The 483,054-nt window shown below is 43.1% G+C and overlaps 11 protein-coding genes across 26 annotated transcripts; 5 read left to right on the plus strand and 6 right to left on the minus strand.

Annotated features, from left to right (window-relative positions):
• Window positions 1-7,078: 7,078 nt before the first annotated feature.
• On the minus strand, window positions 7,079-26,816 carry PLA2G15 (phospholipase A2 group XV). The gene is made up of 6 exons (XM_053399524.1): window positions 26,501-26,816; window positions 16,799-16,955; window positions 12,780-12,898; window positions 11,548-11,646; window positions 10,632-10,856; window positions 7,079-10,004 (listed from the first exon to the last, which is right to left on the minus strand). Exons 1-6 carry the CDS (start codon window positions 26,667-26,669, stop codon window positions 9,493-9,495), a joined length of 1,281 nt encoding a protein of 426 aa, XP_053255499.1. The 5' UTR covers window positions 26,670-26,816; the 3' UTR covers window positions 7,079-9,492.
• Window positions 26,817-41,666: 14,850 nt separating this feature from the next.
• On the plus strand, window positions 41,667-43,911 carry LOC128420399 (leukotriene B4 receptor 1-like). Its single transcript, XM_053401996.1, has one exon. It carries the CDS (start codon window positions 41,704-41,706, stop codon window positions 42,712-42,714), a length of 1,011 nt encoding a protein of 336 aa, XP_053257971.1. The 5' UTR covers window positions 41,667-41,703; the 3' UTR covers window positions 42,715-43,911.
• Window positions 43,912-70,230: 26,319 nt separating this feature from the next.
• ESRP2 (epithelial splicing regulatory protein 2) lies at window positions 70,231-119,864 on the plus strand. Of its 5 annotated transcripts, none has more exons than XM_053399530.1 (17): window positions 70,232-70,417; window positions 70,685-70,845; window positions 71,839-71,967; window positions 92,693-92,806; window positions 94,282-94,396; window positions 95,299-95,397; window positions 95,534-95,594; window positions 98,430-98,540; window positions 99,235-99,367; window positions 100,056-100,098; window positions 101,014-101,315; window positions 105,713-105,934; window positions 106,329-106,515; window positions 109,855-110,077; window positions 110,180-110,357; window positions 114,039-114,150; window positions 118,386-118,488. In XM_053399530.1, exons 2-16 carry the CDS (start codon window positions 70,705-70,707, stop codon window positions 114,126-114,128), a joined length of 2,148 nt encoding a protein of 715 aa, XP_053255505.1. In that variant the 5' UTR covers window positions 70,232-70,417; window positions 70,685-70,704; the 3' UTR covers window positions 114,129-114,150; window positions 118,386-118,488. The 5 variants fall into 5 exon arrangements, with proteins under 5 accessions (XP_053255503.1, XP_053255505.1, XP_053255501.1 ...); XM_053399529.1 differs by having other exon boundaries at window positions 70,233-70,417; window positions 106,329-106,527; XM_053399528.1 differs by lacking the exon at window positions 114,039-114,150 and having other exon boundaries at window positions 70,231-70,417; window positions 118,386-119,864.
• An 11,901-nt stretch (window positions 119,865-131,765) lies between these two features.
• On the minus strand, window positions 131,766-177,938 carry NFATC3 (nuclear factor of activated T cells 3). Its single transcript, XM_053399533.1, has 10 exons — window positions 177,448-177,938; window positions 165,562-166,684; window positions 159,120-159,282; window positions 148,923-149,122; window positions 147,033-147,205; window positions 145,311-145,451; window positions 144,312-144,367; window positions 142,853-142,979; window positions 140,265-141,326; window positions 131,766-133,344 (listed from the first exon to the last, which is right to left on the minus strand). The coding sequence occupies exons 1-10, from the start codon at window positions 177,587-177,589 to the stop codon at window positions 133,220-133,222; spliced, it is 3,312 nt and encodes a 1,103-aa protein (XP_053255508.1). The 5' UTR covers window positions 177,590-177,938; the 3' UTR covers window positions 131,766-133,219.
• Window positions 177,939-217,202: 39,264 nt separating this feature from the next.
• DUS2 (dihydrouridine synthase 2) lies at window positions 217,203-234,120 on the minus strand. 4 transcript variants are annotated; one of them, XM_053399539.1, is made up of 16 exons: window positions 234,023-234,120; window positions 231,843-231,982; window positions 230,618-230,663; window positions 229,727-229,818; window positions 229,375-229,418; window positions 227,802-227,862; window positions 227,156-227,203; window positions 226,071-226,136; window positions 224,647-224,717; window positions 224,390-224,476; window positions 223,335-223,503; window positions 222,337-222,458; window positions 221,319-221,462; window positions 220,428-220,515; window positions 218,761-218,834; window positions 217,203-218,205 (listed from the first exon to the last, which is right to left on the minus strand). In XM_053399539.1, exons 2-16 carry the CDS (start codon window positions 231,966-231,968, stop codon window positions 217,977-217,979), a joined length of 1,467 nt encoding a protein of 488 aa, XP_053255514.1. In that variant the 5' UTR covers window positions 231,969-231,982; window positions 234,023-234,120; the 3' UTR covers window positions 217,203-217,976. The 4 variants fall into 4 exon arrangements, with proteins under 4 accessions (XP_053255514.1, XP_053255511.1, XP_053255513.1 ...); XM_053399536.1 differs by lacking the exon at window positions 234,023-234,120 and adding an exon at window positions 233,697-233,801; XM_053399538.1 differs by lacking the exon at window positions 234,023-234,120 and adding an exon at window positions 233,312-233,690.
• Window positions 234,121-234,248: 128 nt separating this feature from the next.
• DDX28 (DEAD-box helicase 28) lies at window positions 234,249-236,187 on the plus strand. Its single transcript, XM_053399535.1, has one exon. It carries the CDS (start codon window positions 234,359-234,361, stop codon window positions 236,015-236,017), a length of 1,659 nt encoding a protein of 552 aa, XP_053255510.1. The 5' UTR covers window positions 234,249-234,358; the 3' UTR covers window positions 236,018-236,187.
• Window positions 236,188-244,085: 7,898 nt separating this feature from the next.
• On the minus strand, window positions 244,086-262,652 carry LOC128419149 (galanin receptor type 1-like). Its single transcript, XM_053399541.1, has 3 exons — window positions 261,234-262,652; window positions 251,350-251,415; window positions 244,086-244,525 (listed from the first exon to the last, which is right to left on the minus strand). Exons 1-3 carry the CDS (start codon window positions 261,921-261,923, stop codon window positions 244,208-244,210), a joined length of 1,074 nt encoding a protein of 357 aa, XP_053255516.1. The 5' UTR covers window positions 261,924-262,652; the 3' UTR covers window positions 244,086-244,207.
• Window positions 262,653-271,907: 9,255 nt separating this feature from the next.
• On the minus strand, window positions 271,908-287,746 carry LOC128419150 (dipeptidase 2-like). The gene is made up of 10 exons (XM_053399542.1): window positions 287,570-287,746; window positions 284,861-284,987; window positions 283,067-283,196; window positions 282,377-282,524; window positions 278,371-278,437; window positions 277,593-277,769; window positions 276,052-276,139; window positions 275,003-275,078; window positions 273,690-273,825; window positions 271,908-272,125 (listed from the first exon to the last, which is right to left on the minus strand). The coding sequence occupies exons 1-10, from the start codon at window positions 287,713-287,715 to the stop codon at window positions 272,024-272,026; spliced, it is 1,197 nt and encodes a 398-aa protein (XP_053255517.1). The 5' UTR covers window positions 287,716-287,746; the 3' UTR covers window positions 271,908-272,023.
• An 18,214-nt stretch (window positions 287,747-305,960) lies between these two features.
• On the plus strand, window positions 305,961-326,314 carry LOC128419151 (dipeptidase 2-like). Of its 3 annotated transcripts, none has more exons than XM_053399545.1 (11): window positions 305,961-306,128; window positions 313,277-313,550; window positions 314,759-314,885; window positions 315,443-315,572; window positions 316,616-316,763; window positions 318,107-318,176; window positions 318,561-318,737; window positions 319,529-319,616; window positions 321,129-321,204; window positions 323,069-323,204; window positions 324,659-326,314. In XM_053399545.1, exons 2-11 carry the CDS (start codon window positions 313,405-313,407, stop codon window positions 324,845-324,847), a joined length of 1,287 nt encoding a protein of 428 aa, XP_053255520.1. In that variant the 5' UTR covers window positions 305,961-306,128; window positions 313,277-313,404; the 3' UTR covers window positions 324,848-326,314. The 3 variants fall into 3 exon arrangements, with proteins under 3 accessions (XP_053255520.1, XP_053255518.1, XP_053255519.1); XM_053399543.1 differs by lacking the exon at window positions 305,961-306,128 and adding an exon at window positions 308,820-309,484 and having other exon boundaries at window positions 313,375-313,550; XM_053399544.1 differs by lacking the exon at window positions 305,961-306,128 and adding an exon at window positions 308,821-309,484.
• Window positions 326,315-335,859: 9,545 nt separating this feature from the next.
• On the plus strand, window positions 335,860-398,141 carry SLC12A4 (solute carrier family 12 member 4). Of its 2 annotated transcripts, XM_053399554.1 has the most exons (24): window positions 335,860-336,178; window positions 362,647-362,741; window positions 368,934-369,065; window positions 371,477-371,623; window positions 372,624-372,678; window positions 373,640-373,770; window positions 374,518-374,759; window positions 375,747-375,961; window positions 377,711-377,875; window positions 377,980-378,078; window positions 379,209-379,266; window positions 380,241-380,415; window positions 381,128-381,246; window positions 383,202-383,300; window positions 383,693-383,812; window positions 384,863-384,967; window positions 386,075-386,243; window positions 387,573-387,768; window positions 388,261-388,430; window positions 390,208-390,339; window positions 390,429-390,536; window positions 391,908-392,092; window positions 394,978-395,111; window positions 396,834-398,141. In XM_053399554.1, exons 1-24 carry the CDS (start codon window positions 336,025-336,027, stop codon window positions 396,923-396,925), a joined length of 3,297 nt encoding a protein of 1,098 aa, XP_053255529.1. In that variant the 5' UTR covers window positions 335,860-336,024; the 3' UTR covers window positions 396,926-398,141. The 2 variants fall into 2 exon arrangements, with proteins under 2 accessions (XP_053255529.1, XP_053255530.1); XM_053399555.1 differs by lacking the exons at window positions 335,860-336,178; window positions 362,647-362,741 and adding an exon at window positions 364,368-364,421.
• Window positions 398,142-398,616: 475 nt separating this feature from the next.
• On the minus strand, window positions 398,617-464,755 carry PLCG2 (phospholipase C gamma 2). Of its 6 annotated transcripts, none has more exons than XM_053399549.1 (34): window positions 464,601-464,753; window positions 454,105-454,332; window positions 438,660-438,803; window positions 437,415-437,508; window positions 435,516-435,563; window positions 431,097-431,181; window positions 429,467-429,550; window positions 429,116-429,159; window positions 427,832-427,904; window positions 426,526-426,627; window positions 425,076-425,194; window positions 424,900-424,985; window positions 424,007-424,127; window positions 423,017-423,185; window positions 421,633-421,737; window positions 421,372-421,461; window positions 420,374-420,552; window positions 419,545-419,745; window positions 418,076-418,195; window positions 417,068-417,248; window positions 415,811-415,879; window positions 415,348-415,457; window positions 415,066-415,162; window positions 410,754-410,820; window positions 409,231-409,388; window positions 408,485-408,587; window positions 406,949-407,158; window positions 406,568-406,713; window positions 405,170-405,284; window positions 403,618-403,782; window positions 402,199-402,287; window positions 400,566-400,744; window positions 399,966-400,051; window positions 398,617-399,582 (listed from the first exon to the last, which is right to left on the minus strand). In XM_053399549.1, the coding sequence occupies exons 2-33, from the start codon at window positions 454,298-454,300 to the stop codon at window positions 400,009-400,011; spliced, it is 3,792 nt and encodes a 1,263-aa protein (XP_053255524.1). In that variant the 5' UTR covers window positions 454,301-454,332; window positions 464,601-464,753; the 3' UTR covers window positions 398,617-399,582; window positions 399,966-400,008. The 6 variants fall into 6 exon arrangements, with proteins under 6 accessions (XP_053255524.1, XP_053255522.1, XP_053255527.1 ...); XM_053399547.1 differs by having other exon boundaries at window positions 464,572-464,753; XM_053399552.1 differs by lacking the exon at window positions 419,545-419,745 and having other exon boundaries at window positions 464,572-464,754.
• Window positions 464,756-483,054: the final 18,299 nt, after the last annotated feature.

Consider the following 483,054-nt stretch of genomic DNA (forward strand, 5'->3'; position numbering starts at 1 on the left):
AGAAATATATGCTGCTCTGCTTTCTCCCACACCCCTTTAAAAAGATTTGCATCCTGTTTCACGGCTGCATAAAAGATTGGATAAACATGGTTGGTGATATGGGATCTCTAATGAGACTCTGAGGAATGCTACAAAATTCCTATTTGGGTAGACGGATTTCCTGGAATACTGCATGCATTTCATAAAGCTTGGTGATTCTTTCTTTGGTGGTATTAGTTATGTGGAACATGATGTAGGATGATTTGCAAGCTCCTCTCCCCTGAATCAATGGGAAATGGTGCAGTTTTTCTGGGAAACAGCAACTGGCTGATTGGTTTGTTTTTAATGTCTTTAGTCAGGTCTAGTGTAGATCTGCTGAAATCCATGGGGCTTAGACAGAGACATATACTTGGAACAATAAATAAACCAAATGCACTAAATTATACATTATGTGAATGTGCAGTGCAGACTGGTCTTCCAGAGTCTCAAAAGCTCTTACCTTGTGAAAGAGGCTTCCATTTGCTGCCTCCTTGAGAATTTATTTAGAATGTTGGTGGGTGAGAGGTTTTGAGATCACCTTATGGCTGCATGGTGGTTGAGGGTTGTTTCTCTATTTGCGATTTCCCTGCAGCCTGATTTCCCACTCCCCATGGGAGGAGTTACCTGATCTTGTCTTCTCAGGGTGAGCTTCATAGCTGAGTGGTGAGTCAAACCCTGGTCTCCCAGGTCTCTCTCTCTCTCTCTAACCACTACACCAACCTGGCTCTCTAACTGCAACTGCTTTAAGGAATTTCAAAGAGAGGCTGCAATGGGAAACCACTGATTTGCAGCACATCTAGAGGTTCATTGCTCTGGCATTTGTGGATTGAATTTACACCATGGATTCTCATCACCCAACACATGCTAATTAGCTGACTGTGCAAGGATATCTGTATTTCCAGCATAGCCATTTGCTGTGAGCAACCATGGTTAATTATGTAATTATCAGGTCAGTACTTTTCTGCATCTCATTTTGTCCCTCAGAGGGATTTGGGGCATGCCAGTTCTCTGTTCTGTTGAATGAATACTTTCTGTACTTCGCTAAGAACTAGTGCTTGGAGTTTTCACTTTTCTTCCTCCCTCCCAACGCCTTTTCCTTTTGTGTCAGGTCTTTTAGATTATAAACCAGAGGCCATCTTATTTCTGTTCTCTGTAATTCACACTGGGCTCCTTTTTCAACTGAAGGGGGGGTAAAAATGCTCCAAGTTCAAGAGACAAGGAAGAGACAAGAAACTTTGTTTTAAAGCCCCACAAACCTTTGAGATATACTGAACATCTGATTTCCTCTAAACATAAGAAGAAACTTCCCAGCAGTAAGAGCTGCTTGACAGTGAAACTGTCTGCTTAAGGAGGTGGGGAGCTGTGCTTCACTGGAGATGTTTAAGACAACACTCAACGGTCATCTGTCAGGAGTTTTATTTTCTTACATTCATATCTCCCATGCTGACTTCTGCATTGAGTATGGGTTGGACTAAATGCCCTCTTAGGACCTTTCCAGATCTATCATTTCCTTCCACCTGTCAGTCCATTTCCTTCCACCAGGTAGCCCATTCACTTTCCACCTTTAAGAAACACCTGGAAGCTGGTAATTCTGCCCTGGCTAGGGATGGAAGGACCTGTAAATTTCACTTATTTTGGTTTCTCATTCTTTCCATTAAATTTAGTTCTCTACATTTCTGCAGCAATTTGCATTTTAAAAAAAAATCCACATGAAAATTATTCAGCATTTTAGGGCATCTCCTAACAAACACATTTTTGTATGTAGTTTTGACTAATGTGCATTTTTTGCAAACAATGTGACCTAATATAATGCATGTTTATTTGCTATTTCCATAAATATATTCATTTTTATATATGCATTTTTGCAAACATTGTTGAGATGGAGAACCGCATTGCAAAATTTGGAGAAGTGCAAATTTCTAAGGATGGCTGTGTTTCTATTTTCATATTGTTGCAGAAGGTGCAAATTTGATCAATTCAGCTTTAAATGCTGGATTGAATAGAATTTCTTCCCCATCTTCAGCCCGGCTGTTCCTGGGCTGCCTCACTTGCATCATTCCCCCTGCACAGCGTTTGGATGTAGGTACAATATAAATAATAAATATTAGCAGCGTTGCTCTTCACCTTGAAGTCTTTCATCACTCTTTCACCTGTAGAAGCCAGGGATGGAAAAACTACCACATCACCCACTTGATGAGAGATCTAAGATTCAAGCATTTCAAGTGAAACACTGCCCTCTACTGGCCACAGAAGCAAACTTATTTCAGCTATCCAACAGTTACCTTTACAAGTCAGAAAAGGTTATATCTATCATTCTGATCAGGCCCCTCCAAGAGAGGTTGGATTGCTCTCTTCAATGCCACCTCTTTGCTCTTCCCAGCAGTCCATTTTACATGAAGGAGGGAGATACAGTAGGGAAAGTGCTGTGAGCTCAGAGCCAGTCCAATATATTTTGCTACCTGAGGTGAAGGATTCAATGGTGTGTCAGCATAGAAAGCTCCCTTACATTGAATCAGAACATTGGCCCAGCTAATTCAGTATTGTCTGCACTGACTGGCACCAGGTATCTGGGGTTTCAGGTGGGGCATTCCGAGTGTTACCTGGAGATGCAGGAAGCCAGGACCCCCAAGGTAGCTTTCTCTGAAATGTTACTGGTTCCATGCACAGGGCCAGCTAGACAGGCACAGCTTCATTGTCTCAATGCAGGGATGAGACAAGAGAATGGGGAGAGGAGGGAGGGAGGGATTTGTTAGGCATTGGGAAACATTCTGAGACATTCTGAGAGCAGCTTTTAAACGGACTGTGAGGGCAAAGCTGACAGGAGCCGAGCAAGGTTCTCTTGAACATGACACAGCTCAGAAGGGTTGCCCAATCTCTGCAGAAACAAGGCTCAGGTGACCACTTTTTCCTGGAAAGGCAGAGGACACAGCTGTTGTCTCACCAATGGATTTAGCAAGCCCTCAGCTGCTGAAAATGATCACGCTCTGTTCCAAATATGTGTCATGTGCACCTCTGCTCTGGAACACCTTGGACAAAGAACCAAACAGATCCTGGCATACACTGAAATGTGCTTATGTAAAATGCATAGGAGGGGCATCAGAAATGAGAAAAATGGCTTCTTTCCCTCAATCCTGGCAGGGGAAAGAAGTGTTTTATGAGATGATTAACCCAAAGAATTAAAAGTGTGAGGGGGGGGACTCAGCAGCTGATCTTGCAGACTCCTCCTGAGCGAGATCAGCAGCACCTGCTAAAATGCTGGAAAGCAGGGATCCTATTTCACAAAACTGCCACCTCTCAAAGCCTGGTAAACCGATAGTCAAAGCAAACCTAAAACAGTGTCCAAGGCCAGCCCAAGACATTTCACAGCCTATTATAGCAAAGGACAATATGCCACACCTGCCCCCCGATTCCTCATACGGAAGCTGACTAAACTGGCAAGTGAATCCTATTACAATACTGGCAATGGAAAAGCATCCTCCGCTGCAGTGGTGGAAAACCTCGGGCCTAGGGGCCAAATTCAGCCCCTCTATGAGTCTCTACCCCACCAAGTCCTGTTCCCCACCCCCCGCTAGTTTTAATGTGACCTTGAACTCTGATAATGTATCTGGCTTGCCAGGATGGATAATAGAGGTATGCATAGGAACCAAGTAAAACTCTCTTTTGTTGCTTTGGTCACTTTTGCATCTGGTCCCACCCACCACTGGCATGCAACCCTTGGAGGTTTCCCAGTATAGAATGTGGCCTTCCAGGGGGGAAAGTTTCCCCAGCTGCATCAGAGGGCAGCAAGATAATTATGGGGGTACAGAACAGGCCATGTGGCACCCACACCTCTGTCCTCCAACAAAAGGGTGCAGTGGCATTTGATGGAATTCTGGCAAGGCAAGATGGCAAGCACCACAGCTGCACAGACCTCCTGCGAACCACCAGCATTAACGCCAACGCCGCCATCGGTGGGGAACCAGGGATGCCCAATGAAACAACCAGGGAGGCTATGCAGAGACCCCAGCCTCCCCAGTGGCCTCAACCCCGCCGGAACTGGGAGCCCCCCACCGATGGCCAAGTGGAGCTCAGATAATCATATTGCATCACCAACAAAATACATCACATAATCCAGTATATTCTAGAAGACGAGACGAAACAATGAGCCCACTTGGAGAGAGACACCATCGAAAACATCCCCAAAACAGCATCCCCATTTCTCCAAAACAAACTAAAGAAAATCCCCACAACACTGAACAGGTTCACACTGTCCATGCTTAAAGCATTGAAGGGGAAAGTAGGCAAACTATCCCCATCTCCACTAACCCCCTGGCCTATCACCCACTATTCCAACATACACCTTAAAACTTGGTAAACCAATGGCCTACACTGTCTAAAATACTACTACAAAAACAACAACCCCATACCAACACAAGAAATACAAGACAAAGTAGGGGACACCCAAATACCTTGGGCTAACACACGGTCAACTATATGCCTTCTTAAACAATCCAGCAGTAAAATCAGCAGCTACTAGGCCCTTGGCAATCTTTGAAAACCTTCTCCTGACAGCAGAGGGACACAGCAAAGGGATGGTATCCACAATATACAAAATACTGCTCCAAAATCCCACAAACCCCCTTGACACAATCAAAGAACAATGGGAGCACGACATAAGCTATGAAATGAACCCCACCCATTGAACCTCCCTTTAATTCCATATCATCCAAAAGAAGGGAACTCACACAGAAATTCACCTGTAGGTGGTACTTAACATCACAGAAACTGGCGTTGATGCACCTAGGAACCTCACCAAGATGTTGGAGAGGCTGCACCTTCAAAGGCACATACCTCCACATGTGGTGGGAATGCCCTAAAATTCAACCCTTCTGCAAGCGATATGCAAAATAACTAAACAGATATTAAGAGCTCACCCCAGAAATAGCCCTACTGAACATCTTCCAAGATCATAATGACAAAAGTCCATGGTGACCCCCCCCCCATCCAAACACTGACCCCAAACCTCCTTAGCTTCAGCAAAGTTCCTTCATCATGTGCCCAGAGAGTGATAGAAGGCCTGGTGCCAGCAGGCCTATTCTCAGTTGCTTTAGGAAAGCAGAGCCCTAGTTGACTCCAAGAACTGTTCCTGCTGCAGCTGTGTTGAGTGTATTTCATATTATGTTCCCTAAACTTGTGTTTTTGTTAGTATGGCTTTGTTGTACCTGTAAGTCAATCTGTTCTCTGTCTTTGTGAGCTGCTTTGGGCATGATTTTGAAAAGCGGCGCATGAATAAACTTGATGACGAGCCTTCAGACCCTGCACAGGTAAAGAGTGAACCAACCAGTTGCCAGTTGGGTATTGTCCATCGCCTACAGTGCCCTTCTTTTTTATGAGCTCTCTGGGCAAGGTCTGTAAACTGCATGCTGTAGAGCAGACGGTTGCTGTTAAATATTCTGTGTTTGAAAGCACAAAAGAGAGGCACAGGAAACATTTAGCATTTGATTCACTTTATTATGTTATCAAAGTATGATAATCAAATTGTCAGAAATCTACTGAACTCATTCACACAAAGAGGAAGGTGTATAGAAAAACAACAGGCCTTCCCAGGCAGTGTACTATATTAAATACTGTTAAGCAGAGAACAGCAAAGTAATTGCTCAGTCCCTGAATTTTTGAACACCTCAAATACTATGTACTCCACAAACTAGCTTCATGGCTAGAATTCTTGACTTTGGCCTGCAAACTCCGTTTCACTTATTGCTCAATGGTGAAATCTACTCTTTCTAGCAGAATCACATAGTAGCCCTAAAACCTTGCAGCAGCAGCATCTATCTATCTATCTATCTATATTTTGAGCAGTTGAAGTTCCATCCAGCACTCTCTACATATCAGTTGTAGTGCATTTGGTCCTTAAAAGTATTTTGGTTTTGGGGAGCAAAGTTGCAGGGACATGAAAAATGAACACATTTGTATTAATTGGGGATACCAAGAGATAGCATGAAGAGGCAAGCTGTTGGAGAATGTGTGTCTCATGTGCTTTAACAGACTGACAGCAGCAACTAGAACCCAAAGACACATTTTAGGATTGTCATGCCCAGTGAAAATTTGACTTTGAATTGTTGATTCCCAAGATAAATAGAATGCTTTAAAACTCTAGTCTAAAAAGCAGTTTGAAAGAGGGACACAAACACATTGTTGTTTGAAAAATGTGAGCTTCAGGAAATTAATTGCACAATTTGTGGCTCCCTGGCTATGATCTACAGGAAGCTCCAGTTCAATCAGTACTTCACCACCGAATTTATGAATAACCATCATTCACAATGTTAAATGGTGGATATAAATGGCAAAATCTAACCCAATATAGCTTTTCCCATTCTGTTATCAGTTAAAGGATAAAAACATAACAAAAAAGCCACAATACGATACAAAGCCAATGTACAGAAGAGAAAGACTGTAAGACTGTCATATAACCAGAAGCCCCAGTGGGACAGCTAATGATACTTGGCCATATTTAATTTTACAGCAGGCAGCTGGCACAAGCATTGATAAATAAACCACCAATGGCCTGGAATCAACGACGGGAGGCAGGTGTATGAGATTGATCAGAACAGATGAGAAGGGAGAAATGAAGAGGTGACATTTTGATTGCACTATGTATTAAGAATGAAATGCAGGTGGGACAGAAGTATTACAGGGCACATAAGAATGGGGCTGGAAGTCACAGCAACAGATGCCAGTTACCAGCTACAGCTGGACAATATGATGCAAGGCCAAAGTATGGAAGGCACACATACAGTAGGAGCGCACTCTGAATATACATGTGGCCTTTGGTTTAACCCCTTAGTCCTCATCCCCAACTAAAACTAAGCCTAAGCACAAGTAAATCAACACATTCTTGTTACCTTCACCTCTATCACTCCCCCAGCCTGGCACCCCGTGCTGTAATTTAAATTGGATCCTACTCAGGAATCAGAGACCTGTGCTTTTGCTTATGTTCCACTGTTAAGTGCCATATGTATGGTTAGCTCTATATGAAGTGTAAATTAGCAAGTCTCTGAAGATCTGTCACACTCGTTTCCTGTTCTCTGCTGTAACAGTCCTAAACAGACCATTAAGGCAAGCCCTAGCCTTCAGAATGTTCCATGAAAGTGATGTTGTGCTGAATGTGGATTTCCCTGTGAATGTGTGAGGCCAAATAGTAAGAAATAACTCGGCGGGGAAAAGGAACCCAGTGTCACCCACATGGACCCAGCCATCTACATGGCACCAAGAATAATGGTACCTTGAGGCCGTAAGACTGATATGGGTAGGATGGGGAGCAACAGACAAGGTGGAACCAATCTTAGAGCTATAATTAAGTATAGCGTCAGTTTAGCAAGTCAGATTTGCAATCAGAAGCATTCCCAAATGAAACTTGCAGCTACAGAACAAACAGAAGCAGATTGATGCTGACAATTCAAAGACATGGCTTGAGGAGGCACTCTCAGAGTGCAAGGCATAGAACAATGTCTGCTGGAAACTTTCAGAGGTTATGTTATTGCCATGCCCACAGTGATCACCAGTGGCCTTGTTTAAAATGGTTACTGGCATTACTGAAAAACAGGAAATTGGATGAACAGGATTGCACATTCCATAAGGCAATAAATACTTTGATAAATATTTTGTTTCTTGGAGGACCAATATTATGCTAAAACTACTACAATGTAGCAATACACAATCTAGAAAACCTAAAAGCTTGACAGAGACTATATAAAAATGTTACACCATACCAGTAACGGAAAAATATACTTGCAGACTGTAAGCTACCACTGCAGATTCTGTGTGATCTCATTGTCTAGTTAGGAAAAAGTCTGAAGATTTGAAAAATATGAATGGTAAATGTGTCCACATCTGTCGCTCTGTGCACTTGCTTACTAAGAGGTCAGGCTCAGTGCAAGTTCCTCAGAACAAAATTCAGATTTCCAGGTCACTCTTACTCTTAAACTGGAGTATTTGGCACAAATCTCAAGTCAGCCCCCTATTACAAGTGTCCCTTATGACATCAACAATTGATGTACCGCCCCCTTTTGGGTGCTTTTAAAGTTTCAACACAGGGACTAACCAGACATAGATAACGATGCAGCAGCTTGTATCCCAAACGTATACTGAGCTCAAGGCAGGAGAGTTTGGTCGTGCCATGTTGGCTAGACACTTATGCTGGTTAGTTAACTGAGGAGATGGTCACAAGCTGTTATCTGGGTGGGCAGAAGCAGCAGGAATGAATACTAAACCTTTTGCTCTGGAAGGAGGGATTGTCAATAGATGGCCAACCCAGCAGCTAACAGGCAATTATGGGGTCAGCAGAGCCTCTCTTTTTTTGCAGTCTGCCCAGCACTGCCTCAGATGAAGGTTGGTGCTTTTTTTTCGGGCACTTCCTGCAATTATGGTTGCACATTACACTCCTGAATCAGGAACATGAGCACCTTTGCCCCATGCCATTTTGTTCTATAGTACAAGGCTTGATCTTCCATAGGGGACAAGGAAATAGAATTTGGAAAAGGATTACAGTACAAGAAAAGGAGACCCCAATGAAACATGACAACCAAGTTACAATACAAAAATTTCTGGGAAGAGTTAGCTTTACTATCAGCTCCATCTTTAAGAAGTCTCCAGTAACAAGAACAGTTTAGGCTGTTATTTTGCTCTACAATGCTAAGCGTTGCTGGAAGGCAGCCTGTGTTTTAGACACTCCAGATCATGGAAGGAAGGCATCTGGCTAAAATAGCACTTGTCACAGCACTGGCTTCTGAACAAAGGTTGACAAGTACTCTAGAGACAGCCAACTGATCACAACAAAACAGAGACCATCTCCTTAATATCTACTCTGTCAATTCTTAGATCTACAGCCAACTGGAAATATCCAAGTTACAGCAGTAAAGAAAACCTTGCTGCCTTCAGCCATTGACCTCCACCTTGCTCCGGCAAGGATCAAGCTAAAGGGTTCAGCTTGTGCTAGAAAATCTTATCAGGAGCTCAGAGACATACTGTATCTTCTTCATGAACAATACTCATCTGGCTGGATGTCACCAACTTAAATAAAACCAAATAGCTGCTGCTGGGACTTCACTTAATACTAGCTTCCCAGCTGGGAACAATGACCCAGTACTTGTGACCCTTCAGAAAAGGTTATGTTATTGTTATTGTTCTTTTCTTTATATTACAGCTCATCTATGCCCTTCCCCACATCCCAGAGAACAAGCGCAGCACATTCTTCACAAAGATGGGCACTTGGATTGCACTAAATACAGCTGGAATGAGCTTTTGTATGTAGGACACCACACTGTGTTATGAGCACTAATCAAAGAGACAAGTGATCATTAATTGACAGCAACATTTCCAACAAGGCCCAAACAAGTCAAGCAGGCTTTAAATAGGGTTGTTCAAAATAGCCATTCTTCCTCCCTGCCTTAAAAGGCCCTTCAAGTGTCATGTCAGAAGAGGGTATTATGCATTGTGTCATGAACCAAAGAGAACTTTCTTTACGTAGGAAATTGTATTGGCATCATAGAGCATTTCAATGTGCTCACTCCCTGGAAGCTCATAGAGTGTCACATTCTGTTTCTGCTGGCCCACCCACTTCTGACACTGCAAGGCACTTCGCAAATTCACTGTTCCATCACCATCACCATAAAAGATCTTAGGATCCTTGTCGGGAAAGGTGTCATAGAAGAATGACTCTGGGGTCTCCACCCCAGTACCATAAAGACAGTGTATGCGCACCCCTGGAGGAATCATATTGTAGACCAAGGATTCGGTCTCTGTTCTCATGAGCCAGCCATCCTCAAAGCCAATGTCTGTATAAAACTTTTGGTAATCCTGAATAGTATAGTTAGCAAATGGAGTGCTGACAAGGATCTTCTCTGGAGACCAGGTGTAGTTGTAAGGGAGCAACCAGCTGGTTGACACTGCAGATCTCTGCTGGCCTCTGATCTTAAGGGAGCTGATGACAGGGATCCGATTATTGTCACCTGAGGCATTAAAAGTATTATCTGGTTAGTGATTACATGTTGTCACATAAACCCATAATCTAGTAGTTATAAACTCATGACACAGACCAAAACTAAAGTATAGTTTGAATGTTGTCATTTTACACTTATTAGGTTGTACTGTTCAAGCCCTGACATGGAGGGCAACAGTAAAAATATTTGATGCCAAAGAGGGCATAATCCAAGGAAAACTACTGCCGTATAAAACTGTCATACAATATAAATAACTTCATGTAATCTAAAGACTTACCTTGAGAGATCGCTTGATGGTTTCATAACAGATAAATATATTACCTGCTATCTAAGGACTCTGCCTCCCTATCTTTAAAATTAGGCAGGAGTTGGCTTTGAACAACATCAGTACTTAAGACCATCAGTAACTTCCCACAATTATAGAATCCAATCATCCTGGAAATTCAAATATTGATTGTCCTCCAATGCCTGTTTCGGGCTGGCTCTCTTCAACCAAAAGCTGGTTTTAGGATGAAGACTGTCGTTATTTATTACAGTAGTACATCTAGATGTAGCTAAGCATGTTCAAGTTGCACCACAAACCCCTGTCCCTTTTAATGGAAACCCCCCCTCCCTCTGCAAGCTGGAGACATTTACCTGATGCTAGAACACGTAGAGTTTTTGCCACTCCTCCCCATGGGGCACCAAGTGAAATGAAGTCCCTTATGTATTTGTCTTTCCAGTCTTGAGGCTGATGGCTGAGGAAGTAGAGAACATACATATTCCCCATGCTATGGGCAATTAAAACCACTGGTTGATCATATTCTTCATACATTATCTCTATCAGCTTCCGGAGGGCCACAAAATAGTCTGCATTCTCATCTAGAAGGAGGAAGGCAGATAATTTATCCCATTAACTGAATGAGCTTATTAAGTATCTCTATTGTCATTTTATTTAAAACATTTAACACTGAACTGAAAGCTGTAGAAGATCATGTGCACTGTTTTGGATAGGTTTCCCCCCCATTGCCCACAATTCCCTAAACCTTTCAGACTAGCTCCCCAACATTCAAGACAAAAGTCTCTCAGGTTTGTTTGTTTCTATGAGTCTAAGTTAAAAGAAAGTGTGTCTTGATTGTATAATCTGACACAGGCTGCAAAGAGAATGATTTTGTTCACACATGCATGTACACCACGTGACTTCTGCATCTCAATGACCGGGAACCGAAAATGTGAAATGGCCTCATTAAAAAGCACTGATTTGCATGGATGGTGCGTAACTTTAACAACACCCTGTATCAACATCTACCCTCCAGGATTCCAGCACAGCTCTTCAGTAACAATTTGGCTTGTTGCACAATCTTGGCTGTATGAAGTAGAAAGGTCACCAAGACTTGTATTTAAACAACCCTGTAACTATTTAACTATCAGGTGACATTCAGTTGCATCAGGGGCTAAATAGGTTGAACTTGTAAGCCTTGGAAAAACTTGATTACCACAAATTGTGTGTTTGCATGAGCCACAGTTCGTTCTGCTCTGTAACCCTAAACCCGATAGATGAAGATTTATTTACTTGGTGCCTTCCGCCAATCATAGGGAGCGCCTCTAATATCTTCATCCCGTTGATAGCCCAAGTCCACCAGAGTCTGCACCAGTGTATAGAAGTAGGTACCTATGGCCAAAAGAAGAAACTGAATTGCAACAATACCGCAGGCCCAATTAACACTGCCCTTTATGTAACGTTAAAGTTTCAGGGCCTTTTTAAGCCAACTCCCATATTGGTTACAACATGTTATCAGTTAATTTGTTCAAATTAATCATTCTTCAGTTATAAACAATTACAGTGTCAGTTACGTTCATCAACAATTCTGAAATCATAATCTGGAGATGACATTCATTTTCAAGCCATCTGGGACAAGATGTTCCAACAACTGTTCATTCTTGAGTGGTCAGTTTGCTCTATGTTTTCATCTATGAGGGTACATGACCACAGGAAGAACATAAGAACCTATATGATCACAGCTGTTGGAAATGAGCACTCAGAGATGGTTGTCAGTTCACCTTTGACGCAGTCTGGTTTTGTTCCACTTAAATTTTCTCTGACCTTCTAATACCAGGTGAGATGGTACTGACCTTAGCAGCTGGTAGAGTACTGAACTGTGTTTCCATAACTAACATAGTTTAACATGGTTGCCTCTATCATGGGCTGAGCACATTTCCACTCTGTTGCCAAGGAAATGAAGGCTGAAAGTTAACACCAAGGGTGAGGGCAAGAAATGCCATCTAAATAACCCTGGCACCATGGGGGCATTGTTATTTCTGTTTCTGATATCAGACTTGAATGTTACATTTACTACAAGGAAAAAGCATTCTAAATCAAATAGAGTGCACTACAAATGGCAATATGTACACAGGCAAGTTGAGGAACAGCCATAGCTCATCATATTCAGGTAGGGCTAGGGGAGACACTTGTCTGAAACCCTAGAAAAATCCTGACCCAGTACAAGGCAGCTTCCTATGTCCCTTCCTAAATTACATGCTTGGGCCTATGTACAACACAGATTAGTTCTTTTCCCAGCCTTCCAATCAGACAAGTGTGAGCTCTTTCCATAAAATTCAAACAAAGGCACACAGAGAATAAATCTCAGGAACTATTCTCCATCTCTGGAATTATTCTGGTTTTTGTCCAAGGACATTTAGGGGAAGGAACTATTTTGCCAGTATGTTTCATGCATGCATATTTGAGACTTGACACTACCACCGCCAAGAGTCCAAATGAGATCAGATTAGGTGAAAAATACATACCAACACTTCTTTTACTAGGGTCAAGGAATTCCAAGGAGAAAGTCTGTCCAAATCCAGGGACTTTGATATCCACCCCATCTGGTGGCCCAGTGGATCCACTTGTTCGATTGTATACTAGCCTAGGGGAAAATATCAGTATCAAGACCAAAATTTGAATGGGAGTCTATACATTTGAATTATCAGGTACACAAAAGGTGCACAACAAATGGACTTTGAAAACTTGTTTTCTGATGCACACAAACATACACTAATTAAACCAGTAAGGTGTTAAGTCCAATCTGCAGCATACTCTAGACTTCAGGTCTAGAGGGAAGAGATAAGCTTTCTTTACTAATATAGCCAGCCATAAGTAGAGTTTTATTTTATTTTTTTGTAATAATATTTATTAAAATTTCAGAGGAAATACAAAAATATGAAAAAGAAAAAAGGGGGGAAAAGAAAAAAAAGAAGAGAAAAGAAGACAAAAAGATACAAAATACAGAAAAATAAAAATAGTTAAAAACAAATCAGTCATTCCATATCCTATCTTTCATCTGCCTATTTCCCCGACTTCCTCACACCTCCCTCTTCTTGTATCCTGATTCAGTCATTGTTTCAGCAAATCCTTTCTATATTTAGCTTATAACCAATTAATTAACTCTATACATCCTATCCATCTTTCACCATATTCTGTTATTCAATTTACCTTACTTTATTTAACCTTATCTTACCATAAAATACCTTAACCTTATCTTACCATAAAATACCTTAAGACTTAAAAACTTAATACTTATTTATCCTTATATCATTTCTGCTAAAGCCAGACAATTTCATTCCAACATTCTCCCTAATATTCATTAATTTTACACTAATTCCCAAAAAAAAAAAATTTCTTTATAGACTCTTCCAATTTTCATCCAACATCCCTTCTTCCTGGTCTCGGGTTATGTCAGTCCTTACTATCCATTCCATCTAGTCCATCAGCCTGGTAGTCTGATATCCGAGGCTCTTAAGTCTCTTCCATGCCCCTTCTGCAGATCTTTTTCTTCTTGTTTATACTTGCACTTTTCCTTGTCTTTTGTTGGTCTCTTTCTTAGTTTCTTTCCTTTCTCCTTGGGGAGTAGGTCTCCGGGGAATTTCCACCCATACTCATGTCCATCTCCCCACATCAGACCAGCCCATTCCTCACAGTCCCACTCCCCGCAGTCATCAATATAATCCAAAAGATCTTTAACAGCATATTTCAAAATCTCTCCAAAGTTGAGAGCCTCCTCAGCTCCAAACTCCCTCTGGCCTAATTCAAGTTCATTCTTCCAAAACAGCGGCTTACGCTCTTGCAGGGCCTCGGGTCTCTCCATTTGTGTTGCTTGAGGTAGCACCATAGCTTCATTATTATCTGCCCTTGCATTTGCCCGGTCGAACCAGTTTCCTGGATTGGTCCCTGTATGATTTCTATGTCAGTATTCCCTATTTGTTCACATTCACTGATTACAACAGTCATCAAATCCAACTTCTCGTTCATCAAATCCACCTTCTCATGCAACTGCTCCAACAAAGCACTTGTCTTGCAAAAAGCAAGCACCAGGACTTCTTCCAAACACATTTTTATTCAAGGTCACAGTCTGGTCCCACGACGTTAATCTCGCAGGTGTGAAATCCCCAAGTGAACTGCAGCAACAATTTGACAAGCTCCCTCTAGAGGATACAATTTCTATTTGTGTCCATCTTTTTAAATCATGTCCAACAAAAGAAAGTTACTTTCAATTTTCAAATATTTTGTTTCTTTAGAATGCAACAGGCAACATTGGAATCAATTTGTTTCTCTTTTTTCTTGCTATCTGTCAAAATGTTCCATTCACAGTCAATGGAAGTCTCCGATAATTTCTGTCTCTGACACCCCGTTCCCAGGTTTGAGACGGTGGAAACTTATTTTCCTTTACTCCCTCTCCAGCAGGCTTGAACAGTTTAATTTCCCCCCCTTTTCTCCTGCTTCCAAGGGGGTTTTAATGGTTATAAATGAAGGAAATTTCGACCTTTATAAAGCGACTTTCCAGGCTATTAGCTTACAAGATTTTTGCTTCAGTCTATTTACAGAAAGCGGAAGGTGGACTTCCTGTTTTGAACCTTCCCGCTTCGGTGCCAAATTAAGATATTTCTTGATCCAATTTTCCGTTTCTACTCACGGGTACTTGTTTAGAGTCCAATTGTCGACAGGAAAAAGTCAGCGCTCTCCGGCAATGGCAATGCGGCTTCCCTCCGTGAAAATAGCAGTCAGTTCGCAGCACCGCACCCGATCACCCTACTTCACTCCGGAGCCCCAAAATGGGGTCCCCCGCGAGTAGGGGAGGCGCTCCTGGTGCTCTGCCAAACCCCACGTTCCCAGGCTTCTTCCACCTGGGATTTCTAGCGGGTCCCCACCTTCACCGTGGCGGGTAGACCCAGTTTCCACGGAGCCAGTTCCTCCGATCAGAGGAACTCCGCCATTTCGCCGATGGCGCTAACCCGGAAGGCCCGCCATAAGTAGAGTCTTAGCAAAAAGGGTTAAGAGACTGGTAAGACAACTTTAAGTAGGTTATTTCAACAAAGCTTCTCAGACAGACTTAATATAGCATAAGAACAATATCCACTTAGCTGCTAGGTACTATCTGAAGCAGCCCAGTCTAATTATTGCAAACAATTGGTTGGCCTTGTTCTTGCTGCCATACAGTATCCCTCTTCCTAGAGCTCTCCCTTCCTCCACTCCCTGTAATGTAGATGAGTTCCAGCAGTTGGCCTTAAAATGCACCTGATGATTTTGGCTAATGTCCTCAACTTGAGTGCTGGACATATGTTTTTGTCATAAGCAAATAAGGTAATTAATCATTCTGCTTTGACTGTTCTGGCAGGTAAGTGGAGAAATGTTAACCAATGCCTTAGTAACATGAGGTCTACAGACTTGTGTCAATAAGAAAATGGATGTAATATAGCATTTGTAGTGCTTGCTCTTTGAGAGACATCTGGGTCCAAGGAACCATTTAATTTATCATTAACTCATAGTTAACATTCTGATGCGCAATACAAGAAAGCAATGAAGTGTTAAAAAGGCATTATGCAAGTTGAGTAACAAGCAAATTCAAGGATAACAGTTTATTCATGTGGTCACTTGGAAGACAGAGCAAACTTGTTTTCTCATGCTTAAGAGGATAGGACCCGAAGCAAAGGCTTCAAGTTACAAGAACGGAGATTCTGACTAAACATGAGGAAGAACTTTCTGACAGTAAGAGCTGTTTGACAGTGGAATAGACTCCCTCTGAAGGGGCAGACTCTCCTTCTTTGGAGCTTTTTAATCAGAGGTGGGATGATCATCTGTCATGGATGTTTTAACTGAGCTTTAACTGCACAGCAGGGGGTTGGACTAGATGATGCTTGGGGTCCCTTCCAACTCTACAATTCTATGATTCAACAGCTATTTGAACTTTTATGTATGCAGATAGTATTTCATGACTGGATTCCTGCCAATTTCAAACTACCACCTTTTTGAATGCTTGCTCAATTCCTACAGCATATCAAGCCACAGTCTTCGCTAACAAAATTTAGAACACAAACCATGTGAGTAGCTGGCAGGGAATCACCATGAAAATTGTCCCAGAGGAACAAGGGTGGAACTAAATGATTCTCTGTTTCACACACAATCAAATTTCCTATACTGCAATGGGAAATTGTGAATCCATGGCACGTACACATATTTTGCACTGTTTGATTGTAGCCTAAACCTGCTGCCAATTACTGTAGTTTCCTGCTGTGGACATGTGTTCCTCAAAAGTGACAAACTGCATACAGACTTCATAGTTTTCTGGCTGCTACACATAATAGCCGAGCCAGGATTTGAATTCTGATCCCACTGACTTTCCCACATTGCCTTCTGAGTGGTTTGGGATCTCAGCTTGAATGTCCCTAGATATCATACAATTTGGGTACTTCTTGCTACCCAAAAAAGAATAAAATTATTTAAGTCCCATTTTTACACAGAACCGAGTCCTTTTAACAGTGCTATGACCCACCTGATATTATCTATCCAACAGTCAATGATAACAGGAAGCAGCAGTTCTAAGTTGAGCCACAATGTGTAGTAACTTTCTGTCTTCTTGGAGCAGAGGTAGTGCACCACAGAAGGTTTGTCCAACTTTGCTTCTAACTGGTTACCCAAATCTCCCGGCACTGTAATGGTAAAAGGAAGGGAAGAGTTACATCAAGTGCTGTGGTTTTTCTCAGGCATTTTTATTCCCACCCCAAAGCTACACTTGCTTTTAAAATGCATTGAGGTTTTATTACTTAAAAAATGCTACACTCTGTAAAGCAATCGGAGCTCTGTGGAGAAATGGCCTCAGCACTATTGTAAAGTAGCCTGGAAATTACTCAGTCTCCAAACCTGTCAGCTGACCTGTAAGAATTATCACACTCTTGTGATGCTTGATATTCTAAGAAATATAAATACTTCTGAGTTCAGATTATGCTCGGTGGGGGAGAAACTTGTTATCTCAACAAATGGGAGTTAAATTGACTGTTTCAAACTATTTTAGCACACTATGCATTTTTAACTATGCAAGGAAAAAAGACCTTCAAAATTATTATTAGAAGATTTTGCAACCAAGAGTCCTTTCATGGAACCTCCCACCTACATTACACAAAACCGATTTGTCAGCTTATTTATCACAATTTTTGTTTGCTTTATATTTTCCACTATTATATACATCAACTGTGCTTTATGCTACTTTCATACTATTTCTGACCTGAAGGAAAGGAAGAATGCAATAAAGATTCACAATTATTTATTCATTCATTATATTAATTAAATGTATACGGTATATCACCCTTCACCCAAGATCACAGAGCGGTTTACAGTATAAATACACAAAACTACACAACATAAAAACAAAATGAATTCTATAAAAAATGTTCAAGGCACTTCTGCATATGCAAGACAGTCCCTCCTCCTCATGCCCCATCTCTTTCATCAGCAAACATTTACATTGCCCAAAGCAAGCATCATTCATGTCAGATTGGATAGAATTTATGGAGAATGGAATTCAACAGTCATGAAACTCAGTTTCTTTTCTCAGCACAATGTGATATATTTTATCATCTCAATTGCTTCTGAAATTAAGTTGAATGAAAATTGCATGGACAAGTGTATTTGGCATTGCTTTGTATATAGACCATTACAGACACTTCCCTCAAAACTGATTATTCACTTAATATTGAAAATGAATACAGGAACTTCAATCACATTGGACTTAATGTAAGGAAATATGCTTGTTTCCTGTAAAATAGCTGCTATATAGGCACTTCTTCAATATTAGTTTGCATTTCCATCAAGACTATGATAACTCCATTAAATGAGTTAACACTTTTTTCTCTTCATTTACTTTTCACTAGCTATTTTACAAGAAAAACACATTTTTTTAAAAAAAATCTTTGTTACATGTTCCACAAATCACTCCTAGTTCATGTCTGGCAGGTGCAAGAGCTCCCAGCAACTCAAGCCATGTCAGAAGTTAGGCTGCTGCAGTCTGTGGTCCCTGAAGCTTCTGGAAAGTCACCAGGGCAAATATGCCTTAAGTATCTCTTCTCCGCCCACCACCCGACATATGCATCAATGGATGCTGACTAGCCAGCCTGCAAGGCAACCTTCTCCTAAAAACATTTTCAAGGTCTCATCCTGTATTATCTAGACAAGATCACGCACCAGGCAGTTTGACTACTTTCCCTATCTCTGTTTGCTGCTTTGACTCAGATGTCTATCCAGGGCTGGAATAGTCATGTATTTACTAATAGTACTATTCTTAGAGCAGACAACAAAAAGCTAGATACAGAATTACCACCCTAGCAAAAACATTTTCTTTCCAATGTTGCAATCTTGAAGGTTTTCCCACCTAAATAGAAACTATATAAACCAAAACTATTTTCAAGAAGCTGAAGGAAGAATTGACATAAATAGGTGTGCGGGGGTGGATGAAGCTACCATTCATTAGGCATTTAAAAATCTGGTACAATTAAATGTCTTAAATATTTGCACTTGGAAACTGGCTGGGGATTTAGAACTTGATTCACCCTCCCTCTGCCTGTTATAACACGGATTTGAGCATGTTTTCTTCATGGTGGGCAGTTCTCAAGTTTTCACCTCTAATTCCAAGAAATAGGACTCTTTATTTTTGCAGCTTCTGTTTCCCAGGAGTTGTGGAAAAGTCTCCCGTAACTGTTGAACAAGATGAAGAGTTTATAAAACCACTTACAATTCAGGGTTGTTTATTTTGCAAGAAGCTTCTATGTTATAATTAGGACTAGAAGGGCAGTCACATGATGTGCAGATTCTTCTGAAGAGTGCATGAGTAAACAAACCCTGCCACAGACACCCAGCTGCCAACCTGAGTCAAACAATGGAGTAGGAGCTTAAGAAATTGAATACCCAAATAGCTTTGTTTAGGGCCAAACTACATCTGACAGTGACAGACCAGAGTCTAAAGCAGATCCCTGATCAATTGTTATAGAGGAGTATTTGCATGATTTAAAGCACAGAAATGTCAAGTGAGTGCTGAGCCCTTCCTGTGCTCTCAACCCCGCATTCTAACCACTTGTTCTCAGTGTTTCATCTTGCAGTAGCAATCTAAACCTCAAAGTTAAAAACAGCTGAAATGAAGCTAGGGAGGGAAAGGTTAAGTACCCCACCCCCATCCACATCTGGCCCACATCATATTAAAACTTGACCATTGGCTGGCTTCCTAGGAATTGTACGCAGTCAACTGTAGATTGTGTTGCATTGCTGTCGCGTGTAGTTTGGCCCTTAGGTTCTTAAGAATTTTAGCAAAAAGTCAATTCAAACCCTTTGTAAGTGATCTAGCAAACCAACTCTGATCCTAAAATGTACTTGCTTAAACCCCCCCCCCTCAGGAATTAATGTAAATGAAAAGAAAAACAACAAAGCTGAACGGTTTGCTTAAAAGCACTGAAGTTCTTTTAAATAAGTAGTACATAGCAGAATGAGCAAAAAGATCCTTATGAATGTTTATAAATACACTACCCTTGATACTAGTCCAACCTACTTGCTTACCCAAGAGCAAAGCTTGCGTCAGTTAGTATAATTTGTAGCAGCAGTTATAGACTGAAAATGGTATTGTTTCAAATGAATGGTATCAAACTGGATCTGGATCTACATAGATTATGCACTAATGTGCTGCAGCAAGCTTTTATTTCCAGCTGCTACAAAGCTTGGCAATGTAGTCAAAAGTCTGAAATACTTGCCTATCAGGCATTTTCCTTTATGACTAAAAAACACTATGTCCAAGCATGCTGCCCTGTGGCAAAAATTAAAAGAAAATTAAAAGCAGATATTCTTGAGGTCCCACTTCATGGATCACTGCTTTGCCGTGGCGAAGGGGCTTGAATAACTCAGAGAAGCTATGAGCTATGCCGTGCAGGGCCACCCAAGATGGACAGGTCATAGTGGAGAGTTTTGACCAAACGTGGTCCACCTGGAGCAGGAACCGGCAAGCCACTCCAGTATCCCTGCCAAGAAAACTCCATGGACAAAGACAACAGGCATATAAAAGTTATGACGCTGGAAGATGAGCCCCACAGGTCGGAAGGTGTCCAAAATGCTACTGAGGAAGAGCGGAGGACAAGTACAAGTAGATTCAGAGCTGATGAAGCGGCTGGGCCAAAGCCGAAAGGACACGCAGTTGCGGATATGCCTGGAAGCGAAAGGAAAGTCCAATGCTGTAAAGAAAAATATTGCATAGGAACCTGGAATGTAAGAACCATGAACCTTGGTAAGTTGGATGTGGTCAAAAATGAGATGGCAAGAATAAATATTGACAACTAAAATGGACGGGAATGGGCAAATTCAGTTCGGATGACCATCATATCTACTACTGTGGGCAAGAATCCCGTGCTGTGGCTATACATTAAATCATGGGGCAATCAGTCAATAATAACTATCACTGAAATTAATCTTCCTAACAAGGTGCCACAATGCATGTTCTGTACCTCCACCTGCAACTATCTCCATGGCTAACTGCCAGTTTGAGAGGCAATGATTTAGTTTCAAAGAAGGAAGAGCAGACCAAGTGGATCACAGAAAGCTTCTTATCCTACTAAGTCAAGTAAAGAGATTGCAATTATTCAAGAGAACGGTGATGGCCAAGAAGCAATCACCAAGTAAAAAAGAATGTGGCTCTACTCCCTAATACGAGATGGGCATGGTTGTTTATGTAAGCAACCTGCTACAGGAACAAATTGCACTTGCATGCGTAGGTTATAGATGATAGAGATAAAACCTATGCAAAGACAGGAACACAAGTAGTTATGCAGTCTCTTGCAATATGAGCAGGCAGATCTTTGACTACAGTCCAAAGGCCAATTTACATTTACTTTCATCTTTTGAAATTCACCAGTTAAGCATCTGGAAAGCCCTAGGGTGAGGAAAGAAGCAAAATATTAAGAGGATTGCTGTTGGTTTCGTTTGCTTTTTAAGTAGCCCATTAACTACTCATCCCTAGTTGATGCTTACACAACCCTATTCGACCTATGCATTCGACCTGACATTCAGAAGACATCTTAAGGCAGCCCTGTTCAGGGAAGTTTTTAATGTGTGATATTTTAGTGTATTTTTGGTTTCTATAGAAGCCGCCCAGAGTGACTGGGGAAACTCAGCCAGATGGGCGGGGTACAAATAATAAATTATTATTATTATTATTATTTATTATTACTATTACTATGCATATAGGAACTAACCAAGACAATTAAAAAAGAGACACAGACAGCTTTCTGGGGTAGGTCGTAGTAGTGGTTTTTTTTGTCGTCGTCCCACCCCCACAGCAATTCCCAAACTGACGTGGGATAACATAAGACATTTTTTCTACCCAAGTCAATTTAAATATGTCAGTGTGGTAAAATGTCCCAAAATGAAGCCATGTATGATGTGTCAGAAGTAGGACATCTGTTTCCCTGGACTGGGTTTTGTTGCTTTTTGGGAGGAAGGTTCGGCTTGGAAAACCACATGGAATATTTCTTTACCCCAACAAGTTAACAATGGACAAAAGGAAAAAACAGCTAAACTGCAAGAATCTATAGATATTGTGGAATTTTTTGTTGCTGATGTTTTTCATTTCACAGGTGTTTTGCAGCATAAAACTTGTAAATAGTAAATGGCTTAAATTTAGGGAAACGGTTTACTAACCCCACCTGCATGACCATCTCTACTTTTCTGGAGTTGGCATGCTGAGTGGCCCTTGTCCCTCATGCAACGCAGAGAGCTTTTAAGCTGTGTCTTGCTTGCTGGTCTCTGAAAGGCTCTCACACAGGTGCCGGGTGGCTCCCAGAGCCAGTGCAAGATCTTCCCAGAGCCCAGTAAGCAAGGGAAAGAGCTTAAAAGCTCTATTCATCATAGGAAAACCCAACACAGAAAGAGCGTTTAAACTCTCCACCTTGTGTCCATTTAATTGCAGGGGATTGGACACAGATGATCTTCAGGGTCCCTTCCAACTCTATTATTCTGTGAGCTGCAATCTGCATGCTGGCCAGCCACCAGGCACATAAAGCTGTGATTGTGCAGGTTCATAAGTTGTGAGCTGATTGTATTGCATCTGAGATCAGACAGTCATGGGAAGACAAAAAAATTAGTAACTGGTGTGTTCCCAGTTCTGATAGAAACAGGAAATTAATGCTCCCATAAACAAAGGAGCAGGGTGTTGTTTATATTATTTGAATCTTCATATAAACAAGATATGCTAATAGCCATCTGCTTGCCCATATTGGATTTATTAGCAGCTGCATTAAAGCCCCATAGTGAGCATCTGTCTAGCACATGACTTATTTTAACTCATTTATTTCTCATGTGGCTGAAGCCTGATATTAGATCTGCAGATATTTCACTGGTCGCTTTATCTCAGTTGATGCCAGCCCTGGATTAAATGTCAAAGCACATTGTTTAGCCTTTGTGGAAAACAAGTAAGAAGAGAGAGCTGGTAAAGGCTCATCTCCATAAAGAGACACATAGGCAAACTGTTTGCCACTCCACGACCTCAGAAATTCACACATGTAAATTCATTTCATTATTTGATTCTGTTAATCAGGTCTCTCAATATGACATATCGTTTTAAACAATAGTGAAAATTTTAAAAAGATAATCAGCCTTTGTCTCAATGACACCATAACAGCTAACCTCTGCTTTTGGCTGATTGCAATGCAACAGTTTAAAGAGCTATTTATTGTTTCTATTCTGTGAACACATACCTGCATGATTAAATTCTGCAGTAGTCAGAACACTGCCTACATTTAATCTGTCATTCTGCTCTACACAAATAACTGAAGTACTATAAATAAGATTATGTTTCATTTTGAAGCGGGTCAAGATCTAGTCAACAGGCAAGGTTTCCCAATGCCAAAATAAACATAGTATACGCTTTTAGATGTGTGTATTTCCTAGTTTAAAAACTACAACCATTTGTGTATGTGAAGAACACAGTTTGGTGAAATCCAAGTCATGTCAGACTAACCTGATCTCGTTTTTTGACAGAATTACAAGCCTGGTAGATGAAGGGAACGCAGTGGATGTAGCCTACCTTGATTTCAGCAAGGCATTTGACAAGGTGCCCCATGATATTCTTGTAAAGAAGCTGGTAAAATGCGGTCTTGACTATGCTACCACTCAGTGGATTTGTAACTGGCTGACTGACCGAACCCAAAGGGTGCTCATCAATGGTTCCTCTTCATCCTGGAGAAGAGTGACTAGTGGGGTGCCACAGGGTTCTGTCTTGGGCCCGGTCTTATTCAACATCTTTATCAACGACTTGGATGATGGACTCAAGGGCATCTTGATCAAATTTGCAGATGACACCAAACTGGGAGGGGTGGCTAACACCCCAGAGGACAGGATCACACTTCAAAACGACCTTGACAGATTAGAGAACTGGGCCAAAACAAACAAGATGAATTTTAACAGGGAGAAATGTAAAGTATTGCACTTGGGCAAAAAAAATGAGAGGCACAAATACAAGATGGGTGACACCTGGCTTGAGAGCACTACATGTGAAAAGGATCTAGGAGTCTTGGTTGACCACAAACTTGTCACGAGCCAAGAGTGTGACGCGGCAGCTAAAAAAGCCAATGCAATTCTGGGCTGCATCAATAGGAGTATAGCATCTAGATCAAGGGAAGTAATAGTGCCACTGTATTCTGCTCTGGTCAGACCTCACCTGGAGTACTGTGTCCAGTTCTGGGCACCACAGTTCAAGAAGGACACTGACAAACTGGAACGTGTCCAGAGGAGGGCAACCAAAGTGGTCAAAGGCCTGGAAATGATGCCTTATGAGGAACGGCTAAGGGAGCTGGGCATGTTTAGCCTGGAGAAGAGGAGGTTAAGGGGTGATATGATAGCCATGTTCAAATATATAAAAGGATGTCACATAGAGGAGGGAGAAAGGTTGTTTTCTGCTGCTCCAGAGTAGCGGACACGGAGCAATGGATCCAAACTACAAGAAAGAAGATTCCACCTAAACATTAGGAAGAACTTCCTGACAGTAAGAGCTGTTCGACAGTGGAATTTGCTGCCAAGGAGTGTGGTGGAGTCTCCTTCTTTGGAGGTCTTTAAGCAGAGGCTTGACAACCATATGTCAGGAGTGCTCTGATGGTGTTTCCTGCTTGGCAGGGGGTTGGACTCGATGGCCCTTGTGGTCTCTTCCAACTCTATGATTCTATGATTCTATATTAACTGAATTGAGCTCATTTAACAGAGACCTATAAAAGACACTTACTCCCTGGTAAATACCGGTATGTGAAGGGTTCCAGGCAGTGGGATGTTAGGCTTATAGATTATTCACTACTGGTTTTATCCCACAGCATAAGAAAAGCCATAGTTTTTCTTTAATATTGGTATCAGAGTTGGCATCTCTGTTGTAAATATTTGTTAAAGCTAAATGTCACCAATAAATAAATAAATAAATAAATGTCGCTTAAGCCAAATATCTGGAGAATCAAATGAAGAAAAACACCATTAACCTGCATAGGACTACAACACCTCCTGTGTTATTTATCCATTTAGTCTAGGTTGTATCCTATTAGGCCATACAGAGTAGACACTGAAATCAATGTACATTAATAACTTAAGTCCAATGATTTTCATTTACTTGGATACAAACCACATTGGCAGGAAGGAGGTTAAAGTTAACATTATTACAGTGGTACATAGCTGTTACACTAAGTGATAGTGAGGATGCAGGGTGGAATGTAGGAAGCTGCCTTATGCAATGTCAGACCATTGGTCCATCTAGCTCAGTACTGTCTACACTGAATGGCAGCAGCTCTCTACGGGGTCAGTCAGGGGACATTTCCAGTGCTATCTGGAGATGTCAGGGATTGAATCTAGGACTTTCTGCATTCAAACTAGTTAGTTGCTTAAGATCCCGTTTGGCTTGGAGGCACTGGGCATTCTGGATATGATGGCAGCATAAGTCTGGCAGGCCCCGGGCAGACTGCAGGCCAGTTAACCCTCCAATCCCCTGCACAAGTGAACTCATCTGCCTGCCCCCTACACATGCCTGCCTGGGATAGCATCAAGCAATTGGTTTCTCCAAGTGAGAACACTGAAGAACTAAAATGTGTGCATTTCCAGTCTAGACTAACACAGCCTTTAATGTTTGGTGGCTTTAATCCCAAGTCAGACCATTAGTCCATCTAGTTCAAGACTACCTACACCTAAGGTGGTGGTGGCGGCAGCTGGCTTTCCAAACCCAACCTGGAATTGCTGGTGACCTTCTTACCTACAGCCACAGAGCTTACTGCCTCCTCTCAAAGCTTCTCCCCAGGCTCCCTAGTCCCCATAACTTTCATCCTAAAAGACAAGCAATTCCAGAATGTTTCAAGCCATCCTCTCCCCCTTCACTCTTAAAAGTCCAAAACTCAGGTCACTGTGTGCTTGGGCTTGTGATGCAGCGGGGACTTGGGATCCGTGAGACTTTCGGCCACAATTAACCTGTTAGGTAAAGATAAAGGGACCCCTGACCATTAGGTCCAGTCGTGACCGACTCTGGGGTTGCGGCGCTCATCTCGCTTTATTGGCCGAGGGAGCCAGCATACAGCTTCCAGGTCATGTGGCCAGCATCAGTATGCCGCTTCTGGAGAACCAGAGCAGCGCACGGAAACGCTGTTTACCTTCCCGCCGGAGTGGTACCTATTTATCTACTTGCACTTTGACGTGCTTTTGAACTGCTAGGTTGGCAGGAGCAGGGACCGAGCAACGGGAGCTCACCCCGTCGCAGGGATTCGAACCGCCAACCTTCTGATCGGCAAGTCCTAGGCTCTGTTTAACCCACAGTGCTACCCGCGTCCCAATTAACCTATTAGCCCACGTTAATATTTTTTTTAAAAGGATCAAGTGCAAACATAAGGCATGAACAGAATAAACCTGAACAGAAAAACCCCAGCCAATAAAGCAGAACTTACTGCTTCCTCTCTGGGCTTGAGGGTGACCTCCAGGCTCCCCACATCCCCCTTCGCCCACGTCTCTCCACATCGCCGCCCCACCCTGAGCCCATGAATAGCCAGGGGGGCTTTTGAAGTTGAAGGGTGCCTCCCCCCTCCCCAAACCCCACGGAAACTTCTCGTCCCAACCATGTGGGGGGATCTGTAGCCCTGGCAACCTTTCCTCACAGGTGCCCATTTTTCCTCTCCGACCCCGACACGGACTCCGCCCCCCGGCCAGTCCTTACCCAGCACGACCGGGGGGCCGGGGGAGCTCCTTCCTCTGCGGGGCAGGCAGCAGGCGCCGTGAGGCGAGCAGAAGAGCAGCAGGAAGAGAAGGGCCAGCGAGGGGAAGGCAGCCCCGTCCGGGAGGAGCCGCTTCCTCCGACCCCGCCTCGAGCCGGCCGGCCGCATCATCGCCTCAGCTCATGCCCCTCTTCGGAGGAGCGAGCCGCGAAAGCGATCAGAGTCCCACTCCCGCCGCCGCCTCGAGACAAACAAAACGGCTCTCTCCCCTCTCGAGCTTCCTCCGACCGCCGGAGCCTGTCAGCTGAGGCGGCGCGCGCGGTGCCAAAGGGCCTATATAAAAGGGGGGGGACGGCTAGCCAATCAGCTTCTCACCGGCTGCCTCATAGCCAATGAGAGAGAACTAGGCGTTCCGGCGCTCCTCCTATTCCCTCCCCACCCTCGAGTTCAGTACAGGAAGTTGAGAGCGGAGATGTCGATTGAAAGAAAACACACACAAAAAAACCCCCAAGACGTTGAAGAAAACACGGCCCCCGCTTTCTTCCCCGCGGCCGGGAAAGACCAATCGCAGATCGAGCAGATCCGCTCCGTCTCAAAGCATAAGAGTTGCATATGCTGCAATTGTACAAGCGAGGACTGGTGCAACGCGGTTTGTTTTGCAATGTCCACCCACTCGTCTCCTAGTGCAGGGATCAGGAACCGGTGGGTGCCCAGCTTTGTAGCTGCTAGTCCTCTTGATCACGGACCATGCGGGCTAGGGGGTGTTGGAGGATACCAGCATATTGTGGGTAGGGGGCACTAGTGCCCCATCCCTGCCGTAACAGAAGTGCTCCTTCTCAGGACGCTATATAACAAGTTTTAAGGAGCTTAAAGCGGGCCGGGACGGCGGGGGCTTCATTTCTATTCTTTTCCAGCTGACGTTCAGCATTCTGTGAATACTGAATGTATTGGGCTGTTTGGGAGGCAAGCAAAAGGCATTTCAAGGACACATTTCAGCCTGGCAAAGACGCAAAAGGAGGGTGTGAAGCAGGGCTGGTGAAGATGCAGCTTGGGAAGAGCCCCAGGGGCAGATGCAGAGGCTCGGAGTAATGTATTTGACACACATACCCAGACCTGTGGTCCCCCCTCCCTTCCATACATAGGTGCAAGGACTTTTCTGTTATTGTCAGAGTAGCGAAATTGCATTATTACTTGATAAAGGAGCTGCATTCTACCTTAAGGTAAAGTCACCTCTGGGTGTGACTCAAAAAAGTATTTAGGATGCGCCTAAATACCACTGGCATCAGTTTGTCATATTTCTGTGTGTGCCTGATCACTGTGTAGGAGTGTAAACCTATCTGTAACCAGTTCTGTACTGTTTCCTGGAAGCCAGATGGGTTTTTCCCCGCCCACATCTCTTTGGGTTCTATTCCTGCCCCCAAATGCCACCTTTTCCTCCCCAATCCAAGCATTTCATATAACAGGAAAATGAAATAATATTGATTCATTCATTCATTCTATGCAACATGTGACTTGTTTTATAATCTGCTTGCTGAGCTGCTTTGTGTTTAACTAGCAACAGATAAAGTGGAATCCGTTGCTTTTTTTGCCCGCTCTGTCATGTGCCTGTGCCTTGAGTGGGTCACTGATAGCTAATCAGCCAAGAAGGCCCTTGCTGAGAAAAACCTTTTAAATGACAAGACTCACTATCTTGAGTTGAGCAAGAGCTATGCTGCTGTTAGTGGAGTCAGAGGTGAAACTGCAGCATAGGACCAGAGAAAGCACACCCTAATTTGTATTTGGCAGACTGGCAGGCAGGCAGACATTGGTCTTTGAATATTCAATTTATTAAATTATATGCACTTCAAATGAAAAATGAAATTGAAGCTATGGAATCGTGAAAGAGGTGGGATGGTTCTCTGAGCATGCAAGTTTGCAAAAATCCTGTTGTCACAGGAGGAATCCTATGAATATATTAAAGAAGGGAATGCCATGAGAGGCTACCTCAGCCCCAAAGGCCTTGCTTGTTACCAGTGTGGCCTCTGCCAAAGACAGGAAGCAGACCTTAGAAGAGGCGGTATGGTGTAGAGGTTAAGAGTGTCAGACTAGGACCTGGGACAGCAGGGTTCAAAGCTCCCCTCAACCTTGAAGCTCACTGGATCACCTTGGATGAGTCACTGTTCTCAACCTAACTTAACCTCACAGTGTTGTTGCAAGGATAAAATAAGGGGAGGGAGAGCCACATGCACTACCTTGAGCTGCTTGAAGGACAGGTGGGATAGATATGCTATAACAAATAAAATAAATAAAAGATCTATCTTAGGGCCCCCACGCTGACTCTTTGTGAAATGTAGGGTGGGCCAAAGAGATATGAGAAAGCCTCTTCTAAGGTGGTGCTAGATGTATGTAATTTTTAAAAGCTAGTCTTTTTAATTTAAAAAAAAATATCAAGGGAATTTTCTAGACAATTAAAAAAAGGTTTGCTCAGTTAATCTAATGGAGGAAATGGAGTTCATCTAACAGGGAAAATGGAGGAAAGAACTCCCTAAGCTAGGGATGGAAAATCTGGGGCAGGGGGCAATGGAACAGAGCATCCTGGAAAAGGTGAAAGACTGGTCAGGATCTTTCCATAATGTGTCAACATGCTGCAAGGACTTACTCATATTCTCTTATATGGGAACTCCTGACTTCAGTCTGACCTAGAGGAGAAACAACTGCCTTTAATGTTTGTCAGAACAGGTTACCATATGGCAGACTTTGCCAACCTGGTACCCTCAAGTTCTTTTAGACTAAAACTCGCATCCTGTTAGCTGGGGCTGATTGGCTGACATATGGCTTCTGGGAAGACTCTTCTCCTGACTAGATGTGGTGAAACTACTGATTGGAAAAAAATGAGATGGTTGGAAACCACTGAACTTAGAAGCAGCTAATGAGGAAAGATGTTTGTCTTTTCAGCTGTGGTTGAATTTAGAGACTGCTCAGCATGAGACATTGAGGGTTTTGCCTCAATCAAGTATTTATTAGCTCATCAACTCCACGTTTCAGACAAGTGCATGTATGCAATCTTCATTATGTTGCCTAAGAGCTGACTCAAGCTGTTCTCCAAACCAGGATATAAGCTGGCGCTGGAAACACGGAAAACTGATTTGCATTTCCTTGCACCATAACCCTTTGGCTCAACTTGCACGAAGCATTATTGCTTTCATCTGAAGTCTCTGTCTTTAGGCTTCTTGGTATTTGGACGCTGGAGTTGTAGTCCAAAAGCTAGTGAATTTTCATGGGGACTGTTTTTAATTGCAAATTGATCTGGAAGGGTGGAGAACTGAATTTAATATTGGAAAATGAGACTGAGAGTAACTACAATTGAGGGATCCACCCATTCCTAGCCCTTGGTCAGCCCTTAACCCGGTGGACCCATCACACGCCCCTTGCCTTGGTGGCGGCAGGTGGGAGCAGCAAGAGCAAAAACAACCCGGTCAAGCTGGCAAGCAGTGATTTTGCTGACACCTGCCATTTCAATGCAACCGCAAAGCCCTTGGAGCCTTAAAAAAAAGCATTGTTCTGGAGTGATGCCATGTCAGATTCCCTGAGGCATTGTGGGGGGAATCAAAAAAGGAGGAGCTAGTCACATTCACCCAGCCTCCAGCACTGAGAGGTGGCACCTTGGGTTGGTGGCAGAGTAGTGTCGAGCCCTCCTGAGGTCTGGGCCAACAGCAGCTGCCCAACAGTACCAGCTTCTGATGCCAGGCCTGCCCAGTCCTATTACACATTTCTGGAAGCTCTTGTTTGTCATTATTATTATTATTATCATCCTCATCATTATTTGTGGCAGCCACCATTTCCCCACACAGTCACAAACACAACACCCTGTAATGATGATAGTTCTGAGGCATTGTGGTAAGGAATACAAAATGGTGGAAAGGTTGTCAATACAGGTGGTGGCCTCTCCCCATCCTGGAGAAATGCAGTAAAACGGTCCCATTTCCCTGCCCCCCCCCAGTTTCTCTGCCACAGATGAGAAGTTTGAGAGGCCATTTGCACACAGCTCTATGCTGAATCCTGAGAAAGGTCAGTGAGAACTAGGCCGAAATCAAGTGGCCCTTAGTAAACTACTATCCAAACAAACGACAAGGACCAAATCGGTTCCTCCTAGCTTTGGATTTAGTTAGTCATAAACCATGTGGTAACAGTGGAATGAAATCCAGTCCTGGCAAAACCAGCAAACCAGGAGAAATTCAGTGCCATGTTGGTCAACAAACAAGAGGGACGAAGTGTACATACCATATGCAGGGCAATAGGTCTATTGAGTAAGAATTTTTGTGCAAGAGGTGACTATTAAACCTACAGCTACCATTAGTGGATTCATTGGGGACAGCCGAAGGAGTCCCATCCATCTTTTGCTCTGAGCCACGTGGCCTCAAATTTGCAAAGAGCACCAGAATTTGCTTTCAAGTTTTTCACAAGGTAACATTTGCAACCTACTTCAAACTACTCATCTACCCAACTCTCAAAAAATTAAAACATTCATTTCCCCTTGAATGAGACTTTTTAATCATCAATACTGTTCTCATTTGAGCCTTTATATCCCACCCCATCACTGAGATCTGAAGGAGTGCTGTCTGTTGTTTCCCATGTTCTAGAAGCTCAAATGGTTTCAATTAGAAGTCAGACATTTAGTGCCACCGGTCCCATGCTGTGAAATACCCTTCCAGCAGTGATTTGGCAGGCATCCCTACTCTACATGTTGAGATTCCCGCACTGTTGGGGGTTGGACTAGATGACTCTCAGGGTCCTTTCCAACTCTACAATTCTGTGATTCTATGATTCTAACTCTTGGAACCGTTTCCATGTGAGAGAGATGCTGAAGACAGAGGTGGGGCCTGCTGCTGGTGGTTATTTTGATTGGCTAAGCAGAGGAGATGGGCAGAAGCATCTAAGAAGCCTCTCAGTCAGTGGAAATGTATTAATAGTAGCTGTGGGTGACAGAAGAAATCGACTATGACTTTGGAGATTTCGTGTGTGTGTGTGTAGAATAGAGGGGTGTGCAAGTGTGTGCAGAAAAACTATGGCAACCCTGCTGTACAAAGAAACATTTTCACTCATTGCTGCTCCTGCTTTTGCATCTGACACTACCCACCACTTGCATGTGGCCCCCAGAAGGCTTCCCTGACAGGAATGTGGCCCACAGGCTAAAAAAAAAACTTCCCACAAACCCGCACTAATATTTTCAGATAAAGGTGCTGTTCAAGGAACAGGAGGATGAGCCTGTCAGAAAAAGTTGGCAGCACTGGCAAGCACTTTTGAAGCATGCCGAAGTTGGCTTTACATTCGCCGCCAACTCGTTTGGGTACCCTTCTTGCTCTTCTCATGTGCTAACTTGCCTTGCAAACCTGTTTCTAGTTACTTCCCACCCCCAGGAATAGTGTGGGCAAAGCTAGAATTTGGAGGGTGTGGCTGAAGCATCCCACCTCACACCCTTGGGCACAATAAAGTGTATTCCAGATCAAGAGAGAACGCTATTCCCTGGGCAGGAGATCAGATGAGACCATTAAGAAATGCTGGGAAGGGAGCACAGCTAACAAAGCAGTTGAGCAATCACTGTGAGAAAGTAGCAGAACATTGCAAAATATTATTGCATGCCATCCCAATCTCCGAGCAGTGTGAGATTCCAGGAGTCCTGACAATAGTCCAGGGTTTGGTTACCTTGGAATGAATGTACAGTAAATGGAAACTGGTGTCTTTGTGGCTTCATTTGCACATATGTACAACCTGAGCATAGGATGGAGGGGCCCAAAGCATTCAATATCCCCAGGTCTTGCTTCACCATTAGGCTTTCATGGAAGCGCCAAGAAACAGCTTTGGGTCCAGCACTGAGCAGACATGCCTCTGTGTTTCCCAACTTCCAGCATCTGCCAAAGGCTCACACACATAGCCTTTGGCCTGTTGTTCTTCATTCTAGGGTGATGTGACACTCTCTTAGAGATGCTGATGAAAGGACTTAACTGGGCAGCTAAGGACATTACCTTAACAAAGGAACTAGAATGACAGGTTCACCAGGTTTCCTCTCAAATGTTCTAAGTCACATACACAGGATCACAGGTTTGAAGGGGACTCACAAGTATCATCCAGAATGATGTGTTTCTGCTCCATTTCAGTATGGGATAAGGACTAGGGAGTTCTGCCCAAAATTTCATAGAAATGATGGGTTGGGAGGAAAGTCTTGAAAGAACACCACAGGTCTTGTGTCAGTACAGTGGTACGTCAGGTTAAGAACTTAATTCCTTCCAGGGGTCCGTTCTTAACCTGAAGCACCACTTTAGCTAACGGGGCCTCCTGCTGCCACCGCGCTGCCGGAGCACAATTTCTGTTCTCATCCTGAAGCAAAGTTCTTAACCCGAGGTACTATTTCTGGGTTAGCGGAGTCTGTAACCTGAAGCGTCTCTAACCTGAAGCGTCTGTAACCCGAGGTACCACTGTACTTGGCATACTGAGGCAGCTGTAGAGAACCCCCAAAACATGGAGCTGGGTGTAGAGAAGAGGGGTGGCATCATTACACTGGTGCTCTAGGAGGGTTCTGTAACCCTAGCTTTGGATTCCAGCTTGCTTGCTTTTTTCGCAAGCATAATCTGAAGTAGGTACGTGGATAAACAGACCCTGCCCATAGGTTTATGATCTAAGAAGAGACACGGAAAAGAAGGGGATGTAATGTAAAAAGGGAGGCATGGCCATGCTGGCTGGGGTGGGTGGGAACTGTAGTTCAAAACATCTGGAGGGCACCAGATTGGCGAAAGATTGTCTATTGGGAGAGGTCAGGGTCCATGCCTGCTCCAAACATTGGGCCCCCTGTATAATGTGCTCTCTGTGTAATCCTACTCTCTGAGTTGATTTATTTGCTTAATTGCATTTTATTCTGCCTTTCCTCCAAGGAGCTCGAGGTGGCATACATGGTTCTCTTCCTCCCCATTTTATCCTCACAACAACCCTCTGAGGTAGGTCAGGCTAAGAGACTCCGACTGGCCCAAGGTCACCCAGAGAGTTTCATGGCTGAGCAGGGATTTGAACCCTGGTCTCCCTCGATCTTAATCCAATACTCTCACCACTACTCCATGCTGCCACCACTGCCCATTCATTTGGCCTCTCCCTCTGGGCCCAATCCATATCACTGCCCAGAAGGAGAGAACAACACTAGTGGAGCTTCTTTTTGTGGGCGCATTGGAGATCGTGTCCCAGGACATTTCTGGTCCCGCTTAAAACATGGCAGTTTGCCAGCTGATGCAATCAAGCCTCACTCAAAGATAATGGAATTAACAGGAGCCACCATCAGCTAATGTATACAGTTTGTGTGATGCTCCATATACATCTTTCCGATTGATTTCTTTTTAAGCTCTACTCCCCCTGGAGATCTACATCACGAGGGTTTGCTGGAAATGATTTCATTATTGCAGCAGGAGTCTTTGCTGCCCACCCCAAGGTCCCAAGCTCAATTAGCAGCATCTTCCCAGCAAGTAAAGAAGAAAGGGAGGAACACCAGGCCTGCAAAAACTTCTGAATTACCAGACTGGATGCAGCCTGTCACTTGTCCCTAAGGCAGCCACTTATACACACACCACCAATAAAAAATAAAAAATGAGGTCAAATGTGTCACATTAAGTTTGCATATAGTGATGCATGCAAATTTAAAAGGAATTACTACAGTTTAAACATACATCTTAACATTAGTGAAGGCTGGTCCACTGGGCCACAGCCCTCCCCTGGAAACCTCAAGTGATTAAAAAAAAAATTCCTTCCCAAAATCTCAAAGCCACACACTCTTTCCTGTTCCACACACATTTTATATTTCATTGAATTTAGCAGGGGCACTTCTGTCAACTTCCTGTTCTTCCACTCTCTGCACCACTCGGCCAATCCTAATCCTTTTTAAAAAAATAATAATATTTATTACTTTTAAAGATTACAGAAAAGGAAAAGAAAAGAGACAAGAGAGAAAAAACAAAAAAAAGAAAAGAAACAATACAATACAATATATAAGCAATACAAAACACAACCTAAACACATTAAACTAAACTAAACAAAACCCTAACCCACCTTAAGCCTAAACAAAACAAAACAATAACCATTTCAAAACATACATCACACCTTTTCCATACTCTATCTTTCATTCCCTTGTTTCCTCGACTTCCTCTCACCTCCCTTTTTGTATTCCACTTCTATTAATTGTTTCAGCAAATCCTTTCCATCTTTCTCTATTTTCTGTCATATTATAAATATCTTAACATGTTTTTTATCATTAAAGCTAAAATACTTATATATGCTTAACTCCTTATAACCTTTCTGCTAAGGCCATAAAATTTCTTTCCACCATTTTTCTATCATTCATTAATTTTACAGTATTTCTATATATAAACTTTAAATTCTCTAATCTTCTTCCACCATCTCCTCTCCCTGGTTTCAGATTCTGCCAGTCCTTTCCGTCAATTCCATATAGTCCATCAACCTGGAGATCTTATGTCCGAGGCTCTTAACTCTTTTCCAGGTCCCTTCTGCAGGTCTTCTTCATATTCTTTAATGCCAAAGAGCAGATCTCGGGAAGACTCCAACCTAACAATGCTTTTATTCCTTCCGGACAGGTCAGCCAAATTTCCATAGTTGAAGCTGAGGTCTATAAGATGTTTCATGACATGTTTCAAAATTCCTCCAAATCCAAAGGCCCCCAGAACTCCAATCTCCTCCAGACCCAAGTCCATGTCCCAAAAGTCAGTTAATCCCTGCATAGAGGGATCTTTCCAACTTTCCTTCTTCCGTCCAAGCCGGGATCCAATCCTCAAAATCTGGCTTTTTCTAGATTCAATCATAGAAGGCCTCAATTTATAATCCTCAATTTGCTTCTGTAAGGCTGAGGATCCCGCTTGTATTACTTTAGGCTCAACAACCACAGCTTTCTCTTTCTCCTCACAATCTGTCCTGCCAAAGTAGATTCTTGTACCAAGTCCTGAATTATTTCTGTGTTGGTGCTCACTTTTTGACTCCAATTAGTCACTTTTTGATCCAAATTGTCAATTTTAAAAGACATGTCATCCGTCTTCTTATGAAGCTGTTCCAGCGAATAGCTTATCTTACATAATACCATCACAATGGCTTCTCCTGTCAACATTTTGAATGGTCCAGTTCAATCTCTGGTTCTCACAATTACTTATCTTGCAGCTGGTGATTCCCCAGCTGCACTCCTGTGACAGTTTCAAAGACTCCCTCTAGAGGGAAACAGTCTCCACTTGTATCTATCCTTTCGAACACAATTCAAGCCATAAAAATAGTTTCAATTTCCAGTTACTTTTCCTCCTTTTTAAACGCAGAAGAGGACAATGGAAACAGTATCTTTCTCTTATATAACTAGCTGTCAAAAATGTTCTGTTTGCAGTCAATGAACTCTCCCAAAACTTCGCTCTTTCTGGCAGCTCTTTTCCAGGTTCGGAGCAGTGGTAATTTGGTTTTTCACTCTCTCCTGCAGGCTCGCTAAGTCCAAAATTTCCCCCCTCTTCTCCTGCTTCCAAGGGGGGTTTTGTAGTTTTAACCGATGAAAATTTAATCCTTTGCCAAAAGCTTTCAAAGACTTTAGCTTATAACGTCTTTGCTTCAATCTATTTACAAAAGGGGAAGGCGGACTTCCTGTTTAAGACCTTCCCCGTTTCGGTGCCAAATTAAGGTATTTAAAGATCCAATTTTCCGTTCTACTCACGGGTAGTTGTTTGAAATCCAATTGTCCACAGGAAAAAGTCAGCGCTCTCCGGCAACAGCAATGCGGCTTCACTCCGTGGAAGAAGCAGTCAATTCGAAGCACCGCGCCACTCACCCCACATCGCTCCGGATCCCCAAAACAGGGTTTCCCCGCAAGTAGGGGAGGCGCAGAAGGTGCCAGCCGAATCCCAAGTTCACAAAGCGTCTCCGCCTTCGCCGTGGTGATCAGACCCTGCCTTCCACGGAGCAAGTTCCTCCCGATCGGAGGAGCTCCGCCATTGCCGGAGGCGCCAACCCGGAAGTCCCCGGCCAATCCTAATCCTAACCCAAAAGCATTGTTTTGGCAAAGATGTCCCTGCCTCATTCAACGTACGACTCAGATCAAGACCATCAACTCTTTTTAAAAATAATTATTTCAAAGCTACCCAAAGGGGCTGATCTCCAACATAGCCTCTCACACTACTCCTTTCTCTCCTACTACTCCTAATTCCCCCACTTGACACCTCTGGCTGGCAACTTTTATGCCAGTAGCAAGTGATGTAACCCAGGAGGGTGGGCCACTGTTATCTTGACAACCCACCTGCCTTGGCCCTGGGCATTACTCCTCCTCCTCCATCTTGATACTGTGTCAGAACTTTGAGGCACCTGCTGTTCTGTCTACCAGCTTGCTGCAACAACTCTATTCATTTTCACATCTCTGTTTCTCTAATAAAGGTGTTCTTCATTAAGCAACATTTCCAGAGGGAGGCCACTCCAACCTCCTTTTATATGCAGTAGAAAACTCATCCCTCCCAAGTTTAGAAGGACTGTAATTCCATGAGACACCATCTGCTTTGCCTGCAAAATGCCCAAGGTTCAATCCTCAGCATCTCCAGGTAGGAGACTTCATAAAATACACCCAGATAGGTAGGTGCTGGAAACTTCACAAGTCTCAACAACTTTGGAAGGGCAGGGGAAACAGCCTCAGGCACTGTTTCGTTGCAAAAACTGACATTTTGTTGAATTACATAGTTCTTCTGAATGATGTTCTGTAGTAAATATTTTTAATGTGTATATATATCTGTAGCCTTATGCCATTTTCAACCTAGTCAGGACCAGAAGGTTGCTAAATCCAAAGAGAAGGTCACTTTGGAAGAGGTGAGAATTAATGACGCTATTCTTATTAGGCTGCCCACACACAATACCTTTAGAGCACATTCAAAACACAGTCCTTCCCTCAAAGGGTTCTGGGCACTGTAGTTTTCCTGCCACAGAGTTACAATTCCCAGCAACCCTTAACAAACTATGTTGCCCAGAAGTCCTTGGGGAAAAGAGTGTTCTTCGAATGTATAATGTTCACACAGCTTAGTCTGTGGAAAGGAGCCACCATACAAATGAAAAACAGAGAGGAAGGTTATATCAGAGCTTGGGACAACCAGGACCTTAAGCATAAAGAGAATTTTGTTGATATGACCATAGTTGGGAGGGCTGTGACTGGGTGACCTGTGTGCCTGCTCAGTGTTCTGTCCAGGTGATAACTGTGGATGGGCAAGTTCAAGGCCCCTGGAGGGACTCAGCTATACAGCTGCAAATAGAACGTTTTAAATGCATTGTAAAGTGCAATATACAGAGGCGACGCTAAGTGGCAACACTGAGCTATGCAAAAATTCAATGCATTTTTCAAAATGTTTTTTTAAAAAAGTATTTTCACAGCATTTTTTATATGTGTGTAGATTCCACCCAGGTCCCCTTTCACAGGGTTCTTTCACTTTAAACAGGACTTCAAGTAGCAGACTTTACAGACTGTCCTCTGAATTGTGGGAAACATGGCCACCCTAGCCTCGTGGACCTTCCCAAACAGTGCTGTCTGTGACATATTGGGAAAGTGAGATAGCCAGCAAGCCTGGGCCAGCAGTAAGCAAGCAGTGCAGACAAGGCACTAGCTGAAAAGGTTGGGAATAGACAGGAGACTAAGGAGAACTCTCTGGCAAGGAACTGCTGCCACTGACACCCACACTCACACCAGCCATTTGTGGTGGCTGCCTCCTCCCAGTTGGTAGGGCCTGTCCCAAGGGTGTACCCTCACTGTGCAGGCATCAGCTATTTTTGTGCCAAGCTATTGTTTATGCAGAGAGTACATCTGGATCTGGCAGAACTTGTCTGAGGAAATCTTGACCAGATGGAGCAGACCTGGCAATGTATTTCTCTGTCTTGAACATGCATTATTCCAGCCATATATTTTTAAAAGATGCACAGGACTCTCTGACTCACACATGTACGGTCCAGAAGAAAATCCTTTTGTATTTGCAAACCAGAGGAAATTCCACTCTATCCCTCCATTGGCAGGATCAACTGCAGTAGAGGAGGAAAGAGTTGACTTCTTCCTTCACACCCAGGGCTGACCCATCCATGAGGTAGACTGAGGCAGCTGCCTCAGGTAGCAAAATCCAAGAGGCATCTCCATGGGCCCCTCCCACTGGTGCCAGAGAAGTGGCTGTGGCAGCAAGATCTCACCAGAACCTGGAAACTGCAGCTGCGCGACCCCAGTAAGCATAGCAGCACATGCGCAGGACCTTCTCCTTTCACCTCAGGGGGCAAAACAGGATGGGACACCCTTGTCTGCACCAACTGGGATCCTGATTCTTACCATTCGCTCCCACCATCACCTGATGCTATTATGAAATACCACATGCAGTGCAAAACCATCATTTGGTTCCATAGAACTCATCCTGTGGAACTCGCTTCTGACCAAGATGAAGCACATTGGTGACCTGTGGAAGTCAGTTGGTAGTTCACCACACCCCAATCAGTGTGATATATCAGCAGAGTGCTCTCAGTGGAACAGCTTCTTCCAGAGTCCCCTGTTAAGGGGGAAAGGTCCTCTTCCACACAATTCAAAGTAATAAATGTGTTTATTGTCTCCAGACACAAGGCAGTGCTAAACACTGCTGTCTACTATATGCAGTTCCTCTGCTCTTTGAAGTAAAGGTACTTATGTACAGATCCACCAACACGACCAGCATGCTAGCTACTAACTCTGCTGTGTAAAGCCCACAGCCTCTTCCCCTGACTGTCACAGATTCAGAGTCAGACCCTGAGAGCATCAGGACAGGACAGGACAAGTTTAAATTTAAAAAAAATACTGGAGAAAACATGATAATGACTCCTCCTCACGTTTGTGCTGTGGGTTTTGTTGCTTATGCAACTGAAACAGCATCACCCACACACAGAAGGGATGTTTCACTAAGCTTGGGGAAACATAAACATTAGCACTGGCATGCTTAAAGCCTAAAGAAGACCAAGCATTTTAAGCGCTAAGGGCATCCAAGGCAGGGGCGAAACTAGGCTTCATTTCACCCGGGTCAAAGACCCACTTTGGCACACAAACCTGAGCACACATTTGCATGCATTGAGTCTGGGAGCCTCAATGATGTCACTCTGAAGGGTTCACCCGGGGCAAAAAACCCAGCTAGCCCCCCTCCCCCTCTGTAGCTGCAGCTCTGTCCAAAGGTCTTAATCGAACCCTGACTCTAGTCCACATAGCAACTTTTGTTCCTAGTCTTAAATCCCCCAATGAGGCTCAGGAGCAATAACAATCCAAAATCTTACACAGTGGTACCTCGGGTTACATACGCTTCAGGTTACAGACTCCACTAACCCAGAAGCACCACTTTAGCTAATGGGGCCTCCTGCTGCTGCCGTGCCGCCGGAGCACGATTTCTGTTCTCATTCTGAAGCAAAGTTCTTAACCTGAGGTACTATTTCTGGGTTGGTGGAGTCTGTAACCTGGAGTGTATGTAACCTGAAGCGTATGTAACCCGAGGTACCACTGTACGTCCATCTGTACTTAGTTTGGATGTATAAAGAAAATCAGCTAGAAAGGATTTTTAGAAAAGGAACTTTGGAGAAAGGGCATGTCTTATCAATTCTGTTTTTACAGTAGCAACCTCTGTGAATCCACATTTTCATACAAACTGCTTCTGTCGCAATACTGTACTAGATAAATTTTCCTCAGTTTTCTATGGCTCAATAGTTTCACCATTTTCCTAATTTTATCATGGCCATTTATCTGACTGTAATAAATGAGTATTACAAAAGAAAGAAAGAAAGAAAGAAAGAAAGAAAGAAAGAAAGAAAGAAAGAAAATGACTGCCACTTCGACGATGCATAGTTAATTATCAGTTAAGTGTAGCTGTTAGGTTCAGATTGAGCCACTAGGTGGAAGCACACATCCATTCAACACATAACGAAATTGCTGTTTGGCAATATTTGTTTATTGGGACCAACCAAAATGCCACAAAAGTGTGACAAGCTTCTGAGTTCTCCAGGAGTCAGGCAAGGTTTTATACAGTGGTGATTTTGTTGGGGCCCAAAATGTCAGAGCATACCTAGGCATTTTGGTTCCAAAAGATATTTCACAAATGACCGAAATGAGCTAAAATAGGTTGATAATGGAGATTTCCAGTAATTTGGAAAGCTAAGCATCACTTAGATTTAGTAATTGGGGACAGACCACCTAAAATGAATATTTTGCCATGGATAATATATGCGCTTTGTGCTATTTCTTTATATATCTTCCAATTGCATTTGCAAAAAAAAAAAGAGATTTAAAATTGAGACTGATCCGGAAAAAATTTAATGTTTCAAGGGAAGGCTGAGGGTATAATGCTGATAATCCCTTGCTGCGGGCATGTTCAGTGATATAGTCTTTTTGGTCTGAAGCTGGTGTCCTTATAAATTTTGTACTGGAGAAATCCTTGACATTTGCAGGTGTTCATGTGCTTTTAAACTGTATCCCTCTAGCATGAGGATTAATGGCAGGACAACAAAAGTGGATTTTACGAACACTTGTGGTTGCTAAGGAACTTATACTTCAGGCCTCAAAGGATAAGTGCCCACCCAGTCAATGGTCTGAGGACCTTACTACCCTCTTAACATATTTCTTATTAACATCAGTCTCGAGTGGATATCTCTCTGGAGATTTGCGTGCTTTATATGTTTACATTTAGATGAATATATTGGATTCGCAATGATGAATTCATAAGATGAATTTTATTGTACCCATAACGAGAGCCAATAGTTATTTTCTTCTTCCTCCCTTCTTTTTAAAATGTGTGATTAAAAAAATTAATTGGGGGGGGGTCCTCCTACATCAAGTCTGGTTTTACCAGCTCTCCAGAAGAAAACTGGTATCTGCCTACATGCTTAAGAGAAGCAAGTAAATACGATCATGCTTCCACTTCTTTTTAACTATAGCCCTGCTTTGCTTGGGTTTTGGTGACACCCACACCCACCCAATGTGGACAATTTCTCAATATGTAAACGGGAAAAGCTCAGCAAAAAAAAATAGGATATGAAACCATTATCTGTCTAGGCAGAAGCTATCTTTTGTGGTCATGTTCTCTTCCAGTCTGATTCAGACAGCCTTTGGAGGGTCAGAAGCAAATAGCGGGCATTCACTGCAGAACATTCAGCTGCAACCACTAGCAGAAGCTCAGCCAAAGCTCCAGTCAAAATGGATCCCTCTGAAGAAAGCAACGATCTCCTGCCTTTGTTCTTTGCAAGGCATTTGGTTTGCACAGTGCTGAGTTTGTCATTCATCGTCGGGGTCCCTGGGAACTCCTTTGTCATTTGGACCATCTGTGGCAGAATGACCCAAAGGCCTCCAACAGTCATGCTGATCCTACATCTGGCCATCGCTGACCTCCTGGTTCTCGTCACCTTGCCAATCTGGATCTACTCCTTCGCCAACACCTGGCTCTTTGGGCTCGTTGCTTGCAAAGCCCTGACATTCGTCGTTTATTTCAGCATGTACGCAAGCATCTTCCTGATCATGGCCCTGAGCTTCGAGCGGTTCATGGCTGTCTTTTACCCTTTTGCTGTCCAACGCTGGAGGAAGAAGATGACCACCAGGATGTTGGTCTTTGCCATATGGTTCCTCGCCATTGCCTTTGGAGCCGTCATCATCCCGTTTCGGGAAACCAACAACACAGAGGCAGGTCTTCAGTGCGCAGATTACACTTATGATAGTAACGCTCAAATGACTGCCTGTCTCTTCCTGGAGACTCTTGTGGGCTTCGTCGTGCCCTTTGCCTTCATCTCCATCTGCTATGTGCTGGTCGGCAGAAGAATCAGCAGCATGACTTCTCCATCAAAGCAACGCTCTGCAAAGCTGATCGCTTCAATAGTTGTGGCCTTTTGTCTCTGCTGGCTGCCCCATCACGTCTTTAACTTGATAAGCATTGCTTCAGCTCTAATGGAGGAGTCCTATCCAGGGACATCTGAAGCTCTGGAGAAGATTTCAGCAGTGGGGTCCTACATTACAGGCTCGCTTGTCTTCGTGAGCAGCTGCATCAACCCTCTCCTTTACGCCTTTGCTGCCAGGAACTTCCAAAGCAGTGTGAGGTTTACCAGGTTATCTAGACTGTTTGAACAGATGAGCCCTTCAGAGAGGACGGAAACTGCGAAGGAGGCACCAAACACAAACGGGACAGAGGAGAGTTTGACAAGCACAGAGATGATCTAATGAGGGCCAGGGGAGAAAATGAGGTTAGTCTCCCTAGCAGTGGCTGCACTGTTGTTACTTACTGTGACTCCTTTGTTCTTTATCTGTTCAAGCACATCTATGCAGACCAGCTCTTCATCCAGAAACAAGACTCTTCAAAAACAGTTATTCTAGACAAGCTAACTAGACTCAACTCCGGCAATTCATGTTGGCTGAACAAAAGCAAGCAGCCAGTGTGCCAGACCCAAACTGAAGAGAATAAGAAGGAATGGAGGAAGCTGTTTTGTACAGAGTCGGACCATCTAGTTCAATATTGTCAGTACTGACTGGCAGCAGCTCTCCAGGGCTCCAGGCAGGGGACATGCCCTGCTCTGCCTGGAGCCACCAGGATATAACTTGGGACTTTCTTCATTCGTATGCTTTCCCCATTGAGCTATAGCCTTGAAACCCTGAGGGGCAGTTTAGTGAAATCTGAGCTAGATAAACTTAGGGTCTGATTCAGCATAAGGCAGCTTCCTATGCACCTGAGACAGAAAGTGGTGTTCAAGGAAGGCATTTCGTGTTGAAGGGGCAACCTGGGTGAAGGCGTGGTGTCTTTATAAGCAAGCAGGAGACAGTTGGGCGGTTTGAGGTGGTAACCCCATGGAGGAACATAGATCCAGGGCAGGGAGATGTCTGGGGATAACAGTGGAGAGCTTTGAGGGCAAAATCAAGGGCACTTAGGAAGCTGCCTTATACCAAGCAAGATACTAGCTCAGTGTTGTCTCCTTGCAGGGTCTTTTGCAGCCCTATTTGAAGGAAGCAGAGCTGAACCTGGGACCTTTTGCATGCAAAGCATCCACATTATCCAATGACCCATGGTCCTTCTTAAAGGGGGTACTAGAGATGGGTGGATATGTCCATTTTGGTTTCTCTCAGTTTCTCATTTTTCCAGACTTCAGTTCCCCACACTTCCAGATCAGGCTTTTTTTGGGAGGGAGGGGGAGTTATCATGAACATACACTAGTATTTTAGTGTGAATTTCTCCTAATATGCACATTTTTTTGCATATTTTCCCCAAATACATACATTTTTGCAAAGCAGTTTTCTCTAACATTACACATTTTTCTTTTTCAAAGGATTGCTTAGACTCATGCCATTTTATTTTATTTTATTTCAAGTTTTGTTGTATTGTTGTAAATTTAACGTTTCGGTAAGCTGTTGAAGGGCAGGGGACTGATCTAAATAAAACAGAAGAATTAAAGTAGTTTTGGGTCTACTGTGTGGGTTTTATAGGTTGTTTTGTAGTGTGTTGTTATAAATGCAAAAATGGAACAACATCATTAAATATGGGTGGGCAGACCAAACTTCAAATGATGTTTTGTTTCCCCTTCTTCGTCTTTGGGAGAGAAAAACTTAGAGCATGAGCCACCCTAAATCAAGCACTCTTAGAATGCAAACTTATGCATGTCCAGTGTGAGAGACAGTGCTGTGCAGTGGTTAGAGCGTTGGACCAGGATCTGGGAGACCAAGGTTCAAATGCCCATTCAGTTCTCTGGGTGGCCTGGGCCAGTCACCACTCTCAGCCTAACCCTACCTCACATGTTGTGAGGATACAATGGAGTGGGGAAGAACCATATACTCCACCTTGGACTCCTTGGAGTAGAGGTGGGAGACTAGTGTAATAAATAAATAAATAAATGTCCTCTCAGAAGTTCTATTATGTTCCGTGGGACTTCCTCCCTGCTACATTGTGACCCACCTCCTTTGCAGAAGTTATATTGCTTGGTTCCATTTTGGAGGGGTTTTTCATATTGTTACCAATGTTGGATACCGCTCCAGCTCCCAGCCAAGCAGGAGCAAGATTTAAAGGAGTTCCAGGCACTCACCCAGGATTTGTGCTCCTTTAGAGAATTGAAGACACGGCGGAGACTGTCGTAGCTTTAAGAAATAAGGTTTATTCATCTATTTACACTTTCAGTCTGCATGGAGGGAGGGAGTCCAGATCTTACAGCGTTGTCACCTCAAGCAGGGCTTTTTCCCTACAGCAGTGCAACACTGGAGTCAAAAGTATCTCTCCCAGCCAGCCTGCCCAAGATGGATCCCATTCTTTTCTCCTCCTCCTCCTCCTCCTCCTCCTCCTCCTCCTCCTCCTCTTCCTCCTCCTGCTCTTCTTCTCCCAGCACATCTTGCTAAAGACAGCCTCCACTTGGTGTGGTTTGGTGTCACGGGCTGGTTGGACACAGAGGAATGGTGGGAGGAACGAGCTGGTAGGCATCTTCTTCCACCCACTTCCTCCACCCACTTTGTTGTTGTTTAGTCATCTTAGTCGTGTCCGACTCTCCATGACCCCATTAATCAGAGCATGCCTTGGAAACTCTCACTTTCTTCTCAAAGCTTCTCCTTTTTTATGTCCATGGAGTTTTCATGGCAAGTTTTCATGGGTTGCCAGTTCCTTCTCCACCTCCCACTTTACTGAGCCTGATAAGGATCTGGCCCATGGAGCCAAAATGGTTATACACACACACACACACACACACACACCGCTTTAGAATCTTAAATGGCCTGGGACTAGAATATCAGACGGCAGAGCTGGTTAACCTGCAGGCCACACCTGGCCTGCCAAGCTACAGGAAGATGCCTGCCAGCTCCTGATCTGATCGGGAGATAAAGCAGAGAGCGACTCAGAGGAACAGACAGAGCACTTAATCTTCTCATGGGGGGAGATAAATAGGGCTAACCAAATCCCAAACCCATGCAGGTCCTTTCGGGCCAATGACCTGAAGCAGCCCCAGATTTCCCAGGGTTGAACTGGTCCACACAGAGTGACCCTTAGATGTCTCAGGGGTGGAGGCAGTCAGGCAGTACCAGTGGAGAAGTTCTTGTTCTGATTGGTTGGACCCAGCTCATGGTCTCAGTCACGGCTGCCACCACATCCTTCTTCCTCCAGAACTCCCATGTGTAATGGGAACTGTAGTCTTTTGCCAATGAGTGTCCTCTGAAGCCACGCCTACTGTTACAAAAGTTAACGCTACCTTCCACATTGTTCTTCTTGGCAGAACCCACTGCCCACAAATCAGGTGGCCTGTGCTCCTGACACGCCTTGCACTGGGGTGGGGAAGAGGCGCCAAGTTATCTCCCATTGGTTCAGGTGGAATCCCAATCCTTGCGTAGCCTCTGTGCTTACTAAAACCCTAATGAAGCATTTAGTTGGGAGGGGGGTGGCTAGCTACATGTGCATGCATGTTCAATTAGGATTTTAAACCCTGTGCAAGGCCCCTATTCAGTTTGGATCCAGGTCAGGTTGGCCCCGATTGTCCGGGGTTGGAGCTGTTCTGAAGCACTGGGAGGACAGAACGCTACAGATCAGGGGGCGTCATCTCTAAAGAGCAGGCAGAGGGATTTCTCTCTCTCTCTCTGCTCTTAGCATTAAGCACCTGCTAACTAAGTGAGAGCTGAACCATAAAGAAGGCTGATCTCCGAAGAATTGATGCTTTTGAATTATGGTGCTGGAGGAGACTCTTGAGAGTCCCATGGACTGCAAGAAGATCAAACCTATCCATTCTGAAGGAAATCAACCCTGACTGCTCACTGGAAGGACAGATCCTGAAGCTGAGGCTCCAATACTTTGGCCACCTCATAAGAAGATAAGACTCCCTGGAAAAGACCCTGATGTTGGGAAAGATGGTGGGCACAAGGAGAAGGGGACGACAGAGGACGAGATGGCTGGACAGTGTTCTCAAAACTACGAACATGGGTTTGACCAAACTGCGGGAGGCAGTGGAAGACAGGAGTGCCTGGCGTGCTCTGGTCCACGGGGTCACGAAGAGTCAGACACGACTAAATGACTAAACAACAACAACAACTAAGTTCAGAGATAAAAGTCCTCGGCCTGCTTTTTAAGGGTAAAAGGCAGCACCCCTCCTCTCCTCCATTTCAGTGCTAAAATTTCTCTCTGAGAGCAGGCAGAGGTGTCTTTTAAGAAGACCCAAAGACTGACTTATTCTGAAGGAATGTATGTTCTCTCTTAAGGCATCCTACCTTCATGAACAGGCAGGTGGCTGAACATGACAGGGTCTTTTGGGTGACACGCTCAGATTGTAGAATTTCCTCCTGCAAGAGACCCACTCTCTCTCCTGGTCTTCTGACAAGTCTCCTGGCCAAACTCTTCTGCTTTACAGGGCTTTGTGGGTATAAACGTTCTAACATCAATCTCAGTTAGGTCCTGCTTGTGAACTTCCTCTTCTGGCTGGCCACTGTGATGCTGGACTAGATGAGTCTTTGATCTGATCCTCCAGGACTGTTCTTAAATTCTAAACACTGCATTCACTCCTGTGGGGATTTTGTCATGATTTGTTTTTTTCTGCTGTTCTGGTTTTGTATTTCCCCCCTATATTTACTTAAACACACACACACACACACACACACACACACACACACGGTGGTTTTAGTTGGGACAGAAAAGGAAGCAGCACCAAATATAGAAGAGAAAGACAAAAAAGAGGCAAGCCTGAGAATGACGCTGAAAAACAATGAAATGGCAAATTGCCTAACAAACCTTCATCTGAAGTATGAGAGTTCATTTTGTTGGGTTATTCTGGGAAGCCCATTTCTTTTATTCTAACAATATCTTGTCAAAACAACTTCCTCTGCCCCTGAGAAAGGTTTTCTTTTGAAACCTTTTGGGCAATTTACTGTTTTATGAAACTTCCCTATTGTTTCTTACTGTAATTTTCAGCCTTCTTCAGAACCTCTTACATTTTACTGTAACCTTGGGAGCTGCTTTGGATGCTGCTGATGCTGCTTTTAAGCAGAAAAGCAGCTTATTCGCATTTTAAAATGACTAACAGTCAAGACCACATGACTTATCCCTTCCATTGCACACGAAGCATCATAAAGGGATATTGACCAAACTGTGGATAGCAGCCAGGATAGAGACAGGCAGAAATAATGTAAGAGTAATGTAAAAAAAAAACCCCTCATGTCCAGGCTCCTTCAGCAAGCCCTGCCCTAGCTAAAAGTTTACACATGGTGGGCTGCTGGGAAGCCATCACTTTAAATGTCCCACAATGCTTCAGGGCAGCCTTAGATTGGACACTCTGGGAAATTTAAAATGGTGGCTACACAGACTCAGCTGTCTGGCACAGACAGCTCAGGGCAGGTATTAGTGGCAGTGGTGCCCTCCTGGAGTTCTGGGACCCCAAGGTTGGCAGCGCCCCAGGGAGACAACTGGCAATGGCCACAGGTCTTGTCAAATACCATTTTAGGCAAAGGCATACAGAGGGGCAGGGGCATTCAGCGTGGTCAGACAGACAGCTCAGAGATAAAATGGGAACAGACAGTGAATGCTGGTTTCCGGGGCAGGGCTTGACCTGGCTTAACCTTTTGAACATCTCCTTGAACACAGCCATGGGAAAAAGAACAAAAGGAATAAATATTTCACTTCCCCACCCTACCCCACCCACCACTTCTTTCTACTAACCAGGCTATTGAGACATTGTGCAGAAAGAAAGGAAACAAAAGAAGAACTTTTATACAATTGATGTCAAGGTTGTCCTGCTTGGTGGTGCAGTGAGAGAAGCCAAAGCCCATCAAGGGTGCTTCAGCAGCAGTCTTATGATCGTGAAAACATACTCTCCAACATTTCTCTGATGAAAATAGGGACGTCTAGTGCTATTTTTCTAGAAAAAGAGGTGCTGGAACTCACCATGAACGCCTGCCTTGTTCTCTTATAATGGCAATGGCACTCACCAAAGAGGTGCCAGAACTGAGTTCTGGTGAGTTCCAGCTGAAACAAAGCCCTGGGGATGTCCTATTCCATACCCTCCAATATTTCTCTGATGAAAATAGGGGAAGGCAGGATATTCCAGGATCAAATCAGAAACTGGGGCGGCTTCTGTAAATCTGTGACTGTCTCTGGAAAATAGGGACACTTGGAGGGTCTGTGAAAAATCCACCCTCTGTCAGGGAATGTTTTGAGTGAGTAGAGTCTAGGGGATTCTTCCTGATGAGGCTTTTGCTGGGCACTCACCCTGTCTTCACTGAATTGTTCAAAGGGTCCTATTCTTATATCGCTCCCATTCTTAAAGTAAGCAGTCATTCTTTAAATATGGGCTGTCATGTCACAACATAGAAATACAATTGTTAAAAAATATTAATGGGGGCAGTCACTCCTTGGGGTTGGGGGTACACCCATTTGCCTACAGGGCTGGATCCATTCTGCTCCCCCTGCTTGGCTTATAATAGACAGTTTCCTTTCTTTTCTTACTTCTCAGAATTGGGCACAAAGAGGCAACAAAGCATATGTTGCTGTTTTTCATTTTCAGGAATAGAAAGTTGTGCCTGCTGAGTCCACTCATCTAGAAACCAAGAAACTGGAAATAAAGTGTTCAATAAAGTGTTCTTCTTTTCAGGAATTGAAAGACGATGTCTCTGGTGGGTGCTGGATTCACCCAGCAACCCTGAAACTCCGTCAGCCCTCTGCCCTCAGCCCTGTAACTAGAGCACAGGCCATCTTCAGAACATACCCTCAGTGGTGTTATCAGGGTAGGACCTTGGGGCAAGACTCAGGACTTCACTTAGTAGAATGAGCAGGAGCCCCCCCCCCCCCCGCAACACACCAGAGCTGGCTTACCACATTTCAAAGGAAGTGAAGTGATTTGCATTTCTAAAGAGCAGCTTGTAAGGCCATAAAGTCCAGAGTCTAAAATTGCCTACCTCCACCACTGCATAGCCTCTGAGCTATAAGTGCAAGAAACTTTTCTAAAAATGATATCTAAGATTCTCATGAAACTGCATTCAGTAGTGTTCAGTGCCAAGAGTCCCGAACAGATAGTTCTTCCCTTCTGTTCTTCATATGCTTAAGTGTTTGGGCCAGCAGAAATTGCACCGGCTGAGAGCCTCAGGCTGACAGCCCTTTAGTGCTTGCCATTTGGCTCATGCCAGAGGCACACTCCTCGTCTTCCCAGCACAGATTCACCCACTGAGTGCCTTTCCCGCTTTCCCACAAAATGGGTGCCAGCTCAGGGTTATGCATGCTCATCCATTGGCCTGACAGAGCAATGCCTCCTGGGTGTCATTTTTAAGAATCACCTCCCTTCCTCCTGACAACAATGGCGCTCGTCTGACTTTGGAGCAAGGTGCTCTGCGCATGGGTGAGAATGCATTGATCCTGATCATCACCTTGTTCAAGCCTGGATACAATGTGGATTGTATTCCAACCACCTCTGCTGTGGCCTATTATCCATGGGGTTATTGACACAAGGAGCCGTAAAGAGTGACCCATCCCATTTTCCAGGTCATCGCATGCCTAACGAGTCCTCCATTTGCTATTCATTAATGCAAGAAGCGGCTCTCAACAAGCCCTCCTGCTCCCCTGAATAGGGCAAAGTTTCTAACGCCATCATTAAAACTGTAGCCTGTGTAGCTAAATCCCTATAGGTAGCAATGCTTCATAGATTTGTAAAGTAGATGGGCAAAGGAGGCTTCTCTTCAGGTAAGTCATTTCAGTTTAGAAAGAAGGGTGGGTTATCAGGGGCAGACATGATAAAGGTGTGTACAATTATGCACAGTGAAGAGAAAGTAGATAGACATTTCTTTTCCCTTCTCAAAATATAGATCCCAGGCTCATAGGAAGCTGCCTTATACTGATTTAAGTCATTTGGTCCATCTAGCTAGCTCAATATTGCCTACACTGGCCAGCAGTGGCTCTTCAGGGTTTCAGGCAGGGGACACTCCCAGCCCTACTTACAAATTCTGGAGATCAAACCTGGGCCTATTTGCATGCAAAGCACAGATTCTCACTTGGACTCTCTTTCCATGTTGGTTTTAAAGAAAAGACTACAGTGGTACGTCAGGTTACATACACTTCAGGTTACAGACTCCGCTAAGCAAGAAATAGTGTTTCAGGTTAAGAACTTTGCTTCAGGATGAGAACAGAAATTGTGTTCCGGCTGCGCAGCAGCAGCAGGAGGCCCCATTAGCTAAAGTGGTGCTTCAGGTTAAGAACAGTTTCAGGTTAAGAACGGACCTCCGGAAAGAATTAAGTACTTAACCCAAGGTACCACTGTATTTAGTTATCTGTCACGGATGCTCTATGATATTCCTGCATTGCGGGGGGGGGGGTGATGCTTGGGGTCCCTTCTAACTCTACAATTCTATGATTCCACTGGTGTTCAGTGTTGCTCAGGGCCAAACTAGATATGATATTAAATTTTATCTTTAGCTTGCAAATAGCCTAAGCAGCCTCCAGTCCATGACGGTTGGGGAGGGAAAGTTAAACATTTTGCTTGCCATTCGTGGGCCTGACAAAAGTCACATCTCCTAATTTGTATTTCAAGCCTCCTCTGACACCAACAGAAACTTTTGTGCTTCCCCACAAACTGTGGTTGGATTCAGCCCCTGCAGCACTAGAAATCTGCATTTTAAGCAAATGCAAAAGGTCCCAATTTGTTTTAATGGGCTCTTTTGCTACAAAGCAAATTGAAGGTGGGGAGGGGGCAGTCTGGATCGAAACCGCAGGCAGAATCATAGAACTGTAGAGTTGGAAGGGACTAAGGGTCATCTAGTCGACAAAGGTTTGAAGCCCACTATCACAGTGGTGCAGGCTGGGGGCTTCGCCCTGGAAATCTGTGGTAGGGATAGTATCCTGCTCTCAAGTGCAGAACTATACATTTATGACCATGCTCTGACTCTACAATAAGTGGTGGCCAGAAATTATAGCGTTGCAGTAAGGCCTGCTTCCTGCAGATGGCGAAAAAAAATTGGTTATCACAAATGCCTATTGGTGTGCACCCAAAATTCTTCTGAGTGATGGCACCCACTTGTGGAATTTGCTCCTTGCCCACTCCCCGCTGTCCCTCATAGCAGTTAGGATATCAGTGAAGAAATGGTTATTCTGTGTTGCAATGGTGTTTGGGTTAGTTCTTTGATGTAAATCACTTTGGGGACCCTGGCCCAAAAGTGGTATAACATGCGTTTTCCAACATAAATTGCAAAATCCATTTTAGGTATTAGGCTAACCAAAATGTTACACAGTTATGTGCAAGCTTTCAGGATATCCCCACCCTGCCTTATTTATCATTTAGCTCGATGAAGAGGTCTGGAGAACGTGAAAGCTTGCACCCTGTTTTGTAAAAATTTTATTGGCCCAATCCCTAACGGGGATTTTTCTTACGGATCAATATGGCTATCTTTGCTCTTTATAAAATATGCTCAGGTTAATCTGTTAGCATCTCCTATTCCTGTCAGGTGAGAAAAACATCCCAACTCACCCCCGCTCTGTTTTAGGAGTGCAACTGAAACCAACCTATCACAGTTTCCATATTCACAGGCAGGGCTGCAGCAATTTTCACCTTGGGGCAGGGATGGTGGCTCATCAAAGGTATGAACAAGTCAGCTACATCACCTGCCAGGGAAGACTGGTTCCTGCTTCCAACCATAAGCTTTACAAAATGCCTTTTCTCTCCCTCCTTCTGTGAAACTTCCTTAAAGCCATAACTCCAAAAGGAAAAGAAGGGTCTGAACCAGAGGTTGGCAACCCAAGGCCCAGCTTCCTGGAACTGGCCCACAGCCATTCCATGGATTGGCATAAGGATTCCGTGCTCCCCCCCCCCTTCATGGTGCCATTTTTTTTCTCGCCACGGAGACCGACTTCCGGATCAGAAGAGTGCCAGAAATAGCTTGCGCGCATGCTCCAGCCCACAAGAGGTCTGCCGGGGAGTGGTCTGGACCGGCCTCAAAAAACGTTGCCGCCCCCTGGTCCGAACGTTTAAGTAACTTAAGAGGCACAGTTGTTTCCTTCCAGGCAATTTGGTTTCAGAAGGAAGAAGAGCTTTTTAAAAAAAAAAAAAAACTCACTTTCAAGGGACCAACTGCTTTGGGTAAAACAGACTACAAGCTTTCAACCTATGCAGAATTGCCTGATAGTGACCTCCATGATGCAAGCCAGATGCCCTTCTCTGCGCATTTTCCAGCAACAGCAACCTACATCACCAGTAAAAAGCACTGTTTGTTTTAAAAACAAAAAACAAAAAAAAACATTTTGGAAGCAAATTAAGATACGAAGATCGCAGGGGGTTCTTTAAAAAAAGAAAAAAGAAAAAACAACATTGTTTGTTTGTTTAACAACACCAACATACTTAACACTTTACAGCCAGTATGGCCAATGGTCAAGGATTATGGGAATTGTAGTCCAGAAATATCTGGAAGGCCACAGGTTCCTCATCTTTCTGGTAGCAGAGGAGGAGGAGGAGGAGGAGGAGGAGGAGGAGGAGGAAGGCCTCTGCTTAAAGATAGCTAGAGTTTTTGCTTGTGCAGTCCATTCCGTTGCATATGAGGAGACCAGACCATAGTGAGTAATGTGGGTGAGATGCTGTTTCTTTCCAGCAAGCTGTACCAGACTGTTCCCACTGGCTTTCTTCACTGTGCTTCCCACGGTTTGGCAGGGCAGGAAGTTCCTTGCAGGCACACCCAGGATCACTCAACTCCAAGGGCTCCGGGCAAGATACACTATTTTCTTGTACACAAAACTTGTATACCTGCACATTTATGAAGCCAAGTTTCCAGACCCTGCTCTCCTCCCAGGAGGATGGTGCCGAAGTGACTGGCCCAGCCCAATGCCATGGGCCCAGCAAGTACTTCCATTGGGCAAGGATCGCCTTTTAACAGCACTCACCTGTCTAGCTTATAATTGCTTGCAAGCGGTGGTTTCTAACCCCATCTAGAGTAAGTCTTGAAAGATATTTGCCATGGTGTAGGATGGGAGATTGACTTATTCCCAGAGAATGGTCCTCAGCAGGAATGGGGAAGCTGTGGCCCTACAGATGTGGTTGGACTACTGGTCAGGGATGATGAGTATAGTCTAACCACTTCTGGAGAGCAATAGGTCCACCCCAAACCCTGCCTAAAGGAACACAGTGAGGAAACTAAGCAGGTTTGGGTCTGGTCAGTATCTGGACAGAAGATTGTTTTATGCCCTCTTGAGTTCTCTGTTCAAAGAATGGCAGAAACTTAAATAAATAAAATAGTATCATGGACATATAATAGAAGCTGATGTGGTGCAGTGGTGAAAGTGCCAGACTAGGGCCAGGGAGAATGGGGTTCAAATCCCCACTTGGCTACAAAGCTCACTGGGCCAGTCACAATCTCTCAGCCTAACCTACCTCACAGGGTTGTTGTGAGGATAAAACAGGTATAGGGAGATTCATGTGTGCCACCTTCAGCTCTTTGGAGAAAAAGGTGGGATATGAAAGTAATTAATAAATACCTATGATATATAAAGTATCCTCTTACACATCAGCCCCTCCAAAAAAGAGAAAGAGGCAATGAATCATGAAAAGAGGAAGGGACAAAAAGAAGAGACCAATCCTCATTAAAAAAAATTACAGATGATAATTTTACCTGTAATTTAGAAATAATTACTGTAATACATTGCACCATAGCTGGGAAGATAGTGACTAGACTCCTATCCAGGTACTAATGGTTGTTGAGCAACTTCAGGGTCCCTGTTCTCCCTTTTAATGGCTATTTACCTTTAGCACAGACTTGGGCCAGAGGCACAGGCTCCGGAGGGTATGTTGGTTGTCATCTGGTGGGTTAGCAGGGTCCACTAGTGGGCTGTGGCCTGACTTAAGGTGGGCTGCAGCAACAGCAACACTAGCACTGTACAAAGAGATGGCCTAAAATTAAAATTTTTATGCACGTTGGACTCAAGGCGAGTCCCTGGTGTGGAAAAGGTTCTGGGATTATTGAAATAGAAGAGGCCTTCAAACACGGGGCTGTCCTCTGTAAAGCTGGACATGCGGCCAACCAGTCATGATGGGGATTCTTGAATCTCTGTCCTGATGCTGTGAGCCCTTCCATTCTCCTCCACTAGGTTTGTAGCCCACAAATAAGCCTGGCTAGCTAGGCAGAAAGAGGGATGGTGGTGGCAGCGAAGGGAGAAAATGGTGGTTCACACTATAAGATCAGCCCCACTTACCTCACAGGGTCATTGTGTTTATAAAATGGGGAGGGAAGAACCACATGCACCACTATGAGCTCCTCAGAAGGATAGGTGGTATATAAATGTAATACATACATATACGTTGCAATAACTAATAAGTAAAGAAGAAAACGCTTCCTAGATTTAATGTAATATTTGCATCTTTTTAAAAAGCCTGTTTGGGTGAGGCAAGGAAACACCTTGATTTGGGTGAAATAAAGTCAGCATGTTTTGACAAGCACCCCACCTGAATACGGTGATGGTGAAAGAGGCAATAAATAATCCATCCTGGATCAGTTTATTTGCTTTCAATGCTGGCTGAGAGTTGTAGTCTAAAACATCCAGAGGGAATGGTGTTGTGGGACCCTAGGTTACACAATGGCAGGAAATGTCAGCCAACAACATTTACCAGGTTTCAGGGATTTGCACATCTCTAGCAATCTACTATATACAGTGGTACCTCTGGTTACATACTTAATTCGTTCTGGAGGTCCATTCTTAACCTGAAACTGTTCTTAACCTGAAGCACCACTTTAGCTAATGGGGCCTCCCACTGCTGCCACGCCGCCGCTGCGCGATTTCTGTTCTCATCCTGAAGCAAAGTTCTTAATCTGAGGTACTATTTCTGGGTTAGCAGTCTGTAACCTGAAGCGTATGTAACCTGAAGTGTATGTAACCCGAGGTACCACTGTATTTAGAAAGTGTTTTGTCCATTTGTTCTTTACAGATTCAGATGCCTCTAGATATATTGTTGCCAAACTTGGCAGAAGGGTTCCTAAGGTGGGGATAGTGCTCTTCCTCAGCATTTGGACCTTGGCCACCATTTGTAATCAAGATGGTAGACTGAAACATCACTTTGGTGTGCGTTTTGACATAAGTTCTACTGTCTCTTCAGATATCATCGCCAAACTCAGCATGAGGGTTCCTGAGGTGGACATCTACATTGCTGTTTGGGTGTCAAGCACCATTTTGAATCAGATAGCAGACCAAAATGTGTATTTTGCCATGACTACACATATTTTTCAGCATATATTGTCACCAAGCTAGGCATGAAGGCTCCTGAGGTGGGGGTGACAGTCTTTGTCAATACTTGGATGCTAGGAGCCATTCTGAATCAAGACAGCAGACTAAAATGTGACTTGGGTGTGATTACACCTGTTTTGGGGCATAGCTTTGGATGCCTCTTAAGATATCATTGCGAAACTTGGCCCAGGGGTTCCTGAGTTTGGGGGTGGGAGACTTCATTGGAGTTTGAATACCAGGCACCAGTTTGAACAAAGATAGTGGACCAAAGCATTACTTTGGTGTGACATCACCCAATTTTTGGCATGCTAGGTCCAAACTCACCAATTACACTATCCATTTAAAAATCACCATATTTGGGGGGGTTATCAAAATTCCCAGGGAATGGGCAGCCACCACTAGTATATAATTGATAATAGGGATATACATGAGATATAGATAGATGATAGATAGATAGATAGATAGATAGATAGATAGATAGATGATAGATAGATAGATAGATAGATAGATAGATAGAGATAGATAGATAGATAGATAGATAGATGATAGATGATAGATGATAGATGATAGATAGATAGATGATAGATAGATAGATAGATAGATAGATAGATAGATAGATAGAGATAGATAGATGATAGATAGATAGATAGATAGATAGATAGATAGATAGATGATAGATAGATAGATAGATAGATAGATAGATAGATAGATAGATAGATGATAGATAGATGATAGATAGATAGATGATAGATAGATAGATAGATAGATAGATAGATAGATAGATAGATGATAGATAGATAGATAGATATAGATAGATAGATGATTGATAGATAGATAGATAGATAGATAGATAGATAGATAGATAGATGATAGATAGATAGATGATAGATAGATAAAGATAATAACAAATATTACAAAATAATATAAGTTAAAAGCAGAAATCTTTTGAATCAAAAAGCCCAGTGTTATATTACACAACACAACCAAAAATCTCATTCATCCTCTCATTTTCATGTTATTCTATGTGAGCTATGTACCCTCACTAGAAAGCAGAAGCAGTGCACCAAATTTCAGGCTCCAAAGATTTACAATGTGCTTGTCTGGGTCTCCTGCCGGCCTCCTTCATCAGCAATGGATTATCCTTCTCTGTAACAGAAGTCTCGCCTTCATCGTTTGTGGAGGAAAAGAAGGAGCCATTAATTTGAGAGCATGGCAACAGCTGCACCAGGCTCCCCGGAGACCCTGTGTATATTATTAGAGCCCCTCCGAGGCTTAAGCTAAGCCTGGTTTGAAAGCTGGTTGCGGGCACCTGAGCTACACTTAGGTTTTGTACCTGTCAGACTGACTGTTTATAAAGAGAGAAGGGGGTAGAGTGGCAGAGAGTATGCAGGTGAAATTCAAGAGAAATTTCAGCTCTCTTGCAAAGAGACAGAGAGAGAGAGTAGCTAAAGAGGCCAGGCCATGATGAAGAGAACTAGGATTGACTGCAAACATCCTGCCACCTGGGTGATGCTACAAGAGGAGCCTGGGCAAGTAGGAGAAGCCTGGAAGACTCAGGTGGATGCAGAGCTAGTCATAAAAAAATAAAATAATTTCCCTTTCTATTCTTGTTGATAGAGTTGACAAGTAGATAGAAGGGTGGCCACAGGCAGTGACAGTGGTGGCTGGTGCCCACTGGGAACTTATAGGGCAGAAAGCAGAGAGACGAAAAAGAGGTGAAGCCAGAGACAAACTAATTCTAGTTATCCTCCTCCCTGCGTAATTCTATAAGGGCACCACTAAGGGCTCATCCACACTTCCACTTGTCCTGTGCCTACAAAGCAGGACAATACCGTGTCCCCCTGTGCGCAAAAGCCAGCTAGCGGGTCATCACCAAAGGTGACTCAGTTATAGGGCCAGATCTGAACTCAGATAGCAGCTGCCCCACACAACCCTCTCCATCCCTAAAAGGGATTATTAGCAGTTGGTCAATAGTTGTTCCTGTCCAAGGGATCCAGAGCCAGTTTCTTTAAGAAGAGACGCAACCACTGCCTCTTTCAAAGCAACAGGGACCAGCATTGCACGCAGTAAAGTGTTAACCACACTCTGGACTAGGGCTGTCATATTTCTAAAAGTGAAAATCCGGACACAAACATTGTTGAGCTTTTTTTTGGTAAAATCTCAAAAAAAGTTTTTAAGCTGTTTTTAAGGAAATTTGCCAAAATCTACACTTCCGACATGGGCTGCCATATGTTCAGATTTTCCCCGGACAGTTCAGCGATTTCCACCCAGACGCTCTTTACGAGGGCCATATATGTCTGGAAAATTCCGGATGTATGGCAACCCTACTCTGGAGCCAACCAGTCACACACCCTCAAGCCAGAAGGGTCAGGACTCAAGAAAGCACATGGCCAGATGTATTGCCCACAGCAATTTTGTCCACAACAGCTGACTGCGTAAGCTGAAACTGACCCCACAACACATCCCTGATTCTGGTACATCAATTGGAGCTGCAACAAAAGCAACTTGGGGATCCACAGATTTGATTCTGGTGCAAAGTATATACAAATCTGTCTTCTTTTGCAAGAGGAAGACCGTATCCACATACAGTGCACTAGCCCCAGAAAATCATGTTGGTATTCTGGTCCTTCTTGGGTTATTATGTTCACTGTTATGATCATGGTTTTCCCAAACAATCCTGGAAACTGTAGCTTGGTGTGACTTTGAACTACTCAGCTCCGACCATTTGCTTTTCTAACATTGAGAAGAAGAAAGGTATTCCAGTTGGTGAACCATTTGGCAGGTTTCACAAACTTGCCACGCCCTAAGTTTCAAGGCAGGCCGCCAAGTCACCCAGGGAGTGCTGTTGGCACCATCCACAGCCATTGGGGCTAGTAAAAGCCTTTTATGAATAAGGAAAGAGACAGGATGGGTGGGTTGTATTGTTCTTCTGTGGATCATGTTAAAGGCCTGGAGATTCAGGCCACTGTTTAATTGAATATTGTATATGACTTTGAAACATGCGTTGTAAACCACAACAGCACCAAGGGTTCTAAGCATTCCTTAGAAGACACTCAAAAATCCCAGCTGTCATGAATAAGGCAGCTTCCAGACAATCTGTTTATTGAGCATTCATCCTTATTTGTTTGTGGGGAAGTTAGACAACATTGTATCAAGCAGATGCCGCCCCACACTTTCCAGTGCATTTCCCCATAACTTTCCTTATTGCAAAAAGTGGGTTGGTTGCACAATCAGCTTTCATTGTGCAACCTGAATTTGAGAGTATACAACTGAATCCCACCCAACAGTAGTGACAGCCTGGAATCACCCTGAATACGATAGAGCATTGGATGAGTAATTGCTTTTTGTGGGAGCAGAGCCAGCATTCTCTTTAACTTCAGAGCATAAAAACATCTTGTAATTGCTGAATTATATAGAACCACCCCACCCTTTTTAAAAATGCCTTTATTCTGCTTATGGTTTTGGATGTGTGTGTACATGTTTGTTGTGTTTTGAACTGTTTAGAAGATCACACCTTAGAAGTTTTTTGCAACCCTAGGAAAGAAATTTCCCCTTTTGGTCAACAGGAAAAATAATTGATTGATAATTGAGTTTGCCTGCTGGATCTGCATTGTACACAGCACAGGTCTCCCTTACTTAACAATTCTTGACCATAATAAAGTTTTGCAAACATTGTGTGAATGTGTATTTCATGAAACTAAGGACATCACTAATCAACATATGGAACCAGTTTATTATTTAGGTTTATTAAACATTTTCTCAAACAGCAATGAGAATTTGTGAAGTAAAGTGTTGACAAGTCATTTTTAATGGCAACAAAACTAACAACCAGCCCTTTTTGCAGCAGTTTGGAAGGAGCTACAAGAGAATACTGGTATAAAAAGGGTTGTAATATAGTTTTGGTTGGAAAGTTGACAAACAATATGAAGCTAGGGACTAAAAAGAGAGATCATTCTGGATTAGAATGGTTTGATTTTGCAATGTATGCAGATAAGAAAACCAATGATGTAATGGCACCCTCTCAGCATGCTTCTTTATGGAACTCATAGTTGTTTGTTTATGCTTTAGAATGATGAGAATAACAATGACACTGGAAATGAATTTTATCTATGTTTTAAGTTATGTTCTTTGTATGTTTCTATGCATACAATTAATTAAAAAGAAAGGAAAAACTTACACAGTATTATTATGTCCCGTACGACAGATGGGAAGATTGAGGCTGAACAATAGGAGCTTGCCTAAGGCCTCTTGTTAAGTACATAGCAAAGGTGAGATTCAGGAATAAGGAACTTCCTGATCCACAGCTCAGCCTGTTAGTCACTATACTACTGTGCTGAGCCACATTTGAACCCAGATCTCCACAGTCCTAGTGCAGCACTCCGCAGTGTACACTGGCTCTGGCTTACTGCATAAGGATCCAGGCAGCCTGCTCCTCAGGAACTGCCTCTCTACATTGCCTTGTCCCATGATCAAGTATATGCGGGTATGCAGCATTTGGGTGAGATCACCTGAGCCTGCACTTTTACCTGCTTCGACTTTTATGAGGTCAGGCTCTGTCTCTTGAGTTGCTCCTCCTGAGTCACCCAGGTGGTGTTCACAAAGGTGTGGCTGGCCGCCCTTCTGCCATTCCCATGGTAACCAGGGTGCAGTGAACTAGCCTTAAGTAAAACAAACAGGCTTTGTGGAAACCAAAAGCAGGGAAGGCAAAGCTGAGGCTCCCACCCACCCCTGGCTTTCATTAAAGAGGCTGGTGTTTGACTCAATAAGCTCCATTCCTCCCCGCTCCCACTCCGGACATGAAGAAGAGACCACCAGGCTTGATGACACTTCTTGAATAGCACTGCAGTGACAATGATTGCTAAAGGAACCACCTCTTCACAAAATGCATCATTAACTTTTTCAGCCATGATACTGTCAAGACAAGGTCCATTCATTTTCACATCTGTTCCTTTTTACATTCATATCTGAACTTTCTTCCAAGGAGCTCAAGGTGGCATACATGGTTCTCTCCCCCCCCCCCATTTTATCCTCACAACAACCCTGTGGTATAGGTTATGTTGGGCAGTTGTTACTGGTCCAAAAAGCTGGGGCTGATGTATAGTCGAAATCCCCTGGAGGCACCAGACTGGGCAAGGCTGTTAAATTTTGTCCTTGAATGTCATAGCTGTACAAATGATCTTCAAGTACTGTATACCGGGAGTCAACAACCTTTTCCAGCCATGGGCCAGTCCACTGTCCCTCAGACCATGTGGTGGACCGGACTATATTTGGGGGGGGAATGAACGAATTCCTATGCTCCACAAATAACCCAGAGATGCATTTTACATAAAAGCACACATTCTACTCATGTAAAAACACCAGGCAGGCCCCACAAATAACCCAGAGATGCATTTTAAATAAAAGGACACATTCTACTCATGTAAAAACATGCTGATTCCCGGACTGTCCGTGGGCCGGATTTAGAAGGTGATTGGGCCACATCCGGCCCACAGGCCTTAGGTTGCCTACCCCTGCTGTATACTCTTCCTTTGGCAGATAGGAGGAGAAAAGTTCCTCCTTTGCAAAATAAAAGTGACAGGTTGATCTTAACAAGCACATGACAGTATAGGGCTGTCTACATGCCATAGATTTGAAATACATGGCTTCCCCACCCCCCCAAGTTCTTGGGAACTGTAGTTTAAGGGTGCTATGAATTGCAGTTCTGAGAGGGGTAAACTGCAGCTCCCAGGATTCTTGGAGGGAAGTCATGTGCTTTAAATGTATGGTGTGTACGCAGGCCATAGAACAATTAAGTATATTGTCTAAATTCGGAAGGTGCGGGCAGAGTTAAAGGTGCATGCATACCTGAAAGAAAACCAGCAATTTCTCCCCTTTTACAGAGCAACATTGGTTGGTGTCTGCTGTTGCTTTCTAATTAATGTTAATGTTATCAATGATTTGATGCATAATGGCTGATTGCGATATTCCAATGAAACTGACTGACAATCTGAATTGTGTGGGAGTAGAGGGCAGCTTAGTTTATTTTTGCTTTATTAAAAAGAAGAAGAATATAAAGCAGATGGGCATCTTGTCTAGTAATGACCACCAACCTGGAAGAAGATCGGACCCATTCATGGAGTATAAGACAGTTGATGGCTGCAAGCCATGATTATTGCTCTGCCTCTATGGTCAGAGGCAGCAATGCTTTGGGATCCCCGTTGCTGGAAACCTCAGGAGAGGATAGTGCTCTTGTGCTCGGATCCTGTTTGTCAGTTTCCCACAGGCATCTGGTTGGCTACTGTGAGAAAAGGATGCTGAGCCACTGTCCTGATCCAGCAGACTCTTCTTGTGTTCTTATTACTTAGCTGACTAATATAATAACAATAGACAAATTCAAAAGGGAGGGCAGGTATTTTTAACAACGATTGGTCATTGATTTCTTAAATTGAGCCTCCATGTACACACACAGTATATCTGTGAATGTGACATGCCCAAGGAAAAACAACAGGGGAAGACTTGTTTATCAACCTTCCAAGACTTCAGGCCATGGCAAGGCATCTCTTGTGTTTGTCGTAAGTATGTTCAGAATGTAAAGGCTAAAACAGATGCAGCTGCTTGCCAAACGAAACCCATTATTTATCCATTGGAATGGTTCAGGCTACCGAGATCATAGAATGCCGAACTTGAAACCGGTGTGCAGGCTTCCACTGTGCTGCTGAACCAAAATCAAGGTGTGAGGGATGATGCAACATTCTTACGCAAGATGAAGATGAAGGGAAATCTGCAACAGTCCCATATAACCATCGATACATCTCTAGACTAACCTTAACTAAATTAGAGACAGAGGCAGCCCTATCATTAGTAATATGAAAATGTGAAATGTGCCCTTAAGCTCAGGGTTGGGCACCACACAACATCCATTTTGTGCCCAGTATTATATTTCTGACAAATATTGTGCTGCTTTTCTGAGTTTGGCTGGAATGATTCAAATATTGTTATAAATTGCATTTAAGTGTATTGTGCTGCAGGATTACAGCCTCACTGTGGGTTACTCTGGGGTGGCAAAGTTGATGTGCATAGTAAGTTTCAAGGGCTGGGCCTATTGGAGCAGCTTAGAAGGACCCAATCTGGGTTGGGTGGTGGTCCATCCTTGCTTCTAGCTCCACCCTGCCATTGGCTCTGGCTCCACCTTCCCTGCCTTCTGCCCTACCAGTCCCAACAGGCACCAGCCCCCACTGGTTGGGAAGAGTTATGGGACAATTGTGAGGCATCTCTATCTCCTGTACATCTCTCACACTTTTCTCCCATGTGGCAGACTGCAGGGCTAAAGCTGCATGCTTCTCTGTGTGTGTGTGTCTCTACCTGGAGATACAACTCCTCTGCCTGCCTAGGGTGAAAATCTAGACACAAAAGTTGAGCTTTTTCTTTGGCAAAGTTGTTGAGGGAAAGTGGCAGGAGGCCAGGCAAATCTGGAGACTTTGGGTCAAAGCCTGGCGCACCTCCTTGGTGAGTTGTCCCTAGTAGGCGGGAGGCTTCCATTTGTTTCTGGCTGAGGCACCAAAATATCTTAGGCTGGACCTGGATTGACAAAACCAACAGTTCCCTGGCTGGCTAAGTTCTTATTCCTTGGCAAACAAGGGCGTTCCCTCTGAAGCAAAGCTCTGTGTGAAAGGAGGTGGGTGTGGTGCTGGCAGCTGAAGGCATCTGGAAGGGCTAGGCCAGAACACGTATCTACACCAGCATGACTCTGGCAGGAGAGGAGGCAGCGCAGTGCATTCTGCACCTGTTGAGCCATATGCCTGGTTTTGCTTTGTTTTTTATCAATATTGACACTGCAATTCCTGTAGCAATAGAGTGATAAAGCAACGGCCAGTCTTTTAGAATGCACGCAGTTGAAAAAAAATTAAGAATAATTCTGGCCATTTGGAAGCATTTGCTCAGTTCATGCGACGTGTGCATGAATAGGAAGGCATGGAGGATAGGGAGTGAGATTGTACCCCTGCCTCTGAGACCTTCATGGATTGATGCAAAGCTCCGAAGAAAGTCCACATTTGAGCACTGAGAGGCCCCCTCTGCGCAGCTGGATCCCTGCGTTTGCATGCCCCTCCAACACTTTGAATCAGAAACCTGGGATGCCATCTTCTTGGACACTACCTTCCCGATTTTTATTCCAAGAGCGTGGCGGCCATTTTGGTTGTTGTGATCCTGTCTGATTTATCACCACTGTTTCCCGTCCCCCCCAAAAAAATGCTTTTTCAGGCACAGCACCCAAAAATGCATACTTTACATGAGATGGCAGCCCTGAAAAAAACATTTTTTTAGGGGAAATCACACCATGAAATCATCAGAGATCATAACAACAAAAATGGCCACCATTCTCTTGCAACAAAAAAATGAGATGTCCCAGTTTTTCCAGGACACTTGTGGGGTAACTCTGTACATACATAAAGCTCTGTTCAGACCTTGATATGAGCATAGGAAGATCCAGGGAATAACCCTTTACTTTTGCATGCAAAGCTTGTGATCTGCTACTGAACTTCAACCCTTTCTTTTCAAATCCTTCCCCAAATCTCTCAAAACATGCCTTATTCAAAATGTTAATATTACAAAAAGAATATATTTCTGTCAGTTCTAATATAGCTACAGCCAACAACAAACGGTGTCCATTTTTCTCCCAACTTCAGGAGGGACCTGGATCCATTTCCTCTGTGTTAACTTGTTTATTAATTTGTCCATATCACCAGTCTACCAAAACATTCATGAGCCTATTCTTTGATTCCTGAAAATACAGGCCTTTTCCAGTATGGAGGAAGCACAATCCTGACTGCTAGCCAACAGTTAAATAAGAAGCCTAGAAGCAGAGGATTAATTTTCGTGCAAAACACTGAATAACACAGTCAACAGATCCAAACTCAGCCTGCCTCCAGATATTTGGAAATGGCCTCTGAAAACAGGGGACAACTTATCTGAAGAGAATCACCTTAGCGCTACAATTGCCAAAGTCTGTCCGGACCCTAGAACAATGTCTATTGTAGCATGCCTCCTCAGATCCTGCACCCAGTGTTGAGACACTGTTTGTTGTATTCTAGTTATGCTACTGACGTGCATTGTCTGCTTTTAAGATGGCCAGGGTAGTGAATGCAAAAACCTGGAAAGAAAAGCACAGTTCAAATAAAGTGGCACTGATAAGGAACTTAGGGGAACATTTTGGAATGATAAAATTAGCAAAGTTGAAAAAGCAAGAAAACACCAAGGAATGTTTAAGCTGAAGAAACCCAGGGTTAATACAGGCAGACTCATTGTAGACAGCATTTATAAGGAATGTATAGAATTTATAAGATATCTTGCAAACAGACAAAATAACAATAGTAACAATTACCATATTTTTCTGTGTATAAGACTAGGTTTTTTAACCAAAAAATTAGGTTTGAATTTGGGGCTCATCTTATACACGGATAGTGCTGAGGGGTGTTTTTTAATTTTGAGTTCGCAAAAATAGGGGGCGTCTTATACATGGGGGCATCTTATACATGGAAAAATATGGTAATTAACTTTCACCAATGAAAAATATTTTCAGAGGTGCACACTGTGCATTTAGGTCAACCAGCTGTTTGGCCCACAGAAGCATTCACCCCAGCAGCAGTTGATGGAAAGAAGGAAAAGGCAGCACAGGGAATCACGCTGGGACAGAACAGGCAGACTCTCCTCTGAATTTGCATTCAGTTTTTTGTTTTTATGCTGCTTTTCAGAGGAAGGAGCCCTCTCGGCAGCTCACAATCTGTCTCATCGAACAATTTTTAAAAATGATTAAATTACAATCAGCAGCACAAAACACATCCTGGTTGGTCCAGCCCAGCAATCCAGATAAAACTAACTCAACATTTAGTCCTGGGTCTAACAATCTAACCACTACACCACAAATGGCTATTCTGGTTTGCAGCCTGAAAACAGGATGACCTCTAGCAGCCAGTGCTGGCTGGTGGCTGATGGGACTTGTAGTCCAAACCATCTGGAAGGCCTCAAGTTGTGTGAAGGCTGCTCTCTCTAGAAATATGACTTTCAGAACTCAAGTTAAAGCTGAGCAAGAGTAACATTTCATTGCAGCAAGTTCCAGGTTACAAATTAACTTTGCTGGCACTGCACGCTCAGGGTCTTAACCCCACATGTCGCAGCAGGAAATAGATCCTGTTTTTCTTCTCTGCAAACATTCGATACTATTTCTTAGTATTTTCAGCCCAGAAAATTGTATTATATATAGATCACAAGTTGGAAATGCATGGAGGAAGGAGGGTGATTGGATGGGGTAGAATTAACTAGATTCTAAGCAATTCAGACAGGTCCCTCCCTGCTTTTTTGAGGGTTGGAAGGGCAAAACTTTGCAATGATATTAATGAATATACAAAACCAATGAAAATTGAACATAAAATATTGCATCATTATTATATTACAATCCTCCCTCCCTCCAAGGAGATCTGAGCAATACATACTGTTCTCACTCATCCCATTTATTCCCCACGGCAACCCTGTGAAGTACAATAGACTAAGAGTGAATGACAGTCACCTACACAGTAGCTGGCAGCATGGTGGGGCAGAGGCGCTTACCAGACCTCCCTGCAGGAGTGTCACTGCTGCTTACCAGGAGAGAGGTGGCAGGTAGCAGCAAGGCAGGCATGGTGCAAACACACCGTGCCAAGCCAATCCAGTGCTCCTGTTGGTGCATTTGCACCATGCTTCTCTCTCGGTAAGCAGCAGTAACTCACCTGCCAGGTGATCAGGTAAGAATATAGCCATTGCAGCTAGTATCCATTGATTGATAGCCTTTAATTCCCAGGGTGAGCTTAATAGCTAAACAGGGATTTGAACCCAGATCCAGCACTGGCTCAAAGTACGAAAATCTATGGCTGCATATGAGTCAAACTGTAAACTATAATCTCCAGAAAGAGACCTGTTGTCTTATATTTGGTAAAGTGTTGTCCACATAAAAAGGTAAAGGTACCCCTGCCCGTACAGGCCAGTCGTGTCTGACTCTAGGGTTGTGCGCCCATCTCACTTAAGAGGCCGGGAGCCAGCGCTGTCCGAAGACACTTCCGGGTCATGTGGCCAGTGTGACGAAGCTGCTCTGGCGAGCCAGCACCAGCGCAGCACACGGAAATGACGTTTACCTTCCCGCTATAAAGCAGTACCTATTTATCTACTTGCACTTAGGGGTGCTTTCGAACTGCTAGGTGGGCAGGAGCTGGGACTGAAAGACGGGAGCTCACCCCGCCGCGGGGATTCGAACCGCCGACCATATGATCGGCAAGTCCTAGGCACTGAGGTTTTACCCACAGCGCCACCCGCGTCCCGTTGTCCACATAGTTGATTCTATATATATAAATATTACATTGCACTATGAACCTAGAAATCCTACTTCAAATTTTGCTTCTGGCACACTAATCAGCTTCAGATCAAGCTACCTTCTCAACCTCAGCCCCTCAACAGTAAGACTGACCTACCTCTCAGGGTTGGTGTAACACTCAGAAGGCACTGAGGTAAACATTTTTGTGCAGCTAGGAAAGAAATGCACTGAAAAGTGTGGGATCAATGAGAGCATAGGTGCCAGTTCCCTGGGGGCCCAAGCACCCACACATTTCCCCATGAAGAGGCCAGGCACCCACAAATTTTGGCCATGCACACTGCATGGCACCCACAGTCGCAGGGCTAAGCTTGCACTCCTGAATGAGAGATTAATGGAAAGACCTATAAACACCCAGCAAGCAAATCAGGATGAATGTTCAGTAAACAGGTCACCAGGAGAGCCTCTAGTGGAATTATGCACATTAGTTTAAAACTTTTGTAGGAAGAAAATGTCACCTTCCTCCTCAATACGACTCTCTCTTTTCTTGGAGGTTTTAAAGCACCGGTTGGATGGCAACCTGTCATGGATGCTTTAGTTGAGATTCCTGCATTGCAGGGGGCTGGACTGGATGACCCTCGGGGTCCCTTCCAACTCTGCAGTTCTATGGTGCTATGACTCTCAGTCACCCTTCCCCCAAGTAATGCAAACGGTGGCTTCTTCCCCTCCTTGGCAGACCCTGTAACAGAGGCACCTGCGGCAGGCATTCAGCAAAGCCACTTAACATTCCATACCTGTGCAAAGGCCACTCCATTTTCAGCTGAACACTCCCTTCTTCTTGTGTGCTGGATCCATTTCTACAGGGAAGACAGGAATTCACTGAGCCACGTAAGGTGGTCAAACCCCACACCCCACCCCAAGTCCAACCAGCAAACACACTTTGGGCTATAACTATATTCAGTCAGTCCTCTCAAACATCTCGTTTAAAGCCACTGGTGTGTATTCGAAAGGGCTCGGTTTCATATTCTGTGGTGCCTTTCTCTGAAGCCATGTCCAAACAGCTGTCATTATAGTGCCTGGGAAACACCTCCAGATGCAAATGGTGCTGTTTCTTAACCAGATTTTTATACCTTCCTTTCACCAGCAGTCTCTGGGCAGCATCTTAAGACTATTACTTGACAGCAGAGGCCTTCTATAGCCTCCTGTGCAGGCTGTGTTTGAAGGACGGGTGAGGAGGTGATAACTTGCAATGAAGGCTACCGAATCTTAAAGCCTTTAAATTTGCCTTGAACAAAGTTAGGCCTCAAAGCCTGCCAATCACCTTCTCCTCAGGCTTAGGGAAATAAAACTTCACCACATAAATTCCTGCCAGCTGTGCATAAGAGCCCTGTCAGTTTATTATCATTACTTAAAGGAAGCAACCTTCAACTGTCACTGCAAAGCAAATGATGGGACTGGAGGACCCACATTAAGGCAACTTTTGGGAGGGCCTTGGTGCCACTGCCTTTGAGCTGGACACTCCTTGCCTGCTAAGTGAAGGTGACCAGGAGACAGACGTTCCAGGGCAGGAAAGAGGGAAGGCCTCCCTCCTCTGAGGGGAAAAGGGCCAGAGGAAAGTGTTGAAGGAAACTGCAGATAAAAGCTTGATATTTATTAACAATGAGAATGGAAAGGAAGGGCATAAGAGAAAGAAACATGTGACTCAGGGGCAGGGCCTGGATTAAGACTTTTAGAGGTCCTAATCACTGAAAAGATTACAGTGCCCTTCTCTTTCTAATTCAAAATGAAAACCATTTAAAAGAGGGGAGGAGTGTGTTGTGGAAGGCTAGCAAATGGCTTTCTCACAATGGCAACCTCAATGCTTTTTTTAAAAATCAAATAATTTCAAAAGAAAACCCTCATTTTGTGTAGGTTTTGCTGGTGTTTAGGCGTGATGCATATGCATTGTTCACTTACTTATTTAAGATACTTCTGTATGAAATGCATTTCAAAGTATAAGTATAGGAACACAGAATAAAAACCACCAACCAAGAAATAAAATACACATCATAAAATTAATACAGCAACTAAAAGCAAAGCTTAAAATGCCTTCTCAGATGTGCAATAAAAACATTTAAAATAATCAAAACCACTGTTAAAGTGTTTAAACCAAAATAACACTGGAAACCACTTCATTTCACACTGCACTCAGCTGCCCCACAGGCAAAGTTTTTGGGTGACGGATAGGAGACCCAACCTGCAACAAGTCCCCTAGTGGCCAGGTGCAAAATTGGGGAGACTTCTGCACCTTTAATAGTTGCATAGCACAATTTCAGCTTGCCTGCTGAAATTCCCTTTTGCATCTGCCCCCCCATGCTGTTAGATTTCAGCTTCTCCCCCCACACCCCCTGCATCCCTGACCATTAGCCAGGCTGTCTGGGGCTGAGTGTTGGAACCCAAAATCTGGAGCTGCCCCACCCCTGGTATAAACTATGCAAAGGCTGTCCATTTGTGAAATGCCATCCTAAGCATGTTTACTCTGAAGTAAGGCTCATAGTTCTGCCTTGCAGGATCTGTCTGCAAGCAGGTATAAGATCCCAGCCTTATAGCTTCATTTGGGGACTGTTTCGCTCACAGCAGCAGTGAGGTTTTTACTTCTGCATAGAATTGGGTAGTGGTAGCCTAACCCACCTCACAGGGTTGTTGTGAGGGTGAAATGAGGAGAGGGAGAACGAACCACTTGCACCACCTTGAGTTCCTTGGTGCAAAAGGCAGGATATAAATGTAACAGAACTTTTAAAAAAACAAAAAACGGTTGCAGCTTTAAACAAGTAAAGATTTCAAAATAATGGGATCTGTGCCCAGGTGACAAAAACCGGCGGGTAACTAGCGAGAGAGGGAAGGGCTGAACACAAGATATTGAGGACGGAAGTCTTGCGAGCGAATATATCCTGGGGGCGTCCACTGTGCCTTTAGAAACGAATTGTAGCAGGAGTGTTGCATTCCACTTGCTGATAAAAGACTCCTTTAAAAAAAACCCTCAGAAAGCAGGTTAAGGCACTTCCTGGAGTCAGAATTAAAATTGAGGGAGGAGGAGAAAAGGGAGTTTCCCTTCTGATCTCTCTTTCTCTCCCAGTCAGGAGCAAACACCAGCCCACACCAATCAGGTAAGCTCAGCCAGGCGTTGATTTCTCCCTAGGTCCCTCCCCTATACCTTTTCCAAAGGCCCAATGGCCTTGCCCCTTTGGGAGATTGACTTGGGTCACATGGTCTCACTCATGGGCAGGTAACTTAGGAAGAAGAGGAGAAGAAAAAGATTTCCCCCCCTCCTTGATTAACCAAAGCTGGGTTTCCTGCCATGATGTCAGAAGCAGAGAAGCCTACCGCTTGTTAATTTCATCCCCCAGTCTGACCTAGGAAGTAAGAGAAGCACCTCATCAAGGCAGGTACAACTGCAAAACAGAATCTCTCCTTAAATAATTTATTTTGGTCTTAGCTACCTCTCCCTGCCCCCCTTCCCCATAGTTCTGGCTCTTCTAATATTGTCCTTTTTAATCTCCACTTTGATCACTTGGAGGAAAGGGGCAACCCTTTATTTGTGGGGGTTTGTGTTGGGTTTGTTTTATACTCGATCTCTCTCTCTCTTTCTCTCCCTTATTTTTTTCCCTTTGTTTTGTTGTTCTTTTGTTTTTTACCTCTGCTTTTGATTGTAGCTGTTTCCCCCCCTGTGGTCATGACGGCTGCTTCTCCGCACAGTGACTCTCTGGTGGTCTTGTTTGGGGCAACAGCTGGTGCATATGGGGCTAAGCTGGGTTCCGATGAAAGGGAACTAATTCTCTTGGTGTGGCAAGTTGTGGATCTACACAGCAAGAAGGTATGGCTTCCCAAACTCTTGGTACAAAGTTGGATGACGTGCAAAAAGGAAATGAGAAAACAGCAAATGCAGACCTACCCAATCTTGCCTGAGAGTAACATTCCCTCTCTCCCCCCCCCACTCCAAAGCTGAGAAGGGCTAAGTATCCCTCTTCTCCAAAAATCTCTGTAGGTGGGGGAGCAACTTAAATAGTTTGACCACCTACATACATACACATATGCACTCTTACGAAATGGGGAACTCACTTGCTTCAAAATTGTCCTTAAAATTGATTGATGGAGGGGGAAATCTAGGCTACAAAAGTGTTATCTCCCCCACTCCAGCTAATTTTTATCTGTTAGGCTTTAAATGCCAAAAGCTTTTGCTTCTTCTAGAAGTTGAGCCTTTTCCTCATTTGGGGTATTTGGTGTGTGTTGTGTATTTTTTTATTTTATTTTAAATCAGGCCTGCATGTTGCTTCTGGGACCTATCGCTTTATATGGGAATCGAACCCAGGGAGGGGGACTTTCTGTGTGCATTAAGAGCAACTTGGTGAAATTTCATTCCCTCCCCGCCTTCATTCTTGCACCCTGTGTCATACATTAACAGCTATTTAAAAAGCAAAAAAGCTGCCCAGTTGTCAATATGGCTGACCCCCTTAATGAGAGTGTTGCAGGGTGACCTGTTTGCCCATGAAAACCAGCCAGTTCTGATGGGATAAACATAACTCCTCTCATCAGGATTATATAAGAATTGCAGCCAAGTCCCTTTTTCAGGGGAAGGGAGCAAGTCTCCCGAGGAAGAGAGCAACCAAGGAGTGAACAGAATCTTGGATTTTGTGAAATTGGCAAAATCTAACCTTTTTAAAGAAATTATAAGGCAGATTCCCTTAAACCATTGTGCTTTTCTTTTAACACACATGCATGTGTGCACACCACCCTGTTCCATTTTCTTACTTTTTCTTCTCCCTCCAACCTCCCCCCCCCCCATTCCCACTTTGTTAAATATTTTCAGGTAGGGACCCTGCACAAATGCTTGGTGAAGGCCGACAATTTGGAGCTGAGCGATGAATGTGGAGAGGTGACAGGCTTAACCCCTGAAGGCCTGAGCAAAGCTGAGCCACTGGATCGAGTTCTCCAGCAGGTGAGGGAAGCTGAGGGTTAATGTTAATGCAGAGAGCAGGATTCTGACTGATGCAACAAGGCAAATAGACTTGCTTTTGACTTTCGCTTTGAAATCTGCTCCGCGGACCAGTTATTCACAGCAGCAATATTGCAAGCATGGTTTGCCCTGCCAGTAAGGCCTGCTCTGTTTATTCACCACATGCTTGCACATTTCTGATTATCGTCTCCAGTGACTTCTAGCTGAATGATGACAAGTATTGAATCTGGTGCTGTTAATAACCAGAGTGTTCGCCATCAGTGGCGTAGCGTGGGGGGTGCAGGGGGGGGGCGGCCACACCGGGCGCAACATCTGGGGGTTAGGGCAAATCCACGGGTTAGGGGGTGCATATCCACGGGTTAGGGGGCGCAAATTACTTGCCTTGCCCCGGGTGCTGACAACCCACGCTACGCCACTGTTCGCCATGAGAGCCAGGAAGTCCCAGATTGTAATTTCACCTTTGCCTTGAACTCCCTAAATGGCCTTAGACTATCTGTACCCCCACCCCAAAAAAGAACTACTACGCTTATGTGTTAACACACTCGGAAATCTCGAATGTGGTGTCTAAATGCAAAGTATAATGTTGACTATAACCTGAAGTTATTTGGTCTGCAGTGGCTCATTCAAACATGTCACTTGGTGCTTGATGTTGCCCTCATCCAGGGACAAATGTGAATTCGCCATGGGAATTTGTGTATGGGTGACATATTCTGGCAGCTTTGGTTTTGAAAGCCTCTTGACAAAAGTCCAGTAGCACACAGGTCTAAAACAGTCACAGATTGCTTGTACAGCCAGGTTAGCCCTCTTAATGCAATGTGGTAAGGCTGTTCCTATGGGATTTGGTCAGTGATGTAGTCTGGACATGACACTTTAAATGCTGATCTACTTGTCCAGTAAAAAATAAATAAAGAAAACAATAAATGATGGAGCCTCAAGAGCCTCTTTCCCCCAAATACCAAAGAGAAATTGAATAGAGAAATATTTAAATAGGATCCCTAATGGGGTTCAGGTGAAACTGAGGATGATGGGGGGGGAGGAATTATTCTGAATATGGTAAAAAGACAGAAAGTTGTCACCAAAAGGGCCGTGCCTGTACACAACTTGGATAGCAAGCCAAACTGGTTTGTCTTAATGTAATAAGTTAGGGAAAACAACTGGTAACCCTGAGGGTAGGGGGGCCAGAGTATGTTGTCTTTTAAGCAGACCCACCATTAGCCCAGTGCCATGAAGAAACACTTCACATGAGGGAAAGGAAGGGGTGTTTTAAGGGGATAGTTGTCTTTAGAAATACTTGAATGTGCCCTTCACAGCTTCTGCAAAGCCAGTGAGGTGCAGGGGGCCAGAGTATGGCTCTCTGTCTGGGGAGATGACTCCCACCACCACAAAGTTCACTGGGTGACCTTGGGCCACACATTTTCTCTCAGGCTGACCTGGGAGCTAGTTATTACAGGGCTGATGTGAAGGTAAAAGTGGGTGGGAAAGCTTTGCATGCTACCCTGAACTCCTGGGATGAAACTTTATTTTTGGGGGAGGAATACTCTGTCCCTGAGTGCAGAATTGGCTGCCCTCCATATGTTGTGGACTACCAACTCTCACCAGCCTGCTATGCTGGCTGCGGCTGGTAGGAGTCGGTAGCCCCAAACATGTGTAGGGTACCAAGTTGAGGAAGGCTGATATATAATACTTTATGTATTCTTTTAAGCAGTTCTGTAAAGGAAAGGTAGACTGAAGGGCAGGGAGTTTGCCCACACATTCAGATTTACTCAATGAGTTCTGTGGGATTTGAACACGGATGTAACTATCTAGCTCTGTGTTCTTACATTTTCATCCCATCTTTCTCCAGCCTCGAGGCCCAATGCAGCATACATGGAGGTCCTGGGTAGTCTCCCATCTATGCCCTGGCCAGATCCAGACCTGCTTAACTTCAGCAAGGTGGTGGCCAAACTCATATATGTTCTCCACGCAGGGACAGTTTTCCATCTAGGGGGAAAGACTTGGGGCATTAAGACTTTTTTTCGTCCTGAAATTAGTTGTATATGGAGTTCACAAGTGGTACAGTTCTGTGCAGTCTCTCCCCCCACGCTCCCCAGCACCCAGCCAAACTGCAGCATCACGTACTGTCCTTTCTGTATGTTGCTCTTAATGTGGGGAGAGAGTTTGTTGGTTCACTTTTCAAAACATGCAAAGGTGTTTTGCCTTTACTTTTTCATATATGTGTATGTATGTGTCTTATGTTTTTGAGCAACCTGGAGTCAAATGGAAAAATACAACGCCATAGCTTTTTTTGGAATGTATGGAACTGGTTCTTCATATCTCATTAGAATTGCTGGTTGAGTGTGTTTGTGGGGAAAACTTGCTTAGGCTGTGGAACAGGTTAGTGTGTTGCCGCTTCTGGTGACAGGGATCGGCCCAGTAAGTAATGAGCAATGTATTTCAGTGTTGCTGTGATTTTGCCCTACATTGAATCATCCTTAGTTTTAATTATGAGTACAGCAGATTCTGGGTAGGGCAGGGGGAATGAAGTATTTTTGCAAAAGAAATCATTAGGCATGGTGTATTCCCCCCCCCTTCTCCTCTCCTCGCTCTCCCCGGGTAGATTTCATGCAAGACCAGTTAAGACTGTAAAGTGACTTTTCAGTAGTTTGGAAATAGCTCGGAGACAAACGTTACGTACTGCAAGTTCAATCTTGTCCTTCGTCTTGCAACCAAAGACATCTGGAACAGCTTAGCTAAGTACACTTCGTTGTTCATCTTTTTTTAAAAAAGTGACACACTATAATTATGCTCAATACTTCTATGTGATTGTATCCTATCATCACAAATTGCAAGTTAGATGTAGCTACTGCAGCACATGCACAGAGGACATGCTACTGCCTCTGTCTAGGTGTGGTCGATGCTTCTTGGTCAAATGAAGGAGGATGCCTTGGGTGAGGCAGAGAATTTTGAGCTAAAGGATATCCACCTGAAACTCTCACTGGTTCTTAGAAATCTCGGCTCTATATCCTGTCCTGTTTTAAGACACAGCAATTTGAACATTTATTTGAACTAAGGAATCTTCTAGTCCTAAAGACCCGAAAGCATGGTTTCAGTGTTCCATCAATGCTGCAATTCAGATCACGTGTGGTGCATTTCAGCCCATGCTAGTTTCTGCTGGCCCATGCAGTTGATGGAACCAGGACTGCCCGTTTGGTTCCCCATAGTGACTTAACTTCCAATTATTTATAGAAGAAAACTTGTAATATTCCAATCCTCGCTGACCCACCACTACCAACCCTCTCTCTTGCTGTCACACCTTGCTGAAAGTTCTGCTCCTCCTCCTTAAAGCCTTTTGTTTATTCTGTGGTCACTGGTCTTCCACCAACTTTAAAAGCCAGAAGGGTGTGTTCTTGCTAAGAGAAATACTAGAAAAGGCATCTTGTAGGACAACTTGCCTTATCAATTACGAAATGTACCTTGGCAGCTGTGGTGTGTGAAATGGCCTTGCAGCATGCACATACATTTGCAAGTGTATTACAGATAAGTTGCGCCCACACCCCACTCTTAGGTTTAACTTATAAAGGCTCTGAAGAGGAAGTTGAATCCTGAAAAACAGCAAATCAAGGAAAACTAAATTGGTGCCATTTCCTAAACACACACACACACACACACAAACACACACACACACACACACACGAAGCCAAAAACAGGCAGAGTGATTTATCCCCCAAAAATAGGGATTATGCCTGCTAAAGTGGGGCAGGTGGGCTGTTTGTGTGCTTGGGGAAAACTGGGGGCTACAGTACAGTGGTACCTCGGGTTAAGTACTTAATTCGTTCCGGAGGTCCGTACTTAACCTGAAACTGTTCTTAACCTGAAGCACCACTTTAGCTAATGGGGCCTCCTGCTGTTGCCGCGCTGCCAGAGCACGATTTCTGTTCTCATCCTGAAGCAAAGTTCTTAACCTGAAGCACTATTTCTGGGTTAGCGGAGTCTGTAACCTGAAGCGTATGTAACCTGAAGTGTATGTAACCCGAGATAACCACTGTATTGAACTTGGGGAGTTGCCACTGAGCCCACACCCTTTAAAATTGCAGAAATAAGCTTGAATGGCAAGGAGATTGTTACTTTTGAGCTAACTGTATATAAATATATTCACTCCCAGTGATTGAAAACATTCTGTTAAGTATCCTGTGCAATTGAGGGTCAGAAGTTCTGTCTTGCTTAGCAGAACTTACAAAGCTGCCTTATCAGAACACAGATACACCTGGTAGTGACAGCAGTACTCTGGGGTTTTGGACAGGGATCTTCCCCAGAATTCCCTGGAGTTGCTAGGGATTGAACCTGGGATCGTGTCCATGCATAGCAGATGCTCTGCCACTGAGCTGTGGCTCTTCCCAGATTTGAGCAGGAAAGCAAGAAAGATTTCAATAGATGGGGGTGAGAATCCCAGCAAGATTTGAAAGTCTTGTCCTTCAAACTCTAGTCAAGATTAAATTGCAAAAAGCAGCACAGTTCCGGAGCTTATGTTGTGGCCGCTTTTCTTAGGCAGAGCTCACACCAAAGGCTCATCTAGTCTAGCACCCTCCTTCCCACACTGCAGTGGCCAATCTCATGCCTCTGGGATACCCACTAGCAGGACATTAAGAAGGCAAGAGCCCTTTCTGGTTGTTGCTTTCCAACAACTAGTATTTAGAAGCACACTGCTCTGGAACTTGGAGGTTTTGTTTGGCTATCATGACTAACAGCCACTGGTAAGCACATTCCTGGAGGATAAAGAGAACGCCCTTTTAAATACATCTAAGCTACTGGCTGTCACCAATAAAGTGCAACAGGTAATTCCTGCCCTGTAATTCAGCCTCCCTCAACCTGGTGCTCTCTAGATGTTTTGGATTATGACTCCCATCAGGGGCAGTCAGAACATCTGGGAGGGACACTAGGTTGAGAAAAGCTGTCATAATTACATGAAAGTCATCCGCTCAGGAAAATCACCCTCTGCTTCTTTTGAAAATGCAAAGGGATGCTTGTGTCACATTGCAACCCACGGTTCAGTGTGACATACACACTCATAAAGGTCTCCACGGCCATCATTTGAACTTGAGCCATCAGACAATGCTAAAACAATGCTGATAGTAGAGATGGAGCTAGTTGCAACTGGCAGGTTGCTGGTGTTTGCTGCAGGAATCTTTACCCAATATCCAGGAAGGCCAAAATGAGTTGACACATGCCTGGAAAATATGCAAATATAGAGCAGCAGTTGACTAACCTGAACCCAGATGTTGTTGATCTACAAAGCCCATGAATTCAGAACATTGACCATGCTGTCTGAGGTTGATGGGAGTTTGCCCAATGACATCTAGACAGCATTGTTTCCTTTCTCTTTCTCTTTGTCTTGACCTTCTTATAGAAAATAGCACTGTTTTGGAGTCAGAAGATTAGCAACCTGTTTGAAGCATGGGAAGCTGCCTTGATCCTGAGTTGGTCCATTAGTCCATCTTTCTTAGGTCAATTCCAGACAACCTGCTTATTGAGCAGTAATCAAACTCCCATCAACCCCAGCCAGCATGGCCAATGAACAAGTTGTCCAGCAACAGTTTCGGTGTGCTTGAGTCCGCTCTTTCCCCGTACATAAAGTTGTATCCAATTACATTCTACTCAAAGTTTACCCATTGAAATTCATTGACCTTAGTCCTGCCCATCAATTCCAACAGGTCTACTCTGAGTAAAACATAGTTGGAGACAGCCCATTGATGGTACACAAATATAACATGCTCACAATATGAGTGACTGTGAGCTTTAGAAGTCTTTATTCTAGCTCAAACTTTTATTGATAGTTCTCTTTGCTTAGTCCTGATTTAAACTCTCGAGTTGCAGGGCTAGCTTTGCATTATCTTATTTTGTTAAAAAAAAATCTGAGTCCTTGAAGATCAAAGGGAACCTTCACATAGCTGAAAAGCCATGTGCATAGCTTGTTCAGTATGGATCTAAGTATTTGGTTAAGTCCACAGGGACAATTGCTTATAGCTGCTGCAGCAAACACAAGGTAAGGTCTTTGACATGTGTAGACACTGATAGCTCTGTCTGCAAGCCCTCTGGCAGGGATATTTGCTTCTTTTTGTCTGACTTGGAAGCAACCTGGATGAATAGGCTGATCTCCTGGGGGGCAAATTTTACACCTCTCTTATCTCCTCTCTCTCACTCATTCTATTCGTAGATTGCAAGAAGTGTGTGAAACACGAATGGCATCATCAGTTTTTCTTTGTCCCTCATTTGTTGAAGGGGATCCAGGTCCCAATTTCCTTAATAGTGTACACCATGCATGTTTCATAAGCAAATGTATATAGGTCATGTCTACAAGGAACTAAAATGTTTTCCTTCCATCTGTTATGAGGTTGGATGCATTGCGGTTTGGTTATCTGTTGTTGTAATATGGTGTTCCATGCTTTGTGTCCTGAGCTACTGCTATCCTTGAGTATGTGAAAGATGACTCTTGGCTCGAGAGAGTGCAGGAAAAAGTGCACAACATTTTGTGATATTTGTTGGGTCAATATTTCCCTGCTTCACAGCCAGAGGTGTGTCATAATCAATGTCTTAAGTGCCAATCAAAGGCCATTCAGACATCTTTTTATTGTGTGTTTGTGATGTTTTGTGCTACTTATGATATTGGGGCCATTACATGTGGTCGCACTTTCAATACTATATGTTTGAGATAGTTTGGTTTTCTGTCAATTCATACCTTGTAGATTCCTGCTGAAATCCTGCATATTTTTTTTCTTGAATGTGCTGCGCTGGTGGGTTTTCTTCCCACTTTTGTTGTGCTATAATTCCTCTCTGGACAGCAATAATGAAGTAGTATTCAGGAAGCATAATAATTCAGGAAGCAGTATAAATCCCTTACTAATGTATTCTTATTGCATCAATGACATGTTGCAGAATATACCTGCAAACAAATTGGAGGAGCACTAAGTCTTAGTTGTTGTATTTGACAATACATTCTGCACGCATCCCCTGCATGATAGCCTTGAATCGATGTCTTATTTCCCCTGACAACTACACTTCTTTGAGCTTGGAATTCTAGTGGAGATTCTAATGCACTCTGACCCCAGGGCACCTCCAGACAACAGTTATGCTCATTCATATAAGGCAGAGGTTTTCACCCTTTTTGAGTCCATGGCTCCCTTGACCAACTACATTCTTTCTGCAGCACCCCTGTGGGGCTCAAGAGCCTAGTTATGTCACCCCTTGCCTGAAGAGCTGCCAGCCTCTAATCCTTTTTCAGACACCCTTCCTTTTTTTAAAAAAGATATTTATTAAAATTTCCAATTTTTATATAAACAAAAAACCAAAAAAGTTTAAAATCGCATATAGTTCACAATACTTAGTTTTCAATGACCTATTTCCCTGACCTCCTCATACCTCCCCTTCTTGTAGTCCAATTCAAATTATTTATTCAGCAAATCCTTATCTCAAAGCATTACAGCTAAAAAAAACCCTTAATTTCTATCCGACATCATTCAACATTCATTAATTTTACAATATTTCTGTAAATAGTCCTTGAATTTCTTCCAATCTTCTTCCGCTGACTCTTCTCCCTGGTCACGGATTCTGCCAGTCACGGATTCTGCCAGCTTTTTCAGACACCCTTCCTGCTGCTGCCCCTAGTCTCTGAGCTATCTCCTCCCCACCCCACCCCAAAGAGAGGTGCCTCTTCACACTGCCACATTGGAAGAGGATGCCCCCAGTCTTAGTGGCCCAATGGAGACTGGCCAAAGGTGAATGTGAGACCAGCACCTTACCTTGGGAGGCAGCAGCGGGTGCTGCAGGGCCTGCATGGTGAAAAGGCTTCCCTTCAGCACCGGGCACTCAGCTCCCACGCAGGCCTTGCTCACAGCAAGCACAAGAAAGGCCAACACAACGCCTGCCTGCCTGCCCAGTCTGTCCATTCCCAACAGCAAGGGTTGGCGGACTGGCTGGCTGGGCTATCTTGCCTGCTTGCTTGCTTGCTTGCTTACTCTGAGGCTACCTCAGCTGCTGGCAACCAGCACCCCCTGGCCAGCCATAGAGGCACCATTCACTTGTAGCCAGGGCTGCTGCAACAAACAGCTGTGCAAGCCTTTGGGCAGCAGAGACACAAGACAGCATCAGAGGAGGGAGGGAAAGAAAAAAAGAGATACAGAGACCAGTGTTGCCTGCAGCACCCCTGAACATCATTCAAGGCACCCCAGGGTGCCATGGGTTGAAAACCACTAATATAAGGCCCTGTCAGCACTATACGTTTAAATCAGCATCATACCACTGTAAACAGTCATGGTTTCCCCCAAAGAATCCTGGGAACTGTAATTTAAGGGTGCTGGGAGGTGTTAGGAGACCCCTATTCCCCTCCCAGAGCTATAGTTCTTAGACTAGCTTAACAGCCAATCAGCCTTCTCAGGGAAATTGGAAATGTTCCCTAAGGGGAACAGGAGGCTCCTGACAACACTCAGCACCAATTCAGATAGCAAATCTTGCTGGTTGGTTTGGTGCTGCACTTGTTCTAGATTACTGCCAGAATTGTTTTTACAAGAAGAAACTGTTGTATCCAATTTAGTAACTGCATAATAAATAATACAGGAGCAAAAGAAAGTTTTCTGCAATGCTTAAAAGGAGCTTTGAGGGTGCTCAGGTCGGTCCTGGTTGTTGGTATGTGTCAGAATACAAGGACCTTTTTCCATTTGTGAAATTTTGGCAGGCATGATGCTTCCATCAGCAGATGGAATCTGTCTTTATTCTTTCAGACTAGTTTGGTTCCTGGTGTATTTGCTCTTAGTAGGGGAAAACAAATTTCAAAATATGGTCTCTTCTTCCAATGCCTAGTGGGAACTCTTCTTCATTTAAATTGCAAGGAACATCATGTTTCCTTTGATATTCTGAAAAGGCACTGGTAATACATAAATGTAACATGCTGGAAGGCAGGTCATTTAACAAACTAAAATTATTCAGCTGGTTGACAGGCTTGTTATTACTTTGCTTTTTTTATTGGGCTTCTTACCTGCCTTTTACCACAAGGTCCCAGGGTGTGTTGCCACAATATAAAAATGCAACATTAAAATCTGTCGAAAGGAGCTGGAGGCAAAATGCAGTCCAGGAAGGCTGTAACCCCTTAAAATATCTGGAAAATGTGATTTTGGGGGTAACTTATTTATTTATTTAACAAGACTGATATACCATGTAATCAACCATAACTTCTAAGAGGTTTCCATAAAACGGTAGAAAATATTCATAAGGAAACACTGATGATAAAATAAAACTTTAAAAGCAAATAGACTTAAAATTTATGAAAAGATGGGTGAAATCACCAGTTTCAAAACAAATATTCATAAGCAAATCACATGTGTAAGTAGGTTTGCCTAAACAAATATGTTTTTAGCAAGCACTGGAGACGCCTGCCTAAAATCTGTGGGAAGGGTATTCCAGAGAGTAGGCGCCTGCTGCTACACGGAAGGATCGATTCCTTGCAGGTGCAGAATGATCATTATGTTGGTTCCATAGATCAAATGGGCAAATGTCGGATGAGGTGATCCTTCAAGTAAACTGGTCCCAAGCTTTATATACGAACAGTAACACCTTTCATTTGGCCCTGTAAGGGAACCTGTGGTGGTAAAGCACTCTGGGTGAATGCAGCGCAGTGCCATGCACGAAATGACAGTTCAGGAAAGCTCTTACGAGCAGGGCCTGGGTTGACTTTGGTGCATTCATGTCTAGTCCTGCAGATGAGGGAGAGGCGTTGGCTCTTGGTAGCCGAAGAACAGAGGCATCACTTTTCTCAACATCTGTAGTCGAGTGAAGTCAGCAGAAAATGGGCTGCATGTTTTCAACTTAAAAAAATAAAAGAGGGGGCGGAAAGGACACAAAGGAAGATTACAGCCATAAGATTCTTTCAGTCTGATTAACAGGTTGCAATTTTGTTTCAGGGGAAACCTGTTCTGCAGCCTTTTCCTCCTTCTTCTACCACCCCCCACCCCACCTTCACCATTTGATGGCAAGGGGCGTGTCCCTTTTCTACCTCTTTATATGGCCTTCCTTGCAAAGCATCCTGATTTTATTCCACTTTAAAAAGGGGGGGGGAGGAATGCAGAAGGGATTATTGCAATAATGCATCAGGGGTGGAGGTTGGGAGTATTTCTGTCTTATTGCAGGAGTTTTCCTTTCTTTAATATGCACCTTTGGCCCCATCTGAAAAAGTGATCCGGAAAGCTGATTCAGCAGGATTCCTTCTAATTTGAAGAATTAATTTGGTGTGGACAAAAATGCTGCTTAGCCACTCTTCTGCAGTGTATGGAGGACTGAGACCTGCCTGTGTGTTTGTGTGTGTAAAAGTACTACAGTGGTACCTCGGGTTACAGACGCTTTAGGTTATAGACTCCGCTAACCCAGAAATATTACCTCAGGTTAAGAACTTTGCTTCAGGTTGAGAACAAAAATCGTGTGGCGGTGGCGCGGCAGCAGTGGGAGGCCCCATTAGCTAAAGTGGTACCTCAGGTTAAGAACAGTTTCAGGTTAAGAATGGACCTCCGGAACAAATTAAGTTCATAACCAGAGGTACCACTGCATACAAAAGTAGCGTGTGCATTTGTTGCTCCACCCACTTTTGCCTTTGGCCCCGCCCACCACTTGCATGTGTTCCTTGAAAGGTTTGCTCAGAAGGAAATGCTGACCACATGGGCTGGGAAAGATTCCCCACTCCTGCTCTCCCCGCCCCCTTTTTCTTTTGCCTGAAATGTTCCCCTGCCCTTTAGAAGCAGTGACAGAAAGGCACAGGGATTTGCCACCAGCTGCATAGTTAATACATTGCATGCCTTTAAAGTGCAAACCAAGCCTACGAGTTGCTAGGGTAAACTTTGGTTTTGCTGCAGAAGAGGATGCAGGTCTGGTGGTGGATGGGAGGTATTAACAGTCCCTCACCAACATGCCTGTCAGGTGTTTACCTTTTCTTTGGAGCCAGCCAGTGTTTCTTCCACAAGGCATGTGGCACTGAAATGCCACTGGACTTGGGGTTTGATGGAGCTTGGTTCTATTTCCTTCTCTGATTTAACTGGGTGTCAGTCAACACTTGTCAGGTGTTCATCTGTGGTGGTTGATGCCCACTGAGACTGGTAGTGGCAAAACGTCCTGGGCCGGTCCTGCCCCAGGCTCTCCCTCCCTCTGCTGCCCCCAGTCTGCATGAACTAAGTCCAAAGGTTGCATAGAATTAGGTCAAGATCTGTAGGTTCTTTCTCTGTCTCCCACCTCATTGTAGCAGATCATTGAGGGTGCATTAATTATATGGGTGTGCTGGATTTTGACTGACGGATTTGCTTGGTTGCACTTATTTGCCAGTTTTCTGCCAAGGCACCCGAGGCTATTTACAATATTAGGATAAACAAATCATACAAAATATTCTCAGGGCAACTTCAGGAGCTGCTGGCACAAGCTCCGTGGTATGGGCTTTATGTCTTCTGCATTTCCCCCATGGCCTGCAGGTCTTAATACCCTCAGATGGGGACAGGGATAGGCAACCCCAACAGTTCTCTCAGTAGCTGGTGAGAACCACAGACAAGGGGAGTGCTGTTGTGCTTGGGTCCTGCTTGCAGGTTTCATATTATGGCATCTGGCTGGTCACTGTGAGAACAGGGGGCTGGACTGGGTGAGCTACTGTTTTGATGCAGTGGAGCTTTTCTTAGGTGCTTATGATTCTTCTGCAGAAGTTAGGTTTTCAGATATATTAGTAGTAGTAATTTATTTTTTGCACCTCTTTCTTGGTAGCATCCATTTCTCTTTTGCATCAAGATTACCTGCCCTTTTACCTTTCCTAGGGTCAGTCTGCATACTGTTTAGTTCCACTTCATTTCAGTCAGCTTTCTTCTGAAGTATTACCAAAAATGGTGTGCGCTCTTGAAAAATTCCATAAAAAGATTCAAATTTCCAGAAGTGGCACTTTCTTAATTTTTGTTGCTGCAAAAAAAGAACAGAAGACAAGACCAGAGTCTTGTCACTGTGCTGGCTGAATTTGATGGGAATTGTAGTCAAAACAGGTTGGCAAGTGCTGAGGTTAAGCTTTGCAAGGGTTCAAATGGATGGCTATTAAAATTGGTAGTTGGAGAACAAAGATGCCTTTACTCAGTTATCTGGCCTTCAACATAGCAATGTAACATGATTTAATGAGTCAAATGCATTTCAAAATTATTACTACAACAATTATTTAGCTGTGTGCTAGGTACTGTATGGAACAAGTATACAATGCAACTTCTCCATAGTGATAACCCTGTCCATGGGAGAGTAATCTGAAGGAGTGCATAAAATAAAATGCCTGGTGCACCATTTTTAATTTGGTGGACTACTGAATCATGTTGATTCACCTGGCTAGGGGATGGTGTGTCTGTGTGTGTCTGTGTCTGTGTCTGTGTGTCTGTCAAGGGAGCAAAAGCTGTAGCTCAGTGGAAGAACATCTGCTTTGTATTCAAAAGATTCCAGGTTCAATCCCCAACATCTCTAGTTGGGGCTGGGAAAGACTTGATTCTGAAACCCTAGAGCCTTTGGGGAACCTTTGGCTCTCCAGATACTGCTGAACTACAACCTCCATCATCCCTGGTGGGAACTGCAATTCAGCAACACAAATAGAGGGTCGAAGGGTTCTCTTCCATGCCCCAGAGAGCTGTTGCCAGTTAGTGCAGGTACTAACTAGAGGGACTCACTTCTTGATCTCACTTTTTCAGTGGCAGTGCCCTATTGCTAACCATGAAAAAGTACTTTTGTACTTGAATTATCAGTGATCATTAAAATAGAATCCCAGAGTCCGCTTTACTGTTTCATGCCTGAAATGGGTCTCCACTTGCTGTCCATCCCACCACAAGCAACTTCCCTGTTACATCCTATAAAACAAGCACCTCTCTTTGTTTTCATCTTCTAAAGTGTCAGAGGCACATGCACTCCTCTAATGCAGTAGTTATCTAGGATCACATCTGAGGTCTGATGTGCCATCACTGGCTTCTTCTGCTTTCACCAGGAAACGGATTACCCTGTTCTTTGCCTTAAAAGTAGCATTATTTTCCCCTCCCCTGCTTTCTGCATTTTGCATTTACTTGTGCCAAGGCCTAGGTGACAGCACTGATGCATCCATGTGCATAATAAATGTGCAGAAACTGAAAACCAGGTGGAGGTTTCGGATATGTTGAGATGAGTCTGCAGAAAAAGTGCTCTTTATTCTAAAGTTAGCACCACGCATGCCATGGGGGGGGGGAGCATACTTGATATCTGATGTGGATTTTTTTAAAAGAAGTATGTGTACACCAGCCTTGCCCCTGCTGGTGGGAGTTGTAGCCCAAAGCACCAGGAAGGCTGGTGTGCACGGTTTCCCCCAGCTCTGCAGCTATTGTTTAGCCTTCCTCCTGATTGGTCCAGCTGTGCAGTACAAACAGTGAAAGAGTGTTGGGTAAATACAACGGAACCATGCTTTGCAATCAATAGAGCAAGTGCTAAAGATCACGTTGCTTAGGAAAGCTTGTCCTTGGAATGGGGGGAGAGAAAGAGAGAGAGAAGGCAAGAGGAAAACTAAACACTAACACTGCAATGCCCACCATGGTTGGTTTGTTTTTTACTGACTCAGTCTATCTGTGTGCATGTGTGAATTCTTCTTAACCAGTGTTGCTTTTTAAGAATAGCTTTGGAAACAGTTATCGTAGTTCACTGTCTACAACTAACTAAGCTTAGGTAAGAGTTGAGGCTGCACTTGTTGTCATACAAGAGATACCTAAGGCGTCTCTTCTCTTTTCCCACCCCCTTTAATGCAACCACAGAGAGGGCTCTGAATCTGATGGGATCAGTAATGCAAAGAGGAGGATGCCTTAGGGCCCCTCCAAATTGGAGGTGTGTTGGGAGTTTTTGTAGCTGCCTTCTGCAACATGTCATTAATGAAATGCTCACTCCAGCAGCACAAATACTAGAATTGGAATGATACAGAGAAGATGAGCATGGCCCACATTTTAAAAATTAAATAAAGGGGGGGGGGACACCCAACATGTTGTTAATTAAATAGTATTGTATTTATGCTGAATGGTCCACACATCATTATTGCCATCTAGAGGAACCAGAAAAGTGGGACAGAAAACCAAATTGAGACATTTATGGTGTGAAAGGTTGCAGGATTTTTACAGAAAACCACAGGGCACAAACGTATTACAAGTGAAACACTATGCCCACCCTGAAATTTTCCACACCAGTTTGGTGATTATTAGTTTTTTGTTAGCATTTTGGTGTGTGTTTCTCCTAAATTTGTGTCTGCTACTTTTCTTAACACAATGCATTTAAAGATTTTCATGAAAAAAATATTTTTACACTTTCCCCTAATGCAAAGGGGGCTAGCTTATGCCCCCCCCCCCATGATATATGCTGTTTATCCACAACCCTTAATTGTTCCTGTGCATTTGGGGCTGCTGGGAGTTGCTAGTTGACTTCAGTTGGGGAAGGCTCTGTTACAGGACTTCCAGGATGCTGTTGCTCTTTAGATGGGATTCAGTCACACACCCAGTAAATTTAGGTTGTGCAATTAGAGGTAGAGGTGTGTGTGTGTGTGTGTGTGTGTGTGTGTGTGTGTGTGTGTGTTGCAGAACAAACCCTCTTCTCCAAAAGGGAGAAGAGGACTTTTTCCAGTAAGAAAAGTAGCAGGAAAATATCCTGGAAAGTATGAGATGACACTTAACTTGCTGCAACATTGTCTAACCTCCCTGCAAAAAAAACACACAAAAAAACTGGATGGATGCTTAATAACCAGGTCATCTGGAAGCCCCCTATAGTATGCCCCTGAACTATGAATGAAGCAGAGTTTGTGGAAGTGGTCTGAGCGTGAGCTCCTGTCCCAACAAAACCTGTATTCTTCTCTTCTTCCTGGTTCTCTCAGCAGTGCAGCTATGCTGTGTGTGAGTGTTCGTGTGTGTACAATGATTGTACTGCCAGCCACCACTGATTAGGAGTAATCAGACTAGCAGGCAGTGTTTAGTGAGGCGTTTGCAGGCTGAAAGATGGCCATGAAGTGGAAGCTGGTGGGGCGGGGAAGTGAGAGAGCCGTGTTGGATGGGGAATTTTTTAAGAACAGAGCACATCTCAAGGCATCTGCAGCATTAGTTCTTCCAGGTGTGTGGTGTGCAGGGCTGCAAATGGCAACAAGTGATCATTTGCTCCACTGTTGTTACCTGGAGCCCTGCAGGTGCTTGGAGGCTACAAGTAGCTGTAGTTGCTAGGGCTGATGGGAATTATAGTCCAAAACACCTGGAGGGCACCAGGTTGGGAAAGGCCATGGTAGATCATGGGTGGGGATCCTGAGGCCCCCCAGTGGTTGTTGGACTCCAACCCCCATCTGCTCCACCTAGGATGGCCAACTGGCCAGGGATGAAGAATGTTGTGGTCCAAGAACGTATTCCTGTTAAGTACAACCCTGAAATTATTATCTGTGAGTGTATGTTTTAACCTTTTGATCTGTTTTTGGAAGGTTTTTAAAAACTTCATTTAGAAGTTTTAATTGTTGGTAAGTTTGCTGCCCTGGGCTCCTTTGGGAGCAAGAGCAGCATATACATATTAATAAGATAAATATGCTATAGTCCCTCTCCTTACTATGTCTCTGTACTTATTTTGTTTGTATTCCTGTCTTTGGGAGATGTCCATTCCATTCCCTCCCCACCAAAGAGTTGTTTATTGTCTTCCTACTTATGCAAACTGAAGCCTATTGAGACTTTTCTGTAATGTTTGGTTGGCACTGTTTTGGTTGCATGCTTGGATAATGTGTTTGCTCTCAGTGTGTGTAGGGTGACCAAGAGGGATTTGCACAGACGAGTCTGCTCCATTAGGGCAAATGGGGCACTGCCCCACCACTCTCAGCCAGCTGCCTGCCTGCCTGCCTTCTTACTTACAATCTGTCAAAGGGGTGGCAGATGTCAGCTTTATTCTCCTTTCTACAGTGCTGCCTTTGTAGGACTCATCAGATCTAGGATTTCTTTGGCTCTGCCCATCATTTGCCTCCCTGCCCTATCAGGCTCAATGGGTACCAGCCACCACTGGATTTGCGTGCGGGTTTTTCTGCACCCCAGCTTTGGGAGGTGAAAACTTGGGCTTTGAGATCATGAATGTTTTACATGGGCAAGAGATCTAGCGTCCAGCCACCATAGCTTTTGTGTGTGTGTGTGTGTGTGTGTGTGTGTGTGTGTGTGTGTGTATTGCCAGAAGCAGAAAGAAATTAGCTACAGCTTAATGGATTGCATTTGTTGCGTGTGGCAGCTTTTTAGCACAAGGTCACAGTGATCCCATTTTCAGTCATGTGGAATAACAGTTAACAGACGAATGAAAAGCAAAACCCCACTGGCAGGTGGGGGGGGGCTTTCTCTTTCAGAAAGTTTCTTTGCTTTTATTATGCCTGCAGGTGCGTTTGTAATCCAAAAAACTCATCTCTCTTCAGCAGTATTTCGTGGGCACGAGCTTGCTCTTGGTGAGGCCAAATTGGAGACTGCAGCAACACCAGATTTAGCAGAAAACAAGCTGTCAGATTTTTAAGAGGGAGGCCATGAAACAAAGGCAATGATTTGGGCCCCAGCCTGTGTGTGCCCAGCAAAACATCACGTTTTGAGCATGCACACTGCCGCTGCTCTCTAGCACCGCTTCTGTGCTGCCGCAATGGGGGTGGCAGAGCATGGGTGCACATCCACAGCAGAGCCCAACAGAGGCCCAGAGGCGGAGGCCTCAGCCCAGTTGCCGCCATAGTGGCAGAGTTAAGGCTGTGGGCAGCAGACGGAGGCCGGGCACCCACAGTGAGAATTTTGTGGGTGCCTATGCACCCAGGATTCTCTGGAGTTTGCACCAGTGCCATGAAACAACATCCATGCCATACATTTGAAGCTCCTGGCTCCCCACCCTTCATCCTGAAACCTGAGGGATTGTAGTTAACTCTTTACAGAGCTACAGTTCTCTGCGGCCTTAACAAACTACTGTTTCCAGGATTCTTTGGAAGAAACCATGTGCTTTAAAGGCCTGGTACAGATGGGACGCGGGTGGTGCTGTGGGTTAAACCACAGAGCCTAGGACTTGCTGATCAGAAGTTCGGTGGTTCGAATCCCCGCGACGGGGTGAGCTCCCCTTATTCGGTCCCTGCTCCTGCCAACCTAGCAGTTCGAAAGCACGTCAAAGTGCAAGTAGATAAATAGGTATCCCTCCGGCGGGAAGGTAAACGGTATTTCCGTGCGCTGCTCTGGTTCGCCAGAAGCAGCTTAGTCATGCTGGCCACATGACCCAGAAGCTGTACGCCGGCTCCCTCGGCCAATAAAGCGAGATGAGCACCACAACCCCAGAGTCGGTCATGACTGGACCTAATGGTCAGGGGTCCCCTTTACCCCCTTTATGGATGTGATCAAAGACTCCATTCAGATACTGTGCTCTCCATTTGATAAGGGATGCTAAACCATGATGCCTGAATTGATAATCTATGAATTATGCCCAGCTAGCTGAGGGCCATAGTTCTGAAGCAGGTTTGAAACTATGGTTTGTGCTAACACATTGATGGAGTGTCAAGCCAGAGTTATGGCTGTGTTACACTGCCCCTGGAGGTTACGGTTACTACTATACCTAGAAATAGGAGTGTTGAGCCAACAGAGTGTTGAGAAACCAGTGTAGCCTAGTGGTTAGAGTGCTGGACTAGCTGAGAATGTCCCCTGCCTGTGAAACTCAGGAGAGACACTTCCAATCAGGGCAGACAATACTGAGCCAAACCAACCAACCATCTCATTTACGGTAATGTAAAGCAGGTTGTGGTTGCACAAAGGGAGTAGGGGTTATATGCTGTCAAGCTTGGAGTTGTCTTGAGGAAAAGAGAGCAGACAGATGCTGGCATTTGGCCAACATGCAACTGACTAAACTTGCTGAGCCACTTTTCTCTCTGCTGCCAGATAAATAGCCAGAATCCTGTCCAACCAGTTTCTAAATCTGCTGCTCAATCAGTTTTCCCCTTCTTGGCCCAAATATTCACTTGTAGGTAAAATGTATTATAGGAGCTGGCGGGGGCAGCTAAACTTTTAAAACAAAGCCCTTTACAATAATTTTTCTCTTGTTACTTCATGATTCATGCTTAGCACTGCAACTTTATTATTGGTTCTGTTTATGAGCCAGAATAGCAATATCATTGTCGATTATGATGCAGAAATCCCAGGTTCAGACTCTGGCATGCAGAGAGAGGGGGGGCTGGGAAAGACTTCTGAGACCCCCAAGTGTTGCCGACAGTCAATCCTGCGAGGACTGGGCTTAGTAGAATATGACCCTTGAATCATAGAATTGTAAAGTTGGAAGACACACTGAGGATCATCTAGTCCAACCCCCTGCAATGCAGGAATATGCTTCTTTCCCATATGGCGATCAAACCTGAAACCTTGGTGTTATCAGTACCACACTCTAAACCACTGAGCTAAAGGGACCATCAATCAGACTTGATGCCAAGTGCCCATGTGTTGTACAGGTTCAAATCTTCACTCTGCTGTCAAGCCTGCTGGGTGATGGTGGGCCAGTCAGGATCTCTCAGCCTAACCTCCCTCAAAGGGTTGTTGTGAGAATAAAACTAGGATTAGTCACATGTACTACCCCATAAGACTCTGGATCCCACTGATCCACAATGTCTGACATCGCACTCCAAAATGCTCTGTTTCAGAGATTTCTGTTGCCGCCACTGGTGATAGCTCCCCAACCTGTCTGGGTGGAGATCAGCCCTCTAGACATTGGCAGAGGCCAGTGGAGAAGGAACTGAACTGCATGTTAATCTCCCCAAGACATCAGTAATCAGGGCAATTTTCAGGTTGCAGCGCAAAGCAACCATATATTAAACAACAATGTAAGCAACCTGAGATTTTACCTTGAGGGCTCCTTGAGTGGAATGGCGGGCTATGGGTTTTCAAGACATGCGGGGAAGATTCTATCTCCCCATAGAAAGCCTCTGCTCTGGATCACTCTGTTTTGAACAAATATATTTATGTATTGACCTCAGTCCCCTATTATTGAGATGCTAATGAACTAACTGTTACTGTTTACCAAATGTGTTCAGATACATACTGTGTTTGGATTCCCTCTAACCTGAGTCACCTGCAAGAGACTTCAGATCTGGTGCTTTGGACAATGGATCTGACTGAGTCAAAACCTTGCTTTTGCTGTAATTCCTGTAATCAAACACACCTTGGGCACAGCTACACTCCTACAAAACAGACTCGGGGGGAGGGGTGTCAGAGCTCCGACTACATTTGTTTAAATGTTGGCATCAAGACAGTTTCTCTGAGGCTGCTGAACTCCACGCTCTTTAACAAGGGAGGCCTCTGAACTCCAAAATGTGCAGACTTCTGAAATTTCATGTTAATGAGAATAAAGAATAGAAGTGTGTCTTGGGATTTAGTTTTGAAACTGGCACAAGCCCCGAAAACGGTTTTTTTCGGTGCATACTGTTTTGCATCATTGGGCTCTATGAGTGAACCTTGAAGGGAGGGAGAACAGGTGGAAAATACTGTTTCTGATGGTAAAAGGCTGTTGTGTTTTTTTGTTTCTTTGCAGACTTCTTGAGACTGGTGGGTTTCTGGTTGTGCTGGGGCTTATTAGCACTGTCTGATAGCTGCAAAAAATATTATTGCAGGAAGGAGTGACAATCCTTTGTTGTTTTAAAGAGATCAGCAACTGGGAAGCCCCTGATTCCAATCTGGCCCCAGCCTGCTGTGAAAAGATGTATAGGGTTGTGAAAACACCATATGTGACTTCCGCCAAATAATCTTGGGAATTGTAGTTTACTCCCTCACATAGCTACAGTTCCCTTAAACTACAGTGCCCAGGATTCTTGTTGGGGGCGGGTGAAGAGTCTGGTGCTTTAAATGTATGTTGTATATGCAGGCTTGGACTAAGCACTTGGGTCTTCTGCTCTCCTTTGCCTCATCTGCTCCTTTATTGAGTTGCTGACCATTGTTTGCTTAACTTTCTCTCCTTATCAAATTGGTTAACAGAAACTTGTTAATCAGTGTTAACTGTTTGGTAGCTTTTGCTAAAACAGCACTGATCTTGCACTGGCATACACTCTCTTGTTTTTTAAAAGGCTGTGGTTGGCACCCTTGAATGGCAGATGCACATAATTACTGAGCTATTGCCAAATTGGTGCATGTGTTTAATCAGGGATAGAATAATATGTGAAACCAAAACTTTCCTGCTCCCAGTTTGACTGGATTGCTCTGCTCTGCTCCTCATTTTACTTTATATTTATTGTATTATTATTTTTTAAAGAAGTCTGAGTTACCTTTCATCCAGGCATTCAGTGCCTGGTTTGCACATCACACTGGACCAAATCATGGCTTAACACAAACATGCAGCTTCCCAGAGAATTGATCACATGTGCTGTGTTCCTCCCCTAATCCTCAAACCATGGACCAAGTTGGGAGGATAAGCTAAGCCAAACCGTGGCTTGACTCAGAGCAGCACAGGAGGAGGAGGACCAGGGAAAGACCATAGCAGCCACAATCTCCTCTCTGGGAACCCTCACATTTCCCAAGCCTCTCCCGACTGCATTTCCCAGAATGGGCTGGGCCTTTCAGACATTTTTGCAGAAGCATTCCATTGGGTCATGTTTCAAACTCGCTCATTTGGTGACTAGTATTTTAAATGGCGAGAAGAGGGACTGAGTTGGAAACTTGCAAATCTGAATACAACTGTTTGCTTTTTCTAGTTCAGCCAACTTGTATCCAGTGATCTAAAGGCTCTGGGAAGAAACACTTACACATTCTGCACAGATGGCCAGCTCCTCATTCGGCAGGTCCTTCATCCAGAGGCCTCAAAAAAGGTACGTGGCTAGCAGGATCCTAGCAGTAGCCTGGAAAACATGAATGCAGCCAGTGGTGGTCAGAGTAGGTCTGAAAAGTACAACCCCTTCGCCATCACCATGGCAGATTGTATAGTCTCCAAATGTGAGTGGAACTTGTGAAAGATGCACAGCACTGACCCAAATCATCTTGCTGCCTGAGACAAAATGCTTTTGCAACTTGTAAGAGAGACAGAAGTTTCACAATGATTAGGTTTGGATGTTATCATGATGGGAATGGGACCTGCTTTCCGCTGGGCTCCCACACTCTCCCCCCCCCCCACTATCTAGCATGGCTGAAAGGAAGAGATTTTATTTACCACAATTTACATTTCCAAAACCCTAAACCTGTTAATCCCAAATACTGTTTGTTGGAAACAAGTCAATTTCAAACTGATTTATTGAAGCTGGCTTGTTTCGGTTGAGATAAACCACAGTACGGGGCTTTGACATAGCACTAAAGTGTGGATAACAAAATTAGAAAGAAAAGCTTCCAATCTCTTCCTTGCTGGAGAAGAACAGGGGAGCAGGGAGTTCAGAACAAATCAATTTGGTATACAGTGGTACCTCGAGTTACAGATGCTTCAGGTTACAGACTCGGCTAACCCAGAAATAGTACCTTGGGTTAAGAATTTTGCTTCAGGATGAGAACAGAAACCGCACGGCAGCAGCGGGAGGCCCCATTAGCTAAAGTGGTACCACAAGTTAAGAACAGTTTCAGGTTAAGAACGGACCTCCAGAATGAATTAAGTTCTTAAACCAAGGTGCTACTGTAACACTTGGTACTGTGGCTCCGACCTGGTGGAACACTCTGTCACAAGAGACTAGGGCCCTGCGGGACTTGACATCTTTCCGCAGGGCCTGCAAGACAGAGCTGTTCCGCCAGGCCTTTGGCCAGGGCACAGCCTGACTCCCTCCCTCGGCAATCTTCGCGGAGCTCTGGCCCAATAGTGGCCAGTGGCTTGAATTTAATTAATTTTATAATGAATGATTTTAGAGTGTTGTTTGTGTTGTACTTTTGTATTGTTTTATTGTTGTTAGCCGCCCTGAGCCCAGCTTCGGCTGGGGAGGGCGGGATATAAATAAAATTTATTATTATTATTATTATTATTAAAGCTGTCACTAATTATGAACAGAGAGTGCCTCTCTCCTCCACTGCCATGGCTTCCTCCAGTAGTATAAGGGTGCTGGGAACTGTAGCTCTGTGAGGGGCGAACTACAGTTCTCAGGATTCTTTGGGCGAAGCAGTGTGCATGAAATATATGGTGTGGATTTGACCTTAGTTGGAGAAAGCTAAGGATCTGCATCTATGTAGATCTGCATGAGTTTTTGTAACAATATTAATTACAGTTATAATAATGCCTTTGTGTTTGTCTTCTACTATTGGAGAAAACTAAAGACCTGCATCCGTGTAGGATATGAATGAGACTTTGTAATGCTCTATTTCTCCATCACAGAATCTCCTACTGTCTGACTGCTTTTATTCATTTTATGATCTGCGCAAAGAGTTTCATGACTGCTACCCTAATGTGGCCCCCGTGAAAGACCAAACTATCCAGTCTATGGCAGAATGTATCCTTTCTCTTGCTCCTTCTAAAGCTGGATTGGCTCTTTGTGTTGATACAGGTCCCAGTGGCCCTACCAACTTTTAATCCAGTGGGGTGATTTCTTCTCCCCACTTTTAAGGAAAAGGAAAACTTTTTTCTTTCTTTTTTAGTTTTAAGAAAGAGCTGAGCTTACACCACAATGCCACACTCTCTTTAGGGTTTGCCTCTAATGCCCTAGCTGTGACTCAGCACATGTGACCCATCTACCCTTTTCCTGCTAGGTTGCACCAATGGTACTGTAGAGTTGGGGTAGTTTATGTGGCATAATACACTTCAGGTTCCTAGATCACTGTCCCGAGAATAATCCACCCTGCAGAATGCAGGCGTGGGCCATCCCTGTTCTAGAAAACATAGCATTCACCCTAGCATGGATGGGATCTGTAGTCCAAGATCTTTGATCATTGGCCGTGATATCTGGAGCTGTAGTTCAATCCCTGCTCTATCACTGTAGTGAAATAACAACAACCCATGTAGCTGAATATAGTGCTTTTTTCTAGAAAAATAGGTGTCGGTACTCACCATGAAGTTGTTACAGTAAGTGCCACACATTTCAACCAAAAAAAGAGAGGTGGTGGTACTGTGTACCCTTGAGTACCCCCTGGGGGAAAAAGCACTAGTAATTGTGTGTAGCCTTTACTTCATGGAGACCATAGCCATATATGCTGCTGATGTTTCTTACTATGCACTTGTGCATGTATCAATTGCGGTCGGATCATCATTTTTCTGATAGAACTCTTCATAATGGCAGCCTGCTGTCTTGACAAACAGAATCAATATTAATCAGCCTATGGTGTATTCACTGCCATAATTGTGTGTCCTTGTAGCTCGTGAAACCCTTTGCCCTGTTTTCCTGAACATGCTGTCTAGATATAGGCTTTAGGATTAACGAAGCAGAGGAAGATTTTGGAGTGTGGCAAGTGAAAGCCATGGTGGCCATTATTTTCAGCATGCTGCCGGATACATGTGGTAAGTGGAAACAATTGCTTCTGCTGAATGTGGGCACTTTTCCATCATGGCTGACAAATACCAGTTTTTCTCTCTTCAATCTTCTGTGTGCATTTCCATTTGAAAAATAAAGTATTTTTTAATGTGTTTTGATCAGTTGCAGATCACAGGTTCACTGTCCCAGAAACTGTGAAATACAAATATGAAACTGGACCCTGGTAAGTAGTAGCTTCACAGTGCAGCAATGGGTCCATGATTGGGAGGGGGGTGCAAACATCTCTGTCCCCAAGATGATTCTGTCACCCTGGTGTGAGGAACCATTGGCCCTCTATATGTTGCTGAACTACAACTCCCATCAGCCCCCATAAGCATGGCCCATAGCCAGGGATGATGGGAGTTGCAGTCCAACTACTTCTGGAGTGCCAAAGCTTCCCATACCTGGTGCATCCCATGAATCTGGTTTTCTTTTGATTTCTAGACCTTCTGATTCTAGGGAGAGTTTCTTTGTTGGTGGGGCAGGGAGAGAATGGGTCAAGGTGGTGCAAACATGTACATAAATCTAAAACAAGCTGGGCACTTCTGTTTTTGCTCATTTTAGCATTCATATATGAGTTTTCCCAAAGTGGTTAGTGTGCTCAAGTTTAAACAAAAGAAAAATTCCCAGTGTTTGCATCAGAAATTGCAGTGGGTATAACCAAATGTAATATATAAATCTTGACTAAATTAAACACTTGCTTTTAAAAAAAAGAGCCAGTCTAAATCTTTCAGGAAGCTCATTTTTGCTAATACGAACATAATCAGTGGGCTACCTATAAGTTCTGGATTATATAATTCCCATCATCCCATCAGCTGAGGCTGATGATAGTTGAGAATCCCAACAACCTGTGGAGGGCCACAGCCTTTTCCAAACTTGCACACACACACACACACACACACACACACACATATGCACTCTTTATTCCAGTATATCACAGGTATGTATTTGAGGCGGTGGGGTTGAAGGGGAGCCTTCATAAGTCTTCCAAATATAAGTGCTTGTTTCTTTTTTCCACAAGCACATAAAAGAGTTTGATCCATTATTTTAGTGGTGTTTTCTTTAAACACCAAACTTGTTATGAGAAGAATTTGTCCATGTTGCTGATACAACTTATTCCTCATAAGACATGGAATCCCAGTGGGCCACAGTAAAATGTTTTGCATGAATCCAGAACATGTTCCCCATTTTTTCCCATGCATCTAAGAAACCTATACGTTGATGCAGATGTGGCCGTTGACCCTCCAGCAGCTTGGATGCAATAATACCAAAATAATTAAAGCACCTAGACACCGATCGTTACACCGTTGCAATCGGACCTTTAGATACCTTTACCCATTTTTGCCTGTTGCATTAAAAGTTAAACAGCCCCTCGTAAGGTTTTTCTCACAGAATATCCTATATTCTTTTCTTTCAGTCCAAAGGGATGGGGGAAAGGAGCAGTTATACTGTAGAACTGTATTGCAAACTGCAGTTGGACGTAATGTAAGCAATGAAAGGCAGGCTGCCTCAAATTGTGTGGGAAGGTTTGGGGCATGCTTGGTCTTTGTACTTGTGCTGCCACCAGAGAGAGAGAGAGAGAGAGAGAGAGAGGTGACTACATGAAGGGACAACTCTGTTTATCTTGGTGCTCTTTCTGAGCTTCTTGGAAGTCTCCTGCCTTGCAGGCTGCCTCGAGTCAAGGGCTGCCACCTCTCTTGAGCCAACCTTCTCAGCGGGCATTTGCACACTTTGCTCTTCACTCTTAGTGTGTCTCTGACTGAGTGTGCATTTGTCAGGCTGAAATGAAATCGTCAGGAGTGTGTAATCTGCTGTATTAGTGAATGGGCAGTTGGCATCTAGGCCAGCTGACTGACAACTTGCTTCAGCAGGAGCTTGAGAATTTCCCCTTCCCCAGCCTTTCCTCAGTCCCATTTCCTGGGTCACAGGATGTGTGGTTGTTTTGCTGGGTCCTTAAGAGATGGAGAAGGGTGTGATTGGATTGCTTTAAATTAAAAACACGCAAATAAGCTAATATGGCAAGCAGGGGAAGGGAGAGAAAAAAGCCACAGGCAAATTTACAGATGGACACAGGCAGATGGACAACAGGGGGCTTCCTGCAGCTTGTCAAATCTTTTGGCTGGTTTGATTTCTGATAGTGTGCTGTTTTTCTTTTATTGCATTGGATAATCTGGATTCTCTTTTTTTCTTAGATGTGTTATATATTCTGTGCTGCATCACAGTTACTAAGGGGATTCTTTTATTGTATGTGCTGTTTAATCTTTAAGCAGAAAAGCAGTATCTTTTTTTGTTGTTGTTAAAAATGTGATAGTGAAATGGCGAAATTTGTCCTTTATTTGGGAGGTGGCAGTGTGTCTTGAATGGCATCCATTTTCCATTGCTCAAAGCAGGGACTCAAGCTGCCTCCTTATATCAAATCGTTCTTCTAGCTCAGTGCTATCTACACCAGGGGTAGCCTCTAAATGTTTTGGCTGTGCAGGAAAGAGCAATCGCAATAGCCTTGCCAGTCCAGTGTGCACCTATGTTTTGCTTTGAATGCACTATCTTGGAGCGGTGTCTTTCGCTTCCTGCAAGCTCAAGCTCATGTTTCATTTCACATCCTGGCTGGGATCCAAAGAGCTATTTTCATCCAGTGGAATGGTTTGCACTTCCCCCTCCTTGAATATCCGAATTCTCCTATCCCATATAACAAGCTCTCTCACATTTAAAACTATGTGGACACCTGAGTTAGCAGGATGTGTTATTGTTCAAGAAAGGCAAGCACACAGATGCTTGGGTTGCACAGAACTCATTGTGTAGTTCTTTGGCTCCTGGCCTCAATTGTGAAAGGGGTTGAGGCTCCCACTCCAGTGGCTGAAGTTGTGCACACCAGAATTGCCAAATAGCATAATATGTTTTGTAGAAAGAACTCAACACTAGTGTGCTTATTACATGGTTGCTTGCAGCATAGTTTAAAAAGAATTGTGGAGTGCTTGGATCAGTTGCTGATCTCAAACGTCCTCCTTTTTCTTTTCCACAGTAGTAAATCAGAAGCAGTGGACAGCGAAACAGTAATACGTGCCAGAGGGCTCCCTTGGCAGTCTTCCGACCAGGACATTGCTCGGTTTTTCAAAGGCCTTAATATTGCCAAGTAAGATCTGCTGTAAAGTTCCCTGTTCAGGATGCAGTGCTATTTGACTTCATTGCTACAAATTTGTATGTGTGTTACATTTTCCTGCTGAAGGATTCCAAGCACTTGGGAGAGAAAGAGGCTTTTAGGCTGTCAGCCCATATGACTTGAGAAGTCAAGATACAAATAGGTCCCAGCTGATAAGGGCCCTTAGGGTTGCAGCCTTAGTTGTCTACTCAAGTCCCAAACTTTACTGCAGCGATGGGCAACCTCTGGCCAGGGGGCTCTGGCTGACCCTCAGGGCACTCCCTGCTCTCCACAGACCCGTGCCAAGCTCTGGACCTTTCACAAGTGCTTTCCCCTGCTGGAATGCGTTCTTGAATAGTGATGTTGCTTCTGGCTTGCTTTGATGGGGGACAGAAAGGGGGGGTGTCTGACTTTTGCAAGGTTGGGAATGTAGCTTAGTACCAAGCTAAGAGTCAGATCCATTGTTCTGACCAATTTAGCCTCTCCCCCACCCCACCCCAACGTATGTAGCCCCTGGAATGTTCCCAAAAAATCAATGTGGCCTTTGAGCTGAAAAAATGTTCCTGCTTTTCCTTAAATATGTCTTGCATCCATGCACTCTGCCCTGGAAGAATAAAAGAGTAATTGTTTTTTTCAGGATGTAGATGAAGTCATCCTTGTTCATCTTTTTTGTGTGTCTCCCTGCTAGAGGTGGGGTGGCCCTGTGCCTGAACGCCCAAGGAAGGAGGAATGGAGAGGCCCTGGTGCGATTTGTCAACTCTGAGCAGAGAGATTTGGCCCTAGAGCGGCACAAGCACCACATGGGTAGCAGATACATTGAGGTACATCGCTTGGGTTCAGGTCTGAATGCTTTTGGATGTTGTTAGCCTCTGTGGTTTGTACAAGAAAAAGTGCGGAATGGATGAATAAATGAAAAGAAACAGATTTATCTTTACTAGCTTTCCTATTTCAACATTAAATCCAAGCCATTGTCAAATAATACTAGCTGTTTGATCTAACATCACCCAAAAAGAGAGTACATATTTCCATAAAACGTGCATGTGCTAATTTGCAGTTAAAGATGGAAATTCAGTAATAATTAACTACAATTGAAATAGAATTGAGATGCTATGATTTAAATGGATGCATCTCATCCTAGTGGGGAATAAAATGGAGGACTGTCCTCTGTAAAATAGGACATGTGGTCATGTTAATTTGAGGGATCATCAATATGTGCCCACAGGGTCCCCTCCCCTCACTCCTCCCTCTGCTGTAATTAGGCTTGGAAGACGCATTTTGTGTTAACCAGTGTAAAAGGTTGCTCTGTGTGTGGTGCTTCTGGGCCCAGAAGGTTTGCTGACCTCTGCATTATCAGATCAGTAAAATGTGTTTTGCATACACAGAAGGGTTAAAAACCTGTGTGTCAAAAAAAAAAAGTTCAGAAGTTATGCAATGCTAATGTTGTTCAGATTTAGTAGTATAATCTGTCGCACCAACACAGGACTTTATTTTTTTCTTTCTTTACTTCAGGTTTACAAAGCAACTGGGGAAGAATTTTTGAAGATTGCTGGAGGTGAGAAGTTTGGAATAAACCTTGTCAGCTTTGCCATTGAAAGTTTGCTGTTGTGAATGTGCGAAAACAAAATAAATTTACAGTGTACTATCCATGCTCCATTAGCTTCCTGGTTAGACTACTGTCATGCACTTTACCTGGGGCTGCCTTTGAAGGCTACTTGGAAACCGCAGTTAGCTCAGGATGATGTGGGATTACTAGCTGGGACTGGGCATTATGACAATATCGCTAACTGCACTGGCTCAGTTTCCAGGCCTGCTTGTGAAATAATTAGCAGTAAACAAGAAAGACCTGCCTCAAAGAGTTACCCCCTGTAATGTATTGTAATGCTAGACTGTGCTGAAGTGTGCAAGTGCAGGGGAACTGAGTGCTTGACAGTACTTTACAGATGCCATTGAATGGTCGGTAATGTTTGATAGGGTTGCAACATTTTAACCAATCACATTAGATCAAGGGTTGTTGACCAGTGGCCCTCCAGGCACTCTTGGACTCCAGCTCCCATCAGCCCCAGTCAGTGTGGCAAATGGTGAGGGATGGTGGGAGTTGATCAGCAACATCAAGAGGGTCCTAGGTTCCCCATCCCTGGGTTAGATGAATTCATTTTGAAATACTTTTGATCATCTTAAAAGTTGCTTCAAAAGTTGGGGAAAGTATCTCAACGATCGAGCATCTATCCTGCATGCAGGTTCCAGGATCCATCCCTGGCATCTCCAGGTAGGGCTGGTGATGCCCCTTTCCTGAAACCCTGGAAAGCTGCTGCCAGTCAGGGCAGACAGTACTGAGCTAGATGGACCAATGGTCTGACTTGGTATAAGGCAACTTCCTAGGTTCTTTGGTCCAGTTAATTAAATGCCAGGTATGTGTAAAAGAGATATAGCAAATTATTGTAACTCTTCACCCCCTGCCCACCCACAGGTACCTCCAACGAAGTAGCTCAGTTCCTCTCCAAGGAGAACCAAGTCATCATCCGGATGCGGGGTCTCCCTTTCACAGCCACTCCTGAGGATGTCCTGGGGTTCCTGGGACCCGAGTGCCCCGTCACAGGAGGGAAGGAGGGGCTTCTCTTTGTCAAGTATCCAGACGGCCGGCCTACGGGAGATGCTTTCGTCTTGTTCGCCTGTGAAGAGTACGCGCAGAATGCACTTAAGAAACACAAGGAGATCTTGGGGAAGCGATACATTGAGCTCTTCAGAAGCACAGCAGCAGAAGTCCAGCAGGTTAGAGCACTTGCCCAATTCTGTGTATATGGAAGTGGGGAGAGAGAAGAGTGGCTCATCACTGTGTCACAGGGAACTGCAACGTCTGGAGGGCCAGAGGTTCCCCATTCCTTTCTTGGCAAGAAGCTGCATTGCTGCTAGGAGGTGACTGAGGGCAGACAGGCTGTTGGTTTGCCAGGGCCCCATTCACCCAACCTCCACTGCTTCTTTCTTCCATCCTACCAGTAGGAGCTTTGACTTCCATGCAGCCAAAGCAAAGCTGCTATTTCTTGCTGAGGCCTTTGCTTCCCCTTCCTTGTCACACAAGCAAGCGAGAACTGTCTTGTTCTTTCCCCACTTGCAAGGGCAGGGACCTCCTGAATGAGAGCCAACCTGGGTTTAGCACCCAAATGTCACTATTGTGAAGAAACAACTGCTAGGTAGTGGAAGGTGAAGAATTGCTATACCGAAAATCACCGTCTTGGGTTCAGGTTGGTGTATCCATGTAACACATTATTTACTGAACCTCATTTAGGAGCACACAAAGCTGTGTTATACTGAGTCATGTGTGAACTTAAGAAGCTGCCCTGATAATGGGCCATCTCGATCAGTATTAACCTAGAGCATGTCCATCTCATTGGTCTGGCACATGCAGCTTCCATGTCTGTGCAGTTATTCCATTGAATCTATTTTTATTAAGAGCAGTGACTGATAAACAGAAAATGCATATGCAGACGCTGCTGACATGGAATCCTATTTTTAACAAGTTAGGAGTTCTTGGAACAGGAAAATAAGGCAATCTAAGCTCAAACCCAGGGCAGGAGCTCTGCTAGGCTGTAATCCTAACTACATTTACCTGGCAGTGAGTCCCATTGAACTCAGTAAGACTGACTTCTGAGTGGGCGTGTTTAGGATTGCACTATTGTTAGCCTGTTGCAGCAGAAGCCACTAAGGCCTCACCAAGCCTTCTGTAACCTGTTGCCCTCCAGGTGTCTGGGAGTGTTAACTTCCATCACTGCCCCCCCAGCCAGCACAGTTACAGATGGGAGTTCCAGTCCAGAACATCAGGAGGGCAACAGGTTGGGGCAAGGGTGACCTCACAGATTTTTGTGTGTGGCTGAATAGCTATGACCGAACAAGTGCATTGCCAGACAGCAGCCACTTTATTTGCTGCTCTGCCTCCCCCTTGTCCTCTTTTAATCAGCTTTTGAACAATGGGCCTCAACAGGCAGCTTGTCTCCAATTATTTCTGTCTGGTTTCTGTCTGTTGGGAGGAACCCAAGAGGGAGAAGCTTCAGAAAGTAGCTCATGGGAACTGGGAGGCAAGGGGACCAGTGAGAAGCAGAGATTTCCCCTGGCCCAGATCTGGCAAATGATAATAAGCAATCTTTCTGCAAGTGGGAGCTGGTGGTAGTTGTTGTGTTTGCGTGCTCTCTCTCTCTCTCTCTCTCTCTCTCTCTCTCTGTGTGTGTGTGCGTGTGCGCACGTGCTTTTTGGAACATGTAATGTCATTTCATGGAGGCTTTCCTTGTCATTAAAACAAAACGGTTGAGCAGGGCTCAAGTTATAACAGCTATCTGTAGCATTTAACCAACTTTAGCAGTTGGTTACTTTTCATTTATTTTCATATTATGTCTGTACCACTTAAATGTAACGAAACATAATAACATACCAGAGAAAAATGACCAGGGTTCAGGTGTCATAATACGTCTGAGGCAGGTAACCAATATCACTTCCTGCATGATTAGAGGGAAGAGCATCGCAAGCTAAGCAGTGTGGCAAGGAGAGGCTTGTGCTGTTTTTTCCAAGGATGTCCCAAATTAATCTGTGGCTCATACTTCTATTTTTTGGGGAGCTTGTTCAAAGCAAGCAAGGATCTCAGAGGCTGCTAGTCTGCAGTGCTTGTTGTTTTTGGCAGCTGGACAGTGTGTGCACCCTTTTGTTCAGAGTCCTTGCTCACTTTGTAGGTGCAGCGTGCCCTGACCCCCACTTCCCTTCTGTGTATATGATGTAAAGGTGCTGATGTAATGTGGGCTGGGATTGTACCAATAATGAGCAATTGAGAGAGTGGCACATTTCTTCCCACTTACTACAGCCTGTTGCTCATCAGACTCAGTTAAGTTTCTCTCTCTCTCTCTCTCTCTCTCTCTCTCTCTCTCTCTCTCTCTCTCCTGGGTCATGGAAATGATGCACTAGCTGCACTTGGACTATCATATATTTGCTTTATTAATAAACCAAGATACAAACAACCCTGTGATTAAGGGAACAAGCAAACCAAGAAGTCTTCAGTTTTCTACAGTTTCCCATTTTGTCCAAGCTAGGAAATGAACAAGCTTTGGAACAAGCCAGAAACCCATCTTCAAACCGTGGCTTAATATCCTGGCTTGTTCTTGAGTAATTAACTATTGTTTCGTGGTTTGGGTGAAATTATAGTTAACTGAAGAGTTCCTGGCTTGTTTTTCTTGCTGCAATGGGAAGAGTGAAAGGGCTGGATAAGTAACCCAAGGCTTGTCCATATCTTGGCTTGTCAAACTGAGATATGGTGGTCCGCAGCAACCCATTGCAGGACTCTTTCTGCATTTCCCTGGAGTGATTCCCCAAGCAGGAGAAGATCTACCTGCTTAGTTTTACTCCTATATCACTTACTTGCTCCCATCAGTGCTCACAGCTGAGGTTTCATAATGCTGGCTAGATCACCCCTCCCCTGGCTGCAAAGAGGTACCGTATTTTTCGCCCTATAGGACACACTTTTTCGCCTCCAAAAATGAAGGGGAAATGTGTGTGCGTCCTATGGGGCGAATGCAGGCTTTCGCTGAAGCCTGGAGAGTGAGAGGGGTCGGTGCACACCGACCCCTCTTGCTCTCCAGGCCTCGCGCAGCTCTCTGCAAGCCGTGGGAGCCCGGCGCTGGGCTCCCATGGCTTGCGGAGAGTTGCCTGCATGCCGAAGCCTGGGCGCGCTGAGCTCAGCGCGCCCAGGCTTTGAGCTTCGCGCAGCTCTCCGCAAGCCATATAATAATAAGCATAAATAATAAGTGGCATATTTTGATCAACAAATCTCTGTGAAACAGAGTTTGTTGCAAGTGAAAGCGTGCCTTCCTAGCATTTCTGTTTCACTGTGCTTTATCAGAACAGTTGCAGCTGGATTTTTAAGTTCAGTATCCATTCCTCAATTTATGACATATTGATTCCTGCTTAAGTCACACTCTGGATCACAGCTGAACAACTGCTGGCCCAGTTTGGATTATCATATTCAGTTTTAATTAGCCTTTTACCTGTGCATGCATCCTCTTTGATCCTCCCTTTGTAGCCCGAACAGTCAAACCAGGAAGTCTCTAATTAACCATAGTTTCCCATTTCAACTGAACTGGAAAACTATAATTACCACATTTGAAACAAGACAGGACATTAAGCCACAGTTGGAAGCTGGTTGGCTATCATTTCTTGTTCTGAAGTTGGTGGTTTGTATCTTGCCTGCTTGGAAAAACTAGAAAACAATTACTTCCTACTTCAATTTGCTTGCCTCATTGAAGGAAAAAAGAGCTTTTTGTTCATTTATGCAAAAACCTACTTGGCTATTCTTGTCCAAACGTGGCTACTGTGTTTCCTAAAATGTGAACTTCTAGTCTTGTGCTTTGGGTTAGTTTGCAGTCTGGAGCTGCTCTGTGTGAAGCTTTTGCCCTTCTGAGTTCTTGGTTTTATTTTAACTTTGGTTTGTAGCGCATCACCTGCCAAGGATTCAGGGTGGGAAACAGCAGTTTCATATGAGTGAGAAGATAGGAGGAGACCTTCTGGATAAGGCCAAAGGTCTTTTGAATCCAGCTTTCTGGTCTTGCAAGTAGGACTTGAGCACCACAGCACTTTCCCCTCCTGTAGTTTCCAGAAACTGCATTCAGAAGCACACTGCTTGTGGCAGTGGAGGGTGGAGCACAGCCATCAGGGTTAGGGGTTTAAAAAAAAGATTTATTGTAATTTTACACATTAAAAAAAAATCATCAATCTATGCATAAGCAAAAACCAATCGCCTAAGTTGTCAAGCCTTGTTACGGAAAGCTGGTACCTTCTCGAATAAATATTATTTTCCAATGAATAAATAAATCCCCCAAACAGAAAACAAAATCCAATCTGCAGCAAGAGGGAAAAACTGCAACACATATAAGACACGCATCCTCTAGATCTACCGTACTGAATAAAATTTACCCAGTTTTTCATAAATAAATATTTGTTGTTGCTTACTCCTTGAATGAGCAATTCTGCCCATGGCAGCGTATTCCAAGAATTTTGCATGCCAATCTGTTACATGTCATTCAGCATTCAGTTTCGTCTACGGCTGCCTTCTGGCTATGCCTCCCATCTTGGAAAACGTCCCTTTTACTCAGCCCTGCTTGCTTCTGTTTCCACCCCTGATTCTTTGTCAACAGGTCCTCAACAGGTACATGTCGACGCCTCTCATCCCCACCCTCCCCACACCTATCATCCCCGTGATGCCACCTCCGTACACCATCGCTGCTGGCAGCGTGCGAGACTGTGTGCGGCTCAGAGGCCTGCCTTACACGGCTGGGATCGACGACATCCTGGAGTTCATGGGAGATGCTACTGCAGACATCAAGCCACACGGAGTCCACATGGTCCTGAACCAGCAGGTATGGGAATTCAAGATGGTTTCCCTAGCGTTTCAGTTAGAAGCAACGGGTGGAGAAACTGAATTTGGCCATTGGAGAAACAGCCCAAGAGCTCCCAACTTCTTCATTTATGTAATGTCCAGAGAAGGCCCAATCAATCAAGCTGGGATACGAGGTGCCCAGAACAGAATCCTCCGGGGGGTGGGGATCACATGATCTTTAAATATTGATGCTTTCAATATTTTAGACATGTAAACTGTGCAGCAATCAACGGAATAATTCCTTTAAGAATTAAGCTTTGCTTAAAAAGAATAATATGCTAAAATTACTGATGGGACCACTGACTACAAGAGTGGGGAGAATGCCCCATTTAACTTCTCTTCCATCCCCTTGCCTGGTTTCTTCTGTCTTCCAGGGCCGTCCCTCTGGCGATGCTTTTATCCAGATGAAATCTTCTGACCGGGCTTTCCTGGTGGCCCAGAAGTGCCACAAGAAGATGATGAAGGACCGTTACGTGGAAGTGTTCCAGTGTTCAGGAGAGGAGATGAATTTTGTTTTAATGGGTGGCACTTTAAATCGTAGTGGCTTGTCTCCGCCACCATGTAAGTTACCATGTAAGTCTCCCAAGTTCTTCTGCTCTCTTCTGTGCTGCTAACGGGGGACGCTCTGGTAGGTGCTGATGGCGCTGTGGTGGGGGTCTTGCCCTCTCTGTCTTGGGTTGAGTTGCGGTCTGTAATCACCCCTCCGTGGATAGGCTGGGACTGGAAGCTGGGCCCCAAATCAGATGTGATTCTGAAGCTGTTAGGGCTGTTGACCGCTTCAATAATTTTAGCCGATTGATCACCTGCCTTTTAACTATACTTTTGATTTATTTATCTTAATGAATTAAGTATGTGTATCAGCAACCTCTCAATGTAGGTGCCTTTTTTTAGGAAGTCAAGGGTAACTTATTATTTTTAGGGGGGAGGAAACTGTCACTCATTGCTAGAAGGGAAGGATATCTGTAATAAACTTTCATAGCCCTAATATAAGCATATCCAGAGCATGGTCTTGAGGGCACATGATAGAGCAAATTTGCTTATCCTCCATGAATTTGTCCTATCCTCTTTTAATCCTCATGAACCGTTATCCTGAGTTTTATTTATTTTGCATGTTTGTTTATAAGATTTGTTACCTGCCTTTCACCATAAGGTCCTAAAGCGGGTCACAACAATATAATCATACAATTAAAAACAAGTACTGTAAAGCCATTTTTTAAAATAAATCATAAAATGCATAACAATTCTAAACAAAAGCAGCACAACATAGGTTAAACAAAACAAAAGAAGTGCCCCCCCACCCAAAAAAATAAACATGTCAAAAGGTGTGGCAACAAGGTACAGCTTCAGCATAGAATCATGCAGCCATAGAATTGTAGAGTTGGGGGTCCCAAGGGTCATCTAGTCCACCCCCCAGCAATGCAGGAATGACAGCTGAAGACTCTCTGACAGATGGCCATCCAGTGGAATACAGTGGAAGCTGAGTCATGATAGTGTGTAGGTACATCTTTGTGGAGAGTGAGTTCCACAATTTGGGGCTACCACCATTCCCCACACTTCAGATGATGGGGGTGGAATTAAGGAGAGAGCCCCCATCCCAAGCCAATCTTAACACCAAATAAGGTCTGTAGGAAGTTCAATAATGGAAGAAAGGAAAGACAGAAATGTAATAAAGATTAACGCTTGCCAGTTAAAACTGGCCTGAACTGTTCTAACCAGCTAACAGTGCAATGTACATTTATTAGAAAGTTAAGTCCTGATAAGTTCAGTCGGACTTACTCCCAGAAAAGTCTACACAGGATTGCAGCCAGTGGAACATATTTTTAAGTAACTATGCTTAGTTTCATTGTATAGTGTTAGATGATGGGTTGCATTGGTTTCTTGCAGCCCTGTATTTTAAAATATTTTGGGGGTATTGGTAGCTAGAGATGCTCCCCAAATTATTATGTACATTGCTTTTGTTGGGGGACACTGTTAACCTCATTACCCAAAAAAACTCTGCAATAAATTTCACCTTTAGCAGAGCTTGCTTGGCAATTACATTTTTTGTGCTTTTCTTTTTTTAATTGAAGCAATTTGCTCTGCAGCTGCCAATGAGATTAATCTCCTCCTGCCTCTTTGCAGTAGGGAGGTGCCTGGTCTTCAGGGACACAGCTTGTTGTTGAAGACAGAGCATCTATTGGGACAAGGGTTCTGATGGACCAAAACTGAGTGATGAAACAATGCATTTTCACGGTCTTAAAACACTTTATAAACAGTGTGGCTGGATTCATTGCACACCAAAGCAATGATATCTGCAGCTTGGCATTTGGATTTGGTTTTGTTGGAGGACAATAAAAGGGTGGCTTAAGAGCCAGAACTTGAAAGTGTGGGTAGGTGACTTCCATATTTTGCTAGACAGCTCATGGCTTAAAATGCAGTTGAGAGGAGGATTGTGAAAAACTATGGACCAGTTGTTTCCAGGGCTGAAAGCAACTATTGCTGTTTTGATGCCACAGTGGCTGTTGAGCTTATGCTGCCAAGCCTACCAATCTAAGTTGCTTTTTAGAGACAGGAGGAAAAACAACAGCCAGAAAATAAAGCACCAAGAGGACACATCAAGCTTTCCAATAAAGTAGAATATGCAATGAGGGTCCATTTATAATAAGCACAACATACAATAAGGCCTACAAATGCATGAATATTCTTGTAACATACCGCAATGAACGCACACATCCGTGAACTACTTTCAGTAAAGTAACTCAGCAATTCATTTGCTGGCTTTTAACACATATTCGAAGAAATGGTTCACTCATGTTTATACTTAAATCAAGATGCTGGGCCTGGTCAGTGGGCTAGATCCTGACCTCTCCAAAGCCCAATGGGCCATTTTAACTGATGGGCGGAGTCACCTGTCACCTGTTCCTTTTCCTTTTCCTGGGTGGCTTGAAACAAACCATGCGTGTCAAAGGCATGGGGATTTTCAGGGGCTGCTGATCAATAGTAAAATCAGCTTTTGGGAGGGGAGGCACATGTCACGTATGACATCAAGGACATGGCTTGGGGAAAATGGCCAAAATAAGACTGTGGGACTGAGGATCCCCACCACTGACTTAAAACAATGAGAACCAGAAACTTGCCTTGCTACTCCCGAGAAAGGACAAAAAACCTGCGAAACTCATTGATGAGGGTTCTGAACAGATGACCATGCACTGCCCATCACATAAGCTTTTGCTCACCAGTTTCACCTCTTGAAGTGTGAACTTGTATTCCACACCTGCACTTTGGTCATGCAGTTTGTTTGTATATAGCATTTTCCAAAGATTTGTACTCAAAGTGGTTTACAAAAAAAAAAAAAGTTATCATGCAACACCATGATAAACATAATGCGTAAATGTATAATATCACGATATCCCTAACTGTTCAACAAGTAACAGTTCGCTTAAAATATAAAAGGAAATGTAAGCCGACATGAAGTTTGCCAGCACACCAGTTAATTTCCCATAGTTGCCCAAAACTTTATTTATTACATTCATGTGGCAGACACAGTTCTCCCCCTCCCCACTTTATCCTGACAACAACTCTGTGCGGTATGGTTAGGCTGAGAGGCAGTGACTGGCCCAAGATCACCTAGTAGGCTCTGTGTGGAGATTTGAGCCAGGGTCTCCCAGGTTCCTTGTCCACCATTCTAGCCCCTAATGCCATAGCAGTAGTAACCAGCAAGTAATGGCAGCCACTAGTAGAAATGATGGTCGTAACTAGCAACCTACCCCTCAATTTCATACCTACTCAAAAGGTTGGAACTCCACTTGGAAGTTTTCCTGCCAGCAGTTCCTGGGACACAGGGCCGGGGCCTTACCTGTTCAACGGATTCTGTCTTTGCTAACTTGCTTTTGGGGTTTTGTTTTGTGATCTTATCCACAGGTCTTTCTCCTCCAGCCTATGCCTTCCAGACAGCTGCCGCCGTGATCCCAACAGAAGCGGCATTATATCAGTCGCAAGCGCTCTTGCCTCAAACCAGGTCCCAGCAGGCTTCGGCTGCTGTTGCCGCTGCTGCTGCCGCTGCTGCTGCCGCTAGTCCAGCTGTGACCTACTACCCAACTCAGGCTGCTCAACTTTACATGAACTACACAGCTTACTACCCCAGGTACTATTCTGTTTGGGCTGGTAACTTTTCCAGGTAGGGTGAACTTTTTGCACCTGCATGTGTGAAACAGCCCTTGGACCTACCATTTCCCTATCTTTCCAGCCCACCGGTGTCCCCGACCACCGTAGGGTACATCACAGCACCCCAAGCAGCAGTTGCAGCCGCTGCCTCAGCCACGCACACTCCAATGCTGCCTCAGCCTGGTGCCCTTGTCCGGATGCAGGGATTGCCCTATAATGCAGGAATGAAGGAAATCCTCAGTTTCTTCCAGGGATACCAGGTTAGTCTTGGGTTTCTACCTTTGCTTCCCCCTCTGTGTCACCAGGTAGCCTCTCAGCTGAGAGCTGCAGCCAGAACTTCTTGCATCATGCAGTTAATCAAGTGGATCCTGCGGCAAAACGTTGCAGTGCGGATCGCTCCTGTTCAGGTCTGGTGAGGCTAACAAGAAGGAAGTCAAACCAGGGCCACTGAGAAGGAAGAATCTTCATGCCTGGGACAATCCCAACATTTGCAGAATTTAAGTTACAAAATTTGTTTTAAATGAAGAAGGGACCCCTAAGGGTGCAAAGGCAAACAAACCATCAACCAACAAAAATAGCACAAGGGCTTAGTATCTTGGTAACCACAGAATGTTGGGTATCTGTTGGAAAAGGGGATTGGGAGTGGAATGCCTTCTTCTGGAGAAAATGGCCAGTTTGGAATCAGGAGTACTCCTTCTAGCTAGAAATGATACACTTCAACATCTTCTTTCAGGTCCCACTTCTTTTATAATTGCCAACAGTTGTTTCCTTTGCCAGGCATACATGTAAATGAAATGGTGTCCCGTCAACCATGTAGGGCTAATTCCATCTTTATATCACCATCCAATTTGCATACATGAGAAGCCATTCTTCTAAAGGGGAAAAGATGATACAGACAAGGCTTGCAAATGAACAAATCTTGCAGAGAGGAAAGATGAACGCCTTATAAGAAAAAATCTGCCATTCAGTTTTCAAAACATTTGCATTAAATGGGGGGGAGGGGGACTAACAACAACCTTATGTTGAACTTATTGGGAACAGCTCTCTTTTCTTTTTAAGTCTAGGGATGGGGAACCATTTTCAAACCAAGGGTCATATTCCCTTCTGGGCAGTCTTCTGGTGACTGCATGCCAGAGGCAAAAGTGGATAGAGCAAGAATGTAGTTTATTTTTAACCTTTGTTATGGTTGGCTAGTTCCTCCATACACTCAGCACAGCCCTCTATCCTCCAGGTATGCAAGAGGCATTGTCAGAGATCAAGGAAACATTCCGACCTGGGAGGATTTCCCACCCAGGCCTGAGATTTCCCACCCCTGTTTTATTCTATCCAGATGCTTTTGATCAATTCAAAGTTGCAGCTGTAAAAATGATAAAAAATGGGTTAGGTGTAAAAAATAGGTGTTCTTACAAATTATAATCTTCCCCCAAATCTCCTTAAGCAGCCCTACCCTATTCAAGGGTCTCTCGAAAAATGAATTCCTCCTTATCTCATTCTGTAATCTATTTCTGAACTCGGTCTGCACTGCTACACCTAATTGAATTATCTTCTCGCTGTTTGTCATGCTTAGAACTTAGTGCTGTATTTGGAGGCATTGCTGCCATTGGCCAGTGTGGATCAGTGTGAGAATGATTGATTGAATCGGGTTGGGATGCAGGGGAGGTTATTTAAAGGGTGTTGCCCTGACAGTTTGAAAGTGTGACATCTTGCATGTGCTAAATGACTCTAGATTACACTGTTCTACATTTCTCAAGGGTGCTGTCTGGGCCCATTACAGTGTCACAGTTCTTACTGTGCAGCATAAGGCAGTTTGTAGCATGGTGCACATAGCTGAAACATAAATTCTGACTTCCCACTGCAGTAGTATTGAAGCTTGCTTCTGTAAGGCTGGTGGAAGGGTTATAATACATCCTTGCAGCAAAATAATGTCTGTTCTATTTATTCACTTGTGAAGAGTGACTGGCATTGCCCATGTATCTTTAGAAACAAAAAAATGTGATTTTTAAATGGATAGTGCAGGTTGTAAATTTGGACCCATCACACCAAAAATTGGGGTGAAGTCACACCAAGGTCTCATTTTGGTCTGCCATCGTGATTCAAAATGGTGGCTGGCATCCAAATGCTAACAAAGACTGCTATCCCACCCTGAGAACCCTCATGTCAAGTTTGGCAATGAGAAGAGCTGAACCCATGCAAAAAAAATTAAAAATAGATGAAATCATGGCTGAGTCGCATTTTGGTCCACCATCTTGTTTCAAAATGACACCTGGTGAAGGTGTCTTCCCCATGTCTTCTCATGAATAAACAAGTGCTTAAAGAAAGCTATCCACTTCCACATATATGTGCATATTTTTCCAACCTATACTGAGCTTTAGTACTGCTTCACCTTCCCAGGAACTAAAATAGGTGTTATTGTGTCTGACCCTGCAGCTTTTCCAACAGGACATGATGACCAGATATCACTGAGAAGCAGAAAGATTGAGGGGGGCAATGACACAAAGTGATGGCAAAATGCCAGAGGCATATGCGTTCTCTATCTCTGGTCCCCACTTAACAGGACAGGAGACCTCATTGTGGTGGACTTCCTTTTCTTTCAAATAGATGCTTGCACAAAGACGTCTTCTCTGCTCTGGGTTTCTTTAGAAACCTAACATCTTGCACGACTTGTTCTTGATGCATTTCAGAGTCATCTCCTAGTTTATGGTTTTGTCTATATGATTGAGGGCATGGAGGAGGAGGAGGAGGAGTGGAGAATCTCTTCTGTATGTTCTTCTTTCTTTGGGTGTGAAACTTGAAGCCTTGGAAAAATGAACTTTTTTGAGGAGGGGAGTGTCTAGTTCTTACAATTCTAGAGCGGTGTTTCCCAGTTTGCTTCCAAAACCACTCTGAGATTTGATGTCCAATATCTGCAAACTATTTGCAGGTTGTATTTTGAAATCAACCTTTTGTCATCCAGTTAAATTTTATTTTGGCGTTTGCTTTCATCACCCTTATAATATTTAACAGTTGGTGCTTGGCAGTGTTTGACAGATGACATGGGGTTGCATTTTAACACTGGGCCATTAATGAGGGTTCATAGTTTGCTAAAACATCTGGCATTAATTCCAGGGCTTGGTCTGAGTGGTCAAGTTGCCCAACTCAGGAACTAGCTTTGCTCTGTAGATCCATGGACTATTTTTTTATGTTTTCAACCTCACTTAATTCAAGTTTTTGTTTTTTGTTTTCCCTTATTTGTCACAATCCAAGAATACATTTTATAGTTTTCCCTGGACACTCTGGGCTTGTAACATAGTATGCCTTGCTGTTGCTTAACCCAGCTTTATAGATTGGATCTCTGACAGTTGCAGCTTTTGTAAAGAGGCTTATGGGTGACTTTAAAAACATAAGTGCTACCTGGAATGTGATCTAAAGGTGCCCAAGCATTAGCTAGACTTCTGATGGTGTCCTGTAGGTTGCGCCATGCTTTTGCTTACATAGATTCTGGCAGCTCAGGTGGATGCGCCCAGGGCATGGGGACGAAGGGCTTTCCAACGAAACAAAGGGCCTGAGAATGTACGCTGCTCTTTGGCATCCCCATTCAAAACATCCCCATTGTGCTGGGGCAGACCCTTGCTTCTGACATCCTGGAGAAAGGCAGCCAACATAGCTTATTTGCATGCAGAAAGTCCCAGGTTCGATCCCTTGTTTCTCCAGTTGAAAGGATCAGGTAGCAGATGAAGGTTAAAACCCTTCTCCGCACGAAATACTGGAGCTGGAATAGAGCGGATGACACTGAGCTAGGTGGACCCAGTGCTTGACTTGTATCTTTCCCATGCAATTGTAGCCATGACTCCTCCCCACCCCTATTCTAATGACATTTGCAAGTGCTGGTCTGTGTGGCTTGCTGGTAACAAGATGACCTGCCCCTTCTCTTGCTGACCTTATGTATCACACTTGTACTGTAGTATGCACCTGACGACTACAATGGCCTTATTCAGATCAACGACCAAGCAAGGAGTGTGTTACAAGCACCGAAAGACTGGGTTTGTTTGTAAGTGTTTGTAACCTCCAGTGAAGGTAAGCTCAGATTGGCAGAAGGTGGAGCCTTTTGGTGGTGATTGGAAAGAGGGCAAAATGATCAGCTGGGAGTGGTGGGAAATTGGTTTTTTCCTCCTTGCATCCTCCCTTCCTAGCTTGTGGTGGGGACTTTGCTCACTAACATTCCCTTGCTTCGGCGCCTGGCATGAATCAACTAACCTAATGGTGGCAGCGATGCTGGAGACCTCTGGAGGAGAAGGGGAATGCTGGCGATTATGTCCGCTTGGCATTCTCTCTCCACTCCGTAAGGGTTCTCTTGTTTTAAGCTAACATGATCATATTGACTGCTTTCTGGCATATATGCATGTAACAGGATCTTTCTGCTGTTGGACGTAAGGCAATGAAGGCAAAACGTTATCACTTGGGGCACTGAAGGGCAAGTTTCAATGGTCATGCTTTGTGGTTATATGTAGAGCAGGAGAAGGGGGCATCTGTGACCTTCCGGATGTTGCTAGACTCCGGCTCCCATCATCAATGACCACTAGCTGTGTGAGCTGCGGCTGATGGGAGTTAAAGTCCAGCAACATATGGAGGGCAACAAGTTCCCCACCCCCTTGTCCGAAGCACACAGCGTTGATCTCTCTTCCCTCTTCTAAAATACTGAGACTGCATCATTCCAAGGGAATAAGGAAGCACCAAGTTCCTTTGACGATGCAGCCAGTACTACAGCTGGCAGGTGTGAGGCCAGTCCTCAGGGGAAGTGCTGGGTGCCTGGGAGGCAGCATTACTAGGTTGCATTATTGACAACTTTGCAAGGAAGATGCCAGCCCTTCGTTCTGGGAGCTCATTTTGAGAAAACACATACTGATTTCAGTCTGCCTCCAATTTACACACAAACACACACATACTGAGCTAAGGGAACTCATATGAACGATGCATGTAACTTCAAAAAACCCAACCCTGGGTATTTTCTTCATTTCCCCCCAATATGCTGCCTGCCTATGCAAGGAGACAGATCTTTCACCCCAGTTTGACCTACCCCAGTGGGAACCAGTCCGAAGCACACAGGAAATTTGTTGATAAGGATTAACTGGTATATACTTTACATATAGTTTGAGTTTCATTTGGCATCATTCTCCTCCAGAAAGACTGTGTTGCCTGAAACACCTGGGGATTTTTAATGCTGCAGATGTCATTTTATCACCTTCTTATTGCTGAGGAGCACATCCTCCAGCCAACCATGTGCATTAAACCTCCTGTTCAGATCCTGCAGACATAATATGGCAACCAGTGTGGGTTGTGCCGCTGCTAAATGTGGGGGTTCTGGGACTGGGTAACACACATGTATCAGATTTCATTCTCCAGTAACATCAAGCAACCACTTGTGTGGACAAACCCATATTTTGCTACTGTATTGTTCAAACTCATAGGTATGAGCCTGTGTGTCAAATCTCAACTGTAGGCATTTGTTTGCTTGTTTTAAGTTGACCTTGTTGAGTGTGTGTGCATGTGCTAAAGAAAGATGTGATGTCCAAGCCAGAACGTCAGGCTAGTGTTAATTGACATATCTGAGCACCATCATTGTAGGACTATATCCATCTTTTTTCTTTTTCTCCACTCCAATTTAATGGTGGTCTACCTTCAGTGGTGCCTTTCCACACTGACTAATTTTGCCAAGTAAGCTGTGCACATTTTAGGATATGTGCTCGGGGAGCATGTGGCTCTCCTGATGTAGCTGGATTCTAGCTCTTATAATCCCTGGCTGTGATTCATGCTAGGTGGGGATAATGGGAGTTGTTGTCCAGCACCACCTGAAGTCCCCCACCCCTGTTGCAGAGCCCTGAGGCATGCTTTAGAATGCACAGATAGCCCACAAAGGCAGTAGGTAGGCCTATTCTGAAGCAAGTCATCTAGAACTCTCCTACATGTGCATATGGCAAGGGAAAGCTCAGTAATGTGGCCAGGATGCTTTTCAGGGAAATGTGTTTACCATAACCAACCTTCCCATTAAGTAGCTCTTAGTAAGCTTCAATATATGTATACACACACATATACCAGGGTTCCCTGGAACACACTTTGAAAATCTCTACAACCATGTCCTAGCCCTTTGCTTTAGGACACTGTGGTTGTATTCAATTAAGACCTAACGCAGAGCAAATTAGAGTATTACTGTAACCTATTGTAGTTAGACATGCTCATTAGTTTCATTGAGTCTACTCTGAGTATGACTACTGTTGAATACCACCTGGGGATTTCAATCCAAGCTCAGTCTTGGTCACTGAAAAGACTGCTAACTCTGCCTTATTTGGGACTGTAGCCTGTTAGAATATGGATGTAACTGAAACTAATGGGCAGGAGCAACTACTCATTAGACATGGGGCTTTCTTCCTCTCCCTTTCCCTCCCTCCCCAGCTTCAGGTTCTGCCTTCTCTGGACTAGGAAGGGCCTATGTTTCATGGCTAAGGATTGTGTTATGCTTTGTACATGAGAACTCTTGCAGGAGTTATCAACACTGACAGTGGGTTCAAAGGAAAGCCTTTCTCCAGGAGAGATGGTGGGATGGTTCCTTCCTAGCACCCCAGGTTCCCCCCCCCTGTTTTTGTGTACATAATAGTTATTTCTCTTGAGGTATTATCTCTTGACACCTGGCACATTCATGTGTGTCTGCCCATGCACATTTTAATCTTTTACTGATTAGTTTCACATAAGGAAGGTCAGGAAATCTTCTGGAGAAAGCCACTCATGATAAAGAGAATAAGCATTTAATCTCAGATTGAAGTCCTAGATTCTGGCCACTGTGCATTTCAGGTGGGTCTTCTCGCCTCAAGGATATTGTAGAGTTGGAAAAGGTTCAGAAAAGGGCAACCAGAATTATCAGTGGGATGGAACAACTCCTCTGTGAGCATTTGGACCTTTTGAGTATAGATGAAAAGGGTAAGAGGATACATGTGTGGCATGGAGAAAGTGGGTGGAGGAAGGTTTTTCTCCCACATAACATTAGAACTCATGGAAAATTCAGGGCAGACAAACAGAAGTATTTAATCCACACTGCACATAGTCAAAATATGGAATTCATTGCCACTGGATGCAGTGATGGCCACCAACTTGGATGGTTTTAAAAGAGGATTAGCCACATTCATGCAGGATAAGGCATTGTTCTGCCTCCACTGTCAGAGGCATCATGCCTCTGAATACCAGTTACAGGGAATCACAAGTGTGCCAGAGCTCTGTTGAGCTCATGTCCAGCTTGCAGTTGTCCCATGGATATCTGTGAAGAGAGGGTGTTGGACTAGATGAGCCACTGGCCTGATCCAGCAGATACCACTTAAGTTCTCAGATGTGGGCTTGGGAAAGTTTTCTGCCCTGAAAAGCAGAGGCCTACTACCAGTGAGCACTGTATTATCCCATACGAAAAAGGATTTACTGCCCTTCATAAGCATGACATCAGGTTGGTCTCTAGCTGTTTTTCAGCTGCAACCAGCATGGTTTATGGTCAGGGATGATGGAGCTGTAGCCCAGCAGCCGCTGGAGAGCCACAGGCTCACAATCCCTGGACAAGGCGGCCTGACTTAACGTAAATCATATTGGGGAAGGGCTGTAACTCAGCAGCAGAGCATCTGCTCTGCATACAGAAGGTCCCAGGTTCCACTCCCAACATTTCCAGGTGGAGCTGTGAAAGACCTTGGCCTGAAATCCCGGGGAATGGCTTCCAGGTATTGTAGATGATACAAAATGGTCTGACTCGGTATAAGGCAGCTTCCTAGGTTTCTCTGTTCTGTTCTTGAGAATAGCATCGGTACAGCCACCCGTTTCCCATTGACTGCTCTCCTCTTCTTCCCCAGTGGAGTCCAGTCACAATTGCCAAGATGCCAGTGTGGTGTAGTGGTTAAGAGCGGTGGACTCATAATCTGGTGAACCGGGTTCGCTTCCCGGCTCCTCCACATGCAGCTGCTGGGTGACTTGGGCCAGTCACACTTCTCTGAAGTCTCTCAGCCCCACTCACCTCACAGAGTGTTTGTTGTGGGGGAGGAAGGGAAAGGAGAATGTTAGCTGCTTTGAGACTCCTTCGGGTAGTGATAAAGCAGGATATCAAATCCAAACTCTTCTTCTATAATCCCCAAGAGCTGTGGCAACTGCTTTCGGTGAGGGTTGGGGTTGCAAGGTGCTGTGTTGGAGCTTGGCTCTCCAGGGGTGGTCCTTCTCTCTCTCCTCCTCTCCTCGATCTCTCAGGGTCCAAGCCTTCCCGCTCTGACCCTTCTGCTCCATCCTTGCAGCTCCATGGAGACTCCATCCTCCTGCTTTACAACTTCAGTGGTCAGCCCAGCGGAGAAGCCCTGGTCACTTTCCCCAGCCTGGACTCGGCAAAGAAAGCCGTGGCCGAGAGAAGTGGATGCCACTTGGGAAGACACTGTGTGGAACTCTGCCTGATCTAACTGAGGCTGGACCTTCTGTGGGGTGGGCAGGAGTGAGGACAATCCCTGCTCAAAATTCACCCCTTTCTTTAAAAACATCGTCTTCCCTTACTCAAAAGTGCCTTCTCCTCCTGGTGTGCCTGGGAAACAATCCTCGCAAGTGTCTTCAACTGAGTGGGACAGAAATACCCCTCCCTCCCCACCCCCAAAAATAGTGCTAGGATGTTTGATTTCAGCAGCGTTGCCATGAAAATCCCCCACCCCCCACGTAATTTGGAGATAAATCTGTAGCACTTCACCAGTTGTAACCACAACAGATGTATTTTTAATTTAACTTTATTTCTGTGTATCAGTTTGGAGAGGAAACTGAAGCCTGTAGAATTCTTCAAATTTTCATTTCATTTTGAATCCAAACTTGCCAAAAGTTTAGTAGTTGTTGTTGCTGCTGTTGCTGTTGTTGGCAGCAGGGAGGGGTGGGGGTTGCCCTTGCCTTGAAAGTTGGCTAGTGGAAGCCTGTTTTCCTGAAATGTGGCTGGGCAAAAGACAACAACTTTGTTTGAATGTTTATATTGTTTCCTTTACTCCACTAGAGAATAACTTGGAAAGCTGCATCCAAATGAAATTGCAGAAAAAGCTTTTTAGTTTCTTTTTTTAAAAAAATGAAATGTATCATTTTGTTGGGTATGACACAAATAAGTAAATGAAATAAAGCCATATCTGTCTCCTAACATTCAAGCTGCCAACCTGTAAACCAAACGAAGAAAGATCCAGAACTTCAAAGAATTTCACTAGGACAAAGAATGGCACATAAACATTGAGGACTAGTAAATTATATTTTGTTTTATTTAAGCATCATAGCTCTCAGATATTGTATAAAGCATATTTTGCTTTAGTTTATGTGCATGCCATTTGTTTACAACATTATTCTTTATTTGTATATTATGAAGCAACCAGAGAAGTTGAAATCTCACCCTAATTAGTGCATGACTCTTTTTTTATGTGAGTATGTATATATGTGTTCAAAGAATATAGTTTTATGTTGCGTAGCATGTGCTGAAACATCTACTGTAGAAGCACTAAATGATTTTGTTTTTACCGTGCCTTGATCCAGGACTTTTCTCAAAATGTGCAATAACAGCAGAAGAAACCAGAAGGAGCCCATTTTTGCAAGAGGCTCTTAGGTACCTGAGTATGCAGTCTAGTCTTACTTTCTTTTTGCTAAGAGCATACGACTTGGAGTAGTACTTAAAGGAGAGAATCGGCCTCTCCCTCCCATGTCAAATGATGGTGTATGCTTCTTTATATAATAAATAAAAAGATGCTTGCAGGAAAAAAAAACAACCCGGGCTTTCTTGAACCTTCTCTAGATTGATGTTAACCCTGGATTGGAAAGCTGCAGAGATGTCACACTGAAAAGGTTCTGCAAGTTTCCTTCACCATACAGTCAACAACAATTTGCATATCGTTTTTAAAAGACACAAATAAGTTAGTGTGAATTGGGCGGTTCTTATTTCCAATAACCTTTCTGTTATGAACTTGCCTTCCGCTCTCTATTTTATATTTGATACAGATGTGAAGCAATTAAATGTTTAGCAGGTGTTTTCAGCGTCACTCTCCTGGGTCTGTGCATGCTTGTTTCAACTTGTCTTTGGGCAGTTAGAATCACAGAACTGTAGGGTTGGAAGGGGTCCAAAGTGTCATCTTGTTGAACCCCCTACAATGCATGTGTCTACCTCACTGGATTCCTCAACCTTTGATTGACCTTTCAGTGCAAATCTGCTCGGCTCAAAAGCATTCTGGGTAAGGTGATGTGAAAGTTCTGTCTATGGCAGGAATGGAGAACTTGTGGCCTTCCAGTGGTTGCTAGATGCCAGCTCCCATCAGGACCAGCCTCATGGCCAATTACCAGCGTTGATGGGATCCGTAGTTCAAAACATCTGGAGGGCTCCATGCTGGGGAAAGCTGCTTTCAAGTGCTGTGAAGTTCTCGGTCTGTTTCAGCAAACACAGCTGCTCCTCTGGAAAACTGAAAAAGCTGGTTTCCTGTTGGCACTATTCTACAGTAACTACAGCAGAATTTGCTTCACTACAACTCCCATCATCCCTGAGCATTGACTATGTGGGCTGGGGTGATGGGAACTGTGGTCCAGCAATATCAGCAAGGCTGCAGGTTCCCCAGTAGGCAGCCCTAAGAAATGTGCCACAAACCCATCCTACCAGTAGGTGTCCCCTTTACACTGAATTTGACAGAGCAAGGACCAAAATCTGAAGCAGAAGCTATGGCCTTATAGTAAGAATTAATTGCGCTGATGATAACACAGTAATGACCTTCCAAAAATATATGCTCAGTCTTTCACTCTGCCTGGACCTCATTTTAGTCATAGGTGCAGGAACACACCATCTTTCTGAGAAATGCTGTTGCATTAAATTGGAGCTTACATTTCTTTCTAGTGCATTTGGAAAATGTGTGTTTCCACACAAGATGGCCACTTCTTACATTGCCTCCAAAAAGGATGGGTAAAATGTTCATAGGCAAATGTGTTTACATACATGCAGTGGCGTAGCGTGGGGGTGCAGGGGGGCCCGGCCGCACCGGGCGCAACATGGGGTTAGGGTTAGGGGACGCAAATCCACGGGTTAGGGGGCGCAAATCCACGGGTTAGGGGGCACAAATTACATGCCTTGCCCCGAGTGCTGACAACCCACGCTACGCCACTGCATACATGGAAATTTAGAAGTAATGTACGTTAATTCCAGTTGAACTAGTGCTCACTGTTGTAAGGTGTAAGGCTCCGTGGCCAGCTGAGCTCTGTGCCTGCTCAGCCTGCTGTTAAGGAGCTCACTGTTAATGGGCAGCTTCAAATCTGCTTCCACCCTCTTGAACCTGAACTGGGACTAGACAGTCCTTCAAGAACAGACGAAATTAAATTAGAGGACTCTCTTCTGCAATGGAGGACAAATGGCCATCCTATCACAGACACACTTTTCTCAGGTTTATCTTTGGAAACATTAATTTGCCTGTGACCTCATGTTATATGCAAAAGGTCGGGTTTATGCATGCTTTTTTAAGAAAGCCATGTGAAATCGGTTCCTATTTTAAAAGCTAATTGTCTTAAAATAGAGAGGGGTTTTTCTTTTCTTTTAACGTTTTGCAGAAGAGGATGGTAGGGGGCAATCAACTTGGACTTAAACACTTTCCATGAAAATAACACATTACTCACTCTTGCAACTCTTAACTGTCAGCCAACTGTTGCACCTTAAGCCATGCAGAGATTCTCAAGCTTTCTTTATCCAGGGAACTCATTTCACATTGTCTTCTCTGCTGAGGAATCTAGTGGATTGCAGAGGATTCTGGGCTATGGCAGCTTTGGTCACGCCGGACACAGAACTAAATGCGAGTGCCCTCAAATGTTCTCACTGCATTTATTCAGCCACACCTGGCCATCTAAGTGACTTCAAATGAGTCAGACTTGATTAGGTGTCTACTAAGTCTGCTTTGTTGGATCATTTTTTCTTGCAATGCAAGAATCCAGACTTTATTCTAGCCAGTGTAAAGAGCAAGCTATAATTACACTGTGGGGCTGTTTCAGTTGTGACCACCATCAAAAGGAACAGAATCAAGTTCTTACAGGATATCTGATTAAACTCCACATGCAAATATGCTTGATCTCTGAGTAGATTTGCAGAATTTCACCCAGTAAATAAATCCCCCTTAAAATCTGGCCCTGCCTCATCACTCTAATTACTGTATCGGGTCAATGGACACAATGTACCTTGGGGGGGGGATATTTCTTGCCTTTTTGCAAGTGCCCAAGCATTTTATATTATTATGGGTACCATTTGTCCTAATGTACGATACAGAAAGGAGCTTGCTGAATGCTTGGAAATATATAAATGAAGCCTCTTGTTACATCCTTGAAATAGTAATTTAATGGATGCTGCTGGCAGGAGGGCAGGGGAAGAGGCAGGTCTGAGAGGTGTCAAGGGAGACAGTGGCAAACGAAAACAGCTTTGGCCAGCTTTTAATAGCTCTTCTATGAAGCTGAAGGCGAGGCCAGCACCTGGGAGGAAGGTGGGTAGAAGGAGGCAGGGCCTGCCCGATACCTCTGCATTGCCCTGGAGGGGGGGGAACTGTCTCACATTTGATTCCAAATCATGTAATATGGGGGGGAGGGATGTTTTTTTTGGGGGGGGTGTTTTGCAGTGCACAGAATTCCTGCAAAGCAGGGATCTTTCACTCTGGTTAATCTGTTGGGTAAGGCAGTGCTTTCTCTTTCTGCAATCTCCCCCTTTTCTGTTTTCTCTTCTCATGAAACAAAAAACCAATCACCCCTGCTGTAGATATAAACGCCCATCTGCACTATACAATTAAAGCAGCATCATAGAGGGTATTATTCACATGTTGCATTCAGCAAGTATACAACCTCTGTACCTGTTGTACACAAAAATTGGTATGCACACTTTTGTAGTTATTCATGTGCAACATTCAATGAGTCAGCATGACTAGTGGTTAGAGGGCAATGGGAGCTGAAGTTCAGCAGCATCAGGAGGGCCACTAGCTACTAATCTATAAGTATATTTATTGTTGCACACAACCCAATCTCTGAGCAGTGAGAGGCTCCATATCTCTTTTCCAGGGTTGTTTCCTTGGAATGAAGGTCAAAAGAGACTGTGGTGTCTTTATAATACGTAGTTTCATTTGCACATGTACAACTTGAACATAGGACAGAGGAACTCAGAGCACTAACACTCCAGAAGATTTTTGCTTCTCCATTAGGTTTCTAGGAAAGCACCAAGGTACATATTGGGGTCCAACACACCAGCTTCTGTGTCCCCAGCTTCCAGAATCCCCCCCAAAATACTCTCACATACAGCCTCCCTTGTTCTATTGCTCACCCTCCTGGGATGGCATTGCATTCAGCCATGTGAGGTGGGAAAAGAGCCACCCATTTGTCTCTGTAGCAGCAGGGCAATCTCTTTGGACATGTAAATGGCCAGCTAAGAGCATTAAAGGTAAAGGTAAAGGTACCCCATCCCGTACGGGCCAGTCGTGTCCGACTCTAGGGTTGCATGCTCATCTCGCTCTAGAGGCCGTGAGCCGGCGCTGTCCGGAGACACTTCTGGGTCATGTGGCCAGCGTGACGAAGCTGCTCTGGCAAGCCAGCACCAGTGCAGCACACGGAAACGCCGTTTACCTGCCCGCTATTAAGCGGTCCCTACTTATCTACTTGCACTTAAGAGTGCTTTCGAACTGCTAGGTGGGCAGGAGCTGGGACCGAACGACGGGAGCTCACCCTGCCGCGGGGATTCGAACTGCCGACCATACGATCAGCAAGTCCTAGGCACTGAGGTTTTACCCACAGCGCCACCCGCGTCCCTAGCTAAGAGCATTATCTTACAGATAATCTTACAGAGACTGGTCTGACTGGTGCAACAGCTTCTTCTTCTACATTCTAAACTTCTAAACACTCAATATAACTCCCCCTCAGTAACAGTGAGGCTGAGCAGAAAAATGTGGCTAGTAGGAGAAGGCAGGCAACAAAAGCCTTCAGCCAAACTTCCCCTCATATGAAATACTTTATTGTCACTTGTACAACTTGTATACAGTGAGATTACACGAGCACCCCCCACTCACCTCTCTTAGTATTAATTCCCCTCGTTTACTGACGCACACCCACCAAACCCAAAAGTCAGTTGCCCTGTTGTTATCTTTTCATTCAGCAGCCTAACAGCCCACAGATAAAAGCTGTTTTTTACCCTGTTGGTGCGACTAATCATGCTTCTATAACTTCTGCCCGAGGGCAGGAGATCAAGAAAATGCCGGCCAGGGTGTGAATCATCCCTCAGAATTTTCCTCACTCTCCTGAGGCAACGTTCTTCTGTGATGTCATCCAGTGGATTCGCAGGACAGCCCATAATATCTTGTGCTGTATTCACCACCCTCTGTAGGCACTTCCTATCAGTTGATGTCAAACCAGCGTACCACACCGTAATGCAGTATGAAAGGACACTTTCTATTGTGGACCAGTAGAAGGAGATCATCAAATGTTGATTGACATCGTTCTTTTGCAATACTCTGAGGAGATGGAGTCTCTGTTGGGCTTTCTTTTCTTTTTTTTAATAATATTTATTAAAGTTTTAAAGGTTACAAAAAGAAAAAGAAAAAAACACCATATTAAACAAAAACAAACAACACATCACAATAAGGAAAAAAGAAAAAAAGAAAAAAAGAAAAAAACAGAAAAAGAAAATCCATTTAAAAACACAGCGAATCTTCCCATAACTTATCTTTCATTTGCTTATTTCCTTGACCTCCTCACACCTCCCTTTTTTGTATTCTAGTTCGATTATCTATTTCAGCAAATCCTTTCCATCTTTTCAAATTTTTGTCCTGTAATTTATCTTAATATAATGTAACTTTACTTTCCCTCCTTTCACCAATTAACAATCAGTTTTTTCCTAATCCTTTATAACATTTCTGCTAAAACCACATAACTTCATTCCAACATCCTTCTAGCATTCATTAATTTTACAATGTTTCTGTAAATAGTCTTTAAATTTCTTCCAATCTTCCTCCACCGACTCTTCTCCCTGGTCTCGGATTCTGCCAGTGCCAAGACTTCCCAGATCTTGTTGTTTTGTCTGGGAGTGACGAAGCTATTTTTTCTTTCCCATCTACCATAACACTTAGAAAGTCCAAGGTCAGTCCCACAGTCAGACAGTTTTATCTTTCAAGTGGAAAATTCACCTGATCCAACTCTTATAACAGTTTCAGAAACTTCCTCTAGGGGGAAACAGTTACAATCCGTACTTGTATTGATCCAAAATAACGCCTTTTAAAACATAGCTCAAGCAGGAAAGTTAGTTTCAATTTTCAGTTACTTTTCCTCCTTTTTAAGATCAGAGGGGGACAGCTAAAAACAATGTATCTCTCTTAGACAGCTAGCAGTCGGTGCACATTTCCAAATACAGCAGTCTTATTATCCTATTGGTAGCCCGTTCCCAGGTTCTGAGCGGTGGAATTTTAGCTTCCTTCCCTCTCTCTTGCAGGTATACATAGTCCAAAACTCCCCCCCCCTCTTCTCCTGCTTCCAAGGGGGGGATTTACTATTTTTTTGGTGTTGAAATTAGTCCTTTCCGATCGGCTTTCAAAGACTTTAGCTTGCAGCCTCTTTGCTTTGATCTATTTACAAAAGCAGAAGGCGGACTTCCTGTTTATGCCTCCCCGCTACAGTTCCGAATTAAGTCTTTTTTTTCCTTTAAAAGTTTCCAATTTGTTCTACTCACGGGTAATTTCTTTTAGAATCAGATTGTCCACAGGAAAAAGTCAGCGCTCTCCGGCAACGGCTGTGCGGCTTCGCTCCGTGGAAAAAGCAGTCGATTCACAGCACCGCGCTGCTCACCCCACTTCGCTCCGGAGCCCCGAAATCGGGTTTCCCTGCGATTAGGGGAGGTGCAAAAGGTGCCCACCGAATCCCACGTTCACAGGCTTCACCCGCCTGTGATTTTTAAAGGGTCTCCGCCTTCGCCATGGCAGCCAGACCCGGTTCCCACAGAGCAAATTCCTCCTAGTCAGAGGAATTCCGCCATTACCGATGGCGCTAACCCGGAAGTCCCTCTGTTGGGCTTTCTTAACCACCTGGGTTGTACTGATTTTCCAAGTAAGGTCTTCATTGAGATAAACTCCTAGGAATTTAAAGGAAGAGACTCTCTCTACACAGCCCTCCCCGATGTACAGTGGGGCTAGTTCTCCTCTCTTCCTCTGAAAGTCCAACACCATCTCCTTTGTCTTGATGATATTAAGGTGCAAGTTGTTCCCTAGGCACCATGTAGATATTTTTTGGACCTCCCCTCTATACGCTGATTCGTCTCCACCTGTTATTAAACCCATTATGGTAGTTTCATCTGCAAACTTAATAACTGCAGTAGACAGGTCAGGTGACACACAATTGTATATATGTGTGTGTGTGTGTGTGTGTGTGTGTGTGTGTGTGTGTGTATGCCCCCTCCCAAGCAGCCTTACTGTTTTTCTTATTACTTATGATACTGGAGTAGCCAGATGACCTCCATATGTTATTGAACTACAACTCCCATCATCCCCAATTATTGCCCATGCTGGCTGGGGATGATGGAAGTCCAACATCATCTGGAAGGCAGCACATTGGCTACTGCCATGCTGTATACTACTCTTTGCCTGCTAAATAGGTCACAGTATCTTTCTGATTTAATAGCGGTGACGGGGCTGGATGGGAACGATGGTTTTCCCTGCACGGTATGTGCACAGTGGATGTCCCTGTCCAGGAAAGCAGGTGGTGAGAAGCCCAGTATTGACATGCCGCATCCTGATTTCCACTGTGATTCCATCAGCTAATTAATATTAGCACAGCTCACTTGAGCTTGAAAAGATGCCAAGTGGAACACAGCACAAAACTGGAAAAGCGAAACTGGCTCCACCAACTCAGAGGAACGCCAAAACAACTGCTTGCAGGATGTTCAAGGCATCAGCAACAGCAGGGACTTAGGAACAGCCTTGCTGTTAAGTAACGCAGGCGGCTGAGACTGAATTCAAAGCAGCAAAAGGCCAGTTCAGTTGAATAGTGCAGGTATGCTCCATCCTGTTTTCTCATATCCTTCTGCTTATTAAAAGTTCATCTCCTGCTCAGATTAAGTTCTGGTGTGCTGGCATCATCAAGGGAATGGCCCCCATTTTTAAATCTTAGCTCAGCCATCGACACACTGATGCTTCACTTCTGAGCACACTTGTCTCTGAATGTTACATGTGACTAACCATACACACATAAGCTCAGCTATTGTGTACACATACTGTACACTGGCTGAATGAAAAAACCCTAACAGTTGAGCTGTATACCTGCACAGCTATTAACACATAGCATTCAACCAGTGATGAGTAAAGAGCCTAGGATGGTCCTACCTTAACAGGGCTGAAAATTATGGAGTACTGAAAAATGCAGTGTGGATAAGTAGAAAGCCTAAGGCTAGTGTGTTTTTTAAAAACCTGTGTGTGTAAATAGCAGAAGAGCACTGTGAGGCAACTGAAGTGAGACCTTGCCTAGTGTAATAATAATAATATAGCACTGCAAATTCTCAAAGTGCACACACTGGTGTATAAAAAGGATAACATTATTTGGAGAAAGGCAGCAGCAATTAACAGTTCCATGTTGTGCACAAACAAACCAAAAAGAAAACCTGACAGCTATTCCATTATGCTAACTGCAGTAAGCCTGAAAGGTAATCTGTATTGTGAGCTGCATGCAAGCCTTTATGGTTTTTATAATAGTGCAATAAAAAAAGCAGAGGAAAGAGATTTTAGATGTCATCACCACCATCAAGAGCCACCAAGAGGAAGAGAGTGAAGGAAGTGATGCAAATTCTAAGTTTCAGGAGCTGCTGCACTTTGAGGAAAACCAAGATGCAACTGAGAAAATAGTAAAATTCTAAGCAGCGGAACCTGTGCCTCCAAACTGAGATCCAAACACAACACCACCAGCAGGGAAACGCAAAAACATATGACAACATGCTGGTGATAAAACTGGAACATGAACACATTTTCACAATAGGAACAGAGAGAGAATAAAATAGGTTATTCAGAAAAGATGTGAGCTTGGATGAGTGTTGTTTACTAATTTATATGGTCCTTTTAGGATCGAGGTGCAGAGCCTAAGTTCTCAATACCATCTGTCTCTCCAGATTCTGTGGAGTAGATTTGAGGGAGAAAATTGATTATATTTTAATGAGAAAAAAAGTAACAATTCACACCTCTTTAACCAAACATGCAAGCAAAAGACCCAGTTCTGCAGACCCAGAACCAGCACACAAACCCCTTAGCTCCTGGGTTCCAGCAAAAGAATTCTTCTAGTGCAGGCAGGCAAGTAAGTGCATCTACCCAATTAGCTCTTGAAGGGCAAACTGCTTCTGTCACAACTCTTCATCATAAGGCGATGATGCCTAGAATGAGTTATGGACTAATTGCCCCATGTGACACAGCAGAGGTATGAGAGGGGGCTTGAGTCACAGTTTCATTCCACAGAGGGTAAGTCATTTTACAGCACCTCTTGGCCTCATCAGTTCACACAAGCACTAGCAGATTACAGAGAGAGGAAAGCCTGAACCCACAAGCAAATTATCCTCCTGTCAATTGATCTGCAGCTCCAGCGTTACAGCTCTTAATTACATGGTAAGAATGTGGAGCAGGGTTCAAGCCTCCCCAAGCTATCTTTAGAAAGCCTAGGCCACCATGGCTTAATATGAAATCATTGGCACTTCCATCTACCCCCTCTATTTATATTGCAGGAGCATCCATATAGGCAGAGGCGCCGTCGAGGAGGCTAATCCTAAATTGGTCAGGGCTCTTGCTAGGTCATGTGGTCTGGATCCTTGCTCTTTCCTCACATAGACAGATGCAACTACTACCAACCTCAAAGCTACTGATCCTGTATTTACAGCTGGCACCTTAGCAGTACAGGCAAGCCTTCTGTCACCAGGTAGTGTAGCTTGGGTTATTAGAAACATACTGCCCATCTTGCAACAAATCTGCAGCTCTGATGCGCTGTGGCTCTCTGAAAACTAAGGGAAAGACTATTTTTCAATTAAGATGCCAGAGACAGAACTGGGAACCTTATGCTACAAGCAGAATAACATGCTCTACTATTGAACTATTGCCTCTCATAAAATGCATTGGGGGGGGGGTGCTCCTCCTGATATTCAGACAGAACACTGCTTGGAAAGAACTCTAAATCACATGCAAGCCTATTTGGCTCCTGGGTTATCTAAATGTTACCGCAGCAGTTTGTGAAACAGGAACTGTGTGGAACAGGTACTGTGGAAAGCGCATTACAGTCAAGAGACTGTGGAATGGATTTGGGCATCTCTATAGAATCTGGAGAATATATAAAATCCTCCAAGGACCAAGAAGGTCATGAGAAAAGTCTCATCTCATGCAAAACATGCCAAATCTCCCAAAATAGTACACACACCTCACTGGAGACACACATTTTTGTGCATTTTCTTCTTTATTTCAACACTATGATTCAAGAGCCTAAAACGCAAGTTTTTCCCTTTGTATTTCTGCATGTAGCACTGCAATCATAACTTACAAAAGGTTTAATACACAAAATGTACATGAAATTACAATACAAGGCTCTGTAAACATCTAGAATGTAACCTTTAGTCTTAAAATCATTATTGTCCCACATGGTTAAATATAAAACTTCAATTTGAATAGTCTCCAAACCTCTCAAGGAATGACATTCATTCTGTGTATCAAAAATAGAGTTTTCAAAGTTTTGTTTGCATACAAACAAAATTTGTCATTTTTTTCTTCTTTAATCTTTGGTTTACAAAGGATGGCAGTTCCATTTCTCTGATGAAGAGTTTATTACAATGAGTGCCAGATTGTGGTCAAACTTTGGTAAAGCCAAAACTGCTTTTAGTAGCCCATATCAAATGGGCCATGTACTGCCTCCTCATTTGATTAACAAAAGCCTCCACTCTTTCTGCTGAGAGTTGTTTTTGAATGCTTCCCATAATATTTTTTTAAAAAATTGGACATCAGCATAGAAAGCAATTGTGCAGATTTGGAGGCGGGAGAGGCTAGCAAGGTAGATGCCAAAGTGCCAGTCACAGGCGGCGGCTGCTGAAAATTGTAAGTTGCATAGTCCAATAGAAATCATGTGCTTTTATATCCACTACATTACACAAGATTAACAGTCTTTAAATCTATAGCATCACACAAGCAAAACATTAAAATAAAATTAAGACCCTTGCACTGAAGTGTTTACAAGGCAAATACAACCATTTTTAGTACCCAAAGTCTATGTTTTTGTTTTAAATAGGAAAGCAGTTCTACATCTACAGGCATCAAGGTATTTAAAGGCATCAGAAGATTTTGTGAACCATCCGCCAATTCCACAGCTGCAAAAATCTCAATTTGTTTCAGTAGCTTGCTTGCAAGGGGCTCCCCTGTGCAAGCCCTGCTGAAATGGAGAGAGGCTGTAATGGTACAGCTTTTGGTGGATTGCTCACTTAGTGCATAGCAACACGGGATTGTTTGGGTTCCCATCTTTTAGGAAAAATATAAATTCAAAACTACTCAGGAGGACTTAGAGAGGGAAGAGGCTACACCACACACCACCAAGGAGCATAAAAGCCCACGGTGTATTGAAAGCTCTGAAAACTTGAAATCTCCCTGCAACCACTGGTTACTAGAGACCCATTACTACTTACGGAGTGAAAACTGTAATGCAGGAATTGTCACCAACTAGACATGAAAAGGCTAAGGCAATTTAAAAAGGAGTGAAGTGCTACACATGTAACTAGCTGTACTTAAGCTTATTTTAAAGCTATTTAACTTATGTGAACAGAAGACAGACTTACTTGAAAGCAACACTACAGAGAGACTACCTTTTCCAAATGACAGTATCGCTCCTTTTGATTTCTAATATTTATAAATGACAATATAGTAACAGTAGTCTAATAATATTACATATCTCAAAAAGTTAATTAAAAGCAAATTTACTGGGGGAAAGGGATGAATTTAAGAGCTACTCCAATTTGACAACTACCTGATTAAAGCATTCAAGATAGCTGTTCATATGAAGGCCACTTCCTTCCCTCTTGAATTGTAAATTCTAACCCCCAAAATTGTATTTGCTTTGACTGTCAAGGTTAAATATATATATTCTAAACTTTAGGAATTTTGTAGAAGACAGGCATTATGTTTCCACTGAAGATAAGAAAAAACCTCTGAATGTACTGTATTTTATTTTACACTGAATGGTGGGCCACTGGCAGACCAAGTGACAAATCAGTCAGCAGAACATTGCCAGTTGGGGCTAATATCTGTAAGTGCCCTCTTGATAGCTAAAAGGAGGCTTAAAGAAGACAAAGCTCTCTTCACAGGAGATGTGGGAAATTGATTAAAACGCATTGGGCCAGAGTTAGAACAGATTTCCAGAAAAGGATGGCCTGATTTGGATGGGCTCTTATGTTCTTTCTGCACATATATCCTGGGGATGCAGTTAAGACTTACAATGTTTTTACAACAGGCCAGGCCAGATTAATATTTACTTGATTGCTTTCTTAGCAATCTGGAGTCCCTCTTTCTTATTTGGCTAGTCAAAGCTGAATAAGCTGGATTTTCAATTTTTTAAAAGAACTCAATATTCATACAAAAAGCAACATAAATATACTATCTAACGGGGATTCTGGATCTTACATGTTTGGATTATGAATTCGTAATTGCCCATCTTGTATGAAATACTAACACAAAGTTGTGTCACTCTGATGTTTCAGCTCCAATCATGATTTTTTTTATTCAGGGTGGTCTGAAATTTCAAAATGTAGTGTAAACATGATTCCTTGATGGTGTGGGTTGCTGGAAGTACAACAGGAGCTGCAGAAGGGCAGTCCCCACTAATTTCAATAGCGCTTGCAGGAGAGAAACTCATGGTGGGTGTGCCCTGATGTCTGTTAACTACTAGAAAAAGCTGCCTCTGTCAGCAGTGTTAAGCACAACTGTTAAGAGCATGAGCGGCTAAACAGTTTTTCACTATTTATCAAAACCTGTTACATTTCCTTTACTACATACTGGGACTAATCAGATTTCTTGAAGGAGGAATCCCCATGAACGTAAGTATCAAAATGTTATAAAGAAAATATTTTAAGAAACAAGTCTGAGTAACAAGAGATATAAATTGGATTTGTCTAGGGGTGGGGTGGGGGTGGGGAGACACACCATGGACTAAGTGAAAAACCCTACCTGAGGGATTTCAAGACAGTGTGGATAACCCGTACTTAAAACTATTCCAACCAAAAGGTTTCCTTATAGAGCATGGCTTTTTAGCATCCAAAAATCTTGGTTCTCTCCTTAAAAATTAGCATTTTATAAACTTTTCTGAACTAGAAAAACCTGTTTCACTTATAGGGGGGCCTGTGCTAGCAAGGGGTATAAAGTTATAAAAGTTAGATTTTGGAATGTCATTTTAATCCCAATATTTCCATGATGGAATGGTCTCTTTGCAGCCTACCAAGGATTTTCAATGTATAAAGAACAACAGACCTACATTTGGCTTTGCTTCCTAAAAGTCCAAAGAAAATGCTATTTTTTTATACGCAAGACTTCCAAGGCATTGGCTTAAGATGACAGGTACTTTTGTGCCTCTGGAAGATTTCATTATAAAAAAAAGTTCTCTTTCAAACAATATAAGCTTAAAGGCTCTTCAAAAAGACCCCCAAAAAGGTATACAAATTTATATTACAGTCCTAATATCTCTAAGGAAAAGCAGCATATGAAGATGTGTATTTTTAAAAAAGAATTCCCACATTCAGTACTGTGCATATTGAGAGCAAAACTATATTTCTCCATACAATTAAGCACTTAATATAAAAGTATTCTATTAAATGCACAAAACAAGCATAGCTCATTGGTATTTTCTCATGGTTAAAGTATCTTGGGTTGCTTCTTTGTGTCCATTTTTACAAAGTAATTTTTACAGCATCCTAGGAAGCTAGAAGTGTAACCGTTTCCCCACCCTCCCAGAACAGCTATGCAAAGGATCCACTGTTCCAGATCATCAAGGCCACAAAGTCGGAAGCACAGTAAATCTAAGGAGGGGGATGAAGCATTACTCAAAGGAAAAGTGCGAAGTTTTCTGGATCACTAAGTCACAAGCTTAGTAGCTACTGAGCTCCATCTGATAGTCCTGTCTCCAGAGATGCAGAAGATGCATGCGAAGAATGGATAGCCACCCCTGCTCCATGGGACACCGAGATCTGTGACATATCTCTTCCTATGATTTCATTCACTGAAAGGAAAGAGAAAGGATTAATGTATTTGTTCAGTTTTCGTAAATATTGTTTTCTGAGTGGTACCTTTACCAAACTCCATTCTGGATGATATTTATATAATTTCATATTAAACACAGTTAAAGCTGCACAGGTTTAAAAATCTCTATACCATTGAAAAGAACGTATGCAGGATGAAACTAAGCTTTTAAACAATACAAAGGGACTGGAGAGATCATGCTTTTTTGAAAGTTAGAATTTCAGACATTTCCTATCCCATTTTTCAAAGATTCACAGAGCAGTGTGATGTACTTTGCACATGAGTAGAGATCATTACGTCACATTTTCAGGACTGAGTCATGCATTACAAAAATGTTCTGATGCACTCTGATGTGCCCTGCATCAAAGCAGTCTTTTTTTGTCTTTTGGTTGGAATACGGTTGTACCTTGGTTTGCGAACGCCTTGTGAGTCGAACATTTTGGCTCCCGAACGCCACAAACCCAGAAGTGAGTGTTCCAGTTTGCGAATGTTCTTTAGAACCTGAATGTCTGACGCACCTTCTGTGGCTTCCGGTTGGCTGCAGAAGCTGCATGCAACTGGAAGCAAGCTGTCTTCTTTAATTTTTGTTTAATTTTTGGCAATGGATGTGTAGGTGTAAACAATGCATGAATTCAGAAACTTATGTCATGTGGTATGCCTTAATTTCTAAATAAGAGGAATGGAGTCATCTTATACAAAAGTCATACTTCAATCCCACTTCAATCCACTTCTGGTCCTGGGAGACAGTGGAGCAGGAGAGGTGGGGGCAGGAGGAGGAGGTGTGGAAGTCCTTGACTACACCAGCCTGACATATGTTTCCCTCCTTCTGCATCTGGTTCTTCACTCGTCAGTCCTGCTGCTCTCCTGCCTGTCCCGGCTGTTACAGGCTCCGCCATTCCACTGGTCCCTTCTCCCGGTGCCCACTCATCAGTATCCAGCCACCACTCCTTAGTGTCTAGCCAGTCCCTGACACTGAAACTGATGGGAGTGCAAAAACATATGGGGGGGGCCCTGCTTCAGACAATGTGTCTTGCACTTGCTAGCTTTCTCTTTTACAGCTAATGATTGTGCAAAACAAATATGCAACTCAGCAATACTCTCAATTGGCGGCAACCCCCCTCTCCAGCTACACTGCCAGATGTGTCAGTGGGCATCAGCCATCAGATGCAGAAGAGCACACAGTGAGGCACTCTGGAAAACAGAACTCTTAAAATAGATACAGACAATGCTCCAGTAGTCTAAGCTATGCTTGAGCTTCAATGGATTTGTTCTCAGCTGCAGCACGTGCTATCACATTCCCTACCCTAAAAGCTCTTCCCTGTCTACTTGTCATTGCTTCCAAGCAATTTTGGCAATACCTAGCAGTTCTGCTAAGATGCCTTCAAAGAGCCCCAAGGGCTAACAACCTCAAGTTTGTTTTTAAAAAGTAATGTTTGAATTTGTCAAGAACATGATTTAATACAGATTGATTCTCCTTGCAGTTCCTTTTCTATAGCGTAGTGGGCCCATGAGGTAATTATTTTCCATACTACTTCTGAGTTAGTTAAATCACCTTGAAAATAAATAAAATTTGCAGCATTATCCTAGTCCTGTGCTCAAAGTCCCAACATGTCCAGAAACAGACAGAGGAATTATTTTCTTCTTCCCAGTTTCTTTGAGAAACTTGCGATTTCATAGCAGCAACAGCTTAATTTTAAAATGTGGAAATGCAGAGTTAATGCTCATCACTAAAGGGAGAAATCAATGTTTTATGTATGGAGGTGGTATTGTTTGTCATATTATGCATTTTGTGTTTTTATCCTATAAACTGCTCTGTGATCCTCGGCTAAAGGGTGGTAAATACATTTAATAAATTATAATAGTAGTAATATAAGTGCCTGTAAAAATTCACAGATTGGTGAAGAAGAAGATGACGAAGTCTCTTTTTCTCCCTCTATCATTACCCTTACTCCTGCCCCAGTTGGCCAGTATTTCGGGGCTGAGTTGGTCACTTTTCTTAGCCACACACTCTGCAGCCTGGCCAGGAAGTTGTATTGGGACAACACACAAAGTCAGTATGGGCAAAGAATTAAAGAAGCACAATGTTTAACAGCCTACAAACTTTAATAAAATTGAAAGTACTGAGGAATGTCACATGCAGAGCTTACAATAAATAATTAAATTTTGAATGGTTTGAATGTATGCTGGCAAAATCTTTCCATCATAACTGAAAATAATAATTTACTATGCCAAAGGTCCTCGGGTGGCTCAATGGGTCAGTGCATTTGGCGAGAAAGTTGGTGGTTTGAGCACACGTAGGGATGTAGCCAGGATTCCTGCATTGCACGGGGTTGGACTAGATGACCCTTGGGATGCCTTCCAACTACAGTTCTATGATTCTATTATTCTAAGAGACTCGGAACATACTGTCACATTTCTAAAGTTAGAAGCTGATTAGTTAACAAGTCAGTCTACTGGTAAGAGGACAGGGGACTGCATGTATTGCACTTTTATTCTTTTAAATATGCGATTTTGATGCTGATTCAAAATAATGCCTTAGTACAGAAATAAAATACAGTAAAATCCACTGTCAATCCTATCATATTACAAATGACAACACTGTCCTTATATGCACTGCACGCTATTGAACACACTGCTGTTCAAGTCAATGGCTGCATCTGCATGTTTCTATTAAACATCAGAACACAGAGGAATAAACATTATTTGGAATTAGACTGCTTCTGCCTTCTAGAATTATAGATAGTATCGTTCTTAACTCTGTGATAGCCAGACATTTACTGCTAAGTGTTCAGTTAATTTTTCTGTTGACAAAAGCATACTGAAATTGATTGCGGTGAGAACCAAGGTTATGTTTATGAAACAAAAAAGTGAACACAATCCGTTTCAAATTGTAATTAGATTAAAAACAAAGGTTATCTGCAAATATTCATTCCCTGTTCTCAAGGGTAAGTAAGGACCATAGCTCAGTGGTAGAGCAACTAACTACTTTGAATGCAGAAAGTCCTCGATTCAATCCCTGGCATCTCCAGATAGAACTAGAAATGTCCCCTGACTGACCCTGTAGAGAGCTGCTGCCATTCAGTGAAGACAATACTGAGCTGGATGGGCCAATGGTCTGACACTGCGTAAGGCAGCTTCCTACATTCCACCCTGCATCCTCTATCACACAGTAACAGTTATGTACCACTATTATAGGACTACCTTCTTCTTATACCTCCTTCCCACCAATACTCCATCTGGTCTCTTGGTCTAGACAGTTTAAAATTATGAGCTTAAAATGCATCCAAAACATCTCAGCAGCTAAACCAGCTAGGGATATCTTACAGCCAGCAGCTAAAGGTTTCAAAGTCTGCAGCACACACGTTTGCCACATTTATTCAATTTGGGGAGCTAACTGGAATATGTTTCTGCACAGTTTCACATCTTTAGTTATTTAACACTTTATTCCTCTCTAAGACCATAAAAAGTTTCCCTAAGAAATCCACATTTGGCTTTGACTTTTCAGATGAATGTGGTTTGTATCCAACTAAGTCAAAATCAGTGGACTTAAGTTAGTAACGTTCATTGATTTCTGTACGGCCTAATAGGAGACAACCTAGACTCAATACTGGATAAACAACACAGGAGGTGTTAAAGTTCTATGCAAGTTACTGGTGTTTCTCTTCATTTGAGCCTTCAAATATTTGGCTTAAGTGACATTTATTTTTAACAAATGCTTAGAACAGTGATGCCAACACCGATACCAATATTAAGGAAAAACTATGGCTTTTTTCATGCTGTGGGATAAAATCAGTAGTGAATAATCTATAACCCTAACATCCTGTTGACTGGAATCCTCCATATATTTACCAGGGAATAAGTGCCTTTAATATCTATTGGATTTATTCCTAAAAGCACTGTTAGAAGAGTTGTTGTATGCAAGGAAAGGGCCAGTAGTCCCTGAAAAAGCATGTGGTGGCATTTCATCTGATAAAATTGTGTTTGTAGTAGTAGTACCAGGAAGAAGGAATTATGTGTTTCTTAATATTTTATGAGCGGTTGGGTTTATAGAATTACTCTCAGTTTTATAAACTTCTAGGCAGTATGTATTTTATACAAGATACTCCAGAGTGGGGGAGAGCAAAAAAGGAATCCTGTTTACATGTAGCTTGAGAACTTGGCATTCTGGACTACTTGATTACCTGCTGACCATTTGGAAATTATTTTGAGGCTGTATAGTTGTAAGCAGAACAGGTGACAAGTGACACTTGATAAAGTTGCTGGAACGATCTGCTTTGCCTTTTGATCTTTAAAGTAAGAGTCTATTGGCAAGCTGCATTAACCTATCTGCAAACCGTAGAACCTCTGCTCAGATACAAGTGAATCACAATACAACTGAGTCATGAATGTGCCAGTAATCCTAGTTTAGAAATGGCTAAAGTTTTGTATTTCAAGAAGTATAATTCTATGATCTAATATTTAAAAGCAAACAAACAAGATAAATTGTGGTATTTTTAAGTAAGTGGAATAGAAAACAAACGTTTCAGGGAAGAAAGGTATGAACTGTAGAAAGCAGATCCTTAAGTTATGTTGCTTCTGAATTAGGAACAGACAAGACTGCACCACCACATTTGGGTTCTAATGTGATAAAAACTCCAAACTAGTAAGAATGTAACAAATGACACGGCAAATAAACCTTAAATTTGAGAAGTACTAAAACTGTGCCCAGGCAACGCAAGAAGCATAAGCGGATCACTCTTAAGCTATTTATTGTAATTCCTCAGAATGATCAGTTATGCTAGGTGGCCACCATATGAGTCCTCCAAATTTTTCATTTATGTACATTTGAAAAGGAGCTCCATTGTATCATTACTAATTACATGATATTCTGGAATTAAATGCTTTTGTTAGGAACTTATGACATCTCCATCTGATACTCAAATTATTTTTCTATGCCCATAGGTTGGAACAGAGCTCCTGAAGAACAATTTTAATTTGGAAAGGTTATTACTGTATTGTGTAATATAAAGTTTTTCACTTGAAATTTAAGTAAATTTTGGGGAAACTTACTATCTTCTTATAAGTTCAAGACCCTAAACCTAATTTACACAGAAATGCCTGATTTTTAGAGTTCCAGGGAACTGTGCCGCTCCTGAACCCCAGAGCCTTTAAAACCAAGAATCTCAAGTTACAAGATGAGCAACTGGAGTCACACTTGAGCTACCTCAAAATGTCTTCTAGTCACCTAACCACCACCAGCAGGATAGCATCCAAAACACTTTAAGCCCACAACTTATGTGGCAGTTATGTTCAAGGGATTGCACCTAAAGCCAAAATCACATACTGTATAGTAACAAATATGGGTTCAATGGCAGGTGGGATTGCTAAAGTCTTTTTCCCTGGACACCAGCCACCTTTTTTTCAAAAACAAAAAACAAAAACTTTTTTGCCAAGCACATAAAGCTGAATGTGCACAAGTTAAATGTGCGTAAGTAGCAGGCTTACTGTAATTGAAAAGGGGTGATTCATGTTACCCTCTTAATGAAGGTGGGCTTGTATTCATGTCATCTCAGCTATTCTGAAATACCGAAGAGGGTGGGGACACAACACCAAAAGCAAAAGGCACAAAAACAAAATGGCAACAAAGAAAATTGAGACATTAAAAATGGTGCTTAAAATCTAACTTTATCAAATGATATAAAATACTGCAAAGCCCAACACATTTTGGATGAATTCTTCAGGACATGTAGGTTTTACTAATCACGCAACCTCCCTTTCAAGTGGTATACCAAAAATACTGCTCATAGGGAAAGTGAAGTAATGAGCCCTCCTTGTGTGCTCATAGGCTAGTTCCAAAGCAAACTCCTAAATACACAGCCTTATTCCTTGCTTTTCTAATCCACAGCTTTATGTAATGGGAGATACAACGGATAAGGAAGTGAAAGAAGATTAGCAAAAGGTCATCATAATCTGATACTGAACATAAATCAAGGTTAACATAACCTCAGACCAGTTAACAAAGATTGCATATTGTTACACTAAAACAGGAACATTTCATGGAAAAATTCTCAAGTATCTTGAAATCTTTTCAAAATCTAAGTAACTGTGCTACTCATTCCACTATTTGGATTCTTTTATATAATTCTTTTTTAAAAATAAGAGAAATGTATGTAAATTTTCCAGGAGACTTGAGCATCCTTGACCAGTGGATGCAAGTTATGCACTTTGGACACTCAGTCAGTTGTCAAAAATTGTTTGTGCTTTGCAAATATTTAGGAGTCTCTTTTATCAATTATTTCTATGAACTATTTAAGAAGGATATTGACAAGCTGGACTGTATGCAGAGGAGGGTGACCAAGATGTTCAAGGTCTGGAAACCAAGCCTTATGAGGCCTGGTTGAGGGAATTGAGTATGTTTAGCCTGGTAAAGATTGAGAGGAGATACAATAGTCATCTCCAAATATCTAAAGGGCTGTCACATGGAGCAAGCAATGCTTTCTTCAACTATCTGATTTGCATCCAAAGTATGACACCAAGTCATGTTTAGAGAGGCATTATTAAACTTCCTATAACATAGGATTATACCTACTAACAAACACTAAAACATTAAATGACTTAAGAAGAGATGACTGTCCACCTAACCTAGAGGCTCTCTGTGCATAGAAAAGCACTGATATACATACAACTCACAAGAAAGCAGACTTCAACACACATATGAAATGCTCAAGCACTCATTCCCCAGTTGCATACCTGCAACCAATATTACAACAAACAGGAAAGCCAACAACCAGGTCATGTGTATGTATCAGGCTCTCCAAATGTAATCCTTTATTATATTATTTTTTTCCCTTTTCTTTTTCAATATACTGCTTTTTTTTAAAGCAAAAATGCATTCAACCTTACACTTATAACATCACTTACCATCATCCAAAGTGATGTCTTGCAACCCTATCGTCTGAAAATTCAACTCTCGATCTTCAGGTTCAGGTTTAATGTTAACAGCTGATTCCTCTGGTGAAAATGGAGATGAGTCACATATGTTATGATGCATCAAAGATGAAGCTGCAGGAATTCCACCCAAGCCTGGGCTGTGTGCCTGTGGGGACTGTTGTCCAGAGTGACCAACAGCAGTAGGAGGAGGAGATGAAGCGGGTCCTGAGCTAGGAGTCTGGTAAGGCATAGGCTGCAATTGTGGAGAAGATGGCCCAGATCGTGGTGAATGGCCCAATGAATGAGAAGGTTTTGGGGATGGCGATGAAGTGTTACCTGGATTTGAAGAATGGTAAGTAACTTGTTGCAACTGTGTGGAAGGATGTCCCAGGGACTGAGTCATTGTGGAAGAGACAGAACTTTGCAGAGGATTTGGACAATGGTATCCCATTGACTGCAAATGAGGTGACGATTGTCTTGATTGAGTTGGGTGGACTGAAGGATGCCCTCCTGTTGCAGCTGAAGTTGACACTGAAACTGGACTTGAAGAAAGATAGGGCATTGTTGGTAGAGATTGGCAGCTAAGGTTTATCAATGGAGGTACAGCTGCATCTTGTTGAAAGGAAATTGCATCATATCCTTGGCTGGAGGAAGCAGAGTTCATGGGAAGACCAGTCTGTCCATTAAACATAACATTAGATTGCATAGGCTGGTAGGAAGGCCTCGCAGAAGGTGCTGATGTTACCTGAAAAGATTGGTGGACTACAGCTGGAGACAAAACATGATGCTCTTCACCTGGACTAATGCTTCTATTCTGGATGTGTGGCAACTGAGATACTGGTGAGGATGCCATGGATGTGTACGTCTGCTGAACTGGGCATACAAGGCTCCTAGGTGAAGTAGAAAGTAAACTATCATGCGAGAGCCCTGGATCTGGTGAAGGCAGCTGAGTTTGGAGAGAAGAGAGTCCTTTAACACCTGTACAACGAGTCAAGGACAATGATGGAACTGAAGACAAATCCATTTCATCTCTGTTCTCTTGCTTTAGTACAACTGTGAAATAAGAAAACCAACTATTTAGTAAATTCACAGATAAAATGATGGACATCAGAACTTGGTCACATAAGATGCAACCTTATCCCAAGTCAGTACAAGGCCATGCATATCCCCATACAGTGGTACTTTGGTTTACAAATAGTCCTGTTTAGGAACTATTCAGTTTACGAACTCCGCAAAAAAGGAAGTAGTGTTCCGGTTTGCAAACTTTACCTCGGTCTACGAACAGAAGCCGAACGGTGGAAGGGCACCGGCGGCGGGAGGTCTCATTAGGGATAGTGCGCCTCGGTTTAAGAATGGATTTGGTTCAAGAACAGACTTCAGGAACGGGTTAAGTTTGTAAACTGAGGTACCACCGTATAATCGATCCTGACCAAAAGAAGCCATGTGAGTCTCATGCAGATGTCATTCCCAGCCACGGTAAGCAATATATATCTTCATTAAGGTACATGTTAGAGATTGCATGCACAAGGTCCCATATTCAAGATGGAATCTATGCCACACTTAACTATAATAGAATTAATTGTGCTGTTAGAAGTCAGAAAGAAAAGCCTGGAACCTGAACTGCTACCAACTGCAAGAACCAGAAAATATTGTGCCCTCCTCTCCTTGGCTATAATCACCCACATATATCTAACTCTGCTGTCTTCGTATAGATTTTAATTGTAAGCTGCTTTGAGAGTCAATCTTTGCTGAAAGTAGTGAATGAAATATACACAACTATTGATCATATAGGTTTATATTACCTAAAGGTTTTCACATTATAAGCACTGGAAATTGTGAAGAATGAAGAACTTTTTACAAGCACTTTATGCAAAATTTAAAAAGCTGAGACCCATCTCAGTATGCAAAGTCAACATTCAGTGTAGGAAGCATTATTTTTGAATCAGTCTGACTGTCATTTTATGGCATAGCTTGTTTATTTTACATAAACGGTCATGATAATATGAATAAATTTTGCTTTCAAAATTAATAATCTCTGTGTGTAGTGAGATAGCATAATTTTACAAAATGTGTGTACCATTACTATTGTTTTAGACATCTTGATATGTTTAACTCAAGACAGTAATACTATATACATCTGAGTAAGTTGTATATGGTTGGTTTGAGACAGATTGTCAAGAGTGGGAGAGATGTGTATTAAAAGTGAAAATACTGTATTTTCCACTCAGCATTGACATTCACATTTATTCTGCATTTTGAAGGGCTTTTCCTATTTCTAACCTTCAAGCTCAAAAGGTAAACAGTTTCTCCCCTGATCTTGGGTCAAGAGCTACAATTAATGCTTTCAAAATACCGCTGGATGCACTTCTCAACCTTTTATCAGCTGCCAAGAATTACAGTGTTGTACAAAACATCAAGATCCAATTTAGGCACTTTAATAGCCATAGCCAAATATAATTGCAAAAATAATTTTTAAAAAACAGGTACCCCAAATCCAGGTTAAGTGCTATTGAAATTTGAAACAAAGAACATTTTGAATTTCACCCTTGATTTATACTAGAAAGAAGGTATGTATGTACCTGGAGTGTAAGTAAAACGCTGAGACTGACTTTTTTTCCTCTTGCCATTGCAAACATAGAACTGCACCTGGACAGTAGCTGTAACTGTTTTGTTGTGGTATGGAGGAACTTCAAGAACAATTGTAGCCTGAATGAAAAACAAATGAAATTTGCATATTAAAAGCAAGAGCAAACATCTTCCCCTAAATAAGCCTCGTCCTCTCCAAGATCAGCTGGCAAAGAATATGCTTTCTCCCCTAAAGTACTGTACTATTTGTTAGGCTACCAAGCAGAGACTTTTAAGTGGTGGCATCTTTTTTACAGAATGGCCATCGCTGGGAAAGTTCAATAGGCCACCTCCCCATCTCTCCACTCCCTTTCTTTTGTATCCTTAAAAGTCACAGAAAATCTAACTGTGATTTTAAATTTCTTATAAAGCAGTTCCTTGATGCAGGACAAATCATCATATTAATGTTTTAATTATGTAAAGTATATTCCAGAATTTTCATTTGCTAACCAAACATCTATACTACTGGACATGTCAGTGGCACATAAATTCAACTTCTTAGACATGGCTGGGTTCTCTGTGGCTAAAAGGTAGATAAAGGACTTCTGCTATATTTGCTGTAGTATGTTGGAAATCTATTATCCCCTTTTTTCTTCACACCATTTTGGCTCCTTTTACATCCCAAGCCCCTGGGCTCAACTCCTTTCCACTACTCCAACGCCTATTATTAGTCTTTTCCACCTCCTCTGTTTTAATATCTTTTTTTCTCCTTGTTTCCAGATAGTACTCTAGAAAGAAACCTTTTTAATATTAATCTGGCCTGCCCAGGATATAGCTTCAGGAGCTCTTTCAAACCCAGAACTCAGTTCTCAAACATATTAAGCAGCAATAAGATTATGCGGGTGCCTTTCCCCCTCATTATTGATACAGCTCTTTGGCCTACATGATCAATGTAGACAATACAGAGCTGACAGGCAGTATCTCTCTAGGGTTTCATAATGGAATTTTTCTCATCCCCCACCTGGAGGTGCCATAGACTGAAAGCTGCACTCTTTTGCACACAAAGCATGACTACCACTGAGATAAGCCCTTCCTGAGCAACCATAATAGTCACAGCACTCAATGGAGGAAAGGCTCTGCATCAGAAATTCTGAATTCCAGGTAGGGTCTGCCACCTTTCAGTGAAGTCCTTGCAGAAAGAACACAAAACTTCCTCTTACTGGCCAATTCTGGTCTAACTGCCATGCTCAAAGCCTAGAAAAACTAGCTAGCTCCTACATTCTGCAAACATTTTTTGCACCCCTACTGATATGTAAACACCCATGAAGTAGATCAGTTATACTTAAACATTTAACCTTTCTGCTAGAATGAGAAAATTTATGGCTACCCACATTGTGCTCAAGTGTCTGCCAAGCTGCTTACAAGGCTACAGTACATTTAAAAATAATTCCCCACGTTTAAAAGAAAGCTCACCTCTTGACTCCTTTCTCTAATTATTTTTCCTTCCACCTCCCACTGGGGCCTTCCATCTATCAAGAGAAAGATTTTAGTTGAAGTATCAAATTACTGAAAAAAAGCAATCTAATAATTAATGATAGACAAAACACAGACTGTAAAAATCCTTCATGCTGGTTTTCCTTTAAAAATCCAAAGGTATCTCAATGCACGAGATCCCCAACATTTGAGTTATGCATAGTACTGACACAGAATTGCCTTGATTTAACTGCTAGCAAAGAGTCCAGAAAGATGAATACTGTATAGAAAAGGTAGGTTTCAAAGAGGAATCTGAAATAGGGGAGAGAAGGAAATTGTTGTTTTGGCACATTCGTAACTAGTGGCTGCTGCAATTGCAGAATAGCTTGCATAAAAAAGGAGTGCAAAGAGAGGCTACACTTGGAGGTGGGGAGACTTAAGGCTCCTTCACCTGCTGAAAGAATAGCAAACCAGGTTAAAAATCACTGGGAAAGTAAGAAGCAGCACCTTGGTAAGGGAAAACTCTGCAATAATTCTAAGCAGCTAAAGCTTAGAATGTGCAGAAACAGTGGCTGTTGCTCTACACGAGTTTCTAATGTCACTTCTGATGAGAAATGTTGTAGGGTGTGTTGAATTTTTCAATTCCCAAAATGAGGGCTGATGAAAAGTTGTAATATGATTTGAGAATTCAAAAGATATTTTGGTTAAATTAATATAATTTAGGTTTTTTTGGTAAATAACTACATAATATTGACTTTTACATTTTTGTAGAATTTTGTGGAATAATCTTAAACTTGTGTTATTAAACAAATTGTGAAAAAATGTTGGGAAATTGCATTAAAATCATTAAAAATGATTGCCAAGTACTTGCAATTATATATTGCTAGTAGCTCTGTTATTTATATATTTAAAAAATTCTATATTAAATTGCATACTACAATTACACACATGCATACACACACACATATATAATTCACTAATGTTGTGCTATATACTCACCTTGCCCCTTTTCAAGAAATATTATTTTTGATTCTGGAAGGAAATTCGATCCAGTAACAACCATTTCATGGCCTCCATTTACTGAGCAACTGTTGATGTTGTATTTCTCTATCTGAGGAAGTTCTTGAGCCGATCTCTGAGCTTTGTGAAAAAGATGTACAAATATAAATAAGCATGCTAGAATTATAGCTAAGAGGGTAAGGTGGCCAAAGCCTGTATTTACCATTTAAAACAGTGTGCATCATTTAAACATAATTATTATCGTAGATAGGTGCTGGTAATCATGCAGTGTTCATTTTCCTAAAGAAGAGGAAAACAAGTTTTTCTTATCCATATTTCATTATCACTAAGCTAGTTTCCAAGTCAACTATGCCCCTTCTATGAAAGGAAAATGCTAAATTAGAACAAATTTTATATAAATCTGCTATGAGGCACAATTTAAGCTATTAAAATGGGTGGAAAATCCCATGTTGAAAACAATGCTACATGACTCAAATAATGTTTTTCAAAAGAAATTGTGGTTCAAAAGCGTTTATATCAAAATGCAAGTTATTTTGTGAGGGTATGCATCAGATTTGGACAAATTCCAAATCAAAAACTGAAGTGGGACATATTCAGAGCTTTTATTAGCTGAAGGGGAATCGTCAGAAATGCTGCAAACACAAGTGGGGACCTCTAAACAGATTGAGGGGAATGTGACTGTTAAAAAAACTGTGCAGTAGATCTCCAAAAATGGAAACACTTCTCCCTAAGCTTGCCATTTAAGGGAGAAGAGCAGCTCTTTAGCTTCCAATCAGAGGGATATTACCAGGGCTCTCAAATCAACTTTTGGGAATGGATGTTAAAGTAACATATCACCTTGTTCTTGTCTATTATGTAGTCTTTCCTAGTTCTGTTAGGGGTGTTTCCTTGGAAATGCTAGACATTTGAATCCCTCTGTCTCTGTACCATCTCACAATCCACTCCTGTTAATCAGCTTTCTGATTTTTGGTGCCAATACAGCAGAACACAAACCTGAAGTTTCCCCATCTCCCGCTACACTCATTTATCATAACTCCCTAGCCCCTACACCCAAACTTCTGAAATTGTGCAGTTTGCTTTCCTAGAGTATTTGATGCATGCCATTTTTATAATAAAATTGTTTCCCACAAAACTGCAAATCCCATTTAGTTCTCCTACCAATATTAACTTTTAAAGGAGCCCAACACAAAACCAAAACCCTGGATCTATTTGACAGTAATTTGGCAGTCTTTATCCATTCAGGTAATGTTATGCATGTAAATTGCATCTAATTTTATACCAGTATTTCCTTCCAGCTAGAAGCCCCACACAGCTAATAATAAGGCAATAATATATATTGCCATGCTAAATTCAGAATTCTAATATTATGTATTTCTATAACTATCAATATGGATCTAGCCCAGGCTTCCTCAACCTCGGCCCTCCAGATGTTTTGAGACGACAATTCCCAGCATCCCTGACCACTGGTCCAGCTAGCTAGGGAACATGGGAGTTATAGGCCAAAAACATCTGGAGGGCCGAGGTTGAGGAAGCCTGATCTAGCCAATTAATCCAACAAAGGCAAAAACTCAACACAACAAAATAATAACTTAAAAATGAGTACAAATTAGCATCAAAAGGGGATGAATCCAACATGAAATCAGTTTTTATTTTATTAAGTGTACTCAATGAGGAACACAACACAAAGAAGAGAAAACTTACAGCATTCAACAGGTATTGAAGCAGCTTGAAGGGACAAGACTTTTCCATTAGGCTGTGGGATGTGAACTCGAAACACAAGCCGCACTCTTGTATTCTTCCTTCCAATATCTGTCTCCCCTTTACGAAGTTCTATGTCAGAATTGCGGAGTTTCAAAATACCTGCACAGTCAATACTATGGGAGACAGAGAGTTGAATGAAAATGTACATGTCAGGTGTTTCTTTTTATATAATTCAAGTATGGATATTTTATAGTTACTCATATTTTCCTTCTTGCTGTTTGAATGCTTGTCAGACATGAAACCAACATCCATGCACATTGTTCTTTACTAGCTTATGTTGGAATACAGTCTCAATACTCTACCCCAGTACCATTAACAAATGCAAAAACAAAGAATGCTATTTAAACTGCAGGAGTCACCCTTAGAAGCAACCGCAGCTGTGCCACACAAAGAAACAAAACAATCTCTTATTTTTCCATGAAATGATCATTTTGAAATGGCAAACTATGCATATAATAAAATGTGGAAGAAACTGGATACTTTTTTAAATTTGCAAAACACTAAACAGGCAAAGTATTACACCACAGGTATATGGTAGAAGTAGACAAACTATCCAACACTAAGGTCCACTCTGAAAATGTAGGAGTTGGAAGAACCTCGGGTGACTATTCCTATAGTTAACATATGCCAATGAAATTCTCATGAGTAATGCTCATGAAAATTGCACATGCCAGACTACAGCTGGTGGCTAGGGTGCACTTGTTACAAGCCTCATTCAGCAACTGTTACCTTCATGTATCACATTTCTTCCATCTGAACTAATAAATCTTGAGGGTTAGATTAAGCTCAAATTCACCAAGTCAGTTCGAATACAACATTCCTATCCCTCCAAACCACATGGTGAAGGCTCATGGACTCCTTCTTTATCCCACATACTCTCTTCCTAGTTTGAGCAAACCATAGTCTACTGTTGCACCCAAACTATGACTTGTGCAAAGGAGGAAGGGAAGGAGGAAATCTGAGTGTATGAGGGGAGGGAATGCACATGCCTAACCTGCCAAAACATGGGTTTGGAGATCAAAACATTACATCTGAGCCAATCTATTTTAACATTCCTATTTGGTCAGATCTTAGTATTTTGCTATTACATGGACTAGAAACATTTGTTTTGTTTGAAAAAAACTTTCAATTTTTGTAAATCGCTCTGAGGTTTTTTACAATTGAGCTGTGTATATGTTTTTAAAAAAAATAATTTCTGGAATCAATATGAATCATACAGAAATTGTAGAGGCATGGGGAGTGAAAAAGAGAACAAACAGCTATCCTGAATATGCTTACAGGCTAATAAAAATTACTTAAAAATTCTAATATGCAAATACAAAAAAGTAAGTGAATCGGTTATTATCTAGCCAATGTATTTATGATCCACCTTCTACATGTGTCAAGATGATTTACACCCATAAAAATCCAGATATAGTTTAAAAAACAATCCAAAATGTAACTTGAAGACACCTGTCGTAGGGACAGCTACACCCAAAAAATCCTGCTTCACGTTACTGTAAAAAAGATTTCTCATTCATTTCATGTAAAATACAGTAGCAGCCACAACAACTTTAAACTACTGCAAGAAACTGGTAATCTTTCATTTAAGAGAAACACTATATAGCAGAAAACATTTCAGTGTGTCATTTACAGGTTAGGAAAACGCATCCATAATAAATCTTGTATCAATCTGGAGAATACTTTCTTTAAAATGAAGCGACTGTTGAGAAGCCATCATTAGAAGATAGCACACATTTCCTAAGAAGTTTGTAACATCACCTCCCTAAATATGGCTGGGAAACCTGGAATGCAATATGTTGATCTGCTTGAACGTATCTTTTGACGTACCTGGCTGACATATTGTTTTCAGGAAGAAGTGGAATTTCCAAGACCTTTGTGCTTGCAATAATTATCTCTTGACTAGCAGTAGCAACTGTTTTACCCGTGATTCTATGCACTTGGTAGAAGGCATGTGGCCGCAGATAACGATCATCCGCTGTCCCAATGAACATCTGTAGGTTTACTGGCTTTTCACTATAACCCAGGAGCTAATAAAAAAGAAAAAAGATAACTTCTGAATCCCGGTTTTGTAAAAGAAATTGGCTTTGCCCAAATACTAAAAAACAGACATTAATGCATTAGGACTGTAAGTCATACATAAATACATTTACTTACATGAGTCCAAATAATTTAAAAGGCAAGATTATGGAGTCCACTGGTTTCGAATTTGTCTCAAGGTATACATTTTTGTAGCTGTACCTACTTAAAAAACTTTAAATATGAATTCTACTACCACCACTTAAAATAGTTCCCATACATTCATTGCAATCTTTGTAACTCATGAATAATAATAATAATAATAATTTATTATGTATACCCCACCCATCTGGCTGGGTTTTCCCAGCTACCCTGGGCAGCTCTCAACAGAAAATTAAAAATACAATAAAACATCAAACATTAAAAACATCCCTAAACAGGGCTGCCTTCAGATGTCTTCTAAAAGTCAGATACTTTTTTATTTCCTTGACATCTGATAGGAGGGCGTTCCACAGAGTGGGCGCCGCTACCTTAAAGGCCCTCTGCCTGGTTCCATGTAACCTCACTTCTCACAGTGAGGGGACCACCAGAAGGCCCTCAGAGCTGGACCTCAGTGAAGGAATTACAGTACTTTAAATATCACTTTACTGCTGAACAGAAATGACAGCAGCTTACTTAAACCCAACTAGTGACTTGACTTCCTGGCTCATCAAGAAATGTATCAAATACAATCAAAATTCACAATCACTCCCTACAATAACTCCCCATTGTGTTGTGGGGAACATAATCACTGTATCCCAGGAATAAGAGATGAGACATCACCTGACAAGGCTGCTAGTCTGGCTCACCTATTAAGCATTCAGAAAGCTATATCCAGGTGCCAAATGAGGGTTAAACAAGAGGGGGTGCTCTTCACCAGCTTAAATTTCACCTAGATTCTACACCAAAGTGATGGGCGGGACAGGCAGAGAGAGATACTACTTGGCAGGAAAGTTGCCCATGTTAATTGGCCCCAATAAGGTAAATACAGCATTTTGACATTTATGAACCAGCATGGCCATACTACTGCCGGGTTTTCTACAAACTCCAACAGCTGTTGGGGACACGATGTTGTAAACTAGGATATTTTAAGGAAGCAGCAATGTGCTGTATCAACTGTACTAATCTTAAATTAACTGCCACATAATGCAATGTGCTTGGGAAACTCAGTATAACTATTCTCCAATATTTTATTTTTAAACATTTACACTGGCTGGAAGAAGTTATAGACTTGTTCTGGAACAACAAAATAAGAATGGTTCTACATGCCTTGATCATCCTATGCTTAAAAAAGAGAAGTGTTTTTCTAATCATGGCACTGGGGTCAATTAGACCACAGTGGTTAAGAACCTAAACTGTCCACCAATTCTCCCCATGCAAATGTTGCCCTGCAATAATGTTGCCTTGTATTTATTGAATACATTTATATATTGTACTTCCAACCAGGTTCCCTGGGTGGTTTGTGTAAACACAATTCAGAATAAAAACACTACAACAAGGCAATAAGCCCAGCCAAAAAAACCAAGTTAAAACCAGCAAGAAACACAGAAACAATTGAAACAATAATAATATGCAGCATTGTGTCATCTGCATAACCACAGACTGGCCAAGGCTTTCACATGCGTGCCAATCAAGCTGGATAGAATGGTCTCGGCAAATTTTCCCAGATCAATCTTCCTCAACATCAACTTAGGGACCATCTACATCAGCTCAGGCAGGGAAACCAATGGGAAGCAGGGTGGCTGATACACCAGCAGAATCCCTAATCAATCCCTAGACCCCAGTACAAGCCTGGCACATGACTGAACAGGATGACTTACGGAATTCCTATAGAGATCTCACAAGCCTATACTTATGCTTGCACTGAGTACCCAAAAAGGAACAGCCCAGATAGACTAACTCCTCCCAGCTCACCAAGTCTCAGTACTGCACACCAAGTCAGCCTCCTCATCCACAATTAATCACAAATGGATGAGGAAAAATTTTTAATTGACTAACCTGGAATTTAGCACTTGTACCTGAAGGCCAGAGGGTAAGCTAGTAAGGTTACCATAAACCATCTGGGTGGAGATGAGCTCTTGACATGATGGTGCTGAAGCAAAATAAAGATGGTAAAAAGAAGCACCTCCAGGAAGAACACAGGACTACAAATTCCGTTTTGGTCTTGTAATGTTTCTGCCTTATATACTACTTTTGTATCCTGCAGTGTTTGCTTCCATATTAGTGTTTCAAAACAGCCAAAATAAGCAGCTATACACTACTGTGTATCTTTGAACACTTGAATAATATTCTCTCCCACAGACACTTTGAACTTACTGAATTCCAGGTTGTGTTGATGCACAACAGATGCCCAAAATATTTCTAGTGAACTTCAGGAACTTCACAGAAAGAGCATTGACTACTGTACTTAATGAGCACTACCTCAGCAAATGAAAGGAAAACTACTCCACCATTTAAGTCCAAGACTGCTTTCACTTGAACACATGCTCTTTCAGGAATATGTTGTCTGAACTGAGATTCTACCTTTTTTTAGGCAAAACTAAAAGTAAAGTACCAGATTCCTGCCTGTTCTTTGCTTAGGGTCTTTCTTGTGAAGAATACTTATGCCCACATTCACAATATGGCAACGTAACACTTTCCATGTACACTTTCAATATTTTGCTTGAAAAAAGTTTTATTTCAAGAGAATACTAAAAATCTATTTTGTTTACACAGTTGTTGCCATCTGCAGGGCTAGCTCTGAAAACCCCCAAAATACAGATATATAGATTAGGGATGTGTGATAAATCGCCGTATCATTGAATACTAGTATTGAAATAACATTGTGCTAAGTGTTTCACCAAGGCAATATACCGGTGAACAAAAGGTGGACACTAACAGCTTCCCAGGGGGTAGCTCAGCTGAACGATACTTTACTTTGCAGATTATTTGCTGGAATGGTATATCCAGCTTTGTTTGCTCTCTCCCTCCTAACCGATAAGAAAAGCCCTCACACAAACCAGCAAACACTTTCAGCTTCACCAGTATCTTTCCACTTAAAGGGTAAAGGGATCCCTAACCATTAGGTCCAGTCGCAGAAAACTCTGGGGTTGCGGCGCTCATCTTGCTTTACTGGCCAAGGGAGCCGGCGGTTGTCTGCAGACAGCTTCCGGGTCATGTGGCCAGCATGACTAAGCCGCTTCTGGCAAAACCAGAGCAGCGCACGGAAACACCGTTTACCTTCCCACCGGAGCAGTACCTATTTATCTACTTGCACTTTGACATGCTTTCAAAATGCTAGGTTGGCAGGAGCAGGGACCGAGCAACAGGAGCTCACCCCGTCACAGGGATTCAAACCGCCGACCTTCTGATCGGCAAGCCCTAGGCTCTGTGGTTTAACCCACAGCGCCACCCATGTCTTTCCACTTAGAACTCAGCTAGTTATGTAGAACCTGCTAACAATCCAGGAGGAACCCGCCCCCCCCCCAGCTAGACAGTCAAGATGCAGCAGCAAACAAAGAACTAAACAAAGAACTGGAAAGCACTTCTTTCTTCTCTCACAACCCCACCAGTGATAAAAGAGAAGGAAGCGTGTTTTTAAATTTTCTGGTGGTGTTTACGTTGTTGGTTCCCCCTAAATAACTTTCCTCCATGTCAAAAAGGAAGGGTTTTTTTATTTAAAGGAGACTATATTTTGCTTGCTTGCCCTCCCTCCCTTGGATATAAAGGAAAAGCTTGGTGAGATGAGGGCTTTGGGGGGGGGGGGCTCTTCTGTGGGGGGGGGCGAGTGGAGGGGAGATTTAGCTGGCTGCCTTATGCTGAAATGGGAGGTTGGGTACTATGTGAGAATGATGGGGAGGGTGTTTTTCAGTAAGCAGTGCAAGCAAATTTGTGTCTACTCACAAGCAAGCCCTACTGAATTCAATGAGGCTTGCTCCCAGGAAGGTAGAAGTTAGTTTAGTTGAACTCAGTGGGGCTTAGGCATGCAGAGATTCCACTTAGACCTCTGAGTGGGGAAGCAGATGCAACTTGGCTAGCAAATCACTTAAACAATTCTTAAGTTGGTTGAAAATATATTAAATATATTATATGGAAGTTTATTTAATATTTTTATTAAATCTACTACTTTCTTAAATTTTAAGGCCCTCCACCACCGCAGGGAGCCTCGTCAAGGCCCTCTGCTGCTGTGCGGAAACACGACACACCCTCTGCCACTGCAGCGAGGTATGGCAGGACCCTCTGCCGCCATGGGGAGGCCCAGCAAGGCCCTCCACCACCACAGATATGCACTGTGATATATAGAGTTATCATATTTAGCTGGTGATATATCATGATGTTGAAAACCAGGTATCACCCAGTACAAATATAGATATATTAAATAAACAAACAAACAAATAAATAAATAAATAAATAAAATAGGTTGTGCCAGAGTGGATGTTCCAACTGTATTGTGCTTTACAGTATTGTGTAGAGACTATTTTATTGTACATCTCCTTGGAGAGGAAGCTGAGGAGTTAAAAAACCAGAATAACTATCATCAATATTGTCTCAAGATTCTTTTTCCTGGCATTAAGGTTTCTGAGAGACATTTGACCATAATTCAGTGGTAGCGCACATACTTTATACAGAGAAGGTCCCAGTTATTTCCAGTTAAAAGAACCAGGTAACAAGTAAAGAACAAGACCTTTTCCTGAGACCCTAAAGAGCCATTGCCAGTCAGAGTAGACAGCCCTAGGACAGACAAATAAACTGGTCTGGTGTAAGGCAGCAACCTATGTCCCCACAATAGTTCTGTTCAATGCCGTCTTCCTTAACTACGAATCCACCCATGCAGAAGAGTTTTGCATGATTTCGCCCTTTACAAGTCTTCCAGAAAGAAAATGTGTATGTCTACTTGGAATGACAGCTGCATTGTTGTCCTTCTGTAAAATCCAAAATCCTCATACAAGTTAGGCAGTGATAAATCATCCCATAAATATTAAGTTTAATTAGATTACTGACACCAATGCCAGCCTGTTGAATATGCAACCATATGTCCTTTACACAAAGACAGTAAATTAAACTGGTGGTTGAAGGGAGAGGAGATGAGCTAGAAGTGTAATATTACAAAAGGGAGCACAGTATATTTAAAATAAATTTATATTTACTACCAGCATCTGCTCCAGTTAAATCTAAACACACTCATGTGCAACACAATCATACACTTTCATTTTGTAAACATAATCATATACTCTTCACCCAAGGGATCAAACAGAATGTTGTAAATAATGGAAAAGTTACAGCACACTGTCACTACTGACCTCTAAAAACCCTCGGCTAGTAACTGTATACTGTAACACACAACCCATTGCTTTATGGAGGAAACTCTGCCAAGTTGTTTGTGTGTTTCTGTATCGTTTCCATAGCAAAGGTCAGTGGATGCTAAGTTAAACTAAAGCTGAAAGGCTGAAGAGAGAAGGTCACCAAAGGATAAGCTACAATAGTTTGCCCCTGAAAAAACTAATTGTACTAGTGTGTTACAGGTGGATAACTCTGCTTTTATGTAAAGCGAGATGAATTTATGAAAATCAGTATGTATGCATTTTTAATATTTGAAAATATCTAGAACACAATGCTTTCAACCAAAGATGCATGCAGATTTTTATTACAAAGTTAAACTTTGTTTCTGTTGTGTATGTTGTGATATGTGTGCATGCATTGTTGTTTAAACTTAAGAAAAGCAATAAAAATAAAATTTAAAAACAAGGTTAAGCTTTTGACCATATTGTTTGAATTAGTAACTGACATTTTGGAATGAAATAATGTTACCATATTAAACAGCATTAGAATTATTTTGGTTAGACCTTTAAATTTCCAGATCTGAAGTTACCATCTTATATAGGTCCTTGCAGAAAATAACCCACACAATCCAGATTGGGGGGCTACAAGCACAGAACTGGTGCAGAACAGGTTTCCTGCTTGGCAGGGGGTTGGACTCGATGGCCCTTGTGGTCTCTTCCAACTCTATGATTCTATGATTCTAGGTACTTGTAAAAAATTTCAAAAATATAAAATGAGCATGCATATAGCAAAGAAAACTGAACAGGCAAACTTTAAAGTCATTTTAGTCAAAGTTCGTTTTTTGTATCTTCTAGTTTTGACTCCCCACCTCCTTTAGCAGATTGGCAGTTTATTCTGTATTTAACCGCCAACATACAGAACAGCCTCAAAGGTGCTGGGGGTAAGAATCTTGAGAACATACAATGGAAGGGCTGGAAAAGGCAAGCTAATATTAAACATTATGCTCCAACGTTAAACAACATTTTCATCAACATCACCTTATCAATTCTCTTGCAAACTCTCCAGCTAGAAGGCCAGAGATTTCATAATTAAGTGCTAACTTCTAAACACATATAGTTGTACCAGCTTCAGGAAAATCCCAACTGCATGCACAGAGGGAAAATAAAACAGAGTGGCACAAGATCAGTTTGTGCTTAATGGAGGAACTGCAAGACATTTTAATGTTCTCTTCATGGGGCAAGCAGCAACTGGTAGGGGATTTAAAAATGGAAAGATGACACATGGTTAGGGTTAATCTTCCCTTTCTCCACTGCACAACCCTGATTCAAACCTACTACCAATGCAGTAGTAATAGAGTGAAATAGAGGATTTTGAAATGCAACCGATATGTTCACAGATCTCTCACTTTTATAACTAGTTTGGACCTAAAAACTGATAATAAATGATGGAGCCCTTGGAGACCTCTATTTAAAAAAGAAAATACAAGAAAGAACAGCCACCAGAAACAGAGGCACAACACACTAACATGACAGTCAAGTTGTGATGAATGAGTGGAGAAAGTTCCTTTAGCAATTATGGTCAGAAATGTTCTAAATTCAATTCAAGGCTAAACTAAATTTCATCTCATTTTCAATGCATTTGTATCCCACCAATCTTCCAAGAAACTCTAGGTTATCTTCATTTATCCTCACCACCAGTCCATGAGCTTTAATAGCTGAAACAGGAACTTGTCCAAGGCCACCCAGTGAGAATCCTGACTGGTATTTCTTATTACTTTCCAATACCTTATAATTCATACCCCAATACTGCCCCTATCAAATAATGTAAGCTTTGTGGAAAGGCTCTCATATGAACTCCAAGCTCAGCACACTTTATTTTGCTTAATTATAGAAGTGGTCCTAGTAATGTTCCTTTCACACAAGCCAACTTATTTCAAAATAAAAGTTGTAAACAACCAATTTTAATACTTACTGCTAAGATGTTATTCTATAAAAGGCTATGCATGGTGCTTAGGTTTCTAGCAATCTCACATTGCAACACTTAACTGGTTCTAATAACCATTATAAAACAAGAAAAATCCTTGTAAACTATCAGCTTATCCAAAGTTAGTTCAATAATCCCAGCTCCACATAAACTACACTTTTGGCAAGCTGCTTCAAGACTTTGTTTACAGAGGCTGTTTTTTGAAGACTGCATCTCTCTCAATAAAAAACTGTAGAAGCAACTCAGAAAGTCAACTGCACTACTGAAATAGAAGAGATGATCACTCAAATTGGACACATTAATGCACACTTGAAAGTGGACAAACAGTAGAATAGTGCTATGGGTAAATCTCTTAGAACAGCAGCATTTTTATTTACTTTAAGGTAACTATATCTATAGGCTGTCCAGTTATAAAAGTTCTCTGGATAACTTAAGTTCACACAAAGGCAAGGGGAGAATGGAAGGACTGGTGTGCCCAGCACCAACTGGTGAGCAAGAAAGAACGACAGTCAAGTTAACTAAAACTGTACAGACTGAAGACCACTCAACTTCTTCCCTCTTCACAAGATGAGACTGAACAACGACTGTACAGATCAGCAACTGAGTTTTAGTTGTGATAAGGAATAGTAGTGTATCTCCTGCATGGGGAGCTGCCATCCCTTTACATTAGCTCCTATAGATCACATACATTTCAGTATCAGTTACCGAATCTATGTGCATGAGCACATATATGTATATAAACTTCATGAATAACACAAATGGGGGTGAAATGCTGCATACATCCTAACTTACTTTCAAAGCAGTTCAATACCTACTAATTAGTGCTAAAGTCTTACATACATATGGCAAATCTAAAAAAGAAGAGATATTTGAAACAAGCAGAGGAAGAAGAATAATATATAATACAACTAGACTCTTCACCTGGGGAGTGTTTGCCCTCTTGATTAAAAAGAAGTAGTTTTACTTGGATAAACAGCTGCTTTTTAAAAAAGTAAGAGCTGCATTCTAATACTGTTAAAATTTGAACTTGATCTGTGGGTTCTGTTTCATTTTCAATATTTCTATCCAGGGAAATAAAACAAGCTTCTATTTGGGCTCCACTCATTTAATTGTTACATAAATTATACAATTTAGGAAATTTCTTCCTTCCCATCTCCCAACCTGAATTGATAATTTAAAAAATCCCAGTGCTTCTTCATATAGATGGTATTACGTTTATCTCAAAGCCCACTTGTATTATACAGACAACTCTCAGCTTACGCTGGAGTTATGTAGCACATAAAGCCAAAATTGCATATAATCAAAACACAATGGGTACAATGGCAGGTAGGATTGCCAAAGTTATTTTCCCCAGACACCCACTCCCTTTATGCCTCATTCATTCATGCTAAACACATAAAGTTGAATGTTGAAAAGTTGAATGTGTGTAAATTGCAAGTAATCTGTACGGTATATAAAAAGGACATGTTGAGCAGGTGTTATTCATTGCTCCTACCAAAATTCCCGAACACAGTCAAGTCACGCTTGCTTTCTGGACCGGAGTGTGGATCCTATTGCTAGGAAACTGCTCATAGGACAGGATGCCTAATTAGTTTCAATAGGAATTCTGCTGGATCAGGCCAAAGACTCACCTATCCACCATTCTGTTCTCAGCGGTCAACCAGATGCCCATGGGAAGCCCACAAGAAGGAACTAAGTGGAACAGCACTCTCCTCAATGGCATATTCTGTGGAACTTGATATCCTGCATGCACCTGCCCTACAGACAGTTTCTAACAAAAAGTACCACCCTCTACTACATTTTCCATCTCATTCTTTAGGACAAACAACTATTATCACATCTATTAAAACTAGCTTTTTCTAACTGTGTGCATTTCTAGACTAAAAACACAATCCACAAAGTAAGCAAGCTAAAGTCCCAACTAACAGAGCATAAACATAATGTATGGTTTCACTTATTATCAAACATAACTTGTAATTTTCTGAAAACTAATTTCTTGGCAATCTGGTTTTCTTTTCTATCTTGAGACAGGATCTTTAAGGCAATAAACCCCAACAACAACCCCTGAATATGAGAACTATACATGAAACCTCAGTAATGTTGCTCTTCAACACACTTCTCTCCATTATTGGCACAGAAGCTATTACCAGAACAGAGAAAATGCACCTCATCCCTTGAAAGTAACAGTCACTTGCCACAGATAATCAGGGATGAACAAAATTTGAAGCTTTTCCAATACTTGTACAAAGGACTGTCGGCCTTATTTTTGTAGCTCTGAGATGGAGGGACTGAAGCCCTCCAGGCTTACTGAACTACAACTCTTGGCATTCTTGATCATCTTGGCTAGGGCTGATGGAGTCCAACAATATATGGAGGGGCAAAGGTTCTCAAGTCCGGCTGTACGTGGATAATTTCATTGGGCTACCTCAGAGGGATAAAAGAGAAATAGTGTCCCAATCAGCTCTGCAGAGAAGCCACCTTCATCAGACTCCTCCCTCCATCAATTGTCACCTGAAACCAGCCATTCCACCAGTGCCATGCCTTTAGATTGCAAGGCTGAGAGCAGGAACTGATTTTTACAAGCTGCCATGTGACTCTTTTTAGGTTGGAGAGCAAGATAAAAATGCTTCAAAATTTATCATTCAACACACGCCTCTATTACAATCTTCATTAACATTCAAAGTTAACAGTAGTTCACGGATAAAACATTATATTAGCATCTTTTACCTTCACTACAGGATGGCCACCAGTTGATGCTTTTACTGCTCCTCTACTGCCTTCTGTTTCATAATGTGCTCTATGATGAGTTTTTGGTTGCACTTCTATTTTCAATTCACACTGTCCATATTGAGTAGGCAAAGGCCAGTCTAGGGGAGGCAACGAAGATGTGCTAAAAACAAGAAGTGAACAGATTTCATTATTTAATACATTTATACCCTGCACTTTCAACTCCTAAACAGCGCCAAGGGCAGCAAGCACTACAAATACAGTAATAAAAGCGAGCATACAAAAATCAAACAGAATAAAAATCTATTGAATACAGTAAAATATTTCATGCAATGGTGGACCTTGTCCACCATTGGACAAGGGTAATGTGGTCAGTTATAAGGCAATTGCCACCATGAAAAGGACATAGTATGAATGAGGAGAGACTACCATGTGCAAAAATGGCATTTGTTGCATTTTCATAAACCTTCACTGCATGCAGAAGTCCTCACCCAATCCCCTCTGCAAAATTTAACTCAAAAAACCAACCCTTAACAGAAGCCCTGTATCCTTTGGTCAGATGTGAGAGCCATCTGGCTGTGACATCTTTCACTGCACTGATTACCAGGGTTAATTCAGTTGATCTGGCTGGCTAGGTAGGTGTCCCCTTCCTCCCTCACCATTCCACGTATGGTGAGCCCAAAGCTGTGTGCTTGGTAAAAGAAAACAACCATCCCATCCAAAATATATATTATAGTCCAGCATATCATAGCCAGCACTTCCTCTCATATTAACCACTTCACCCACTAAGAATTATGAGAGAGGCCTACTTGGGACAGATTTCACTTCTTGAGCTGATCAGAAGAGTGGAACAGTTTGAGCCCAACTATGTGATCATTCAAAGAAAATATCCTGATATTTAAAAATAAAACAAGTATTTTTAAAAATGCTACTACCCCAACACCAATAATAGGTTTTTCCAGGGAATGTGAATGAAGCAACCCAAGTTTGTACTATTTGTGTACAAGTTTAATTTTCGTTTTCACTCAGTTTTGTTTTTTCCTTTTTTCCTTTTTTGTTCTTATGCGTTATTGAAGTTTAGGTTCTTATTTAAATACATTAAAAGTTCTATTTAAAAAACCCCTGATCATTCAGTCTAAGGAATGCATATGTGGGCTTTCTATTGTTACTGGTCTTTCAAGATGTTTAAACAATTTTAAAATGTTATTAGCAGCCATAGAGGGATTCTTACTTATCTTTATTGTAGCATTATAAATAAAAGATTGGCTAACAAAACAAAACAGAAGTCTAAGCAGGGTCAAACAAACATAGCAGGATCAAATTTTAAAAGTTATGTACTTTAAACTGTTTTAAATACAATGTGACCATCATGAGCAGTTAAACCTGCATTCAGAACCATAATTCTTATTAATCTTAATCTGAAATTCACTCTTCAATGAAGTATAATACTACAAAGCCAATAACTATGGTGTTTGAGCCTCACTCCCCACAGTAAACTTTTGCATTATTCCAAAATATTCATTAGCCAGGCTGTAAAACTCACATTTCTGAAGTCATGGAAAGACTGCTGCTTGTAATACAGTGATTGCCTAAGCTTTCCTATGGAGCATAAGCAGACACCTGCAAACCCTAGCCTACTGAATATGGCCATGACTGCCTCTTTCCCAATAGACAGATTTATTTGATAGATGTCTGGATTACTTAAGATCACCTTCCATAATTAAGTGCTGTCCTCCTAACTTAATGAAATCCATGCAGCCTTTTCTAGGTTAAAAGCAGAACCCTTAATGAGCTAAGTCATCTTACCATCCACCTTTTCCCATGTTTCAGAAGATGAAAAACCAAGGAGGAAAGCATGCATTTCTTGTAAACTTAGGTGAATTTGTTCACCCAAGCTGCAAGCGCATATATGAATAAATAATACAAATATAGTATTATCAAAATTGATAGAAATCATGAGAGTTCTTATTAGAATGATCACCACTTGTTGGCAACTGCTCCGTCAATAGCAGACAATAATAGCAGCTGTATTATAATTAAATGCATACACTTTATTCATCATTATTTTCTCCTCTAACATTAGAGGAAAGAGAATGAAACGCTGAGAATTCCTACAAAAATACCAGAAGAAATGTCAGCATTACTCAAAATAAGAGCTAAACTTTAAATAAGTAGAGGGGACCAAGGTAAAAAGTGTATCTGCTAGCAATGTATTTTTGAGTAAACAAACTATCAGAGAAAAGATGCAGATTTTTAAAATGTTCATTAGGGAGAACATTACCCAAAAACCTTTTTTGCTTATTAGTATTTCTCATATCCCACCATCAAGAGAAGCCTTCAGTGAGTGGTCAATGTACTATTAAGAATGCTACACTAAATTGATCTCATTTATGAAAAACAAAACAAATATACACTACCACCTCAAAGTTACCCAGCTGACTGGTCCAAGACACCTATCCAATTTCACAGGAGGACAGAAAAATTATTTGCAACTAAAACTAGTCCAAGTATAACATATAAAAAATGGAAATCACTTAGTAAATCCAGCATCTGAACATAGAATCTCATTTGCCTACTTAAAACACTAATGACATACACTGTAGTTCAACTTGACTATGACAGTCTTAATTGAATTCTTTATGGTTATTACTTAAATATTTGTTTGTCTGATAGCACAGCAGTTACCAGTGCCCAGCATCTATGGCAGAACTGGCTAAGGAATACCAAGCAAGAGAAGCATTGCAAAGCTAATGCAGAAAGCGTGTACTGCTTTAACATGCAAGTGGGCAAAGAGCAGAGTGATCAGCCACAAAACTCTTTCTATTTTACAGCTCTAACCTTGAGAAACAGGCTTCCTGTTCCAAGGGGCAATATTGTTAAACCTAAGTTCTTTTGTCAAACTGCATGTCAGGATACTTGCTGCTCTTAGGCAAATAGCATCAATTGCCCCAAACCTATTTACACAAAGTATAGCAAATGTTGGGGTGTGTGGTGGCACTGTGGTCTAAACCAGTGTTCCCCAACCTTGCTGCTTTTGGACTACAATTCCCATCATCCTTGACCACTGGTCTTGCTAGCGAGGGATGATGGGAATTGTAGTCCAAAAACAGCTGGAGGCCCAAGGTTGGGGAACACTGGTCTAAACCACTGAGCCTAGGGCTTGCCGATCGGAAGATCGGCAGTTTGAATCCCTGTGACGGGATTGCTCGGTCCCAACTTCTGCCAACCTAGCAGTTCAAAAGCACGTCAAAGTGCAAGTAGATAAATAGGTACCACTCCGGTGGGAAGGTAAACGGCGTTTCCATGCGCTGCTCTGGTTTCGCCAGAAGCAGCTTAGTCATGCTGGCCACATAACCAGAAAAACTGTCTGCGGACAAACGTCGGCTCCCTCAGCCAGTAAAGCAAGATGAGCGCCGCAACCCCAGAGTTGTCCGCAACTGGACTTAACTGTCAGGGATCCTTTACCTTTATATAGCAAATGTTGCCTTAGCCTACACTGTTCATTTCAAGGTTTTTTTCTCTCTCTTTTGCCTCTGACCTTGCACTACACAATTTTGAAGAATCAAGTACAGTGGTACCTCGGGTTACAGACACTTCAGGTTACAGATGCTTCAGGTTACAGACTCCACTAACCCAGAAATAGTACCTCAGGTTAAGAACTTTGCTTCAGGATGAGAACAGAAATCGCACAGCAGCGGTGCGGCGGCAGCAGGAGGCCCCATTAGCTAAAGTAGTACCTCAGGTTAAGAACCGTTTCAGGTTAAGAACGGACCTCCAGAACGAATTAAGTTCTTAACCCGAGGTACCACTGTATGTGTAGGTTATCTTCCACTATTACATTGGTAACTGAATATGGAGCTTTATTTAGGGAAGTTTGGATGCTCCAACAGCCAGTAAGTTTGTCTTTCTGGCTCCAGTTTCTAGGAAAATGCAAAGCAATTGTGGTTTCAGGATCCAACGCCAATGCTTCATGGCACCAAAGTTTATTTAAACTGGTGTCAGAATGTTTGCCACTGCTAAAAGACTGAAAATCGGAAGACCACAGGGCAAACACACGCACCTGTGTTAACTTCCTAAACATAACTGCATTTTTAAAGATCCATTAGATGGTGTGTAAACATTAAACTGCTTATTCTTCTAACACCTAATAACTTCAAAGGTACCTGCTGAATTTATGGGGACACTTATTCCCAGGTCAACAAATATATTTGAAGGCTTTGTTTATACAGCTTAGTTTCTAATGTTACTGAGCAATACATAGTTAAGATATGCTTTGTTTCTGTTTAGGCAGTCACCAATAGCTATGGCTGATAACCCATGACTGATAACCCTAAAAGGATTAAAGTATTGTTGAATTGCTAATTCAAAATCAGAGTAAATCTAAAAAAGCCTTCTGATTTCAGACATCTGGCTAGTAAACAAATGTTAAGTGATAATACCCAATTTTTTCCATTGCACTGATAAAAGAAGGGAAATGGGTAGGAATTATTTAAAGCACTCTCATTTTTCTATCAGGGAGATCTAAAGGAGAAGAGTGGGCTCAACATACCCAACATAAACTCTCCGGGCTGTATCCAACTAAATTCTACTTGGAATAAACCGACTGAAATTAATGTACCCAAGTTAGCCTTGTCCATCAATTTCAATGGACCAGATGAAATTATCTGAAAAAAGCAACCAACCAAGGAAAAATGTGGTAATGCAAATGACTACTTTTAAACATTGATATGGGCACTGCAGAGGGCCTGTAATGGATGTGAGAGTAAGAGAGAATAATATTTTGATTGAAGGCAGTTGCTGGAATTCTATGTGACTAACATTCCCATTTAAATCCATATCATCTACAGTTGTAGGAGGGAGCAAACATTAAAAATTGTGCAAAAATGGTATATGATGCGTAGGAGACTGTTTCAAATGAAGATATCTAATTCAATAATATGATGGAGAGGATACTGGGAACCAGGGTCATTCCAGCATACATGCTGGACTTATGAAAAAGTGTTGCAGTTTTGGACTTTGCTGAATTACTAAAATGTCTGGACAGCAAATACTGAAATCTCTGGAACTGCTAAACACTGTTCAAAACAACAAGGGGGCTTGTCATTTCAAGTCCCTAATTGGATATATTCATGTAGCTTCCCAGCTGAATATCGGAAAGACCTAAAGGGTGCTGTGTTAACTATTGGGGGGGGGGCTTCCCCAAAAAAAGAATCCTGAGGAAACTATAGTTTACCCCTCACATGACAACAATTCCCAACACCCTTAATAAGCTACAGTTCCTGGGGTTATTGGGGGAAAGCCATGTGCTTGAAATATGTGTTAAATGTGCTTTAAATGTATGGTGTGGATGTGCCCTACTTTGATCGTAAGATTCTGAAAATGCTACATTCTGGTGGAGAAAAGGGGGAGGGGGAGAGATAAGAGGCGAAATTCCTATCTGTTTCTACACTACATCTGTAGAACATCTAGCAAAGAACAGAGTATAGTACCATAACAGCAGCATATGTACTTTCTTGTTTACAGCTTGGAAGGGTACAGAGCAGGATTGGGCAACCTGTGGTCCTCCAGATACTGTTGGACTCCAACAACCATCAGCTCCAACCAGCAGTCAATTTGCAAGCTCCTCTCTGGAAGTCCATGTTTGCATAGTCATGCTAAGCCATAGTTTGGCTCACCATGTCATGTGAACTGGGTCACTGTGGTTTGCTTTGGATACACAGTGTTCTGTTGCACCAGAAGCGGTTTAGTCATGCTAGCCACATGACCCAGAAAGCTGTCTGTGGGCAAACGCCGGCTTCCTCAGCCTGAAAGTGAGATGAGTGCCGCAACCACATAGTCAACTTTGACTGGACTTAACTGTCCAGGGGTCCTTTACCTTTTTACCTTTTTTACAACACTAAACTATGGGCTTGTGTCTCTTCCTGCCCTCTTCATTAGTCTCCAATTCTCTGGCAAGGCTACAAAGAGATCAGCAACTTTGACTTTCATTTTTAAGTGTTTGCAATTTATTGTTATATCCAAATCCAAAACTGATTTATCTTAACTAATTTTCACCATAGCCTGGGGAAATAAGCCATGGGAAATAAATTAACCATGGCTTGATTTGTTTCCCTAAACCATAGTTAAGATTGACCACAGTTTATCCATGTTTGAAGAGTTAAAACTGGAAGTGAAACTTTAAATAGTTTAGCACTATGCTTGAATGAGGCCTGTGTCGAGGCCAAATTATCTCTACACATATTCAATGATTTACAAGTTATTTAGTTGTAATTTGTGAGGCAATATAATGTTTAATGCACTAGGTGATTTGTTTACAACAAAATACCTTAGGAATACAACTGCCTAAAGAGACTTACTATCTTGTATTACAGTGTATCAACTTCTAGTCATATGTACATATAAAGACAACAGCACAAGTAGTCCATTTCCCACAATTACTTACCGAAAGATAGGAGTATGGCCAGGCTTTGGTTTGTTCCAGGTGAAGTGTGAAGGAACAGAAAGAAATTGGTCACCAGACAAGTCTTTTTTTAACATATGCTGGGCTCCAGAGCTATCATCTATTGCTGTTTCAAGTGATGGTGATAAACTACCCTGTTCTTCAGAACAAAGCTCTATTTTTCCTGATATAATGGCAGTTTGATCCTCAGAGGTCTTTCGTGTTTTAAGAGGGATGTCAGTCTCTGCACAACACTGAAAAGGTGAAAGGCCAGGAGTCAGACCATGAAGAGAAGAATTTAGCCATGTGTCTTCAGTTATACTTCCCCTAGGAGAATGTCCTGGAGAGGGAGTTGGAGAATGGTGAGGAGAAAGTGAACCAACATAACAGATCTCAGCACTAGAATGTCGCCGTTTCCCACACGGTGATGTAGGTCGCGATGATGGTCTTGAGGTTGGCCTAGGGCTAAGCCAATTTTCATCTGTGATACTAGTCCTAGGAGAATGACAAGGAGATTGTCTAGGTGACAAGGCATGCCCAAATCCATAAGATTGTTGCCAGGGTTCATCCACTGGACAGCCCCTTGGAGAACCTCCAGGAGATGCCAAAGGTGATCCAAGGGTAAATCGAGCAGCAGCTTCATTCAGTTCTGAATCCACATCATCATAAATATGAGAAATCGACTCACAAGAGGAGGCATCCGAGAACCAGCTTCGGGAGGAAATGCTGCTGGCAGGACTTGGGCTAAGGGACGAATCCCTGTAAGATGGCTCAAGAGGAAGATACAAATGGTCCCTTGAAGGCCTTTCCATATATTCATTTTGAGGGCCATTTGTGTGCAATTCATTTTCACTGGCTTCTATTCCTTGATGACAGTTAGGAGAAATAGATGTAATTTGAATGCTAGGACACTCAAATGTCTTAGGACCACCTAGTGCACTGTACTTGGATTGTGGTACTTCACACATTCCTTCATAGCTTTTATGACCCTGCAGTCTAGTAGGCGAAGACAAAGGAGAATGATGTGACTGAAATCCATGACAAGGGATACAAATAGGATGATTTACAGATGATGAATGATCTACACTGAAGATGCACACAGAAGCACAGTCATCAGGTTCAAGATCTGAAAGAGACATTGAAGTGCAGTTATTGTAACTTGGTAAACTACTTAAATACTTTGTTTTAGGAATTTTTCATTATGCTGACATTTCTAGCAATTCCATTACCCTTCTTCAACAAAGTGTCCAAAACAGTTAACATTTCAAAATACTAAGAGAGCAATATAAAAGAAAGGCACAGGAGATAAAATTAATCTAATATAACCAAATCATTACAAAAATTCATTCAATTTTTTTTTTAAAAAAAGTTTGATTCATTAATAAAAAGGTAACATCAGATCAGTACCAAGTTTGTTAGCTTCCTGTAAAATTTGAATTCTACAGAAAAAGAGCTTCTTCCTTCAGTATGCTTATTTTATTTAGACAAGCTGCCCTAGCCTTGAAGGCAGACAATACTCACTATTTAAAAACAAAAAACAAGAAGCCTATCCTTTCCAAACCACATGTACCAGATTCATGCACATTCATTTTCTGTGTGTGTTCTTTCAAAGAATGGTTAAAAAAACCTAGCAGCCTAACTGTACTTCACATTTTACTTCTAAAGGATCTCAGCACATAGTGCAGATCACACAAATGGCAACAGAAATACTTCAATTATTGAAGGTCATACTAAAGCTGGGCAGCATCTTAAAAAAAAAAGCAGCTTTGCTTAGAAGTGCCATATTTTTCGCTTCATAAGACACACTTTTTCCCTCCTAAAAAATAAGGGGAAATGTTGTGTGCATCTTATGGAGCAAATGCAGGCGGGAGGCAGGCGGGAAAAGCACGCTCTCCACGCTCTTTAAAGGGAGCGCGGCTCTTGCTGGCTTTGGCGGGAGGTGGGGGAAGTGACAGAGGCCATCCCTCTGTCCCTTCCCCTACCTCCCGCAAAAGCCAGCAAGAGCCGCGCTCCCTTTCACGAGCCACGCGGAGCGTGTGTGCGGCTCGTGGGGGCTTTTCCCTCCTCGGGGAAACAAGCGCTGCACACACACTCCACACGGCTCGTGAAAGGGAATGCTGAGCAGAGCCTGGGATGCATACAGGCTCTGCTCAGCGCTCCCTTTAAAGAATATTTTTTTTCTTGCAATCCCCCTCTAAAAACTAGGTGTGTCTTACGGAGCGAAAAATACAGCAAGAAATACGGTATATCATCAGCTGGGAATATTATCTTCATATTTTTTGTTGAAGTCTAGTCATAATTTGATTCATTAATTACTACCAGCATTAGTTTAAACTAGGAAAGTGATGCTTTCAATCCCTTCCTTGCAGCCCCAACCAGAAACAGCAGGAATATAGGAATCCATTGTTGAAGAAGGCCTTGTACTACTAAAATATGCTTTTGCATCACTTTGAAACAGAGCCTATAACTTTACAGTTCAGTGAAACAGACATTTGTGAACAAAAGATTCAAACGATAGTGTTGATTTCATGAATTACAATACCAGCAGAATGTCATTGCTGCTGCTAAACAAACAATATAACTGCTCATTCAACATTGTTTGACACATTTCTCACTTGTACAGTGTAAATGCTAAATGTGCCTATAGCTTTCTTTGAGACCAAGATTTGAAATATTCCTCCTTCTAGTATATCCTGACCAAAAAAAGGTCTAGCTGGTTTGTACAGCTACCCTTTCCAGCACAAAGGCCAACAAATGCATGTTTAAAATGTGGCTACAACAAAATGAGCACCAAACCTCATGCATTTTTAAACAAACTGATGTTTTCTCATTAGAGAACATAATCTACACAGCAGCAGCAAATCCACAGTATATTTAAGGCCACTTAATACAATGCAGAATTCTTAAAACAGAGTGCTATTCTGTATGAGAATGAATATGAAACTTTGAACAGAGACCATGGGGAAATGCCCTTATATGTGGGGTACTTCTGTCAGATATACTTGGTCAGAATCCTCCTGCCTTCCCCACTGTGTATACACATGTTGGAACACACACACATGTAAAATTGCCACTCACATACTATGGCCCACACCAGGGACGAGGAACCTGTGGCTTCCTGTATGTTGTGGGACTCCCAACACCCATCAACACCAGCCACCATGATCAATTGTAGCAATTATGGGAGTTCGAGTCCAACCATATCTTGAGGCCTAAAGCTTCTCCAACTCTGGTCTACAAAGAGGTGCTGTCCATATAGGAATTGCACAACTAAGGGACATAGCCTTTTAGGACAATAATCTCTGCACTAATCCAGTGTCAGAGAAGTGCCAAGTTGAGCTTTCCATTGTTTGTATATACACATGCCAAATGACCTTTTGTTGGTGATGGCACACCAGCATGTAAAGTTAGGCTAATGCAACTTCACAGCACAGACTGCTATTAAAGCAACAAAGCCTGACCTAGACAATATGTAATACAGGCAACCAATTCACATGGGGGTTACATTCTGGAAGCACCTATGTTGGTGGGGCCTGCGTAAGGCTGCCCTGTCCCATCCCTGCCCTCACCAGTTCTATCCCTTCTGTGATGTTTTTGAGAGGTTTTCAGGTCATCTCCAAGTTCAGTGTGCTGCGCATTGTGTGAAGTCAAGCACATATTGGACACACCTAAATCGCTCGCTGCCTGTATTGTGCATATATGTAACTGAATCACTGAGCACAAAAGTTAATGCAGACTTCATATAAACCAGGTGTGGGGAACCTTCAGCCCTCCAGATACTGCTAAACTATAACTCCCATCATTTTCTAGATTCTTGTACTAATGAGGGTGAATGGAATGGGAAAACATTATCAAATAAATTTAGACAATGCCAATATTACTATACAGTCTCTAGACAAGAATCCAGAAGCCTAATGTTTAGGCATTATCACAGAAGCTAACACAGTAATTAAACTGCCATATAAAATCAAACTGTCCTCTCCTCCACACATTTGAGCCCAGACATGACAAACTCACATTGAACTGCATGATCAAGTAACTGTTTTTATAATGTAAGATATACTATAACCTTAGAAGATACCTTGGAGGAGCAACAAACGCTGACAACTATTAAAGAACATCAGCATCTCCCTTAGTTGGATGTGTTCCATGTGAGATATGCTTCTCCTTCCATAATAGTATTTTCTGAGAATACTGAGTCCAAAGAAACCACCTACACATTGGCCTGATTCACACACAATGTTAAACCATGGTTTGGTGTTAAATGAAAACCCAACCCAGCATCTTGACTATGGTTTATTAACTATGGTCTGTTGGAAAATAAGAATCCATGGGATGCTCTTGGCTTAATAACCTTAATTGTTGTTTAGCATTATGTATGAACCTGGACATGTTATATGTGTGGTTTGCTTGTCCTGCCCAATTTACCCTCCAAGCTACAGAGATGATAGCCAAGAGCAGATGAAAAATGAAACTGCTCTCACTGTCTGTGCCAGAAAATATGACATTGCTGCTAAGTCTGTCTAGTAACAGGATCCTTTCCCTGCCCAATTCCTCAACCTACAGCCTTTGCTTTACAGCTGTGACACATGGTGATGAAACCTTAAAGCAACTTCTGTTCTGTCCTCAACTAACAAACTGAACCTCTCTGAAGTCCCCCCCAAAAAAACACATTCACTGTACATCTATAGTGCAGAAAATACATGAAAATTTAAACAGAAAGTTCAAGTGATTATTCTCCGTTATGTATGGCTTTCACTACATTACCCAATTTTTTATTGTTTAAAAGGTGCCTTTTACTAGCATTTGGCAAGTCATGCCTCCACATATTGCAAGTCACTACTACACAAATGAATACAGTGCTTGTCAACATGTTTTAAAAGCAAGAAAAACACCTCAGCTAAGATACCCACCCCTAGGGTATGCCAACAACTCTCTCAACAAATTTCTCTTAAGTTCCCCTACAAACAGATCATGATTAGTGAGATCAGGGCTTTTTTTCAGCCGGAACTCACTGGAATTCAGTTCTGGCACCTCTCAGGTGGGTGCCATTGCCATTAAAGAGAGCAAGAGAGCCATTCATGATGAGTTCCGGTACCTCTTTTTCCAGAAAAATAGCACTGAATGAGGTGAACGCTTAGCCACAAGCCCTTTTTCGGACAACATGCCAAGATGTCAAGCCAAACCTTAGTTTATTTCAGTACAGTGCAACAGTAAAAAGAATTTGGAAGGAACAAAGTGGATCACATGACCTTGCTAAGTCATAGTTTGGCTTACAAGTTATGCATATCACCTCTCTATGGTTTACCTTTGGCTTAGTGCAGGCATGTCCAAACTTGGCCCTCCAGCTGTTTTTGAACTACAGTTCCCATCATCCCAACCACTGGTCCTGTTAGCTAGGGATGATTGGAGTTGTAGTCCTAAAACAGCTGAAGGGCCAAGTTTGGCCATGCCTGGTTTAGTGTGATGTACAAACCAGACCAATGCATTCAATACGGTACTTGTGTCTATACCAACTTTAGTGTGCACCCCACACAACTAGGAAGTCAGTCACTACAATTCCAATCTTATAGAAAAATCAAAGCTTGGAAGAAATAACTTGTTCCAAGATTCAAGGCTGAACTGGGATTTGAATCCCAATAACCAGTTCCAAAATTCAACCATTCTATTAACTGGCTCATAACTTCACTTAATTATAATTGCCTCAACTGTATCTGTCAGTTTCATTTTCAAACAGTTTTTTAAACACAAACAATCCTTATCTCATATAAACATAACTTTTATTCTGCAATGATCTGAGGCAAGACATGAAAGCTTACTGTATTCGTTATAGACAAAATAAGGAACACTAAAAATTAAGAGATAAATAAGTCCATATGTTACATAAATTATGATGAGCTAACCAAATGCCCAACATCTTCAGGGCTGTGTTTTGTTCTCCATTTATGATAACACTCACTGCTGCAGATTTATAAACAAAAAGAACTAAAAGCTGGTTAAATTACTAAGTATTTTATAAAGTGATACAAAACAGGCAAGTTGTGCAAGAAAACAGTTAGAATTCTAAATACACCAAGCTCTTGGGCACCTGCTCAACATTTTAGTCTTACAGTCTCTCTCAATCACGTTCCACTGGTTTTCTCCAGAAAACCACTTCAAGTAGGATTTTATTTTATTTACTCATTCATTCAAGAAACACTCAGTTTTCCCCACCATGAAGTTTGGTAGTGTCATGATGACCATCTCAAGCTTGTTTAGGGTAGCAAAATACAGCCACATGTCTCTCAGATAAGACTCAAATACCACGTTTCCTCTGGAATGTACCTATTATAACATGTCAAAACCTTTGTTTTTTGGCAAGACCAATCCAGAACATTCTGGCCACCTGGATTACTGCAACCATATTTTCTAACTTTTTACTATAACTCAGCCACCTGTAACCAGAATAAGGCAGCCAAATCATTCACCTTACTTAGACCTTGCAATGTTTTAGCTTGCTTCACTGGCATCTTGTCCTCTTCAACAACCAGCACAAACTTCTTGTCCTTAATTTTAAAGCTCTCCAAAAGCTTCATATTCCAAGATATCACTGCCCATGATTATCATATCTCCCAATTACTACCTTGAAGCAAAACCTCAACCTAAAGACCTACTGATCACTTAAAATAATATCATTCTCCCATGCAGGCCTTCCCTCCTGCTGGTGCTACCTCCCGGGATACATACACTGCATGAATCCATCCTTTAAATCCCTCCCAACCAACTCTTCTGTGAAACCTCTCATTCCACACAAAAATTAAGTATATATAACTGTATTGCTGCACAATCATCCTATTACTCTTTCTTGATCTTCCTCTCCCTTTTTAACTTGTGAGCTCTTACAGACAAGGAGCTGTCCTTTGGCTTACATTACTCTGTAAACTGACAGGTACATAAATGGCACTAAATAAAACATTTTTATGGCCATTATCTCCACAGTTTTTTTAGTTACACATGAAAGAAGCTTTCCCTCCTAATTAACTAGGAGAAAAGATTCTTTTGCTCACTTAGGAAACTTCATCATGCTAAATTCTACCACCAGCTCCTCCTCACCTGCTTCCAGAATTTTTTTAGAAAAATATATGCCTATTGTCAATGATGCTGCTGTTTCTAATTTGTGCATAAGTTAACAGCTATGATATTTATTTTGTTCTCAGAATTACATCCTCTATACTTCACCATATAGCTTATGAGGCCAAAAGGCAGGATATAAATGTTTTAAATATGCAGTCACAACCATGTTTTTAAAAAAGAGTAACAGAAGGCAATAAGTTATTGTCATTTTCAAAACATGTACAAATATGTTCGTGTGTGTGTTTAAAGGGTTATCAAAAGTGCAACTCAGTCAACTCTTCTCTCAAGAAAATCCATGTTACTTTCAAGTAAATTGGGAAAGTTTATTTAAAAGAAGCAATATACTTTGATAAAATATTACAACATGGACTTGAAAAGGCATGTTACTTTTAACTCCTACAACCAATGTGATATCCACATCAACATCATCTGCCCCATTTCTTCTCCTCTTAAATAATCTAAGAGAAGAGGAAAGCATGACATGAAAGCTGAGGTTCATTCAATAGGCTGGCCTGGTTTGTACATCACATTAAACCATTGTTAAAATAAACTATGGCTTAATGTAAACAAGGATTGCTAAAATAATGGGTGCTTCCTTCCTCCTCTGCTCCTGCTGCTATGCTGCCAGGGAAGAAGCCCACTCAGCCTTTTCATGCGGCGGCATTGCAGGACGGAGGCATCACTGGGGCCCTGACAGGGGATTTCAAACTGGCTATGCCCTTCCTGATTGGCGGAGGGGGCATAAGCCCCTTCCGTCTATCAGGAACCGTATCCTGGCCTGCTCCCTGCTTTGGCAAATGGGGATGCAAGCTGGGGCTTGGGCTGTGCCAGGGGCGGAGCCGATGGAGCAGACAGTGGGCTTCCCTTGGATCCACCCCTTTCCCATTTAAGCAGCCAGCACCTGGGGCTCAGCCTGTTTGTTCCTGCACTGTGTTTCCCCACCCAGCCACCCTCGGTTTAAACTGATAGTCAATGACTTTGCTGTGGATATGGTGGTCACCGTCATTTCAGGGGCCGGGAAGGAATTTGCCCATCGGGCTAATTGACACTGACCCAGTGGTTTTGCCTACCTCATAGCAATCATCACAACTGGTTGGGCACTGGGGTAATCCTTTGTTTTGGATGGAGGGGAGGTTGTAGTTTCCGCCTGCCCCAACAAACGCTGGGATATCCGGGGATCCGGGGGGAATGGCCATGTCCGCGTACCCTGGCAGGGCCAGGGCTGAAGGCACTCCCCCAGATGGTGATCCGTGTGGGGGTCATCCAATTGAATGTAAGTCTTAGGAACCCCCACCTGGATTGACCATGCATCACTTCTGGCAGGCGGGCAGGAAGTATTTAGATTGTCCAATGCCCAAGCCAAACCTCTTTCATCTGTATTCAATAAAGTTGTGGCCTGTTTTGACCCAAAGCCAATCTCATTGGTCTCTTATTATTTGGGTTGGGGTATGGGAAGTCCGATGCCTGGTCCTAAAAGCTATGCTGTGTAGCTTTCACTCATGGTTTGGAGACAAAGTCACAAGTCTTGGTCTGGATGATACAAGTGATACCATGGACTTGTTTCCCAGTAGCTTAATTGCCAGCATATGCCAGCATGCAGCACATTCACATTAAGCTACAATTTACTTTAACTATGGTTTGACAGGACATGTGAACCAAACCACTTTCCCCTCTCCTCCATTCTGTGGTGACTGAAACGTTTTGAGGCTCAAATTTTAAGCTATCATATTTCACCAGGTCCAGTTAAGATATATACCATGCATAGCTATAGTAATTTGAACAAAGTAAAATTAATAAGTACTACAGTTCTATGATTGTGCCCATAATCAAGTTCTATGCACGTTATACAAATATTCTTCAACAACACAGTACAAACAAGATTACTGTTACCATCACTAACATATAACTTGGTCAAGGATTTGTTGAATGATAAAAGGATATTTTACACTGTGCTCTTCTTTAGAAGTAACCTGCCTCAAAATGTCCATAATCTTCACAGAGGCTTTCATCAAAATACTGCCAGTTTCAGTTCCTTCATACACATGCTCTTTATTTCCTTTTTCGCAGCTTGTTCATAATCATCACGCACATGCTATTGAGACCCTGTTGCACTTATTTCACTAAGGCACTTCAGGATCCCTCAATTCTACGTATGCAGCTTTCAGGACCACTGAGGGCCAAGGTGATTTGAATATACCGTATTTACTCAAATCTAATGCTCACTTTTTCTGGCCAAATAACGTTGCAAAAATTAAGCTGTGCATTACATTCAATGGCACATTTACATTCGCCAACAAATATGTTTTTGGTTTCAAGGTTCTGAAAACTGAGGTGTGCATTAGATTTGATGGCGCATTAAACTCGAGTAAATACAGTATTTATCTTCCACAAGCAGTTTACTTCCTAAGACAACAGCTTGACAGATTCACCACCAATTCCTCCATTTTCACACTACTGCATAGCCTTTGGCGTAGCAGACTAGTCTGTTCAGGTTTGTTTCCCCCAGAGGAATGTTGTATTTTTTATTTATTTTTTTGTAGTTGACTTCTCTTGTGTTTAAGTGGTTTATTTTTCTGTATTTTTTTCTTGGAGGATAGAAACTTCCTACACTTTTTTCATTACAGTACTTGCATAATTCTTACAGACCATATACACTAAATTACTTCGTTATCCCACCTGCCATAAATAAACTACCTTAAAGAAACTGCCCAAAATAAACCAAACACCTCCAGAAAACAGAATCATAAACCAGTGACTTCCCAGAAAGTTATGGAACTAACAGACCACATCACAAATAAATAGTCTGAATGCCAGCTCTCCCAGTAGGCTTCTTGGTTTCAGGCTTAAATTTGCCAAGTTTGGCAATTTGATTTAACATCAGTTTGTAAAAGCACCAACCATTCAAATAAAAGCTGGCTGCAGAATCCTCAGTTCAGCTCACTTAATGACCATTTGAAATATGCTTTATCAATGAAATATTACAGCTGGGCACCCCAACCACCCACCCCTTTTCATATGCAAAGACAACTCCAGATACAACCTCCAACCACCCCTCTCACTACCCGCCTGCTGCCTTAACGCCGCAGGAACCTCCAAGAATACAGAGTTCATAGCTCAGTAGTAGAGGATGTGTTTTTCATGTGCTGAGGTCCTAAGTTCAATCCCTGACAGTTAAGAGGATCTCATATGACAAAGCTGGGAAAAACCTCTGGCCTGAGTCACTGCCAGTCAGAGGCAGCAATAGTGGGCTACATGAACCAGTTCAGTATACAACTGCCTCATATGTGCAAAATACACTATGTTCAACCCAAGTTATTTTCTATCAGCTTCACAGAAGTTTCCAAACAGGATATATAGAGTCACCCTTACCAAGAGTTCAACATCTCACAACACTTTCTGGGATCTTTGAGCCCAAACAAAACATTCATTATTCTTTCCTCATTCAGGACCTGGAGAACTAACAATCTTATTCATGCTTACTCAGAAGCTTCATTCTCTGATCCATCTGTCCTTGAGCATTTGTGGGGAAGAGAACCGATGGAGTGGGGTGGGGTGGGAGAGAATGTCCAGAATTCCATAACAAGAGTATAAAGTTCAATGGGACTTGCTTTGAAGAAAATGTACGAAAGACTGAAGCTACCGTAAGAGTCAAATCCTATGCATAGTTACAGAGTTCAATGCTACTTTGTCCCCTGAGAGTGCATACAATTGTATGCATTTTTTACACTCAGAAGTGAGTCCAATTTTAGTTTGTACGCTCCTCCAAGCAGGCACCTGTCCTGCTAGTGTTACCTAAAAAAATAACAATTACTCACTAGTGAAATGTGCGTAGCATTTACAGCAGACATATGGCTGAATCCTATGTGTGCTTACTCTGAATCACGTCCCACTAGGTCCAACAAGATCTATTCCCATGTAGGCTTATTTTGGGATTGCCCCAAGCATATATTTAAGTCACTGAATTGAACCAAATAGACATGCAGCTTGATCATACGCACACTGATCCTGAAGATTTGACCATGTTTATAAATTTTTTTAGTAGATATGGGTTCCAATAGGATTCACTCTTAATCTCAAATAAATTTATTCCGTCAAGAGTTCCTCGCTCATGACCTCGTGGTCCAATTCCACGCACATCAATCCTGTCACTGGGGTCAATGTCACTTTCTTCCAAGTAACTTAACATACACTTACGCAGAATCAAGTCAGTGGAACCAAAAGGGGCTTACTCTATGCGTCCACAATATATACACAGCAGCCACGCCCTGTGACCCGGATCCTACGCACGCCGGCCCTGTGACCACTGGGCCTTACTCCCGAGTAACCTTACACTCGTCTACTCGGAGAAGTTTGTTATCAGGCTTCAAAGTTCCGGAAGAATCTTTTGGGGGGCTTCTGTTACAGCAGAACTGATTAATTACAGACAAATTAAACGTGCGCTGAATCGCAGGGCCACCATCACGCGCACACCCCTCACCAACCCTAAGGCCAGCGCGACTCGGGTAGGGAAATCAAGGGCTGCAGCCAACCAAGACCTGCTCGGAGTAGTCCCAACGAAATAAAAGGGCGTGACTAATTCAGGTCCGTTAATTCCCACTGCTCTGCTCCGAGTAGGACTTGGTTGGTGGCAATCTTCTCCCCCTACCACGCCGCACCTCCCCGAAGCCCCGTCGCGTCCGAAGCGGCTGGAAGGAGTTGCAAAGCTGCCGCCTCCCCCGCCCCCCCCCGGCCGAGCTAGAGGGCAACAGGCGAGCCAGCCTGGTCCGCGAGACGCACCTGCTGAGGCGGCGGCAGGCCCAAGCGGCTGTGGCAGTGGCGTCGTCGTCGACGGCCCCGAGCCCGGCTGCTGCCCGTCCTCCCCGAAGATGAGCCTGAAGTCGAACTCGTCGTTGGCGCCGCCGCAGTTTGCCGCAGTCATCGGGGGGCGGGTGGGGAGCCCAGACCCCGCCGCCGCGCCGGGCTTCGTTGGGCTGGGCTGAGGCGAGGACAGGGGGCTGGGGGCGAGGGGGGGACGAGGAGGGGGGGAAGGGGGGCAGGGCGGGCGGGCTGCGGCGCCCCCCGTCAGGGCCGCCTCATAGTACTGCGTAAGAGAGGAGGAGGAAGAAGGGGAGGAGGCGGCAGAAGCAGCGCTCCGGGCGGCGAAAAAGCGGCTTCTCCTTCCACGGTTTGGCGGCGGCAACGGCGACTCGGCGTCCTCGCAGCTCCTGAACTCCCGCCTGTCACTCACAAGTGCCGGAGGGGGGGAGGGGAGGGGAAAGGCGACTAGAAGCCGCTGCGGAGGCCACGCCTCCCGGGTCTCCGCGCGCCGGGCCACGCCCACTCCCCTCACGCGGCACCTCCGCCATCGCGCCACGCCCATTTCGAGCCCTCCGCTCGCTTATTGGTTGGCGGACGGAGAAAAGAGACAAGAGTTTTGAGGGCCGCTAACAGTGCGGGCTTATTGGGGTTTTTTTCTTTTCTTTTTACATCTTCCTTTGATTGATTAGTATATCCTATTGATTATTTGGGGTTGTATTCTCAAAATTTAAGAAACATTTATTTAAAAACAGCAGTGTATGCACAGACAGAGGTGAAGCCTCTTGGCTACAATCGGGCTCACCAAATTAGGATTCCAGACATTTGCCTGGGAATAAATCCATTTAATTTTTAAGGATTAAATCTAGGTTGTATTGTGCTACTGTGCAAATTGTTATAGCACACTCTTAAGTGAACATAAACTTCAGCAGATGTATGAAATGTAATGCTCTGTTGCAGTTATATTGGATTACATCCAACATTAGTCATGCTAAGAGTAGTTAAAGCATTCGCAGTAGGAAATAAAACTATTGTTTCTCTTTTGTAGACCCAAATGAAAATAGCAGAGCCACACAAACAGCTTGATTACCGGCACAGAGCGCTATCTTTATGTTTGTTGTTGTTTAGTCGTGTCCGACTCTTTGTGACCCCATGGACCAGAGCATGCCAGGCTCTTTATGTTACAGATCCAGAAATCTTTTTCACCCAGATCCTTGCATTAGCTGCACCACTGATCCCACTATGCATATCTACCCAAAACTAAACAGAGCAAGGCCGAATGTTGGTCAACAACAAAAGATTCCACAATTGGGCAATGCCTTTATTAAGACTTACTAAAATGACACATTATCATGAGCAAGCTTTGGACTGCTCCGGACCTCTTCATCAGCCTGACATGAGGCAATCTGAGCAACATGCTCAGTAAGGATTTGAAAGTAAGGATTTGAATCCTGGTCTTCCATACCCCAGTCTTAAACTCTAACCATTGTACACAGCACTGTTTCTTTGTTTACCCGTGTTTAGGATTACAATTTGACAGTGACACCCCATTGTTTTGCAACTTTTCTAAGCATTTGGAACATTAGTAGTACCTCATAAAGGGTTCCAGTATAGCGACATACAATCAATTAAAAGAAGATTGAGTGCGCGCTTACGGGAAGAGACCACCTAAAAAGCATGGGGATAGAAATGTAAAGGAAAATGATTATTTGGGGAGGCGGGAAATACGCTTTAAATGTATAGTATTTAACGTGAAACCTGCTTATAACTTCTCTACTTTGAGCGCAGAATGGAGAGGAACAGAGTTATGATCACCGCAAAGCCATGCAACCTCTTAAGAAATCTGCTTTTCGTTTTAGAGTTGCTGTTTGTATGCCGCTTTACATTGATTCCTATGTACTTCCACAGCTCTTGTCCCTCATCAAGAGAATTCAAACCGCAATAAGAAGCCGGAAGTGTCTTTGTCAACCACAGGCACTGGGCCCTTAAAGAGCAGTTCACTCCACCCGCCAGCTCCGTCCGTTGCCCTAGCTTTACTGGCACGCGCGGGACGGGCCCCGCCTCCTTTTTACGTCACGCTCTCGTCGCAGCCTGTCTCTCACAGCCGTTGCTTTTTAGCTTAGCCACACCCGTCAGCCTCTCCTTCCGCCCGTCAGGAAAGACTTTTGTCCCCGGGGCTCCTCCCTCGCCCTTCTCTCGTCTGGCTTTCCCTACGCAAGCTAAAGCGGTTTGCCCGATGACGTAAAAAAAACGGCCAGGACATTTTCGCCTCGTGACTAGAAACCAGTAGGAATTGTGGGTTCAGCTGTTTTGGTGGACTACGACTCCCATCATCCCTAATGGTCGCGCCGCGCTCACTGAGCCTGACGGGAGCTGTGGTCCAACAATGTCTGGTTTAAAGAGACCTCCTGACTTTGCCCTTTTGGGGAGCGAACTAGCTTGTTTTGTGAATGCAGCACTAGCAGCTGTCCCCGGGCTCACCAGATGGCTTATGCCCGTTTAGTTAGATTCTGAGATGACTCAAGCCAAGCCTCGACGGGAAAAGATGAAGGTGCCTCCGAGTATATAGAGAGTGCGTTTTCTGAGCTTCTGCTGACAGCACTGGCCTAATCCTGTTTCCCAAGAAGTAAGTCCGACTGAGTTTAGTGTTATTACTCTCTTTAAAAAAAACCACAATACCTGGAACAACTTATCAGGATCCCCACAAATTATTATTTATTTAAAGGTATTCTAATAGCTCTTCATAAAAAAACAGGGTGGTGGGAAAGTGTGAATAAAATAAATTCATACAACATATAAACTCACAAATAAACATAACAAAACACAGCAAGACAGACAACCCCAGCCCCTGAAAACTTGAAAACATTCCAAAAACCACCTATAATCTAAAAGGTCTGTCCTTTCGCCTGGGAACTCTGCCATCAAGTAATTCCTCAGTACACATTCGGCGCCTTCTCCCTCCCCATGCCATCAAAAAACCTGGATTTGCACCATGAACTGCCCAGAGCACTCTGCAGGTCAATAAGTTGCAGCCACACTTGGAATGTACTTGTGTACAATTCTGGTTGCTTTTTGGTTAAGAGGTAAGGGGAAACATGATAGAGGTGCAAAACATTGTGCAGGGTGTAGAGAAAGTAATATTGGAACCCAATGAGGCCATCAGGTGGAGCTGAATGTGGGACGATTCAGGACAGACAAAAGGAAGTAGAGTACTTCATAATTTAGGATGAAGGCATTATGACACTGACTGTTTTATTTTCAATTCTTTTCCTAGTGCTCCCTAACATGGAATTTACCTTTTTAAAAATTCACTGTACTGATTAGATGGACCACTGGTATGATTCTGTAGGTCCTTCTTTTTGTTCTAAAATTGGATGTTTTTCTGAGCTGGCATCTGCCCTCAGACACCTTCCTTAGCTCACCTGCAGCTGTACAAATAAAGCTATTCTCTCTTTCTGTCCTCCCTGCCCCCCCCCTTTCACTCTTGTGTCTCAAGGGATTTGCTGCAGATCACCAGATGGGGACTTTATGCTTTTTTCAAAGCACTTGGATTATTTTAAGTGCTAAACAAATTAGAAAGAAGGGGTGGGCCTGAGCCAATGAGGCAAAAACACAAGTGATAATGGCAGCAGGGAGGGAGGGTGGGGAAAGTACTGCTTGAAAAAGAAGCTTGATCAAGCATCTTTTTCTTAAGATGGGCAGGGGGGGAGGGGGGACACGGAATACTCAGTGATGCCATCACTTTGGCACATATGTCCAGACCTCTATTCAGCAAAATAAGCAGAAGGGTTCCCAAATGCAGCCAGGCTGGCTTAACATGTTTTAAACTTTAAGAAGAAGCACTCTTTGAAGTGGGGAGGAAGATGCTAGTATTCTACAAGCAGGGCTAAGCTCAAAAGAAGCCCCTTTTCAAGCAGTCTCGCAAAAGGTGGGTTGGATTGGGGGCCTGGTTTTGCCTATCTACTTTGAACAGCAGGATGCTTGTAAAATACTAGCAACTCTCAGTCTCTCCACCAGCACCCCGCGAGGAAGGGAGTGCATTGTTGCAATGCCTTCCTTTCTGCCCAGGTGGAGGAGGGAGTTAGGGAGGAAGGAAGAAACCAAGATTTTACAAGGCTCCTGCTCAAGAGAAGCAAATGAATATGCTCCCTCTTGTCTCTTTCAGTGCCTATTGAGGATCATTCTTTTTCAACAAGCTTTTATTTGGAGAGTTCCCTCCTAGTCTTGTATCTATTTGAAATTGTTTTTATTGTTGACATTTTTATTGTTAAATCACTTTAAGAGGTTTGATAGGAAGTGATTCATAAATTGAATGGGAAAAATAATCTAAAAATGTATGTGTGTTTGTAAGATTGTTAACTCCAGAGTCTAGAATTATTATTGCAATGTTGAACATCTTCCAGTAAGAGGGACAAATTGCAGTTGTGTTACTGTAGCTGAGACCTTTCATTTATTTCTCTATTTTTACTATTTGGAGTTGACTTGCACTTCTCGTTAAGGAATTTCTTAATACAGTGTCATTGTCAAGGCAACTTTTGACTGTTATGCCAGATGAAATAAGAGCCCCAACTGTCTCTGCCTGCTAACAAGCAATTTCAAAAGAATGATTCCAAAATCCATGGACAGGCAATACCTTTATTAGGTCCACCTAAACTGTCACAAAATACTTAGTGAGTGAGCTTTTGAGTTCTTCAGAACACCTCAGTGGGCTGGATGTTAAGCAAAGTGAGGGAGAAGGAGAAAAGCTGGCTTGATGTTGAATCCACAAAGCCTGTTTCATTAGCCCCTTGGTGTGACATGATTACATAGAGATTTGCATTTGAGTTGAAATAAAAAAATTAAGGTCATATATATATATATAATGTTCATAAATGTACCAACCAAGCGCATACATAGATGTGTGGACCACATGTCTGGAGCAGCACAGGAGGACCGCCCTGAAACCATTTTGACTCCCAAACTGACCAAATGTTTTCTCTGCAAGGAGGAAGGGGGAGGGGGAGCCTCCCCATCGTCTTTTTGTTCACAAATCCTGTCTTAAGGGTATGTCTGTGTATGAATAGGGTGAGCCTGTGAGCTGGCTCAGGAACTACCTGTAAGTATTTGTCATTACAAAAGACTGGCCAGGCTCCCCAGGGTATCCAATCAAGTGACCATTAACAGGTGATAAACAATGCACTCAGATTTCTGTTGTAGACCACCCTTTCTGTAATGTAGGTATGATGTATGGGGGGGGTGTTGGACTCCAGGGCGGGCAATTTAAAATGTCTATATCAAAGCGGACACACCTTTGTTCTGGGTCCTCCTCCTTTCCTGCATGTGAGGGGAGCACACTTTTGCAACAGTTCAATAAAGATCAGGCTTACAAGCTGATTCTCTGGTCAATATTCTCTGGTTGGCCTCTGTTATTTTCTCTGACCAATGGAGAACCTACAAAGGACTCTATAAGGGCTCTTGTGTTCCCCATACGGGAATAAGGGCAGATTTTTGTTTATTACAGACCACTACCTGAAATTTATTTCTAACCCTACTCTTAGAGCCACCATAGCTAATCTAAAGGTGCAACTGATGCCAACTGCAATTTTAGAATATCTTTTTCAAAAAAATCTCTCATTATTTTAGTCTCTACCCTTGCAGCAGTAGTTCTATAGAGGACATGCCACATTATTTTATTGCTGTTTTCGGCAGTTAATACAGATTTTTCAGATCCAGCTGGGAAAGCTAATTGGTCTGAATGGCAGAAAATTGATTTTTCTGCCAGCCTCTTATAATCAAGAGACCCTATTAGCAGTGGCTGAATTCACCATGGCAGGCCTCTAAAGTGAGAGCCTATTTTCTCTTCTCAGCAGTATGATAAAGAAGTAGATTTTGTTGCTACAGTGAACATTTTCTTTTGTTGCAATTATTTCTGGTTTTTTCATTATTGTTCTCTGATGTGACTTGGCTGAAACAGTACAGACTGATGGTGAGTTTTATGTTCACTTAATAATCATAAGGCACTATCTTGTAATTGTTCTTTTCACTGCCTTTGCTATTGGGTGGAAAATGTTAACATCAAAAAAAAGTCCAGTGTCCATCTGTATTAGAAGATGAGAGATAATATCCCAATACTTTGACTAATTTATTTCCTAATACTCTTATTTCAGTAGTTACTCTTGAGTAATCATGCTTATATTCAGGGTCAAACTGGTTTCATTTTAAGAGATGTTTTAAAATGTAAGAAAACAGCACTAAAATGAAATGCAGGATTGTCTTTAGTAGTGTGAACAACTGTCCCTATGATTGACTGTGGTCCTCATTGTGTGGAATTAAGATACAGGGCGGGGGCAGGGGCAGGTGGGCTTCCTAAACCATGCACACTATTTTAGCATAAGAACATTACTGCCATATCCATCTTTTTATATTAATCTAAAAACTGTTCACTGCACGTAGAAAATTTATATTAAATAAATTACATCTTATTGTTAGAATGATCTTTTTCTTTTTTTGAGGGGACAGGTTTATTGCTCAGAAAAGTGATTGGGCTCGAAAGAGAAGCAAAAGTGTAAATATCGCATTGTTGATTCCCAACTGTGTAATGTGATATGAACTGTAAGAACAGCTGCCATATCATTTAACAGCAAAAGAACCAGATTAATTAAAATATAGCTGTTTGAATTTGCTGAATGTGATGATCTGTATATGCAGCAATGGGATGATTACAGCTAGGCTGAAGCTGATGCTATTAGAAACAGTCTCACAGTAATCTGACTTAATTTAGTTTTCTCCCCACCCTGTAGTTTAAAACTACAGTATAGCCTGACTGTCACTAAGAAAGGACAGGATGAGTAACCCATCCTCTTCCTCCCCTCTCCACATCCTGTTTCAGGCCAGTTGTGATTTTTCCTCATGATCATTATGTCCATCTCAATATTTTAGTTTGGTTCAGTAATATAGTTTTGGTTCAGTAATAGTTTGGTTCAGTAATAACAACAATTTATGGAAGAGGAAAAAACTCTCTGCTTCCACAGCCCTGCCTAGCCTCCTCTCAACTCTGGCATCTTAATGCAGTATGCCCAGGATTCATTAAACCACATTTTTCTGCTATGGTCCATATTAGGAGACTGCAGTTTAAGCACTAGCTAGATCCCTGATTGGCAAACCATGGTTTGGAATTTTGGGTTATAGTCAGAACTTAAACCCACAATTTCCCATTTTGAATATGTTGTAGGGCTGGCCCAAGATGTTTTGCCATTAGAGATGCCACATCCCCTCATCTTATTCCTTGTACAGAAGCCAACTGGATCTGTAGCTGAATCCTACTTCAGCACTAATGATGAGAGAGTACACTACACTTCAGTGTACAATGATGGCAGTAGACTAGCTTAGGGGCTGCAGAGCACAAGACATGTAGTTCATGCAGCTCTGTTCTCCAACACCTCACTTGATCTCCGCAGGCACCTACTGCCTAAGGCAGCTGCTTCACTCTGCCTAATGGTAAGGCTGACCCTGAGGTACTGGTGTGATGAACTCTAACAACATTGTATTAAGCCATGAGAGAGGAGAGAGCCTAAGCACTTGATTGCTCTCTCTCTCTTAGGAAACAGCCTAAGCACTGAATTGAGGTAGTGGGTTTTTACCCCACTCTTTTGCTGAAAGTGTTCCCCACGTAGCTTACAAAGATTGTAAGACAATCCCTGCCCTCAGGCTTACAACTGAAAAGACATGACAGGAGAGGAAAGGAGAATGAGGAGGGAGGGGAAAGCAAGCTCAGGCAGTGGTTCTGAAAGTGACAGCTCTTAAACCAAGCAGCTGGAGTGGAAACAGTCCAGGTGGTCTGAATGGAATAGTACAACTAAGTGACAATTGAGTGTCAAAGCAGAGTGTCAAAAGCAGCTGTCTCTCAGTAGAGGCCATTGAATAGCCTTGCTGAATATCTCCCCCTGCTCTGCAGTCTGATGGAATTGGTGCTGTTAGTTAACAATTTAAATTGACCAATGCAACTAGATTGTGGATGTCTCAGGCAAAAAACCCTTTTGCTTCAACTGGAGAGTTTTTTTCAACTGGACACTGTTTTTAACCTGTGTTGTTGCTGCTGTGTTGTTGACTTGATGAGATGCCCTTGTGAATATAAACATGACATTGGACTCCAATTCCTATCAGTCCCAGGCAGCATGGCCAGTGATCAGAAATGATGAGAGTTGTAGTTCATCAACATCTAGAGGGCACCACATTGGCTACCCCTTCTTCCACCCATTTTGATATATATATATATATAGTAGATTTTAGCTCTTGCTAATCTTCCAACCACACCGTGACATCTGAACTGGCCTCCCTCTGCATTTGATCCAGACTTTGCCACATTGGATCTCTCACACATTCCAGGGGCAATATGTGGCGTGCAGTAAAGACTGCAGCAGTTCTCCTAGTGCCAGGACTCTGATGTAGGTACAGGAAAATCCCTCTTGTTCTTTAGTGAATATCAACAAAGTTGTGTTTGCCTGGGATGCATAGACTGGTAGCTACTCCAAAGCAATGCTGGGTGTGTCCTCAGCTTCAGATTATAGCTCCATTATCTGCAGGAAGGCTAGGCTCAACATTTAGCACTATTTTCCCCTCAGGTGTGTGAGAAGTTATTATTACTATTTCCAACAGTCTCTTACTCCAAAGGAAATGCCTGGTTGGCACAGGTTGGCTTTGCTTGACAATAGAACCTCACCTGAAGCACTAAGAAGGCCTCCGGTTTCAGTCTGGAAATATCAGAATGGCAGCTTTGCCAATGGAAACCCAGCCAAAGCAGTCTCTTTGTGGGAAACATGGCCTGAGGTAATTAAGCTTCGACAACTCCTTCTGAAGAGCAGGCAAAGTAGAGCAAGAAACAAACGAAAGGCACAATCCAGCAGCCAGGAAAACCCTTTTGAAATGAACAGGAATATTACTGGTGAATTAGGCCCTCAAATGCTAAGTAGGCAAAGACTGGGAAGCCTCATGCCTGAGGGGCCAAATGTGGCCCCTCCAGGCCTCTCTGTCTGGCCCTCAGAATTCCTCCCAGGCCATGTCCCCTCTCCCCAGGCAGTGCTACTTCATTCCCTGAGTGTTTCTGCCAGGCTGGAATGTGCCCTTGAACTCTCATAATGTTTCTTGCTTGCCTTGATGGAGGATGAAGAGAGGAGTATCTGAGCAGGTGTAGAAGCAAGCATACTGTATAAAGATTTTTAAAATCACATTTGTTTCTCTGTGCACTTTTTCCTCTGGCCCTGCCCACCACTGGCATGTGGCCCTCAGCTCTCACCCCAGAAGTATTCCAAGAGTATTTAATAACCTTACAGTGCAATCCCATACCTGTATATTCAGCCAGAAGCAAATTCTACTGAGTTGAGGGGAAGGCTTGCTTCTGAGCAGACATGACTAGGGTTGTACTGTTAGAGTCTTGGGAATGGGGAACCTGTGGACCTTCAGATGCTGTTGGACTCTAATTCCCACCAGCCTCAGCCAGCATGGCCAATGCTCAGGGTTGATGGGAACTGGAGTTCAGCAATGCCTCTGAAGGGCTGCAGGTTCCCCATCCCTGCTTAGGAGAGCCGGTCTTCCTTGGGAAGGCTGTTGCATAACACGGGTGCTGCTATCGAAAGCTAACTCCCCACCCTCTGGTGATAGCCAGCATCACTCCATTTGTTGGAGGCACTCAGGGTTCAGTTAGGTACACAATACATATGTGACAAGGTATTTTTTCAGGTAATGCATAAAATTACAGGAAGCCTAAACTGAAAAGTGTTACAGTTTGGGTTTATATAACCTGATGTCACAAACAGTCCAATTACATATTTTAACCACCTTTCTTATGCAGCATATATGCTCACATGCCATAACAGCGATCTCTCATGCCCTTACCCAAATGAAGTTGACCTTATTTTCTCCATCTTCCTTGGCCCAGACAGGATCCGGGTTGATGCACATCTCTTCAGATAAGGCAGGCTGTTATCAGCAACTTCTGATGCAACAGTTAGTCAAGGAGCCAAAGAAGACAACTCGCTCTCTTCTCAAGGAAGCTCACAACTTCAACAAGGGCACTCATTCAAGCCGGGCCAGCAGCCTGCCTCTCTGATCTATTATGCATTCCCACTCAAAATATTGACTGTTACAAATTAATAATTTATATAAGAAAATTTGTCCTTTTGTTTTCAGAGCTGTGCACAGAACATATGAAGAAAGCGTGTGAAAGAAGCTTTTGGGGGCTCAGAGTTTTTCTAGCATCAAAGCAACATTTTAAAAAGATGCTGGTGAAATTCATCATTTTAAATACACACACACATTTTTATTAATTTTCACAATAAACAAAATCATTACATTAGAGAAAAAGAAATAAAATGAAACATTTAAAATAACTGTATACACTTAGTATTAAATCCACATTGTGGGATTACTTGAATCCCCCGACTTCCCTCCACTACCTCCCCTGGTTCCTTTGTATTATCTTCATTTATGCATGTCAATAAAGTCTTTATCTCTAATTACCTCCAAATTTAAACATTATCCATAGCATTAGCTATTAGTTAGTTTAGCCATTTCCGCATATTCCATTAACTTAATTTGCCAATCTTCCTTAGTGGGGACTAGCAATATTTGAGTGGCCGTTGTTGGATACCGTATTTTTCGCTCCATAAGGTGCACCTGACCATAAGGCGCACCTACTTTTTTTTTGGGGGGGGGGATTCAAGGGAAAAAAATATGCGGCTCTTGGGGGCTTTTGCGGGAGGTGGGGGAAGTGAGAGAGCCTCGCTCTGTCCCTTCCCACACCTCCCGCAAAAGCCAGGGATAGCCGCACGAAGCCTCCCCAGGGCAGCAGGATGAAGGCTCCCCACTGCCCTGCGGAGGCTTCGCAGGTTACCCCAGAGCTGCTCAACCCAAAGAGCAGGTCGGGCTGCGCACAGCCTTCCCGCTGCTCCCCGGGGCTGGTGGTGGGGGAAGCGTGGCTTTCCCCCACAGCCAATCCCACAAGCTCGGGGAGCAGCCTTTCTTTACATTTCACTTATTTTCCCTTGTTTTGTATACTTTTGCCAATTTAATCATTGTTAAATACCACCTATACATCATTTTCATATAATTCTCTTTAAATAAGGTTGTTGTTGTTGTTGTTTAGTCGTTTAGTCGTGTCCGACTCTTCATGACCCCATGGACCAGAGTATGCCAAGCAATTCTGTCTTCCACTGCCTCCCGCAGTTTGGTCAAACTCTTTAAATAAGGTACAGGCCGTAAATTTTATATCATTCTTCCATAGTATTTCCCAATCTGCCATTTGAATATTATTTCCCACATCTATTGCCCACTTTATCATAACACACTTGACCTCTTCATCCTTAGTTTCCCATTCCAACAATATATTATACATTTTTTATAATAATTTTCTATTATTTCTCTCTGGAAATTTGAAATTTCATAGGTGAATCCTTTCTTTTTATCATTTTTAAATACTTCATTTAACTGAAAATATTATAACTAATATGTTACCTTCCCTTTTATTTCTTGAAATTCCTTCGATTTTAAATGATTATCGATTTCTGTTAACAGCTCTCTATATGTTGCTCAATTAGTTGTGAAATTCAGCATTCAAGGAAGTTCTACATTCAGCACAGAAGGTCATAGGTGACTTTTATTTAATGCACGACATCTGGTTGTTTTAATAATTCCCTTGGCTAATTGCCAGTGCAACGGTGAAACATGAAACTCCTGGCACAAGTAAATAATGCTAACTTGGAGAGAGGGAGAGAGGGTAAAGTATACAGCACTGAAGCTTTGCCTCAACAGCTGGCCCCACTCAAGAATTAAAATCTTTACTGTTAGTTGAAGCATTTGTTTAAAAAAACGGGATTTCATAGTCATAACTTTTATTTTTTTAAAAGAGTTCAGATGAGATGTGAGAAGATGCTGTCAAATGCAGACTCTCCAGAGTGCCTCTGCTATTGACTTCGCCTTTTCTTGAAAATATATATAAAAAATTTCTGATCAATGGGACATTTGTCCTACAGCAATAATGGCAACCCACAAGGTGAGCCCGGATGAAAATATATCCCACATAAAACTCAGAGAGGCCATGGAGTCTCTCATAAGCACTTTTTATGGCCTTCCTTAGGAAGTTTAACAGCTCCTCAGAAGTTGCAGGGGTAAGATTAGCCTACTTGAGTCCTGTTACCTCCCCCCAACCCTCTATCACACACACCTTGGTACATTTCTGATATGAAACAAACACTGCCTTTCTTTATTGTTGGGTTAGCAGTCTACCGCACAAAGCAGACATTACTTCATAAAGTTCTCTGCTGTTTTATATTTCTGAGATTATTAAGGGGCAGACAAAAATGGCTGTTTCCTTACAGGGTCTGCCTCTGTGTATAGGTCAATTTGAGAACCAAGGGGCCTAATGATTGAGGCCCAGATTTGAATATCTCTTTTAGCTTACTTCACAAACAAAAGCTCCAACCAAGAAACTGAAGTAATTTTTTTTAAGGGAGAAAAGAAACGAAACATGGGATAGAAAATAGGATTCCCATATGTCCTCTTTTTCCAGGACACATTCTTTTTTTTTCCCCATGGCAATCCATAGTTAAAAGTAGAAGTCAGCAAATGTGTCCTCTTTTTTGCTCTTCAAAATATGGCAACCCAACTATATGGTTCATGATATGGCACACTCGTATGCGCACTAGTAATTATTCACTGAAAACTATTAATGAAGATAGTTCCTGCCCCGCCCCTTAATCAAAGGATATCTAAATGAAAAATATCTACCTGTGATTAAAAAAAATAGATCATTGCAGTGCCTTTCATCAACTGAACTGTTCTCTGCAATCTTAACAATTGCGGCTCTTTATTCTGGTGCCAGCTGAGAAGTTTGCATAAGGTGAAGATAAAACAGTGGAGACCTTGAAAGGGTCAAAGGAGGGGAAAAAACAAGGAAGCAAAACTCAGTCATATCTAGAAAGTATAAAGTAACAATAGATAAGTGGCTTAAGATCCAATAATGAAAGATATTATACCGAAGTAGAGCCTAAGTTATGAGGATATCATAGGGTGGTATCCAATGAAACCATATTCAAACACATTAAAATCAATTGAGTCAAGTGTGTTATATCAATGGGACTACTCAGAGTAAACCTAATTTTAGATATCACTAATTTGGTGTATATAGAAATACAGAAGGACCAGGACTTGCCATGGGTACTTTCTCCTGCATCTAAAGCTTATCTTACCCTCTCCTCTGCAATATGTTTGACAAGTGTAAAGGTAAAGGGACCCCTGACCATTAGGTCCAGTCATGACCGACTCTGGGATTGCGGCACGCATCTCGCTTTATTGGCTGAGGGAGCCGGCGTACAGCTTCCGTATCATGTGGCCAGCATGACTAAGCCGCTTCTGGAGAACCAGAGCACTGCACGGAAACGCCGTTTACCTTCCCGCTGGAGCGGTACCTATTTATCTACTTGCACTTTGACGTGCTTTCGAACTGCTAGGTTGGCAGGAGCTGGGACCAAGCAACGGGAGCTCAGCCCGTCACGGGGATTCGAACCGCCAACCTTCTGATCAGCAAGTCCTAGGCTCTGTGGTTTAACCCACAGCGCCACCCGCGTCCCTTGACAAGTGTACTGGGCATTAAATTGAACCTTGATTTGGCCTGTCTTGGTCATCCCAACATGCTTGAGGCATGCTGTCCACTTCTGAGTTTATTTTTATTTTTGGAGTACTCCAAGTACATTTAGCCCTGCCTGAAGAAGAAGAAGAAGAAGAAGAAGAAGAAGAAGAAGAAGAAGATGAAGGCAACAACAACAACAATGTTGAAGTAGAGTACATAGCTCCCAGAGAGGGGTGGGGTTAGTGATGTCACCTATTTCTAGCCAATCAGCACTGTGCACAGCCTGCCTTTCTATAAATTCATTAGTATTATTTAATCGACTAATACAAAATATTTACAGGTGACTTACTCTCCCCAGACCACATACCTCACTGGTCCTCCTTCACCCCCCGAATGGTTTTGCCTGACTGGCATGTGCCCTTCAGCTCTGCTAATGCCCCTTGATTGACTGGATAGACAATACAGGAGTGTGCATGTGTGTAAAACTAGCGTACAACACAAAGATACATTTACAATCATTGCTCCACCCACTTTTGCCTTTGGCCCTGCCCAGCATTGGCATATGGCCCTTGGAAGGCTGCTCCGAAGGGAATGTGGCCCTCAGGCTGAAAATTTTTTGCTGCCTCTGGCCTAGCCTACCCCACAGGGTTCTTGTGAGGATAAAATGAGCATGGCATAATTATGTTTGCTTCCCAATCCCAAAGCAGGTAGTCGCTCCTCAGAAGGCATGTGTGTGTAGCTGATTCGCTCCACACACAGCTACATCTGTGTGTGTGTGTGTGTGGAGATCCAGCCGCCGTCTCCCTTTTTATGATCCCACCCAGGCCAAGGGGCCTGCGGAAACCTCTTGCCTCCTTCATTTTTTTTGTACCTTTTGATCAAAGCGTCCTATTTGATCCTGCTTAGGTGACGTGAGTCAAGGGCAGCGAGCGCTTGTTCTAAAAAGGAAGCCAGCTGGGGGAAAGTCTCAGCTAGCAGAACTGTATGTACCCACGAATTCCGCCAAGGCAATGGCATCGAGTGGTTCTCGTCTCTGACATGCTTCTGCTTGGCAGAAAATGCCGGAGACAGCAACAGCTGCCTTGCTCTCCTGCAGACTCTAATCCGCCAGGTTTACACAGTTGTTGGAGGAAGATTAAAGGCAAAAGCCATAAAAAAAAGAAGAAAGAAGAAGAGGAGGCACTGATTGGGGAAGCTGTTCAAGCTCCATAACAAAGGTAGGCCTATGTGCCTGCTGCTCATCGCCTCTGACTCCCATGCCAAATAAGTGCTCATAATTGAAATCGGATACAGAGGGCTGCCGTTTTTGTTTTGATTTGTATCTTACCACCTCTGCCACTGTGCTTTTAATGCCAGCTTTCCATGTAGAAATTCAAGCATGTTGCATCCCCCCTTTCCTTCAAGTTTCTACCCCTGTAATAATCAGGAAGAGGAATCTGTAGATCATGTTCTTTTGTTTCTGTGCTGGAGTTTGGCGGCAGACGAATGGCCCATTGCTGACCAAACTACTGGGAAGGTCAGTTCAATCCTACGTTAAATATCTAATGGAAGGTACAAGCACACAGTGGCAAAATTTCTGTCGGCAGCAGGGAGGCCAAGAGAACAACTCAGCACTTGAAACTGGAAGGACCATCTTCAAGGATTAACTTGAGAGTATTGTAGTTTTATATGATAGTTTTTAATGTTGTACTTCACAATCTGTTTTGCTCCAAGATTCTTGTGTACTGTATGCTTTATTATTTTTGCTCTATTGACTGTAAGAAATTGATTGATGTCTAAATGGCTGCAGCGCTAAGCACATTACTTACTTTTGAGTAGAGATGGGTGGATCTGTTGATTTTGGTTTGCCTCGTTTTTTCCAATCTCAAGTTCAGTTTGCCACATTTCCACATCCGTTTGCAATTTTTTAGAAAACAAAGTCTTCACAAAAATATGTCAGCATCTTAGTTTGCATTTCTCCTAATATAGTCATACTTTCCTGCCATTTTGCCTAACAAGCCTTTCCCTGTATGATTGTGCATTTCCGTATGATTCTCATTAATATGCATTTATTTTGGTTTGCAAAATTCAAAGAACTACAAATTTCAAAGAATAGATGCTTACTGTTTTCTCATGGTTTTGGGGAAGCAAGAATTAGGTAGGTTTACAAAATAATAATAATTCAAGAGCCAAAATAAATTTCCCCACCATTTGTAAGTAAAAAGGCATCAAAAATTATATATAGTGAATTGTGGATACATACTTTTATGTTTTATTTTTCTGAACATAACTGAAATAATTATTTTGAAAAAGTACAAGAGGGAACGCATATGACTGTACATCTATTATATGCAGGTCCAGCCTGAATCTGACTGATTTCAAGGGGATAGTTAAGTACACGTCCTCAAATCTCCCCTGTTGAAATCAGGGTGATTCAGAAATGCTTAACTTTGGGGGGGGGGTCATGGTACTGGTTTTGGCTTTTGTTTGTTTGTTTAAAAAACCCCAAACTATATCAAAGCACAGATTCTCAGGAAACAGAAATATATTCTGTGCCCAACTATATTCACTTCTGTACAAATATAATATAAATGCAGCTTTGATTGGAAGAGACCCTCAAGCTTATTCTGACACAAGGCAAGACCACCCACCCTTCAGCTGCCCCCCCACTACATCACAGATGGTTCCAAAGAATGCAGAATCCATTTACTAGCAGGAGCCAGAGCAAACTTCCACCCCACCTCCTGCTTTGGGAACTCCTGTGCTGGATTACAGAGACATCTGCGGGGATTTAATGTGAGCAAGAAAGTGCCTGCCAGGCCTTAGGCCAGAATTGTTTTGTGCATATATTTGGGGGCTTAGGCTAGGAGATAGCCCTTTGTAAGCATAAATTTCCCAAGACATTTTTGAGGCCTGAAGGCAAAAATGCAGACTGTGCTCTCCATGGTGATAGAAATGAATTGGCAGGGTTCTCCTACCCTGCGCCATCCACACTTAAAATGTGGCTCCCAAGGCAGGCTGTCTAAGGCTGTTCCTATGTCCCAGTTGGTGCATGTCAGAAGCGGCTAAGTACAGACAGTCTGCGCTCAAAGTGAAATCACAGGACAACACATTTTAATTTTTAACAGTGTTTCCATTGTAATTAAAATGTTAGCTTGCCAAGTGCTTGCCAATCTTCCAGAGGCCTTTGCCCACTTTGGCTAGAGCACTGGCATGTGTGAGAGGAGCGTTTATATCTTACACTGCAATCCTATGCATGCTTGTGAATAACTCCTATTGAATGTTAGCAGTGGGTCAGTAGGATTGTACTGTTAATGACTGCATGCGTTAACTGCTGGCACAATTTCTGCTGTCTCTAATGACTACAGTAGCTTTCTTTTTTTAAGGAGGCTTACTTTAAAAAGAAATGAAAAGCAAAAAATTAGGGAAGGGATGTAGAGCAGGGAAGGGGGTCTCTCTCCTCTTATATGCTCTTGCTCTCTCTCTCTCTCACACACACACACACAGAGAGAGAGAGAGAGAGAGAGAAAGAGAGAGAGAGAGAGAGCAGGGGGTCTTACCCATAGAGGCTAGTGGTGCGGAGCGCCAAGTTCTGGAGGGCGCCAGGGAAGAGGTGTAAGCTGGACATGGCGCCTCTCAGCATCAGCTCGCTGCTCTCACCTGCCTCTGCCGCGCCCAGAGCCTCTGTCTGCCTTGGCCACTGTGGCACAAAGCGGCCAGCTGAGCTGGAAGGAGCCGCATCCAGCCGCTGCCCTCTTCCTCCAGCCCCACCAGCAGCACCGTCCTCCCTAAAAAAACTCTGGGAAATGGGGGGGGCATCGGAGGGAGCTTTGCACCACAGCACCAGATATGCTTAGGACGGCCCTGCACACACACACACACACACACACACACAGAGAGAGAGAGAGAGAGAGAAAGAGAGAATGGGCAAATCTATCCAGTTCAGTTTCTCTTGGTTTGTCATTCACTCTTAATTTCAGTTCTCCACATTGCTACATCAGTTTGCATTATTATTTTTTAAAGTCCCTGTGAAAATTTATCCCACTTCTGTATTCAGTTTTACCTAATATACACATTTTTGAGAAAATTTTCCCCAGCACAATGCATTTTCATATGCTGTTTTTACAAATACAACCATTTATATACAGACTTTGATATATGCATTTTTGTACACATTATTTGGCTGGAAAACTGCATTGCAAATTTCAGAGATGGGCAATTTTCAACAGATGGCTGCGTTATGGCTTACATATTGTTTTGGAAATTGTGGATTTGGTAGGTTTGCCTTTAAATGCAAACTGAATTGAATTCTCCCCATCCTGACCTGATGCCTACTCAGATGTGATATTCCTGACCAAGCAGCAGCCATGCAGATGCACAAATTACTGGAACTGTTTCACGTTGACTCCTTGCCAGAACATCTTGCAGCCTGAGCAAGAACTGACCCTAGTTGTAGGGCTGTCACCAATGCTGGCCTGCCTGTGTATCTTTTATTAAGTGGGATATAACAAGCTAAATATGTTATTGGCCTGGCATTCTGCACAGTACTGAATGGAAGGGGCATCCCTTCATTCCGTATGCAAGTGGGTCAAATCATGGCCAGTCTGTTCTGACCTATAAGGAAGTCAGAATGTACCACAGCAGCAGGCAGCAATAAATTATATGGCTGGTTCCTGTGCCTGAGAGCTAAATTGGGAATTCTCAAACCTTCTCTCTCTCGCTCGCTCGCTCGCTCGCTCGCTCGCTTGCCCTCTTTTCAGGGCTTGTAAACACATTTTAAAAGACATTTTGTCATCTTACACTATTGATTATCAGACACATATATGGTGAATATCTTGTCTGCAAAGAGGAGACCAATCTGGCCCCAAGGTACAATGAGCTTTCACAGAATCATAGAAATTATAGAGTGGATTCCTATACCCCAATCGGCTCAGATCTTCCCCCAGGCCAGACTATTCCAGCTCCCCAATCTCCTCCCACTCTTCCTCATCAATTACCCTCTCCATTATGTCTCCATGATGCTCTTAACACTCTCCTTATGGAGGTCTTCAACAATGCAAAATTTTAAGTTAATTTTGAAAACTTTATTATGGGTTGCCTTCATTTAAATAAGGCAATTTTATCTTAGCTATTTTAGGATGGATACCTTTTTATTTCTGAAGAGAAATAAAAAATACAGAGCTGTATCTGATTGATTGATTGATTGATTGCCAGGCACCTGTATTCTGCGTTTCATCATGCAGTCCCAGGGTGGGTCCATGCAACTCAATACAAGTAAACCATGGAATACATAAACTAGACTACAGTAATACGTCACCAGATTATGAATTAAACTGAATCAAATAGCAATCAGAGACAGCAGCAACTATGTGGTGGGAGGGATATTCTGATTTTGTCCTCCACAAACAAAGGCTTGTGGGAAAAGGGTGCTTCTTGACCGCACATCAAAATATTTATAGTGATGAGGTTACATTTACAGATGCACCTCAGAAGGGAGGGCTTTGCACTACCTGGGAGCTGCCCCAGAGGAGGCTATTTCATGCACTGCTGCCCCATGGACTTCAGAGGGTGGTGCAAATTCCAGCAGAGTCTCCGCCGCAGATTTCTAGGCAAGGAAATGCAACCTGAAGTTTACAGAGAAGCCAACAACCATCTTGGTTACCTCAAACGGCTTGCTCAAGGGTATATACTGAAGCTAAGGGGCCTGTTTGCTGTCCTCCTGGGATGCCCTTTAAAGAAAACATGAGAGGGCTGATTGAGAGTGAAACTGGAAGAGGCACCAATACTAGAGAACAAACAGAAGCGTTTGTTGCAGAGAACAAAGGAAAGATGACTCCTAAATTATAGCCAATGGGTCTTGTGTGTATATGTGTTATTGTGTCTTAGCAAATATTGAGACCGTTTTTCCAGAGCAGTAAAGAGAAAAGTCTCATCAAAGGATTGTATTGGTGAGGGGAAAGTGCGATACACATCAGTGGATAGATGGAAAGTATGTGTTGAAACTTCAGTGAAGAAAAGCACAATGCCTCCCGAAAGAACCTTTAAGAACTGTGTCTACACACATGACAATTTAAATTACAGATTTGTGATGGCGAGGGCATCATACCACAGCAGCATACCTGCGAAAATGAAATAAAGCCAAATAAGCAGCCAGGCCTCAAATATTTTATGATATCCAGAAAGCTCCTAGCTTAGTGTGCAACTGCAACTGTTGGATATATGAGAACTGGCCTGAATTCAGAGATGCTTTCGGAGGTCTGACTGTTCATCTTAAGGAGCTGGGTTTCTTGGGCGAGAAATGTCAGCCTGGGAGGCTTCTGAGAGAACGAGGCTTGTTTGTGAGAGATTGCTGGCGTTAGCAGCATCTCGTTCTGATCCCAGCTGGAATATTGTGAGAACAGCCAGCTTCCCTCCTGGGGCTTCAGAGGCTGGAAGTAGAGGAGGGAGGGGTTGGGAGATGCAGTGCTTGGACAGCTAAAACAAGCAAATAAATAAAATCAGGGAAGGGATATTTTCCTCCTCTATAGCAGTTTGCCAGCAGCTGTGGTGATGGTCAGAAGGAAGGAAAGCTCTTCAGACCAGAGGGCAGGCAACACCTATCTTGCTCCATTCATTTCAAAGCAACTTAACTTCCAAAATAATAGCTAAGAACACAGGAAAAGTCCTGCTGGGTAATGTTAAAAGTCCATTTAGTCCAGTATCCTGTACTCACAGATCCCAACCAGATGCCCATTATGGGAAGTCCACAATCAGGGCCAGAGTATAGCATTGTCTTCGCACTTGTGATTTCCAGCATTCTGGTATTCAGGAGCACGTCGCCTCTCAACACGGGGGGGGTAGAACACAAGACACCATGGCTGGTAACCATTGCTAGCCTTATTCTGCCATGAATTTGTCTAATTCTCTTTTAAAAGCCATGCAAGTTGGTGGACATCACTACATCTTGTGTTAGCGGGTTCCACACTTTTAAGATTGTTGAACACTTTTTCTTCAGAGTTATGTAATAATCACACAAACACACACACTTTGATAACTGCTAATATTCATTTTTTTGTCAGCTTAGGGATTCCATTTTTGTAATTCCAGAGGTGGCACAGCTGCCATATTACTATAAGCTTATATAGAAAAACACACAGGATTGCAAAGGCATGCACACACACTTCACTAAATAATAAAGTTCTGAAGCAAGCCACAATAGCCACTTTTTTCTCCCTTCACCCACAGCCCACAATGAAATCCACCCTCTTTCTGCCTTCACTTCCCTCTCTATAAGCCCTCCATCTCATCCTCCTCCAAATTAATGGCAATTTTGGAGGAGGAGGAGGAGGAGGAGAAGGAGAAGAAGGAGAAGAAGAGATGATGTGGCAGAAACACACATATCAAAAACACAAGGGGAAAAATAGAAAAGGGAGAGGGCAGCCTCAACTGCAGAAACATGAAAACAGTCATTGGACATTTTCTTAGGAAACTACCAGTATTATTAAAATAGCTCAAGAAATTCCTGCCAAATATTTTGAAATTTTTCCAGGCTTGCTTAAGATAGATCATTGTCTCTTTCACAGCCAAGGCAATCAAACCTCAAGTCCACCTTCCAGGATAGCCAGGTGAATTTGTTTACTTTGAGGATTTGTACGTGTTCTTCAGCCAAAGAGACTCCCAAAGAGGCTTACATGCAGTCAGGTTAAACAAGGCAGTTCCTGCCTGTAGGCTTACCATCTAAAAGACACAACATACAAGGAAAACAGGACCAGGAGGGAAGAGGGCAAAAGGAAAAGCAAGCTTGTGTGACAGTTCTTAAAAGTTAAATAGTCGTTCTTGGGCCCTGCTTTCCATCTTTCCCACTGAGCCAGCCTGCTGGAGTGGCCGCTACCAGAGGAGGGGGAGGAGGCCCAATAGAGTTGGCATTTCAGCAGAACTGACTTGTTTAGTCACAAATAATTGCTGCCTGCAGAAACTAGAAACCAAACTTCTGGCATTTGTTCAGCCCCAATTATATGGCACATATCCTAAAATACTCAGTGGGAGTTATTCCTTAGTAAGTGTGTTTATTACTAGGCTGCAGTTCTATATCCGTTTACCCCATTGAACTGAGTAGGTCTTACTTATGAGTAGACATGCACAGTGAGAGGCAGATTAAAGAGAAAGCAAGGGACAGGGATTGTGCAAGGATCCGAACCAAATGGTGAGGCTTATCTGCCTTTGAACAGCAGAGACAGACAGGCCTGCCTTTGCTGCAAAGCTCAGCTGATGCTTCACTGGCTGAATTGGCCACTGAATTGGAACACGGCATTAATTAGATTACATGTGGATGGTCAGGCCCTGCCAAGAATAGCTAACAGAGGAAAGCTCTTCCAGAGCCCAAAACAATGAATGAGATATTTATGGCTTCTTAGGGCAGTAGTCAATTATGTTTTGCTCAGAGCAGAGCCACTGAAATTAATGGGTCTACTCTGAGTAAAACTTAGCTGAATACCACACCTGGGAATAATATCACCCAGACCACCAAGGCTGTATTATTTATTATCTACATAGGTATGTGGGTATTATCTATAGAGATCCAGGGTTCACTTCTCATGGCACATAATTAAACTGTGGAACTCACTCCCACAGGAGGCAGTGATAGCCACCAACCTAAATGGCTTTAAAAGGGGATTAGACAAATCCATGGAGGACAAGGCTATAAACAGCTGCTAGCCACTGTCAGAGGCATCATGACTCTAAATAGCAGTTGCTGGGAATTGCAGGTAAGCAGAGTGCTGTTGTGCTCATGTCTAGCTTATAGGCTTCCCACAGACATCAGGCTGACCAGTGTGAGAACAGGATGCTGGACTAGATGGGCCGCTGGCCTGATCCAGAATGCTTGTCTTGTGTTCTTGTGCTGCTCTGCCCTTTCCTCCCTTCTGGCTCAGCCTGCTCCATGAAGATGGCTGCTGTTGACATCCTTTCTGCTGAGCCAGGTGGTGCTGCCAGCAAGGACTATCAAAGCAGGTAAGGGGCTGCGCCCCAGCTACATGCATTAGGTCAGGATCCTGTTAGATGCAAACTCACAATGCAAAGGCATCAATTTTACGGGCAGAAACCAAGACAGTTTCAATGGCAAATACATTCAGCAATAGATAATAATAAAGAAGAACAAAAAAAAAATATGTTTCTCTTCATGTTGGTTCCTGTTACTCTAGTAACTGGGATAAGGTTGCCATCATTGCCAGTTTGTTACCATAGCTATTAATGCCCTGAGACAAAGCAAGCAAGTACGGGATTTCTCTCTGCTGCTAAAGAAGGAAGGGCTTTCCCCCAGTTAGAGAGTTTCCCAGATTGTCTCAAATGTAACTAACGGCATAAGCAACTTCAATTTTGGAACAGATGACAATCAGTGAGCTTTAGGAAAAGAGCTTTACACCAGCTTTCACCAACCGGGTGCCCTCCTGATGTTTTCAACTACAGATGGGATGGAGATTGTAATCCAAAACATCTGGAGGATCATAGGTTGGGGTAGATTGTTCTCGTGTGTGTGTGTGTGTGTGTGTGTGTGTGTGTGTGAGAGAGAGAGAGAGAGAGAGAGAGAGAGAGAGAGAGAGAGATGGGTTTTCAGTCTACATAAAGATGCTCAGTCAGACTTCCAAAAGTTGCAATTAAATCTCTGCTTTGAATTGCACCTGAAAGGAGACTTCTGGAAGAAACTCTGCTAAAGGCAGCGTCAGGGGGAAAGGCGGTGGCTCTTGCCTGAAGCAGTGGTGCCCAAGAATGATATCAATAGTCAGTTCACGACCATGTTAGTTGCAAGGCCCAGTGGGTTGCATTCAACAAAATCCTATGCAGAGTAGACCCACTGAAATTATTGAACCTGTTATGTCCATGAACTGCAGTGGGTTGACACTGAGTAGGACTAGCACTCAATACCACCCACAGTAAACAAACCTCCCTCCCTCTTATACCTCACAACCTCTGCTTCCTCCCGTCCTCAAAACAGAACTTTGGAAACGGCCTTATGCTGACTCAGACCCTTGCTCCATCTCAGTGGTGGCTGCCGTCCTCTGAGACTGGTAGAGGGGAAGGCCAGGATACCAAGCAGGAGGCAGAGCCAATGACAGGCAGGACCGACTAATTCCATTCCCTCATCCAATTCCCCCCTCTGAGTCGCAATACAAAGGCAACACAGAGACTAAGGAGGAGGAAGCTGACAGGCAGTACCACCCATGGATTGGATGTAAGAAGCAAACAGGTGGGGACTGGAGGGGAGCAGGCTGAAGATAGTGGGGCAATGCTCCTCTTGCCCTAGGGGACCAGCCTTCACTGGTCCATCTAGTTCAATACAAACTGGCAGCAGATCTCCAGGATTTCAGACAAGGTCTCTCCTAGCCCTATGTGGAGATGCAGGGGTGGAAGCTGGGACTGTCTGCATGCAAAACAGATGCTCTACCACTGAGCTATTATTTCCATATTTGCAGGCTCCCCCTATATTTTAGTCATATAGGACTACTGCACCCTTCTCTAAACTAATACCTCCACCTTGGCTGTTTTGGACTACAGCTGTGCTGGCAGGAGTTGACGGTAGTCATAGTCCAAAACAGCCAGAGGGCACCAGGTTGGAGAAGGCTGTGTTACCGGTCTATGAACTGTCAAGATCAGCCACCAGATAAGGCCTTTCATTTCAGATAAACACATCCACTCTGTTCAACAAGGCATCCAGTCAGAAATCGGGGTGGTTTATGCATCTTTGGCATGCACCAGCAGCGGCCTGTGACTTCAGTTTGTGGCAAATGCACCCAGAAAAATGGTGAATAAACAGGGAGCATAGAACTGGACTACTTAAAAGGTAAAGGTAAAGGTACCCCTGCCCGTACGGGCCAGTCTTGACAGACTCTGGGGTTGTGCGCCCATCTCACTCAAGAGGCCGGGGGCCAGCGCTGTCCGCAGACACTTCCGGGTCATGTGGCCAGCGTGACATCGCTGCTCTGGCGAGCCAGAGCCGCACACGGAAATGCCGTTTACCTTCCCGCTGGTAAGCGGTCCCTATTTATCTACTTGCACCCGGGGGTGCTTTCGAACTGCTAGGTTGGCAGGCGCTGGGACCGAGCAGCAGGAGCACACCCCGCCACGGGGATTCGAACCGCTGACCTTTCGATCGGCAAGCCCTAGGCGTTGAGGCTTTTACCCACAGCGCCACCCGCGTCCCTGGACTACTTACTTTCAGGTAATTATGGTGTGTGGCTCAACAGATGACTTGGCCTCTTTGCTCAAAGTTAGTTTCCTGTCGTTCTGCATTAAAAAAAAAGTTTCATGGATGAAATAGATCAATATGTACTCTTCCCTTGCTTGATGTTCCTTGTTCCTAGCCAGTGGTATTTGCTTTCTGACCACATGTCTCTGTGCCATCTGGAGACCTCAGCAAGCTTCCATGCCATCTTTTTGCACAGGAATAAATGGACCCTTCTAGAAGATGATTCACATGGTAGGGGAAGGGCCATAGCCCAGGTTCTTTCCCCAGGAAATCCAGGTAGGGCTTGGAGAAACCCCGGTCTGAAAGCCTGGGGAGCTGCTGCCAGTCAGTGCAGACAATACTGAGCGAGGCAGACTGAGCCAGCTTCCTATGTTCCTTAAACAAAAAACAAGAACATAAGAAGAAGCCTTGTGAATCAGATGAAAGGCCTGCCTGGCCATCAAGTTTTCTACAAAGGTTAAGAAAATGCTTGCAATCAGGGCAGGTGGAGAGTAGCCTTCTACTGTTGTTGCCTATAGAATCATAGAACTGTAGAGCTGGAAGGGAAGCAAAGAGACATCTAGTCCCACCCCCTGCAATACAGGAATCACAGAAAATAATAAGGCTAGTGTAGTTGGCTTTTGTACTTGAAAAATGCTTAGAAGTGTATTTTGGCATTAAGAGGTGTATAAATAAATACTAGTCAATCAATGAGAGAGATGTATTGCCTCTGAACCTGGCTCTGCCCCATCCTTCCCTCTGTATGCACCTCCTCAGGGGAACATCATGCTTGGCTGGACTAACTGCATCTTGAGTGCAACATACAGTGGTACCTCAGGTTAAGTACTTAATTCGTTCCAGAGGTCTGTACTTAACCTGAAACTGTTCTTAACCTGAAGCACCACTTTAGCTAATGGGGCCTCCTGCTGCTGCCGCGCCGCTGGAGCCTGATTTCTGTTCTCATCCTGAAGCAAAGTTCTTAACCTGAAGCACTATTTCTGGGTTAGCGGAGTCTTTAACCTGAAGTGTATGTAACCTGAGGTACCACTGTACTTGAATTCTCTGTGAGTGCTGAATGTTCACCAGGGAGAGTCCAAGTGCTGTTGGACTCCAACTCCCTTGAGGCCTAGCCAGCATGTCCAGTGATCAGAGATGATGGGGTGTTGCAGCCTGGCAGCTTCTGGAGGGCCACAATATTCTTCTAGGAGGTGGCTCTGCTGATGTAAGAGGAAAGGCTGGAGGTTGAGTGCAAGTGAGTCTAACATTCAAAGGGAATCACATTGGCTGCACATGCAATACATTGTCATTTTTGCATCCAGCCCATCAGCCAAGCAGCTCAGGGTTCTGCAATGGGATTATTCCACGCCAGGCTGAGAGGTTGCGAGTGGCCCCAGGTTACTTTGAAGACTTCACTGATGAACAGGGATTTGAACCCAGGTCTTCCTAGGCCACATCTTAATGCAGGAATGGGAAAACATTGGCCTTCCAGATGTTGTTGGACTACAACTCACACCATCCCTGACCATTGAAGATGATATTTAATATCAAAAAGAACTTAAATAAGCCCTTTATTTATTGTCTTTATTAAATAATTCATGTGGGCTAAAAACACCCTTCATAAGCCCACTTGCCACCATACACAGAGAATGCCCTCTTACAATGCAGGGGTTCCCAAATTGTGGTCTAATAGCTAAGTGCTCTGATGACTTCTAAGTACAGCTCCAATCTGCAATGATTCCTGACAGCAATAACTGAGTGCTCCAGAAGCACTCAGATGACAATGTAGGAGCACCAAGGAAGTGCTCTGGACTGTGATAAGGCAGGTCGTATCATCAAATCAGATTTGTAGAGTTGGAAAGGACTCATCTAGTGTCATTTAGTCCAACTCCCTGCAAAGCAGTATAGGTGACACGATGATGCTGCCCCGCTTGTTCTTGGTGTATATATATACCTCTTTATTGTCTTTGTATGTTTACTAAAATAAAGCAGGGTGAATTTAAGAGGGCGAGGGGCAAAGTAGGCCAGAGAAAACAGGGAAGGTCTCCTTGACTAAGCAATCTTGTTTCCCTAGTTTCACTCTGTTTAGAGTCTAAGCTTGTCAGGGCAGGCATAGAGCTTGTCTGCTTATCTCTGTGTCTGGAAAATATCTCCCTGGTTCTGAAAACGGCAGAGTTTCAAGTCATCACCAGTAATATTCACAAGCAGAGAATGAAGATGTTGGCCTTAGTTTCATTACTTAGGGGAAATAATATATATTCCGTGAGTTGTGTGAGATGGAGACACTGGACTTTGTGCTGAAGGGGGTATGGTGGTGGGTATGCTGAGATGGGCAGCACCTCTAGTGAGCAAAAGAACTTCCGGAGAGAAGTTCTGTGGAAATCAAGGCTGTCAATGGCTACCAGGATCAGAATACCAGCTGTTGTGCTCCTCTCCTGCTTATGAGCTCCCCATGCATATCTGGTTGGCTGCTATGAGAAGAGGATGCTGGACCAGATGGGCCTTTGCAGAAGAACCAATAAACTGGAATGATGTGTGGACGTTCCAGTATAAATCCACCACTGATGCACTGTTATTGTGTCTATGACAACAACACCACCAGTCTTTGGAAAGGCCTACAGCCAACCATCCCACCTGGGCTTAAGGATACAGCACTTAGCTAACCCTGTGCAAGCTCTTGTCACTGGAGCTGGGGTTAGATCTTTGGACCAGGGGTTTAAGCCTCAAATACCCAACAGGGCCCACGCCAAGTTTTGCATTTTTGTATTGTTTTAAAGGTGGGCCAGCTTCACTAAGATGGGCCAACTTAAGATAGACGGAAGCTGTTTTGCACATCTGACAGTTGTGGCTGCTCCACTTGTTCAGAAAGTCTATTTTGGTTTAAGCGCAAGAACATGTGCATGCATATGCAAAGATCTTAAAAGACGATGACCTTTTAAAGTCAATCAAGCTGAATGTTGACAGCCACGCTGGCGTGGGTGGCAGAAGATGTGGTTGGAGATACTTTGGTGTAGGAGGAAACTAATGAAGCTGTGCAGTTTCCTTGCCCATCAAGAGAAAAACCTCCTGGTGCTCTAGGTTTTGTCAAACTATTATATATATATATACACATACCCTTTCATGTTTGTTTATGGGAAACTTCCATATAGGTTTCTTAAAGGGCCAGCAAATAGCTGTTTCATTTGTATTTATTTTTAATCTGAGCTTTTGAAAAGATCTGTGCAGTGCAAGGGCAAGATGAGGGATGGGGATCCAAGTGTTGTTGGACTCCAACTCCCATCAGGCCAAGCCAGCATGACCAGTGGCCAAGGATGATGGGAACTGTAATGCAGTAATATCTGGTTGTTGCCAGGTTTTGGGAGCTCTTGGGTAAGACACCCATTCTTAGTGTGAGCTGCCTCCTTTGGTTGGACCATCCCTCCTCACTGCTCCTGTCACCAGCTGTTGCTGCTGTGCTTCCTTTTCATCAATGCCAGAACCTGCTCTCTGGCCACATAGCTGGCAGGCAGGCAGGTGATGACAGCTGCCACCATTATTCAGTTGCTCACCCCTTCTGGACCAGAGAGGTCAGGGAAGCAAGCAAGGGAGCTGGAGAACGTCTAGGGAACGCTTTGTGGTCTGTTCTCACTCAGCCATGCCAACCCCAATTGTAGCAATTCAGTATAGGGAAACTCAGGTTCACATGACCAAAGGTCATTGGGAGGCTCTGGGCAATTTCCTCTCCCTCATTTGTCCTATTCCCCACTGTCAAAATTCTTCATATCCTGGTGCTTTTCATGCAGAAGGTTGCAGGTTCCTGTTCTCCAGGAAGTGCTGGGAGAGACTGCTGCCTGAAACCCTGGAGAGAATTCTGGGGAAACCCAGCCAAATGGGCGGGGTAATAATTATTATTATTATTATTATTATTATTATTATTATTATTATTATTATTTATTAGTTACCAGTCAGTGTAGTGTACTGAACCAGTTGGAAAAATAGCCTGACTCAGTACAGTGGTTTCCTCTGTTCCAAATGTGCTAGGATGATCCAGACCATCAGGACTGGGACATGTCCCTTGTGTGCCCTTCAGATCCTTAGAGAACATACCTGCACATTTCCACAGCAAACATCAGCACCTGTGTGCCAAGCTGCGTCAAGGGCAAACCAGTCCGGCTGTGCACATCAGTGTGTCTGCAGCTGCATGAGGTCAGCAGAAAAGTCAGTGCGCACATGGCGCAGAAGGTGAGCGAGGAAGCTGCTGCTCCTCCATGTCGGATGTGAACTGTGTGGGCGAGCTTCTTCTCATTCTTCTCCTCCAGCAGATTTTTGGATGGAGACTTCACAACCTGGGGCAATGGGTATGAACACAGCCAGCCTCAAAGAGATCAAGGGGCTGATGAAGAGTAAAGTGTTTGTTTTGTTGATGCAAACAGGATGAGGTTAAGACTTTCTAATTCAGGGCAACAGAGCAAGTTGTGTTTTCTTGGGGAGTTTGGGGTTTTTTGTTTTGGTTTTTTGTTTTGGCAAAGGCTCATTTCCCCTCAACTTGCTTACACATCCATTTGGTTTAGGTTTGGACTTGGGGGGGGGGAGACAAAATGTTCTTCTGAACACACACACACACACACACACACACACACACACACACGTATGTGTGCCTGTGCATGCATACAGCTATATCGATCTATCTGTATCTATATTTGGCCTCAGGCTTTGTTCTCTTTTCTGCTTCTGTCAAAAAGGCAAACAGGTGCGTCGGCTGCATAGAGCAACAGATGGCAACCTCCACCCTTCCCCAGTAACTTTGATGGATTGAAGGAGTCAAGAGTCTCAGCTGGGGAAGGGCTGTAGCTCAGAGGCAGAGCATCTGCTTTGCAGGCAGAAGGTCCCAGGTTCAATCCCTGGCCTCCCTAGATTGGATTGGGAAAGAATCTTGCTTGAAACCCTGGAGAGTCACTGCCAGTGTTGACAATACTGAGCTGATACATTAAAATGCAGCTCCCTATGCTGGAAAGGGCTGTAGCTCAATGATAGACTAGTTGCTCTGCAGGCAGAAGGTTCCATGTTCAACCCCTGGCCTTTCCAGGTAGGGATGTGAGAGTCCCTGCCTGCAACCTTGGAGAGCCCCTGCCAGTCAGTGTCTAGATAACACTGCACTAGTTGGACCAAACGCTCTTGAATAAGGCAGCTTCCTATGGGCTTTTTCTGGTTGGCAACAGAGAACAAGGCAGCCTCACATCCTCCAAGCTTAGCTTAAAACCGCTAAGCTTTGGACACTGAATCAAACTGAGGTGGGGGAGAAGGCAGTGTGTGTATGGTACAGCTTCTGAAGATGAAAGTTAAGGAACTGCTGAATCAGGCTGTTTGCAGCGTCAAAACACTTGCCGTTTAGAGTGTTTGACTGGAGTGTTTCTTGCACTCTTCAACAGTGCCTTTCCAACTGTATTTCTGGGAATGTTTGAGGTTTCCCTAGAACTTTTCAGGGCTTTCCTCAAAGGGAAGATCACAGCTTGGAAAACACGCTGCCCTGAAACACAGCTTGTCTGTTAGTAATAAACTTGCTACTGTGAAGTGCAAGCACCCGAGGGGGGCTAGGAATATTCTGCGTCACATTCTCCATTCCAGAAGAGCAGCAAGCCAAGTTGGAGCCCTGCAGGTTGGAAAGAAGGGGGAACCGATGACCACTAGCCACATTTCTGATGAGTTGCCCAATAATGCCTGCTTGCTTCTCACAAAGCATTCTGGACTTGACCCAGCTATGAAGATATACTCAAGATCACTTAACACAGATGTGTTGGAGCTTAACTGTGAAGCAGGAATGGGGAACCTGTAGTCCTCCAGATAATGATAAATTGCTGACTCTCGTCAGCCCCAGTCAGTATGGTCAATGACCATGTCAGTCAGCATCTGGAGGGCCACAAGTTCTCCATCCTGTGTGTGTGTGTGTGTATGTGTATGGAGGAAGGGCCCTTCCCTCATGTTAAGGGATGAAGGACTGGTGGTTAAAAAGAGTTCTCCTCCCCTCCCAGTCAACACATGAAAGTAACGACCCTTGTCCATGCCTCCATTAAGTGAATATTTCAATAGACAGTCCAAAGGTTTGCTCATAGCTTGGGTACAGGGGTGGAGCACCTGTGGCTCTCCAGATTTTGATGGACTACAACCCCCCATCTTCTCTGCCCTTTGGTCATCCTGGCTGGGGCACAACAACATCTAGAGCACAACAGGTTCCCCACCCCTGCCTTAGTTATGTTTGTCAGTTGTGCATAATTATATATATTTTTTGTATTAAGTCTGTATACTGTCCTATACCTGCAGGTCTCAGGGCGGTTCTCTACATAACATCACAATATAAAACGGGGAAAGTTCCACACGCCTATTTTTGGACCCTGTTGACCAACCTAGGCTGCCTTATTCAAAGGCAATGAACAAATGCACTTGACTTGAAGCGAAGGAAACGTGAAACAGCTTCCTCTTTCTCTCTCTCAAGTTGAGGGCTCACTGACTCCCACCTCACTTGTTTCCTGAAACCAACTGTCTGCTGGGGCAAGGCGGGAGGCTGCTCTATGCACTCCAAGGCCCAGAGGAAGAATAGCACAAACATTTTATTGGATCATCCCATTAACCTGCAAGCCTATTCTGAGGTCCCCAGCACTTTACAGGAAAGGAACTCTGGCATCAATAGAATTTGATAGGCAAGGAAACCAGGGATAACTGGGCCACACCAAAAGAATACTTTGATCATACCTGCATCCTTTTCAGGTATTTTATACATGGATATGTCCATTTTATCCTCTTAATAACCCTGTGAGATATGGTCGAGATTATGTGTGCCTGGCTCAAGGTCCCCTAGATAAAGAAATCACTTGGCACACATCAGTAGTATCTGCCAAAGGCTTAGAAAGCAACAAGGATTAGTGGGAAACCTTCACAGTTAAGGGATGGGATTTTTTTAGTTAATGAAGCGATTAAATCCATTATCATACTTCCACTTATGGTCTCCTTTCCTCCTGTAAACTTTTTTCTTTTTTTAAGACCAAAATGGAGTAGGGAAAACATATAAAACGTTTGTGCATATTTTCAGAAATATCCTTTAGGCACAGACTACTCTTCACCATCTACACAAAACTGCCGGATGAGGTCACGCAGAGGTTTGGGTTGACATATCAGCGCACTGATGACACTCAGCCATCCTTCTCCTTTCTATCAGATGATCCTAGGGAGATGGTGAAAACTTTGAACCAGTGTCTGCAGGCAGTTTTGATCCTGATAAGGGCAAACTAACTGAAACAATCCAGGCAAGACAGAGGCTCTGGTAGTTGGGCATTCTGCTGATCTGGGTGGAGGTATGCAGCTTCTTCCAGGTTAGATTGCACTTCCCCCTGAAGCAGGGCTTTTTTCCCCAGCCAGAACTCACTGGAACTCAGTTCTGGCACCTCTCAGGTGGGCGCCATTTCCATTATAAGAGAACAAGGGAGGCATTCAGGGTGAGTTCTGGCACCTCTTTTTCTAGAATAATAGCACTGCCCTGGAGGATCAAGTTTGAAGTCTGGGGATTCTCCTAGACCCCACATTGTTCCTGGATGCCCAGGTGCCATTGATAGTTAGAATGCCTTTTATCAGCTTCACGCTGGAGAAAGCAGATCTGGTATCAATCACGTGTTGGTTAGATCCTAGCTAGACTACTGCAACGCTCTCATGTGGGGCTGCCTTTAAAAGAGTTTGGAAACTGTGATGGGTTCAAAATGTGGCCATAGGATCATGGCAAGAGTAAGACCACTAGCACAGACTATATCGAGCCTATACCAATTACTTTGCTTACCAGTTTGTTTCCGGGCTCAGTATAAACTGCTGGTTTCCACCCAGAAGTGGCTAACCTGTGATCTTCCACATGTTGGGCTACAACTCCCCAGTGGCGTAGCGTGGGGGGTGCCAGGGGTGCCGGCCGCACCGGGCGCAACATCTGGGGGGGCGCGAGTCCAGAGGGAAGGGACAAGTTCCTTCCTCCGCCGGGCTCCCCGCTGCCACCGCCAGCCTTGCGCCCTAGCGCGCGCGCCCACCCCCCGCCGCCGCCGCTGAGGCTGCGCTCCACTCACTGCTCGCAGGAGGAGCAGCCGCTGCAGCAGCGCCGACGCCGCCACCGACGCCTGGCCGGGCACCGGCAGCCTCCGCACCCCGACGCCGACGCCATCCCCTCAGCCCAGCCACAGGCGGCGGCTGCTTCTGCCGACTGGGAGGGAGGAGAGCTCCGAGGGGCCTCGACGCGCCCTGCGCTCCCCAAAACCCTCCGAGAGGAAGCCGGCGGGCGGGCGAGCGTCTCCCGGCTGAAGGGGGCGCCGCTGGCTCCGGCTCTCAGCGCAAGTCTCAGCCGCGCGGGGGGGGGGGGCGAGGACGGAGCGCGGCTGGAAGCCCCCGGAGAGGCGCTCGCCAAGCCCGGATCTGGAGCGCCTTGGAGCGCGGGCTCCACCTACAGCCCAAGGAGAGGAGGGGGCGGGGAGGCGCCCGAGGGGAGGGGGCTTCGGCTGCCTCGGCCCGCGGGGGCTCCGCAAATAATAAATTTAATAAATTCCTGCTGAGCCTTTGGGGGGGGTCCTTGGCTCCTTCGCTCGCCCCCAGCCCCAGTGGCGTAGCGTGGGGGGTGCAGGGGGGGCCGGCGGCACCGGCCGCAACATCTTGGGGGGGCGCGCTCGCACTCGAGTACTAAAATCCACGGGTTAGGGGGCGCAAATTACTTGCCTTGCCCCGGGTGCTGACAACCCACGCTACGCCACTGCAACTCCCATCTTCCCTAATCACTGAATATGCTAGCTGGGGTGACTGGAGTTTGAATCCAACATCTGGAGGGTCACAGGTCAGCCGCTACCCGATTAACCTTTACTGCCCTAATTGACCTACGACTACATTACCTTAAGGATCACCTCCCCCCATATGAAAGCAATCTAAGTCACGAGATCAGCATCAGCGATCTTATTCCCTGATGTCTCATTAGCAAAAATGTGAATGGCAGGTTAAAGGAAGTGGGATTTTTAGACAGTGGCTCACTGGTTCAGGAATTCTCTCTCTGGGAAAGTACACCAATCCTCATCTCCTCCTGTGTTTGGAAAAGCGCTGAAAACCGTTTTATCCATCAAGGCTTGTAATGATTACTTTCCCCTAGTTTTATGCTGTCTCCTTTGCATTGCAGTTGTGATGGTTTTGACATTTGACAGATCTTAACTTTCCCCCTCTTTTTTATTATATCTGTGATTTTCATGAGTTGCTTTGGGGGGGGGGGAATTTTCTTTGTAATTGTTTGGATATACATAATTAAAATAAAATAAGAAATATAATTTGAAGTTAACAACCGGGCTGTGGTTTATTTTTGATTTATTTTTAAAGAAAAAGCCTGAACTCCAGGCACCCAGCAAACATTCCTTTGCAAACCCACTTTATCACTACATTGTGCCGTTTGCCATCTTCTCCCGTTGCAGAGATCCCCAGTGCTCAACAGCAGGAAAACAACATCATTGCTGCAACATGATAGAAACGCTTGTTTAAAAGCACCCTTAGCAGAAGGGCTCCTGCAAGCAGAGCAAAGGGATTAAAGTAATCCAACACAGAGCTGGATTATGGCTGAAGATCTGCTACGGTTTGCCAAATCGTGTCAGGACCATCTCCTCCCCCACCCCACTCCCGCTCAGAAGAACACTATGACTCCACTGGGAATCCCTGGACTCAGGCCAGCCAACTGTTTCTGAACGCTGCCTCGTCTCCAAGGGATGCACAGAAATCCCAGCTTGCAAAGTCTGCACTCAGGGTGTAATTCATTATCAGCAAATAAACAGATGAGCACAGGTATGATGTATTGCTTTAACTTTAACCCCTAAATCATCTGCAGGCTCTCTCACTAAGAGACAAAGAAAACTTTCAGCAAAAAGACTCGTATATTTGAGTCTAAGTCTTTGACAAACTTCTAGAAAGCAAGGGGAAGAGGGCAAAGGAATAGCAGCTGGAGTGGGGGTGGGTGGGAGGAGTGCTTAACCCATCACCTTCTGGCTCTCCCCACAATTTCTCCCCTCACCACTTTTTAGTTCCACAAAGTGCTGGATTCCATCACCGAAGTGTTTCGCCAAACATCTAGTTTGACCGTAAGGCAATTAGGAGGAAAATGATATTAAAATCCACAGCCACTTGATAGCTAATGCACATGAAAGAAGGCAGCTGTCTACTTATTTCATTTCATTTTCAATTTATATTACAGGCTTTCCTCATTGCTGTCCTCAAGATAGTTTGCAGCCCATAGAAATGACAAAAATATGCAACAAAAATCAATGAAAACTGCCATCCTATAAGCATTAAAAAAAGGCCTGAATTCTTGTAAGCACATTTCAACAACCCATTTCACATAAAATACAACAAAACACCAGCAAACAAATCACACCATCCTCATTACAAAGAAACAAGACAATTTCTGCAAAAATACAAAACCTCATAATGCCAGAGGTCACGCAAAAAGAAGAATGGAGCAGTTAGGTTACATAGATCCTTCCTTGCCCTGTGCGATCCATCCAATCACAGCAAGAGGGCCAGAAACACCCCCGTCCTGAAAACACAGTGCCATCCATTTCATAGATCCAGGATCAATATGATGTTGAGTTGGCACTTAAAATCTTGGTGCCACAGCATCAACCCCCCCCTTCATCTCTTGGCACAGGCAAAGAGCCACATGGCAAGAGTTCTTTGGCTCTTGCTAAAGGCTTACATGAAAGGCCCAAGCAGCTCTCAAATGAACAAACTACCTGCTTCCAGGTGTCTGCAATTCTGCTCATCGTCTCTGAACTCTTATTCCCTTCTCACCTCACCTGTACCATTTTGTAAAAGTTTGAAAGCTGGCATTATACCCAGGTCACAACAGCACAACAAACTGAAATTACCTTCCCATTGGTGACAAGACCCACAGGGCTTAATTCACTGGAGGGTGTGTGTGTGCAGTGCTGCCATGGCTCTCTATAAACTCAGCAACAAACAGGCAAAACCCCTGAGGAGGCTCAGTACCATTCTGACAGTCTAAACACACACGGTTCCTCTCTCAAAAGAGAGTCCTCACAGTCCTGGATTAATTTCAGTTGAGTTGCATACACGAATGTGAAAACACAATGACTTTCAAAGGGGTCTAGGGAATGAAGCCAAAAGTGTACGTTACAAGACTTCTGTCAGCTTTTTTAAAGCAAGTGCCAAAGTAAGAATATTGTAGCATAAGAGAAAGATAGCTGGCGTGTTCATTAAAAAGAAACACCAGAACATAACTGCTTTTTAACTATGTGCAAGTCACTTTCTTTCTCAACTTGCAAAGAATGATAAAGTAGGAGGAATGGAAAGCAGATACAGGGAGATGGTGACACACACAAGAGTCAGGAAAGAGGACAAGGAGGGATGCAGAATATTTGAACCCATAGCCACTTCCCTGCAGGTTCTGGACTTTCAGCAATGCAAGGGCTGCAAAAACCAGCTTTTCTTATATAATCAGTTCTTACGGCACTGAGTTCCAAAGTAATTTTCAGGCTTGCTTTTCGACTTTATCACAGAACATCTTGTGTGCAAACGTATTCTGGGTGGCAGAAGGTGGGGGCAAAAACAAATTCAGAGTTATTCCTGTTATCAAAGCAGGAAAAACTCTCTTGTCACAACTTGCCAATCTGAAGATTTCCCAGAGTGAAACAACAGCAAGGAAAACATTCCCACTAGGACTTATTGAACAGATTTTGCACAGAGTCATATAAAGCCTGAGGTCACTGCTTTGTTCACACGCCACTAAAGCGAAGGCTATTAATAGGCTAAGCCTCGGCCGCATGTTTTACTTGAACTCCAGGCGCTCTGCCTGTCTGACTAAGCCGCCCTTTTGGAGAACCTCCATTTCAGGCTGGATCCTAGCTACTCAACTCTAGCAAAACAAAAACCACCTGAAGCTGGAGTATGAATGTAGCAAATAAATAAATGAAAACAATTCTTATACCCCGAAAGCAATATAAACAGTAGGTTTCTGCAGGTCCACACCCCTGAACCGCAAGAAGACAACACTCAAGAGCTCAAATACCACTGAGGCTGATTGTTTTGAAGTTTCTGTATCTGTTTTATAAATTTCAAAGTTACATGTTAAATGAATATTATTGTTGGTATCAACCCCCACTCTCACTCCAAACCTGCAATTAAACAATAATTGCCTGCTATGTTGAATAATCAATATTGCTTATTTTTTTATTTCTCTATTTTATGCAGCAGGTTCCAATGTAACCACTGAACTGGTTTTTAAACTATTTTTTACCTATGCTTATATATGGAATTGTTTTTAATTTTTTTAATGCTTTTCTTGTTGCGACCTTTTTACAATTGCATATTTTACTGCCCCAGGACCTTATGGTTAGAGGGAAAGTAAGAAACCTAAGAAAACATACAAATTGGAGGATGGGAGAGAATCATGAGGACTAGGAGCAATCTGTATTGCAGGGGTTGGACTAGATGGCCCTCGTAGTCCCTTCTGACTCTACAATTCTGTAATTCTATACTTTCAAGTGGATTTTGCCAGAAGAGCTCACCATCGTTCTTTGCATTCTGCCTTTGCTGGGGGGACAAGAAATAACAAGCTCACAGAGAGGTTGTGTATTCAGGAGATCAGAGGCTGGTGCCAGCCAGACAACAGCCACTAGCTCAGAACAAGGTCCTTTTGGCTGCGATACTTGCCGCCTGCCCCAGTTAACCCTACCCCCACCCCACCCCAGCCACCTGCTTTCCCCCGGTGACTTTTAGTTGTCACAACTGGTGACAAAACCCTTTTGTGAATGAGAAGTCCTTTAACAAGCTCACACCTGTTTCTCGTGGCATTGCAGCCCTGCTGAAAGCCTCCTGAAAGCTGCGCTGCCCCGCAGGTCAGAGTGGGTAAGTTAAAAAAAGAAAAAGAAAGAAAAACCACCCAAGCATTTTTGAAGCCTGAACCAGAGAGCAGCTGAGCTGCCATGTGGCTCTGAAACTGCCCTGCTGGAGTTTCGCTATTCAAGCAGTGTTTGGCCCCACATTCCAGGGCTGGGCTCGGCTTGAAGCCTGGGACATTCCAAAAATCGTTCCACTGACATTTCCTCAGGAGAAGGGAGTCCCCAGTGCAGGAGTATCTAAGGCCAAAGGGCTTATAAGAGCTCTTCAGAGTCACATTCCAAATGGACAGTCTGTGCAAATGCAGAAGGGGAGAGATGGCAGCATCTCCTGCACTGAGATCTTTAACAGGGCACCCATTTCTGGCTTTTGTTTGTTTACTTATTTAGATTTGCATGCTTAAAAACAACAACACACAATTCGAAAATTAGGGAAAGAAATCAGAATTAATTGAGGTGCAGCATCCAAACCATTTCTGGGCAATCCAAAACTCTAACACTAAGGTGCAGAACATTTTCCAGACAGAAGGCCGCATTCTATTCAGGGCAGCTGCCTGGAGGCCACATGCACCTGGTGGTCAGAAGCAAATGTTGGCAAAGAAAATGTGAATTTTGCCTTTGTGCAGGAGGCAAGTTTCTACACCCACAGCCACACCCACCTCTTTCCTGCACTAAAGCAAGAAGCATTTTTGGAGTTCAAAGACACAATCCAGATAGGAAAAACACTTCTCAGTGGCTAGTCCAAACAGGTAGGATCTTACCATGCTTTCAAAAAGCTACAGTGGGAGAGTCATTATTTTTTGTGTGGTGGTGTGACATCCCCCTTTGGATCTGTACTGGCTAAATTGGGTAACAGATGGTGTCGTTAAGAGGGAGTCCTTAGAGGAACAAACGACAGTACAAATGCTGTGCCGAGAAAATCCCAGTCCCTCAAAATCAATGCTCAGATTAAATCAATGGTGCATATTTGATGTTGACCCAGTTTTCATGCGTGAATCATAAGCAGATCATTGATGTTTTTGCTGCACTGAACTTCTGTTTGTTTGCAAGTGTGACTGCTGTGGTGAGCATGGCAGAAATACCAGTAGCCATGTTGAAGCAGAGACAGAAGTAGTTTTGAGCATGGGCTCACTCAGAAAGCGGCCTCCTCTGCTCCTGGTTCAGCATTACCAAGGCGGTAAGGTCAGCACTACAGTAGCACACAGCTGGACCATGAGCTACGGACCACACTGCCCTCTGCTGTTTACATAGAGTACAACCCCCCCTTGGTTTAGTTGACAGGAATCTTGTTTTTCAAGGTACAGAAGAGATGTAACAGAAGAGATAAAAACAGAGCAAACAGAAAATATTGAAGGAAATCTCTCTCAGTTCTAAGTAGCTCCCACAGTTACTGCAACAAATAAATGAGATATCATCTGAGACAGGAGTGCTGGGGAGCAGGAGCCTTCTTTTGGGAATCACCAGTAAGGACCCAGTAAGGTCCCCAAGCACCATGTTTTACTTTCTCCTGTGGAAGCGAATGGATGCCCTTCATTTGTATGGCAGAAATGAAAGAATTACAGAACAAGAGTCTGGCTGCTGGCTCAAGCCAATAGCTCATCTAGTCTAGCATCTTATTTTCACAGCGGCCATCAAGCCCACAAGCAGGACTTGGACTGCAAGAACACTCTCCCTACTTGAATACCAGTTGCTGGGAATCACAATTGCGCTCAAGGACAGCTTTTCGGTAGGGCAAAATCCACCACCCATCCTTGACACACTCGGTGGCCCAACATTCATTCGCCCTCATGATTTCTCTGCAACGTACCGTTTCCCCATTCCCAGCTCCTAACAGTGTCTCAAAACCGCATTCCATTTGTTTTGCCCCACAGAACTTTGTGGGAGAAATCTGGGACTGAATCAGCTCAAGCCTAAGTTTTGTTTTTTGATAATGAAGGGAATGTTGCTAGTATACAAATAGTCTTGACTATTCTAAAAAGGTAAGGAGGTCATCTAAATATAATGGGTTCAGATAATTACTTTTGTCCCCCTCATCTCACTTTGGCCCGGAAGAAAGCACTTAACGTAAAACCACTTTTAGGAGACGGGGTCAAGTTTTTAATTGATACTTACAGAAGACAGACAAATAACAAGATGTACACTTTTTTTGAACTGGAATTCAGAATTTCATATAGCTTAAAAAGATACATTCTGTAAAAAGGGTTGCCAATCTGTTGCCCTCCACATATATGACCACAGCTCCCATCATTCACAACCACTGTCCATGTTGGAAGGGGCTGATAGGAACTGTAGTTCAACAGCATCCAAAGTCCACCATGTTGGCTTCTGCTGCTGTAAATGGTAAGGAAATGATGTATAGCAAGATCCGCTTCCACCCTAGCCACCTTCCCTCCTTAGCTACAAATCTGTATTAAGATTCTCACCAGCCTGCAACCAAACATCAGATATTAAATAGGTAATAGATTCAATATATATGTGACACTGGGGTTACTGCCCTTGAGCTCCTTTGTGTCACTGAGCTCTTCCCAAAGAGAGAACCAGCTGGCTAACTGACTGAAGACTGCTGTGTAGGAACATCATTTCAAACCGGAAAACTGCAGGACTATTTAAACACACACATTAACTTTCCCCCCATTTACTGGAAAAGAGAATTCAATGCAGAGCCAATCTTGTCTTTTCTCAATGAAACTGCAAGCTACAAAGGCATCAAAGGAAGAGCAGAAAGAAGCCAATGATATCATACAATTCAAAATCCAGAGTTGTCTGTTCCAGCGGACTGCATCCAGAAGAAATAGAGGGCAAGTGGGGCAAGCTGCATAGTTGTAGAATGGCTGTTTCCACACCATCGCAACACTTAAGAAACACTGGGGTTAGAAGTGCCTGGAAGAAAATGAGTTTTTTTGCAAGCAGCCTTGGCTACAAGGTCATTTCCGTGCTCTCCATTGTTCAAGTTTTCCTGGTCTTGCCTCTTGCGTTTGTTAACCAAATGGTTTGCTTCTTCATTCCATTTCCCTTCTGGGAGGCCAAGGGTTCGTAAACAGGCAATAGCTGCAGCTTGTTCTGCTAACTTCTTTGACTTTTCCCTGTAAGAAAGAACAAAACGTAAGGTAGGAAGAGAACAATTTAGAAACGTACATGCTGCCCAACCCCAGCTGTGACACTTGCATGTCCTATGATGAATTCTCAAGGTAGGGCTGGAAAAGACTCTTGATTGACACCCCAGAGAGTTGCTGTCGGTCAGTGTAGGCAATACTGAGCTAGATCAACTAATGGTCTGACTTGATATACAGCAGGTTCCTACATTCCAATTAACCACAGTCTGCCTGGGTTTGGACAACACAGCAAGCTGTAATTAATCAAAAGCTTCTGAAATAATCAAAACTGTAACAGAGGGGACGGAACAAGCCCAAGGCTTGCTGCAGTTCATTCTGGCAAAGCAAAATGGTAGTTTAGTGTGCTACATCTAAACCAGTCTAATGCATGTGAAGTTCTTTAAACATTTGAAATCGCTGTGCCTACACACCAGCATCACTTCTGTATTTACAGGTTATGCAAACTAATGAACAATTATATGTTGTTTCCTCTGACCTTCCAGCTCTCATTTGGGGTTAAAAAACCCACCCTCCAAAAAGACTTACCATAAAGTTGATCTGTACTTTTGTTCTGCTACTGTCACGATAGAACAGAAGAGTCTATCTAGTGGTCTTTCGACCTAAAACAAGGCAAGACATCAAAGGATAATTTCATGTTGTCTTCATAAAATGAAAAAGACACCTGTGAACTGTGAGCTGGCTCTGGCTACAGGGTCATATATCCTCTTGGGAAAGTGGTAAGGGCAGCCCTCAGGTGGCAGATCCCTGGAAATGCAACTGTGAAATTGTAAATGGGAGCAACAGCACAGCTCTCTTTGAATACATGTTACTTATTCAATAGGTGTATTGCTGTGGTACTTCAACATGAAACATTAGATCCTGCCCACCCAGCAGCTAGGATATTTTAACCTGATGTTGGGGCAAATGTCACCACCAAGAAGTAAACCTGTGTTTGGCCTGTACCACTTCCCCTTGCAGATTGGAACTCATCCGACTGAATGTTCTCATAGAAATCTAGGTGTCAGGCAGAAGAGTTCTAGCCCAGTCTACTCCCTGACATGCTAGTTTTCTATGAACATGGGATTTTAAAAATGAACTAGCTGTCACATGAAGAGTAAAGTTGCTTAGCCCAGATAATAGGCCCAGCAGAACTAGATCTACAGCCTGTTTCAAAGATGCAGGGTGGATGTATGATCCAGTAAATACAAAAGCAGAAAACAGTTCGTTGGGGTTTTCACAGAGGAACCAGATGACAAGTCACTTCTCCCCTTACAAGGAACAGTTTTATATTTGAAATGTGGAACTATGTGCACTAATACTAAGAAAAGAGTAAAAAAAATCAGAAAATACCACTCTTGTAAAAGCTGCCCATCTTTGAAGAAAAAGTGCCCCAGACATGTAAGATAACTTCTGGCAATGCAATTTTTTGCAAAAAAAAAATAGTGTGGAAGGTTTCACATACCCCTACAATAAATGCCAGAGGGTGGCATCAAAGATGGCTGAAATCGTATCTGGCTGGAGGTCTTTGATTCTGGGAAGCTTCTATCTCACAACTTCAAACACAATTATTGCAACTTCAAATGATAACAACTTGCATGTGCCCAACGGTCCCCACAGATAAATCTTAAATCTTGCTCAACATTATCTTTGTAATTATACTTTGCAGGTAGCTCACACATTCATCTGAGACTCAATAAGTGTTCAGAAACTAAACACATGTGGCATATTTATTTACAGACAAAACTGCCACATAGAAATAAAAAATGAGCACCACTTTGTACAAATGCAGCATGGCTTTCAATCATGCTGCACACTACCTGGAAAGCTGATTTATATGTTTGTGTGTGAATCAGCCCATTTTCCTGGTAGCAAATCCCATCAAAATCAATTAGACTTTTTTCTCAGTACAGTGGTACCTCGAGTTACAAACGCCTCAGGTTACAAATGCTTCAGGTTACAAACTCCGCTAACCTGGAAGAGTTACCTCGAGTTGAGAACTTTGCCCCAGGATGAGAACAGAAATCGTGTGCCACTGGCGCAGCGGCAGCAAGAGGCCCCATTAGCGAAAGCACGCCTCTAGTTAAGAACAGTTTCAGGTTAAGAACGGATGTCCGGAGCGAATTAAGTTCGTAACTAGAGGTACCACTGTAGACATGTATAGGATTACACTGTGTCTTTCAAAAGAGTACTTGTTGCAGAACACAGAGACTCACAGTTTCATAAACAGGCTGAGGGTGCTTTTCTTTCCTACACCATTCCAAGAGACACATTTTGGGTGTGATCTGTGGGGGATATTCTCGTCTGAGGAGAAAAGCAAAAACATAATTATTAATCATCCCAGGAGAGTAACTGTGTTAAGTCTTTGGATGGCAAAAGGATGACTGAAGCAGGCACAATACAAAAAAAGGACTGCAGGAACAAACTCTTCTGGGCAACTGACATTGCTGTGTGGTGCCTGTGCTAAAAATAAAAATTAAGCTCTGCATCCAGGCAATCCAAATTCCGAGCCAGTAAAATCCAAATTCTACAACCTGAGTAAATTATGGAAACTGAGTATATGTTCCATGGATTGTATTCAATGTTACATCTACTCAGGAGACCCAATGGAATTAATGATCAATGATTAACTTAGTTTCAATCATTTCGTTGGGTCTACTCTGAGTAGACCGTAGTTGCATACCCTCATTTATTTTATTCGGCATAATTAATTTTCGCTTTTCCTAGTCATAATCAAAATTAAAGAGTATTGTGGGGGCACCAAAGGAACTTGCCCCTTGCCTGCAATCATTGAAAATTGGCTCCTCTCTGGCTTCTGAAATTTTAGCAAGCATTTCCCACATACTTCCAAGCATATCTGTGTCACCGTCAGGGCTTCTTTAAATACAAAAACTGGGACTCTCAGAAAGCTGAACCTTGTGTCCAATGCAGACAGTGAACATTTTAGGTGCGTCTGATATATGTGTCAAAACTGGAAGTGACCACAAAACATCACAACTAAAGGCAGGGGAAGAGTGGGGTGTTTGCAGGTTTTTTCAATGGAGAACAGAAGACATTGGGATAGCCCTGTACTGAAAGAAACAGATCAATCAAATCCTTTTTCTTACTTATCAAATTTAACAGCCATTTTTATGACATCAGAATCTTCACTGTAGTCTTCTTCATCTTGGTTGTTAGCTTCTAAAGATGCTTTTTTGGCTTCCAAAAGAGCAGAAGTTTCTTGGTAAAAACTGCTCATCTCAAAAGCTTCACTAATGAAAAACAAAGCCACAATACATCCAAATTAATACTAGAACTATACCCTCTAATTGCAGAGAAGTTTTAAAGAATGCATCAGGTGTCAAAGCTAGCAGGGATGGTATTACTGTTTTCCCATTTCATAACTTCTTAAGAAATGTCTTGGGCAATGTGTGCCACAAAATTTGTTGCACGGCTGTGTATGAAGTGTGTGCATAGGTTTCTTTAGAACTGCAGGATTACATTGGAAACATGGAAAGCTGCTGTGGGGAGATGATTTCCAAAAAGATTTTGTTCCTTTGTCCTGAATGATCATGCTGGAGCTACAATTTTTACATCAGAGCCAAAATCTCTCCTGAATAGCTGCCAAGCAGCAGCATGGGATGCTAAATTATAGCAAGGAAGAGGAAGATGTTTAACCTGACTGCCATTTTGCCCTGCAATCTTCACACCCCACCCTGCTGCAGCAACTATGTGCCTGGAAGCCCAGTTAGCGAAGTGACTGGGAAGTAGGTATTGCAGGAGGAAAGCAGTAGACCAAGTTAAGCATCCTCTCCTACCCACCTCTTTATCCCCCTCACTCTGCCACTTGGCAGTGAATGCAATCTGTCACTGAACATGCTGCTCTGACCTCAAAGACTTGTCTTTGACTCTCTAATAGATGCAATAAACCATTGACTACTAGGAGGTAGTCCTAAACTACTTTTTAAAATTCAAGGTCCTTGTATGGTACTTTAACTGAAATTTTAAAACAGCAGCCTTAATAACACACTTCAAATGCATTTACATTTTAAAACTCATCCCCTTCCAGGCCCTCTTCCTCAGGCACAGTACAGTGGTCGCTTTACCAAGGGCTATTTACTTTGGTTCAAAAGGAAATACTCCTACCAGATTTCCTGCATGGATTGTGCTGCATGTAGCTTCTTCCCTTGTGCGTTTTCTAATTGCTCCCTTAACATCTGGCACAAGCAGTACTTGGTGTTGGTGTAGTGGTTATCATATCTCACTGCCTGATGAAAGCAATACAAGAAACAACATGGTATAAGAAAAAGCAGGTTGTAATCAGCTAGTGAACCTACAGCCTGTGGGCCTCCTTCAGTCACTTACTGAATTTCATCCAGCTCATAGTAAGTGTATCTAAATATAAATCTATTAAAGTAGACTGAGAAGGGATGCTTTTGCCTTTATTTACACTTTCACCTTTCTCAAAACTATCCCTCATTTTCCCTTGTGTGAAGTGTCTCCCAACATATTATTATTATTATTTGTGGATCAATGGCTCTTGGGGTTGGGGGGAGGCCTCCCAATCCTGTTCTAGCCCAGGCCATCCCATCTTGTTTCTTTATATCCCTAGGTTGGCTAAAATCCTACTATCTGGAGGGCCTATTTATCTAAAAACAAAGGGCTTGATGAAACTCGTTAAGATGGAAGTGCTGTTGTGGAGTAGCTCTTGAATCTGGAAATTGGGTAGACAGCATGTTTTGGATAGGGTTTGCACTTCCCTTAAAAGAGCAGATTCAAGTTTGTCACTAGAGCTCATTTGTTTCAGTGTCATGGAGTGTCTTCCCAGCTTTGACTGGTTTGCCACTTACAATCATTCCTGGATAGAGTGTGGCTACAGTGACTCGTGCTCTGGTAACCTTATGTTGGATTATTGCAATGCACTCTCTATGGGGCTGCCCTTAGGGTTCAGGTAACAATGATCCTGAAAGATCTTCATTGGCTGCCTATTCATTTCCAGGCTGAATTTAAGGTGCTTCCTGTTCTCACAGTGACCATGGGAATTCCACAAGCAGGACTCTATCTCTCCTTAATGTTTCCAGCAACTGGTATTCAGAAGCAACTGTGGATGTAGATTTTTTAGAACAGAAATCAAGAAACCGTACATATTTGATATATTCCTGCATGACATCCTTTAAGGGCCATGGACCTTCCTTCCTGAAGACAGAGGGGTTCCACATGGCAGCACGAGCAACCATGACTGAAGATGCTGCTGTTACTTGCTGGAAGACCTTTATGTCAGAATATTCTTTTATGAAGTCATGAGAGCCTCCACTGAAATAAGAACAGCATTACTTCTATCAGTATTAACAAACTCAGTATTAGAATTTAATTTTTTAAAAAACAAAAAACCAAGCTACAGCAATGTAGTTTAATTCCAATTAACCCCACAAAGCTTAAAATGAATATTTCCCTATGCTACAATCCTTGCAAGCCAAGAATGGCACTGTTTTAATTAGACTCATTTGGTTAACAATGTGCTCCACTATTTTATGAGTTCATGCTGATCCAGCAAAGGCCTGGAAGGTCCTCAAACCTGGTGCTATTGTTTCAGCCAGAAGGATTAAAGGAAGTTTATCATCAAAGCAGTCAAAACAATTGTGCAAAGCTTCTTATTCATAGCGAGCATCCAAATAATAATAATAAAAAGCTCAGGAATACTTTAAAGCAAGCAGAAACACTTCAGCCAAAATAAAAGGACTGACATCAGGAACTTGCACGACTGTGGATATGCACCAGCACAGAATGTGGTTTAGGGAATCCTGAGAATTTTAACTTTTAAACCAACAGACAAATCTGGGACTTGGGTTCACCACTCTGCCACTGACAGGCACCCAGCTCCAAGGTACTGCTGAAGCTGCAATTAATCACAAGATAGGATAACATCCTATGTCAAGCTCACCTAAATGATGCGAAGTCCTTAACATTTGTAATTTCTGGGAATTTTGGAGTTTGAGTGCACATTAAAACAATATGCTAAACCAATGTTTTTTTTTAAAAAAATGAATTTAGGACTAAGTACACGTTGCTCTGAGTGCTAGTGTGATGTCATTTATCATGAATGAATCTTTCAGTTCCTATCTCTATTTTTTCTCAACATACTGCCCATTGCTAGATAGGGATGCCTCACAACAAAAGGTAGCGATCTAGTCCCACTTACTTGGCTATTACTGGTATAGAGACTGCTTCAGAAATGGCTTTGATCACATCACAGTGGACAGGATGCTGAGGCCTCTCTTCTTTCTTCCTTTGCAAGGAAAAGAATGAAAGGAAACAAACAGATCATAGATTACTGGCGCAGAGCATTCTTCTTCGCAGATGTAATTCCAGCCAGCCAGGCCCTTGCGGCGCAGAAATACATTCAAGAAGGGCTAACCAGAAATTATTTTGCTCCAGAGAGACGGAAAATTAACTCACCTTCCATGAACTGCAACAGCAGCAACACCAGACCGCTCTATCTTCTTCACTAAACTTATTGTTTCTTCTTTCTGGAAATGGAGAAAAAGTCACAAACCGCCATATGTTTGCAAGTTCCCTTCAATGCAGGCAGTACGTAACTCTATGATGACCTGGGTATATGCCCAATGAGTGATGGGAAATGGGCAGGCCTTGCCTGACATCTGTACCCTTATGTCATGTTTGGCTAAGAGCCTACACACACAGGCCCAGTGAACAAAACATTACACTCCAACTTTGAGGGGTGATGACAGGGTCTACATGCAGTTAGCTGTACATACCTAATGCCAGAGAGGGAAGGCCAGTGCATCCCAGTTCTGCTTCCCCTCTCCATGTACGTTCTACGCCAGCAGGAGCTCATTAAAATAAAGGTAAAGGTACCCCTGCCCGTACGGGCCAGTCGTGTCCGACTCTAGGGTTGTGCACCCATCTCACTTAAGAGGCCGGGGGCCAGCGCTGTCCGGAGACACTTCCGGGTCATGTGGCCAGCGTGACGAAGCTGCTCTGGTGAGCCAGCACCAGCGCAGCACACGGAAACGCCGTTTACCTTCCCGCTATAAAGCGGTACCTATTTATCTACTTGCACTTAGGGGTGCTTTCGAACTGCTAGGTGGGCAGGAGCTGGGACTGAAAGAAGGGAACTCACCCCGCCGTGGGGATTCGAACCGCCGACCATGTGATCGGCAAGTCCTAGGCACTGAGGTTTTACCTACAGCGCCACCCGCGTCCCTCTTTGGCTCATTACCAAACAACTTTAACAGAGCGATCCCATACACATTTACTCAGAAATAAATCTCCCTATGTTTAGGAGGTCTGACTCCCAGGTAAATGTGTGCAGAATAGCAGCCTGAACCCCACAAAATGAATGCTCGTGTCTTATTGCTGAGACCAAATTCAACTAGTGACAGTGCCGCCCACCCACCCCCGCCCCGGATGTTGCTGGACTTCAACTCCCATCAGCCCCAGTCAGCATGAGCAAGGGCCCGGGACAATGCTTAGGGCCACAGGGTCTCTATTTCTGGTCTAGACAGATTGTGCATGGATGCAACATTTGATTTTCCTATTCACAGAATGGGAAATTTCACAAGAGTGGCTTCTTCCAACTTTGCACTATTCTGCATGATTAAACCATTTGCTTGAGCAATTATTTTCAGCTAGCTTTTGCAACATATATATTGCCCGCCATCTTAAATTTAAAAGCTAATGATTTTCATCTTTTTAAGCTTCATTGGTTTGTCATAGACTGCCTAGGCAGCAGTGCTATTTTATTCATTTCTGATAAAACACAACTATTACTGTATTATCATAATTTACTGTGCTTTCTGGTCAAAGCACTGCGCATTTGCCCAAGATCCAATGTTTCAAAAACCACAAGATGTTCTTACTGACGGCAGGATTCTGATTTTGCAGGTCACTGGCTTAGAAATGCCTTTGACAAGAGTAGTCAGAATCTAAAGAGACAAAAAGGACTGTTTCAGCAAAAGGAAAGCAGGACTTCAGTCTTGACATGCCCAGCTAGTACTGCTAAGATTTCCTCACTTGGTCTGCTCCCATCCCTCCCCACTTCACTTCCTTTCTCAGTAAGAAGCATGGAGGAGCAAAAGCACCTTAAAAGGTGAACAACATCTTAAGTCTAATTCACTATCTGCTCAGACCGTTTGTTTTGTTTGTTTGTTTTGTTTATATACCAGCCTTCACCTGAGGATCACACAATATAGAAGCACAAAAATACACAACATAATAAACAGCCTATCTGCAGCTTGAGGTCAAAAGTTGCCTTCCCCAGTCTGGTGTCATCCAGATGTTATGAAATACAGCTCCCATCACTCATAACCATTTGCCATGCCTGCAGGAGACTTGAAGTGCAAAACAACTGGAGAGCACCATGCTGGGAAGTTTGACTTAACTAATCCCTAGAACAATTGCTTCATGCTACTCCCAACTGTTCCTTCTGAGCAGATTTCTTTTTAAAAAAAGTTGTGGTATGCTTGCATTTTCATCAGCTTTCGAACAGCGCACACCAGTTACTCTGGCACCCCATTGTTATTTGTTCATTCTCTGAATCTCATTTGTCCTATGCACAGGTGGTTGGAAATGTTCAAGTACCTTGTTTTTGTACTTCATCCTTTCAAGGACTTCTAATTCTTGACATATTTTAATAGCTTTTTTAAAAAATCAATAACATTCCATATGCTCTGGAAGTCTTTAGAAATCAAGGATTCTAAGCACAAGCTGGTTCTTTGGTCCTGCACTGAACAACGCCCCAACATCCAAAAACTATAGCTGTTGAGATAGCAAAATAGCACTACAAACCATCCTTTGTCTTAAAACACTCGTGATACAACAGCAGACATTTTAATGCCTTGCCAACCCGTCCAATTCCCAGGACATTTTGCAGTTTATTCTTTGTTGAGTTACAGCATAAAGCCAAAAGCAAGACAAAATAAAAATGAATACAGAAATTACTTACAGATTCTATCTTGTCGGGATCAGACAGAAGTGCTGCTCCCATTCCTCCCTGGGAAAAGGCACACACAAAAGGCATTCATTATCTCAGTACCACAGAACCAACAAGGCACTTATCAAAAAGAATATAAAGCAGTACAGTCACACCCGTACATGAAAATTTCAAATCGCCACATATTATGCAGAAAAATCATGTTTGCTCCCATGGATCATTATTACACTTTCTGCAATTCTAACTATTGACAAGTAGTCTGATACAAAGCAATGTACATGTTTCTCAACCCCTGAAATCTTCAATTCAGGAATAAGGGACCTGATGGACTCCAACTCCCATTAGCACTAGCCAACATGGATGATGGGAGTTGTAGTCCAACAATATATGGAGGACCCAAGTTTCCCTTTAGTTCAAAGCATCTCAGATAGGCTGGGGTCTTCCTCAGCTATGCCTGAATACCTGGGCTAGAAGGACCAACAGTCCGACTCAATGTAAGGTATGAGGGTGGGGCTGGCACCAAAAGGCTTCCCCATGTCCTGCAACTACAAAAACCTATTTCTTAAAATGGATATGAAGTCAAACCGCAAGCATAAACACAAGATGCATTATCTTTAAAGGAAGCGGGAAAAATACAGCTGGACAAGAGTCAACCTACCTTAGTGGAATATTCTTTGGGGCATCCCATGTTGACATCAATGCCAGCAACATCGTTCTCTCTAAGATGCCAGAGAGAAAAAGAAATTGTGTATGCTAAAACCAAAGGACCCCCAAACATTTATACACTGCCTTTGAACAATGGATCTCCAAGGTGGCTTTCTACAGAGTAAAACAGTATGATACAAACAATTGCTCATCTCTCAACTGTGGGGTGGCTAACTGAGGCACTGGCAGCTGGTGGGGACACAAAGTTAAGAACTGGTGTTTCTGTTGATGCCATTCTTATATTGCCGAGCAGTACTGGGCGGTCACTAGGTGGCAGTGCTTCTCTTCTTCCAGACCAGGTGGAACATTGCTTTCAGCTGGGCTGGAGAACTCAAGAGAGAAGCTTTAAAAAAAAAAAGCCAATCCCCTCCAAGCCTGCTAAACATGCTCTTTGAGAGCTTTTGCCTTGTGTCCTTGAACAGTGATCATGCATTTTGTTTGCCTGGATGGGGAACACATGGGTGGGTGAAAAAATTCTCAACTTTTGCAGTTCAAATTCACACGATGGGGTGAGCTCCTGTTGCTCTGTCCCAGCTTCTGCCAACCTAGCAGTTCGAAAGCACCAGTGCAAGTAGATAAATAGGTACTGCTATGGCGGGAAGGTAAATGGCATTTCCATGTGCCCTGCACTTGGCACGGTCCTCCGTGCACCAGTAGCAGTTTAGTCATGCTGGCCACATGACCTGGAAAGCTGTCTGTAGACAAACGCTGGCTCCCTCGGCCTGAAGCGAGATGAGAACTGCACCCCATAGTCGCCTTTGACTGGACTTAACCGTCCAGGGTTCCTTTACCTTTTTACCTTTACAGTCATACCTCGTGTTGAATGCGCTTTGGGTTGAGCGTGTTCCAGATGCGCTCTGCGGCAACCCGGAAGTAACAGAGCATGTTACTTCCGGGTTTCGTCACTTGCGCATGCGCAGGTGCTCAAAATGACGTCACGCGCATGCGCAGAAGCAGCGAAAAGCGACACAGACATGCAGTCGCTAGTTACGTTTGCTTCTAGATGCGAACAGGGTTCCGGAACGGATCCCATTCTTATCTAGAGGTACCACTGTACTATACACAGGTAAGGTTCACATCCATTGCTTTGGCCACTTGTGCTTCTGGCCCATCTACTTTTGCCCCTGGGAGGCTGTCCAGAAGGGAATACGGCCCACAGGCTGAAAATGGGTCCTCACCCTTGTCACGAGGTCCCATTTGGGGGTATTAAAATAAAACTTTTAATGTAAGGAAGCAACACTTTGCACAATAACCTAAACACACCATTAGGCTGTTACAAACAAGCAGGCTCTTATTAGCTACTGTTTTGCCTGGTATAGGTGTAAATGCTGGCATGCGGAGTATCATCTTTACTCCTGATGCACAAAAACGGATGAAGTGAGAGAGCAATAAGCAAGATAGTAATTTTTGTCAATTTATTTGCAAGGCTGGGTGAATTGGTACAGACTACCCCAAGCCATTTTTCAGCAGGCCCCCAAAGGACGAAAAAGGTTTTTATAAAAAGGTAAAATTTGACAGATACTTACACAAGTTTGGCTACAGTCAAGGCTCTCTCAGCATCTGCTGTCCCCTGAACAGCACAGCAGCAAAGAAAAAAAGACATAGACAAAAACGGTTTTGCCTTTTTGTGAACCACTTTGAGGTTTTTTTACAATCAAGCAGTGTTGCCATTTTATGAAATAAATGAATAAAATAATTAATACATGGCAGACAAGAATTACCCATGATTTCATCCAAACCTTACAAAACAATGTACTCTCCTACACCCATGAAATCACAAGCAATCTCATTGGAACTGTCCTTAGCAGTACATTAAAAAATGTAAATACCACAGATCATATTTGGTTAGCAGGATGTTGAGGGCTAGTTACTTCCTACCATTTGAAAGACAACATGGTCCTTTTCCCTTTCACAGGTCCTGAACACAACTCTTTCATTGGGAGCAACAAAGTCCACTGTTCCAAGCACCTCTGCAGGACAGAAAAGGGAAACAGAACAGCATAAAGATAAACAGCATGCACCCATCTTTTCACTCAAAGTGTTTCAGATCTAAGATCTTGAGAGAAAGTAAAATAAAATTGCTGCCAGATATTTTAAAAAAGCATGCATTATAAAGATGATTGGCAGGCTTTCCATTTTCCCAATTAAATTTATTGGGTGTATCATTGTTAGATTAGTGTTAAACTCTTCCAAAGGAAGCAGGTCCATTACAATACACTTCAAACTCAAAATATCAAATATTTATATGCTGCTTTTCGGTGCAGAGTGCCCCTATCTCTAATAACAATCCTGAACAGGTTGAAGTCCCAGCAACTTATAACCTGAATCTTCAGCAATTGGAAGAGACATAGCATACTTATATTTATTTTATTTCAAGATTTATTTAGTTCATAGTTGAAGAAGTTCGCAATTACCTACCCAACCATTTGGTCAAAAGGACTTCATTCTGGGGCTGTGCTAGAATGCATTTCATTAGCCAATATTACGGGGAATATTTAGCAGTCTGTGAAGATTTTATACTAAATTAAATACAAGCAGTAGACAACAAACTATTCTACCAATGCTCTGAGAAACACTGGTTTAAGGGATGCTTCAGTTAAGCTAGGTACAGGGAACCATTGTTGCTGAACTGTAATTCCCATCAGCCTCAGGAAGTATATATAATGGCATGGGATGATGGAGAGCCCAAGAGAAGAAAACTGGAAAACCCCACCCATAACCTCACCTCATTTGTCCCTCAAGTGACTGAATATATAAGCAGATACTTGCCATTTACAACTCTCTTGCACTGCAGCATCTTTATGTCAATCAGCTCCTTCAAGAAAAAAGGCAAAAGTTATAAAAATGCATCAAACAAAGGGAAAGATGGATTCATATACACGTAGGCACCCCAACTTAATCATGATTTAAACCAACTCAGGTTCCTATTACCAGAATCCAAAAACTACTTTGGACTGTGGACTTTAGTTGGACTAACCAGCTTCAAAACATTTATGTTAAGGAAAAACTGTATATTCATAGTTGCTCATTTCTCCTGGCTTGGACACTGTGACCTTGGAAGAAGAATGCTTCCGGGGAGGGCTATACAGCCAGAACCACCACTGATACATCAAGTCCCTCCCATGAGGAGTTTCCCATCAAGTCAGCAGTCTGAAGGGAGAACTATGTCACAGGAGCTGCCCCATCCTCCTGCCTGGACATGGTCACCAACTCTGCTCCTAGAAGTGATTGGGGGTGGGGGCTGATTTTAGGGAGGGACTGCTGTTTTTAAAGAGAAAGTCAGCCAGAACTGCCACTGGAATCAGCAATGAGTTGCTGATCTTCTAGACTGCTAGAATCTGCATAGCAGAACTATATAACTGTGTTATAAGAATTGTAACACATTTAAGAAGTTCTGCTTGACTTTGCTTTTCCCTCTTCCTGCCCATTCCTTTTTCCTCATGTGTCATGGGGTTTAGCTTGCAGGTCTGAGGGAAGGATCTATCTTAGTACTCATTTTTGTAAGAGGGCCTTTTTGGCTAAAAGGCAAATTATAAGTGCCTTAAATTTTAAAAAGACATGTAAACCCTGGTTAACATTTAACACTGTTGAGTTCTGAGTTGAAGTTTCCTTTTGCTGCTTAAGCCAGGAGTAGGGCGTTTGCTCCAGAGGCTACATTTATGCACCATGCTAAACCATGATTTAATGCTACATGCATGAGAAGGAAGGAGCCACTACAAGCCTTGGGCTCATGCACTCTTCCTACTTTCCTGCATTGCGGAGAGGAGTTTGGCAGAGCTTCACATCCACAAAACACTGTAGCTTTGAGGAAAGGCTTGCGGCCTACTGCCCCTGGTGTGGCACAGCCCAAGAAAAGAAAGAGCAAAACTCCCAAGTTTTGAGCAACAGCCACCCACACACAAAACAAAATTAACACAACATGCAAGCCAAGCCACCGGAAACAACATGAGCAAAATAGAAATATTCTCTTGCCTCATTGACTCAGCAACCCTACCTCACAGTATACAATATCAGCACCATAATCCAAAGCTAGAAGTCGCATTGGTAGGGTCCCAACCCTGACCATAGGTGCCAATATGGCCTTATTTCTGAAAGAGAGTGATGTTGTGTTCACCGTCATGTTTCTTGGATTGTCTGAAATGAAAACATTTTTTGGGGGAAATTGCATTATTGTTAAACAATGACAAAGACAAACTACAATAGTATATCTTACTTCAGCCATGAAGCAGTTCACAGTGGGAACTTATATATGAGCTGGAAGCTTCATTTTCTTCCTAGTTCTCAGTCAGGCCCCAACCCAAGCAAGTATTTCCAAAGCACTTCCCCCTTCTTGCAAGTAGCCTCATGGGCAGCTAGGCAAGCACTTTGAAATTACTGCCCCTGTGGGAGACTGGGATGTGTGATAATTTTTTTCCTTTCACTTGGTCACTCTGTAAGACATAGCACCTGAGCTTGTTGTACTCCCTAATCCTTTCTCCTTTTTTGTCATGTCTCTTGGGGAACCTGCAGACAGGGGCTGTCCACTGATTTAGATTTATTTGTAAGCCACTCTGAGGGCCTTTTTTGGCCAAAGAGTGGGACAAAAACACTTCTGAATTATTTCTCTTCATTCTGCACTAGTCAAGCACATCTAGAATACAATGTTATTTAAGAAAACAGACAAATTGGTAAAGGATGATCAGAGGCAAGAAAAATAAGAAGGAACTAAAAAGTAAGTGCAGTTCAACAATGGAACTAATCAATTTGGGGTAGCTTTTCAACCTTGCTGTAGGCCTTCAAGCAGAGGGTGGAAAGCAATCTGTTGGGGATACTGAAGATCTCTTGTTTGACTGTATTGATTACAAGGTCCTCTCCAAACTTTAAGAATCAATGAAACTCCTGCTGCATCTTTTAACTAAGTGTGTTGGTTGAGTGGTTCCCAAGCTTCTTTCCCCACAGGCCACTTGAAAACTGCAGAGTGTCTTGGCAAACCACTTAATGAATTTTCTGTCTGTTGTAGCAATTGCAATATGCTGTGGTACATGTTTTTTAGTAAATAATAAAACATACTGTACATTGCTTCTGCTGTTCTTCACAAACAGTTCCTAGACTACAATTTGGGAGCTCCTGTGTTAGTCTGCTGAAGCAAGGAAAGAAAAGTCTTGTATGTGACTAGGTCATACTCAAAAGCAGACCCATTGAAACCAATTGAATTTAATCAGTCGTGACTAACTGAACAGCACTGATTTCAATGGGTCTGCTCTGACCATGAGTTCAGTGCCAGATGTAGGGCGGTGTGGACAGTTTCCCCACACAGGGCATTGAGCCAAGGGAGCACAAAATGGAGAAGATCCATAATTGAGAGGATTTGAGGGTGCCAAATTATGAAAAATTATCAACCCTGATTTGTTAGATACAACCCAGATTTGCAGCACCTTAATGACTAAACAAATTAATTATGGCATATTAAGCAGCCTAAGCAACCTCCAGATGTTGGTGGTCTCCAATAATAGGGTCATTTGATGCACCAAGGAGAGGAAAAGACCAATGCAGTAATGGGGGGGGAGGGGAACCCTTGGAAAGTTGTGGGGCTCCAGTTCCCATCAGCCCCTGCCAGCACAGCCAGCGGTTCAACATCTGGAAAACATCAGGTTTGGGAAGGCCGACTTATTATGGACTTATTTTTATCGCCTTTAATGTTCTGCTGCTTTCTTCTCCAAGCACGACTAAATGAGAGCCCAGCCCAAAGTTAGGGAAGGGGGTTTTAGGGGAGGGAACAGGGGCCTCCTCTATCCCTTTAAGGAGCTTCAGAAGGAGAGGGGCAGAGGGGCGGCCTAGAGGAGGCAAATGCCATTCCCAACGAACTCACCACGCGCCGGACTCAGCCCCACCTCCTTCCTCGAGGAGTCAGCTACCACGCACGCGCGCCCATTCCTTCTCCACCCCCTCGCTGTACGTCATCCGCACAAGTCTCCCCTTTCCCATAGATATATAAATGGAGAAAAATACAACTTCGATTTCCGAGTTCTACTTTTGAAAACAAAATTTTAAAAAACGAAAAGAAACATTTTTGTTCTTCCCTCGGAAATTGAGAGATGTCCGTAGAAAACAACAGAAACTGGACCGTTACAATTTTGGGCATCAGCCCTGAAATACTTAGGTAGGTATGATGAAGTGCTAGATACGGTATAATACCTATGGAGGTACCACAGCAATAGAGCGACAACACTCTAAGTGTATAAATAGTCCATATACAGAACTTTTTTGTGTGACTGCAATATCTTGTTATATTTCTGTGAGACCATCCCAGCTGGAAACTTCATGCCGGAAGCATCACTCTACTTCTTTCTCTATGGCGTACCAACTCCTCCATTCTCTGAACGCGGCACAGCGCACGCGGTGAACGTCATCAGCCGACGACCGCGTGCGGTGAGGCCGATGGCCGAATAGAAACAAGAGCGGGCTTAAGACGTCATTAGAACGCGATTCTTACCGAAACTTTCCTATTCTGCTTTGCGGAGGCTCCGTCTCATGGCTCTCGCCGCGTGTGGGGCCTCTCGGGGCGCCCCGACCCGCTTTTCCCCGTGGCTGCGGCTGGCTTTCCACCGCTGGGTCCTCCGCCCGAGCTCCGGCGGACCGCCGCCCGCACCGGAGTCGGAGAAGGAGAAGGTGGTGCGGATCCCGCGTGCATGGCAACTCCGGCTGGAGCGGGGCTCCTTCAGGCGCAGAGGAAGAGGCGACCCCGCAGCTAACATTCCTCGGACCGGGAAGCTTTTGCTGCGGAGCCGGCGGCCGGAACTCAGTCAAGCCGCTCGCCACACGGTGGGGCGCTGGGAACAGCCGCCCTTGGTCTCGGCTGGCTGGAAGCATCGCTTGTCTCGGGGGGACTATTTCCAGCTGCAGCGAATGCGACAGGAGGCGCCTCAGGAGCGAGACCCCGATGCTGCTCCCTCCTCTTTCCAAGCTCTGGGAGTGCAGCCACAGCTGGCCTCCATCTTAGAGGATGTTCTCAGCATCTCTAAGCCCACTGCTGTGCAGATACGTGCCATCCCTCCCCTGCTGACGGGATGCAATGCGCTGTGTGCTGCAGAGACTGGCAGCGGGAAAACCCTGGCCTACCTGCTGCCCCTTATCCAGCGGCTCTTGCAATCCCCGGCCCTCACATATGGGGCCGCTGCTATCCCTGCCCCCCGCTCCTTGGTGGTGTTGCCATCCCGGGAGCTTGCAGGACAGGTGCGACGCGTTGCCTCTTACCTGTGCACTCCACTGGACTTGCAGGTGACAGATATAGGTGGTGGCTGGGGCAAACACTCTGTCCAGCAGAAGCTCCGGGCTGGTCCTGCTGATCTCTTGGTGGCCACACCAGGTGCACTGTATAAGGCTTTGCAGAGAAAGGGATTGTCCCTGGAAAAGCTGTGCTGCCTAGTGTTGGATGAAGTGGACACCTTGCTGGATCCCACATTTGTAGACCTTGTGGAAGATGTGCTTCGGCATGCCTTCTTTGCCACTAGCCCTGAGGAACTTGGTGATGTTTGGAATCCTAAAGCCCAGTTCGTGGCTGTAGGAGCCACCCTTCCAAAGGGGTTGGGTGACCTGCTGAGTAAAGTCACTGATCTGAGCAGCTTCAATGTCCTAACCAGCTTTAGTCTGCATCGTCTTCAACCTCATGTTGAGCAAAAGTTTGTGCGTCTGAAAGGAGCTGACAAGGTGGTGGAGCTGTTGCAGCTTATGAAAGACCGGGGGCCTTCATCTGGAGCTGTTTTGATTTTCTGCAACAAGGCCAGCACTGTCAACTGGCTTGGGTACATTTTGGATGATCATAAAATTAAACACCTACGCCTGCAAGGACAGATGCCAGCACTTGAGAGAGCTGGCATCTTTGACACCTTCCAGAAAGGCCAATTCGACATCTTAGTATGCACTGATATTGCTTCCCGGGGTCTGGACACCACCCATGTGGACCTAGTTGTGAACTATGACTTCCCAGCAACACTGCACGATTATCTGCATCGTGTTGGGCGTATTGGTCGCACAGGCAGTAAGTTCCCTGGGACTGCAGTTAGCTTTGTAACCCACAGGTGGGATGTGGACCTTGTCCGGAAAATAGAAACTGCAGCTCGTAAAAGGACTCCATTGCCAGGGATGGAACCTGTTGTTAAAAAAGCTTTGTCTGAAAAGAAAAAGCCCTGAGTCTCACTAAAGGATTCTAGTTTAAAGTGATGTTTGAATAGGTACTTGACTGTGTAAGTGCAATCAAACATTCTGTGTACTTAGGTTGAGAACCTGTGCAAAAGCGCAGCCCAACCAAATAACTATGTGTACTCATTAAAGGCACAAGCATAAATGACTGTTGTAATGGATTTGTCTGACTTCTCAGTTTCATGTAGGCTGATGCTTGTGTGTTAGGTGAGCACATCCATCAGATAAAGGGGAGGGAGGAACTATTCTGTGTGATCCCCTTACTGTTTTCACCTATAGAGGTCAGATTCAACTTCAAAGAAAGAATGACAACCTATACCTGAAGCACCCTTTGTTTCTTGTTCTTACCTAAGCAGCCAGAGCAGTTAGAGAATTTGGGGCAGAACTTTTCAATGGGCTCTTCTTGTCCCTATGCCATTTGCACATTTTTCTTGATGCATGAACAGTTGGTCAGTAGTGAAATACATGCTTTGCATGCCAGAGGTTCCCGGTTCAATCCCAGCCATCATGAGGTAGAGCTGAGAAAAGCCCCTACCTCTAATCCTGGATTGTGTAGACAATCCTGTCAGTGTAGACAATACTGAGCTAAAAGGACTTGTGACTGGAAAATATTTGTATGTTCCTATGTACGTGAAGCCAGTCTGTTAGCTGAACTTAACTCCTAATGAAATCAAAGAGAGTTAAGTCTTGATTTGACCCCTTTACTTCAGTGGTATTCACATTGAGCTAACAGATTAAATCCCGCCTGACATTTGCATGTGTGTGCAATATACATACTTATTGCAAGGCCACCAGTTTTGCTGGTGCAAGAGCCGCAGTGGTTGTACCAGCACCAATAGGATGTGACCTTCAAATGACTATGCAACTCTTGTTGTCCTAGCATAACCCACTTGGGCTGCTATTCCGAATGCTTGATACCTGTACTAAAAAGAACTTTATCTGTCTTCCTATTATCCCAGCCAGGTCCCAGGAAAGAATGTTAAGACCTTTCTGGATGTTTTCTAGTCAGTTATGGTATCTTAAATGAGAGCTGAAGGTATCACAATATGCTTTTCTATAATTACTCATAGGCCTGAGCTTATCTTGAGCATTTGTTAATGGATAATTCCTTTGATTTATGGAAAATATATTGCTAGCAGGGTAGGAGTTTGGGGCCTCTAACCTGGGCATATTTCTTCCAGTACTGTAGCTGCAGTTGGGCCAATATAATGAATCTTCCCTTCTTTTCTCTTGGAACCTATCTGGATATTATTAGGATAGGTGACAAAAGGCAGGAGTCTTATGGCTCAACAACTTCCTGCCCCTTCTGCTCAAGTTGCCTTTTACAAATTGCAATTTTCTTTTTGAATTAAGTACAGAGAAAGGTTGGTGTGGATATTTAGACAACCTTTCAATTTGAATAAATTCAGTAAACATATGAATTAGAGACCAAAATTTATCCCATACACCAGGATCCAGAAAGGCTAGTTCGATGCTACCTCTCTTATCACAATTGGAGTTTCCTAAATGCATGGAAGCTTTTACAATGGCTTGAATTCCTGCTTGTAGTTCAGATTTTCTTCTCGTTATTGTGCTGGGTTTCTTTACTGGCCAGTTATGAATGGCCACCTGCGGAACATCTGGGGACCACTTTCTATAATAATTCTTGGGCTTTAGACTTGCCTCCTCGTTTATTACCTTTCCAAGTATGACCTTCCAACTCTACAATTCTGTTATTCTATGCCTGTCCCTGAAGCAGCACCATGCAGGATTGATAGCTAGTTGATTAGGGCTATTTTTCTTAATAATAATAATAATAATAATAATAATAATAATAATAATAATAAAAGCACTGAGACTTATTGAACACAATGTTTTAATAAAGTGTTTTCCAATTTTGCACAGCAGAGTGAATCAAAGGACATTCCCACTGCAGACTGATCACAATGGTGTTTCTCATTTTTACGACAGCAACACAGTGTAGGAAAAAACACACAGCCTGGTGGTTAGTCTGATGCATTCAGATAATGCACAGTAGCAGGTGTGTTTTTTTACATGAACATTTATTTATTCATTTATTTAATATACTGCCCTATACCCACAGGTCTCAGGGCGGTTCGCAGAATGAAATAAAAATATATACATGCTCAATCACACAGTTTGCAGGCAGTGCCTCTGAACAGAAAGAGAGATTGGTGCCTTATGGAAACCACAGTGAAGCTCAGCACAAAATATACATGTGTCTAATGACATTTTCTTAACAGATGCGTTGCTTCTGCCTCTACCATTCTCCTATTTTCTGATTATTCTTGTTGCCTCCCCCCCGTTGTCTCTCCCATGCCCTACTGGATCTTAGCCAGATCTGGTCTGCACCTGCATCTGCCAATTATCATGATTACTGTAGTCTCTAAGCTGTGTAGAAGCTGGTTAGCTCAGCTGGTTAGAGCATGGTGCTGATAACACCAAGGTGGCGGGTTTGATCCCTGTTTGGATGCATATTCCTGCATTGCAGGGGGTTGGACTAGATGATCCATGGGGTCGCTTCAAATTCTATCATTCTATCCTTTCAAGTAAACCAGCACAATAATGACAAAAATCAATTAAGACTGTAAAATCATAATTCCTCCTGAACTAAAAAAAGTCTTCAGTAGGTGCCAGAAGTTCAGCAGGCCTGCTTGACCTCAGCTGAAAGGAAGTTCCAGGAAACTGGGTCTACAGTACTGAATGCATGGTTCCTGATGACTGCAAGCCATGCATCTGAACTATGGGAGTACCACTAGAAAATCTCTCAAAGACCTCAGTGATCGGGCAGGAATATTATGCACAGCATGGTTACTTTTTGGAGACACAGCTATGTGGGCACAGGTCTTCATGGCAAGGTGGAATCAGATCAAACTCTCCTTCTGATTGTAGAGCTTGATCTATTTAATTTTTACCCTCCAGGGGGCTCTGAACATTTGGATTTGAGCAACACCATCACAAAAGCAGAGGTTTGTGATAGACTTGTTCATGTTGTCAGAACTGTGCAGGGAGCTGGTGTCACATCAACACTTTTCACAAATGAAGCTGTGCACACTGTGTTTCAAATGATAAATGTGCCACTTAGACATATGAATTGGGCCATCTGGGCTATTCCTGGGCAACCTTTTCTGCAGGATACGTAATAAGCACAGAGGATGACATTGGAAGCAAAATGTATTAGAAACAGATTTCTGCTTCCTGCAAATCAAAGTGTTTGTTTGTTTAATTGGAGATGGAGAAACAAGTTTCTAGCCCTTATGGCTATGAAGATACACTTAACAGTATTTAGGCAGGGCATGCTGAAACATCAGAACCCAGAAAAGTAGCTGAAATAATTTTCAGTGGTTGAGAGGGAGGCATCAGTGCCCTAACTAGCTCCTTCCTATTAATACCTGTCAGGGGCTCAGGAGCAGAAGCACAGGGGAGAGAGGAAATGGAGAGCGAAGGGGAAGAATCTGAGGGCAGCGTAGGGGAGTATGACAGCGACCCGAGAGATTCCATGAGCTTCTCCAGCGAATCAGAAGATTCCCAGAAGGGGGCGCCGATGGTCAGGGCAAGGGGGGTCCCAGGGGGGACGCAACAGAAACAAGGGGCCAGCGGGGACTCCTCTACAAGAAGTGCGTCTGCTTCCTAGACGACATCCTGATGTTCTCGGAATCGCAGGAGGCTCACGAGGGGGACGTCAAGGAGGTCCTGCAGAGACTACGGGAGCACAGACTTTACGCCAAACTGGAGAAGTGCCAGTTTGACATGACGGAGGTGGATTTCCTGGGCTACAAGCTGTCCGACAAGGGACTCGCCATGGACAGCACCAAGGTCCGCTCGGTGTTGGACTGGAAGAGCCCGCGCAATCGGAAGGAGGTCCAGAAGTTCGCCGGCTTCGCCAACTTTTATCGCAAGTTCATCAAGGGATTCACGATGGAGACGGCGGCCATCACGGACACCCTCAGCTCCAAGAAGAAGAAGTTCACCTGGACGGACCAGGCGGAGCAGTCCTTTCGGAGACTCAAGCGTCTCTTCGCGTCCGAAGAACAGCTGCTACACGTAAACCCCAGCAAACCAATGAGGGTTGAAACAGACGCCTCGGACAGAGCGGTGGGGGCGGTCCTGTTGCAGCAAGATCCGCAAGGGGACTGGAGGCCATGCGCATTCTACTCCAGGAAACTCAGCAAGTCGGAACAGAACTACACCATCTGGGACAGGGAGTTGCTGGCCATTCATGCAGCCTTCAAGGCGTGGCGGCACTTCCTCATCGGAGCCAGACACACAGTGCAGGTCCGCACGGACCATAAGAACCTGGAGTACTGGCGCACGGCGCGGTTCCTGAACCAGAGACACATCCGCTGGGCGGAGTTCTTTGCGGATTTCGATTTCCGGATAGAATACATCCCGGGAGACAACAACGTCATGGCGGATGCACTATCCAGGAAGCCGCAGTATCTCGAGGAAGCGGCACCGGTGGCGGCCAAACACATTTTCGCACCGAAAGCGTGGGCGTGCGCTTCAGCCACCGTGGACCTGGACGCGGTCCGTAGCGCGCTGCAGACGGATTCGTTCGCACAATCCAAGATGGAGGAGGTGCGAAGAGGCACAGCGAAGGACGACGAGTTCCAGATACGCGACGGACTGCTCATCCGCAAAGGGGCTCTCTACGTACTGGGAGACGACCTCCGCGCGAAAGTCCTGCAGCAGTTACACGACGCGCCCAGCGCTGGGCACTTCGGCAAGGACAAGACGGCGGAATTAGTAACCAGAGACTTTTGGTGGCCCAAGATGAGGGGAGAAGTCGCGGATTACGTCTCTAGGTGTGACACATGCCAAAGGGCCAAACCAGTAAACAGGAAGCCGGCGGGACTGCTGGAACCGCTACAGACGCCGCTCGAGCCGTGGGAGAAAGTGGCCCTGGACTTTGTCATGGATCTGCCCAGCTCGCGAGGCAAAACAGCGGTACTCGTGGTCGTAGACCTGTTCACCAAGATGGCGCACTTCATTCCTTGCGTGAAGGTGGCCACAGCGGAACAGACCGCCAAGCTGTTCATAGACCACGTGTTCAAAGTTCACGTGTTCAAAGTCCATCCTGTCCGACCGGGGTCGCCAATTCATCTCGAGCTTCTGGCAGAAGCTGCTGGGCATCCTGAACGTCAAGATCAACATAGCGTCGGCACGACACCCGCAGACCAACGGACAAGCGGAGAGGGTCAACGCCATCATGCAGCAGTACCTGCAATGCTACGCGAATCAACAGCCCTCAACCTGGGTGGACTACCTACCGCTGGCCGAGTTTGCCTACAACAACACGAAGCACGGGTCTACAGGGGTGCTTCGCCAACAATGGGCGGCATCCCAGAACCTTCCCGGGGTTAGAGACGAAGGGGGAGGGGGAGCCACGGGGAGCAGAGCACTTAGCAGCAGAGTTACAGGAGGTCCACGAGCAACTCCGAAGGCACTTGGAACTAGCAAAACACGCCTACAAAATGCAGGCAGACAGGCACAGGAGAGTCGGGGAAGACATCCAGGTGGGGGACTGGGTCTGGTTAGCAGCCCAGGCAGTGCCGGCCAGAACGTTAGCTAAGAAGAAGCTCAGACACAAGCAGCTGGGGCCTTACCAAGTCGCGGCACAAATCAATCCAGTGGCCTTCCGGTTGACACTCCTGGAGGGCTCCAGAATGCACCCGGTCTTTCATAGGTCAGTGCTCACACCCTACAAGGAACCCCACAGGTTTCAGGCGCCAGGGAACGCACCAGACCCACTCAGCAAATCGCCAACAGGGGAGGGGTCACCGAGGGCGGCGCCACTCAACGAGGTCACGGAGATTTTAGACTTGAGATGGGGGGAAGAGGGAGTTGAATATCTCCTCGCCAGGGAAGGTACCCCGGCCAGCGCCAACAGGTGGGTACCGTACTATGCCGTGGAGGAGCACTACCTCAAAGACGAGTTCCATGCACTCTTCCCACACAGACCTATGCCGGCAGATTATTTCGACGACTGTCTTTTCACACCCACACTTTCAGCCAGTACCTTCCAGGGGTTCTCATCAGCTGAGGAAACGCGCCAGAAACAAGCTCCCCGGAGGGATCACTCTCGGGGTTTGTCACAGACCGCTCTTATTGGTGGGACAATCAACCGGAGGTGGGGTGGAGCAGGGAACTGCTGAGGGGGCCCTTACACGCAGCATCACCCGAGGTAACAGGGGGAGGGAAGGACATGGACGTGTTGGGGGAGGATCCTGGGTTCGAGCACAACTGCAGAGAGATGGAAGCAGAGGAGATCAACGTCGACGAGCCCATTGCAGGCTGGCCGGATCCCGCTGGCCGGCTGCACACCAGAGGGAAAGAACGGTATCCCGCACTCACCCCCACAGCACTGGAGCACCCGGAACCCGCACCCGAAGAGGGGGAGGGGGGAAGGGGGGGCTTCGAGGGGGGGATGGATGTCAGGGGCTCAGGAGCAGAAGCACAGGGGAGAGAGGAAATGGAGAGCGAAGGGGAAGAATCTGAGGGCAGCGTAGGGGAGTATGACAGTGACCCGAGAGATTCCATGAGCTTCTCCAGCGAATCAGAAGATTCCCAGAAGGGGGTGCCGATGGTCAGGGCAAGGGGGGTCCCAGGGGGGACGCACCAGAAACAAGGGGCCAGCGGGGACTCCCAAAGCAGCAGCGGGAGATCAGGACCAGCTTCCCCACCAGAGCGTAGTGGGGGGGAAGAGTCCCATGTGTCAGGACCAGCGTCTCCTCCAGCGGGAAGAGAAGATGAGTCAGGGCTGACCACGCCTCTATCGGAGAGTGGGGGAACGGAGGGGAGGTCAGGTCCAGCTAGCCTCCCCGAAGGGGGAAGCAGTGACAGGAGCAGTGTAACGGTCAGGAGGAAGGTTGCCGGCTGGGCGCGCGCGCCAAGTTCGAATGTACAGGCGCGCGGGACAGCAGAAAACCTGGATTGGGAACCAGGTCCTAAAGCCTGCCGGGGGCAGGGGGAAGACTCAGGGGACTCAGCGTCAGAAGAGTCTAGGAAGGGCGAGACCCCGACGGACAGGCGGAACCAGAGGAGGAAAGAGCAAAGGAAGAGGTGGAGCAAGGCTAGAGTCTTAAACTGGTCTCTGGGGGGAGGAGATTCAGATGGAGCTTCAGCGGTCTAGAGTTTGAGACGTAGAGCTGCACGCTGCGGCTGTGAAAGCGAAACTGAACTTCAATAAAGACTTTCGTACATAACAACGAACCGGCGTTGGTCCTTTGTGAGCTGGGACCTCGGGCAGCTCTGACAATACCCAAACAAGAATAAATAATACAGATCAGTTTTTTAAATAAATTATGCAAAAAAGAGTGACTATGCCAATGTTCATTCTGCATCGAAAGGGCAAAATTATCTTGGGCAAAATGTCTTGGTATGTGCAATGCAACATCTGACCATGATATAATCAAGAAAGCCTTTCACAAATGAGGTGGTGGAGATAAAAATGAGCTTTAGCACTATGGAGCCATAGCAACAATTGCCTTCCAATGTGTCTTCCTTCACCATCCTCTTACCTTTATTATCCATCACTGCTAAATAGACTTACTTCACACATGGACATATCTTTCCATAAGACATTACTACACTTCATACATAGTGAAAGCAGATATGTGTCCTGTTCCACAAAGGACAGCACTTACTTTGAAGGGTTTTGCGGTCCAAGTCCAGTTTAAAAATAAAGAACCCTAAGAAGAAAGATAGACTGGGAGGGTTTGAAGTTACCTGTCAAGTGTGAGCATCTGGCCCACCAGTCACTTGGCCAGTATCTTCCCCATATTGTACTTCTGTTGAATTTACAGCGATTCTAAATTTGTTCCTATACATATGCACGTCAGCATCCTCTTTTGGGGCAGGGTTTAAGTGGCTCCCTTACTTTCAGCTGTAAACTACAGTTAAATCTCAGCCTGTAGCAGCTTTAGGTGCCACCCCTCCATAAAACGTTAGAAACATCTCAGAAAGCTGTCACTCTGAAGCCACAATTATGAGCAAAGGTGGTGATGAGGAATGGACAGCTCCTGTGAGTACCATTAATGTCACATACAGAATGGGTCTGCTTCCCCCACCCCTTTCCCCCCATCCCTTTTGAGATGAATCTGCCTGTGCAAGGAATTTCTGGACACTGCTGCATTTCTCTTGTTTCTTCCTTTGCTGATAGCACTTCCTCCCTGCCCCATGTCACACGTTGGTTGTTGAGTGAGAAGTGGAGAAGTTCTCCATGCGGATCCTCACCATCTTCTTTGCAGGGGGCGGCTGAAGGAGGCCCTTGCATGTGAAGACTTGCCGGCAGGCTGTGCGGAAATTCTCCGACAAGAAAGCGTAGATGATGGGGTTGATGCAAGAGTTCCCATAGGCTAAGCAGTGTGCGATGATGCGAAAGGTGAAGGAGATATCGTTCAGGGGGAACTTCCCAAACTCAGCCCACATAGTGATGATGTGGTGCGGGAGCCAGGAGATCAGAAAGACAGCAACCACCAGCAGCACTGTTTGAGCTGTCTAGAAGGCAAAAGCAAACAAAGGTTTTGAAATTTTAATAGTGTGTTTTGTTAGTTGTATAGCCTGCCCTGGGACCTTAGAGTGAAGGGTGTGTAATTATAACAACAACAACAACAACAACAACAACAACAACAACAACAACAACAACAACACAGAATGTGGTCTGGCTATTATAAATTATTGCTACCAACTAAAACAGATATGGCTGACTTTGGGGGATGCAAATCAGCCTTCCCCAAGCTAGTGCCCTCCAGATGTTTTTGGCTGCAACTACCTTCAGCCTTGAGGGACGCGGGTGGCGCTGTGGTGTAAGCCACAGAGCCTAGGGCTTGCCGATCAGAAGGTCGGCAGTTCGAATCCCCGTGACTGGGTGAGTTCCTGTTGTTTGGTCCCAGCTCCTGCCCACCTAGCAGTTCGAAAGCACGTCAAAGTGCAAGTAGATAAATAGGTACTGCTCCGGCGGGAAGGTAAACGGCGTTTCCGTGCGCTGCTCTGGTTCGCCAGAAGCAGCTTAGTCATGCTGGCCACATGACCCGGAAGCTGTCTGCGGACAAACGCCGGCTCCCTCAGCCTATAGAGCGAGATGAGTGCGCAACCCCAGAGTCGTCCGTGACTGGACCTAATGGTCAGGGGTACCTTTACTGTCAGTCTCAACCTCAGCCAGCATGGCCGGTGGTCGAGGATGATAGGAGTTGTAGTCCAAACCATCTGGAGGGAATTGAAGTGGGGAAGGCAGGCGCAAAATGTTAATGTTGCTTCCACACATGTTTAATTTGCACAGCAGTGTAGGTTGGATAGTCTTTTACACTTTTATCATATTTTTTTTATTTCTAGAACCTGCCTCCCAAAATTCTGTTCCCCTCTCCCCATCCTACTTATAGCACAGTGAGACAATAACAGAAATAGAACACAGTAAATTTGCAAGAGGCATTTAACAAACCATTTGTACAAAACAAAGACAACCTCCACTTATAACCAATTACAAAAGAGAACGTTATAAAGAGGCGGTACTGAGAAATGGTCAGAAGATGCTAGAATAATCATCAATCTGGATAGCCTTATCACCATCTGGAACACATTAAATGGAAAATAGCTGCAATTAACTGCTGAACTTGGTCAATGGGGGGGCTAATCCTCTTAGCTGTTTTGAACAATCTAACAACCCATTAATTAGCTTCTTTCCCAATTAGCTTCGTGCCCAAAAGAAAGAAGTGTCTTTGTTTTCCCTTTGGATTCAGTGTGGGGTGGAGGGAAATAGTGTTTGCTAATAGCCAGAGGTCTAAGAACACAGCACTGCAGGCACAGAGCTGTGACACCACCACAGGCAAGTCATTCCCTTTGTACATATACCTGCAGGGGCTCATGCATGGGCAGAAGATAAACATCCAGGGCTTGGCTCTAAAACTTTATTTCCCATTAGCAAAACATAACTGTAAACATGTGATTGAATTAGGCTGGCGGGAGATGACTGCCAAGAAGTTTCTGGCTGGCAAGGGAATTATTGGAGTGCTGGAATGCTGCTGCTTTGGGATTCATACAGCCTGCACGCTTGTTTTCCTACCTGCTCAACCTGTCTATTTATAAACCTAAGAAAGCACCAGATGTCTCCAGTTGTAGTCACGTCCTGCCTGCGTGTGGAATAATGAACTAGATGGGCCTTTGGTCTGATTTTGCAGGGCTGTTTTTATTTTATAAGGTCTATCAGCGGCTACTAGCCACGGTCAGAGGCAATAGGCATTATGCTTCTGAACGCCTGTTACTGGGATTCACTTGTGGGGAAAGGGCTGTTGTGCACAGGTCCTTCTTACGAGCTCCCTGGTTGGTCACTGCGAGAACAGGATTCTGGGTTGGAAACACAGGAAGTTGCCATATATATACCAACACAGACTGACTGATCCATCTGGCTCAGTACTGCCTGCACTGACTGGAAGCAACTCTCCTGGATTTCAGATGGGGGTCTCCAAGCCCTGCCTGGAGAAGTCAGGGGAAAAAAAGATGCCTGATGCACTTATGTTCTTAGCCAATGCCCTCATAAATAAAGCCCCACTGAGTTCAGTGAAGCTCACTTGCAGGTAATCAGGCAAAGAATTGCAGTCACTCTGATCCTAACAGATTGGCTATTATTTCATGCTTCCTTTAGTGGTTTGTGGCCCTGGGTGTGTATGTTTTTGTGTGTGACAGTGATGATGGCCTGCACTTCCACTCCACCATTAGCAGGCCCTGATTTGGATTTTACAGGATTTATCAATTACAGAGGATTGAGGTGTAGTCCCTGGGAGGGATGACGGTGGTAAATCAAGGTGGGATGGACTTTGTGGTTAAAAACAAAAAACCTTAGGCATGTTCCTATGGACATTCGCTGGGTGTGAAATTTCATCCACTGACCCCTATGGAGTTTTGACAGCCCTGCTCAACATCCTGGTATAGTCTGCATTGCCCTTTTAGCACTGGCTTCTGTCGGCTGCCTGAGTGTAATCTCAATTTGAGTCATCATTCAAACATCACTGCAAAAGTGCAAACCTCACATGGGCTAAAGTGCTGTTGGAAATGCATCCTAATCATGTTGCTTTGGTTACCTGTGTTTGGCTCAGAGAACACAGCCATTTGGAGCTGCGTAGATGTTCGACAGCACATTTTGGTAATTCTGGAAAATAATTACAAAGCAGCTTGTGGAGTGGAGGCAGGGAAGGTGAAACACACGTGAAGAAAGGGCACTCTCTGTTAGAGAACCTGCAGCTGCTCTTAAGAGCCCAGGAAGAGCCCTGCTGGATTTGGCAAAGACCCATTGAGTCCAACATCTGCTCTCACAATAAGAGGCAACCAATTGCCTATGGGAAGCCTGCTAGTAAGACTTGAATAAAGCAGCGATCTCTCCCATGTGGAAATGGGAAGAACTAAACTTAAGACTGGAAAAAGGAGAAACTGATAAAGATGAATTGCAAAAAAAGAAGAAAAAGGAGAAACAGGAGAAACGGAGAGACACTGAAATTGACTGATTCACCCATCCCTGTCCACACATGCACAGGTGGCAGCAAGCAGAGAGAGAGAGAGAGAGAGAGAATAGGAGAAGGCACCCTTTGCTATTGGGCAGGGTCGGCAATGGAAGAGGCGGTGCTCATTCTCTACAAAGAAGAGTGTAAACATACTTACAAAATGTTATGGAGCAATCTGCCACAAAACTGAGACCAAAACTCAAATATCTGTGCTGAATGTGCTCTCTCTCTCTCTCTCTCCTTCCCCCCTTCCCACCTCATCTATACCAGAATAATAGGTGGCAAAGTCTGTAATCATATTATGGAATGTAATATCACTAGAGAGCTAATGGACAGAGGAAGGTAGAGCAAGGAAGAATATCTCAGCAGAAGATGCTCCAAATGGGGAAATGATTTTTAGATTCAATCCAAACCAATTAATTCAACTTCTGCCAGTCTTGTAGTAGCCCAAAAATGTAAGAGCTGCAGAGGAAGAGCTGCATTGCAAAGACCAACCACTCTTGTTTAAAAGTGCCACCAGCCAGTCCAAAGTATAAGAATCATATGCTGCTCATGGGAATGGGATCACAGTTCACATTCATCATTTTGAGTCACCCCTCTAAGAGCGCTCCAAGAAAGTTTGTTGTTCCCACTTGTTGCAGATGGGAAGCAGATGCTAAAGAGCTGCCCTCTGGCAAAAGCTGCCATCTAACCTCCCCTCAACATTTTGCAGATGGCAATGGGGATACTCTGGGAGGACTTGTGACTCACAAGGATGGATGAATCTGCCAGTTTCCATTTCTCCAAGTTTCTCATTTCCATTTCAGCATAGGTTGCAATTTTTAAAAAGTCCTCACAAAAATGTATCAGCATTTTAGTGTGCATTTCTCCTAACATACACATTTTTGAAAGCAATTTCCCCTAATATAATGCCTTTGTGTCTGTTATTGCCAGCAATATATGCATTATGTACATGTGCACATTGTAAGTCCATGTGTTGGTAACCTCAAGGCTGGAGTACTGTAATATGCTGTATGTGGGGCTGCCCTAGGGCCTGGTTCAGAAGCTCCAGCGGGAGCAGAATGCAGTGGCCGGACTACTGATGGGAGCACAACATGGCTAACAACATGGGACATCATTGTTAAAGCATCTGCAATGGCTGCCCATTTGCTACCAAGCCAGGTTCAGAGTCCTTGTATTAATTTGACCCCTAAGGCACCAAGGGCATTTCTCCAGGAGCATTTTGGGCAATTTAAAATGGAGGACTGTAGCTATCTATTGTTGCCCCAAGACCACAGCACCAATGTCAGCGCCCACCATTAGCTGCTAGCCACCACAATGGCTATGTTATGTTCTCCCTCCACTGTTGGGGGCAGTATGCCTTTGAACAGCAGTTGCTGGGAATTGCTATTATGCTTGTGTTCTGTTTGTTGGCTTCCCATAAGCAAAGGGTTCGGCCACTGTGAGAACATGATGCTGAATTAAATGGCCTGATCCAGTAGGTTATTCTTGTGAACTAATGCAGAGTTTTCCAAATTCGGGTTGCCAGCTGTTTTTGGACTACTGTTCCCATCATCCCTGACCACTGGTCCTGATGGCTAGGGATGATGGGTGTTGTAGTTCAAAACCAGTGGGAGACCCAATTTTGGGAAACCCTGGTCTAATGTCTGTAGGCAGCCCTGCACAGTTCTTCTGCCAAAGGAGAGAAGAGTCACTGGCTATTCTGGCTTGAAAGAGGATGCTATATGGGACTATACGGTCTGAGTTATGATCCTGAAAACAGAAGAACAGCACAGGCAATATGGCTCACATCCAGGATTTATTCTCTCCCCCTTGATACACAAGTTAATCCCCTCATTTTTCCTCCTTGAAAGCTGTTTGAATGTTTAAAGCCAGGCATTGAAAGAACACAGCCTCTGCGACGAATGGAGAATGATGTGTAAGTTCTATGTATGTGGCAAAGTACAAGACAGTTCCATCCTTCTGTTGTATTCAGTGGAGGCCTTCCTACAGGGGTGAATGGGGCATTGCCCTGCCATGCTGTCTGCCCCATGGGTGTAGTCAGGGGGGGCAGGGGGCAGCTGCCCCCCCCCAGATCAAGTAAAACAATAGAAATACTTAACTAATTGATCATGTCAGTTCTGCCCCCACCCAACAAAAATCCTGGCTACACCCATGGCCTGCCCACAACCTGCTTCCCACTTACTGTTTTCTTACACCCAGGGGGTAGTGCTGCCTGTTAGCTTTCTCCTCCTTATTCTCCTTATTCTGAAGTTTTTCATCCCTTCAGAAAGGTCTACAGCACCTGAAGAATTCAACAATTTTTTTTAAAAATATGCATGTTTCCTTCTCTGCTAGAAGAGGAGAAATGTGCAGAGGCTAGAGAAAGAACTGTGTGTGGTGGGGTGTCCTATTTGCCATCCTTTAGACCCCCTAAGAAATTCCAATCAAAGCAAATCTGCTGTAGCCTGGAACTAGGTGTGTGGGACACAGCTGGAAGCAGCCTGAGCAAGCTCTGTCAACATTGACACCTGCCCATAAAAGTAAGCCTAGAGATATAGGTGGTGCCAGCATCTTGCAGGAACTCTTCTTATTACAGTGGTACCTTGGGTTACAGACACTTCAGGTTACAGACTCCGCTAACCCAGAAATAGTACCTCGGGTTAAGAACTTTGCTTCAGGATGAGAACAGAAATGGCGTGGCGGTGGGAGGCCCCATTAGCTAAAGTGGTACCTCAGGTTAAGAACAGTTTCAGGTTAAGAACGGACATCTGGAATGAATTAAGTTCTTAACCCGAGGTACCACTGTATGAGTTTTTGGCATTGATCTGTGAATTTGTTTGAGCCCTGAGTGAGAGCCAGGGTGGATGGGTGGAGTCGAGTGAGAGCTAGGAGGCTGAGAGGTGTTGCATGGGAAATGGTGTCAGAAAGGCAAGGAATTGATATCAGTACAGATATAGTCTAAAGAAATAGAAAAGATAATCAAACTTTAAAGATAACTCATCACCAAACCACAAGGATATATTTTGCCTATAATCTGGCAGGTTTTTATCTACTCTGGAGAACAGATACTACTATTCCTGCAAATGACAAGACAATAGCCATTTTTTAATTTCCCATCATAGTGAATGAAGCTTCATTTTGTCCAAAGTGGTTTCTGCTGGGTAGCTCAGTTGGTAGAGCATGAGACTCTTAATCTCAGGGTTGTGAGTCCCTTGTTGGGCAAAATACTCCTGCATTGCAGCAGGTTGGACTAGATGGCCCTCGTGGTCCCTTCCAGCTCTAGAATTCTAAGATTCGGACCCCAAGCCAAATTAGGGAGTCTCCAAAATACTTCAGACCAAAGCAAGGTGTTTTCCGACATGCTGAATTAGGATCCAAACCAAATCTTGTGACAGGTGCCCACCCCTGCTCTGCACCTTTTCCTGCCTCTTCAGGCCACTCATTTGAGGTGGGTGGGGGGTCTGCTCCCCCGCTTGTGAACTTAAATGTATTCCAACTTTAGATGTCATTTCGACAGAACAAGATAAATGTCTCTGGAGTTTTACATTTGTACAGCTTCCAAAGGTCACCTGGATGAAGAGACAAGCGTCTGCTACAATTTATTAATAACATCAGAATCAGAATCAATCACATACATAATTGGGAAGGAAACAGACCAAAACCACAAGCCATAGTCACGCATCTAAATAGTGATCTGGCTGACAGCACTGCAAAAGTATATCCTTCTGATGGAGCATGATAGAATAATTTTACAGGGCTCTGTGATCAGTTATACTTTAGTGCTGGGGCAGGCAATATTTTGCTTGCTAATGTTCCCTGGTAATTGGATGTTGTTTTCTTTTAATTTACCTTTCTTTTGGATCTCTCTGACTTCTTGGAAATATTCTTCACCTTCTTTTGAAGATGGCGTATAACCTAAGGAAAGGAAGGAAGAAACTTGCTTTATTGCACAATAGATGTTTCTTATTCTGTTGCATCAGGGGTGTGGGGTACCCTAGGTCAGGGTGGGGGGAAGTGCAGCCCTCTGGCCGTTTCTTGTGAGCTCCTGGGACTCTCACCAGGTCACCTCGCACCAACCCTGTGCTCTCCTCAGGTGACTTTGCCTGGCCAGAATGTGGTGGTATTAATTTACTCATACCACGAAACGGCTAAAAAATAGTTTTGAAAACAGTACCGAAAAACCAGCTAAAGATAGGTTGAAAACAATGCATAAGGCAGAGCCCTTTTCACCTAGCTGGAAAAGTTAGGTGAAACAAAAATGTTTTCAATTGTTTCCATAAGGACAAAAAAAGAGAGTGCCTGTCATATCTCCACAGGGTTGTTGTTCCACAAAACAGGGGTAGCCACACTGAAAGCCAGTCTTGGAAAGGGATTGGTCCACCTGGAGCAACCCAGAGTTGTCAAAAGTGTGTTTTGTGGAGGGTGGGCAGAGGATATTAAACATGTGGTCAGGGGAGGGGGAGGGGGAAGGAGATCATGCAAGCAGAGACTTTCTGCCAGCACCTTCTCCTTCCCCCGCCCTCCTCCCTGTCCAACTGTATGAAATATCCCTATAAAAGGCTCCTCATGGCTATGAAAGTCCCCTGATTTAGTTCAGGGCTTAGGTTGGATCAGGCATGGAAAGATCCAGTCCAAATTGGGACCCGATCAGAATTGCCAAATTGGGCCTTGAACCAAATTTGGCCTGCCATCCAGCTAACAATGCCCTTTCCCAGAGCACACCATTCCGTCCCACCTCCATTTTTACACATGCAACCCAACATTTCCCAGCAGTCACCTGTGCCCTCCATCCTTCCTACCTTAGTTTCCCTCCCATTGCCAGCCAAAAATATATTTTGTACTTCTATGAAGCTCAAGGTCTCCACAAGGTTGCTGCTATCTCCCTCTTCAGCATGAATGAAGCTGCATTTGCTACAGAAGGATGAGGGTCAGAAGGTGAGTGTCAAACTCAGTGTGGCCTTGGTCACATGGTTGGCCGCTGCATAGCTGGTTTTCAGAACCAAACCGGTGGCACTGCGGAAGGGCCAGACTATGGAGTGTGCAGGAAGCACAGGGTTCAACCCTTCGCTCCCAGCCATGGCCCCTGCCAGAATCAGATCTGTCCCTCTCCCACATTGATTCATTTATCTAGGCTTATATGCAATTTGTACATAATCAATTTAGTTTGTTTTTAAATGTTGAGTAGAAATGATTCACATGATGTATTGCCTCTGTTGCAATAGCCCCTGAAGACAGCTTTTAAACAATAATTGGCTGAAATACGTTGGGCTGTTTGGAAAACAAAACCCATGTTTTCAGCATCTTAAGACACATTGTTTTCTGCTTTGGGGTTCATTTTGGAAGCTCTCTGCTATTTGCGTTTCTCATGACATTGATGCAATCCCAGGGGTGGGCAATTGGATCTGGTTGGTGGGTCAGATTATTACATCCCCCAGCACCCCCCCACACCCCATGAGCCAATTTTAACAGGTGGCCATGGTAGTAGTCCAGTCTGGGAGTGACAAGTGCATGGATAACTGAAGTGAGATCTGACCTTGTTATTAGCAATGGGGAAAAGTGGTCTTTTGAGTTGAGTTTACTAGGGGAGTGTGATGGACTAAAATTGTGACTGACATATTTCGGTGGCACCATTCAACTCAACAATTGGACTCAGCCATTCGACTCCATTCAAGGGTGACTGTGTTTTGTTTCATATATTGTGTCAGATAGTGTTTATTTGACAGATTCTGCTTTGAATGTGTTCTGGATTGAATTTCTCCCCCTTCTCTATCCATGGCTACTAGCTGGGATGACTATATGCTAGCTTCACGTTTGGAAGCAATATTCCTTTGTGGATGAGACTAGGCATAATGCTCATTGGGTGAATGCAAATAACACACACTTTTATTGTTATGAAAACAGCAGCCTTTCTGAAGCTGCTCTCTGGATTTCAGTTGAATCTTCCACTGACGCTAATGTGGAATGCACAAAAATGCTTTGGAAAGGTGATTGATCATTGCCTGACCATAGCAAGGAGAGAAAGTATTCACATTGCCTTCTCAGTGGTGCTGAGGTTGTTCAGGCTCCCCCAGAGCAGCTGTTTACATAACAAAATCCACATGACTTAATTGCATTCATGTAATTAACATGAGATTCCAGTCTGGCCCTGATTTGCCAGTTGCCAGGGAACAACAAGAGGATAAGCCCATTGCCCCGATGTTCTCCTTGCAGGCTTTGCCCAGGTATCAGGCAAAGCCCCTGTGGGGAAGAGAATGCTGGACCAGTTAAGTCTCTGGTCTGATCCAGCTTCTTGGGTTCTTACGTGTCAGGTGCAGGTATATAAATGGAACAAAGTGGATATGCAGATGGGTAAAGCATGTCTTGTAAAAACAGGAATGGTTCTGTCTCCTTGGATATTCAAATAATGTTGTGTACTGGCTTCTATTTATATCTTTATATTAGAGAGCTCTTGCTTCTCATCTATGATCTCTAAGAGGCACAGCCAGTCTCAGCAGGTGTGTGTTGCTAAGTACAGTGGTGGGCGGGCACCCAGCTTGTGTCGTCTACTTAGCTTTTGTACGGGATCTCTGACAGCCACCAACTGGAACCAAGTGCAGAGATAACCAATATGGCGCCCTCCAGATGTTGTTGGACTCTGCCTTCTATCAATCCCAGCCAGCAGGACCATTGGTCAGGGATGCTGAGAGCTGGAATCAAAGTCCAGCAACATGCATCTGGAGGGCACCACATGGACTTCCCCTCCACACTGGCTCAGTGCAGCAGACGTACACTCACAGCTGAAGAAGGACAAAGATACCTCTGAGCATTATGCTCAGCCCAGGGATTCATTCTTGTGATCTACTTACTGCAGGTTTCAAAAAGATCTAGCAGTAGATCCCAGCCTGCTTTTTGCCTACCCAAGGCTTAGTAGATCATTACACAGGAAGGTGCCTGTCAGTGAGTCACACCACTGGTCCATCTAGCTCAGTATTGTCTATACCAGGGATGGGGAACCTCATTCCCAAGGGCCAAATGTGGCCTAACAAGCCTCTCTGTCTGGTCCTCCAAACCCTCCTGAGGATACCCCCTACCCCTCACCTTCCCAGGCTGCCCCCTTCGCTGACTCTGCTTTGCACCTTGGGGGTTCTTGCCTGGCCGGAATGTGTCCTTGAACTCTGATGAGACCTTTTGCTTCCCTGAATGGAGGATGATATGTTTTTTGTGATATAGTGGTATATAAATATATCTGTAAATAATAAATAGATAAAGAGGGGAACGTGCAGAAACTAAGCTGCTGTGCAAAGGTGGCATTTGCATTCATTGCTCTGCCTACTTTTGTTTCTGGCCCTGCCCGCCACTGGCATGTGGCCCTCGGAAGGTTGCCCAGAAGGAAATGTGGCCCTTGGGCTGAAAAAGTTCCCTCACCTTTGTCTGCACGGACTGGCAGCAGCTCTCTGGAGTTTCAGGCAGAGGACCTTCCCAGTCTTACCTGGAAATATCAGGGACTGAACCTGAGACCTTCTTCATGCAAACCAAGCAGATGCCGTCCCCTGAGCTATGGCCCTTCCCCTCGACAGAGATTTTTTCTTTTTACATAGCTGCTTGTAAACAAATGTCTATTATTTACTTTCAGGTAAATAATTTCTGCATAAAGGTTTTGCTTTTATTTAACTCCATTCCAGGATCAAGATAAGGTACGTTAGACTCACTGGAGATTTTATTTTTATGATTTTAAAGAATGACATTAAGAGGGGGGGAATTCATGCAGTGCACCAACAAAATTTAGATTAACCTTTTGAAAACGCAGTTACAGCAAGCACTGTAACCAAGCAATGAGTGTGCTTAACCATTAATGCTAGGAGACTTTACGTACTTAAGCCAATTAATTAAAAGAAAATCCATCATGTATACCTCTTGCTGGCATACTCACACAAAGCAATGAGGCAGAAGGCAATCAAACTACTCCCAAGCAGCCACGCTACAGAATTTTTTGCTTGGAAGGAAACGTACATTCATTGGCTCCAGCCACCTGCCTGTCCCAAAGCAAGACTGATTCCTTTGATAGAGCCACATCTTCTCTGCAGTGTTGGCACCTGAGGTGGGTTCACAGTGGAACAATATGCTCCTGCACATTAGTTTGCTGTATTACCCTCATAACAACCTGGGAGGTAGCTTAGGCCACTCCCAGTGACTTGTCCAAGGCTTCCTAACTGAATGGGGATTTGAACATGGGTCTCCAAAGTCCTGATCTAACAACTACACCAGTCTAACTCTTTGTCACAGTTTTTCCGCTCCTGCTCTTCGCTTTGCTGAATGTTGCTGCTTATCATTTTGCTCATCTTTGCACCTGGCCCAGCACCAAGAGTCAGCATAACTGGGTATCTGCGGAGAGTCCACACAACGACAAGTCACCTTCCCCTTGGACCTGTTGCAGTGAGGAGGTGGAGCCACTCAGGAGGGTGGAAATGACTCACCAGGGGGAGCATAGCTGCTGCGCCAGCTTCCCAGCAGATGGGTCACTGCTACTAACTGAAAGGAAGGCAGTACTGAGCAAGGTGAATCAATGGTCTGACTCGCTATAAGGCAGCTTCCTAGGTTTCTATAGGTTCCTAGGTTTCTATAGGTTGCATTCAATGAACAGGCTTCCTACCCTTGAAGTAGAGCAGGGGTCAGCAAACTTTTTCAGAAGGGCCAGAACACTGTCCCTCAGACTATGTGGTGGACCTTGAGTGGTACCTCGGGTTAAGTACTTAATTCGTTCCGGAGGTCCGTTCTTAACCTGAAACTGTTCTTAACCTGAAGCACCACTTTAGTTAATGGGGCCTCCCGCTGCCGGAGCACAATTTCTGTTCTCATCCTGAAGCAAAGTTCTTAACCTGAAGCACTATTTCTGGGTTAGCAGAGTCTGTAACCTGAAGCGTATGTAACCCGAGGTACCACTGTAATTTTTTTTGGGGGGGTGGGTGGGAATGAACGAATTCCTATGCCCCACAAATAACCCAGAGATGCATTTTAAATAAAAGAACACATTCTACTCATGTAAAAACACGCTGATTCCTGGACCATCCGCGGGCTAGATCTGACCCCCGGGCCTTAGTTTACCTACCCATGAAATAGACGATGCCTTCAAACAGAGGACTGTCTTCTGTAAAGCAGGACACACAACCACCTGAGAAAAGGCGGGCAGGTGTTGAACTAGTCTCATGACTGAGCAAGTATGTAGAATAGGACCTGTCATGGTTCAGGAATAGGGGTGGGGTTCATAAAGCCAAGTAGGCATGTGGGTACATTCTGGATTTGACTCAAGCCTAATGCTTCACAAGATCTGCACAGGTGTGCATTAAAGGGGAAAGAAAGCCAACTCTTATTGTCTTCAGTTCAATTAGTTTGCTGCGTTAGCATTACCCGGGCTGGGTGGATTATTCGAGGTAGTCCCAGCTTCTGTGGGAGACAAATCTGACTCAATACCTGTCATGAAAAGGACATTTTGTTGGGGATCAAGTCCATTAGACCTGACCTTCTGTATTTTGTGATAGTGGCACTCCCTGAGTCCCTGGTGCCCCACAGGAAGGGAAAGGAGGAAATTCCCAAGATCTAAGCTGGAGGCGAATAAAAGAAATGAGGAAAGGAGGCGAGATAAGTTTAGGACTGTACTCTTGTGGGAAGGGAGCTATTCTCACTCCATTCCTGTCTCTCTCACCCAGAAGGCTTCCACCTTCCTCTGCCCTTAATATACATGTCTCCAGCCACACCTGTCTCAGAGACAAGCTAGAGCATAGTGGCCCAGAAGCGAATGCAAGGGCTGCTTTCCCTTCTGGGCATTGTCAGAGAGGGCCAATAGAGAGACAATAGTGGGCAGATCAATAAATATATTTTACCTTCGTACATATTATATTCCCTGTGGTCTTTCCAAAACTTATTTATAAACTATGTAGCGATTTGTGTAACCAGGTCTTGTCCCCAAAAAATTACACAAGGATGATCATAGCTATTCCTCTCCTTGGAAAGGCTTTCTTTGCCCAGACACACTAAGTGCTAATGTAATCCACTTGCTTGATAGAATTTGATGCGAGCAATTTCACTGCTCCAACTATTACCTGCAGAAGAAAATGATATTCTGCAAAGGATCTCTGTCTGAATTTTGCTCAGAAAGAAAACACATTAAAAAGTAGGACTGCAAAGTTTAATCAATTCAGAAACTTTGAATCAGCTGAAATGGTGTCCCTAAATTATCATGCAAGATGGTAGGCACACACACACACACACACACACACACACACACACTCTTACACACACACTTTGTACAAGGTAAACTAAACATCATAGAATCATAGAGTTGGAAGAGACCACAAGGGCCATCGAGTCCAATCATGTACCATAAGATACAGCCTTCTGATGACACACTTGTACATCACCTAAAAATAAAGGGAGCACACTTCTTGCTTCAGAACTACTATCTTATTCATATGCAAATGGAATGAAAACTCATATGATGATTCAATTAAAATGTTTGTAACTGATTCACGAGGCCTTTTTTTTAAAAAAAAAACCACAACACCACAAACTGATGTGGTAATGTGAAGAACTGTGCTTAAGATTGGGGGGAAGGAGAGAAATTGAAAGAAATTGAAATATTCACACATCCTAACTGGGACAAATGGTCTAAGAGTGGTAATTGAGGAGCCTTGGAGAGAATATGTGGCACAGGGGTTATGGGGGGAGACAAATACACTTTGAGTTTCTCTCACACTCTCTCTCTTAAAAATGTTTTAAATACTGTACACAGACCTTCCATTACAAACAGTCACAAACAAACAACATTTATCTCATCATAGAACAACACAGGCTTTCCTGCAATCATTGTTAAAGGTGGCTCCCAGACATTGGAACTCCCTGCCCCTTGAAGTACACCTGGACCCAGCTATTTCATAAAAAAGGAAAAGGTGTATATTCTTTTGCCCAGGTTTTGGGAAGGTGAAATGATGGCTTATTTTCTGCGTATGATTTTATTGGTGGGCAGTTGTTTTAATGGTTTACTGCCTGTTGTGTTTTATTGTTTTGTAACTCATACTGTTACCTTTGGTGAAGGTTGGGTAATAAATATGCTAAAATAAAATAAATAATGTTGGAAGTAGCATCCTCTTGTGAGGTGCAAGAACAGTAGGCAGAATTTTGTGTGTGACTTTTTGCTAATGCTAGCAGCTGGAGAGACAAATAGTATGTCTTGCTCTGGGCAGGATCCAAAGATGAGTTTGGGGCTTTCCTGGAAACTGAATGGGGAAGGAAGACCTGTGGAGTATTAATGCCATGAGTCCCTCCATCCTATACTCTGGTTGTATATATGGGTTAAAAAAAATACATATATCCTAAAGACACCACAGTTTCCACTGACCTTTATTCAAAAGAAACCAAACCCACACAGGGAATTCTGAAATGAGTGCAGAAATTGCCTCTATTCACAAATTTGCAAGTCCTCGGGACTGGATTAACTTCATTCAAGTGCAAGGGGGCAATTGCTGGCATCCTATGCTTTGCGGCGGGGGGCTATTAGGTTGTTGTTTTTGGTTTTATTATGTATTTTGGGGTTTTATATCTTGATTTTATTCTGCGAATCGCCCCGAGACCCCCGGGTATAGGGCAGTATATAAATTTTTAACAACAACAATATCAAAACTGTGCATATCTGTTGCTAAACCTACCTACCTGAGTGTAAGCCCCATTAGGCCTTCCTTATGAGTTGCCCTGGGGTGGTATTCAGTCTAGTTCTACTGAAAGTAGTAGGTCATTCAAGTTAATAGGCATATTAACTTAGGTTCAGTCACTTCAGTCAGTCTGCTCTGAGAAGGAGTTATTTGATTAGGATTTGCTTCATTGCAGGCATGTTGTGCTGTCCAAAGCATCCTGAGATTGGGACTTAAACATTTGAGTAAACAAACTGGACTACGGCTGCTGTCCTAAACTGACTTACATAGGAGTAACCCCCTTTAAATTCAATGGCACTTACTTCTGTAGGATCCTGTCCTACTAAGACTACCTTTCTGCACTTTACCCCCAGTATCTCAAGGCTCTCTTTAGCCCCTCAAAGCAATGAGGCAGGTCCGTTTGTTCTGTTTTGCATAGGATTTCAGGGATGTTGTGTTGTCCAAATCACATCCAAGGTCGGGAGTTACTTTTGAGTAAACATACAACAACAACAACAACAACTGCAATTCCAAATCCGGGAGTAAGCACGCATAACAAGCCACAATCCGATCTGTTGTTGTTGTTGTTGTTGTTGTTGTTTTTTCCAATGGCAGGTGTTTATGTAGATAATGCTAATAATACTGCCCTGTTTCCTTTTCAAATTGGCTGTACAGGCAACGTGCATCATGAGACAATTGTCTAGCATGCAATTAAACTAGTCATAATAATCGTGGAAGAATAGGAATATGAGTAAGAAAAATAAGAATATGAGTAAGAAAAATAAATCCCCTCTGGAGAGCTACAGGGTGGGGCAAACTATTTGCCTGAATCCTAACTATGTCTACTTAAAAGTAAGTCCCTTGGAGATCAGTGGAGGTTTACTCTCAGGTAACCCTTTGGACATTTGGTCCCCCCCCCCGACTTAGGGAATAACCTCTGTCTAAGTAATGCATGTGGCACATGTAACCTTACAGCACTAATCCTCAACATGTCCACTCAGAGAGAAATCCCACTGAATGAATGGGGAAGTGAGAGAGCATGAAAAGGGAGAAAGACCTTCTTTTGGTAGATGCACATCAGGAGGAAATGGACAACAATTCACACCCCTAACTGCAGCTCTGTTCCCCCACCCCCAGCAATCCAAGGCTTCAACAGCCATAGAGATCCACTAGAAGAGCACCAGCAGCTAGACTGGTGTAGCACTAGTAGCCCAGGAGTAGCACCAGTTAGGGGTTACCTACCAATATTAGAGTTAAGGTGTAGGTCCCAGCTCCTGAGCATGGCCAAATCTCTATGGGGAGGGCTGTGCACAGGACATGGGGAGAATGAACATAGAGATGCAGCAAAATTTGGGGGAGGGATTTGGTGGCAAGGGGTCACCTTTGGGGGCCACACTGAAGGCATCTGAGGCTAGGGATTGGCCCTCAGGCCATGGGTGGTCCACATGTGCAGTAAGAACCACCTTTCTCCTTAGACCACCATCCGTAATTTAGCATTTGCTGCAAGAACCCCAGAAAGTGTCCACCCATGAACACAATCCATTTGATGCTCATCACTGTCCTAGGGGACTTGGAAAGGGAGATGAAAAAGGGAAATCTTAGCGCTTGTATTTGGCTAAAGCAAAAATGAATGTAGAAAATAACGGGAGCCAAGGCAGTCTACAAGAGAGAACAAAGCAGAAAAAGAGCAAGAGCAGGAAGAAGAACATTTCTGGAAAGAAAGCAGTGAGGTGTTCTGCCAGATATCTAAGGGAGGAGAGACCTGCACATGGTTGATGGAGAGAAAGTATGAAGATGACCATGAGAAAAAGTGCAAAAATGGAGACAATGCTCCCCCTTCTTAATCTCAGATTTTCAGGAGGTCTAGCAACATAGCTAACTTCAAACATGCTGGGATTGCCAGTGGTGCAGTTTACGTGGTCTTAGACCTAATAATCTTACGCAGGCTGTCAAAAGAAGTTCTGGGATCAAGTAGTTGTGGTTTAAACTAAGCCACAGAGAAGAAGTCTGTGGCAGCATTCCAAAACCTGTTGCCAACCACCCATCTCCATCCCCTCTTGCCCCGACACCCACCTTGGCATAGCAGCAGGTGATGAGCACCAGAGGTAGCAGGTAACCCACCACCAGAATGGTAACTTTGTAGACCTGCTTGGCTGCAGGGTTGTCTGCCCAATGCTCCCAGCAGAAGGAGCTGTTGGGTGCCTGCCGGTGGCCTCTCATGAGGGCCTGGTGCTGAGCCACCGGGATGGCGATGAGCAGAGACAGGAGCCAGATGACCCCCACGCCCAGGGTGGCGTTGCGCTTGCTGCGGATGCAGAGCGAGCGCTTGGCGTGCACCACGGCGATGTACCTGTCCACCGACATGGCCACCAAGGTGAAGATGCTGACCAGCATGGTGGTCATGACCAGGTAGTGGACCCACTTGCAGAAGAAGGCACCGAAGACCCACTCAGGCAGGGAGTAGATGGTGGCCTGGAAGGGGACGCAGAAGACGAGGAAAGAGCAGTCTGCAATGCTCAGGTTGAGGATGAAGATGTTGGTGGCACTGCGTGATGGGCGCCCACCTGGCCGGAGATGGCCAAGCACCACCAGGACCAGCATATTCCCCACCATGCCCAGGAGGAAGATCACCCCAAACAACACAGGCACAATCACCGTCTCTGGGCCACTTCCAGATACGCTTGGCCAGGAAAGGGAGGCGTTGGCCTGTTCGAACCCAAAGTCATGGCTGCAAACGGTAGCATTGCTCACAGCTTCTTCCATGGAGCCAGGTCACTTGATGGGATGCCCCCCCCACCCTTTTAAGGGAGAGAACTACCTTTCCTTGGACCCTCCAGGAAAAAGAGGGTGTCTGTGTGTTTTGTCTGGAGGTTTGGGAGTTCTTGGACCCTGGGGCAAAGGCTTCTCCTCCAGGATGGAGACCTGTTGGATCCCGAATGCTCTCTCTTCAGATACCTTCTCCAGTGTGGTGGTGGTCAACGTCAGTGATGCCCCACGAAAGGGTGTGCGGCTAGACAGGCAGCTGGATGAGAATCTTCTGGGTTTAGTCTTTGCTTGTCACTGGAAGCCAAAGGTCAGCAGCAGGAGGAGACAGCGTGTGAGAGAGAAAGAGCTGAAGAGACCTCTGCGCTTGAGAGGCTGTTGCCTTAAGCCTCTTCCAAAGATCTGCGGCTGAAGTGTTGTGAGCCTAGGCTGAGAGTGGCAGACTGAGCCCTTTCCAGCTCCTCCTCCCTTTGCTTTGTAGTCAGAGGGAGGGGAGAGGGCTGACAGCTAAGCAGATGAAGTGCTGGTATAGTGGGTGTTTCTACCAGGGTAATCCAAAGTATTGCCTTTCCCCCAATTTACCAAAATCTACAGTGCAAATTAAAAACATGTTCTAGGGGTGGGGCAGAAATTCAATTTACAGGTGAAGCTTTTTGCATTTTCCAGAGCCATACGCAAACCTAAACACAGCTGTTCTTTGAAATTTGCATTTCTCTGAACGTTGCAATGCAGTTCTCTAGCCATATATATAAAAATGCATATACTAGGGCTAAGTGTGCATAAAAATGCATATATCAGCATGCAAATGTGAATCATCTTAGGGAAATTGCTTTGCAAATGTGTGCATATGTGGCAAATTTGCATTGGAAAATGTGTATATTGGGAGAAATTTGCACTAAAATGCTGGTGAATTTTCATGAGGACTTTTTAAATTTTTTCATGCAAACTGATATGGAATGGTGGAGAACTAAACGTATTCTTAGAAGTGAGAAACTGAGAGAAATCAGAATTGACAGATATTTCAGTCCTTCTGCTGGCTCGCTAGGCATTCAGCTTTCTGTGCAGTGTTAAAGAACATGTACAAGAAGGAGGTGTGTTTCTTTGTGTGTGTCAATATTCTATACAAGAAATGCAGGCTGCCCAGGGACCTGAAGAAATCCAGACCAGGGAATCTTTCGAAATCTGAGGGCCACTTTCTCCAATAGAAACCTTCTGGTATCCTACCTGCCTGGCCCCTCAGGTCTAAACCACGCCTTCTCCCTAGGTCATGCCCTTCCCTGGACCTGCTGCACACCCAATGAAGCTCATAGAAACATAGAATTGTAGAGTTGGTCAGGCTCCAAAAGGTCATCTAGTCCAACACCCGCAAAACAGGAATCACAAGTAAATAATTTTATTTCATAACATTTATACACCATTTGGTTGTAAAAAAAGAGAAAAGAAAAGACCTTAAAGCAGTTTACAATAAGATAAAACTATAAAATCAAGACAGATTTACAGCAGTATTTTATTTTTTTAGGTCAAAATATACTTTTTATTTGACTAACTTTTGTTAACAAGTATGTAAGCTTTCCTGCTACGCAGAACTCTTCAGTAAGGAAGAGGGAAGGAGGCTTCACAGCCATGGAGAGAGAGCAAGGTAACTCATTAACATTAATTAAAATACATTATAATTTAGCCATTCCCATTCCAGTCCACTCTGTAATGGCCAGTGATTTTATAATTTAATATATCTATCAATCCCTTTTCAGCTAAATAATGTCTTACAATACAAAAACCTCACTCCCTTCCGGTGGGTCCTGGCCACTCAGGCTGCTGTTCTGCCCAATAGTTCTGTGTGCTCCTGAAGCTTACAACAGTATTTCAAAGCATATGTCCCCCAACAGATGGCCATCCGACTTCTGTTTAAAAACCTTCAATGAAAGAGAGTCATTCAGGCAAACAAGAGGCATTATTATTATTATTATTATTATTATTATTATTATTATTTCTTTATTTCTTTATTTCTTTATTAACAATTCAAGTATATATCCTGCAGATTCCTGCATTGCAGGGAGTTGGACTAGAACACCCAAATCCACTTTAATTGCATAAACCTAAAGTTCTGGGGTGCACCTGAATCTCTCTGGCAAAATACTGACAGCCTGTAGATGGCCACAAGTGTACTCAGAAGAAGTAAGTTCAGTGAGGCTTCCTCCTAGTTAAGCTGGTATAGAATTGCAGCCTTAAGTTACACAGAGGCTGCAATTTTCTGCTTTCATCAGGAGCAAGAATAGAGTCTTAAAATGTACTGCTCTCTGAAGAAAGCTTTCCGGCTTCTGACACATTTTGCTGCTCTTTCAGCTTTATATCATTATGTCCTGCCTAAAGAAGCAAAGGAGATTGCTTCATTAGGTGTTGAAAAGTGGAGATAATAAGGGAGCTGTCAGTGAAGCAATATGTAAATGTCAAATAAGGTGGATGGCTGATCTGACTGGAAAAAGCCAAGAGTGACTAAGGTAGGGAAAGCTGAATCTGTCAATTTCAGTTTCTATTAGTTTCACATTTTTCCACTTTTACAATTCACTTCTCCACGTTTCTACATAAGCTTGCACTGACAACAAAAAGTCCTCAGGAAAATTCTTCAGCATCTTATGGCAGTTCATTCCTAATATACACATTTTTCTATGCAGTTTTGACTAGGAACACTTATTTGGCAAAACAATCGCCCCCCCCCAATAAAAGAAAGTACTTTCCCCACAGAACACAGCTTTCATTTATGATATGCTGACTTAGACAGCTTCAAAACAGGAAACCAGACAAACTTCTGAAGAAGGCTGGGTCTCTCCATGGATGCTTTCCACAAGAGCCATATGCAACCACAGCGTTCAGAGGCTGTGTCATTCCCTCTATGTTTTCAGTGTTCGGAGCAGAGTGTCATGGCTTATGTAGCCAAAACAGTACCATCCATGCACAGGACATATCAGCAGCCGAAGGAAAACTCCAAGTTCTGCAGAAGTTCAGAGCCCAGTGCAGTCTCAGCTAATTAAGTGATTGTGGAATGTTGTCTGGCTGTTTGAGAGGATGACCCGACAGGAGAGAGGGAATGGAGTGTCTTAGAGGGGGGCATGGCTGGCTGAACCGAAACACTCCGTAGTGCGCTATTTTGTTTCAGGTGGAGCTTGAGTCTCTCAAAGCAGTTGCTGGGCAACCACAATGAGAAAGGACAACGGGTGTGCACGTCTTGCTTGTGGGCTTCACAGGTTGTCCCCTGTGGGAAATTGGATGCTGGCCCAATCCAATTGTTTTTCATTTTATATACCTCCCCTGCATGTGAGAATGTCAAGACAGTCGTGTAAATTGGCCAGAGCCAAGATTACTTAACATTGCTTTTCAGGGAGTCATGAATTTCTGAAATGTTTCTGTTTTGCTGTCTGGGCTTGATTATGCACTCTGCAGACCTCCCTTTCATCAGACTTTCTCAAAAGCACTTTAAAATCAGGCAAAGCATGTCATAACGCTGCAGTGGAAAAGGTACTCAGTATATTTACCTACAGAGGTGGGGAAATGGTTAAGTGGACTCCTCTGGGAACAGAACCCACGAACAGCAGGAACTGGGATAGAACATTAGCTAGACGATTTGCATTAGAGCAATCCATGCTATGGAGTGAGGTGGAAATAGCTGTTAATACCTCTCTCCCAATCTCATTCCCAACTATCTTAGGAGTTTGGAAACCAAGTCCCATAACAAATTATTTGAAAGAGCCAGCTCAGTGAAGCAAAGGTCAAGGGGAGGCATGAGTGGTCTTCGAATATCTGAAGGGCTGCCACACAGAAGCAAAACACAGACCAACAGATGAAATTGCAGGGAAGATCTTGGCTAAGTATTAGGAGAAGCATCCTAACGGGATCAACTGTTTTAACAGTAGAGCACTCTACCTTGGTGGGCTGGTCAGCTCTTCTTCTCTGGGAGAGAATTAAGCAGAAACTAGATGGGCACCTGTCAGGGCTGCCAGTGTTGCATCCTGCACTGCAGATTGTGCAAGCGAGGCTGGACGAGATGACTGGTACAGTATAGCTGCCTGCTTGTTTCTCTGGGTATCATCTATCATCTATCTATCTATCTATCTATCTATCTATCATCTATCTATCATCTATCTATCTATCTATCTATCTATCTATCTATCTATCTATCTATCATCTATCTATCTATCTATCTATCTAATCTATCTATCTATCTATCTATCTATCTATCATCTATCTATCTATCTATCTATCTATCATCTATCTATCTATCTAATCTATCTATCTATCTATCTATCTATCTATCTATCTATCTATCTATCTATCTATCATCTATCTATCTATCTATCTATCTATCTATCTATCTATCTTATCTATCTATCTATCTATCTATCTATCTATCTATCTATCTATCTATCTATCTAATCTATCCTGGCTAATACCTTTTTGTGCAAGTAGAACAATCAAAGCCCATACCTTACAGGTTTTCCTAGTCTACTGGTTTTCTGATGCCTTACTCTGGCCCACTTTTGACCTACCAGACTGAAGGTTTTTTGTTTTTTCAGTAACATGATTCCCCTTAGTTGTTGGGGTGTGTTTTTTTAGAACTGTTTTTATCGGCTATAACTGCCTCTCATTTTATTGCATTTGTAAATGTTTTACGATCTATTCTGTTAATAGTTTTTAAATTGAAGCTTCCCAGAGTGCTGTGATTACAGCAGAATGACAGAGCATACATTTTACGAGTCAATAATGTTCTCTGGGAGAAAGTGAAGAGATGCACCCTTGGGGATTTGAGGCCAAGACTGGGGCGGGGGAGCTGCAGTGGGCTTCGTGCTTGCCACTTGTGGCAGGTTTGCCCCCCTCGCAACTGTGTCCTGGATTGCAACTCACATGCTTTGTCCCATAGGATGAATGAGGACCATTGAGAGCTAAGCCGGCCACTTTCCAAGTTACTCTTGTGACGGCACATTGTTGACAACAATAAATATAGTCACTGAGGCATGGAGGTGATCCAATGCAGAGAGGAAATTACATTTTTTAGCAACTGCAAAGCAGCCCTGGCAAGCTATAAAGGCAAATACTGAGAATTGTTTGGCCATGAATCGGTAATAACCCTTTTGGGAAGAGGAGACCAGGGGCTGGTAAGGAGGTCAGAGGCATCACCCTCCACAACTGCCCAGGCTTCTTCAGGAATGTTCTTATACTAAGTCATGCTACACAGCTTTCCTCAGACCTGGTGTTTGGGACTACAGTGTCCATCAGCTCCAATTCCCACAGCTGTATTATCTACTCCAGTGTAGCCACGCTGGGTAACATACTGCAGATACTGGAGGGTGAACACGAGACCTTCTGCAGGCAGAGTATATCAATGCCCTATAACTCAACACATGTTCTGGAACTTACACTGACTCAGATGAGGCCATTGGTCTTGTAGCTCACCTATATCAACTGGCAGCAGCTCTCCAGCCTTCAGACAGCAAGCATTCAGAACCTTACCTGGAAACGCCATAGACAGTTAACATGCAAAGCTATAGCCCTTCCCTAAGTAAGTGAAGCAATATTCATTTTTTTAAAAGAAATATTTATTAAAGTTTTACAAAAGCATGAATACAAAAATACATTAAAAAATAAATAAATAAAAAATAGAACATACAAAAGACGAAACAAAAAGTAAGAGAAAATTTAAAAACAAAACCGTTTTTCATAACTTTAAACTCCTTTGCTTGTTTCTTGGACCTCCTCACTTCTCCCCTTTTTGTATTCCCATTTACATAATCAAATCAGCAAATCCTTGCCCTCTTTCATTTATCTTAACTCTGTATCTTAACATTTTTTAACTCTATATTTTCATCCATTATCAATTCATTTTTGCATATTCTTATTAACTTTGTTGCTAATGCCACTTATTTTCAATCCAACATCATTTTAACATTCATTGATTTTACAATATTTCTGCAGATAGTCTTAAAATTTCTTCCAATCTTCTTCCACCAACTCTTCTCCCAGGTCTCGGATTCTGCCAGTCATTTCCGCCAATTCCATATAGTCCATTACCTTCATCTGCCACTCTTCCAGGGTGGGTAAATCTTGTGTCTTCCAATACTTTGCAATAAGTATTCTTGCTGCTGTTGTTGCATACATGAAGAAAGTTCTATCCTTCTTTGGCACCAATTGGCCAACTATGCCCAGGAGAAAGGCCTCTGGTTTCTTCAGGAAGGTATATTTAAATACCTTTTTCATTTCATTATAGATCATCTCCCAGAAAGCCTTAATCTTTGGGCACGTCCACCAAAGGTGAAAGAATGTACCTTCATTTTCTTTACATTTCCAACATTTATTATCGGGCAAATGATATATTTTTGCAAGCTTGACTGGTGTCATGTACCACCTGTATATCATTTTCATAATATTCTCTCTTAAGGCATTACATGCCGTAAATTTCATACCAGTGGTCCACAACTGTTCCCAGTCAGCAAACATAATGTTATGACCAATATCTTGTGCCCATTTAATCATAGCAGATTTAACCGTTTCATCCTGCGTATTCCATTTTAACAGCAAGCTATACATTCTTGAAAGTATCTTAGTTTTGGGATCTAACAATTCTGTTTCCAATTTTGATTTTTCCACCTGGAAGCCATTTTTTTTTGTCCAAATTATAGGCCTCTCTTATTTGATAATAATAAAACCAGTCTCGTACCTTAAGTGAAGCAATATTCAATGCCATTCACGAGCCCAATAAGTCCAGAATCTAAAATTATCTAATTGTGATGGTGCTCCATAATTTCAGGAACCTTTACTTTTAAAGCAGGGTGGTTGTGGGGATTCTTTGCTACTTCCCTACGGTTACAGTAGGCAACACCAAGAAAGTGCTGCCACCTAGCTCCAGCTTTTAAACATTGCAGGAAAAAATACAGCTACGCACACACACACACACACACACAAACAAACAAAACAAACACCCACACCCACACCCACACACACCACTGAATTGCATCAGGTTGCAATAGCTGTGCTTCTGGGAGTATTTGCGTCATGGATAAAGTGTGTTTGGTGCACAGTTAAGGTTTTTACACCAATCACCTTAGAAAGTGAAAATTTGCTCCAGCAGAAGTAAAATACTTTTCTTGAGTGTGTCTGTTGCTAAGTTGATCTCAAACAGCAGTAATAAACTTTACATAATCGGATTGCCCAAAATAAATTGCTTGACTGCTGGTGCAAAATCCTCCAGCGAGTTTCCCTCAGGAAAGTAACTATTAGAGCAGGCATAGGCAAACTCGGCCCTCCAGCTGTTTTGGGAGTACAACGCCCATCATCCCTAGCCACTGGTCCTGTTAGCTAGGGATGATGGGAGTTGTAGTCCCAAAACAGCTGGAGGGCCGAGTTTGCCTATGCCTGTGGTAGAGACTGCTGAAAACGTTTTCCTAGATAGCCCTTGTAGCCTGTTCCAGCAGGGGTCACTGTAAGAGGCTGGAGCAATAGAATGGTGACTGTGACAGAATAACCCAAGCAGCATCAAGTCTTGTGGGCGAGGCAGTGGCAGACTGCAAACAGAGGGAACTGATGGCCTGGTCCCTGCCACACTGCAGTGCCATCGCTCTAGATTGCCAAAGTATGTACTGCAGTGGGATCAGGTGACCAGAGGAGCCAGCTGGGGCTCGTCTGGGCTTTTATGGCTGCTAATTCTGGCCTGCTTCCTTAGACTGAGTTAGCTGGAACTCAATGCAGAATGAGCCACCTTGCCGGGCACTCTCCTGGTGTTCTTAGAAGTGTGTGCAAAGCTACCCTGCCAGCTTTGCTCCAACTCAGGAAAGGAGAGCAAGAACTTTGTTCCCTTCCACTTGGCTTAACGCAAGCAGCCTAATGGCCCATACAGGGCTGACCATGAGGCAAAGGGTAAGATGGTGCCAGCCTCATTCCATGTACTGGGCTGGTAGCTGAATTTTGGTTCAATGACAGGGCAGCCTCCACCACAGAGCTTCTTTGTTAGTTGCCACCTCCCTTGGATGGAGGTTTTCTCTAGACAGGAGGGAAGCATCAAATTATTTTTATCGGAGAAGCTGAAGAAGGTGGAAGCTGAAACACTTTGCAGCATAAATAAAGTGTGTGTGTGTGTGGTGAAAATTACTTACCTGTCATTGCTATCACTGCGGTTTTCGTGAAAACAGCTCCAGGCTGATAGGTGATGCCATTATCATCACCTTCAAATTGTTGATCCCCAGTCCTGCGTATGTGAAACAACTTGCCACGACACCATTCCCAAGCCACCCTTTGCAATGGAACCTGCAAATCAAGCAGCTTTTGGGGTGAATTCTGTTTTTCAGGGTAAGTAATGATATGGTGCGAGGGGTAGAGAAATCATCCAAGAGACCTGGGAAGAAGGCTGGGCAATGGGAGTGTTAAGCTCTCACGGGCAAGACGCCTGGTGCTACACTGCAAGCCAATGTCCCTCAAGAAAAGCATGTCCCTGTCCTGGCTCCCACTCGTGGATGCAGTACATGGACTCTTGGCACCATTCTTGCCAAAGGTTTCATTCCCCAAATCACTACAATGTCCAAACACAGATCAGGTTACACAGCTCAGGAATTCAAAGCAGAGCTCTATGGCACATGACAGGGCAATAGCTAGTCACTGACTCAACACCTGATACAGCCCTTTTTTGAAGAGTGGGGCAGGCACAGTGAATCACATGGGTCCCATCCCGAATGACAGGGCTGGGCAAGCAAACAAGCATTCATGAGGGCAGGCTGGGCCTGCACATGCTCTTTGGTGCAGCCCTGGAAACCATGTCTGAGCCAGGCTCGTGAGCCTCCCTGTTGGCAGTCAGAGACAGGGCAGTGGCTGTAATGGAAGCTTGTGAGGTGGGAGCAACGCCAGATAAGTGAACCTGGGATTGAACTCAGATTACTTAGCCCCTCCCCAGAATCAAGATGGACATTCTGACTCCATGCAGAAGGTAGATTGGGGTTGTCTAGTAGGTGTCTGGCTGATTTCTCAGTATATCAGAAAGGATTCTAGTTTCCAATTGTTTAACACAATGGCAAATGAAGCTGCTGATATGAATAAGGTTTGCAGGGGTGCAGTGGAGACTGGAAGTAGAATTATTGTGTGGCCAGTCCATGTACCAAAAACAAATTCCAGGGCTGAACATGTGCCAAGAGGCACCACATTTCCTTTTGGTGGCTCTCGGGTCCTGGAAGCCCGAAGTCTTCCCACTCCTGATTTACTAGGTAAAAATGCAACAGGCACAAAATTGGATAGCATTACTCAGTGTTATGTGTAGCCATTCTGATTCCTTTCAGATGTTTTAGAATACAACTCCCACCAGCAAGCAGCCATTGTGGCCAATGACTAGGGATGATGGGAGTTGTAGTTTGTAACATGTGAAGGGCAGCATGTTGGCTACCCCATATTTTGTGGCTGGGAAGACTGTGCCCCTCAGAAAGTAATATCTTGGTAGAAAAATAATCTTCCTCCAATTTTTAGAATCCCGCTGATTCCCGTGACTCAATAATGGCGAGATGAGAAAAGTGCTACAGCCCACTCAGTGACTTTCATCTTGTTTGTCTTGAGAATAAAACAGATGCCATCCAACACATACAAAATAGTCATTCACTATTGTGAAAGCTTAGCTCTGCCTGTAGGGAATGGAAAGGATAGTGATGTTACAGGGTGCTCTATATGTCCAGGCTAGCCGGGAGGATTTCTGAAAGCAAAAGAAACATAGCCTTTTTATAAATATAAAATACTATTATTAATTTTTATTTTTTTGCACAATAGGGTGCATACTTTAAAGCTCTCAATTGTGCATTGGCAGCTCCACCTACCCCACACCTGAAAATACAGATGTAGGGCAGGAGTGGGTAGGTTGGGGGGAATAGCCTCATGGGCCAAATTGATGTCTCTGTCGGGCCTAATTCTGCCTGTAGGCTGTGGGATCCCTGCCCCTGATCTTAAAAGATCACCAGATGCCACCAGTTTACATGTCCTAGGAGGCAAGTAGCTTTATTATTCTCTGTGAGCAACTTGAGTCCCACATGGACACAGCAATATTAAGGTGCTTGGTTGTCCCCAAGTAGAAGACGAAGAAGACATTAACCAGGAGGAGCCCTCAGGTCTAAACGGCAGTCGTGTTGTACGTCATCTGGGGAAATTTCCTCTTCTCCAGCTGTCATGGAAGCACTCTCATCACGCACCTAGAAAAATCCAAAATTCAGAGCTAACTAGAAGGCAAAACCCACTGGAACCTAGAGTTCGTCCTCTTTATCTATTTCAATAATTTGTATACCAATCTTTTCTAACTGGTGCATAGGAGTTTCAATACAATGAAACTAAAAAGGATGAAAGAATGAAGAATACAGAATATATTTATTTGCATTACTCCTCACTACAGTCACCACACCATCTTTCCATTTGCTCTTTTGTTTCCACCAGCTGTCTAAGTTTTAACTGTAACGTGCTTGCTGCAGGGGGCTTCACTTCAGGTATCTAAGCAGCTGGGAGATGTAGTCCAAAATACCTGAAAAGCCCCAGGCTGGGGAATGCTGCTTTATATACTGATGGTTCTGTCTGTCTATTTAAGAAAGCAGCAGCAGCAACAACAATAGCAACAACCAAAAGTCCAGATCAGACCAAAGGTCCATCTAGCCCAGCATCCTGTTCTGACAGAGGCCAATCAGATGCCTATGGGAAGCCTGTAATATCTCTCTGCAGTTGACAGCTACTGCTTGTCTTTCATTCAAGAGGCCAGAGAAATAGAAGGAAAATAAATTTAAAAATATCAAGTTGCCATAAGCACATTAAACCACTGGACCATTAGCATAACTAGAAGGCCTTCTCGGTAGTGGCACCCTCCCTGTGGGAAGCTCTCCCTTCAGATGTAAAGGAGATTAAGAACTACATAACTTTTAGAAGACATCTGAAAGTTATGCAGGCAGCCCTGTATGGGGAAGTTTTTAATGTTTGATGCTTTATTATGTTTTATATATTCTGTAAGCTGCCCAGAGTGGCTGGGGAAACCCAGCTAGATGGGCAGGGTATAAATAATAAAATTTTTATTAATAATAATAATTATATTTAATGGGCTGGATCCCAACTTAATTAATTGAACTCAGTTCCTATTGCAACCAGTAGGAGTTAATTTAAGACTCAACTAACTTGTCCCAATGATTTCAGTGTGACCTAAGCTCAACTAACTTTGATAGGATCTAAGTCAATGTCTCTCATTCTTCTGTTCCAGTAGACAATATCAGGCATTTAAAAATTGTAATTCAATTTGTAGAATTTTGCTTTGCTATAAATGTTTACAATAAGGTGAATCAATTTATTATAACTATCATCTAAACTTTCCTTAACCATTCAAACAAATTTCGAAGTTATCTATTTCCACCATCACCCCAGAATTTTGCTAAGCAAAATTAATCACACAATGTTTTAAGTATCCCGTCAACATTCCCAAGTGGCATGTTGTGTGAATATGGAGATTACATGTGTTTTCCATAAGAGTCCCAAAGTTGCTACTGCTTGTTCAGGAGGCCTGGTGCATTACTTATGCTTGTAAACCAAAAATAGGGAACGCAGGGGCCGAATGTGGCCCTTCAGGCATCTATACCAGACCCTTAGGTTTGTTTCAGGAAGTGCAAATGAGTGCAGTTTTGCATTAAACTGAATTTCTTCCCTATCCCTAGCATGAGTTCAGCTGAACATCCAAATGCCCAAGGTGATCTGCTAGATAAACAGATAGAATTATTTCACTCTTACTTTTTCCACCTCCTGGAAAACACGAAGGAAGTTCTGTCTCAAAACGCCTTCCAGTTCCTCCTCACTCCAACCTCTCCTTAACAGCTCCTCGATCAAGGCTGGGTATTTGGAAACATCTTCCAGCCCTTCTGGGTACCTGCAAAGAAATTACAATTCACCATATAAGCCACGGTTCCCTTTGGCCAGTAATTGCAGAGAAGGGGGCTGATGTCCTTCTCAGAACAAAGCAAGGGGCAAGCTGCTTTCAACCAACCCTTGGATGTTTACAGTGGACTTCAAAAGCCCAGCTAGCAAGGCCACACTGAACTCTCATAGCTTCCTACACTCTGGTTTTTAGCAGCGTTCATCAAGCTGGTGCCCTCTCAAGGTTTTGGACTGCACCTCTCAGCATCCTCAGCGAGCACACCTGGTGCTGATGGGAGTCGTAGTCCAAAGTATCTGGGGAGAGCCACCAGGTTGGCAAAGGCTACTGCATGGTATATTCTTTTCCCCTCAGAGGAAAGTCAGTTGAGGGAGGTGGGTAGCAAATGTACTTGAGCTTCTCAATATCTCCTGTATACCTGAAGGAGCGTCTCCATGCCCATCATCCAGCCCGAACACTGCGGTCCAGTGCTGAGGGCCTTCTGGCGGTTCTCTCGCTGTGAGAAGTGAGGCTACAGGGAACCAGGCAGAGGGCCTTCTCAGTAGTGGCACCCGCCTTGTGGAATGCCCTCCCAGCAGATGTCAAGGCAATAAAGAACTATTTTACTTTTAAAAGACAAAAACTTCCCTGTTTAGGGAAGTTTTTAATGTCTGACGCTGTATTGTTTTTAATATTTGGTTGGAAGCTGCCCAGATTGGCTGGGGAAACCCAGCCAGATGGTGGGACATAAATAATTATTATTATTATTATTATTATTATTATTATTATTATTATTATTATCTCCAAACAATTCAGGCCTGGTAAAATTCCAGGTGAAATGGAAACAACTGCTTCACATCTTGCAGATTAATCCTAAGTGTAAAACAAAAGTGTTGTTTCTCCTGCTGCTGTTATTTCCACATTTCTTTTCAAACAAAGCCAAAGGAGTAGACAAAAAGCAAATCACAATGCCAGAAACATTAATACAGTACCAATTAGATCCTAGCAGAGTGCAGCAAACCAAACAGCCAAGCAATCAGGATGGGGGAAATCCATGAGCCACAAGTGCGTCTTGTTCTCACAGTGGCTTATGGGATGCCCACAGTTTAACGAACTCATTAAGTTGTTAACAACATATTGATTTACTAGCTTAGTCCCTCAGTCTTGCCTATCCCTAATAATGTTTACTAACTTGTTCACTCCATCGTAGTCACCACCAATTCCGATATATTCTGAGCCTATCGTTGTCCTGATGTGGTCAAAATGATCTAAGGGGAGGATGGAAAGCATGAGTTACATGATTCAGAAAGACCGGCAAACGTGACTAGTGTGGTTTGGGGTTGGTAAATAATTGGACTGGGAGAAGAGAGTTGAAATCAGAATTCAGCAATGGAGTTCACTGGGCAACATTGGGGTCAGTACTGGGTGTGGGGATTTTGTTTTTGTTTTCAATTGCTAACAAGTACATGGCAGGGCTGTCCATTTTCAATCAAGACCGCAGCATGTGGGGAATGGAGGTGTAACCCCTCCCTCCCACTCTGATCCTGTCTAAGTTGACACATGCACTGCAATCAGCAGCAGAAATTAATCTCTCTTTGGAATCCACAGAAGGGTTTTTTGTGCTGCTAATTGCAGCAGTGGCAATTTTCATTTATTTATAAAAGTGTTTGTGCATTGCCCACTCATAAAATATCAAGGTGGTGTACAGCAATAAGGTAAGGAGACACAAGCTTGTATTCCAAATCCCTGCTGGTAGGTAAAAAAGGTAAAGGACCCATGGCAGTTAAGTCCAGTCGCAAATGACTCTGGGGTTGTGGCGCTCACCTCGCTTTACTGGCTGAGGGAGCCGGCGTTTGTCCGCAGACAGTTTTTCTGGGTCGTGTGGCCAGCATGACTAAACCGCTTCTGGCAAACCAGAGCAGCACACAGAAACGCCGTTTACCTTCCTGCCGGAGCAATACCTATTAATCTACTTGCACTTTGATGTGCTATCGAACTGCTAGGTTGGCAGGAGCTGAGACCAAGCAACGGGAGCTCACCCCGTAGTGGGGATTCAAACCTCCAACCTTCCGATCGGCAAGCCCTAGGCTCAGTGGTTTAGACCACAGCGCCACCCGCGTCCCCTGTTGGTAGAGTGTTGTGAAAATGTGAAGAACTGAATTTAAGACTGGGAAAATGAGAACTGAAAGTGGCAGATTTGTCCCCCCACTGTGCTTGACTTCTGCCCTGGGAGGTACACACTTGCTACGGTCGAAATGTCAACTGCATTGTTGTCACAGCCCAGTATCTTGGCAAAGAAGGTCACCATCACAATTCCGTTGTTTGCTTTCTGCAAGGAGGAAGGCAAAATGAATGGCCAGCTCATTCACCACAATCCAAAGTAACACTTGCAGCCTGATTGCGTTTTCCTAGTGTTCACAATTGGATTACTGCAATGCACTCTGTGTGGGGCTACCCTTTGGGTTATTGTTCTCAAAGCAACTTACAATATATAAGCAAACAAACACATACATTGAAAGTGGCATGAAAGGAAAAACAAAGAAAAATCTAAAAGACAATCCTATTTTTTTAAAAGGCAGGATTAAAACATTCCATCCACCCAAGGCCACCGATAATTAAGAGCCTAGTAAAAAGGTCTGGCAAAAAAAGAAATGTATTTGTCTTGCACCAGGTGAATCTTGTCCTCTGGTCAGTTCAGAGGCTGCAGCTGGTGCAGAACACAGTAGCTTGGTTGCTTGCAGGGGCAAACTACTGCCAGCGTGTAATATCTTGCAGGCTTTGCACTGGCTTCTAATCTGCTACCAGGTCAAGTTGAAGGTGTTGGTACTAACATATAAGGCCCTATTCAGCTTGGGACCAGGTTATCCGAGGGACCACCTTATCCTTTAAATACCCAGGAGATCACTGAGTTTCTCCCAGAAGTTGCAAAGATCTCAGAAGTTGCAAAGATCTCAGAAGCCTCCTCTGCAGTAACTCAGAGCAGGGCTTTCAATGTGGCTGTTGTTTCAAACAACATTCCTGTAAAACTGTGACAGGCTCCCACTACCAGCACTTTCTGGAAACAACTGAAGACATTCTTGTTCTGTTGTTTGCTGTTTCTATTGTACATTGCCTTGAGATGATTGTGTACAAGGTGATCAATAAATTGATGGAGATGATTCAATGCCTCTTGGTGGTGTGGCGCAGAAGTACGCACAATTTGTGCAGAGATTACTCTTTTGTTGCTTTTCTACAACACAGCTACCCCTCTGGAAATGATCACATGCAAAACACAAAATGCCATGATGTGCACGTATCAAATAGTACAATATTTTCAGTTGCAAATATGATATTCCACAAATATTTGAATATCCCAAGTATATCAATCACCAAACAGTCACAGAGGAGAATATTTGGGATCAGTTTGGTTTCCCCTCCCTTCTTAAGCAATAGTGACCCAGGCTTTAAGACATTGACCAGGAAAGGGCTGTGGCTCAGCAAGAGAGCATCTTCTTTGCATTCAGAAGGTCCCAAGCATTTCCAGGCAGGACTGGAAGAGACTTCCTGTCTGAAGAGCTCCTGCCAGTCAGTGTTGGCAGTACTAAACTAGATGGACCATTATAATACAGCTTTATAAGTAGCTCTCCATCTTGCTTTTACCTGGACATCTTTGAATTGGTTCTCTGAGGAAGAATTCTTTTTACTGACTTTGCACCTGGGAGGAAAAAATGTGCCTCTGAGCTCCCTATTATGTCCTCCCTTTGCATGGGTTTGGACAAGCATTAAGCTTTAGCTACACCTACCAGGAGGTGCAAAATATGGTCAGGGACGTTCCTTGGGTTGTTGCAAATGGAGAAGGCTGAAGAATGGCTGAAAATGACTGGTGCACGAGAGACGCTGAGGGCAGCTGCCGCCGTTGTGTCAGATGTGTGAGATAAGTCTATTAGCATCCCAAGACGATTCATCTCCTTCACCACTTCCTAGCACAAAAATAAACAAGACGGTTTCATCGGTTTTGCTACTGTGGCCAAAAATAGAGCACAGCTCACATTTCACTTTGGCAATGGAAATATATGCATTCTATTTTTCTTGAGCTTTGAAAATGACTGTGGGGAAGGGAGAGCCAGAAACTGGACATGCATCCTGGAGTCAACAATGTGACAGCAGCAAAAGGAGCTAATGCTATTCTAGACGGCATCAACAGAATTATGGCGTCTGGATTTAAAGAAGTAATACAGCCACTCTATTCTGCTTTGGTCAGACCCCAGCTAGAGTACTGTGTCCAGTTCTGGGCACCACAGTTTAAGAAGGATATTGTCTGGCAAAGTGAAGTGCCTCTGCTGACAATGTTGAATTCTTCCCTACGAGTCTGGGAGTGGGGTGGAGATGGAGAACTCCAGAAAATAATTCTCAGCCCCCTCTGCAAACTATAAACCCCCAGGATTCTTTGGGGAAAGACTATTAAACTGGCCTAAAACCCAGACAGGTGATAATAAGCTTTTGTTGCTTTAGGATGCTAGGATGCTTCTTCGGAAGAGAATCAGTAGTGGGCATTGCAAAGGACTTCATCAGTTTACGTACTTTGCCAAAATCAGTCAAGCCACCAGTGTTAGGATAGTCTTGTGATTGCTTTGATGATGTCTCAGCCCTAAAAATGCAGGGAAGGAAAATGATTATTCAAATGGAAAAGAAGTACAGGAATCATCCAGCCCAGTACTGTTTACACCTGTGTATTTTGGATATCCCCTTCATGGATCACTGCCTTGCCGTGGCGAAGGGGCTTGAAGAACTCAGAGAAGCTATGAACTACGCCGAGCAGGGCACACAAGATGAACAGGTCATAGTGGAGAGTTTTGACCAAACGTGATCCACCTGGAGGAGGAACCGGCAAGCCACTCCAGTATCCTTGCCAAGAAAACTCCATGGACAAAGACTACAGGCATATAAAAGTTATGACGCTGGAAGATGAGCCCCTCAGGTCGGAAGGCGTCCAACATGCTACTGGGGAAGAGCGGAGGGCAAGTACAAGTAGATCCAGAGCTGATGAAGCGGCTGGGCCAAAGCCGAAAGGACGCTCAGTTGCGGATATGCCTGGAAGCGAAAGGAAAGTCCAATGCTGTAAAGAAAAATATTGCATAGGAACCTGGAATGTAAGAACCATGAACCTAGGTAAGTTGGAGGTGGTCAAAAATGAGATGGCAAGAATAAATATTGACATCCTGGGCATCAGTGAACTAAAATGGACGGGAATGGGCGAATTCAGTTCGGATGACCATCACATCTACTACTGTGGGCAAGAAACCCGTAAAAGAAATGGAGTGGCCCTCATAGTCAACAAAAGAGTGGCGAAAGCTGTACTGGGATGCAATCTCAAAAATGATAGAATGATCTCGATACGAATCCAAGGCAGACCTTTTAACATCACAGTAATCCAAGTTTATGCACCAACTACTGATGCTGAAGAAACTGAAATTGACCAATTCTATGAAGACTTACAAGACCTTATAGAAGTGACACCAAAGAAGGATGTTCTTCTCATTATAGGGGATTGGAATGCTAAAGTAGGGAATAAAGAGATAAAAGGAACAACTGGCAAGTTTGGCCTTGGAGATCAAAACGAAGCAGGGCAAAGGCTAATAGAGTTCTGTCAAGAGAACAAGCTGGTCGTCACAAACACGCTTTTCCAACAACACAAGAGACGACTCTACACATGGACATCACCAAATGGGCAGTATCGTAATCAGATTGATTATATTCTCTGCAGCCAAAGATGGAGAAGCTCTATACAGTCAGCAAAAACAAGACCTGGAGCTGACTGTGGCTCAGATCATCAGCTTCTTATAGCAAAATTCAAGCTTAAACTGAAGAAAGTAGGAAAAACCACTGGGCCGGTAAGATACAATCTAAGTCAAATCCCTTATGAATACACAGTGGAAGTGACGAACAGGTTTAAGGATTTAGATTTGGTGGACAGAGTGCCTGAAGAACTATGGATGGAGGCTCGTAACATCGTACAGGAGGCAGCAACGAAAACCATCCCAATGAAAAGGAAATGCAAGAAAGCAAAGTGGCTGTCCAACGAGGCCTTACAAATAGCGGAGGAGAGAAGGCAAGCAAAATGTGAGGGAGATAGTGAAAGATACAGGAAATTGAATGCAGAATTCCAAAGAATAGCAAGGAGAGACAAGAAGGCCTTCTTAAACGAGCAATGCAAACAAATAGAGGAAAACAACAGAATGGGAAGAACTAGAGATCTGTTCAAGAAAATTGGAGATATGAAAGGAACATTTCGTACAAAGATTACCATAATAAAGGACAAAAGTGGTAATGACCTAACAGAAGCAGAAGACATCAAGAAGAGGTGGCAAGAATACACAGAGGAATTATACCAGAAAGATATGGATGTCTCGTACACCCCAGGTAGTGTGGTTGCTGACCTTGAGCCAGACATCCTGGAAAGTGAAGTCAAATGGGCCTTAGAAAGCATTGCAAATAACAAGGCCAGTGGAAGTGACGGTATTCCAGCTGAACTATTTAAAATTTTAAAAGATGATGCTGTTAAGGTGCTACACTCAATATGCCAGCAAATTTGGAAAACTCAGCAGTGGCCAGAAGATTGGAGAAGATCAGTCTACATCCCAATCCCAAAGAAGGGCAGTGCCAAAGAATGCTCCAACTACCGCACAATTGCACTCATTTCACACGCTAGCAAGGTTATGCTTAAAATTCTACAAGGAAGGCTCAAACAGTATGTGGATCGAGAACTCCCAGAAGTGCAAGCTGGATTTAGAAGAGGCAGAGGAACCAGAGACCAAATTGCAAACATGCGCTGGATTATGGAGAAAGCTAGAGAGTTCCAGAAAGACATCTACTTCTGCTTCATTGACTATGCAAAAGCCTTTGACTGTGTCGACCACAGCAAACTATGGCAAGTTCTTAAAGAAATGGGAGTGCCTGATCACCTCATCTGTCTCCTGAGAAATCTCTATGTGGGACAAGAAGCTACAGTTAGAACTGGATATGGAACAACTGATTGGTTCAAAATTGGGAAAGGAGTACGACAAGGCTGTATTTTATCTCCCTGCTTATTTAATTTATATGCAGAATACATCATGCGAAAGGCTGGGCTGGATGAATCCCAAGCTGGAATTAAGATTGCCGGAAGAAATATCAACAACCTCAGATATGCAGATGACACAACCTTGATGGCAGAAAGTGAGGAGGAATTAAAGAACCTTTTAATGAGGGTGAAAGAGGAGAGCGCAAAATATGGTCTGAGGCTCAACATCAAAAAAACGAAGATCATGGCCACTGGTCCCATCACCTCCTGGCAAATAGAAGGTGAAGAAATGGAGGCAGTGAGAGATTTTACTTTCTTGGGCTCCATGATCACTGCAGATGGTGACAGCAGCCACGAAATTAAAAGACGCCTGCTTCTTGGGAGAAGGGCAATGACAGGCCTAGACAGCATCTTGAGAAGTAGAGACGTCACCTTGCCAACAAAGGTCCGTATAGTTAAAGCCATGGTTTTCCCAGTAGTGATGTATGGAAGTGAGAGCTGGACCATAAAGAAGGCTGATCGCCGAAGAATTGATGCTTTTGAATTATGGTGCTGGAGAAGACTCTTGAGAGTCCCATGGACTGCAAGAAGATCAAACGCTTCCATTCTTAAGGAAATCAGCCCTGAGTGCTCACTGGAAGGACAGATCGTGAAGCTGAGGCTCCAGTACTTTGGCCACCTCATGAGAAGAGAAGACTCCCTGGAGAAGACACTGATGCTGGGAAAGATGGAGGGCACAAGGAGAAGGGGGCGACAGAGGACGAGATGGTTGGACAGTGTTCTCGAAGCTACAAACATGAGTCTGTCCAAACTGCGGGAGGCAGTGAAAGACAGAGGTGCCTGGCGTGCTCTGGTCCATGGGGTCACGAAGAGTCGGACACGACTAAACGACTAAACAACAACATTTTGGATATGAGTCTGTCCAAACTGCGGGAGGCAGTGGAAGAGTGCCTGGCATGCTCTGGTCCATGAAGTCCACGACTAAACGACTAAACAAATTTTGGATATTTCTTTATAGTGACCTGTATTAAACTCCTTTCTGAATCAGCGCAGGTAATCGCGGGCTGGATCTAGACACATTAAAAAAAGTGTTTCAGGAAAACACGTATACTTCCACATGGGAAATCACATTGGTGAAAGACGGTACTCCACAGCGCCATCTGTTTTCACAGTGTTAGAACACATACAAAATGCTTTTTCCTTACTAATGTAGCTGAGTCCCCAATCTCTTTCTGTTCTGCTTGTGGCTCACTGGTCAACCATCAACCTGTGCAATTTGAACATTCGACATCTTCTACCCATGGGCCCTGTACACACTTGCTGCGTGTAACCTCACAAGTTCCTTTCAGTTGTAGGGTGTGTTTTTTTAAAATTACTACTGTATTGGCTATTCCTAGAACCCCACCTCCTTGAAGGGGAAAATACATTTATTTTCTCACTGCAGGAATACATTGCAGTATTTTAAGCAACGTTGGCAAATCCCAGAGAAACAGCCCCTCTCTGAAGGAACACTTGTTTGTAGTTTACCAGGGAGTGTTGCAGTTATGGGTCAGCGTCATGTACCGAACGCCCAGCTCGTAGAACATCCTCAGGGTCGCGAGGCTGCTGTCGATGGAGTGTCCCCCTTCGATGCCAATCAAGCATGCTATCTTTTTGCTGTCAGTGCTGGCAATGCCTGGATTTTGATCAGAAAGACAGATCTGAATTTAACCAGACACATTAACACAGAATGATCAAAAGAGAGCAATGCAGAGAGCTTGCACTGGGCACACTTACCATGTAGTCATAAACTACAGTAGCTTAACAGTAATTTCAGTTCCAGTGTGGGGCAGTAGTTAAGAGTGTTGGACTTGGAATGAGGAGACCTGGGTTCAAATCCTCTCTTAGCCACAAAGCTCACAGGGTGAGTGTTTGGAACAATTATGGGGGCAGAATTCTTATCTCCCACCTCTAATTTCCCAGAGCTCTGTTAGTGGACCAGATGGTTTCCTTTTATGTATAAATATGGAGTGTAACTCATGGAGGCCTGTGGCTAAAACCTTTTACAGTTAGAGACAGTGCAGTGTAGTGTAGTGGTTAGTGCTGGTTTAGGACAGATGGGGAACTTTCTTATGCCTGAGGGTCACATTGCCTTCTGGGCAGTCTTCCAGGGGCCATATGGACCAGAGCTCAAAGTTCGGAAAGCATCAGAATATAAAAATCAATATCAAGCATCACCTTCAGAAGATGTCACCAGTTCCAGTTCCTCATAGCTTTTACACATCCGTTTGACAACATCAATCTGCTCCAGAGTGAGGCGCACAACATCTTTCTTCTGAGCGCTACACAGAACATACACTGACCAAAACTGAAAGAAACATGAAAATAGAGTTTGTCAGCATGAGTGGGTGGATGGGTGGAAAGCTGGAGCATCTCTACAGTCCCTTCCAACTCTGTGATTCTGCAATTGTAAGACTGGCATCTGGCCAAGAGAGGGGAGGGCTGCTAAAATGGTCAGATTGATCAGATGGATTTAGCCAGGAGCGTTCTTTTGTTAGACAATTTCTGGCAATGTGTTTCTATGGGAACCGAGATGGTTCAAAAAGGCATAGATAGATGTTGACTTGTCATCTCACTCCCAGCCAGGTGTAGGAAGGCAGGCTAGGCCTGCAGTGTGAGGCAGGCAGGCAGGCAGGCAGGCAGGCAGGCAGAGAACTGAGTTTTGGGGCTCTGCAAAGCTAACAGCGTTTTGAGGGTGCTGGCTGCCTCTCCAAAGATCTAATGTGGGTTTGGGCTATTTGTTGGAGTATTTAAGCTGTGCATCCCCCACCTGTGCTTAACCTGCCCATTTGAAAACCAGTCAATTATCATGAAAATCCCAGTAAGCCTGCGCTTCCCAGTGGTGGCTGCTGCCCTTTGGGACTGGTAAGGTGGAAAGCAGGAAGGATGAAAGAGGGAGGCAGCCAGCGACAGGCAGAGCCAGCTAATGCTAGTTTTGTCCTCAACCTTCTGCCTGCAGGATCCTGCAATGGCAACTCTGGGATTAAGGAGGATGGAACTGACAGGCAGTGCTAACCCTACCCTAGATGGCCACCAGGTGGGGTTGGCTGAGGGCAGACAGAGTTTGATGGGGCAGTGCCCTGTTCTCTCTGATAGAGCTCCACTGCCACCACTGAATGAAACCAAACTGCTCACTGCTCAGAAAAGTGGTTCCTTTCCACAGGCTGCACTGCCCCTTAGCCAGGAGAATGTAAACTTCCTACAGTCAAGGACTTGTCTGCTAAGGGGACTTGCTACATCTCTCAGGAGGGTTGTGGGTCATGTTTTACTTGCCCTCTGTCAGGTCCACAGCACTGTTCTACTCGCCCTCTCCTTTGAAGAGCTGTCAGGGGACAGTGCTCCATTTGCGCAGCTCCAGTCCAACACCATTTTAAAGATAAAGAAGGAAGGGCAGGAGCATTGAAGAGCTTTTGCCCACAGAGGGGAGCTGAACTTGGCCCCCAATCAAAAGTGTTGCCATGGCCAACACTAAAACTCTACATACATTGTGCAGCCATGTTAGCGGAGGAGAGTGTGGGTGTTTGGGGGTGGGCATTGCTGCTGAGGGCCTCCTGACATATGGTGCTGGCCTGGCCGCTAACACAAAATCCACTAGAGGGGTTCAGGTTGGCCAACCAACCAAGAGCCAGTGTCCCATAATAGTCAGAGCACCAGACTAGGACTGAGGAGACACAGGTTGGGCACAAACTGATAACTTGCCCAAATCCTAGATGCAGCATTAATTGTGTACCCATACAGAAATGCAGATAAAGGGGAAATATGTTTCCATACACACCTTCCAGCATGGTCTACAATCTAGCCTTGATTTCCACCTCCGTCTTTTCCATTATGGCAACAGACATCCAGCCAAAGCTAGAAGTATACGCATCCCTCCCCCATGCTTGGTCTCTTGCTCACTCTAGCAAGGAACTCAGTCCAAGAGTACGGATATACTTCTACCCTGGAAGTACATCTACTTCCACCCTGGCCTACCTGGGCACCCACATGACCAGCCTGGAGCTTCTCAATATTTGTGGATGTGGTGCTGAGGGTCCTTAAATCAATTTTACTCAGCTGGTTTTTATAAAACCATCTCAACTTCAGTGGCAGATCATTGTGCCTGAAAGATAAAAATACATAGTGGAAGAGTTGAAGGATTTGGGGGAGGGTGTTTCATCCTTTCCATATTTTAAAAAATGTCATTCAGACAATGCTAGCAGCACACATAGATTGAAGCTATAAAGATATCCAATTAGAACAACTTCTTGGTATCTGTTGATAAAATATAACAGAAAACCTAGTCCATTATGTTTGCACTGTTCGTTATAGAAAGTTCCAAAACACCTGAGCTCATGGGCAGGACCACCACATGTACCAAGCATTGAACAACCTCCCCAGCACTGAGGGGACCCATCAAGATTCATTCTAGACATAGATATCTTGAATGGCTTCTTAATTTAAACAGTTAGTCTAAGTTCTGCACAATTCTGTTTTTCCCCTGCCAATTTGGCAGGATCCCATTTGGCACTGGTGATATTTCAAGGGCCACTTGGTCTGGAATTAGGATTAACTTCCCTTTAAAATGGTTCTGCCATAACTCATCTCCAGGCTGAGATCCAAAATCCTGCAGACTTCTCAGTCCTCGTTTCTTGGCTGTCCTTATTAACCTCTTTCCACCAAAGTAGTTGCCAGAATGAAGTGATGATTCGACGCAGAAAGAGAATACCCAGAGGGATCAGAGTTGCCAAAACTGCCAAGCATAAAACTGTCAATTTCAGATTGCTTGGAGTTTGGGAGGGTTGCAGACTCTGCATGTCCTCTATGACTCCTTGTTATTGCATATCCACGAGGTCATATCATATCAGTATAGTACAGTCTAATGCATGGGTAGGCAAACTAAGGCCCGGGGCCAGATCCAGCCCAATCGCCTTCTAAATCCGGCCTGCAGATGGTCTGGGAATCAGTGTGTTTTTACATGAGTAGAATGTGTCCTTTTATTTAAAATGCATCTCTGGGTTATTTGTGGGGCATAGGCATTTGTTCATTCCCCCCCAAAAAAAATATAGTCCGGCCCCCCACAAGGTCTGAGGGACAGTGGACCGGTCCCCTCCTGAAAAAGTTTGCTGACCTCTGGTCTAATGAGCAGTTGTAAAGTTTTCTAATCAGCATTACCTCCACCTTAGCTGTAAAGGCATTTTGGTTTAATTCTTTCTCTCATCCTGACACCTCATCCACACTCAGTGGTCTATCTTTCTTATTATGGCTTTTTACAGAGGGGCTTCTCCTTCTTCTTTCTCAGTGGGTAAATCTCCATTGGTAAATCTTGGTGGGGATCAACAAAATGCAGTAGGGAGCACAGTTCATAAAGGTAAACAACTTGTGTGTGAAGAGTTCCAGCAAAGCATTCACCCTGCATCCCAAACACCAAAAGCTCCAACTCTAGTTCCAAGCGCTAAGGTCTCCCACACAGCTGATAGCAATTTAAGTTAATGAACTTTGGAGCACTTTAAACCACAAAGGCAAGGCAGAAACCCAGCAGGCATAATTCTTTTGGTTTGAGGTCAGCAGAATAGAAGAAGAAGAGGAGGAGGAGGAGGAGGAGGAGTTTGGATTTGATATCCCGCTTTATCACTACCCGAAGGAGTCTCAAAGCGGTTCACAATCTCCTTTCCCTTCCTCCCCCGCAACAAACACTCTGTGAGGTGAGTGAGGCTGAGAGACTTCAGAGAAGTGTGACTAGCCCAAGGTCACCCAGCAGCTGCATGTGGAGGAGCGGAGACACGAACCTGGTTCGCCAGATTACAAGTCCACCGCTTTTAACCACTACACCACACTGGTGGAGTTAAAATAAACAAGAACAATTAAAAAGAATTAAATTTAGACTTAAACCACATAGTTACCACTCACATCTCCGTATTGGAAATAATTCACCAGCTATTTATTTCAAAGATTTATGTGGTACATCTCACATCAATTTCTGGTGTTGAACTCCTGTGTTTATAAGACCTGGTACTGGAGATTTTTTTTTTAAGAGAGCTAAAAATGCAGTTGCAGCACCAGCTTATCTAATGTGGAAAGTTAAAGCATACTATGAAGGCTTTTGGGTTCAATTTAACTATTTTGTTAAATTGAAAGCTTTTTGCTTGCAGATTCAGGCCATATTATTTCTTTCTTGCTCAGTGTGGCCTGAGGATTAGTAATTAATTCCCCTCATTCATGCCATTTTGTTCCCAAGTGGGGGGTGTTAAATAACTGATTCCTATTATTTTTTCCCTCTTCTCTTTCCATTATGATAAAAGAGGAAAAAAGGGGGAAGACTAGTAAGGAACTGGAATCTAAGTCCCCACTATGAGAAATTAAAGTTGATTAAATAAGGGGAAATTAAGGGGACACTTAATTCACTAATCTGACCCTCAGACACCGCAAGAAACAGTGTTTTAAGTACTGTGAATAACAATATTGAAATGTCAACATTGCGATAGTAAAGCTAAACAAGCGTTCTGTAAAATGAGCACCATCATCTAATGGCATAATCATTTTGGTGCAGAATTTGAAAGCTTTCTCTTTGATACAAAATGATGTCTTTTTTTTTTAGCACAGCATATGATACCTCAGGCTTCCCCATAATGCCAAAGAATAATAACACAACAAGGTGTCTTAATGTATTTTGGACAGGGAGACGAAGAAAGAAATTGGGCCTACCCATCAATTAAAGGGACTTTCACCATGAGGTTGAGAGCCCTCTCTCTTAACGATTCGTCAGCTCCAGCGTCCCAAATGCCAGGAAGCAGCAGCAACATCTCCAGCAGAAGCCATTTCAGCACAATCCTCTTCAGGTCCAAAAACATGTTTGCTGAGTGGCAGAAGCAGGGCAGTTTTAAACTCAACCGGTAGTTTTATCTTTTACTAGTTTAGCTCTGAAAGGAAGAGGGGAATACCCACCTGAAATAATCCATCAGTTTTGGCCTCTTCCCACACAGAAAGAAAACACACGGTGACCCTGTTCTGAATGAGCTCTGGAAATCCCTTCTTGAAAGGCTCTCCTCCACCCACACCATGGTCGTATACTGTACTTCTCATAATCTGTAGATATAAAAAGTTACACGGCCTAATAATGTAGGAGGGAAGACTCTGCATCATGTAGGGTACAGCACTGGGATTTTTTGCTGGGTGATTCAGGCTCTGTTTCCCACATAGCCTTGGGGCTTGATCACATTTAAGTATTATCTGGCTGTTAATCCACTTTTTCCACATGTGAGTTAGACTGAAGAAGTCTACACCTGCATGTATTCATCTTTACACTTGAGAAAGCTTTATTTTAGAATCACTGGATCCTGTAGATGAGGCCTTTTAATAAAATGGACTAGTTGAGAGCTATCCCCATGGAATTTAGCGGGGCTTAATTTTCAAGTCATATATGATTACTGTGATATTGTAGCACCCTGCTTGTGGTTAACGCTTAGCTGGAATGAAATATTCAACGCAGCAATAGAGAAATTAAAATAATAATTTATTTGTCGGACAAATAAATAAGAGGCACAGTGGTATATGGTTACCAAGCTCTGGCCTGGCCTCCTGCCATTATGGCCAGCACTTATATTTCCTCAGCTCAGCCCCCTTGCTCCTCCTTTGGCTGCCTCTGTCCAATCAGCCTGGTTAAAATTCCTATTGGCTGTTTGCTAGAACCAATCATAAAAGATACACCCATATCCTATTACCTTTTATGGGAGACAAAGAGCTATATTTCCTTCTATTTATAATTGGCAAATAAGTAGTCATATATCTTACATTTACCTCGACCAGGCACCTTAATTACCAGATAACCTTTTGCCCTAGACTAGGTGCCTTAACTAACATTTCATCTTTTGCCCTATTGCCCTATTCACTCCAAAACAGATGGTGGCTAATTTTATCTTTGGAGGTCATTAAGCAGAGGCTTGACAACCATATGTCAGGAGTGCTCCGATGGCGTCTCTCTGTCTGGCAGGGGTCCGGACTCAATGGCCCTCATGGTCTATTCCAACTTCTTCTATGATTCTATGATTCTATGAAATAAGAATCTTACTTTCTAAATCCTTTGCATAATTACATTTAAGCCAATATATTTCATAACATGTATAGTTTTTTTAGAAGAAAGGGAACTTAGTAAAAGCTAAGCTAAATTCTAAATTCTAAAGATTCAAAGCAGTTTCAGAGAGCTGCTTTGCCTGGTCTAGCTGCTGTTTATTTGCCCTTTTAACCTTAGGAAGATGTGGCTCAAGTTTAATGGGAGGCACAATTTGTTTTTGCAACCTTGATTGTCTTCTATCATTTGTATGGTCAGTGTGACCTTTTGTTCCCAGCCTGTTTTATGACCGCAATAAACCAAAGGGGCCTCTGACAAAGACCTTGCCTGCTGGTGTCCTGTCTCGAAAGAAACATTTGTGAATTTAAGCTCATTTTTGGAATACAGGAATCTGATCAAAATATAAGCCTTGATTAAAAATGCAGGCTATGATCAGATGCCTCATTCCCCCCTTTCAAGCTCAAGGACCTTCCCAAGTGTCCTTGATAGCTTGACCTTCATCATATTCCTGAGGTAAAGCTCTGTATAGGGCCATGATATGAGGTAAAGTTTCATTTGAAATCATCTTGCTAATTGTACTTCTAAAACATGAAATGATACATGGCACCATACACAAAACCATTACTACTACCGTCAAGAAAAACAAGCAAGACAATAGTATCCCTTTGAGTCCTGCGACATTTGGTAACCAGTTGGTGAGCCATCCCATATCCCATCCTTCCCATGTTTGTACTGGGACATGTGCTATATTCTCCATCTTTGTGGCCAACACACGGATTGCCTCACCATTATCAGAAATGTTAAAGCAACAGGCATTCCCTGTCAAGTTCAAGACTCCACATAGGCCTCCCTGCCTGGCAAGTACATAATCCATTCCCATTTTCAGCTGCAAAATGGCGGCTCTACTTTCATCCAACTGTTGTGCAATAAGTCTCAAACTCTGGGCCGTTGCATTGGTTACAAGTTCCACTACTGCTTGCAATCAAATTATTCTGTTTAGATTATAAATAGGATCCCGAGCCCCTTGTATGAGCTCATCAGGATTCCAGGAGGCAGGTTCATAATAAGCTATAATGCGCTCTGGTGGCCAATCATCAGTATCGCTCCAACTTTGGGTACTTCCTCCTGCTATATGAGAAATATCAGCGTTTCTTCGTGTACGCTTGGCTGAACTAGTGGGCATAATCCACATTGGTGGTAATACCCATCCCAGGAAACAAGTCCCACTCCATTTGGAAGGGAGTTTCTTGTATGCCCATTCTCCACATATCCACCACAACCATCGGGTCTGAGGTTTTTGGTACGTGGAGTGCATAAGGCGAAATATCAAAAGGGGCATAGAGCTCACAGTGCAGTATGTTAGATTGCCTTTTTCTGTCATAGTTATGTTCCACACCATTTTCCATGCATGAATAAAAGGAGGTGCACAGGGCAAGGTATTCCGAGTTCGATAGGTAGTACCGTTTGCCCAGGTTTGACTATTCTTAATATAATCCCAAGTATAGTGGCAATGAGAAGAGCCTATCATGGTAGAATCAGCTGCCTCTGATGATTTATGTACACAGAATTCCCCTTGTACAGGTATAACTCGTATTGGTTTAGTTGAGTTCCATCCGGGGAAATTCTGTACTTCTGTTTGGTGTGGCATTTCGCTTACCATACCAAATGGCATTTAATGGTATTGGTAATAAGGGCATACCTCTGAATCATCTGGCCCAAGAGAGCAAACAAGGCAATTGGTCCTATTTGTAACATTGTAACATCTCAGCTAAGCCTACCCACATATTGTGGTCATGGCGGAATCCATATTTAGCAAATTTGCTCAAATTCAAGGACCCTTCCCCTTCCCAAGGGATCAGGATTAATAATAAAATCATGTTGATGTCTAGTATATGCATTCCTTCCACAAAAGATTACCTTATTGTGATAACAAAAAAATATTAGTCCCAATATAATTCCTCCAGTGACAGAAATGGGGAACCACCAAGACCAAAACATATATCCCAAGGATCCCCAATGAGTAATATCTCTGATAATTGTTCCACGGGGGGGGCAGTCAATCAATTGTATAAGAGAATCTTCCCGTTCACAATCGCTGGTTCAGACGCTCCTCAAGCTTCAGGCGTGCGCAGGTCAGCCAGCTTCCAGGTTGTGGCTGCAGCAGGCCGGTCGTCTGATGTTGCCCGTGACCTAGCCCGTTCCCCGTAGGGCTAGATACAGGGGTTTTTGGAGAGAGTCAGTTTTAAAGGATTAGAGGGGTCACCTTTGCACGTCCAACTGCCTTCGGACTTCTTCAAACGGGAGTGATGAATCCAGGGGGTCACCTCAGCTACCTTCACCGCTGTTGGAGTAGAGAGCAAGATGGTGTAAGGTCCACGCCACTTAGGTGCAAGTGGATCGCGTTCCCACTCTTTCACCCATACGCTATCGCCAGCCTGGAACTGATGAATCGGCTCGGCAATGCTGCACGGCGTGCGCTCGAGGGCCCACCTGTTAAGAGAAACAAAAACACGGGAGAGAGATTGCACTTGTCCCTGTGTCACATAGTCTCCTATTTGTTTGAGGTCAGCTGGAATATCCTGAACAAAGGAGGGCGGCCTCCCATACAGGAGCTCAAAAGGTGACAACTTAAGTCTTTTTGTGGGTGCGCACCGAACACGAAACAGTGTTATGGGTAACACATCTACCCATCCCAATCCTGTTTCCTGGGTTAATTTTGCCAATTGGGTTTTCAGAGTCCGATTCATTCTTTCAGTTTTCCCTGAACTCTGAGGCCTATATGCTGCATGCAGTCTCCACTTCACTTGTAGGACTCGACATACTTCTTGTACTACTTGATCAATGAACGCTGGCCCATTATCACTTCCAATGCATCTAGGTAATCCAAACCTTGGGATCAATTCAGTGAGGAGTCTCTTAGTTACCTCTCGCGCCTTTTCAGTTCTGGTGGGAAAAGCTTCAACCCATCCGGTAAGAGTATCTACAAACACAAGGAGATACTTGAATCCCTTAGAAGGGACCAGCTCTGTGAAGTCCACAATTAGGCTTTCCATGGGGACGTATCCCACATGTTGGATTCCAGGAGGTTGTACCGGTCCCTGCCTGGGATTGTTTTTAGCACAAAGAACACATTTCTGGGAAATGCAAGTTGCTAATTGTGATAGGTTAATAATATACAACTTCCGACTGAGACTCTCTCTGGTTGCAGTACCGCCAAGGTGAGTAGATTCATGATAATTTCTTACAATTGTACCTGCTAGGTGATGAGGTACATAAATCCTATTGTCTGGCAGGATCATCCAACCGTCCTTCACAATCGCCCCTTCCTGTTCAGCCCACTTCCTCTCTTCTGGGGTATAGTGAGGTTTAACTTCTTCTGGAACTACCTCTGGTATGAGGGCTGCTATAAATCCTCCCACAGGCTTTTGGGCTGCCTCTCGGGCTGCTTTGTCAGCAGCATGATTTCCTCTGGTTATTGGATCCCTTCCACGTCCATGACCTTTGCAGTGCATTACAGCAATCTGTTCTGGAGCCCATACTGCTTCCAACAGGATTTCTACTTCAGGTCCATATTTCAAGGCCTTCCCGTGGGCTCCTATTAGACCTCTTTCTTTCCATAGAGCTCCATGTGCATGCAGGGTTAAGAAGGCATATTTAGAATCAGTATAGATGTTTGCCTTACATCCGGCTGCCAATTGCAGAGCTCTAGTTAAACCTATAAGTTCAGCCTTTTGTGCTGAGGTGCCAGCAGGCAAAGCTTCAGCTTCCACAACTTCCTCATTGGTGACCACAGCATATCCTGCTCGTCTGGCACCCTCATGCAGGTAACTGCTACCATCAGTATAATATACAACATCTGGATTTTTCAATGGTTCATCTTTCAGATCGGGTCTACTGGAATAAACTTCATCCATTATTTGGAGACAATCATGTGATTCTTCATCATCTACCTCTGGTAGGGGCAGCAAAGTTGCTGGATTGAGCATATTCACTACTCGTAGATGAATCCTGGGATTTTCACACAATAGGCCTTGGTATCTAGCCATCCTTGGGTTTGTTAGCCAATAACTACCCTTATATTCCATAAGTGTCAGAACAGCATGAGGTACATTCACATACATCGTCTGGCCAAAGGTAAATTTATCAGCTTCTTTGACAAGGCTTGCAGTGGCCGCTACTGCCCTTAGGCATGGAGGCCATCCTTTTGCTACTGAGTCCAATTGTTTTGACAAATAAGCTACTGGACGGTTCCAACTTCCTAATCTCTGGGTCAGGACTGCCGCTGCAATCCCATTCTGTTCATGTACATACAGCTGAAAGGGTTTTTCCGAATTAGGCAGTCCAAGGGCTGGGGCCTCCATAAGTCGTTGTTTGATAGCTAAAAAGGCTTGTTGCTGCTCAGGTCCCCATACGAATGGGTCCTTTTCTGCACCTCGAGTGCTTTCATGTAAGGGCTTGGCCAGACTGCTGAAATCAGGTATCCATAGTCTACAAAACCCTGCTGTTCCCAGGAATCCTCTGAGTTGTTTCCTTGTGGTAGGTTCCTTAATAAGGCAAATAGCTTCTTTCCTCTCTGGTCTCAATGCTCGTTGTTGGTGTGAGATGTCAAAGCCCAAATATTTGACCTTTTCTAAACATAACTGTGCCTTTTTCTGGGAAACTCGGTAGCCAGCTTCCCAGAGCAAGTGGAGCAGTTCCTCTGTCCCTTCTTTACAGGTATCAAAATCCTTTGCCGCTAGTATAAGGTCATCTACATATTGCAGAACCACCTTTTCTCCAGGTATTGAGGGGTATCTTGTTAAATCTTTCGCCAAGGCAGTACCAAATAAAGTTGGGGAATTTTTGAATCCCTGGGGCAATCTTGTCCAGGTTAGCTGGCCTTTTGTTCCTGTCAAAGGGTCTTCCCACTGGAAGGCAAATATAGGTTGGCTCTGTGGTGCCAGCCGGCAACAGAAGAATGCATCTTTCAAATCCAATACAGTAAAAAATGTTGCTTCTGGTGGGATCAAACTCAGCAGGGTATATGGGTTTGGTACATTTGGGTGCAAGGTCTCGATAGCCTGGTTTACGAGCCTCAAGTCCTGTACTGGCCTGTATTCATCTGTCCCAGGTTTCCGAACAGGCAAAAGGGGTGTGTTCCATTCTGATTGGCAGGGCTTAAGCAGACCATATTTTAATAGGCGGTCCAAATGTTTCTGGATGCCCTCTGCTGCTCGCCGGGGTAAAGGATATTGCTTTACAGATACAGGGGTAGCCATAGGTTTTAGGGTTACTACAATTGGAGCTATATTCTTAGCCATTCCTGGTGGGCTATTTTCGGCCCATACTCCTGGTGGCACCTGTAGGGTTTGGAGGAGCTTGTTTAATTCTGTATCCAATGTGGGTTGGACTTGCAGGGCTGACATTAGGCGCCATGATTGTTCCTTAGGTACTGAGAGGGTAATTATTCCTGCTGCCTTTGATGGCAGTTTCATTTCTGGACCTTGAGGAGTGAAGGTGATTTGGGCCTGCAATTTGGACAGCATATCTCTACCTAAGAGAGGTATTGGACACTCAGGTATATACAAAAACTGATGGGTTAAACGATGTCCCCCAATCTGGCATTCCAAAGGTTGAAGGAAAGACCTCTTAGCTGACTGACCAGTGGCACTTTTAATGACTACACTTTTGGATGCCTTTTTCTGCAATAGTTCTGGGAGTACTGAGTATTCAGCCCCAGTATCAATCATAAAGTCTATTAAATGGCTCCCTAATTGAATCGTGACCGTGGGCTCCTGGAAGCCTAACTTTATGGAGTCCGGTCGTTCCTAGTCTTGGGTAAAATCCTCCTCTGCCAGTCCAATGAAATTGTCTCTACTCTGTCCTTGTCCAGGTCTCTGATATCTTCCATTTCGGATCATTCCCCGTCCCCGTCCCTGGTTTCTTGGGCCGGAGCCTGGGCCTGGGCCTGGGCGTACTTCTTCCAACCTCAGGGGTTCAGGACACTCCCGCTTCCAATGACCCTCCTTCTTGCAATTCGCACATTGATTCCTTCCCAGTGGTGGATTCCTTCCCCGCCCTCTCCCTCCATTTAAAGGGCGGTAGTCTTGCTTCACTGCTGTGGCTAGCATCACCATCTTTTCCTTCTGCCACTTCTTCTTCTCTTGTTTCTCAGCCTCATCCCTATTCCGATAAACTCGGCGTGCAATGGCCATAATTTGGCTCATCAGCATCCCTTCCCATCCTTCTGATTTCTGAATTTTCTTACGAATGTCAGAAGCACACTGGGCCACAAATGTAGCAGTAATCATTCTGCTGTTTTCAGGGGCTTCAGGGTCAAAAGGAGTCCATATACGATAGGCTTCCTGCAGCCTCTCTAAAAAGTCTCCCGGACTCTCATTTGGTTTCTGTTCTACTTCTGAGACTTTAGACATATTAGTGGGCTTCTGGCATGCCCTGCGGATACCTTGCACAAGCGTCTGGCGGTAGGTGGTAAGCCTGGCCAGGTGAATTGCATTGTTTGGATCCCAATTAGGATCTTCCAAAGGAAAGTTATCCTGGAGATGACGGTCAATATTAAAAATATTTCCCACTCTGGCCTGCTCACGCAAATATATCTGTGCCTTTTCAATTATGTCTCTTCTTTCCTCAGTGGTGAACAGAGTATTCAGGAGTTGGCGGCAATCTGTCCAAGTAGGACTATGAGTATTTACTATTGAAGTCACCAAGTCCATCATAGCCTGAGGTTTTTCTGCGAAAGATGGGGTGTGTGTTTTCCAATTCATCAGATCCGTAGTTGTGAATGGAAAGTACTGGAGGGTCGAAGTTCGAGGTGGCCGTGGTCTGGGTTACCCGTTAACCAGCACAGGCTCCTCAAGTGCATCAAATACTCTTCTAAGAGGGGCTACTACGTGACCTTTCTCTTCGCTTTGCTCTAGGGGCCTCAAATCATAGGGGATGGTATCTGTCCCAAGGCGTTCTTTTAGCAGCTTTATACGCCTTGCTGTATTGCTTGCTGACCGATCAAGGTCTCCCTGTAACTCCTGTAATAGTTCTCTAGGATTTGGATGTACAGGGGTTTGGGGTGGGCAATTGGTTGTTCCACTAAAGGAGACTGTAGATGGAGTTCTACTGGGACTTACAGGTGGAATAACCACTTCTGCTTGGGCTTTATTATAGGACTCCAAGGCCTCCTGAAGATATTTATCATAATCTATCAAGGAATCAAGTTCTGTGACTCCACCCCCATTATTCATTCCACTTTCTTGCCTTGGGGTTACAACTGGTGGAGTATTTGGATTAGGCTCCCTTCGATGTGGAGCATAGGGTGGAGGTGGAAGCACCTCTTCCTCTGGTCCCTCAAAAATGGGTTTGAGTTTATTTGGCAAGATTCCTTTCCTAGCTTCGGCTTTTACAGCCAATAATTTGCATCGTTGGACTTTGCATTCCCTTATCCATGGAGGATTTTTATTTAATGTGCTCAGCCAAGAATCTATATATGAAAATTGTTCTGGGCACCCTCCCGTTTCTTTGGCGATATTAGTCCAAAGTTTGCTTACTAAATTTATATCAAAGGTTCCCTGAGATGGCCATTCAGTATTTTGTTTCGGCCACTCTAATTCACATAACGTTCTCAAGCGCTCTGGCGTCATTTTGACTCCATATGCCCCTGAGAAGGCTTTCTTAAAATTATTTAACATACATTCAAGAGGTGTATTTCCCCCCTTTGAACCTCCAACTCCCATTATATGGCCCTGTGAAGTATCCACTCAGTCACTTACACACTCGCTTCGTGGGGTTCCTTGCCCAGTGAAGTCGCCTTACTGGGAACCGAAGTACTACCCACTCCACACTCAGGTTGTACTTTCTCACACATACAATGCGCTGGATACTTCACCACACTCTACCTCCCAACCTTTCCCTTTTCCCTACACCAGATCACCATCTGATGTACCCAGTCATGTAGCGTACTCAGTTTCCCCCTTACTGAGACGCAGAAGTTTGATCAAGACTTCTCTTCCTCCCAATTAATTGGAGGGCCAAAACCCCTTTGTGCACTTACCCTTAGCGGATCCCTCTTTATTTCTCTGGTTCCCCCCGGTCCGTCGCCGTCGGTGAGCAGGGTATCAGACAGATGAGACTTCTGCGTTCCCCTGGAAAAAATGTTCCAGTGCGCGCTGGGTAAGCAGTTAGTGGTCCTCCCTCTTGTACCCTGCCCAGTAAGGCGATGGGGCTGCGTTCCAGCAGACCACTTATCCGAGTCACAGAGGCACCATAAAATGTAGCACCCTGCTTGTGGTTAACGCTTAGCTGGAATGAAATATTCAACGCAGCAATAGAGAAATTAAAATAATAATTTATTTGTCGGACAAATAAATAAGAGGCACAGTGGTATATGGTTACCAAGCTCTGGCCTGGCCTCCTGCCATTATGGCCAGCACTTATATTTCCTCAGCTCAGCCCCCTTGCTCCTCCTTTGGCTGCCTCTGTCCAATCAGCCTGGTTAAAATTCCTATTGGCTGTTTGCTAGAACCAATCATAAAAGATACACCCATATCCTATTACCTTTTATGGGAGACAAAGAGCTATATTTCCTTCTATTTATAATTGGCAAATAAGTAGTCATATATCTTACATTTACCTCGACCAGGCACCTTAATTACCAGATAACCTTTTGCCCTAGACTAGGCGCCTTAACTAACATTTCATCTTTTGCCCTATTGCCCTATTCACTCCAAAACAGATGGTGGCTAATTTTATCTTTGGAGGTCATTAAGCAGAGGCTTGACAACCATATGTCAGGAGTGCTCCGATGGCGTCTCTCTGTCTGGCAGGGGTCCGGACTCAATGGCCCTCATGGTCTATTCCAACTTCTTCTATGATTCTATGATTCTATGAAATAAGAATCTTACTTTCTAAATCCTTTGCATAATTACATTTAAGCCAATATATTTCATAACATGTATAGTTTTTTTAGAAGAAAGGGAACTTAGTAAAAGCTAAGCTAAATTCTAAATTCTAAAGATTCAAAGCAGTTTCAGAGAGCTGCTTTGCCTGGTCTAGCTGCTGTTTATTTGCCCTTTTAACCTTAGGAAGATGTGGCTCAAGTTTAATGGGAGGCACAATTTGTTTTTGCAACCTTGATTGTCTTCTATCATTTGTATGGTCAGTGTGACCTTTTGTTCCCAGCCTGTTTTATGACCGCAATAAACCAAAGGGGCCTCTGACAAAGACCTTGCCTGCTGGTGTCCTGTCTCGAAAGAAACATTTGTGAATTTAAGCTCATTTTTGGAATACAGGAATCTGATCAAAATATAAGCCTTGATTAAAAATGCAGGCTATGATCAGATGCCTCAATATTAACCCACACTAGAAACTGTGAGGCCAGGGACGCCAACACGAACCAACTGCAATGATTTTGTGTTCACAAGTTTGCAAGAGAGGATGATGGGAAGAAAAGCAGCAATAGGGCCTGTCCATGTTACCTCCTGGCATAGCTGTCAACGTTTCCCTTTTTTTAAAGGGAAATTCCCTTATTCCGAATAGAATTCCTCATAAGAAATGGGAAAAGTTGACATGACAGCTACGCCTCCTGGCTCCCACCCATGTGGCCTTATTGGCCCCACCTACATGACTTCCTTGTCCAGAGCTGCCTCACCAGGTCCAGGGGCTACTAGCCACCGCTGGATTAAAGGGAAGGAAATACAAAAGGGCACATCACTGAAGCTGTTGCATTTGGCACCAAATACAGTTCTGCGGAAGAAGGAATATTTGGCTGATGTCTCCAGAACAGAGGAAGAAACGTTTTATCACCAAAAGGAGAATGAAGTGTTAGGCCAAGAAACTAAGCAGACTGCTCTGGAATTAAACTAATTGCAAGAAGTGGGAGGTAGGAACTAGGGATGCACAAATCTGTCAGTTTCTCAGTTTTCCAATCTTAAATTTGCTTCCTCACATTTCCACAACAGTTTGCTTAAAAGAGAGAGAGGTTCTCATGAAAATTATCAGCATTTTATTGCAAATATCCATGTGTTTATAAGCAATGTTGACAAATATACGCATTTTTGCAAAGCAATTTACCCTAACATAGTGCATTTGGGTGTGTTATTTCTATGCTTTTTATGCACAAATTACCCTTGCATATGCATTTTTGCACACATTACTTGGCCAGAGAACTGCAAAATGCAGAGAAGTGTGAATTTTGAAGGACTGGTTTTTCTTGGTTCACATACCAGAAAGTGCAAATTAGGTAGATTCACCTTTCAATACAAACTGAAATGAATTTCTTTCCCCCATCCCTCTGGAGATCTAGTTTGTGTCACAAAGAGGAAAGGAAGAAAAAATAAAGACAGTGAGGGGGTCCAGATTTTCAAAGGAGATGAGCAAAATTCACTTAAGGCTGCTAACTAAATAAGTGTCAGCATTTATAGAATTGTGAAATATCATGCAACTGTTGTGGTGAATCTGTGATGCTCCACATGTTTGTTTGTTTACATAGATATTTATATCCCACGTTTCACCATGTTGGTCACAAAGCAGCATACAATAATAAAAGAAACAATATACAAGAAACATAAATTAAACCTCCCGGATTTCAAATCTTAAAAATAAAAGTTTTTTAAATGTAAAATATCTGGGAAGCTTATATCTGGGTACAGAGGCCTCCTGAAATACAGCAGTTTTGACTGAAACTCAGTTGGGATGGTGTCTGTATAACCCCTTGTGGGTGAGAGTTACACGGAGTTTGGTTTTCCCTGGCTGGAATGTGTCCTTGGAGTCTGATAATGCCTCCTGGATGGAGGATAGTGACGGTTGAGTTAGTGAGTAACCTATTATACAAATGTAAGATTTACATTTGTTTCTCCACCTAATTTCTAATTTGCTCAGAAGGAAACACAGCCCTCCCCTTGGGCTGAAAAATGTTCCCCAGCCCTGTCACGACAGTTAACCAAATATAATAAAAGATCCTCGCTCAGTTCCAAGAATTCTTTTTTTCTTTTCTTGTGATCATGTAAAAAACTGAAGAGGGTTTTCAACACTTCCTTGCTCCCTAACCAGAAATGAAGTTCTCTGAAACTTAAAACACGCACAGCTGGGCTCTTGTGAGCTGCACATGTTTCAGCTAAGATGTTTTCTTCTAGCATCACTTCAAAGCATAACATGACCCATATGTAAGATATATAATAACCTTTTGAACAACTCAGACTGAACAGTTCTGCCAGATGGAGGGAATGGAACAGGAGGAAGCTGGGGGCAACCTGTTTTGCTGTGACTTTAAAAGCTATTCACTTTGATTTCTGGACCTGAAGATGGACATCATCTTCCAGGCGGCGGTGGGGAGGGGGGGAACTTTCTGTTCCTGAAAGTGAAGATATAAGCCTACCCCGCCCCCGGTCCATGCCACTTGGAGCATGCTTTTAGAACAGAGGTAAATGTAAGTAGTTGAAGCATTGGCAATACAAATCTCCGTTGCATTTCCGCAAACTCCTTCAGAAGCGTGACTTCCCTTCGTGAGCAAATGCAGTTTCTCCCATTTCCATTTCCCTCTTTCGCTTCCCCCAAAGTACAAGCCCAGAGACTGCTTTTTGCTTTTCAAGAGGTGCCTTGCTTCAGTCCAATATATTTTAAAGTTCTCACATTGTCTGGAACTTGAAAATTATATACGCAATGACTACATTCATAAACGAAAACTAAGAGGTTTAGATTAGTTCTGTGTGATCTGTTGAGAACTGTCCATATTGTTTTCTTTATCATAAAGGATTGCACTCCATATGTGTACCTTTTGCCACTCACATGTACAGTGCTGAAAGTCCGACAGATGGGATAGATAGATTAGATAGATAGATAGATAGATAGATAGAGATAGATAGATAGATAGATAGATAGATAGATAGATAGATAATAATGATGATGATAGATGATAGATAGATAGATAGATAGATGATAGATAGATACAGTGGTACCTCACATTACATATGCTTCAGGTTACATACGCTTCAGGTTACATACTCCTCTAACCCAGAAATAGTGCTTCAGGTTAAGAACTTTGCTTCAGGTTGAGAACAGAAATTGTGCTCCGGCGGCACGGCAGCAGCAGGAGGCCCCATTAGCTAAAGTGGTGCTTCAGGTTAAGAACAGTTTCAGGTTAAGTACGGACCTCCGGAACAAATTAAGTACTTAACCCGAGGTACCACTGTAGATGATAGATAGATAGATAGATAGATGATTGATAGATAGATGATAGATAGATAATAGGTAGGTAGGTAGATGCTAAAGCAGCCTCATTTTTGAATTCTGAAAAAGGGAGGGAAATGACCATCTAAGTAGTACAGGAACCACTGCAAAGTAGTGCCACTCATCCCTAACTCAGACAGCCACTTCAGAAAGATAACATGGTTGATGGTATCAAAAGTCACTGAGAAGTTGAGGAGAATTAACAAAGATACATTTCCCCTGTCTCTCTCCTGACAGAGATCATCACACAGGCAGACCAAAGCAATTTCTGTGCCAAAACCAAGCCTAAACCACAGCTGAAATGGATCCAGAAATTGCCACTGAGTGAGTTTAAAATCTTCTGCCGCCCTCTGAGCAGCTCCACCCAGTGAACATGCTTGTGGACTTGAAAGAGGTTCTGCTGAAGTGGCTTCTGTTTTCTAGCATTTGGGATACCAGAACTGACCGATTGTTAAGGCAGAGCTGCCTCGACCTCATGACAGGAGCCCCTTTAATTGATTAGTATGCCCAATTTCTTTCTCCCTCCCCAAATGCATTAAGGCACCTTGCCACATTATTGTTTTGGGCACTCTGAGCACATTATCATGTATTAAACGTATTATCATGTAATGCATTAAAAAAACAACCCATCATTTTGAATGCAGAAAAGCCTTTCAAATGCTGTACCCAAATGAGTTGTGCAATTAAATTAATATGCTCATTTTGCACAAAGATCCTGTTATTTTTGCTATTTCCACTCTGAAGCAGAATTAAAATGATGTCCTCTAAAGGAAAAATATATTATTTTTACCCTTACTTATTTGATTTATAACCATAGCCTTCATGAAATTGCCCCAAACACATTATTATATAAAGTACTGGATCGGGAATATGCTATTTTGCTAGGTAGAAGTGGTCACCTGTGCAGATTGCTAATCTCTCCTCTTTTTACCATGCAGAGACAATGATCTATCCGAGAATCTGAAATTGTTCTAACATAACAAGCTGAGCAAAACTGACATAAGGACCCTTGACTCCGCCCTCACAAATGTTCAGAAGCTCTAGGCTGGCTGTGTTAGTGCTCAGATAAGTGTTGCAGACCATGCATTATGTTCAGTGTGTATTATGTGTTTTTCAAAGTGTGTTTAGCATTTTTCCAGAAAAAGCAACCGTGAGAGCCCCTATCCTGGATTAGAACGCTAGCACATGGCAAGATGGGCTTCTTCAGGAAAAAGAAACTGGCCAGCATGTTTGCCTTTTTAAAATGTGCTTAGCATAACACGTAATTTCACTCAGGTCTGCAGCCTTGGATCGATGTCCTTGTTAGAATGATCAATAAACCCAACTGGTTTCAGGGTTTGATAAATCAGTTGCTTTGGCGTGCATACCTTGGACTGTAAAAAGGACTGTTCCATTATGTTCTTTGTAGGTTATAAATGCAATATACGGCTGCCAGACTGTGTTAAATAAGGAATGGAAGAGGAAGGAGAACAAAAGTAAATTAGATCTGGGAACTGTTAGGACATCCCTGTTCCCCTCACAGAGCTACAATTCCCAGAGTTCTCCGTGAAGGGAAATTGATTGTTAAACTATTCTGGGAATTGTAGCTCCGAGAAAAGAATAGGGGTCTCCGAACTACTTTCAGCAGCCTTACACATTACAGTTCCCAGGATTCTTTGAGGGAAGCCATGACTGCTTAAAGTGGTATCATACTGCTTTAAATGCATAGTGTAGATGGGGTCTCAGAGCTGGAGGGAGTTTGTAGGTTGTCTTCTAACACTACAAAGAAGTATGCCCATTTTATAGCTTTCCTCTTTCAGTTTCAAAACACAATTTGAAATAATAGAGTGCCATCCTGAGAGCTGTCTGTGCAATACCTGAGCTGTGTTTAGCCAGGTTGCTATAGCTGATGGTGCCATCAGTCTCTGTTGCACTAAGAAGTGGTGAAGGAGATTAATCGTCTGGGGATGATAATAGACTTGGCTCATTTGTCTGAAGCAACTGCAGTGGCAGATCTCAGCATCTCCAAAGCACTGGCCATTTTCAGCCTTTCGTTGGCCTTCTCAATGCCCAATGAGCATTCCTGATCCTATTTTGAAGTTTCTGGTGAATGTGGCAAATCCTTCATGCTTGTCCATACTTGTGCAAAGAGAGGATCATAGTAGGATACTTGGAGATATGTCTTTTCTCTCAGCTGCAAAATCAGTAAGGGAACTGATTCCTCAAAGGATCGAATGAAAGAGGCCCAGGTACAAACAAGATACACAAGATGTATTTGTACACTGACAAAGCCAGTTTCAATATCATTTGGTCCTGTCCTGTCCCGTCCCATGGATGGCAACTGTTGCAGAGGAACCAAACCAGTAGTCTGGAATAGTTCTGAACTGATACTTTGACTGGCATTTAATGCAACCCTTCTTGGAGGGGGAGGGACAAGTAGAAATGCTAATGATGTTTGGGTAGATGAAACAGAAATTTCTTAGGCAACCCTCCTTGTGCTTCATATTTTTGTTTCTCTTGCATTCTGTTAACAATGTAAGATTGCTAGACCTCTAGCAATTGCTAGATACTCTTCCACTTCCTGTAGTTTCTCAGCTTGGCTCTGCTTGCTGGCATTACCATGGAAACCAGACTGATTTAATGGACACTGCAGCAAGTGCTGGCAAGCTGCAGCATGTCTGGATGGTCAATTTAATGTTCAGGGACAACGAAAGCTTGGGGGGGTATTAAAATTAGAAACAAGTATGAGAGAGAAAACCTGGCAACCCCTTATGCCAAATATGCAGAAGCAGCAGAAAAATATACTTTGCCTTTGCAGCCGGGAGGAGTAATTGGAGAAATGAGCTTCAGCACATCACTGGGCTAGAGTGATAGGATCAATGAGGAGGACAGTCCAATTTGCTATCCAAAGGCAGAGAGAGGCAGCCAATATGTGTCCAGAGTTCAGGAGAACCACAGATGTCAAATACAAGGCTTGCAGTACCATGGACAGATCACTGGGTGCAAGGAACTTACTCCCAATTGAGGGCTTACGTGCACTTCCTCTTGTCCTGCTGCTCCCCACCCTTCCGCTCTAGGGCAAAGATATGCAGGCTGAGTCCCTACCTGCCCCCTACCGAGAAGTCCCTACCTGTCCCACCAAAGTGGTGCATGCCCTGGTTATCTCCCGCTTGGACTACTGCAATGTGCTCTACGTGGGGCTACCTTTGAAGGTGACTTGGAAACTACAACTAATCCAGAAGGCAGCAGCTAGACTGGTGACTGGGAGTGGCCTCAGGGACAGTATAACACCGGTCCTAAAGGATCTTCACTGGCTTCCAGTACGTTTATAAGCACAATTCAAAGTGTTGGTGCTGACCTTTAAAGCCCTAAACAGCCTCAGCCCAGTATACCTGAAGGCGCGTCTCCACCCCCATCGTTCAGCCTGAGGTCCAGCTCCGAGGGTCTTCTGCTGGTTCCCTCACTGTGAGAAGCAAAGTTACAGGGAACAAGGCAGAGGGCCTTCTCGGTAGTGGTGCCCTCCCTGTGGAACGTCCTCCCTTCAGATGTAAAGGAAATAAACAACTATCTGACTTTTGGAAGACACCTGAAGGCTGCCCTGTTTAGGGAAGTTTTTAAAAATTGATGTTTTTATTATGTTTTTAGATATGTTGTAAGCCACCCAGAGTGGCTGGGGAAACCCAGCCAGATGGGTGGGGTAATAATAATAGGCAATTCAGGTTTTCTCTGGATTGTTGTTTGCTCTGATATAGCACTAAAGAGCCAGTTTAACCTGGGAAAGGAGCAGGGCAATGGGAAAACCGCTCTGACCTATGCCTAGAATGTATGGATCAAATGGAAAACCACTTGGACTTCTGCTTTCTAGGCCTGGAGCAAGCGGAAGTGTGGATGAGCTCTGGGTCTCAATCCGAAAAGCAAAAGCTGAAATCTGGCAACCCTGGACATGATTCGCAAAAGGGCAACGAGAAAGATTGAAGGGGATGGAGCAGCCTCCCCTTTGAGGAAAGGTATCTGGGGCTTTTCAGTTTAGAGAAAAGACAAGTAAGAGGGGACACGATAATCTCGTGTAAAATAATGTATAGGGTGGAGAAAGTGGCTAGAGGAAAAATTGTCTGCCTCTGTCATAACTTGTGGACATCCAATGAAGCTGAATGTTGGAAGATTTAGGACAGACACACAAAAAAGAGCACTTGTTTTCACTTAGCACATAGTTAAACTGAGGAATTCACTCCCACAAGAGGGATGGCCCCCAACTTGGATGGCGGTAAAGAGGGATTAGACACATTTGCAGAGGATAAGGCTGTCAGTGACTATCAGTGCATTGCGTGTGTTGTCATTTCCAGACAATATTGTCAGTAAATAATTATCCCACTGATAAGGTGCCGGTGGTAGAAATTACCCCTGGATGCTTCGCCTATCACCAAATCTCCATAGTAGGAATGGTTTGTTCTTCTCTTCCTCTTTTAAGTGCACTCATTTTAGCCTTATATGGCTTTTGAGGCCTGGGAACTCTGCCAGAAAAGTAAAACCTATTTTCATCTGAACTACAATGTGTGCGATTTTTCACTAAGCAGCTTTTACCATGCCAGAGTTGCTGAAACTGTTTTGCTGGTAGCCGGTGCACTTCAGTTCTCTGTGCTTTGTTATCTCTGGGGAGAAAGAAAACCATGTACCAAACTGTTGGAAACTACTGGAAGTCAGTGTGACTCTGACTTCTAGAAACCCATTATAAACCACTCAGTGAGCAGTTTCCAAGCATTCAGCCCTTGCTTTACTGCAATGAGGATCCACGTATACAATTACTGGACACAAGAAGTAATGAGTTTTGTGGTGACTCATCATGAGGTGTTTTTCCCCCCAACAGACACCCTAGACTAGAGGACTGGAGGATGTTTCTCAATATCCAGTCTTGATCCAGGATTTGCTGAGAAGAGGCTGCAGTTAGGAAGAACTGAAGGGCACTTTGAAAGAGAATTTCTTCATGCTTTCCAGACAGTGGGAAAAGTAAGGTCAATAAAACCCAAATAGCATGTTTTGTTTTTCAAAGCTGCCATTTCACTTTATGGTGGTTTGGTTGCCAATGATGGGTTCTGCTGTATGATTGTAATTGTTTGTACTTGCTACACTGTAATACAACTTGTTTCCACTTGATGGGTGGAAGGGCACCAAGAACCTGGTTTGCTCCGTCTGGCTTCAAAGGATAGGACTATACATGTGTGACAGTTTCAGATTTCTCCTAACAGGCACGTTTCTATGCAATTTTGTCTAAGAGACACATTTTTGCAAACCAACTCCCCTAATACAATAGATAGTAAAAATGTTACTTACATATACGTGTGTGTGCACTCTCTCACACACAATTTACACTAGTACATGAATTATTTACTTTGGAAACTGCAATGCAAAATTCAGAGAAGTGTGGATTTCAAAGTACGGCTGTGTTTTGGTTCACACTATGTTTTGAGAAGTGTGAGTTGGGTAGGTTTGCCTTTAAATACATGCTGAATTGACTTTCTCCCCTATTACTAAGCTGAGATTCTGTCTAGGGACTCTAGAGATGAGTTGTGTGTGTGACAATTGGGTTTTTCAGGTTAGGTTTTTTGTCTGTCTGTTTGTTTTCTGAGCAGCCTCTGGCTAGATCGTCTGCTTTGGTATATAGCTGTAGCCTGTGTTCTCCTGCCCCTGAGGGAGTTTCACAGGGAGTTCTCTGCTATGGCACCTCATCTTGCATCATTGCCCCAGTGATGCTGAGGAGCATCATAGCCCACACATTTGAGACTTCAGTTTGAGTGTTCAGGGCTGGCACTGCCATTAGGCAGATAGTGGATGATAGGTGGTGGGAAACAGCTTCAAGGTGTTTGAGGACAGTGTTGTGTGTGCCACATAACATGTCCCATATCCCCCAAGGCAGGAAGATTCAAGGAAACATTTAAATATTTCATTTGTGTTGATGAGGAGTTGCGAGTTTGTTTGTCTCAAATTAGACCTAAGAGAAATGAGATTACCCAGCAAAAGCAAGCTCACACTTCTCATTCAGTTGGTATATATACTGAAGGTACACATGTAAGAGACTCGTTTCTAATTATATTTTGGGAATTATTCATGCTCTTATGTAGCTGCATTAGTTTATACTTTCTGGGTGTCCCATGTTCATATTATAAAGTATCGTATTTTTCGCTCCATCAGACGCACCAGACCATAAGATGCACCTAGTTTTTGGAGGAGGAAAACAAGAAAAAAAATATTCTGAATCCCAGAAGCCAGAACAGCAAGAGGGATCGCTGTGCAGCGTAAGCAGCGATCCCTCTTGCTGTTCTGGCTTCTGGGATAGCTGCGCAGCCTGCATTCGCTCCATAAGACGCACACACATTTCCCCTTACTTTTTAGGAGGGAAAAAGTGAGTCTTATAGAGCAAAAAATACGGTAGTTGTGTCCTGTGTTATCAATCAAGCACTGCTAGAAGTTGTCCCCCCCCCCATTGTATTTCTTATTTTTAAAAATCAGTGTGGTTCAAGCAATTTTTTTATTCTGAAAGTGTGGCCCAGAGAAAAAAGTTTGGGGACCACTGCCTTAAGCTAACCTACTGTTTTCAGCTGTGGTGGAGGATACTAAGCCATTACCAGTGCTGTAACCAAAGTGAATCTAGAGACTGAACAAAGTTTACAGCACAGGGATCTACTGATACAGATCTAGAAGAATGAAAGCAGATTTTATACGTAATTCCTGGAACTGTAGCAAAGGGAAAACATTTTGGACAATAATGTTGAAAACAGCACAGGGAATTACAGGATATGTTTTTACCCGAAAATCCTTTAAAAATGCTTCTTGGAATGTTCCAGTTTGCATGTTGACCTTCAACCAATACAAACTCTGCTTATGACAGCAAAACTTTGTATTGCCCAATCTTGGAAATGTAAACAATACTCCAACAACTACGCAATTGCTAAAGAAAACCTGGGAAACAGCCTTGCAGATAAAACAACCATATAATAGAAAAAACAATAGAATAATTACCAAAGCAAATGTACTGACCAATGTTTATACATTTCTGGAAAGACAACGTGGCAGATAATAACCTCCTTATTTATATTAATGTAATAATCTGCGCTTTCCCTTCCCTTCATAATACTTTTCTTTCTATTCACATTTTCTCTTCACTTTATTACTGCATATCTATCGTAAAATTAATAAAAATATTAATTTGAAAAGTCATAGAGAATCCAGGGAACTGCAGTTTGTTAAGGGTCCAGTGAACTGTATCTCTGTGAGGCCAGCACTGTTAACAAACTACAGTTCTCCAGATTCTTCGGGGAAGCTGTAACTGTTAACGAGAGTGCTTTAAATGTATGGCACGGATGCAACCCTAGTCCAGCTAGCTAAACACAACTGGCTCTCTTTTAAGTTTTCATGATAGTCCAACATCCTATTTCATTGCCAGAAGCTTTATTATCTTTCCCTCCCTGTGTGGATGTAATAAGGGTGAGAGACCTGATATTAAGCAAGTTGAGCAACAACTTGTTAATCTTTCTCCTGCCAGCCGTCCTCATATCATGCACTGCTTCTGGCAGAAGTGCTGTGCATTCAGTCCCCCCCCCCCCCGATGTGACATGATAGAAATTCACAAAATTATGCAAAGCATGAAGAAAGTTTTTCTCCTTCCCTCGTAACACCAGATCTCAGAGGTATCCAAGGAAGGGGGATGTTGGAAGATTTGGGACAGATAAAAGGAAGTACTTCTTCACACAGCTCATAATTTAACTATGGAACTCACTTCCACAGGAGGCAGTGATGGCTACCCATTTGGATGCTATGGAAGAGGATTAGGCTAATTCATGGAGGACAAAGCTTTCAGTGACTGCTAGTTAGGCTGGCCATGCTTTACCTCCACTATGAAGGCATTATGCCTCTGAATACCAGATGCCGGGAACCACAGGTGGGCAGAGTTCTGTTGTGCTCAGGTTCTGCTTTCAGGCTTCCCACATGCATCTGGTCAGCCACTGTGACAGCAGGATGCTGAACTAGACAGGCCACTTGCCTGATCTAGCAGACTTGTCCTGCGTTCTAAAATTACTTGGCCATTTATTGTTGGAGTTTGGCAGGGTTAAGACTGTCAGGCAATCTAAAATTGGGTGGATTGTTGTTTTTTCTCTGCGTTATGGGTTTCTGCTGGGGAAGGGAGAGCTGGCATTCATAGATAATGACACGGAGACATAGGTTCCAGTGCAGAGCACAGTTGGGAACAATTGCCGAGAAATCTCAGAGAGTGAGGATATTCGGTCCTGTCCAAATTGCTCTGAAACTACAGACAATGGATCTGCTGCAACTTGGCTCATCAGACTTCTGCAATGACTACACTTAATGTAAGTGCTCTCTTTTGTCTGCCACAGACTTCTGAGCAACTGCTGTAAACTGTCTCTAGAGCTTATTTAATTCTAAGGGAGAAGACCAAGCTGCCATTCCCAGAGGGTTGGCAGTCATTTGCCTCCTCATTTCTTTTTTACAAGCAGAAAGAAAAATTGTAGTAGAGATTGTGAGTACTTCCTACCCACAGTAGGTGAAAATATAAACTTGAAAGCCCTTTTAGAATGTGCACCAGTAAAATAGGTCAGGCATTTTTATGGATTGCCTGCCTACTCTAAAAATCATCAGCTCTACATGGAGCTCTCTAGAGTCTGTAAATGATGGCAGGAGAAAAAAACAAACCCTGAAAAAATAGAGAGGTTGGGAGGCTTGTTGGCCTTTATAGTTCCAAAACACAGGTGGGGAAGATACTTGATTGTGATTGCATTAATGAAAAAATTACCTAATTTGCACTTCTTGCATCAATATGTGAACTGAAACACAACTATTCTTTGAAATTCACTGTCCTTCGAAATTCACACAGCTAAATGTTTCAGAATACGTTGATGTGATAGGATGTACAATGTCATACCCTCCAACAATTCTCTGATGAAAATAGGGACGTCCCATTCCATAATGATAGTTTTACTATTTATACCCCACACATCTTACTGGGTTACCCCAGCCACTCTGAGTAGCTTCCAACATATGAAAACATAATGAAACATTTTTTAAAAAAACCTTCCCTATACAGGATTGCCTTTAGACAGCTTGGAGGTCAGATAATTCCATACCCTCCAACATTTCTTCAATGAAAACAGGGACATCCTAAGGAAAAGTGGGACATTCCGGGATCAAAACAGAAACCAGGACGGCTTCTCTAAATCAGGGACGTCCCTGGAAAATAGGGACACTTGGAGGGTCTGCAGTGTCTGCATTTCCCTACTAATATACATATTTTTGTACACAATGTTTGTTTGAACTACACAGCAAAATGAGGAGTTGTGTGAATTTTGGAGGGTAATTGTGTTTCAGTTCAAGTATTGGTTCAAAAAGTGTGAATTAGGGCTGTGCATGGCCCCTGGTTCTGTTCAGGCCCTGAATTGGGCCCAATGTAACACACCAAAGTGGGCATCAGATTGGGGAGGGGGGCATACACAGCCTTGCTATTGTCCATTTCATTGCATTTTAATGTAGTGCAATCCTACCTTGGGTAGTAGGTAGAATATAAATCATCCAACATAGCTAAAATAAAGTGGCATCAGTAGTATGCCCACTAAACCTTATTGCGCTGAGTCAGCAATAAGCACAGAAGAAGCTACCTTACACCAGCCCAAGTGTCTGTTTTGACAGATGTTGAACATCAAGTGCCACTTGGTCCTTCTCACCACAGAGGCCAGGGAAGGATTCTGAGGTCTCCTGCATGCATAGCAGGTACTCTGCCACTCAGCTATGAAGGCTCCTCCCCATACATAGCTACATCCACACAATGTACAGAAGAGTCTTCAGTTAGTGGTTTTATAGGAGGGAGAGAGAGGAGAGGTGTAATGTTTTGGGATAGGCTGAAAGGCCTGAATGCTGGGAGAAATGAAAAGCAGAGGTGTCTAAGCAGTTGGAAAAAGAGGAGAGTTATGAAGTGAGATGGTGCACTGTGAGGTGGGAGGAGAGAGAGAAACGACTTCATGTCAGCCTGGAAACATGTTGCTATAAATTCTCAGCTGTTCTCACAGCATGCGGCTGAGAAACTGGAATGCCTGCAACTCTGTTATGATCATACATTCCAGTGACCCTATTTTCCAGGGAAAATCCCTATTTGGGTTATTGGTCCCTGATAAATTGCTGTCCCAGTTTTGCCTTTTAAGGATGCCCTTTTAAACTTCTCACAGGGGTAGTCACACTTGTCTCTTGCAGCAGCAAAAACAACATGCTTGCCACACTAACAGATTTCTTACAGTGTCAGAGGTAGTCTTGAGACCGCAAAAGCTCATAAGGCCAGAGTCACCACTGTAGTGACTTTGGGTACTAGTGCGCCCACCAGTACCTCCTATGCTGCCTGTGAAAGGTGTCAGTAAACATCCCTGCAATATAATACAGCCGTAGGTCTGTCATCACAAAGCAGTTCACTTGGTCGCTGACAGATGGTGCTATATTGCAGAAACGGTATGATGACAGATTGGGCTCCCAAAACTGAAGGGCCATTGCAGCAGTGTCAGAGGGTGAGGAATGTGTAATTTGGGAATATGTGTGAAATGGCACAAACTGCTTGGTCTGTGTTTCGAGTTGCCCTTCCCCCACATCTTATTTCTGTTCAGTGTTAGGATGCAAGCTGTGATAGGCCTTTTGAAACAGCTCAAGGCCACAGGTCTCTGGCATGACTCATCCACCTTCCCTTTCTCCAAAGAACGTGTATATGTGCATTGGTGTTTCATATGTCTTTATAAAGCCAAGGCTGCATTCAGCAGTAATTTGGGTGTATTTTAGTGAATTGTGGTGGTGGTGCATCTATCTCCAGACTTTGATCTCTCAGCATATTTGAATCTCTTTAGTATATCCTCTTAAGACCACAGAAATGTGGATGAGCCCTATGACAGCGATGAATAATTTCAGTTTTGAAGTTATGGGATTTATCTGTGTCAATCTCCCTGGGGCATTACAAGCGAAAGGTGGTTATCAGACTGACAAATGAATAATAGACTGAGAACTGTATTGCAAAATTCAGAGAAGTACAGGAATCAAAGGATGCCTTCATTTGCATCCATATATGAGATAAAAAAGTGCTAGTCAGAATGCTTCAACATCCTCAAGTGCCCCTCTTGTTTTTTTGCTATGCAAACAGCAATTCCGGAAAAGTTTGAGCAATATTGTGACACTGAGGGGTGGACAGGGACAGCTTAACTCTTTCTATCCCTGCTACGTTTGTTTTTAAAATCACCTCTCTGAAAGTACTATTTGCATTCCATGAGGCTGAGAGAGGGGTGAGATTTGGAATCGGAGCAACTAAGTAGGAGCAAGAGAAAAGCAAGAAGGCCCTGGGAATCCTAGACATATGAGAAATCCTTGCATGTGTTGTTCGTTCTCTGTTATTTCTTACTAATTCTTTATGCAGTTATAGTTACAGCTTCATCAATCTTTAAAACAGTTTTGACTTGTCTGATCTAACGGGAGGGAGCTCCCATGAACTCCAGGTCTGACTCTTCAGTCAGGGCAATAGGATCCTTACTGGACAGTGTTGGAGTCATATTATAAATTAGATAATAAAGAAAAGCTGACTAATATCAATGGACAGGAAGGTCCGTGGTGTAGATGCTGGTGCCACATGAAAAGATTGATTACCTTCAAGTGCAGAATGTATGTCACGAGGCATTTGTAAAAGTAAATTCTTTTCAGCCCAACTAATATAACCTGTTGAAACCTTTTGCCTTACTTGAGAACCGTCTCTGTGGGTGAGGGTGCAAAAGACATGTGAGGACTTGTTCAAATGTATGGAGAGCCTTTTCTTCTGGTGCCACATATATCACTTGTGTGATGTCAAAAACCAGTCATGGCCTGGAACTCATTCAGTCTTGGCAGGGAAAAGGATCAAGGCTATCCTTAAATGCCCTCAAGGAGGACGTTGAGTGTGTGTTTCATCCATGTGGGAGTCAACCCCTGTCACATCCATGGAATGTGAAGCTAAAGTCATCTCTTCTGGGTTAAAACGCTATTAATCATTTTCTGCTGAAGAGCCAGCTTAAAGACGTTGCTTTCTGAAAGTGAGGTTGCAAGGTTCTCATCTGTAATTAAAACTCTTCCTCTCTCCGCCCCTCCTTCAGTGGCCAGCCAACAAAACACAGAGCATCATCTGTGTTTGGAAGCCATTGCCTGAGGAACCTCCACAAACTTGACGGCTTGGTGCTGCTCTTTATTCAAGGTGCCACGTGAACGTTGCCGTTCAGTAAACATGCTTGCAGGTCCAAAGAGGGATCCGTGGAAGATGCTTCTGTGGCTGCTGCTCCTGCTGCTTGCTGACATTTTGGGATCCAGAGCTGAGGCAGACTTAAGAAAGAAGGCTCATGACCTAATGAAGCAAGTCCCGTTAATCGATGGGTAGGTGGAATTCCTTGTTTTCATAACTATGAAAGCATCAGTGTGGTCTAGGCTGGGCTATATTCTGATATAGCAAGGATTGTGGAAACTTTTTTTAGCTTTCTGTGGTTTGTATGCCAGTTACTGGTGGGTCCAGAGACAAAAGTGGACAGAGCAATGAATGTAAAGTTTACTTTTGTACAGAAAGCTAGTTTCTTTCTTTCTTTCTTTCTTTCTTTCTTTCTTTCTTTCTTTCTCTCTCTCTCTCTCTCTCTCTCTCTCTCTCTCTCTCTCTCTCTCCCTCCCTCCCTCCCTCCTCCCATCCATGAAAGTAAATGCCATTATCAGAATTCAAAACCCTCTTCTGGCATGGCAGAAAGACAGCCTGGGGTGAAAGAGTGTGACTTAGGGGTGGGTTATGACCTGGGGAGAGTCCCAAGAGCCAGATAGAGAGGCCTGGAAGGCTGGATTTGGCCCCTGATCCTGAGGATCCACACCTGTGAATACAGTATTCTTCTGATTCAATATAATGCTTTTCTTGAATACGAACAAAGAGAGCTTGCAAATATTCAGTCATTCTTGCCTGCCTCTGGAATTACATTCCTGGTTGTGTTGCAAACTGCCTCTGCCAGGCAGCAATGAGGAAGGAATCTGCCCAACTCAAATTTCAAAGCAGACACACCTGATTTGATTCCAGTCTGTACATGAGCCAAATCAGATCACGAGTCCTCCTTATAACCTGCAGTCCTATAGGTCCCTGCACAAGGTAGTACAGGGGCTGTTCCACATTGCCTTATCTCTTCCTTTTACATTAAAAAGAAAGAAAGAAAACCCAGCCTCCCACAGCATATGGTGCATGAGGCTATTAATATGCCTGTTTAAACATGGGGGCAGCCATGTTTCCTTTATACAATCCCCGCCCCCGGCCCCCAAAATTGAGAATATGAGTCTCATTGACCTGCGGCATTTCAATATCAAGTGTACTGTGGCAAACTGCTGCCATGATGGGGCCAAACATCTGTGGGCCGAAAGTCCAGGTCATTGGGGTCAAGAGAGGGAGGGAGGCATGCCACAAGTTCTGTGACAGAAATACATGTGTGTGAACTAAGTAATTCAAAGAGTGTCTTACAGTCCATCCTCTTTCATTAGCTCCCACAGCGATAGCAAATAGAGACGTACCTTTTAGAAAGCAGTAATAGACTAAAATGTCCTGTCTTCTTATCGCGCAGACACAACGACCTGCCCCTGAAGCTGAGATGGTTCTACCAGAACAAGCTGAGCAAGACTGACTTGAGAACACTCAACAAAACAGACACAAACATCCGGAAGCTCCAAATGGGCCATGTTGGTGCTCAGGTAGGTGTTCGGTGTGTACCCAAACCCTGCAAAATGCAGGATTGAACTCGTCAGCTGATTCTACACAATCGCTGGTATAAAAGAGTGTGGGAAGTGAATTGTTGTGTGGTCCCTTGATGTAAGAGGTGAAAGAGGAAAAATATAGCAGGGAGGGGTATAGGATGGATCCTAATAATAATAATAATAATAATAATAATAATAATAATATATTTATACCCCGCCCATCTAGCTGGGTTTTCCCAGCCACTCTGGGTGATTCCCAACAGAATATTAAAAACATGATAAATAAGGCCTGTGAGCATGCCATCTATTATATGGGTATTTTCTATGGGGTTGGGTTATGGAGGGGAAAATGTCCAATTGCAGTTACAGTTTGAATTCATACCACTCCTACCGATGGACTTCAAAGGGATCCCTTCTCGGCACCCATCAGCTCCTTTGAAGGGTCAACGGCATATCAACCGAGCGTCCATTGTGTGTACCTATAGTTGTGCCAAACAGGCATATATACACCTGAAATTCTGTTTTAAAGCTGCATTTTGTCAACTTTCTTCCAGTTTTGGTCCGTGTATGTTCTCTGCAGTGCACAGAACAAAGACGCTGTCCGCTTGACGTTGGAACAGATCGATGTTGTCAAGCGGATGTGCAAAGACTATGAAGAATTTGAGTTGGTGACATCTTCTCAAGGTAATGCGTCCTGCATTCGCTAGAGTGAGATGGTCTCCTTAGGTAGCTAATTTTTGATAACCTGAAAGGGGAGCAAATAGCCAGCCATTGAATCTATTATTGTATTTTTACTGCTGGGGGGAGGAAGAAAGCTGCTTGTGGGATTTTCTTCCTCAAATGCCAAATAACATGGCTGGGCTGTGGTACTAGGCACATTGACTTGGTGGGGGGGCTCTATCTGCTCTTCTGCCTCAGGTAGAAAAATATATTGGGCTGGCCCTACTCAGGCAGAAAAATATCCCATGTACATCAGTCAAAAATCATATGCTAGATCCAGAAATGAGTGGCACAGTTTTCACATTAGCATATTATCTTATCCACAGCCCCTTCAGATACTCCATCCTCACATGGAAGCAGGGGATGCCAGAGGCAGGTTTGGAACACTCAATATGAGGAGGGCAGGCATGTTTAGTAGCTGTTTTGGGCTGGCAGGGGGGTAGCTATTATTTTGCCTTCCTAATGCAGGCATTGCTAACAGTAAAAACATGAAAAGCTGTTAGGGATGGGAGAGAAATTCGATTCTGCTTACATTGAAAGGTGAACTTACCCAATTCACATTTTTCATAACAATATGCAAATCAAATACAAACATCCCACTTTTCTGAATTTTGCAATTCAGTTCTCCAGCCATGTAACGTGTGCCAAAATGCATAGAGTAAACCATGCATATAAATGTGTATATATTAGTGAAAATGACATGCAAAAATGCACTATATTGGGGAAAATTGCTTTGCAAAAATGTGTATATCAGAGGAAATGTCAAATTAAATGGTGTATAGTAGGAAAAATTCACACAAAAGTGCTAATGAATCTTAATGAGAAGTTAAAAGAACAACAACCCCAAAACCAATGTGAGGAACTTAAGACTGGAGAAACAAGAAACCGAGCAAAAACAAAATTCCTCATTCCTACATGCTGTAAATCTACCCGTAGTTGCACAACTATGTTGCTATGCATTGATGTCCCTTTAAAAAATCGGATCTGTCTTTCTGATCAAAATCCAGGCATTGCCAGCACTGACAGCAAAAAGATAGCATGCTTGATTGGCATCGAAGGGGGGCACTCCATCGACAGCAGCCTCGCGACCCTGAGGATGTTCTACGAGCTGGGCGTTCGGTACATGACGCTGACCCATAACTGCAACACTCCCTGGTAAACTACAAACAAGTGTTCCTTCAGAGAGGGGCTGTTTCTCTGGGATTTGCCAACACTGCTTACAACATTACAATGTATTTATTCCTGTACTGAGAGAATACATATGCCAGTAGGTCAGTCTGCTAAACGAAGGACCGGGGGAAGGCTGTAGCTCACTTGTTCAACATCCACTTTACATACAGAAGGTCACAAGTTTGATCCCTGGCATCTCCAGGTTGGGTTGGAAAAGGCTTCTGTATGAAATCCTGGAGAGTCACAGCCAGTCAGTGCTAGGTGGAAGGAATAAGCAGTGAAGTTGAAGCAGGGGTGGCTCAGGAAGTTTTGCTCCTTGATCCAAAACTGAAAATGGCACCTGCAGCCACTTGAGGTGACTGGAGGTGGCCCAGCGGAGTCCCAGCATGCTGAAGGAGGCCAGAGAGGAGCAGGCAGTGGCGGCTGCGGGTGACAAGCACAGGAGACAGTGAGTGGTGTGCTCCTCAGGGCACGAATCTGCCACCCCTCCCAGTTGTCCCCAGCCTGCCACCTGAGGTGACTGCCTCAGCATGCTTCATGGGAGGGCAGGCCTTGAGTTGAAGGATGGTTGGATTTAGAGTGAAGAGAGAGGAATTCAATTCCCTGCTTGGCCATTTCTCAGTTTAACCTACTTCATAGGGCTGTTGTGGAAATAAAAAGGAGCATTGTTTATGTTTTCCTGCGTTCTTTAAATAAACACTGGTTTAAATAAGTAATAAATTAATGTATTTCAGGGGTTGCCAATGTGTCATTTTGGGATGCCCAGCATCCCTTCTGTGGCACCCGTGAAAGGCCTAAGTAAATATCCCCTCAAAACTCCACAATACCCTTTGCTCTTCCTGCTCAGTTCTTGTTTGCACTGGCTCAGCCTCCCCTTACACTGAACATGCCCCCTTAAACATGCTCACGTGTCATGGGATGCCCGGATTGGGCACCCAGCATCCCATCTGTTCTGACTGGAGGAGAGGTGCAAAGAGCTTCTCTCTGTAAATGAATGTGTAGGAGCTGATAGAAGTGCCTCCCCCCCCCCTTTAAGTGGCTCATGGGGAGTGTGCCTGTTCCTTCCCCACCTGAATCTTTTCTGCTGTCTTGGATGTGGCAGCTATTTTGTGTTATGTCACGACCCCACAGCAACCATTCTGTTTCATGCCACTCACCCCATGGCAACCAATTTTTGACAACATCCCCGAAAAATTCAGTGTTCTAGATGCAATTACATCTGTCTCTCTGTGTGTTTGTAACGCTGTTCCACTTCAGAGTTTGAAATATTTCCTTGACAGGCTTAAGTTTCTTCTTAAACATCCCTCACCATCTTTGTTCCCCTGCAGGGCAGAAACCTCAGCAAAGCAAGAACATGAATTTTATCCCGACACTGAGGGCCTGAGCACTTTCGGCAAAGTAAGCATTAGTGAAGTGAAAATTAGCAAATTGCTGGCTGATATGCACCTGAATGTCTTTGAAATGTACATACTCTGCAGAAAAGGCAAATTCCATATTAGGGTCACTAGTAACGGGATCAAAATAAAGCTGCCAATATCACAATGCCTTTGTAAATTGTACGCCCCAAGGGGAACCACACTGCGCTCAGCATTGAGGGGGGAGAGTGTTGTTGCACTCAGATTCTGCTTGTGGGCTTCCCAGAGGTATCGGATTGGCCACTGTGGGAACAGGATGCTAGGTTTGGTGGGCCTTTGTCCTGATGCAGCAGCCAGGCTCTGCTTATGTTCTTAGATCATGTCAGAGTAGCATAACCCACAGCACCATCTGCCTATATTGTGCTAGGAAGTGGTGAAGGAGATGAATCGACTGGGGATGATGGTGGACTTATCTCACACGTCTGACGCAACAGCAAGGGCAGCTCTTAGTATCTCCAAAGCGCCGGTCATTTTCAGCCATTCATCCGCCTTCTCAATCTGCAACCATTCAAGAAATGTTCCAGATGATATCCTGCTGGATCTGGTGAGTGAGACTTAGGCCTTATCCAAACTCACCAGTCCTCTGCGCTTTACTTCATGGTCTGGGATTTAAAGTTCCGTGTCTGAGCACTCTCTCTTTCTTTCTCTTTTGCTTTGGTGTTTCCCCCACAAAAACCCACTCTTTAAAGCTGAATCAGAGCAAATGGAAATCCATTGAAAACCCAAATTGCCATTTGTTGTGCTTCAGCATTAATGAGTGGGTTTTTGTGGGATCAGCCCCTCCTGTCCTGGCCAATGACATGAAAACCTCTATTTCTTGTTGTCCAATGAGCCTCGCCAACTCAGGGAATGACCAATAAGGCTTCTGCATATGATCTCAGTCACCAAGCTAGGATATAAGGGTTCTGGTGGTCCCTGAGGTAGCCCAGACCTAATCAGTCTAATACAGGAACACCTTCAGTTGTTTCACTTGTATATTCTGTAGATAACCTGGGGCGTATCTACACTCATGGTTTATAACATTAAAAATGTGTTTTTAAAATGTGACACCAGGGGGTGCTGCAGAGCAAAGGGAAACTGCCATTAAATGTTATAGAATGTTATATTTAATAATGTTTAGAAGATCAATCAAGATCTAGCCCTGGTGTCTTCCCACATCAAACCTGAGTTTGACTTTATATTCTTTTCTGAGAGTTTTTTCCTCCCCACCTCAGCCTTTACTTTTAGATGCGATTATATTGTCATTGATGTTCTAGCTGCCAACATCCATATCATTATTGATGGTACCAGTCTACTTGTATCTGACTTGCTTCATTTCCTCTTCCTTTGTTTTAGAAAAGGAATCGTGGGATTGTGATGGTGACATTCCCAACCAAATTCTTGGCCTGTGGTAGCCAAGCAGTGAGCATTTCAACTGTTGCAGGTTAGCAGAAGCAGCTTTCTATATATCGCTCTATTAGTAATATCACACTACATTCCAGAACTAGAGTGGAATATAGCACAAGTTTAGCCCTCATTTCCATGTTATTTGCAAATGGAATATTTCTGGAAGCAAACAACACAGAAATGAGCACTAAGCTTGTATCACAGTCCAGTATAGTTCCAGAAGTGGCTTTTACATTCTGTGAAAGCTCAAACAGAATACTGAACTTCACGGAGACTGCAGGTGTGCTTATTCAAGGTAGATATCCATCCTAAGGAACAAACTAGACCTTACTTAATGGTGTGATTAGGAGCTATAAAAGGGTACCTTTCTAGGTGCATGAGGGTGGTTTCCATCAGGGCTGCGGAACAGACGAAAGGGAAGTTGAACCTTTTCCTCCACAGCTACAGCTACAATTGCAATGAAATACCACCACCACCACTAAAAAAAAGTGTGGTGATTTTCATCAATATTATGGCTGGTTAGGGGAAGCTAAACCTTTTGTGGTTTTAATGAAAGCCCTCTTTCACTGAGTATGTTCAGTATCTGTTGGAGCGTAGTAGAGAGTGGGGTGGACTGGAGGTTCCTGGAAGAGAGCATAGCTGGATAGCACTCCATGCTGCAACCTTTTGTTGCAGCTCCCACCTGTAATCCTTCTAGCATTCACATAACTACTACTCCAAGCACATGGCATTTTCTTTTTCAGCACGGTTCAAATGGTTTGCCCATTGTATATGTAATTGGAGGTAATATTGAACCCAGGTCTTATTATCCCAAGGTCAGTGACCAGGGAAATAAATAAATATCAGGTCAGCTGCCTTGAAAAATTTTATTTCCAGCTCTGAGCTTGCATTACTGTAGCAGCTGCCTTCCTCCAGCCTGTTCTGACCTCTCTGTTCCCCAGAGGTCAAGCCTCTGTGAAAAATCATCCTAATGAATAATATTACTAAGAAAATAACCTAAAATCTGTACAAATGTTTTTGTTCATTTAATCAGTTATGACATTTCTGCAACTAAGAACAAAATGTTCTAGTGTGTAGTTTTGAGGTAAACATTCAAATTGCAAAACATCAAGTAGATCTGATATATTTTATGTTACCTTTTGGTTAGCTGTCTGTAAGATGTCGCTTGACAGCAGAGAATCCCACCCAGTCCCACACCTGCCCCACTCAGTTTTCTCATCATTCTCTGGTAAAGCAGGACCAGTGATGGGTGTGGCCTGGAAAAAGCTCTAAGGGCCAGACAGAGAGGCCTCACTTTCAAGACTTACCAAGCTGATCTTGGTCTTTAAAATGCAAAGGGTGAAAAAAAACCATGGAGAATCATGTAATGTGTAGTTTGAACCTCAGGGTGAATTGCACATACTTCAGTGGCCCAACTTGCAACTGAATTTGCCCACAATTGGACATGTTGTGTTTCTATCAGACATCATAAATGGCTGTGCATTTCCCACCTGACATGTACTTCTGCTCTGACAACTATTGTCATTGTTGTCTCCTTTAAATGATCTAGATCACTTTGACCACATAAAGGAAATTGCAGGTTCACATTCAATAGGAATTGGCGGTGACTATGATGGATTAGTTCGGTTAGTAACCTTTTTTCATTGTCGTGCAAGACAGTTACATATTCAGCACTACAGTGGGATGCTGTTTTAAATGGCATCCTTGGAATTCCCCCACAGTGTAGAATCACCCCATGTCCTCTTGACATCATCGTGTCTTGTGTTTCTCCACCTCCACTGTTGGTAGCCAATGGTGAGGACCAGGGGTCACCATCATTATTGATTAAATTTATAAACTACCCTTCATCCAAAGATCACAGGGTGGTTTACAGCATAAGAATGGTACCCTTGAGATGTTCCTCAAGGTGCACTGCAGCCACCCCCAGTCTTCAGGTGGTGAGGTTAGTTACCTTTTCATCCCTACGGGACCGCCTCTCCTGGTATGTCCCACAGAGGAACTTACGGTCTTCAAACAAAAACATCCTGAAGGTCCCAGGCCACAGAGAGGTTAGGCTGGCCTCAACCAGAGCCAGGGCTTTTTCGGCTGTGGCTCCGATCTGGTGGAACGCTCTGTCACAAGAGACTAGGGCCCTGCGGGACTTGACATCTTTCTGCAGGGCCTGCAAGACAGAGCTGTTCCACCAGGCCTTTGGTCAGGGCGCAGCCTGACTCCCTCCTTTGGCAATCTTCACAGAACTTTAGCCTAATGGTTGCCATCAATTTGAGTTGAATTAATTTTAATGAAATGATTTTAGAATGTTGTATTATTTTGTTGTTGTTAGCCGCCCTGAGCCCGGCTTCGGCTGGGGAGGGCGGGATATACATAAAATTTATTATGATTATTATTATTATTATTATTATTATTATTATTATTATTATCCTTTGAAAAGTACATTGAGCTGATGGAGGAAGTTGGAAGAATGACACTCTTCCCCACTTCCTGTTTCAGCTCTATGCTCTCAGCTTACTTCTACTGGATCCAACTTTTACCCAGATGTATTGGGAAAGCAGGGTGTTCGTGTGTGAGCGTGTTTGTGTGTGAGCATGTACACCTTCTTTCTGTCACTCTATGGGTAGATGATCTAGGAGCAGGAGAAGTACACAGGGGTGATGGTGCCTGTGACAGTCAGTCAAAAATCTGCATGTTCCCACATGTGTAAAATAGTTGGCAACTCTGTGGATGAGGCAATGCAAGACAGGTTGAATCAGACCACCGACTAAGTGTTCAGGGCCAGCCCTACCATTTGACCTGATATCCTCTAACCTGCTATCCTCAGGAATGTTATAGGATATTGTCCTATCACCAAAGATTCAAGAGCTGTAGCTCACTGGTAGAGAATCTGCTTTGCATGCAGAATGTCCCAGTTTCAATCCTCAGCATCTCCAGGTATTGCAGGCAATGTTCTCTGCCCAGAGAGCTGTTGCCAGTCAGTGTAGATGGACCAAACTAGATTGACTACGGTCTGGCTCTGTAGAAGGTAGCTTTCTAGTTTCCTAAATTCTAACTGCTTGTCCAACCTCTGTACATTATGGAATACATGTATTGCATGTAACATGTGCTTCAACTTCCAGAGCGTAAGGACTCTATGTAGAACAAAAAAACCTATGAAAATGGTTGCATCCCGCTCAGGAGGGGCATTCCAAACTTGACTGGGATTAAATCTCTGAAAACAATTTAGATATCCCACAGTTTTCATAGCCTTCTCATTCTGTGAAAGGAATTACATCACACAGTGCAAGTGGAGGAAATGATTGGATGTCAGCAAGGCTTCCTCAGTCGGATTCTTGAATCTGATTTAGCACAAAAAGGATGTATATCCCCTCAGGAGTTAGCTGCACAGTTAACTGAACTCGGGAACTTATTAAGTTCCCTCTCTAGGGGGAAAAATGCCATCCAATATACATTTTGTTTGTTCCATACCTCAGTGTGAGCTTTCTTTGCTAACAGATTCCCTGAAGGACTAGAAGATGTCTCTAAATATCCAGCCTTGATCGAGGAGCTGTTGAGGAGAGGCTGGAGTGAAGAAGAACTGAAGGGTGTTTTGAGAGAGAACTTTCTTCGTGTTTTCCGGGAGGTGGAAAAAGTACTGCTAATGTTTGTTTTCCCCTTTTAACTGGCATTACATTTCCCCGAGGGAAAGAAATCCTCTAGGTCCGAGATAAGGAACCTGGGTCTTCTAGATGTTCCCTGATCTAAGAGTTGAGATTACCCAGCAAATTTGAAATGTGAGACTAAAAACAGAAACATTTCATTGCTGGATCAAATTTAAGACTGTTTTAGGTCAGTACTCAGCCTCCAATAAACAGCTAGTCAGGTGTCCCTGGGGGGGAAAGCAGACCAGCCTAAAAATGGGCATCACTTAGTGTGGGAGGAAAATATAATCCCTGTGACCCACATGTGTGGGGTAAATAATAAAAAAGTATCAGCTGGGTGCCTGGATTCACAACTTGGGGCTAAATTCACTCTCCAGCAGGAGAGTAGCAGAGTTTAAACTCTCCACCCGACTCCATTTTCTTTCTCCCCCATCCCACAATGATTAGACAGCAGTCTGGATCCACTAAGCATGTTCAACTTTGTTTGTTTGCTTGTTTGTTTATGTCTCTACATATTAGAGGGTTTTTTGTTTTGAAATTGTAATTCTGTAAATATTGGAGTCCCCCCAGGTCTGATGATACTTTTCTCCTGGGTGTGGTGGTGTTTCTTTTCCCAGATAAGGACCAGAATTTAGAGCATGAGTTCACTGTTTGTATGTAGCAGCCTTCCCCAATCAGGTGCCCTCCAATAGTTGCTCTGTCCCAGCTCCTGTCAACCTAGCAGTTCAAAAGCACACCAGTGCAAGTAGATAAATAGGTCCTGCTGTGGCAGGAAGGTAAACAGTGCTTCTGTGTACTCTGGCTTCTGTCACGGTGTTCCGTTGCACCAGAAGTGGTTTAATCATGCTGGCCACATGACTGTCTGTGGGCAAATGCCGGCTCCCTCGGCCTGAAGCAAGATGAGTGCCATACCCCATAGTCACCTTTGACTGGACCTTTAACTTTACAAGTCTTGAATAGCAACTTCGAGCAGCCTCAACTAGCATCGCCAGGCTGCTATATAAGGGTGCTTTGTTCACAGAAGGTCCCAGCTACTGGCATCACCAGACTTCCCAAGACCCTGGTAAACCACTGCCAACCCAAGGAAACATCATTAGACAGTTTATGCACAGCCTAAATCAGGACTGGGGAACCTTTGGCCTGCCAGATGTGGCTAAACTACTGGTCATCATCCCTGGCTCATCATCCCTGGCCACAGTCCAGCAACATCTGGAGGGCCACATGTTCCCCAGTCCTGGCCTGAATTGTCGCCAACTAAGTTGTACTAAAAGTAGACCCACTGAAATTGATGGGCTTAAATGAGTTGTGGCCATTAAATTCAACAGCCCTACTCCGGATGCCGTCCGCATATCAGATGGGTCAACAGAATAAGGCAGCTTCATATGTTTATAGTTGATGCAAAGGTCTCGCTTTCTGATTTGTCATTGTGTTTGAATACTTCTAGGTGCGTGATGAGAACTTGTCAGAGGGCGTGAGCGAAGTGGAAATTCCTCCTGAAAATGTTGATCATTCCTGTCACACAGAACTAAAGCCCCCATCTAAGCCGGCGACCAATTCCCATGGACTGCATTGGGGAGGGCAGCAGCCGTATAGCCTCGTACTCACAATTGCGGTGTATGCAATGCTAAATTGAGATCATCATCTCAGACAGTGGTGCAACAACCCTGCAGGCCTGTTTGGAAGATACAATGTGAAGTGTGACACATGTAGATGCTGCTTTGTGGGGACCCCACTGTGCCTTCTTCATTTCCGTGAATGAAGAGAAGAGGCTGTCTCTGCACACGAAGGGCAGTCAGGTGAAATACAAGGGCAAGACTCCTTTGCCTTAAATATTTGTGCTGAATACCAGGTTTCAGCAAACACCACCTACAAATGCAGCAGGTGTTAAGTTTGGGGCAGGGAACCAGATGCTGTGGGATGGCAGCTCCCATCCTTACTGACCCTTGCCTGCATTGGCTGGGGCTGATGGGAGCTGAGAGCCCCACATCACCTGGAGGGTCACTGCTAGCAATGTGGGAGGCATTCAGTGCAGTTCACGTTTATAGGCAAACCTGCCTAACGCACACTTTCCGAAACAATATGCAATTCAAAACACAGGCATCCATAACTATCCATAATTTTGTGCTAAATCACTGTTAAATTTTCACAAGGACTTTATTTTTATTTTTAAAGAAAACCACAAACTGGTTTAGAAATACAGTGGTACCTCAGGTTAAGAACTTAATTCATTCTGGAAGTCCGTTCTTAACCTGAAACTGTTCTTAACGTGAAGCACCACTTTAGCTAATGGGGCCTCCCACTGCTGCCATGCCGCCGGAGCACGATTTCTCTTCTTATCCTGAAGCAAAGTTATTAACCCAAGGTACTATTTCTGGGTTAGCGGAGTCTGTAACCTGAAGCGTCTGTAACCTGAAGAGTATGTAACCCGAGGTACCACTATATGGAGAACTGAAGAGTGGAGGGATGAGAAATTTGGGGCAGATTGGCCACACCATATACATCTAAAGCACACCCTGTATACATTTAAAGCACATGGCTTGCCCCAAATAAACCTGGGAACTGTAGTTTCTTAAATGTAGTTTTGTGAGAGGGAATGACAGTTCCTGGGATTCTTTGGGGGGGGGGACCATGTGCTTTAAATGTATGTGGTTGTTCTGCCCCGAGAGAAAGGCTGGGATGTAGGAGGAGGCCTATTTGATAGCCGTACCGTAGGGTTGCCATACGCCCGGAATTTCCTGGACATAGCCGGCAGTTGGCCCTCAGAAACAGTGTCTGGGTAGAAATTGCTTAAATGTCCGGGAAAATCTGGACATATGGCAAGCTCAACAACATTTCTGTTCGGATTTTCACTTTTTGAAATATGGCAATGCTACCATACTGAAATATAGGAATTCGTTTCATAGAGAGGCTTGTCCATCCCTACATTGATGGCTTTTCACCACTATTTCAGGACTTTCCTCTTCTTACAGGCTTTTGACCTCTGAGATTAATGACCTCTCTCTTTCTCTTTCTAGTGGTATGCTGTTTTTTTGTTTTGCTTTTTCATTTCAGCTTGTTTTAGTTGTTTGCTGTCTCAAGAATGATGAGTGAAAAAAATGTTTTTTTTAAAGGCAGTAAATCATTAAATAAATCCAAAACCAGATCAATATCCAGCAGTTTCACCAAAACAAATGAGGGACAGCTGCTGAGGGAGAGGAGATTTAGATTCATGGATCCTATAAAATGCTGGAAAATTGTTTGTAAATATCACATGTGATATAATAGTTGTGAAGAGCTTTGCTGTATAATATATACATTTGAAATTATTATAATGAGCAATTCTGTGACTGCTCGCTTTTGGATTCACTAGAGCAGTTTGAAAGCTAAAGCCCTAGTCTACATGCTCTCAGAGGGGCCTGGGCTGTAATGCAATTCCCACTTGTTTGGGAGTGAGCTTAATGGAACTCAGTGGGACTCGTGTACGTTATACTGCCAATCATCTTGATTAACTTCAGTTGGATCAGAACCTGTGTATACGTACCTTTGGTTCCAGGACCTCTGACCCTCCAGGGGTTACTGGACTACAGATCCCATTATCTTTGTCCATTGACCATGTTGGCTGGGGCTGATGGAGTCCAACATCATCTGGAAGGATGATAACTTCCCACCCCAGTTAGTCTCATGGACAAAACTTAGCACTTTCCACATTTTCTCCTGCAAGTTCCAAACATCTCAGATGCCTACTCCACAGCACCTCAGAGCAGGGCTTTCAGTGTGGCTGCCCCTATTCTGTGAAATACCATTCCTGTCAAAATACGGCAGGAGCCAACCTTCTTCACTTTCTGGAAACAGAAAGATATTTTTCTTCTAACAGGCTTTCTCAACTGCATAAATGGATCTATGCCATTAGTGTCTGTTTTGAAGGGTTTTCGTTATGTTTTAAACATATGTTTTTGAGTTTTCAAATGCTGTGACGATTGTACAGAAGGCAATAAATAAATTAATAATCATTATTTTTTTAATTTATTATTAAAAACAATCACGTGCACGTTGGTATGAAGCACAGGGCTTAAATTCTCTGAACAACATTGCTTTTTAAAAAAACACTTGGCTGAAAATTTTAGAAAGGCAGTAACATATAAAGGATCAAATGTCTCACTTGGGTCCAGCAGTTTTATTTTAATTTAAGGGTGGGGAACCTCTAAACAAGAGCCAAATCTGTCCAGCCCTCTACCCCAGGCTTCAAACCACACTGGTCCTGCTGTGTCTCCTCTTAAGTAACCTGACCTGACAGGCGGATGGATCCATTCAGATTCTTGAGTGACTACTGTGAGCACCACCCCCTCTAGTTACTTCTATGTGACACCCCCCCAAGATACAGAGGATACAAGGTGTGCACACCCACATTTCTGAGGGAATAGTATGAAAACGTTGGATCTGTTAGTATTAATCTAAGCCACAAAGAGCTGAAACAGCAGTTCCTTAGGACCTAAGAGATTCCTGTTGTTTGGTGTCCAAACAACTCGCTCAACCATTGTAGGTCTGACTTCACTCACTGGTTAACATCTCTAAGGGGCGGGAGCAGCCAAGGTGGGTCATCTCACAGATAATCAATAATAATAATAATAATAATAATAATAATAATAATAATAATAATAATGTTATGTACTGAAGTTCTCACCCTGGGCCAGCAGGGGGATACTGTAGATAGTTCAGGTCCACATATGCAAATAAGGGATCGAAAGTGACGTTCAGTGATTGGATAGTTACAGAAAGTTGTTACAGTTACGATCTAGTGGAGCTCTATATAAGCAGGCTGGCTGAACCCTTCAGTTCAGTTCTGTTCTGGCCTCTGAATAAACAAGAGCTGTTTGAAGAATCGCTGTGTCATCTGATATGTTCACCCACAACTTAACAAATAATAATAATAATAATAATAATAATAATAATAATAATAATTTATTATTTATACCTCGCCCATCTGGCTGGGTTTTCCCAGCCACTCTGGGTGGCTTCCAACAAAATATTAAAATACAATAGTCTGTTAAACATTAAAAGCTTCCCTGCACAATTTGCTGCTTAACTTTCTTTCTAGGAGGACTAGATACTTCTTTTAAAAAACAAACAAACAGAAAGCTTTAAGTCTGTGGATCCTTGTGGTCATGCGCAATTGCCCCAAGTGCACCTTTATAATCTAATCATGAACAAATTTCAGACACACTCAGGAAAGACCAGGAAAGACATTAGACTTGGTGGGCAGGATCAGAAGTGGCTCTTATTCCACTTGCTGCCTGCAAATATTGCCTACCATCTGGAATATTTCAAGGGACAAAGGGAGGAAGTTTGCCAGCCAGACCAGTACACTTTGCTGCCCAAAGCGAATCTCAGGTGGCAATCTCCCCTTTCAAAGAAAGGAAGCCCGGCTCATCATTGGAGCAACAGAAGAATGTGAGTTTGGCTTTGAAGTCTGCCTTGACCCTCATTTGTTGGGCTGCAGAGCCCTCTTGTGTCTTTATGCGGTCCCTGCAAGTGTCCCATTCCCCCCCCTTCACCCAACCCCTTTTTTGTTTTAGAGGCTTTTTCGTTCGAAAACACGTCAAAGTGCAAGTAGATAAACAGTTACCGCTCAGGCGGGAAGGTAAACGGCATTTCCGTGCACTCTTCTGGTTCGCCAGAAGCGGCTTAGTCATGCTGGCCACATGATCCGGAAGCTGTACGCAGGCTCCCTCGGCCAATAAAGCGAGATGAGCACCGCAACCCCAGAGTCGGCCACGACTGGACCTAATGGTCAGGGGTCCCTTTACCTTTACCTTTAAGCCAGAGGTTGGGCACCTGTTGGGCACCCTACAGGTGATGATGGACTCGAGTTTCCAGCATCCCTGACCATGAGCCATGCTGAAAAAGGTTGGTGGGAGCTGAGTCACGCATCATCTGAAAGGCCATCCCTGGCTAAAACCTGCCTTACAAACAGCTGATTCAATGCTGGGCGAATTCAGTGCCCCCTGCCTTCAGCACCAGTCACACAGCTCCAGAGGGACACTAGCCTTCTGTAGAAGAAGGGAAATGCCGAATCAGATACCTTTTTTAAAATAAAAAACAAATAATGGGTATAAAAGAGTACAGAAGTTGAGTAAGGACATGAAAGGAATACTTGCTTCCACCATGGCCTGAGTGAGCTCCAGCTTCCCAGTCCCAGTCTCTTGCCCCTAAGGTCCTCAGGGAGAAGAGGAAGCAGGGGAAGAGTTGCAGGAAGGTGCAAAGGTGGAAGAGATGCTCCCAGAGAGAGTAGGGCCATTAGAATCTCCTTTGTCCCCTCTCCCGCTGTCTCCAAGACAAAGAGTGGCTGAAAGCAACAGGACCAGCTGGAGCTGCTGCGCAGAAGAAATTGCCAGCTGCTTGCACACACTATGTCTGAAGAAGGGGTTTAAATGTGCTGATGGAGGCGTGATGACACTGTTGCTCTGGCTCAGAGCACAAGTCTCGAGGAGATGCCTAGCTAGATACTTAGTAGGAGTGGTGCATGTAATTCTTGCACCACAGGTACCGACGTAATTGCATGCTTTGACAATAAAGAACTAAACTTACAATTGCATGTCCTCATTGGGGGCTAGGTGTACTCAGGACATATACACATTTTTGCAAGTCACTTTTTCCTAATATAATCCATTTATGTATGTTATTTTCACTAATGGGCTGTTTTAAATGGTTTTTAATGTTGTTGTGATGTTGCAACCCACCCTGGGACATTACAGTGAAAAGCAGGTAATAGAACAACAACATGACACACATTTTACACACACTTTAATATACCATATGCATTATGGTACAAATTACTTGCTTGGATAACTGGATTGCATAATTTGGAGAGGTGTGAACTTTGAAGGATGGCCGTGTTTCCATCTGTGTATTGTTTTAGAAAGTGCAAATTAAGTAGATTCACCTTTAAATGTGAAGTGAATCAAATTTCTCTCCCATTCCTAATTTGTTTTAACTGTAGCATTGTATTATCCATGAACCCAGCACTCTTTCCCAACCACAGTTTCTTTAGGAATCCCACTACAGATGCTCACCAAACTACAAAGTCATAAGGCAAAAGCAGCTGGACAAGCTTTAGAGAAAGAAGCCATGGTTTGTTTGGACATTTGTGGGACAACTCGTGTTTGACTCGTGGTTTGCTAAATAACATGTGGCTTAAATAAACCATGGTTTAGTGTTATGCATGAACCAGCCCACTGTCAAATCATTAATGCAATTCTGCCTGGCAATGTATATCCACAGCCTCCAGCAGGGAAGCTACCTAATCCTTTTAACTGAAAGGGCCAGAGAATGAACTTGGAGCCGTATGGTAGCTTTGCATGCAGACAGTTCCAAGTTCAATCCCGGTCACCTCCAGGCAGAGCTAGGAGAGTCCTCTGCCTGAAACCCTGGAGAGGTGTTAAATGGTCTGACTCAGTATCAGGCAGCTTCCTATGATTCCTAAAACAATAGCTCTACCACTGAGCTATTGTCCCTCCCCAAAGGAGATTGATTTACCTTCTAGTCATTTAACTAATTTGACATGGAAAAACAAACACTGCTTCTTGTCCATCTCTGCTCACCCTTTGAAAGAAGCAATCGAATAAACAATCTAAACAAACTTCTGAAAGTTTCCTCTTGGTACTAAGTCTTAAGAGAATGCATCAGCGCACTGCTCAGCCTTAACCAAGATTGCTTTTTATCAGTGAATCAGACTAGGCTTATCCTGACTCCCTACCACTTCAAAGCATGCAGCACCAATTGCATTTTAGCCTTTACAGTTTAATCCTACACACCCTGAGCTCAAGGAAAATAAAGCAAAAGTCTTGTTTACTTGTAATGGAAGCGATAGCAGTGCCATTGTCTTTCCTTAAAAAATGAAAAAGCGGGATGATGTACTCTCTAGAGCATGGAAGAGGTAGGGGAGACACCTCTGGGGAAAGGGGGGCGGATTCTGCATTCCTTTCATATCACTTGTCATTTAAGCATTTATTCTGATTCATTTGCAAGGGAGGTTAAGCAATATTGTGTCAAGCTATTTTTATACTTTGCAAGCGATTTTCTTGGTCACCTTCCTTACCAGAAAAAAACCACCACTTTTTAAAAGTGAGTTTGTTGGAAAAGATCACCAAATCTACTTCAACTACAAACCTGAATTTGTCTGTATGCAATTGAATCCCACCTGTAAAATAGCAATAGTTGGAAGAAGCCCCTTTCTCTAACATGAAAATATCAGACACCAACACAACAAACTTCTGATTATAGCCACCTGGTCAAACACAATAAGAAGAACATAAGAAGAACCTGCTGGATCAGGCCAGTGCCTCTCTAGTCCAGCATCCTGTTCTCACAGTGGCTGACCCAATGTCTATGGGAAAACCTCAAGCAGGAACTGAGCACAAGAGCCCTTTCTCCCCTCTTGCGGTTTCCAGTAGCTGGTATTCAGAATGCTAACCATGGAGGCAAAGCATAGCCATCATGGCTAGCCCTTTTCTCCATGAATTTGTGTAAGCCAGACATGTCCAACTGGTGAACCGCAATCGACAGGGAGATCCCCTGGTGCTTGTGGTCAATCGCAGGAGCCTTATCAATCGCTGTCTTAGAGAAACTCCGCAATGAATGTCCCCCCCCCCCGGTCTGTTCCTCCATTGCGTCTAGTGGGCGGAGTTTGGTGTTTCCTCATTGCGATCTGGAGAACGGTGATTGACTTTAGCGCTGATCTTTCCAAAAAAAGCTCAAGAACTCTGCTCCCCTCCCCAAAAAAGCTCAACAACACTGTTCTTCCCCCCACCCCAAAAGCTCAACAATTCTGGTCAATCCTCAATGACAATGGGTAGATCACTGCCAGTATTTTTTATACTGGGAGGAGATCACAGTCTCTTGGGAGTTGGCCAGGCCTGGTCTAAGCCTCTTTTAAAAGTCAGCCAATTTGGTGACCCTCACAATACCCTGTGGGAGCAAGTTCCAAAGTTACACACTGTGTGTGAATAAGTATTTTCTTTTTTCTGTCCTGAATCTTCCAATAGGCAACTTTGTTGGGTGTCTGCAAGTTCTAGTGCTATGAGGGAGGGAGAAAAAACTTTTCTATATCCACAATTCACCAGACATTTTAAATGAACACCACAAAACAGCAAATATTTAATTTTCCAGAAGCACTGTTTTCCCACAGAGTCCCTTTGTCTACAACCACATTTCAGAGAAGCAAACAAGAAAAGAATGTTCCCCTCCTTTGTAAAGTGTACCTAATCCCAAAAATTGTTACATTCGTGGACAAGTTCACTGGTGACTTATAGCATGTATGTTTACACAGAAGTAAGTCTCCCAGAGTCCAGTGACACTTGCCCTAAACTGAGCATGCATAGGAATGGATCTTAGGCTGCATAAATACCATTTAAAGCACCCCACCCTCAAAGAATCCTGGGAACTGCAGCTTGTTAAGGATGCTGGAAATTGTAGCTCTGTGAGGGGTAAACTACAGTTCCCAGGATTTCTTAGAAATGAATTTAACAGTGAATAATCTTAGACCTGTGTGATTGGGGATTATATAAATTTACTTTGTCTGATATACAGTATCTCATTTTTACATTTGAAGCTTAATTTCTAAAATTTACCAGGAGCCTCCCTTTAAACAGGTGGGCCAGTTATCAGTCCTCTGTCCGTTTTATCTGGTCTCTGCAAGCCCTAAACTATAATCCAAGTGTGGTAACTTTTAACCGGTTTCACTTGTAAAGAGAATAAAAAGGCAAGTCAAATGTTGCAAGGCATTCCAGCTTCACAAGAGTGCTAGTAAGCCATGGAGCAGGCATGTCCAAAGTCTGTTTTGGGGGCCTAATCCAGCCTGCCAGTCGCTTTAATCCGACCCCTGTGGCAGTTTATTTCCCGGGGTAAAATCTTTAAAAAAGCTCAACAACTTCAATCCAATAAAAAGCTTAACTTTGGTCGGCCCTCACACATGTTCACTTCATCAAATCTGGCCCTCTTTGAAAAAAGTTTCGACACCCCTGCCATGGAGCAAAGGCGAGAGGGGAAGATAGGGAGCTTGGCAGAATGGAAAGAGGAGCTGTGTTTCAGGGGGCATGAGTTGAGGAAGTGGGTGTGATATGAATCCTCTCCTGAATGGAGGATAAAAAGAGGTGTGTGAGTATGAAGAAACTGCCCCAGTGAGGAGGTGTTGCCACCACAATCAAGCGGGCAGGAGGCAGGTGCAGCACCAGGTCTAAATCTGCCACCCCTCCCAGATTGCCGCTTGAGGTGGCTCCCTCAGAAAGGCTCATAGTAGTGCCAGCCATGTGGGTGGGGCTGATGGGAGTTGGAGTCCAATAACATATGAAGGGCCACAAGGTGTGCCAAATCTAGCCCTTGGGGAAGCCGTATGGCTGGGCCTTAAAAGTCTCCCTCACCATTCCAATTTTCCTAGAGAATTTGCACAACAAATTTTCACAGACAAAACCAGGACTGTTTCTCCAGGATTTCTATTCACGAGCCAAGGGTCACCGCAGAAGTTCAACCTGGCTGCTTCAGTGACTTCACAATACAGCACGAAGTCTCTACCACCTAAAAAAGAATCATCTTGACTTCTCTCACTCAAAATTTATTACGGGGCGCAATGAGTCAAATTCAATGTTAACGAAGACCCAAAAATAAAAGCCGCCGTCACACTTCTGGGAAGAGGAAGCCCTAATGAATAGGAAACACATTATTTGTTCCAGGACAATGAAGGGCAAAATTAGACTGAATGTCAAATGTGATTAAGTGTTTGCCTGGAGGCACTTTTTTATGGCTGTTACTTTTGAAAGATGTTTTTTAAGTGTCGTTGAAATTACTGTGTGGGAGGGGATAGCCTCTCACCACTATTTCCTTTGAAAGGGCTCCATAAAGAATAACATAAATGTCCCTTATCAACTTGCTGTACTTGGAAGGCTAGGAGCTGAATGTGGAATCCAAGGGACAGCCCCCCCTTGCACCTGCCTGAAGTGCTGTTGCCTGGCTAGTATGTGTCCTTGAACTGTGTCTTAACCTGGAGACCTGACCCACACAGGGCCTCAGCCAATTAGATTTGAGAGTGATCGGGGAGAAACAAGTCACTTGCGAAAGAATATAACAGTGATTAAATGCAAGGATGGCAAACAGATGCAACACAAGCAAAAGAAAGCTTGCATTCCTCCCTTAGTAGTTGCTACTCATGCGACTAGGAGCATGCAACATGTCTAAGAACACTCCTGCCCTAGAGCGGTGTCTGCTACGCCTTGGAAACCTGCATAATTACTAAGTGATGTGCACAATCTTTACACATAATAAATCTACTTACTTTACAGAATTACTGCAAGCATTGCTCAATGTGTTCTAGGCAGTCTGCTGCAACCCAAAACAGGTAGTGTTAGGCAGGCATTTTTTCACTTAAGACTTCTTTGGTGGTGGCTGTCACCCATTGGGTCTGGTGGGGCACAAAGCAAGGTCAGTGGTAGCTGGAGTCAAAGCTAATGCCAGGCAAAGCCAGAGCCCATGACAGGCAGCGCCAACTAAGGCAAGATTTGGCCCACTCTCTGCCCTGCTGAGTTCTAATAGGGCAACACGGAGGCTTAAAGAGGAGGCAGCTGATGATGAGGGTTATCCTCTGGACAGGTTGCAAGTTGTAAGTCCGGAAGGCTTGGGAGAATCAAGAAGAAGAAGAAGAAGAGTTTGGATTTGATATCCCGCCTTTCACTCCCTTTAAGGAGTCTCAAAGCGGCTAACATTCTCCTTTCCCTTCCTCCCCCACAACAAACACTCTGTGAGGTGAGTGGGGCTGAGAGACTTCAAAGAAGTGTGACTGGCCCAAGGTCACCCAGCAGCTGCATGTGGAGGAGCAGAGACGCGAACCCGGTTCCCCAGATTACGAGACTACCGCTCTTAACCACTACACCACACTGAATTCTTTTTAGACCAGGCTCTCCCAATCTGGTGCCTCCCAGATGTTTTCGACTACAGCTCCCATCAGCCCCAGCAAGCACTGGCTGGGGCTGATGGGAGTTGTAGTCAAAAACATCTGTGTGTGTGTGAGGAGTGGTAATAGCTAAGACTTTGGACTTAATGCACTTTACCAGCTGAAGAGGGGCCCACAAAGACCATTATTTCAAAATATGGCAAGCCAGCCCTGCTGTATTTGGGGGGGCTCAGCCTCCTGCACATCCTGCTGTGTGGGGGCCTTGACCTCTGCCCCAAACCCTAAGGGCACTACCGTTGCAACCCGGATCGGGGGCGGGAAATCTGTGGCCCTCTCCAGCTGGTGTAGGACTTCCATTTCCCATTAGCCACGGCCAGCGTGGCCAATGGTCGCAGCTGGTGGGAGGAGGAATCCGACATTTAGATGGCCACACGCCAAGCACCCCTCACCCCCACGCCAAGCTCTGAACTTCTATATATGCTCTTTGCTTGTGGGATCTTTGCCTCTCGTTGAGTGGTCGCGGGCTGGCAGATGGGGTCCTGGCCCCCTTTCTCTTCCGTTTCCCGCAACCGTGCTCCTCCTCTCTGCCCCTCACTCATCCCCCGATAGCGTTTTGCTGGGGGAAACAGACCCCACCCCCGGGGGCGTGGTGAATGCCCCCCCCCCGTGATCCCAGCTTCTTTTTTTGCCGCCTGGAGGGGGGAATGGGTGGAGTCGACGAGCCGGGTTTCCTGAGAGGAAGTGACCCAAGGCTGCTGGAATGCCAGCCTGGCCCCGCGGCGGGTGCTGCTGCTGCGCGCCTCTTTCTCTCTCCGCTGCGCCCCGCCTGCTCCTGAGAAGCCCCACCGGAGGCAGAGGCGGAGGGAGAGGTGGGCCGCGGCGTGGCCGAGACGATGCCGCACTTCACCGTCGTGCCGGTGGAGGACAAGCACCGGACGGACTACGACAACTTGGAAGGACTCAGCTGGGTGGATTACAGCGAGCCCGGCGACGGGGCGCGCCGCGCTTCCCACCAGCGCGATGCCTACGACACGGTCAGCTCCGACGGTGAGTGGAGGGAAAGTTGGGCCGACGGCTGCAAAGTTGGCTGGCGTGTTGTGGGTGTGTGCGTGGCGGCGGCGGCCTCTCCCTCCCCTTCCCTCCAGTCGCCTTTCTCTCTCTCTAGACATCGCTTTTGTGTCCCGTTACTTCTGGTGGGAGGGAGCAGGTGGAGCTCGCGGAGAAAAGGTCTCTGAGCATGCGAAGAGTTCCAGAGCCGCTCTCCACCAAGGCTGAGGAGAGAGGCGTTTCTCAGGGCGTTTGCAGAGTAACGGAGGAGGGGTGTCTCTGAGCATGTGGAGAGTGGTGGGGGCGGCTCCGCCTTGTGTTCTCAGCTCTTCAGCGACTGCAGGGAAGGGAACTGCAGTGTGGGGCTGTTCAGGTGTTTATGGATTCCTGATAGGGATTGGCAGTCCAAAAACATCTGGAGGGCCATACGTTCCTGATCCCTGCGGAGGAGAAAATGTGTGTCTCGTGAGTGTGTGCAGAATGGCAATGAGATGCCTTTGCCTTGTAGCTAACTCCCAGGTCTAATCTGTGCCATGGTTGTTGTTTAGTCGTTTAGTTATGTCCGACTATTCGTGACCCCATGGACCAGAGCACACCAGGCACTCCTGTCTTCAATCTGTGCCATACAGACCCTTTTTCTTTTGACCACCCTGGACAATTGGGCATCATTGGCAAATTTGACCTCCCTTTCTGCTCACCCTTCATGCTAGGTTGTTTATGATCAAGTTAAGAAGGCTATTATTTTTATTATTAGACTTTTAGACCACTCTTCATCCTACAATCTCAGGGCATTGTAGAAACAACAGAAGACAAATGACAAAGGAGCATGTTCAGAGAGGGGCAATAAGGATGACAAGTGGCTTGGAAAGCAGGTCCTATGAGGAAGGATTGGAAAAGCTGGGTATGTTCAGCCTAGCTCAGAGAAGGTCTAGAGCAGGCTTTCCCAAACTTGGGTCTTCAGCTGTTTTTGAACTGCAGTTCCCATCATCCCTGACCACTGGTCTTGCTAGCTAGGGATGATGGGAGTTGTAGACCAAAAACAGCTGGAGACCCAAGTTTGGGAAACACTGGTCTAGAGGAAAGCATGATAGTTGTCTTTGAATATCTGAAGGGTTGTTCTGCATATGCAGGAACAGGCTGGTTCCCTGTAGCTCCAGGATGCTGCACTAGATGAACTTTAGACCTGATGCGACAGGGCTTTTTGTAATGCTCTTATCTGCTGTGGTTAATAGATATCTGCTGGTAGACATATGCTTGGCAGAAGGCTAGGTTTGGAAAGTGACAGGATGAAAAAGCCAACTAAATATTTGTACCTTCCAAGAGAGGAGGAGTTTTAGCTCACTCATCTTAACACTGAGCCTTGTGTGACAAGTGACCTCCCGCTTCCACACACCTGTGTCAAAGCAGGTTTGGCCCTCCAGATGTTGCTGGACTCCACCCGGCCATATAAAATCATGCTTTGGGTGGACCTGGTCTTATAAATATTGAAGTAAATAAAATGTGCCTATTATATCTGTATCCTGTTCTTTCCCTCTGCGCTATCCAGGATGCCCAGAGTGGTGTTCTCTTGCAACACTGAGGTAGGCATAGTGACACCCTGTAGGGGAGGCCAGGCCACTTGGCAGCTTTCTAGACAACCAGGAGTTTGAACCCTGGTTTCTCATTTCCAGTGTAGTTTAACAACCAGTCACTCTTCCTAGGGAACTCTATGAAGGGATTGTAGCTTTATGGGGGGAACAGGAGTCTCCTAACAATTCTCAGCATCCTTAACAAACTACAGTTCCCTGGATTCTATGGGGGAAGCCATGACTGTTTATAGTGCTATGATGCTGCTCTAAATGCATAGGGCAGGTGTGGCCTTATTTCCAGACCAAGCAGAATCTGGAGTCTCTCTTTCTTGAAATGAAGCCCTGATCTGATGGGCTATGCAGTTCCTTTCTGTCTGCTCTTCTTTACTATACAGTTCCATTAATCTGTAATGTTTCACAAAGTTTCACTCCTTAAAATAAAGAACAGCTGGGATGTGTACAAATACGAGAAACGAAAGCTTCAATCCTAAAAACACCAGAGAGTCTGCCTCTTTGAACGCTCAGTGGGACTTATGTTTAGTGGAAATGCTTCCCAGGTTAAAAAAAAAAAAGCCAAGGGAACTGCTAACTATTTTGGAGACTCCTAAATCTAAAAAGGCCCTGTGTATACCAGAGGGGGTTTACTTCTAAAGTTCCTCCCCACTCCCCTATTCTTCTGATTCTTCCTTCTCCATGGAAATAGCCAAGAGGCTCAAAGTGCTTTCCCCCATCCTGCCACTTCAATTCACATTTTCATGAATAGGGAGCCTATTGATGTTGGAGTGGAAAAGCCATGTTAGTCATAAGGCCTCAGCCCTTTTTTTCAGATGCCTTAGGAAATGATCTCAATAACTCTTCCCTAATAGGGTGGCACTGTCTTATTACAGGGAAATGCAATGAAATGGTTACAGCTGTCTTCTCCACCCTGATGTCCTCCAAGTCCATTGGCCATGCTGGCTAGAGTTGTAGTCCAAAGCATTCAGAGGACCGCAAGGGTGGTGAAGGTTGGTTTTATATGACCGGAGTTACTATCTTAATCATTGGAAGTCAGAAGGAAATACTTTCTTGTTTTAGACACCTGTTTAAAATGGTGATTTTTGTTTTTTTTTTTATAAATTTTTTTATTGCTTTTTTCCAGAATCTAAATCCATCATCAATAACACAACAAAAGCGGTTTTACAGAAAGAAAAAGAAATTAAACAAGAAAAAATTCATTTTTCGAAGTCTTTTTTTTTTTTTTTTTCATCATCCACTGGACTTCCCCATCTCCTCCATCCCTGCATTCTTTATAATAAATATAAACAGCAAATTAATACCTTGTTTCCTGTGTTTTTGTATTTTCATCTAATTATTCACTCTGAAATTAAAACTTTTCTCAATCATTAACTTTGTTTCTATCAACTCCGAATTTCAATACTGAAGCATATTTACCTCAAACCTTAGCAAATTTTTAACATTCATATATCTTATAATGTTTTTGTAAATAGTCCTTAAATTTTTTCCAATCCTCTTCCGCAGCCTCTTCTCCCAGGTTAAAAAAAAAAAAAATAAAAATAAAATGGTGATTTTTGGTATGCATTGATTTAAATGTAATGCAGCTCCAGGAAGTCTTCATGAGGTGGATCTTCTGCAACTAAACCAATCATGGTTCAGAGTAGGCTTCAGGAGTGGAGCTGCTTTGATTGATTTAATTGGCTAACAATATTCACCTAAAGTCGGGTGTGAGAGAGCTTATTGCTCAGTCCTCTAGGCTGCTCAGCTGCATTTGATGCTGTAAATCAGGCTTATAGGATCTATGTTGTAGTCTTTTACTAGGACACCAGGGCCACCAATCAGAACCAGGTGCAAAATGAGTTCAGTTAGTGCACTTGGGGCCATGCAGTGGAGTGACCTACGTTTAGAGCAGCGATGTCTAATGGGCAGAATGAGGGTAAGAACTTAATCTTGTAACCCTTGATCTCGATAGCCTTTTGTACTGGGTATTGCAGTGGCACAGGGGGTTAGAATGTTGGGATAGGGATTTGGGTTCAGATTTTCCCACATGTCCATGAAGTTTGTTGTGTGAGCATTGGTCTGCAAAACATTCGCAGCCTAACCTACCTCAACAATATTTTTTTTTACTTAGGTTTTATTGCATAACATATACTGTAAATCTGTTTGAGACTTTTTAGTATAAAGTAATATCCAAGTCTAATACTATTGCAAATTGTTTTAGGACATTGTATTGTATTGTGGGAACCAATTTATCAGTTCAATAAACTAAACTCAAGGTTGTGGTCAGCTAAGTCAGAGTAGTAGACCCAGTAAAATTAATCAACCCAAGTTAGTTGTTTCTATTGGCTTTTCTGGGTCTATTCTGAGCAGGACTATTGTTGAGTACCAAAGTAACCAATCAGTCAGTCAGTCAGTCAGTCAAGGTGCAGCTATAAGGAGAACTATGCACGCTGCCTTAGGAAGATAGGAAGCTGCCTTACACTGAATGAGACCATTGGTCCATCTAGCTCCATATTGTCTACACTGATTGGCAGTGGCTCCCCAGAGTTTCAGACAGGAGCTTCTCCCAGCTCTGCCTGGAGATGCTGGGGATTGAACCTGCACAACCTTCTGAACTGTGGTCCTTCCTACAGTCTTAAGCTTCTTGGAAGAATAAGTGTAATAATTTATTTATTTTTAAAGAAATGTTTGGGGTTATATCTAAAGGTTGTCCATAGAGAGCCAGTGTGGTGTAGTGGTTAAGAGTGGTAGACTTGTAATCTGGGGAACCGGGTTCGTGTTTCCACATGCAGCTGCTGGGTGACCTTGGGCTAGTCATACTTCTTTGAAGTCTCTCAGCCCCACTCACCTCACAGAGTTTTTGTTGTGGGGGAGGAAGGAAAAGGAGAATGTTAGCCGCTTTGAGACTCCTTCAGGTAGTGATAAAGCGGGATATCAAATCCAAACTCTTCTTCTTCTTCATAAGCTTCAATTTATGCAGGACTCTCTGCCACTGGTCTTCTGGCAGTCTTAGCCCAGCTCAGCTGGTTTCTTATTTAGCTTGGTGCCGTCAGACATTTGGTTTGGATGCAGATCAGCAGTACGTAAGTGTGCCCATTTGCTGAAGCTTGGGCGGTGGTAGCCTTTTCAACAATTACTTGGTAAACTGCAAAGTTGGAAGCATTTAGTCGAAGGCTGCTCACTGCAGGCCTAGTGAGCGGCTATTTTAATGGGTGGAGGAAACATCAGGGAACTGCTTCAGCTTGTTTTTAAAAGTCAGGCTGTCCAGGATTTTTTAAAAAGCAACAATGACAGATCATGTTTTAAAAGCACCTGTGTGAAATTCTGAGGCTGCAGAAGGGTTGGCAATTCTAAAAATACATATTTAGTTATTTATTTTTATTTTTTCCATGCTCAAGATTTCAGCCTGTGATGCAGCAAGTTCCTGTTCAGATTTATATGAACATTTGACTTACACAACTTCAGGGTATTTGCTTCATCTGGCCCATGACTTTTCTGCTATTTAGCAATGGATCTCCAATGAAAGGGCTGTGGCGCAGTGGTGGAGCATCTGTTTTGAATGCAGGAGGCCTCAGGTTCAATCCCCAGCATCTCATAAGAACATAAAAAAAGCCTGCTGGATCAGGCCAGTGGTCCATCTAGTCCAGCATCCTGCTCTCACAGGGGCCAACCAGATGCCTGTGGGATGCATGCAATCAGGACCTGAGCGCAAGAGCATTCTCCTCCTCTGGCGGTTTCCAGCAGGGCCATTCCCCATCAGTGTAAATGGTACTGAGCTAGATGGACCAATGGTCTGATCCAGCATGTGCTTGATTCCTATGTTCTTCGGTCTCTGTCAAAGTTGTTTTTGCATAATAAACTGTTCCACTCTTCAGCCCCTGCAACCTATAATAGTGTTGTGAGATCATGAACAATCCATGGGGAATTGGATCTTCAGCAGTAGTCCTATGTCGGTTTCACCCTCCTATGCCAAGTCTGGTTGCTGCTGTGGGGCAGTTCACTTCCTGCCTTCACCCTCTCTGCTCACACCTGGTAAATTTGCCTTAAACACTGGGGTGAAAAAAGCCATTCAGGTGTTCATGGAATCAAAGAATTGTAGAGTTGGAAGGGAAACCCAAGGGTCATTTTGTCCAACCCCTGTTATGGCATCCATAACAGATGGCCATCTAAGTTCTGCTTAAAAACCTCTAGTGAAGGAGAGTCTACAACATCCTTATGGAGTCCTGTTATTCATTTGTTTGAATAATAATATGGATTTTGCATTTTAAGAAATTGGGGACTCTGGTGCTAAAGAGTGGATCTGATGGAGCCCTTCAGCAAACAGAAATGGAAGGACACAGAGCATTTTCAGTTATTCCTTCTGTGCCACCACTGGGTGCTGATTTGAAGGGTTCACCCAGTCCTTTGGAGCAGAGAAGTGGGAGTCAAGGGTCCCTTGTTCCCTGAATGGAACTCTGAAACTACCCCATTGACTTAAATGCTGGGGTGTGTGTTGTAGATAATATAACTGTTTAACCAAGTGCTTTCTCTTTTGTTGACATAAACTTGTGATTCTCTGTTCTTTAAAGTTTAAACTCTCTAATCTCTGGCTGCTGTTTGCTTTTCCTCTTGTGGTCATTCACGCACTTAGTCCTGCAGAGGTAGAGGGCTTTAAAATACCTAGATTAGACAGAGAGCAGGAATGAGATATAAAACCACTGTGTAAATAACTTGGGGCGTGATCTTGTCATGGTGTTCAGCAGGTCAGATATGGAGGTTTGGCAGATCTGCAAACACTCAATGCATTGCATTGGCATATTTGCCAGTGATGGCCACACCAGGCAATCACATCCCATTCATGCCTTGTAGGACTCTTTGCCTTTCACCATTGTTTATGCACAATGGATTATTATTTCATAATTTATTTCAGTTGCAGAATATTCTTGTTGCAGAATTCCAAAAGCAAGCCAAGACCTAGGTTGCTGTTGGAGCTTCTAGTGTCCTGTACCAAAGACTGTATCCAGATAAGTTCCATTTAAAGTAGACCCATTGATTTCATTAGTTTCAATGGGTCCTACTCTGAGTAGAACTAACATTGGGTACAACCCCAGATTTTCATTTTTTCTTCAGAGTAGTACCTGGGATACCAGGGTTCAAATCCCTACTCAGCCATGAAGCTTACTGGGTGGCCCTGGGCCAGGCACTGCCTCTCAGTCTAACCTACTTCACAGAGTTGTTGTGAGGGAGGGAACCATGTTTGGCCACCTTCAGCTCCTTGGAGTAAATGTGGGATAGAAATGTAATAAATCAGCCCATTGCTCCAGAGGCCATGGGGCAACAGGAGTATAGGTAAGCTTGGCTGTAGTGTCCCCTGCAACTAGAGTGACCCAGTGTCGCTGAAATGTTTGCATGTACGTATGTGCCATGTCATTGTTGTCACATATGTACAGCAGTAGTTGGGTGCACATAAGTTCCTGATGCTATGAACAATATTTTTGACAACTGAGAAGGCAAACAGGCCTAAATGTATGTCAGGCACATCCATGGATGTTTTCCAGTAGTAGATTCAGCGGCAAACTAAAAGTGTGGGGGGAGGGACACACTTCATTTTCAGTCCCTGCATTAGTCGCAAAGTTTGTTTATTCATTTGTTCATTTATATCCTGTCATTCCTCCCGAAGGAGTTTACTGGAAAACCTTGGGCCAGCCACTGCCTTCTTCCTTTATTCTACCTCAAAGGCTTGTTGTGGTGATAAAATGGGAAGAATCTCATATTTGTTAACCTAAGGTCTTTGAAGATAATTTTATAAAATTATAAACAATACCAGATGAGAGGGTAATAGGTGAGTTTGGGTGGGAGGGGAAGCGAAGAAGAAGAAGAAGAAGAAGAAGAAGAGGAAGAAGAAGAAGAAGAAGAAGAGGAAGAAGAAGAAGAAGAAGAAATTTTCTCTATAGGAATTTATTTATTTATTGTGTTTATTCCCTACCTTTCCTCCAAGAAGCTCTTCCAAGAGTTCTCTTCCTCCCCCATTTTATCCTCACAACAACAACCCTGTAAGGAAGGTTAGGCTGCGAGATGGCAACTGGCCCAAGGTCACTGGGGATTTAAACCCCTGCCTCCCAGGCCTAGTTCAACACCCCCTAACCAATGATACTTACTGACTCTTACCCACCTTTCACTATAATAAGGTCTCAGGGCAAGTTGCAATGAAATAATAATACAGTACTAAGACAATATTAAGACAATTGCAAGTTCATATGGTTTGCTCCTGGAATCTTCAGTTAAAGGGGTCTTAGGTGGTCAGGAAGACCCTTTTGTGCCAGATGAGCTGGAAAGCAGCTGCCAATCAGATTAAAGAACACTGCACTAGATGCACAAATCATCTGCTCTGGTGTAAGGCAGCTTCCTATTTCTCTCTGAGCCAATCAGGTTTGAGGGTGCTATGGCTGAGCCTAGAGGGTTCCAAAGAGTTCTGTGGCAGTTGTGGAGTGTGAATCAGCTGCTGTTGGTTGGTTGGTTAGGTGGTTAGGAAGGCCCAACAGAGACTCCATTTCCTCAGGGTCTTGCAAAAGAACAATGCCAAACAAAAATTGATGATCTCCTTCTACCGGGCCACAATAGAAAGTGTCCTTTCATACTGTATAACAGTGTGGTACACTGGTGTGACAGCCATGGACAGGAAGTCCCTACAGAGGGTGGCGAATACAGCACATGACATCATGGGCTGTCCTCAGAGTTCACTAGATGACATCGTGGGAGTCCGCTGCCTCAGGAGAGTGAGGAAAATTCTTAGGGACGACTCACACCCTGGCCAGCACTTCTTTAATCTCCTACCTTCGGGCAGGAGATACAGAAGTATAGTCAGCCGCACCAACAGGTTAAAGAACAGGTTTTTATCCATGGGCTGTTGGGCTGCTGAATGGGAAAAAATAGTGGTGTAATTGACTTCTGACAAGCCTGAGTGTATTGGGGGGGGGGCTCATTTAATTTCACTGCACACAGGTGGTGTAGTGAGAATAAAAGTTTATTTATTATTATTATTATTATTATTATTATTATTATTATTATTATTTGTTGGCAGAAATTCAGGAGATCATATGAGATACTAAATCTCCGGGTGACTTGGATGTGCTGCTTTAATAAGATTAATTTCAAAAGCTTTCTCCCTGTTGCTGCATGGAAGCCTCTGAAGACAGATGAGGCTTTGTCTCAGCTTGCTACACCTTCAAAGACCCAACTTCTCTGCATGCGTCAACAAGTTAAACTTGTGGTTGCCAGAACTTTGGTTACTCCTGTTGTCACTGGCTTTTTTGTTATACAGTGGTACCTCGGGTTAAGAACTTAATTCATTCTGGAGGTCTGTTCTTAACCTGAAACTGTTCCTAACCTGAAACACCACTTTAGCTAATGGGGCCTCCTGCCGCCGCTCCGCCGCTGGCGCACGATTTCTGTTCTCATCCTGAAGTAAAGTTCTTAACCTGAGGTAATATTTCTGGGTTAGCGGAGTCTGTAACCTGAAGTGTATGTAACCTGAAGCGTATGTAACCCAAGGTACCACTGTACCTCCATGAGAGATCAGGAACAATCTCCTCTCCACCCTAGCTTTCAGTTTGGGGAGGGTGATGGGGAAGGGCCACAGCTTAGTGCTAGAGCATCCGTTTTGCAGTCAGAAGTTCCAGGTTCAGTCACTGACATCTCCAAGTAGAACTGGGGAGAGACTCCTGTCTAAAACCAATGTCAATCTGTGCAGACAAAACTGAGATAGATTGACCAATGGTTTAACTTGATATAAGACAGTTTCCTGTGTTCTGGGCTGACTGCTGCACAGCTAGGGTAAGTAAACATGCATAAGGTTGCATTATAGTTCTCCTCTACAAAGAGAACCAGTGTCATTTTTGTATTTTGCCAACTCAAGTGTGACAAAGCTGCATTTGGTGTCCTGCAGAAAGTTGTGTATCTTCCAGTAACTTTTGTTTGTTGATCTGAAACCGCTAATAAGGCAGGCTGTCACTGACCTAGTTTGGGAGTGTGCCGCTGTTGACTTTACTGTCTGATTGCCAGGTGCATAAATTCTTTTAGTTTGCAGACATGGCAGCATTAATGCAATCAGATGTAAACCCTCCAAGGTACTGGAGGCTGGCCTTTCCAGTCCAGCAATCAAATGGGTTCTTCTTATATCAATATCTTTCAATTTTTTTAAAAAAAATCTTATGAACTATGGGTTAGGAATCATGTGAGGAACCATTTTTAACTCCTTAAACATGGTGTGTGTAACTTGCTTGGTCACACTTCTTTTGGAAGTAGAGGTTTTAAATACACAGAGCTGAAATGCATCAGAGCTTTGGGAAACTCATCTGGAGGTTGGTTATACTGTGGTGGCTAGCTTGAGGCTGATAATGCCTTTTGCTTGCCTGGTTGGAGAAGGGTGTGTACGTTTGTGTAGAAACTAGCATATTAAATTTGTTCCACCCCATTTCACCAGTGTTACGTGCCCCCCAGAAGGCTGCCCACAAGGCAGCCTTCCCTTAGGCAGAAAAGTGTTCTCCACCCCTTCTCTGCACATAGGTTCATGGTATGTACAGATCAATGTCTGGTAGGGTGGGGCCATGCCTGCTGGCCCAGCCTCTGACCTCCTTGTGGCCTGCCTGCCCAGAGCCTAGCAGTAGAGATTGAAAGTTGCTAAGAAAACTGAAAATGGCTGTCCCATCTGGAAATACTCTTGCTCTGGACCCTGGGGTAGGCAGATCAAAGGGAAAGAGGCATATGGTGGGGCTGGATTTCATTGACAGCTTGAAGGGTGCAAACTGATGAGGAAGCTCCCTCATCTTCTGACCTAGCTCTTCTGCCGTCTACAGAAAGATGTGTGTGGGCAGGCTGTAGCTAATGGATGTTGCGTGCGACATTCTTGGGCTGCTACTGATTCCATGTTGCATTAGATTATTAGGAACATAGAAATCTGCCTAATACCGACTCAGGCCATTGGGCCATATAGCTTTCTGGCATCTTCACTAGCTTTGTGGCAGCAGTTCTCCAAGGTTTTGGGAAGAAGTCTTTCCCTGCCCTACCTGGAGATGCCTGGTGATTGAACAGAAAAACTCATTCTAAAGTAATAATAATAATAATAATAAATGTTTCTTTTGCATTAAAAATAATTAAGTTAAAAATATATATCGATCAATTAATTTGGGGCATTTTCTTAGCTAAGTCAAAATATGTTTTTTTCTCATTTGAACTAACAAATTAATTGACCAGTCATGGCTAGAGCTGCAAAGGCTGGGGGGTGGTGGTGGTAGGAGGAATTGCCCCTCCCCTAGCCTCCACATCTCTGTGCAGCCCTAGTTATTAGTAAAGATAATAATACTATTACTTTGCATTTATAAAGCACTTTCTAATCTTCAAAGTGTTCTTCTCCATGGTTCTTCTCCATAATCCTTTCAACAGCCTTGTGAGGCCTGAGGCAAAGCTGATTCCTCTCCTCCCCCCCAACCTAATTCTCTGAGGCAAGGAAGATCTGGAAAATAGGACTCTAGAAACTAACCTATTAAGTTTGTTCTGGGGGACGAGGCGGTGGGAAAGATCCTGCCTGTCACATCCAAGGGGAAGTGTCATCTTAATTTTCTTATGTCTTCCAACTCAGTCAGGTGAATGAGCAGTCATGCAATTATATCTGGACTTTTGAAGTGTATTGGAAGACTTGGAGAAAGGACTTGTGTGATGAGCAAACACTATTATAAACGGCCTTCCAGGAGGTTGTAATTTGCAGCTAGAAGATTGCCTGCTAACGCAGTTGCCTTGTGCTAAGTCTGACCATTGGTTCATATAACTCAGTATTGTTTACACTGACTGGCAGCTGCTCTCCAGGGTTTCAGGCAGGGGACATTCTAGCAGCATCTGGAGAAGCTGTGGGTTGAAGCTGGGACTTCCTGTGTGCACTGCCTTTGAGCTACAGCTGTTCCTAGACCATTTTACTGTGTACAGTTCTGGTTGCCTCACCTCAAAAAGGATATTGTAAAGTTGGAAAAGGTTCAGAAAAAGGGCAACCATAATGATGAAAGGGATGGAAGTGACTCCCCTAGGAAGAAAGATTGCAGCATAAGAGGTGACCTGATAGAACTTTATAAAATTATGCATGTAGATAGAGAACAGCTTTTCTTCCTCGCCTAACACTTAGAACTCATGGATACCCAGTGAAGCTGAATGTTGGAAGATAAAACCAAAGCATTTCTTAGAAAGTGCATAGCTAAACTTTGGAACTTCCTGCCACAGGAGACAGTGATGGTCACCAACCTAGATGGCTTTAAAAGAAGATTAGACCAATTCATGGAGGAGGCTATTGATTGCTAGCCATGATGGCTATGCTCTGCCTCTACAGTTGGAGGCAGCAATGCTTCTGAATAACAGTTGCAGGAAGCCACAGGAAGAGGTAATGCTTTTGTGTTCAGATTCTGCTTGTGGATTTCCCACAGACATTTGTTTGGCCACTGAGAACAGGATGCTGGACCAGATGGGTCATTGGGCTGGTCCAGAAAGCTCTTATATCCTTATGCATATCCAGTGGCGTAGCATGGGTTGCCAGCACCCGGGGCAAGGCAAGTAATTTGCGCCCCCCTAACCCGTGGATTTGCACCCCCTAACCCTAACCCCCAGATGTTGCGGCCGGTGCGGCCGGCACCCCCTGCACCCCCCACGCTACGCCACTGTATATATCCCTGCAGCTTTTCCCACCAGCTATGGAAAATAAATAGGAACTGTACGTTTGGGGGGCGGGTAGATTCTGAGAAGGAAAATAGAAAGAAGAGTTCCTCACACTCTATTATTATTATTATTATTATTTATTATTATTAATTTTATACCCCACCCATCTGGCTGGGTTTCCCCAGCCACTCTGGCTTTGCCATCTCCCATGGATGCTTTTCTGTTTTGTTTTTCATATGTCTGGAGGATGCTCAGTGAAACCACATTTGTTGGGAAATGTGGTCCTAAAGAGCCATCTAGTGTGTTCATTGGCAAAGTGAAATGTGAACTCTGGGCCTCCTGGTTCACAGCTTGGTTGGTACCCTTGCCTCTCTCAGGAGCAGTGGCCACTCTTCTATCCTCTGCTGCAAAAAAGAAAAAGGGAAAAAAAGCTACCTGATTACCCTTTAATGAACAGCTTAAACCTGGCTTGTTTGCAGCAGTGAAGCCCCCTGCTAAGTGGAGATTAAGGCCGTTTCCTGATCTCTTGGCCAGCAAAGAAGTCTACAAAAAAAACATACAACCCCTTTGCACTCATTATTTCCTTTTATAAGCAAATGTCACAGAATGGGCGACACTCAGCAGAACAGCAGCATAAGAGCTGGTACTGGTAAGTGGTTTCCAAGTTTTGTGTATGTTGGTGGGACTTCTGTGCTTGGAATAAAAAATCTTAAGTGTGTTTACTTGTTGATAATGTTCTCCACCTTAACAGGATAGATTTATTTGCAGCGTGGCAAACCAAGCATTCTGGGGTTTTTTGCAAAGTCTTACAAGGGGAAAGGCTTGGGGCTTAGTGGTAGAGCACCAGCTCTGCATACAGAAAGCCCCAGGTTCAATCCCTGGGGAAACCCCTTCCTGGGACCCTGGAGAGCTGCTACAGTCAGTGGAGCTAGATGGATCAATGGCCTGTCTTTGTATAAGGCAGCTTTCTATGTTCCTGTGCAGGGCGTTTGTTCTGTTTATATGTTGGCATGGGCTAGTCATAGTCTTCTATCAGTCAGTTGGGACCCACAGGTGGGTCCTGAGGCCATACCAGGTGGGTTGCAACAAAGCTACCACCACCATGTTGTAATCCAGCTCAGTATGACTGGACCAAACATGAGTGAAATCCTTAATTCTGTTCTAGGAAAACGTGTGGAAATTGAAAATTAAAGCTAGTACTCTGGATAGAAGTTCTCAGCAAAGAAATGGGTTCTGAACACAAAACTGTTGTTACACGTAAAAGTGATCACAAGTGCTTCAGCATGAAGTTCTAAAGTTTTTGAGAAATAAATCGCCGACATATGCTTTTTTTATTTGACAACTCATAAATGTGGCTTTTTAAGATTGGCATACCTTATAGATGTGTTCAGTTGCTTTAATGAAAAACCTCAATGCCAGGAAGAAATTTTACAATTTTTGACTGTTAAGATATTGGAGGCATTTAAAAAATGCTGAAACTGATTGAGAGGTTAGTAAGAAAATTCCACTGACATAGTTCCAACTGTTGCACAATTTATTAATTTATTATTTTATAAAGGTCAAACAATAAAATTTGCTTATATCAAAGGAGTTGTTATGCAGTGTACAAAACAGTAAATTACAAGTTTTGGTTCCTATTTCCACCCAAAATTCTGAGGGTATATAGTGGATACAGTCACTATACGCTGTACACAATCTCTGGAATTAAGATATGAGTTCCAGAAACAATTCATTGAGCTCTAATGTGATGCAAGTACTCTTTCAGTAACTAACATCACAAAAGTGTAGGATTTTGGATAGTAAATGATACCCAGAATTGGCAACTGATGCTGTCATCTGCTTCCTACTATTTGGTACCAACCATGGTAACCCTAAAATAATAATAAAAAATCCTAGAAGAAACATGCCCAGGTGTCAGACTGAAATTGTAAGTCTGTCAATCGCTTCTTGGCCTTTCAGCTAAGATCAAATGTCAGCATCACTGGCTTTCATTTAGTACTAATGCTAAGGCAAAGCTAAGAATAGTGCTTTGTGAGTTGCCATTTTAGAATGAATAGTAATGCATTGCTAGCACTGTTTATAAATCAAGAGTGAAAATGTACAATTGGGTCCCATTTTGCAGATTGGGAATCAGAGGTGAGTCTCAAGTCTAAAGCAGTTTAAGACCACTGGGCTAGATGATGAAATGTTCTGGTTTCTGTTGTGTGTGTTTTTATTCTTTGCATGCAGGATGCTTTGTAGGTTGTTGTTGTATTTAAAGGATTTGATTGGGATTGAGGGCCTCTAGCCTGCTAGCCTAATTATGTCATATAATTTTCTTTCTTTTTTTTTAGTGTGGGATGTCTTATGGGGAATTTGTGTAGTTGGAAAAATCTGCTTTTTAAAACACCCTGTTCCCAACCATTTAGTCGGCGCTGTGGGTTAAACCAGAGCCTAGGACTTTCCGATCACGGCGTTTCCGTGCGCTGCTCTGGTTCGCCAGAAGCGGCTTAGTCATGCTGGCCACATGACCCGGAAGCTGTACGCCAGCTCCCTCGGCCAGTAAAGCGAGATGAGCGCCACAACCCCAGAGTCGGTCACAACTGGACCTAATGGTCAGGGATCCCTTTACCTTTACCTACAATTACCAAATCCATACACATGAGCAAAGGTGTCCAAGGTACCGATGTAGGGATTTTTCAGGAGTACTTTACTTCTGCAGTTTTCAAACACCATGCATAGGTTTTATGTGTCTCGTTTTGTTCCGCAAGTAGGCTGGTATTCAGGAGTCAATCCTGGAGTTCTCAGCAGTCATGGGGGGTTTGAGGGATGTGGCCACCTGCAGTGATATTTCAGGTCCTTCCCTTGATTTATCAGTTTGGACCACCTTCTGGTTAGAGAGGCCCATGCAATCTGCCCCATTCAGTACACTATGTATTTCCATGCCTCAGTCATCATCAGCTCCCCCATTGCTAGCCATATAAACTAATGAGACCTTTGTAGAAATTTCTGTCCAAGAGGCATAGCTGCCGAAGTAGAAAACTACAGTGAGGATTAGTTTCTTGCAGTAGCCTAAGGCCATTGTGTTTCATGCGCATGGAAACCGCCCAATGTAAGTGTTTTCAGGACAAAAATGAATGCTCACGCTGTACTTCTCACAAGGCAGGGGATTTAGCTCTCTGCAGGAAACAAGGCCTGTGTGAAGTGAGGTGTCGTGTGTCTGTCTGTCTATACATCTGGATGCAAGTTTTGTGTGATCAAAGCCTCACCTCATATTCACATTTCGAAAACAAGGAGTTTGTTTTGCTGAGCTGTGTTAATTCTCCAAGAGGGCTAACTTGTTGAGGCTTGTTGTTGCATAGTTTAAATTGCTGAAATAGGAGCCCAAGAATGTGTTGTGTTAGAGAGAGAGGCTCCAGCATGTTAATTTCAGTTGCCCTATCCAACATTTGCAAAACTCCTGCTGCTTCTTGGGGAAAATGAGGAGGAGATTGAGGGATGTTTTGGCTAGAGTGGTCCATGCTTCTCCTATAGGTGGGGCTCACAGCAGGCATGTCCCCCCGCCCCCCTGCAAAGGCACATTTGTGTTGCATTATGCAACATTCCAGAACCAGCTCCAACATGCTTGTCTATCACTTGATTTCTTTGCCACAAGCATTGAATGTGTGAACTGTCTTCATCAAAAAGTATTGTGTATTGATACGGTACTGATGCAAAAATTATGTCTGTGGTGTTGGAACTGTGATGGCTGGTTTGTGCATTCAAGTTAGCCTTTGCTAACCTAGTTTACTTGAGTGAAAATGAGATCATCCTTGAAGTCTTAAATTGCAAGAGCTGGCAAGTCTCTGATTGAATCCCTTTTGTATTCTTCCACATTCTGGTAGCTTTTGATAGCAGCATCATGTCTGATGGAATTCACTTGTCTGATGGTCTATGGCCAGCAGCAGACCTTGGCGCCTCAAATTTCAGCGATGCCAAAATTCACCCTCTCGTGTCTCACCTTTCATTCAACATCATACTTGTGGCGTCCCAAAGGCTCCGTGCCCAGTGCACTCCCCTAAATCTGCCTCTGCTGTGGCAAACTTAAATAGCTTTCTGGCAACCAGCCTAGATGTACAAAAGCTGTTATGATTGTTATTCCTTTAGGAAGATGCCAGATGAGAGAGTGTCACGTAAAACCTGCATGGTCATAGCATGGATAGCAGCCAAACAAGCCAAGTTGACACCTTGCGTTGCACTCTGCAATGTTGGCATGGATGGGCAGGCAGTCTGGTAATGGCTGGTACTTGCGGGCTTATTTGCATGACTTTGGTTTGGATGCCATTCATTGGCTTAGGCTCCCTAAAAGGTGTACACCTTTAAACACTGGAGTGGGTATGCTGTAGCCCAGCAAATAATAACAAGGGACATTAAGGAGGTGTATAAGATTATGCCAGCTGTGGAGAAAGAGAAGATTTTCTTCCTCATAATGCTAGAACCCGTGAACATCCAAGGAAGCTGAATGCTGGAAGAGGAAGTAGGTCTTCACAGCCCATAGTCATCCATCAACTTGGATGACTTTAAAAGAGGATTAGATGAATTGATGGAACATAAGGCCATCAGTTGATGCTAGCCACGAAGGCCTTTACTGTTACAAGGCAGAATTTCTCTGAATGCCAGTTGCTGGAAATCACAAGTGTGGGGAGTGCTGTTGTGCGAAGGTCCTGTTTGTGGGCTTCCCATGGGCATCTTGTTGGCAACTGTGGGAACAGGATGCTGGACTAGATGGGACTTGATCTAGCAGGACTCTTAGACTCAGGTGTTGCTAGACTCCAGCGCAAGCCAGCCTAGCCAGTGGTCAAGGAAGACGGGAGTTGTGATTCATCAACGTCTGGATGGCCACAGGTTTTGCCATAAAATATCAGCCCAGTGTATGTATGTGTCTTCTTCCCCACCCCCCAAATTATTGCTCAACTCTTCAGCATTCTTCTTGCTTGACTGACCAGAAGGAGCCGTCTCTCCTTGGTGATGGTTTGGCAAAATGCCCAGCAGAGGATTAGCCACCAAAAAGAAAGAAAGGAAATACCTTTCCCCTGCAGATGCTGTTGGGTTGCCGCTTTCATAATTCCTGACAGCTCGCCATGATGGCTGGGGATGATGGGGATTGGAGTCCAAGATTGGAGAACTCAGATCTGGAGGACCACAGGTTCCCTACCCCTAATGACTAGCCAATGGTTTAAACCTAAGGACACGTCTATATTGGCAATTTTGACTTGTTTTGCAGCTGTCTTACTATTTGTGGTTCCTCCAAGGAAGCCTAGGAAACTGGAATTTGTTTTCTTAGAGATCTCCAGCTGCTCCTGAAGACCCTCTGAAGTGGTGTTGTCTTGAGTCCTGCCTTTCCAGTAGCATCTACTGTAATATGCAGAAGGATTCTTCTTTACGTAGCTCTGCTACTTGATATAATTTCAGCTGGAGATACCAAAGACTGAAGCTGAGCCCTAATGCATGCAGAGGGTGTGCTCTGGGCACTTGTGAACATCCTTTACCAAATCACAAGGTTGTCCTGTATCTTTCCCCAACCCTCTATTCTCTGCCATTATCATTCTTTGGTTTGTAAGCTTGGGGGGGGGCGGATCTGTTGTCTTGCTTTGGAAAGCATAACCCTCTTGGCTTGTGTGCACTTGCATCTTTCTGTTTTCTGTAAAATGTAATTTTATCTTTATCTGGGAGCTATCACCGTTCAGAAAGGGATTTATTTGCACTGTAGGTGTGCTGTTTCTGCATACCACAAGGCAGTAGGTGCTGGTCTATTAGGGCAAGTGACCACTACCCCACCAACCTCAGTTTGTTCTCAGCCAACCCCCACCTGCCTGCCAGCTTCCTTCCTCCTCCCTTGTCTTGGTGCTGCCATTGTATAATACAATAGGGAGGAGGATGGGGGTAAAAATAGAATAAGCTGTTGTTGGCTCTGACTGCATCTCTGCCTTCCACCCTGCTAGTCTTAATGGGTACTAGCCACCACTGCCACAAGGCTTTAGATTTCAGTGACCACTGAAACATCTTCTGTCATCTTCTTTAATACAGTGGTATCTCGGGTTACATACACTTCAGGTTACATATGCTTCAGGTTACATACGCTTCAGGTTACAGACTCCATTAACCCAGAAATAGTACCTCGGGTTAAGAACTTTGCTTCAGGATGAGAACAGAAATCGCACGGCGGCAGCGGGAGGCCCCATTAGCTAAAGTGGTGCTTCAGGTTAAGAACAGTTTCAGGTTAAGAATGGACCTCAGGAACGAATTAAGTACTTAATCTGAGGTACCACTGTAGCTCATATTTGGCAGCGAGGCTTGGAGGGGTTACACCATCAGGGTCATATTGGTTTTTGATTTCGCCTGATGATCAGGAGCCCTATGTAGTGCTCTTGGCTGATCAATACCATGCAGCTGTGCAGCCGGTAGTCAGAGACTGTTGGTGTTCATTCCAGGGAAGTACACAACTGAATCTGTTTTGCTTTTGTTCTTGGCACCCTGGTGCTTCACAAATACCTGGTGCTAAATGTGGTCTAAAGGACTGGAAGGAGAATGGTGAGCCCCGTTGCAGAGAAAGGCAAAGGGTTCTTGCTAAGGGGTAGGTATTCTTTGATTTGGGACCTGTAATATTTCTGTGGTTAGGTCTGCTTATGCTTCTTTCTTTCTTTCTTTCTTTCTTTCTTTCTTTCTGAAGCAGAGTTGTTTCTCTTGTAGAATCCTTCAGGTGGCAACATTTGAAATGTGTAGTTATTGATTTCTTTTCTTTTTCGTTCCCATTTTTGGAAATGCTTCATTTCAGAAAATTAGCTATAGAGTGTGTATTGAACACAATGCACCTCGAAGGTTGGTGGGCTCTCCTTCACTGGAGATTTTAAAGCAGAGGTTGGATGGCCATCTGTCAGGGATTTTTAGCTGTGATTCCTGCATTGTAGGGACTTGGACTAGATGAAGCTTGGGGTCTCTTCCCAACTTAACAATTCTGTGATTCTATAATTGGGCAATTGGAATGGGCATGATACCTGCCAGATCTAAAATCGAAGTTGTAAATAACTTCTGTATGTGCTGAGCACAGTTCTTCAGACATGCTAAAATAAGTGTGCTGCTAGTTTTTGGTGCCTTCAGTATATAATGTAAGGGTAGCCTATTGGACTACTGTATCTTAAAATACATTCAATCACCCTAAACTGTGTGTGATGTTTTAATTTGTTGGAAGTCCCCCAGAGTGGCTGGGGCAACCCAGATAGATGGACGACATATAAATAATCAATTATGATTATCAAAATAATAATATTGAAGCTTTGAACTTGTCTGAATGTTTTGCAGACACATTTATTCAAGCTTGTGTTTGGTTGAATTGTCCTTCAGTTGGAAAAATCCTTAACTGCTGTTGTGATGTGTTGTAATTATATTTTCGTGTGTTTTAAGAATCTTGTAAACCAGCCCTGGACAGACTTAAGGCTTGTGAGATCTTTCCTCTAGATCAGGCATCCCCAAACTTGGTCCTCCAGATGTTTTGGGACTACAGTTCCCATCATCCCTGACCACTGGCCCTTTTAGCTAGGGATGATGGGAGTTGTAGTTCAAAGACATCTGGAGGGCCAAGTTTGGGGATGCCTGCTCTGGATGCACCAACTAGAACATGGTGCAAAAGACATTCACTTAGAAGGAAAGATTCCTGAGTCCCAAAGTCTCTTTTGAGCACCAGAAAGTAATGGAGCTTATAGTCTTATTACTGCACGAAATTTCCTCTCTTCTCTACCCCACCCCAAGCTTTCTTCATTGCAGCAGTATAATTTTTTTGGGGGGGGGCAATTGTTTTTGTTGCCATTGTTAAGGACCCATTGTTGGAAGGCCAATTCTTTTTGCTGTATACCAAGTCACTCAGAGATCTGCCAGTAGTTCCTGATCTTCCATCTTCATACTCCAGTTGTAAAGTGCCTTGTGACGGCAGTGTGCCCTGAAAAACCTTTAACTTTAAAAAATCTAGCATTTAAACCATCCTGAACAGCTCAATCATAGCTATACATTACATGTCAAGTCAGAACTCAGTTCCGTTACATTTAATGGGCTTCCAGGTAAGTAGGTGTAGGATTGCAACCAAAATACACTTAATGGCATATGAATTATTATTTTTCAGCCCCAGTCAAATATTTTAGTTGAGTTACTTTTGGCTATTGCATAAATTTTTCAAATATTTTCAAGAGAGAGAGGTCACAAGTCTTGGGCTTGGTTAGGTAATAATAACAAACCATGTGAGGTAGCCCTTAATTCCTTAAATGAAATTCTGTTGTGTTTAATAATCCTTTTTTAAAAAAGGCAAAAGGCAAATGATTTGCCCATGTGTTGGCAACTGTATTTCCTAAAGTTAAGACACAAATGCCTCAGGCTTCCAGTAATTGATTGGTCTATTCTGAAGCAAAATTCAATATTGCTAATGAAGATCAAACTCTTGACGTCAGCTCGCTTTGGAGAACTTACATATGTTGCAGCTGGAATCATTGACTGAAGTTGGCTTAAACCCTTGTTATAGGAAGGAATGGGAAAGTGAGTCACAAACGACCTTTTCACACATTCCATGTCAACAAATCTGAGTTTACCATGGAGTGTGTGTTCAATAGGGAATCCCAGCCACTCCAAAGGTATGAAGCAAATATGCTTTGTACAATTCATTCTTTACATTTTGCCACCTCTCATAGTTTTACAAAGGCAGCTTTTAAAATGCTGAAACAAATGAGAACAGGGTTGTTAGTCATGCTCAGGACAAGACCCATCGAAATTAAACAATATGACTAACTTAGGTCTATTAATTTCAGTGGATCTGCTGTGAGTATAACTTAGCTGATTGCAACCCATAAGCAATACATTTTTCTGTGAAATCTGGAGATGCTGGGGATTGAACTTGGGTACTACTGCATGCAAACTTTACTGTTGAGCTATGGTCCTTCCCCAAATATGGTCTAGTTGCCAGTGTGCCCCCTGTAATATATCATACAGTGTGCCTTGTAATATATCATGTGCCTTGTAATATATCATGTGATGCATGCTAAAGGCTAGTCCTGAGATGGGTTCTAAAAATGAAAATTGCTAAAGACGCCAATGTCTTTGGAGGTGGGATGGTAAAAAGGGAATCCTTTCTGGGCAGCTGCCAGCACTCCACAAAGCTTACATGTTTGTCATGCTCATTTCACCCTGCGTATTCTTAGAACGCTTGTATAGAAGACAGCTGAAGGTGCTTGAAGATGAATGATTTCACAACTTGTGAAGATGCAGGTGTCTTGTTTCTCTTTTATTTGCAAGTTTAGCTGGATGCTTTTAAGGTGGTTTTCCTGTTGAGTGTCTGGAGAAGTTAAATAACACCTGACAGCTGGAATAGTGAAAGAAAAAAAAAACGTTACATAAGAAAGTCATGATTTTTGTTTGCTTGAAAAAATTATCAGTTACAAAGCATTTATCCAAATACAGGGGGAGCTGGCCTTGAAACGTGTTAACTTTTAAGCTTTATGAGCTGAAGCAATTGTGAAATGTGCAGATTAGTCAGATATTTAACTGAAGGTGATCTTGATTAATGAATGTTTCTGCCAGGGTAGTAATGTACTCCCACTGAGAATATAACAATTCATCTAATGCGCTGTCTGTAATGCTCAAATCAACATATTGATGGAGATTAAAATAGGATGTCCTTGCTGTGAACTTGACTTTAAACCTTTTGACTCTGGAGCTGACAGTGGAGGAATTTGGAACTTATGGGAGTGATTTGAAAAGAGCAAAGAGAAAGCACATGTTTAGACAGAGAACCACATATCATCAAAGGCCACCTAGTAAATAAGCATACACAGGCTACTAGCCCTCAAACACTTTAACCTGGCTGCATTTCCTATAATACAGTATTTCCCAACCTGTAGGTTGCAAACCTTGTGCAAGTGGGTCAGAGTAAGTACATCAAAAAATGATTAACGCTATTAATCCTTAACAGGTATGATGAATACCATTTACAACTGAACATTGGAAAGGCTAGAGCCTTATATTTCAACACTTGGGAGCCACTCTCTGGTGGTTGGCAGCAGATCTGATGACAGCATGCTACAGGGTGCTCATGCAGAGAACTGTTTTGACCGACTATTACAGCTTGCCTCTGATGTACAGGTGCCAAAGGCAGCATGTATGAGCACCTTCTGGCCAACTGCCAGCTGCTATGCCACCAGGATTGAGGCAAGGATGATTTGAAGTCTGCTCAGTTGAAATAAGAAATAATATATTCCCCATGTGTATCAGTCATGATCCGAGACTGACGGACAACCATCAAACACCACCCACATTGACCTACCCATTGGCAAATGCAAGCTCAGTCGTTCCTCTAGTAGTTGCCAAAATGGACTAGTGAATAAAACTATTTAAAAATATCCATAGTTCATTATATCTAACACTGCTTGTATAACCATATATTTTTGGAATAAATTTGTATATCTTTATGGAGCAATATCCTGCAGTCAGATAGTTCCTGTTCTTACATTACCCAAACTCTGAATAATTCTGCAAGTACAAAGTTAAATATTTCAACAAATTCCTCATGAACAGGGGTATTAAACAACTTTTGGTTAGATGGTTCAGGTAAGTTATAAATCAGCAAACTTTCAGTTAAAATGCTTGAAACTGAGGGTTGCTGCAGATGTATGGTCCAGAATTCACGTGACAATAAAGAACTTTGCAGAGTACACAATTAAATTAAGGAATTCACTTCCAGAATGTGTAGTGATGGCCGCCAACTTGGATAGCTTTAAAAGAGAATCAAATTCATAGAGGATAAGGCTCTGTTCTACCTCCCCTCTCGAAGGCAGCATGCCTCTGAATGCCACTTGCTGGGAGGGCAGGAAGAGCGCTGCTGCTCTCAGGTCCTACTCGGGGGGCTTCCCATAGGCATCTAGTCGGCCACTGTGAGAACAGGATGCTGGACTAGATGGGCCACTGGCCTGATCCAGCAGGGCTCTTCTTATGTTCTTAGCAGAGTCTACTGGTAGATCTCTGTGATTTTCAGTAGGTTCTCTGGCAAGGCTCTCTGACTTCCAATTGCTTTACAGCATGGGTAGGCAAACCAAGGCCCGGGGGCCAGATCTGGCCCAATCGCAATCTCAGTCTGGCCTGCAGATGGTCTGGGAATCAGCATGTTTTTACATGAGTAGAATGTGTGCTTTTATTTAAAATGCATCTCTGAATTATTTGTGGGGCAGAGGAATTCGTTCGTTTTTTCCCTTCCAAAATATTGTCCGGCTCCCCACAAGGTCTGAGGGACAGTGGACCGTCCCCCTGCTGAAAAAGTTTGCTGACCCCTGCTTTACAGCAACAACTAAAATGCTCCACCCCCACCCCCCAAATGAAGCTGCTGAAGCAGAATTATGTCTGGCGAGCTGGAGAAACCAGGAGTAGATTTGTCTGTGAACAAATTTGTGATCTTTGTTCTGGTACTGAACACCAATTCCTGAGTTGAGCATGTGCTCAGAGGCAATGTGTTCAATACTTTTTAGTGTACATATGTTTGCTTGTCTCACTATTGCATCTGGCTGTAGCTGGTGAACCTTGCAAACAAAAAACAAACAAACAAAATAAACAAACACATTAGATCAATCACGCCTGAATCCTACTCTGCCTCTCTGGAATACTTCAGCTTTTTGTGAGGATGTCTGAAATTTTGCCTTGATGACTATGTGGGATGGGGCCTCCTGTTTTGCCATTTCCACAGTCAGTTGGAATGCTGACAGGTTTAGAAATCATCCAATCAAAAGGAGGGCAAGATATTTCTTTATTAGCAGTTATACTGCTATTCTACTTTAATAGTCGAAGGTTCCATTTCCTCCTTGTATTTCATTTGGAAGCAGGCAGGCATAATTTCTCCTGGCAGAGAGCCATCTAAAACAGTCCTGAATAGATTGCAGGGTTTTTTTGTTTGTAAAGCAAACAAATTCAGAGGATCAGGTTCTATAACTAAGTAACCAAGTAAAGATACTACTGTGTAGAAGCTAATGGGAAACTTGACTCTCTTTTTTTATACTTGGCTTTAATTCTTAACTCTGAAAATAATTATCTGTGAGGCAGAATGGATCCCGTGCCAGTTGGCTAGTTGGGTGTACAGATCACTGTTACTAGTGTTGTTTTTTAATCTTGCGATTTCTGACAATATTATTTTGAAATTTGGACATAGCTGGTGGGACTCGAATTGAGCAAAGTCCAGGTTTTAGTGACAAAGAGTGAATTTGAAAGACTGAAATCTACATTTAAAGTTGCAGAGCTCCCCTATAATTTATTAGCATTTGTATAATACTTGCACCAGAAAACATTCTAGGCTCTTCACATTTGCTATCTCAGACTTGAGGTAATGTCCAAATATCAGAATTGTGCATGATTTTTATATAATTGTGCAATCAATAAGGGTCAAACTGTGCTCATTCAGTGAGTTGGTAAGCTTTGTTTCTTGGCTGTTCCATTGTTGGAGGTTCTCATGTCTGCTTTTTCCTTCATCCTGCTACCACTAATCTCTGCACATAGAAAACTAGCATATAAAGGGTAACACTAGATGTACTCGTTTCTATGTGTAGGGCGTTTCATGGGGTGACTAGCTTTTCCTCTGCCTGCTCCTCAGTGGACTCAATTTCTTAAGCCCTGTTTTCTGTTGGGCATAAAGTCTCACACCCAGACCTGTGTTTTTCAAACTGAGCTTTGGGGAAAGCTTATAAAAGCTTTCTAAAATTGAAGATCAGTGATGCCAGGCAAGCTTCCCTGAAAGTGTTTGTCATTACCATTCTTCCCAAAAGGGGATATTTGGGTGAAACTTAAGGCATATCAAGGGACGCAGGTGGTGCTGTGGGTTAAACCACAGAGCCTAGGACTTGCCGATCAGAAGGTCGGCGGTTCAAATCCCCGCGATGGGGTGAGCTCCCATTGCTCAGTTTCTGCTCCTGCCAACCTAGCAGTTTGAAAGCACGTCAAAGTGCAAGTAGATAAATAGGTACCGTTCCGGTGGGAAGGTAAACGGTGTTTCCGTGCGCTGCTCTGGTTCGTCAGAAGCGGCTTAGTCATGCTGGCCACATGACCTGGAAGCTGTACGCTGGCTCCCTCGGCCAGTAAAGCGACCCCAGAGTCAGCCATGACTGGACCAAATGGTCAGGGGTCCCTTTACCTTTAAGGCATATCAAAGATAAAGTAGGGCACAGGTGGGCAACTTTCAGCCCCAAAACTTACTTTGAGACTCTTGAATCTGCCCCATTCTTCCTTCCCATAAGTGTTCCTTCTTTGTTTTCCTGCTTCTATTTTCCTGGCTTTCTAAATTGTGTGTTCCTTCTTTTTCCATGTAGTTTCATAAAAAACTGGAAGGGGCTATATCCACCATCCCCACCCCAATTGTACATATTGAGGGAGGAGGAAAGGATTACTTCCACTTCCTTTCCAGGGCCATAACTGTTTTGATCTTTTGTATAAATAAAACAAACATAATCTGTATACAATCATACCTTGGTTGTCGAACGCCTTGCGACTAGAACATTTTGGCTCCCATTTGCCACAAACCCGGAAGTGAGTGTTCTGGTTTGCTAATGTTCTTTGGAACCCATACGTCCAGCACGGCTTCCGATTGAGTGCAGGAAGCTCCTGCAGCCAATCGGAAGCCGCACCTTGGTTTTCAAACGTTTTCAGAAGTTGAACGGACTCCCGGAATGGATTCCGTTTGAAAACCAAGGTACAACTGTACTTGACAGTAACCCCATCAAATGCAGTGGGGATTATTTATTAATAGACCTGTGAAAGACTGAATATTGTAATCTGATGGTAGAAATTGAAGGTGAGCAGGCTTTATTTCAGATTGCTTAATCCAGAACACTTTTGTTTCTGCCTTCTCCCCCAGCATGTGGCCTCCCTCAACAGGAAAATGGTTGTCCACCCCTCTATAGGGTAATGACACCCCCCCCCCCCGTCCTGGCTGCCGTTCCGCATGTAGTGAGAGTCTGCACTAGATAGCATCCCAGCATGCTCTGCAGTGTGTGTGCGTGTGTGCATGTACATTTGTCAGCTGACAAATAAAGAGTTCTCCAAGGGTAATAAATTTCTGAAAGCCATCAATTTTAAGATCACAGGCTGGTGGAAAAAGAAAACAAAACGATGCAAGTGTGCCACTTATGTCTCTTCCTTTTCTCAGAATTATGAGGTTGTCTTCTTCCCCAAATGATCTGGAATCTTCTTCTTTTCTTTCCACAGGCCATGGCAACCATAAAGAAAGCAGTCCTTTCCTCAACAATTCTGATCCTGGCAAAGGAGGAGATTATTATGACAGAAACTTGGCTTTGTTTGAGGTACAATAATAATAATAATTTTAAATCAACCTTGACTTGTTCATTCTTCAGCTTCTTAGGGATACCTAAACCATGTTCCCACCTAAACCATGTTACTCATAAGAGTGGGAAGCTGATTCTGACCCCATCTGCACTATACATTTAAAGCAGTATCATGCTACTTTTAAACAGTCATGGCTGTGAATCCTGGGAGCACCAGTTTGTTGTGGGTGCTGAGAGTTGTTAAGAGACCCCTATTACCCTCAGACAGCTACAAATCCCAGAGTCCACTGGGAAACTGGATTGACTGGATTGGAAGCTGGATTGACTGGATTGACTTTGGAAATTGTAGCTCTGTGAGGGGAATAGGGGTCTCTAAACAACACAAAGCACACGCAACAAACTTCAGTTTTGACAGTAGAAATAAACAACTACAGTTTCCAGGTTTCTTGACTGCTCTCCTCTGTACACCAATTGCTGGAATTCCAAATAGGAAGAGCGCTGATTCTCTGAGGTCCTGCTTGTCAGCTTCCCTTGCACATCTGGTTGGCCACAGTGAGAATGGGATGCTGGATTAGGTGGGCCTTTGACCTGATTTAGCAGGTCTCATTTTATGCCCAGGTGTTGCTGGATGCCAGCTGCTATAAGCCCCAGCCAAGGAAGTGACAGCTTTCAGGAGAGAGGTAGCAGGTGGATTGATGTGCTTAACCCCCCTTGCCCCATCAAGGATAAAATGTGTTGAGCCTCTTCCTCAAGTCTCTTTTCCCTGTGTATCTAAGTAGGTGGCTGTTGCGAAAGCCCACAATGACCTTGGATAATTGTTTCACCCTTGTTGCCAACTCTTCCTTCCCTTGCTTTAGCAGAGCCAGTGGAGCAATCTTTCTTGACAAAGAGCATAGGAACTACAGTCCTCTCATTATCCCTGCAGCACTTGTTTCCACATTATCTAGGTTGTCTCAGTCCCCAATGTGCCTTTGGTTTCTCTGAATGCCTCTTCCCTATTATGTAGGCCCATCACTGACTGCCCTGGCCCACTGTGGCAGTTTTAGGTGTGGTGGTTCCTCATCTGGAGCGATCCCAGAAAACCATGTCCTGTCCATGTCCAAAGTTTTATTTATCCAGACTAAGCATTTCCTATCATGCTCTTGGAGAAATTCGTGGGCAGTCCAGTAGCTAAAGCAGCCTTTGCTAGATGTTTAGAACTACCAACTCCATCAGCTTCAGCCAACATGGCTTTGCTGGCTGGGGCTGATGGGAGCCGTAGTCCAAAATAATTGTAGGCACTAGGCTGAGCTAAAGAAGGCATTTTAAAATTCATGCAAGAGAGCACATAAACAAGTGCAAAGTTGACCTTTTCTGATCTGCATTTTCGCAGCTTGAGTAAACTAGAGCCTTGCAAAGAAATCCAGCAGTTACTAGTCCACAGAAATTTTTATTAGGCATTTCCAGTTTTCCCCAGCCAGGTTGCTGTTGACAGGTCTGGAATGCCTCCTTTTAAAATGCAGCCTCAAAAAGAAGACAAGTCCTAACCCTGCAATGTCTTGTTGGCATTAGTCTTTTCAACCCAGAACCTTCAGTATTGCATCACAGAGGAGAATCCTCTGCCTGTGTTAGGTTTGAATAAGAGAATGCGGTGACCTTTCTGCCAAGGGATGTGTGGTCATGTCTCAAAATGAGTCCTGGGGAAATGGCTCTTCACAGGTTTGTGCCTTTGCTCTTGATATCCCATTAGTGAGGCAATTATTGGTGAGAGAGAGAACACAATAGAAAGTTTCAATTGACTTCTTTTTCTTTGATACTGTTAATGCCGGCAAAGGTTCATGTTTCAGTGGTAGATGGCATGCTTTGTTTGCCCATGTTACCAAGTTTAATCCCCAGCACCTCCAGCATTAAAAGAGGCAGACTTGAAATCTTGTAAATCTGTTGTCAGTCAGAGCAAACAGAACTGGGCTATTTGGACAACATGGCCGCCTATGGAACTGGTTCCTTTGTGTTCATTTGGTACAATGAATAAAAGAAAGAACTAATTTAATTAAAAGCTCTTTGGCAAAACACTCTAATGTAACTGAAATACCCCAGCAAAAATATCTTAATTTAATTAAAGCTCCTTTTGCATTTTTTTATAATTACAAAAAAAAAAATATTTTCACCTGTTGTTTACAGGCATCTGTCGGCCTTCGATGTTGGAAGTATTTGCAAGTGAATTGGGAAAATGTAAAACTATTAATCACACAAGGGTTTGTTTGTTTACTTGATTGATTTTAAAATGCATTGTGGCATAACAGGTCTAGTCTTAGGCATGGATACCTCTTCTATACAAGACAAAACAGCAAATGTATTTTTAAAGTGGGGCTTTCAATCTGCAGTTCTGGTATTTGTATTAAAGATGATGATTTGGGGGCGGGGACTATCCGATTTAGCTGACTGAAACTCCCCCCCCCCCCGCCTCGATTTTAACTTTTGTTTTTTAGGCTGCAAATCTATGGACACTTGCCTGGATGTGAGTCTCACTGAGACTTGCTTCTGAGCTGGCATTTTGCACTGTAAACTGATTAATATGTTAAACATTGCAGCCCTAATTGAAACAGTTCCATTAGCTGGAGTTGGGGGCATTTACAGAAAGAGACGAAGCATATGGATGCAGGGGAGAAATGTTGCCAGATGGCTGCTCTACCTTCTGGGTACTGACTTTACTAGAAAAGTTGAGAGCAGTTTTCTGCCTGTCTCTATAGAACCATGCCTCAGTCTCCTGCCAGGCCTTTTAAAAAAATATATTAAAAAATAGCAAGCAGCTGCTTCATCAGGTTTCAAGTGAGTTGCTCCATTTTGTACAAAGCATTTCCATGGAGATGGCCCTTCAGGTCTCCTGAGGTTGCCTCAGCAGGCCTCTCCTCAGTTCATTAGCTCCTTCAGAAGCTTCCCATTTGCTGTGAGGAATGTTCTACTTGGCTCCAGCAGTCGGCCCTTTTGTTTTTGTTTTGGGTGTGTTGCATTGTATTTTTTAAAAAAACACATCTTTGTGGTAACTGTTGCGAAAGGTCAGCAAATGTCAGTTTGCCTCTTGAAAGCAAACTCTCCAGCAAACTTCTTTTGCTGAGCTACGCTTTGGTATCCATTTAGCAGATCCTCTCAACCAACATCCGGACCCTCTGCAAATCCCATTTGTGGCATCAAAGACTGATAGGCAAGATGCCAGTACTGCGATGATGTGCCTGAGAGAATTAAGTTGTAAAAGTTCTAAAAGTAGGCCCATATTTTTATTTATTTAAAAGCATTGATAAACTACTTAAAGTCTCTAAGTGGTGTATGACATAAAAATAAACAATATCATTAGAACAAAAATACAACCGAAAACCAGTAAAACAGTAGTATAAAAGCACATAAAAGTGTAAAAAACAGGAATTCAAACAAATAATATTTTAAGGTAAGGGGTGAGCTAAATAAAGGAGCAGGAAATCAGTGCACAACAGCCAGAGCATAAACTACATGACTACATATAACCAAATAGGTTATCAGTTGTTTAATTGTATTGAAACAACTAAAAGTTTTGTGGCCCCTTAAAGACTATCATGTTTTATTATGACATAAAAACAGTTTCTTTTTCTTTTCTTTTTTCCTGCAATAGATTAACACAGGTATGCCTCTGGAAATGGTTCATTACATTTATTCTTAACATGACATGTTTTATTTTATCAAACTTAAACTGGAGGCCCAGTGCTTATCAGCTTTCCCAGTGTCTTTTGGAAGATGGTAAGGCCAGGAGCATGCTTATTACTTTGCAAGCAGCTGAGTAGAATCCTGAAAGCAGGTTTTTCCTTACAGCTGCAGAAGTGTGTGTGTGTATGACTAGATAAGTCATTTATTTTTATTTGTAATGTACCATTTGCCCGATAATAAATGTTGGAAATGTAATGAGACTGAAGGTACATTCTTTCACCTTTGGTGGACATGCCCAAGGATTAAGACATTCTGGGAGATGATTTATAATGAAATGAAAAAGGTATTTAAATATACCTTCCTGAAGAAACCAGAGGCCTTTCTCCTGGGCATGGTCGGCCAATTGGTGCCAAAGAAGGATAGAATTTTTTTTATGTATGCAACAACAGCAGCAAGAATACTTATCGCGAAGTATTGGAAGACACAAGATTTACCCACCCGGGAAGAATGGCAGATGAAGTTGATAGACTATATGGAACTGGCGGAAATGACTGGCAGAATCCAAGACCAGGGAGAAGAGTCGGTGGAAGAAGACTGGAAAAAGTTTAAAGACTATTTACAGAAATACTGTAAAATTAATGAATGTTAGAAAAATGTGGGAATGAAGTTATATGGCTTTAGTAGAAATGTTATAAGGAATTAAGTATAAATAGATTATTAGAGTATTAAAGGAAAAAATAAGGTTAGAATATGTTAAGATAATTATAGGATAGAAAACAGAGGAAGATGGAAAGGAATTGCTGAAACAATTAACAGAAGTGGAATACAAAAAGGGAGGTGTGATGTCGTTGAAATAAGTGAATGAAAGATAAGATAAGATATTGAAATTGTTTGATGTGTTTTAAACTGTTTTTATTTGGTTTTGTTAGTTTAATGTGTTAGTGTTATGTAGTGTTTTTGTATTGTATTTTTGTATTGTATTGTACATTTTGTTTTGTAGTGTTTAAATTGTTGGAAAAGTAATAAATATTATTTTTTAAAAAAAATTATTTGTAATGTCCGCAGAAAGTTCCGGAAGCAGGGCCTGGAAGGTTGCTGAGGGACTAGGCCTTCCTTGTCCCATGGACCTTTTACAGTGACGGGTGTATGATATAGTTGCTTAGCAACAGCAGTATACTTTTACCCATATTCTTCCAAGCTGGGCATATATATATATGTGTGTGGTCTGCCATATATATACCCATATTCTTTCAGACCACATCAGTGAGTTTACCTGCAGGCTGAACTGGTGAGGGGAAACAAAGGCAGAAATGGGAAGATCTTTATTCAAATCTTTGCTTGGCTTCAAATTTGACAAGTTACACTGTGGAGCCTGCTGTCATTCTCCACCCAGACAACATTATTTTATTGGTTCTTCTTTGTTTGATCATTTTATCAGCTGTAAGTATCTGCCAGATGTTACACTAGAAGCAGCTTACAATAATAAATCATCAAAAACATTAAGGGTCAATAACCCTAAAACAGCATAGACAACTCAGAAGAACTTTGAATTGCCACTGAAGAGCTGTGTTGGTCTGCTGCAGAAAGTTTTATGACACCTTCTTAAAACTTAACACATTTATTGTGGCCTGTGCCACAATTATACTTTGTGTAATTCTGTATGGAAAAATGCAAGAACAGTCAGTCAGCGCAAGTCAGAACCACCTGTAAGGAATGCTTTCTGTGTGAGAAGTCTTTAGCTGGTAGAGGAGGGTGGCTTTCTGGTTTAAATTCATTCATTCATTCATTATTTAATAAAATTTATATGCTGCTTTTTAAAAAAAATACAACTCTGCTTAAAACATGCAAAAATAAAAATACTAGAACAGATTAAATTACCTCAACTTTCGAAGCACCTGAGTAGGTTTGTCTAAACAGAAATGTTTTTAGCAGGCATCGAAAAGCGTGCAGTGATGCTGCCCGCTTGATCTCAATAGGCAGGGAGTTAGAAAGTGTAGGCACTGCCATGCTAAACAATTGAGGAACGCTACACAAATGTGGAGTTGGTATTATGAGGTACCTGTTGTTGTTGTTTAGTCATTTAGTCGTGTCCGACTCTTTGTGATCCCATGGACCAGAGCACGCCAGGCACTCCTGTCTTTCACTGCCTCCTGCAGTTTGGTCAAACTCATGTTCGTAGCTTCGAGCACACTGTCCAACCATCTTGTCCTCTGTCCTCCCCTTCTCCTTGTGCCCGCCATCTTTCCCAACATCAGGGTCTTTTCCAGGAAGTCTTGTCTTCTCATGGTACCTGTGGTAGTGCCAATTCTGCCGACCGAGGTGGTTGGCAGGAAATGTGCAGAATAACAAGCTCTGAGACTTCATCAATCTGCAGGCGGCATGTTGGGGAGCGGTGCCCTCCATTATATGGAAACAATCCCATTTGTCTACTTCAAAGGCTGTTGTAATAATTTCTGAGGTCATATAAATGTAGTGCCTTGAGCACAGAAAGCCCTTTGTAAATGCTAAGTATTTACTGTCATTACTAAACCTCACCATCTTGTCTTTCCTTTGCAGGAGGAATTGGATATTCGGCCAAAAGTCTCTTCCCTGCTTGGCAAGCTGGTCAGCTACACAAATCTCACTCAAGGAGCAAAGGAGCACGAGGAAGCAGAAAGCACGGATGGGTCAAGAAAGAAAATATCAAAAGTATGTAGGGTTTTCCCCTCAATTAAAACAACTACAACTACTGCTTGTAGTAGTATCTTCCTCCTCCTCATTTATTCAATTTATACCCCACCCTTCCTCCCAAAGGAGCCCAACAACAATATCATTTTTTTAAAAAATTCTAGAAACAGTTGAAAACATTCTAAAACAATTTAAAACCATCATATTTCTCTGTCGGTAATTTCAGGGTTGCCAGGTTCTGGCATAAAATGCCTGAGTAAACAGAAATATTTTTAAATTCCTCATGAAATTCAGTGAGGCTGAAAGATGAATTGCAACTGAGAAGCCCTGTCACACACGTCAATGTCAGCTGGGTGGTACCCCAGTGACAGTACCACCACCAAGGCTTCACCTGGCCATTGCAGGGTCTGAGATGATTGACATTGGGGAAGGTGCTCTTTTAGGTACCTGGGTCACTAGCCATTTAGGGCTTGGTACTATACATTTCAATCGGGCACAGTTCTTTGTTTTTGCTGTTTGTAGCATGATGTAGTAGCATTTTGCAATGTTGAAATCCACACTAGTCATCAGTTAAGATCTCTTCAGGCCCGTGGGTTCTGTGCAGCCCATTTATGGGTCACACTTTTATAGATGCTTATTAATTCAGATGTCTGGGCTTAAGCTTAACCTCTATATCCATCATGGAATAACGATTCCCTTCTATGTTCAAGCCACAAAAGCTCAATATGTTTTAATTTCAAAGCAGAGGGCATTGATTCTGTTGTGATTCAGAACTATAGCAGCTATTTCTGTTATACAGAGAAATCAATGGAGGTTTTAGTCAATTTTGTCCCCTGGAGTTTGTTTGAGAGGCTATTAATTGTGAATAATTCTCCACATTTGTGAACAACAGGCTTCCCTGACCCTAAGGGTCAGCAAGCAGAGTCTCCTTCCTATGCCTGTCCCTTCCGCCTGACAAGGCAAATAACCACACACACACATACCGGCACCTTGTTTCCCATTCTAGAGGCAAAAGAGATGTGGAGAAAGTGGTAGTTTGAGTGGTTTGGGATTGCTGGCCCTTCAGAAGTGGTAGTTAATTAAAACACTAAAAATGCAGACTTCATTCTAAAATAAAAACAGCTATAATCCCAACAGCACCTTAAAACTTTCCTACTCTTCTCTCTCTGAATGCTCAAGTTCTTAAAATGATTTTAACTTGGTGCTGAGATGGAGGGAAGGTGGCTGCCCAGTAACATTTCTAGGAGGTAAACATTTCTCAGAAGAGAATGCCAAAGCCTGGGGGCACCACCATTGACAAGGCACTGTTTTAGGGTTGACACATATCTAACCTCTAAAGGTAGCAGGATTCTCATTGAAGTCCTTGGCCAGCAGGCAGGTTTGGAAGGGAAAAGCAGTCTTTTGAAAACTAGAAACTGTGCTGCAGTTTAGACCCTAGACACAAGTTCTATTGTGTGTTTAGTGTTTGTAAGACATAGCAGGATCCTTTTGGCCAAAACCCAGAATGAACAACTTTGATTATTATACTTTTGTTCAGTAATCAAATTCAAGTAAATTCAGGTTGTTTCATATACAGTAGACCCACAACTTATACGGAGAGGGCAAGTACCTGAGCCACCCACTGCACTTTCCTGCAAGAGAGAAGCTATTTGCAACTGTTCAGAACAGAACAGAGGGAGATTGTCCAATTCCGGCACCCAGTGAAATGCAAGGATCTCTGAGGTGGCACATTTTATGTAGGGAAGTCACATTTAATGTCAGAAAGGCTGAGCCAGTGCAAACACGGAATGGGCAGAAAGAGCAATCCTTGTGGGTTTTTTTTGATGGATGCTTATTAAGACCTTTTTAAGCACCATAGGAGGTACTTCCAGTCACACTAATGCTCACAGATGCCAAATTGACACCCCTGGATCAATGCCAATAACCAGTACAGTGGTGCCTTGCAAGACAAAAAGAATCCGTTCCGCGAGTCTCTTCGTCTTGCGGTTTTTTCATCTTGCGAAGCAAGCCCATTAGCGGCTTAGCGGATTAGCGCTATTAGCGGCTTAGCGGGCTTAGCGGATCAGCTGATAAGCAGCCTAGCGGCTTAGCGGATCAGCTGATAAGCGGCTTAGCGGATCAGCTGATAAGCGGCTTAGCGATCAGCTGTTAAGCGGCTTAGCGGATCAGCTGTTAAGCGGCTTAGCGGCTTGGGAAAAAAGGGGGGGAAAGGAAAAAAAACCCCGCAGGAACTCGCAAGACATTTTCGTCTTGCGAAGCAAGCCCATAGGAAATTCGTTTTGCGAAGCACCTCCAAAACGGAAAACCCTTTCGTCTAGCGGGTTTTCCGTCTTGCGAGGCATTCGTCTTGCGGGGCCCCACTGTACATGCAATACTACTGAGTTACTCACTGTGGAATGAGGCTTGATTTACATACCTCGTGTCTTTTTCAGTCACCCAGCATGGGCACCTTGATGGGTGTTTACCTGCCGTGTATGCAGAATATATTTGGGGTCATTCTCTTCCTGCGATTGACATGGATGGTGGGAACAGCTGGTGTTCTGCAGTCCTTCCTGATTGTCTTAATCTGCTGCTGCTGTGTGAGTACATGACTCTGTTGCAAAGCTCTTCTCTTCAAGATGCCTTCCTGCCTGCCTCCTTTTGCATAATAAGACTCCTTGCCCAATCATGTAATATCCGTATTATTTCCTAAAAGATAGAAAACAGTGGGTGTTTAGTTGGGGGAATGTCTGCTCACTTACCTTGCTTGGGTGCCTCAGTGCCTCAACCGACTTGGCTATTTATTTTGCCTGTGTGTCTCTCTTGTGTGACCCCTTTCCTTTTTGTCTTTCCCACTGTCTAAATTGCCAGCTCTGTGGAAGAGACTTGTCTTGCAGGGCACTATAGTTCACTGAGAGCACTATAAATCTAATACTTTGGCTACAGAACACGGAAAGGAGAACGATAATGACAAAAGTCTAGCACACTCTTGTCCACTACAAAAGCCTTGGAAAAATTAATAAAAACCCTGTAAAAGTTTGTGCATTATCTCCACTTTGTAATAGTGGCCAGGCAGCTGAAAGGCAACAAACCAAACCAGTGTGGAGTAGGGGTTAGAGTGCTAGACTAGGATTTGGGAGACCACAGTTCAAATCCTCACACAGCCATGAAGGTGACCTTGGGCCAGTCACTATCTCTCGGTCTAACCTACCTCACAAGTTTGTTGTGAGAATAAAATTAGGAGATGGGGAGAAAGGTGTGTGCTACCTTGAGCTTCTTGGAGAAAAGGTGGGATATAAATGTAATAATAAATAAAGTAAATAAGTCCTCTTCACACATTATTCACACGAAGAGGGAAAGTGAGTAGAGAGGGGCTTTGGGAATTCACCAAAACGTGTTGTGTTTTCAGACTTGGTGGTTTCTACCTTCATAGTACAGCCTGTTGTGCTCTCAACCAGTTTGGTTAGTGATCAGAAATGATGGGAGTTGTAGTTCAAAATATCTGAAGAGCAACAGGTGGAGGAAGGGTAGCATAGTGGAGCAGCTGTAGTCTTCCTTGCAAAGGTTACTTGTAAACATCCATTTTTCCCCTATTCACAGACTATGCTGACAGCCATATCGATGAGTGCTATTGCAACAAATGGTGTCGTTCCAGGTACTGTGTAACTTAACCATTGTAGATTCTGTTTTAAACCACTTGGAATCCGTGTACCAAGTAGATGAGTACAGGAAGCATGTATCCTTTCAAGCTTAATAGATCAGCTTCTCTTGTACATGGATCCTGAATGTAATCTATAAGGTTTGACCTCTGTTCATTGCACTAGTTTGCATGGAATTCGCACTTAAGCCAAAATGAATGAGTATGCCTACCACTCTCTGTCATGACATTCAGCAAGATGGAAAATTGGCTATGGTAATATCTTTTGCCTGGTTATGTTGTGAGCGAAAGGAAATCCAAGCTGTCAGGTTTGGCATGGTTTGGATGGCTGAATTCTCTTTTTCCTCCTTTCCTTTTTAACTGAATGAACTTGGTGTTATAGATTTAAACACTTTGCTGTACTGGGAATGCTGTTCTGCACTGGGGACATGTGTGTATATGCATGTGTGTGCACAATCCCAATGGTGACCGGTTGCTTCTAGAATCCCATGGGCCTGTTTTCATTTTTATGGAAAAGATCATTTCCCTTGTGGTTATGAAAGCAATATTTCAAATGAGAAGGCACTGCAGTTTGAGAGCTTTTTTTTTAACCCACTATGAGTTTGCACACTAACCTACATTTTCTTTCCACTTCTTACACCAACTGGGGACCCAAGTTTGAGAAACACTTGCTTATGTCATAATAAATTTGTTAGTATTACAGGTGCAAAATTTCCTGTTTGGGAAACAAAAGAGCAAAACTTATTTGAGCCAAGTTCTGAAACATTCTGTATTCACTGAGTTCATTTAACAGCAGAGCTATTGTTAGTTATGAAAATGATGCCTGTTTTCAATAAGCATAGAAAAAAATTGTACCTAATTTACGTAAAGCAACTTTTTCTTCTGATTTGGACATCTAGCTTACAATTGTTCTTTGTGTAATCCTACAGAAAACATTTCTCTCTCTTTAACTTTATAGCTGGCGGTTCATACTTCATGATCTCAAGATCATTGGGACCTGAATTTGGTGGCGCAGTGGGACTGTGCTTTTACTTGGGGACAACATTCGCAGGCGCTATGTACATCCTTGGTGCCATTGAAATTTTGCTAGTAAGTAGTGACAAATACATTTCAGGGAAAGATGAAAAATGTTAGAATTACAGGCATATCTCATCTTACACAAAGGTTCAGTTCCAGGAGTTCACATGTAGACACAAAAATGCGCAAAGTCAAGACCCTCCAGAACTGCCCCCCCCCCATGCAGGGATTCTTACGCAGCTTTGAGAAGGAGTCACAAGGGCTCTAGCAGAGTCCCAGAGCCCTCCTGCCTCCTTAGCAAAGCCCAGTGCCTTGCTTGCCTTGCTCACAGTTCCAGAGAGCTTAAAATAATACCTTAAGGGTATTTCATCTACTTATTTATTAAATGTATATCCTGCTTTCTGAGAAATTATATTCACAATACAGATTTCACATCATCTAAAATTGTTTTGCTACGTTACGATATAAAAAATAAAGGATGAAAACAGAAGCAAAAACAATTCCATAAATTAAAGTAGTAAAGCAACATTAAAATCCATGGACACCCCCACCCCACAGCACAAAATCTGCAAGAGTTAAGCCTTCAGAACTTCCTTAAACTCCGGAAGGCACCACTGTGACGACTTATTACATGCTGGAATCTTGAAAAATTGATTAAAAATTGTTTGGTTCATGTTTGTTTATGATCATTGGCTACGCAAGACATAAATTTGGTTTAGCTTGGATATATATGTGTTTTGCCAGGGATGTCCTGTTGAACCTAAGGACATCATAAATTGCTTCCTTTTTGTTGTAGACACTGTGTTCTAACTGTTTCAGACATACATTGCTCCTCAAGCGGCCATTTTCCATCCAACTGGGGCCCATGACACTTCCAACGCCACGCTGAATAACATGCGAGTGTATGGGACCTTGTTCCTCACGTTCATGGCTCTGGTGGTCTTTGTAGGCGTGAAATATGTCAACAAATTTGCATCTCTGTTTTTGGCTTGTGTCATAATATCCATCTTGTCCATCTATGCTGGAGCAATCAAATCCATCTTTGAGCCACCCGTTTTTCCGTAAGTAAATGCCAACAATTGAAACAGAGTTGTTTGAAATCTCCTTACAATAGTGCTATCAATGAAAAGAAAAAAAATCCTAGCTGTTGGGTTGGGAGATGGAGCTTCCCCCCCCCCAAGCCCATACAGCTGGGAAAAGAGGGGAACCTGCATAAATTTATTTTTATCAAATGAAATACTGCCCCTTCCAATCCAGTCCACACACCTGAAAAATAAGGATGAAAATACAAATGTTGGCCCTCAATGGAGAGAAAAGTTTTCCCACCTCTAGATTAACTTTAAGGGAGGGAGAAATGCAAATTTAGGGAAGGAACATAGGGAAGAGTAAGAGATGAGCATTTAAGAGAAAAGAAGACCTTCAGTGCCTTTTTAGAGCAAAGGAAAAGTGCAGAAAAGGGTCCTCCAAATGTTTGGGTTGCATTTTTCTCTGCATGGAAAGACTAAAATGCTTGAGGGTAGTTTTCTGTAGTATAGAAGAAAAAAAGATGACAGAGAAAAGAAATGGTAGTGTTTTGTAGAATTAATGTGCATTCCTAATACTTGCACTGATCAGCACAAGATTAATCAGTTAATCACCTACCTACTTCATATAACACAAACTGAATTTATGGAATTTGGTGTCATAAAGTATGCTGATGACCACTAGCTTAGATGAGTTTAAAGAAGATTAGGCAGAGTCATGGAGAATAAGGCTACAAATCATAATAGCTTTGTCAAAACTTAAGGTTCAGAGGGCTGGCTCCTTCATAGCCTCCTCTTGGGCTTCCTGGGAGCATCTGATCAGTGACTGGGAAGCAGGATGCTTGAGGAGGTGGTGGACTTTTGGTCTGATCCAGCAAAGCTCTTGTTGTATTCCTGCATTTCAAAAGTGATCTACTTTCTGCTGCTTTTTTATGGACTTGAGGGGAGAGCTTTTCTTTTGTGGATTTGCAAGAAATCTATGAAGCTTATGTATAACAAATCTGCAAACCTTGTGTGTCTTCCCAGAGTTTGCATGTTAGGCAACAGGACTCTTTCAAGGGACCAGTTTGATGTTTGTGGCAAAACTACAGTCGCTGGCAATGTTACTGTGCCCTCCCAGTTGACGGAACTCTTCTGCCCAGGCTTCAATATAACCTCTGGATTCTGTGATGAGTATTTCCAGTTCAACAACGTTACTGAGATTGTAGGGATTCCTGGAGCTGCTAGTGGCATTTTGAAAGGTAGAGGCAAAGATATTACCGTGTGATTCTCTACTATTATTGGAACATGCCCAGTTCCAGTGCCAGGATATTATGCACCCTTGGCAAGGCTAACTACTTGCACTCCCCCCCCCCCCAATTCTAACCTAAGTTTTCCGAAAACAGATGGTTTGTAGGAAAAATGGAAAGCCCAAAACCTAATTGCTAAATTTATTTTAAATTGCAATAAAAAGTTATGCAACAATCTTTGACAGTCTTTCTCAAATGCAAAAGAAAATGTTTTAGCACACAAATCGTTTTGAATAATCTTGCGAATTGTGATGTTAAAATGTAAGTCTCTTCAAAGTTTCCAATCTAGGCACATCAAAATCTTTTCCTTTGCAAAATTTGTCACCAATCCTCCAGGTCAAGTGCTGATGTTTGGGCTTGTTCAGTTGATATAGTTGCCAAGCCAACTAGCCTCTTCTGCAACATTGTTGAGCATATGTGAGTTTTTAATAAGTTTGAACTTTGAGAAACTGCGTTCAAAATACAAAATAAAAGTGAAATATTATCAGAAACGTACAAGATATAACAAAGGAATCAGTATAAAACTGTACCATTCAGAGGTCAGTCATGCGCCCCTGTGAGATCTGTGCCCTAGGCGACTGCCTAGTTGGCATAATGATGGCACTGGCACTGGTTATGGCCAAAGGCCTTGGTGAAACACATGTTTTGTATTCAGGAAGTCCCAGTGTCAACCCCCTAGCATTTATAGGAAAGGAAATATCCTATCTGAAATCCTGGAGAGCCACTGCCAGTTAGTGTGACGCTACACTGAGTTAGATGGACTGGTGATCTGATTCTGCATAAGGCTGCTTCCTTCCTTCCTAATTATTTCTGTTTCTCAAGCAGTGTGCATTATGCTTTACAAAGGCGCTTGTAACCTGAAATTCAACACAGGGGAGACTATGGAGGAATGGGGAAGGGAGAGTAAAAAGGGGAAGAATGTGTGTTTCCTTTAGTTAAACATACTTAGGTTTCATTAAAATAGTACTAAAGGGTATGCCAGAAGTTACACTGAAAATGTGGGCTTAAAATATGAGCTTAAAGTCAGTGATGTGACACACCTGAATGTTTGCAGCACACTGCTTTGTACTTAGGATCAGGTACAGAATTAACCATCCTGAAAATATTCCTCCTTTTGGATTTAAAAAAGAAATTAAAGACACTAAATTCTTAACTGCTTAGCGTGTAGAAAGAGTTCTGAATGAGTTCTCCATTGGTCATAGTGTGGAGATATGGGGTCCTCCTGTGAAGCTCTTTGCTTTTCCTAGCTACAGAAGAAAAAACTATATGATTTATACAAGTTGTAGAACCTACTTGCTTTAGATGCAGAACCTGGGTAAACTTGTGCCACCCCCCAAAGTCAGTGTTAAATTATGACACGATGTAATATGTCATGTGCTGTTGTTCATCTGAGGTTGTATTTACCTAATTTTAAGACTTGCTAAGGAACTGATGATTGTTATTATGTCTTCATATGTAAAACCACAGAATTCAAAGAGGGTGGTGCACTCCCCCCCAATGACTTTGTGTGTATATATATATGAGAGAAAGAGGGAGAGAGTGCTACTCCTGAACAATAGGATACCTGATACAGTATTTCTTGGACTTACTAAAAAATAATCCTCTGGTAACATTTTCCTTATGCCTAATAAAGAAAGTGGGCAGATGTTTCATTCAGTAAGTTATTTGTTCACTCTGTGCTCCTTTGCTCCCCCACCCCAGATAACATCTGGAGCAATTACTTGGAGAAAGATGAGATTCTGGAGAAAGCTGGTCGCCCATCTGTTGATGTGGCTGGACATAAGAACAACCTTCACCTTTACGTTTATGCAGACATAGCAACTTCCTTCACAGTGCTCGTTGGCATCTTCTTCCCTTCAGTGACAGGTGAGAATACGGAGACGGGCAGATTTTTTATACCTCTGGGCACTTTGGAACTCTGTGTGTGGGAGAAGTGCTTCTCATTCCTACGTTCTTGCTTTTCTTTTAAGGGATCATGGCTGGCTCAAACCGATCTGGAGACCTCAAAGATGCCCAGAAGTCTATTCCTGTTGGAACTATCCTAGCTATTATAACTACGTCTCTAGTCTGTATCCTTAAAAAAAAAAATTAAAAAAAGATTGTGGTGGTTCTAATACATAAGCTGCCCCATACTAGGTCGGACTGTTTGCCCATTGTGATTTTCCTGCAGTTTTTTTTGCAAGGGTCTGTCCTTGGGTTGTCCCTAAGGGTAGGCCCTCACAGATACTCCACTGGGTCCACACTTCCCTTAGGTTCCTGCTGCCACCACCAACTGACTTGGAGGAAACAGTAGGACTCTTCCTTTGTGTGCCTACTCAACCCCAGCTCTGCTTCACACTGGAGTGGTCTGCTTCCTATTTAAGTAGCGAATTGAGTAACATTTTCTTAAATAATAGTTTCCAATGTTTCAGGATTCTACACTAATACATCTGCCTCTGGCCCTAGCTGTTATCCTAACACTGCATATTTTGACATCTATTATCCTATGTTCCAACGTAACGCTTATCTCCGTCCAAGTGTTACTTTAGTAACTGGTCCCATCTACAAGTCACTCCCCCCCCCCCTTTTTAGACCAGGGATAGAGAACCTTTTTGGATTGTCAGGTCACATCTTTATCTCACCCATCCACCCTGCAGGCCAATTTTGACACTTGTCAATCTTCTGCTGTTATTTTGATGCCAAGTGACTGATAGGTGGGTGGTCCCACTTGCACATTACAGTTGACTGGTTGGTGGGGGGTGCTTCGTCAGCATGTTCCCTGAAGGACATGCACTGGTGAAGTAGCATCCAGCAGGATTGAACCCTGCCCATCACCATGCCCATCAGTTGATGTCACCCAGTGACACGAACTGATAAACAGGTAGATGTAGAGTTGAGGAAATGGATTCACAGGCCTAATTGGACATCCTGGTGGGCTGAGATTGACCTTCAGGCCAAAGGTTCCCCACCCTTGCCCTTAAACTTATGATTTACCCATGCAGTGCAACATTATGCAGTTTGAGTGGCACTGGCCCATGCTGGCTGGGGGTGATGGGTATGGGAGTCCAACAGCATCTAGAGGGCCACAGGCTCCCCATCCCAACTCTATAGGAATATGTAAGGATTTTTATGGCAAGTGTTATAGTTATAGGGATGTGTTGCATCTTACTGGCACTGTCAGAAATCAGACTGGTTTCTTTAATGGAATGTGCACCTTCAGATTTCAGCTGTGTGCTGCTGTTTGGTGCTTGCATTGAAGGTGTTGTTCTTAGAGATAAGTAAGTAACCATTAAATTTCTGCTTTACTTTCATGTGTAAAGTGATGTGGTCAAAATCATGGCTTTGCCTCTCAGTTTTGCTGTGTGGAATTACCTTTCTCTTCATCATATTGCCTGATATTTATTCATTCTGTATCCCATTTACCAATTTCAGCTGCTGATGTGCAAGGCTCTCTCTCTCTCTCTCTCTCTCTCTCTCTCTCTCTCTCTGTGTGTGTGTGTGTGTGTGTGTTTGTGTGTTGATTCTATGCAAGCAAAACTGTAACCAAGGTTTGGCCTATGCTTTAGAGTTCATGGTTTGTCTGGAAGGGTTAAACCACAAGCCCCATGCTAAGCCAAACCATGGCTTAGTGCAGCACTGCAGCAAAATCGTTGAGGAGTAGGAAAGTGGCTGTGATCTCCTCTCCAGGAGAGAGAGAACTCTCCATTTTATTGTTTGTGGTAAGTTATGGTTTGGCTTAGCATTGTGTGTTAACGGGGACATTGTTGTGGGAAGGGATTGCATGGCATCTGCAGTCAAAAATAACAGACATTTTGTAGCCAGCTGCTTTTGCATCTGAAATTGCATATCCAGTTAGAGATGTGAGCCACCAAGTCAAAGACCATCTTTATATATCATTTTGTATATCCACACTGGTCAAAGTTTCCTGTGTACTTAAGAATCAGGTAGGGGTGGGTGTGGGTGTGTTGAGGGCCATATGGTCCAACCCCCTGCTAGATGCAGGACATTCAAAGCTTGAGGGTCTCCAGCCGATGGCTGTCCAACTTCTACCTAAAGACCTCTAGTAAGTAACAATGCTGTTTGTAACCAATTCATTATGCCCTAATATTTAAAGCATTAAATTTAAATTGTTTGCATAAACAGTAACTCATTTTAGGAAATGCATCTTGAAATTTACTTGGAAAAATACATTTCACCATTTAATGAAATCCAAGGCTTCTTTTCAATCGACTCGTTCCCATCTTTTCTGCAGATATGGTGATGCCGTGAACAGGAACTTAGTGGTGGGCACCCTTGCCTGGCCCTCGCCGTGGGTCATTGTGATAGGCTCGTTTTTCTCTACTTGCGGAGCAGGTTTGCAGAGCCTCACTGGTGCCCCGCGGCTGCTTCAAGCAATCGCCAAGGACAACATCATTCCTTTCTTATGGGTTGGTACATGTTGCGCCAAGCAAGTTCCTGGAAAAGAGGCTTATGAATCTGGGAGCTTGGTGTGCTCCCTGAGGCATAAATAGGGTCCTAACAGGAAGCTGACTCTTTGACTGAGAAAGCTAGATTCCATGTCTTTTAAGAAAGCAAGCTTTTACTCCTAATTAAAAATAAACCCAAGGAGGGGGAACTCTAGTGGGGTGGGGGTGAAGAACCTAGAGGGAAAATACTACTCCTACTAATAAAATTATTAGTGAGCTTATGATAGTCATATATACTGAGCAGTGGAAAACTGGTAGCTATCAGAGAGCTAGCCTGTTTCAGGCGTTCACTTTTGTTGTTGGAAGCTGCACAGAGTGGCTGGGTAGAAATAAATAATAATAATAATAATAATAATAATAATAATAATAATTATTATTATTATTATTATTGTTGTTGTTGTTGTTGTTATTATTATTAATCTTATCTCTTGTGCATGTGAGGGCTCCCTACAGATGTTCTAATGAATGTGTTTTGGGTGGGGAAAGGCTGAGATGCCTCCCCTTGGAGCTGTAATGCATATTTTGATTCTTCACAAATAAATGCCTGGAAAGTACTACACTCTCTCTCCCACCTGCCTCACTTCCAGCACAAGCTTTAGATGCTTTCTATAAACTGTTCAAAACTTAAATGAGGCACTGCAAACTCATTTTGTTCTGCAATCTCTTTTTACAGGTGTTTGGCCACGGGAAGGCAAATGGTGAGCCAACCTGGGCGCTTCTGCTCACTGCACTGATCGCAGAACTCGGCATTCTTATCGCATCCCTTGACATGGTGGCCCCGATTCTTTCTATGTGAGTTTTACCCCCAGAAGTTTTACTGCCATAAGATAGGTTTTGTATTAGCAGCACTTAATAGAAGCAGACCAGCTGTGTTAAAGGTTTTTTTAAAACCAAATTTTAGTGGGGTTGAATTTTGAAGGCAAGGATCACAAAAGTCACTAAGACCTCCTGGTTCTTTGCTGTGGCTGCTGGTTGTAACTTTTTAAATCCACTAAAATGCCCCTTGGAATGATACTGTGTCATAACTAGGGACATTATGGGGAATTAAAGATGGTAGCTGGTAGCTAGGAGGAGCCAGGAAGAAACACACCAGTGATTTTGCACCCTGTAGCCATGAACTAGCTGAAACTAGCTGAAAATCTGCTCCACACTTTGATTGCCTGTGAGTCTTGGTGAAGTAGGAGGTGCCATTATACTTCAGCTTTGCTTTTCCTCATAGACTTGTCTGCCCAGGAAACCTTGCATACCACAGGCAATTCTGGAAATTGTGCTAAAGTGCACAGTTGATTTTGTGGAGACTGCTGACCTGGCCCATTGAGCTATAGAGTTGTGTATGTACTAAGAGTGTACCCAGTAATACATGCTGGCTGTGCACTGCAGAGGAAGGTGGATAGTTATGAACAAGCTTATTTCAGAGAAAACAAGTTCCCAGGAACACAGTTTATGTGTCTTTTTGGAAAACTATTGCAGCATGAAACAGGATGGCAATTCTATGCTTCTCTGCTTTCAGCGGTCAGCTGTAGAATGTAAACCTCCAGCGCCACTTAGTGGTGGCTCCAGTTTGTCACAGTTAAACAAAAGGATTGGGAGGTGTTCAGTTCAGGGGTAAAATGCCACCGAGCCCAGCTGCCATGGCAATTTATGGATCAATGAGGCCAAATCCAAGTTGACAGAGTCAAACCCTGATGCTAGGTAGTTCAGGCCAGGATTGAACAATGTGCAAAGGACAACAGGATCTGAATTTTCATCACTCAAATGCTTCTTCCTATTCTGGATTAGGAAGCGACAACACTGATAATATTGTAGTCCAGGCCTGCACAGCTTATGACCTACAGTGCTGAACCAAACCCACCTGCCATGTAGCCTCATCTGATTTGCAGCACCAAGAATACCAGAGCAGGTGGCTTGATGTTTGGCTTGGTGGCTCACATGTTGTACAGGCCTGACTCTAATGGATGTCAGCATGTCACCATGGATAAAAAAAAGTTCCACACGACATCCTTTCAACTCCCTCTAGGTGTAATAATATAAAACATTTTGATAGCACTTTCTAAGTGTCTGTAGTGTTTGGCATGTCTTGCAACATAGGTCAGTATCATAGATTCAGTAGGGGAGTAGAGGTGCAAATGAGAGCCTGCCCTAAGGGCCACCTGTATAGGTGAGATTTGAAATTGGGAATTCCTGGCTTACACTTCTGGCCAGTGCAACAATACACATGTGCCAAGGCCTGCAAATTCCCTTGAACTCTAGGGCTTGACTAGAGCTGGTAGCTGCCATATGTTGACTGGGCCAAGACCTGGGTAATTAGGAGGGAGAGAGGGAGAGAGAGAGAGAGAGAGAGAGAGAGAGAGAGAGAGAGAGAGAGAGAGACTGTCTTTGATATAAATTTGTATCACTCTCTTCTCCCAGTGGGTTCAATTCAGGATTTTAGCTTTGGAACATGTGTGAGGGGTTGTCTAAGGCCATCAATACCCAAGAAAGAATTTGAACCTGGGTATATCCAAATCGAAACCTCAAGACATGTGTATCCTACAGACTTACAACAGTACTGTATCACTAAAGTTTCTCCCCAAATATTGGAAATTTTAGAAATTTAAAAGCAATTTAAATTGGTTGTGTTAATTTAAAACCCCTCCATTTCCTCACACCGGTCTTCATTATGTTAGTTGTGAATTTTGTGCTTTGTTCTCTACAGTGGGCCCAGACCTAAATGTGATGTGTTTTTCTCTGTTTCCTCCCTCAACTAGGTTTTTCTTGATGTGTTACTTGTTTGTCAACTTAGCCTGTGCGGTGCAAACACTCCTAAGAACTCCAAACTGGAGGCCCAGATTTAAGTACTACCACTGGTAAGTTGAGAAAGAGAGAGTGTGTCTCACAAGCTTATTCATATGTCCATTTGACCCCTCCTCATTAAGGGTTAGGGCACTTGAGAGTCTGTGAAAAGCTAAAAGCAGAAAGCTAAGAGTTTTGGAAATGCTTTTCAGCCCACCATTTACACACATGTGCCCTTTGCGTGATGACAACGCAACATCAGGTGATGATCTGCATGTGTGAATGAGCCATCACTGATACATAAACATTACAGATAAGAGTTCCAGGATCACCTCCAACACAGTCCTGTTCAGTGGAATCTGCACATTCAGCCGCCAGTCACCAAGGGTAAAGAAATCAAGGAATGCCCATGCATGTTTGAACCAGCTCTAAATATGTGCTAACATTTGAGTTTTGTTTCCTTCAGGGCCTTGTCCTTTTTAGGCATGAGTATCTGCCTTGCGCTGATGTTCATCTCCTCCTGGTATTATGCTTTAGTGGCAATGCTCATTGCAGGCATGATTTACAAGTACATTGAATACCAGGGGTAAGTAGCTTCTGATCAAAATAACATGATAATGTGATTGCTGGGTGTGGGTGTATGCATGCACACAGAGCTATCCCTTTTAACAGTAGCTATACCCTGGGAAGCCCTGAATTGGATCTTCCGAAGGATGCTTAATTCTATCATTTAATTTCTGAATTGTTATGGGTTGTGTTCAACAAAGTTGTTCTATTCACGCAAGGTTTTCTACTTGCACAACAGAGCTTCCCCCTCCCCCCAAAATCTGCTCCACAGGGACAGTTCTTGAAATAGTGGGAGCAGGGGAGAGGAAATATTGTGGAAGTCTTTGGGCAAACAAATAACTTTGGGCTTGTCCACACTTCTGCTTGTCCCGTGCCTAGAAAACTGAGTGGTTTTTCTGCTTGCCCTGTGCTTTCTAGGCATGGGTCCAAGGGGTTTTGTCTTTGCCCTGCTGCTTTCCCCTGGAAAACCTGCTCTTTAGTGTGAAATCAGAGCAAACGTCAATCCAGAGAGAACCCAATTGATTTTTGCTCTGATTCAGCAATAAACAGTGGGTTACCCCTTGGGGAAAGAGTGGGCAAGTGGAAGTGTGGATGAACCCACCCTTTGAAAGCACGTAGGCCAGTGAATGTTCTAGAAATATCTACTGTTGCATTGTCCTCTCTAAGTGGTTCTAAACCTGGCCAGTGTTTTGTATGGTAGGAAGGGGAGCATGTGGCCCTTCAAACATAGTGTTGAATTCCCACCACCTGGAAGTCATTGTCTGTGTGGCCAAACGGTAAGGAATACTCCCTGTTATATAGGGAGAACTCTGGGAACTTTATGTAAACTGTTCTATGATTTCCAAAGGAAGAGTGAGATACAAAGGTAACAAACGGATAGACTATCGAGGTCTAGCTAAGGAAGCCCAGCCAGATGGGCGGGATATAAATAATAAATTATTATTAAATTATTATAGTCATGGGAAGTCCATTTATACTGTGAGACAGCAAATAAGTGATCTAAATACAGTTTTTTCTGGAAAGGGAGTCGTGCCCTAAGTTGGCTTAATTTTGAAATTGTGCTTTACAGGGCGGAGAAGGAATGGGGTGATGGGATCCGGGGCTTGTCTCTAAGTGCTGCCCGATATGCTCTGCTGAGATTGGAAGAAGGGCCCCCACACACCAAGAACTGGAGGTGACTTCTTGTTGTTTCTTCCCAGTTAATGAAATGGAGAGTTGAGTTTTCCCCAGATTCTGAACTTGCATGAAATCAAAATAATGCTTATTTTGCAAGCCCCTTGATGCAGGACTTTTTACTTACTTTAAAAAACATGTGTGGAAGAGGCTCTTATGTGCAGATTCTTCCCCCCAAATACAAAAATGCTGGGAGATTGTCTGCAGAGAACTAGTAGGAGCCAAACTAGACAACCAGAATGAAACATTTCAGCAATGCACAGTTTTAAGCTATGAACCTCTTGCCTTGGATATTGTAATTTTCACATAAGGTTCTGTTGCTTCTTCCATCTCCTGCCATGTCACCATATCTAATGTCCTTCTTGGGTTTATGCAACTAAAGATCACACCCTCGTGCACACCCTCCACTTCTCCAAGGCTACTTATTGCAGGGAAAGAGTTATAATGAGAGAGGTATAGCAATTAGCCAGTGTTGAGCAATTCTTAAAGTGTTGGACTAGGACCCGGCAGCCATTCATGAATGAAGCTCACTGGGTGACCTTGGGCCTAGCCATCCTCACAGGATTGTTAGAAGACTAAATAGGGAGCAAGTAGCCATATACGCTACACTGAGCTCCTTGGAGAGAGGGAGAAGAAACAAATGGTGTTGGAACTGTCTTTCAGACAAGTTTTTCTGCTGTTACTGAGCTTCTCATGAAGGATTGCCTCAGCATTCTAGGAACACTAATATGAAAAGCCCTGTCATAAATCAAATTGTTACATACTTTCTGGCTGTATGGTCCTCTTTTATAGAAATGTCACACATGTTGCACCAATAAATATGGTGATCCAGCTGTCTCCCATCCTCCACCCCAGTCAGCCCCTTGAAAGTCTGGGTGGGTAGCTTTATTTAGTATGCAGCCTTCAGCCTGTTTGGCTTAGATTTAGATGTGAACTTCTCATGTGAACTGAATTTTTGATGAGCCAGTCTCCTGGTGAAAGCTGTCTGAATATATAAAAGCCAGTTGGTGAAATAGCTCTTCAATGCTCCCAAGCCAGAGTGCTCCTTAAGAGCTGCTTAATATTCAAAAACCTGGCCCCAAAACCGTTTCTTTTCCTCTCTTTTCAGACCGCAGCTGTTGGTGCTTCTGAAACTGGACGAAGATTTGCATGTGAAATACCCCAGACTGTTGACGTTTGCTTCTCAGCTGAAAGCCGGCAAGGGACTGACCATCATTGGAACAGCGATACAAGGCAACTTCCTGGAGAGCTATGGAGAAGCACAGGCGGCTGAACAGGTGGGCGGGGGGGGGGGAGGCTAAACACAAAGTGCATTTGGCAAGAAAGTTTATATGGCTTTCTAAGGCCTGAGGCTCCATCCAGAAAAAGCCTCTTGGCAGGCAAGCAAATCGTTTTCTAGCCAATAATATGTTTTCAGTTTTTTCTAAGGCTACAGCTGAACCAAAGACTAAAGAATGTCTGAGTGCAGTGTTGTTTTGTTTATTCAAGGCTTTTTTTTCCAGCAAAGGCTGTGTGTCCTTCATACTAAAAAAAAAATTAAATTCCCTACCAAAAAAGTGAAATTGTGCTGTGTCAATGAGACTTGTTTCTGGGCTCCATTTAGAGTTCTGGTCTTGAACTTTATGGCTTGAGATCAGGGCCTTTAAGTTTGCTTGTCAGTACAGACTGACCATTTTGCATGCATTTGACTGGCGTGTGACTGCCCAAGCATGTGCCATTTTCGGCTCCGAAAGGGTGTGGAACGGGGCAGGGGTGGGGTGGGCCTACACATGCAATTACCTGATGCAACCCCTGCACAAACCGGGAGTTGCTTATACACTAATATTTTAATCAGGGACCTTTTCCTGGGTTTCTCCGCCATCTTGAGTTATGGTGAGAGGTTGCTGAGGAAAGAGCTTTCTCAGTGGTGGCAGCCATTATGGAATGCTCTACCTAGGAAGGCTGGTCTGACATCATTTTGGCTCTAAGGCAAGACTTATTTTTCCCCCAGACCTTTAAAGTTAACTTTTTCTGTTTTGTCTTTGCGGGTGTGCATGTGTTATGCTGCTCTACATATTTTTTCATGTATTTTTGTAAGTTTTTTTCATTTGTTTTCTTGTGTGTTGAAATTTCATAATCTGCCCTGGGAATCTGAGAGGAGGAGAACAATAAAGAAACAATCATTTAAATGCATACACTTAAAAGTAAAGAAAATAAAGAAAATAAAGAAACAATCATTTAAATGCATACACTTAAAAGTTATGCAAATAGATCGTACTGTGCAGTTTCTTGTTATTTGCAAAATTTATGCTGTATATTCCCTCTTTGTTACCGATTTTATTCCATTTTTGTTAGTTGTGAGTAGAGAGCAGACACAGGCACCATTTTTCCAACCTTCAGAAATCTTGCTCAGGCATCGCTCTAGACTCAGGTATTTCAGCCAACAAAGCCACATATATAAATCTATTTCTTGGAAATCCCTGTACTAATTATTCTTTTGGTAAGGAGGAACCTCCCATAAATACAAGTCAACATGTGCAAGTGGAGAAATCTGTTTTGCATCTTCCAATGTTTTTAGAGTTGACCTCTTAATGGGAGACACCTTAATCCTGTTGGCTGTCTTACAGACAATCAAGAATATGATCGAAATTGAGAAGGTGAAAGGATTTTGCCAAGTCGTCGTAGCTAATAAAGTCCGGGATGGCATTTCCCACTTGATACAGTCGTGCGGATTGGGAGGCATGAAGCATAACACAGTGGTCCTGGGGTGGCCGTATGGCTGGAGGCAAAGTGAAGACTCAAGAGCCTGGAAAACCTTTATAGGCAAGTTCTTAGGATGTTGGTTGGTGTTCTTGCTCTTGATGTGTGAAAAATGCTGTAAATTTGGTTTCTCATAGTAGAAAGCCCAATTTGGGGTGGAATGGTGTGTTTCCAAAAAAAGAAAGCTGCCTCTGGAGTGGTAGCATCACTTTGAATCCCCCCTTCCCCATTTATTGCAGCTGGTGTTGACTTTCACCATGCTTTGATGCCATTGTGTGTATCTCTGCCTGTGCTTTGCATCAGTAGTGGCTGCTCTCCATTGGATCTGGTAGGGTGGAAGGCAGAGTGGCCAACATTAGGTGGAGCCACAGCCGATGAGAGGCTGAGCCAACTGACTCTAGTTTTCCTTCCATCCTCCTCCCTGTTGAGTTCTACAAGAGCATCACTGAGACTAAGGGGGACAGCCAAAGCCACCCACTAGTAGAAAGGCAGGTTAGTGTTGCACAACCCTGTTTGCTTTGTATTACAATGCGTCTTTATTCCTTTTGCCTCCAGACACTGTACGCTGTACAACTGCAGCCCACCTTGCCTTGCTGGTGCCCAAAAACGTTTCCTTCTACCCTGGCAATCATGAGCGTTACAATGAAGGGAACATCGACGTCTGGTGGATTGTGCATGATGGAGGCATGCTGATGCTGCTTCCTTTTCTGCTCAAACAGCATAAAGTAAGAGTGCCAGGAGCTAGAGGGACAGGTTGGGCTCACCCATTTGCTTGTGTATGTCAATCCAAGCTGTGGAATACTGGCCACGTTCACACCATACATTTAAAACGTTATGATACCACTTTAAACAGTCATGGCTTCCCCCAAATAATTCTGGGAGCTGTCGTCTGTTAAGGGTGCTGACAATTCCCCTCCCAGAGCTACAGTTCTTCCGAGTTCCCTGTGAAGAGGGATTGATAGTGAAACCACTTCCAGGAATTGTAGCTCTAGCAGTGCAATGGTGGCTCCTAACAATTCTCATGCACCCTTCCAGAATTTTTGGGAGGAAGCTGTGACTGTTTAAGGTGTTTTCCTAGCACTTTAAATGTATGATGCAGATGTGACCACTAGCTTATTATTTTGTATAACTGGCTCCGCCTGAAAGCACCCAAGCAATCTACAAGGTTTTTAAAAGAGAGTACATATCCTAAAAAAAGCGGGACGCGGGTGGCGCGGTGGGTAAAAGCCTCAGCGCCTAGGGCTTGCCGATCGAAAGGTCGGCGGTTCGAATCCCCGTGGCGGGGTGCACTCCCGCTGCTCGGTCCCAGTGCCTGCCAACCTAGCAGTTCGAAAGCACCCCCGGGTGCAAGTAGATAAATAGGGACCGCTTACTGGCGGGAAGGTAAACGGCGTTTCCGTGTGCTGCGCTGGCTCGCCAGATGCAGCTTTGTCACACTGGCCACGTGACCCGGAAGTGTCTCCGGACAGCGCTGGCCCCCGGCCTCTTGAGTGAGATGGGCGCACAACCCTAGAGTCTGTCAAGACTGGCCCGTACGGGCAGGGGTACCTTTACCTTACCTTACATATCCTAAAACCATTTTAGAAAAATGCTCAACAAAATATAGTGAAGTCCATATATAAATCAACAGAGGCAGTAGCCTTCGAAACAAGCAACATTTGAAGAGTATCTCGGCAGTTGGTCCATATGGTTGAAATTTACTTAGCTTCATTTGTAGGTGCTGCTCTAAGAGCTGACATTCGCATGAAACAGGAAGTTACACAGAAAGTCCCTCCAAGAAGAGGAACTCTTTCTGCTGAGGTCTCAAACTGCCATTGCTATTTTGGCATGACTGTTGCTGCAGCATTTGGGAAGGAGACAAACAACCTCAGCTGGTGATTTGGAGGTGCCCGGTGCTCCGATTAGGAGAGCCAAATGTTGACAATCACCTACTTTTTAGTTCATATAATGCAGCACTTCTCAACCTGGTGTTTTGGGCTACAGTTCCCATCAGCCCCATCCTGGTGTAACATGTCATGCACACCATTTTCCTATCTCAGTGTCAGAATATAGGTAGCTGTTTGAATACCAAGTCAGACCATTGGTCGCTCTAGCTCACTATTTTCTACTACTAAGGTTGGCTTCAACTTTTGAGTTCTAGGAAGGAGCTTTCCGCAGCCCTGTCCGGAGATACCTGTGACTTTTTGCATGCAAGGCATGTGCTGTACAACTGAGCTTACAGCCCTTCACACATTTATACACAACTATGTAACTTAGGAACACAGGAAGCTCCTTATATAAATCAGACCATTGGTCCACCTAGCTTTGTATTGTTGATGCAGGCTGACAGTGGCTCTCCAGGGTTTCAGGCAGGTTTCCCTTGCATTTATAAAACTTAAAAGAGCGGTTTTTCGTTTGTCTTTTTAAAGGTTTGTGCAGCCTTGCATACTACCAGATTCTACAGGCTCTGCATACATGTTCGAAAGTTTTGAGAAGATACACATATATTTTCTGCTTCTACAGGTTTGGCGAAAATGTAAAATGAGAATTTTCACTGTAGCTCAGATGGATGACAACAGCATCCAGATGAAGAAAGACCTGGCCACCTTCCTCTACCACCTCCGAATAGAGGCTGAAGTAGAAGTAGTGGAAATGGTAATGAGGTTTATCTTGTTCTGCGGTCGATCGGGGTTTGGGACAATGCATTGTGTGTAGCTATAAGACTGTCGTTCTTGTTTTTGTAGCAAAACAGCGATATCTCTGCCTACACTTACGAACGGACTCTGATGATGGAGCAGAGATCTCAGATGCTGAGGCAGATGAGATTGACCAAAACGGAAAGAGAAAGAGAGGTATGTTTTGCTTTGGTATCAAATCATGTAAAGTGTTGATGAAAGTGTCCCAAAATCTGCAGACACCTCTTTCACCAATTCTTCTCTAATTGCCACGTTCACCTCACCATATTGGAAAAAAGGGTTATTTTAAAAAATGCTATTCTGGGAAACTTCACTTGGGAGGTTCGGCCATAAATGAAATGCCACCACTGTCCAGTTGCCACCCATCCCACCTCAGACAATGGGGAATGAGGAAGTGATTGCTTTAAGATATGCGTTTCACATCCCCCTCCCCATTGGAATTGGGCACATGCATTGAGATGAGGTTTGCACTTAAAACCTAGTCTTTTGTGCCCAAACACCTGCAACAAGTTTCACTCCTACACCTCAGTTTTCAGTGGTGCTCTCATGTTTCTAAATGCAAGTGTCTGTTTTGCCAAAACAAAATCCTTGTTTCTCTCAGTCAGTCAGCCTTGTGCATAAGCCCACAAATGTTTTTAATTGTCATTGTGCCCACATGTACCTTTGGTAGCTTGAAAGAGGAGAGGTTGGCAGCATCATTAGGAACGGGACTAAAAATGAGAGCCGCCAATAGCGTATCAGCCAGTATCATAATGCCTTTATACAAATTGATGATGTAGCTGCCCTCGGAATACAGTGTACAATTCTGATCCTCACATCTAAAAAAGGGTATTGGTAGAGCTGAGGAAAAGAGCAGTGCAAATGATCAAGGAGCTGGATCGGTTCCTCTGTGAAGAAAGATTGCAACCTTTGGGGCTATTGAGAGTGTGGGAACATGACTGGTGTATAAAATTATGGCTAAAACCTGCTGTATGTTACCTCCAGTGCTTCTGAATACCAGTTGCTAGGAACAACTGTGGGAGAGAGCTGATTTGCTCTAGCCCTCCTTGTGTGCTTTCCATAGGCCGCTGTTTAGGGAAGTGGTGTGTTCCAATAGATCTCTTCTTCTTTTCTGTTCTTGCCTGCTTGGTCACCTGGAAGCACAGCCTTGACTCGCAAAAGCTGGCCTTACCAGGGGCTGTTTACAAGCCTGCTGCAAATGATGTTGTATTTGCAAGGCCATAGCAAAGCTTGGATTGTGGGAAAGGTGGTAGCCCCCCCTCCCCTTAATGAAATCCATGTGACCTACACACATGCACACACACTTTTAGCAGAATCCTAGCCCTTCTGTAAGCTTCAAAAACAGCAGTTGAGGTCTGGGCCACAGTTGCATTGATAGCTCTTTGCCTTCTTGTGCTGTACCAAGACATTTCAAAATCTCTTTCCTCCTCAATCATTTCCAGCTGCTGACTCTCAAAAAGCATTAAGTAGAAGAGCCATAGACTGTTGACTTCTGAAAACAATATACCTGCATGTTTATTCTTCCAGGCTCAGCTGGTGAAGGACAGGCACTCTATTATAAGGTTAGAAAGCCTGTACTCCGATGAGGAAGATGAAGGGGAAGCAGTCCCAGAAAGGATCCAGATGACATGGACAAAGGAGAAATGCGACTCTGATAAGCGAATCCGTAACAATGCAGTGGAGAACTTCAGAGAGCTCATCAGTATTAAACCGTAAGTGCAGAGGTTCCTTCTGAGCCAGGATATCCACACCTTAATCCATGTCTGTAGCATCGTTGGGGGCTCAGGCTTTATATTTTGCCTTTTGGTTTGGCAGCACAAGAGCGAAGTATTTGAAATGGTGTTTCTTCCACAAAGGGTGGGGTGGCATCGGGAGGCCAGGAACGCATACATGCCTCTTTGGTAATGCATTAGTTATCTGAAAGTGTGGCTCATTTGCATGCTGAGAGCATTGATAGCAGAGTGGGGTTGTGAGATTCTCATATTGCTATGGGCCTTGTGATGTCAGACTGGAGGCAAAGCTAAGGAGTGGTGTAGGAGCTGAGAGAGGAAAATGCAGGGAGGGACTTGAAGGTTGCTGGATAATGTGTGTGAAGGACATCATGTGATCTGGTCCACACGTCACATTAAGCCATCATTAAAATAAACCATGGTTTCATGGGAGCAAGCAGCGTGCTGTGCATTCATCCGAAATCTTGGGCACCAAGCTCATCCCCTACTGCCATATAACAAACTATGGTCTGACTTACCATGTCATCCAAACCCTGTCTTGTGATTTGTTTCTTTGCAGCCAAGCAACCAAGCAAAAACCAAGGTTTGTTTTGAGAGAAGCCAACCACAAGTCTGGGTTTGGATGGCATAACAAATTCAGCTGTGGCTTCCTTCTCAGCAGGGGCAGCAGCACCAAGAGTTGGGGGAGTAAAGCACCCTCAGTTAAATCTTGAGCACACTGCTCATCCACATCAAACCATCATTTGTTTTAACAGGTTTAATGTGCCTTGAGAACCAGGTCACTATGGTCATGATTGTGCTTTGCAATAAGCCAGGGTATCTTGATTACTGTGATTTATTGTTCTGGTCTTAAGGCCAGACTAAAATGTTTTCTCTTTTTGTGTCCAAAGACAATTGGCTTTTTTCTGTTTATGCTAACATTAATTTTATCATTACGGTTTGCTTTCATGCTGTCAGTGAATGGGAAAATCTGTAAGTTTGCTTGGTTTGAATAATCTAAATCTATATCCTCCTCTTAGATGTCATGGTGGCAGTTGCATAGGCAGGAGGTGTGGATTTGGGATCGTATTTTAACAGCAAATGGTGTGTGTGCAGCAAAAAGCCTCCCCTAAGTTTCTCTCTCAGAAGGGGACGGGAGAAAAGGTTTTTTAAAGACTCTGATGGGTCATACCAAAACCCTTAAAGGTAAAGGGACCCCTGACCATTTGGTCTAGTCGTGACCGACTCTGGGGTTGTGGCACTCATCTCGCTTTATTGGCCGAGGGAGCCAGCGTACAGCTTCCGGGTCATGTGGCCAGCATGACTAAGCCGCTTCTGGCGAACCAGAGCAGCGCATGAAAACGCTGTTTACCTTCCCGCCGGAGTGGTACCTATTTATCTACTTGCACTTTGATGTGCTTTCGAACTGCTAGGTTGGCAGGAGCAGGGACCGGGCAACAGGAGCTAACCCCATCCGGGGATTCGAACCGCCAACCTTCTGATCGGCAAGTCCTGGGCTCTGTTGTTTAACCCACAGCGCCCCCCCCCGCGTCCCACCAAAGCCCTTAAAGGTAAAGGTACCCCTGCCCGTACGGGCCAGTCTTGACAGACTCTAGGGTTGTGCGCTCATCTCACTCTAGAGGCCGGGAGCCAGCGCTGTCCGCAGACACTTCTGGGTCACGTGGCCAGCGTGACGAAGCTGCTCTGGCGAGCCAGAGCAGCACACGGAAACGCTGTTTACCTTCCCGCTAGTAAGCGGTCCCTATTTATCTACTTGCACCTGGGGGTGCTTTCGAACTGCTAGGTTGGCAGGCGCTGGGACCGAGCAGCGGGAGCGCACCCCGCCGCGGGGATTCGAACCGCTGACCATGCGATCGGCAAGTCCTAGGCGCTGAGGTTTTACCCACAGCGCCACCCGCGTCCCTGTAGCTGCTAGACATGATTAACTGGTCTGATCCAGGAGAAGTCATATGTTCTTACTTACAAGAAATGGGAAATTAAAGTAAAAGAAAAAAAAAAGTAAATTAAGAAATTAGAGTAAAAGTAAAGGCATTTACTAGCTTCATCGGAGTTGAAACTGATCATTAGGCTGGTTGATGGGCATTTGGCCAGAAGCCATTTTATAAGGATGCTGGCAATAGTTGTGAATGCCCAAAGGAGCAGATTGAACTTCTTGTGGGCCAGAGAAAGACTGCAGATGTTGCATGACTTGGTGTATTGATATTTGGCAATTATTTTATTAGCATCCTGGTTGGATGGTGGAATGCTACAGCAAATGCACCCTGTTTTAGTCAAAACGAGCCCCCCTTTCTATCCCATTCCTTTTGGTCCTCAATGTGCCAAAAGAAATGCAACATCCTAAACCTTTTTCTTTGGTTCTCCCTCTGTCCCATGTCAAAGTGCTTGTAATTCCGGTTAACTGCCCACTTGAAGATTTCCTGTTCACTCAGTTTTACTCTGTACCTTGATTTGTTCTTGGATTGCTTTTTCTCCAGGAGATTGAGATAGGAAATCATGTAATGGCATTAGCTTTTCACTTAGTTACAGCTCTTCCTATATGGCCCTTACAGGATGTATAAAAAGGGCCAATGCAAAAATGGGGAAATTTCATATTTCATTCAATGAGATATGAAGTGACAGAATTGCATTTTGATAACCTTATATGTGTGGTGTTTGCTGATATAACCTACCAAAAACAGAAGCAGAATGGGGACATGGGGTGCACACACCAGCATTTCAAGATTTTGGCAGTCTTTGAGAACCTACCTTTTTAGTGAGAGGGAACTAAACTTTTTGAAACATTCCATGTTGGCGATGCTTTTCATTAGTACTCTTAAGCTTGCAATTGCTGACTTCTAACACCACTTGTAATTGTGACCTTTCAACAGAAACCAGTCAAATGTCCGGAGGATGCACACTGCTGTGAAGCTGAACGAAGTCATTGTAAACCGATCCCATGATGCACGACTTGTTCTTCTCAACATGCCTGGCCCTCCCAAGAACACTGATGGAGATGAAAACTGTATCCTTTTTCATGGCAATTTAATGACCCCATGTAGAACACACAGAAACAAACAAACTCGAAAGAGGCTTCACAGTTGGATTCATCTGAGGATGAATATTATTATTAATACTACTATAATAATAAACTCATTACCCATCCTTCACTCTAAGGTCCAAGAACAAGTTACAACAGTTTTAAATACAGCATTAAAACCATCTTTTTTAAACTAATTTTTTTAAAAAATAAGGTGGGTCCCCACACACACACACACACACACACACACTCGTACCTTGGAAGTCAAACAGAATCCGTTCTGGAAGTCCGTTTGACTTCCAAAATGTTCAGAAACCTAAGCGCGGCTTCTGATTGGCTGCAGGAAGCTCTGGAAGCCCATTGGACGTTCTGCTTCCAAAAATAGTTCACAAACCAGAACAGTCACTTCCAGGTTTGCAGCGTTTGGGAGCCAAAATGTTCAAGAATTAAGCTATTCGAAAACTGCAGGGATAAAGAGGTGGTACTTAAGCATTTGCCAAAAACTGTATAATGAAGTTGCCAGATGCAGCTCTGTGAGGAGTTCCACAATTTAGGAGCTGCCGCCGAGAATGCTGCCTCCTGGGCCGCCACCCCAAGCTTCTGAGGGCAGAGGAAGAGGGCCCATCCGTTGATCTTAGCACCCAGGAAGGCTTGTAGGGAAGGAGGTGGTCTTTCAGATATTTGGGCCCTCAGTTGATTAGGGCTTTAAATGCAAAAATGAGGAATTCAATTTGAGTCCAGAAACAAACTGGCAACCAATGCAGCTGATTTAGAACACTGGTTATATGTGATCTAAATGGAACCACAGCCAGTAATTTGGCCATTGCATTTGGGGCCAGGTTTCCAAGTCATCTTCAAGGGCGGCCCCATGTAGAGTACATTGCAATAATCCAATCAATGTTATGTACAGTAGACAAATCATTTCTGTTCAAAAGGAGTCGTAGCTGGTGAACCGGCCAGAGCTGAAAAAAGGCACTTGTAGCCAGAGGTCGTCTGAGCATCCAGGAGAGAGACTGCTTGGCTAAGAGGAACATTGCAGGCTTTCTGCTATTTGTTTATGGCCTGGGCCCCAGGTAAGCTCATCTTCCTTTTGACACTTCACTCAACTGGTGCTGATCCCAAGCGCCTTTGGAGCTTGTTAGTTAGCTGTGTCTTTGTTTTATTCCTGCATTGCAGAGAGTTGGGACAGATGAACCTTGGGGTCCCTTCCAACTCTACAGTTTTTTGTTGTTGTTTTTTGCTGTGTGTGCGCGTGGTGCTCACCTGTTAGTTTTAGGTTCTATTTTGTTGTTGTGCGCATCATGATATAAAAACAATCTGTATCACTTTGTGTATTCTTAAATTGAAAGTGGGAAAGTAAAGGCCATCATGATACTAAAATACAGTTCTGTTTCTACCCAAAGGGAGGGGCATACAGGGACCTGAGTTTCCAGGTAGAGATTTTTCTCAAACATTTGCAAATTATAGTAGTAATGCATCATTCAGCTAGAATTTAACTCTTTGAAGTCCCATTGGCCTTAGTGAAAGAATTCAACTCTCTGTGAGGGTTAATCTCTATTTGAATTGTGTCCCTTGAGTTGCATTTGTTCCAAAGAGATTTCAGATTGTTTTAAGTGTGCATGAAGGCTATTTACTTGGTATAGAACTCTATAAAGGCTTTTCATGTCAATCTATAGAGGTTTCTTGCCTTGACTTCAGCTGACCCAGATATGGAATTTCTTGAGGTCTTGACCGAAGGCTTGGAGCGAGTGTTACTTGTCAGAGGTGGTGGCCGAGAAGTCATCACTATCTACTCTTGATCCAAACAGAACAGCACCTGACACCATTTACCCTTTATGATAAAAGGACATTCCGGTTCTTGATGGAAAATGGGGCTTTTCTTTTTCTCTGCCTCTATCTGAACTATTCTCTTCCCCAAAAAGCATACACAAATCACTGTATGTCTATAATGCATGTTCCACTGCATTATTCCAGTTCCAACATACATATCTGTTGGGGTGTGATTGTATTGTACCATTCTGCTTAGGGACACATTTAATCATGACTCTGATGTAGCTCTGCTTCTGCTTTCATATTCTGGCAGACGTTTGTACAGTTCTGATACTGAACCTTCTTTTTTTTAAGGAAATAAAAGTACAGAATTTTTAGTAACTGAATGTAATATATTAGAACTGAGCTCTGTTATCAGGTAGGAATATTTTAAACAAATACTTTACCGTAGGGTATAGAGGGGGCACTTTGCAGGGCAGCTAGTTTCTGCTGCTGCTGATCCTCTGTAACTTGTAAGTAACAGGGGGAGAAGTATCCTAACCAGCACTGTCTAAATCATTGGTGGCTAAGCTGTGGCCTTCCAAATGTTTTTGGACTATCTTCAGCCCTAGCCAGCTTGGCCCAAGACGATGGAAGTTGTCTAACAATAAATTAGCCATCCCTTTTTTAAAATATACACAATTTTTGTAAACTCAGCTCCAAATTTGTGTTGAATAAAGAAATACATTTTGAGAAACATTTTAAATTATGAAAATTATGTACGTAGATTGCTTCAATATGCAAGAGACTTATAGGTCTCTTGATTGAAAATGACCCTGTCTTCCCCCTTATTTATTTTTTCTATTTATTTGTTAGAAACATGGCAGTAAGAAAGCAGCCAGTGTAGACTAATGATTGTTGTCTGCTGCCTGCAGGCCATTTTTAGCTGGAGCAGTCTGTTATAAATGCATAGCTAGATGTTTTAATAGTTTATTTAAATAAATTAGATCAAAGTTCGTGTGTAGCTCTGCTGTTTCAAATAGTTGCAGGCTACTATGCTGTAAATGGGTAGATTATACTTGTCCAAGAATGTCAGTGCACCCTTTGGGTGGCATACTGGTCACAGATTGAGGGTTGATGGGAGGGGGGAGAGGAAAGCTTTTTATAACCAGGAAGTCTAAAGGTTTTTTTTATCGCACCCATTAAGTTGTATTTACTGTACAGGAGGTCTGTATTTTTTTCAAATAAAATATTGCATTCACTTTAGCCAATGTCATCTATCCTGGGAGGAGTACCATTCTTCTGTATGCACTTTGACTCGCCAGCCCTCCAAAACATCGCTACAGAACACACTTGTACACAATTGCCTGTATTGTTGATGCCCAAATCCAGATGCGGAGTGCCACTAGTCTACACTAGGGGGCAGGGAACCACTGTTACTGGAGAACCAAAACCAAGTGATCATTTTGACATGTGAGTGGCCCTACCCATCTGTCAATCGGCAGGCATTAGGCACCTCTCAAGCCGTGGTTTGAATTGAGTGCCTTTTTCTATCGCCCTGCAGGGAGACAAAGGACACCCATCCAGCACTTTAACCACTATACTGTAGTACTTTTCTGGTAAAGTATTGTTTTATTTTCTCAGTGGTTCATTTTTATCCACTATTGCTTCTTTAATGCTGTGTTCCCCCCCCAAAAAAAAGTGGTGTTGTGACATTAACTAAATTATTAGGACTACGGTGGAAGGTGACAATCCTTTATTGGAGGTTTTTAAGCAGAGATAGATGGCCATCTGTTGGGATTCTTTACCTGTGCTCCTCGACTGCAGAGGATAGATGACCCTTGGATTCTCTGGCAACTCTACAGTTCTATGATTCTAGCCACAGTTGCAAAGGAAGAATTAGTGCACTTCTTAACTTTCAGTAACAGGCTGCAAATAAGGCATGCCTATTAGGTGAGTGGTTTGTAACTAATGAGCATAAATTCCATTAGGTGAAGCAAAGCAAATGTTAATCAAAGCATTTACTTGGGGTCCATTAGCCACAAATCTATGGGTTACAACCCCCACACCACTGCCCATCTACTCTTCCTGCACTTCAAGCCTAAGGGGAGGTAAGCATCAAGTCCGTTCGTTATGCATTACATTCCAGAATAACTTGAACACTGAGCTATGGACTGAAGGATCTCCCTGCAGATTTAAGTTATACAAGATACTTTCATTCCCACTCATCTTTGCAGGAGTCTACCAGAAATGTGTCTCACACATAACATTTCTATCATGTATAGGCATTTGCCAATGCAAAAGGAGTTGCTTCTGTAAAAACTAAAACAAAGTTTTAACTGTTGGGCACCTTTTAATCTCTCAAAATAGTACAAACCCATGTAAATTTTAGTGCCAACCAGTCTTTATACACACACACACGCACATACCACTGCTGTATACATACATTTAAAAATAAAATTTCTACCCAAAACAAATCTGGTAAGATTTTACAAGTTAATATTTCAAAAAACACACACACACCCCCTTTTGAAATCTGGCATTCATCAAGCCATTGTGTAGAAATAACCCTGCACAGTCCATAATATCTGTTACTTTTTTCTCCCTTGCAATTTCAGCTGTGCCTTCAAAGGCAAGTTACTGCAGATGATGACAACTGAGGGCAGTGGCAGACTTCTGCCAGGCAACTTTGGGAGAGTAGTTCCACCTACCAAAAGAAGCAAGAGAGAGGAGGCCTTAGCAAAAAGGATAAAGGTGTGTTGCAGTGGGATTTGGAAAGGCTTAAAAGCACACACAGCTCTTGGAATTATGGCCATCATAAAAACAAAGGTCATACAAGTGGCACAAAATCATTGTGGTACACATGAGCTTGGAGTTCTCAACTGATAAGCTTGCTTTACAAACATCACACATTGTTACTGACTAAAGTTTACTATACAAGCTACTCCACCCTTCAGCGTTGTTGCTTTGTACAGATTGTTCTAGTATATACAATGTAATTTTTTCCTCGTTCCCTGCTAAAAACGTATTTTTCTGACTATTGAGCCTCCATTCTAAGCTGCGCTTCCAGAATAAATCAATGCCTCTTACCGGGTGACTTTATAAATAACGCACCAAAGGAAACCCAGTTCCTCTAGGAGTAGAATTTGCTGTTGCTGACTCTCTTCTCCCTCAGTCTGAAAGAGGACAAAGGAAAAAAGTCAGCCTTGTGGCAGGATATGCATCTATCCAAGTCCCCCGCCTGGCCAGCATTGTATTGCTATAGCAGTTGATATATGAGGAAATACGTAATTTTAAGGAAAGAAAATACTAAGAGTCATCATTGTAAACTGCTTTTTTAACATTCAACTGGTGTATAAATATTATTAAACAGGAGGCTGTAAATTAAATCTTCACATTTATTGAACATTTGATAGTCTTAATTCCCTATGTGCCACCTCCATGCATGCTAGAACCGTGGCGCTGCCTTGTTCTCTAGCTTTGTAAAACTGCTTCCTTCCAGCTGGAAGACAGCCCTGTTTGTTGAGTTTGCTAGTTCAAGGAGCCAGGCCTATTTTGGCTGAGAAAATAGTTCCTAGCAAATCAAGGTGAAACAAAGGTAATTTATTGGACTCTTCTTCGTACTTTATTTATGCTATATTATCCAGAATCTTTGGGGATTTATTGGGAGCAGTGTCACCATCAAAGTACCTCCTGTTGCATGTCTCTTGATACACTTGCAGCTGACCCTCGTTCTTATTGAACTCTTGCAATAAATCATCTCGGCTGGGATTCTTTAAGTTCCGTCGGGTGTCATATAACTGATTGTTCAGCTCTGCTTGGCGTTGTCGTAGTTGCCGAAATGATGAATAGAGATCTTCTTCACCTTCCTTCAAAGGAAAAAGAAAGCCCATCTTGCAATGCACACACCACAATCAAATCAAAGTTAAGCACTTATTTACTGTCCCACTGGTTTTAATAAGGAATTGTTCAATGTTCTCCCATTAAAGGAACTGGACTGGGTCTATATCAGGGGCCATGTTACACCTGACTGCAGAATAGTAGAATGGAAAACTCACAACAAAGTTACTAATGCAAATGGGTTGGCGTCAAAGGGGTGTAAGCCAAAGGCACTTGCAAGGTACGACTGTATTTCTGGCCCACCTGCCAGAATTCCAATGACTTACATCAAATAAGGGGATTGCCACCTAGAGGAGTGCTGAGGCCCTGGCCCGCCTGGGCATATGAACAGAAGCAACTCCTTCACGAATCCTTTTAATGGGATACCCTATTTCTGGAGGGAAGGGCTGAAGATACAACAGACTAAGGTTGCCCAATGCCTAAACTGCCAGTTGTGATGATTGCTATGAGGTAGGCAAAACCCCAGGCCATAGCCAATTCACCTGATAGGCAAATTCCTACCCGGCTCCAAATATGGCGATCACAGTTGCCATAGCAAGGCCAAATCAGGATGTAAAATGCAACAAAGGAGGTTGGGTTGCAACAAAGTGGGTTGACAAAGGAGATCTGGGTGCTGGGGCTAGAATGGGCAACTTCAAATCCCCCAGGAGTAGACTTGAGGGAAGCCTGATTGCTCTGTCAGGCCCGTCCCCAGAGTATGTGTCCTGCCCTCCAAGCCAGTCTCCCATTGATCAATCCAGCAGGCTGGCACAGAGCTGGATTTCAAGTTGGAAGCTCACATTCAACCTGGGGACAACTCCCCAACACCCAGCTCTCTAGCATCGGCAGGGGAGGCACTGGCCGTCCTGAAATTCTGCCGCATTGCAGACTTCCATTCATGTTTGCAATTTCCACCTATTCTCCCTTCCAGCAGCAATCACTGCTTAACATCTCATTCAATGACCTGCCAACACTCAAAAGTGGCTTTCAAGGGCTATGTTGCAGAAAAGACTGCAGCAAAAACCCATACTGGAAACAGAACTCCGCTGGAGGTTATTAGGTACTAACCTAAGAATGGTATTTATATAGCACTTTCACATACATTAGCTTGGTAAACCTTGCAACACAGGGTTTGTATACATGTGCTGATGCTCAAACAACATTGCAATTTTTTTATATGTACTTTTAGGTGGGGGGGGGGGGAATGTCATTAGGATTGCATCATGTTGGGTGGAGCATCCTTCCTTCCCCAGCTTTAATCCTGATGAACATACATCCCATGCAGCAGTTAGTTAAAGAGAAATAGCTCCCACTGACACGATTGGGGTTCATATCCCCCCACCAATTTTGCAAATAGAACTGCATAGTTGGTGAGGGGACATTTTGGTGCATGGTAGGTCTCCATCCTAGTGGATGGTGGAAGTCAAACAGCTTCTGCACTTACCAGGATCTGCTGCATCTCACAATAAACCAAGAGGGAAGCCAGCTCTATATCCTCACTGTATCCATTTTTGAGAGGGACAGACCGAAAGCCTAAAGGGGTGGGATTAGAAAGGTTAACTTATAACTTCAAGGCTGCCTCAAACTCGTACACATGATGGAACAGCCTATAGCTCACCTGTTCTATTCTTGAAAGTAGAACAGAGTTTGGAGATTTACTAGGAAGCAGCAGGCAGAGCAGGAAAGACAGGGCATCATGGAGAATCGCAAGACAGTCACATGAACCAGAGCTGGAAAAAACCACAAGCTGCCACAAGGGATCTCAATTTCTGCAACAGTTCAAAAAGCAAAGTAGAATCTAAGCTAGCCAGACAATCTTTAGCAGGGATTTATTTCAGGATTCATTCCAGATTCAGAGTGTGATGAAGAATGAAGGAATGAACTCCATCATAACTGAAGTTTATTACTGACATAGGAATAAGCCCACTGTAGCAGGACTGATAATGCTGAGGAGGAGCTTCCCCAAGAAGAAGAAATTTCAGCCATTAAATTCACATTTCTTGCCTCCCCATCTCAAAACAGCTTAAATACTACATACAAAGCTTATTTCTTTTGCACTGAAAAAACTTAGATTTTCTACGGCCACTGATTTATTGCTGATTCACCATGTTCTACAAAAGAGCATTCAAAATCTCTCATAGAGAGAAAAATATAATAGAGGAAAAAATATCAAGAATCCTTAATACCTGCTCTACCGTACTTTGAATAGCTGTTTGCATGTTTTATTTTGTAAAGAGCCTTGTCCATAAATGATTTTAAATAAAATAAATATAAATTCAGAAAAAGGCAAGATAAAAATATTGTTCCAGGGGTTAGGAATTATTAAGCAGTTATTTCTGTATATCTAGAGCAGCAGACTACCATGAATAAGCAAAGAATTACAGAAAGCCTAAGGAAATGAAAGATGTAGTTGCAGAATTTATCATTTAAGCACTGGATAATTAACTCCAGGTGGGGGGTTATGCATGATGAAACGTTGAGCAGTTGGCATGTCAGGAAAATCTTGACAAGGGTGAGTCAAAAGCTTGCAAGCCAGAACAGCTAAGATTTTACTTGGGTCCAGGGCCTGGATGATCAGCATGGTTATGGCAAAAAACAACAACCCTTAGCTTACCACATACAATAAGATCTAATAAAGTGTTTTACTTATATATGTATGGTATGCACAGAGTTGGGACTCAAAGACCCCCCCTCCCAGCTTAATTCAGCAGCCACTTATGGCCAATCAGTATCAGTTGAGGGAGACTTTTCTAGCTCCCCTTTTGGTGTGCAGCAAACATGTCGCCTAGGATCTGAAAGCCAAAGAAATGTGCAAATTATCAAAACCTTTGTTCAACCTGTCAGTGTTATACTTGATATTTACCTGATTTGATTCCTTTGATGGGAAAAGTGCCATGTGCTAAGAAGTTGGGATCACTGAACATGTCTTCCTCATAGACAACGAAGCGCAGAAATGCTAGATTGGGGTCATAGATTTCAAACTTCACTTGCTCTTGAGATGCCCAGACTGGGTTAAGGCCATTGTCATCTGTAATAAAACGAACATTTCACAATATAAAGCAAGCAACTGTGACATTCCGCTCCTCCATGGTTTGAGGCAAGTGTAGAACATTTGGAGAAGTTTAGCTGTTTTTATTCTGAAGTGGGTCAGCCCATTCAAGCTTGAACACCTCAGAAAAAGAAGAAAGCTAAACTCTTTGGAGGCTAATGTGGACTCAAATCACAGGAGCTGCAAGATGTTGGCTGAACTAACTCAGGGGTCTGTGGTTGCAGACAAAGAGTGGCAACTGCTTTTACTAATAAAGGCCAAGAAAAAGCAATCATGAAATAATCAGGTAGCAGTATGATTTTCAGCGATGCTGATGTCAGAATATTCTCCATCCCCTTTCTCTGGGCTATCTTCAAGAATAATCAGAAGCATAGAGCAAGACAATGGCTTCTTTTGATTTATTTATTTTTTAGGAGAATGCAGTCAGAAAGAAGAAAAACAGCCAAGAAGTTGGAATTAAAAGAGTGCCAAAGAATTATAAAAAGGCAGGGGGGGATCTGACTGCCTCACTGATATACTTCTTGCAGGGAAGTTAGTGTGTGGTATTCAGTGCTAGTTGTACTCAAAGTAGACTCAATGAAGTTAATACATATGACCAAGATGGGTTCAATAATTTCAGTGGGTAATTCCAAAAGTAACTTGTGCACCATCCTGCCAAAGTTCCATTAATGTCGAGCAGAGCATCAAGTACACTGTCAATTCCCTCCAACAGAAGTGCTTAACTTTGGACAGACCATGTCCCAGGTTTTCAAGAAAATGCTGAAGGCGTACTGAAGACATTCCAAGGAGTCACTTTTTCTATCCTTTGTATGTAACTAGTGGAGTTTTAAAATGATGCAATTCTTATTATTGAACACTTGTAAAGCAGCTGCTTCTTAAGTGCTATAAAACAGTCCCTGCTCACAACCTAGTAGAGATGCTATAAAAGGAAATGGGAAGGGGAAAGGAGAGGAGAGGAGAGGAGAGGAGAGGAAACATTCAAGCAGCTGTACCTTCACTGGAGCCATGCTGGGCTTCCTCTTGCCATGATGTTCCTCCTGGGTGGCTGGAGTTGGCTACCCCTTCAACTATGCCATACCAGGTTGCAATGCTATGTAACATGATCAATTGCTCCACTTGTTTTAATTTGTTTATGATACTGTTTATTTATTACTTATTTATGATACTGTTATTCCAGCCAAGGAACTCTATGATAGTTATTTGGCCGAGACACATAGTGATTGCCCCAAGGTTACACAGTAAGTTCTGAAGATGAATGGAGACTTGAACATGACTCTTCATGCCCTAATTCCAACGCACGACGCAACTTCTTTCTTTTATATTGTCGCAGAACCCGTATTTCCATAGAGAGTTAAGAAGTACTTACTCACAACAGTGGTCTTGAATTTACTGTTATCATATTCAGCCCCACAAATTTCTACCTCCACAAATGGGCAGGCAATACTTCTGCCAGGCTTGGGAAGATGGCGAGCTCCGATTACCTGTTTCAGACAGTTTAACTTAGTTGCTGATTTTTTTTACTTTAAAATACATCCCACCTTTCCTCCAGAGATGTCAACATGGCCTACACACTTCTTCCCCTCCACATTTTATCCTCACATCAATCCTTTTAAGTAGGTTAGGCTGCGACACAATGCCAGAGCCAGTGAGCTACATGCTGAATGGGAATTTGAACCCATGTCCTAGTCCAACACCAAACAGCTAAATTATGTAGGTATCTTCCCCCACCCCCAAAAACCACAGTAAGTCACAACTGATTTCAACAAGTGATCCAGGCCCATCCACTGAAACCAATGTGACTTAAGAGCTCAGTTTTTGCTGTGAACATCTTATTACTTTGATAGTGGATCCAGCCAAACAGACCTTCAAAATTATGCCACCCATATACTTCATGTTAGGATATAATTGTCAGGACAATGAGAATGATCTATATTATATTATGAAGTGACAGAATTTGTTTAGCTTGTCTTTCTTCTAAGACGTTTTCTTCTAAACTCTGTTTTAGCAAATTCGTGGCAGAAATCCCTTATCTAAATAGAAAGGTATCTAGGTAATCTGACCCAACCTTCTCAAGCCCAGGAAGACCAAAATAACATTGCCAAATACATAGGCAACAGCAGGACAAGACTGTTTCTTGTCTTCAGGAGAGCAAGGGCAATGAACTCACAAGCAAGCACTGTTTGACACTGGGAAGGAACATGTGCCCTATGGGTGGGGTGCGCCACCAAACAGGCTACTGGTAGATACAACACAAAGACCCTGTCCCCTTCCATGGAAGAGCTCCTTTCCACAAGGCATCTCTCCTGGAAGTTACAGACTGCTGAGTCTGCAGAAGTGCTACTGAAAACAAAGTAAACATACTTTTACAGATGAGGAACATCTAGACTTCAACCAGTTAATCTGAAAGACTGCCTCCTTCCCTACAAACCCTCTCAGGTGCCTTCTTGGCTTTCCTTCACCTTAATAGACATGGGGAGTGGTGGCCTAGGAGAGGGCAAGCTCTATAGCAGCCCCTAGGCTATGGAACTCACAGAAGAGGGAAGCTTCATTAAACAGCTTCCAGTCAGTGCTGAAGACCCACCTCTTTACCATGGCTATGGACACTTGAGATTTATATTTTTGGGATCCACATTATTTTTGGTACTGTTTTAAATACGGTTTTTGTGTTGTAGTCCACCCTGTGACCTTAGGGTGAAGGGTGGGTATTTATTTATTTATTTATTTAATAAGCAATTTACTTAAAAACATAATAATAATCATTTACCCTCACTGTCAAAATCATCTGTAGTTTCTTCTTGGATTCATTTGGCACCGGATCATACGCCTCACTCCTCATACTTTCTGGCTGCAGTACATAGCCAGTCCGTCCATTAAGGGAAAACAAGGCATGATTCATTTGCATGTATTTATCTAGAGAAAGAAAAGATGTGTTAGCCAGATTTCCTACATTAATAAATCTAAAGGGATTAGAAAAACATCAAATAATAAAGACAAGTGGTATCACACTTTCCCCAAATGCATGAATTCAGCAATACAGAATGTATGAATAAAGCAATTAAGCAGGATACCAAGGAAAGAGGTGTTTACTTATAAAGTGGTGGGTGGGTTGAGAAATGGGTAAAATCTTCCATTGTGAGATTTTTACCTGGTGTCTGGAAATTAAGAGCCACCATCTGTGATCCACAAAACCAGAAACGAAAAGGATCATAATTTGAGGAATCTACTCTCTGCCCTTTTGGGTATATTCGTGTCAGTCCCTTCTGATTATATTTTAGTAGATCAGCAGGCTTCTGCTTGACAATGCCTTCTGCTTTGGTCTCCACAAAGGAACGGATTTCTTTGTAATCAGGATTTTCTACAAAAGAGAGGTGAGAAGAAGCCACTCATTAATATATGCCTTCACTGAGGCTTTATAATATTGATGGCAAGTTTCATTGTCCCTTGACTAAATTTGTTTCTCCAAGTGATGGCCAATGTTTTTGGCACTGGTGCTACATCAAGTCCAAACAATGGTTCCAGGACACATTATAATCTGCATTCAGCCCTTTACACCTTGTGCAGCTTTGACTCTGCACAGCAAAGTGGCAGGGAAGCAGGCAAATTTGCTTAACCCCACGCTGAAACGTAATTTTGATCATGTATTTTTAAAATGCAGGCTTCATTTATAGCTTGATAAATTTCATGTCTCCTTGTTTTTAACATTCAGTTTTATACATATATCTAATGAATGTTTTGTAACACATTTAGAGGGGTTTTTTGTCAATTAAGCAGTGTATAAACTTCTGAGATATATGTAGAAACTTAAAAAAATAAAGAAATTAGCTACACTTATGATTTTAGAATTTTATGAAGTTTTAATTATGAGGCATTTTTTTTAAGAGTTGGCAGTCTATATGCAAACCAATTCCCTGAGTTTCGCCACTCTTGCAATGCACTGTCGGGCAACCAAATAATGGAAATTAACGAATGGTTACATTGAAGAGGGCTAGCTTAATTTTCAGTGGCTCCCACTGAGTTCTATGAAATAAGAGAAGCAGGTTACTACAATTTGAAAGGACTGTCAACAGGTCATACAACCTGCTCAGAAAATGGGATCACTGGGTGTGAAGGGCAGCCTCAGAACCCACTCTAATGCTGTCTTCAAGCATACCCATTTATCATACCCTACACAAGCATGGAGGGCTATCAATGCAAGCCACTTTCCCTGACACTGGGTGGCCCAGCCTAATTCCTCTGATACTTGCCACCAACCTCAAAAAGGTCATCCAGAGAATTACAGTGCCTCAAAGTCTGAACCTGCTCTTAAGAGGCCTCTGGAGATAAAGATTCATTAACAACATTAGGCACCCAGCTTTCATGCTCAGCCACTATTGCAGTTAGAAATGTCTAAATCTTCGGTTGCAATTTTTAACCATTATTTTTAATCCTGCCCCAACCAAGCAAGCAATGAATAACTGAATCTCATACGTCACATGTTTTTGGAGACTGGTTAACTTTTCCCCCAGTGTTCCATTCTCCACACTAAGCCAACCAAACTCGCTCTTTCTCTCTCACTCCTCAGGCATCTAAACCTCCTTTGAATATTTGTTGCTATTCTCTAGACACATCCTAGTATACTCTTTGATCATGTCTAGCAATCTAGCAGATGAAGAGTTCAAATTCATAATTAAAAATACATTACCTAGGTTGTCCTTTGTTTTGCTCGTGGGTATGCAATATACCACCAAATCAGACAATTCCATGGCAATTAACTGCTTCTTCTCCCAGAACACCCTGAAATTTTCCTGAGGATTTAACACAAGTTAAAACATTAGTCCAGGGCAGTCATCTGCACTGAGATCCCTCAGCTGGTGTCAAAGAAACAGAAAATTGTGAAATCTAATTTTCAACTTTAAATTTGTCTCTGCACTCTCTCTTTGTCCCTGATCGCTCTCTGTGCCCAAATTGCAGTGATGTTGAAACAAGGGCGCGGATTCAACTAACTGGCTCTGCTAGTGAAGCCCTGCACAAAGACTTCCCTACTTTCCAAGTATGAATTCTGGCTTTCAGGTTCGGTGTGGTGTGTTTTTTTTAAGAAAAAACATTTTGGCAGTGCAGGGCCAAAAAAACCCTGAACTTACACCACCAAAAAAAATCTTGCTTTGATTGCATAGTCACACTTTGAGGTATTATTTTCAAGTTAAACTTGCATGATATTGGCACATAAAGCAAAACACAAAGGTGCGTATTATGCTTTCATGATATTGGAAATATGGCATGATATAGAATTTTAGAAATGGTGGTGATATAGGCTTCTCTCAAAGCCCCTTTGCTTGCAAGGGAATCAGATGTTGGGTGTGGACCATGTTACTGGTCCTTCAGTCTTTGCTCAAATCAAAATCACTCTTATTAAAAATTAAGTACTGGAAATTATGGCTTCCGTAGTACCTCTTCAGTAGTTTTCGTTGTGATTTCCCTGACACTTTGATACCATACAAATAGCTCTTCCACCTTTTCTGTTGCAAATTCAACAGGAGCATCTTCAAGATTCTTGGGTTCCAGGATAAAGACAAAAGACTTTCCATGTTTTCCCTGTGTCATTTTTACTATTGGGAATCCAAAACAATAAATCATATGTACATAATAAACACATCTTAAGACATCAAATAGCACTTGAGAGAAGTTTGCACGAGATCCTGGTAGGATCCCATTAATCAGTGAAAACATACATTTATTACAAAACAGTAATATTAAAAGCCTCAGCATTCTTCAACTGCTCTATAGTATCCTTTGATTCACATGAGAGCAGCTCAAGTGTTGGGGCACCTTAAAGACTGACAATTCATTTATAACATAAGCTTTAATGGACCAGAGTTCACTACACCACATGCCATAATAAATTTGGCATTATCTATTTGTAGTTTATTTATCATGGCTTATTATTATCTTTTAGATTTCTATACCACCCTTCACCCGAGGATCACAGGGTTTTACAGTATAAAAACACAGAAATACACAACATAGTAACAAACGAAAATGATACCCTCCCTATCCTACAAGTTAAAAGACCATAGATTGTTTAATTAGCCAAAGGCCTGGGAGAAGAGGAATGTTTTGCCTGATGCCTAGGAGTGCATTCTACAAGCGAGGAGCTACCGCAGAAAAGATCCGTTCTCATGTTGCCACCCTCCAGACCTCTCATGGAAGTGGCACATGAAAGAGGGTCTCAGATGATGATCACCATAATCTGTTAGACTTTCAATTGCCACAACACACCAGTAGTTGTTTTCATACCTTTTCAAATTTTATTTTAATGCTTTGGGGACCATACACTTCTTCAGTGGACAACCTCAGTTGTACAAGAATATTTCTAAGTGGCAAAAAGGCAACAATACCAGCTTCTTCTGCCTTACAGAAACACTCTACCATTTTGTGAACCTTTCGAGTGCATTTTTATTTCAGGTTGTGCCCTCCCCATTCTTTTCTGAGCATGCATTAAATCCATCCTTTTAAAAGAGGAGTACATCTGTTCCCTCTCACCTCCAAATCCGCATCCCCCCTCCAAAATTATACTTGGATAAGAAATTACAGTATTGCCCTTCAGAAGAAGACTTGTCATTCAAAAATTAAAATACAGTTCAGATATGTTAAAGGATAGATATATCTAAAAAATAAGTCCAATAATATCACAGTGGCCATGGCAAAGTTTCTTTCAGTAGTTATACGAATCAAAGATCAACATACCCATGACTAAACAAATATTGCTTCAGTCTCCCTTCCCTAGGGGGTTGTCTGTATGAATCTGTATTTTATTCTGAATCCATGTTATGGGTCGTTAGACCGCAATAAAGATTATATATATATATTGGAATAAAAAATAGGTAGACTTGACAAACTGTTCCCTCTCTCACACACACACATACACAAGATACTTTACACGTAAGGAGTCAGGAAGTCAGAAGGATACATACCAACATTATACTTATTGAGATCCAAAATACCCCGGCATAATGACCCTAAAGGATTGTCCTCAATTATCTGAAATGAAAAGATTTATTATGTTTGAAGTTGGTTGTTTTGCCCCCTTTATCAAATGTCCTTGGAGTGTAAAAAATGAATTCATTAAATTCCCAGGACCAGTGCTTAAAAAATGATATTCATTCACCATGAAGGAAGAATTATTGCTTAAGCAGAGCTTCTGGATCACTAATTAAGCAGTTTTGCTGCTTAATTAAACTGCTACAGTGATGTGGCCAATTCGTTTTTCAAGTTTGCCTTCGATCTATACTTTCTATTTATTCTGTAGTGACAGAACATAGGAACTACACTCATATTCATTCCTGAAGTGTATGGGTTTCCTGTCACTGAATAATATTAGCAACCATAAAAAATTAAACTGCTTGGTGATAATAAGATTAAGGAAGTCCATTTACTACTACCAAAGCTAGTAATTATTAACATTCTAATAGTTGCCTTCCTTGAAATTCATTGGCAGAGCCGGAAAGCTTTTCAGAAGATCAAGTTCTTCCTTCTGAGACCATTGCAGATTTTTCACGCTCCATTGCATTCTTAACCAGCACAGCTAAGCATCCTTTACCCAGTTTGATAATCTTATCTTCTGGGCACTGGCATAACTAACACTGAACACCAATATTTATTTATTTAAGTTACTTATAAAAGTATATATCACGGGAAGCAAAATGCCTCTCAAAAGGCTCTGTGCATTCACACACAGCTCATGCATATGCTTCCTTATTAAAGTCAGGATTTTTGGCTAAGCATTGCACATGAACTTTAGATCTGCATTGCCATGCCAGGAGCTGTAGCAACACTACTCCTCCCAACACTGCTGGGGTAAAGGAAGAAACATGGGCTCCCCTCATGTTAATCTGGCAGCACCAGAAGGTGAAACTTAAGTCCAGCCTCATTTACCACAGCAAAGGCATGAGTTCCCCTAAGATCTTTCCAGGCCAGTTTCTGCATAAACTTTAGCGCCTATTCAGGCATGCAATCACACCTGTTTAGGCAGAGCTGAATGTCTGATTTTATTGTTTTAACTGCTGCGTGAAGTGTTTAAGAGTTTCTAATTCTCATGTTTTCTAATAAATCGTTTTATTGTATGGTTTATTTGAGGCTGCTTTAATGCCCCAATGGAATTGTTACTGTGTGCTTTAATTATGTACAGTGGTACCTCGGGTTAAGTACTTAATTTTTTCCGGAGGTCCGTACTTAACCTGAAACTGTTCTTAACCTGAAACACCACTTTAGCTAATGGGGCCTCCCGCTGCCGCTGTGCCGCCGGAGCACAATTTCTGTTCTGTAACCTGAATCAATATCTAGGAATTTACTTCCAGCATAATATGGGATGGAAAGCGCATACCACATACTTACAAAATAAGGGCAAAGCCCTTATCTATGCTCTATTACGCTTTTTCTTTACAGAGGGGGCTATGCATGTTCCATCTGCCTTAAAAGTTTATAGTGCAAAAGTGGTTGCAACTATGGCCTATGCGGTCCCTCTATGGGGCGCTTTTGTAAACCTCATGCCTCTGGTGACATTGCAAAATCTTTTTCTCAGACGCCTTTTGAAACTACCCTCCTGTGTAAGCAACTTGGCTATTCGCTTAGAACTTAAGACCCCCTCCTTAGAGATCCTGATGTGGAGACATGCCTTTAATTACTGGCTGTCCCTTTGGCATAAATTGCCCAATTACCATCTTATTCAGTGCCTTTGGAGAGATGAATTTACCAGCCCATGGGCAACAAAAATCCATTCCAAACTGTTGTCTTATGGAATCTCGCCTTCTGATATACTAAATTTAGATCTAATTACAGCAAAAAAGGTCATCAAACAAAGATTGGAGGAGGTTGATTTGCAACAAAATCTTACTACAGGTGGAGGTACATGTTCCCCGATAAATCAGGGCATTACATTTATGTCCCAGATACCTTGATATCTGTCTACCTTATCGGTTGCGTCGCATAGATTTGCTTTTGTTAGAGCCAGATTTAATGTGTTCCCCTCAAATGTGCTGAGCAATAGATTTTCTAATGGTAAAACCTCTGTTTTATGCGCATGTGACAACAAATCAATAGAATCCCTTTATCATATCTTGTTTAATTGTCCTTTATATATTGTTCCCCAATCAAAGATTCTGAGTTCAATCATTTTGGAAACTGTTGCTAAACCACCTGAATTACATCTAGCCTATCTACTCCAGGACATTGACTCTTATAGAACATTACAGGTTGCCAGATTCCTGAATTCAGTTCTTTCATATAAAAGACTTCATGGAATGCTGCATGACTATTAAAAATCTAGTAAACTCTATCCACCATCTTTATATTCAAGGACACAATATGGTACATCTAGAGATTGTATGTAACGTGAAGGAGATTATGCACTGAAATATTTTAGTTGATATTTTAGAATGTAAAATGCTATTTTATTTATTGATTGGTTTTACCTTGTGGGCTTATAGCCGAATAAAGTATTATCTATCTATCTATCTATCTATCTATCTATCTATCTATCTATCTGTAACCTGAAGCGTCTGTAACCTGAGGTACCACTGTATTGATTTTATAGTTTTAAACTTCTTGGAAGCCATACAGAGTGCTGGAGGGAAGGCTGCTCCCTGTTACAAGGTCCATTTCCACCTGCCCTAGGGGGCAGTGCCCAAGCTCACCCTGAACAGGTAACATAGGCTCCTGGGAGGCACTGGGACATTGCTGGAACCAGCGGCAGAGCATATGCCCGCGCTGCCCAGGGCGGGTGTGCTCCCGAGGGGGACGTGGTGCAGAGGGTGCCCTCCCATGCACAGGATAGCCACTTGGGTGCCCGGAACAGTGCAGCCAGGGGCAGAGCGAGCCGCACATGGGGTCGGAGTAAGCTGCCCTTGACGGACATTTGATGTGCCGGCTGCCAGTGACTCCCAAGCTTCCCCCAAGCTGTCAAAACGAAGGGGGAAGGGGGTAATGCCGCCAGCAAAGCAGCGCAGCTCCCCCCCTTATCCCGATCACTCGGTGTAGGCTTGGGAGTCGCAGGCGGGCAGCGCGCCGGATGTCACCCCCCCTAAGTGAGGGCATCCGGGGCAGTCCGCCCCCCCTTCATAAGCAGGGCCAGATTTAGGTTTAATGAGGCCCTAAGCTACTGAAGGTAATGGGGCCCTTTATATGTCCAGCTGTCCTTTGTCAACAACAAATTGTCACTGTTTTTTGTGTTGAATATATGCTATATGGTAATTTATGGACCTAATAGGTATCTAAAGCCATTTGCACATAACAAAATATGTATTTTATCGAAGTAATTGTTGAACTGAAATACAGTTAAGAAGTATATTAATAGTGAAATACAATTAAGAAGAAATCTATTAATAGTGAAATAATTATTAAGCTCTAACTGCATGTAGGTTTTATTTTATTTGTTTTTTATCTTATATTTTGGAAATGTACATCCAGTTTTTTTCCTTTAAATTTTTTTGGGGCCCCCAAAAGAGTGGTGCCCTAAGTTATAGCTTGTTTAGCTTATACGTAAATCGGGCACTGTTCCTACTACGCCCATGGCTGGAAAAACTCTTGGGTTGGGACAACTGGCTAAAATGTTTTAAATGGTTCAAATTTTGGTTCCTGTTTTGTTTTGTTTTGTTTTGGTCAGGTTGGTGTTGGTTAAATGTTTAGCTGGGGTTGACAGCTATTTTAATTTGGGTATAACTGTAAACTGTTTATTATTGTTGTTATTGGTTTCTATTGCTTTATTGGTTGGTTGGTTGGTTGGTTGGTTGGTTGGTTGTATAGGGTTATTTTGTTTTTTATTATTTGATGTTTTGGTGTGTTTTTATATATATTGTAAGCTGCCCAGAGAGGCTGGGAAACCCAGCCAAATGGGTGGGATATAAATTTTAAAATGATTAGTATTATCATTATTATTACTGGCATGTGAGTCGTAAGACAATAAATACTCCACATGACTGTCACCATTTTAGAAATAGGGAGAAATTGGCACATGCCAAGAATCTCAAAGCTGACAATACACGTTCTTCATACAGAGAAGTGTTAAAGAGCTACTAAGCCCAACTTTCTGTTCGTGTGCACATCACAGTGCTATATACAATCCCACCCTCTGTCCACAATGCTGCATCTCTGTACGCTTGTGGGACAGCATCCAGAAAGGCAACCTTACACACAAAAGGGTCTGAATGCATTACCCCTTTTTTTGGAATAACTGAATGGATTTTGTGAATATCATAAACTCTAGAATATAGATAACAAGTATCTTCCTACCTGATTCTCAAGATCTTCCGTGTTATCAGAGGACATGTCTTCCACATAATTGGCTGGGAAGTAGTGCTGAACTTTGTACCCATAATCGCCTTTCCACCTGAAAGAGAGAGAAACATGTGCTAATCAAATTTGAGACACCATATCCAAACGAGGTATTATAGAGAGGTTCACATTTTTTAAAAAATGCTCAAAGCCACGTAGTGAAATCTAGGGTCGAGACACAGCTTGGTCTACGGAAAACATCACCAACTCGTACCAAAAATATAAAAGCTGCCTTCTTACCAGCCACCAACTTCTTTTGAGACATTATGAATTAAAGCCCCTCGGCAAAAAGTCAGCTCATCGTCTCTTTTCGCTTGGTAGTCGTACAAGGCTTTAACAGTTCTCTGCGGCTTCAAGAGAAACAAATGGAAAGGAGCTTTAGGTCAAAGTGAATTTGGGGGAACAACCACAAACACTGGAATACAATCCAGAAACAATCTGGATTGCCCTCCAGACATTTTGCTGGCAGGTGCTGATGGGAGCTGTAGCCTATAGGTTTGGCAAAGGCTAAGTTAGACTATAGTCAGTCAGTCATTCTCTCTCTCTCACACACACACATACATACACATTTTCCCGCCCTCCAAATACACCTTTACCTACCATCAGTCCTTTCAATTCTCTAAACAGGAAATTAAGATAAAGGATCTGTCAGCTATTCTTTTCTTTCAGATCAAGAATAAGTTTGAGCAAAACTTTAACATACCACAGAAGGTGTTATTTCACCAGGTTCCACATATGCCTTCACTTCATATAATGAGCTAGGATCTTTCTCCTAAGATTGAAAAGGGAAAGAAAGTAAATTGCACAGCTAGAAAAAAGTAACTCAAAGCTTTCTAGTTAATGTGCTAACATAAGAAATTACACTGTCCAAATATACTTCTAGCAATTGAGCAGAGTTTTGTGATTTCCCCACCCTATCTTAGCTTTGGGGATTTCAAAAAAACGTCAGTAGGATTTTGGCAAAGGTTTCTGCCTGGTTTTTCATATTAAAACTAGAAATTGATGCTTTCATAGTGATTTACAACATGTTTATTGTGTTTTTAATATTTTGTTGGGAGCTGCCCAGAGTGGCTGGGGCAACCCAGTCAGCTGGGCAGCATATAAATAGTAACATTATTTATTATTATTATTATTAGCAGTATTTTTTTTAAGACCTAGGGAAAAAATAATTACTATTATTTTATCGTTGAACTCATTGGTAAAAAGAATTTAAATTATATGCCTCTGCTTTCTGCACAGAAAAGAATAAATTTTCTCACACATGGATTCCCCTGTGTGGGTTAAGGACTTAGGACAAAAATGCTGGCTGAGGCAATGGAAGTTATAGTCCAAAATCTGGAGAGCAGATTGATTTAATATATTCATCTTCCATTCCAAAACAAAAACTGTAGCCTGTAGGTAGACTTTTGGAATCATTGGCTTGCAATTGGCCAGACACACTGGTCAAAAGAGAGGCCTTCTTGCGTGTTACTAGGGTAGACAGGACTAAAAGCTACAGCAAAATATTCAGGGCATACACCAGCATAAAACATTATGATCTCTTAATCAGAATGTGAAGCTGGCTTCAAATCCCAGGTAAGCGAAACCCCTGCTTTTCTATTTATTAATTTTAAGGGATTCCTACTTCACCCCCTTGGATCCCATTATCCATAGCTAAAAAGCAATGGTCTTCCCAGAGCATTAAATATTGGTCTGGAGAACATTCTGAAGGTACCTGAAGGCACGTTCCAGTGCTGAAGCCCAATTGGTTCTGCTTCATATGCTGCCTGGGATGGGCAAGGGGCCGAGGTACCATGGATAATACTGAAAATCCCAAAATGCTCAGCAGGCTAAAGCTGCCTTTAGGATGACCTCTTGTGGGTGGAGGGAGAAATATACTCGTACCGCAATAAATCCCTGAAAGCCACCCAGCATTCTATGCAAAGCCCTGGCGCTTTGGTTAAAAAGGTAAAATGCTTGCCGTGCTGTAGCGCTCCAGCAGCTCCTCCGTCACAGGATAGCGCAATTTCATTTTCCTATACAACGGGTGCTTCTCATAGTAGTTCACCAGTTCCACTAAACTCTCAAAATAAGCAGATGTTCCCATGACAAAGAGGCGGCCTTCTCGTTTGATTCGGCAGTGCTTTACTTTCCCCTCAGCTCTGTGGGATTAAACAGTGAAGAGCAAGCTTTAGAAAAAGACAAAATAACAACAACAACAACAACAGCCATATCATATTATCAGTCCTTAAGCTCTGAAGTGGCATTTTCATTTTCCTCCTATTTAGGCAAGTTATTGCAGGAGTGATTTGGCTATCTAGAGACAGATTGGGGGACGGGGGGAGATCCTTGAATTTCCTGGTTCAGAAATGCACATCTCAGGGGCTTACAGTACTTGCCTTGTACATAAGGTGAGCATTATAAGCTCCAAAATTCTTGCATTTAATCCACTCCTTCCCCATTCCCACCTAGTCAGCCCCTACACCACCCCCACCCATCTTCCAACCCCCTACTTTGCCAGTATGGCCATAGGGTCTTAATTTGTGCCGCTGGGGCAGCCACCATGCAGAGTAAGCAGCTCTTAGCTAGGTCTTTCCTGCACTGTAGTACTAGCACAGATAGTGAACAGAGTGGAGAACCGCCACCCATTAGTCCAGCTGGACCAGGTAACCTGGCCTTATCTCTGTTGCTTCAGGCTTGATTCCTCTCTCCAAGTTTCTTATCTGATGGAGTTTCTGCCCCAGAGTTTCCTGTGTCTTGCATCTCTTTGCTTTCCTCGGGCCTCTGCTTTATGGAATGTAGCCATCTACCTGCTTTGTCCACATACGTGCTTCTGGCCCCTCCGATACCCATTCACTGTTACACACCTTAACTTGTGTCAGACCTGGACTACATACTCCCCTCTGGTCCTTGCAACAAATAGCTTTGCGGTCCGATCTGCAGATCATGCATGTCAGGTCAGGTCATAATTACGAAGTTTGTGTCTCACCTGAAAGTCATGGCATAGGAATTGGGTTCGTCCCTCTTCCTTATCAAAAAGGCTCCGTCTCTTGGAATTCGCATCAGCATATCCTCTGCTTCTCCTCTGCTCAGGTTACTGTAGTACCAACTACAAAAACAGGAAGAGAGGAGCTTTCAGAGCTTGACATATTCCCATTAACTCAATGATAAAATTGGGTCATTAAGATAAAAGCCATTAAATCAGTGATAAAATTGTGATTTCAAGCATCAGATGCTCAGTGATGTATAGACTTTGTCCCCTGTTATAAAAGAAATAAATAGCAAGTTACTGCTAAATGCTGACAGCATTTGTTTCTGTCACTTTCACACTGCATAAGAAGCCCAAATGAGACAATTTGGAGTCTGGAAAACAACATGCACGTGGATGCAGGAAGCAGAAGGCCACCCTAACAACTAATAGAGCAATAATAACACACAGTGAGTTTTTATTGATGGACAAGAGCAGTGCATTTCTTTTGGGGGCAGGGAGAACGATCTTACCATCGCTATCAATCTTGTACCCCAATTTTATAAGTAAAAGTAGATATAAGACAACACCTTGTGGTAGTTCCTCCTTGGTTTGCACCTGAATGCAGCGGGGGTGGGGAACTGCATCCAGTCGACAGGTCCGTGAGCCAACTTCAACAGGTGGGCAGAGCCACCCACTCGTCATTTACCCGACATCATTATGATGCCAGGAAACAACTTCAAAGGGGCTCACTGAAACTGCCCATTACCAGGCATGGTTTGGATTTAAACCGCACCTTTAGAGCACAGAGGTGCTTGGGCGGTGTGAGTTTAATTCTCCTCCCAACGGCCATTGATTACATTGCAGGTGCTAATTCAAAGTGCATTTCAGTTGGGTTCTGTGAGGAAGAAAGCTCTTGGCAGGCATGAGTATCCACATATCTGACAGGCTGGCCTAGTTACTCCAGAATAAACCAACACATACCAACACTTGCAAAAGGAAATCAATGTTTAACACTGGAACACAGACTGTAACGAGCTGTACCAATGTAATAAAAGCAAACTCGAAATGAGCAGGATATCCTGCGATACAAATGGTCTAGATGTGCTCCTTGAATGGCAGTTTCCAACCACCATTCCAGCTCATAGCAAAACAATAAGAATTATAAAAAAAACACTTGGGTGTCATTTAAAAGCAGAAAGAGAAGAGAAGGGACTCAGCAAGAGCATCCCACATAACTAAAATCTCCTCAGCCTCCCTTGGTCTGCTATCTGGGAGCTCTTGGTTTTTAATATTCTCCCTTTCCGGATTGTTCAAGTCAAAGCACATATTCAGTGCAAAACTGCTAAACCGTTGTTGTTTAAGCCAGTTTTTTGCTTTTGTTTTAAATCAAATTCCCCATAATCCACAGTAACTGTGACAAGCAGTAAGCTTCAGCATTAAAAACAGCATTTCACTTCCCCCTACAATTTTGTTTTGGCCATACGTACTTCTTAGATTCATGAGGGTTGGGGTTAGGCACAGCATCAGTCAAACGTAGTTCAAATTCGGCACACCGCAAGTGTGCTTCTCTGTAATGCTGAACTAGATCACAGACACTATCAAAGGTGAGGTTGTCTGTCAGGAAATATTTTACGGTATCTCCATCAATTGAGGAACGGATATGACAGTGCTGGACTCTACCTGATCTCCTGGGAAACATGGACAAGAATGAAGCAGTTAGTTTACTAAAGCCAACACATCCATACACTTGCCTCTAGTTTCTTGCTATTTATTCAGCTTGTGAACCAAGAGGAGTGGGAAGGAAGATTGAGGGAAAATAGGGACTGATCAAATATTCAGACTAAGAATTTATGACATGTAAATCATAGCGTGCCAGAAACTGACATTATGGTGCACAGATTTTGGCACTGGAAACAGGAAATGTTAGTCAAAGCACGAAGTCCATTTGCTCAGTTTGTTTACCTGTAGAGTTCAGCAAATCAATTAGCTCATGTGAAAATGTAACATTCCATAAATATAACAGATGTGTAAACCAGGATTCAGCATTAGGTTTGAAGGAGAAAAATGAGGGGGGCTTGGAGGCATAGTCCTACTGCCCATCAGCTGGTGGGACAGGAGCACACCTTCAGATGCCCCCCCTCCTTGTTGCACCTTAAAACCTCAGAAGTTTGAAGGGATAATTATGAAAGCCTTCCTCTCTCCTTTGCTTGAGTAAGTGTTCTCCTATATCTCAAATTGCTATTCCTGTAGAAAAATCAGGAAAATGGCATACTGCTAAAGCATTAAGAAGTCAGAAGGAAAGAAATTATCTGTTACCAGAATGACAGTGTGTAGTCATTAGGGAAAGCTTCACTCTCCCTCACTAAGAATGTTCCATCCTTGCCACCCATTTCAGCACAATATTCCTGGAGCAGCTTCTCGGCAGTATTTCTCCCCTCTTTCATTTTTCCATGGAACCATTTCTCACCATAGTGCAGTTCAGCATGCTTCACTTCCTACAGTATAAAAGGGGACAATTTCCATTTGTTAAGATTCAATTTGCCATTCCTCTATAAAGCTAGCACTGAGCTCGACTCTTGTAGGGTTCATCAGAAAGCATAAAGTTTTATCTGAAGAAGCAGTGCTCCAAATTGGGAAGGGGGGGGATGCGCTTGGAAAAGCACTTGCCAAGAGAAAGGAAGGGGTGCCATTTGGCTGCACATGTTGCTGATGATCACCTCTTTTAATGTAGGAGGTGCAGCAGTCCCTTTAAAGGAGACAATCTACACTATGGGATAATATAAATAATTTGATCCTCACTCTCTTGTAAAGTGTGGACTCTTTTTTTTTTTTAATGCATCCAGTAAAGTAAAGTGGCTAAGAAGCTGGAGAATGAAGCATGTGTCTGGTTCACCATTGCCATAAGCTTCCTAGGCAGCCCAAGTGTCTGTTTAAAACAAAAACTAATTTAGCAAGCATGCTGACCTCTATACTTAAATCTCTTAACCCTGATCAAGCAGTAAGAGTCAAAGGCTACATTTATACTTCAAAGAAGAAAAAAGAACCATGGGGAAACATTATCTCTTAGGTTTATTTTGTAAGTGACACAACAGGTCATATAGTTTTTATTACTGAGCTTCACCCAGAGATTGCGAGGTTCCTAGAATTTTGCTACTCCATCCTGTATGCCACATATGAGTAATGTCATATTCCTACATTATGCTCTCTAAAACCTGAGCACAGCAATGAAATGCAGTTCTCACATTATGAATACTTATGACTCTACTATGCCTTTAACATCACAGAAAACAGAAACAAATGTATGGTTTTAATACCTTTGATGGTTCTTCTTCAGTATTCTGCTCTATATCATCACTGAATGAGAGCTTTTCATTAGCTACAGCACAATAATGGCGAGTCCATTTCTAGAACGCAAAATAACTGTTAGAAGAATACTGTGCAAAAGCTCTGTAAGATTTACAGCAATATGCGAACAGCATTCTTTTCCCTCTTCAAGTACAACTCTGTAGGATTTATTTCAGTCACCTGTGAAATTCTGTGCCATAAAATAGAAACAAAACAAAAAAATTGTTTACCTGGTCTATGGTGTCCCACATGTAGAGCTCTCCCTGTTGCTTTTTTTCCTCTTTCTTGTCTTCCGTGTTCACATCTACGTCACCTTTTGGCCCCAATTTTTTATGCTAAGAAAAAATGAACAGAGCAGCTATGAAAAAAGAAGACTTTGGGGGATTTCTTTGGCATCTCTTAGCTGGGCTTTCTTTCTGCTTTGACAACCTAAGAGCACATTCTGCGTGAGGGGGCTACAAATATCTGATGTAAACTTCCGTACCAACTGCTGTTTTCTCTCTTTATCACTGCAAATCGTCAGTCTGTGGTCAGAGATCACTCTGCATACACAGAGCAGACCTGTAAAGTTTAGTAAATGAACTAGTCTTAAAGCTGATTCATAACTTCTGATTATTATTTTTTAAGCCACCAACTACTCAGGCAGCAACTTGGAGGTGGGAGGGGTTAATGAAATGTATAAAATTTGGGGGCTTTTCCTTCTTGCACACAAATTCATTTGTCGCATCAAGTCCTCTGCCTAAAAACAGATATGCAGTTTCTCCAGGTTACTTTGTTTGCCACAATGGGGAATGCTGTAGGCTGAGTGTGCAAATCATGCTTTGTTTATAAAACACCTCCATTTATTAAAGGAAAGCAGCTCAAGCCTAAAGCGTGCAAATTCAAAAAGCTGAACTTCCTCTGTGGCTTTCATTGAAACACATTGCATTTCCAGGATTTGTTAAGGAGCAATGCATTCCTGTCAACATGTACACTGGCTGTTTTGGTTGGAAACATTTCTCACAGATGTATTGTTTCATATTATTAGATGTACAAAATGAGAGGAGTCCCCCACCCTCTTAACAAATGCTTGCTCTCGTCCTGGGAAAAAAAGCTACCTTCTGACTTCATGATGTTTCCCTTTGTCCAGTGCCTCTCATGTGCTAGGCAAACAGCACTTCAAATGAATATTTATACGCTTAAAAGTAGTTGCAGCTGTTTCAATACAGATGTGCAGGATGCTTCAATCTTAGTTAGCTGCTACCAGTCCACACAGCTGGTGGAGAACCAGAATAGACAGTGCATCCTAATCAGCTAGTCCAGGCTTCCTCAACCTCGGCCCTCCAGATGTTTTGAGACTACAATTTCCACCATCCCTGACCACTGGTCCTGCTAGCTAGGGATCATAGGAGTTGTAGGCCAAAAACATCTGGAGGGCTGAGGTTGAGGAAGCCTGAGCTAGCCTCTCATACTAGGGTTGGAAAATACAAGGCTTTCTCCAGAAAACTTTATGTATTTTTGATTGTGTGCTTCAGTGCCAGGTACAAAGTGCAGGAAGCTGCTATCTTCCATCGGAGGACAGGAGGGAGACACCAGCATCCCCCTAACACATTTTCTTCAGCAGATGCAACTTGCCTTAATGATGAACCTCTCTTTCAGCTGAGTTGGTGATGGCAGCTGATCAGCACTAGCTTCGATGGGCTTTGTTAAAAGCTGATCCCCAAGTACTTCCTTAAACACTTTGGCAATGTAACGCTGCTGCTCCACATTGCAATGCTCCTCAATTGACAAAATCACTGGGTACCTTGGGCAAAAGAAACAAAGGCAAGGGGAAGAAGTCAATTTCAGGTTAGAGCTCTATCTAATCAGACCATGAGCCCATCTAACCTAGCATCCTTCCTCCCATAGTGACCAGCCACATGCCTCTGGGAAATTCATAAACAGGGCACAGAAGCACTGAAGTTTCTGAATACCCAGCAACTGCTGATCAGTGGCAAGCCAATTCTGGACATTGAGTTTCCATATAGCAATCTCAGAAGCCACTGATACCGTCTTATCCCCTTTTAAAGCCATCTAAGCTGGTTGCTCTTATATTATTTATATATTACTGCTACTACTATTTAAATCTGTTTTTCTTTCCTTCCCTTAGTCATTGTTTTACCAAACTGAAAAACCACAAGCACTTTAGTCTTTCCTTCTAAGGGGAGGTCTAGGTATGTGTACTTATGAGGATGCGGAAGTAAAGACTTTCAAATGACCTACCCAGCTCCTATTTTCCCTAATCAAGCTAATATACATGCATCTCAGTATGACCCAGGCTGAGCAAAGCCAACACACTGTCAATTCATCACTCTCCTTTCAACCCACCTAGCGCCTGTCCCCAATACTGGACCAATACATTAAAAGGTTCTAGTAATATAACACAGCTGTACCAGGGGCTTGGACCCAGATGTCCCTTTGGTTCCCTTCCAGCTCTACAATTCTACGATTCTATCCATATTAAAATGACCTCAAACAGTCATAATATCATAATGGCAGATTTTAAAGAAATATCACCTAGACTGTCATAATTTAATCTTTTATTCTTAGGAAATATTTTCGTTTAAAAAAGTAATAGAAACCTACTCGGATGTGACAAATGCATGTTCCTTGATGGCTTGCACAACATCATCAAATTTTATCTTTGTTGTCCTTGTCCATCCATGATAAATGATAGGCTTCCCATCAGGACCATCCCAGCAATCCACTAGTGTAGGCAATGAAGGAAACATAAAAAGTGCAATGTTCAACTGACAACATTCTGTTTCCAGAGCTCTGGAGTGCTTGATCCCATAGACAGAGAAAAAGGTAGCCATGCTTAAGGTAAGGTTACCAGGCGTCCCTGTTTCCCAGGGACAGTCCCCGGATTTACAAATCAGTCCCCAGACAAAATCCACTGAAGTTGAAAAAAATCTGGTAACCTTAGCTTAAGGGCCACAAAATTTAAAGACAACTTAGCAATTCAGACAACAAGGAAGAAGAATGCAAAGTACCTAAGAGGGAAATGATGTCTGCTTCTCTACTGCTGCTGCTGCTATGAACTAGAGAAATATTTTGCAAGAGAAAGTGCCTGTGGAACTCTGATTTGAAAAGGGAGAAAAAGGCAGATGCAGAGACTGGAAGCTCCAGACCAACTTCTGCAGCTGCCTTTGTGCTTCCTTGGCATTTTCTTTATTTGACCCCCAACTTTTATGTGGTTTCTTATTGGCCAACATGAGGATCACTGCAGCAGTTTCTCTGGTACCTTAAACTTAAAAAGTGACACAATGTCTGATATGAACACTGAAGCCCCTGATTACTTTAACTAAGGTGACAGGAAAAAATGAGGAGACGCCAAACTAAAATGTAGAGGTACAAAGCTAGAATGTAATGGGGTTCCACAAGATCCTCTTGTAATTGTCCCTTTCTCCTAATAACAGGTACAGTTCAAATTCCTACATCTGGAATTCTAGGGGAAGTATGGAAAACAGGTTACTCACATTCAATACATCGGCACCCCATTCGGAGACATCTTATGTAAGCTTCTGGAGAAGATTCACTACGAAGCTGGTCTCCTGTGAGATACCTAGGTCATAAAGGATTGTGTTAAAAGGAACTGCACATTTACCATTTTATGAAGGATGATGAATAGATATATATATTTTTAGTAACTTACGTATTATGTGAAGAAGATATCCAGTAGTGGGACAAAGGGTTATTCATGTCCTGAGGATCTATTGAGTCGTATTTGTCATCCCATATGCTGTTTTCTTTTGAAAAAAGGTAAGTAAGGAACTAAGGCAAACAAAGAGAGAGGGAAATATAAGTGGGTTTCAATTTTTAAAAAGGACAAAACCAAATGACTGATCTCCCCAACTAGAATCATAGCACAATGTGAAACAGAAAATAAATCAAAACAATTAGTTTTCAACTAGTTGGTTAGGACCCGCAACCTCAGACGGATCACAGCCGTGGCATCCGTACCATTTTCCTGCTTTGGTTATGGGATTTGCTGTTGTTGAAGAAGAAGAGGAGAGAGAGGGTGATCAGCGGTCAAAAAGGACATGCCTCTTGTATGGATCAGTATTTGGAATTGTGTTCCTAAGAGAGACTTGCCTGGTGCCACCTCTTGTTGCCTTATCAATGCCAGGCGAAGACTTCTTATTGGCCAGGTGTTTTTTTAGATGTTTTAATATTGTTTTATCTTACTGGCGTGGGATCAGTTACTTTATTGTTTTAATCAAGTTATTACTTCCAATTTGTTATGTTTTTGATTATTTTAATTGTTAAGAGACTCTAGAAACAGTATTAGAGTTAAAGAGTACAAATTAAACTATTGAATTCACTGCCACAAGCTGTGATGGTGGAAACCAACTCACTGAACCACATCCATTGCCCTACTGGCTTGTGAAGGACAGGGTAGAAAATGGAGGCTTCCAACCCTTTTCGTTGTTGCTGTTAGACCAGCTCCAGGATGCTTTGGATCCAGTGAAACTAAATTGGCCTCTGGTCTGACCCTGTTACAAAACACCACATTATGGAGCTGTCCTCTAGCTACCGCTGGTGGGAGAACCCCAACCAGTAGAGCCCTCCAAGCCAGCAGAACTCCTCTCCAGCAGCATAGCTGCGATAATGCCATCTCCTAATCCCGATTCCCAGGCATCAACATGGGAGGGGGGGTGTAGGATTGGGCTCAGGTAAATTTGAAAATAGGATTATACACACTCCAAGTCTAAACAAAATAAAACAATTTCTTCCAGTAGCACCTTAGAGACCAACTAGGTTTGTTATTGGTATGAGCTTCTTCAGATACATGCACACTTCTTCAGATACATGCACACAAAAGCTCATACCAATAACAAACTTAAGTCGGTCTCTAAGGTGCTACTGGAAGAATTTTTTTTATTTTGTTTCGACTACAGCAGACCAAGACGGCTACCTGCCTGTAACTTCAAGTCTATTAAGGGCTACTACCTCCTGGTTGCAAGACGGTGCTTGCCTGCACGTGCCCTACTGATCGCCTTCCCAGAGGCATCTGGTTAATCATTTGGGGAAATAGGATACTGAATTAGACAGGGCTCCTTTTTTGCTTATGTAGAAATGTTGCAAATAAAATAATAACTTACCTCATCAACATACAGAAAGGGTTCATCTGTTTCTCTCATAGTGTCATCTACAAATTTAGACATCCGTTCTCTTACTTTACTAAGATCCTGTGCCCAAGATTCCTGAAAATTCAAGAGTATACAAGTGTACTTTAAATACATCTCCATCGTTGATTCAAGTAATTAAATTAATGTGTGTGTTTCTTTTGAGGTCACCACCATAGAAATGAGCTGGCATTAGATAGGTTTTGTCTACAGTTGCAGGGGACTGAAAGCTCTTACAGCTGCTGATGGGAAACCTCAAACAGGGAGGGGGATCCTGTGCAGAACCAGAAGATGCTGGACTATAAATTCCACCATTGATCATTCCCCATGGTGGCTGGGGTGGATGGGAGATGGAGTCCAACAGTATCTGGAGAGCCACAGGTTCCCCATCCTTTACCTAAAGCAAATAAAATCAGCATAATTCAAAAATACACATTACATGTCTAGATAGCCTTGCTGAAACAAAACAGCTTTTAGCAAGCATTTTTTTAAAAGCACAATGAGGGTGTCTGCCTAATGTTAATAGGTAAAGAGCCTATTCAAGAGCATATATGTTGCCACACTGAAAGCTCAACTCCTCCCAGTTGTGGAGCAATGTTGTATGGCTTATTTAAGCGAGGTGATTGGCTGCCGTAATGTCTTCCATGTTATCCAAACACATGGCCATGTGAACCCATTAGTTTGGGTTCAATCCTCTGGAGCAACAGAAAACAAATCTGCTCCATCATCTAGCCTTCAAATATTTGATGAAGGCCATCAGATATTAGCACCACCTTATATTTTCTACATAATACCATACACAACAGCAACAAATTATCTGATTCTGTAAATTCATAGCTACTTCTATGTGCAAATTTGAGGCATCATCAGGTGAGATCCAGTGAGCCCCTGACACAAGTTACATTCATGTGTGACCCTGATTTCTGCTCATTCCTGTCTGTGGCCTCCAAAGCCACATCTTACAGCATTCTAGAGGGTCTCCCTGAATGAAGAAGATAGAAATGCCTGTTAAGCATAGGAACACAAGAAGCTGCTTTATAATGAGTCAGACCATTGATTTACCCAGCTCTGTAAAAATGTCCATATTGACTGGCAGCAGTTCTCAGGGGTTTCAGAAAGAGTATATTCTCAGCCCTATCTGGAGATGAAAGGGATTAAATCTGTATACAGAACAGATGCTCTACCAGTGCCCTGCAGTCTTTTCCGTCAAACCACGCTGTACATTACACTCATGCATATTTTCTTTTCATTTTGCCGATTACAATTTTTGGAATCATCTCACCTGCTGTTCATGTAGCAAAAATCTCTGAAAGTCGTGCAAGTGCACTGCTGAAGCATCTGGGCGATCTGTGTTTCTGCAACAGAAAGGGAAAGGAAAAGAACAATTATAAAAAAGAACATCAGCAAAACAACACAACCAAAATATGAGACCATGCCATAGCAAATAAGAGAATTCTATCCTTTGAGGAAACATAATTAGGAAAATGAAACTGATAAATAATCCCAGTCACTGTGGATTTGAAATTATGTTTGCTGTCTTTATTCAACAATATTAATTTAGATATATACTAGTATTATAAAAACCGGTTAAAGCACTGAATACTAGCTACCTCTACCTGAACCTACTGTACCTACATGATCTTAACATACAGGATGCAAAACTCAAAAAAGCAGTCTCCATGAAAACTAACAAACTGGGCTCTGTAGCAACATATGCAAATATGAACTAAGAATTGTTTATCTAATTAAGAAACTGAAAAAGAGTAGTTATGTTATTCTTGAAGCACACAACAATGGCACAGAGTACTGTGGTACGCTGATTAATGAGTCTAATCTTGATTAGATTAGGAAATCTCATTTATACACGAACTACTTCATCTACAAAATACAACTGTAGTCATTGGCTTCATAGAGGCACAGTATTTCTCAGTCTGTTAACTAAGAGTAAAAGATTGAAAGTAATCTGGAATTTCCCACTCCCTCCCTCCCCCCCTTCCCTTTTTTTTTTGGTATTCATTATGGCGTGGTACTCAAACATCTGTACCAAAGTTAATGTTAATCATGGTTCCCTTTAGTGAGATATTACTAACAGCTTCTGTGTACTGTTCTTATGGGCATTTACTAATCCTTAACAAAAACATCCTCAGGTCATTTACAAAAGACTGTCAAATGAAAACAAAATGTCAAACTTCACACAGGAGTTATTTTTCATTTGCAGACTGGTGATGAAATTATTGTTACAGTTTATGAGTGATATAGTAAACCCACCCACCCACTCATAATCGTAGCTCGCTGCTTAATATATTATGAAAAACAATCACTTCTTGGTAGTAGTGCCCTCCCTGTGGAATACCTTGCCTTCAGATGTCAAGGAGATAAAGAACTACATAACTCTTTAGAAGGCATCTGAAGGCAGCCCTGAATCGGGAAGTTTTTAGTGTTGGGTGGGGTATAAATAATAAAATTATTATCATCATCATCATCATTGTCATCACATCCCAACAAGCTTCATATCCAATAACTTAAAGCACAAATGTGGACAAAGCTGCATGAGAAGACATCTCACCCTAGAAGAAACATAGTGGAATCCTTCTTGAACTCATCAAGAATCTGGGGAAGGAAACAATGACAAACAAAGCATGTAAACCTGCTCATTCAAGTAAAAGTTTCTTCATTCAGGTACCTCCTAATTCTGCAAAACACATTCACCCTTCCCTTTTCTCTCAAGATAGTACAGATTTTCTCCTCTTAAAGAGACAACTACGCTTCTCAATCTTCAAAACTGAAAGAAAGGAACTAACACAACATGCTTGTATGTGATGGGGCAGGGAAGGCCTGCATTCTAGGAAAGTATTGTATTCAAGTTACAACACAGCATGATAACTAAAGGGGAAGTAATGTGGGATAAGAGCATTACCAATTTCTGTTGCTCAAACATTATTTTCTTGTAGAACAGATGAAATTGCTCAAAGCTAAGTTCTTCTTTAACAGCTTTTATTTCCTGTAAGGGGGAAGGGGAACAAGCAATGACACTGAGTTTAGTTTTCTCCAAAGGCTATATCCATATAAAACACAAACCTCAAAACGTTATAAATGAATTCAACTGTTTTAATTTTGTAGATTAGGAACCAAGAGAAATGTAATTGTATGCAATGTATAACAATTTAAACAGAGAAAGCATGTCATACTGGATTCTCTGGTCTTTTCAAGCTCTTTTTCTATAAAACTTTGACATTTCCCCCTGCCTAATAAAAAGAAAAGCTGCACTCTGAAAATCATTGGCGTTGATGTTAGTAAATGTTCCACAATCTGAATATGGAAAGATAAAGGAGGAACCATTGGGTCAGGGTGCTTATCTTTAAGAGCACCATTTACACCAGGCCAGATGTCAACGGACTACAGGTTCTATCATTCCTGACTTTGCTGGCTGAGACTGATGGAAGTTGATGCCCAACAATATCTGGAGAGCTAGAGGTTCCCCATCCTTAATATATACAAGTGGTACCTCGGGTTAAGAACTTAATTCGTTCTGGAGGTCCGTTCTTAACCTGAAACTGTTCTTAACCTGAGGTACCACTTTAGCTAATGGGGCCTCCCACTGCCGCCGCGCCGCGATTTCTGTTCTCATCCTGAAGCAAAGTTCTTAACCTGAAGCCCTATTTCTGGGTTAGCGGAGTCTGTAACCTGAAGTGTCTGTAACCCGAGGTACCACTGTACTGATAACGCTACATAGCAAACGCAATTAACCCTTTAACTATAACCTCTCCTGAAATATAATATAATGAAGGGAAAAGGTACACAGACATTTTAAGTTAGTAAACAAATGGGACTGAAAATGTGAAATATATAGTTCTTTTTTTCCAAAGCCAGAGTATGCATAGAAATTCTGCTGGTGATAAAACTGGAAGCAGAGCAACGGAAAGAACTGGAAGCAGAGCCTCTAGCTTGGTGGATAAATACATCTGTCCTACTACTCCCCAAACTGCAAGTATACCCATTTCCCTCATACCACCAGCAAATATCCCGAGCAACGGGGGGCAGTGCACAGACACTAACTGTTTTCTACTGGGGCAATGAAGCAATCACCAAGGGAGAGGGAATTGGGCCCGGGAGACAAGCATTCTGCTGTATGTTTCCTTGAAGTCCAATTCTCCCACAGACTTCCTTTCAGCAGCAATGGGAGGGCTGCCCGCATTGACACAGAAATAATCCAAAGGATTATACATCTGGAATCTAAGGAAGTTCATCCTCATTTCCCCTTCTCCAAAAAAAAGGGCCACAGGGAGGAAATAGCCCTCAGAAATTTTCAGAGATTCCCCCTCTTGTATTCTAGTTTGGAAAAGAGTAATCTGCATCCAGCATTAGAGTTGGGAAGAATATTATCAGAGCAATGGGGCAAGGTTTTTACCTTTGATGTTGCCACAAATGTAACAACAATTACTTTGGAGCCACATCAACTATAAAATAATATGGATGATGCAGTATATATCTTTATATATATATGCTATACACACCTGAGCACAAATATAGGGTCAGCATATACTTACTGCAAACTTATCTTTCAGGAACTTCACACTGCTCACTTTGAAGTTTACTGATGGGAGAACAGTCTTCAGCTCTCTAAGGCTGATGCTGGAAGTCAGAGAACAAGGAGAGAGATGAACAGCAATGTTCTTGTAGCCAAACTGCATAGCACCAAGCCTTGTATTTCACCAACATGCAATTTAAATGACTGGCCCGGAATATATGGCAGAAAAAGGTCTCTGGTTCAACCCTTTGCATCTCCAGCTGAACGAATCAGAGATAGACCTTGATATTCTGCTGCCAGAGTAGAAACTACTAAGCGAGATGAACCAGTTCTCAGATTTGGTATAATGCATCAGCCTCAAGGTCAAACAAGTGTGAAAAAAGTGTGCAACTTTTCTAACCTTTTTTAAAAATTAAAATGTTGTTGCAGAGCGTTATGAATTTGTTCAGACCAGTGGGTTCCACCCTGTGGGAAGTCAACTTGGGTGCTTTGGGTTGAAAGAACAGCCAACAGAAAAACCTTTAAAATGTCACCTCTGCAGCAATTAATTCATTAGTTTGAAGCTTAGATTAACAAAACTTTTTCAAAGCAGGAATGTGTATGACATAGTAAAGGGAGCTGCCTCAAGTCTGAAGTTCATGCTTAAACTGCTATGTTTTTGCCACCCTAAGCAACATAGGCTTTACTTTACTGATGAAACTAGCCTTGATCTCACACAGCTAGATGTTGAAACAGAAATTATAACAAAGGAATCCGTAGTAAGCAGGAAAGACTCGTGTTACTCATTTACAAATCTCTCTCTCTCTCTGACACTAGTCCTCCTCTTGATATACCATAACATTTTAATGGCATGCTGCTTTGATTTCAGACTTATCTTGCCAAAAAAATTCCACCCTGGAAGCATTCTACATATACAAGGGTATATACCAACTACCCTTTGAAAACCCCATTTACCAAAAAATGGAGGCGGAGCACTCTGTAGACTTGACTAAAACTAAATTGCTATTAGCACAGTCCACACACCACATTCAATGGTTTATCAAAATGAGGTTGATCTTCCTAGATTTTAACCACCGCAGTAGTGTGCAGGAGAAACAAATGACAACCCCTGGCTTAGCACTATGCCAGAACTGGAGCCCATGGTCTGTTTAGCGCCAATCAAATCACAATCTGTAGCCAAGGTTTATTCTGGTCATGGCTTGTTTAGACCACCATCACTAATTTAGTTGCAACATTCAGCTAGAGATTGTGCTTGTCACTCCTGCACAGTACCAGGGAGGAGCAAATGGGGCAAGATCAATGCATTCACAGCAAACCATTAACTATGGTTTATTTGTGACATTTGAATGATGCCAGTGTCAGAGAAACAGTACAATGACTATGCAACTGGTCTTAAAGTACTCTCAAAAAACAGAACCAGACAACTTTGGCTTCCTGCCTTTCCCAGTAAGTCCCTAATCTACAGATTCAAGAACTAGGGGTGTTTGAAGCTTCTTTAATATTTAATTATAGGAATTTGTGGCTAGAACTCATGATTGTAGATAAAAGCAATCGGTAGTGGAACCCTCCCTGTGGAACGCCCTACCTTCAGATGTCAAGGAAATAATGAATTACATTTTTAGAAGACATCTGAAGGCAGCCCTGTATCAGGTTTTTTTTTTAATGCTTGCTGTTTTTTATGTTTTTAGATATGCTGTAAGCCACCCAGAGTGGCTGGGGAAACCCAGTTGGATGGGCAGGGTATAAAAAATTATCATCATCATCATCATTGATGTGTCTTAGAAACTAGGTTTCAGCAATCAGAGAGCTCAGTGTTGGTGCTTGTACTACTCCCTGACTGTGTGTCTGAGATATTTCCTGTCAATATAATTCCATTATACACTTGCTGAATTTTAATTTAAGGTAGGTGGACTTTGACACTGCATTCAGCTTAGTCTGAATACAACTTTAATGTTGAAAAGGAAGTGGCCTTTAAATTCTAAGTAAGCCCTCACATTACCCTCTCAGTTATCTTTGCTTTTCCATATTCAGTCTCCTATCAACTCAAAGGGCAAGAGAGTGAAATGTTAAAAATAATCTGGGGGGGGGGAATAGATACTACATATGCATATTTCCACTTTCCCAACACTTAATGTAGCTTGTATAAGATTTGTTCCACTAAAGATCTCCTGCACATCACCCACTACTAAGAGATCATTTAAATGGACACGCCAAGGTCTGAACTTAGCATTTTACACTTGCTAAGCATGCACCTCCTGATCAACTATCAGGATTCTGAGGGTTCAAACCAAGTTCATGTATTTCCCTGCTAAATCTGGAGCCCAAAAAGCAATGCTACCAGTTCTCTCTTCCTTAATCTTGAGATAATATCAGCTGTGTTGCTGTTCCATGTTGTGAACAAAACACAGCAAAAAGGATTTAAGGTCAGATAGGGCACATTTATGGCAACTGCAAAGGCGTTGCTGCTCCAAGGATCTCCCATGCATCACAACCCTTCCTTATTGTGGTGTTTTATATCTAAACACAGGTGCCAGCACAGCTGCCATCAAATAAACAGGCTGCAGTTGGCACTTTGCCCTTCTTCCGAGAGAAAAATTCAACCTTAGTCATAAAAATTCTCTTGCTGAATAACCTGACCCTGTTGCTGCCACATACTACTAACAGAAGCTACATGCACTGAAATGCATTGATCAATCATTTACAACTTCCAGAGGGGTAGCTGTATTAATCTCTTGCAGCAAAATTGCCTACAAGTCTTATGGCATCTTAAGGACTTACAGACTGAGGGCTCATCCAGGCTTCATTTTCTGCTGCATTTCTAGGCATAGGTCCGTATTTTAAAGCTCTATGTCCAAGTGGTAGTGGTTTTTTGGTTTTGTTTCGGTGCTGGCACTTTCCCTGGGCCATTTGCTCTGATTCAGTGGTAAAACATGGGTTTTCCCAGGGAAAGCACCAGGACCAAAAAAGCCCGCTTGGACATGGAGCTTCAAAGTGCAGACCTATGCCTAGAAAGTGCAGCACAAAGGAAGTCTGGATGAGCCCTAATTGTGGCATAAAGTAACCTATCCATCTGTAAAAGTGCTGCAGTACTCTTCGTTGATCAAGCATTGACAAACTGTGTCAGCTATTTGGTAGGAGATCATTCCACTGCTGGTCCAATACTTCAGCTTCTCTTCCCAAACATCACTGAACACTAATTTATGGCAGCATCCCCCAGTCTGCCTTACTTAAGATGTCCAAACCAAACTTCTCATGTGCATTTTCAGTCCCTTACCATCCTTCCATGTCTGTTCCAAATTTGCATGAGCCCCTTTGCAAGGCTTCCACCAACTTGCCACCTGGTCAAAGGGATAACCATTGCAGGCCACAAGAACAGTAAATTTTGCCTTCATTATAAACATATATTGGTTTTATATCAGTTTAATTATCATCATGACTCCTACACCACAATCGGAAAATTGCAGTGTGTGGAGGTGCCAAGAATCTTGCTGGAAATTCTTAGTCCACCACGACTAGTTTCCTTGGAATATGAAATTACTACTAAACCAATTTAAAGTCTGTGGTACATATATGCCCTTAGGCTTTAACAATGTAAAACCCTCTTCAGATGTTCACTCTGAATGGGTGAATGGGCAAGTGAAACTCCCTTGATGACAACCAGACACCTTTCCCAGCCAATGCATTATAGGAGGTAGTCTGCAGGGGCTGCCTTACTAGCATGTAGGGCAGGCATAGGCAAACTCGGCCCTCCACTTTTTGAGACTACAATTCCCATCTTCCCTGACCACTGGTCCTGTTAGCTAGGGATGATGGCAGTTGTAGTCCCAAAACATCTGGAGGGCCGAGTTTGCCTATGCCTGGTGTAGGGTTTTCAGAACGGGGGGTCCTCACTACAAGTGTTGCTTCTTGCCTTTCATACATTCAAAAGGAACATCTAAAGAAGACTATACACAATCAGGAAAACTACTCCTCATATGATGGGAGACTTTCAGATCACACCACCACCCATCTGTGGTGCAGGCTGCAAAAACAGGATGCAATAATCAACTATGGATTTGCTCAAGAGCAACCACACCCCTATTCAGGCCTGATTTCTGTAAGAGTTCGATATGCATGCCTACATTTATATATATTACTGTACAGTAGTACCTTGGGTTAAGAACTTAATTTGTTCTGGAGGTCTGTTCTTAACCTGAAGCACCACTTTAGCTAATGGGGCCTCCTGCTGCCGCTGCTGCACAATTTCTGTTCTCATCCTGAAGCAAAGTTCTTAACCCAAGGTAATATTTCTGGGTTAGCAGAGTCTGTAACCTGAAGTGTATGTAACCTGAAGCGTATGTAACCCGAGGTACCACTGTACTGATATCCCAATTAAAAAGTCGCAAACAAAGACAGACCCAAGCACAAACAATGCAGACATTGAAGACAGCAATTTTACCTGTTTCTTCTAGACTGATCCACAGAGTAAATCAGTTTTCTGAGCCAGCTATAAGGAACACATAAGACACAGCACTGGTAAGTTTTATGAAGAACTAAACAAACTCATTCAGCAATTTTAGCTTCAGTGCAGATAAAAGGAAGCAGAATTGCCTCTTCATTCTGTTATCAGTTTTTCATTTGCAGGAGTTGGAGAAAAACAAACAAATAACAGCAGCAATTTAAATTACTTCTTCCTATTTGCATGGGTCTTCCAGCCCTCTTTCTGCTCTTCTCCTCTTTGTACAAAAGAGGTGCTAACAAGGAAAACCAACTCATGTCATGTAAGAAACAATACTGCAAATACAGTGGTGCCTCGCAAGATGAAAAGAATCCGTTCCACGAGTCTCTTCGTCTTGTGGTTTTTTCGTCTTGCGAAGCAAGCCCATTAGCGGCTTAGCGGCTTAGCGCTATTAGCGGGCTTAGCGGATCAGCGGCTTAGCTGATCAGCTGTTAAGCGGCTTAGCGGGAAAAGGGGGGGAGGAAAAAAACCCCGCAGGAACTCGCAAGACATTTTCGTCTTGCGAAGCAAGCCCATAGAAAATTCGTTTTGCGAAGCACCTCCAAAACGGAAAACCCTTTCGTCTAGCGGATTTTCCGTCTTGCGAGGCATTCGTCTTGCGGGGCACCACTGTATTACACATGATGCCAATGACCTGGTTCACATGTAACATTAAAACATAGTTAAAATAAACAATGGTTTGTGTGAATAAGCAGTGTGCTGCCAGCACAGGCGCTTTGCTCCTCCACTGCTGCCAGGAAACAAGCCATCATCATGAGCACAAGCCAAAGTCTGTGTTTGCCTTACTATTTATGAACTTGCCTGGATGGAAATAAACCCAAAGACCATACCTTGTTTCCTGGCATGGAGAAGTGAAGCACCTGTGACTTGAGAAGCACATTACTCATTCATGTTAAACCATAGTTTATTTTCAATACGCTTGACATGATGTGTGAACCAGGTGAATGACAGGGATTTACATCAGGATTTAGATCAGGGCTGCATTGGAGGTCAAAATTCCACCCCACCCCCCATGTTTTCTCTCTGTGTCACCCCCAGAGAGCATATTCAGAGAGACAGTTTGAAACAGAAAAAGAGACAGGGAAAAGGGATTAACTCCCATACCTGCAGCACCATGGGCCCAATCCAAATCACCCTCCAAAACTATATTTACCACTTCAAGAAAAATGAGAGCTCCACAAACCTATTGCTCACTGTCTTAAGTCCGAGTCTCTATGTGAGCTGAGGCCCAAAGGGCCACTTTAATTATTTTATTTCTAGGTGTACGCCAGAAGGTTTTCAGTGCTAAAACGTACACCGAAAAATATGAATGTCACAAATATATACATCTTTGCATATACTTACACTATGCAAGTACGTTAATCAGGGAGATGTGACAGACTGTAGATCAGAAGAACGCACAGGTTTGTCACTGTGCAGCCAGCCCCAAATTTAAAGTACAAAATGCTCTTGGTACAAGTCCACTAGTTACAATTCCTGCTATCCCATGTCAATTTGTCCAAAAGGCTAATTCATGGAATCATAGAGTTGGTAGCAATCCCCAAATAATACTCTATGTTCCAGTGGGAGGGGCTATAATACAATGCCTGTTTGGAGTGCAGAAGACCCGAAGTTCAATCTCTGGCATCCCCAGGTCAGGCTGAGAAAGCTTCCAATCTGAGACCCTGGAGCTTCCTATGTTCCTAAAATAATTTAGCATTCTTCAGTACCAAGTACAGCGCACATGGCGTAGCACATTAAGAAGTTGTTACTGCTTTTCTTACCCTGTGGAATTAATTGAATTCCTAAACTCTTAAATTCCTATCATAAGAAAAATGGGAAATGGTTCCTTCCACATACCTCTCTGTAATTGCTGGAGTGGAAGCATTCACTGCTTCTTGATGCAAGATATTCAAGCCACACAGCCATTTGTCAGCATCATCCTTTGAGTCAGCTGCAAAATTAAATGGTATGTGAAGGAACACTCAATCAGGAAGAAGGCAGGTTGAACTTTTTCAACTGCACTGCTTTATAACGCAAACCCATAATGCTGAAAGAAACTGTCTGCATGCACCTGAAAGCTAGCAAGAAATAGTAAAATCTCACCAAAAAGGCATCCCTTTAAAAATGAATGGCACTAAAAGTTAGGATTTTTAAAGCTTCAGAAGTAATAATTATGGATATATGCAAATGATTTTCATTCTGTAGCACAGAGTTAATGCATATATGCTTTCTGCTTCCTCAATATTCCACATATCCCTTGAAATGAACATAACTTCTAAACATCAGAGCATGGTGTGTACATTCTCAGACTTCTTGATAGTCTGCAATATTCTAGGATGACATGCTCCCTTCCTAGTCACCCAAATACTGTGCACAGACATTAGTGTTGTTATATAGGATGTGTCCACAGAGTCTCAGATAGATTAAATATAAGGTTAAATCAGAATAAGAAATTAAGTATGTTTTTTAAAGCTCTGGATAATCTGAGTTATCTATTTAACCCCTTCCTCAACAACCTACCCTGGTCATTTAAAACTTCTCAGTAATACACTGTGTTTGACTTGTGCTAATCAAAACAGTAAAAATTCGGGGGGAAATGCCCACGACATTATTTATTTGTTGATGCTATGCTGGCATTAGACAAAACAAGTTTGTACCAGTGAAAGAAAACACTTAACCTTGAAATGAAGATGCTCAACAGCTGCCTACCACATTCAGTAAGAGTACTTCCATTTTCTTAGTTTTAACCACTCAGCTTTTAATCAAGCCTTGAAGTGAGCCAGACTGCTTTCCAAGGAAGAAACTTGTCAGAGCTAAGGGCCAAGCAGTGGCATATATTAATTCACAAAACACAACCTAACTAAGTGTATGCAGCGTTTTTGGTACTTATTTGCAAGGCTACTTCATCTTATAAGACATGGAGAAGTACACACAGAAAAGAGAAAACAGAGTAGAAGGAGAGGTGAATGGAATAGAAAAGAACTTTTAAAACTCGGTTACATTTGAGAATATGGATTAAGAGGATAAACTAAAGACAACATGGAAGAGGTGGTGTTTTCATCCCTGATCATAAAAAGAGAAATCCAAAGAAAACACATTTACCTGCTAAGCTTAAGGTGTTGAGAACAAACTGAGTACCATAGAAAATAGTAAAACAAACGTCATCTTTTTGCCGTGCTGCTTTCCCCCGCTCAAAATCCTTTGAGTTTTTTCCTGGTCGGATTTCCTTTATTTCCATCAAATCCACTGAAAAGAAAAACATAACTGTCAACTGAACATATGCTCTCATGCAGAGAATGAATGACTGTTTGCTTACTTAGACACTAGTTTATAAATTGGCAAGTAGTTTATAAACTGCAATGTCAGCATGAAGAAATTGTTCCCTAATAAACTGCGGAAAAGAAAGCAAAAAGAGCACAAGTTAATTTGCAGTATTCCTCAGTTTAACAAATGGAGAGAAAGCGGAGGATTGCACAGGAATAGCTGAAGAGGCATCCTGCTGAAAGGATAAATTGATTTATTAGATTTATTTCCTGCCCTTCTTCTCAAAGAAGCCACTTAACCTTTCCCCTCACCCACTTGCTTTCCAGAATCCCTTATTCTGACCACACTATGGCATTTCACTGGCATATTTTTGCACCGGCACTGCTCCAATAATTCATGGTAATGAGGCACAAAGGTCAGTGACCCCCTTCTCACTCACCACCAATTCTATACCCTGGGGAGGCCAGTCCATTAGGGCAAATGGGGAACTGCCCCACCAACCTCAGTCTTGATTCCTCAAGCCTACCTGCCTTCTTACTTACAGCCAGTCCAAGGGATGGCCCTGGCTGTCAACTTCCTTCTTAGTCTCAGCGTTTCCCTTATAGAACCCAGTAAAAATGAGAATGGAGGCAAGACTAGAATTGGTGGGCTCTGCTTGTCATTGGCCCTACATACTGTTGGCTACCTGCCAATCCTAATGGGACATCGCTGTCTGCACTCCCCAAAAACATTTGTTGAAAAGTTTTCATCACAGCCATGAGGAACCTTATTTCCTTAGTGAAAAACTGGTGTTAAAACTGCAGCACTGTTCCAAGTTTCAGGAAGCCTGCAAAAATTGAGAACTGGTATGTCTCTCTCTTGCGTTCTACAACTTGCTAAAGCAGGCACAGGCAAACTCCGGCCCTCCAGATGTTTGGGACTACAATTCCCATCATCCCTGACCACTGGTCCTGTTAGGGAAAGAAATTTCAATTTACCCAAAACACAAGTAATGTGCATTCTTCTGATAAAACACTTATTTGTAAACTGAGGAAGTGGTTTCATTCCACTTTGCAGGCTGGATACAAGAACTGATGGCTGCTTCTACTTATTTCTTTACAGGTCAAGGGTTACTGTTAACCTTTCTACATGTGGAGTAAAAAAATAATTGTACCTCTGTCACTCAAATGTGTTTATTGAGCCATACCACAGTTTGTTCCGGTTTGTTAATGCTGAGCATAATTCAGATTATTCACATAATGTAGTGGTACAAACATTAAAGGCTCACCTTTTGGGATTATTCAGCTCTAATGAACGTTGCATGTTTAAGAAAATCAGCAAAATGTGATCAAAAAGGGTGTTGGGGTTTTTGTTATTATACAAAAAGCAACAACCAAAAGCAAATTGGCTTTTTACAGGGAAAGCCTCAGTAACAGACCATTTGCTTTGCAAGCAGAACGTCCCAGTTTCACTTTCCAGCAGCTCTTCCATCAGAAACTCTGGAGAGTCATGGCCCGTCATGTACTGAGCTAGGTGGACTAATGGCTTGATTCGTGTGTCCCTATAGCTGCCTTAAGCAGAAACTATGCATGCCTGTTGCTGCCCTGCACTGCATTGCATGCAGAGGCACAAGGGGGCAAGGGGAGTATGTTCCTTCATAGTACCTCCCTGCCCCCATTTTAGCCTTGTCCCCCTGCTGTATAAATGAATCTGCAATAAAATCCGGAAGAATGTGGGAGATTCCAATATTATCATCATCTTCATCACCATTTATTAAATATCTATACCACCATTCATCCGAGCATCACAGCGTGGTTTATGAGCATCCTAAAATACATCTAATCTAGTCCTAAAGACAGGACGTGGTTCATTTTTAATGCATGCTTTGATAGATGTGGGCGTTGTCTCTTTAAAAGGAAATATTCTGAGCAAGTAATCCAAGGTGGTTGTGGTGTTCTAATCACTCAAAATGAAAATAGGTACTGTTAATGGCAGGGGCAAGTGACATGAATCTTTTTCCAGAAAAAGCTGGGCGCAATTCTTACTGAAATAAATGGAATTTGAATTAGTCATGACTAATCTGTCCTATTAATTTCAATGAGACATAACCATGGAAGTCTCCTGGACTGGGGCTGTTTCTCTGTAGTAGTGATGCAAAAAACAAGATATTCCATAGTCACAGGGTAGGTCAAATCTAAAATAAATGAAGATGGCTACCTAGGGCATCTGAATTTAAGAGGTGTTACTCTATTCTGGAAAATGCTGTAGTGTAGTCATTTTGAAGACTGTGGGGTTTTGTTTTTTCAGAGAAGGAACTTGACTCTTATTTCCACTCCTCAACCTCAGAAAGGTTGGAAAGTGTGCAAATCAGAAGCACAAAATTAAAAAGCCTTTGTTTCCTTTTGCAAATCTGCCTTACTGTCCTCAAGGGCAAAAACAATGGCTTCATTCTTACATTTTACCATTTGGTTTTTGACTATCAAATAAACCCTAGGATGCAACACAAATATCATGTGATGCCAATTCTGAAGCAGTCTCAAAAGTAAATGGGATACACATCTGATTAAAGCAATGTAACATTTATCTTCAGAAATAAAGCTGAAAATGTGATATACACAATAAATTAAAAGCTATTTCTTCTAGAGGAGAAGCACATAATTTTACAAACACATAATTTTAGTGCAACAAAATTTATTAAGGATTTCCAAGACTTAAAATACAGACTGCTAACATCAAGGTTACATAAGGGCTGTGTGTCCAAAGACATAATGCCACGTGCATTTAGTTGGAGGCACTGCAACGAAACCACAGAGTTTAGAAAAATATAGACCCCACACAGCAGCTATAATTTCTCTAACCACAGCCATAGCTTAGTAAAGCAAGAAGTCTTAAGTTTGAACACATGCATTTTAAATTCAAATGTTCACTATAAAACAACAAAGTGTCTCATGGCACTTCAAAGACTTACACAACAATTATGCATAAGCTTCTGTGTAGCACAGTCCATCAGATGCATGAGTGTTACACTGAGTTTCAGGTTTAAATGGAACACATGAGGGGGTTGTAATCAGCGAGCTCAGAAGGAAATGAAATGCAGAAATGCACAGATGGTGATAATTAGATTCTTAACAGTAGCTATTCACAAAAACCAACAGACAGAGACATATTGCCATCAATAAGCCAATTAAAAAAACATGTCATGATAAGATTACAGTATTGTGCTCATTCAGTCCATAAGTGATAGCACTGAACCTCTTGATGTATTGCAATTCAGTGGTTTTACACTGCACTCTACGTTTGAATTTCCTCTGTTCCAGTGTGGTCACTTTACAGTCAGTTACAAAGCGTCCTGGAAGGTTGAAATGCACCCCCCCACACACACACACCCGTTTCTCCATATTGTCATTTTTAATGCAGATTTCTGTTCACATAGAGAATGGTCTATATTTGTTCTACACAGAATGCTAATAAGAGCAGTGCTAGCAGATGATGGCATATATCACACTGGAAAATAAACAAGTAAACTAACCCCTGGTTTTGTGGGTGGCATTATTAGATCCTGTAATAGTGTTGCCAGAGTAGAGAGGGCAACACATCTGGCATCTGGATCTGCCACAGGGTCTGAGCCAGTCCCTGTATCTGTTATGTGAACTGCAGTTGCTGGTAAGCAGGTGTTTGGTGCTATAGATCACTGGCCTTTAGATCACTAATAATACATTTGATGGGCTTTAATTGGGAACTATAGTACCAGCCCTGTCAATCAAGTTTTTTATATATATGTTAACTTCACCAGTTTGAATCTTTCAAAATGAAATCTAGTGAATTTGCTAAATTATGCAACATTCTCAATTCATATTTCAACGAAAATGGTAGCTTGCCTTGCTTTATTCCATAGAGCAATAGACTACAGTAGGCCAGAGGTGGGCAACCGATTTCCTTTGCAGGGGACATATTCCTTTGGAGGTATACTATGGCGAACAAAGTCAGAACTGATGAGGAGCAGAGCAAGAGACAAGTATTCTGGGCTAACTAATTTGGAATAAAGGTCACCCCGCTACAATTTTCACCATGGTTACCTCTTCTTAGAATTCGCAGCACTATGCATCTCTGCTTATAACGAAGTTCCGCTGGGGTAGTTAGGTTGACTCTCAATGAAGCTCAGAGAGGGATTTTTAAGAATAAAACAGACCAATATAGCTCCTGCTTTAAAAAGCAAATGCAAGTTACACTCAAATCTGTAAAAAGTGATTGTGGGTGTGGATGCTTTGTTCCTCATTCACCCACGCACTCCCCAGCAAAAACTGGTAGGCGTCTGCCATGTGTATGTGTGTCTACACACATGGCAAAAGTAAACCAATTCTTCTCAAATAGCCAGGGTGATGGTGGTGCAGGGCAGGAGACAGAGAAGAAGCCATACAACTAGGAAAATAGTGAAACATACTTCAATTTATTTCTCTCAAAAAACTGTTCAGTCCATCCAGACTGAAACTACATAGAAAGAAGAAACAACCACCTTTTAAAAGCCAAGGAAAATGAGGAGAAAACAAACAGGAAGGAAGGAAGGAAGGAAGGAAGGAAGGAAGGAAGGAAGGAAGGAAGGAAGTCTGATGGGATGGAAGAATGGAGCTGCTTCAGGAAGCACATAAAATGAGATAGGGGGCCACATGCAGCTCACAGTCTGTTGGTTGTCCAATTTTGCACCTGCAGATATCTCCACCCACTGCAGAAGCCTCAGAAGATCAGCTACCAATATGGAAGCCCACTGTCTGGGTGACACTCAGGAGGACCAATAAATGGGTAGAGATATGGAGATGGAAGGGTGATCTAATGCAGATAAACAGGGGTAGGTTCCCCACTGACAATACTGACAATATTGGCTTGACCTCAATTATACACACACACCCCTTCAGAACCTGTACCATTAAGCCACCTTGGTCTTCTCCCTTTTGCGAGGCCATGCCAGCCTTCTTCCACAGCCCACACCCAATCAGTTTCAATTCAGAAGTAAGGGGATGGGGAGGGGAAGGATTTTTTGGACAGTAAAACCAGTCAACAGAAGTGCTTTTCAGCCTTATGTCCAAGGCAGGGTATGAATTTTATAAAATAATAATAAAAAAAGGAAGGCTGCCTAGAATATGTCCAAACCAAACCTATTTGCAGAGTACATTTAGAGAATTATAGCTACCGGTAACTTCACTTAGCCCTTCCTCTGACTGACCATAAACAGGAAGTCTGGCCTAGGTAAGTGAGCATTAAAGCAGAGGAAATGAACAGTTCAAGAGACCTGCAAGCAGTTAGAAGGCCACATTTGTTGATTTTTTCATGTGACCACAGACACCCAGTTGAAGAAACAAAATGGTGCACCCAAGACGAACCATGAATCAGAACATCTGTTTTAGATAAGAAAGTGAATAAAAGCCATTTTGCAAGATTATTCAAATTAACACACTCAAGTATCATAGCTTGGGCATTGGATCCGAGTGACTCTGGTTACAACCTAACAGGCTGGCAGGAAGCCACAATTTGTTTCACTATGGACACTATCTGTTTCACTATGACCGAACCCAAAAGCTACTGCATCATGATAGGTAAACAACCGTATCATTATTGAAATCAGGCTTTTGCATAACCACTATAAGAACAGGGACTGGAAGAGAGCTTTCAACACAGTCAAATTACTACAAAAGGAAAGAGGAATACTTCGGAAAAATAATTCAGAAAAATACTTTATGTATTGTGGTCAGCAGATAGTACGTAGCAGCTTTTAAATCAGACACTTTTGCCCTACTCACCCCTTAAAATAGAATTGTATCAGCCAGGACACACATCTGCAACCAACCGGGCTGGGGAAAATACAAGCCAGCCTGCAAGTTAGACTTTCCATGACATTGACAGTTCTTCATATTCAAAGTCTGGCATCACCCTCATTACATAAAAAGAGGGAGATCAGATTTTCAAAGCAAAAGAGAAGTGTGAATGAGACACACAGAATCCTCAATCCCATGTGTGGTTTACCTGCACGCAGCCTCCATCTCAAGCCACTTGGACAAAAGGGCTACAGAGAGCTAGATCAGAGAAATAGAGAGGAGGCCCTCTTCACCCACCCAGCAGTTTTGCTTTTAAAAATGGGATCCCACAACCCTCTTTCTATTGCAGATCTGTCTGCAATTTGCTTCTAATACACTATGCTTGTTTATATTTAAATTAAACAAATTTGCAAAGCCACCTTACTCACATAAAAAGGCACCATCCAGTCATCTTATATTCAAAGGCTGCTTCTCACCTCTTGAGGAAGCTGGTGAGTATGTAATAGTATATTAAGAGATGCAAAAGCAGAACTGCTGTTTCTGGATCAAATTCATGGAAACAAACATAGAGTATTGTTGTGGGCAGGGTTCTGCAAATTGGACAGAGATATCAACTAAGACCCACAGTGTAGCATTAAACTTACTCCAAACAGTTGTTGGCCTAGGAGAATATGGCTCACAGGACCAGAGAGATCCTACATTCACTCCTGCCATGCTGTCTAGAGGCATCTGGTTGCCCACAGTGGGAAGATAGATGAGATGGACCTTTAGGCTAATCCAACAAGGCTTTTATTATGTACTTGTTTCCTTCTCCTTATGGTATGAGGCTAATCATCACCATCTGCACTTCAGCCCTAGGTCCCAGAATAGGTTACAGTTTAAAATACAATTTGAAAAATTAAAAATTCACAACTACAAAGAAAAATAGGGTGGGTCATAAAATCAGAGGTATCAAATGCCAGGGTAAAGAAGTATGCCTTCATCATTTGCCAATTCACTTGTACCATGCTGAGATTACTACCTGGAGTGTTATATGTTAACACTCCAGATGGGCAAGACAGGAACAGATATAATTAGCAAAAATGGGGTAGATATCGAAGAGTCATGTGGCAGTGAAGCAGCAGCACCCAGGACCTCTTGCTGTGCCATGCAGAACAAGTATGCAAATATTCACTTCTTTTTCCAGAATGGTGATAGTAACGAATTTTCGTCTTTAGATTGGGTGCAGGAGAAAAGACAAGCAGCAACTGTTTTCCACAACTCTGCAAATTCCCATTAACGAGGCAACCTTTTCTTCTCTGAAGGTTAAGGATTGCAAGATTAAATGAAGGCTGTTGTGCCTTTGGTTTCTGAGAGGTGCTTCTGTGTAAACACACACAGAATCATGCTGCACAGCATCTTTTCAAATGTCCACAACTCCTAAACGTTGACAAGGATTTATAAATGGAAACTATGTTTGTTGTGTCACTACTGCCTTGGGATACCTAATGTATAGTAAACATGACTCCAAAGGCTATTATTGAACAGGTGGCACCAATGTAGGAGGACTCTCACACACTGTTAGCAACACAGCCTAAAAAATTAATCTGAATTAACCTTATAATTGTTGCACATCTTCACTAAAGAAACAGCAAAAGCCCAGAAACATCTGTGGTGCACTGAAGTAGTACCGTGTGGAAGAAAGAGGAAATGATTGCTTTGTTCTGCATGATATTGTCTTCTGAAAGGAACTTGACCTTATTTACAAACTGCGCAAACCCAAAGGGCTTGTAGCAAGTCACACACTTTAGACAAGTTATGCCTCTACTAGTCTATTCTAAGTGGAGCTATCACCTGTGAGAGACTTCTCCACTATTACCTTTGATGCCTTTCCCAGCACTCTTTCTAACACACACTTCTTCTCCACCATACCATTTGATGCCAGGTGCCTGTGATAAGAGAGATGCAGGGAGCGAAGGCGATGAAGAGGGCTAAATCTGGAAAAGCATCCGAGGTGAATGAAATGTATGCTGATCCAGCCAACCACAAAGCAAAGAAGGTGTTAGTGCCTGCCTCAGTGATCATGCAGCACCAGCAGGCAGAAGCTGGCACAAAGGCATTCCCAAAGGCAGGAGGGACTGCCTCATCGAAGATGAAGCCCTTCTATCTGTGGATTCTGCAAGTACTTAAAAAAAAATGCATGTCTTTAATTGATTAAACAGGTTTTAGTCAATTAATCATAACCCAAGTGCAAAAAAGGTAAAGGACTATGCATACAAGCATAAAAACCATTGCAGCTTCTGTACTAGGAGGAAGAAGCAGTGAATCAAAAAAGCGCAAGTTCACACTGCCATGAATCATCCATTAAGGCAGAAATAAAGAAGTGACGGTTCAGAAAAAGTGCTAGCTTTCTCCCTTTCTCATCAATTGCCTTGTTGAAGATCTTAAATCTAAGATAGAAGCATGCACTACTACCTAATTCAGGCATCCCCAAACTCGGCCCTCCAGCTGTTTTGGGATTACAACTCCCACTATCCCTAGCTAACAGGACCACTGATCAGGGATGATGGGAACTGTAGTCCCAAAACAGCAGGAGGGCCGAGTTTGGGGGTGCCTGATCTAATTTCTTTTCGTTCCTCTCTGTTGCTGTAGAAGCAGGCACATGTTAAGAATTTGGTGTGTGCCTCTCACTATCTTGCCTAGGAAGTTGCCTTTTACTGTGTCAGACCATAGGCCCATCCAGCTCTGTACTGTCTATACTGACTCAGAGTGGCTTCCCACTGTTTCAGGCAGGAGGACTTTCCACCCCTACCTGGCAATGCCAAGCACTGAAACAAAGATCATGTGCAAGTAAAGCTGGAGTGATCAAACTCCTGAAACACAGGAACCTACTTTCTACTGAATTTGACCATTGGTCCATCTTGCCCAGTATTGTTTACAATGACTGGCAGGGACTCTCCAGAGTTTCAGACAAGAGTCTTAGCCTGCCCTACTGGGAAATGCTGGACATTTAACTTGTAATCTGGGCTCCGCTAAGAGATGGGCATTCTATAAATATAATAAATACATAATAGTCTTCTGCATGCAGAGGGGGGCAATAAATCTCTTTTTCTTTCCTTTTTCTATCACCAAAACACAGCAAGTGCCTTGAGCCAAATCACAGAAAGTGTTTATTGTGTGCCTGCTTCTACTGCGAAAGTTCATTAGACTCCTGTTTCGATTTTATTTACACATCCGAGTTATATGAGTTGACTGCAAAAATAAGGAGCCTCTTTAAGGAAATTTCATACAGTTCGCTCATACAGCTCAGCTGAGGTATAAAAACAAACACAGAACAAACTTCATACTTTTCACTGTATTGATAGATCATGACAAATATTGCAAGCCCTAGAACAGGGCTCAAGCACAGAATCTGGTACTGGGCACAAAATTAATCATGTGAGAACTTCAGCTCTCTCTTAAAAAAAAAGAAAGGTTTGTACTACTGTTTGTAAGCTTTGTAGGAGCAGCAGGTAGACTGCAGGAATGTTATACTATATGATGCCATCTCACTTAGGCTACACAATGAAGTTTTCATCCTTCCCTTAAACAACACGAGAATTCCTACTTCAAGACAGAAGAAACAGCAGTCTTTCTCTGCTATGGCAACATACAGAGCATGAAGATGCATGCAGCCAGAGTGGAGTCAAGAAAATTGTAGTCATTTACCCTGTGAAGTACGTGGTCTAGTGATTTTGTGTCGACACACCCCACATTTAATTTTAGAAGAACATGAGGACTTATGAATGACTCCAATTCAAGCAAACAGCGGAAAGCACTTTCCCTGATACTTTGGACAGAAGGGGAAAATTCCCTCCTTGGGTAAACAATTTCAGTCACACATGGAGCACAAGTAAAATGTTTGTCCACACCATGGAAAAGACTTGAAATGGAAAGAAGGATGACATGGAGAATCTGCATGCCAGTCTGATACACCTGCAAGGAAACCTTTTAGCACACTAGTAAACATATCAGAGACTATAGGTGAAATCATATGCTCAAATTATGCCAGTTGAAAAGTATTTGAGATCTGGTGCATTCCCCCTGCACTAGTAAAGGACAATATCACCATCAGAGATCAATGCTGGCCATGGGAATAGCCAGGGTGGTGGAAGGGGGAGGCAACTGTGCCCCTAAATCAATAAAAATCAATAAAAATACATAACTAACTGAGGTTCTGCCCTCCCCCCACAAAAATTCTGGCTATGCCCATTATGCTGGGCTAAGATTACACCAACATATCCACACCATTGGCACAACTCCAACTGTCCAGAGACCAAAAATGGGCAATGGAAAGGCACCTTCACTCTGAATCCATAACTTTCCATGGTCTTAGAATCATAGAATCATAGAATCATAGAGTTGCTTACAGCCCATACTATAAAAGGAAGAGGTGGTGCAAGTAAAAAAAAACAAAAAACTCAACTGAAAGTCAAAACACATTGCTCACTCCACCTCCTACCACTCCATTGCAATGTTGTTAAGAAAACATTTGGTACGGGCGACAGGGAACATTGTACAAAGTGCCCTGCATGTGTACAACACATGCAGAAAAAAGCAATACACTAAAACTTACCTTATCAGACCCCTTACAGATATTCTGCCTTGGGTAAGATATACCCCCCAACATCCAACAGCAACTTCCATTCTACTGGCACAAGTGGAGTGACAGAACAAAGCACAAGTAAAGCAGGAATACCATGCCTCTTTAGTATGGTCCTGCAAATGCCTCCCATCTCCTTCTTCCATGCCACCCTCCGGTACTGGTAACTCTGCCTTGTCTCAAGTGTGTTAAACAACCCTTCCTTGGTCACTAATTCTAGAGGTGTCTTTCACACAGGATATCCAAGAGTAAGTGGGAAGTGTGCAGGGGGCCGATAGCCATGAATCCCCACATGTAAGTAAGCCCTCCACATGCAAGTTCCCCTCCCCTCCCCTGCCAAGCCAAACCAGGACAGGGGGGCAGAAAGAGAAAATGCATACAGCTGCAAATTAGCCATCCAAGAAGGAACTGTATTGAATTCTATGCATGACAGAATTTAAAGTCAACCATCCTGAAAGGAAGATAAGTTATTGCCCCCAAACCTAAAAGCAAAACAACAAGTATCAAAAGCCTTTTTTGAATTGCAAAACTCAGGTCTCTCTGCCCACAACAACTGCTGCCATTCTAGCACATTTGCATCATATCACAAATGGCAGCTGCTTCTCAAAAGAAGTTTTACTAATTGTAACAAGTTTTTTGTTTATTTTTTTGCCTTGGCTTGTGAGAAGAAAAACACACAGGCTAAAATTTACAGAGAGCTAGTTGGTGCTCTGCCTCAAATAAAAAAACTGCAGGATCCAGCCCTATACTTGCGGCAGGAAGGAAAAACCACAAACTGGAATAGTGCACATTTAGCACATTTCTCACTGCCAGGCACACAGAATGCTAGTTCTTTGGAGACCATGCCTACAAGACTCTGAACATCTCAGTAAGAATCAGGCTGCAATCATGCACCCAGTTCCCAGAGCTTACTGAACTTATTGGGAATTTCTTTTTGAGCAGCAATGTACAGGATTGTGCCTTTAGTGAAATGGCATCAATATATTGAGACGTAACTATCAATTTCCGTCCAATATTCATTTATTAGTGGTGTGCCAAACATCCTACACTAATAATGCCGATGCAAGCCATGATCAGCAAGTGGGAGAGACCTCTCTTGTGCTTATAAAGCTTCTTCATGACTAACTACGGAAGGAGATAATGCTCAATGCGCTTATGAAGCTCTGTTTACTACTTCTGGTACACATGCTAGGCCTTCTTTTCTTCTTCCCTTTTTCCTCATCAACTCATCTATATAATCTTGATAGGCATCTATATAATCTAAGCATCTAAAACTTGTGGGTTTGGCTTTTTTGCACAAAATGTACTATTTGTTTTTACAAGGCATACTGCAATCTTTCCAACTATAGTTATCCACTGTCATTAATTTATTGTTTCCCATAATGGACTCGATGGCCCTTGTGGTCTCTTCCAACTCTATGATTCTATGATTCTATGGTCCTGAATGGGGTAACTGTGCCCCTGAAGGACCAGGTGCGCAGCCTGGGAGTCATTTTGGACTCACAGCTGTCCATGGAGGCACAGGTCAAATCTGTGTCCAGGGCAGCTGTTTACCAGCTCCATCTGGTACGTAGGCTGAGACCCTATCTGCCTGCGGACTATCTCGCCAGAGTGGTGCATGCTCTGGTTATCTCCCGCTTGGATTACTGCAATGCGCTCTACGTGGGGCTACCTTTGAAGGTGACTTGGAAACTACAACTAATCCAGAATGCAGCAGCTAGACTGGTGACTGGGGGCGGCCGCCGAGACCATATAACACCGGTCTTGAAAGACCTACATTGGCTCCCAGTACGTTTCCGAGCACAATTCAAAGTGTTGGTGCTGACCTTTAAAGCCCTAAACGGCCTCGGTCCAGTATACCTGAAGGAGCGTCTCCACCCCCATCATTCTGCCCGGACGCTGAGGTCTAGCGCCGAGGGCCTTCTGGCGGTTCCCTCATTGCGAGAAACAAAGCTACAGGGAACCAGGCAGAGGGCCTTCTCGGTAGTGGCGCCCGCCCTGTGGAATGCCCTTCCAGCAGATGTCAAAGAGATAAACAACTACCTGACATTCAGAAGACATCTTAAGGCAGCCCTGTTCAGGGAAGTTTTTAACGTGTGATATTTTACTGTATTTTTGGTTTTTATGGAAGCCGCCCAGAGTGGCTGGGGAGGCCCAGCCAGATGGGCGGGGTATAAATAATAAATTATTATTATTATTATTATTATTATTTTGGAGTAGGTATCATTTAAAAGGGAATACTTAAAATTCCAAATTTCATAAATGCAAACTGAAAAAAATATATGGACATGTCCTCAGAAAGGAACGGTGCTTCCAAACAATAATGTTTTTAGAGTGACACTCTCAATGTTTTCTTACTGTAAGCTACAAAACTTTCCAAGCTTGAACATGTACATTTTCTGTCATGTCAATTTTCACTTGCTTTTCACAGGGTAAAGAGTGGAAATTCCACATTAAAACACCTGGTGAGGAAGTGGCACAAGAAGTCTTACATCTTTCAACAAGTATACATCAAAGATTCAACAAATTTTAAAATAAAACAACAGTTTTCCACATAAGCCTGCAATAGGTTTTGATTGATCCCAGATCCCCAAGCAGCAATCATGAAGAAAAACTTCAAAAAGGAAACAATATGCCAAACACAACCATTATTTCAAAAGGAAAGAACACAGCCACCTTTTTCTACCTTCATTAAGCAAATGGGATTTAATTCTTACTTGCACTTCAGCACATTTTTTAAAAATAGCTATTTTAACCTGCTGTTGAACAGACTGAACCTGCAGCTAAGGAATTTCCACCCTCATGCTTGCTGTTAAACAGGCTGAACCACGAGGAGACTTATAAAAAAGAAGGAAAAAAAAGTATCTGGTTCAATGATCAATATCTTCTGAGAGATTAACTGTCAGAAAATATTGATCATTAACCACTCAATTTTCTAAAAAAACCTATTCATTAGAAATTACAACTCCTATGTAATACTTTAGTTAACAAAAACAAACAGGTACCAATGCCTTCATTCTATGATTATATAACCTTAACACAGCTTGAAATTTTATGTACTTATTGTTCAAAGCTTCTGAAACCTTGATATTACAGTTATTGTTTAGTTAACTCCATCAATGTACATTGAACTTAACAGAGTAGTCCAAGTGACAGAAATAGGTTCCTTCCGCCAGAAGTTTACAATCTACATTTTGAAAAGTGGGAGAGAAAACAGGGAGGGAAGGAGAGATACAGTGCTAATTGGAAATTGGTATGTACAAATGCAATTCCACATACTTAAGCTTAGTTCCGGTTCAATGTGAGGATTTGTGGTAGGTGATGGTAGCATAAAAAGCTTTTGAACACTGCAATCCCACAGAGGTTAATGGGGTGGATCCAATATGGTACTGGAATGCATATTTAAAATCCTTTACGCAAGAAGACGACATGCACACGATTCTGAAGGAGAGTTTTGCAAGTACAGATGGGCAAGAATCTAAACACCTGCCCAGAAATCTTTCCAACAAAAGCTATTTCCCAACATAGTGTTTCACATATTTTCATAATCTTAGATGCAGATGAAAATTTTATACCAGAAATAGCCCTGGATGACACTTCTAGTTAGGCTTCTATTGTACTTTCCATGTTTTATATGTTTTTGCATTTCTTATTTTTAAATACTCCCACAGTGGGAGTCTTGTACTGAACTTGTTCCTCAGGTTAGTAGTTATTTTTAGATTGTAGAAAGATAACTTATTAAACCATGCAAAACAAAAGATTGATTTTTATATTTCATAAACAGCAGCTGAAATTTTATTAATTTCAATCTTCAGAAACAGAACTCCTATTAGCCAATTAAAGATGCAGTTACACTAGTGTCAAGGAAGTCTGGATCACACTATTCTTTACCACAACTAAAACTTCTACATAAAAAAACTTCAATAAGAAAAAAAAGCAGATGAAATTCTTTTTATTGTTATACTTTGAAATATGTTGACATTCTTCACCTTCGAAAAAGAAATCCACATGGATATGAAAAACTCATATGCATGCAGTTGCATTCAATTAGGCTCAACAAACTATTGTGACACACCTACTGCTAGCTCTTGGTGCCACCTTTTTAAAAAACAAAAACAGCAACAGCAACCAATAATCATTTTCCTTCTCACTTTACTTAGGCTGTATACTTCACAAACTGGATGAAGGCTTGGTGCTTGAATCAATGTTTTAGTCTTTAAGGTGTCACAATGCAGTCATTTGTTTTTGCTGTAGCAAACTAACATGCCTAACTAAATAAGTGTTGGAGTAAGATTCAGCTACCAATTAGTCAGTTTAGGAACAGGAGGGTGGGGGAACCTTGTCTTCCACCTCATGCAGCGGAGCAAAAAGTTTTGATCTGGCCCTGGTTTCTTAATTTAGACATCACACCAACCACAGTTAAAACTTACTGCAACACTGCAAGCAAGCCCCACTTTCCACTGAACAATTAGGAAGCATCTTTACCTGCCTACATCTGATGCCACATATGGGGCAGGTGGATGTGGCCTGAGATGTAACAGCCTCACTGGCCAAATTAAGATCCCTGTTGGAGCTAATTAGGCCCCCGGGTCAAAGATTCCCTGCTGCTGGCTTAAGTTAATGTGTCTGTCCTAGGTCCATCCATCTACTAAGTCACAAGGGTTGAGTAAAAGGCCTGGAAGTCAGCTGAAGGGTGGGGTCACTTTCAATCCCCTCCCTTTTTCTAAACTGGACCTGTACATGGTATACAGCGTTAAACGCTAAAGCAGTAAACATACACCATTTCTTCAGTCCCATCAACACATCTAAGAAAATAGCAGGTCATGACAGGGTTAAATTCAATTATTTGCAATGACGACCATAAGCAGATACTCACAGAAACCTTCTATTTTGTCAGCTGTCTTGCTCCATGCCACCTGCCTAGTTTCCATAATGACTTGGATTGTCCTCCTCTCTGGACTACTCTTTTTGAGGCTGTACACTGTCATGACGGTGCCTAGCTCCAAGGTCCTTTTGATTTGACTCTTCTCATACTCAGGTAGCTCCCCATAGTCTATGCTTTTCCTGGACATTTTCAGGGTGAACGCAGCAAATCTTCAGTGGGCTGAAAAGGAAAAAGCAGAGGACGAAAGATGTATCATTCTAAAATAGGTGTGTGTGTTTTTTTGTTAAAAGGAAACTTTTTGCAGCTTCCTTTTAAAGCAAAAGGAATTTCTAGAAGTGAAACTAGGCTAGCACGAATAACCACTCTTAGGGTCAAGGTACACAGATCTCCATTACCATCTGGTGAACTTTAACAAATATCCCTACCTCAATGAGGTGCATTTTAAAACAAACCAAATGTTGCAGAAGACAGGAATTAGCACTGTACTAGCCAACACAATACAATTATGTTCTGCTTATTAACAATGGCCAGGGTGGAGTAGCTTGAGCAGTTGATATAGTATGATCTCACTCTATGGAAAACAAAGCAAGAATGTCTCTAGTTCGTCAATAAGGCATCACCATCAATTGTTTGTCCTTAATAGTATTATGCAATGAATTGTAGAAGAATAGGGCTTTTAGCTCCAACCCCTTCCCCAGGTTATGTATTGCACTCCAGATGGCTTTCCATGTCTTAACAAGATCAAAATCCTGACAGTGGTTTGTTTCTGGATCAAAATCAGACACAAGGCAAGAGAATAACAGCCGCAATCCTAAACACACTTCTCTGGGATTACATTTCACTGAACAAACAGGACTTTCTTCTGAGTAAACATGCACAGGATTAGGTTGTAAGTGACTGAGCTGAGAGCCAGGAAGTATCTGCCTCCAATCTCACCTCTGCCATTAATTTGCTAGTTCTCCAAAGACAGGGCACTATCTCTCAGTCTAATCACCTATTTCTCACTGTATGTAAGATGGAGGTCACTATTCTGACCTAATTTAAAAGAACACTGGCAAAAATTACTGAGACAATGTATACTGACTGCTTTTAATATTAGAAGGGCTATATAAACAAATAGTTTCTTACTATGTAAAAGATTTTCTTTCCCAAGGAAACAGTAGATATGGTCCAGTTTTATTAGGATTTATTTACTACCCACTTTTCTAATATAAAATAACCAAATAAATGTTAAACGCAAAACACCCAACACAAAAATGGCAGTGCTAAATCATTCATAGAAAATGCTATTATAAGCAGCTGTTCCTTCAAACACATTATTGAAAGCTGGTTGCAATTTTTAACAATCTACCAAAACTATCTAAAAATGGAAAGAGAGGGAGTCTTACAGGTCTTCACTGCTATGATATCCCTGGTCACCAAAAAGTCCCTATCTCTTTTAATTTACGTAGCCTAAATCTAAAAATGAATGAATACCTAATTAGTCAGACTGGATATAAACAGTTCAGGCAGGTTCACGGTTATCACAGAAGCTACAAACTACCAAGCTGCACCAGGCATTAAGGCCTCAGTGTGAAGTCCACCAAAACAAGGTAAGCATTTGTAGGACTTCATCCTGCAATAACATAGAAACTGGAGAACCGTATTTGCATAAGCAGAATTTCCTTTTGGTAACACAAGGGGTTCTCTGTATCCAAGTCACCAAGTTAACTTGGGTTTGAATAGTAAAAACATCAACCCAACATAAACCAAACATATATTTCAGTTGGGAGATTGGTGTCTCTCTAGGAGAGTGGCATACTCAGGCTCATCCCTCAAAAGTCATCATAAAATCATCTCAAACCATCTATAAATAAACAACATTAGTATATTCCAAGATATTATACCAGACCCACCAATCTCTATTTCTTCAATATCCCCACTAGCTTCATAGAATCACAGAACTGTAGCGTTGAAAGGGATCATGAGGATCATCTAGTCCAACCCCCACAATTACGATTACGATATCTTTATTGTCATTGTCCCTTGCGGAACAATGAAATTGAAAAACTACATAAAACTACTACAAAACTACATAAAACATTCACAAACCCCTAAAAACTCTAAAACCCCAATTTAAAATACACTATACTACAGAGACCCCTTATGCTGCGTTTAGAACCAGAATTGCATTAGCGTAGAAACTGTTTCTCAGGCGGCTAGTCCTGGCCTTTATAACCCTATACCTCCTTCCAGAAGGCAGAAGCTGAAAGAGATCATTTCCGGGGTACGTACTATCATGTGCTATCTCTGCCGCTTTCTTATGGCACCTGGCAGCGTAGATTTGCTCTAAGGTGGGAAGAGTGCACCCAATAATTCTCTCTGCAGTCTTTACAACCTTGGATAGCATTGTTTTTTCCCTGGCTGTGCAGCTCCCAAACCACAGGATGCAGGAATCTTTCACCCAACGTGCAGCTCGAACCCTGAGATTAGTACGGACTAAGCTATACGTCAGTTTCAATTAAGCTTGCATGGGAAACAGTGATATAATTAATTACCATCTACCTCTTATATCAAGCAAACATCAAGCTCTTCAAATTAGCAATGCCTCCTTTAAGTAACGATTACTAAAAATAGTAGTAAGAATCAAATAGTGATCAGGACTAAGATGTGTGAATGTATATCAATTCAGTGGGAAAACTGGTTCAACTCTACCCCTCCACACCATTTTCCTGATGAAAATCCCCAGCCCAGACTGAAACTATTAATCCTCTTATGACGAAAAAATACATGCATGTAGATGTTTTTCCTTATGGGAAATCATCAATTATGGGGAGGTCAATTTCCAATGGAGAAATAGTGCTGGGAAATGGTTCCCCCACCCTACCCCTAATTCTCATCTGCCCCCACATGCAACTGTTGATCTGCAAAAGTATAAACAAATGGAGATATAGCATTTCCAACATTATTTCTACTTTGGCCCTAACATACATTTAAATGTAAGCCATTCACTCAACTCAACGTAGCTGCAACATAGCTATTAACAGGAAAAGGACATGGTGCAAAGCTTGCTGCCAAGTGAAAGTGTATAAAGAGCAAGCAACTTCTTCTATAGCAGGTTTAGTACTCTGGATTAAATGAAGCATGTGGCATAGCATTACTGATTCGTGGTTAAGACTAAGCTATATCATCCAGGCTGAAATCCTATACAGTATACATTTACCCAGGAGTAAATCCCACTGAACTCAATTAGGCTGAGTAGACGTGTATAGGATTGCATTCTTAATTGCAAGTGTTCTTTCAATGACTCAACCTTGCTTCTTGATTATTTCCAAAATCATGAAAGCATCTGGAAATGAAAAAGAACACATTTGCACTTCAACTGTGGCATACAGATAGGAAGAAAAAGGAAAAAAATAAGAATGGAATGGTAACATCGAAACAAGCCTTGTATTACAACCACCTTGAGGGTGAAACCCCCCCCCCCATTTTTTACAATCAGGAACTGAAATGCAAAGTGATAGTGACATCAATTCCACTGCTGGGCTAACAAGACTTCCGATTCTTAAATTATAAATTTACTCATGCTCAGCTTAATATTCTGAATGTGCAGCAAGCTCTAATGAAGTGTCAGTGAAGTAGCAGTTGTAATCCATGGATTAACTGGTAAAATATTGAAAAAGCGTGGAACTAAGCTTCCCATTCCAGTATTTCAAACATGCTCTGTCAATCATGAATAAATGGTTACACTACTTTAAAATGACAACCTGTTCAATTAACCCACAATGCCATTAAATCCATATTTACTCAGGAGACAAGGTTCACTGCATCCAGAAGAGCTTACTTCTGAATAAAAAGGTGTAAGATTTTGGACTTAGTTGGCATAGTAAAATTTACCAGTTTGAAGTATTTCTTTATTTTGCCACACCCATACAATTGCAAAGTTGAAACTCAAACCTTGTGAATTACCAGTGAATTATGGTCTCTCCTCTCCTGTTTTTTCTTACATGCCACAAATATTAGCAAGTCTGCTCTCCTTCATGAAAAACAGTAGGAAGAAATAACTATCAAGCTTTCCTCTGGAATCATACTATACATACCAACCAACAGCAGGACATAAAGAGGATTGGGAAAACGTCTTCAACCAAAGCCCAAAAATAACTTCAGCCAAAAACAGCAGCATCTGCCTTACTGTTCTTTCCCCTCAGCCTTTTTGCCCTCTACTTTTTATTACAAGCTTCTTGTTTCAGTTTCCTTGTTAATAACCAGGCCCCAATACCTGTTTTCCTTCTCATAGCCCTCATCTTCGGCTTAACTCCTTCCTTTTGCCTGTTAATAGTTAGAAATTTTTAAAGCACTATCTTGCTCTAGAAACACAAATATTTCACCCTTTTAATTTTTCCTTAATTTATTCACTTTTTATTTTATTTATTTGCAAGTTTACAATATACCATATATCTGGTATCTTATAGCAGTTGTGTATAACAAAGCAATCAATGCTACTTTGTTGTTGTTGTTGTTTAGTCATTTAGTTGTTTCCGACTCTTCGTGACCCCACGGACCAGAGCACGCCAGGCACTCCTGTCTTCCACTGCCTCCCGCTGTTTGGTCAAACTCACGTTCGTAGCTTCGAGAACACTGTCCAATGCTACTTACATATATAGAAACATATGTGCTCAATAGCCCTTTCAGATTCTCCAAGAATCAATAAAAAAGACCCTAGATTACACAAAAAAGGACGGGGGAAAGAAGAAATCTGAAAAAGAAAAAAGGTGATAGAAAAAGAAGGTAAAAGCTAATGGAAGTATTTTACTCAATTTGCTACTAACATAACATGTGGCTGAACTGTATCTTGTAGTTTATCATTCTAGCAGTGAATAAATTAACTGCAATTCCAATTTGTTCGATTTTTAAACGGTCCTTCATCTGTTAAGATTGCAGAAAAGTTGACAAAGGATACTTAAAATACATTTCAAAAACCATTTGAAACCTTAAACATTGCTTTAAAACAATAGTCAAAATGCAACACTACAAAATACAACACTACAGGTAGCATTAGCATATCTGGCCTAAAATGCATCTGTTTGTTCCTAGGACCTGAGTGAAGTATCTTAACACACCATGAAAAAATTCAGTGATGAGGGTTTTCCTATCCTGCAGGGATAGGAAATTCCACAGGCAAGGTGCCACCACTGAGAAGGTCTGATCCCTGTCACTGCACAGTGGGCTTCCCTCATTAGCAGGATGACAAGGTCCTCCACAGCAGATCTAAAAGCCTGGGCTGGCAGATGAAGAGAAAGGTGATCTTTCAAGCATTTCAGCCACAATTTATGGAATAATACCTTATCCCAGAGGTTTCATGTAGATGTTAAGAAACTCAGAGGTCAAGATGGAGCCCTGCAGGACTCCTGCAGCATAACTGCCAAGGGACCAGTCAGGGGGTCTCCCGATAGGGTCTCTGGAAATGACCCTATATGGAAGAGAGAAAGCAGAGCCACCATAGCTCCATGACTCCCACTCCCAGCTGACAGAAGCATTCCAGGAAGATACCATCATCAAATATAGCCAAAGAATAGAGTTCAAGGAGAATTAACAGGGCTATGTTCCTGTCTCTGTTTCAGTGACAAACTCAGGCCTAAAGCCAGACTGAAATGGTCCAGATAATCCTTTTTCTCCAAGTATACCAGAAGCTGTCTACCATCCTCTCAACCATCTTGCCCCCAAAATAGCTATGAGCAAATGGGTTGTAGTTGAAACACACCTCCAGGTCCAGGATGGGTTGCACTGCTACCTTTTTAAATTGCCTTGCAAAGCACAAAGTGAGAGGTATTTTGACATTTTAATTTTCATCTTGCTGACTGGTGGAAAAGGAAAATATGAACCAAACCTCAACAAATGCTATTCACAGTGTTCCACATCCTTACTCTCAAATTCCCTGCAGGGAGCTTAAAAATGCTGCATTACCAAGCACCATCTTAACAGAGGCTACTGGTACCGTTGATCTCTAGATGTGCAGTACACAGGCAAGGATTTCTGACTCTCAACTGTTTAACATGAACACCAATAAAATGACTCTTTCCCTGCGCCCTTGTCCAAATTAGATTGCTAAAATGAAGAAAGCCTGAGGGAACCATAATAAGAGTTTTGTGTGGAAGGACTGTGAGGGTAGCTCAGTTCTGGTACTTAGAATGGATCCCTGAATACAGCAGCAGCTCAGAGCACTTAATTCTTCTTTATTTTTATTTTAGTGTATATACTGTGCACCGTGCTCCGGCTGGTGGATCTTTGAGTCCCAGTGAAACACAAAAGTAGATCCAGCAAGCATGAAGTCTGCCCTCCCTGCTCCTGAGCTGCTGGAACAAATCCAATGGAACAAATCATAATTACTCATTATGGCGGTTTCCTACACAGCAGACTTTATCCTTCAAAGTCAGAGGTTTTATGCCTATTTGTTTGCACAGCACGCCAGATAAATGTATTCAGCACCTGAAGTGATGCCTGCACTCTAAACCCCAGGCATATAACACATAATTGTTTGTGCAGAATTTCTTAGTTGAAAATAAAATATGGCATCAAAAAATAGATAAAACTAACAGGCACTGAAGAAGTGGCAGCAATACCAAGAAATGGAACAATGAGAAGCAATTACAGGCCAGCCAGAATAAAAATATAGAATTTTCTGTGGCCAGGACTTAACAAGAAGTAAAAATAGTCAGTGGTTATGTGGAAAGCTTCTGGATCTATGAATGTCAGGAATATTATTGTCTGAAACATTCTCAAAACCCTTCAGTGTGCATGACAAACGGAGACAAACTAAATTATGAATCTTGAAATTCTGCAGGTAAAATATAATAGATTTGATCCACCATTGGAATACTACATTGGCTTTTATTACAGTCTGCTCTAATTTACATTGGAACCTGGAAATATCATGCAGCTAGGGAGAGATTTCCCTAGATAATTACTGGAAGAGTTCTTAGTGGCCACAGCTGAGTTACACAACCATCTTCTCCGCCTAGCCTGCAAATAAAGTTAACTATCTGCAAAGGACGACAGATCAATTAACAAACTTGTGCAAGTGTGGATCAGATTAGTCTAAACAAATAATGTGAACTTCCAAAGTAGTCAAAACCAGGGAAGTATGGTTAGTACACACTTCTTGCTAGCAAAAACCATCAAGTGAACTCTGTCTTGAGTCCTTATTGAGAGGATTTGTGTGTAGTTAAACTGCCTCCCCTGTCTCTCAAGTCAGAAACCCCTAGCCTATGCAAGGCCCAAACACCAATTTGAAAGCCAGTAGCTCAGCTGGAAGTTATACATCAGCAGTGAAACTGGATATGATGCATAAGCCCACAGGTAACTCAGATGAATTAGTAGTACCATGTAAAATTACCGGTAGGTCCTTGATATTTATTTGTACCAAGCCTAGAACATCAAAGCACCAGGGTTTGTACATGTGGGTTACCTAGCTACAATATAATAAATTAATCATACAACACATCTTGGCACGGGAAGTTCAGCATCAAAGGGTTCAGTCATGTATTGCTGCTATCCCAAAGTCTTGGGACCAGTGTTACAGGATGACCCATCAGATCTTCTTTGTCATGTTGCAACTGCCTTAAAGGAAATTATTTCCATATGCTTAGTTGGGCACTAAAACATGAAATCAAAAGCACAGGAAGCTCCCATCTGGCCATGCCCTTCAAAACACAGAATGTGTAAGGTGTAATAATTTCTGAAGCTCTCCAGTTGTATTTTATTAAATAAAGGTTCATTACCATCATTTACACTCCATTTCTTCTGATCAGCATGTTTTATGTCCTTGGACTTGTTGTAGACACGCAACTTTATACACACAACAACCACCATGTGAAATAAATGAAAATAAAACAGTATCTATAACCAGTTTCACTATTGTTTGAAACCCGCTATCCGCTCTGAGTAACTCAAAACCATATAATGAACATACACAGAGAGAATATGGTCCAGAAAGATCACTTTAGCTATCTGATTTTATAACCCATGAGAATTCATGTTGAGTGACACAATTTGAGAACACACAGTTTTAGTCTACATTTTTTAAAGTGTACTACTACTAACATAAGAAGTTGCTTAACACAAGTACCCTAACTAATTATCCAAAAGATGTAGAAAGTTTCATTGCTTTATCAGGCTTTAGGAAATGTAAAGAACAGACCTAAAGAACAGCAAGAAGAGAAAATTACAAATCCCCTCCTTGTTTGAACCTGGCATACATATGGTAAAACAGGCATCTTTGATTGGCCTTAGAGATTATGACAGAATAAAAGCTACTCTAATTGTTTATTAATCAAAGGTAGTAAAAGAGGGAGGTGGGGAGCACAAGAAGATGGGCAGTTGCTTCAGCATCAAAGCAGCCCCATGAAAGAGCACTGCAGTTCTTAGATACTTGGTGTATTTGATATTATACATACTGTAATCCTACACACTTGGTGGAAAGTCCCACTGAACTCACTAGGACTGACTTTCTTCGGAGTAGACATGCGTAAGATTGCACTGCTTGTCATCAATTTTCCTTTTTCCTCACAATGCAAATAATCCTTTTTTTCTTAGCATTCCTCACTTTTTTCCATCCAATATCATGTATGAAGATGACCATATACTGAACCAACAACAAAAAATACCCTACCTGAAGTTGTTCCTTCTGTTCTGCTGTATGAAGCGTCCGCTGCTCCCAGACAAATCCCCTTCCCTAGCCCAACATAAATTGAGGGAGTTTGGGAGGCTACAGAAACCCCTTCCTTTTCAGGGGCAACCCAGAGACTTGGCTTTTCAACTTTAAAACGATGTTCATACATTTGAAATAGTGATAAACATATGTTTCCTTCCTACAAGGTTCACACACACATTTTCTCTGAACCCAGATTCACCTCTTTGTTCACACCACTACCTTTCCTTCCTTCACTCTACATTTAAATTGGTGCTGTTACTAACCCACCCACCTCTCTGTTGGGGGGAAAGTAAAGGGGGGGGGAGAGGAGGGCGGACAGCTGGTTTCCTTCCCTCTTTTGCAGCAGACTCTTCAGTGAGACAGAGGTGGCAGCAAATGAAGCAGAGAGTCCTTAGTCAGTTTGTCAAAAGCAAGGTTGTCCACTGGGTCAAGAGTCAGGGCTCCCCAGAGGAAGACTTATTTATTACAAAACCTATTTATGTGTTGCCTTTCTGTTCAACGACACTAAAGGCAAATGGCAAAGTGTGAAGTAATGAGAAGTTGAAAAAATATATAACGAAAAGCTAAATAAAATAAGCTGCAGCACTCTTCCAGGAACAATCTCCTTGTTAAAAAGTCTGTGCAAAGAAAAAGTAAATTTTGACTAAGCAAGGAGGGACCTGAGACTAAGTAGTTAGGTGGCCCAATGAGCCTGCTAGCAAGATTTCTACAAAACGAAGTGCTGCTACAATAAGTCCCATCTAGATAAAGTCCTCAGCTACCCTGAGCAAAGTCTCCAAGGAAGACCTCAAGAAACTGGAGAAGTGGTGGAGGTGCAGAACCTTAATATAACAGAGTGGCCAAGAGCATGTGCAATGTTAGTTCCTTTCTATCAGAGCTGGAGGAGGGGGGGGGAGGCAGTGCCCCAGAGTATGTGCATAAACTTAGCTCCCCTCCAGCCTTGCCAGGTGTCAAGCTAAAGGGCATTTCCAGCCATATTTAAGACTAAACACCTTTTTAATTCACTAACTAGTGAAGTCCAAAAAAGAGTGGGGGTGTGAACTGAAGAGGAAGAAGATGCAAAGCAGCCACAACTTGTCTAAGGATGAATGCCGCCCTGGGGTCCTTTGAGAGGAAGCATGTGATATAAATCTAATGAATAAATTGCAGTAATAGGAAGGCTGTCAAGTGAGTGCCCGTAGAGCATGTGCAGAACGACGTGTTCCCTACACAGCCGAGACACGCCAACCAGTTTCCCTGGCTGAGTCTTTCCGGGCAACTTCTGATCTCCAGCGCTATCACTTAGTGGGCAACAACGGGTCAGCGGCAGGAAGGAGAAAAAAAGATGTCGAAGTAACCACAACCTGTCTCGGGTTGGAAGAAAAGCACTCGAAATAACCCCACGGAACACGTACACAGCCTTGATATCGCGGGCAGTTTTTAATCTGTTGCTTCACGCTCTCTAAATTTCCGTAAAAACAAAAACAACAAAAACTTCTTTGCATTTGCTGTAAGGCTCCCTGACAGTATCTTTACGGTAGTAGTAGTGAGTATTTAAGAAACCAACCAACTGATAGCCCGCAGCTGGGATGGAGGGGATCCCTCAACCCGCCCCGCACCTCTTAATACCTGCCATATAACTAAGTGAGGCGGGACAGGAAGGCAAGGAGGTGTGAGGAACCGCCGCCCCAACCCGCCCGCAGCTGGCGAATCTAGGGCGAGGAGAAGGCAAGAGGGCTCCGCACGGAGGGGCTGGAGGAGGAGGAGAGGGTAAGTAAGTGCGGGGGTACCTTCCTTCTCCCTCGGCGTCTCCCCTCACCTGCGCCTCAGTCCCAGAGGCGGGGAGCCGGAGTCGTCCCCCTCGCTCGGTCGTCGCTGGCGGCCCGCCCTTCTCCTCGCCGCCTGCTGCCCCAGGAAGGCTCCCCACTTCTGCTTCTCAAGCCCCGGGAGGGAGGCAGGCGCGGAGGGTTGGCCGGGGGAGGGCAGGGCCACGTGACCCGACGGAGCCACAGAGCGGCGGCGGAGGGGCGGAGGGAGACGCCCGGGCGCAACGTGTGTGTAAATGAATGAGAGGAAGGAAAGAGCGCGCCGTTTGTGTGTCTGTCTGTGTGTGTGTGTATAGGGAAAGCGAGAGAGATGTGTGTGTGCGTATATACAAGTAGGCACACCCGCGTTTCCCTTCCTCTCCTTCGTATGTCCGCTGATGTGTAGGTGCAAAACGCAAACGTTCTTCACGTGGCCAGTCTCCTTCGTCTCCCGTATGGGTTTGGGAGGGAAAACGCAAGTGGGTGAAAGAATTTTAAAAAACCGGACACAGGGTGATCGGTCGATGGACAGATAGATACAGAATGGGAGATAAGGTGTGTGAACCTGGTAGAGGGATGGAATATTTATATAACTTAAATTGAGAGGGCTATGACAGATCTGTGAGAGGCGGGTCGCACACGCACACAGGAGCGGGGAAATTTTTGTTTCTAAAATACCTAGGCACTCACCACACACACACACACACACACACACACACACACACACACGTGTGTATATGTAAAGGGTATATATATATATGTAAAGGGTAATGCAATTTGTATGTAATGCAATATGTAAGGGTAATGCAATATGTAAAGGGTAATGCAATTTGTGAGTTGGGATCCATCATGCCCAAAATCGGATGGAGTCAATCCAAAATTACATTTTGGTCCCTCATCTTAATTCAAAATGGTGACTGGCATCCAAACACTGGTGAAGACCACTGACCCCACCTTGGGATCCCTCATGTTATGCCTGGCAATAATATCTTGACAGGAGGCCAAACCAACATCATTTTGACATGCAAGCAGTATGTAAATTAATAATACATCAATAAAAATGCCTCAGGCAACTGCCTCAGCTTAGTTTAGCACTGCAGGGCTATTGCCACAGGAAGGCCTGTTAGCCCTTAGACTTGGAACAATTCCAGGCCAATTCACTGAAATTTCAGCCCCAAACTCTTCTTTTTAAAGTTGTCTAGCACTTCTTTGTTGTTGGTAGGCAAAGAAAAAATGTGCAGCAGGACTGAACTCAGTTGTTAAATCACAGTTTAAGCTTTCAGTATTCCAGTGTGCAAAGGTGCTAGGATAGATGAGAAGCAGCAGTAAAGCAATTTGATTAATATGTACTACAATTAAATAACTTTTGACATGTACATGCAGCTACTCTTATTTGGTAGACGGACGTGGCGCTCTAAGGCAGCAGGTACTGAGAGTGGGGTGATGGCAAAACACCAGGCTATTTTCCTGGGCAGGCACAGAAGTCACGCGGCGGTCTATATTGCATTTCTATTTAAATTATAGTAATTATTTCCAAATCTGCTTCTACACTTTTAAATTAGAACAGGCACATTTCATGCAAATTTGTCTTCATTTGTCCTGGGTGGGGTGGTGATGATGTGGTTCCTTTTTGGGGTTATGTGTGAAGTGGCCACCCTACATACCTCCCCACCACCAAATTTTCCTGAGCCAGCACCCCACCCAACAACTATGAATATTTGTTGCTGGCCTAGGCTGGTGGCTGTCTCACTTAGTCCCTTTTCCCAATGCAACACAGCCCCTAACTGAGTAAGCATACAGAAAATCTACCAGGCAGCAAGCATAGTCTATATTCTAGTCATATAATGCACACCAGCAGCACCAATGCTACATTACAGCCTTTGTTTGAGCTAGCAGTGAGTAGGCCCCAGGCAGAGTGGTGAATGAGCAGCAAAGACAGAACTATGTGCCACACAGGTTAATCTGTGCCTCCTAAATTAGTCTGCCTCCCTCGGTTGCAGTAAAGAATGATGACCCAGGTCCATGTTAAGTAAGATTCATCTGCTAGTCCAATTGGCTTCTGTAAATGGAAGCGGGGAGGGAATGCTTTTTCTTGGGTCAGTCTTGACTCATTTTCCCCACTGCTCTGCTTTCCCTTAGGCTGCCTTGCCTAGTTTTTTTTTTCTGCCCCTGGGTCTGTTCGGCTGCCTTTGGGAGAGGGGTGCAATTACACCAGTCATGGGGATGTAAGATTGGGGAAAGCTTCACTTCCTGAATTTCTACCTGTCATGCAACTTTATTTGCCAACCTTTTTAAGCTGTCTTGTATCCTTGAACAACAATCCAAGAGGCAGATATTTAGCTTGAGATGTTTTGATTTGCGTAGATTTAAAGGATGAGGAAAGCAGCAGCTGCTACATTGTGCTATGCCAGGATGCTGCTGAGGGCACAAGAACAAGCCTGATGAAAAGGGGATAAATATTTTTTTATAAATCACTTTGTGTGCTGACATACTAATCATGGCAATTTTTGTGTGAATAGTTCCATAATTTCATGTGAAAACAGCCTCGCTTCTGAGTGTTTCAGTTCTTCTGGGAAGAGTTGAAATAAGGAGGTTTTTTAGGAAAGAAAGAAAGACAAACTGAGTAAATGTACAGCCAGGAGGGATTTACTTCTGCTTCTCAAAAGAATTTTGGGTCACTGAAGTCTCCTTTCCCGGTGGACAACAAGGAATGAAGAAAAAGTTGTTCATAGCTTCCCGGAATATCAGTTTAGCATGCATGTACATTTCATAAAACAATAAAAGGAAGGGATTGCGTAAGGTATTTCAAATATTTTAAAGAGAAAGATAAGCATCTGCCAGAGAGGTTTTGGTTATCTTCTGGGAATCCAGCTTTTGTGCAGGAAGTCACAGTCGCTGAACTAACTTTCTTTCAAACCTACAATTTTCTTATACCAATGAACCAATCTGGATCAGATCATCTTCAGTTAATTTGCTTAATACCCTTTGGCACAAAATCTATTTGAATTACGAAACTAACTAGAACATTTACCTACCTCTTGTTAATGGACTATTCATTGCTCAAATGTTTTTTAAAAAATAATTGTTGCACAACTGACCTAGGTAACAATTCAAAAGTTCTGGACAGCTAATTTTTAATTTTGTGTGCTTAGAAATACTCTGTGTACATTAATAATTCAGTAAATGTGTATTCTGATATATTAGATCTTCTCTGAAACAACAATAATAAAAACATTAATACCCAATGGTGAAATAAAGTGATTTTAGAATGAGAAGAGTAAATACTTTATAGTTTTAAGGCACTCCTCTTGGATGACTGGGATCAGGAAAAGATCACTATCTTGTTAGTACTCCTGGGTCACACCTTGATTTCATTTCTCCACCCATAAGAATGAAGCAAGCAAATGCTGACTGTTGCGTATTAAATAATCTTTAATTTTTCTACCTCTCTGTTTTCTATGTGCAGTAAATCTTATGTCCAGCTGTGAAACTACCTGGCAATAACAATTCAATTTTTGAGCCTCACTAGCGCCTAAAATTTGTAGATCAGTTTAACATGGGGTTGCCAACTTTTTCCTGCCCCTGTGCTTCTGTAGCAGAAGAAGCTTGTCCCCTCCCTTTATTTGAATGCCTGAAAAAGCTTCACCTGCTAAACTTCTACTATTTAAAGTAACAGTGTGCAGGAGCAAGACTAGTAAAAAGTTGACATATGTTTAATATCGCCTGTGCATTAATGTGCAATGGAGACACAGAACCCACATTCCATAATAGCGTATTATTTAGGCTATTATCTCCATGTTAGGTCAAGACACAACAAGAAGGCATGAACTGGAGGCATTAAATTAAATGCAGCCTAACAGCATTTGACCATCTCAATGAAAAAGCAGTGGAGTTATCAGTGACCACCAGGGCTTTTTTCCCAGCTAAAACTCACCAGAACTCAGTTCCGGCATCTCTCACATGGGGGCCATTGCCATTATAAGAGAACAAGAGAGGCATTCATGGTGAGTTCTGGTACCTCTTTTTCTAGAAAAATAGCACTGGTCACTGCAATATATGGTTTAAGAACTATATTTGGTTCCTAGGGTGGGCAGGTTTGTTCTAAGGCAGGGAGGGGTAATTGTAGCCCTAACCCTCTCGATCTGACCCCTGAGGCTCCCCACAGGTTACACACCCTTCTAAGTGACACCCCTCACCCACTGAAGGCTGGTGGCACCTAGATTTAGTGGGGTGCCTGGGCGGACCCTAGGAGGTGACTCCTTGTGAGTCTAAGCTTCGTTCAGAAGGGGTCCCTGCTGTCACACTTGCTTCTCTGCAATCACATTCCTGGAACCACAGTTAGAGGGAAAGCATTTCAGAAAATCCAAGTACCGCCTGTCCCTGGTTTTCCAAGCACTTACCCAAGCGCTTTTGGAAATGAGGAACAGCAGAGACTGTAGTGCCTTTATGATATATGGTTTATTTACACAGGGATACAACCTGAGCCTACGATGGAAGGGTTCACAGCATTAACACCCCAAAGGGTCTTGTTCTTCCATTGCCGCAGACTTTAATTCAAAGAGAAATCAAACACTGTGGTCTGCCTCCCTGTCTTTCTAGCCTGCTGTTTTACTTCTAGGTCACATTACACACACTTCCAACTTTAAACTCTGGCTTTTATCCTTCTCACTACCTGTGAATTGCAAGTGAGCTGTCTCACACGGAGCCCCCTCTCCTTTGCTTCCTTAATGGCTCATCACCTTTCCTTTGTTCTCTTCATGGCCCGTCACCCAGGTGATTACCTCTAAACAGGAAGCTAGCCTGGCTTGTATTTTAGCACTTGCTAGGGTTATAGGTGTCTGGCACCTACAACTTCAAAAAAGTAAGTATCCTAAGCAAAGCAACTTACAGTTAGCACTAATGGTCATGGTTCTGAAAAAAAACAGTAGTATGCCAAGAAGCAAATTTTAGATCACATGGTTTATGGGAAGACACCCACTTGAGCTAGTTGTACTCCCACCTTTGTTCCAATTGCTAATAAGGGTGTGGGAGTGAGAAAAACAACCAACCAGTGTAGGACCATTATGGCATTTTGTAGCTGGACTGCAGTTTAGCCATCCAGCTGTTAGATTTATCAACCCCAATAGGTTAGAATTTCCAGTCAACAGGGAAAGTATTAATTGGCATACAATAGATGTTGTATGTTGTATGTACCATTGTTTTAATTATTTTATTTCATACACACATTTATATAAATAAATGCCATGAAACATGTTTTAATTGCACATCATTGTAATTTAAAGGAATTTGCCTTTCAGGGGTAACTAAAAATGTGAAGAACACTGAAATATATATATATTTATTTGTACAAAGTCATGTTTAACATAAATATTTGGAACAAGCTGACATTGTCTCCTTTCCTTGGTTGAAAGAAAGTGGACAACATCAGGTTGGGGATCCTAACAGGCAGTACATTTGCTGTAGTCTTGAAAGTACTACTGGACTTTTGTTCTCTGCTGTAAGCCCTCCAGATGTTACTGAACTACAACTCCCATCACCCCTGACCATGTTTGCTGGGCTGATGGGAAGCAACATCTGGAAGGCTACAGGTTCCTCAGCCATGCTATAAAGGGTAGAAGGGAAAAACAGGACATACATATATATGTGTGGCAGTGGTATTCAAATTGATTCTGGTAAGCAGGGGAGGAATTTTAGCATAGCTGGGCAATTCCCCACAGTGCCTGGAAAGTCCCACATTTGCCCAAATGCAGTGTTTTGCACCTGGGAAAATGCAATGCAGCATCTAGATAAGAGATGGCTAGCAGTAGGTTGGATGAAGTCTCTGAGGCATTCTCAACCCTTTGCCTCTAGAAGTGCAACCAGTTTTGAACAAATATGTAATTAATTAACCCAAAGGTTTCCAAAAACAGCGAGAAAGTCCATATGTTTGTGACTTCTCTCCTCTTTCTCTCATTGTGTTATATCTAAAATGAGTTAACCAAATGCCCTACTCTGAGCAGCCATGAGATGCCACAATCATATTATATTGCTATCACGTGGGCCCTGCCACCCACTCAGACAGTAATAGCGTCATAGCCAGCTAGGAGTGGATGAAACTTTTGATTTTGGTTTTTCCCAGTTTCTCATTTTTCTAATCTTCACCACATTTCCGCAAGTTGTTGTGATTAAAAAAAAAAAAAGTTCTTATGAAAACTCCAGCATAATAGGGAAATTTCTCCCTAATATATATCCAGTTTTGCAAAGCAATCCCCCTTTTTTCCTCTATGCCATTTTCCGTAGCATATACCTTTTTGCAAACTCTTTACCCTGGAATATGCATTTTTGTATATATTACTGGGCTGAAAAACTGCATTACAAAATTAAGAGAAGTATGAATTTCCAAGGATGGCTTTGTTTCGGTTTGTATTTTGTTTCAGAAAGTTTGAAATAGGTAGTGTTGCTTTTAAATGCAAACTGAGTCAAATTTCTGCCCCATTGCTATAGCCAGCAAGCCCTTGTGTTCCATAACTGAGAATCACTTACTGCTAGACAGTTCTATTTTTCTAGTAAAAGAGATGCTGGAACTCACCATGAAGGCCTCCCTTAGACTCTTATAATGGCAATGGCACCCACCTGAAAGATGCTAGAACTGAGTTCTGGCTGAAAAAAGCCCTGCTGCTGGGGAGGATAAATGTTTGCTTTACAGCTTGATAATTTCCAAGGGGGTTGGATTGTGTGGTGAAATACCCTTCTGGTCCAATATATGGGGAACAAAATGTTCCCCAAGAATCAGAAGTGGCTTGCTGGGTGGGGCAGAGCCTCTACACTAGCTTTCTGGCAGGTGAGTCACCATTGCTATCCAAGAGGGTGACTGGCACCTCACCCCTCCTGCCAAGAAGCTAGTGTAGCAGCTGTGTCACACTCAACAATGATTTTGCAAAGTTTTTTGCAGATAAAATCGCTCAGATTCGGGAAGAAGTAGACTCCACCGTGGGAGCAGGGCCAGGGCGGGAGAGTGCTAGAGTCCTGTCTAGTCAAGTTGTGTGGGATCAGTTCCAATCTGTTACCTCCGAGGATGTGGACAGGCTGCTTGGACGAGTGAAGCCAACCACCTGTCTCCTGGATCCTTGCCCATCCTGGCTTATAAAAGCTAGCCGGGAAGGACTGGGCGATGGGCTTCGTGGGGTGGTGAATGCTTCCCTCCGTGAGGGAGCCTTCCCAGACCCGCTGAAAGAGGCGGTTATTAAACCGCTTCTTAAAAAAACATCTTTAGATGCGGCCACGATGGCCAATTATCGCCCAGTCTCAAATCTTCCATTCTTGGGCAAGGTGATTGAGCGAGTGGTTGCTGAACAACTCCAGGCATGCCTGGAAGAAGCGGACCATTTGGATCCCTTCCAGTCGGGATTCAGGCCTCATCATGGGACTGAAACTGCCTTGGTCGCACTGGTTGATGATCTCCGGCGGGCTAGGGACAAAGGTGAGAGCTGTTTCCTAGTTCTGCTGGATCTCTCAGCGGCGTTTGATACCATCAACCATAACATCCTTCTGGACCGTCTTGAGGGGCTGGGAGCTGGGGGCACTGTCATACAGTGGTTCCGCTCCTTCCTCCTGGGCCGTGTTCAGAAAGTGGTGGGGGGGGATGAGTGTTCAGACCCCTGGGCTCTCACTTGTGGGGTGCCTCAGGGTTCTGTCCTCTCCCCCATGCTTTTCAACATTTACATGCAGCCACTGGGAGAGATCATCAGGAGGTTTGGGCTGGGTGTTCATCAGTATGCGGATGATACCCAGCTCTACCTCTCTTTCAAATCAGAACCAGTGAAGGCGGTGAAGGTCCTGTGTGAGTGTCTGGAGGCGGTTGGAGGATGGATGGCGGCTAACAGATTGAGGTTGAATCCTGACAAGACAGAAGTACTGTTTTTGGGGGATAGGAGGCGGGCAGGTGTGGAGGATTCCCTGGTCCTGAATGGGGTAACTGTGCCCCTGAAGGACCAGGTGCGCAGCCTGGGAGTCATTTTGGACTCACAGCTGTCCATGGAGGCACAGGTCAAATCTGTATCCAGGGCAGCTGTTTAACAGCTCCATCTGGTACGTAGGCTGAGACCCTATCTGCCTGCGGACTGTCTCGCCAGAGTGGTGCATGCTCTGGTTATCTCCCGCTTGCACTACTGCAATGCGCTCTACGTGGGGCTACCTTTGAAGGTGACCCGGAAACTACAACTAATCCAGAATGCGGCAGCTAGACTGGTGACTGGGAGCAGCCGCCGAGACCATATAACACCGGTCTTGAAAGACCTACATTGGCTCCCAGTATGTTTCCGAGCACAATTCAAAGTGTTGGTGCTGACCTTTAAAGCCCTAAACGGCCTCGGTCCAGTATATCTGAAGGAGCGTCTCCTCCCCCATCGTTCTGCCCGGACACTGAGGTCCAGTTCCGAGGGCCTTCTGGTGGTTCCCTCACTGCGAGAGGCCAAGTTACAGGGAACCAGGCAGAGGGCCTTCTCGGTAGTGGTGCCTGCCCTGTGGAACGCCCTCCCATCAGATGTCAAAGCGATAAACAACTACCTGACATTCAGAAGACATCTGAAGGCAGCCCTGTTCAGGGAAGTTTTTAATATGTGACATTTTAGTTTATTTTTCATCTTTGTTGGAAGCCGCCCAGAGTGGCTGGGGAAACCCAGCCAGATGGGCGGGGTACAAATAATAAATTATTATTATTATTATTATTATTATTATTATTATTATCAACAAGCTGCTTCTGCCAAGAGTGCAGAATATAGAAGAGCTTCATTGGGCAAGTATCGCAGCGAGTCCTTTCCCACACCCTCTTCCTAACCATTGTCTCTGCCTATTTGCTTTCCCCTCAGAGCAGGGCCTTGTCTATTGTGGCACCCCAGAAGTTGAATTCTCTCCATATGAAGATAAAGTTGTTTCCCACATTGGTTGTTTTTAGGCATCAGATGAGGACACATTTGTTTCTTTTGTTCAGGCCTACAGAAATGATATGACACTTAAGTTGCTGCCCAGAGTTGTTGATTTTTGGGGGGAGAGATTGCCCAGAGTTGTTGAGCTTTTTGGGGGGGGGGATTGCTGACAATTGCTCACCACCTTACTGCACGCTCTTTGCTGAAGCCATCAATCATCTGCCTGCTCGCCACCAGCAGCAGCCAATCGTCAGCAGGCCTTGCCGCAGCAACCAGTCACACGCCCAATTGCCACAGCAGCATCCATTTGTCAGAAAGTCTTGCCGCACCCACCAATCATCCGCCCAATTGCCGCTGACAATCTCTTCACTGCTGCCACCAATCACCAGTCTCCCCTCTGCACTATCCGTGTATAAGACGACCCCCCAATTTTTAACATTTTCTTATAATAATAAAAAATAGTCTTATACATGGAAAAATACGATATGTTGGTTTGCTTATTTTGGTATTAACACATGTATCTTATGAATTGTTTTATATGTACCACCTTGGAAACTTGTGTTCAAAGATGGCCTATAAGTAAATAAAACCATAATCATCAATCAACTGCCATTGAAAATGAGCTTCTGGAAATATAGTGGAAAGGTTAAAAATATATGCTTTGGCTGATTGTGTGAAGGCTCTGTATTCCACAATGCAAACTGTGTTTCAGTAAGCCCAGAGCTCATTTGTTTAGTTACATAGATCATCCATCAACAAGAAAGCAAGAACAATGCTAAATGATGTGGAGTATTTCACTTGCATACACAGGTAGTGTTTGTTGAAAATTTGAATATCAAATTTTCACACTAGATTCTTAGAGGAAATATCGCTTCATGGAAAACATTTGATAAAGAAATGAGTCCATGTTTTGAATACCAAATTACTGTCCCCGTCTACTGGAAGTTCAAGTAACATTGCAAATTCGTTACCCAGTTTATAACAGTGCCACTTTCAACACATCAGGTTTTAACGTGACACAATCTGTGTATGGCATAAACATCTTATGTATTTATTTATGCCATTTGTATGGGTGCCCAATAACACTGCTCACTGGGCAGCTTTCAAACCTAAAACCATAAAATATAATTTAGAATGTTAAAATATTAAATAGAAACCAAAGAAGCAGCAATTTCAAATGGAGGGGGGAACAGGGCTGGGGGAGAAATTTGATTGGGGTTTTTTCTGTCGTGACCAATGTAATGTTTGGAGGTTCTTTGCAGAATAATTTGTGTTTTAGCTAATATTATTTAACTCCAGTTAACACTGTTATTTGTTTGTGACACATGCAACAGTTTTGCAACCTCAATAATTCACCTGCAATTTGGATATGTTTTTTCTAAAAGTGTGAATCAAACATGTTTTTTCCACCTGTGGTAATATACATAAAGAGCTAATGTTTCATGAGAATGTGTCAAACTTTTGGTAATGGAAACTGTGGTGAAAGGGTTTTCTGGCAAATTACCTGTGACCAATATAACTTGTGAAAATTCGCTGATAGACCCCTCCAAAAAATACCTCCAAAGCAAGACCCTGTGCATATACTTTAATAGGCATTCACAAGTTGCAGATCATTGTCAAGACCAAGTTGTAAAGCCCACGGGAATTTACACTTAGCTATTGTAACACAATAATTACTTGCTTATTTTCAACTCAACATTTATAATTTGCCAAGAAATTCCCTTTTTTAAAAAGAGAATGCCGTACTAATCACTGTGATATTGCATCACCTGGAAAACAACATTTATTTTCACTTTCCCAGTTTCAAACACAACAATAACAAAGTTGCCCACTAACACCAGTACTTCAGCAGCTATTTCTGCTTCTGCGCTGTCTTTCAGGCTAACCACAAATGTAAGGTTCTACACTTAGGTAGGAAGAACCAGCTGCACTAATATAAGATAGAGGACATCTGGCTTACTAGCAGGACTTATCAAAAGGATCTAGGTAGACCACAAGCTTAACATGAGCCAACAGTGTGATGCAGCAGCAAAAAAAGCTAATGCTATTCTAGGCTGCATCAACAAAAGTATAGTGTCCAGATCAAGGGAAGTAATAGTACCACTCTTCTGCTTTGGTCAAGGCAAGCGGCCTTCAGCTCCTGAGGTAAATTGTTGTATCCCAAAATCAGGGTGAGGAACCGCTGGCCTCTGGGACAGCTTTGGCCTGCACAACTTCCCAATTAGCTCATGAGGCCATTTTGGGCAAGCCATGGCCCTCCACCATACACCTTATGTCATATAGGTAAGGGTAGGGCTTGACTATGAGGATGAGGATGGCCAAAGCTGCTTTGTGCAGCTCCCCAAGCTGGTTGCCTTTGCATAAAGTGGGGCCACAGTGCTAAGCAGAATTGCGCCCCCTTCACACCAGCTGATGCAAGGAGCTTTGGGGCACCCCCAAACCCAGCACCAAGCAGGACCACTCTCCCCACATCATGAGAGGGGGTGATCCTTCCTGGTGCTGGCCTCAGAAAACCATCAGGTGTGCACAGGGTCCTTGCAGGGAGCTCTTGGGCCTACCCAAACTCAACACTACAAAGGAATGAGGGGAAAGCTTGATCTAGCTGCAGTCTTAAAGGGGAGGAGATTTGCAAATACTTTCAAATAGTTTCTGTAGGTTGACATTTTCGTGGAATGGAATCCAATCTTTCTCCTATCGCCCACAGTCATTATTAATAGATTTTCCACTGCCTGAGAGGCTTCCTAGATGCTTCTTCCCATCTCCAGTTCACCAGTCAAAATAACCACCAGCAGCAGGTCACAGGCCTATATAAACGGCTTTGATTGTGTGGTGGAATCTTTTGCCCATTTCCCTCCCTCATTTTCCCTGTAAGGAAGCCATGGGGTGGGGGGAGGGAACCTGATGGCCCTCCCTGTCAATTAGCTCACCTTATACCAATCAGAACCAGTGCAGTGCGGGGAGAAGAGAGAGATCTCACTCACAGTAGGAACCTTGTTTTTATTATAATACGTGTGTATTGGGGGGGGGGAGACAAGGGGGGAGTGCGCGCACTTTCTTTTCCTTTGTTTTCTGGCTAGAATACTGTACTCTTATCTCTTCCTGTCTTCCCCTATCACTTCTTTCTTTGGATTTCACCTCACCCCCAGCAGTGTCACTCCCCTCTTATTTCTGAAATACTGAAACTAAAAAGCACGGCCCAAACGCTTTCCATGTTGCCCTGGTTTTAAGTACAAGCATATTCTGTTTGCAGTGTGTGTATGCTAAAGTGGATTTTCTTGGAGAAGCCTTAACCTGAAGTATACTTTTAATAACGTTTTAAATTGAATATTGTGTTTTGATTTTAATTAAGTTTAAACTGTTTCGCTTTGGTTTGAGAGACACCCGGTGAACTGTTTTGGAAGGTGATATAAATGCAATTAATATACTAACCCCACGTATCTGGGAGTAAGCTCTACTAAATTTCAGAGCAGACAGGTAAGTTACCAGAGCCAATAGAATTGGCTTGTTTTTGTTGCTACCTTCCCATGACCAGCTGTTTCGCCTTGAAGCAATTAATACACGTGCCTGGTTTTCCTTTTGTGGCATTTGTGATTCTCCCGCATTTTATCTTCACAACCTTAATACATATAATACTGACAAGCACAAGGTCACCCAGGAAGCTTCACAGGTGGTGATTTTAACCTTGGTCTCTTACACCCTAGTCCATTTAATATCCCTTCTCATGTTGTAAAGAAGGCACGGAACTAAATATGTTTGGAGTGTGGGGATAATCTTTCCCTATAGGGCTGAAAGTTTAGGGAGGAGCCTGTATGGGATTCCCTTCACAACACAAGGGATGAGAAATTTCTCACTGAAATGAACTGCCTTCTGCTGCCCTCTTCAGACATAAAGCCAGAATACACATATACTATTTTATTTTTTTGTCTGTGCTATTTTTTATATTAAAAAAAAGAAGCAGTTTAAAATAGTAATGCAAAAATTGTTAAATAAATGAACTTATCATGGATTTGGACACATCCATAAAGGGACAATGGGAAAGAGATTTTGGATATGACCTATCACCAATTATTTGGAAGTTGCTTTCTCAGAATGTCCCTCAGTAAACTAGCCCCACCCTTAAGGAAATAAGGCAGAGCAAGCAGCTTATGCTGGTAATATAAAATAATGAACACTGATATCAGGGACATTTTCTGGATCTATTTATCTAGTAAATGTATCTAGTATACTTGTCTTGGTATATTTATTTGGCAACGGGTTAGTGTAGACTGCCCCAGGAAATGCTGTGAAATAAATTACAGCCTGTTGTCCCTTGTGTCCATGCTGCACTACCTTGCTACTGCCGTGTAGGGAAATGCAAGCCTTACTCTCTCTGAAGGCAGTCTACACCTCAGCATGCTTTTGGAAGAGCAGAGTGGGAATTGTCATTACCTATTCTTGTCCAATGAGGGCAGCAGAGATTGTGAAATGGAAATGGAGAGTCCAGAGGGCTGCATCCAAGGTTAGTCCTACTCAGAGCAGACCGACCGAAATTAATGGTCATGATTTGTCCATTAATTTTAACGGGTCTATTCTGAGTAAAAATTAATGTGATGCAACCCAGAGGGCTTTTAAAAATTGTATTCAGCAAAGTCGACATGTAAAAAATGCAGAAATGAGATTAATATTGACCACATTTGATGTTTAAATCGTAGGTTTCTGCAGAAGTGCAAGTATTAGAGCCTTCCTCAAGAACACTGGGTTGTAACCAACTACAGTGGTACCTTGGGCTACATATGCTTCAGGTTACATTTGCTTCAGGTTACAGACTCCGCTAACTCAGAAATAGTACCTCGGGTTAAGAACTTTGCTTCAGGATGAGAACAGAAATCGTGCAGCGGCGGCGGCAGGAGGCCCCATTAGCTAAAGTGGTGCTTCAGGTTAAGAACAGTTCCAGGTTAAGAACGGACCTCCGGAACGAATTAAGTACTTAACCCGAGGTACCACTGTAAATCCTACTCAAAGTAGGCCCATTGAAATTAATAAACCTAAGTTAGTCATGTCTATTAACTAGTCTATTAAGCCAGTGTGGTGTAGTGGTTAAGAGTGGTGGACTCGTAATCTGGTGAACCGGGTTTGCGTCTCTGCTCCTCCACATGCAGCTGCTGGGTGACCTTGGGCTAGTCACACTTCTCTGAAGTCTCTCAGCCTCACTCCCCTCACAGAGTGTTTGTTGTGGGGGAGGAAGGGAAAAGGAGATTGTTAGCCGCTTTGAGACTCCTTCAGGTCTCCTTCAGGATATCAAATCCAAACTCCTCTTCTTCTTCTTAATGGGTCTACTCTGAGTAGGCCTCATGTTCTATGCCACCTTCTTTTCAGTAGCTCCCTTTCCATCGCAAGGGATGGCATTAGAGGGTGGCAGCAGAATTTGGCCTTCTCCAGCAGTAAACTCTGCATGGCCCTTCCTCTTGAACAGCAATGTGGAACCTTAGGCCTGGGGCCAGATGTAACCCCCAGGCCTCTCTGTATGGCCCTTGAGACTTTCCCAGAAGTAAACTGGTTGAACTGATTTCAGATTTGTCATTTTGCATTGTGGTAGGTAACTAGGGGTGTCTGATAATTCTGATGGAAACAGAAAGGGGAGCAGAAATTGCTGACTTTCTCTTATTTGTCCCCTGTCTGGAACAGATATCAGTGGATTGTTGTTATCGGTCCACAAGCAATATCATAATAATTTTATTATTTGTACCCTGCCCATATGACTGGGTTGCCCCAGCCACTCCGGATGACTAACCCTTCTGCCATATGCATTGAGTTCCCTTTGCATTGAAATTAACAGTGTGGAATAACATAATAACAACACAATTAATTACATAAAATTCTGCCACAGTGAGACGAGTTCTGTCATTTTAGAACTGGAGCGGAAACAGCGCTGTGTGGAACGAACGTGAGCCAGAACAGAAATCCATGCCTTCTTACATTCTTCGTTGTAACCCACCCTGGGACCTTGTGGTGAAGGGCAGGTAAGAAATCCGGTTAACAATAACACATAATAATGCCTTCAGTTTCTTGTATTTGCATTTATATACCTGTGATCTAGAGACATAGTGAATTCTTGCCCCCAACATTTAACTGTGAAGAACAGGAAAGGGAACTGAACTAGGGTGAGTTCATGTTCTCTGCTTTACAAAGAACAGTCCTTTATTGAAGGGCTATCAGATGACTGTCCTCTTTATACAGGTAGGGACTGGCTAAATAAAGATGCTATTCTCTGTGAAAGCATTTTCTATTAAAAGGGCTGTTCAGTCAAAGTCCGGTTTAGAGATAAAGAATTAGGAGCGTGGGGGGGGGGTTTGAATTTGCCCATCAACAGTAAACATCTGGACTGAACATCTTCCCCATTATGACATTTTCTGTTACATTTCTAAAAGTGCAACTATACACATAAATTAGCATACAACAATTTGATGAAAAGGTGTGTCCTCTTTTTTTGCCAGCATGTAAGTGGTTACCCTAGAAGGAACCCCAAAGAACTACTACTGTGTGCAGGCCCAGTGTCAACACCCAGAGCACTTGGGTAGCTGTCAGGACCCCAGGGTCCTAGCAGGGCTGGCTGGCAGTGGAGCCTGCGCTGCATCCCTTGCTATGAACTTGCCCAGATGTGGTGGGCCGCTTACATTTCCCACAAGGCCCTGGAGTGATGCTGTGTCAGGCGCTCTGGGATACTGCGGGGAATGAAATGGCTGCAGCCACCATCAGGTAAACCTCCAGCTGGGGGCCCACTCTAGGAATTCATGTTAACAACATTTTTTAAAAGGCAGGCCCTGAAGACAAAAACAGGGGCGGAAATAAAGCCACTGGTTTTCTACAGGTAGGGACTGGCTAAATAAAGATGCTATTCTCTGTGAAACAGGAACAACTAGAAATTAATTTCTGAGGTTTAAGAAGGAAAAAAAGAGTTTACAAATAGTGCCATTGCCAACACCAGGAAAGCTGCAACACACACACAGTATTTTTCCTTGCAGCTGTGACCTAACTTATCTTTGCTGAGTCTTAACATGTTTTAGTCTCCTTAGATGGGGTGAGTCAGAGTTGAGGAGTCAAAAAGGCCAACAGAATCCCAGTCTGTTTCGCCACCATCCCCTGCTCCCTGCATATGATGCATCTCTGTTATGAGTCACTTGAGAGAGATTTCTTCCAAGGAAAAGCCATGCATGCAAGAAGACCCTGAAGCTTGACAGCCGGGTTGTATCAGAGTCACTCCACTCACTTCCCTAAACTGAAATCTCACTGTTCAGGCATTCCCCAGATTAGAACAATAGAGCAGAATGATAGCAAAGTACTCAAGACTCCTGGCCTAGAAAGCTGTCATCTGTGGTGCAATCAGGATAGAACTTTAGAACAGAAGGCCAAGGCCTCACTCTGAAGAATGAAGTGCCTCATATCTCAGGTTTTACAAATACTAGAAACTTGCTTTTCTTTTGAATGGAAGCTCAGAATTTAGGAATTATGGTTCATCTGGAGGGAGCAGGGCAACTGCCCGTTTTTATGAATCCTCATGCTAGATGCACAAATCTTTCAGGGGTTTTTGAAACCCCAAGCAAGCTCAAATCCTCAGAGAAAGGGTTTCAGTAGCACATCAAGCCACATCAAGGGGCTGGGATTCATTTGAATAGAGTTCCTTGGTTTTCTGACTCAGGTCCATATACAGGGAATGGGAAGAAAGCCCCGATCTGTACCAGAGGGCAATGTCTACTTTGTCACTTACATTCATTCTCTTGGCAGCCAAGCAAGGGGGCCTAGGCCCTAGGTGAAAATGTGGTCGTTATGGCAACAGTGATGTCACAGCCTCTGAGGTAGAAAAGTGGTGGCAACCTCAAGTATGACTTCCTCCCCTACACCCTTTGTTATAGTTTGGCTCGAAAATAGAGACGGTCCAAGCAGCAGCCTTGCAGGGACAGTTTAGCTGATAGTCTCATGCATCGCTGCATACAATACCTCTGGTTATGGGAATCCTGAACAGAGCAGTGGATTACAAATGCAGCACTGCAGGAGCTCTGTCTGGGAACGGGTGCAAATGCAATGTGCCGTTTAGTGGCAGAGACCACCTTCAAATCTCACCTGATTATCAAAGAATATTTTGTACCTCTAGAGAACTATGCCTTTGTGTTGGTAGTCAAAATATAGTAGAAAGACATGGTTCATGACGTTTTATACTGTTCCCAGGGACAGATTAGTGGCACACTGTGGCTGGCTGACTCTGACCTACTCTGTAGAGAACAGTCCTCTAGTTGAGGACACCTTCTGTTCCAGGATGAGGAACCTCTGGCCCACAGGCCGACTTTGGCCTGCCAAGCCATTCTTGGCAAATCACTCACCACACCTGATGTCATATGCAATGTCAGGTGCGAGACAGGTACTAGCATGGCTTCAAAGGAACAACTGCGAGCTTAAAGAGAAACAATTGGGAGCTTAAAGTGATTCCGATCAGCTGATGGGTGGTGGGAGCATCCCTAGCTCCAGAATAAAGAAGGGGGTTGTCTTGAACCCCCTGCCAAAATGGGAGGAAATAACATGTACCTTAGCAGTGGTTGCAATGCAAACCCCTTTGTGATCTCAGAGCAAAGCCCTCTTAAGGCATGCTGAAAGAGGCTTGTTATCCATTGTAATGTCAGATGATTGACCCTGTGTGGGGTAGGGCGGATGCAGATCTGGCCTGCTTGCAGGGGCGTGGGAAAAGTTCAGAGTTCCAGCCAGTCAGCCAGCCATACCCTTTTCCAAGGCACGCCATTCCATTCCCATTCTCCCTTCCCACATCTACTTATGCAGCCGCTGACCATGTAGTTTGGGGTTTTTCTCCCTCCTTAGGAATTCCTCCTCTTAATTTTTTGTTTGTTTGTTTTTTACTTCTTCACATCTTGGGGTTTCCCCAAACCGGCTACTATTTCCCATTTTTGTGTAGATGCTCCTGCTTTGGCTGCCTTAAGGATCTTCAGGTAGAGAATTGAGCTTGCTCTTAAGATTGTGCAATGACAGAACTGTCACTTTTGCCATTTTGTTTTCCTTATTGGGTCTCTTATATATAGGTTTTGTGTCGCCCCTTGTTTTCAGAACAATTAATGATTGACCTTGTGATGCTTTACAAGTTAACATCTCAGGCTACCTACCTGAATCTCACTCCTGTTATTTTTAAGACTCATGCACTGAGACAGGCCCTATATCATTTATCTAGATGGCAAAATTCACTGGGCATTTTGGTGGCAAAGTAAATAACTTATTCCAGCGTCTCCTACTGCCTTTTGAACTGAATCACTTGAGCAGCTGGTACTTGATCATGGCCTTCTGTTCAACACATTTGGGACCTCCCTCCAGAATAGGTTTGCAAATGTATAAATGAATATATAGCAATAATAACAACTCTGAGCCTAACTTGCCTCACAGGGTTGTTATGAGGATAATACGGAGAGGGGGAGAGCCATGTTCATGCCACTTTGAGCTCCTAGGATGAAAGATAGGGCATAAATGCAATAGTTAAATATCTAGAGAAGTACTTTGGAATAGAATTTTAAAAGAGATTTAGAAAAGATTG

This window comes from Podarcis raffonei, chromosome 8 (genome assembly GCF_027172205.1).
Source record: "Podarcis raffonei isolate rPodRaf1 chromosome 8, rPodRaf1.pri, whole genome shotgun sequence".
NCBI lineage: Eukaryota > Metazoa > Chordata > Lepidosauria > Squamata > Lacertidae > Podarcis > Podarcis raffonei.

Coding starts and splice junctions, on each gene's coding strand:
- PLA2G15 (XM_053399524.1), bottom strand. CDS start 26,669: ATGATGCGGCCGGCCGGCTCGAGGCGGGGTCGGAGGAAGCGGCTCCTC. Junction 16,956..26,500: donor CGGCCCCCCGGTCGTGCTGG/GTAAGGACTGGC, acceptor TTACCATTACAG/TGCCGGGAGATTTGGGTAAC. Junction 12,899..16,798: donor TGTTGGATAGATAATATCAG/GTGGGTCATAGC, acceptor ATTTTCCCCTAG/GCTAGTATACAATCGAACAA.
- LOC128420399 (XM_053401996.1), top strand. CDS start 41,704: ATGGATCCCTCTGAAGAAAGCAACGATCTCCTGCCTTTGTTCTTTGCA.
- ESRP2 (XM_053399526.1), top strand. CDS start 70,705: ATGACGGCTGCTTCTCCGCACAGTGACTCTCTGGTGGTCTTGTTTGGG. Junction 100,099..101,013: donor ATTTTTGAAGATTGCTGGAG/GTGAGAAGTTTG, acceptor GCCCACCCACAG/GTACCTCCAACGAAGTAGCT. Junction 101,316..105,712: donor CAGCAGCAGAAGTCCAGCAG/GTTAGAGCACTT, acceptor CTTTGTCAACAG/GTCCTCAACAGGTACATGTC.
- NFATC3 (XM_053399533.1), bottom strand. CDS start 177,589: ATGACTGCGGCAAACTGCGGCGGCGCCAACGACGAGTTCGACTTCAGG. Junction 166,685..177,447: donor GCCTGCCGCCGCCTCAGCAG/GTGCGTCTCGCG, acceptor TGTCTCTTTCAG/ATCTTGAACCTGATGACTGT. Junction 142,980..144,311: donor TTAGAGAAAGGAGTCAAGAG/GTGAGCTTTCTT, acceptor TTTTTCATTCAG/GCTACAATTGTTCTTGAAGT.
- DUS2 (XM_053399539.1), bottom strand. CDS start 231,968: ATGACGGTGAACACAACATCACTCTCTTTCAGAAATAAGGCCATATTG. Junction 227,863..229,374: donor TTGACTGTAGCCAAACTTGT/GTAAGTATCTGT, acceptor CTGGCATCTTAG/AGAGAACGATGTTGCTGGCA. Junction 224,477..224,646: donor GCTGTTGCAGTTCATGGAAG/GTGAGTTAATTT, acceptor TTCCTTGCAAAG/GAAGAAAGAAGAGAGGCCTC.
- DDX28 (XM_053399535.1), top strand. CDS start 234,359: ATGGCTCTCGCCGCGTGTGGGGCCTCTCGGGGCGCCCCGACCCGCTTT.
- LOC128419149 (XM_053399541.1), bottom strand. CDS start 261,923: ATGGAAGAAGCTGTGAGCAATGCTACCGTTTGCAGCCATGACTTTGGG. Junction 251,416..261,233: donor TCACCTGCTGCTATGCCAAG/GTGGGTGTCGGG, acceptor TCCTTTCCTTAG/GTTATACGCCATCTTCAAAA. Junction 244,526..251,349: donor CAGAGAGATCCAAAAGAAAG/GTAAATTAAAAG, acceptor TTTGCCTTCTAG/ACAGCTCAAACAGTGCTGCT.
- LOC128419150 (XM_053399542.1), bottom strand. CDS start 287,715: ATGTTTTTGGACCTGAAGAGGATTGTGCTGAAATGGCTTCTGCTGGAG. Junction 278,438..282,376: donor CATAACTGCAACACTCCCTG/GTAAACTACAAA, acceptor CTGCATTTTTAG/GGCTGAGACATCATCAAAGC. Junction 275,079..276,051: donor TGACATTTCGACCGTAGCAA/GTGTGTACCTCC, acceptor TCCTCCCCTTAG/ATCATTTTGACCACATCAGG.
- LOC128419151 (XM_053399543.1), top strand. Junction 313,551..314,758: donor CAAGTCCCGTTAATCGATGG/GTAGGTGGAATT, acceptor CTTATCGCGCAG/ACACAACGACCTGCCCCTGA. Junction 314,886..315,442: donor TGGGCCATGTTGGTGCTCAG/GTAGGTGTTCGG, acceptor ACTTTCTTCCAG/TTTTGGTCCGTGTATGTTCT.
- SLC12A4 (XM_053399554.1), top strand. CDS start 336,025: ATGCCGCACTTCACCGTCGTGCCGGTGGAGGACAAGCACCGGACGGAC. Junction 362,742..368,933: donor GAAACTTGGCTTTGTTTGAG/GTACAATAATAA, acceptor TTTCCTTTGCAG/GAGGAATTGGATATTCGGCC. Junction 369,066..371,476: donor CAAGAAAGAAAATATCAAAA/GTATGTAGGGTT, acceptor TGTCTTTTTCAG/TCACCCAGCATGGGCACCTT.
- PLCG2 (XM_053399549.1), bottom strand. CDS start 454,300: ATGTCCAGGAAAAGCATAGACTATGGGGAGCTACCTGAGTATGAGAAG. Junction 421,462..421,632: donor TGTGGGACACCATAGACCAG/GTAAACAATTTT, acceptor TTTGCGTTCTAG/AAATGGACTCGCCATTATTG. Junction 400,745..402,198: donor GTGAGATGCAGCAGATCCTG/GTAAGTGCAGAA, acceptor TTTCCTTTGAAG/GAAGGTGAAGAAGATCTCTA.